The sequence below is a fragment of the Papio anubis genome, chromosome 15 (assembly GCF_008728515.1).
Source record: "Papio anubis isolate 15944 chromosome 15, Panubis1.0, whole genome shotgun sequence".
NCBI classification, from domain to species: domain Eukaryota; kingdom Metazoa; phylum Chordata; class Mammalia; order Primates; family Cercopithecidae; genus Papio; species Papio anubis.
Genome location: NC_044990.1, coordinates 77,196,014 through 77,640,913, shown reverse-complemented (window position 1 = coordinate 77,640,913; position 444,900 = coordinate 77,196,014). Strand labels below are relative to the sequence as shown.

At 43.2% G+C, this 444,900-nt stretch overlaps 1 protein-coding gene, 1 long non-coding RNA gene, 1 other non-coding gene and 1 pseudogene across 42 annotated transcripts; 2 read left to right on the top strand and 2 right to left on the bottom strand.

The window, feature by feature from the left end:
- Positions 1-81,279: 81,279 nt before the first annotated feature.
- On the bottom strand, positions 81,280-96,060 carry LOC116270506. The gene is made up of 3 exons (XR_004178548.1): positions 95,622-96,060; positions 94,703-94,853; positions 81,280-81,485 (listed from the first exon to the last, which is right to left on the bottom strand). It is a non-coding gene; the product is annotated as an uncharacterized LOC116270506 (long non-coding RNA).
- A 25-nt stretch (positions 96,061-96,085) lies between these two features.
- On the top strand, positions 96,086-395,981 carry DOCK9 (dedicator of cytokinesis 9). 40 transcript variants are annotated; one of them, XM_031655621.1, is made up of 58 exons: positions 97,747-97,919; positions 231,381-231,497; positions 255,052-255,141; positions 259,358-259,440; positions 261,899-261,968; positions 263,636-263,731; positions 264,685-264,819; positions 270,620-270,794; positions 271,727-271,794; positions 281,304-281,378; positions 282,885-283,025; positions 283,511-283,714; positions 284,099-284,221; positions 287,724-287,806; positions 288,375-288,497; positions 297,852-297,931; positions 298,016-298,203; positions 298,345-298,410; positions 299,645-299,737; positions 300,438-300,561; positions 300,848-300,940; positions 301,192-301,313; positions 302,385-302,471; positions 303,169-303,258; positions 304,283-304,398; positions 304,665-304,734; positions 305,620-305,745; positions 306,284-306,355; positions 317,734-317,880; positions 318,099-318,182; positions 318,589-318,700; positions 322,539-322,717; positions 322,952-323,065; positions 325,537-325,654; positions 330,158-330,291; positions 332,664-332,778; positions 336,328-336,394; positions 337,807-337,854; positions 340,390-340,526; positions 348,841-348,956; positions 354,580-354,717; positions 354,833-355,015; positions 356,715-356,828; positions 356,949-357,164; positions 359,546-359,603; positions 360,486-360,554; positions 361,912-362,018; positions 376,737-376,859; positions 377,568-377,681; positions 377,886-377,891; positions 378,344-378,379; positions 379,229-379,375; positions 384,050-384,260; positions 388,730-388,920; positions 392,014-392,114; positions 392,250-392,388; positions 393,313-393,320; positions 394,727-395,981. In XM_031655621.1, coding segments are annotated over exons 1-58 (6,405 nt in total). In that variant the 5' UTR covers positions 97,747-97,757; the 3' UTR covers positions 394,728-395,981. The 40 variants fall into 40 exon arrangements, with proteins under 40 accessions (XP_009190388.3, XP_003914075.3, XP_003914073.3 ...); XM_009192124.4 differs by lacking the exons at positions 97,747-97,919; positions 393,313-393,320 and adding an exon at positions 96,086-96,299 and having other exon boundaries at positions 394,727-394,954; XM_003914026.5 differs by lacking the exon at positions 300,848-300,940 and having other exon boundaries at positions 97,658-97,919; positions 340,459-340,526.
- LOC116270655 lies at positions 160,091-160,194 on the bottom strand. Its single transcript, XR_004178803.1, has one exon. It is a non-coding gene; the product is annotated as a U6 spliceosomal RNA (small nuclear RNA).
- LOC108582957 lies at positions 237,097-238,353 on the top strand (annotated as a pseudogene).
- Positions 395,982-444,900: the final 48,919 nt, after the last annotated feature.

The window sequence follows — 444,900 nt, the reverse complement described above, 5'->3', positions numbered from 1 at the left end:
GAGACTGGGTAATTTATAAAGACCAGAAATGCATTTCTCATTGTTGTGGAGGCTGGGAGGCCCAGGACAGAGGCACTGGCATCTGGTGAGGACTTTCTTGCTGTGTCCTCACTTGGCAGAAGAGCAGGAGAGAGTGAACCCCTTCCCACAAGCCCTTTTCATAAAGGCATCAGTCCATTCATGACGGGGGAGCCCCCGTGACCTAAACACTTCCCAAAAGGCACCACCTCCCAACACTGTTGCATTGGGGATTAAGTTTCCAGCCCATGAATATGGGGGTACACATTCAGACCATAGCAGGATTACATCAGTTAGGGTTCCATCAGGGGACCAGCAGAAACACCAAGAATATGAAAAGAGAGAACTAAATACAAAGACTTGTTAACTACATATGACGTTAACCAGGTAACTGAAGGTGTAAGGAATAACTCCGAGATATCACAGAGGAAGCAACTACCACCTCTTGGGCTGGGCAAACGGAGGGAAGCAGGTCCAATGATTAAAACCTTGAAACCTGGCCAAGTGTGGTGGCTCATGCCTGTAATTCCAGCACTTTGGGAGGCCGAGGTGGGGGGTGGTGGATCACTTGAGGTCAGGAGTTCGAGACCAGCCTGGCCAACATGGTGATACCTAGTCTCTACTAAAAATACAAAAATTAGCAGGGTGTGGTGGTGCATGCCTCTAATCCCAGCTACTTGGGAGGCTGAGGCAGGAGAATCCCTTGAATCTGGGAGGTAGAGGTTGCAGTGAGCCAAGATCGCACCACTGCACTCCAGCATGGGCAAAAAGAGTGAGACATTGTCTCAAACAAAAACAAAAACAAAACCTTGAAACTTAGAGGAGTGGTCCCAGGGGACTAGGACCAGACCTCTGAGAAGGATGCACTGGCCAGCTGGTGGTGTGCTGGGAGTGGTGAAACTAGCTCTGCTAGTGTTGCAAGCACTGGCACCTGGATTCAGCTGCTGCTGCTGCAGAAAGCAGCTGCATCTGCTGGGTGGAGTGTCGCTGGGGTATTGCTCAAAGGGGCCCCAAGCAGCAAGGAGGTCACAAGCCCCTCCTTCTTCCTCAGCTTCCTGTAGCACCCCAAAATGGTAGAACCCAACTTGTGGTTTGCAGAGTCTCAGCCCAGCATCACAAAGCCAAGCAGAGAAGCCCGGGTTTGGAGTGACAGGCAATAACTTGGTAACTGTCATGGGGAATGCACAAAGCCATCCCTCATTGTGTGAGTGACATTTAGGGACTGCGTAGGCACATGAGTCTGTACATTGGCTGAATTTCTTTCCTTTGCCTTCTGCAAATCATTTCTTATTCTCCTAGGCCCTTGCCATATTGGAGAAATATCAGAAAGTCCTTAATGGTTCTCCTGGTTCAAAAGGAACTGAATAATGATTACAAGTGTCTATCAACAGATGAATAAATAAGCAAAACGCAGCAGAAACATACAATGGAATATTGGCCTTGAAAAGGATGGAAAACCTGACTTCTGCTATAACATGGAAGAACCTGCAAGACCATCTGCTAAGAGAAATAAGCCAGTCACAAAAGGACAAATAGTGAGTGGTTCCACTTATATGAGGTGCCCAGAATAGGCAGATGCCTGGAGAGGGAAAGGAGAGTGGTGGTTGCCAGGCCTGAAGGAGGAGGGAATGGGCAGTTGTTCAGTGGGTCTAGAGCTTCAGTTCTGCAGGATGGAACTTGTTCCGCGGATGGTGGTGGTGGCGGCTGCACAACAGTGTGAATGCATTGAATGCGTGTGACTGCACACTGAGAAATGGCTAAGGCAGGACGTTTTCCCTGATGTGGATTTGCCCACAGTCACATGTTTTTGGAAGGGTACTAGGCTGGCTGCAGTGGCTCATGCCTGTAATCCCAGAACTTTGGGAGGCCGAGGTGGGTGGATCACTTGAGGTCAGGAGTTCGAGACCAGCCTGGCCAACATGGTGAAACCCTATCTGTACTAAAAATACAAAAATTAGTTGGGTATGGTGGTGCGTGCCTGTAGTCCCAGCTACTTGGGAGGCTGAGGCAGGAGAATTGCTTGAATCTGGGAGGCGGATGTTGTAGTGACCTGAGATTGTGCCACTGCACTCCAGCCTGGGCAACAGAGGGAGACTCTCTGAAAAAAAGAAAAGAAAAGAAAAGAAAAGAAAAGAAAAGAAAAGAAAAGAAAAGAAAAGAGGACATGACGAGACAAGACAAGAAACTAGACAGAGGTTAGAGCTGGAGGACATAGGTGGGCGCCCTGAGCCTGATTTGTCGCATGCCTTCGTCCTCCCACCTTGGGTGAGCGGCATCTTCCTGGCTTTGCTTAATGAGTTCTGACATGCAACGGTCTTCGTCGGCCCTGCTGCACACCCACCCCAGGTGTATATGAACAGGGGCAGTCTGCCCCTCTGGTAGTCCAGGGAATCATGAATTGATTCCAGCAGATGATAATATTGTAACAGCTAACAGTGTGATCCGCAGTACACCCATGTTGTAGAGCCTGTTATCACCTCCATTTTACGATGAGAAACCTAAAGCTCAGAGGGGTTTTGTCTGGGCTCCTGTCACCCACCTGCTAAGTGCAGAAGCCGAGATAGAAACGGGCTCTCCGTCCGGGACCCCGTGCCCTTCACCGCGGGACTCTACCGCCCCCTAGTGGACCATCTAGCCTTGCATGGTCTCACCTCCAGTTTCTACCCAGGTGGGATGCGCAGCTTGTCTCCACTCCTTGAGAGGTAACTTCGCAGTTGCTGTTTGCTGTTACACAAGCACGTCCCCTTCTCTTGCCCTAGAGCCACGTTGGCTGTGTTCCAACAAGTGGCAGCAGTGCTGAGTTCTGCTGCACACCCAGTGAGGCACCCCAGACTCTCACCTGCCGGGAGCATTCCTGGGGGCTTCAGAGGCTTGTGGCAGGATTACCAGGTGTTCCTTATCATGGTCCGTCAATTTCTGCAGGAGCAACCCTGGTAGGTTTAAGAATCTTAAGCTTCTGTGGCTGTGGAGATCCTTGGAATGGTAAAGGGACTTCTGGATTTCTTTCTATAGCCCAGCTACATAAAGTACTTTTTTGAGTCAACCATTCTCCAGGTTTCTCCCTTGATCGGAGCGGTCTGCGTGGGATTCTGAATGGGGGAGGCATCCATTGAGAAGAGCCTTTTCCACACCATACAGGCACCGTGGATGCCTCTGGGATTCTGGCAGGTGAATCTGGGTATCCTGGGTGATACTAATGGCTTTTGTTGTTTGATGCAGGATCCATATGAGGTACACATACTGCGTTTGATTGTTACGTTTCCTTTTAAAATTTAACTCTTTTTTCTTTTTTCTTTTTCTTTTTTTTTTTTTTTTTTTTTGAGACGGAGTTTCACTCTTGTCGCCCAGGCTGAAGTGCAATGGCGCAATCTCGGCTCACGGCAACCTCTGCCTCCCGGATTCAAGCGATGCTCCTGCCTCAGCCTCCTGAGTAGCTGGGACTACAGGCACCCACAACCACGCCCGGCTAGTTTTTGTATTATTGGTAGAGATGGGGTTTCACCATGTTGGCCAGGCTAGTCTTGAACTCCTGACCTCAGATGATCCACCAGTCTCTCAGGGGTACATGTGTAGGTTTATTTTTTAAGTTTCAATTTTTTTTTTTTTTTTTTGAGAAAGGGTCTGGCTCTGTCGCCCAGGCTGCAGTGCAGTGGTGCGATCTCGGCTCACTGCAACCTCCACCTCCCAGGTTCAAGTGATTCTCCTGCCTCAGCCTCCGGAGTAGCTGGGACTACAGGCATGTGCCACCACACCCAGCTAATTTTTCGGGGTTTTATTTTTTATTTTTATTTTTTGGCGGAGTCTTGCTCTGTCTCCCAGGCTGGAGTGCAGTGGCGCAATCTCGGCTCTCTGCAAGCTCCGCCCCCAGGGTTCACGCCATTCCCCTGCCTCAGCATCCCGAGTAGCTGGGACTACAGGCGCCTGCCACTATGCCCGCCTGATTTTTTGTATTTTTAGTAGAGACGGGGTTTCACCGTGTTAGCCAGGATGGTCTTGATCTCCTGACCTCCTGATGGGCCTGCCTTGGCCTCCCAAAGTGCTGGGATTACAGGCGTGAGCCACCACGCGCAGCCTGTAGGTTTATTATATAGGTAAACTTGTGTCATGGGATTTCGTTGTATGGATTATTTTGTCACCCAGGTATTAAGCCCCGTACCCATTAATTATTTTTCTTTAGCCTCTTTTAATCTAGAACAGTAACCCCTGACCACCACCTTCTTGGATTTTTCTGGTTACATGGAACTTTTGGGGTTCAGGTCAGTTTACTAGATTGTCCCCCACTCCATGCTGAATTTCTATAATAGTTTCTTCATGTTTGGATTCAGATCAAATATACTTTCTAGGTGATGGTTTGTACTTCTCACTGCCTCATATCAGGAGAAACATAAAACCTGACCTGGGAATCACACAGTCAACAAATGCATCTTAGCAGTATATTACATTGTGTGGTGCGCTGAGTCCTCTGCTATACAATAAACACACAATGGGAGCCATTGATATGATTGGGACATGCAGAGATAATGAAAACCAAAGGGCAGGCTTGTGGGTTGGGAATAGGTACACTTAACAGAAAATTCAACTCACGATAGTCCATCCAAATACAAGTCAGGAGGCAGGCAGCCCAGAGCTGATGCGGCAGCTCCACCTAATTCAGGGTCTTGCTCTCTTACACTCTGCCACACTGGGGTGTGGCCTTGGGTCTCATGAATCCAAGATGGCCTCTGCTCCCCCAGATGTTGGGACCCCTTCCAGATAGGGAGGAGGAAAGGGGCACGCCAACTGCCCTGATCCCCTTTTAAAAAGCTTTCCCAGGGTGGCACCCAATGATTCCACTCACACCGCATTGGTTGGGACTGAGTCGCATGCTGAACCCAACATGCACGACTGGGAAATGCAGTTGTGAGGAGCATCGCCACCCTGAGAAAAACATGGCTCTTCTAGAAAGGAAGAAAGAGAGAATGGATATTAGGTAGGCAACTGGCAGTCTTTGCCCTGAAGAATAAGGCAGATTGGGGTTTGTTTTGTTTCTTGATGTGTGATCTTATTGTTTGTTATTCTTAGAAGAATCTTTTTTTGTTTGTTTGTTTTGACAAGACTTAAACTTGGAGGTAGAATTTCTCAGAGAGGACAGCTCTGTGTCTTGGCTATCTGTTCTTGGCATTTTTTTTTTACCTCCTGCATTCTCTTGACCAAAAGTTCAGCATGTTCTGCTCTGCAACCTCTTGTTTTCCTAAATATGCTGTTTCTTCAGAGCAATAGGCCTACATTTGTGTTGCTGGGCACATGGAATAACAAGACTGAATCTTGGGTGCTTTACTCCCAGGTCTCTTACTTTCTTTGTTTAGGGGCTTTCTCACAAAACACTGGTGTTCATGATCTTCTTTGGAAAGATGGAAATGTTTGTGGATTCTGCTATCTGTTCTGAGCCCCAGGACAGAGGCCCAGTAGCATCCGTCAGTCCAGGAATATCCTCCTCTCCTTTTTAGCCAATAGTTAAGTTGAAAACACTCAGATTGGCATCCATCGTGCAATCCAGAACAGACTTGAATTTTCTTTAAAATTTTTTTAAGATACAAAGTCTCACTCTGTCACCCAGGACCAAGTGCAGTAGTGTGATCACAGCTCATTGCAGCCTTGAACGCCTGGGTTCAAGCAATCCTCTTACCTCAGTTTCCCCAGTAGCTGGGACCACAGATGAGAGCCACCACACCCAGTAGACTTGTGCCTCTTTTCTCCAGTTCTCCTTGGTCTCTAACAAGAATGCCCCTTATGCAATGGCACATGGGCATGGCCATGGTCAGGACATCCTGCTTCTTGGGGGAGACTTGTTTGTTGTTCCCATCACTGTCTTGGACCACATAACCCTTCTGTTCTTTTCACCCAGAGCATCAGAATACGCTTGTCATAATAGGTCCAAAGTTCGTGCTCATCATCCACTTCAATGAGCTCCTGGCAGCCGGTAGCTGGGAAGATCAGCTTCATTTTGAAGCAGCTGATCACCTCCAAGTCCCCACGAAAAAGAAAAGGTAGATTTTTGATGGCTAGCGGGACAGCTACACAGATTATATCAGAGTTTAAAAGTTCCCACAAGCCATTAAAAAATTGATTATTCGCCGGGCGCAGTGGCTCAAGCCTGTAATCCCAGCACTTTGGGAGGCCGAGACGGGCGGATCACGAGGTCAGGAGATCGAGACCATCCTGGCTAAAACGGTGAAACCCCATCTCTACTAAAAAATACAAAAAAAAAAAAAAAAAACTAGCCGGGCGCAGTGGCAGGCGCCTGTAGTCCCAGCTACTCGGGAGGCTGAGGCAGGAGAATGGCGTAAACCCGGGAGGCGGAGCTTGCAGTGAGCTGAGGTCCGGCCACTGCACTCCAGCCTGGGCGACAGAGCGAGACTCCCTCTCAAAAAAAAAAAAAAAAAAAATTGATTATTCCTGAGATCTGTTCCAAGATGGCTGAATATGAACAGCTCCGGTCTGTAGCTCCCAGCATGACTGACGCAGAAGACGGGTGATTTCTGCATTTCCAACTGAGGTACCTGGTTCATCTCATTGGGACTGGTTGGACAGTGGGTGCAGCCCACAGAGGGTGAGCTGAAGCAGGGCGGGGCATCACCATACCTGGGAAGCACAAGAGGTCAGGGGATTTCCCTTTCCTAACCAAGCAAAGCCGTGACAGACTACCTGGAATAATGGGACACTCCTGCCCAAATACTGAGCTTTTCCCAAGGTCTTAGCAACCAGCAGACAAGGAGATTCTGTCCCGTGCCTGGCTCAGTGGGTCCCATGCCCACGGAGCCTTGCTCACTGCTAGCACAGCAGTCTGAGATTGAACTGCGAGGCAGCAGCCTGGCTGGGGGAGAGGCGTCCGCCACTGCTGAGGCTTGAGTAGGTAGACAAAGCAGCTGGGAAGCTCAAACTGGGTGCAGCACAACACAACTCAGCAAGGCCTACTGCCTCTAGACTCCACCTCTGTGGGCAGGGCTTAGCTGAACAAAAGGCAGCAGACAACTTCTGCAGACTTAAACATCCCTGTCTGACAGCTCTGAAGAGAGCAGTGGTTCTCCCAACACAGTGTTTGAGCTCTGAGAACAGACAGACTGCCTCCCCAAGTGGGTCCCTGACCCCAGTGTAGCCTAACTGGGCCGACAGACACTTCCTATAGGTGGGTGCCCCTCTGGGATGAAGCTTCCAGAGGAAGGATCAGGCGGCAATATTTACGGTTCTGCAATATTTGCTGTTCTGCAGCCTCCGCTGGTGATACCCAGGCAAACAGTGTCTGGAGTGGACCTCCGGCAAACTCCTACAGACCTGCAGCTGAGGGACCTGACTGTTAGAAGGAAAACTAACAAACAGAAAGCAATAGCATCAACATCAACGAAAAGGACAACTACATCAAAACCCTATCTGTAGTTCACCAACACTGAAGACCAAAGGTAGATAAAACCACAAAGATGGGGAGAAACCAGAGCAGAAAAGCTGAAAATTCTAAAAATCAGAGCACCTCTTCTCTTCCAAAGGATCGCAGCTCCTCGCTAGCAATGGAACAAAGCTGGACAGAGAATGACTTTGACGAGTTGACAGAGGTAGGCTTCAGAAGGTTGGTAATAACAAACTTCTCCGAGCTAAAGGAGCATGTTCAAACCCATTGCAAGGAAGCTAAAAACTTTGAAAAAAGATTAGATGAATGGCTAACTAGAATAAACAGTGTAGAGAAGACCTTAAATGACCTGATGGAGCTGAAAACCATGGCATGGGAACTTTGTGACACACAGCTTCAATAGCTGATTTGATCAAATGGAAGAAAGGATATCAGTGATTGAAGATCAAATTAATGAAATAAAGCAAGAAGACAAGGTCAGAGAAAAAACAGTAAAAAGAAATGAACAAAGCTTCCAAGAAATATGGGACTATGTGAAAAGACCAAATCTACGTTTGATTGGTGTACCTAAAAGTGACAGGGAAAATGGAACCAAGTTGGAAAACACTCTGCAGGATATTATCCAGGAGAACTTCCCCAACCTAGCAAGGCAGGCCAACATTCAAATTCAGGAAATACAAAGAACACCACAAAAATACTCCTCGAGAAGAGCAACCCCAAGACACATAATTGTCAGATTCACCAAGGTTGAAATGAAGGAAAAAATGTTAAGGGCAGCTAGAGAGAAAGGTCGGGTTACCCACAAAGAGAAGCCCATCAGACTAACAGTGGATCTCTTGGCAGAAACCCCACAAGCCAGAAAAGAGTGGGAGCCAATATTCAACATTCTTAAAGAAAAGAATTTTCAACCCATAATTTCATATCCAGCCAAACTAAGATTCATAAATAAAGGAGAAATAAAATCCTTTACAGACAAGCGAATGCTGAGAGATTTTGTCATCACCAGGCCTCCCTTACAAGAGCTCCTGAAGGAAGCATTAAAGATGGAAAGAAATAACTGGTACCAGTCACTGCAAAAACATGCCAAATTGTAAAGACCATCAATGCTATGAAGAAATTGCATCAATTAACAGACAAAATAACCAGCTAACATCATAATGACAGAATCAAATTCACACATAACAATATTAACCTTAAATGTAAATGGGACAAATGCCCCAATTAAAAGACACAGACTGGCAAGTCGGATAAAGAGTCAAGACCATCAGCATGCTGTGTTCAGGAGACCCATCTCACGTGCAAAGACGCACATAGGCTCAAAATAAAGGGATGGAGTAAGATCTACCAAGCAAATGGAAAGCAAAAAAAAGCAGGGTTTGCGATCCTAGTCTCTGATAAAACAGACTTTAAACCAACAAAGATCAAAAGAGACAAGGTCATTACGAAATGGTAAATGGATCAATTCAACAAGAAGAGCTAACTATCCTAAATATATATGCACCCAATACAGGAGCACCCAGATTCATAAAGCAAGTCCCTAGAGATCTACAAACAGACTTAGACTCCCACACAATAATAATGGGAGACTTTAACACCCCACTGTCAATATTAGATCAACAAGACAAAAGGTTAACAAGGATATCCAGGACTTGAACTCAGCTCTGCACCAAGAAGACCTAATAGACATCTACAGAACTCTCCACTCCAAATCAACAGAATATACATTTTTCTCAGCACCACATCGCACTTATTTTAAAATTGACCACATAATTGAAAGTAAAGCACTCCTCAGCAAATGTAAAAGAACAGAAATCACAACAAACTGCCTTTTAGACCACAGTGCAATGAAATTAGAACTCAGGATTAAGAAACTCACTCAAAACCACACAACTACATGGAAACTGAACAACTTACTCCTGAATGACTACTGGGTAAATAACAAAATGAAGGCAGAAATAAAGGTGTTCTTTGAAACCAATGAGAACAAAGACACAACGTACCAGAATCTCTGGGACACATTTAAAGCAGTATGTAGAGGTAAATTTATAGCACTAAATGCCCACAAGAGAAAGCAGGAAAGATCTAAAATCAATACCCTAACATCACAACTAAAAGAACTAGAGAAGCAAGAGCAAACAAATTCAAAAGCTAGCAGAAGGCAAGAAATAACTAAGATCAGAGGAGAACTGAAAGAGATAGAGACATGAAAAACCCTTCAAAAAAATCAATGAATCCAGGAGCTGGTTTTTTGAAAAGATCAACAAAATTGATAGACCGCTAGCAAGACTAATAAAGAAGAAAAGAGACAAGAATCAAATGGACACAATAAAAAATGATAAACGGAATATCACCACTGACCCCACAGAAATAAAAACTACCATCAGAGAATACTATAAATACCTCTACACAAATAAACTAGAAAATCTAGAAGAAATGAATAATTTCCTGGACACATACACCCTCCCAACACTAAATCAGGAAGAAGTTGAACCTCTGAATAGACCAATAACAGGCTCTGAAATTGAGGCAATAATTAATAGCCTACCAATCAAAAAAAGTACAGGACCAGAGAGATTCACAGTCGAATTCTACCAGAGGTATAAAGAGGAGCTGATACCATTCCTTCTGAAACTATTCCAATCAATAGAAAAAGAGGGAATCCTCCTAACTCATTTTATGAGGCCGATATCATCCTGATACCAAAGCCTGGCAGAAACACAACAAAAAAAGAGAATTTTAGACCAACATCCCTGATGAACAACGATCCAAAAATCCTCAATAAAATACTGGCAAACCAAATCCAGCAGCACATCAAAAAGCTTATCCACCATGATCAGGTCGGCTTCATCCCTGGGAAGCAAGGCTGGTTCAACATACACAAATCAATAAACGTAATCCATCACATAAACAGAACCAATGACAAAAACCACATTATTATCTGAATAGATGCAGGAAAGGTCTTTGACAAAATTCAACAGCCTTCATGCTAAAAACTCTCAATAAACCAGGTATTGATGGAATGTATCTCAAAATAACAAGAGCTATTTATGACAAACCCACAGCCAATATCATACTGAATGGGCAAAAACTGGAAGCATTCCCTTTGAAAACTGGCACAAGACAGGGATGCCCTCTCTCACCACTCCTATTCAACATAGTGTTGGAAGTTCTGGTCAGAGCAATCAGGCAAGAGAAAGAAATAAAGGGTATTCAGTTAGGAAAAGAGGAAGTCAAATTGTACCTGTTTGCAGATGACATGATTGTATATTTAGAAAACCCCATCGTCTCAGTCCAAAATCTCCTTAAGCTGATAAGCAACTTCAGCAAAGTCTCAGGATACAAAATCAATGTGCAAAAATCACAAGCATTCCTATATACCAATAACAGACAGAGAGCCAAATCATGAGTGAACTCCCATTCACAATTGCTGCAAAGAGAATAAAATACCTAGGAATCCAACTTACAAGGGATGTGAAGGACCTCTTCGAGGATAACTACAAACCACTGCTTGACGAAATAAAAGAGGACACAAACAAATGGAAGAACATTCCACGCTCATGGATAGAAAGAATCAATATCGTGAAAATGGCCATACTGCCCAAGGTAATTTGTAGATTCAATGCCATTCCCATCAAGCTACCAACGACTTTCTTCACAGAATTGAAAAAAACTACTTTAAAGTTCATATGGAATTAAAAAAGAGCCCGCATTGCCAAGACAATCCTAAGCAAAAAGAACAAAGCTGGAGGCATCACACTACCTGATTTAAAATTATACTACAAGGCTGCAGTAACCAAAACAGCATGGTAGTGGTACCAAAACAGAGAGATAGACCAATGGAACAGAGCAGAGGCCACAGAAATAACACCACACATCTACAACCATCTGTTCTTTGACAAACCTGACAAAAACAAGAAATGGGGAAAGGATTCCCTATTTAATAAATGGTGCTGGGAAAACTGGCTAGCCATATGTAGAAAGCTGAAACTGGATCCCTTCCTTACACTTATACAAAAATTAATTCAAGCTGGATTAAAGACTTAAATGTTAAACCTGAAACCATAAAAACCCTAGAAGAAAACCCAGGCAATACCATTTAGAACACAGGCATGGGCAAGGACTTCATGACTAAAACACCAAAAGCAATGGCAACAAAAGCCAAAATAGACAAATGGGATCTAATTAAACTAAAGAACTTCTGCACAGCAAAAGAAACTACCATCAGAGTGAACAGGCAACCTACAGAATGGGAGAAAATTTTTGCAATCTACCCATCTTTCTGACAAAGGGCTAATATCCAGAATCTACAAAGAACTCAAACAAATTTACAAGAAAAACACAAACAACCCCATCGAAAAGTGGGCAAAGAATATCAACAGACACCTTTCAAAAGAAGACATCTATGCAGCCAATGGACACATGAAAAAATGCTCATCATCACTGGCCATCAGATAAATGCAAATCAAAACCACAATGAGATACCATCTCACACCAGTTAGAATGGCAATAATTAAAAAATCAGGAAACAACACATGCTTGCTGGAGAGGATGTGGAGAAATAGGAACACTTTTACACTGTTGGTGGGAGTGTAAATTAGTTCAACCATTGTGGAAGACAGTGTGGCAAATCATCAAGGATCTAGGACTAAAAATACCATTTGACCCAGCAATCCCATTACTGGGTATATACCCAAAGGATTATAAATCATGCTGCTATAAAGACGCATGTACACATATATTTATTGTGGCACTATTCACAGTAGCAAAGACTTGGAACCAACCCAAATGTCCATCAATGATAGACTGGATTAAGAAAATGTTGGCCGGGCGCGGTGGCTCATGCCTGTAATCCTAGCACTTTGGGAGGCCCAGGTGGGCAGATCACGAGGTCAGAAGATTGAGACCATCCTGGCTAACACTGTGAAACCCCCTCTCTACTAAAAATACAAACAAAAAAATTAGCCAGGTGCAGTGGCAGGCACCTGTAGTCCCAGCTACTCAGGAGGCTGAGGCAGGAGAATGGCGTGAACCTAGGAGGCGGAGTTTGCAGTGAGCCAAGATCGCGCCACTGCACTCCAGTCTGGGCGACAGAGTGAGACTCTGTCTCGAGAAAAAGAAAAGAAAGAAAGGGGGCGGGGGTGCGGAGAGAGAGAGAGAGAGAGAAAGAGAGAGAAAGAGAAAGAAAGAAAATGTGGCACATATATACCATGGAATACTATGCAGCCATAAAAAAGGATGAGTTCATGTCCTTTGCAGGGACATGGATGAAGCTGGAAACCATCACTCTCAGCAAACTATCACAAGGACAGAAAACCAAACACTGCATGTTCTCACTCATAGGTGGGAATTGAGCAATGAGATCACTTGGACACAGGGCGGGGAACATCACACACCAGGGCCTGTTGGAGAATGGGGGGCAAGGGGAGGGATAGCATTAGGAGAAATACCTAATGTAAATGACGAGTTGATGGGTGCAGCAAACCAACATGGCACATGTATATCTATGTATCGAACCTGCACGTTGTGCATGTGTACCCTAGAACTTAAAGTATTAATTTTAAAAATGGATTATTCCCTAGCCGTGTTAACAAGCGGTCACCAGAACCAGTTTCCCACCCGTTCAATCCATAGGTGAGGACTTAGTGACCTTCCACAAGCTAACCAATCATCTTCTGAAGGTCAGCCAATCAGCGACTGGCTCACTTAAACGCATCCGTGGGAGCCAATCAACAATAGCTCGGGCAGCAACCACACTTCCAGGGAGGCTGCCACCCAACTCGTGCCTCTGGAAGGCCTCCAACCCCTGAGCTCCACACCCTCCAAAACCCTATATAAGTTAATACTCTGCTCAGAGAGATGGAGTGTAACCAGCATAGCTCTCCTTTCCTATGAGAAACAATACATTCGGCTTGGTTTCCTTATTTCAGGTATTAAGTGGTTTTTCTGTTGCAATCAAACCAAAATCATATTCTTTAACCTGTTTGTATCTTCCTTGAATAAGTCATTCCCCCAGCAAAGCCTTCAGCCATCTCCATGCATAGCCTCCATGGATTAGGCCCCAGTGCATACAGAGACCTCACCCTTGCAAGCGGATGGGGAAAGAGACAAAACGGGCCCAGAAGGCCTGGTGTTGGGCAACCCCCCAGGTGCAGGGTTATCCCCAGAAGTGAACAACCAAGAAGGTCTGGAGAAGCTGAGAAATTCAGGCTTGATTTAATACCCAAAGCATGCAAGCTAGAAGCGGCAAAGTGAGAGGCCCTTCCAGATGGTAGTTACAGTGGCTACAACACTCGATGACGGCGCTGCAGTTACATGTGTTCTGTTTTGAGGAAGCTCTCTCGCTCTTTGCTAAGGGAAAATTAAGTCCCTATTTACGGCAGGGGGTGACAAACTGAAGTTCATAGGCCAATGTCATTCAGGCTGGAGTGCAGTGGCGTGATCTCAGCTCACTGCAACCTCTGCCTCCTGGGTTCAAGCGATTCTGCTGCCTCAGCCTCCCGAGTAGCTGGGACTCTAAGTACATGCCACCACACCTGGCTGATGTTTGTATTTTCAGTAGAGATGAGGTTTCACCATGATGGCCAGGCTGGTCTTGCACATCTAACCCTAAGTGATCTGCCCGCCTTGGCCTCCCATGGTTACATTTTTTAATGGATACATTCTTCCAAATATCATTTTTTTATTGTGGTAAACTATACATAACAAAATTTACCATTTTGACCATTTCAAAGTATACAGTTTAGTGGCATTAAGTACATTCATAATGTTGTGCAGCCATCATCACTATTTCCAGAACTTTTTCATCATCCCAAACTGAGGCTCTGTGTCCATTAAACAATCAATCCTTCCCTACCTGGCCCTTGCTGACCACTATTCTTCCTGTCTCTACAATTTGCCTATTCTAGGAACCTCATATAAGTGGAATTACCCAGTATTTGTTCTTTTGTATCTGGCTTTTTTCACTTTACTTAGTCAAACATTTTGCTTAATGTTTTCAAGGTACATCCATGTGGTGGCCTGTGCTAGAATTTCCTTACTTTTTTTTTTTTTTTTTGAGACGGAGTCTCGCTCTGTCGCCCAGGCTGGAGTGCAGTGGCGGGATCTCGGCTCACTGCAAGCTCCGCCTCCCGGGTTCACGCCATTCTCCTGCCTCAGCCTCCCGAGTAGCTGGGACTACAGGCGCCCGCCACCTTGCCCGGCTAGTTTTTTTTTGTATTTTTTAGTAGAGACAGGGTTTCACCGTGTTAGCCAGGATGGTCTCGATCTCCTGACCTCATGATTCACCCGTCTCGGCCTCCCAAAGTGCTGGGATTACAGGCTTGAGCCACCGCACCTGGCCTAGAATTTCCTTACTTTTTTTTGAGACAGGGTCTCGCTCTCACTCTCGCTCTGTCACCCAGGCTGGAGTGTGGTGGTGCAATGTGGGCTCACTACAAACTCTGCCTCCCAGGTTCAAATGACTCTCCCACCTCTGCTTCCTGAGTAGCTGGGATTACAGGTGTGCACCACCACAACCCAGCTAATTTTTGTATTTTTAGTAGAGACGGGGTTTCACTCTATTGGTCAGGCTGGTCTCGAACTCCCAACATCAGGTGATCCGTCCACCTCAGCTTCCCAAAATGCTGGGATTACAGGTGTGAGCCACTGTGCCTGGCAGAATTTCCTTCCTTTTTAAGGCTGAATACTATTCCATAGTATGCCTCTAGCACTTTTTGCTCTTCTCATCCATCTGTTGATGGACACTTAAGAGTGTTTGCACCTCTGGCTATTGTAGATAGTGCTGTAATGAACATGGGAGCACAAGAATACGCAGGTAACCTTTCTCAATGCTCACAGAAATGCTGACAGAACATTCTTCTCTTGCCTCTTGGCATTCAGAGTCTAAAATATTTACTGTCTACAGAAAACGTTTATTCGCTGTTCATTAAGGGATGGGTTCAGGACAGCTCCAAACAGAAGCCCATTCATGGGCTGGTGAATGGAGAGGATAGAGGAGAAGTTGTTACTTGGTGGGACCAAATGTTTGGGACCTATATTGGTTTGTTAGGGCTGCCATAACAAAGGACCACAGACTGACTGGTTTCAACAACAGAAATTTGTTTCCTCACAGTTCTGGAGGCCAAAGTCAGAGATCAGGTACCGGCAGGGCTGGTTTTCTTCTGAGGCCTTTCTCCTTGCCTGACCAAGGCTGTCTTCTCCCTGTGTCTTCACAAGCTTTGTCTGTGTGTGTGTGTCTGTGTCAAAATCTTTTCTTATTAGGACACCAGTCAGATTGGATCATAGCCCACCCCAATGTCCTCATTTAACCTTAATTACCTCTTTAATGACCCTGTCTCCAAAAACAGTCACATTCTGAAGTACTGAGAGTTAGAGCATCAACATATGATTTTTTTGTTGTTGTTTTTTTGAGACAGGGTCTCACTGTGTCACCCAGGCTGGAGTGCAATGGCATGATCTTGGCTCACTGCAGCCTCCAACTTCTGGAGTCAAGCAATCCTCCCACCTCGGCCTCCCACGTAGCTGGGACCACAGACATATGCCACCATGCCTGGCTAATTTACAAAGCTTTTTTTGTAGAGATGGGGTCATGCTGCCCCGGCTATTCTCTCACTCCTGAGCTCAAGTGATCCTCCCGCCTCGGCCTCCCAAAGTGTTGGGATTACAGGCATGAGCCACCGTGCCTGACAACATATGAATTTTGAGGGGATACGATTCAGCCATAATAAGGTCTGTACTCCACATAGGAGATGCCGGGCCTTTAATGGCCCTTTTTTTTTTTTAATTAAAAAATGTTTTTGAGATGGGGTCTCACTCTGTCACCCGGGCTGGAGTGTAGTGGTGCAATCATAGTTCACTGCAGCCTCAAACTCCTCCCACCTCAGCCTCCCAAAGTAGCCACAACACCTGGCTCATTTTTAAATTTTTTTGTAGATACAGGGTCTTGCTATGTTGCCCAGGCTGGTCTTGAACTCTTGGCCTCAAGTGATCCTCTCACCTCAGCCTCATAAGCTGCTGGGATTATAGGTGTGAGCCACCATGTCCGGCCTCACAACAAGTTTTTGCCTGAACTTGTAGTGATGGTGTGGGAAGTGAGGAAAGATACACAGATGCACTCATGCCTTCATAAACATCAGCTCCAAAATGGGGCAGGCCTGAGTCTGCAAGGCAAGAGAATTCACTTTCACAGTGCTGGCTTAGGACAAAAGTTAAAGCCTTCCTAATTGTATTTCTTCCACTGAGCAGTTAATTACAGAATTTCCTAGATTTTTTTCTTATGACTAATAAAGAGTGAAAAAAAAATGCAGTATAATTTTAGCAGCAATTAACCTGAATTCACACAGAAGGGCCTTGGCCCTGCCGGGTGCAGGCTGCAGCGCGGGTGGCCAGTCCGGGTTTTCTGCCTGGAATTCTGCTCCCCCCTCCCTCCGCTCTGCTGCCGAACATCATCACCACCCTCACACCTGTCCATGGTTATCTCTTCTCTATTTCAAAGCAGAGGACACTTTGAAGGACTATGACCAGATACACTTTGGGGTCAGGAAACGGCCCTGTCCATCACTGGAGGCAGTTGGCACCAAACTCATGTTACATTTTTCTTTCTTCTTGCTGGCTCAGAGGCAGAAAAATGCTAGAGTTTCTGACCTATGACATAAAAACAAGATCGGAAAAAAAACCCACCAGGTCACAGATTCCCACATTTGCAACTCCCCCTCCCCCAATAGAACAAGAGTAGAAAGTGTTAGAACAAAACCTTTACGTGGACTGACCTTGTTTTACTTTAGGACACTGAAATACATTCTAGTCAGATGAAATTGGAAGCAACACAGATAAAAGAGCAAAGTATGGGAAAGATAATAAGAAAATCCTTTTGAAATACCATAGAACCAGCAAAATATTTCTAGTGCCTCAAAACTGATTTAGAGAATGCAGAATGATTTGTATAAAGTAGAGGCTCTTGATGTAAAAGAAGAAGCTTCTTACTTCCAAACTAGATTTAAGGACAGCGGATTAGACTTTAAAAACGAAAGAATCAGGCTACCAATATTTAATTTCAAACCCTTAATGCTGTTAGGAGGATGTTTTTTCTATACAGGTATGTATAATGCACTCCTCTCTTTAATATCCTGTCTCTATTGTTTCCTATACCTGTTGTTTTTAGTAGCACTTCTCATTGTTTGTCTTTGAGTATATTTTCTTTTCTTCTTTTTTTTTTTTTTTTTTTTGAGACAGAGCTTCACTTGCAGCTTACTGCAGCCTCAACCTCCCAGGCGCAATTGATCCTCCCACCTCAGCCTCCTGAGTAGCCAGGACTGCAGGCGTGTGCCACCATGCTTGGCTAATTTAAAAAAAATTTATTTTTGTAGAGACAGGGTCTCACTATGTTGCCCAGGCTGGAGTGCAGTGGCTATTCACAGGTGTGATTCCACTACTAACTAGAATGGGAGTTTTGACCTTCTCTGGTTCTAACCTGAGCCAATTCACCCCTTGACATAGTTTGGCTGCACCCCATCCAAATCTCATTTTGAATTGTAGCTCTCATGATTCCCACGTGTTGTGGGAGGGACCCAGTGGGAGGTAATTGAATCATGGGGATGGGTTTTTCCCATGCTGTTCTCATGATAGTGAGTAAATCTCACCAGATCTGATGGTTTTATAAAGCGCAGTTCTCCTGCACAAGCTGTGTCGCCTGCCGCCATGTAAAACATGATTTTACACCACATTCACCTGCCATCATGACTGTGAGGCCTCCCCAGCCATGTGGAACTAACTGTGAGTCCATTAAACCTCTCTCCTTTGTAAATTACCCAGTCTCAGGTGTCTTTATTAGCAGTGTGAGAACAGACTAATACACCCCTCCTTCGGCAACCTGGTAGCCCCCTGCTCCTGAAAAGTCACCATATTAATGCTGAACATGGTGTGCACACTCGATCAGCATAGCACACTACAGCTCAGAACTCCTGGGACCAAGTAATCTTGCCCCCCCAACCTCCCGAATAGGCACACACCACCACACATGGGTCATGGTGTTTCTGGATGTGTCAAATTTTAAAATGTATTACGTTTCCCCTTTTGTGGCATGAGCTATTTATGTTTTTTTAAAGACATGCTTTCATTCGTTGAGGTCACAAAAATATCTGCCTCTATATCTCCTTCAAAAAGTTGTTTTTTGTTTTGCCCTTTACAGTTAGGTTTTTCATCCAAGGGGGGCCTGTTTTGTGTGTCAGGGAAGGTGAGGATCTAATGGTAACGTTTGTTGCTATATGGACAAGCACTTGCTCGTCTCCTTCTGAGGCAGCTTCTTCACTTGACTTCAGGAACGTCTCCCATCTGACTCCAGGTTTTGCTCCCCTCGACTTGTTGCTACTTCTTCACTTCCATTGATGGCTCTTCCCCTCTTTGTACTGTCTGAGTGATGGAGTGCCCTGGGAGTGCCCTTCCTCTCTTATCTGTCCAGATCCTCTCAATCTTCTCTCTCTGGGTACCCTCGTCCCAGCCCATGGCTGGAAGCCACAGCTGTATGCTGAGCGTATCATGTTCATGTCTTTCCCCTTCTTTCCCCTCTCCCTTTGGGTCTCCTCATGGCTCACTGCTTCCCACCACTCAAGCCTCCACTCTGGTGTTGCCTTCTTGGCGAGGCCTTCCCTGACCATACCATGTAAAATAGCAGCACCTGTCCCTGTCTACACACTGACTTGCTTTGTTCTATAGCAAAGTATCGTCAGTTACCTCCTGATCTTATATTAGAAATCAGTTCTAAATTATGTGTCCTGAACTAGAGCTCATGCTTCACAGACTTTGAATTGATTGCCGATGAATCTAAATGGCTAAGAACAGAGCCTGGCATATTACGGATGCTCAGTAAATGTTTATAATAAAAGAGGCAATGATAACCTTCATTTAATAGAGTACTTTATAGCATATGGAGTTCTTTTACATGTAATCATATTCCTTCTAGCATCAGTTTACTCCTCAGAGGCCTGAATTTGCCTACATTTGTGAATGTCAGAGCAATGACATCTCCTTCTTTGGAAGCTTCTTGAAATTTCTGCCTCAGAACCTTTGATTTTCTTCCCAGTTCGGTGCATTATTAGATCTGTGACGGTCACTTGAGGAGGTTGAACTATAATGTCTCTGTGATGACTTTGAGCCATCTGTCACTTGGATGTTTCACATAAAAGGAATGTAGTTCTGATAATGTGACAAGCAATTCAGATTAATACAAAGGACAAAGGTGTTTGCGTGCTAAGCCTGAAGATATCCAGGGCTCTTTAGATCAGAGATTCTCAATTGTTTCTTTTCAGCAAAAATACATGCCCATGGGCCCAGGCTGATTTTCATAACACCATAAATGTATTTTTTTTCCAGAAGCAAAATACTACAAAACATTTTCACTCATCAGCACTGTCAGCGCTAACTCCTCGAATCACAGCCCACATCTACACATGGGGTCATCTAGCATCAAGGCACCTCCAGGAGACAGACAACAGTATCCAGACCTCTTTCCACCTTGTATTGCTGAGTCAGTAAAATCTGTGAAGCCAAGACGATTGAAACACACGTTTGGCAAGTATGAGAAGCCAGAGAAATCCATTCATTTACTAAATCTACTGAGGGCTTCTGAGCTTAATACATGAAAATGTGGTCAGTTGTGTTCAAATGATTGGTTTATACTCTGACTCATTCTACAGCAAAAAAATGGAATGAATCTGTGTATCTCTCTCTCTCTGGGAACACAAAAGACAACTTGAGGGGAATATGAAAATCAATTTCTACTTCTCTGGGAACCCAGTGGGCCGGTCATGTCATTGAAAGCTTCCGCACTGTGGGTCAGGCTCTGTTGTGTAGAGACAGCTCCTAATCTCAAAGTACACATTCAAGAAAATGTGGGAGAGATTCTGGGCACTTTCCAGGGGGCAGTGAAGCTCAAAGGCCTGTTAACAGAGTTGTAGGAGGCAGAGGTGACGCATCAGTAAAGCAGGGAGCGCTGGACGTCAGAGCCTCTTCTGAGAGACAGGGCTAACTGCCCTCAGGGAAATGGCCTGTTAAGGCAGCTTGGCTGATGGACGCTGATGAACAGTGAAATAACAAGGGCATCTGGAGGGGCTCGCCTGGGGCCCAAAGGAGCATAGCACAGACCATACCCAAAATCAACCCCAACTGGACTAAAGACAAACCAGAGACCTGAAACTGCAAAACTGCTAGAAAAAAACAGGGGAAAGGCTATGTGATACTGGTCTGGGCATTTCTTTGGATATGACTCCAAGGGCACGGGCAACAAAAGCAAAAATAGACAAATGGGATTAGATCAAACTAAAAAGCTTCTGCACAGCAGAGGGCACAATCAATAGACTGAGACAGCCTGCAGCACGGGAGAAAGTGTTTGCAAATCATAGATCTGATAAGAATAATATATCTAAAATATATAAGGAATTAAACAACTCAATAGAAAGAAAACAGACCAGGCATAGTGGCTCACGCCTGTAATCCCAGCACTTTGGCAGGCCAAGGCAGGTGGATCACTTGAAGTCTGGAGTTCAAGACCAGCCTGGTCAACATGGTGAAAACCTGTCTCTACTGAAAATACAAAAATAGCCAGTCATGTTGATGGGCGCCTGTAATCCCAGTTACTTGGGAAGTGGAGGCAGGAGAATCGCTTGAACCCAAGAGGCGGAGGTTGCAGTGAGCCAAGACTGCACCACTGCACTCTAGCCTGGGCAATAGAGTGAGACTTCGTCTCAAAAAGAAAAAAAAAAATAGAAAGAAGACAAATCACCCAATTTAAAAGTAGGCAAAGGACCTAAATAGATACTTCTGAAAATAAGACATATAAATATCCAAATGGTATATGAGAAAATGCTCAGTATCACTAATCATCAGGGAAATGAAAATTAAAACCACAACAGGGTATCACCTCAAACCTGTTAGGATGGTTATTATAAAAAAGATAAAAGATAACAAGTGTGGGTGAGAATGTGGAGAAAAGGGAATCCTTGTTCGTGGGAATGTAAGTTAGTACAACCATTATGGAAAACAGTATGGCGGTCCCCTTAAGAAAATAAACATAGATTCAGCAACCCCACTTCCAGGTATATCTGCGGGACATGAAATCAGTATGTCAAAGAGATATTTGCATTCCCATCTTTACTGCATCACTATTCTCAGTAGTTGGGATATGGAATCAAACTAAGTATCCATCAACAGATAAATGAGACTTAGAGCAGTGGCTCACACCCGCAATCCCAGCACTTGGGAAGCTGAGGCAGGAGGATGGCTTGAGCCCAGAAGATTGAGGCCAGCCTGGGCAATGTAGTGAGACCCCATCTCTACAGAAAAATTCAAAACTTAGCCAGGTGTGGTGGTGCACATTTGTAGTCCCAGCCACTTTGGAGGCTGAAGTGGGAGGATCCTCCTAAGCCCAGGAGGTTGAGGCTGCAATGAGTTGTAATAGTGCCACTGCATTCCAGCCTGGGCAACAGAGTGAGACCCTCTCTCTCAAACAAACAAACAAACAAAACCAACAACAACAAAAACACACACACACACACACAACAAAGATAACTGATAAAATGTGGTATATATACACAAGGGAATACTATTCAGCCTTTAAAAAGAAGGAAATTCTGTCATTTATGACAACATGGATGAACCTGGAGGACATTGTGTTAAGTCAGATCCCTAATTCCTGAGCTAAGAATCAGTAGTGATCTGTGACCTGTTAGGAATTGGGCCACACAGCAGGAGGTGAGCAGTGGGCAAGTGAGTGAAGCTTCATCTGTATTTACAGCTGCTCCCCATCACTCTCATTACTGGCCGAGCTCCGCCTCCTGTCAGATCAGCGGCAGCATTAGATTCTCATAGGAACACAAACCCTATTGGGAACTGCGCACACAAGGGATCTAAGTTGTGCACTCTTTATGAGAATCCAGTGCCTGATCATCTCTCACTGTATTCCAGCACCCCCAGATGGGACTATCTAATTGCACGAAAACAAGCTCAGGTCTCCCACTGATTCTACATTATGGTGAGTTGTATAATTATTTCATTATATATGATGATATAGTAATAATAGAAATAAAGTGCACAATAAAAGTCAAGTGCTTGAATCATTCCCAAACCACCCCGCCTGGCCCATCCGTGGAAAAATTGTCTTCCACAAAACAGATCCCTGGTGCCAAAAAGATTGGGGACTGCTGTATTCAGTGAAATAAGCCAGGCACAGAAAAACACATGCCATATAATCTCACTTACATGGAATCTAAAGAAGTTGCAACTTATAGAAACAAAATAAAATGGTGATTACAAGAGGCTGGGGTTAGGGATATTGGGGAAATGTTGACCAAAGGACACGTACTATCAGCTAGACAGGAGGAATAAGTTCAATACATCTCTTTTTTATTTTTCAGAGACAGGGTCTTGCTCTGTCATCCAGACTGGAGTGCAGTGGCAAACTTGTCTCACTGCAGACTTGAACTCCTGGGTTCAAGCAATCTTCTTGCCTCAGCTAGGACTACAGGCATGTGCCACTATGCCTGACTAATTATTATTATTATTATTTGTAGAGACAACTTCTGGCTATATTGCCCTGACTGGTCTTGAATTCCTGGCCTCAAGCAATCCTCCCGCCTAGGCCTCCCAAAGTGCAAGGATTACAGGCATGAGCCATCATGCCTGGCCTTGAGATCTATTGTACATTGTGATGACCACAGTTTAGAATAATATATTGTTTACCAAACTGGCTAAGAGAGTGGATTTGAAATGTTCTCATTACAAAAAAAATAAGTGTATGAAGTAATGCATATTTTAAATAGCTTGATTTAGCCATTCCACAATATATACATATGTCAGAACCCATGTTATACATCATAAATATATACGATTTTTTACTTGCTGATTTTTAAAAAAGAGTGGCTCCAGTGTTAGATATCCAAGAGCAGCAGTTGTGTCCTGTGCTCTGCAGACCCAGGGTTCAGACACAGGATAGGTGTCACTTATGAAGTCACTGGCAATTTCATCAGAATCTAAGAGGTGTGGTGTGTATCAGTCAGGAGAGGCTTGCTACTGTAATGTAAAACACCCAACTCTCACTGGCTTGTCCAAAACAGCCACAGTCCAATATGGACTTTGGGTGGGTGGGGACTGAGGACTCTGCTCCTCAGAAGCACTGGATGCCCAGCTGTGGTGGGGCATGGTGAGCAGGCAGCCCCCACCCAGCAGCTCTGTTAGGGTCTGTCTCAAACACAGGGGGTCACCCCACCTGGGGTCATGCCCTTCCTGGGGCAACTCACATCTGGTGAGTAAGTTGTGGGTATAAAGATCCAGTCATTGCAGGCCAAGGCAATACATCTCCAACGGGCAATATTTACTCCAAAGCTCCTCACTGGGTTGGCCAAGACTTTGTTAGGTCTGCATTGCATTTCGACGTCTTCACCATTCTTTTTTTTTTTTTTTTTCCTGAGACAAAGTCTCGCTTTGTCACCCAGGCTGGAGTGCAGTGGTGTGAGCTCAGCTCACTGCAACCTCTGCCTCCTGGGTTCAAGCAATTCTCCTGCCTCAGCCTCCTGAGTAGCTGGGACTGCAGGCGCCCGCCACCACGCCCGGCTAATTTTTTGTATTTTTAGTAGGGACGGGGTTTCACCATGTTAGCCGGGATGGTCTCGATCTCCTGACCTCGTGATCCGCCCACCTCAGCCTCCCAAAGTGCTGGGATTACAGGTGTGAGCCACCGTGCCTGGCCTCTACATATTCTTAATTTCTCCCACTGTCCTTTATTATTTTTTAGAAGCAGTCTCACTCCGTAACCTAGCTGGAATGCAGTGGTGCAATCATAACTCACTGCAACCTCAAACTCCTGGGTTCAAGCAATGCTTTCGCCTCAGCCTCTTGAATAGCTAAGACTATGGGTTTGTTTGTTGTTGTTTCTTTTTTGTAGAGAAAGAGTCTCGCACTGTTGCCCAGGCTGGTCACAAACTCCCGGGCTCAAGTGATTTTCCTGCTTTGGCCTCTCAAAGTGCTAGGAACCACTTTTCTTTAAGGATGTTGATCTGATTTCTCTTCTCTTCTTTTCTTTTCTTTTCTTTTCTTTTTTTTTTTTTTGAGACCGGGTCTTACTCTGTCGCCCAGGCTGGAGTGCAGTGGTGTGATCTCAGCTCACTGCAACCTCCGCCCCCAGAGTTCAAGCAATTCTCGTGCCTCACCCACCACAGTAGCTGGGACTACACGAGTGCGCCACCACACCGAGCTAATTTTTGTATTTTTAGTAAAGCCTGCTGGCCAGGCTGGTCTTGAACTCCTGACCTCAAGTGATCTGCCCACCCTCAGCCTCCCGAATTGCTAGTATTACAGGTGTGACCCACCACTCCTGGCCCCTGATAAGTATGTCACACCCCAAATTCCATCTCAGCGTCTGCTTTCAGAGCACCTACCCTATGACGGCGTTGCAAAACCCTAAGCCTGGAGTACTTGGCTAAAGACGATGTGGCCCCTTCCTGAAACTGGCTTCACGAGTAACTGAGATATCTGCAATGGCCCTGTCCTTACCCTCTGGTATCAGTGGCCTCAGCTTCAATTAGATTCCTTTTGGCATTTTGTTATTGTTGTTGTTTCTGTCGTGTTTTGTTTTTGTTTTGTTTTGTTTTTGAGACCGTCTCACTCTATCACCCAGGCTGGAGTGCAGTGGCGTGATCTCAGCTCACTGCAACCTCTGCCTCCTGGGTTCAAGTGATTCTTGTGCCTCAGCCTCCTGAGTACCTGGGACTACAGGCATGTGCGACCACACCCTGCTACTTTTTGTATTTTTAGTAGAGACAGGGTTACACTATGTTGGCCAGGCTGGTCTCGAACTCCCGACCTCAGGTGATCCACTTGCCTTGGCCTCCCAAAGTGCTGGGATTACAGGCATGAGCCACCACACCCAGCCCAATCAGATTACTCTTGACCCCACATTTCTCCTTTGTTGGGATGAAACCGCTCATGATTGCAGCTGTCCTCTTTAATGCTGAGAATTTTGAGCGGGTCCCTCTTTGCATGGCCCCCCTTTTTCCTGCTATTCAGTGTGGAGTTGCTTTTGAGGAAACTGGATTTTATAAAAAAAGAAGTGATGGGTTTAAATGATTATATTCTTCCTACAAAGTTATTTTGAAGCTCATTTTTTGGAGACCTTCTCCTCCATGGCCTTACCCTCACTTAAGCACGGACAGCCTTCAATCTAAAACTCTTGCCCTAACCTTTCTCGTGAAAAGCAGCTTTCCTTGTTATTCAGGATCCATCCAACTTTATCATCCACTACATGAGTTTGCAAATTCTGTGTTCCAGCCAAGTCCATCTCTTTGATCTTTCAATTTAGGCCCATTTCTAAAACCACGCTTGAACCCATGCCTCATGCTTCCTCTCTGCCTGAGTCTACTCCCCTATCTTTTCATTCTCATTTCAAATCTCTCCTCTCCATAGAGACTTTCCAGACTTCACGGATCTTTTTGTCCCCTGCACACCTGTATTTAGGAGTCGTGTGCTACCTTGAACCTTCTGTCACTCTCTTATACAAACGTCCTTTCTCCCCATCTCAGCTATATACATATTCTTTGTATCTTCCAGAGTCTTATGTTCAACATATGTTTATTGATTTTATTTTTCCTGACCCTGATTTCACCCAGAATGGCAGGCAGTTCCGTCATCTCTTCCTACATACCAAGCCACCCACAGTCCTGTGGGTTGGCTGAGCTCAGTTGGGAAGTTCTCCTTTGGGGTCTGTCATGCAGTTGCAATGAAATGTCAACTGGGCCTTCAGTCCTCTGAAGACTCGGCTGGGCTGAACATCCATGGGAGCCCACTCTCATGATGTGCATTGAAGCTGGCTACTGGCTGGAAGTTCAGCTGGGTCTGTCCCTCACAGCACTCCCACTCAACCTCACCATGTAGCTTTCACAGCATGATATCTGGGCTTGCAGAGGGAGCATTCCAAGGGCAAGAGATCCAAGATTCCTAAGCAGAAGCTGCAAGGCATATTGTGACCTGTCCTCAGAAGTCCCAGAGTGTCACTTCCACCACATTCTCTTCGACAAAGCAAGTCAAGTGTTTCACTTGAAATTTTACAAAATTTAGGAAGCAGGTAAGAAAGCATGCAAAGTCACTTGGAATAATTTTCATAGAGCTGTTCAGTTCAGATTGGTGTGCATTGTTCTGTGAATATATCTTACCTCTAAAAGTAAAAAAAAATTTAAAAGAGTGTTATTTTTTTCTTGCAGATGACTTTTTTCCTGATTTTTTTAAATTTTAAAAAATTAGACAAAAAATTGTTTGCAGAATATGTCATTTTGTTTCTTTTCATCTTCTCAGGAGCTATCACTGTGCCTGGGCCGGGTCTTGTGGAAGATTTGGGATAGGGGAACTGATGTCAAGCAGCCCCTGGCATCCCTGCCTCTTTATGGAGCCTGACTCCCTTCCCTGTAGCCAGTTCACTTATTCCTTCATCAACACAGGCTTCAAGAATGGCCACTGGTGTGTTCCACATATGGCTTTAACTGGCAAGGGTATCTGGATGGACAAAGCAGCCATGGGCCCTCTCCTTGGGGCCCTTGAGTCTGGCAGAGGCCCTGTGCACTTCCCACTTTGCTGGCTAGAAATCCCCACCTGGGGCCGGGCGCGGTGGCTCCAGCCTGTAATCCCAGCACTTTGGGAGGCCAAGGCAGGCGGATCACGAGGCCAGGAGATCGAGACCATCCTGGCTAAGACGGTGAAACCCCGTCTCTACTAAAAATACAAGAAAATTAGCTGGGCGTGGTGGCGGGCGCCTGTAGTCCCAGCTACTGCGGAGGCTGAGGCAGGAGAATGGCGTGAACCCGGGAGGCGGAGCTTGCAGTGAGCAGAGATCGCGCCACTGCACTCCAGCCTGGGGCACAGAGCAAGACTCCGTCTCAAAAAAAAAAAAAAAAAGAAAGAAAGAAATCCCCACGTGGAACTGGCAGTTAGTGGTTCTGTATGTCTCCTGGGCCCCTTTAGAGTCCTATACACCTGTTTGGTAAGGTGAGTCAATTCCAGCTAATCCATTTACGTGGATATTGTGACTTAACAGGTCTTTTTAACTTCCAGGTTAAAAGAAAGCATTTGAACAGTAGCCATCAAGATATAACACTGTCATGCCAGAGAATAATTCCAGTGATGTGACCATTCAGCCCAGGGAAAGAAAGTCTTAGAAGCCATCAAGACAATGCTGCACCTGCAGGGGACCACTTGCTCTGTCTACCTTGGGTAGGTCTTGCTGCTCTGGTCTCTTCACTCCGCTGAGTCACATGGCTACTCCCATACTTAATCTCACTGCAAATATGGCCATGTGTCAAGAATCAAATAGACATGGCCCGGTGTGGTGGCTCATGCCTGTAACCCCAGAACTTCCAGAGGCTGAGGTGGGAGGATTGCTTGAGCCCAGGAGTTTGAGACCAGCTTGGGCAAAATGGTGAGACTCCAGCTCTACAGAAACAAGCAAATAGATCGATACGATACAATACGATACGATACGATACAATATGATATGATACGATGCAATACAATACAATACAATACAATACGATGCAATACAATACAATACAATACGATACAACACAATACAATACACATGAGCACAACCAGGTTCCAGGCAATACAATATAGCACAAGGAATTGATAATTGGCCTCAGCAGTTGAGCCAAATGAATAGTTAGCAGCTGATTTTAGACATGTCCCATAGTGCTATGCACTTCACTTACTGTCAAAGGGACACATGAATAAGATAGGAATTAAAATAGACTTTCAAATATTTCCTTGTAATTGGCTTTAGTTCCCAGAGGAGATTATTCTGTAACATTGTTTTCTTCTCTTTCAACAAGAATTTCTTCACATTGGTTGCCAACACCCATTATGCTGCATAGAAATATTAGTCATCCATGTGGAATTTTATATTTTCAAAGCCTCTTAAAAAAGTCAACCCTCTCCTCTGCCTTCGCCCACGGTGCTCACAGACCATGGCCCTGAGGGCAGGCACAGACGAGTCTGTTTTTGTTTGCTCCTGGCTTGCCAGGCCAAGTTGCTAAATGGACTTGATTCATCAAATACTTGTGAACTCAGGGAAATCTAATCAAATTTATTTAACTCAGGCCCTGACACAGAGGTGGGTCAGTGTGTCCCCATTTATTGCATGGTGTGCTGAAGTCCCCAGAAGAGATCAAAAGCAGACCCAGGGTGAGGCCACAACATGGCAGGCATTGTGTCAGCGCTCTTCGTCTCTAAGTCATTACTTAGGAATATATGCAACATAGTAATGACGGTTTCAGACACTCTCAATGCATATCTGACTCAACATCTCACTTTGATGGAAAGAACCTCAGTCGACCATGAGTGAACAAGACCCGAACGTGTATGGTGTCGTGAAACCAGGCATGTGGAAGCAGGTTTCCAAAACAGGTTGGAGACTGGCTCTTCCTAAAGTCTTGCCCATCTGTCAGTTACATCATTGTCCACATGGTTACTTAGCCCTGAAGCCTCAGAGTCAACCTCTCTTTCTCCCACCTCATCCGCCCCACCTCTCCCTACCGCCATGTTTAATAAATCAGCCAAGCTTGTTGGTTCCAGAAACACAATATCTACATCCTCAAACCTACCATTTCTCTCCGCACCCACCAGCCTCACTCCACCCCAAGCCAACTCACCCTCCCACGTGGAGAACTGCAGTGATCTCCTGGCTTACTAATACATGTAACCAAAGAAGAAAAAAAGAATTAAAAATGTCTACCAGGTAGCGGAGCAAGATGGCCGAATAGGAACAGCTCCAGTCTCCAACTCCCAGCGCCAGCGACACAGAAGACCGGTGATTTCTGCATTTTCAACTGAGGTACTGGGTTCATCTCACTGGGGAGTGCCGGACGATCGGTGCTGGTCAGCTGCTGCAGCCCGACCAGCTAGAGCTGAAGCAGGGCGAGGCATCGCCTCACCTGGGAAGCGCAAGGGGGAAGGGAATCCCCTTTCCTAGCCAGGGGAACTGAGACACACAACACCTGGAAAATCGGGTAACTCCCACCCCAATATTGCGCTTTAAGCAAACAGGCACACCAGGAGATCATATCCCACACCTGGCCGGGAGGGTCCCACGCCCACGGAGCCTCCCTCATTGCTAGCACAGCAGTCTGTGATCTACCGGCAAGGCAGCAGCGAGGCTGGGGGAGGGGCGCCCGCCATTGCTGAGGCTTAAGTAGGTAAACAAAGCTGCTGGGAAGCTCCAACTGGGTGGAGCTCACAGCAGCTCAAGGAAACCTGCCTGTCTCTGTAGACTCCACCTCTGGGGACAGGGCACAGCTACACAACAACAACAACAACAACAACAAAGCAGCAGAAACCTCTGCAGACGCAAACGACTCTGTCTGACAGCTTTGAAGAGAGCAGTGGATCTCCCAACACGGAGGTTGAGATCTGAGAAGGGACAGACTGCCTGCTCAAGTGGGTCCCTGACCCCTGAGTAGCCTAACTGGGAGACATCCCCCACTAGGGGCAGTCTGACACCCCACACCTCACAGGGTGGAGTATACCCCTGAGAGGAAGCTTCCAAAGCAAGAATCAGACAGGTACACTCGCTGTTCAGAAATATTCTATCTTCTGCAGCCTCTGCTGCTGATACCCAGGCAAACAGGGTCTGGAGTGGACCTCAAGCAATCTCCAACAGACCTACAGCTGAGGGTCCTGACTGTTAGAAGGAAAACTATCAAACAGGAAGGACACCTACACCAAAACCCCATCAGTACGTCACCATCATCAAAGACCAGAGGCAGATAAAACCACAAAGATGGGGAAAAAGCAGGGCAGAAAAGCTGGAAATTCAAAAAATAAGAGCACATCTCCCCCGGCAAAGGAGCGCAGCTCATCGCCAGCAACGGATCAAAGCTGGACGGAAAATGACTTTGACGAGATGAGAGAAGAAGGCTTCAGTCCATCAAATTTCTTAGAGCTAAAGGAGGAATTACGTACCCAGCGCAAAGAAACTAAAAATCTTGAAAAAAAAGTGGAAGAATTGACGGCTAGACTAATTAATGCAGAGAAGGTCATAAACGAAATGAAAGAGATGAAAACCATGACACGAGAAATACGTGACAAATGCACAAGCTTCAGTAACCGACTCGATCAACTGGAAGAAAGAGTATCAGCGATTGAGGATCAAATGAATGAAATGAAGCGAGAAGAGAAACCAAAAGAAAAAAGAAGAAAAAGAAATGAACAAAGCCTGCAAGAAGTATGGGATTATGTAAAAAGACCAAATCTCCGTCTGATTGGGGTGCCTGAAAGTGAGGGGGAAAATGGAACCAAGTTGGAAAACACTCTTCAGGATATCATCCAGGAGAACTTCCCCAACCTAGTAGGGCAGGCCAACATTCAAATCCAGGAAATACAGAGAACGCCACAAAGATACTCCTCGAGAAGAGCAACTCCAAGACACATAATTGCCAGATTCACCAAAGTTGAAATGAAGGAAAAAATCTTAAGGGCAGCCAGAGAGAAAGGTCGGGTTACCCACAAAGGGAAGCCCATCAGACTCACAGCAGATCTCTCGGCAGAAACTCTCCAAGCCAGAAGAGAGTGGGGGCCAATATTCAACATTCTTAAAGAAAAGAATTTTCAACCCAGAATTTCATATCCAGCCAAATTAAGTTTCATAAGTGAAGGAGAAATAAAATCCTTTACAGATAAGCAAATGCTTAGAGATTTTGTCACCACTAGGCCTGCCTTACAAGAGACCCTGAAGGAAGCACTCAACATGGAAAGGAACAACCGGTACCAGCCATTGCAAAAACATGCCAAAATGTAAAGACCATCGAGGCTAGGAAGAAACTGCATCAACTAACGAGCAAAATAACCAGTTAATATCATAATGGCAGGATCAAGTTCACACATAACAATCTTAACCTTAAATGTAAATGGACTAAATGCTCCAATGAAAAGACACAGACTGGCAAACTGGATAAAGAGTCAAGACCCATCAGTCTGCTGTATTCAGGAGACCCATCTCACACGCAGAGACATACATAGGCTCAAAATAAAGGGATGGAGGAAGATTTACCAAGCAAATGGAGAACAAAAAAAAGCAGGGGTTGCAATACTAGTCTCTGATAAAACAGACTTTAAACCATCAAAGATCAAAAGAGACAAAGAAGGCCATTACATAATGGTCAAGGGATCAATTCAACAGGAAGAGCTAACTATCCTAAATATATATGCACCCAATACAGGAGCACCCAGATTCATAAAGCAAGTCCTTAGAGGCTTACAAAGAGACTTAGACTCCCATACAATAATAATGGGAGACTTCAACACTCCACTGTCAACATTAGACAGATCAACGAGACAGAAAGTTAACAAGGATGTCCAGGAATTGAACTCATCTCTGCAGCAAGCAGACCTAATAGACATCTATAGAACTCTCCACCCCAAATCAACAGAATATACATTCTTCTCAGCACCACATCGTACTTACTCCAAAATTGACCATATAATTGGAAGTAAAGCACTCCTCAGCAAATGTACAAGAACAGAAATTATAACAAACTGTCTCTCAGACCACAGTGCAATCAAACTAGAACTCAGGACTAAGAAACTCAATCAAAACCACTCAACTACATGGAAACTGAACAACCTGCTCCTGAATGACTACTGGGTACATAACGAAATGAAGGCAGAAATAAAGATGTTCTTTGAAACCAATGAGAACAAAGATACAACATACCAGAATCTCTGGGACACATTTAAAGCAGTGTGCAGAGGGAAATTTATAGCACTAAATGCCCACAAGAGAAAGCAGGAAAGATCAAAAATTGACACTCTAACATCGCAATTAAAAGAACTAGAGAAGCAAGAGCAAACACATTCCAAAGCTAGCAGAAGGCAAGAAATAACTAAGATCAGAGCAGAACTGAAGGAGATAGAGACACAAAAAACCCTCCAAAAAATCAATGAATCCAGGAGTTGGTTTTTTGAAAAGATCAACAAAATTGACAGACCACTAGCAAGACTAATAAAGAAGAAAAGAGAGAAGAATCAAATCGGCGCAATTAAAAATGATAAAGGGGATATCACCACCGACCCCACAGAAATACAAACTACCATCAGAGAATACTATAAACACCTCTACGCAAATAAACTGGAAAATCTAGAAGAAATGGATAATTTCCTGGACACTTACACTCTTCCAAGACTAAACCAGGAAGAAGTTGAATCCCTGAATAGACCAATAGTAGGCTCTGAAATTGAGGCAATAATTAATAGCCTACCAACCAAAAAAAGTCCAGGACCAGATGGATTCACAGCTGAATTCTACCAGAGGTATAAGGAGGAGTTGGTACCATTCCTTCTGAAACTATTCCAATCAATAGAAAAAGAGGGAATCCTCCCTAACTCATTTTATGAGGCCAACATCATCCTGATACCAAAGCCTGGCAGAGACACAACAAAAAAAGAGAATTTTAGACCAATATCCCTGATGAACATCGATGCAAAAATCCTCAATAAAATACTGGCAAACCGGATTCAACAACACATCAAAAAGCTTATCCACCATGATCAAGTGGGCTTCATCCCTGGGATGCAAGGCTGGTTCAACATTCGCAAATCAATAAACATAATCCAGCATATAAACAGAACCAAAGACAAGAACCACATGATTATCTCAATAGATGCAGAAAAGGCTTTTGACAAAATTCAACAGCCCTTCATGCTAAAAACGCTCAATAAATTCGGTATTGATGGAATGTACCTCAAAATAATAAGAGCTATTTATGACAAACCCACAGCCAATATCATACTGAATGGGCAAAAACTGGAAAAATTCCCTTTGAAAACTGGCACAAGACAGGGATGCCCTCTCTCACCACTCCTATTCAACATAGTGTTGGAAGTTCTGGCTAGGGCAATTAGGCAAGAGAAAGAAATCAGGGGTATTCAGTTAGGAAAAGAAGAAGTCAAATTGTCCCTGTTTGCAGATGACATGATTGTATATTTAGAAAACCCCATTGTCTCAGCCCAAAATCTCCTTAAGCTGATAAGCAACTTCAGCAAAGTCTCAGGATACAAAATTAATGTGCAAAAATCACAAGCATTCTTATACACCAATAACAGACAAACACAGAGCCAAATCATGAATGAACTTCCATTCACAATTGCTTCAAAGAGAATAAAATACCTAGGAATCCAACTTACAAGGGATGTAAAGGACCTCTTCAAGGAGAACTACAAACCACTGCTCAGTGAAATAAAAGAGGACACAAACAAATGGAAGAACATACCATGCTCATGGATAGGAAGAATCAATATCGTGAAAATGGCCATACTGCCCAAGGTAATTTATAGATTCAATGCCATCCCCATCAAGCTACCAATGAGTTTCTTCACAGAATTGGAAAAAACTGCTTTAAAGTTCATATGGAACCAAAAAAGAGCCCGCATCTCCAAGACAATCCTAAGTCAAAAGAACAAAGCTGGAGGCATCACGCTACCTGACTTCAAACTATACTACAAGGCTACAGTAACCAAAACAGCATGGTACTGGTACCAAAACAGAGATATAGACCAATGGAACAGAACAGAGTCCTCAGAAATAATACCACACATCTACAGCCATCTGATCTTTGACAAACCTGAGAAAAACAAGAAATGGGGAAAGGATTCCCTATTTAATAAATGGTGTTGGGAAAATTGGCTAGCCATCAGTAGAAAGCTGAAACTGGATCCTTTCCTTACTCCTTATACGAAAATTAATTCAAGATGGATTAGAGACTTAAATGTTAGACCTAATACCATAAAAATCCTAGAGGAAAACCTAGGTAGTACCATTCAGGACATAGGCATGGGCAAAGACTTCATGTCTAAAACACCAAAAGCAACGGCAGCAAAAGCTAAAATTGACAAATGGGATCTAATTAAACTAAAGAGCTTCTGCACAGCAAAAGAAACTACCATCAGAGTGAACAGGCAACCTACAGAATGGGAGAAAATTTTTGCAATCTACTCATCTGATAAAGGGCTAATATCCAGAACCTACAAAGAACTCCAACAAATTTACAAGAAAAAAACAAACAACCCCATCAAAAAGTGGGCAAAGGATATGAACAGACATTTCTCAAAAGAGGACATTCATACAGCCAACAGACATATGAAAAAATGCTCATCATCACTGGCCATCAGAGAAATGCAAATCAAAACCACAATGAGATACCATCTCACACCAGTTAGAATGGCGATCATTAAAAAGTCAGGAAACAACAGGTGCTGGAGAGGATGTGGAGAAATAGGAACACTTTTACACTGTTGGTGGGATTGTAAACTAGTTCAACCATTATGGAAAACAGTATGGCGATTCCTCAAGGATCTAGAACTAGATGTACCATATGACCCAGCCATCCCATTACTGGGGATATACCCAAAGGATTATAAATTATGCTGCTATAAAGACACATGCACACGTATGTTTATTGCAGCACTATTCACAATAGCAAAGACTTGGAATCAACCCAAATGTCCATCAGTGACAGATTGGATTAAGAAAATGTGGCACATATACACCATGGAATACTATGCAGCCATAAAAAAGGATGAGTTTGCGTCCTTTGTAGGGACATGGATGCAGCTGGAAACCATCATTCTTAGCAAACTATCACAAGAACAGAAAACCAAACACCGCATGTTCTCACTCATAGGTGGGAACTGAACAACGAGATCACTTGGACTCAGGAAGGGGAACATCACACACCGGGGCCTATCATGGGGAGGGGGGAGGGGGGAGGGATTGCATTGGGAGTTATACCTGATGTAAATGACGAGTTGATGGGTGCAGCAGACTAACATGGCACAAGTATACATATGTAACAAACCTGCATGTTATGCACATGTACCCTACAACTTAAAGTATAATAATAATAAATAAATTAAAAAAAAAAAAAAAAAAAAAAAAAAATGTCTACCAGACAAAAAAGACAGTAACAAAATCAACAATGAATTATTAAACAGGAAAAATATCACAACAGACCTGCTCAAGGTTAGACTCATTAATATAAAAAGGGCTAATACAGATTATTAGAAAAAATAATATTCAAAGAGGAAATGGGCCAATTTTGAATAGTCCATAATAAAGTATAAAGCATTTCATTGTTTTTTGTTTGTTTATTTGTTTTTTTTTTTGAGACTGAATCTCACTCTGTCACCCAGGCTGGAGTGTAGTGGTGCGATCTCGGCTCACCACCTCCCGGGTTCAAGCAATTCTCCTGCCTCAGCCTCCCGAGTAGCTGGGATTACAGGCTCCTGCCACCACATCCGGCTAATTTTTGTGTTTTTAGTAGAGACAGGGTTTTACCATGTTGGTCAGGCTGGTCTCGATCTCCTGACCTCAAGTGATCCACCTGCCTGGGCCTCTCAAAGTGCTGAGATTATAGGCGTGAGCCACCGTGCCCAGCCAAGTCTTTCTAAACAAATGAAAAGATGCTCAGTCTCACTCTAATAAGAAAAACACAAATTCAAAGTTGAATGAGATGCAGTTGACACTTAGAAAATTGGAAAAATTCAAAAAGTGTAAAAATGCCTGCATGGTGATGAGGGGGCCTGGTACCATTGGTTCATCCTCTTTAGAGGGCAATTTAAAAAGCACCAACCAAATTTTAACAGGCATATGCTCATTGATTTGGCAGTTCTACATCTAGGAATGTATCTTACAGATATATTTGCACATGAACATGAAGATGCAAATGCACATTGCAGCAACAAAAGAAAGCAGCCAAATGCCCATTGGTAGGGGCTGGGTAAGTAAATTCTGGTATGTCCATAGAGTAGACAATGCAGCAGTGAAAAGAATGAAACGATATTACTTGGTATGGATAAGATGAATTTTCTAGATGTATCATTAATTATAAAAAGCAACATGCAGCAGATACAAGATGCTATCATATACAAATGTGGGTAGGGACTTACGCACATACATTAGAGCTATTGCTTGCATATGCAGAAATTGTTTCTCGGAAGATATGTAAGTGGTTGTCTCAGGAAAGGGGATGTGAGAATTTGGAATAAAGGAGAAGAAATTTACTGTTTCCAGTATTTCCTTTTATGATGCTTTAATTTGTACCATATTTAAGAATGACCTATTTTTACCAAACTGTTAAGACAAAGAGAAAAGAGCTGGTTGGCCAGGCGCAGTGGCTCACACCTGTAATCCCAACACCATGGGAGGCTGAGGTGGGTGGATCACTTGAGGTCAGGAGTTCAAGACCAGCCTGGCCAACATGGTGAAATCCCATCTCTACTAAAAGTACAAAAATTAGCCAGGCGTAGCGGGGTACACCTGTAATCCCAGCTATTCAGGAGGCTGAGGCAGGAGAATCCCTTGAACCCAGGAGGCAGAGGTTGCAGTGAGCCAAGATCATACCACTGCATTCTAGCCTGGGTGAAAGAGTGAGACTCCATCTCAAAAAAAAAAAAAAGAAAGAAAGAAAAGAACTGATTATATGAGGTCATTTTAAAGGAAAATATTAGTAATACTTTTCTAGAAAATGTAAGGTTTTACTTAGAGAGATTGTAAAAATTCCACATCTATTACATCTTTTCCTTTTCAGAATTATTGTGTATAAACTAATAGTTCAAGCCCAGCCAACATGGAGAAACTCTGTCTCTACTAAAAATACAAAAATTAGCCAGGCATGGTGTTGGGCACCTGTAGTCCCAGCTACTCGGGAGGCTGAAGCGGGAGAATGGTGTGAACCCCGAAGGTGGAGGTTGCAGTGAGCCAAGATTGCGCCACTGCACTCCAGCCTGGGCGACAGAGTGAGACTCCGTCTCTTACTAAACAAACACATACATACCAATACTGCAGGCAAAATAATAGCTAATATTTGGTGGGTGTTTATTCTGAGCAAACACTGTGCAAAGTGCTTCAAAATAACAGTACTAGCCCAGGCACATTGGCTTATGCCTGTAATTTCAGCAACTTGGGAGGCTGAGGCAGGAGGATCACTTGAGGCCAAGAGTTTGAAGCCAACCTGGGTAACATAGTGAGACCTTTTCTCTTAAAAAAAAAAAAGGTAAAACTTAGCCAGGCATGGTGGTGCATGTCTACAGTCTTAGCTACTCAGGAGGCTGAAGCAGCAGGTTGCTTCAGCTCGGGAATTCAGGTTGCAGTGAGTTATTACAGGGCTATTGCACTCCAGCTTGAGCAACAGAGTGAGAGAGACCTTGTTTCTAAATACTAATAATAGTAACAACAACAGTACTGCCCTCATCTCTTCATTAAAGATGAAGAAATGAAAGTCAGAGTTTAATGGGCTTACCTTAAGGTCACACAGCTAGTAAGTTACAGAGCCAGGATGCAAATCTAAGCACTCTGATGTCAGAGCTCACATGATTGCCCACTGTATGGGTTACTTATGGTGTTATTAGTGAGTCATTTGTTTCTTGCAAAACAATACTTAAGGGCATATGATTTCCAATTCAAAACAGGTACTTAGCAGAAATAGAATCTAAACTTAACTATAGAAAATAAAAGCACAAATGTTGTAAAATCCATAAGTCCCATAAATAAAGCTGTACTAACATTTCTGATTTTATGGCCAATGATTCAGAGAAATTTTTAAAAAATTATTTTGAGATACATAGGCCAAGCATGGTGGCTCACGTCTGTAATTCCAGCACTTTGGGAGGCCGAGGTAGACAGACACCTGAGGTCAGGAGTTTGAGACCAGCCTGGCCAACATGGTGAAACCCCGTCTCTACTCAAAATACAAAAATTAGCTGGGTATGGTAGCATATGCCTTTAGTCCCAGCTACTTGGAAGGCTGAGTCAGGAGAATCACTTGAACCCAGGAGGCAGAGATTGCAGTGGGCCAAGATCATGTCACCACACTCCAGCCTAGGTGACGGAATGAGACTCTATCTCAAAAAAAACAAAAATTATTTTAAGATATTTGAATAACAATTGGCAACTATGACTACTGTGTTCTGTATAGTGCATGCTGTTTTTTGTGTTTATATTCTTGATCTTCATGAAATATTAATACATAAAATGGCTTAGGTTGCTGTTATGGGTTAAATTGTGCCCCCCCATTCATATGTTGAACCCCCAATACCTCAGAATGTCACCTTATTTGTAAATACTCTTTACAGAGGCAATCAAATTAGAGCGAGATCATTAGAGTGGGCCTTAATCCACGATGACTGGTGTCCTTAGAAAAAGGGAACATTTGGACACAGAGACAGACATGCACAGAGGGAAGACGATGTGAAGAGACATAGAGAGAAGATGGCCAAGGGGAGAGGGACCTGGAACAGATTTTCCCCTCCCAGCCCTAGCCAATACCTGCCCCTGCACCTGTGACTGTGGCCTTATTTGGAAACAGGGCCTTTGCAGATGTCATCAAGCAAAGACGAGGTCATACTCATTAGAGTTAGGCCATGAATCCAATATGGCAGGTGTCCTTATAAAAACAGGGATCAGGACACAGGAAGGATACCATGGGAAGACAGAGGCAGAGGCGGGAGGGACGCTTCTAGAAGCCAAGGAAAGCCAAAGACTGACAGCAACACCAGAAACAAGAGAAAGGCCTGGAACGGCTTCTCCCCTAGAGCCTTCAGAGGGAGGCTGGCCTGCCGGACAACTTCCTGCGGGACTCCAAGCCTGCAGAACTGGGAGAGAATATATTTCTGCAGTTTGAAGCCACCCAGCCTGTGCAGGGGATTCCCTAGAATTTGATTGGCATGGGAGTGACTTCCTAAGGGGGTGCCCACCGTTGGAGCCACCAAGGGACTAGGGAGATGGACAGAGAAGCAGAGGAAGCCTCGGAAGGGGCCAGCTAGGCCAAGTCCCACAGCCAGTAACATAGAGTGGGCACCCCAGGTGAGGGCGCTGGGCTTCCTGCCCCAGCACCCCATTGGTCAAGTCACAGGTTTTAGACTACCCCCCAGTACTAGATGGTGGTTCTCCACAGAAGAGCAGCACATGTCACTTTTGAAAATCAAAGGAATCTCAAAGGGATTCTACAAAAACAGTAGAAAGGGACCCGAGGGAACAGAGGCAGAGCCATAATATCACCCAATACATCCGATTGTCCGGTCAGTGAAATTTGGAGCCAAGAACGCTGGCTGCTGGTTCCCTGTCCTGCGGTTAACTTGTTGGGGTAATTCTGAGAGCATAAGGTTGTATCTCGGACCTCAGTGAACTCTTCTGGTAAAACGGGATAATAATAACAGTTTTGTAGTTTTTTTTTTTTTTGAGACGGAGTGTCTCACTCTGTCGCTCAGGCTGGAGTGCAGTGACTCGATCTTGGCTCACTGCAACCTCTGCCTCTGAGGCTGACTGCCTATTTTCTGTAACAGGATCTGTGGCATGTTAGTTTCAGCAAAAAGAGACTTTTTTCAGAGGAAAAAATCAATGAACCAATGTGAAGACACTCAGGATACTCTTAGGTGTGTTCCAAGCCACATTGGTGGAAAAAGGGAAGAGACTTTGGTGCGAGACTGGCATTCTTCCCTGAGGAAGGCTTTGAAAAGTCAATTCAGTTCCTGTTTGGGGTTAGAGCCTGACCACAGACAGAACAATGACATTTTAATGAAACCACACTGATTGACCATCTGGGTTGCAGTTGGTCCAAACTGCTTACTTCAGTTTCAATTTTCTGAGATACAAGATATGACCCAAATCTATCCAAGATGATTGCCTAATTGATGGTGTTCTCAAAACATACTGAGATCCATGGATGACAATTGCCGCTACAGAATAATTAACTAGAGCCTAAGACTCAATTAAGGATAATAAATAATAGTTATTGGGAAAGAGATTCATATTTTTCTTTTCCTGATTTTTTTTCTTTCTTTCTTTTTTTGTTTTTGTAAGACATGGTCTCACACCCAGGCTGAGTGCAGTGGAGTGATCATGGCTCACTGCCACCTTGACCTCCTGGGCTCAAGCAATTCTCCCACCTCAACCTTCTCATTAGTTGGGATTACAAGTGTGTGCCACCACACCCAGCTAATTGTTTAGTCGTTTTGTAGAGACAGGGGTCTTACTATGTTGCCCAAGCTAGTCTTGAACTCCTGGCCTCAAGTGGTTCTCCAGCCTCAGTCTCCCAAAGTATTGGGATTATAGGCATGAGCCACAGTGCCTGACCTCTTCCTGGCATTTTAAATGGACTTTTGAATTGTTTTATGTACAAAAGATTTGTTTTCACCTATATTTAATTATGAGTTATCCAATGAGTAGCAATATAAGTGCTTGAAATACAGTAGCTCATTTTTTTTCTACGGGAACTGTAGAGTTTACAACTCTTTGACATTGCTCTCATGGGGAGGTGGGGTCTAGAGCCTCTCTCCTTATATCTCAGTGGGATGTGTATTCATTTCCTGGGCCTACCTCAACAAGCAAGCACAAACTAGTGGTGGCTTTACACAATGAAAACACATCTTCTCATGGTTCTGGACGTCCAGAGTCAGGTTAAGAGTAGGATTGGTTCCTTCTGGAGGCTTTGGAGGAAATCTCATGCCCCACCCCTTGGCTTATAGATGCCTCACACTAATCTCTGCCTCTGATCTCTGTCTCTGATCTCTGATCTTCACATGGCGTTCTCCCTGTGTCTTTGTCTCTGTGTCCAAATTTCCTTCTCTTACAAGGACATCAGTCATCCTGGGTTAGGGGGTGGATTCATCTGAGTGCATTCATCTTCACTTGATTGCACCTGCACAGGCTATTTCCAAAGAAATCACATTCACAGGGACCCGGGGTTAGAACTTCAACATGTCTTTATAGGGGACATAATTCATCCCTTTACAAGCTGAGATTGCTTCAACCCATAAAATGAGCAAAAGTGGCACTGGGGGACTCCCAAGGGCAGGTCAAAAAGGTGATGCCTCTTTGTCCTTGCTCACTGCCACCTTCTCACTTAGAAACTCGAGCGGCCACACATGGAGTTCAGCCAGTGAGAGAGGTCACCTGGCTGCCTGGGGTCAGCAGCTCAGGCCCTCGAGTCCTGCCAGGCCTGGGTGACACATGTGTGTGAAGAAGCCTTCAGGTGATTCCAGCCCTGCCTTCAGGTCACTCCGCATTTGAGTCTTCCCAGTCAAGGTTCCAGATGTTGTGGAGCAGAGACAAGTTACTCCCACTGTCTGACTTCCTGGCCCCCAGTATCTGAGCATAAATAAAATAGTGTTGTTTTAAGCCACAAATTCTGGGGTAATTTGTTACACAGCAATTGTAACAGAAAGAATAGGACTAGAGACTCCAAAGAAATCATCTTCAACAGTGTTCAAATAATTTTTCTTATCTATTCCCTAAAATAATTTAGGACAACTATGAACCTCTTCACTTATTTTTATGTTGACATCTAATTTTTTTCATCCTACGTTGGCCATTTCTGGAATATTATAAATATTGATGGTTTGATGCTTAAACTGTTTATGTAAGTTTTGCTCTTGTTCCCCAGGCTGGAGCACAGTGGCATGATCTCAGCTCACTACAACCTCCACTTCCCATGTTCAAGCGATTCTCCTGCCTCAGCCTCCAGAGTAGCTGGGATTACAGGCACCTGCCACCACTCCTGGCTAATTTTTTTGTATTTTTAGTAGAAATGGGGTTTCACCATGTTGCCCAGGCTGGTCTCAAACTCCTGACTTCAGGTGATCCACCTGCCTCAACCTCCCAAAGTGCTGGGATTACAGGCATGAGCCACCACACCCAGCCAATAAATGACAATTTTTTTTTTTTTTTTTTTTTTTTTTTTTGAGACCGAGTCTGGCTCTGTCCCCCAGGCTGGAGTGCGGTGGCCGGATCTCAGCTCACTGCAAGCTCCGCCTCCCGGGTTCACGCCATTCTCCTGCCTCAGCCTCCCGAGTAGCTGGGACCACAGGCACCCGCCACTTCGCCCGGCTAGTTTTTTGTATTTTTTAGTAGAGACGGGGTTTCACCTTGTTAGCCAGGATGGTCTCGATCTCCTGACCTCGTGATCCGCCCGTCTCGGCCTCCCAAAGTGCTGGGATTACAGGCTTGAGCCACCGCGCCCGGCCTAATGACAATTTTTAAAAGCATAATTTGATTGAAAATGTAGCCCCAAACCGAAACAGCCTAGGTGTCCATCAGTAGGAGAATGGATAAAAGGACCGTGGTATATTCATACAGAATTCTACTCAGTGATAGAAAGGAACAAATTACTTATACATGAAATAACACAGATAAATCTTGGCAACATTCTGATCAAAAGCATCCAGACACAAGAGAGTACATATGGTACAATTCCACATATATGAAGTTCAAAAACAGGCGAACTAATCTAAGGGGTAAGAATACCAGATAGTGGTTGCCTCTGGGGAGGAGTAGGAGCGAGGAGTAACTCAAAAATGGCATCAGAGGCCTGGTGCTGAGGCTCCCACCTGTAATCCCAGCACTTTGGGAGCCTGAAGCAGGTGGATCACTTGAAGTCAGCAGTTCGAGACCAGCCTGGCCAAGATGGTGAAACTCCATCTCTATTAAAAATACAAAAATTAGCCAGGTTGTCAGGGGAACCAGCCCCCAATATTTCATGTAGGTTCTTTCTATTTTCCCTAAGTGTCAGCCAGTCTGAGAAATAAAGAGAAATAGTACAAAGACAGAAATTTTACAGCTGGGCCTCCAGGGGTATCATCACATATTGGTAGGACTGTGATGGCGACCTCAAGTTGCAAAACCAGCAAGTTTTTATTAGGGATTTTAAAAGGGGAGGGGCGTACGAACAGGGAGTAAGTCACAAGGATCACATGCTTCAAACGGCCATAATGATCACAAGGCGAAGGCAAAATTAGAATTACTGATGAGGGTCTGTGTCCCGCTGTGCACGCACTGTCTTGATAAACATCTTAACAGAAAACAGGGTTCAAGAGCAGACAACTGGTCTGACTAGAATTCACCAGGCTGGAATTTCCCAATCCTAGTAAGCCTGTGGGCACTGCAGGAGACCAGGGCAGTTATCAATCCTTATGTCAACCACATAAGACACACACTCCCAGAGAGGCCTACCCCCAGGAATGCATTCCTTCCCCAGGGTCTCAATTATTAATATTCCTTCCTGGGAAAAGAATTCAGTGATATCTCTCCTACTTGCACACCCGTCTATAGACTTTCTGCAAGAAGAAAAATATGGCTCCATTCTGCCTGACCCTGCAGGCAGTCAGACCTTATGGTTATCTTCCCTTGTTCCCTGAAAATCGCTGTTATTCTGTTCTTTTTCAGGGTGCACTGATTTCATATTGTTCAAACGCACATTTCACAAACAATTTGTACAGTTAACGCAATCATCACAGGGTCCTGAGATGACACACTTCCTCAGCTTACGAAGATGATGGGATTAAGAGATTAAACTAAGACAGGTGTAAGAAATTATAAAAGTATTCATTTTGGGGACTAATAAACGTCCATGAAATCTTCACAATTTATGTTCAGAGATTGCAGTAAAGACAGGCGTAAGAAATTATAAAAGTATTAATTTTGGGAACTAATAAATATCCATGAAATCTTCACAATTTATGTTCTTCTGCCTCAGCTTCAGCTGGTCCCTCTGTTTGGGGTCCATGACTTCCTGCAACACAGGTGTGGTGGCAACTGCCTGTAATCCCAGCTACTTGGGAGGCTGAGGCAGGAGAATCTCTTGAACCTGGGGGACAGAGGTTGCAGTGAGCTGAGATCATGCCATTACACTCCAGCCTAGGCAACAATAGTGAAACTCTGTCTCAAAAAAAAAAAAAAAAAAAAAGGCATCAGGGAACTTTTTGGGTGATGGTAATGTGCTGTGTATCACCTCTGCACCCAGAATTTGGGTTACACAGGTGACTGAAGTTGTCTAAATGGCCCACTTAAGATGTGAACATTTCACCATTTATATAAAACCTTTAAATAAATTTCAGATATTTTCCCACTGAATATGACTTACTCAGGCCATAGTAAATGTTGGTCTTCCTATAATTTTTCTTTAGTAGAAAAGGAGGGCTGAAAAGACAGAAATTGTTTCAAAGGAAAACTATAACACCTATTACGAGATTCCAGCCCTGGGTTTTGTTTTTGAGTACAGATTGAATCATGAATTATTTCTGGCTACAAGAATCCAGGTTATAATTTTCTTCATGTTTGTAGTTGGCACCCTAATGGAATAGATTCCTTTTTCTGTTCTGACACACACATTCTCTTTTAATTGTCAAATTATTAACATTACTTATCTCTCATAGTTTTACTTCATGCAAGAAAACCAGAATCATGATCTTCTGAAGACTAGGGATGATTTGACAAAGCCTGTGAGTCTCCTTTACTTGGAATTCCACTTGGCCTGATCTGTTTTTCACTGCAAATGCCCAGCTGATAAAACTATACAGGCACCCTCCCTCTGGGCCCAGGGACTATCATGGAAGAGGTGGGTACATGAGATTGTAAGGGCTGGTTTTGAGGGACAGAATTTGTTCAGACCCTCCACATCAAGGATGGGTACACAGATGTCTAAGTAAGACTTTGCCTCCTGAATTTTTACATGTGTGGCACCTTTTCACCCATCCCAACCATGAAGAATTTTCTGCTTCACATAGAATTAAAACAAAATTATTACTGAAAGGATATAAGGATACCTCATGACAAAACCTCCTGCAAATAATACTCCTACTTACGAGATTTATGAAGATAGATACGCATTTAAAAATTTTTTTTTCATCCGGGCACAGTGGCTCACACCTGTAATCCCAGCACTTTGGGAGGCCGAGGTGGGTGGATCACCTGAGGTCAGGGACCAGCCTGACCAATATGGTGAAACCCCATCTCTACTAAAATTACAAAAATTAGCTGGGCCTGGTGGCATGCGCCTGTAGTCCCAGCTACTCGGGAGGCTGAGAATCACTTGAACCCGGGAGGTGGAGGTTGTAGGGAGCCGAGACTGCACCACTGCACTCCAGCCTGGGGGACAGAGCAAGACTCCATCTAAAAAAAAAAAGTTTTTTTCAGCCACCTTAGGACAAATTATTAAAAGACCCCAAAAAGCATTGTGATGCAACAAAAATCTCTAAATTCCTTAGCCTAAATGGTTCTAACAGTGCTTATGTGTTGAATAGCTAATTGCTATGAGTCTGTAACAAAAACCATGATTACAGTAGCTCAACATATAGAATTTAAAGATAGATAAAGTCAATTTTGTAAACTCACTTTTGGTTTTATGTTTTTTGGCTTTTATATTACTTTAAAATTGTTAAGAGGTAATGAATGCCTGTCCATGTCCTTTCCTATCTGGCCTAGAACGTATAATTGGCTATTCTGGCTCTAAATCCATTGGCCATGGACAAGGGCATCACACAGAAGAAAGGGATGGACTTGGGGCAGGCAGCCATGCCACCCCAGCAACGCTACAGGACAAAATAAAACCTTGGTGACCATTAATGTTGCCTCTGGCAAATCTTGGCCAGAAGGGGGAGAATGTAAACCAAAAATAAAACTCTTTAAGCCCGCACCCATCTGAATGGACACCTTGTCTCAGCAAAGATATTCCAAAGTTAACCTGAAAAACAAGGTCAGGCCATGATGGGAAGAGTTAACCGGGCATGTCTCATTATTCCCTCCTCCCTTTTGGAATTACTGACACAACAGACTCTTTAAGTCTGATAAGAAATATTTATAATCTATTGTCTCTGAAGCCTGCTACCTGGAGGCTTCACCTGCATGTTAAAACTTTGGTCTCCAGGCCGGGCGCGGTGTCTCATGCCTGTAATCTCAGCACTTTGGGAGGCTGAGGCGGGCAGATCACGAGGTCAGGAGATCGAGACCATCCTAGCTAACCCAGTGAAACCCTGTCTCTATTAAAAATACAAAAAGAAAATTAGTCGGGCGTGGTGGCGGGCGCCTGTAGTACCAGCTACTCAGGAGGCTGAGGCAGGAGAATGATGTGAACCCAGGAGGTGGAGTTTGCAGTGAGCCGAGATCATGCCACTGCACTTCAGCCTGGGTGACAGAGCAAGACTCTGTCTCAAAAAAACAAAACAAAACAAAATAAAACAAACAAACAAACAAATTTTGGTCTCCACAACCCCTTATCTTAACCCAGACATTTCTTTCTATTGATTCTCAGTCTTTAGACAATAACTTAACTCTCAATCAGTTGCCAATCAGAAAATCCTTGAATGTACTTATGACCTGGAAGCCTCTGCTTCCAGTTGTCCTGCCTTTCTGGACTAAACCAATGTACATCTTACATGTATCAATTGAAGCTTCGTGTCTCCCCAAAATGTATAAAACCAATCTGTGGCCCGACCACCTTGGGTACATTGTCTCAGGATCTTCTGAGGGCTGTGTCACATGGCTCAGAATACATCTTTTCAAATATTTTACAGGGTTTGACTCTCTTTTCATCAACAGTTTGAAATTTTTCATAATAAGAAATTAGAAAAACTTTTATTGAAAATGCATCTCTTACTGAGATGAGTGGGAATTTCTCAACCAGTTCATGTATCCAGAGAATATTAATTCTTGGTAGACTTAACACTAGGTTTAGCACCAATTACATGCCAATTATTTTTTAAATGTAAGCACTGAGAAAACATATAGACATTAATTAAGTAGATGGGAAAGGAAGCGTTTTGCCATAGCCTTGGCCTTCAATTCATTGAACCCCTTCTGAGTTATGTCCCCCACCATACCAATATTTATCATCTAAAATAATTTTTAATGATTTATCAGCTGAAAATTTGATTTGATCTTCCTTTAATTTGGTTGTATGCAAAGAAAAAGAAACTACCTGACATAATGATTTTTTTCAACCACATCAATAGAATCATTCCTCTTTTAATACCAATTAGCATTTCAAAAATCCCTTTATTTAATGCCCCAGAAGTTATTTCACCCCTGGCAAGGCACCATAGGAAGGTTCAGGATGGTGAGATGCTCCCATTCTTCAGTAAGTGGAGAAGGGACTGACAGAGAAGAGCTGAGAAAGGAGATCCTGACCTCAGAAAGGAAGCAGAGACCCTGGGAAGTGATTCCCTTACACTTAGCCCATGTGTTTGAGCCACAGCTTACCCATGTGTCCCTCAAAGACAGATAACCCAGTTTGAAGAATGCTGCTTTCAAGGGTCCTTTCTGGCTAGGTGTGGTGGCTCTTACCTGTAATCCCAGCACTTTGGGAGGTTGAGGTGGGAGGATTACTTGAGCCCACAGGAGTTCAAGACCAGCCTGGGCAACGTAGAGTGACCCTGCCAGGCCTCCCTTCCCAGCACAGAGCCCATTCCTGGCAACATAATGTGCAATGTGGCCCATGGAGATGGGAAACCTTTGCACTGGTTCCCAAGCCTCTGGACAATTGTTCGTTCTCAGGTGCTAACCTCTGCTTATCCTGCAACTTCTGGAACATAGCACTGACCCCAGGCCACTTTCATTCATCCATAAATTTTTTCCACTTAATACAAATTTAGGGGCTGAGGTCTGACAGATACTGAGCCATGTGTGAATTTTGCGTTGCTGTGTGGCTGCACAAACGGAACTGCTCGAAACAACACAGAAATACTTTCTCACGGCCTGTGCGGGTCTGAAGTCTGGGAACAGCATATGTGAATTCTTGCTTAAGATCTCACCAGGCTGCAATCCAGGTGTTGGCCAGGACTACAGGCCCTCAGAGGCGTGACTGGGGGAAGATTTTCTTCCAAGCTCCCTCGGGTTGTTGGAAGATTTCATCCTCCCGAGGAGTCCTACTCCACAGGAAGGAGGTTTCCTTGCTGGCTGTTGGTCGGGTGCTGCTCTCGGCTCCTGCAGCCCTCTGGCAGCCCCGTGCCACTGGCCCCCTCCGTGTGCCCCTCACAGCATGGCAGCTGCTGCTTTTTCTTTTATTTATTTTTTATGCTTAGAGGCAGGATCTCACTCTGTTGCCCATGCTGGAGTACAGTGGCACAGTCATAATTCTCTGTAGCCTCAAATCCCTGGGCTCAAGCAATCCTTCTGCTGCCGCCTCCCAAGTAGCTGAGAGTACAGGCACACGCCACCATGCCAGGCTACTTTGCTTCTTTTTTTTTTTTTTTTTTTTTTTTGAGACAGTCTTACTCTATTGCCCAGGTTGGAGTGCAGTGGCACGATCTCGGCTCACTGCAACCTCCGCCTCCTGGGTTCAAGCAATTCTCATGCCTCAGCCTCCCGAGTAGGTGGGATCACAGGTGCCCACCACCATGCCTGACTAATTTTTGCATTTTTAGTAGAGACAGGGTTTTACCATGTTGGCCAGGCTGGCCTCACACTCCGGACCTCAGGTGATCCTCCCGCCTCAGCCTCCCAAAGTGCTGGGATTATGGGCGTGAGCCACCATGTGTGGCCTACTTTGCTTCTTCTAAACCAGCAGTGGAAAGAGCATCTAGCATGTGCTAGCAAGTCAAAAACATTATATATTTATTTGAAGATGCACACACACACACTGTACATATAAACTCACAGGAATGACATCCCTTCACCTTTGCCATACTCTATCAGGAGGAAGTCTCAAGTCCCACTCATGCCCATGTGGAGAGGACTATACGGGGCACAAACATGAAGGCCACCCAAGGGTCTGTTGGCCACAAAGTCTAAGTGCAGAAAGTCTTGAACACCCAAATAAAGAGTTTGGATGTTTTACTATAGTCAGTGAAGATACTTTTGAGCAATGGAGGACCAAAATGGAGGATGGACTAGCATCAGTGTATAGGAAAGATGGGTATTGGGAGAGGAAGGCACCCGGGTGAAAGAGGAAGAGGATCTGGCCAGTACTGGTGGTGTGGGAAAGAGGCATAGATCTGGAGACACCACAGAAGTAGAATCAAATGCACTCATTGCAGAGAGAATGATTCAGACTTGAGGACCAAGTGCCTGTTTCAGGAAGAAGACAAAGACCCTACTCCCATCAACAAAGACAGGGAGCACATTCTGGAGCAGGAAGGCAAGTCCTTTCTGAACATTCCTTTCATTCTGAGTTTTCCAGCACTACCTGTCTTCAGAGCGGGCTTTAGAGGAAGGGGGTGGCCGCAGGCCAATGTGTCACCTGTCACAGTCCAAGCATCGTCTGGCTTGAGAGCCAGAGTGAGGGAAATCAACACAGAATTGCTGAGCAAGAATTCGGAAGTGTGAGTGTGAAATTCGGAGGCAGGTTCAGGGACAAAGAAGTCGATTTGCAGGCTAGATGTAGAGCTTATTTCATGGCACCAGTGCCCCAGCCAATGCCTGCGCTCTTCTAGGAGCCAGTTCTTTTGAATACCACCTTGGGAGCTAGGTACCTGGGGAGTTAGGTACTTTGAGGGAGCTGTCATGAGATCAGATTAAATGATCCAAAAAAAAAAAAAAAATGGAGAGGTGCTAGGACTCTACCTGCCTGGAGGTGACTGAGAAAGAGTAGGCAGTGAAGAGGGAGGAGTCAAGGGACACATTATGCAATGCAGGGGACAGCACCTCCCACAACAAAGAATTGTCCGGCTCCAAATGTCACCAGTGCTAAGGCTGAAAAACCCTGCTGATACAGCAACCATAGGTCCTGGATTTTCTGGAAAGAACACATTTCCAAGCATTCTTATCAGAGTATATGTCTCGCATTGGAGCTTAGCTAATGTGCCCTCAGCGTTGCAGTACCCTGAGGGGCATTGTCCCCTGTGTCTCAGCCAGAGGGGTGGAATCTGCTTTCTCCCTCATTTTGGAGCCTGTTTTCCATTGGCTGGCCTCTTCTCCAGTCTCATTTTTTAAAATCTTAGACCGATGCCCATGAAGGATTTTTATACTTTGGTGACCTCCAACTAGCCATGGCCAAGCCTGCTTTCTACATTCACACGAAAACCTTCACACATCTACACACACACACACACATGCCCTTTTGTACACACATTATCCTCTGTAACACATCAGCTTACTTGCTTGGCTCTGGTTGAAATGGCCCAGTCCTCAGCTGGATCTCATTGTTGCCTCTTCCCTGCCCCTTGCCTAAGCCCAGGGAGCTCATCACAGCTCCTCCAGCTCCGTGCTCAGGAGTCCTTCGTGCCTGGCCAGCTCTAAGGCTTGAAAATTGTGTGTTGGCCCTGACCCCATGATAAGAATTAGAGCTGACAGTTTTCTGGAAAACAAACAAAATCTGGTACTTTCCCCCTGTTCTGTTATATCTTCTCCCCATAGAATCCTCCCAGTGAATTTCTAAGTTGGTTAAAACCCACCCAATTGAATTCCATATTCTTCACAGCACTGACATGTCTCCTTCCTTACTCAGACTTCCACCTCACTGCTTTGGTGATAAGGCCAAAAGGACAAGCAGCAATGAAAAAAATCCAGTAAACTTAAAAAAATGAGTAAACACAGTTCACAGCTCTTCCTTCTTATGAAACAACATAGCACCCTTCATTTCTCTTCGCCCCAATCACCCTTTTAATTGAGCCAGAAGTGCTCCTCTGCCTTTTGGCTGGGAAAATTTTACTTCTTCTGGCGCTCTTTTCATTCTGCTTTCTGAGTTTTCCAGCACTGTCTTCTGAGAGGGCATTATAGGAAGTAGGGGTGGCAGCAGGTCAGTGTGTCACACGTCACACTCCAAGCCTCCTCTGGCTTGAGAGCCAGGAGACCTACAGTTATTATTGAACTTCATATGATCAAACTGAGCAAACTGGCAAAAAGTATGTGCAGTTTCTTGTGGGATATTTTAGATGTTATGGCTTAGCCAAACTTGTTCCATCTTCTCTGGAAAGTGTTATAGAAGATAGAACAACAGCAAAAATAGATTTTTCCAAGCTATTATTTGTTATATCAGTCTGCGACTTTTAGGCTACCTTCCTAGCCCTCTTGTTAATATTTTAATGAATTGTGTTAATCAACTCAGTAAAGATTTGGTTTTTAATGATGGATATGTATCACCTACCTCCTAGGGACCAGCTTTAATTTTCAGTCTAATATTTATTTATTTAGGCACTGGCTGTTTGGAGCATTTGTGTATTTTGTCTGTGGCTCATTTCTCTAAGGCTAGATTCTTTTAAAACACTGAAGTACAAATAAGGACAGTTACATAATCAAACGATGGTTTGATAACAGGCACAATGGGCATCAGCCACGAAATGTGCATTTGAAGATCAGACAGCAAGACAGAGAGAAAATAGACTGGAACAAAAAAAGGAACAGAGCCTCAGGGACCAGCGGGGCTGTAACAAATGTAACAGTGACATCCATGTCACTGGCGTCCCTGACCTTTGACCAGTGGAAGCTGGAGAGCACATACTACTCCTTCCGAAGGACTTTCTGAGATCCAGTGGTCTACACCACCTGTCTGAACACATCCCAGGAGACCAAGCATTCAGCTGTGCCTCTTAGGAAGCTACAGCCAGCTGGCTGGGCCTCTGTGCCTGCTCTCCCTCCTCCTTGCTTCAGACCCCCTCCCTTCAAACTGCTTCCTGGAGACCACACTCCCCATTGATCTGTTAGTGCATCAGATTTGATTCTATTTTCTAGCAAACCCATCTCTTTTTATGCTTCTGGATCCTGTTATTTATCCTCATTATGTCTTTCTCATTTTTCCCCTCATGATTGGCATTTCTTTGTATATTTTCTGTCTTTTAAGACTTTTTTCTATTTGTCTTCTATACCATCATTTTGTCTTTTAATCTTTTAGTTAAACCTTTTTTAGCTCCAGAAAGTGTGTGTGTGTGTGTGTGTGTGTGTGTGTGTCATAGTCAAATTCTGTTATGAGCTCTTATATTTTAATTGAAGTTTTTATCTTCTCCAACAATTTTATTTCCCTAAAACCTAACTATCATGGGTATTCTTTTTTGTTGTTTTTTGAGATGGAGTCTCCCTCTGTCACCCAGACTGCAGTGCAGTGACAGTGGTACCATCTTGGCTCATTGTAGCCTCCACCTCCTGGGTTCCAGTGATTCTCCTGCCTCAGCCTCCCCAGTACCTGGAATTATAGGCATGCACCACCACGTCTAGCTAATTTTTGTATTTTTAGTAGCAACGAGCTTTCACCATGTTGGCCAGGCTGGTCTTGAACTCCTGACCTCAGGTGATCTGCAAACCTTGGCCTCCCAAAGTGCTGGGATTACAGGCGTGAGCCACCATGCCCAGCCTATTATGGGTATTCTGATTATGTTTTCTCTGTTGCTACTGTGTCCCCTTAAGTTATTTGTATTCATTTCCTATGGCTGCTGTAAAATATTACAACTTTGTGACTTCAAATGACACAAATTTATTGTCTCATGATTCTGGAGATCAGAAGTCCTAAAATCAAGATGTCAGCAGAATTGTATTCCTCCTGGAGACTCTAGGGGAGAATCCATTTCCATGCTGTCTTCAGCTTCTAGAGGCTACCTGCCTTCCTCAGCATGCAGTCCCTTCCTCCACCTTCAAAGCACTCACCCCAACCTCTGCTTCTGTTGTCTCATTTCCGTGTTTGACTCTGACCTTCCTAGTCCTCTCTTATAAGGACCCTGTGATTACACTTAGGGCCTACCTGGATTATTTAGAACAATCTCCTATCTCAAGATTTAAAGTTATATCTGCAAAGTGCCTTTTGTCATAGAAGGTAATACATTCATGGGTTCCAGAGATTAGGATGTGGACATTGTTGGGGTGGTATTATCAGTCTATCCCAGTACTTAAATGGAGGCCATCCTGTGAATGATGAAAGCAAGAGTGTCTGCCCTGTTGACCTATAATGTGACAGGTGACATAAAATCAGTTCTCTATTGCGATGCTGTGGGGAAGACTCCCTAACCCCTCATTTTCTGAGCTATGTGGGCTCATGTCCTCAGCCTCATCAGGAAAGCGGCAACAATCTCCTTCCTTCCCTTCTTCTCCGGCTTATTGGAATGCATGGAGACCAGCAGGCTCTCCCCAAGATGCCTGTAAGGGACCAGAATTATTCTTCTTCTTGTGGGGGTCTGTGATGGTTAATTTTATGTCAACTTGACTTGGCCATGGTACCCAAATACTTGGTTAAATGCCAGTCTAGATGTGATACGCATGTATTTTTTAGATGACATTAGCATTTAAATCAGTAGACTCTAAGTAAAGCAGGTTACCCACCATAATCTGGGTGGGCTTCATCTAATCAGTGAAAGGCCTTAAGAAAAACATTGAGGGGGCCAGACGCCGTGGCTCATGCCTGTAATCCCAGCACTTTGGGAGGCCGAGGTGGGCAGATCATGAGGTCAGGAAATCGAGACCATCGTGGCTAATACGGTGAAACCCCGTCTATACTAAAAAATACAAAAAATTAGCCGGGCGTGGTGGTGGGCGCCTGTAGTCCCAGCTACTTGGGAGGCTGAGGCAGGAGAATGGCGTGAACCCGGGAGGTGGAGCTTGCAGTGAGCCAAGATCGCACCACTGAGCTCCAGCCTGGGTGGCAGAGGGAGACTCTGTCCCAAAAAAAAGAAAATAAAAAGGAAAAACATTGAGGGAATTCTGTCTCCAGGCTGTCTTCAGACCAGAGCAGCAACACCGGGTCTTCCCTGGGTCTTCAGCCTGCCCTGCACCTTCCAGACTTGCCAGCCCCCCACAATTGCATGAGCCAATTCCTTGGTGAACCATTGGTTCTGTTTCTCTGGAGAACGCTGACTAATATGGGGTTCATGGATCTTACAGACCAAACTCTCTCCAAGAAGGCTTCTCTGATCTTACCCCAGCGCTTTGCTGCTGGTCAGCAGCACCCCTCCGATCCAGCAGGGGGAAGGTCCAGGCCGACTCTAACAGAATGGTGGCAGAGCTCAAGGCCCCCTTCTGTCCTCCAGGTTCTTCTGGAGTTGACAGGAGTTCAAAAGAAGCAGAACATCGGGATATTGAAGACACCTTTTCTCCAAAGTTTCTCTTAAGATTCTTCTTATTTTGAATTGACTTTATTTTTTAGAGCAGTTTTAGGTTTACTTGAGACAAAGACACAGAGATTTCCCATATGCCCCCTGCCCCCTACACATGCATAGCCCTCCCCGTTTTTAACATTCCCCTACCAGAGTGGTATATTTGCTACAACTGATGAGCCTACATTGACACATCATCATCGCCCAAAGCCCATAGTTGACATCAGGATTCACTCTTGGTGCTGTGCATTCTATGGGTGTGGAAAAATGTACAATGGCATGCCTCCACCATTATTGTGTCACACAGAGTAGTTTCACTGCCTCAAAAATCCTCTGTGCTCCCCTTCCTCTCTCAAACCTCTGGAAACTAGAATAGATTCTTGAACAACATGGGTTTGAACAGCATGGGCCCAATTATATGCATTTTTTTTTTCAATAAAATTTGCACTAAGTATGCCTGCCTTCCCTTCCACCTCCTCTACCTTGCCACCTCTGCTACTCCTGAGACAGCAAGACAAGTCCTCCCCTTCCTCCTCCTCCTCAGCCCACTCAGTGTGAAGACGTCAAAGATGAAGTCCCTTATGACGTCCCACTTTCATTTAATGAATACTAAGTATATTTTCTCTTCCTTATGATTACCTTAGTAACATTTTCTTTTCTCTAGCTTTCTTTATTGTAATGCAGTATATAACACACAAAATATGTGTTAATTGACTATGTTATCAGTACGTCTTCTGGCCAACAGTAAGCTATCCACAGTTAAGTTTGGGGGAGTCAAAAGTTATACGCGGATTTTCTACTGCATGGAAGGTTGGCATCCCTAACCTCGTTGTTGTTCGAGGATCAACTGTATTGATCTTTTTTTGTATCCATTGTTTGTCATTTCCAAAATTTCATGTAGTTGGAATCAGACAGTGTATAATCTTTTCAGATTTGTTTCTTTGACTTAGTAATATGCATTTATGTTTCCTCCATGTCTTTTCATGGTTTGATAGCTCATTTCTTTTCAGCATTTAATAATATGCCATTGCCTGGATGTACCACAGTTTGCTTATCCATTTACTTACTAAAGTACAGCTTGTTTGCTTGCACATTTTGTCATTATAAATAAAACTGCTATAAATATCCTTGTGCAGGTGTTTGTGTGAACGTAAGTTTCAACTCCTCTCAGTAAATATCAAATAGTGCAATTGCTGGATTGTATGGTACAGATTATGTTTCGTTTTTTAAGAAACTGCCAAACTGCCTTCCAAAGTAGGTGTACCATTTTGCATTCCCACCAGCAATGCCGTAGTGCCTGAGAGATCCTGTTGCTCCACATCTTTGCTAGTATTTGGTGTTGTCAGTGTTCTGGATTAAGGCTAACCTAATAGGTGTGCGGTGGTATCTCAGTGTTCTTTCAATTTGCTTTTCCCTGATGAAATATGTTGTGGAACAGCCTTTTTTTTTTTTTTTGAGATGGAGTCTCGCTCTGTCGCCAGGCTGGAGTGTAATGGCACGATCTCGGCTCACTGCAACCTCTACCTCCCAGGTTCAAGTGATTCTTGTGTCTCAGCCTCCCAAGTAGCTGGGACTGCAGAGATGTGCCACCAAGCCCAGCTAATTTTTTTTTCTTTTTGGTATTTTTAGTAGAGATGGGGTTTCGCCACGTTGACCAGGTTGGTCTTGAACTCATGACCTCAGGTGATCCACCTGCCTCAACCTCCCAAGTGCTGAGATTACAGGTGTGAGCCACCACAGCTGGTGGGAACATCTTGACATATGCTTCTTTACCATTTGTATATGTTCTGTGGTGAGATGTGTGTTAAGGTCTTTGGTCCATTGTTTATTCATGTTGTTTTCTTACAGTTGAATTTTAAGAGTTCTTTGTATATTTTTGATCACAGTCCTTTATCAGAGATGTCTTTTGCAAACATTTTCTCCCAGTCTCTGGCTTATCTTTTCATTCTCTTGACAATGTTTCACACACAGCAGAAATTTTTAATTTTAGTAAAGTCCAGCTTATCAATTCTTTCTTTCATGAATTGTGTCTTTAGTGTTGTATCTAAAAAGCCATCACAAACATCACAAACCCAAGGTCACCTAGGTTTTCTCCTATGTTACATTCTAAGTTTTATATATTCTAGGATTTTGCTTTACATTAAGGTCTGTGGTCCATTTTGAGTTCATTTTGTGAAAGGTCTAAGGTCTGTGTCTAGATTCCTTTTTCAGCATGTGGATGTCCAGTCATTCCAGCACCCATTGTTAAAAAAGACTCTTCCCTCCATTGTATTGCCTTTGATTCTTTTTCAAAGATCAGTTGACTAATTTTATGTGGGTCTATTTCTGGGCTCTCTATTCTGTCCCAGGAATTTATTTGTCTATTATTTTGTCAATACCACGCTGTCTTGGTTACGGGAGCTTTATGGTAAATCTTGTCAGGTAGTGTCAGTGCTCCAACTTTGTTCCTCTCCTTCAATATTTTGTTGGCTATTCTGGGTCTTTTGCCTCTCCAAATAAACTTTAGAACCAATTTATTGATAGCCATAAGAGAATTTGCTGGGATTTTGAAACTATCGCATTGAATCTATAGATCAAATTGGGAAGGACTGACATCTTGACAATATTGAGTCTTCCTATCCATGAGACTGGAATATCTCTCTACTTCTTTAAATCTTCTTTGATTTATTTCATCAGTTTTGTAGTTTTCTTCATATAGATCTTGTACTTTTATTTATTTATTTATTTTTTAAGATGGAGTTTTGCTCTTGTCGCCCAGGCTAGAGTGCAGTGGCACGATCTTGGCTCACTGCAACCTCTGCCGCCTGGGTTCAAGTGATTCTTCCCCCTCAGCCTCCAGAGTAGCTGGGATTACAGGTGTCCGCCACCATGCCTGGCTATTTTTTGTTTTTGTTTGTTTTTTGTTTTTTGAGACGGAGTCTCGCTCTGTCACCCAGGCTGGAGTGCAGTGGCGCGATCTCGGCTCACTCCAACCTCTGCCTCCTGGGTTCAAGCGATTTTCCTGCCTCAGTTTCCTGAGTAGCTGGGATTACAGGCAACGCGCCACCATGCCCAGCTAATTTTTGTATTTTTAGTAAAGACGGGGTTTCACCGTGTTGGTCAGGCTGGTCTTGAACTCCTGACCTCGTGATCCACCCACCGTGGCCTCCCAAAGTTCTGGGATTACAGGCATAAGCCACCACGCCTGGCCCATATTTTTGTATTTTTAGTAAAGATGGGGTTTCACCATATTGACAAGACTGGTCTCAAACTCCTGACCTCAGGTGATCCACCTGCCTAGGCCTCCCAAAGTGCTGGGATTACAGGCATGAGCCACCACGCCTGGCCCATATTTTGTTATATTTATACTTGAGTATTTAATTTATTGGTGCTAATATAAATGGTATTATGTTTTTAAGTTTCTCAGGATTCTTTTTGAGTTCAGTTTTATAATCCAGAGTTTTGCTCTCTTTACAGAATTTTATCATGCTCTCCTTTGATAACTTTGCATCTTATATCTTCACCCAATGAAATGACAAAAACGTAAAATAAGTATGAACCATGGATACATCCCAGAAACTATTTCTTTAGTTTAGGATACAACGAATTTTCTATCTTAGTCTCTCATTTTTCTAAGATCCTATTTTTAAAAATAGGAAATTAAATTTACTTTTGTTCCAGTTTTACTTTAGGAAACTTGGTGTCCCTTTCGTCATAGGTCTCAGTTTTAAACAGAGGGGTCCCTCCCTCCCTTTACTTCTTAGAAATGGATGCTCTTCTTCAGGGTTACTCATAGTGTGACCTGCCAGATCTCCTGCCCCTGGACCTGCCCAGCCACCTCCTAATGGACTAATATGCACCCCACTACCAGCTCAGCAATTTAAACTTCCTATGCTTAGCTTTCGGGCCAGTCTGGCTTTAGCTGCAGGGACATTTAAAAGCTTAGTTCAGTAGATGAAGTGAGTCCTCACCAAATCTGTTGTGTTGCTGTTTTTTCTTGAACCACGGTTCTAGTTCTAGTTCTAGTGACTGAGTTCCTCACTGCCACTAAGTATACAGTTCCAAAGTCTTCCAGACTTACTTTTGGAGCCTGACAAGTAACTGTTCCTTTAGCCAGTACTGGGGCTTCCAGACATCACTGCTTCTGTTTTTTGTTTGCTTGTTTCAGTTTTTTAAAAATTTCAATGGCTTTGGGGGTACAGGTGGCTTTTGGTTACATGGATGAGTTCTTTAGTGGTGAATTCTGAGATTTTAATGTACCATCACCTGAGCAGTCTTTTATCTCTCACCTTGCTGCCAACTTCTTTCCTTGCATCCCCGAAGTCCATTGCATCACTCTATACGTTTTTGCATCCTCATAGCTTAGCCCCCTCTTTTGAGTGAGAACATACAATATTTGGTTTTCCATTCCTGAGTCACTTCACTTAGAATAATGGCCTCCAACACCATCCAGGTTGCTGCATAAGACATTTCATTCCTTTTCACGACTGAGTAGTATTCCATGGTGTATATATATATACCACATGTTCTTTTTCTTACTTGTTGGTGGGCACTTAGGTTGGTTCTATATCTTTGCAATTGGAAATCGTGCGGCTATGAACACATGTGTGCATGTGTCTTTTTCATACAATGACTTATTTCCCTTTGGGTAGATTCCTGGTAGTGGGATTGCTGGATCAAATGGTAGTTCTACTTTTAGTTCTTTAATGGTAGATCTACTTTTAGTTTTTCTTTTTTTTTTTTTTTTGTTTTTTGTTTTGAGACAGAGTCTCACTCTGTCACCAGGCTGGAGTGCGGTGGTGCAATCTCGGCTCACTGCAAGTTCCACCTCTCAGGTTCAAGCGATTCTCCTGCCTCAACCTCCCAAGTACCTGGGACTACAGGTGTGCGCCACCACGCCCAGCTAATTTTTGTATTTTTAGTAGAGACAGGGTTTCACCATGTTGGCCAGGATGGTCTCAATTTCTTGACCTTGTGATCTGCCTGCCTTGGCCTCCCAAAGTGCTGAGATTACAGGTGTGAGCCACTGCACCCGGCCAACTTTTAGTTTTTAGTGCTTGTCTGTTTGGATCATCACGTGTTACTTGCTCCCTGCTGCCAGGCCTCAGTCTGCACTACGCCCATATACTGCTTATTTTCTAGACTTCCAAAGTGCTGGGCACAACTCAGTCCTCTGCCAGGCATGGTCCTTTCTGCAGGTGATCCGCTGCCTGTGTGGGGGTCTCTTCCCTCCAAGCAACCGTTTTCACCCACAAGCATGTCTAGACTCCAGGTGCAGACCCCTCCCTGACTGTCCTGTTCCATCAACTCCGGTTCTGCTAAAAAGGATGTGAACTTTACAGACTTCCCAGCAAGGCAGCTCCTTGGAGGCGGAGACCTCATTGGGCACGTGCTCAACTATATTAAAATCTGATTTTGCTCAACCATATTAAACACTCAGTTGTTAGGACAAAAAAAAAAAAAAACCCTGCTTTTCACATTCTCATTTTACCTCTACAACGTATAATTTCATCAAACTCCCCTTCACAAATGGACTTTACATAGCTCATTAACTACAGTGTTTTATTCTCTTATGAAAATATGTCAGAAAGATTTGAGAGTCTGGGACTGTGATTAAGCCCCCATCAGCCCGAGCATATGAGGAGGGGGGGCCAGGAACGTTTTCTTCCAGCTCTCTTCAGACAGCAGCCAGTTTTCAGCGCTTGTTTTTTTTTTAGTTTTGGTGACTCGTTTCCTCACTTGAGACACAGAAATATAAATGCAGTGTCAACCAACCATAAAGGTTATGAGAGTTCTGGTCACGGAGTAATCATAATTGTATTTGGTATATGATTTGACCATATTGATTTGTAATATAGTACTCTAGGGTTTGAATATCTTATTTTTGGCTCTGCTGTGAACTATATAGAACGTGATGGAAAATCACTCCCTGCACAGCACCCTGGGCTGCGGTATCCATAAAAGGCGATATGCTGGCTCAAGAAATTGAAATTGAATGATTTCATAACCAACCTGTCAGCCTCACTTCCTCCTTCACATCTGAAAGCACATTGGCACAGAGGGGAGAAAATTTTTTTTTTCGTATGTTTCCACCTCGCAGCTCCTTTTCTAGGTCTCCTAGGAAAGACATTGAGTTTATGTGGGAAGGTTGTTGCACCTGAAAGAATCCTTCATGGTCATATAGTGTCGCCTCTCTCCCAAGGCGGAAATCCCATCTGCAATATTGATCAATGACCTGCCAAGGATGAATTAATTGAGTGCCTACTATGTGATAGCTAGGCATTGTGCTGAGCCTCAAACAATGGCAGACCCAGAGATAAGAATTCAAGTGCCAGGAATTTGAGAGAAGGTCCCGGAAAACATTGGAAATAGTGGACACGAGTCACAGAAGACAAGAAAGCCAATAAAGGATGCACATTATCAAGCAAATTACCACCATGGGCAGATAGAGCTCGATCACACTAGAGAATTCTGAAAACTACGGCTCAGAATTCACCTAAGCAGGGGGCTAGGGATCCGGGGTGTTAATCCACCAATTCTCCATCTGTCATGCATTCAGGCTGCTTTCAGGGGAATGAACTTTCCAGCATGACTGGCTTCTCCATGCATGGGCACAGTGTGTTTTCAAGGTCAGAAAAAAAAGCCTTCGAGTGGAGATTTTCAGGGGTCAGCTATAAGTAGAAGTGAATGCCAGTGGGCTGGGGGGCCACTGATAGCATCTGCTATGCTCAGGAAGACAGAGAATTAAGCTCTCCTCCCTACTTTGCTCCTTGAATCTAGTGGAATCCAGCTGAGGAGGGTACAGGGGAAAGGGGAAAGCCTGGAGCAACAGAGGCAATGAGTTTGAACAAACATGTGCAAAACCTGGGTTAACTCAGTGTGCAGATGAGCAGGGAGAAGAACAACTCTAGATGACATCAGGCCATGATTAGTCATCAGTTGCCACATGAGGTTTCAGGAATGACATGGAAATACCAGCCTTCCACAGTTGTCTGGCTCTCCCCAGGGAAATGGGAAACCTTGGGCCAATGGTTGGAAGAAAGCAGGTGATCTGGGCAGAGCTGCCAGTTTCTCCTCCTTCCCTGGGGAGAACTAGTTGACATGAGTATAGGGAGCCTGGCAGGAGGGCCAGCAAGGCAGGCTAACCGCAGAGGTGTGGAAGTGCAAAGGCTTCACAGCCATGCTTTCAGCAGACCTGGCACTGTTCAGTGCCTGTCACCCAGGCCAGCCTAAGGCCACTTGCTTGTGGGGAGGGGGAGCTCATGCCCCACTGGCTGTAGGTTGTTTGGGTTATGAAACTAGGCAGGGCTAAGCCTAGAAAAAGTCAGAAATCATTAGTGGGGTCTGTGGCGTGCTAGGGCAGGTGGAAGGGACTTTCCACAGTAAGGCAGTTTGGAGCCAGTGCTCCAATTGGTTGGGATGTTCTTCTTTGGGTGGACTGAAGTCTACCTCCCTTGAACTTTCCCTTGGTTCTACTGCTGCCCTTTGGAATGCCCTGATGAGTCCCAGGAAAGTTTTGACAATACTAGCACCTGGCCCACGCTGCTGATAAAGATTCCCTTTTGAACAGGTGTTTGTGGTTTGTGATGATGTAATTAACGTTTTTGTTTCCCTGGTTTCAAGCTAGACTTCTAGTCCATATATTTCCAGGAAAACAACTCTGCCGTGGATACACGTAGGGTGTGTAGTGTGTTCCTGCCGAGCTCCTCATCCTTGCCCTTTGACTTCCCATCTCAGGTTCACAACGCCAGACACTGGTTCCAGCAGAAATGCCTTTCTGCTTTTCCTCGGCTCTGCCGTTCCATACCCACCACCAGGCTTTCCCCGTGTTGTGGTGTCCACCCTTCTTAAAGGATTTTAAATGGACTCAACATTTATTTGGGTTCTCTCTCATTGAAAAACCCATATTTTACCACACTGTGAACCTGTCATATTGACAAAGAAGAGCTTTCAGCTTGTCATGGTGACTCACCCCTATAATCTCAGAACTTTGGGAGGCGGAGGCAGGAGGATAGCTTGAGGCAGGAGTTCGAGACCAGCCTGGGAAACATGGCAAAACCCTAGCTCTACAAAATTAAAATAAAAATAGCATGTGCTTGTAGTTCTAGCTACTTGGGAGGCTGAGGCAGGAGGATCGCTTGAGTACAGAAGGTAGAGGCTACAGTGGGCTATGATCACACCACTGCACTCCAGCCCGGGTAAGAGGGCCAGACCCTGTTGAAGAAGAAGAAGAGGAGGAGGACTTTCATTCATTTCATGTTAACTGAAACTTAAAGCATAGGAAATGTTTAGACTGAAATGCTCTGCATTTTAGGCGACAAAGCACAATAACAAAACTCAAAGCTGGCATTCTACCTAAAATCAAAAGGAAAACAACCTTTTGTTTGTTTAGCCAAAACAGCATCTCTAAGAATGAATAACATGATACTCACATATTGGCAAGTCTGCCCCCTTGTAGTTTGGCGAATTTGTATAGCTGATATTCTTACATTCCAATCAGGATTTGGAACATTGCTTTTTCTCAGATGGAAACAAGCCTTTTATTGTTCACTCTGCTCTGAAGCACCACCCCAATGTTAAAGCACAACCACCGAGTGGAGATAATTAGATAAACCTAGAAGTTCCAGCAGGGAATTGAAAAGTTTGACTGAAAGACCTTGTGCCTTGGAAGTGAAGCATTTTCTATCTCATTTTAGTTTCATGTATATGAGGTCCTGAGAAATTAAAAATCATGTGTTCTTGTTATAGCTGGCACCCACACCAAAGGGAAGGAAACAGCAAGCCACATCCAAAAGAAAAGAACAAGAATGAGAATTCCACAAAAAAGAAACTCAAAGAGAAGAATAAGATTATTTTTCTTGCCTATAATAAAGAGTTAGAATGGGGCTTTCCCAGCATGGGGGATAATAGCCCTTTCTTTTTTACATGTGGTTGTCCCCAGCTCTCATTCATTTCACTAGTGTTCTAATAACGTAAGATTTTTCAGGAATGAATTTTTAATCATAACTTTCATTAATATAGTTTTAAAACTTACATCTGGATAATTTACACACATTCTCCAAGATAAATAGATATAGATATCTGTTTCAATAAAACACTTATTTTCCTTAGTATTGTGGCCCCTGAATCTGATATGTGTATTTAATGTGAATATATTTCTTTTCTAAATGATTAGTCGTCTTTTCCCATTTTCATCGGGAACTCTGTTGCATTAATTTCTATCCTACTAAAAAGGAAACCACTTTTAAAGTTAGGTGAAGGGTATTTTTTCCCATTCTTTTAATACTTCTTACTAACTGACATAAAAGTAGGTTATGTCCTACTTCTACAAGAGGGCCCGTGCAAGACGAGGACGATATGAAAGGGAGTTTTCATTAAAAAAAAAAAAAAAAAATTATTTTCTGAAGTCCTCTATATACACGATTTTGTTTCCTTTAGAGTAGAGAAATGTGAATTTATGATGAAACCTAAAGCCTAGAGGAAAGGTAATGACAAATTAAAAGGAAAAACAAGCCATTTTAAAAAATAAACAGAGCAAATGATGGTAGATTTAGAAGTGAGGTCGAAAGAGGAGAATATGAAACATCTCTTGATAACAGTTTTTTAATTTCCAAATTAAGGTCTACATTTTTCAAACGTGCTTTCTGAATTTTCATAGGTTGAAAGGAAAAGGACCAGAAAAATCAGCAAATCATTCTTATGTCATAATTTTTCTCTTTTTAAGGCAAGATTTTTCTTCCACCTTCACAACACTGCCAAATACATCTTATTTAGATTTTCTAAAGCAGGAGTGTAGACTGATGTTTGCGTGACTGAAGCCTGGCATGGAATCACCATAGAGGTTACAAGAATGTTAATTGCATCTATTAACCCTAACTTCCTCTCAGGCATTACTTTCTTCTTCTTCTTTTTTTTTTTTTTATTATACCTTATGTTCTAGGGGTTTTTTGTTTTTGTTTTTGTTTGTTTGTTTTTGAGTCTCTGTTGCCCAAGCTGGAGTGCAGTGCGCCATCTCGGCTCACTGCAAACCCCTTCTCCCGGGTTCAAGTGATTCTCCTGTCTCAGCCTCCTGAGTAGCTGGAATTAGAGGCACCCACCACCACGCCCAGCTAATTTTTGCATTTTTAGTAGAGACAGGGGTTTCACTATGTTGGCCAGGCTGGTCTTAAACTCCTGACCTCAGGTGATCTGCCTGCCTTGGCCTCCCAAAGTGCTGGGATTACAGGCGTGAGCCACCATGCCCGGCTACTTTTTTAATTCTTTCAAAAAATTCTATAAGGCACGTACTTTACAAATAAGAATGGTGAGCCTTAAACAATGCTAAAAGTAGAACTAGAGTTGGAAGCGGAGGTCTGCCTATCTCTAAAGCTAAAGTACCAAATAACTCCTATGTTGAAGTCAACAAGCTGATAGAGATAGAAGGATGGAGAAAAGGAAGAAATATGGTTTAAAATAAGGCTCTTTCTCCGAGGTGTGAGTGAATGGGCTTCGGAGTTAAAATTGGAAGTAGTTGTTAGGGTGGGAATCAAAGTAAAACTTGGGTTTGGATTTAACTAAAGGCTGGCGTTAGAATTAGGATTTTATTGAAGGTTTGGGGTACGGATTGCTTCTATATTTGCAATTAAAATAGAGGTTCACTTGGAGTGGAGTTTGTATTAAGTACTGGGGAGGGGTTGGAGCAAGGCAGTTGTATTAGTCCATTCTGATAAGGATATACCTTATCAGGTAATTTATAAAGAAAGAGAGGTTTGGCCGGGCGCGGTGGCTCACGCCTGTAATCCCAGCACTTTGGGAGGCCGAGGCGGGCAGATCACGAGGTCAGGAGATCGAGACCACCCTGGCTAACACGGTGAAATCCCATCTCTACTAAAAATACAAAAAATTAGCCGGACGCGGTGGCGGGCGCCTGTAGTCCCACCTACTTGGGAGGCTGAGGCAGGAGAATGGCGTGAACCCAGGAGGCTGAGCTTGCAGTGAGCCAAGATAGCGCCACTGCACTCCAGCCTGCGGGGACAGAGTCAGTCTCAGAAAAGAAAAAAAGAAGAGAGAGGTTTAATGGACTCACAGTTTCACGTGGCTTGGGAGGCCTCACAATCATGATGGCAGGCAGAAGGCAATAGAGAAGATGAGAACCAAGAGAAAGGGGTTTCCCCTTATAAAACCATCAGATCTCTTAAGACTTACTCACTATCATGAGAACAGTATGGGGGAACCGCCCCCATGATTCAATTACCTCTCATCGGGTCCCTCCCACAACACATGGGAATTACGGGAGAGAGTTGGGTAAGGACACAGCCAAACCGTATCAGCAGGGTTAACTAAACTTCCCTGATGATAAGAATCACCTGGGCAACTACTAAAACAACAAATACTTGGTCCTTCTCAGACCTGTTGAATCCCTGTCTTCAGGGAAAAAAAACGCCATTCACAGTTGTGCTAAGTTGAGTCTTATCATCAGGAAAGCAGGGGCCTGCTGTGCTTTGTTCAAAACCTTGTCTTATGAGAATCATCTGAAGAGCATAAATACTGATGATTGAGCCCACCCCTCAGTTAAATCAGAATCTGATGAGGGCCATTATTATGTTTAAAACACTCCCCAGGTGATTCCAATGGGATGCAAGAGTTGAAATCCCAGAGAGATGGTTAGACATGAAAAGAGATATTTCTTTCTTCTGGGTTCATACAGCTCTTCAACTCTTTCTCATGGCAACTTTTGCATATGGCTTGATTTACAAATATTGGTATACCTGTTTTTACAATAGCATTGTAGCCTTCAAGGGCAGGGACAAGAATAACTGTATTACTCATAATGCTTAGCACTGCGATACTGAATAAATATCTACTTGCTCTGTGCATATAGGCATTCAGGGGAAATCCCTGGCAGCTCTGCTCAAGGTCAAGAGATATACCAAGGACACTGCATGCAAATTCACCCAACTAAAGGGACTTTTCTCCATTTGTTTTATGAATTATCAAGAATCACCCAGTGCAAAGCATTTTGTTCATTAATTGGAGTCTGGGGATCCTTGGCCCTCCAGATCATTGTCCTATCCACAAGCCATTCCTGGTATCAGCCCTTTCTGAGCAGCTACTGTCCTTAACCTCCCCTAATTCTAGAATGTTCCTTAGTGACTTGTTTGATCAAGAGAATGTGGTTTTGAGACCCCGAATGCCAGGTTGTAAGAATTCCTGCAGCTGCCATTTGGAGTTCTGGGAACACTCCTGGCCTTGAGCTGCCAGGTGGAAGTCCAACTACCCTGAGGTCACCCTGCCCGAGAGAACACATGAGGAGTCCCTGAAATTGCATGAAGAATGAGATGCCTGGCCACCTCCCAGAGCACCTCCTAGAAGGCTGAGTGTCAAAAGATCTAAAGCCATCTTTAATCTGCTAAAACACATCATTTCAAAAATATCAAGATGATCCCTGATGTATAACACAAAGGAAAATAAAAGTTAAGTAATTTATAATAATATATATTTCAATATTTTGACGCCTCAGGCAAAACAAAGTATTAGTCATAAAGAATTCTGGCTGGGCGTGGTGGCTCATGCCTGTAATCCTAGCTCTTTGGGAGGCCGAGGTGGGCAGGCACCTCAGGTCAGGTATTTGAGACCAGCCTGGCCAAAGTGGTGAAACCCTGTCTCTACTAAAAATACAAAAATTAGCAGGGCGTGGTAGTACATGCCTGTGATCCCAGCTACTGGGGGGGCTGAGGCAGGAGAATCACTTTAATCTAGGAGGCAGAGGTTGCAGTAAGCTGAGATGGCAGCACTGCACTCCAGCCTGGGCAAAAGAGTGAGACTCCTTTTCAAAAAAAAAAAAAAAAAAAAAAAGGCTTGGGAGGCTGAGGCGGGTGGATCACTTAAGGTCAGGAATTCGAGACCAGCCTGGCCAACATGTTGAAATGTCATCTCTACTAAAAATTCAAAAATTGGCCAGGCGCGGTGGCTCACGCCTGTAATCCTAGCACTTTGGGAGGCTGAGGTGGGCAGATCACGAGGTCAGGAGATGGAGACCAACTTGGCTAACACAGTGAAACTCTGTCTCTACTAAAAATACAAAAAATTAGCCGGGCATGGTGGCGGGTGCCTGTAGTCCCAGCTACTTGGGAAGCTGAGGCAGGAGAATCGCTTGAACCCAGGAGGTGGAGCTTGCAGTGAGCTGAGATCGCGCCACTGCACTCCAGCCTTGGCGACACAGTGAGACTCCATCTCAAAAAAAAAAAAAAAAGAGTGTATATTTACAATTTCTAGAAAATAGAAACTACAAATGCACGTTCAAATGGGTGTGTTTTGCTAGCAACCCAAATGCCATGGATGATACTGCCTTTGGTGACTTTAGAAGATGAAGACCACAGTTTTGCATGGTTCAAAACAAAATAAAATAGAATATCTCCTGATTGTACATGTTAGGTACATTTCTGAAAATTTTAGTCTATATTAAATCAGTGTAAACAAATGCCCTGTGTTTAGGAGTTCCGGACCTGGGTAAGGTGGAGAAAGCATGTCCTATCCTGACTTACTCACTGAAGGCATTTATAAAATCTGCATGGAATAGCTGTTTAAGGACTCTTAAAAGTAAATAGTAGCAGATAGATTGATTTAAAAGGCCAGAATTTAGGAATCCCCCTTTCAGTTGCTATAGCCAGAACTAGAGAGCTTTTCTTGGAGCTCAAACTAGAGGAGAGTTTCCTGGTTTTGCTCTTTCCAGTACTGCCCTTTCCAGCATTCCCCAGACCTGGCCCCACGGCAGTACTAAACCCAGAAGTGGGTCCCACTCATGGACAGAAAGAGCTCCAGGGAAAGCGCTGTAGTTCTGGCTATAACAACTGAGAAGGGGATTCCTAACAGTCACAGAGTTTAGGGTAAAATATGATTTTTCTTTTCTATTCTATAACTTGCTTTGTTTTTCATGGGCAAAAGATCTTCAATAACATACAATAAATACTTTTGGTACATTTGCTACAAATATTTCCCCAGTGTATCACTGCCCATCTGACATAGTTTGACATTGTTGAGTAGGCAAATGTTCCACTATAATTTCCTCCACGGATAAGATAGCTTGCTTTGCCCTTTCAGAGTTTGTTTGATTTTTAAAAAATATTCTTGTATTTTAATAGCTTTGGGGGTATAAGTGGTTTTTGGTTACATGGATAAATTGTATAGTGATGAAGTTTGAGATTTTAGTGCAGCATCACCCAAGGAGTATACATTTGTACCCAATAGGTAGTTTTTTATCCCCCCTCTTCCCCCCAGTCTCCATGGTTCCTTATATCACTACGTTTTTGCCATTGCAGATCCATAGCTTAGCTCCCAATTATGAGTGAGAATATAGGGTATTTGGTTTTCCATTCCTGAGTTACTTCACTTAGAATAATGGCCTCCAACTCCATCCAAAAAAGGAGAATTGTTAACAGAGAGTTTGGAGTAAATTACCATTTCTCTTCCCCCCCCCCCCCCCCCCCCCCGTCTTCTTTTCTTTATTCTCTGGATCCCAAGCCTTCAGGCAATTATGGTCATTTGATTTTCAACAAAGATGCACAGCCAAGTCAATGGAGAAAGATAGTTTTAGTAATTGGTGTTGGGACCATTGGTCATCCACAGGCAAAAAAAAAAAAAAAAGAAAAAGAAAAGAAAACTTTATGATTTATACCAAAATTAACTCAAAATAAATTATAGATCTAAATGTAAAACACAAAATGGTGAAAATCTTAGATGTGTTACGCAGAGACTTATTTTACCTGACATCAGAAACACAAAGTAATTTTTTTTCTTCGAGATGGAGTCTTGCTCTGTTGCCCAGGCTGGAGTACAATGACATGATCTCGGCTCACTGCAATCTCCATCTTCCTGGTTGAAGCAATTGTCCTGCCTTAGCCTCTCTAGTAGCTGGGATTACAGGTGTGCACCACCATGCCTGGCTACTTTTTGTACTTTTTAGTAGAGATGGGTTTCACTCTGTTGGCCAGGCCTGTCTCGAACTCCTGACTCAGGTGATCCACCCACCTCGGCCTCCCAAGGTGCTGGAATTACAGGGGTGAGCCACCATGCCCAGCCGGAAAAAATAAATTAGACTTGATCAAAATTTAAAATTTTTGCTCTGCAAAAGGCACCATTTCTTTCTTCTTCTTTCTTTTTGTTTGAGACAGGGTCTCTGTCGCCCAGACTGGAGTACAGTGGCATCAAAATTAAAAATTTTGCTCTACAAAAGGTACCATTTCTTTTTTCTTTTTGTTTGAGACAGGGTCTCTTTCACCCAGGCTGGAGTGCAGTGGTGTGACATTGGCTCACTGCAGCCTCAACCTCCTGGGCTCAAGTTATTCTCCCACCTCAGCCACTGAAGTAGCTGGGACTACAGGCATATGCCACCACACCTGGTTAATTTGTGTATTTTTTGTAAAGGCGAGGTCTCACTTTGTTGCCCAGGCTGGTCTCTAACTCCTGGGCTCAGGCGATCCTCCCACCGTGGCCTCCCAAAGTGCTGGGATTATAGGTATGAGCCACATGCCCAGCAAGTCACTATTAAGAGAATGAAAAGAGGCTAAAGACTTAGAGCAAGTCATTTTCAAATTGCATATCCAACAAAGGACTTATATTCAGAATATTAAAAAAAAACTCTTCCAGCAAGGCACAGTGACTCACACCTGTAATCCCAGCACTTTGGGAGGCTGAGGCGGGCGGATCACGAGGTCAGTAGATCGAGACCATCCTGGCTAACATGGTGAAACCCCATCTCTACTAAAAATACAAAAATTTAGCTAGGTGCAGTGGCTCGTGCCTGTAGTCCCAGCTACTCGGGAGGGTGAAACAGGAGAATCGCTTGAACCCGGGAGGCAGAGGTTGCAGTGAGCCGAGATCGCACCACTGCACTCCAGCTTGGGCGACAGAGCGAGACTCGGTCTCAAAAAACCAACAAACAGACAAACAAAAACCTCTTCCAAACTCAACAGTAAGAAAACAAATAACCCAATTTGAAAATGCATAAAAAGACTTAACACTCCGCTAGAGAGGATGTGCAGATGGCAAATAAGCAAGTGAAAAGATGTTCAACAGCATTAGCCATTAAGGAAATCAAGGGAAAGGCACAATGAGATACCGATGCACCCCTGCTGGGATGGCTAAATTTAAAAACACTGTCAGTCCTGAGTACTGGCAAATATGTGGATCAATTAGAACCCTCGTATGTTGCTGGTGGGAATGCAAAATGGTATAGTCACTCTAGAAAATAGTCTAGCAGATTTTTATGAAATTAAACATACAATTACCGTCTGACCCAGCAGTCCCACTCCCAGGCAGTTACTCTAGAAAAGCAAAAATTTTGGCTCATAACACCGATATATGAACATTTCACTGTAGCTGTATTCATAACTGGCAAAACCTGGAAATAATCCAAATACCCTTCAAGGGATGAATGGATAAAGAAACTGTGATTCGTCCATACAACGAACTGTAACTCAAAAATAATAGAAATGGGCTCAAACCTGTAATCCCAGCACTTTGGGAGGCCGAGACGGGCAGATCACGAGGTCAGGAGATCGAGACCATCCTGGCTAACACGGTGAAACTCCATCTCTACTAAAAAATACAAAACACTAGCCGGGAGAGGTGGCGGGCGCCTGTAGTCTCAGCTACTCGGGAGGCTGAGGCAGGAGAATGGTGTAAACCTGGGAGGCGGAGCTTGCAGTGAGCCGAGATCGTGCCACTGCAGTCCAGCCCGGGCAACAGAGTGAGACTCAAAAAAAAAAAAAAAAAAAAGAAAGAAATAATAGAAATGAAGCATTCATTCTTGCAATAACTTGTGTGAATTTCAGAGGCATTATGCTGAGTAAAAGAAGCTACTTTGAAAAGGCTACATTCTGTATGATTTCAATATATATAGTATTCTCAAAAAGACAAGACCATGGTAAGGGAGAGCAGATCAGTCATTGCCAGGTTTGGGATTTGGGGTCACGGGAGGATGACTGCAGATAGATAAGCAGAGGGGGCGTTTAGTGGTAAGGTAACTGTCCTGTAGCCTGGCTGTGGAAGTAATTACACATACAAACATCTATATATGTGTGAAAACTGCACCCAAAAATGTCATTCTATTGTTAATTTAAAAAACAAGATAGAAAGATACCTTTTGTTTATATGTAAAACAGGGTTAGAGTCTAGGCTTAGGTAATTTTATTTTATTTACTTATATTTTTAGATAATTTTTAAACTTTTTTAAATTTTTTATTTTGTTTACCTACAGGAATGACCAGTGAGAAATTTAAAAGTTGGATGGAATTAAGGGATCGTTGTGCTTTCCTGTCTCATCGCAGCATGTGTAGCCAGGGCTGCAGGTAGCACAAGTGGGCAGCTGTATATGAATTGTAAAAGTGCACCTTCTCAGAGCGACAAATCAAAAAAAGGCGTCCCCTTTGGATGGAAGATTTTCAACATGGAGCCCTTCACCAAAATGGATGCAGCTTTCTTCTTGGCAAGTGGAACAAGGGCTGACTTTCAGCCCCGCTCACTCCCTTGCTGAGTGCTTTTGTGGGTACAAAAATTAACAACTACGTGGGGGGAGCCCTAAATCTAGCATCCCTGGCTCCTGACTTCAAAATGCCAGCAGCAGCCCCAATCCTTATGTCAAAACAAACAAACAAATTTGATGCTCCACGATTTCCCCATATGTCCTTCAGATCTCCCCTTGAGGCTGGCTGCGGTGGCTCTCGCCTGTAATCCCAGCACTTTGGGAGGCCAAGGCCAGGAGTTGGAGACCAGCCTGGCCAACATGGTGAAAACCCATTTCTACAAAAAATACGAAAATTAGCTGGGCATGGTGGCGGGCACCTGTAATCCCAGCTACTCGGGAGGCTGAGGCAGGAGAATTGCTTGAACCCGGGAGGCGAAGGTTGCAGTGAGCTGAGATTACGCCATTGCACTCCAACCTGGACGACAAGAGCGAAACTCCATCTTAAACACAAAAACAAAAAGCAAAAAAGATCTCCCCCTGAGAACAGCTATCTTGGTCCAGAGGGTTTTGTACAGAACTAGTTAAGTTAGAAAGCTGTTCCTTGAATTAACTCATTTTAAGCGTTTTTTGTAGATAACGTGTGCTTTATGTGTAAAACACCAAGCCCAGAGCTTGGCATGTAGCGTGCTTTTGATAAATGGAATTTGTAAAAGCTATAGCAGGAGCAAGCTGAGATTTCCTATAGGCAAATGCCATCACCTTAATGAATAAACAGAGTTTTAGGCCAATAGAAGATATTGTTTTGAGTAGGAAAGGAGGAGTAGGGAAGGAACCATTGCACTCTCCCACAAACCACATTCCTCACCTCCAGTAGTGGTGGTCCTACCACCTTGGGAAATCTTTTTCTCCTCTCTTCCAGAAGCTGCTATTGTATATCATCTTCAAAGGTCAACTTATCTTTGATAATTGCAGATAACTAAGTGTGGGATGTATTAGGTCCAATGGTTGATTATTCGTTATTAATGCTGAGAAATGAAAGTATTTCTCTATTTAATAAGTTCACTACTATAGCAACCCCAACAAAGTAATCACAACCTTGTAAATCAATAATAATAAAGTGTATGTAAAATACACATTTATACATATTTGTTCCATATAATTATTTATAATTATAACTTAGATTTAAGTATTCCTTTTATGTGATAATCTGTGTTTTATGGAAAACTACATACTTTATTCATCAGATAGGAACCCTCCCTGGATGGCTGAATGGGAGTGAGAGGAAATATTCTACTTAGGATCTCCTAAAGTGCCTTCAAATGCATTTTATAGCATTCATCATGCTTTAAAAAAGGTTCACTAGACCCAAATAGCAATAGAAACTGTGGTGCACATATCCCTCCCACATTTTTACACCACAGAAATGTGGATCTGTCTTAAAATTGATAGCATTATAATCATTATTGACAGAGTGACCATGATAATGGTCATTGCCTGTGAACATATGACCTTGGTTGTTATTCATAGCTGAATAACTGGACAACCGAAATCCCTGGTATTTAATCAATAAACCATTTAAGATCCATATGTGGGAAGAATATGAGTCCTGGTGCTGTCAGAAAACATTCCATTGATACCTTCTGATAATATCAGGAAAGTGTCAGCAATGGATGAGGGAAACCCAATTTATTACATTTTCCTTTTATGGATCATGCTCTTGATGAAGATTCCAAGAACTCTGCCTAGTCCTAGGCCCCAAGGATTTTTCCTTTTCTCTGCTTTCTTTTTCCCTTCTTTTAAGAGAAGGATTGTTGCCCAGGCTGGAATATAGTGGCACAATCATAGCTCACTGTAACCTCCAACTCTTGGGCTCAAATGATCCACCTATTTCAGCTTCCTGAGTAGCTCAGACTACAGGTGCACATCACTACACCCAACTATTTTTTTTTTTTTTTTTGGAAACAGGGTCTTGCTATATTACCCAGTCTGGTCTCAAACACCTGGCCTCAAGCAATCCTCCCACCTTGGCCTCCCAAAGTGCTGGGATTACAAGCATGAGCCTGTAATCATCAAATAGTTTCAGTAAAGATAAAATAAGAATACTGCCTTCATTTAAAAACCCGGGAATTGTTCCTACCTCTTTTATTCTTCTGAAGAGAGTGTATAGAATTAGTGTTAATTCTTCTTCAAACATTAGTAGAATTGTCCAGGAAAACCATTAGGGCCTGCAGATTTCCCTTTTGGAAATTTTAGAATTGTAAATTAAGCTTCCTTTATGCATAGGACCATTCAAATGATGTTTTTCATATTGGATGAACTGTAGTCCTTTTTGTTTTTTCAGAAATTGGTCAATGTCTTTTAATTTGTCAAATGTATGTAGGTAGCATTATTAATAGTGTTTCCTCGTTATCTTTTTATGTCTGCAGAGTCTGTAATGATGTCTTTTCTTTCATTCCTGATATTGATAATTTATGTCTTATCTCTTTTTTCCTAAGTCTTGCTAAAGGTTTGTCAATTTTATTGATCTTTTCAAAGAACCACTTTTTTGTTTCATTAATTTTTCTCTATTGTTTTTCTATTTTCAGTGTTGCTGATTTCTGCTCTTATTTTAATTTCTTTCCTTCTACTTGCTTTGAGTTTATTTTGCTCTTTAAAACAAGTTTTTTTTTTTTTTTTTTAAGACAGGATCTGTCTTTGTCACTCAGGCTGGAGTGCAGAGGCATGATCTTGGCTCATCACAACCTTGACTGCCTGGGCTCAAGTGGTGCCCCCACCTCAGCCTCCTAAGTAGCTGGGACCACAGGTGTGTGCCACCATGCCTGGCTAATTTTTGTATTTTTTGTAGAGACAGGTTTTGTCTTGTTACTCAGCTGGTCTTGAACTCCTGAGCTCAAGCGACCTATGGCTTCTCAAAGTGCTCAGATTATAGGTGTGTGGTGCCCAGCCTATATTTTGCTCTTTATTTCTAGCTCTTAAGGTGGAATGTTGAATTACTGATTTTAGGGGTTTTTGTCTATAAAAATATATGCACTTGGTACAGTACTTACATATTTCCCTCTTAGAATTGCTTTGTCCTATACGTTTTGATACGTTATATTTTCATTTTCATTCAATTTAATGTAATTTTTTTTCAATTTCCCTTGAGACCTCATCTCTGGCCCCTGAACTATTTAGAACGGTGTTGTTTAATTTCTGAGTGACTAATTTCTGGTTTGATTCCACTGTAATCAGAGAACACACTACGTATGATTTTAATCTTTTCTTTCTTTCTTTCTTTCTCTTTCTTTCCCTCCCTCCCTCTCTCTTTCTCGGTCTTTCTTTCTTTCTTCCTTCCTTTTTTTCTTCTTTCTTTCTTTCTTTCTTTCTTTCTTTCTTTCTTTCTTTCTCTTTCTTGCCCTCCCTCCCTCCCTCTCTCTCTTTCTCGGTCCTTCCTTCCTTCCTTCCTTCCTTCCTTCCTTCCTTCCTTCCTTCCTTCCTTCCTTCCTTCCTTTCTTTCTTTCTCTTTCTTGCCCTCCCTCCCTCCCTCTCTCTCTTTCTCGGTCTTTCTTTCTTTCTTTCTTTCTTTCTTTCCTTCTTTCTTTCTTTCTTTCTTTCTTTCTTTCTTTCTTTCTTTCTTTCCTTCCTTCCTTCCTTCCTTCCTTCCTTCCTTCCTTCTCCCTTCCCTCCCCTTCCCTTCCCTTTCTTCCCTCCCTTTCCTTCCCCTTCCTCCCTTCCTTCCTCCCTCCCTCCCTCCCTTCCTTCTTCCTTCCTTCTTCCTTCCTTTCTCCCTTCCCTTCTCCTTTCTTTCTCCCTTCTCCCTTTCTTTCTCCCTTCCTCCCCTCCTTCTTTCCTTCCTTCCTCCCTCCCTCCCTCCTTCAGACTCTCACTCTGTTGCCCAGGCTGGAGTGCAACAGTGTAATCACTGCCCACAGTAGCCTCCACCTCCTGGGCTCGATTCTCCCACCTCATCTCCCTGAGTAGCTGGGACTACAGACATGCGCCACCACACTTGGCTACTTTTTGTACTTTTTGTAGAGATAGGGTCTCCCTACGTTGCCCAAGCTGGTCTCGCACTCCTAGGCTCAAGCGATGCATCTGTCTTGACCTCCCAAAGTGCTAGGATTACAGGCATGAGCCACCATGCCCGGGCTTAATTCTTTCATCTTTGGTTTGTTTTGGATAATCTTCTTTTTCCAGTATCTTAACATGGAAGATTACATTGCTAATTTGAGATCTTTTTCTTTTTTAAAAAAATTCAATGGCTTTTATTCAAAATTCAATTTGCACATCTGTCATCATGATCAATTTTAGAGCCATTTTCATTACCCTAAAAAGACACCTTGCACCTCTTATTTGTCGCCCTCAGTCTTTCCACCCTACTCACTGTCCTAGGCAATTGCTGATCTACTTCCTGTCTCTATCTCCTTGCCTACTGTGGACATTTCATATAAATGGAATTATATGATATGTGGTCTTTTGTGACCGGCTACTTTCACTTAGCATAAGTTTTCAAGGCTCATACATGTTGTAGCAGGTTTTTTTTTTTTTTTTTTTTTTTTTTGAGACGGAGTCTCGCTCTGTCACCCAGGCTGGAGTGCAGTGGCCGGATCTCAGCTCACTGCAAGCTCCGCCTCCCGGGTTCACGCCATTCTCCTGCCTCAGCCTCCCGAGTAGCTGGGACTACAGGCGCCTGCCACCTCGCCCGGCTAAGTTTTTGTATTTTTAGTAGAGACGGGGTTTCACTGTGTTAGCCAGGATGGTCTCGATCTCCTGACCTCGTGATCCGCCCGTCTCGGCCTCCCAAAGTGCTGGGATTACAGGCTTGAGCCACCGCGCCCGGCCTGTAGCAGGTTTTAATACTTCATTCCTTTTTATGGCTGAATAGCATTCAATTGTATGGTTAAAATACATTTTATTTGTCTGTTCACCAGTTGATGGACATTTGGGTTGCTTCCATTTTTTGATATTATGACTAATGTCGCTATAAACATGTGTATACAAGCTTGTGTGTGGATATATGGTTTCAGCTTTCTTGGATATATAATTAGGAGAGGATGTGCTTGGTCATATGGCAACTCTATGTTCAATCATTTGAGGAGTTGCCAAACTGTTTTCCAAGGCAGGTGCACCATTTTATATACCCATCAGCAGTGTGTGTGGGGTTTAATTTCTCCACATCCTCACCAATACTTATTATCTCTCTTTTAAATTATGGCTATACTAATGAGTATGAATGGTTTTACTTTTTTTTTTTTTTTTTTGAGACAGGGTCTTGCTCCATCATCCAGGTTGGAGTGCAGTGGCATGATCACAGCTTATTGCAGCCTCAACCTTCTGGACTCAAGTCATCCTCCTGCCTCAGCCCAGAACCACAGGCATACACCACCGTACTCGGCTAATTAATTTTTTTTTTCTTTTTTTTTGGTAGAAACTGGCATCTTGCTATGTTGCCTGGGCTGGTCGTGAACTCCTAGCATCAAGTGATCCTTCTGCCTTGACCTCCCAAAGTGCTGGGATTACAAGCATGCCACTGTGCCTAGCTATGAATAGTTTTTCATGTCTTTCATTTGTATTTTCCTAATGGCTAATAATGTTGAGCATGTGCTTATTGGCTATTTATATATCTTCTTTGAGGATGTCTAATTAGGTTCTTTGTCCACTTTTAATTGGGTCATTTATCTTTTAATTGAATTATAGGTGTTCTTTATGTGTCTTAAATACAAGTCTCATCAGTTATATGATTTGTAAAAATTTTATCCTATTTGATGAGATATCTTTTCGTGTTATTAATAGTGTCCTTTGAAACACGAATGTTTTTCATTTTGAGGAAATCCAATTTATATAATTTTTCTTTGGTTGCTTGAGCTTTGGGTGTTGTGTCTGAGAAACCACTGTCTAACCCAAGGTTGTGAAGATTTATGCCTATATTTTCGTGTAAGAATTTTATAGTTTTAGCTGTTATATTTAGGTTTTTGATCTATTTTAAGTTAATTTTTACATATGGTTTAAGGTAAGGTTCCAATATTATTCTTTTGCATGAGGATATCAAGGTGTCCCAGGACAATTTGTTGAAAGAACTATTTTTTCCCATTAATTTTATCTGCACTTTTGTCAAAAATCAATTAACCATAAATTCATGGGCTTATTTCCAGATTTTAAATTATACTCCACTGATTTATATGTCTATCCTTATGCCAGTACCACAGTCTTGATTACTGAAACTTTATAGTTATTTTTGAAATCAGGAAATGTGAATTGCCAGCTTTGCTGTTTTCAAGGTTAGTTTGGCTATTCTGGGGACCGTGGATTTCCATATGAATTTTAGGGTCAGTTTGTCAATTTCCACAAAGAAGGTAGTTGAAATTTTGATAGGCATTTTGTTGAATCTCTACTGCTACCTGTTTTTGCATTGGTCATAAACTCAAAACGGTTTACGTTTTGAAATTGTTGAAAAAAATGTCCAAAGAAGAATAATATTTCATGTCAAGTGAAAATTATACAAAGTTCAAATTTCCATGCGTATAGAATTTCATTGGAACACAGCCATGCTTGTCATTTTTTGTATCACCTATGGCTGCTTTAGCACCACAGCAGCAGAGTGGAGCAGTTGCAATAGAGATGTTTTGCCCTGCAAAGCCTACAGTATTTACTAACTGGTCCTTTCCAGAAAGTTTGCTGACCCTTGCTCTAGACAATGGCAAAGGCTGAATAATTATCTCCTGAAAGTCCAATCAAAATCAAACCCTAGAACTATAATCTAGGGCTGGAATTTTTCCTCCTATTCAAGGGGTTCTTGTGCTATGTTTAGACCTGATGGAACGTGGTTTTTAAATTTTTTTCTAGTGTGGTATGTAAATGTAGAAAGAGAGTGGCTGGAAATGCATGTGGCAAGAAGAAGGAAGATGAAGAGGGAAAAGATGAACTCTGTGGGCATTAATAAAACAGTTTAGAGTTCAAATATTAGAGGTGGAGGGAGCTTAACAATCCTTTCATTTTTACAGGTGAGGAAAGTGTGATTCAGGAAGTCTTCTCAGAAATTACATAGCATCTGACTCTCATCTTGCAGTCTTTTGACAACCTTCCTATCGTTAGACAGTTATATAAGATATACACTCATACTCCAATAGATAATGAAGCAGGAGAATCGGGTCTTGAAGCAGGGAACCTAAGGCTGATTCAGGCTGACATCCTAGAACTAAATCGAAAGAAAAAAACCCAAAAGTTCCGAAACTAAGTAACAAAAGGACCTGAGGCTACCCCCTTTGCAAAATTCCCCTCTCTTTTTTTCTGCGTGGTAGATGGAAAATTGAACATAGCTCTAGTTGCAAACCAACGTTTGCATAGAAGTGTAACTTTTTTTTTTTTTTTTTTTTTTTTTTTTTTGAGATGGAGTCTTGCTCTGTCGCCCAGGCTGGAGTACAGTGGTGCAATCTCGGCTCACTGCAAGCTCTGCCTCCCGGGTTCACGCCATTCTCCTGCCTCAGCCTCCCAAGTAGCTGAGACTACAGGCACCCGCCACCATGCCCAGCTAATTTTTTGTATTTTTTAGTAGAGACGGGTTTCACCGTGTTAGCCAGGATGGTCTCGATCTCCTGACCTCGTGATCCGCCCGCCTCGGCCTCCGAAAGTGCTGGGATTGCAGGCGTGAGCCACCGCGCCCGGCCAGAAGTGTAACTTTGTAACTTCACTTCAGCCTCTGATTGGTTGCTTTCCACAACCAATCAGACTGATGATGGGCTGCTAGTACATAGGTGTACACCAAATAACCAATGGGAAACCTCTAGAGGGTATTTAAATCCCAGAAGATTCTGTAAAGGGGCTCTTGAGAACCTATGCTCAGGCAGCTCCCACCCTGTGGAGCGTACTTTTGTTTTCACTAAATCTCTGCTTTTGTTGCTTCATTCTTTCCTTGCTTTGTTTGTGCATTTTGTCCATTCTTTGTTCAAAACGTCAAGAACCTGGACACCCTCCACCGGTAACAGTTAATTTTGTTTGTTTGTTTGTTTGTTTGTTTTTAAGACGGAGTCTCGCTCTGTCGCCCAGGCTGGAGTACAGTGGTGCACCCTCGCTCACTGCAAGCTCTGCCTCCTCGGGTTCACGCCATTCTCCTGCCTCAGCCTCCCTCGAAAGAAGGCTGGTGACTACAGGCACCCGGGCCACCATGCCCAGCTTTAATTTTTGTATTTTAGTAGAGACGGGTTTCACTGCAGTTAGCCAGGATGGTCTCTGACCTCCTGACTCCGCGGATCCTCACCACTTCTCGCCTCCAAAGTGCTGGGATTGCAGGCGTGAGCCACCGCTACCTCGCCAGAAGTGTAATCCTTGTAACTTCACTTCAGCCTCTGATTATTGCTTCCACAACCAATCAGACTGATGATGGGCTGCTAGTACATAGGTGTACACCAAATAACCAATGGGAAACCTCTAGAGGGTATTTAAATCCCAGAAGATTCTGTAAAGGGGCTCTTGAGAACCTATGCTCAGGCAGCTCCCACCTGTGGAGGTAATTTCATTTCAATAAATCTCTTGCTTTTGTTGCTTCATTCTTTCTTCTTGCTTTGTTTGTGCATTTTGGTCCATTCTTCTGCTCAAACGTCAAGAACCTGGACACCCTCCACCGGTAACAGATAATTTTGTTTGTTTGTTTGTTTGTTTGTTTTTAAGACGGAGTCTCGCTCTGTCGCCCAGGCTGGAGTGCAGTGGCGCGATCTCGGCTCACTGCAAGCTCTGCCTCCCGGGTTCATGCCATTCCCCTGCCTCAGCCTCCGCAGTAGCTGGGACTACACGCGCCCGCCACCACGCCCAGCTAATTTTTTTGTATTTTTAGTAGAGATGTGGTTTCACCATGGTCTCGATCTCTTGACCTCGTGATCTGCCTGTCTCGGCCTCCCAAAGTGCTGGGATTACAGGCGTGAGCCACCGTGCCCGGCCCAATATTTTATTATTTTCTAGAGTGAGTTCCCGATAGGAGTTTGTCAACTCTGTTCAGAGAATGTTCCCCCATGCCCTTCAGGACTCTCAAGTTGAAGCCTATCAAGAAAATCAGAGCTTTGCTAAGAGCAGACTGTCTACAGAAACCATTACTTTGTGGCATTGAGAGTAGAATTCTCTTTTGCATGTGCTAAAAACTGTGATTATGCGGTGTTGATAATGCACCTGACAGTTGGATATCACCTTATTTTAAAGCCTGCAGGCCCCTGAATCTTCAGTTCACTCATGTACTGTCAAAGACATGTGAAACGGCAAAGAGTGATCAAAGGACAGAGATCAAAGTTGGGGCTTTAAAAGTTATATTATTATTTTCATCGGTTAAACTCTATTCCTTCTTCGTATGAATGAAAGGGAGATCTGTGATTGGATTTCCACTGACTGCCACCCACTAATCCGTGTCACACGGACAACTTCAGCTGTAGCAGCTCAGGGTTGTCGGTGTAGATCTAAGCTGAGACTCAGCACGCTGAGAGGATGGGAGAAATTCAGCAGCTGCCAAAGGAGGGGCTGAGAAGGAGAAACGTTTCCATCAGGCTAATGAAACCTGTCAGCAACAGCAGGGGATCCAGAGCCTGTCCTCCCAGAATGCAAGAGGAGCGGAAAAGCGGCCAAGAAGAAAGAAGGGAGGAGGGGAGGAGGAAGAAACAAAGAATTCATAATTATACCAATTATAGCAGGAGTAGGAGGAGTTTGGCAGGAGGGGTGGTCATGAAACAAAAGAAAACAGTTAAAGTATGGTTCAACAATTGGCAAACTGCTGACTTTGTTCCCGGAACATTTCTCCCTGGGAGCAGCTTCTGCTGGGGCTGTGGTAGACGTCAATGTGCCTTAGGGTCCCTCTTCACCCTGGGAGGGGCGCTGGCAATGGGTTCAGATGGTCTGAAGTTTTTACAAAATCTGTGGAAGGAAAATATCGTAACTGCCGTCAGTTAAGCCTACTGTGTCTTTCCACCTCGGCTTCCCTCACGGAGAGTTTTGGGGTTAGTTAAGGGGAAGTTGAGTTAGGAAGGCACCATATTAACTGCACTTTACAAAGATGTTTTGGGACATTTCAATAAAAGCACATGAGAAACCATAAAGTCCTATTTTTTTTCTTTTGATACAGAATCTGGCTCTGTTGCCCAGGCTGGAGTGCAGTGGCACAATCTCGGCTCACTGCAACCTCTGCCTCCCGGGTTCAAGCGATCCTCCTGCTTCAGCCTCCCAAGTAGCTGGGATTACAGGTGCCCGTCACCAGGCCCAGCTAATTTATTGTATTTTTAGTAGAGACAGGGTTTCACCATGTTGGTCAGGCTGTCTCAAACTCCTGTCCTCAGGTGATCCACCCGCCTCGGCCTCCAAAAGTGCTGGGATTACAGGCATGAGCCAGGGCACCCAGACAATAGAGTCCTATTTAGACATACACAAATATAGCTTATTTTACAATCCTTATATTTATTTATTAAAGAAGGGAGAGAAAAATTAGGTAAAAAATAGTAGGATATGGAACAAAACAGTTAAGATGAGTGATTAAGTCAGGAGTTATTCTGACACTGAGAAGGAAAGTATAACACAAAACTTTCAGATCATACCAAAACCAATCCTTCATTACGAAGAAGGGAGATTCTGTTAGGAGAAATGAATGGTGAGATTATTTGAAATCTGAGTAATAAAGCGTTGTGAATTATATGAACTCACACAGAATTAAGCCTGGCATTGTGGCTCATGCCTGTAATCCCAGCACTTCAGGAGGCCAAGGTGGGAGGATTGCTTGATCTTAGGAGTTTGAGATCAGCCTGGGCAACACAGCAAGACCCTGTTTCTATGAAAAATAAAAAAATTAGTCGTGTGTGGTGTCATGTGCCTGTAGTCCCAGCTACCCAGGAGGCTGAGGTGGGAGGATTACTTGAGTACAGGAGGCCAAGGCTGCAGTGAGCCATGATCACGCTACTGCACTGCAGCCTGGGCAACAGCACGAGGCTCTGTCTTAAGAAAAAAAGATAAAGAAAACTAATTTAAAATATATGTGGGTTAAACATGAAATATTGACATTGGTAAGGAGAACATAAAACTCTAAAAATATTTTTTTTAATTGAGACACAGGGTCTTGCTTGGTTGCTGATATGGTTTGGCTGTGTCCCTATCCAAATCTCATCTTGAATTGTAGTTCGCATAATCCCCACATGTTGTGAGAGGGACCTGGTGGGAGGTAATTGACTCATGGGGGTGGTTTCCCTCATGCTGTTCTCGTGATAGTGAGTTCTCATGAGATCTGATGGTTATATAAGGGGCTTCCTCCTTCGCTCAGCTCTCATTTCTTCTTCTTGCTGCGGCCATGTGAAGAAGGATGTGTTTGCCTTTCCTTCTGCGATGACTGTAAATTTCCTGAGGCCTCCCCAGCCATGCTGAACTATGAGTCAATTAAACCTCTTTCCTTTATAAATTACCCAGTCTTGGATATGTCTTTGTTAGCAGCGTGAGAGTGGACTAACACAGTTGCCCAGGCTGGAGAGCAGTGTCCGGATCATTGCTCACCACAGTCTTGAACTCCTGGGCTCAGAGTATCTTCACGCCTCACCCTCCAAAGTAACTGGAACCACTGGCATGCACCACCATGCCTCGCTAATTTTTTGTTGCTCAGACTGGTCTCAAACTCCTGAACTCTAGCAATCCTTCTGCCTTGGCTTCCCAAAGTGCTGGGATTACAGGTGTGAGCCATTATGCCTGGCCTCCATAAAACTCTTAATATTCCAATACAATGAGGACGACAGACTAGGTAATGAATATTGACAATTTGAGGACACAGACACAGAAAAACTGAAAGTATCCTAAAATATTACAGCTCATACATAAAATAAATTTGTTAGTGCTTTCCTCAAATTTGACAAAATCTAAGAAAGTTACAAGACGTTACCAACAACTAGTTACTTTGATAGAAGTAGAAAGAAGCATTTCTAAACTATCAGTCATTTTAAAATGTCAACTACCAACACGTAAGTAAAGATAATTTTCTTTCTATTCTTTCCAAACAAAATATTACAAAACCATTGTCTTTTGAAGAGGCTATCAGAATGTCTGCAGGCAAAAATTATAAGGAAAAAAGCATTTTAGAGATGATTGAGAAAATTAGTTTATAAAAATACTATTTTTAAGGATTATGTGATGTTTGTGGTATTAAGTAGCTTAAAAATTATAATTTACGGTCAGGCACGGTGGCTCACCCCTGTAATCCCAGCACTTTGGGAGGCCAAGGCAGGCGGATCATGAGGTCAGGAGATTGAGACCATGCTGGCTAACATGGTGAAACTCGGCCTCTACTAAAAATACAAAAAATTAGCTAGGTGTGGTGGCGGGCGCCTGTAGTCCCAGCTACTTGGGAGGCTGAGGCAGGTGAATGGTGTGAACCCGGGAGGTGGAGCTTGCAGTGAGCCAAGATCGCACCACTGAGCTCCAGCCTGGGCAACAAAGCAAGACTCCGTCTCAAAAAAAAAAAAAAAAAAATTGTAATTTACATGATTTTTCTTATACTAAATATCTACTTTTGTACTCTAGTTGATATTTAAAACTTTGTGTTTTTTCAGGAGGACCCCAAGAAATTGCATATGATTCAGGCCACTTGACACAGGATTTGCCCATTCTCATAAATTTCTAGGTGTCCTGCCTTAAGAACAGCCCCTCTTCACACTCAGTGACTTTCATGCTCTCAACTTTTCTGCTATTCCCTTCTTGGAGATGTGTATATATGCATATATATAGTTTTATAATTTTTAATTGTGGTCAATACGCATACAATTTGCAACCTTAACTATTTTTTTTTTTTTAATGTATAGTTAGTGGCATTAAATACATTCACACTATTTTGGAACCGTCACCAGCATCCATCCACACAACTATTTTCATCTTGCAAAACTGAAGCTCTGTACCCATTAAACAACAGCTCTCAATTCTCCTCTCCCTCCAGCCTCTGGAAACCACCATGCTACTTTCTGTCTCTCTGAATTTGACTATTCTAGGTATCCCATAAAGTGGAATTATATACTATTTGTCTTTTTATGACTGTTCAATTTTTTTCTGATTCTCATTTCTTGTGTTGTTGAAGATGGCCCCCATCTATTTAAACTTTATATTTTTATTTTTACTACTGTGTTTTCTAGAAAAAAATTGTGTGAGTTTTGTTAAATAAATGTTTTCTAAAGGAAACGGGCTTTGAGTCCTGTTTCACCCAGTCAACTTAGGAAGACATTTATTTTTAAATCATGTGTAATTTTTGCCCAATTTCTGCTCTATTGGTTCATTGGAAAGATGTATCTACAGTGGAAATAATTAAGAAGAAAGCTTTAGTTACTTCCTCAGACATAGACTTCTTATCTGTGATGGGTTTTTTTTGTTTTTGTTTTTTTTTGAGACAGAGTCTTGCTCTGTTGCTCAGGCTGGAGTACAGTGGTGAGATTTTGGCTCACTGCGACCTCTGCCTCCGGGGTTCAAGTGATTCTCGTGCCTCAGTCTCCCAAGTAGCTGGGACCACAGGTGCCTGCCATCATGCCCAGCTAATTTTTGTATTTTTAGTAGAGACATGGTTTTGCCATGTTGGCTAGGCTGGTCTCGAAATCCTGACCTCAGGTTATCTGCCCACTTTGGCATCTCAAAGTGCTGGGATTATAAGAGCGAGCTACCGTGCCAGGCCCTGTGATGGTTAATTTTATGCGTCGACATGACTGGGCCACAGGATGCCAGGAAGCTAGTTAAACATGATTTCTGGGTATGGTTGTGAGGGTCTTTCTGGAAGAGAGGAGTATGTGAATGGGTGAACTGAGGAGAGCAGGTAGCCCAGTGTAGGTCAGTCTCTCGGCCTGACTGTCTGAGCGGGAACATTTGTCTTCCACCCTCAGTGCTACTGGTTCTCAGACCTTCAGACTTGGATTCAAATCTATACCATTGGCTTTCCTACTTGCAGGCCTTTGAACTACCTCATCAGCTTTTCTGGGTCTCTGGCACACAGATGGCAGATTATGGGACTGCCTAATAAATTCCATTCTCTCTATATATATAGATATTTATGTATATTTCTGTTTCTCTGTAGAACTGTCCGGAGCTGCGCGCCCCGGCCATAGCAAATAATAATTAATGATTAAAATGCCTGAGCTCTATTCCTTTCCACCTTCTACCTCCTCCCTAGATTTGTTGTTTCTCTTTTGTATCAACACCTCATAAAAGATGGCGCTCTTCCTTTTTTTTTTTTCCCTTCCCCCCCCCCCCCCCCCCGCGCCTGCCAAAGTTGTTACTTTGTAGCGCAGGCACCATCCCGCGCCCAGGAAAATTACCAACTGACAGCGCAGGCACAACATGACGGCCGACCAGAGAAACCAATACCTACTTGGTCACGCACTCTGCGTTGAGATCATCTCCGCCTCTGGCCCAACCCCTTCCCCTCCAAGTGTATATAAGGCACTGCATTACCGCCATTAAACGAGACTTGATCAGAGCACTGTCTTGTCTCCATTTCTCGTGTCTCTTGTCCCCCAAATTCCCACTCCCTCCTCCAGGGCCTGCTTCGACGATCCCGCGGGCCGGGATATAGAACCTTGACTAATACAACACCCAAGTCCCATTTTAGCCGTTTCCAAGAGATTTCAAGTTACTTAGGGACAAATTTCGATTGGTGTTTGTACACTTCATTTTTTTTTTTTTTTTTGGAGACGGAGTCTTAGTCTGTGGCCCAGGCTGGAGTACAGTGGTGCAATCTTGGCTCACTGTAAGCTCCGCCTCCCAGGTTCACGCCATTCTCCTGCCTCAGCCTCCTGAGTAACTGGGACTACAGGCACCCGCCATCACGCCCGACTAATTTTTTGTATTTTTAGTAGAGACGGGGTTTCACCATGTTAGCCAGGATGGTCTTGATCTCCTGACCTCGTGATCCACCCGCCTCAGCCTCCCAAAGTGCTGGGATTACAGGCGTGAGCCACCGTGCCCGGCCAACTTATCTTACAAGAATATATATATATATATTTTTGAGACGGAGTCTGGCTCTGTCGCCCAGGCTGGAGTGCAGTGGCCGGATCTCAGCTCACTGCAAGCTCCGCCTCCCGGGTTTACGCCATTCTCCTGCCTCAGCCTGCCGAGTAGCTGGGACTACAGGCGCCCGTCACCTTGCCCGGCTAGTTTTTTTGTATTTTTTAGTAGAGACGGGGTTTCACCATGTTAGCCAGGATGGTCTCGATCTCCTCACCTCGTGATCCGCCCGTCTCGGCCTCCCAAAGTGCTGGGATTACAGGCTTGAGCCACCGCACCCGGCAAGAATATTGTGGGAACTCATTTCATAAGGTAAAAATCATTTACATAACAGCACTTTAAGCTATTATTTTTGTGATTTTGCATTCACTGTTATTATGTCTGATCATTAGGTGATTGTATGTACTACAGAGATAAGAAGAGATTGTTGATATTTAATGGTGTTAAAGATAATTTTCACTCAACATCACTAACCAAATCTTTTATGAAATGATGACATGGCCGGGCGCCGTGGCTCATGCCTGTAATTCTAGCATTTTGAGAGGCTGAGGTGGGCGGTTCACTTGAGGTCAGGAGTTCAAGACCAGCCTGGCCACCACAGTGAAACCCAGTCTCTACTAAAAATACAAAAATTAGCTGAGTGTGGTGGTGGTCGCCTGTAATCCCAGCTACTCAGAAGGCTGAGGCAGGAGAATCACTTGAACCCTGAAGGCAGAGGCTGCAGTGAGCCAAGACTGTGCCACTGCACTCCAGCCTGGGTGACAGAGTGAGACTCTGTCTCAAAATAAATAAATAAATACATACATACACAAATGCATAAAAGCAAAATAAAAAAGAAATGATGAAATGGCAGGCTTAGGGTTTGCAGTATAAATTGTTACTGTGAGTATGAATGGTGTTCTGGATTATACAATATAGATAGATAAATGCAACAAGCCACACTGTTCACTCTTTTGCTGTCGTTTTCCTCACCCCAGTAAGAAACCCCGTGCCTATTAGCAGATATTTCCTACGTTTCCCTCCCTCCAGCCTCTGACACTACAAACCTACTTTCTGTCTTTATGGATTTGTTTATTCTGGGCTTTTACGTAAATACAGACGTACAATAAGTGGCCTTTTGTGTTTGGCTGCTTTCATTTAATGTTTTTAAAGTTCATACATGTTATGGCATAAATCAATACACACCCCTTTTTATCCCCTTTTTATACCTGAATAATATTCCATTGTATGAGTCCACCACTTTTTTTTTTTTTTTTTTTTGAGATGGAGTCTCGCTCTGTTGCCCAGGTTGGAGTGTGGTGGCGTGATGTTGGTTCACTGCAACCTCTGCCTCCTGGGTTCAAGCAATTCTCCTGCCTCAGCCTCCTGAGTAGCTGGGATTACAGGCATGCATCACCATGCCCAGCTAAATTTTTATATTTTTAGTAGACGGGGTTTCCCCATGTTGCCCAGGGTGGCCTCGAACTCCTGAGCTCAGATAATCTGCCTGCCTTCGCCTCACAAAGTGCTAGGATTACAGGCGTGAGACACTGCACCCGGCTGAGTCTACCACATTTTGTTTAACCATTTATCAATGGGCATATGGGTTATCTCCACATTTTGGCTGTTATGAATAACGCTGCTATAAACATGTAAACAAAACTTATGTACAAGTTTTTGTGTGAACATGTGTGTTTCAGTTCTCTTGGGTATGCACCTAGGAGTAGAATTATTGAGTCATATGATAACTCTATGTTTAATTTTTGGAGGAATTATTAAACTGTTTCCAAAGTGGCTGCTGCATTTTACAATGCAACCTCCAATGTACATAAGTTCTAATTTCTGCATATCCTCACCCATGTTTGTTTTTGTTTGTCTTTTTTTGAGACAGAGTTTCGCTCTTGTTGCCCAGGTTGGAGTGCAATAGCGTAATCTTGGCTCACTGCAACCTCCGCCTCCTGAGTTCAAGCGATTCTCCTGCCTCAGCCCCCTGAGTAGCTGGGATTACAGGCATGCACCACCATGCCTGGCTATTTTTTCTTTATTTGTAGTAGAGACGGGGGTTTCACCATGTTGGCCAGGCTGGTCTCGAACTCCTGACCTTGTGATCCATCTGTCTCCGCCTCCCAAAGTGCTGGGATTCAGGTATGAGCCACCACACCCAGCCTGTTTGTCTTTCATTATGGCCATCCTAGAGCATGTGAAGTGGTATCTCATGGTTTTAATCTGCATTTTTCAATCACTAATGATATTGAGCATCTTTTCATGTGTTTATTGGCCATTTGTGTATCTTTGGAGAAATGTCTGCTCAGATGACTTATCCATCTTAAAATTTGGTTATTTTACTTTTTATTATTGAAGTGCAAGAGGTTTTTATATATTCTGGATATTAGACCCTTATCAGATACATGATTAGCAAATATTTTTCTCCTATTCTGTGGGTTTTCTCACTTTCTTTCTTTTTTTTTTAGACAGAGTTTCCCTCTTGTTGCCCACGCTGGAGTGCAATGACCCAATTTTGGCTCACTGCAACCTCCACCTCCCAGGTTCAAGCGATTCTCCTGCCTCAGCCTCCCAAGTAGCTAGGATTATAGTCGCGCGCCACCACGCCTGGCTAATTTTTTGTATTTTTAGTAGAAACAGGGTTTCACCATGTTAGCCAGGCTGGTCTCAAACTCCTGACCTCAGGTGATCTGCCTGCCTCAGCCTCCCAAAATGCTGGGATTACAGGCATGAACCACACTGCGCCTGGCCTATTCCGTTGTTTTCTAGCTTTCACTGATGTTGAGCTGTCTGTCATTCATCTTTGTGAGCAGTCTGTGTTTACATTCATGATCTTCTCTTTGGTTCTGCAGATTCATTATGATGCATCTAGGTATGGATTTCCTCTTATTTCTCTCTCTTACTATTTCATGTTAGATTTTTTTCACTTTTCCTCCATTTCTTTCCACTCTTTCCTCATATCTTCCATCTGATTCTCTGTCCTGCATTCTGGATTGTTGCAGACTGGGTACTCCATAAACAGATGCTGAGATGAAGTTTGGGGTGATGTTTATTAGGAATCAACACCTGTGAAGGGAAAGAGGAGGATCCAGGTGTGTGCAGAGAGAGAAGTTGAACAGTGATGCAGGCTTGACCAAGCACTTGCCCACCCACCAGAGAGCTTTGGAATCAAATCGTCTATCAGAGTTTTCCCACATCAGCCTGAAACCGCCGCAACTTTCAGCTCCTACTTTATTCCTTCACGCAGTGAGTTTCCCTGGCAAGTATGTGATTACTGGTGAGGTGCTTTCTGCAGCAGAAGCAGACGCAGACCCTGATGGAGTTGGCAGTCGAGGTTGTCCTTTTTACTTCCTGGGCAACAAGCTTTTCCTTGCAGGGGGACCTAGGTGGTGAACCTCTGCATCTACCCATGCATTATTCCTTCTGATCTTTTATTTTTACTAGTTCTTTCTTTAGCTGCCCCACTCTGATTTTAACCTGTTTGTTGAATTTTCTCAATGAAAGATTTTCTTTTGTCAAGAACTATTTACATATAAATGTATCTTAATAGTGATTATTCTAAAGATGGAGTAGGGAGCACGCACTGAGCTGTGTCGGGCAATACTGGCACTCTTAGATGGAGGGTCCTAGGAGCAAACAAGCTAAACAGAGTCTCTGGGTCACGATGGGCTTCAGCTTCACTGAGAGCGTACAAGAGCCCTCTGGGGAGTCACGGGGCAGGGCCATGCATTCTGGGAAGCACCAGACTTAGCACAGTCTGGACACCTGCCCAGGCTGTGTCCTAGCATGTTTGGCTAAGATGTTGCAGGATTGTCTTGAACTTTCTGAAATCAACTCTTTGTTTGGGAAGCCTTGGCTCCTTTTACTGAAGACTGCTACTTGGAAAGCAAGTTCTAGGTGCTAGATGTGCTCATTACTATGAAAGTGACTGCTTGTAGGACACTTTAGTGGATGGAACTAGAAATTACATGTATGTACACACACACACACACACACACACAGAGTAGTGTGCTGATGAATGTTCAACAGTTGGCTCTCTGGGGAAAAATAAATCCCTGATTTGTAGCATTTACCAATTTCCTTGGTGATAATACTCCCATCTTTGTCAATCTAAAAGTCAGTTTAATATCAGCCTGCTGCAAAATACTTGAAAATTGAGCTGGTGTAGGCCAGTGGCATACCACTGATGTGATATGTATGGACCTATCTCTCTTTCTCTCTGTCATCTATCTATTAAAACTCATGAGTTTATACTGATATCCGCAAAGCCAATCCAACACCACAGGGTTTATTCTTTCCTTCTTCCTTCCATATTTTTAAATCCTTTCTCTGACAGTGAGAAACCCACTTCCCATTATCAAGAATATATTACTTATTTTCTCAGTCTTGAAATATACAGAAATTCATTTCAGAATGTCTAGTTCATACATCTGCAAATTAAACAAACAAAAACAGCCAGCTTACCAGAGTTCAATACTCTTTTGAGTTCTTTAGGTTAAAGATCTAATGGCATATAGTTCATACGCTTTGTTCAAACTTACTGGGGTTTGTTCTTTAAAAAATGTTTTGACATTAGTGTGGTTACATTATTCATTATATAGGTCTATGTGTTCGTTTGTATTCCATTTTAGAGTTTTCTTTTTTTTTTTTTTTTCCTTGAGATGGAGTCTTGCTCTGTCGCCAGGCTGGAGCGCAATGGCCCGTTCTCGGCTCACTGCAACCTCCGCCTTCCAGGTTCAAGCGATTCTCCTGCCTCAGCCTCTCAAGAAGCTGGGATTACAGGTGTGTGCCACCACGTCCACCTAATTTTTGTATTTTTAGTAGAGACGGGGTTTCACCATGTTGGTCGGGATGGTCTTGATCTCTTGACCTTGAGATCTGCCCGCCTCCACCTCCCAAAATATTGGGATTACAGGCATGAGCCACCGCGCCTGGCTGAGTTTTCTTCATTGTTAATTTTATGTTCTGCCTTATTTTTTTGAATATGTAAAACATTAATATCAAAAAGTTAGAATTGTACAGAAAAGTGTATTCAGAGAAGTATTACTCACCCTTTGTTCCCCATTCCTCCTTTTCTTTCTGCTTTGTTCCCACCTAACGTTTGAAGGTGACAAATTTAGTGATCTCTAGCTATCCTTCCTGTGTGGGTTGGGGGATTTTGGTAGAAATAAGCAGATACTAGCATACTTTCCCCTATATTTTACCCAAAGACAGCATAGTTCAATTGCTTTTTTTTCCTTTTTAAAACAACATATCCTGAAAATCATTTCACATATATTAATACACATCTTTCTCATTCATTTTCTCAGTTGAATAATATCTCTTTATGTGTATGCACCACTTTTGCTCTATTTCCAATATTTGGGTATTTAGATATTTTCCAATATTTTGCCATTATAAATAATGCTTCAATGAATAACCCGGTGCATAATATTTTCTTTTTGTTTAAGGTGTATTTTCACAGAAAACTCCCAGTAGTGGGATTGCTGGCACAAATGGCAAATGCATACATTGTGTTATCAGATATTGCCATATGCCACTGCATAGCAGTTGTGTCGCCTTCCATCTCTACCAGTGATGTGTGACAGTGCCTGTTTCCCAAAAGCCTTTCCACATGAAGTGTGATACCTTACAATTTTTCCAATTTGGTGAGAAATTGTATACCAGTGTAGTTTTCATTTGCATTTCTTACATCATAAATGAGGTCAAACACCTTTTCATATGTTTACCAGCCATTTTATATCTTTTCTGTGAATTGTTTGGTAATGAGTTTTGCCCATTTTCCTATTGAGTGTTTGGCCACCTTCCTGCTTAAATTTTGAAAGTCAGCAGGAGAATCTTCAAGAGCCTACAGTGAAGTCAAAGTGTCTGCTACTCCAGGTGTGGTCTGTGGGTGAGCAGCATCTGATTTAGGAGCTTGACATCACCTGGAATTTGTTAGCCCTGTCGGATCTTGGGCACCACACCTGACCGTCTCAATTAGAACCTGCATTTTAACAAGATCCACAGGTGACTTACACACATAATAAAGTGTGACATGCCCTGGTCTCAGCTAGATCTCAAAGACCTCATATTCCATTTCCTCTAGGAATGTCTCCTGAGTCAAACAGAAGTGAAAGAGGGGATTACATTTCTCCAGTAACATGAACCCTAAGTGGTATCTGGAAACGTATGTGTTAGATTAATTGTAATACCTTTCCCAGATGCTCTGCCTTGAAAGGTTGTGTTTTCTGCTTATCTAGTGGAATAAACAAATTTGTTTAAAAAAAAAAAAAAAAAAAAGTTTTTAGGTTGGTGCAAAAGTAATTGCAGTTTTTGCCACTAAAATAAAAGACGCAATTACTTTTGCATCAACCTAATAAATGACGTATAAAGGCAGTGAATGTTCATTACAAAATTCAGTCAGGCCGGGCACAGTGGCTCCCACCTATAATCCCAGAACTTTGGGAGGTCAAGGTAGGAGGACTACTTGAGCTCAGAAGTTTGAGACCAGCCTGGGCAACATAGTGAGAACCTGTCTCGACAAATGGTAAAAAAAATTAGGTGGGCATGGCGGCATGCACCTGTCCTCTGAGCTACTTGGGAGGGTGAGCTGGGAGGATTGCTTGAGCCCAGGAGTTCCAGGCTGCAGTGAGCTGTGATGGCACCACTGCTCTCCTTCCTGGGCAACAGCAAGAATCTGTCTCAAAAGAAAAAAAAAAAAAAATTAAAATTCAATCAATGCAAGGATAAAATAAAGAGCGAAAGTCCCCTTTCACACTTCCCTGTATGTGACAGTGCACAGGAGTGCCTCCTTTTTATGGGTCACTTGTTATTTTTGCTAAAAACAGACATGCTCTTTCAAGATATAACCGGAAGAGATTTTAAACTAATTATATGTTATTAAGACACATACAAATCCTAAAGCAAACTTAACAAGGAAATGATGTAGTAAGAGGTTATCATTAAGCATGGGTAACACTTGAATTATAAATTTGCGTGTAGTACAGTCATTTATATGCAAATTTCAGAACTGGCTGCAATTATATTTCATCTCCACTACCTACTAGTTTCATTTTCAACAGAAAGAAAAGCTTTCTTCCTATAGTTTGGAAAAACAAAGATGAGGTTACTCCATCAAGCTAATGTAGGTGGGTGTATCTTCTACCATATCTGAGACATCATCCACCCAGCCCAGCCAGAGGTCAGCCTCATCCCAGGTAGACAGGTAGCACCCTCTTTTGGGCTGATGCTCTGTCCCTCTGTAGGTATGACTTCTCTCTGAGAAACAGTGATGCCAAAAGAACTCACACAATTCCAGGCCCACTCTGGTGGAAATTTTAAAAATAGCCTTTGGCCAGCATGTTGGTTTCCCAGGACTGCTGTAACAAAGCTCCACAAACTGGGTGACTTAGAACAACAGAATTGCTTCGATCACCGTTCTAGAGGCTAGAAGTCTGAAATCAAGGTGTCAGCAGGCCATGCTCCCTCTGACAACTTTAGCGAAGGATCATTCCTTGCCTCTTCCAGCTTCTGGTGGTTCCCAGTGATCCTTGCTGTTCTGTGGCTTGCAGGTGTGCAGTATTCTCCTTCCTACCTTTGTTGTCACATAGTATTTTTCCTTTGTGTATGTATTTGTGTCTCTTCTTATAAAGACACCATTCAGGCCGGGCGTGGTGGCTCACGCCTGTAATCCCACTACTTTGGGAGGCTGAGGTGGGCGGATCACCTGAGGTCAGGAGTTTGAGACCAGCCTGGCCAACATGGTGAAACCCCCGTTTCTACTAAAAATACAAAAAATTAGCCAGGCGTGGTGACAGGTGCCTGTAATCCCAACCTCCTGGGAGGCAGAGGCTGCAGTGAGTCGGGACTGCACCATGGCACTCCAGCCTGGGCAACAGAGGCTCCATCAAAACAAACACACACACACACACACACACACCATTCGTATGGAATTAGGGCCCACTTATTCCAGTAGGACCTCAACTTAAGTTGGTTACATCTGCAAAGACGTATTTCCCAATAAGGCCACATTCACAGGTACTGGGTTTGGAACTTCAATATATCTTTTGGGGGAGTACAATTCAACCCAGAACAGTAGGGACCAAGTTTCTGCTGAAACTTTAACACTAGAAATGTCCCATTTGTTATCAATAACACTTTACCAGGAAGAAGAAGCTCCACTCTGGGTTGCTGGGTGAATCCATCTTCCTGGGTTTAGTTCGCGTTTCCATGCCTCCTTGTCTGTCAGAACCTGTGCTTGGTTAGACATCACCAATGACTACTGTTGGCACATTGTGTGTTGTTCTCTGCTTCCTAAATGAAAATATGCCAATTCTAGAATATACTGAATCAGCAAGCAAGTACAGAATTTAGGAGTGGTAGAGATATGGATAAAATTGGTAGGTTTGGGGAACTCCTCACTTTCCAGATATACATATATTTAAATAAAATTTATGGTAGGCCATTGTTTTGGACTGAGCTCCTGAACTAGGCCCCAACAGACCAAACTAAAATGAAGCCACAGTATTAAGTGCAACATAACTAAACAGAGACTTTAAAAAACAGGAAAATCCCCAAAAGGGCCAGTTTTCTAAAAACCAGGAGATTCATAGCAACCAGTGAAACGGGGCCCAGTCAGCCTGAGCCAGCTAAGGCAGCCCCCTCTGCTTTAACCCATAAAGGAGAGTAACCTGATGTTACCTAATGTGCTTTCTGCACTATACTTTTCCCTTGTTCCTGCTTAAGTTACCTTAATAAAACCCAGCTGTTCTTCCATTCTCACAGAGCTCCTGTCTATTTTGTAGTCAGAATGCTGCCTGGCTCATGAATTGCTACTAGAAGCCAATCAGATCTTCAAAACCATTTGTTGAAATTTTGTTCTTTAGACTACACACACACACTCTCATCATATAGCTCTTTAAAAAAGAAAAGAAGAAAAGAAAAAAGAATATAAAACCCTACAACCTTAGGTGCTTTTGTTGTTTTTAATTTAAAAAGACAAAATTGTTCGACTTGTATAGAAGTAGATACAGCTTAGAGAGCCAAGGTAACAAAAGGGGAAAAGTTTGTGTTGTCTGGTACCTTTGAGGGAGTCAGAAGCCTAAAGGGAGGCTCTGATGTATGATTCTCAGAAGACAACTGTTGTCAACAGTTCAGATGAGAACTGAGCGGCCACACTCCTGCAGCTGAAAGGCGTCAATGCGAGCTGAGTTGCTCTTGAACAGTGCGTTCGCCGGGGAGGCAGGGAAAGGCTGGCTTGCACCTGCTCTGTCACCCAGCTCCACTCTTAGGACAGAAGAGGTCTGGAAAACGTCTAGGCCATTCCTCATTTCACAGAGGAGGAAATGGGTTAGTGTGTAATTGTTTTTATTATCACACTTGTTTTATCTTCCCATCTGTCAGGCTCACTCAATGCTACATCCTGCAGTCCCCACCAGTCCCCACCCACTGGGGAAACAATCCGATCCTGCAAGCAATTATTGAGTGCTGACGGCATGCCTCACCTCCAGACCTGCCCATTAAACCAAGAAGGGAGGTGTTTTGCTTTCCGCGCTAGATCGGTATTTTCCCCTACCACTTTAAGATTACGCTTCAGGCCAGTGTTAGGCTTTCTGGTGGGGTGGGAAGCGACAGGCGGCCTCCTCCACCGCAGTGATGGCGGCTATGAAACCTCTGGGTACTGGGGCCGGAGACGCGGCAGGGATTCTCCCAAAACTGGGTTTTCAAGGCTACCGCGCTCTACGGAGGCCGACCCCGCAGGTAAGGAACTGTCCACCGGGAAGCAACGGGCGTGGCGTGAGCAGCCCGACCAATCAGCAGAGCCGCCCTTCAGTCAGGCTCCCCGCCCGGGGTGCCCGCCCAGTCCCCAACCACTGAGCATGCGCCGCGGGCCTGGCGCAAATCCTCGCCTGGCGCGCCCTCTCCGCGGCCCCGGGAGGGTTAGGCTGCGCCGGGCTTCCTCAGAGAGACAGAGAGGGAGCCGGGGCGGCAGGGGACCCTTAGGGACGGGAAAGCGGTTAGGGTGTTGGGGGGAAAGTCCCTCACAGGGTGGCTGTCGCTAGCGGCCGCCAGCTCTGCGTCACGGTGGGCTCGCAAGCCGGCGCATCCCGGTTTCCTTGGGACCCCGCCTGGCGGTCCGGCGCGGAGGGGCGGCAGACCGGTTAAATCGGCCCCTGTGAGGGCTGCCGTGTCACCTGAGCCCCTTCCAGGCCGTTGTCCTCAGGTTACAGGCGACATAATCGAGGCTCCGAAGTTTTGCCCACGTCCAAGGTGAAGCAGCTGGCCGTCCCGGCAGGTCGGAGTCTGGGAGTCTCCCACGCCTGGCCCGGCCCAGCCGTCATTCTCCCGCCGGGAGCTCCGTGCCTCCCGGGACCGAACGGTGGGGAGGCCGAGGCGCCATCACGAGCGCGCGGCGCTCCGCGCCAGGTCCCGAGCAGGGACGCTCCGTCCAGGTCCGCCCGGCCGGCTGGGGGTGTCGATCGGTGCCGCGTAAAGGCTACTTTCCTGAGACCTCCGTCCCCGCAGAGGCCCCGGGAGCAGAGCGGGGCGTGGTGCACCGAGCCCAGACCCTCCCGGTGACATCGGGGTCCCCTCGAGCGCAGCCGGGCTCCCTGGGCAGGAAACCCGGCTCTGAGACCGCGCATCGTCCAGCCTCGGCTGTGCGCCCTCTTGGTGGCGTGCGCAGTCCCCTCCTCGGGTCTTAGGACGTGCGACCCGAAGCGGAGGCAACCCCGACCCCCCCCACCTTCCCCGCTGAGGGTCTCGCGCGAAACGCCACCCCTGCCAGTCTGGCAGCCTAGCTCCAGCGCCGGGCCGCGCCGACCTGCCTGGCCCGCCGTCCCGCCGTCCCGCCGCGCCGGCCCCTCCTCCGCCCTCTGGGCGCCCCGCCCCGCCCGCGCCGCGCCGGACACCCCGCCCCGAGGAGGCGGCCCGGCGAGCGGTCGCCGAGGGAGGCTGGTGGCATGGGGGAGCCGCCGCCGCCACACGCACGGTCACCCGGGCGGGCCGGGCGCTGTTTGCGGTAATCACTTGGGGGCCGCGGACGTCCCGGAACGCTAGGGCAATGGCTTCGCGCAGAGCACCAGCTGAACGACAGCCAGCTGAAACAGACAGAGAGCAGGCAACAGCAGCATAAGGAGCAGCAGGCAGGAGCAGACCGGAGCGCCGAGAGCACCTAGCTGCTGCCGCAACCAGGCCGGAGCCGCGAGGAACAGGCATATGAAACGGAAAGGAAAGTGGAAGTGGCAGGAGCCACGGAAGGATCGCAGCCATAACGCCTCGGCGGAGACTCGGAAGTTCACCCGGGCGCTGAGTAAGCCGGGCACGGCGGCCGAGCTGCGGCAGAGCGTGTCTGAGGTGGTGCGCGGCTCCGTGCTCCTGGTGAGTGCGGGACGACCGCGGGCCGGGGGAGGGAGGAGGGGGCGCAGGCAGCTGCGGGCCCGGGCCGGGCGCCTCTTAGTCGGCAGGGCTGAGGCGGAGCGGCAGACCGTGCTGGGTCCGCGGAATCAAGAGGTGGGGCGGGCGGGAGGGGGCTGGACAGGGAAGAAGAGAAGGTCCTGGAGGGGCTGCAACTCCCAGACCCCTCTAGGCCACCCAAGATTCTGTCCCCATAGCTGCCCCCTTCCTCCTGGGAAATTTCCGCGGAGTGACGTCGCCCTCTCACTCTTTTCACCCCGCTTTCTCCCAATTTACCTGCTTTCTGTCAACTGGGAAATTACACTCTCCCCCCTCCCCCGCATCCCTCCCCCAGCCTCCTTCTCCTCCAGTGTTTTGGAGGGGCGCAGGGGAATTGAGATGGGGCTTCCTCATCCAGTCTGCGCTCAGGGTGGGAGATGCCCCTGCGAACGCTTTGAGTGGGCTGAACTCCAGGAGGGAAGGGCTTCGGCATTCTCTCCTGCGCCCCGTCCCCCCTCCCCAAGCCGGTATCCTGAAGTTTGGCTGCCTTTTAGGGAAGCTTGGGGGGCATGATGGGAACCCTCGCTAATTTAGCATTGGTGCAAATTCCTGTGACCTTTGGGGGTTCGAAGCAAGCAAAGCAAGCAACCCAAAATGAATCTGCACGTGGCAGAACGTCTTTAGAGAATAGGCCTCTGGGTGTGAGGAAGATGAAGTTTTCTATTAAGTTTTTCACAGCCAGTGCTGGTTCTGCTGTATTTGGAAACGCACTGCAATAATTTAGAATAGTCAGGTTCACCTGCATGGTGCGGGAGTGGAGCGACGTTTGAGCAGGAGCGAGCTCTGCCGGGCAGCTGGAAACTTTTAGCAGCCCCTTGCGTTGCCGCCGGCATTTGTTTTCTTGAAACGGGCTTGTTTGTGGGTGGGTGTGACTTGTGGTGTTTGTTGGAACAGTGCAAGAAGATGGGCCTTGGAAGTGGTTGTCTGGGCTTTGTGGCGCGGTGTGTTGGGGAGTGTCGGGGCAGAGTGCCGGGCCCCTTAACACAGGGGCGGATGCATCATTTTGGTGGCAGATCGATGCCCTTCATGGGCAGACACAAAATTGCGTGAATGACGTTTGTGGAGATTGGAGATGAAACTTCGCTGATTTCTGTGTCCAGTTTGCTCAGTTTGAATTTTCTCTCGATTGCTAGCTCTGCCAACTCACTCCAGATTTCTCAAACTCCAGTTTGATCCGTAGTAAACAGGGATTTAATTTTTCTATTTTAGGGAAGTCGATTAGGTAAGGAGTAGAGCAGGAATTGGGAATAGACCAGAACCTGGTCATCTCTTCCATGACCAGCTAACTTCTGTATGGCTTCCTGCATCTTCCTGACTTTTGCCAGTGCATGTTAAGGATAAAGCCTGCAACTTCTTTGTCATCTTTTCTGTTCTCACACAAAACTCGGTTCCTTTATCTGGGGTCTGCCGTGGTCATCAGGGATTTGAGGCAGAACAACAGTAAATAAAGTGTGCTAGTGTGCCATGATTTCCAAGGTGCTGCAGGTACTGGTTTAATAAGTCGTGCTGGTGGAGCCCAGGAGTGCCGGTGCAGACACAACACTGCTGATATACAGTGGTCCCCGAATATCCCCTTCCTGTCGGAGAATGGCCTACTAATGGTGACCTAGGAGTGTCCATTCCCACATGTGACGGCCTGCCAACTGTGTTATGTCATGATACTTTAGTAGTACATCCGTTTTCCCTGGACACCCTTATGCATGAAGAGCCAGATGGCCTGGCTGTTGTCTTAACTGTTAGTCTTGTCTGTCTGTGGTCACTTGTCTGACAAAAGCTGTGATGGAACAGATACAAAATGCAGGGAAGCGGGTGGGCTTGCTCTGGCATGTGAGGGCGCCTGACTGAATGGGAAATAGGAAATGCATTGTGATGGTTCTGAATTGCAGAAGGAAGAATCTGGGAGGGCCTACAGATACTAAAAATTACCCACACACCTCATCCCCCCACCTCCTGCCTGGTACTCTGCCACTGCCTACTTCCTCTCATGGCTCCAGTGTCAGGGAGCCACAGCAGGTGCACCTGCCGCATAAGTTCTGGCCCGGCTTCGTTGTATGAAGGTCTGAGAGGTGAGGTAAGGTAACCCTGGACTTCTCAGGAGGCAGAGCAGCAACCCGTGGTCTGTGAATCTGTCCTTAGATGGAAGTAATTACTCTGCTCTCTGTCTAATAACTTGAGTCAGCACTAATACAATGCTCACAACATAAATGCTCAATAAATATTCTTAACTAGCTGACTAATAAAGCAGTTCTGCAGATGGATTTAAAAAAATTAAACTACGTATGCGTTCAATAGCTCTTCCCACGCTTCAAGTATTGATGAGTGGATGGTCATAAGATCAGAAACAATGAAATTAAATAGTTCCGCGGATGATAAAGGCTGCCATTAAAAACAAGCTTTAAAATGTAAACATAACGTGGGCTTACCCATTTTTCATTGTTCAATAGCTTCATTTTTCATGGGTTCAGGTTCGTGGACCTTTATGAATGATTTTCTATTAATTTGTTTGAAAAGCTTGAAAATAAACATACAAAAAGTAGAGAGAATAGTATAATGAACCTTCATATTTCATCATTCAGATTGAATAATTATCAAGATTTTGCCAAACTTGCTTCATATGTCTCTTCTTCCTATTCTTTTTCATGTGTGATTGTGAGTCCCAGGCCTTATATCATTTCACCTCTATATAACTAGTATACATTACTTAAAAATAGGGTCCATTCTTACATAACTATAATGTCATTATGATAAATTAACAACTTGTTAGTATGCTCTTCACATTTCCCAGATTATTTAAAAAAATCTTTGATTGTTAGTTTGTTCTAATCAGGGCCTAAAAAAGCTTTGCAGGCCTTGTCAGACATGGTTAGCTCTTTCATGAGCTTTAGAATTCTTTTTTTTTTTTTTTTTTCCTGAGATGGAGTCTCGCCTTGTTGCCAGGCTGGAGTGCAGTGGCGCGATCTTGGCTTACTGCAATCTCTGCCTCCCAGATTTGAGTGATTCTTCTGCCTCAGCCTCCCGAGTAGCTGGGATTACAGGTGTGTTCTACCATGCCCGGATAATTTTTGTATTTTTGGTAGAGACAGGGTTTCATCATGTTGGCTAGGCTGGTCTCAAACTCCTGACCTCAGGTGATCCGCCCGCCTCGGCCTTCCAAAGTGCAGGGATTACAGGAGTAAGCCACCCACTGAGCCCAGCCAGAATTCTTTATAATGGAGAGAACCTTCCATGGGGTCAGGATTTCTGGGTTTTAATCTTAGAGGTTTAGTAGTTCAGAGCATGGGTTGTAAACCTGGTTCCATGCCTCACCAGCTGTACCGTCTTAGGTATATAACTTAACCTTGTTGGGGCTCAGTTTCCTCATCTGTAGATTGGAGATAATAATCATACTTTCCTTGTATTGTAGTTGCAAGGATTAATTGAGCTATGTGGGTGAAGCTCTTAGCCAGTGGCTGGCGTATATTCTACCAGCTACTTAAGTCTCTGAACTTCAGGGTTCCTGCTCTGTTAAATAAGAGACATACTTGTTTTTTTCTAGAGTCCCTTATTCCACCAATGGGCTTCTATTTGAAGCTGTTTTTATTTATTATTTATTCTTTTTTTTTTTTCTTTTTTTGAGACGGGGTCTTGCTCTTGTCACCCAGGCTGGAGTGCAGTGGCATGATCTTGGCTTACTGCAGCCTCCACCGCCCAGGTTCAAGTGGTTCTCCTGCATAGCTGGGATTACAGGTGCCTGCCACTATGCCCGGCTAATTTTTTGTATTTTTAGTAGAGATGGGGTTTCGCCAGTTTGGCCAGGCTAGTTTCGAACTCCTTACCTCAGGTGATCCACCCACCTTGGCCTCCCAAAGTGTTGGGATTACAGGGGTGAGCCACTGCGCCTGGCCTTGTTTATTATTGTTTTAGAGACAGTTTTTATCTGTCACCCAGGCTGGAGTATAGTGGCACAATCATGGCTTGCTGCAGCCTTTGAACTCCTGGGTACATGCAATCCTCTCACCTCCGCCTCCAGAGTAACTGGGACTGCAGGCATGCACCACCATGCCTGCCTGATTTTTGTATTTTTTGTAGAGATGGGGTTTTGCCCTGTTGTCTAGGCTGGTCTCGAGCTGGGCGTAAGCAATTCCAAACTCCTGGGATTGCAGGTGCGAGTCAGCATACCCAGCCCTATGCTGCTTTTATAAAAGTAGTGGAGGTACTACTAGGAACGTGTTTAACTGTAGGAAAAGTAATTTATGATTTTTGGTAATGAAGGAAGAATCCTCACAATTTCAGAATTAGCTTTCCATAATTTAGAATAGTCAGGAAGGTGGCATGTTCAGAACGTATGCAAGCTCACAAGAAACGCCAGAAAGAATTCCCTGAGCAGGATTGAGTTATGATTACTTTTGGAGCTCCGGAAAGGATTTTACCTCAGGTCTTTCAGATGTATTAAAGATGGCATCATAATGGCCTAGATCTAAGAGGATGTATTAATACCACTTAAGGCCTACAAGTGTCTTTTCTCTGAAAGATTTTTGTGACTATCAGGTCACATCCCTTTGCATGGGTGTGCTGACTGTCCTGCACTTGGGTATTAATACACAAGTCTTCGGGCTGCCCGGCTTCCGTACTGATCTTATCTCATTATGTTCAGCTTCAGACTCTTCTTCGATGTCAAGCCCTTGCCAGCGATGCCACTCCACACCCCTTTGAGTTCCAACAATACAAATGAAACCAAGTCAGGTCGTTGCTAAATTTCGCTTGGCTGTTACTGGAGGAGGGCAGACAGGAAGTATGGGGTAGTAATGTCCCTGAGTCTGCCTGAGGCTTCCCGCACTGCCCCGTTTATTCAGCTCAAGATTCCAGTGCTATCAGAGGTAACGTGCGACCCCGGTAATGTTGTTCTTTGAAATTCTCAAGAAAGGTAAAATCTCGTTTTTGGCTATAATTTAAAATCAGATGTCAGTAAACTGGTAACTGGCCAGAGCTTCTCTGCACTGTTTTTCTCCACCCCTCAGTGGAGAAAACAGAAATGTCCCAAAATACAGGAAGCAGGGTGGAGGCGCATATCGGATTAGATAATCAACAGAAGGTTCCACTCCTTTGCCTTCTAGTCCATTTGACTATTAGTAGTCAGGTGCCTTGAGTTTGAACAGGGAGGGAAGGAACTGTGAAATCACTGCCCACATTTACTGAGGGCCGACTCTGGGGCAGGGCTCTCTGCTGGGTGCTAAGAACATGATACCACATCAGAGTAGGCCCTTGCCCATGAAGGGTTTATGATCTAAACAGGTGGGTGGGTCAGTCACCTCCACTAAGGTGACTAACAGTACTAAGGCACACTATGGAAAGAGTCAAACGTGTGGTTCAGAGACCACAGGAAGATGAAAGCACAGAACCAGTGTATTTGGGAAAGAATTTATTAAGAGTTAAACTGGACCGGCCGGGCACGGTGGCTCACGCCTGTAATCCCAGCACTTTGGGAAGCTGAGGGGGGTGGATCACGAGGTCGGGAGATCGAGGCCATTCCGGCTAACACAGTGAAAACCCGTCTCTACTAAAAATACAAAAGATTAGCCGGGCAAGGTGGTGGGTGTCTGTAGTCCCAGCTACTCAGGAGGCTGAGGCAGGAGAATGGCGTGAACCCAGGAGGCAGAGCTTGCAGTGAGCCGAGGTGGCGCCACTGCACTCCAGCCTGGGCGATAGCGTGAGACTCCGTCTCAAAAAAAAAAAAAAAAAAAAAAGAATTCACCTGGACCTGGAAGATGCAGAGATAAGGAAGACTTTTATTCTTTTTTTTCTAAGAAAGAATAAGAAATCGAGGCCGGGCGCGGTGGCTCAAGCCTGTAATCCCAGCACTTTGGCAGGCCGAGGCAGGCAGATCATGAGGTCAGGAAATCAAGACCATCCTGGCGAACACGGTGAAACCCCGTCTCTACTAAAAATGCAAAAAAATGAGCCGGGTGTGGTGGCAGGCGCATGTAGTCCCAGCTTCTAGGGAGGCTGAGGCAGGAGAATGGCTTGAACCCGGGAGGCGGCGGAACTTGCAGTGAGCCAAGGTCGCGCCACTGCACTCCAGCCTGGGCGACAGAGCAAGACTCCGTCTCAAAAAAAAAAAAAAAAGAAATCGAGCAAATGCTTAGTATGCTCAGGTAGGACCAAGAAGGAGCAGAGCAGCTTGGGCAAAGAAGAGCAAGTTTTTTGGAGGAAGGGAGAGAAGTTTTGATAAATACAGTTGCCAACTTTGGGAACAATTTCATTGATTGGCTGAGAACACATCCTGAAATAGATTTTTTCATTTGTCTTTTTGAAACCTATTTCAGGAAAGAAGTTCAAACCAGCCATGAACATATGCTTCCTAGAGACACCTGCCCTAAGTGTAAGCCTGAGAGTAAATAATGTGACTGTTTTCTGTCAGGCAGGCCCAAGACTGGGATGGGAGGTGTGACATGGCAGGGAAAATCCAGTAGCAGGCCTGTGTGTGTAGGCACTTAGGTATCATGAGAGTAGTAGTCGGATATGGTGAGTTACCATTCAGTAAATGGTATTACAAATAATAATGTTGGAGCCGTACCTTATAGCACATACTGAAATCAATAATAGTGAAATACAAGAGTTATTTGTAAAATAAAAGAAACCACATAAAACATGGACGCATAATCATGTAAGAGTGGAGAGGGATATTTATGTATTTATTTATTTATTTGAGATGGAGTCTCACTCTGTCACCCAGGCTGGAGTGCAGTGGTGCGATCTTGGCTCACTGCAACCTCTGCCACCCGGGCTCAAGTGATTCTCCTGCCTCGACCTCCCAGGTAGTTGGAATTACAGGCATGTGCCACCACACCCGGCTTATGTTTGTATTTTTAGTAGAGACGGGGTTTCACCATGTTGGCCAGGCTGGTCTTGAACTCCTGACCTCAAGTGATTCACCCACTTCAGCCTCCCAGAGTGCTGGGATTACAGGCATGAGCCACCATGCCCGGCCTGGAGAGGGATTTTTAAAGTATGAAAGTTCAGGAAGAAACCAGCTGGACCTGGGCTTTGGAGATGAGCCTTGGCTTTGCCACTGATTGGCTGAGGGCTTCGAGCAACGTACATTGCCCGAGCCTTAGTTTGCTCATCTGAGAATTGGGATTGGTAGGTATTATTATCTTAGAGAGTTTTTTAAAAGTAAAGATTAAGTAAGAAAATGCATGTAAAGTAGTTAATAGTGAGTGCTTAGCAAATGCAAGCTCTTATTATGTTACTAAAGGAAAAGATTGATTATCTTGACTGAATATTTCTGGAGCCAGCATTTATTGACCCATCTATGATGCCCTAGAATGCATCCGAGGACTTCACACACAGGTTAAGTCCCCTAAAGGTCACAGGTGTAGGTACGGGGGCTGGGTCTTGAAGCTGAGCACTGTAACTTCACACCCTGAACTCCTAGCCACTCTGCCTGTTGCCTCCCCATGTTAACACTAAACGTCTGTCTCTGTAAGTACCATACCGGTAAAAGTCAAACAGTAAGCTTAGAAACAATATTTGCCCTGTAGCTATTTGTCTTTAGAGATCTCTCGGTCACAGTCTTAAGTTAAACCTTTTGCTTGGAGGGCTACCCCATTCTGTAACTCCAGGGCCACATTCACATGGGCATAAGCTGTACTGTACAGTATGGAATGTAGGTTTGATAAGCATGAGGTTTTAAAAGTATACCTGTCATAAAATTGTTTTTCTTTAGCATAAATCTCTCATGTACATTCGTTGACTGGCTATCGGCCTGACCTATCTGTGTTTAGTCTTTAACATGAACCAGAATGCAGAATGTTAACAGTGGTTATCTCTGGATGTGGGATGATGGGAAGTTCACTTTTTTTCTTCCAATTTTCTGTCCTCCCCGGATTTCTACAGTTGACATGTATTGCTTTTATTACTTTGGTCAATATTGACAGGAGAAATGATTTTGAGAATGTGCTGTGATAATTGGAGCCCTCAGGGCAAGGCCACTTAATTCTAAGAGATAGTTCTTTTTCTTCCTGTCATGTATTTGAGCTTCTGCAATTTTAAAAAGTTGCTCAGAATTTAGCAAGTGGTGGAGAGAGGGAGGGCTGGGAGTTTCTGAGATGCCGGAGGCTATTTGTCACGGACTCTTCCCTTGGCTGTTCCCTGGCCTGGGGCTTCTTGGCTCTACTGACCCAGCTCTTGTCTTTACTTCTACACTGGCTGTTTGGTCTGCCTCTGCTTCCTCACCGTCCGCAGCTCCCTATCGCCGTGACCTGCTCGTGTCCTTAGTGTGGGGCGGCCTCTCAGTGCTCACCCCATACCACTCAGCACCCTCTTCCCTTCCGTGGAACAGGATTCTCCTGCGTCTCCCCCTTCCTCTCTGATGTCTGTTCCTGTGTCTTCTTCACTCTTTTTCCTGCAGTCACCACACAGGGACATTTCTAAAGGGTCTCTTCTCCACCACTGGTTTATAGAATTTAATTTTTTCCCTTTATTCCGAAGGGGGGCACCATCTCATTGCAATTTCCACAGTTTTATCTCCAGTTCTGATTCTCCCCCTTCTACCACGGGCTTTGCCCCACCCTGCCCCACCCTAGACCTGCTTTTCTGTTTTCCTGCCTGACTCTTCTTGGCTGTCCTACCAGCTCCTTAAGTTCCGCATCTATGAAACATAAATTGCCACTTTACATCCCAAGTTAGGTTGTCCTTTTTACATTCTTGTTTTAGTGGGGAGTGTCTGTGTTCATCACCAGCTTTGAAACCTGTAACTCCTCCTGTGTCTCTTCTGTTTATCTCCTTTGCCTTCCTCATTCAAGAACCACTACATTCATTACGTTCTGTCATGAATCAGTCGTTATGGGCCAAGGACTCCCAGATCTCAGTGGCTTAGAACAGAAAGGTTTATGTCTTCTGCACGCTACCTCTCCATTGAGTGTGGGCTGGGAGCCTAGTTCCATATTGTCCTGGGACCTCAGTTGATGGGACAGCCCCCATCTTGAATGTGGCAGGTCTGTGTGTCAAAAGCAAATCACATGGCAACACTGAACTCCAGGGGCAGGGAAGTACAATCCTTTCTGTGTATCTGCAAGGAGAACTCACATCTTTGGTGAGCAGCACTGATGCCTGCTGCAACCTGGCATCCCCTTTCCTGTCTCCTTTCTTTCCTGGTTTGTGCAGTAGTAGGGTGTATTAGTCCATTTTTGCACTGCGATAAAGACATACCTGAGATTGGGTAATTTATAAAGAAAAGAGGTTTAATTGGCTTATGGTTCTGCAGGCTGTACAGGCTTCTGCTTCTGGAGAGGCCTCAGGAAACTTACAATCATGGCAGAAGGCGAAGGGGAAACAGGCACATCTACACATGGCTGGTAAGAAAGAGGGAGAGCAAAGGGAGAGGTGCTACACACTTTTAAACAACCAGATCTCATGAGAACTCTATCACGAGAACAGCAAGGGGGAAGTCTGCCCCTCCTCCAACACTGGGGATTTGGGTGGGGACACAGAGCCAAACCATATCATAGGGGATAGGATCCTTCTTACCTGGTTTCTTTGCTACCATAATTACTCCATCCTTATAGGTTCAGTTCTGAATCCTGAAGACGTTAGTATTTGCCATTGCCCTTGGGATACAAACTCTTTCCCTTGGACCATAAGGCTCTCTCCTTACCAGACACCACCCTCCCATTACTCACTGGCTGGGCTTTTAGATCCTCATGTATTCCAGCCTCTCTCATGCTTCAGGAGGTAAGAAGCTCTCACTTCTGCCTGGGATAATAATGACCCTTGGCCACCCTTCTCAGTTGCCAGGCCACTCTCTCTGGCCTTTGAAACTGTACTCATATGTCCTGGCCTATCCACCCAAACTAAAACATGCACTGCCTGTTCCTTTCTTTTGACCACTTATCACTATTTATTTATTTATTTTTGTACACTTGCTTAATGTCTTTTTCCCTCCCTGTACTGTTGGTTCACCATGGTTTTCCCAGGGCCTGATACATAGCAGGGGCTCAGTCATATTTTTTGGATGAATGAACAAACCCTGAAAACGCTACATCTGACTGTGTATCTTAATTTTATCCTTTTCTTATTTCCTATTACCTCTACTTTCTCTTCCCTGCACCTATTTCTGTTTATTTCATCCCAGTTTTCCTCCTGCTGCCAGATTAATTTTCCTAATGCACAGGCTCTATCATATCATTAGTTTCTCATTGCTGCATATGACAAATTTGCTGATATTCTTGCACATCAGAATGTGTATCACTTTGAGGCTGGTTCTGTGTTTGTTTTCGTTTAGGAAAAGCTGTTCAGATTGTCAGTAAATCCGTATGATCTTTGCATAGGATTTTAAAGCAGCCACACATCTTGGTACAAAATGTTTGAGATTAATTTCCTTTGTTAGGACCATTTGTTTTCACCAATTCCATAGAGCTCCAGTGTGTAAAAGAAGACACTGATCTAACTCTTGTGTTAAATATTTAGTAACTCATTTGTCTGAAAGAAAGCAAAACAAAACAAAAATACAAGGAATAAAAATCACTGGGAGTGCTGTTCATTCACTGAATAATGAGTTTTGCAAGGAGCACGTGGGTGGTGACATTATATTGTTTACACCTTTATTTTCTGTTGCTTTTTTGACTCCTAATCAGTGAATTTATCTTATTTTATACTTTTACTTTCTATTTCTTTCTTGACTCTTTATTGGTGAACTGGTAGCAACGAGATGTACTATCTGATCAGAACTTTGAATCTTCCTGCCTCTCTTTCTTCGAGGTTGACAGGGATAAATACAGTTAAGATAGTGCTTGGGTGTGGTGACATTGGAAGACAGGCTGGGCTAGGGCCTGTGGTAGAGACTTCCCCACTCTATTGAATGTTAATCTGAAAGTGAATCTGAAAGCAGATGGTCATGAACTACCCAGGGTCTCTATTAAGCCCATGAAGTTTATTTTAAAACTCTTAAAATAGATTGAGATTCAAATTGAGATTCATGTAGTCTATTTTTTAAACATTTTGTCTTAACAAAGTAGATGTTCAGTCATACAGATAGGCAAATATTCTAAGGAAAGATGTTTACTATGCTAAGTTAAAAAAATAAAGTTATAAATAGTGCCGTTGGCCAGGTGCAGTGGCTAACACCTGTAATCCCAGCGCTTTGGGAGGCTGAAGTGGGGCAACACTTGAGCCCAGGAGTTTGAGACCAGCCTGGGCAACAAAGTGAGAACCCATACCTAAAAAAAAAAAAAAAAAAAGAAGAAGAAAAGAAAAAATAGCTGGGTGTGGTGGCACACGCCTGTAGTCCCTAGCTACTCAGGAGGCTGAGATGAGAGGATCGCTTAAGCCCAGGAAGTCGTGACTGCGGTGAGCTGTGATTGAGTCACTGCACTCTAGCCTGGGTGAAAGCGAGACTATCTCAAAAAAAAAAAAAAAAAAAAGAATACTACAGCTGACCTTTGAACAACGTGGGTTTGAACTGCACAGGTCCACTTATACGCCGATTAAAAAAATAAGTGTATAGTAAACATTTTTGGAGATGTGCACCAATTTGAAAAAACTCGCAGATGAACTGCATAGCCGTTGAAGAAATTAAGGAAAAGGTATGTCATTAATACATAAAATAATGTGTAGATACTAGTCTATTTTATCATTTACTACTGTAAATGATACACAAATCTATTATAAAAAGTTAAAAGTTGTCAAAACTTATGCACACAAACACAGACCATACATGGTGCCATTTACAGTCCAGAGAAATGAATATAAAGATGCAACATTAAATCATAACTACATAAAATTAACTACAGTACATATTGTACTACTGTAATGATTTCATAGCCACCTCCTGTAGCTATTGTGGTGAGTGTTGTGTTGTGAATATGCACTTAAAACACCGTGTGACACCAATCATCTCCATGTGAGCAGTTCCTCTTTCCATAAAAGGCAACCCAAAAAGAAGAAGAGGCGGCAAAATTTAACGTAAGTGGAGAGTTTATTTGGGCCAAGTTTGCTGCAACTCAGGAGCAAAGGTTCAAATTGCCCTGAATATACACTCTGATTAACAGTAGTTACAAGGGATTTTTAAAGGAAAAGAAGAGGCAGTTTCTGAGTTGTTTACCAAGAATTCACATGAAAACAACATGAGCTATTGATTGGCTATCTTCTGTTCTTTGTATTACACATTCTGGGAACATGAAGATAATGGAGGAGGCAGCTAGTCAGGAACCAAATGACTTTAAACAGTTGCCCTTGGGCACAGAGTGGGGTGACCTGAAGTCCCATACTCATGTCTCTTCTCTGGGCCTGCATAGTTCACATAGCTCAGACTGCTCCGAGCTATTTTTCTTTTCTCTCTAGTAAATTGCTTATTGCAGTAAAAAGTGATCTCTTGCCTTCTTGTATATCATGTTTAGTGCAATACCATAGACATTGAACAACATCATTGGACCCTTACAAAGTGCCAGCCCTTACAAAGATCCTGGAAGTGCTCCTAGGAAACAGAAAGAAGTCATGACATTACAAGAAATAGTTGAATTACTTGATATATTTTGTAGACTGTGGTCTGCAGCTGCAGTTACCTGCCATTTTAAGATAAATTAATCCAGTTTAAGGACCATTGTGAAAAAATAAAAGGAAATTTGTGAGCTGTTTCTGTAGCTGCATCAGCAGGCATAAAAACCTTGTATTTCTTGCAAAATACCTTTTTATCTTGTAGTGAAAATGCAGCTTTTATGTGGGCACAGGATTGCTCTAGAAAGGAATACCTATAGACTAATGACTTGAGAAAAAGTGAAGTCGTTATATGACAACTTAAAGCAGAAGGAATGTGAAAGAGCTGAAGCTGGAGAATCTAATGCCAGCAAAGGATGGTTTGATAATTCTAGAAAGAGTTTTGGCATTAAAAATATCAAGATAACAGGAGAAGCAGTTCTGCCAACCAAGAGGCAGCGTACAAACTCCCAGATGCCGTTAAGAAAATAATTCAGGAGAAAGGATATCTGCCTGAACAGGGTTTTTTTTTTTTTTTTTTTTGAGACAGAGTCTCGCTTAGTTGCCCAGGCTGGAGTGCAGTGGCGCGATCTCGGCTCACTGCAAGCTCCGCCTCCCGGGTTCACGCCATTCTCCTGCCTCAGCCTCCCGAATAGCTGGGACTACAGGCGCCCGCCGCCTCGCCCGGCTAAGTTTTTGCATTTTTAGTAGAGACGGGGTTTCACCGTGTTAGCCAGGATGGTCTCGATCTCCTGACCTCGTGATCCGCCTGCCTCGGCCTCCCAAAGTGCTGGGATTACAGGCGTGAGCCACCGCGCCCGGCCTTGAACAGGGTTTTAATACAGATTAAAGTGCCCTATTCTGGAAAAAATGCCACAAAGGACATTTTTTAGTAAGGAAGAAAAGTGAGCACCAGGATTGAAGGCAGGAAGGCTTAGGCCAACTTTACTGTTTTGTACAAATGCAATCAGGTTTATGATCAGGACTGCCCTTTTCTATAAAGCTGCCAACCCCCAAGCCTTGAAGGGAAAAGATCAATACTAGCTGCCAGTCTTTTCATTGTATAAGAAGACCTGGGCAAGGAGACCCCTTTTTCTGGATTGGTTTTGTTACCAGCCATGGGTTCTTGGGCCCTCAATGCAACAGAAATTGACATGAGGCCTAAAGAAAAGCCTTCATTGGAGCTTATGCCTGAGCATAAGGGAGGCAAAACAAGAGAGAGAGAGAGAATTCCTTGGCCAACTCTCTGAGCCTGTAGGGACTTTTTATTAGGCAAAGTGTGGGAATTGACATCGGGTTAGGATATGCAGGGTGGGCTGGGCAAAGCACGTGGTAGGGTATGCGGGTCAGAATATCTGGTTGCGATGGTTATCTTGAGTGATGGGCCACCTGGTGGTCTGGCCGGTGGCAACAAGGCTTTAAATCAGTTGGTCAGCATTCCTTCCTGAGGTCAGACACTCTGCAACCTTGGTTCCATATTTTGGACCTCTTATGGCCAATTCCTGGAATTCTTTTCTTTTTTTGAGACAGGGTCTGTTACCCAGGCTGGAGTGCAGTGGTGTGATTTTGGCTCACTGAAGCCTTGACCTCCCGGGCTCAAGCAATCAATCCTCCCATCTCAGCCTTGCAAGTAGCTGGGATTATAAGTGTGTGCCATGATGCCTAGCTCAATTTTGTGTTTTTTGTAGAGATGGGGTTTTGCCATGTTGCCCAGGCTAGTCTCAAACTCGAGTTCAAGTGATCTTCCTACCTTGGCGTCCCAAGTGCTGGGATTACCTGTGTGGGCCACCATGCCTGGCCCCTGGAATTCTTTAAGTAAAAGGCATGGTTAAACATTCTGAGAGCACAGAAGAACAATTTAGAATGGCTGTTTTCTTTGTATGACTAAAGCCTCAGGCTTAGTGGGTAGAGATAGCATCAGCGAGGTAGTGGTATGGGTTTTGTGATCACTGGGGATGCATGAAAGAATGCTCTTGTGGGGGTGAGCTGATGCCAAACCCCATCTTTAGTTTCCCTCAGTTTCATCAGTGCTTTGTCCCTGAAGTCAGGAAGGACCTTGGTAGCAAGAGAATGCCTTTTAAAGTTCTTTTGGTATTATACAATGCCCCTGGCCACCCAGAACACATGAGTTCAACACCAAAGACATTGAAGTGGTCTACTTGTTCCCAAACACAGTGTCCTACTTCACCCTCTAAATCAGGGACCATAAGGACCTTTAAGGCTCAGTGGACACTGTACTTTATGGAGAGGATCGTAGCGCTTTGGAAGACAACCCAAATAGAACACCATGAAAGTCTGGAAGGAGTGTATCATTGAAGGATACCGTCATTGTTATACAAAAAGCAGTGAAAGCCATCAAGTCTGAAACACATTTCTGCTGGAGAAAACTGTGTCCAGATGTTGTGCATGACTTCACAGGATTTATGACAGAGCCAATCAGGGAAATCATGAAAGAGATTGTGGATATAGCAAAAAAGGTGGGGCTGGGGTGAAGGGTTTCAAGATAAAGATCTTGGAGAAATTCAAGCGCTAATAATCACCACACCAGAGCAACTAACAAAAGAGTGGTGGAGACTGGTGCTTCAGAACTACTGCCCCACGATGAGGAAGAAGACGTAGAAGAAGAGGCACTGCCAGAAAAGAAGTTGATGTCAGACAGTCTGGCAGAAGCATTCTAATTATTCAAGAGTGCTTTTGACTTCTTTTATGGCATGAATCCCTTTAAGATACTGGCACTGAAACTAAAGCAAATGGTGGAAGGATTGGTACTATATAGAAACATATTTAGAGAAATTAAAAAACTAAAAAGCGAGACAGAAATTATGTATTTCTGTACAGTTACACCTAGTGTGCCTGCCTCTCTTGCCTCCTGTTCCACCTCCTCCACCTCTTCTGCCTGTGCCACCCCTGAGACAGCAAGACCAGTCCCTCCTCATCCTCTTCCTTACTCGACTCAGTATGAAGACGATGAAATCCTTTATGATGATCCACTTCCATTTAACAAATAGTAAATATATTTTCTCTTCTTTATGATTAATAATGTTTTCTTTTCTCTAGCATACTTGATTATAAGAATAGAGTATAATAGCAGGGCACAGTGACACCTGCAATTGCAGCACTTTGGAAGGCCAAGGTGGATGGATAGCTTGAATCCAGAAGTTCAAGGCCAGCCTGGGCAACATGGCATGGTGGCATGCACATGTAGTTCCAGCTACTCGGGAGGCTGAAGTGGGAGGATGGCTTGAGCCTGGGAGGTTGAGGCTGCAGTGAGCTGTGTTCACACCACTGCACTCCAGCCTGGGCGACAGAGCGAGACTCCGTCTCAAAAAAAAAAAAAAAAAAAACCCACAAAAAAACCAGTATAATATATATCACACACAAAATATGTGTTAATTGTTTATTTTATCACTAAGGCTTCTAGTCAATTGTAGGCTATTAGCCAGGTTTTTGGGGAGTCAAAAGTTGTAGGTAGATTTTTGACTGTGCAGGGTGTTGGTATCTCTAACTCCTGCATTGTTCAAGAGTTAACTGTAATATACAGAACTATTTACTTTTTTGTGAAAGAAAAAGCAATATTTTGTTCATGGAAAAAAGTTTTATGATCTTACAGATTCTAAAGTAAGCCATTCTCTTTTGTTTCAAGAATAAGTTAAATATCAAATGTTTATTCCCTCAGTTATAAACATAGAAATGCAGTTGTATAACCAAGTTTCTGTTACTAGGGGGATAGTTCTTGCCATGGATGGCAGTAGGATATGGTGCATGAGAACTTGGGTTCAGGAGGCTTCAGCCCCAGCTCTTCCATCTACTAGTTCTGCCTTCTCAGTTTCTTCACCCAGAGAGTGGACATTTTAATAGCACTTACCCCACAGATCTTTGTACTTAAGCGAGCAATTGCATATAAAGCACTTAGAATAGGGCCTGGCACACAGTAAATACTAAGTGCAAGCTGTGGTTATTTATGGGGGCAAGCTAAAGAAATACCGTATAACCCTTTAAAGTGCTGCTTGAGGAGAATTTGTAACACAGGAAAATTATATTGTTGAGCAAAAAAAAAAAACAAAAACAAAAAACAAGCAGAAGTGTGTGTGGTCACAATTGTGTGAAAACTTTATGTATAAGAAAAATGTTGGAAGGAAACACATGAAAAGATAGGAATATGATTTGTTCTTTATATATTCTAGGATTTCCCACCTGTTTTACTTTCTTAAGTGAATAGATGATAATCTATTAAGAAAAAGCAAATACATTGAATATTGGAAGGAAAGTTTGTACTACATGTAAGATATTCAAATTGGTATGCTTGAAAATTACACTTGCATATCTTAGTGCTTGTACACATGGGCATTGTGATGTAAAATATGTTCCCAAGTGAGGGCACACACATGCATGTTGGAAGCAAAAATATTGTGAACAGTTAAGAGCCTTGCATTTAATGCTCATAGAGGCGGGATGCCCCTGTGAAACAATGAAACTTTGCATTTGACTGTTTTATAAAGTTCTTTTTTTAAAAAAAAAAAAGTCTCATCTTTGGCCTCTGGAAAATCTGGTCAGATAGACAGGGATAGTTTTATTATTTCCGTTTCTTGATGAGGAATTAAAGACCAGAGAAATCAAGTGACTTGCTTAATTAAGGTCACCTAGCTATCCTTAACCCTTTTCCTGGCAAGATGGCAGAGATTGTCTAAAAGTGTCAAAACATTTTAAGATATAATTTTGAAGTTGGAGTTTCTTGAAAACTTTCAAGTGATTAACTTGAATCATTAAACATATTTTTTGGAAAGTACCACTAATTCTCTGAGTTTATAGAAATGCGTGACATGAAAGTGAAATAATATTCTTTTGGAGATGAAAGTTATCTTTGGAGGTCGTCTGGTCCAAGTTCCTAATTTTGCAGATGAGGAAGATGAGGTCAGCCATGGATAAGCCTTTGTGATCATACAGCTAGTTATAGAGACAAGAATCGAGTTTGCCGACTCCTGGTCCAGTGAATTTTCCGGTGACTATAGAAAATAATCACATTACTTTGTTTACACTTGTGTGTTGTCAAGTGTTTTTGGTAATCAGATAATAGGAGACTATGAAACATCTATTTGCACCATGGATCTCCTCCCTGCTTGTATATTTCATTAGTCCAAGCTAGTTTGTTGGTGAAATCGACACTCATGTTTCCGCAAGCCAAGAAAGGAGTTCTGCATTTCTGTTTAAGGGGTATTAGGATGAAAGGGAGAAAGAAATAAAAAGCAAAAATTACAAAATTAATCTAAAAAAGGTCTCAGTAGTAACTTATTCATGAAGGAAGAACTAATTTAGTAGTCAATGTTATTGAAGGGACAGAATATCACAGTTTTACATGTACTTTGGTTAAAATTATGATGTGGCTTGAGAAAAAACCTTCCTGGGCCCATTAACCTAAAATTTGTTAGTGTAGAATAAGCTCTGTTAATCTAGGTCATTTTACATTTCAGGCTGCATTGCGTTGGCTAAAATAAATATTCAGCTGTAAGTGACAATTTTGTTCAAACTGTATTGTTATAGAAAGAGTTGCATTTCTAAGATTGTTTAGAGGACTTATTTAATCTGTCATTCTAACATATTGTTGTTTTATTAAGTAGAAAGCAGAGTTCCTATGGTGATAGCAGAGGTGCCATAATATTTATAGTTGGTTCATCTGTAAACTATTATACTAGCTAGAATTGACAGGATATTTAATCTCTTAGGTTAACTTTTTCCTTCCCAGGCTTTTACTGTGTTCATTTTGCCATTTTTGTTTTCCTTCACTGTTCTTTTAAGAATCTTCTATGTTATTTTTTTCCTAAAAGAGTGAAAGTAACTGCTGTTAAATTTTTTTTTTTTTTTAAACTGAAGGATGTACATGCTTAACTAATTTCTGTGGAGTTTGTGAAAAACTGAGGTATTAGGGTTTTTTTTGGTTTGTTTGTTTTGTTTTTTTTGAGATGGAGTCTCCCTCTGTCGCCCAGGCTGGAGTGCAGTGGCGCGATCTCGGCTCACTGCAACCTCCGCCTCCTGGGTTCAAGTGATTCTGCTTCAGCCTCCCCAGTACCTGGGATTACAGGCGCCCACCACTGTGCCTGGCTAATTTTTGTAATTTTAGTAGAGACGAGGTTTCTCCATGTTGGCCAGGCTGGTTTCGAACTTCTGACCTCAGGTGATCTGCCCGCCTGGGCCTCCCAAAGTGCTGGGATTGCAGGTTAAGCCACCACGCCCGGCCAGGGTATTACGTTTTTAAAGGGACTTTATTAGTTCTTCACTGAAAACTCAGAGGGGCAGAGATTCCTGACAGTGTTGGTTTCTCCTGGAAGTTACTAAACACATTGGTGTTAAGATTTCCGCCATGTGTAAGAGGTGGCATGAGAGAAAAAGGATCACCAATAGCAGATGAGGGTTTCTTGAATTGAGGATAGTCATAGTTGGTGATTCCATATCCTGGTCTAGAGTGTCAGTGCTGGGGTGGGAGGTGGGGAGTTGAGGATTATGGGCTGTGGAGAACCACATGTGGGGTATTGGGGGTGGGTTCTTTCTGTAGGCTTAGGGAACTCCATTTGAGGGGGGAGAGTTTCAGAATAGCTCCCAGAATTTGAGAGAACTACGGATGTGTTTTTCATGGCTTCAGTTGTTAGACATTGAGGAAAAAAAAAAAAAATCTTCTGTCCTCACAGTGTGGAGTCTTGGCATCTTGGATATCCTCCACCCTGGGCAATGGGCCCCAAAGCAGCCCTACCTCACAATCTCCTGGCAACTTATTGGGAGAATCCGCATATTCCAGTGACACTGCAGTTCAGGTCAGGAAAACGGGATTTTGCCCGTACTACTTACTCCTTTATGGTCTTGGCCTGGTGCCTATGGGTGGCACCTGCACAATGGAGAAGTCACTGGCAAGCCTGGAGTTGATTTAAGCTGCAGAGCTGATTCCTTTCTGACCAAATCATTTGGTTTTGAGTCTGGCCTGGTGCAGACTTGGAGCTCACTTCCATCTTCTGTGACCTTTGGGAGAGGAGGGGGCAGAGGCCAGGATGGAATCCAGTCTTCTCTGCTGCAGGCTTCCCTTGTCATCTTTTTCCACATTCTCAGGCCAGGGCATCTTTCCCTGGAATTTGGAGAGGATTCAATGTCCTCTTTTAGTTGAGGATCTTAGCAGATCTTGAGTCATTTTTGAGTTCTTAATGATGATGATAGCAGAGAAAAATGCAGTGCTGTTTGAAGTTTTTAAAGCTGTCATACCTTAGTGTTGAGTAGGTCTCAGGTTGTCACTGATAATTCATTGACTCAACAAACACTAAAGAAAGGTAAACATTTGGTGAAGACACTATCCTTGTCCTCAAGGAGCATGGAATCTGGAGTGGATAAAGGAACACAGATGGGACCCAGGGAGCTTTGGTGTTGAGGTCCTCTTTGAGGGTCCTCTGCCTCTTGGCTATTTTGCTCCTGGAAGGAACAAGGAAGGTTGTGGGCAGTGCAGATGGAGTTTGTAGGAAGGTGTCAAGACTGAAGTCAGCCTTCTGGGTAGTAGAAACATACTGGGACCTACTTATCTATTACACTCCTTTCGCATGTCAGAAAGGACATTTAATATGGCTGTTACTTGTGGGAGTAATGATAGGATATTTCTCTTGTAAATATTCTGGGTAGTGGCAGAAGAGGTGACCATGAATGAGATGCAGTGAGAATTGTGGGCCAGGACTCCAAGGAATAGGCTAGAGAGATGGGATGGGAGGTCTTTTATTTTTATGGTAATGTAGCTATTAACATCCTAAGGACTCCTAAAATTAGTATTTTGTAGCTGTATGCAGGTAATTTCCTTTTAAGCTAACTGGGAAAACAGGGCGTTTAAGAGATTTATTTCTCTTGGCATTTAGAATACGCTCTGTAGGTGCATAGATCCCCAAAATATGCAAGGATTTGGATCTTGATGATGTCGTTAATTAACCCCAGAAGCCATGTTAAGCTTGTTGAATAATATAGTATATAAACATATTAAATTTATGTTAAGTAACATAGTATATTATTATAGTTCTTTGTCTATCATAGTTGATACAGAATTGTAAATGAAACCAGTTTTCATTAGAATTGAAAATGAAATCAGTTTTTGTGGAGTTCTAGGTTAAAAATAATCTGAAATGATTGTGTGTACTGGGCATGAAAAGAAAATTCAATCTTGTTTAAAGCTCCATAGAACACAAATTTGCATGGCACCATTCCTTGGGGTTTTAGTGATTGTAAAAGATGCTGAATACTTAGCTTGGGGGCTTTTGGAAACAAGGTGACATTCTACTGATTTGCAGTGGGGCTAATGGTCATTGTTTCTAGAAAAACACCACTTTTTGAGTGCTAAGAAACATGCTAAAGTACTAAAGTTGGTTCTTAGGTAAAGATGCGTACACTTGTGTTAGCCTTGATCTTTGTTTAGTTTTATCTTTTTTACTTTTACCATTCAGGACATGTGTGGGTCATGTTAATCTCCTGGGTAAATAAATGAGCAAGTATTTATTTGACTGGCAAATAAATAAGCATGCACATGTATTTTATAGATGCTTGAAAACTGTTTCCCACATATATCTGAACTGATAAATTTTAAATTTCACACATGCATCAATTAAGGGAACACATTTGTTGAGTCTGAACTATGTGCCAAGCACTGTGCTAGGTGCTTTGAGGAATCAGGATGAGCGAGACAGATCCTGTCCCATCTTGCCGACTGACTAATAGGAGAGAGAAGATTGCAAAATTAGCTTCATGTATACCTAATAGAAGATTGTATCATTGGAGTTATAAGTAAAGCGTTAAAGAGGCCTCAGGAGAGAGATTACCTCCAGTGGAGGGAATCAGAAAAAGGGTAAAGAAAGAAATGTGAGAGATACAAATTATTCTAGATGGAGGGACCCATAGGAGTGCCGGCCTCGAGAAAGGAAATCTTGGGGTGTACTTGGGAAACAGTGAGTAGCTGAGTCTGATGACATGTAAGGAGGGTTAGAGGTACACAGATTCTGGTCACCCAGGGAGTGAGGAGGGTGGACAAGGCCAGGCTGTGGAGTGTTGACTTGATTCTTTGTTGTGGGTTTTTCAGCGGGAAGGCCCCAAGATTAGAACTTTGCCGTGGGAATACAGTGACTGTGTTGTCAGAGCTTAGTTGCTGGGGAATGGGCGGGGTTAGAAAGCTGGGGGTTGAGGTGTTACTCAGGAGACTTCTGCCATAATTTAGGCAGGAGGTAATGAGGGCATGAAGTAATGTGTAAGTTATGTGTAAGAAGTATTTTGGGATTAAGCTGATGTGTATTTGAACCTGATTAGATTAGGACATATATTTATTCAATGCATTTTGATTAATAATCCTCCTTCCTCCCACCACACAGTGAGCTTGGAGCTCCCTGGCCAGGTGAGGTCAAGAAGCAAGAGGCATTAACTGTAGCCTTAGGTTTCAGCCATGCCTGACTGTGGCTGGGAGTGTGGTGATGCAGAAACCTGAGGACACCCAGCCCGTTACACAGGCCTTGAGGAGAGTGTAGAATTTATCTGGTCCTTCGCTTTCAGATAATTTCAGATAAACCATTGCAGACAGATGAAAATCTCATCTCCCTTTATAAACCACGAGGAGAGAAACGGATTAGCAGTGAGCTATTAGGGGGCCTTCATTTTTTAGCGAGTGTTTAGGGTAGAACATACAGCTTTTAAAACCATTTATCTTGTCCTCTTTAAAATACTCAGTCATAATCAGTGTGCTTAATCATGAGGCCCCCGACCAGCTGTCTTCTCCATCACTGTGTCTTCAAAGCTGACATTTTGACTTCATACCAGTTTTCAGGAATGTCCTTTCCACATTCCCTGTTGATGGGAAAAATGAAGCCTTTAAAAATGGTAAGCTCATAAATAGTTATTTAGAGAGAGGATATAAAGTTAGGTAATTTATTTTGTTACGCTTTTTTGAACGTTTTTGTAGTTTACTTTTTCCAGGTGAGAGAAAATAAATGTGCAACGGGGGCCCTGGTTCATTTTTAGATGTGAACTTCTTTCACATTTCCAAATAAAAGCTCAGTCACTGCATGGATTGATAAATTATAGATGGAAAACTGCTCTCAGTTTTCCTCCTCTTAGATTTCTTTGCTTCATGTGACCATAGATCTTTCTTCTCTTTGAAACTCCACCTTCCTTTGATATCCAAATACTGTCACTGCCACCTGTTATTTATCAATATAGTTACGGCAGTTATAATGATAAGGCTTTCTTTGCATCCTTCTCTCTGTTTCATTATTTTCCCTTTCAGCTTCCTATTGTGGCCATCCCCTAGAAAATGGGGACCTGCTGTTCTCCTTTCACTTTCAACACAGTTGAGCTACTGCCTGTGTTCCAGTGACTCATTCCTAAGTCTTGATTTACATCTTTGACCAAGACATCTGTAAGGGTCAGGAGAAAGCTAGCTGGTGAAGAGAGAAGATGAGAGAAAAAGGTGGAGGATAAAGGAGAATTTACTTCAAATGGAAGAAGATCTACAGGTCTTAGTAGAAGGCTTCAGAATAGAGAAGCATAGTAGGAGGTGAGGCCGTGAAGGTGTTGAGCCTCCGTTTCACGTTGGAAGGGAGTGCTCCTCAGTGTGAAACCTGCGGACGGGTCGGTCTGTGAACTGTTTATAACTGACCTGTGACAAGATGAGTTGTGCTTGAAGATGAGTGGAAAAAAAAAAATAGTTGAGAATTTGTGTTTAGAAACTTTTAACAAATCGACAGGGTATCTTTAAATCTGTTGAATCTAGCAAAAATTTGGGGCTTCTATTTTGTATGTCTTTGTTTTTTATTTCATTTATTAGTAATTGTCATGATTATTTGTATTTTATAAAAGTATTGGTCCCCAGTGGCTTGGAGGAGAAAGAGGACCCTCACCACACATGGTTTGAGAGGCCCTGTTGTAGGCAAGTGAAGATGGTAGTTGGAGGATGTTTCCATTGAAGTGGTTGGTTTGGGCCCCAGAAACCAAGGGGTGTCAGGTTGGGAGGCATATGGATGCTCACCTGAGGCAAAGGGAGCCCTGATGACATGGTGTCTGGTGACTTGTGGGAGTTGCAGGGTGGAGGAAGGTGTTTGGCCCCCTGGGTACCCACACCCAGGTGAGGCCTAGCCCCAGCATTTGGTAGGAATGTGTGTATTCTCTGCTGGGTGAGGCCTTCTAGGCTGGGAAGGGTTCCCCACAGTCTGAGTAGGGCTATAGGGCTGTCACCAGCAGTGTCGTTTTGGCTCACTGGCCATGAATAGAGTGTGACATCTTTCAGTATGCCCTAGGCTTGCTTTTCATCGTTCGTTTGTCCCTGTTCTTTCCTATCTTACCTCTGTCTAGACTTACTGCACAAGCCTTCCTGTTGGTTCTTTTCCTTTGTTTCTTAAATCCTTCTCTAATATTCTGACACAGAGAGTGATTCCTTCTGTTGCTGGCTTTCCTGGACCTCTTGTATTCTGAGTCTTGCACCTTCACATGGATCTTTTCCTAATTCTGTCCCTTATCGGACAGTGGCTGGTTTATCTTTTTGCGAAAGATGGTGTCACGATGGATGCCCAGCAAATGGTAACACCCGCAGAGTAGATTTGGGGACCCTGGGCCGGCAGCTCCATAATTCTCTCTCCCTTTTCTGCCAAAGAGACAGGATATTAAACCACTGAGCTGGCGCGGTCCCGGGCAGCCTGCCAATGGAATATTTGGGGAGAGAATGGTGCAGCTTTTGTTTCTCTTGCCTTCTGTGGAGCCCTGGGGTGGATTCTGAAGGGATGTTTTCCCTTGCAGGAGTAACCCATTTGGTATTGAGAAAGCAGGAAAGCGAGTTTTCCTGTTACGAGCAGTGAACAAAAAGCAGAAAAGCAGGCAGCGGATGGTGATATCCTGTTGTAGAAGGCTTGCGGGAGCGAATGCAGACAAGTGCCCCTCATTCTTTCCGTGTCTTTAAGGAAAGCCAGAAGATGGGAGGGAAATCGGTTACTTTGCAGGCCACATCCAAATGGTTTTCCTTTTATTTATGGTGCTTAATAAGGAGGTCATAAGTGGATGCTTTGTGATTTAAAAACTTGTCAGACCAGAGATCTGTAACACATGACAAACAAGAAAAATGAAATAGATTGGTGGGGTTTGTTTTTCTTGTTTGTTTCCCATGAGGTCATTCGAAGTTTGCTTGGGAGGGGGCAGTGAACTGTAAAAGTAAATGTAAACTTTATACAAGTTTTATTTATTTTTAAGTTTAAAATCACTTAAAGATGGTAAAATTCCTACTGAGTTAGATCTCTAAGAAGTTGGCTTGTCAGATGCTCTTAGGGGACCATTCTTTGGTACATTTTAAAATGAATTAGGGACAGCCATGGTGGCTCATGCCTGCAATTCCAGCACTTTCAGAGACCAAGGTGGGAGGATCACTTGGGCCCGGGAGTTTGAGACCAGCCTCAGCAACATAGCGAGAGCCCGTCTCTACAAAACATAAAAAAATTAGCCAGGCATAGTGGCATGGCGACTGTGATTCCAGCTAATTTGGAGGCTGAGGTGAGAGGATCACTTGAGCTTAGGAGTTAGAGGCTGCAGTAAGCTATTAAAAAAAAAAGCTTTTTCCTCTATTATAACGTGAGCAATACATGTTTATTATAGGAAAATTAGAAAACATTTACAGGCAACCAGACAGTACCGGAATTGGATAGAAAGGCATGGAGGTGGAAAATGAGAGTGGTGTGGTGAGAGGGAAAAGGAAGGTCGCCTGGGAGCAGTGGGGGTGGGGAGAGGGCCCGGGCAACCTCACTGGGATACTCAGGGCCCCAGTGAGCTCCCCTTCCTGGGAAGCTGCCTCGCTTTGATACTACACCTTCTGTTGTGACTTTGTACCCTTTGACGCTGGCTTCCCCAGTCTGCCATGGGTCTGGACTGATCGTTCCAGATTTGCTTGGCACTAGAAAACTAATGGCAAGTTGCAAGACTAGTTAATTCGGTGCATCTCACATCTTGTTAATCACAGGGAGGGAGTGCTAGGCAAGGAGGGTCTCTAAGACAGGCAGATTTCTAGCAGTGAGGGAGTGCTGTGTGTGTGACTCTCTGAGAATGCTGGCTGTAAGGGAGATAGATAATATTTTTTAAAAGATGCAGAAAAGTAAAATAAAATGTCTTTTTAGGGGAGGAGAAAGTGTATAGCAGCCCTTGCCACCCTTCATTGTCTTTTTGACCCTCATGTTCCCTCAGTGTCTTGCCATATTGACAAATGCTTAGGTGTTCTGTGGAATGAAGAAGCTTGGGCTCACTGTTTTATCTCAGTAAACATTTATAGAGCAGCTGTCAGTAGAGTATACTTTCAGTCAGCTTTAGCTTATAAAGATAGAGAGATCCTTAAAAGGCAAGGGATTAAACTGCCTTGAGCTTTTTTGTATCTGTGAAAACATATTTACTCTCAAATCCACTAGTTATTTTATTATAGGTAATGTAGGATTAACATGTAAAGGGAAAGTGAAGGCTCAGGCTGGATAATCTGTTGATTTTGGTAACTTTTTATTTAACATGTATTCACTGAATAACCACTCTGCCAGACCCTGAGGATAGAGCTGTAAATGGGACAGACTCAGGCCCTGACCTTGCAGAGCTTACAGTCTGGTCGGGACCTAAGTAGCTGATCAGACAGTTCCAATGTAGTGGGATCAGGGATCCAACGATACCCCAGACAGGATACTGCCGATGTGTGGGGTGCCCTGTGATGATATGAGAGAGGTACCTGCTCTGGACCCGAGGAATGACATCTTATAAAGACAGATATTATAAGATACCATGTCTGTTACTGTCATGTTGGTAAGGACGTGGAGATATTTGAACCCTCATACATTGCTGGTGTTAAATGGTGCAGGCACTTTGGAAAACAGTTTGGCACTTCTTCAAAAAGTTAAATATAGAGTTATTTGACCTAGTTCTATGACCCAGCAGTTCCACTCCTAGTTATATTTCCAAAATAATCGAAAATATGTTCACATAAAAACATGTACTTGCATGTTCTTAGTAGTATTATGGATAATAGCCAAAAAGTAGAAACAATCGAACCAGGCACAGTGGCTCACGCCTATAATCCCAGCACTTTGGGGGGCCGAGGCAGGTGGATCATGAGGTCAGGAGATCGAGACCATCCTGGCTAACATGGTGAAACCCCGTCTCTACTAAAAAAAAAAAACAAAAAAAATTAGCCGGGCGGCATGGTGGGGGACGCCTGTAGTCCCAGCTACTCGGGAGGCTGAGGCAGGAGAATGGCGTGAACCCCGGAGGCAGAGCTTGCAGTGAGCTGAGATCACGCCACTGCACTCCAGCCTGGGAGACAGAGTGAGACTCTGACTCAAAACAACAACAACAACAAAAAACCAGTCAAATGTCTATAACTGAGGTATAGTACATCCATCCAATAGAATATTATTCAGCCATTCAAAGGAGTGGAGAACTGACACATGCTACAACATGGATGAATCTTGATAACATTATGTGAAGTGAAAGAAGCCAGACATAAAAGGCCACATATTGTTGGATTCCATTTATACGCAATGTCCAGAATAGCATAGCGACAGAAAGTAGATGAGTGGTTGCCAGGGACTGGAGGGAGGGGCATGGAGAGTGACTGCTGATGGTGTGAGCTTTCTTTTGGAGTGGTGAAAATTAGATTGTTACGATGATTCCATGATTGTGGATATATACTAAAATCACTGAATTGTATACTTTGAATGAATTTTGTGGTGTGTGAATTATATCACAAAACAAGTTTGAATTTTGTCCTGAGGTTGGTTGAGAGCCTCTGAAGGATTTTAAACAGGACAGTGACATGGTTGCGTTTGTATGTTAGGAAGCTCATTCTGGCTGCAGTGAAGAGTTGGCTTGGAACGGGCTGTTAGAGTAATACAGATGAGGAATATTGGGAAATAGCTGTGGAAATGACAGGAAGTAGACAGGTTCAAAATCTAAAACTCAGTGGGGTTGTGTAATTGATTAGATGTAGGAGGGAGGGGAGAGGAATCAGGAATGATGCCTGTATGCCCAGCTGAATCCATGTGTGGAGGAACAAGCAGGTGAGGGAAGAAAGGTGACCTCGGCATGCCACAGCTGGACCCATGGAGTGTCCCTGGACCAGGCCCACTGAGATGTTGAGTAGGCAGCTGATACGGAGGTCAGGAACCCAGCATCTCAGGGGCTTGCTAAAAATGCAAATTCTTGGACTCCACTGCAGACATTTGAGCCAGGATCTCTGGTCTTGGTGTATTTACCATGGCCTGCCTTGAAGCCACAGTGGTGTGTGTGATTTCCAGTGGAGAGTGTGTAGAGGAGATGAGGAGTGGGTCCCTCACCATTTATAGGATGGGTAGTGGAGAGAGAACCTCACAGGAGACTGGTCCAAGGCCAGAGAGATAAGAAGCCTCCAGGAGGTCAGGTGTCAGGGAAGCCAAGGGAAGAGTGTTTCCAAAGCCAGGAGGCATCCTGGGGTGCCACAATCTTCTGAGAGGTGAGGTGGGTTATACATGCAGAGTTTGCACTGGATTCACCAGGGAAGTGATGGCTTTGGTAAGGTCCGTGGATGCTGCAGAGATGTCCCTAAAGCAGGGCTCGTGTGTGGTTGCTACATGTGCCCTGTGAGTCCTCTAGGGGGCAGAGTCCTTATAGTGCTTGAAGGGCAGCACAAGTGGCTCTGTTACCACATTGTAGTGGCCTCATTTGAGCATACTAGGTACTTCCAGGCCTCCACTGGGTGAGGGTGGATGGGGGGGAACCCTTGGTGAATGGCCCCGGCTCTATGGGGCACATAGAGCAGGATGAGGGAAGAGGTGCAGCATTAGGGCAGGGGGTCGTGGGACCTGCTGACACAAGCAGATGTCCCATCTGGTTCTTCACTGGGCTCTGTGGCCCCTGGCACTGTTTGTATCAAGATATCAAGTACTATTGGCCAGGTACGGTGGCTCATGCCCATAATCCCAGCACTTTGGGAGGCCGAGGCGGGTGGATCCCTTGAGGTCAGGAGTTCAAGAACAGCCTGGCCAACATGGTGAAACACCTCTATTAAAAATACAAAAATTGACTGGGCATAGGGGCGTATGCCTGTAATCCTAGCTACTCAGGAGGCTGAGGCAGGAGAATCGCTTGAACCTGGGTGACAGAGGTTGCAGTGAGCCGAGATGGTGCTACTGCACTCCAGCCTGGGTGACAGAGCGAGACTCCATCTCAAAAAAAAAAAAAAGGAAAAAAAAAAAGATATCAAGTACTGTTAGTACACTGTGGGTCAGAATCACCCCACCCAGGCCTGGATTTTTTGAAGTTGGGGCATTTCATATTTTTCTCGGTTTATTGGTCGTGTACAGTTTGAGAGAGAGATTGTATAAATACCCTTCCCCCTCTGTTTTGGCAGTCTTTTGCCTTGAAATACTGTCTAATAAAAGTTATGTAATTATTCTAGGATTGTAAATCTAGGTCTCAATCAGTATACAATCAGTTTTCAACATAACAGAATTACAGTGTATTATTACAGTGTATTATCAGTAGAAGAAAAATAAATGGGAACGACAGTATATTCAAACTCAGTTAAATGTGTGTCAGTTAGTTCACTGTCCAAGGCGAGTGCCTGCTGATGTCTGTGTTGTAAGCTGGTGTGGCACTCCCAGACTGCTTATCTATGTTTTTGAAATTGCTTTTCTTTAAGGAGGGGATTGTTATTGTTTCAAAGAGCTTTGAAGCTGTTCCACTTATAAATTTATAATTTGTATTTTTGATTTTTACAAGTTGCATTTGCTTTTCTCTCTTTTAAGGCAACAAATCAGTGTTATGGAAACCTTTAGGTGTTAAAATAAATATTATTCTTTTATTTGGGGAATATTGCACAACAGCAAGATGTGGAAATCCCCCAAATGCAAGGTTGTCCCTGAGTCAGTGGCTTAGTAAAGAAATCAGAGGTGCAATGAAGATCTAGTTCTCAGCTCACCCAGGACCTACCCTGCCTTAGTGGCAGGGTAATTGTCTCAAAATTAAGATTTAAGAATACCATTTTGCCCCTATTCAGGGGTTATCTGTTTTGTGCTGTAAGATTTCAGGCCTAATATGTCAACTTGTAACATTTTGACACTACTACTTATTTTTTCTTGTGTGTGTGCTAGGAAATTACCTGTGTTAATTTGGACTCTTGGTTGCAAGTGACAGAAACTCATTCCAAGTAATTAAAGGAAAAAAGGGATATATGTTGTAAGGACACAGTGTGTCTCTAAGAACTAAAGGATGGGGGTCCAGCTGAGTGTACTGAGGGGTCCCAGCCTTCAGGATACTCTCTCATCTCGGCTGCTCTCTAGAGTTTTTCGGTCTTCTGCCTAGAGATTGACTTTCTTTCCTTCCAGTCTACATGGTGGGAATTTGCTCTCTGAGAGACCAGCTACTTGGCAAGAAACTGGTCCTTCTCTCAGGCCTCACTCTAATCCCCACGTTGGGTCCAATACCAAGCCATGGAGTCATCTGTAGGAATGTGGCTTCTCAGAGCCCCGCTGATGTACTCATGGCTCTTCAGGGCCACTGTCTTTCCTCAGGGTGAGGAGCTGCTCCTTGGCCTCTAGGGAAGGCCTGTCCTGGGGGCCTTGCAGCAGTCCTGGCATGAATGACCCTGACTGCCACTGGGGAAAGGGAAAGAGGACATCTCAGAAAAACAACACGTTACAGGGAAAGGGAGGTGCCGGGCAGCCTCCTCAGCAGATGTACTCTCCATTCAATTTATTTTAGCTGAGAAAATAGAATTGGTGGGGGAGGAGTTTGTTGCCCCCAAACATAAATCCATCCAGAAATGACTTTTGGGTTGCTCATTTCTTTGCTCTGGGTGACTGGGAGCTGGTTTTATAGCAAAGTCTGGGCCACACCTAGTTGAATCATTACAGACAATATCTTTTTCCCCCTTAGTTAATGTATAAAATAATATTACTTTTATAAAGATATTAATGTATCTTTATAGTACGTTTGCATATTTAATATGTAACTCTTACTTTGATAATGTTTTCCAGTAAGATTTGTTGTTTTAAAAGACAAACTCTCAAACAACTTTATCAGCACCATTTAATGTGCCCAAACAATGTCAAACAAGCAGTGATTGGATATCCAGGGAAGCTGAATTGCCTGTTATTAGTTTGTATGGCAGAACATCTCACAATTGCACTTGCAGAAGTATTTTTTACACATATATTGTAAAAATGATCAAAATATTTGGCACTCCCTTTACAGGGAAAAAAAAAAAATTTCCAGGGAAACTCTCTATGTTCGCTAAACTGGAAGACCTTGTGGAATTTAAATTTGTCATCTTCAAAGCCTTTGATATGGAATACAGTAACCAGACCAGGTTCTGTTTCATTCAGCTACAAAGGCACTTTTGTTGTTACCATTCTACGTCCCTGTGATGCTTAGTGCAGCTGATATTTGGTTCTGACAGTGCTTTTGGAAAGCTTGGCTGATTTCCGGAGAAAAGCCCAGGTTTTTTTGCCTAGGAATTTATCATGGGCCTCAGATCCTGGGTCTAGTCACCGCAGACTGCTAGTATATGTTAAAAGCTGTCTTAGCCTGTATCTAGTGTCTGTCTTCTTTTGAGGTTGGAGAAAGGCTGTACAGGCTTATTAGGCACAGCTGTTAGGAACCTAGAGAACAGTTAACAACTGTGTGCAATATTATGGTAATAGTGTTAACTTAGTAATATCGATGTAGTTAATATTATCAATGTAATTGATTCATGCAGCTTAGGCCACAAAGAACTGCATATAGTTTTCCATTAAAATCCCATTCCACATTCCACATGCCTCTCTTCCTGTTCTGCCCTGCGCAACTGACCCTGTGCGCCTGGCTTCTCCTCTCTTCTAATTTCTCCCATTGCCGTCCCCTCCACAGTTAAGCACCGGCTCGCTTTCTATTAGGTGCGATGATCCCTTCACCGCACTGGAGCCTGCCCAGCCAACGCAGACGTTCCCACCTCCTGGTCACACAGAATGGCCTCTTCCTTTTTCATTTCTCACAGGGAGTCCCCTTTTCCTACTACTGCATGGGGACACAGATTCTGTTTTTGAAAGTTTGTAGAAAGTTCCTTTAGTGCTGATCTCCAATGGAACCCTACCCTACACAGAGGGCAGGTTATTTTCTTCCCATTGTGTTTTTTTTGGAACTTTTTCAGACTTATATAAAAAGTCAAGAATAGTATAAGGAAGTCCAGGTGTACCCTTTAACTAGATACCCCAGTTGTTTCAAATTATTTTTTACTAATCAATAATAGTAGAGTAATGGGCCATTCATTCATATGTTCATTCAAGAAAATTTCATAGCAGAACCTTTGTGCAGAAAAGTGCATGAGACAATTCTTTTCCTGCTTCATTTCTACTATTAGCAATTCATGACTGATTTAGCTCCTTGGTTTGTGAAATAGATGGCTGAAAACCTCTCCTAAGTTAGGAAAGTAAGTGAAGAAGACACTTTAAAACTGAGGTACCATCTTTTTTGTCTTCTCTGTGGGATATTCATCTTAAATTTTTCTCATAGTAAAGGCAAGCACACATGGAAGGTGGTATAAGGTTCAGCCTCATCCCTGAACTTCAGCCTGATGTTACTTGTGATAGTGCTTGATTTGCTGGTGATACTGGTGTAGTTAAGAATCTCCTAGTTTAGGAGAGAGAACTTAACATGGCAAAGGTAAAAATAGAGGAGCAGTTTTCATCAAACTACTGTGCTTTATGCCTGGGGCAGGGCAGTAGCAATGGAAGAACTTAGATGTGATTCTGGGCTTATGCCTTCCCTCTTACTTGCCCTCAAACCCCGTCCAATCAACCAACAACTAACCGCAAACCAAGTTTTTAGATTCATCACAGTTAGGGACTTAACTGCTTTATGTGGACTTGTGTGGCTTTCCCAGCTATTCTGTAAAACCTGCTTTATTACCATTGCTGTTATTTCTGCCATTGTGAGCTCAGCAACTGTGTCTGGTTGTTAGGATGTATGAAGATTCTGGCTATGTTGGTCTGGAGCTCTAGGTTACAGTGGGCCATGGAAGCCCACCTTTCAAATTTTTGGCAAGGCCACACATTACCCCATTAAGGGGCTCAGAGCATGGAGAGTAACGTTTTTATGTTTTAATTACTCTAGACTGAGGCTGGCTTTTTTCTAAGTGAGAGCACTAATATTTGTAATTTTGCAGCCATTGGGTTTATAAATATGCCTGAGTAATCCCCATGAACTAGATTTTAGAGTGAGCCACCAGAAGAGATGTGGCAAAGCATTGCAGTGTGTTACAGTGGTAAAGGAAGAGAATGAAAAATGATCTATGCAGAAATTCGCCTCTGGTTTTGGCTTTTGACTTCTGCATGACTCTCCTTTCTTGCTTACCATGTTAGGCAGATAATCTTTGAGATGTGGTAGTCAGACTAACTCAGCCCCATCTGCTTTGTGTGGTTTTTTTTTTCAATGCAAAATTAACCCTGCTTCCAAAACGTCCTGGTATTTTCTTGGGAGCAGGAGGGTGAGTGAGGGGAGGTGGAAGGTGTGGGGTGCTTCATTCCTCTTGTAATCACCCTCGAGTGTGTGCTATCTGATGGGCTCAGGCCACATGTTGTACTATCACTGGGGACCAGGTAACAGTCTGAGGTTTCTTGGTTACAGTAACTGATCCTCACTCCAGGCCATGGCAGGAAGGAGAACCCTCCTGCAGTTACTGAAACCTGGTTCCCTGTTTTAATTTCTTTAATTCTTTTTCACAAGAGTCTGAGTTACAGAGGTTTCTCCTTGTCTCAGAAAGTTCTTGCCATTGGCTTTAAATAAAACCAGGTGGCTTTCTTGGTTCAAGGGGCTTACGGAAAGAGTATCTTAGAAAGTAATTTAATTCAATTACATTTAATTAAATTATGTTGAATTTGAATAATTAAATTTATATTCTAAGTTTTTTTCTTAGAAGCATAATGAGATATTTTAAAAACATGTATTAAGGTTGCTGGTTTTTTCCTCCTGCCACAAAACGTGATTTGCGTGGGAAATCATTTATAGTAGCTTGTTGGAATTCTGAACAAGAGTGACAAAATTTATCTTCTTTGCTCTCCTTCTGCAAATTTGTATAGGCTTAGGAAATTTCATCATTTAACAAAGCTCTTGAAATCTCTGTGGCTTAAGTTATTGTGGACATAATTCTTATCCGATTTCAATAGAAAAGGACAGTAGGGATGTGAACACTGTGGCAGATGGGAGAGGGCGTAGGAGTGATGTTAGTGGTAATCTGTTTTATTTTCAGGTGTGTTTAGGAATTGGGCTCCTGGAGACAACCAAGAAATAGGGAACTGGAAGTGGTTTGACCAAAGGAGTAATGGGAAAGACTTCATCCCAACGGAGAATCCCTACTGAGGCCTGAAAAACCTACCATTAGAAATTCATTAGCGTCGATAGAGTAGAGAGATAGCCAATGGAATGGGAAGATATATTTGCAAATCGTACATCTGATAAGGGATTAATATCCAAAACATATAAAGAACTCAACTCAAAGTGAGAAAACAAATAACTCAGTTAAAAAAAATGGGCAAAGAGCCTGGGCAACATAGTGAGACCGTGTCTTTAAAAAAAAAAAAAAGCCTGGCATGGTGGCATGTGCCTATAGTCCCAGTTACTTAGGAATCTGAGGTGGGAGTACCACTTGAGCCCAGGAGTTTGAAGCTGCAGTGAACCATGATTGCACCACTGCATTGTACTCCAGCCTAGGTGACAGAGTGAGACCCTGTCTCCCCCGCCGCCATAAAAAAAAAAAAAGGGCAATAGCCATTTTTCAAAAGAAGACATACAAGTGGCCAACAGGTATATGGAAAAATGCTCAACATCAGTAATCATCAGGGAAATGCAAATTAAAACCACAATGAGATACCACCTCATACCATGGAACCCTTGAATACGGAGCATGGACTGTACTTTGAAATTATTTAGGATAGCAGAATATTTTGTGGAATCTAGGGAGATGGGGAACTGAAGTCAGGGAGAAGTAAGCTGTGTGCTGGCATTTGTTTACCAGGAGATCCTTCCATCCTACTCCATGGCCAGGCAGCGAGTAGTGGGCCAGGAGTGGAGGTCCCTGTGGAAGCACAGGATGCTGACAGGGCACACTCCTACCTTTGCTGCATATCCACTGCCTCCTGCAGGGCCTTCATGTTTCCCTAGGGGCTGTGGAGCTGTGCCCATCATCCCCACTAGAAGCCCCAGCTCTGATAGTCAAGCATTTCCATGGGGAAAATTGGTCATGCTGAGAGCTAATGACTTATGGTTATTAAGGATGTTTTGAATCTTTAAACAGGAATGGTACTTGGCTGAATATCAGTTTGGCTTCTGTTGCTCATTGCATGTCTTCTTTATTTTCAAGAAGCCATCTGATTTCTCTTTCGTATGTGGTGTTTCCTGTGGTTCTGGTGTTTTTGTGAACAAATTTATTATGAGGAAATTCAGCAGATTGTGAGTTCTGATTTTTTTTTTTTTTTTAAGTCACTAGTGGAACAAGTTCTTTATCTCCAAATGTAGTTTTTATTGGTTGAATTTTGATAGGGTGTACGTGCTTTGTGGATCATCCTGAGCAACTGGGACCATTTTGTCTGGGGTTTGAAGTAACTGCAGGTGAAAAGGATCAGTGTAGTGGTGGTGAGGTCTAATTTCCACAGCTGAGTCAAGTCCGCTGCAGGTCGTGTTCATCATTCATATTCCTGCTTTGCTTGGTTTGCTTGTATCACTATCAGTGAATGACCTGTAGAGCATTCGGATAGCCTTAAATTCTGGGTATTGAAAAGATGTATTTTTCTTTCCTGTTTGGGTGAAATTTTCGTTGGTATAAAAGCTGCAGACCTCATGTTTCCATTGCGGGATTCAAGAGAGAAGGGAGAGGAATGAATGAAAAGTCCTTGCTTGGGACTCGGCCCCAAGCCCTGGGTGAAGAAGTTGTGCCTCCTCAGGCTCTGTCTACTTTAGGGACTTTCAGGAAGTTGCAGGTGTGCTGTGCCTGCATTGTGGGCTCATGCGGAAATCAGTGAAGCAAAGAGCAAGAACTGAGCTTTGGACGTGGGGAGTTGGCGGGAAACAGGGAGCCTGAAGAGCTCACAGTGTCAAAGGAAGCACTGAGCTGCCTCCTAGGCAAAGAACACACCAGAGGCTTCCCTTTAGCCTTTCAAGGCCACTATTACCTCCTCTTCCCTCCCGCATTGCTTCAGGTGACAGTGGCGGAACTGGAAGTTGCACAGAACACAGTGGCTCACACAGCCCTTTATTGCTGGATGGAGAGGGGAGGGGTCCTCGCAGAGATGGGCTGGGAAGCTGGGTGGGCAGGTGATGGAGAGGAAGTCTCCCACTGAGTTCTTCATCCTTCTTACGTCCACCTCTGCAGGAAGAGCTGATTGTGCTTGGCCTTATGTCCTGGCAGCTGTCTCTGAAAAGTTTTGATTTTTGATTTTGAGAGTCAGACATCTTTAGATCCAAGGGTTACCAACACTTGGGGAGGCCATGTATATGAAGTAGAGGCTGGTTTAGAGCAACGACACCTTAAAGTGGGCTGGGCTACAGCTGCTCTAGGGGCTAGATGGAGAGTTTGTGGGACTTGTCGTTAGTGTCTGCAACATGGTGGGTGCTTATGATATGTTTATTTTTTATTTATTTACTTAGAGACAGAGTCTCGCACTGTTGCCTGAGCTGGAGTGCAGTGGTACAACAGCTCACTGCAACCTCTGCCTCCCACGTTCAAGCGATTCTCCTGCCTCAGCCTCCTAAGTAGCTAGGATTACAGGCGCCTGCCGCCAGGTCCAGCTAATTTTTTGTATTTTTAGTAGAGACGGGGTTTCACTGTGTTGGCCAGGCTGGTCTCGAACTCCTGACCTCATGATCCGCCCACCTTGGCCTCCCAAAGTGATGGGATTACAGGTGTGAGCCGCCACGCCAGGCCATGACATGTTGATTGAATGGGAGAATAAGTTAGTCATGCAGGGTCACACTGTTTGTAGCTGATTCAGGTTTCGCTGTGTCAGATATTTCCATGCGTGTATCACTGCAAGGGGAAGTGGTTTTGCTTATTTTTCTCCTACAGGCCTGAAATATGGAATGAACTCTAGGTACTTGATTTTAATTAAAGCATTACCGAAGTGTTATTTTTGCTCTGTTACGTGGTAAACTACACATGCTATGTGTCTTTCCATTTTTGACTTGTTTTTACTTGCTGTCCATGGCTTGAAATTTTAGACAGGATCCAACATGCAAGCAGGTGTCATCTTACATGTTGAAACCTAAATATCCTCCATAAACTTTGACAACTCCATAGGTTATTTTCAATATTTTTGCATATCTTATTACAGTTTTTTAAATCTATAGGATAATTGCTTCTTGTATTTTTAGAAGTGATGAAGATATTGGCCAGGAAAGAACCTGAGGCATTGATGATCTGGAAAGATCAATCATTTCCTAATGAAATCCAGTTTTGTGTGTTAGGGATCATTATCTGATAATACAGCATGTGTCCTGCTTTCAAAAATTTAGCTGTTGGCTGGGTGTGGCAGCTCATTCCTGTAATCCTAACACTTTAGGAGACTGAGGTGGGAGTATCTCTGGAGTCCAGGCATTCAAGACTAGCCTGGGCAACATGGTGAAACCCTGTCTCTACAAAAAATTGTAAAAAATTAGCTGAATGCAATGGTGCACACCTGTGGTCCCAGCTACTTGGGAGGCTGAGGTAGGAGAATTACTTGAGCCTAGAGGTTGAGGCTGCAGCAAGCCATGATCGCGCTTTTGCACTCCAACCTGGGTAACAGAGCAAGACCCTGTTTAAAAAAAAAAAAAAAAAATTTAGCTGTTATATCAGTAGCCTTTAACACACTCCCTCAGTCCAGATTTGTCTTTTTCTTTTCTTTCCTTTTTTTCTTTTTTGTAGCTGGAACTACAGGTGTTTGCCACTGTGCCTAGCTAGAGTTGTCTTTTTCTAAGATGTCCTTACTCCATGGCCACACCATGCCTCCCGACAACAAGGCTGACCACATTGCCCCTGTCCAAGGAGCAGCCTGCAGCATTGCCTGCTACCTCCTTTTAGCCAGATATTCTGAGGTTGGAAGGTGAGGGCTGGTAAGGTATGTGGATTCAGAAGTACTGTAAACATACTCAGATGAACTCAGTATTACCATTTAAGAATTTTCGTTTCATAGTTGGGTTTCATCTCCAAACTTCTTGAGTAATGAAAGAATTGAGTAAGGGTAGTCATTGATGATTCTGTTGGGTCCAGAAAACAGTGATTGATTGAAATCTGTACAATGCCAAATCATATTTTTAACTATTCATTTTCTTTCCATTCTCAGCCTTACAGAAAATAACCAAACAAACAATTAAACACAAACACAGTCAGACTTATTCAGCTGTTTATTATTATTATATTCATTGTTTGTATTATTTAGCTATGATTATTCAGCTTATTAAGCTTTACTGTTTATTAAGCTCTGCTGTAGCAGAGCTTAATGTCAGGGATTTGAATTTCACTTTTTGGTGCTGATGTCTTTACCTTACAAAATGGGAAGTCCTGGCCGGGCACAGTGGCTCACGCCTGTAATCCCAGCACTTTGGGAGGCCGAGGCGGGCGGATCACGAGGTCAGGAAATTGAGACTATCCTGGCTAACACCGTGAAACCCCCTCTCTACTAAAAAAATAAAAAAATTAGCCAGATGTAGTGGCGGGCACCTGTAGTCCCAGCTACTCGGGAGGCTGAGGCAGGAGAATGGCATGAACCCGGGAGGCGGAGCTTGCAGTGAGCTGAGATCGTGCCACTGCACTCCAGCCTGGGCGACAGAGAGACTCCGTCTCAAGACAAACAAACAAACAAAACAAACAAAAAAACAAAGTAGGAAGTCCTGAGCAGTGAGTGGTCAGTGATGGAATAATAAAGATACAAGTATATTAGTGCTTACAGTTACAAAGAGAACTGCAGAGAATGAAAAATAGTGGCACTGTGAGGATGGGAGTGTTGCATGTGAGCTGTCCCCATGTGTCATAGTAGAAAGTCAGTTGAAGATATCTCAAAGGATACAATTGAGAAATCTGTACGTTAGCGTTATGGGGGCAGCAGGAGGGGAGTGAACACTGTCGAAGAAACACCAAAATATGGAAGGGAATTGCCTCCGAGGAGCAGGGCTGGGAGTAGAGTGTGTGAGCCAGGCCACCCTTGCTTTCCATGATAAGCCCTATTATTGTATTTTTAGTTATGTGCTTGTTACGTTGATGAACACTGATGAACACAGAGCATGCATTATTCAAAATTCCTTCTTATTTTCTTTTCTAGAGTAGGGACAAATAAGAGTGGTGAGAAGCTGAGCAGTAGCAGAGCGGAATGGGAACTGCGGCAGCTCCGCAGCTGGGGTGCACGCAGGCTGTCTCCAGGTTGGCTGTCTTCAGGCGTGCTTCTTACTCCAAAACTGGGAACTTGGTGAAAATCCTGCTGTTGGCTTTGAGCCGGCAGAAACAAAACAAAACAAATAGATAAAACCATAAACCAAGAAATAGCACATGAACACTTTTAAACACCATATGAAGATTTTCCAGAACCTCGAAATACAATGGAATATGTTCTCAGTGAGAACTGTCATCGGACATCAGTATTTGATTCATGATTTTGCTGCCATTGCGGTCCCTGGTGCTGCCCCCAAACTGGAGGCCTGCCCAGGGTGCAACTTTGTGTCAGAGCCCATGATCTGACTCCTAGGAGCTCTGCTGTGAGTATTATACAGGAGGGCAGGAACTGAGTTGAGTTGTAAAAGGTGAGTGAAAGGGAGGGAGAACAGTACTTTGAGTTTGTATCCAGGGGCCCTTTTCTGGAAAGGTGGTTCCTTGAGGCTGGTGCTTCAAGATTAGGGCCAGGCGCAGTGGCTCCTGCCTGTAATCCCAGCACTTTGGGAGGCCGAGGTGGGTGGATCGCCTGAAGTCAGGAGTTCAAGACTGGCCTGGCCAACATGGTGAAACCCTGTCTGTACTAAAAATTCAAAACAATTAGCCGCGTGTGGTGGTGTGCACCTGTAGTCCCAGTACTCAGAAGGCTGAGGCAGGAGAATGGCTTGATCGTGGGAGGCAGAGGTTGCAGTGAGCCAGGATTGCACCACTGCGCTCCAGCCTGGGCGATTGGGCGAGACTCTGTCTCAAAAAAAAAAAAAAAAAAAAAAAAAGATTAGAACCACTGATTCTCAGAAAAAGTTTGACTTGACTTTGATAATTTTCAGACAACACCTAAGGAGTGAAAATAAATGAGACCGAGAAGATGTTCTTAGGCCCCAAAGGTTTAAAAGTAGAAAGACAATTTCCTTATGCTAACCTGGGGACCCTGACGGTAACAGACGTGCTGTGTGCTGCAATGGCAGCTCATACTTCTCCACCTGTGGTTCTCTGCCCCATCCAGAGAGAGCCTGAACCTGTACACAGAAAAGGCTGTGTTTCTGAGGAAATAAAAAAGAAGTACTTTTTAAATTTTGTAAGTAGGCCCTACTTCTAGGATTAGCTGGCATGTATTTCAATTAGCACATCATCTTGGGAAACTTTACCATGAGGAGAAGTTTACTCATAGGCTTGGCCATTTTTATTTATTTGACCCCCATGGATATGTCCAATATAGCCACCGAAAATTGCACAGATGTCAGTGGCTGTTTGGCAGTGTTTTAAATAAATATTTTGTCTTTTAATCATTAGAGAGAGGAGATTAAACTTGGACTCACCCAACTTTGGCTCTCTTCACGCTCATTCTTACGGGAGAGGAAATATCAGGATGGGCTTTCCTTTGGAGCATAACCTGAACAGGAACCTTTTAAAAACCTACCCAAAGCTACACTTTGTACCTTAAACGCAGGCATGAAGTATGAGACATTTCTGGTGATGTCTTCAGGAGAGTTAAGAGGTCAGGAGTTAGATGTAAGAATGAAAATAAAGTAAGTGATATAGATCTAGGCAGAGAAAGATGTTGGTATCTGAGCTTATAGTCTGAATAAAATAGGTTTTCGGGCTGTTGTGTGTTTATTTTACACACATGCACGTACACACAGTATGTGATAACTCAGCAGTGATTCACAGTGGCTCTTCAAGGCCCCCCATCTGTGAGTCCTGGACTTTCCTGTCAGGTGTGCCCCCTCATAACCAGGCATGTTCTATGAGGTGTTTACTGTCAAGACAAGACCCACAGGTTGGGCAACCCTTTAAGTGCTGTTTTCCGGAGCGCAGCTAAGGAGGTTAGCATACTGGGTGCAAAATCCTTCCTCCTTTTGGAAACCTCAAAACCAACAAACTACTTCCTCTGTTAATCTCTGATGGATGAGTGGCAAGGCCCAGGCCAAGCCCTTGGTTGTGCAATGTGTTATGGCCCTGGAGTTAAGGATCCTCCTACTCAAAGCAGAAGGGCATCATTCCAGCAAAACCTGTTGGTGTGCGTCCCACCTTCCAGGTGAAGATATGCCAGATGGGAGGTCACTCGGCTTGTTCTGCCCTGTGCTGAGCCTGGGCTCAGTGTTGGGGCATACATTTCTGCCTTTTCCGCCTTTGCTTAAGATATTTCCTGGTTGTCTTGTGAATTTCAGAGACAGTGATGCTTTTTTTTTTTTTTTTTTTAGACAGAGTCTCGCTCAGTCGCCCAGGCTGGAGTGCAGTGGCAGAATCTCAGGTCACTGTAAGCTCTGCCTCCAGGATTCACCCCATTCTCCTGCCTCAGCCTCCCAAGTAGCTGGGATTACAGGCGCCCGCCACCACGCCTGACTAATTTTTTTAAAAAATATTTTTAATAGAGACAGGGTTTCACCATGTTAGCCAGGATGGTCTTGATCTCCTGACCTCGTGATCTGCCCTGCTCGGTCTCCCAAAATGCTGGGATTACAGATGTGAGCCACCACACCAGCTGCTGTGTGTGTGTGTGTGTGTGTGTGTGTTTTTTTTTTTTTTTTTAAGATGATTAAGCTAGTGAGGCATCTCTTTTTATATATACATTTTTTTGATTGACAAAAATTTCATATATTTAGGGTATACAACATGATGTTTTAAAATTGGAATGGTTCAATCAAGCTAAGTAACATATGCAGTACTTCACATAACATTTTCTGCAGTGAGAACTCAAATCTCTCAGCTATTTATTTACTGTAGTCACCATGTTTATACTGTATTCCCCCTAGCTAACTGAAATTTTGTATCTTTTGACCAACATCTCTCCAAACGCCACCCCCAATCCCTGGTAACCATCTATTCTACTCTCTGCTTCTGTAAGTTTGACTTTTTTAGAGTCTACATCTAAGTGAGGTCATGTGGTATTAGCCTTTCTTTGCCTGGCTTGCTTCATTTAACATGATGTCCTCTATGTTCATGTTGCAGATGACAGGATTTCTTTCTTTTTTGCACCTGAATAATACTCCATTGTGTATATACACCATATTTTCCTTCTCCATTTATCCACTGATGGCCACTTAGGTTGATTCTACATCTTAGCTCTTGGGAATAGTGCTGCCGTGAACATGGGAGTGCAGCTGTTGCTTTGACACTCCGATTTCATTTTCTTTGGGCAAGTACCCAGTAGTAGGATTGCTGGATCATATGCTAGTCCTATTTTTAATCTTTTAAGGAACCTCCACACTGTTTTCCATAGTGACTTCACTAATTTACAGTCCCACAAACAGCATGCAGGGATTCCCTTTCCGCCACATCCTCTTAGTGAGACATCTCTTGGAGAAGGTCTGTCAACTTGGATACTACTGAATGGTTTGTGGGTGAATATGTCTGTGGGCTGGAATTGTGGCAGGAGTTCCCCTTTGTTCTCAGTATGGTAAACTCCTGTCCTGCTCCTGAGAAACACGGGTAGGAAGGAATGGAGGAGCTTGTGCATGTGATGGAAAAACCTGGCTGTACAGTCAGGTGACAGTCCTTTTGGTTTTTCTTTTACTTACGGCTTTAAGCACTGTATTGTAGTTTGGGGAGAATGATTGCTCTTGTCTTCAACACATTGTTAATAAGGGAGCCCAAAGTATGTGTCTTTTAAGTTAGCTCAGTAGCTTTTTGTTCTAAACTTTTGTATTTCCAAATTCATTTGTTTTTGGTGGCAAAATTTGCACATTTATAAAGTGTTAGTGAGTAGTCTGTATCACTTCAAAATAAGAGCTAGGAAACAGTCCTGGTGTTCATACATAATAATCTGGTGTTCCTTTCTAGTTGCCACCGTGTAGCGGTCCTTATTGGTGTGGGTCTGGTTGGGTTGCTCAGGTGGCAGACATCTGTGGTCTCTAGAGGCTGAAAAATACTTCAGCTATAGGAAGCATCTGCTGCTTCAAGAACTTCACAATGAGCATTTGTTGATGCCCTACTGTATACCAGGCATCCTACTGGTTGCTGAGGGAACAAACATGAATAAGACCCACTGCCTGCAGTGTTCTTGATTCGGTGATTCCACCAGAATCAATTACAGGAGGCTGGCTGGTGGCTTCACTCAATGTCTGTGTTTAAGATTAATTTGCTTAATAAAACTCAGGGCAGTGAATACACAGGGTTGGCCCAGGCTTTCCTGTTATGAACATTCAACAATGTCGCATGAGCAGTTGAACTTGCCTTGTAAGCTGCAAACCATGGCTGAGCCTCCCTGAGCTATTGTTAGCAGATAACTTTAGGGCAGAGCTAATCTGCCATATAAATAAGAATCACAATTGGGTTACATGGTGATTAAATACAAATGGTAAATGAGTGACTCACATTCATTCATTCATTCAGCAAACTTTTATTAGAGGCCTCTGGCGCCAGGCAGTGTATGAGGTGCTCTTCTGAGGCTGGTGTGGAGGGATGGTCACACCAGTATTGTCCTGCCTACAGTAGTGGCATATATAGGGCAGTGGGCAGGGACAAGCAAACACTGAAGCTGGCCATCCCATCATGGAGGGCCTCAACGAGGGGGTGGGCTGCTGTGGAAAGGATGTGGGTGAGATGAGGCAGGGTAAAGGAGTAAGTTATCCTTCATTATTAGCAATTACTTTAGACCCCATGTTCCTTCTGGGATGTCCTCGGTCCCTTCCCTTCCCCTGGTGGACAGGAAAATAGATGGCCTTGGCAGCTGCACTTCGATGCATCTCATCTTGTTCTTGGGTCCTGTTTGTGGACCTGTCTGGCAGCCTCCCTGTCTACCCGACGTACCTGCAAGTGTCTGAGTCCTCTGCTCCTGGGTTCTGCATGGCAATGGATGGAAAGCGAGAGGGGCTGACTTCCCAGGACACGAGACTGTAGAGAAGCAGATGGGCTGCCCCTTCTCTAGGCAGGGAGAAAACAGCCTGCCTGGGATTTCTGGGCTGGGGCAGGGGTGCTCTGGGATGGGTGGATTCCCCACAGACGCCCAGGCTTCAGGCAGCCTACAGCTGTTCACTGAGGGTGGGCTCTCTTCAGGGCCAGCTGGAAGAGACGTTTGATTTCTGAGGCAAGGAACAGACTGATGATATCTTCCCCAGTTTCTTCCTTTTGCCTAAAAGTCCTACTGAGGTCACTGTAGGGGCTTCCAGGGATTTGGAGCTGACCAGGGAAGAAGATGTGACCCTGAGAGGCAGTGGCCCATGAGCTTTATTGGATGGCGGTGGGACAGGGTTGCTTGAGAGGGGATGTCCCTCACGGGCTGAGGCCATCTGGGGCCACCACTCATAAGGGGCTGTGTCTAGGTGGTGCCATGTGCCTAGATGATGTCACTCAGCAGTGCTGTGGGAGTCTCTGCGTCAGAGAGCTCAGAAGGGCCATAGCTGCCCGAGGCCTCTTGTCAGTGGGTGACAGTTGTCAGGCAAGATTTCAATGGGTATGTGAAGCAGGATACATGGCAAAAGATCTGCCTGTTGTGGGCTATTTTTAAAATAATTGGATGTATAAAAATTTGAGTTTGACGCTAGAGGGCTTTTGTGCTAACTGGTCTCCACCTGCAGTGAAGAAATAAACTACCTAGGGGCACTCTTTGGCCCATTTATATAACTGTGACAAATCTTACTGTTCCACAGTTGAAAGTAAAATGTCTAAAAATGTAAACGCCTGGGGAATAGTAACTCATTGGTGTTAACATATTTCAATCAAAGTTTAAAAATATTTTCACGTTCTTTCGTCTCTTGACGGGAGATTGCTGGCCCCTACACCAGATGTCCCTTAGGCACCTCTAATCCATGTCCTAAACTAAAGTCAGTCATTGCCCCTAAACCTGCTCTGTCTGGGATGCTAGCAATACCATCTTCCCTGACATCCCAACAGACACTGGGACTCATGTCCCCCATTTAGAAATCTGGGAAGCATCCCCATTCAGCAGGACTGACGGGAGGCAGCTGGTGTGCAGGAAGAGGAGGCTGGACAGTGTACTTGCGCTGGACGTGTTTTGGACAGAAGGCATGGAAGGGAATGAAAAAGACCAGATTCACAGGAATCTCACAACATGCTACCCTGCCACATCTTGCTGCCTTATCTCAAGGCAGTTAACTTTTGGTGCATCAGTGACTATTTGTAGCAAAGAGGTAATACTTGTTAGAATTGTTAGAATTATTGTCTGTAACAGAATTTGTAAAGGGACTTGACTTATCGCAGGCTGCCAGTTAAAGGCCACCAGAAAATTCTTCCAACCACAAAGTTTCCCGTATTAACCATATTGGTCCCATGGTAATCATATTGGTCTCAGTAGTTGCTTCCTAGGGTTGCCGTAACAAATTATCACGAACCTGGTGGCTGAAAACAGCAGAAATTTATTCTCTCACACTTCTAAGAGACCAGAAGTCTGAAGCTTGGCAGGGCTGTTCTCTTCCTGGGGACTTAAGGAGAGAATTCTTCTTTGCCTCCTCCAGATTCTGGAGGTGGGTTTTGGCTGGTGGCCATGTCACCCCAATCTCTGCCTCTGTCTTCACGTGGCCTTCTGTGCATCTCTGTCATAAATTATTAGCATACGTGTCATTGGAGTTAGGGTTCACCTGGGTAATTCAGGATGATATTATTTCAAGATCCTTCATTGTATCTGCAAAGATTCTTTTTTCAAATAAGGTCACATTCACAAATTCTGGTGGTTAGGATGTGGACATAACCTTTTTGGGGAACACCATCTAACCTACTGCAGTCTCCATCTGTATCCTAATGGTAAGAAGTGTACTTCAGGCACCCTGTGGCCTGCGCTAGCTGTCTATCTCTAGGGAGTGATGGTTTTAGACAGTGTACTTCATTTTTAGCTTGTGGTAAAACTTTTTCTTTTCTTTTTTTTTGAGACAGTCTTACTCTGTTGCCCAGGCTGGAATGTCATAGCCTGATCATAGCTCACTGCAGCCTCGACCTCCAGGGCTCAAGCGATTCTCTGCCTCAACTTCCTAAGTAGCTGGGACCACAGGGACATGACATCACATCTGGCTAATTTTTCTATTTTTTGTAGAGAAAGGGTTTCACCATGTTGCCTAGGCTGGTCTTGAACACCTGGGCTCAAGCCATCCACCTGTTTGGCCTCCCAAAGTACTGGGACTACAGGTGTGAGCCACTGTGCTTGGCCAGTAGAACATTTTAGAAGTACAGGAGAGTGTAAAGAAATGAGGGGGAAAAATGCATCTGCTTGCCATTTCATGTTCTCTTTGGCAGAGTAGGAGGAGAAAGCGTCTTATTTCTACCCACTGTCCTGCTTGAACTTCTTCATGCCCCCAGTATTCCTTTCATAGGTGCTCTGACCACACATGTCCAGTGGCCCTATACACAGTAGCTCCACACTGTTGACTGATGACTCTTAGACACCTCTGGATAAAAGGTTCTGCAGGGCCCACTTTGGGTATTAGTAGAATGACTAGGAACCAGAAAACCAACTCTTCAAACTTGTATGTGGGCTGCCAAACCAGTTTTCATTTTGTTTGCTTTTAGTGGAATAAAGCCATCTTTTGTTACGTTGCTGACTTAGGGAATAGTCTCATTAACCATGCTCTGGGGGGTCCTGGGTGGAGCAGGAGTCAGGAATGGGTTGGTCAAATACATCCTATTATGGTTTGTGTCCTCCTTCCCTCCTAATTTTTCCACCCTCTGTTGTCATGGCCTCCTGTAGGATGGGACAACTCTTGTCTCTGTGTATCCTCTCCCTTGTCTGGCGCACAGTGGAAGTGCTCCATAGATGTCTGGTGAATGACATTTTGAATTCTGGGGATCCATGAATGATTTATGCTGTCACTAAATCTGGTATAATATTTGGATTGAGTTTTAAAGTAGAATGCTTTATTTTTATAATCACCATGTACAACCATGTACAAATTTTTTAAAAATTTACATATTTCTGACTGATATTATTGGTTTCTCAGAAAGTGAGCATGAGGTTTTTTTGTTTTGTTTTGTTTTGTTTTTTTCAGTTTCCATTTGGGTCTTAGCAGTACTGATAGATTATTGCTCCTGTTGACTGTGTTATAAAAAGGACTTGCCTTAGTTTGGCCTGCTGTAACAAAATGCCATATGCTGGATGGTTTAAACACAAACTTTGTTTCTCACAGTTCTGGTGGCTGGAAGTTTAAAATCAAGGTACCTGCAGATCTGGTGCCTGGTGAGGGCTTTCTTGCTGGTTTGAAGATGGTGACTTCTCATTGTATCCGTACATGGGGTAGGGGTGGGGGAGAGATGAAGCAAACACTCTCTTGCCTCTTCTTGTAAGGGCACTATTCCCAGGGCTTAGTCACCTCCCAAAGGCCCTGTCTCCAAATATTACATTGGGGATTAGATTTCAACATATGAGTTTTGGGGAAACACAGCATTCACTTCATAGGGGAACTGTATGGCAATAGCTCACATTAGTTAATATGCTAGAGGTAGGTACTGTTACTGTCCTCATTTGACAGATGAGAAAACTGAGTCTTAGAGGAGTTAAGTAACTTGTTCAGGATTACATGCCAGTAAGAAGTGGAGCTGTAACTCCTCAAATCAGGGCTGTCCACCCTCAGTGCTATCAGAAATTTTTAACTCCATAGGACAGTCCAGATAGGATTTTGTGTTCAAGGTATAATGGTACTCAGCCCTTAATGGTGTTACTGCATTGATGGTTGAGCAAAGGGAAGCACTCAATCCGTTCCCAAGAATGGGCTCCTCTTCACCTCTTATAGAAAACTTCTCTACTAGACAGAGATCCTTATGGGAATGAATTCACTGTATTTATACCACCTAGCACAGTGCTTGTTGAGAGAATGGTAACCCGATGGCATCATTTTGCAGAGAATAGCCACGATTTTTTTTATTATTATTGATATTAAAATATTACACACATGACTTTCTAACACATTTTCTTCTCTGTAACATTTTCCCACAGTTTCATATAAGAGCAGGATTTTCTTTTAGTACTAAAAAATAAAGTAACTTTCAAGTATTAAGAAAGGAAAGAATGGTTTTCTTCCCATGAGTCATGGTTGGCAATAGTGTACTTAAAAGTTAGATTGTAGAGCCATTTTCACACCCATCAATTATAGGTTTTATTTTGTGAGCTGGAGTGCCATGACTTTTAAGACTCCTGCCTTATGTATTGTAGTTTGTGAACATAATTATTTTGTATACAAAACCATAAATTTTCTAACTTCAAAAAGTATTTTATTTACTGGACCTATTACCCAAACAGATGTTGTTTTTAGAATAGTGCCTTAAAAAATTAATCCATAAAAGATGTTTTCTGACAGCTTTTGTACTCTGTGCCGGATATAGTAAATGCAATAGCACAGAGTTTTGTTTAGAAATTCCCTAGGAAAGTAGGCGGATATAAATCAAGTGGATTAAATAGTTAAGTTATTTAATGTTTTACACTCAGAAGATGATGTGGAATAATGAATGTCATGCAGCAAACATGCATAGCTTCCAAGACATCCGTTAGATCTTGTATTTGTGAGTTTTTCATTGCACTTTAAGGAATTCTTATAGTGGAATTAGGAGGACTTTGGCTTATCCCCAAATGCTCAATAACTTCTAGGTACTACTTATCCTTCCCTTTCGTAATCCCTCTTCAAAGAATACACATGTGCACAGGCTGAGTGTAAATGTGCTTTCCCAAGACAGACGCCACAAATGGCACATGGGAAAACTGAAATCCTTTTGTTTTTTCAAGGGACAGAGTGTGAAATACGAGTTCTTCTTCCCTTTTATCAGAAGCTAGTTTTGAGTTGAAAGTGGCATAAGCCGGGCGTAGTGGCTCATGCCTATAATCCAAGCACTTTGGGAGGCTGAGGTGGGTGGATCACCTGACGTCAGGAGTTAGAGACCAGCCTGGCCAACGTGATGAAACTCCATCTCTACTAAAAATCCAGAAAATTAGCCGGGTGTGGTGGTGGATGCCTGTAATCCCAGTTACTCGGGAGGCTGAGGCAGGAGAATCCCTTGAATCTGGGAGGCAGAGGTTGCAGTGAGCCGAGGTCATGCCGTTGCACTGCAGCCTGGGCAACAGGAGTGAGACTCTTATCTAAAAAAATAAATTAAATAAAATAAAATAACAGGTGGTATAAAGCCAGTTTTTCAGCTTAATATTATTTCCAGTTAATTATAAAGACTAGGATATTTTGAGAACTTTAGAGTCTGAATAGATTCAAGCTAAAACAAGTAAGCGTAAATCTGAGAAGCTGTTGTGTGAAAATATTACCTTAAAGACAGTTTTCCCCTCAAATCACTTTATTGATGATAATTGATGTACATTAAACTGCACATATTTACAATATACAATTTGATAAGTTTTAACTATATACACATCTGTAAAAACATTACCACATTCAGGATGATGTACATATTCATCACCCCCAGAAGTCTCCTTGTGCCTTTTATGATCTGTCCTTCCTGTTCTTTCCTCATCCTTAGGTAAGCTAATACTGATCTGCTTTCTGTTACTTTTTTTTTTTTTTGAGACGGAGTCTCGCGCTGTGTCACCCAGGCTGGAGTGCAGTGGCGCGATCTCGGCTCACTGCAAGCTCCGCCTCCCAGGTTCACGCCATTCTCCTGCCTCAGCCTCCGAGTAGCTGGGACTACAGTCGCCCGCCACCACGCCCGGCTAGTTTTTTGTATTTTTAGTAGAGACGGGGTTTCACCATGTTAGCCAGGATGGTCTCGATCTCCTGACCTCGTGATCCACCCGCCTCGGCCTCCCAAAGTGCTGGGATTACAGGCTTGAGCCACCGCGCCCGGCCTGCTTTCTGTTACTTTGAATTAGTTTTTATAAAAATGGAATCAGAGTATGAACTCTACTTTTTTGTCTTCTTCACATAATTTGAGATGCATCCATGTTGTTGTATGTATCAGTAGCTCATTTCTTTATATTGATGAATTCATTTGATTATGTGGCTGTATACCATAATTTATCAGTCAGTTTGTTGATGGAAATTTGGGTTTATTCCAGATTTTGATTATTACCAATAAACTTGCCATGAATATTTGTGTACAAATTTTTGTATAAATATGTGCTTTAATTTCTCTTGGGTAAATATAATAGCAGTGGAATGTTTGGGTTGTATAGCTGGTAAATGTATTCTTTTTACAAAACTGCAAGATTGTTTTCCAAGGTAGTTATACCATTTTATATTTCCACCAGCAGAGTATGAGAGTTCATTTGCTCCACATCCTTGCCAACACTTTGTATGGCCAGTCTTTAATTGTAGTCGTTTAATAAGTAGGTAGGAGGAGTATGTCATTCAGTTTTAAATTTAATATCTCTGATTAGTAATAATTCTGAGCATCTTTTATGTATTGCTTTCTGTGTATTTTTTTTGGCAAAGTGTTCCAATCTTTTTTGTATTTTTTATTGGTTTTCTTATTGAGATTTGAAAGTTCTTTATATATCTGGATACAAATCTTTAATCAGGTATGTGATTTGAAAACCTTAAATCACTGAATTAAATTTTGTTTCTTTTGAATAATTTTCTTCTGCTTTTGCAATTTTTTCTTGTAACGAAATATCCATAATAAAATTTACTATTTTAACCACTTTTAAGTGTAGAGATCAATAGCATTAAGTACATTCATGTTGTTGTCTTTTAAAAAAATACTGTAGTCTGAAGTCATAAAAAGTCCATCAGAGTCTGAGCTCTGTAAGGGCAGAAACTATATCTTATTCTCCATTATATTTGCAGAGCCTATACTATGCTTGGCACATATTAGGTCCAAATATTTGTTGAATAGACAAAATGTTTGTTTTCAGATTTCTTAGTTGTTTCAGTGTTAGTATCTTAGCTCCAGCTGCTATAAAAAAGTACCACTGGCCGGGTGCAGTGGCTCATGCCTGTAATCCCAGCACTTTGGGAGGCCGAGGTGGGCAGATCACGAGGTCAGGAGATCAAGACTATCCTGGCCAACATGATGAAATCCCGTCTCTACTAAAAATACAAAAAGTAGCCGGCTGTGGTGGCAGGCGCCTGTAATCCCAGTTACTCGGGAGGCTGAGGCAGGAGAATCACTTGAATCAGGGAGCTGGAGGTTGTAGTGAGCCGAGATCGCGCCACTGCACTCCTGCCTGGTGATAGAGCCAGACTCTGTCTCAAAAACAAAACAAAACAAAAAACCAGAAACCAGGTGGCTTACTAACTACAATGATTTATTTCTCACAGTTCTGGAGGCTGGAAGTTCAAGATCATGGTGCCAGTATGGCTGGGTTCTGATGAGGACCCTCTTCCATGTTGCAGATGGATGACTTCTATTGTATTCTCACATAGCAGAAAGAGAGCTAGCAAGCTCTCAGGCCTTTTCTTTATAAGGGCACTAAACCTACCCATTCATGAGGGCTTCACTTTCATGACCTAATTACCTCCCAAAGTTCCCACCTTCAAATACCATCAGGTTGGGATTAGCATTTCAACGTAAGAATTTGGTGGGGTAGGGAGCACAAATATTTAGTTTGTAACGGTGTAATAGGGTTCTCTAGTGAAACAGAATCAATAAGATGTGTATGTGTGTATATATTATATATCCATGTATCCATATGTTTCTTTCTGTCTTTCTATTTTAAGGAATTGGCTTAAACAATCATGGAGGCTTAAAAGTCCAAAATTGCTAGGCTAGGCTAGGCAGGCAGGCAGGCAGGCAGGCTGGAAGGCTGACAGGCTGGAGACCCAGAGAAGAGCTGATGTTGCAACTGGAGTTCAAAGTGACTCTGTTGTCTGAATTTCTTCCTCCACAGGAGAGGTCAGTCCTTTTCTTAAGGTCTTTCACTGCTTGGATTAGGCCCTTCCAGATTATGGAGGGCAATCTGTTTTACTCAGTCTCTTGATTTAATGTTAATCTCATCTAAAAATTACCTTCACAGAAGTATCCACATGTGTTTGACCAAATATCTGGGTACTGTGACCTAGCCAAGTTGACACATAAAAGAAACAGTTAGGATATACTTTAACAAAGATCAAAAAACAATGCCTTATAAAGGATGGAAGTTAGGTTTCCTCTTAGTCCAAGTATAAACAGTTCAGGGTTGATTGATGACTCTACTATTTTGGGGCCCCATGCTCCTTCTATCTTGTTGCTCTGCCCTTTTCCACATAGTACTTCCTTGTAGCAGAAAAGGGAGATGGTAAGGGAATGGTGTACTTCCCATTTAAGTGCATGACTTTAAAATTGCACACATCACTTAATGCGTACATCCCATTAGCTGGAACCCAGTCCGGTAGACACACTTCAGTGCAAGAGAGGCTGAGAAATGTAGTCTTTGGCTGGGTAGCCAGAAGCCCACCAACACTGCTATTACTGTATCAAAAGGGAAAAATAGATGTTGGGGTGAGGGAGGTATTCATCAGTCTCTGATACTGTTCATTCATGTTTTGTGTTGCATTACGTTTGATTGGAGTTCAAGATGTTTGCTAATATTAAATCTGCTCATTCAAATTTGAGAGATTGAGAGTGTGACACAACTTGAGTTTCATAATTGATGTTATTGAATTTGACCTTTCTTCTGCACTTAAAGCACGTGTCTTGAGCAAACCTGCACATGAAAGTTGACATACCAAATGGGAAGCTGAGGCAGAAGACAGGAACACAGATTCAGAAACCCACCTCGTTAAGACTGTTCCACTTCATTCTTGAGTAAGTAGGTGACAGTGAAAGTTTTGGAGCAGTGTTAGAATATGACAGATTGGGGTAATGGGAGGATAATCTGGTGGTTCCACATTGGTTGCTGGATGACATCCAAATGCATCCATATGGCTTACAAGGAACTGCCTGTCTGCTTCACCTCAACTCCTGGCATCCACCTTTACTGCCTGTGTTCTGGCCACACCGATAATGATTCCTTTGCTGTTCCTTATTATTACGCATCTCTATGTCTTCTAGCAACTCTGCTCACCATTTTTGTTACCTTTTTAAAGTAGAAATTTGAAGATTAAGGAAAGGAGATAAAGGGCCCTTAAATTGGAGCCTACTCAGGTCCACCTATCTGTCTCTGCTGTTCTTTGAGTGCTGCGGTGTTTCAGGAAGTGTGCTAGGTGTGTTCTTTTTGTCACCTCTCCATCTTCATGGCACCCCTGAGGGATATGCCATTATCCATGTTTTGCAGATGAGTTGCTGAGGCAGAAGTTTAATGACTGACTCAAGGTTACAACAGTCAGAAACTGACAGAACCAGGAATTTTGACTGACTTCTGAGCCTGGATTTTTCCCACCACATATTGTTCTCTTTGGAAAGAAGGTCTTAGGCTTAACATGATTAGTAACCACAGTATATCAAGGGGTTGTGGAATCTCTGGGAGCTTCAGCATCAGGTTGGAGTTACACCTCCTGGGTGTGCTACTGGAGAGCTTTTACCTCAATTACTTGTGATGTGACCTGCCTTGCTGACTCTGTACTTACTGGGGGAAACTGGGGAAATGAGGGAGGAAGCAAATTTGGAATATAGTTTTAACCAGTTGGAATGAATTCATCCTTGACTCCTGAAAGCTTGTAATCTTCATAATCTCTTTTCTAGTGTTGCTATTTTGGATATGAGTATGGGATAGCAAATGAATGCTTTAGGGTTGTGTGAGCTGAACAGTGTTAAAAATGTGCTTTTCTCTCATCCTGAGGATCTTCCATTAATCCACTAGATGGAGCAGCTGGTTTGAATATATTTCATGATTAGAAGTTGGAAGAAAAGACATGGTCTTCCTATCAGAGCCATGTCACAGACCCCTTGGAGTTGGCCAGGCATTTTGATCTCTATTTTTTCCTCTCTAAATATAAAACTTTTATTTACTCAGCACATTTATGTGTAGGGAGCATTTGAGGTTCTTCTGGGACCTGACAGAAAACCATCGTGGTAGAGTGGAAATAATTCGAATCTGAAGTCTGGGGATGTGAGAGTAGAAGTCCTATTTCAGACACTCAGTTCTCTGTGACTTTGGTCTTTAACCAACTTGTGTCACTGCTGCAATAGGTGAGATGTGAGATGTACCCTCTACAGGTTAGGTATATTGGGCCTCTGTGCCATCCCTTCAGACCACCTGCACAGAGATACGCAAGCTTCCATTTTGCCTGGCTGAAACTGCACTCACTGCCAGTATCTACAATGTGGAAAATCCATCCCACTGAAGACTGGAGGGATTGTTGATGGCATTAGTTCATTTGCCTTTGTGATACTTCCGTCATCCACGGGCATTCCCACTCATGTGTGAACACCTCCTTGGGGCAGTAGTTTCATTCCCTCACAAATGGTTTATCCTATTTTAGGGTAACACTGGTTATTAGAGTTTTTATTTATTGGTCCTGGTTGACCCTTCCAGAGCAGTCCGAATCTTGTAATCTTATCCGTCTTTCATATTCAGATGTTCTGTTTTAGAACTAAGGTGAAATATTTGTTTTTTTGCCTTCTGTACTACTGGTTCTGGCCGAATGAAATGACATATAAGAAATTTTGATAACATTATCAAAATGCTTTTTAGTTTTTAGTTCTCACCTGATGGATAGCAAGGTGGCTATGTATATTTAAATCTGTTATCTGTATTCAGATGTCTTAAAACATCATATGTCCTAGAATTTTAAGGTTTCGTAACAAGGAACTCTTCTTTAACAGTTGTTGACACATTTGTTCCTACAAGCCAGTGGTGTCTTACTTAGACTACTGGAATCTGCTCCTAAGTGTTTAATGAAGTGAAATTAAAACTTTCATTTTTAGGTAGCTTTGAACTATGGCAATGTGTAACCTCACTACTCCTGATTTCTGTTAATTTTTAATTAAATAAACATCTGCTAAATTAAAGACTTTCACATAGGTTGACATTCTTGCTGTTTGCCAAATACAAGAGTTTGTGATATTTGGAAGCAGACTCTTCAAGAATTCCTTTTAAACTGTACAGATTTGGTATTTCCAGTGGAAATCTACAAAACACCAACTCTGTTTTAATTTATGTCATATAAATTAATAAATTTATAGTACTTTCCCTTTCAGTTGAGGAAAAGGACCTAGCCTTAGCCTTATCTTTTCCAAAGAGGGGCTTTAGGGGTGCGTATATTTGAATTTTGGAATCAGTTTTTTTTTTTCAGATGGAGTCTCGCTCTGTTGCCCAGGCTGGAGTGTGGAGTGCAGTGGCAAAATCTCTACTCACTGCAACCTCTGCCTCCTGGGTTCAAGCAAGTCTCCTCCCTCAGCCTCCCAAGTTGCTGGGACTACAGGCGCACACCGCCATTTCCGGCTAACTTTTTTTGTATTTTTAGTAGAGATGGGGTTTCACCATGTTGCCCAGGCTGGTTTCGAACTCCTGAGCTCAGACAATCGGCCCGCCTCAGCCTCCCAAAGTGCTAGGATTACAGGCGTGAGCCACCGCACCCAGCTTGGAATCAGTTTTAACAGTGTATAATCTCATTGGCACTTCTTGGACTGAAGCCAATTAGCATTAGCATGAAATAAGATATTATAAAGTCTATGTTGTTAATTTTTTTTGAGGTAATTTACATGGGTTTTTGGAGAAAAATCTTCTTAAAATATGGATGCATTGAACTTTGGGCTAAAGATTAGTTCTTTTCCTGTACCTTGATCTCCTGGTGACCTCCAGTGACCCACATTGGTGACTCTGATGGGTTATCATTAGTTCTCCCCAGGAAATTTGAATTATCAGGATGTTTCTTTGGTTACATAATAGATTTAACCCAGGTACTGGCTATTATGAAATCAAGAAGCATATCTTCCCAGAAGTGTCCTTGTGTGTATTCATTTGTGGAAGCTGGAGGAATCAGATCTCTCCCTCTCTTCAGAGGTGTGTTTTGGAACGCCCTAAGCAGGCTGCTGTGACATCAGCCCTTGAATTTACTCTGGTTCTCATCAGGAACAGTAGGAATAATTCCTCAACTTCCATGGAAGAAAGTGGAATGAAGCAAGCCTGAAAACAAAAGCTTTACATTGCTATGCATGAACCACCTTTGCTGTTTTAGAAGTTTTGCTAGGAGACCTGGGATAGTAATAGTGACACCTGGCCCCTGATTGAACATTTTCATCGGTGCTCTTTGTCTCTGTGGTTTTATACTGCCCCTTTCCCATGATGATAAAAGACCTAGCTTAGCTTTAGGTTTCTCAAATAGAGGACCACATCTATATTAAGGAACCAGTGTAACTACGTAAAGAACTGTAAGTTCATATTCTTCAGAATCTTATGTGTATAAATACTGTATGATTTTTAATTCTTCCTTATATTATCCTCATTATTGTTAACAGGATTTAATGTGGCATGCTGGAAGGAGCAAGGACGTTGGAGCCAGAGAGCCCTGGCTCATATTTCAGATACCAGCTGGGTGACTTTGATCAAGTTAGCTTATTTCTCTGAGACTTCATCTGTAATGGAAGAGTGTTCAGGTGACCCACGTCTCATGGGATAACATTTGAAGTGATCTCTGTTAAATTCATAGACATTTCCATGGCAGTGTTACAAATTGGGATTCTATTGCAGAAAATAATTTTATGCTATAAAAGCACCAGAAATTAATTTTTAAAAGTGATAAGGATACTTATTTTTTTGAAAACATCAATTACGGAAAATAAGATACTTATTATAAAGTCTACGTTGTTAATTTTTTCTGAGGTAATTTACATGGGATTTTGGAGAAAAATCTTCTTAAAATATGAATGCATTGAACTTTGGGCTAAAGATTAGTTCTTTTCCTGTTGAACTCTGTAGCAAGCATGAACGTTTATCATAATCCAGCAATCAAATTAATTCAAAATCGGAGTCAGTCATTAAAAAAAAAAGAATTTGCATGTTTTTGAATGGTAAAGTAAGTGTGGGGAGTGGTTCCATCTTCAGAGTTCCCTTACTTGTACATTGTGATGATACCTGAGTTCAAAGTCACATTTGTTTTCAAAGTCAAGCACAATTTCAGTGATGTACTTGATGTCTTTGGTTGCATTTGATGCCAATGGTCAGTTAGGCTTTGTGGTTTTATAATGAGGCATCATTAGTCTGTCTTCCTTGGCAGTGTCACTATTAAGAGGCATTCCTAAAGAAAAAAATGAAAAGCCTGTTTCTTCGCAAGAGAGAATTTTCTCAACTTAAAAATGTTATCTTTATCTTTAATGATGTTAGCTAGATCTGAATGCTGGTACTATCCCATCTGTTCTGTTTTGAAGCAGTGAAACCATCTTTCCCCTAAGCTGGACATTTCTTTAATGTCTCTTACCAAACCTATCTTTAAGCATTTGAAACCTGTTCTTTCATCATTTGCTAACATGGTTTGTTCTTAGGCTTGCTGTATTTATTACATGCAATTATATATATGTACAGACACAAATGTTCCATTTTTGCATGTCAGTACATTGTGGTTTCTTATGATTTATTTCATATGCCTATGACATTAGATATTCTTGAAATATTTTTCCTAGTCTTTTATTTTACAGCACTCTGAATTTTAAATGTAAAATTCAATGAGTTTTAGTAAATTTGTACGTTTTTGCAATCATCACCATGATCTAGTTTCAGAACATTTCAATTACTCTTGAAAGAAGTCTCATGCCCATTAGCAGTTTCTCTGTACCCCCAAATCCAGGCAACCACTCATCTGTCTCTATAGATTTGCCTTTTCTGAACATTTTATATAAATGGAATCACTCAATATGTAGCTTTTGCATCTGGTCCCTTTTGAGATTTATCTATGCTTGCAGCATGTGTCAGTACTTCATTCCTGTTTATTGCCAAATAGTGTATTCCATTCTGTTGTCCGGATAAACCACATTTTGTTTATCCATTTACCAGTTGATAGACATTTGGTTTGTTTTCAGTTTTTGGCTGTCATGAATAATGCTGCTGTGAACATTTGTATACAAGTCTTTGTGTGGACATGTGTTTTCATTTTTCTTGGGTGGATACCTAGGAGTGGAATTGCTAGGTCAGGTGGTAGCTGTTTCCCAAAGTGGCTTTGTCAGCAATGTATGAGGGTTTCACCTACTCTGCATCCTTGCCAACACTCACTATGTCAGTCTTTTTAAATTTTAGCCATCCTAATAGATATGTAGTAGGATGTCATTGTAGTTTTAATTCACATTTTCCTAAAGACTAATGATATTGAACATCTTTTTATGTGTTCATGGCCATTTTAGTATCTTCTTTGATGATTCTAGTTTTTAAAAATTGTTTATAACCTAATGTCATACAAAGTCAGTGTCCAGCGTGGAAACAAAAGTTATTCCACTTATTTTAACAGAGATAATTAAATATAAAGAATTGTTGTTAGGTATAAAGTTGTTAATAAGTAGGTAACTGAAAAGATAAAAAGCAAATGCTAGGATATCATAGAGGTAGTGGCTGTAGGAAGCAGCCATCAACTGTAGAGCTGGGCTGGGGGCAAATAGGGTGAAATCTTTATTAAATCTTTAGAAGCTTAGAGGAGAGGCCCCACAGAGCTGAAACCCAGACCTCTGAGGTGTGGGTGATGGTGCACCTGTTTCTGAGGGGAGTGTAACAAGGCTGGTTCTGTAAGTGCTGAAAAACTGCAGGCCAGATTCAGCTGCTGCCCTAGGAGGAACTGCTGCTGCCCTGGTGAAGAAGTGTTGCTGGGGTGACACTGGGAGCTAAAGCCAGCGGGAAGCAGAGGGGAAGGAGCTAGTCTTCCTCTAGTGTCCCCTAGTGGCAGACCCTAACAGGGAGCCAACTGGTAAAACAGAAATGGTTTCAGAGTTACAAAGCTGAGTTTGGAAGAGTATGGATGGAGCTGGGAGAGAATACCTGTATAATTGGCCAGCCCACCCCTTTGAATATTCAGTATCTAGACCTATCCTCCTAAACATATTTTAACTTCCATACAACAAAAACTACTTTCTTTTCGTCTAACAGAATATAAACATTCTCACACAAATGAAGATGTTCTCACCAGCTCCCTAAAATGCGGTGTCACAAAGTCTCATTAGTGTATCCATCTCTGGGAGGTAGTCACATTACCTATTGCTGAGCTTTGTGAATTCCTCCTTAAATTTAGTTAAAGTTCTGCTTGAATGTTGTGTTATCCAGAGTTAAATTGTAGAGGTAAGTTTCAACAATGTTTGTATAAAATAATGCAAGAAGAAGGAGAAGAAATTGGTTCTAGTTCTCTCTCTCTCTCCCCTCTCTCTCTCTCTCTCTCCTCTCTCTCTCTCTCTCTCTGTGTGTGTGTGTGTGTGTGTGTGTCTCTCTCTCTCTGTCTCTCTCCGAAAGCAAGAAGGAAATATGCTTATCTGCCACTTGGCAATAGTTGAGATTTGTATCTTTCTTCTCCTGTTACCTGTTCCGTGTTTCCTTTGCGCTCAGCCAGGACTTCAACTGATTAGGTTTCTGTACCTGAAGGTCTGAATTCTCAGTGGTCCTGCCTTTTTTTGGATTGCTGTGGTTTTCCATTAACTTTTACTGTTGGAGATAGAAGTACTAAGAGCTGCCCTGATTAAGGAAGCCATGATCCTTCCTGACTCTTTGGGAGGCAGCAACCCAGGGTCCTCTCACCCCCACTGGTAGTGTATCCTCCCCATTGGCCTCTTGGCTAAGTGGCTTGAGGAGCCCAGAATGACTCAGTGGCAGTCTGTCCTGCCGGTTCACTGGAAACATTGCTGCCTCCCTTTAATAGCTCCCTTAAAATCAGGACCTCTGTATTAGCAGGGATGAAAGCCAAAAATTTTTAGAGTGGGGTATTAGGGTAATAGTGAGAGGGGCCACTCCTACTCCTGGACCAATGTCTTCTTACTTTGGTAAGACAGGTGAGTCAAAGCATGTACTGTGTTGTGTGAGACAGAACTCCATCTTTCAGAATGTTGCCTTACAACTGTTGTCTTCAGTAGGCTGTGCCATTCTTCCGCTGGGTCACCTGCTTATAGATGATGGGATATGTAGTGAGACTGGTGAATTACAAGTGCTGAGAGATGTTCAGAACTGGCACATTCAGTAGTTTTTCACATTGCAGGCCATGAGCCACGAGTGGTCCTGAAAACAGTTCCGTGAGCTATACCACTTTCCTCCCTCCCTCTCTTCAGAGAGGCTGGAATAGCAAATAATATTGTATGACACAGGTTGTAATTGCAGTTGTATTTTTGGAAATATTTTTTATACACATTTACTGTATCATGACTTACAATGAATTTCTCAATATGATTCATGGTGACAGTACTTTGAAAGCTAGAGGTCTAAAGAGACATTTGACCTTGCAGTTCCCTTATCCCCAGCCTCTGGTGGTTTAATGCGTTGGTTTCTTAATAGCACTCCAGGTGGTATTCACATTGGCTGCAGCCCTTCAGTGGGCCTGAGCATGAGGATGGGCTTCTGTTGAAATCTTGTTTCCTTGAAACAAGGTCCAAAGATGGACATTATGAGTGCGAACACATTTAAAACTCAACTTTTAGGGTTGTTTAAAAGATTAAATGAGGCCGGGTGTGGTGGCTCATGCCTGTAATCCCAACACTTTGGGAGGCCAAGGTGGGTAGATCACGAAGTTAGGAGTTCGACACCAGCCTGGACAATATGGTGAAATCCTGTCTCTACTAAAAAATACAAAAACTAGCTGGACGTGGTGGCAGGCACCTGTGGTCCCAGCTACTCAGGAGGCTGAGGCAGGAGAATCACTTGAACCCGGGAGGCAGAGCTTGCAGTGAGCCGAGATTGCGCCACGGCACTCCAGCCTTGGCGACAGAGTGAGACTCCATCTCGACAATGACAACAACAACAACAGCAACAACAACAAGATTAAATGAGACCATGTGACTCAGTTGTGTGCTTAGTATTTGGAATATAGCAGGAATTCATTCCTGTGTAACACACTGTTAAACCCAGAGGTACTCTGCCCTGTGCTCTTTCTGTAATGTTTATCTAGGTTTTACATTTAAAATTTAAATCTCCTATATTGTTGAGATGACTACACTGGCCTAAATAGAGCTGATTTTTAAATATGAATAACACTTCATATCCCCTGTTAACCTTTTTCCATCCCTCCTCCGATTTTTTTCTCCAATTGGTATTTTTTTCTTGGATCTTGAGAACTTTGTGGTTAAAACAGAGACGAAAATTTTGTGGGAAAACATCTGCAAAATAAATTTCTTTGAATGAATTGGGATAGATGGCTTGGCCCTTGGGTCCAGACCTTGCCTAACATAATGAATGAACCAAAGTTATTGACCAGATAAAAGGTTTCCCTTAAGTGCTCTTTAATTTTAAAGCAGAATAGCTTTAACTGGCCCTTGATGAAGAAATCATCTTACCATTCTTAGCTGTCCTCTCTTCTGCATATGCAGTGCTGGGTGTGCTTTTGGGCATTTGCTATGTTAGGGGTAGTGATATGTTTTGGAAAGATAACTGTATTGAAATTAGGGTACTTTCAAGAGAAATTCAACTTTGGATTGATGTACCTTCTGATATGTGCTGTCTTGTTTTTAAAGACGCACCTTTATCAAGCTATGATTCATACATCATATTCATCCATTTAAAATGTTCAGTGGTGTTCAGTATATTCAGAGTTGTGCATCCATCACCATAGTCAATTTTAGAACATCTTTATTATTTCCCCAAAGAACACTGGATCCCTTAGCCATCACCCCGGAACTCTGCCCCATCCAACCCCCTAGCCCTAGGGAACTGTTAGTCTGCTTTCTGTCTCTAGAGATTTGCCTTTTCTGAACATTTCACAGCAGTGGATTCATGCTCTATGTGATCCTCATGCCTGGCTTCTTTCATTTAGCATGTTTTTAAGAGTCACCCATGCTGTGGCATGGATCGTACTTCATTTTTAAAAAATTGGTATGTAGTATTTCTTTGTATTCTACAGTTGTTTATCCATTTATCAGTTGATGGACATTTGTATTGTTTCCAATTTTTGTTTATTGTGAACAGTGCTGCTAAGAGCATTCATGTATAAGTTTTTGTGGGAACATATATTTTCAACCTTGGGCATCTAGGAGTGGAATTGCTAGATCATACGGTAACCTGGGTTTAACCATTTGAGGAACAGCCGGACTATTTTCCATAGCAGCTGCCCTGTTTTGCATTCCCACTAGCAGTGTGCCAGGGTTCTAGTTTCAACACATCCTCACCGATACCTGTTATTTTGATTAGCAAAACCAGTCGAATTGGTATACCAATCCAATTGCTACACCAGTACTTGTCTTTTTGATTTTAGCCATCTAGTGAGTGTGAAGTGAAAGCTCATTGTAGTTTTGATTTGCATTTCCCCAGTAATTCTTCACTTGCTTATTGGCCATCTTTTTTTTTTTTGTCCTATCTGTTTTGTTTTGTTTTTGTTTTTGCTTTCTTTTTAATATGGAATGCTTCATGAATTTGTGTGTCATCCTTGTGCAGGGACCATGCCAGTCTTCTCTGTATCATTCCAATTTTATAATAGTATGTGTGATGCCGAAGCAAGCACCTATTTGTTTTTAATTGACAAGGAAGGATAGTGATAACTGTAATCTGTCCAGTTCTTATGTGGGGGATAGTTTCTCCTAAATTTCCCCACTTCTTTGACCTAAATTTACATAAAGATCAGGGAATATTGGATTGAAGTAATACTCTTTTAAAACATAGTTACAGTTAAGTCATAACCCAACTGGCTGTATATAAAAGAGAGTCTTGAGAAGGTTCAGAATTTTGTGTCTTTGTGAAAAGAAATTAAAACCTTGTAAGGAGTCAGCTAAAGAATGTAAAGTTTTATGAGCTTCTATAAACAGGGAAATATGGAATGTCTAGTTCCATTTAACCTGACTATAAGCCAGGTTAAATGGAACTTTTTAATTTTATTTTGTGTCTTTTTATACTGCTTTTAAAAAAATAGGACTATTTTGAAAAATTGTACTTTCCCTCCTATATTTTAGAGGTAACCCCATTAGTATCATTATTACTTTTGATTAATTGAAAATCTCACCAAAATGCAATAGTTTTTAAAAAGTCAAATTCAAATCTTACATATGTTTTATGTTTTCCTCTTTTCCCTCAAGGAATATTTCTTCATGTTGAGACAGCATTTCTATACTGCCACAATGACAGAAAAGACTTAAAACAGTCGGCTGCTAAAATGTAAGATACAAGTGATTGGTGTATGTAGAATCTGAATTTTAGTCTCTTCACGTGTCGGAACAACTTTTCAACAGCTGTAACTCCATACATGAAGAGCATGAACAGTTTCAAGGGTGCATTTGTATACGAGTTATACTTTATATTTCTTTTACTGTTTAAAGTTAGTATACCCTGCCGTTAAGTGATCTTTTCAGGTGTCTGTGTAAAATAGAATTTCCTTGGGAATGGCTGGTGAAGGCCAAGAAGAGGTCCCCGAGTTCTGACTTCATTATGCCATTGAGTTTGTCCTGCTTCCTTGTTCTTCATCCAGTGCCTAATTTACGGTGGGGCTGTGAGTGCTTCCTGCGCTATATGATCCTTGGTGCCCTTGCAGATACTCAACGACTTTACCAAAAGGCATGCTCTTTGGCAGCTTTTTATATTTAATATAGCATCAGCATTTATGGATTTATTGGTTTTTCTTTAAAGAACTGAGCTCCCTCAGAAACCATGGTTTTGCTCCATGACCTCCTGTAACAGTAATTTAAGTTGCCACTTCTGGCAGTTTCCTGAGCTGAAGAGTCAGTTGGACCTGTGTACATTGTATTTGTTCATTCATTTCATGGCTCTCAGTGAAAGTAGTGGAAGTTGTCTACGAATCAGAAATTTAAATCTCAGCCATCTTTTTTCTATGATGCTCTACAGTTAGAAGGGTTTTTCTAGGAAGTGCAATGCAGTCATTCATTGCTTAACAACAGGGATAGGTCCTGTAGCTTATCTTCCCTTTGTGAGGGGCTGGCAGGCCAAGGGAGAGAGACGGAGAAAAGACCAGTCACCCTCCTCGTTTTTCTGGTCTTACACCTCACCTGTTTCTAGAAGTGATAGGGAAACAATGCCCAGCAAGTTGGTTTTCTATTTTTAAAAAGTATGGTAAGATATCTGTAACATAAAATGTATCATCTTAACTATTTTTAAGTGTACACATCAGTAATACTTGGTACATTCACATTGCTGTGCAGCCATCATCACCATTCATTTCAGAACTTTTTCATCTTCCCAAACTGTAACTCTGACCCCATTAAGCACTAACCCCTCATTTCCCTTCTCCCAGCCCCTGGCATCTACCATGCTACTTTCTGTTTCTATGAATTTGTCTATTCTAAATACCTCAAGTGGAATTGTGCAATATTTGTCCTTTTGTATAGAGTCCACAGGTTTCATCCATGCTGTATGTAAAATTTCTTGCATTTTAAGGCTGAATAATATTCCATTGTGTGTGTAGAAACCACATTTTGCTTATCTATTCATCCACTGATGGACACTTCAGTTGCTTTCGCCCCTTGGCTGTTGTGGATAATGCTGCTCTGAACGTGGGTGTGCACATCTGTCTTCAAGTCTTGCTTTCATTTCTTTTGTGTCTATTCCCAAAGGTGAAATTGTTGGATCATATAGTAATTATGTTTTATTTTTTGAGGAATTGCCGTACTGCTTTCCATAGCAGCTGCACTATTTTACATTCCTACCAGCAAATAAGCTGTTTTTCTTAAAAGTTTCTTCCCTTTGAAGACCTGATTGATGGATTGATTTTTAGATACAGGGTCTCTCTCTATCTCTCAGGCTGGAGTGCGGTGCCACAGTCATAGCTCAATGCGGCCTTCAATTCCTGGGCTCAAGTGACTTTTCTCGCCTCAACCTCCTAAGTAGCCAGGCCTACAGGCTTGTGACATCACATCCAGCTAATTTTTTAATTTTTTTGTATAGACTGGGGGTCTTGCTATGTTGTTCAGGCTGGTCGTGAACTCCTGGGCTCAAGCGATCCTCCTGCCTCAGACTCCAAAAGTGCTGGAATTATAGGTGCCAGCATTTCTGGCTGACCTGTGTTGTTTTGAAAGCTATTTAACTTGGTCTCCTACCAGAAAAAGGAAGATTCTCTCATTTCTTTTGAGTGACTGTGGTCTCTGAAAGACCCCTCCGGTCACCCCCCGGACCCTTGCTCCCTGGAGCTAGCCCTGGTCATTTCCACTTCCTTTCACTTGGCCACTCATCGAGCTTGCCATTTGTTCGGAGCTGCCCACAGGGACTGTTTGCCACCCTGACATTCCAGCACCAACATGGAGAAACCTGTGTTATTTTGCATTCTCTACTTTTGAGAACATTTAAATAACACTATTAGCAACAGACCTGACTCCAATGTTTTATGTGATCGTAACTTTAGGGATATATTTTTAGCAAAAATAATGTACTTCACAGTGGTCCAGGCAGAAGGAGTACAGCCCTGAACTCTCACAGGGGTCCAACAACTGTCCACACTGTGCCCTCTGGCCCTGCCCGTCACCTTTGTTCACTTCAAGGTAACTGGTATTAGACATCTCAAAGTGTTCTAACTCTCCTGTGTATTGAGATGGGCGTAATAGATGATGGATAAATGTAAATATGCAGTAAGTCTAAATTTTGAGGATTATGTTCCTGAAATGCACAATGGTAAGAGTTCACACTTTTATTTAAAAGGTCCTTATTTAATAATACTTTCTTAATTTTCATTATTTAAAGTCTTTTTTTTTTTTTTAATTTTAAGTTCTGGGATACATGTGCAGAATGTGCAGGTTTGTTACAGAGGTATACGTGTGCCATGGTGGTTTGCTGCACCTGTCAACCTGTCATCTAGATTTTAAGCCCCACATGCATTAGGTGTTTGTCCTAATGCTCTCCCTCCCCTTTCCCGCCACCCCTCGACAGGCCCCGGTGTTCAACTCCTACTTATGTATGAGAACATGCGGTGTTTGGAGAAAAACCTTTCTCTGATGGTCATTGCTGAAAGCTCCACTCCTTATCTCAACTCTTTTTTCATGTTTCAACATCCCCATTTCCCTCCTTTTTTTTTTTTTTTTTTTTAAGACGGAGTCTCGCTCTGTCACCCAGGAGTACAGTGGCATGATCTCGGCTCGCTGCAAGCTGTGCCTTCCAGGTTCACGCCATTCTTCTGTCTCAGCCTCCCGAGTAGCGGGGACTACAGGTGCCCGCCACCACGCCCGGCTAATTTTTTGTATTTTTAGTACAGAGAGGGTTTCACTGTGTTAGCCAGGATGGTCTCGATCTCCTGACCTCGTGATCCACCCACCTTGGCCTCCCAAAGTGCTGAGACTACAGGTGTGAGCCACCGTGCCCAGCCTTCCCTCTTTAAATCATTTTTTCAACAAAAATAAAATTTGTTGTTTGAATTTGCTAGATCTGAAATTCTCACATATTTGAATTTTGTATGAGATGCTTGTATTTTTAGAAGAATTACCCTACTTTTAGTCTCATTATCAGGGAAGAAAACCATTTAATTTGGGACAAAAAAAGAAGAGAGACCAGCATTTATTGAGCATGTGGTATATACTAGGCTCTGTGCCAGATACTCTAATTACATTTGATTATATTGATTGGTTATAAAAGGAATGAGGCATTGAGAGACCAACTCACATAAGGTTTCTTTGCTTAGCAGAATTCACTGCCTTGATGTATGAAATATGGACTGTCAGATATGGAAATAAACTTTTCAAATGGACTGGCTTTCATAATGGCATTTAAGTAGAATGAATGATGTGTTAGACTGAATTCTATCCGTCCTCCCTTTACTTAGGTTTGGTGAAGTGTGCTGGATCATGTATGAGGTATTATCATTATGTGAGATCTTCCTTTCAGCCACTGCAGAATGGAGAGAATTCGTCTCCCTTCCTGGCCTCCTAAGATAGACCTGAGGTCTGATATATAAGTAGAAGACTTATATCTGTTTGAAATACAATATTAATTCCAGTTTATAGTTCTGGATTTTTAAGGTGTCACTCTAGATTCCTCTTTATTAATGTTTCTAGGAGCGTAGTAAATACATCTACCAATCAAACTAATTTGTCTGTTAGAATACATTTAAAACGGAAAGTCGGCAAAGAGAGAGCCATAGGTGGGAACAGCAGCTCCAGATGCTTAAGCTTTGCAGGACCTGTTTGCTATGGTCTCTGGCTGCATGACTGAGGTTTGCTGTGACCACCAAGTGGGCTGGCAGGCCTTAACCTGAACTTATTTTCTGCGCAGGCTTTCTGGGGGGTTGTATAGCCTGGAGCCCCTTTCCCAGGTCTAAAATGCACACCCTAAGAGTAGCCCCAGCCACCTCCCATGTTAATGGGGTTAGTATATTCCTGAGAAGTGGGACCAAAACAACGTTCAGAAATTGTTGAATTTATCAAGCAAGGTGCTGTTTTAGGATACACAGTAACCTAATAGGTACTTACATATTTCTAGCAATTTCTTGGTTGAGTTCACTCCTGTTACCTTATTTGAATTTGACAACCTATAGGATGGGCAGAGTAGCTGCCATTCTCCCCACCCCCATTCTTTTTATTTTTTTTTGAGACAGAGTCTCCCTGTGTTGCCCAGGCTGGAGTGCAGTGGCATGATCTCGGCTCACTGGAAGCTCCGCCTCCCGTGTTCAAGTGATTCTCCTGCCTCAGCCTCCCGAGTAGCTGGGACTACAGGCGCCCACCCCCACGCATAGCTAATTTTTTCGTATTTTTAGTAGAGATGCGGTTTCACCGTGTTAGCCAGGATGGTCTTGATCTCCTGACCTCGTGATCTGCCCGCCTCAGCCTCCCAAAGTGCTGGGATTACAGGAATGAGCCACCGCACCCGGCCCCACCCCCATTCTTAATTTTTTTTTATTTTTTGAGACTGAGTCTCACTCTGTCACCCAGGCTGAAGTGCAGTGGCGCCCTCTCAGCTCACTGCAACCTCCATCTCCCAGGTTCAAGCGATTCTCCTGCCTCAGCCTCCCCAGTAGCTGGGTCTACAGGTGCACACCACATTGCCTGGCCAGTTTTTTTGTATTTAATAGGGTTGGAGTTTCATCATGTTGCTCAGGCTGGTCTCGAACTCCTGACCTCAGGTGATCCGCCTGCCTCGGCCTCCCAAAGTGCTGGGATTACAGGTGTGAGCCACTGCGCCTGGCCTCCCCACCCACATTCTTAATAGCAGCTTTGAGATAGAATTCACTGTTGGGGCCACTCCACAGAAACGGGATGGATCTCCTCCACTTGGCCACAGTTGCTTTAGATATTGAGTCAGCTGACATCACACCCACCCCCAGAGGGTGTGAAAAGGTTTATTACTCATATAATGAGGCTTTCTGGGGAGAACAGGACAGCTCCCAAGAGGTCCTAAAATGGCTTGAGAGAGCAGGGAAAGGAGACTGGCTTGGCATTTTTTTTGTGATGGTTATGGGGGATGGTGTGGAGTGAGGGTTCCCATTGAAGGGTTTGAATTTACTGCTGCTGTCATAAGAGGGAGCCACTTGGACTTTCCTCTCTTGCCTGCCCAGATGTGGACAGAGAGGGATGAAGGAGGAATGAGGCTTCAAAGTATCACAAGTGTAGTCACTTTTTAAAAATTACATTCACATGCCATAAATGTGTTCAATTCAGTAGTCACAGACTATATGTGTGTATAGATTATATATACATTTGAGAATACATATTGGAAACACTGTCTAATTTCTGAACATTTTCATTACCCTAAAAAGAAACCTCATACTCACTAGCAATGACCCCATATTTCCTGGTCTGCCTAGCCCTCCATAATCACTAATCTGCTTTCTATCTCTCTGGATTTGTCTGCTCTGGACATTTCATTTCAGTAATACAATATGGGGTCTTTGGTGCCTGGCTTCTTTCACTTCACATAATGGTGTTCAGGCCGTTTGTGTAGTGGCATGCATCAGGACTTTGTTCCTGCCTGTGACTGAATGATACTCCATTGTGTGGATGTGCCATACGAGTTTGTCATATTAAAGGATGATTCATTTGGAACATCTGAGGGTGAGATGGTAGGAAAGTCAGGTGTCAGTATTAGCAGGAAAGGAAGACATGGGCCTGCGTCTCAAAAGGGATTCAAAGGCAGACATTTAGTCTTAGGAGCTGTATAAATTAGAAGTGACATTTAAAGATGGGAGAGTAAATGTGATCTCCAAATTGAAATATATACTCTTTTAGGTGGCCGCACTGGTTGCCAATAGATACCATCCATCTATTCATGTCCTCTGATGAAATTCATGGTAATTTTCAATTTAGAACAACTCAAGTTCATTCTGATACAGAAAAGTCAGTGAAACCAAACATACCTTTTGAATTACTCATTTTGTCTTGCTTCTATTATCATGAGACCTGTTTTTGAATACTTCACTCTAAATATTTTCTGTTGCTTTTCAAGAGCCCAGTAATTTTGTTGGTTGGAAAGTGATTAATACTTAAAATTTGGCACAAGTTGCTTCAATGTGTATATGTCTTAGTCCATTTTCTGCTGCTATAACAGAATACCACAAACAGGGTAATTTATAATGAGCAGAAATTTATTCGTGCCACTGTTCTAGAGTCTGGAAGATGTAAGAGCATGGCGGCTGCAGCTGGTTAGAGTCTTCATACCACATCATCCTATGGTGGAAGGTGAAAGGTGGAAGGAAAAGAGAACATGAAAGAGTGAGAGAGAGAAAGGGGGCTGGTGTCATTCTTTTATCAGAAACCCACTCTTGAGAACACCATTAATCAGTGAGGTTCTGCCCTAATCACTCCTGGAAGGTCCCGCTTCCTGGCACTGTCCATTGGGCATTAAGTTTCTAACTCATGAACTTTGTGGGACACATTCAAACGGCAACATTTTATTAGTTTATTGCCAGAAAACATTGCTTTTTCTTTTGAATGAGTTAGGGAATTGTTTCATTCTCTCTTATTGTTTTTTTAAAATTTAGCTTTTACTTTTGTTTATCTTTTTTAGTTTTATTGAGGTATGATTGGCAAAATTGTGTAAATTTAAGGTATACAATATGATGATTTGATATACATTGTGAAATGATTACCGCAATTGAGTTAGCTTAGTTAGCTAACACGCCTATCACCTCACTTAGTTACCTTTTTTCTATATTTTTTTGTGGTGAGACCATTTAAACCAAGCTTGTCCTACCTACAGCCCTCAGGCCGCATGTGGCCCAGGGTGGCTGGGAATATGATCCAACACAAATTCATAAACTTTCTTAAAACATTATGAGATTTTTTGTGATTTTTTTTTTTAAGCTCATTAGCTATCATTAGTGTTAGTATATTTTATGTGTGGCCCAAGACAATTCTTCCTCTTCCAGTGTGGTCCAGGGAAGCCAAAAGATTGGACACCCCTAATTTAGACTCTTGTTTTAAACACGAACTGAGGGTTCTAAAAGTAAATCAAACAGCATATACCAGCAGCTTCCAATTTGCTTGGTTATCATTTATAATTCTTGGTAAAGTTCAAACATAATCTTTTATATCTCAAATAATATTCCCTGGCTTCTGCAGGCAGGATGTCTAAAATTTGTAATAACAATAACAAATTAATTTTAAATTTCAAGGTACTCTCTTTATTTCTATTGAATGAACTATTGCTTTTAAAGATATTTCTCTTGCTGTTTAGGAGTCAGGTTAATTGTAGATTTGCTGAATTCTCAAAACTGACATTTAAATTATGCGTTTAGTGTTTTATAGTCTCCAATATTCAGATTCTGGGTAGGTGAGTTTCCAGTTGTTTACCTGTCAGCATTGTGATTTCGCATGAAGACTCTCCTAATGTCACAACTTGGATGTAATCTTGAACCCTATAGCTCTGTTTTAACAGAATCACACTTTGGAAGTGGAATGCTCTAGACCCCACAGGTCATCCTGTTTTTTGCATGTGACCAACATCTCCCCGTCTTTGATCTTGTACAGCTATTCGACACACTTTGCATAAAAATACAGGAGAGAGAATAAACCTAGATTTTTGCTTTTCTGTGGGGCCCAATGACTAAACTACTTATAGAAAACAGACATTGTGGGATCATGTGCCTGGATGGTATTCCCTACAAGTGTGATTTTACTACATGCACGGGTTTACACAGCCCCCAGGTACTCAGTCAGCATAATTCACTCTAACTTTCAAATATATATAGAGAAAATGAAACTATCTGTAGCCTTGTGAAATAAGAATATCAGAGCAGATTTTAGAAGACTGATAACTTTTTTCCTAGTTACATATTGTGGCTGGGAAAGGTTTTCCTGTGTGTGCAGCATGGTCTTTTTTATATAGTTAGCCTTTCCTTGTTGAGGAAGGAAAATGGCAAGAGTCAACTTGGTATCATATCACCGACAAGCTTCCCTGTTTGCCATTCCCAAAGATTCACTTGAGGTAGTGTAGTGTCACTGAGTTCAGTCTACAGTAGAAGGAGTTGGATTACTTACACACCAAACATAATCATGGTGGCTGTGAGACCTCAGCATGTATTTCCCATTGTATACTGAAGTGCTGCTTCAGAAGGCATGCATCTAGCCAGACTGGGTAGCCCTTTATTCATGTTCTCATTTGCATCTTTGGGTACCAGGGATGGGAGAATCCTTTTAAGCAGTGCAATCTTGCTAGCCCTCTCTAGCAAAGAGTAGAGGTGGGCTGAAGTCAAGATCGACACTGCAATGTTGTGTTCCCTTGTGGTTTGCTGTCAGCAAGCTGTTACCCATACGTGCAAAAGGTTGTTTGAAGTGGGCTTGCACGTGTTTCCATAGCAGCAGTCATCTTAGCGATTTCACTCGTTTTTTGGACTTTTTTTTCCTTTGCTTCTCTGTTTCCCGCTGATGCAGGATTAAATAAATAGCATATTTAGGTCAAGGAAAGAGATGTTTGCTAATATAGATGCTAGGCTAAGCATTCTGGGAGACGGATTTCTTGCAGCAGATGAACATTCTTTGTGCCTCCCAGCAGCATCTGCAGCAGTGTGGCTGTCTGGCACTGTCTTTTTCATTTTGGGCAGGTTCTGAGATTCAGAACAATCCCAAGCAAATCACAGGAGCCGGCAGTTTTCCAGCAGCCACATGTAAATCTCCTGCTTATTTGTCCTTTGGTATTAAGAGTGAAGCAATCAGCTAGAAAAACAATACTTTAAAGGTTTTGGTGCATCCGAGGTGTGTCCTCTTATGTTTGCACCACCCCTCCTGTTTTACACTCGAGCCTGGATTTTTTGTCAGGCTGTTGAGCAGGAGCGGATTCTAGTACGGCAGCTCAGAGCTTCCCTTCTGTTCCGGTACCGGTGACTGCTTGTCATGAAGATGGTACAGTGGGAGCCTGTTTCGGAAGAGCCAAGGAAGAGGATGTGGAAATGGAGTAGAGATTGCTAAAAAACTGAACATCCACACCTTGGGGATGGGTTGCACTACTAGTGTGATTCTGTTTAAAGGCATCCGCACCGTTTTTGAAAGAAACTGTGCTTATATGTGCAAACAGCAAGGAGAGAATAATGCCCTTGAATATACAGCATACAATTGGACAAAAGAAGATTCAGAACTATTGATCTCCTCCTGGCTGGTAAATACTATCTTGCTTAATTAACAAGTAGTTTAATGGTGTTAGAATAAACTAGTCTTTACTTCTAAAGCAAATATATTTATTTCAGTGTACTTGTATGTATGTAGTCCATGTGTATAAATGGGTAATTAGTGGCCTTAAGTTTAAATTATGAAGTGAGTGTGTGAGAATGCCATGTATTCATCAAAGCTAAATACGTACAGAGAAGTAAGATATTTTATTAAAGAATAGTTTTCTAATGTAGCGTTATCAGCTTATACATTCTTAGTATAGTCCTAGAAATAATATGTGGTAAAGTGTATATTTAGGGTATTATATATGTGAACCCTCTCCCAGTGATAATGAATTATGTAGCCCCTTTACATCCCAGTCTTCTAGATGGCCAGGTTTTTCTTACTAATGGCTTATGGTCAGTCTTTGATGCGGGGGGAGAAATTTAAAGGGAGCATGAAAGAAAACTATGATGAGTATGAGACAAATATTTATAGTTTTATTTTTTTAAAAAATCCAGCTACTTAACATGTTTTGGGGCGAAGGGTCTTGAGAGTGAGAGGAAGTGCAGTTTGACATGACACTTCTGTGTTCTGTCCCTTTATCAGGCATGAAGAGGTGTCAAGTCACAGATGGGTGTGCCTCTGTGGCCTTCCCACCAGCACCAGGCTTGTGAGGAGCCGCATATGGGTCTCCTCCTCCCTCAGGATGCCTTGCCATTTTTCCTTCTGTTCTTATCACAGCTTTTGTCAAAATGAGTGGGGACAAATATATCTCAGAGTTTCTGTGTGTGTCTTGCCAGCAGTTGCTTGGTACAGCGAAGCATGCAGAAATGCTGAGACCTTCCCGGCTGGTGAGGCTACCATCTGAGACTGAGAAGGGGGTATTGGCATGCCGTATGCCCTTGTGATCAGATCGGGTGGTCCCAACCTGTGGGAACCCAGAGAGAGGATGCATTTTATGGAGGGTCTTATGTTAGCACTTGCAATATGTGGGAGGAAGAAAGGAGAGCATCACTCAAGGCATCAGATGCATTTTGCAAGTCAGTGTTATGTATAGCTGGAATTTAAGTGGTGCTGTATTAACTGTTAAATATTTTAAGCTCTGAGGTATTTTGGAATATGCTTTTGTGAATAACTGGTATCGGAGATTAGAAGGACTAGCTCCTTCTAGCGCTCTCTTCCATTAGTGTATCCATAACCCGACAGCCCGGGACCTGCCTGGGCCAGTAATGGCAATGCCCCTCCCATGCGGCAAGCTTCTGTCCCTCAGGCCAGACTGACTTGTCTTTGGTTAACCTGACTTTAAGAGATTCTGCTTGTTTTTCTTTTCTCTTTTATTGCCTGCGGGGAGAGTAACCTGCCAGGGGCTCTGTCAGAGCTCTGGGTCTGGGATTCTAGAACGCTGCTGTCATGCATCACGTCCGCTGCTTTCTGCCCACCACCCTTGCCTGCACCAGCAGGCCGTCTGTGCATGTGGCAGAGGTGCTGCGAGATGGAAAGATGCGCTCTCTCACTCCACACTTGTCTCTCCGTTGGTGTCCTTGCCCTCTGCGGCCTCTTCTGCATGCAGCAGAGTGGCCCTCTGAAAAGGAGTCAGGCCATGTCACTCCTCTGCTCTGGACCTTATGCAGCTCAGGGTCAAATGAAGAATCCTTACAGCGGCCTCCAGCCTCATCTCCAGCACTGCCTAGCACTTCCTCCTTCTGTTCACCTGTGTGCCTCTTTCCTGCTCGTTCCTCACCTCGCTCTGGGCACCCAGGCTGCCTTGCTGTTTCCACTTCCCAGGATATCTCCACCAGGGATTGCACCATTCATTGCTTGACCTTTGCTCAGACCCCCTTCTCAGGGAGTCTCCTAGGACCCTCTGCTTAATCCTAAAATGCCCCAGCACACCTTTCCCCAGACCCTGTATAGTTTCTTCTTTACCTGATGTCCTCTTTGTCCAGAACAACAGCATAAGTGTAGTAATAGTAATTAGTAGTAAGTGTTACTTAAGAGTACACTTACAGTACAACAAGAACAAGATGCATGGCCAGGTGTGTGGTGGCTCATGCCTGTAATCCCAGTGCTTTGGGAGGCCAAGGCAGGAGGATTGCTTAAGGCCATGAGTTCAAGACCAGCCTGGACAACATAGCAAGATCTCATTTCTACCAACAATAACAAAAATATTAGCCAGACGTATGTTGACATATGTCGTCCCAGCTACTCAGGAGGCTGAAGTGGAGGATCACTTGAGCCTAGAAGTTCAAGTTTACAGTGAGCTGTGAGTGCACCACTGCACCCCAACCTGGGAAACAAAGCAAGGTCCTATTGCTTTAAAAAAAAAAAAATCAGATCCATGATGGGTGGGATTTTTGTGTGCTTTATTCAGTGCTCTGCTCCCAACAGCTAGAACAGTGCCTGGCTCTATAGTAAATGCTCAGTCAGTGAGGGAATACTGATGAAATGGTTTTACGGTCCTGAACTTGAACTTGGAGAAACTACTGAGAAGATTAGTTAAAATCACTTATTCTAAAGCCAAAATGTATGTTTTTTTTAAATTTTTAGTTTCCCCCAAACAGTAACTGGCTCTCTGTTAATGATCTCTCCGAGCCTGTTGACCATTTCAGTCCCTAGATGTGTGCTTCTAACCCTTCTGTCATGGCACCACACCAAGAAGTTGTGTGGTTCATGACTGAATGTTCCCTGGGCTTGCAGTGGTAATGACTGACAATTGGATATTGTCCAGACTACCTCTATTGATGACCCATTTCTTAAGGGAGCCCTGCCCATTGGTACTTCCCTGGGTCACCCCCATGCAAAGGTAGGCTGACTTTATCTTCATATATGGGTTTGCGTCAGGGTTCTCAGCTTGCATAGGATGTCTGTCCTACCTCCAGCTCAGGTGGTGACTCCAGCCTGTGATTCTGCCTTAACTGTCATTAGGTTAGAGCTGTATTTCACCTGCCCTCAGAAAGCATAACCCCCACTTCAGCTACTCAGTGTGCACCAAGCCTTTGTGGAGGGAACGTAACGTTCATGAAGGATGGCCTAAAGGGCTCGAGGCCACGCATTCTTCTGAAGACCCTGAATGTCCCAAATATCTATCCATCTGTTAGAGAACCACTTGCCTGGTCTGCCTCATTTGTTTTCAGTGGAGTTTCTGTTCCTGATCTAAGCTTTGTGTTTTTTTCTTGGCCTATACTGAAACACATGATAAGAAACATACTTAAGAAAGTGGAATCAACTATAAGGATGTTATTGAAGGCATTGCTTACTTGCTATTGGAATGGCAAGAGGCTCTGTAGTATGGTGGCTAAGAGTACTGACTCTGGACTAGGTGCTGTGGCTCACACCTGTAGTCCCAGCACTTCAGGAGGCTAAGGTGGGTGGATAGCCTGGGCCCGGGAGTTGGAGATCAGCCTGAGCAACATGGTGAAACCCCGTCTCTACAAAAAATACAAAGATTAGCTGGGCGTGTTGGTGCATGCCTGTAGCCCCAGCTACTTGGGATGCTGAGGCTGGAGGATCACTTGAGTCCTGGTGGTTGAGGCTACAGTGAGCTGTGATTACACCACTGCACTCAAGCCCTGTTGACAGAAGGAGACCCTGTCTCAAACAAACAAACAAACAAAAACAGAATGCTGATACTGGAGCCAGCCTTTGGGGTTTGAATCCTCTTAAATTCACAATTTAATAGTTGTATGACTTTGGGCAATTTACTTAACCACTCTGTTCCTCAGTTTCCTTATCTGCTGTTTGTAGATAATAATGGTACTTGCCTCACAGGGCTATTAAATGAGTGAGTATGTCTAAAGTTCCTAGGTCAGTGTCTTGTACATAAGTGCTAATTGTTAGCTATTATAATCATTGTCCTTTCTGTTTTTTGGTGTTCCTTTTATGAGGAGCCCTGGAATAAATTTCTTCCCTTCATAATATGAATGGTTTGTGCTTTTCATGAGGAACTGCTTTGTTTTCATTTTATATACGGTATGGTTCATGTAACTGATCCCAGCCAAGTCATCAGTTAACTGTTAAAGCCTATTTCCAAACATATGACCAAATTCTAGCAGGTTCTAGGCTTTTTCAAAATGACTTTTATATTGGCCTTCAATTTTGCTTATTTTTTGTATTACCTGCCATTTTATCAGCCTTTTTCTCATCTGCTTATTAAAATACTTTAAAATTTTATTACATATATATGTAAATAACTTTAAATCCTTTTGGAATAAGTTACAATATAAATTAAAAGGTAAGGCCAGGCGCAGTGGCACACGCCTGTAGTCCCAGCACTTTGGGAGGCCGAAGTGGGTGGATCACTTGAGGTCAGGAGTTAAAGACCAGCCTGGCCAACATGGTGAAACCTTGTCTCTACTGAAAATACAAAAATTAGCCGGGCGTGGTAGCACGTGCCTGCAATCCCATCTACTCAGGAGGTGAGGCAGGAGTGTGGCTTGAACCTGGGAGGTGGAGGTTGCAATGAGCTGAGATTGTGCCATTGTACTCCAGCCTGGGCGACTGAGTGAGACCCTGACTCAATAAAGGTAAAAAGGGTAAGAGAGAAGCATATAGTGAAGAAAAAGCCTTTTTACCATCACTAAGGACGGCTCTGAAGTAACAAACAGATGTCTTGCGTGCAGGATTTAGCTTTGTAAGGCTGGGGCTGTTCAGGCTCCTACTGGAATTTATATTTAAACAGTGAATCAGCCGCATGGTGGGTGCTACATTAGGAGATGTCCTTATCTGGCAGTTGTGGACAGGCTGAATTTCAAGTATAGACACCTACGTTTTGACTAGTAATTCTACCACAGTTGAGGGACAAGACTGATTTGGGAAGATTTTATTCCTGAGAATAGATTTTTCCTAAAGCATTTCCCCTTTTCTGATTAATTGACTGTGTTCAACTCATTTAGGAAACAGTCTCGATTGCTTATTTGTACTGAGTGTACAAAAAATGATGGGGACGCTGACACGTGGGACATGCAGGTACTGTTTGAGGACAGGAAGGGATGGCTCAGCCTAGAATCTCCAGTGGAGGTTGGGAAGGAAGCTTGAGCTGAAACAAAACACATTGTTAATTCCATTTTTCCTTGTCTGGGCAAGTTTGTGATAGGCCTAGCCTTATTGGCTAGGATTGACCTATTTTACTCATAGCTACTAATATCATATTCCACGTCAAGTAGCTGTGGAAGAATTGAAGAGCTTTTGGATTATTCTCAACATGTTCTGTTTTTGCCAATTATAACTGAAGCGAAAGAACTTGCTCGGCTAGAACTTTAGCAGCAGCTAGGACCCTGTCAGCCGCTTAATAAAGAGCAGTAATACAGGCAAAGCGCTTGTCACAAGAGGAGAAAACGAACCTGTCTTCAGTTTCTTTTGTGACATGTTGGGATAATGCAGCTGTAATTTTTCCCATTGCTAATTAATATTTCTCTCTCTTTTTTTTTTTTTTTGCCTTATGGCTTTAAAACCTTGAAGTTTTTCATGTCTCTACCATTACAAGATTTCCTAAATGTCTTCAACATGTCTTCAGTCTTTAGTACTGTATAAACTTTTATCAGACCACTTTAATTTCCCCAAACAGTCCCGAAGGACTAAACAGTCTTTTCTAATGAGAAAAACCTACCGGCTATGAAACAAATCCTTTAATTGATCGTGTACTTATTTAACAGTCATTTGTTGAATGTGTGCACTGTGCAGACAGCAGAGTTGAAGATGATATGGCCTCTGGCTCCTGAGAGGCCCCATCCTGCTTGTCTGTGTGTTTGGGGGTGGGGACAGGTGGGATCTCAGGGGCTGGCTGAGAGGTGAGTGAATAATCAGGGACAAGGTATGTGAAAATGGAATAATAATACGTGTCAGCTGGAGGCAGGTGGGGAAAGTAGAGGCCAGATCTTGATTATCTTAGGTGTTCTCATGGCTTTTTCTTGTACATTTATATCGGTTTTATCTGCCTCGAGGTGTCATGAAGGCCCGGAGCCTGCTTGGCAGCCTTCTGGTGCCGGAGTACTCCTTGGCTCCAAGTCTGGTCACAGCACCATGGTTTGGGTAGGCTGTGTTTTCCATTTTATTTCTAATATTTTTCCTAATGATGCCCGGTGGATTTTGTTGTCTGTTTTGATCACAACAGTAAACTGGGCTGATGTTTTCAAGGAACAGTCTGCTCTGATTCCTCGATCCATTTCCTGTGTCGTAACTAAGATTGCCCTGCTCTATTGTGGCTGCTTTTTGTGAGTGCAGCCAATGTGTGCTAGCGCGAGAGAGGACCAGACCTTTCCCCAGCGCTTTGTTAAAATATACTGTCTTATTTATCAGTGGGGTTCCTTTGCTTTAATATTTATTAAACTATAAACCAGTAATACACACTTATTGTAGAAACTAAGCATGCCAGTGTCCAGGAACACAGAGACAGCTGCTGTTTTAAACATTTTGAGACACAACCTTTCCAGATTTCATTCACGTATACCACTATTCTTAAAAAAAAATGTAACAAGTTGCAATAGACTGAATTGTGTCCCCTACCTCCCTAATTCATATGTTGAAGCTCTAACTCCTAATGGGACTATGCTTGGCAATAGGGTCTTTAGGATGTAATTAAGGTTACGTGAAGTCATAAAGGTGGGGCCCTAATCTTTTAGTACTGTGACCTTAAAGAGGAAGTGATCCTCCTGGCACCCCCCCCAACTCAAGTGAGGACACTGGAAGAAGCCAAGATAGCCTTCACCAGGCCCCTGACCATACTGGCATCCTGATCTCAGACTTCCAGTCTTAGAATGGTGAGAAAATACATTTCTGATTGCTTAGCCACCCAGTCTATAGTATTTTGTTATAGCAGCTTTAGATGACTTAGATACAAGTAGAGTATAAGAAGAATATTGTTATGTTGTATAGTCTTTCTTGTATCTTGCTTTAACAACACTCCACATGGGCCGGGCGCAGTGGCTCACGCCTATAATCCCAGCACTGTGGGAAGCCAAGGCGAGCGGATCACCTGAGGTCAGGAGATTGAGACCAGCCTGGCCAACATGGTGAAACCCTGTCTCTACTAAAAATACAAAAATTAGCTGGGTGTGGTAGCAGGTGCCTGTAATCCCAGCTACTCAGGAGGCTGAGGCAGGAGAATTGCTTGAACCCCAGGAGGTGGAGGTTGCAGTGAGTCGAGATCACGCCATTGCACTCCAGCCTGGGGGACAAGAACGAGACTTCGTCTAAAAAAAAATATATATATAGACATATATATATAGACATATATATATAGACATATATATATAGACATATATATATATAGACATATATATAGACATATATATATAGACATATATATATAGACATATATATATAGACTGCACAATATATCATAAACATCTGTTCATGTCAATGAACGGATATTTATGTCTCATTCTTAATGGTGTCATTTCATTTTATGGATGTAACATATTTTATTTAACCTATACCCTCTGTTCCATTTTCCTTTCCAATTATAAATGTGATAAATATCTATGCATATGTACTTTAAACATTTGTCCAGTTGTTTTCGTAGCAGATTTCCAGATCTGGAGTAGCTAGGTCAAAATATATTTACTTGTTAAAGGATTTTGGTATGTGTAGCCAGACTGCCCTCCAGAAAGATTATTTTGAGATTTTTAAAAATTCAAGATAAGAAAGTTTATGTTCACCTCTTCTGACTTCAAGCAGTTTGTTTTCATCATTGCTATTTATGAAGCTGATGATGGGGCTACCTGTTGAACAGAATACAGTGTCTTAGATTACTGTACACTTAGGCAAGTAACACAGTCATATCAGGGTTCAAATTAGCACTAATTTTGCCTCTACTTCTGGAAGCATGATCATGAGCATTCTTAAACATCCCAGGAGAGTTCTGAAATGTTCCATTGTGGGGGCTGGAATGTGTTTGTTCTCAGAGGTCTTCACCCTTTGAGTTGATATAGCTGTTTCATGGATATTCAGTAGTAGAGAGCAGCAGAAATACTGAGTAGAAACAGATGAATAAAGCTGCTACTGCTTTGCTCAAGTCGATTTCTATTTCTCCCGTGGCCTTAGCGAGAAGCGATGACCTTTTCACTTTTTATTTTTTAATTTTTAAATTTTATTTTATTTTATTTTATTTTATTTATTTTTTATTTTTGAGACGGAGTCTCCTTTCTGTCACCAGGCTTGAGTACAGTGGTGCGATCTCAGCTCACTGCAACCTCCCCCTCCTGGGTTCGAGCAGTTCTTGTGCCTCAGCCTTCCGAGTAGCTGGGATTACAGGCACGTGCCACCACAGCCAGCTAATTTTTGTATTTTTAGTAGAGACAGGGTTTCACCATGTTGGCCAGGATGGTCTCGATCTCCTGACCTCGTGATCTACCTGCCTCTGCTTCTCAAAGTGCTGGGATTACAGGTATGAGCCACTGTGCCCAGCCTAAATTTTATTTTTTTGAAACAGGGTCTGGCTCTGTCACCCAGGTTGGAGTACAGTGGTACAATCTCGGCTCCCTAAAGCCTTCGCCTCCTGGGCTTAAACGTCCTGCCACCTAAGCCTCCTGAGTAATTGGGACTACAGGCAAGCACCACCACGCCTAGCTAACTTTGTATTTCTTGTAGAGATGGGGTTTCACCTTGTTGTCAGGCTGGTCTCGAACTCCTGAACTCAAGTGATTCGCCCACCTTGGCCTCCTAAAGTGCTGGGATTACAGGTGTGAGCCACCACACCCCACCATGCTTTTTGCTTTTTAAAAGTAACATTTGTTGTCTTTCATATTTAGAATCCATAAGTACGGTAGAAAATTTAGAGCCTACAAAGAAGAATAAGAGGAAAACAAAAATCACCCATAACTCACAGCCCAGAAACTAAAGCTGCTTGATTTGTGGTATATGTTTTCTGATTTTTTCTTTGCTTATGCAAATATTAAAAATGGGATAGTTGTCCATAAACGTTTCTGATGCATTTTTAACTTACCATATTTTATTATGAGCGTTTTCTTATGCCCATAAAGTTCTGCTAAAACATGATTTAACATATGTGTAGTATTCCATTGTAATATATGTACTGGAATTTATTTAAATGCTTCTCTGTTGTTCAGTATTTAGGTTGCTATAAATTGAGATTACAGAAGACATCTTTACCCAAAAATCTGTGTGGCTCTATAATTATTTTTGTAGGCTAGATTTATAAAAGTGAACTTGCGAAGGCAAGAATGAATTTTTTAAAGGCCTATTAAGGCATATTGTTTTATTGTGTGATGATTGATCCAAGCGACACTCCTAGCAGCAGTGACTATTAGTGCTTTTTAAATATATGATCATGGCTAGCATCATTTTTTGCCAGTTTGAGAAACAAAAGATACACCTTTCAAACTCGGTAAGTCCTTTGTTATATTCATCAGGTGTTTCTCTGTTTTGTCATTTGCCTTTTAATTTTGTTTAATTTCTTTATGGTACTTATTTTTCTAACTGAAGTTTGAACGTAAATGGTATACATAACCATCTTTTCCTCTGTGGTTTCTTCCATTACTTTTATGCTTAGAAATTCTTGCCTATCTGAGATCAGATATTCACCAGTATTTTCTTTTGAAATTTGTTTGTTTGTTTATTTACCGTTTGTCTTTTCCCCTCAGGGTTAGCAGACTAAGTCTATGGGCAAATCTGGCCTGCCATCTGTTTTTGTAAATGAAGTTTTATTGCCACATAGCCACACTTGTTTTTTTTATTTTGTCCACATCTGCTTTAATGGTGCCAGACTTGAGTCATTAGGACAGAGACTTATTTAAGTCAGCTGATAAAGTCACCTGATAAATATTATCAGCTGACCTGAAATATTTACTAGCTGGCCCTTTGCAAAAAGTTTGCTGTGCCCTGTTTTAGTGGATTTAGAATTTATTTGGATATATAGTTTAGTTGAGATCCTAATTTGATTTCCTCTTCAACCTCAATACCCATTTTTCCCAGTCCCATGTTGAATAATCCATTCCTTACTCAGTGGTTTGTGATACTGCTTTTATTATATTTTACATTCTTTTTTTTTTTTTTTTTTTGAGATGGAGTCTCACTCTGTCACCCAGGCTGGATGTACTAAGTTGTGCAACAATTGGAAGAAAACTCTAAAGACTTTTCCTTTTCCTCCTACTCCCCATTTTTTCTTTAGTATTCTCTGTGCACTACAGAAGCAAGGTTCTTATCCAGCTGTCAGTTTAATTGCAATTCAGGAAAAATGAAAACAAGAAATTTGGGGAGAGACATAAATTCTATAATTTAAAGATAGAATAAACAGACCATACTGCATAAGTTCCTGAATTAAGTAGTCTTATGAAACATATTGGTTAAGATTCAGGAGCTAAGGGTTAAGATTTAAGTGTACAGTTAATTATATTTGTAGGTTTGTTTCCTTAGTAAATAGCCTGTTCATAAAATAGATCAAGCTTGTCTTTATATGGACTCTCTGGGGGTATTTTGATGAAAGAAAAATTCCAGTGTGGCAGCTGCATCCTCAAGTAACCTTGATTTGAATCTACTTTTTTTTTTTTTTTGTATATCCGGGCTTTGCTAACAAAAGGAGTCCCAGCAAAATATAAGCAAAGGTGCTAGCAGAGTTTCCAAACAAAGTCTATTCATGTCTGCAGGAAATATATCTGTATGTTTATAGATGAAGAGTACATTCTGGTTTTCCTTTTATACATTATACAAATTCTAAGGATAATTAGTTTCCCTCCTTAACTAGATTTTATAGTGTATATGAAGGTTTGGATATGAATATGTGTGTGTGAAGTACATGTGACTGTGTGTGTGTGACTGTGTGTGTGTGTGTGTATAGTTTTCAATTCAGTACTAGAATATTGGATAAAGGTGTATTTTACTATTTTTCAAATGTCAATGAACAATGAATGACCTCATCCTAGGATACGTTTCAATCAGCATTTGTTTCTCTGCCAAGGAAAAACACATATCCTAGGAGACTCAAAGTAGAAATGGCTTGTGAACTGAAGCAGAGGGACCACTTGGAGCCAGTTGCCGATGATAGGTGTTTTCTCTGCTTCTTGAGTAGGTTCTGCCTTTGCAGAGTCTCCAGTGAGAGTGTTTATGGGATTCTCGGATGCAGTCTTATATGCTAAATAGTTTTATGGATGTTTCGTATTCCCTGTATGTTTTCTAGGCTTATGAAACAGGTAACAACATTATCAAAGACTCAGTCTTGTAACTTATTATTTCCCTGTGCTTTCTTTATTGTTGAAGAACAACTGGAAGAGAATCCTGAGGTCTTTTCCTTGTTCTCCCCCAACCTCCCATATTTTCTTCAGTTCTCAAACATCCATTGGTTGCTTGCCAATTACAGGGTGGTATGATATGAAAGAACCATAATCTCTGCTCTCAGAGGGCCTGTAGGGCTCCCAAATGGGATATGGGGCCATGATGGTGGTAAGCACAGGTACCACAAGCACCTACGAGGAGCTCCTTGTAGAAGGATTTAACCAGGTGAAGGAGAAGGAGAGGGACATTTCTGCAGAGGGAGCAAAGTCCCAAGGAGGGAGAGCTGAGGGCTCCTTGGAGCTGCTAGTAATTCCACAGTGCTGGAGGGGGCTTGTCAGGCTGGAGGACAATGGTGGGAGTACGGGGGTGACCAGTGAGGCTGGAGAGGTAAGCAGGGGCCATATCGTGGTGGGTCTTGTTGGAACTTTATTCCTTATTAGAGGGAAGCCATTTAGTGAAGGTTTTAAAGAAACATGTTCTTGTTTTTAATGAATCTCATACTGTCCTTATCCTGCAGGGTGGATAACGGCTTAGAGAAAGGAGAGGTCTCAAGATAGGAATACCAGTGAGGAAGTCATTGGAGGGTCACAGGTGATGGTGGCCTGAAGCAGGTGGTGGAGGAGATAGAAGATTTAAGAGAGTGTTAAATGAGAGATTTGGCAGTTAAATAAGAGAAGAAAGAGTCAAGAGTGTTCATATTTGTGCCCTGGGCACCTCCAGGGAGCCACCTGCTGAGCTGCGAGCACTGAAGGAATGGATCAGGAAGAATTGGGAAAGGAGGATTTCAGTTCCAGACATCTTGAGTTTGAAGTTTAGTATATCACAACGTGTAAACCAGTGGGATGCGACTAGTAGGACCATAGCTAGAGTGTGGATCCCAGCATGGACAGATGTCTGGTAATGAAGGATGGATGGGGCCGAGGTCTCCTGGTGAGCATGTTCAGAAGGTAAAAGTTATCACGCAGTGTTCCAAGGGCCCTGGAAGGGACAGGAGAAGGAGCTAGGAAAGGACCTGGAGCTGAATGCTCAGGGAAAGGAGAGCCTGCTGTGCATCTGGAAACAGAATCTTAGCTAAAGAAATAAATGCAGGCCGGGCGCGGTGGCTCAAGCCTGTAATCCCAGCACTTTGGGAGGCCGAGGCGGGCGGATCACGAGGTCAGGAGATCGAGACCATCCTGGCTAACATGGTGAAACCCCGTCTCTACTAAAAATACAAAAAACTAGCCGGGCGTGGTGGCGGGCGCCTGTAGTCCCAGCTACTCGGAGGCTGAGGCAGGAGAATGGCCTGAACCTGGGAGGCGGAGCTTGCAGTGAGCCGAGATCGCGCCACTGCACTCCAGCCTGGGTGACACAGCGCGAGACTCCGTCTCAAAAAAAAAAAAAAAGAAATAAATGCCTACAGCTTGAAGACCTCTGTCTGAGCGTGTTTGTTTAAGCCTCTTGCCTCTAGTTCATCAAGACCGTCGTCTTTACTATCCACAGGAACATTTAACAAAATATGTTATGTGCACACCATCCTTTTAGGCACAACAGAATTTCAAGGTATCCCCTCAGCCTCGAAGGGGCTTATGTAGTAGATTGGGGAAAGAATTGATCATTGAATAAAGCCATTTTCTTCTTCTTCCCCCTCCCCTCCCTCCATCAGAAAAGCAGACTTTTATTGTTAATTAGTTATGCAGTGTTCCAGCTCTTTCTGTCTATTTACTCGTTCCATCCTTATGACAACCCCCCTGATGTAGAAACTGTGGTCACCTTTATTTTATAGATGTGGAAGCCAAGGAACAAAGAAAAGGGTAAATGCTGTTTGAAGTCACACAGCAAGTGAGTAGGATGGGCCAGGGTTCAAACCTGTCACTTAGTTCCAGAGCCCTGTGTGCTGTTTCTCTCCATACCACAGAGTCCTGCGTGTCAGCTGAGCTTAGCAGACAGGTGAAGTCAGGACAGGGCGTGGAAAAGTTCTCAGAAATGAGCGAACCCCACGACAGTGGGAGAGTGAGAAAAGGATGAGACAAAGTTGAATGGGGAGCCTGGACTAGCTTGGAAGCAAAGGTAACATTAATAGAAAAAACTTGCTGAATTCCATGAGCAACCAAAGGCTGTGTGAACCCACTGACCAGGGACCGTGGAGAAGGATAGAAGAGAAGGTGACACCTGAGCTGGGTTTGAAGGACGAACACAGATGCCTAGGAGGTTAGCGTGTGGATGTGGGTGGGGAGGACGTTGCCCCAAAAGGAGTAGTGTGTTCTGTGATGCTCCAGGACGCCTGAGAAGCTCAGCCTTTGGAATGCTCTGGCCAATTTGTGCAGAGCTGCACACATGGGTGAGAAATTTGTGTTCAAGCCTGGAGGCCTGCAGGCCCCTGAGGGGTGGTATTAGATCCTCCTCTCTCATCAGAGTGGGATCAGAATCAGAAAGGGAAAGACGGGGAGCAGGAGTGAAAGCTCTGAGCCCCCACACAAACCCTGCGACCAAGGGGATGAAGGAAAAGGGTCAGACTGGAAGAATTTTCATGGATTTACTTTTTACTAGAATTTACTTAACTGATGCACACTGGAAGTGAATGAGGGAGCAGGGGTAACAGCGCTCCATCTTCTGACTCCCAGGTAGTGGTGCCCTTGAGCAGATGCAAGTGCAGAGGAAGGACGGATGTAAGCGTAGGTGGGGAATGGAGCGGAGAGGTCAGGAGCTCACTCTTGGTCTCGCTAAGTTCGAGTGCTTGAGGAACTTTCAGGTCAAGGACAGATCCAGCTTTTGTAGAGCCCCAACGTTCTTGCCAGTTGGAAGTTCCTCTTTAAGAAAACGAACAGAAAATTGCAAATACCAAGTGAAGTATGGGACCATAGAGGGGAGCCCCTGCAAGGGAGCTTGCGGACGCTTGAGCTTCGATAACTTCCCAACCTGCTCCTGCCTCATGGCAGATATCTCAGGCTGTCCTGTCCTCTCTCATATCTCCATGCTGTGTTTTCCTTGGTGTCAGAAAGGCCCCAAGTCCTCCTCTCTCAGCCATAGGCTGGTCATCATCTTGTTTTGACTGTGAGAGCTAATTAAGTTAATCCAAGGGTTACCTTAGTGTGATGTCTGGAAAGACCCATACACTTACAGCGTGCCTTCTGATTTTCCCACAGAAAAAGTTACCCCGCTACCTCTTCTAACACACAAGAGAAACTGAAAGAAAAAGCCACAAAGGGCTTGTGTGGGATGAGGGCTCCAGTCTGTGAGCACTACCCATGGCAGAAAGAGGGTGAAAAGATACTCTCTCCATTTAGATTGTCAACAGGACTTGGTGGCTGTGTATATAACAGGCATAGCACTTCCAGCTTTTCCTGTTATGAAGGAGTTCTGGGGAACTAGTTTACCTAAAGTCCCTCACTGAGAACAACAATTTTAAACCAAATTTAAGTGGTTTCTGAATAGAGATTACAAGTGGTTTCATACCAGCAAGTAAACGTGAGGCAGTATGTTTAAATAATTATCCCACTACTACTTACGAAGTGAGTTCTGTAGATAGGAGTGGAGAAGGGAACCTTAGAATCATTGTTTAGTCTGCATCTTTCACAGCTCAGGCTGAAGGCCTGTCCTTGCTGAGAGGTAAGTGCCGATGCCACCAGGCGTAAGGGTATATTTGGGGAAATGCACAGAAGCCCCTTCTTGTCCTTTCTTGTTCTCTTTTCTCCTGTTGCACCTTGGCCTCTGGAACCCTCCACTGCAGAGCCTCACCCTCCCACCCTAGGTGCTCCTGAGCTCCACCCCCACTCGTCTTTTTTCACTGTCAGAACTTAACAGTTTCTGCGTGTGAATGACCTCAGCTAGATGTTAGGTTCCTATCTGATTTTAAAAAATCACACTATGGTATAAATAGCTAATAGACTTATATCTGCTAAAGGGTATTTGCATTTTGGAGGGGAGTTTGTTAACTGAGGGTGGCACTGGAGGTGAATATGGAAGGTTTCGGGGCATTTTGTCATTCATTTCCAAGTTGCAGAACAAATGGAGTCTGTATGCCAGCCCATCTCTGTGCGTGAGTTTCAGTTTTTATTGCGAGTGAGGAGGAGAATGCTTTTACCTCATTTTTCTTCTTTCTTTTTTCAAGTATGTGACAGTTTTCTGGAGCAAATTTCAAATGTTTAAGTGCGGAGGGCATGGGATTTTTAATGGTGGCCTACCCTGCTGTATCTTGCCACCTGCAAGCCACCTTCTACTAAGCTGCTCTGCCAAGCCCTCAGGAGGAGAAGTTTGGGAATCTAGCGTCTTGCTTTGAAAGGAGCTGAACACATCAGCAGATTGCACCGCTGGTCCTAACATCCTGGGGCCTTGTAAGGAGAGGACAGGAAGATACTGCTTTCTCAGTCAGATGCATGACCTGCTGGGGTTCTGGATTCTGTCCAGAACTGAGTGCTGCATCTTCAGAAGGACACATCAGGGCAGGAGAAGACTCAGAGAAGGGCTGTGAAAAGGATGGTGGCATATTTATAGTAAGGGTTGGTGGTAGGAGCGCCTTCTGCGTGTATTTTCTCACAGATCCCAGAGTCAGATCAGGTCATCTTGCTTTTACCAAGCTGATTTAGGAGGTCAGGTAGGTTGGGTAGTAAGGCAGGCAGAGCCCTAAACATTTTAGCTACTCCCCAGAAGTGTACATCATTGTCTTATTGTTGCTTTTTTTTTTTTTGTAACCAGTTCTTTGCCACATAACAAGCCAGGGAGTGGTCATGGTGCCTGGGAACTTTGGTGCAAGAGATTTGATACTGAATTTCCGTTTTCACTTTTCACCCTTAGCATTCAGCCACCTTTTGGACTGGACTGTTGTGTTACAGAAGGATACAGGCTTCTGTCCAAATCATACTCTTTGTGACCAGTTTTGTAAAACAAGTGGAAACTCTGATAGTTTGTGCAGATGCATGTTTATCTGAAAAACGCTGGACACCATCCAAAGGCAAAGTCTGCAGGAATGGTCTTAATTTTGAAAACAACCTCTCTTTGCATCAGGAATGTAAACCCTTTTTCATTTGTATAATTTCGAATCACCCTCTCTCTGTTAGAAAAGAAACATTAAAAGAAAGAAACATTGAGGATAAGTTTTAGTAATGTTTATGTTGTCTGTCCTGCAACCCCAGACACGTAGGACTTGGCTCAAATCAGGCAATCAGAGAATTCAGGAGAAGGCCAGATGATCTGGAAACAAGCAAGGGAAATCATCGTTCAAGAATTCCTTCTATTAGGAAATGAAATTTTAAAAGCCAATTTAAAACTATTTTTGGTTTTCTTGTTTAAAAAGGTTGTTTTGGTATCCTCACATTAGTCGCCTTCCAGAGTGTGGGGGGGGTGTGTGTGTGTGTGCACGCATGTGTGCACGTGTGCACATCTGTTCGTAAGTTGCTCCTATGACCTGTGTTCCAGGTCACACACTCACCCTCTGAACATGTGAACAAGAAGATTAATTATTTGGAAAGACTATTCAGGGAACTCAGGGAATCGCCCCACCGGGCTTTTATTCCCCACATCTGCAGTGTCTTAGCCTCCATTGCCAGTGACTCTCTGAAGTTAGGGTTAGGTCTTTTTATCACAGGAGTTAAAGGGGGAGTTGATATGAATAATTGACTTCCTGTCACCCTGTCATCTGTGGTTAGGTGATTCACGAAGCAAAAGTGTGAGCGAAGCTTACTTCCCTTTCTCCAACCCCAAGGACACTATGGTTGGCTTCCTCTGCCACCCACTTACTGTGAGTTTGGGATTGCAAACTAATTGTGACAGTAGCCCAAAGTGAAACACTGTTAGGAAGATGAGCCTGGTTGCTCAGACCCACAGGGAAATCTGGAAGGTCTTGGATTGTCTGTGCCTTCACCTCTCTCCATGACTGTTTGATAATCATTGGAGGGTGAGCTGAGGGGTCCCAACGAGTCTGTGCCTACTTTAGCAGTTGGACGATTAGGGGCCGTGCGGCCTAATCTCAGCCCCATTTGAGAGTGTTGCTCCTCTGTGCCTGGGTGGGTGATGGATTGGAAGAGGCCATGTGGGTAGGGTAGGGGGCTGACCTGGACCATGCTTCCTGTACCACAAGGCTTCCTCATTCATGGATTTCACCAAGTCTCTTGGTTCAGAAATTCTTAAAAGAGTTTTGGCAGCTTGGTATGGGACTCTGCCTGGATGATTCAGATGGAAACCAAGGCCGGGAGTGCCATAAGTGCACCCGAGGTTAAAAAGGATTGTCGAGTGCTCCACACATAATTCGTGCCAGGTGTTTCCCATTTGTCTCTATGCCTAAATCTTAGTGGCTATCCAGAGGGTGAGAATAGTTTGCATCTTGAGGGGAGGGTGGGTCCTACCTTCAGGGGCTTCCACTTCATTTAGTGAATTGAGACATGTGCACTGTCGGTGTTGGGTGTCTGGGTGCCCGGAGCTTGCTGCCCCCTGTCTGGCTTCTCTGATGATGCATGCCTGCCAGCTGCCATCACCCTTGCCCCAAGGCTCCACTGTCTATCCTGGCCCCACCTCAGCTGTTCTCATCCGTGACTCATTCACAGAGGTCCACCAAGTACAGAGAAAAAGCTGAGGAGAATGGTAGGTGTCACATGCGTGACACCCTCACCATCACCCTGGAGATGTTTCTGTGGTTTGCAGCAAATCTTGGAAGAGCAGAATGGCCTCAGCCCTAGTCTGAGAAAATCCTCAGGGCTTTTACAGGGATGGTCCTGGGGACTTAGCAGAATTTGCTGTGTTGGTCAAGAGTGGGGCTGGGCCAGTGCCACACTTTGGCAGAACAGACCCCTCCTTAGCTACGGGGCTGGAAAGCAGCATGCTTCTCAGTTATTCTCCCATAATCCCCACATGGAAGTGTTCTCTATTGTATAACAAAGACACACAAAGTCAGGGGGCGGCTGGAGTATTCCTGACCAGCCAGGGCTGCAATTGCAAGCCAGCAATGCACAGAGACAGGAAAACAATTCCCACGAAGAACAATGAAGGCTGCCCATGGCAATCCCTGGAAATAGTCTGATGTGGATGGAGTGAGGGAGGGAAGTGTTGAGAGACCAGTGAAGGATGTCAACACAGTGGGTGTTTTGAAGACAAACCTCGTTTCACATCGCTGCTGGTCTGCTCTTCTTTCACACGTGGCAAATAGGAATCTAGTGGTCAGCCAGGAGACTTGCTGTCATGCCCTTGACAGAGGTCTTCTTTACAGATGTTTAGGCAAAGCAACTCTGAGGTGCGGGGCTCAGCAGGACTGAGCTGGTCAAATAAAAGGCTTTAGTTAGAACTTTGAGCTGAATTGGTAAGTTCTTTTTTACTCTAAGTTTTCGTGTTGTTTGCGTCTGGGCGTGGGGTGGGCGAACCCTGCCTGAGTAACCAGAGGAAAGTGAGGTGATCCACAGAGGGCCGCAGCTCGGCGATTTTCCAGTGTTCACTTCAGTTCCTGAGCGGTGTGGGTCTGCAGGCAGCAGGAGCAGGTGCCCTGTGAAGCAGCGTATTCTAGGGTAGGTGCCCTGTGAGCGTCTGCTGCACACATTGACCACACATTTGAGAAGCCCTCTTTTCCTTCTTTTCCACTGTTCTCTTGTAGAAACCCTGGATAGTCAGCACATCTCCCAATACTCCTTTCCCATTCAGGTTGTGGGAGGGGAGCATGTGTCTTTTCTTGTCTTCTTTCTGTTACACCAGCTGAGGAATGGGAACCGATTGGCGTTTCTTTGGATTTCAGAAGACCCGCATTTTTGGGGTAAAACTATGCTTTTTGCTTTACCATTGGCAGAGCAACTTAATTCCAAGCTATTATAATAAAAAATATAAACAATAAAACCAAGGAAGGGAAAGGATTAGATCAGGGGTGTCTAATCTTTGGCTTCCCTGGGCCACACTGGAAGAAGAAGAACTGTCTTGGGCCACACATAAAACACACTAACACTAATGATAGCTGATGAGCTTTTAAAAAATTGCAAAACTTGTAATGTTTTAAGAAAGTGAAAGTTTACAAATTTGTTGGGCTGCATTCAAAGCCATCCTGGGCCACATATGGCCCCGGGCCGTGGGTTGGACAAGCTTGGATTAGATTATCCCCTCCAGGTCAGAAATTCTTTGATTTTGAAATCGATTATTAGAATATATGGGTAATTGTAAGGCCTTGTAAGGCACAGTCCAGTTGGAATGTGAAATATGTATTTGTGAAGAGTTAAATAGTTATGTAATACTAGTATTGATCTTAGCTCTAGATGGCTTACAAGGTATAACATAAGTCAGCTAGTGATTAATTGCTGTTAGTACTACTTGGGGTCTGGAAAAAGATGTGTGACCGCTGTCTTAGTTGTGTTCTGCTTTGTGCCGTGGACACAGTGTGAGTGAGAAGGATGGGTTGTGGTAATTACCAGCAGCACTTGTATTACTGAGGGCTCCGTCGTTGGCCAGCATACTCTTTTTAGGTGATGTCGTTTGCTTTCATTGTTTTAGCCACCACCTGCCTGTATGTGGTCATCTCTGCTTGCATCTGAAGGCCTATACCTCATCCCAGTGTGTATATGTCCATATGCCTTCTGCTATTTAAAGCCCTTTGGTGGCTTTCCATTTAGCTCAGGTTGAAATACACAATCCTCAATACGCCTATCACGACCAACAAGGCCCAGTATGATCTGCACTGTCCTTACCCCACCAGGCTCATCGTGTGCTGTTCTCCCCTGGACCACTGCACTGAAACCTCATGGGCCACTGTTCAGCTCCTCAAAGAGGGCAAACTATTCTGCACTTCAGGGCCTTTGCACATGCTATTTCCCCACCCCTCAATTTGCACTAACTCAGCCACTGTTCAGAATTCCCTCCTCCTCCTAGCCATGTTTAAAAGTATCTTCCTCAAAGGAGGCTTATTTAACCTGAGACTAGGTAAACATCTTCTACTTTTCTTTCCTTGCACTTAACACAATTGTAAATAAACTAGTAATTGTGTTGCTAGTTGTTTACTGGTTGATTTCATTGTGGTCTCTGGGTATGTTTGTAGAAAGCCTGGTCAGCACATCTCCCAATACGCTTTCCCTCCAGCCTGTTTGCTGGTGTATGTGATGACCCACTGTAATGTTATTACTTCACACAGCACCCCAGCATTAGCTTTTCTTGAGTGAAATAAATTAATAGCAACAATCTGCAAACAAAGTTCCTCGGGAACAGTGTTTTGTTTGTCATGGTGTGACTTGGAGTCCGTAGTGACTGATGGACCTACACATGTGTCTATCTAGCAGATACACGTCTAACAGCACAATTCACATCCTAGTGATTTTTTTCCCATGTGTACATTTCTTTAGAGCACCTGAGTTGTTTATGCAATTTCCTGTTTGTCAGAGGGTAATAACCATACCTCACTAACTTAGAATTTTTCACTTGTTTACAATTTAAAGTGAACAGAAAAGTAAAACTTAAGTGTTTAATATTTTTGAGCTTCTAGAATATTTTAATATGTAATAATTATATATTTGACACAGAGAATTGGTTACCATATGTGTGTTTCTAATTTTTTTGTAGAAGTCATACAAAAGAATGTATGGAAAGAAAGGGGAAGAGGAACTACCACTTGATATACAGACAAAAACATTTTACTAGGAGCACAGTTAAGAGGAAGGAACAATGAATTAATTGATCTTGATCAGGGATATAATTATATATTAGATATATAATTACATAATATATACACTCATATATCTCATTATGTATGAGTAACACAATTATATGTGAATATAGGATGAATACACTGAACTCTCTGGACACTCATTCCTTTGTCACAGAAGAAAATTCACATTTGAAAAGTAATTTTCCTGGTAGGATTGGCGCTGCATTTCTCAGCCTTAGCACTGTTGACATTTCGGGCTGGATAATTCTTTGTTGAGGGGGCTGGTTTCTGTATTATACCATGTTTGGCAGCATCCTTGGCCCTACCCAGTATATGGCAGTACAACCCCCCTTTTGCAAGTCATGACACCCAAAAATGCTTCCAGATAGTGCCAAATTCCCTGCAGGAGGGTAAAATCACCCTCAGTGGGGAACCACTAGATTAGAATACTTGATGCTTCAGGTTACAAAGGAGAAGTCCTCAAAACAAGCCCAAGTGGGCAGAACAGCTTCCATCCTAGGAGATGGTGGGCACCCCAGCTTCTGTTGAGACTCACGCCAACAGCCCTTCACCTGTAGTAGACTTTTCTAAAGTGGATAAAGTGTAGTCCATTGATTACTTTTTTTATTTTAAAGCATTTTTATTTTAATGTATTTCTTGTTCTTTAAGGATCATCCCAAACCCAGCTTTGCAAGGAGCTCTTCCTTCAATCACCCATTTACTCCTGTGGATTGCTCACAATCTCACATTGCAACTTGATGATATTAAGGTATATTGTTGAAAGTAATGGCATAATATTTTTTTGTCTTTGAAGTACAACTTGTTTACTTCCTTGAATTTTCAACATAAGCAAATTTCACGTATTAGACAGATAATTCTAACTACAGTGAGAGAAAATATTTAATAAACTTTAAAAAACCAAACTATTTATTTATTTATTTATTTATTTATTTATGACAGAGTCTCACTCTGTTGCCCGTCCTGGAGTGCAGTGGCACAATCTCAGCTCACTGCAAGCTCTGCCTCCTGGGTTCACGCCATTCTCCTGCCTCAGTCTCCCAAGTACCAGGGACGACAGGTACCCGCCACCATGCCCAGCTAATTTTTTGCGTTTTCAGTAGAGACGGGGTTTCTCCAAGTTAGGATGGTCTCCATCTCCTGACCTCATGATCCGCCTGCCTCGGCCTCCCAAAGTGCTGGGATTACAGGAGTGAGCCACTGTGCCTGGCCAAAACAAACTTTTAATTATTTTTTTCCCTCTAAATGATCAAAAGGGACTATTAGATTTCTATATGGAGTGAATAATACACTTAGCTCAAAGAAAACTTTTCCTCTTAGCATTTTTAGAGACAAAAACACTTCCTAAAATCTTTCCCCAGCATTCACTTGGACTCAGCACTAACAGCTTGTGTCAGTATCTTGCACTTAGCCGTCCCTTCCAGCCATTTGGTTGTTATGTTGCCTGTCTGTTCACACACTTGTGGTGGACATGGAAATCTGGTGTAGTCATAAACTAGGCTGTGGCTTGTAGAATGTTGTTTGCGGTGATCTTAGAGATTATCTAGCCCACTGCCGTATTTCACAGATACTCAGGGAATACTAACATCTGACTTTTAATCCTTTTGGTGAGTTGGGAAATGCTTTTTTTTGTTTTTGGTCTGTCCTGAATAGCGGGAATTGAACTACTGGAAAGTACTCCTAGTGAAGACATGTTGTTTTCCATAGTTACTGGCTTCCTTCACTGATCACAAGCCCATCAGTCTGCCTTCCTTTATCGTGGGTTGTTATTTCTGATTGCTTCTCTCCAAGACAGTCACCTAAAATAATAGACACTCTCAGTAAATTATACAGCTCTTTCTAGGAACAATTTTAAAAATTTCCTGCCTCTCAAAGGCTGCTGTGAAGTAGGTTTGAAGGCGAATGTTACTCTGCTTAAACTGTTCCTCATGTCACATAATGAGATAACAATATATGGGTAGAGAATCTGAGAATTAGGAATTTGGAGTCTCATACGGGGTCCGTAATGATCAAGTTACCATATTATGCCCCTGTCATTTACCCAGGAATTGTGCTGATAATTGAAGTATTAACTACCAGATACCCATATTTACTTTAGAGTAATTATTTCTATTACTGCGTATGCTGTGGAAAAGAGGCTGTGTTTTACACTTCTCATTGAGGAGGCAGAGTCCAAACTCCTGACTAGAGATTGCAGCTGTCTTCATTCTGATTCCACCTACCTTTCTGGCTTTTTCTCCTGCTTTCCCACGCTGGGGGTGCTGCTTCACCTGAAGTCTTGCTGTTTGTCCCAAACACACCATGCTCTTTCAGACTCCCACACCTTTCTGGATATGTACTTCCTTTTTGCTTGAACACCTTTTACTCTCTTCACTGCTTCAGAACGTCTTGCTTATCCTTTAAGACTTTGCTTTTTCAAGTTTGCTCCCTGGGCCAGCAGCATCAGGAGAGCTGTGGCTTCTTGGTTGCTGTATTAAAGACATGCTGCTAATAAAGACATACCTGAGACTATACTTTATCAAGGAAAGAGGTTTAATGGACTCATGGTTCCACATGGCTGGGGAAGCCTCACGATCATGGTGGAAGGCGAAGGAAGAGCAAAGGCACGTCTTATGTGGCGGCAGGTAAGAGGGGTATGCTGGGAAACTCCCCTTTATTAAACCATCAGATCTCATGAGACTAATTCATGAGAACAGCAGGGGAAAAACCTGGCCCCTTGATTCTCTTACCTCCCACCGGATCTCTCCCATGACACGTGAGGATTATTACAATTCAAGGTGAGATTTGGGTTCGGACGCAGAGCCAAACCGTATCAGCTGCATTCTAGACCTACTGAGTAGACCTACCCAACTGAAGGGAAGCTGGAAGGGGAGGCTCATGGTAGCTCCGAGGAGGGGCTGGGGGAGATCGGAGTGCCCTTAAGGAGCTGACACTCCCACATAGACCGCCTGAGCTGGATCTTCTGCGAGGATCAGAAGAGGGCCCAGTAGGCTGTTTTAGCAAGCTCTCTAAATGATCCTGACATGATCGAATTTGGGAACCACCACCTTTTAGACACCGTTCAAGTAGCACTTCATCTCCTGAAGCTTATCCTGATAACTCCTCGACAGGTAGTCAGCCATCCTTTTTTTACATTCCTTTTGGTATTTGAAAATGGTATTTGAAAATCTGGTCACTTGTACCTTTGAAAATGAGTGTTGATTTTGTCTCTCTGGTCAAGGAATGTAAAAAGCCATACATCTTTTTTTTCCACTGTATTAGTTAGGCAGGGTAGGCTAACTGCCGTAGCCTCGCACTGTACGGGTTTATTTCTCGTGTGTGACATGATCCCACTGGGTTTACATGCCGTGGTCTTCCATGCGATGATTAAGCAGCCTGGCTTCTTCTATCTGTGGCTCCTGTGTAGCCAGGGCCTCAGGCTCCTCCCGATTCCCTGCCTCCAGTGGCCCCACAGGTGGAGAGAAAGCAAGGATGATCAAGCAGCATGTTTCGTGACTGTGCCTGGACTCTGCGACCTTATTATTATTATTTTTTACTTTTTTTCTTGGGCCAGAACCTAGTGACATAGTTTCAGCCTAACTGCCAAGGAGATTGGAAAGTCGACTGCCTAGGAAGAAGAGACAGGATTGGGGATTGTCTAGTCCAACACTCTTCACTAAAAATATAATATTTTAATATATGTATATATGTAATTTATATTTTTATATATAATTTTACATTTTCTGCTAGCTATATTAAAAACCGCAAAAGAAACAGATAAAATCAATCTTACTAACATATTTTAACCCAGTATATTCAAATATTGTTCAATAAGTAATAAATAAAAAAACTCTTAAGATATTTTACATTCTTTTTGTCACACAGTCTTTGAAACCCAGTGTGTATAGCACATCCAGGTTCAACTAGGTAAATGTCAAGTAGCCCCGTGTAGCTAGTGGCTGCCATATTGACCAGCACAGGTCTAGCTACTCCTGTCACACTTGTTATTGAAACTACTTGTTTGCATCCCTTTTTGTCCACTTTCAGACATCGTACTCCTGGACTAGATTGTGTGTTCCTTATTTCCCATCTTTGTGCAGCGCTCTATGGTTAAGAAATGCTTGCTGAGTGATTAAGCAGGGAAGGAATTTAATGCATGAATCCATCCATTAATGAATGGATTAATGAGTAAATATGGGAGAGCATTCCTTTTGGTTCATTTGACTACTTTCGTGAGAGTCCTAAGGTGTCCTCTTTTGTGATAAGTGCTGAGTCGCACAGAATGTGACAAAATTAGTATCATAGTAGAAGGATAAAGTGAGCCCATTAACTGTGGTGCTCATATGTATGACTGAATTGCAGAGAGTTTGAGCTGAAAAGAACTTGGCCATGGGATTGTCTGTCCTCATTTTTGTGGATGTGTGTCCCTGAGATAAGTGGAAACATGGAGGTGGCACACCAGCCTTGGGGAGCAAATCCAGTGGTCTCCTTAACTCTCCTGCAATTAATCTAGAAGTCTCATGTTTTTCCCCAAATTAATGAATCGCTATAAGCTATAGTCATATATGCTGCAGTTATTTCAAAATGAGTTGTTGGGGAATGTGTTATTTAACGTAGTCTCGATTTTAAAATGCTGCCAAACAAAACTTGCTTAAATTTTTTATTTTACTGTCTTTTCTTCAAGTCTTATACCAGGGATAAGCTCATGAAAGTTATATCAATACAGTGTCTGAGTAACAGATTCTGTTTAAAAGGAAACTAATAGTACATGAAGCCTGAACACTGGATGGGGCATTATTTTCATTGCAGTGAATTGTGAAGAATGCATACGGAAGACGTGACTTCTGCATTTTTTTTCTCTTATGGTGGAGACAAAGGAAAGCCTAGAAATGCCTTTACTCTTCTCTAAACAGATTGGTTCATTGCTTTTAGTTACCATCCTATGATGGTCACACATTTGAACTTGAGTCAGAGCTTGTAACTGAGCCTGTGAGCAAGTAAGGCGTTTGTGACTGAATTGTAGGCAGCAAAACACTAGGGTTGGTTTTGTTCTGGGAAAGTATACTGCTAAGCAAGTTTTTCGATATGTGATCACACAATTACAAATATTTGAAAGATGTGTGAATATTGTACTGCTCTGTAGGCCCTTTTTTATTGGTTTGAAATGGAAAGGCATTTTACTTGAGGGTAGAAGGCGGAGGAGGGGAAGAGGGGGAGTGGTGATTCTAAGACTTTGTATAGCGTGAACCCTATACAAAGTTTTCTTTTTTCTAAAAAAGTCAGTTAAATAGAAAATGATCAGTCATTAATGAGTGTTCCAAATACCATGGCATTTGGAATAAGGCTAAGGTGTGTGTTCTGTCCTGCGGAGGATGGTAAACTTTTGACTTCAATCTCTACCCCACTCCACCTCACACTTTCAGCCAAATACCCTCATATGTGTCATATCTGTGCAGAGATATTTCTGGGAACCCATTCGTGTTTCCTTGTCTTGGATCTGTGTTTAAACATTGTGGGTGTTCCTCCTGTACCTTAAGTTGTATTAAGACCAGTGATTCCGAAACATGGGTGGGTAATAGCCTGTAGCATAGGTCTCATCTGGGGAGTGTGCAAAATTCAGATCCTTGAGCCTCAGCTCAGGATTCTGATTCAGAAATTGTGGGTGAGGTCCTGGAATCTGTGTTATTATTATTATCATCATCATTATTTTCAAGCTCCCAAAATGACTTGAGGCAGAACTAGGTTTGGTAACCCTTACAAGACAGGGGTCTTGGCTTCACCTTACTTTTGCTGGAGTACCAAGGAGGAAAATATTCTTTGGGATGGAATATTCTGTAGGGCCTCATGAAAGAGGACGACCTTCCAAGGTGAATAGGCATTTGACAGGTTAAAATCAGGAAGAGGTGGGCGAACATTGCAGATTGGCAGCATTTCTGGAGACATGAGGTGAGGCTTCAGGAGGCAACACAGTGTTCTTACTGCAAAGGTTTGAGCAGGGAGTGGTGAGGAAGGGCCAGGGTGTGTCAGCCCTGAAGACACTGGCTGAAGGGTGGCCCCGGGCCAGTGGTTGCCGTTCAGCACATGGGATGCTGTCCTACCCCGGAGCGAGATCTCCAGATTCCTTCCCCACTTCTTTCCATGGGGGAATTAATGTGGGAGGAGGAATCCCTGCTCTTTCTTCTGCATTTCCTCTTTTCCTCCCTCGGTTCAATACTTTGCAACCATGAGGAACTTCATTTATGTGTGCACAAAAACATAAAATAGAAAAGGTTTCAATACAGTAGGGTTTGGGTCCTTTGCCTAGATTGCCCTGTATTACTATCGTCTAAAGAAGAAGAACATTGAGCTTGAGTTTTAAGTCTTTACAGTTACAGTGGATGGTATTTGAAAATCTGGTCACTTGTACCTTTGAAAATGAGTGTTGATTTTGTCTCTTTGGTCAAGGAATGTAAAAATTACCTCTAAAGAATCTGTTTAAAATAGTTTTGCCACGTACAGCTCTGGCCTTGAACAGGTTCTTTAACTTCTGTGTCTCGCTCTCCTCCTTTGTAAAATAAGAGACCTGTCTCGGGGTGGACAGAGGACCAGATATAGTGCTTATCCCAGTACCACTGGAACTTGAGGCAAAAGAGAATAACCTGGAATACTGTTCCTATTTTTATTTCAAATTTTGACTGTTTATCATGGCTTTTGGAAGGTATTATTTTTAAATTTACGTATTTCATTAAAATAGTATCTTAATTACTGAGTTTTTAATGCTCTTATAAATTTTGTTCCCGAAATGAATACCTCGCTTGCATACCTCTGGTCCCAGCTCGGAAGAAAGCACCCTGTAAGCATTAGCTACTTTCCTGGACATTATTTTAAAATATTTCCCAAGTGGTAATAGATAGCTTTAAAATTTTTTTAAGTGCCTAAAGTAATTCATACTTTTAAAGGAAAATTTTAAAAATGCAGATAAGTAGAAAGAAGGGAAAATAAAAGCCATTTGTTCCACATTTCAGACACACTACTGTTAACATTAAATTTGTTTAATGTTTTTATTTTTTAAATTAAAAAAAATTTTTTTTATATGCTGTTATCGTCTAATAGTTTCAGGCCTTAGACAACTCTCCAATATTTTTTGTGGCTCCCCCAAAGGAGATACATTCTCAAAAAGGAGACAAAATTGTGTTTGAAATAAAACTTAAAAATATCCGGATCTATTATTTACCAGTTATGCTAATTTTGGAACATAACTCCAAAGCATAGTAACTATGTGAACTTTTGATAAGCTATTTAATTCATAAGAGCATGGGCCGGGCGCGGTGGCTCAAGCCTGTAATCCCAGCACTTTGGGAGGCCGAGACGGGCGGGTCACGAGGTCAGGAGATCGAGACCATCCTGGCTAACACGGTGAAACCCCGTCTCTACTAAAAAATACAAAAAAAACTAGCCGGGCGAGGTGGTGGGCACCTGTAGTCTCAGCTACTCGAGTGGCTGAGGCAGGAGAATGGCGTAAACCCGGGAGTCAGAGCTGCAATGAGCTGAGATCCGGCCACTGCACTCCAGCCTGGGGGACAGAGCAAGACTCTGTCTCAAAAAAAAAAAAAAAAGAAAAAAAAATTCATAAGAGCATCAAGGGTTAAATTGAACTCAGTTGAATAAGGATGTATGTCAAGTATGTGTGCAAGGGGGCGGGGTTCCTTAAATGTTTTTCTTGCTCACCTGTGGCACAGTTATAATAAAAAAGTATTGACTTCTAGCTTTAGGTCTTGGCAAAGCATAAATGGAAGAGTGTGTCTGGAGAGTTCTTAAATGCTTATATAACATTGTAAACCTCACTTGTTTTGTCTTTAACCTCCTGTTTTTGAAACAACAGAAAGGCTTAAGACCTGGCTCTTCTTTGTAGATGGGCCAGTGGAATGTTCATATCCATCGATGTTCCAGTTTTCAGAGTTTGATTAAACATCTCCCTGTCTTTCTTAACCACACTTTTCTTGGAAGAGTTTTTTTCTTTGTTTGAGAGGGGAAAGATGAAACCCATTGTGTTGCGTGTATAATTATTTTTACAATTTTATGTTAATTGACAAATAATTGTATATATTTATGGGGTACAAAGTGATGTTTTGATACATGTTTACATTGTGGAATGATGATATCAAGCTAATATTTATCGCCTGACACTTTAATCAATTTTTTTGTGATGAGAACATTTAAAATCAAACCTTTAAGCAATTTGGAAATGTAACAGAAACCCATTGATGCTGGTGGTGCTGGTGGTGGTGCTGGTGGTGCTGGTGGTGGTGCTGGTGGTGGTGCTGGTGGTGCTGGTGGTGCTGGTGGCGGTGGTGCTGGTGGTGCTGGTGGTGGTGCTGGTGGTGGTGGTGGTGCTGGTGGTGCTGGTGGTGCTGGTGGTGCTGGTGGTGGTGAAGGTTGTGAAGATGGTGATGGTGCTGCAGCAACCTTTGGTCTTTTAAGAAAGCCGCTGAACAGTCTAAGATTACTTCTAAGTTATGTGATGTGTGCTTTGATTTGGCAGCAGAGAGAAGGGAGGCTTTGATAGCCTTCCTCAGCATTCACCCTCCTCACCTGCCAGGTTTCTATCTCCAACTGGAGACACCTTTATTTGTAGCATATCTACCTGTGAATAAATTTAATTTAGTTTAGTTTACTTACATATTTTACAAGCACTCAGGGGGAAAAGTTTGATTTCTTAGGACGTGTGGCCCAGGAATAACAACGTGTGAGCCCCTAAAACTGTCTGGCAGTGTTTTCTGTTTCTTGGCGGTCTCTTAAGTTCACATAGGAAATCAGTTACAATGAGCTTGGAGGAAATAGAAGGCCCTCCCCTACGCAGCAGGATGAGAAAGGGATACATCGTCTTTGCTGCTGATGATATTATTTTATGGAAGTGATATAACCTACTGCTTTTTAAAAGAGGGGACTTCCAGATGATTGTTGGGGAGCTGTTATTACTATATGTGGTCATTGTCTTCTAAATTCATGCTAAATTCAGCCAGAAGTCCTTGGGGAAACGCTACAATTCGCTTTGTAAAGTTTCCACATGGTGGACTTTCCCCTTGTAACCTGAGAGTGTGTTCGTTTTTGCAGAAGTAGGAGTCTAGAGTTGGCCTGGCGGCCTGTCCCCTCTACCCCCCATGCTAGATAGCTGATTGCTGTGAACTGTGACTCTGTGACTCCTGCCAGCTTGGTCCATCTCCATCATCTATAAATTGAGATGGTCTACCAGCTTTGCACCTTCTAAGCACTGAAGGAACTTGCTTTAAGTAAGTTTAATGTACAAATATAAGGTCTACAAAACCAATGAACTTGAAGGGTGGCAATTTGTGTTTTCCACTAGGGTGCTTTGGGAGCTGTACAGGGGAGAAGTGAACAAAAGAACATTTGTCTTTTAGTTATACATGAATGATGCATTTTATTTATAAAGGAAAACTTGAGTGCTTTTAAAAATGTTTTGATCATGTTTTTCACAAAGAATACATTCTCTGGCCCTTAACCTCAGCATTTGTGATGTAGTGAGGAAAGTGAGAAAATTCTAGCTTGTGAACTCCTGTGATAAATCATACCAAAGTGAGGCAGCTTCATCACTTACTCTAGAAGCAAACATTTATGGATTGCCTACTGTGTATACAATACTGCGCTGGGGTGGGGTAGGGGGTTAGCCCCCTGCCCTCTTCACCCAGTGTTCAAAGCTGAGGAAGGGAGATAAAACAGTCACAGATCACGTGAAACAAGGTTGAGGCCAGGTTTTGGTAACCCATACCAGGAGTTTAGTTTCCTGAGAAAAATCCCAGGCCCATTGTTTCTCTTGCCTTTGTAAGTTTCCATCTCTAAAATAAATTATTGACATTAGCTAATTGAATTATTGTTATCTTGATCAAAATAAATTGATAGTTTACAGAAAAACCGTTGGTGTCCAGAGCTTAATAGCTCCATTTCCAAACTGAGAGGATCCTGACCCTTCAGTAAATTCATTCAATGTGTATTTTCTCAGCACCTGTAGTGTTTTAGGACCTGGGGACACAGCAATGAACAAAACAGGCAAAATTGCTGCCCTCATGGAGCTTTCTACCTGGGGGTAGGGAAGGTTAGACACACATTAAATAAGAAAAGTGGAATAGGATGCCAGATGGCACAGAGCCTATGGAAAAATGAAGGCGGGGAAATGGGGGAGGATGTTACAGGTGGGGGTGGGGCTTTCTTTACTGAGAAGCTTCTTAAACCTTCCATGGCTGCAGGCAGAGTCTTCTCTAAACAGTGGGGTGTGTCCTTCGTCAGCCTGACTCTCCCATCTTAGCTTCCTCATCTGGAAACAGAGGTTTCTTTAGGGACTGCCCCCTGCTGTGCCAGTACTGTGGGTTTTCCCAAAGCTGGGAGTGCAGGGCCCCCACAACCTGCCCTCCCCGCCACCCCATAGTCTTCTTCACTGATAGCACGTTATAGTTCTGTTACAGTTCTTGTTGTCTGCTGGCTCCTTGGCTCAGCCCCTGCTCTGTTGGAAATGAGAATCTGACATGTTTAGAAAGACACCCACTTTTTTGTCTTTGTGTTTTTCTTGTGTATATAGTAGGTCAATGCATTCCAGTGAGTGGTTGTTTTTCCCCAGATATCATCAATAAGGAAAGTTCTCATACTTAATATTACAGATATATAGATAGAGCTGGAAAGATTTTTTGGTGCCAGTCCTTCATTTTACAGGTAAAGCTCGTGGGACCCGGAGAGGTGAAGTGACTTTTTCTAATGTCACACAGCTGTTGTGGGGCATAGTGAGGGGCTAGAACCCCAGCGTGAGCTTCCTCTATACCATTATCTCATAATCCAGCTCACTGATTTCTGACTAAAGAACTGATGAAAGTTTTTTTAAAGAAAACTTGCAGAATATAGAAGACTTTAGAGAGAAAAAGAATCACTAGTAGTACCATATACCAGAGGTAATCAGTTGTTACATTTTGTTGTAATTTTTAAAATCTTGTGTGTGTGTGTGATAGTGTGAGCGTTTTCTCAATGTCCTTAGTTCTTAGAAAACAGTTCTTAGAAAACAGTTTTTATTGGTTATGTTATTTGCTCTGTTTTGGAGATACAACTATTGACTTCGAGTTGTCCAACAGGCATCAGGCTTCAAATGATCCATTTACTGACTTGCATCAACAAATGAGTAGACTGTGCACATGTTGACACTGCTGATTGGCATCCACTGGTTGTTTGTTTACCTCATGCCTGATGTTTAAATGCCTGTTGTTACCCCTCCTTAAATAGAATGTGAACCTGCCTATGGGAAGAGGTTTGCACCACAGGAGTTTGGTTGGCTCTCTAGCTCCTCACTCCAGGCCTCCGTCTCCTTGTTCTGTGAGTGAAGGACCTTCCACTGGTCCCTTTTCTGAGAACTAGGTGAACTCCCTTGGCCTCTCTTTAGGAAACTCACAGACACACAATTTCATATGTAATTTTAGAGGGTTTGTGGACTACCTTCCCTAACATTCAGCCTTGGATTCTGGGCTAAGAAACACTAGACTAGGTGATAATGTGGATTACATTTCTGTGACTGATGAAATCTGTAATGATAAAAAATAATTGAGGAAGCCGGGCGCGGTGGCTCACGCCTGTAATCCCAGCACTTTGGGAGGCCGAGGCGGGTGGATCACCTGAGGTCAGGAGTTCGAGACCAGCCTGGCAAACATGGTGAAACTCTGTCTCTACTGAAAATACAAAAATTACCCAGGCGTGGTGGTGGGCACCTATAATCCCAGCTACTTGGGAGGTTGAGGATGGAGAATCACTTGAACCTAGGAGGCAGAGGTTGCAGTGAGCCGAGGTCATGCCACTGCACTCCAACCTGGGTGACACAGTGAGACTCCGCCTCAAAATATATATATATATAATAATAATAATTGAGGAGGGCATGAGACTTTATATCAGAAGTATCTTTTACTATATTAACTCTTCTAAGAGGCCCTGAGGGTTGTGGTGGAGAAACTCTTTCTCCCCCTCCCACCACTGGCTGCCGCGGCATCTTCTCTTGCTGTTGCCTTCTCTCCTCCCTCGCTGGCTCTTTCCTGCCTCACTCCCTGAATCAGTTGCCTGCAGTGCTGTTCTCTTCTCTGTTTTGCTGCCTCTCTTGCCATCTACCATGCTTTTTTTGTCTTTCTCAGAAGGGCAGATCATTTTCATGCCACCTTTTCTTTTCTTTGGCCAGCAAGCTGACCAGCAACAGTATACTGTGGAAAATCTTTAGTCACTTGTTTTCTTTCACATTTTTTCTTAATTTCTACTTATTGTTTCTGTTTCCCCAGAACAAGAGAAAAGGAATGATAACTTTGGAGTATACACAAGTACATGTATATAAGTAATATAGGTATACGTTTGTATATGTATACTTATATTTCTTTTGCCTTTATTGTTATATTTTAAGTATCCTTCTGATATGCCAAGAACCTCTAATAAAGAGAGTAAATAACTTTACTGTTAGGTTGAGATAATTGATTTATTCCTTGTTATTTCTTATATGGTTATTAGCTATGTTTAGCTACAGCATCTACAGTTTCAAAATTTATATAGATTTATTGCTAAAAACACGTTTATTTGTACATTTTAAAACTTTAGTTTTACTGTTTTCAAATACACTTGGTCTCAAAAAATGTCTAGCAAATTTTACAGAATAAAATTTTCTTACCTGGAAGAAAGGAACGTTTTTATTTTTAGTAAGTTGTAGCGAAAATTGTTGGGTTTTGATTTATGAATAAACTATTGTTGGGTTTTTATTTTTGAGCAATCGAAAGCTTCTGCCTTAATTTGAGCCCTTAACAAATGAACATGTTTGCATATTTTTACAAATATACCATTTCACTTTAGGGCCAAAGATGAGAAACTGCTATCAGCATTCAGTTCAGCAAATACATTGCGAGTGCTTTTCCCCCCTAAGGCCACTCAGAGCTGGTTAAGATATAGTTTTGCCCCTAAGGCCACTCAGAGCTGGTTAAGATACAGTTTCGCCCCTAAGGCCACTCAGAGGTGGTTAAGACGCAGTCCCTGCCCCCAGTGAATTAGCAGTCTCACTGAAGGGGCAAACTTAATAAAAGGTAAACTCTGAAAAGCTTCATAATAGAGGTAAAAGTAGTGCTCAGAGGGTTAAATTAGAAGGAGCTGATTCAGTCTGGCTGGAGGGGTTCATGGGGAAGGTGGTATTTAAACTGGGTCTCGGGCATGGGTAGCAGTTCCCTCTACAGAGACAAGCACTCCGTCCACTAATCGGAGTGTGATGGAAGTCCATCTTATGGGTGGAAGAGGAAGATGAAGTTTGGAATTTGAAGTTAGCTTTCCTTTGAGTCACAAATTGCCCTTGGAGCATTTGTTAAATTTCCTGTGAGGTGTTCATGGTTTTGAGTACCCAAGCTGTATAATAAATTTGTGTACGTAACTAAACTTTGAGACCTGAACCCCATTACAGAAGCATTCATTCCATCCTGCTTCTGAAGCCTTCCTCTTCCCCATAGGGTTTACAACATTCTCTTTTAACAGTGAAACGCTGTGCCTTTCATCCGTGTTCATAGATGTGTTTGTTGTGGGTTAAACAAGCTGGCATGTGAAGGAACTCAAGGTTATTAGATGGTAGGAGCTCAGTGCAGGTTTGCGGAAGTTGAATCGGGGGTCAGACACACACCTTGTTGTTTCAAATGTTGTAAAGAAAAGTGTGGCCACCTACTTCCTGTCCTGGTAAAATGGTGTTTCCTCTAGTGGCCGCATCAACCGGATGTCATCCTCATGTCCTCACACATCAATCTCATGAGCCCTTTGGAGAAACCACATCCCATTTGGAGGCTTGGGATCTGAGGTTAAACCCTGTGCCGTGTGATTCTCCTTGACAGTCAGATTCCAAAAGTGTTGGTCTGTCCTAAGCGAGCAGGGGAGAGCGCCAGCACCGCTTGAGAAATGTGATGGGAAAGCTGACCGCAGTTTCTTCGCCAGGGTTTGCTTCTTTCATAAGATGGGCCAACTGGAAGGTGGTGGACCCAGATGACCGCCTTGCTCTCAGAATTGCTGTTCTCAATCTGGGATTTCAGTATATTGCTCTGAGATGGGAGTAGGAAAAAGCTATCTGAATTTTGTTGCTGCATTTCCTATAAACACATTGCCAACCTTGTACGTTGTACATTGATGGTCCCCCTTTACATAAATCTCTGTGTGAGGCATTTAAAAAACTGTTTACTTGCTTGGGCCAGGCATGGTAGCTCACATCTATAATCCCCACACTTTGGGAGGCCGACCTGGGAGGATCACTTGAGCCCAGGAGTTTGAGACCAGCTTGGGCAACATGGTGAAAACCAGTCTCTACAGAAAATACAAAAATTAGCAGGGTGTGGTGGCATGCGTCTGTGTCCCAGCTACTCGGGAGGCTGAGATCGGAGGATTGCTTGAGCCTGGGCGGTGGAGGTTGCAGTGAGCTGAGATTGCACGACTGCACTCCAGCCTAGGCAACAGAGCCAAACCCTGCCTTGAAAAACAAAGAAAAAAAGCAAACAAATAACTTGCTTTACAACTTGGTATATTTTCTCCTTTTGATGATATAAATTATGGAACTGATCATGTTTTCCCTTTTGTCCTGGCTACTTGGAAGCTCAGAGCCAATTAAAAGTATTTTCCTTGATTATAAAACAAAAATAAAGTCATTGCTAAACATTTTGAAAAATATACAAAAGCCTCAAGAAGAAGACCTGGCTCATGACGTGAACATGTGGGGTTCAAGATGAGTGTTTGAAGGCAGCTGTCATAATCAAGCCACAGAGAGGGAAGAATGGTTGATATTAAGTTGCTGAAGTGCTTTGTAATGTGTTACAGCAACACGGTTGGTGGAATTGTCGTTTTAGATCACGCAGCGAAAGCCCTGAGTTTAAGACTAAAATTAATTTCTTCAGGTTGGAATGAGAACAATAACAGTACAGTAGTTACCGTTATATGAATACCTGCTTTGTACAAGGCACTTAAAGACCATCTAAAGACCTTTTTACCTCTTCACTCTCATGGTAGGGTTAAAGCCAGATGCTGCTGTCTTTCATTGCTGACTGGTGATTGGTATTGTGCCGTTTAGCAGTTGAGCATAGTATCATGGTTAAGCGTGTGTACGCTGGATCCATACTGCCACTGCTCTCTGTATAATGTTCTGCAAGTATTTAACCTCTCTGGGCATCAGTTTCCTCATCCGTCAAAGGGGGATAACAGTATTACATAGTGTTGTTATGAAGATTAAATAAACAATCTTTGCAGGGCTTGGACAGGTCATGGGTCACAGACAGCACTTACAGTGTTTGCCAAATAACTATCTTAAAGTTCATTTCTCATTCCTTACAGAATACCAGAGTATTTTGACCCAACAAATAGGGTAGGCTGAACACAGTGACTCACACCTCTGGTTCCTGCTACTTGAGGAGTTTAGGCAGGAAGATATCCTTGACTCTAGGAGGTCAAGACTTCTGTGAGCCACGATCGTGCCACTGCACTCAGCCGGGACTGCAGAGCAAGACCCTGTCTCAACAACAACAATAACAAATAAAATCATGTTTCTCTTATTAATGCCCAGAAATTCTGATGGCTTAATGGCAATGGGGATTTGAGGAAGAACTGGACTATTTAGAGCTTCTTGAACCATTTCAAAAAGGTTTTTGAGTTGTTGGTTGGGCTGTCCTTTAGTAAGGCTCAGTTAGTCTGTTTTGTGCTTGTGGCTTCATCCTTTCTTCTCTGATTTGTAGGACATTGCTAAGTTTTTACTTTACTGTAATTTCAACTCTAGACGTAACTGAGACTCTGGGATTTTCCTGTTGTAACTTTACAAAGCAAGATTTTTAAAATTTATAGATAATATTATTTTGGAACACAGATTTGGTTAGGAGGACTTATATTAACCCTGAAAGACTATCCAAGGTTGAGGGATTGGGTAGTTTAAAAAAAATTATAGAAGCTATTAATTTATTTGATGGACTCATTGATCCCTTGAGATCATTACATAATTGATATTCACACTCAGAAGGGTTCCTGGTGTTCAAGTGGCAGACTCAGTTTCAGCTTCACTCTTGAAGTACAGCAGCTGCAGCAAGTGCTGGGAGAAGGAGGCGGCCATGCGGGGACTGAGTGGCGTCTCAGTTCTCCCCACTGCCTCCTTTGAGCTGTTCTGGCTGCGTTCCTTTGTCTGGAAAGTGGGAGATTTGTACCTGTGACTTGTATAATAGTTTGTGTTATTTCCCTGGGTAGAGTATCTCTGGCACCTATTGTTGCTATGTGATAACTACTCTTGTTGTTGACTGACTGAATACCACTACTGCTACTGCTACTACTATTACTGCTACTGCTACTACTATTACTGCTACTGCTACTGCTGCTGCTGCTGCGTGTTGTCTACTGTTAATAAATCTTCCCTGATGTCAGGGAAATACTCAGAGTAACTAGGAGAAGCTCTGTGGTATCCATGAAGTACAGAGTAATATTTGATCCCCTCTTTAATGTTCATTTCTACATAACTTTTAGATAAATCCCTTAATATGTCTGTTTTAATTTTTCCCAAGAGATAAAAAAAAATGACTCCACTGTTAAATGTCAGGAAATAATAAAAAAACAAGACTTTTAGGAACACCTATTTTGGGTGCTACTAAACCACCATTGAACCCTAGGTTGGTGATTCAGCTATTTTCTCGTGCTTTTGTGTATCTCTCTCTGAATTTTATTAATTTGTCATTTATGATGTCTGTTCATCTTGCCTTCCCAGCTAGATGTGAAGTTCCTTGAAGGCAGAGATACTCTACCTTATACTTTCACTATGATCCTCTCAGTACCTAGTACTGGGGGTACTTTCTGGTGCCCACACCTGGACTTAAAGTAATATTCTATTTAATAAATGCATTTACTATGATATGTGGTATCTCATGAAACTGTTTTGATGACCTCATCTTTCTGGCATCAAATAGTAGATAAATTAAGTGTTTCATGCTGCGGTCTGTCATGCGGGTTGAAACTCATTTCCTCCACCTGTACCCACGAGGTGCAGGCTATGGGAACATGCTTGCTGGTAGCTCTTCCCTGCTTTAATCATCAGCCAGGCATTTGGTGTTTAGCCATAACACAAATGAAAGCATTCCAAAGCTGGAAGAATTTTAGAACAACTAGACAACCTTGCTGTCTCTTAAGCTCCATGAAATTTAAGGTAGTTATGAAGGAGTCTAACTGTGACTGGTTTTCTTTTCAACACCGCACTATTTTGATTCCGATTGATTTGGCCTACGCTGTGTGGAACAGACACAATAAAGCCGGTCTTTATCAGAGAGGCAGTACACTGTGTATTGTTCAACTTGGAGTTTGTTTTCCTTTGGCCAGCAAGTGGGAGCCTCCCCTTTTGCGTGGAGTAGTAACACCCCTGGAGGCTGGCCTTCGCTATCATGCCTTCCCACCCCACACGCTCTGCAGACCCAGCCAGAGGGGCTGACCACTTGTGCCTGGGAAGCCAGTTTCCTTTCCTTCCTTGGACCACTGGCATGCCTGTGCCTTGCACGGCCGGGGACTCGCAGCTGTTCCAGTTGCAGACTTTCTGACTTGCGTTTTCAGCCGAGAATGCAGGCTGATAAATGCAGGACAAGTAGTAGAAGTGTCAAAAAGGAGCTGGTGATTGAGTCCCCCCTGCAATACAAGGATGCAGCTCAGGGTGAAGTGGAAGCAGAGAGCCCGGGCCCTGTGCCGGTAAGAGGGTCTCGTACAGTGTTGCTGTATCTACCCCATGCTGGGGTCTTATTGTGCGTGTGGACGGGGTTGACGCCTGTTGCCTGTCTTTGATTTCAAAACTTGCTCTGCTTGTTCCTTGTGAACTCCTCTCTTTCCCTGTAATATGACTTTGATTCCCCTTTGATTCTTCTTTGTGAAGAAAGAAATGTTGACATTTTGTGGGTGAATGTGGTTTCTAGGAGGTTTCTTTGTATGGAACAATTATGTATTGTTCACAATTATATCCCACCTAGCTGCAGTGTTTGCAAATGTAAACCCAGGGAAGCATATTTTAATAGCAACTATAGGGTTGAAAAAAGATATGCTTTGCAAAATTAAAACCTTTTCTACGTTATTTATGCTATTGAAAATGAGGCAGGTCCCATGGGGGGGTTTTAAGGAACATAACTGTTGGAAATATGACATAGTTTAGAAAGGATAAAATTACATATGTTCTTCTCACGCATTTTACCAGGAGGTTTGCCTTGAATAAAGTAGGGGAGAACCTAAACTGTGAACCAGCTGATAGAAACGTCTCTGTTCTTAACATCAGCTAAACTCTCAGCATTTGGGTAGAGCCAAGTGCTTTGGTGGACTTTGTAGGGGAGGAATGTGAAAAATGGTTGTGTTGTTATCATCAGTGAGTAGGTTGTGCTTCTCTCTCGGAATTTCTTCAGTACAATAAAGGCACATAATTTTTTAAGCAAGCTGCACAAAACCACTAACATGCCCTGCAGAGGGGGGACAATTGAGCCTTTCAAATTATCTGCTAAAGAGATTGTTAAACTAATATGTAGTGATTTTATTTAGTGATTTTTTTTTCTTTAATATGGAGGTTCAGTTGATGTTACCGTGAGGTGTCTGCTTACTAATTTACTTAATTTTCAATTAATGTCTAAGAATCTGAACTTAAACTTTCCTATAACAGATTTGATTTGAACTGAGTTTCTTTCTTTGTGATTCGTGAGACTGCCGTATATTGTATTGCCTTGAAAACTATATTACTAACCCTGAACTGAAAAAGTTAGTAAAATATCATGGTCTTTTTCACTGCAGATTTTCATCTTAGAGATTTAGGTTTCTTCTCTTCACCCTCTGCTACGTTGTTTAGAAATGTAATTCATTGTTCTGGATTCCTCGCTGCCAGTGTAATATCTGGCTTATCTGTTAGGTTGCTCGCAGGCTGAATGGGTTTCACTGCTTAAAGCAGCTGATGTAACTTATGATTTCTTGGAGGAAGTTGTGTGGTTTAGGTTCCCTTGTGAATATTCTTAAAAATCTTCTGTCAGTGATTCTCCAGCTGTGTTGAAATATTTGTCTACAGGACTGAATACACTGTAGAAAGATGCTGTGCATTTTTTTTTTTTTTAAGCACACAAATGACTTTTTAAACTTACTTCTCTTTCTAGTGCTCAAGAAATTTGCCATGTATGTCCCAGCTATTTGTTTAGGTAAATCTCACTCCAGGCAGTTCCACTGGGGTCCTTTTCCACTGCAGTGGATAAGGCTGTGCTGCCTACAGCTGCAGTTGGTGGGAACACTTGTCACGGCCCAGCAGCTTCTGGCAGCGTGGAGACCTCAGCTCTGCGCACCTGCAGAGAGGCGTGAGGGAGGGAGGAAGCCAATAGTGACACCAGGAGTTTTTTCTTATCGGGCAGTGTTTCTCTTCTTCCAGCAGGTGAAACAAGATAAAAAGAGCTGATGTCAGATCAGAGAAGCAAGGATATTTCAGCAGGGCCTCTGCCTAGGGGCAGATCTCTTACCTGTGGCTGTTGCTGCCCACCGGCAAACAGGAGTTCAACAGACTGCTGGGAAGACAATTTCTTTCTCAAAATGATTTTTCAGAAGGAGGCAGACACCATGTGCAACCTGTTTGTGGCAGTACTATTCATTGTTACAATGTCAGGGGCCCACGGGCTTGGTGAGAATCCCCAAGACTGTCTATCATTTGAATGAATTCTACCTAGAGACGTTTAAATGTAGGTAACATGCTTTATTCAGGAGGTAGCATTTTGAAATAAAGTTTTGCTGTTTTGAGTTATGTACAGAAACAGTCCTTGGGGAAAAATATTACCTAAGTTGAAAAGGATAAAATTAATTAATGCATGTAGTATAGAAGTAGGAAAAACAAGAAATGCAAATAGTGTAGTAGTAGGAAAAACAGTGTCCTTGTTTTGAGTCTCCAGTGGTGACCACTATTAATAATTCAGTGCATATACTGCCAGACTTTCTCCTGTGCCTAGAACAGTATAACTCGTGTGTGTGTTTAGAGGATGTACTATTATAGTAGATTTCGGGGTTAATTTTCTCCCAGAACATGTCAGTAACATCTTTTGTCACCATATGTGGATTTATGCCTTTTTTTTTTTTTTTTTTTTTGAGACAGTGTTACTCTGTCACCCAGGTTGCAGTGCAGTGGTACGATCTCGGCCCACTGCAGCCTCTGTCTCCTGGGTTCAAGTGATTCTTCTGCCTCAGCCTCCCAAGTAGCTAGGATTATAGGTGCCCACCACCATGCCCAGCTAATTTTTGTATTTTTAGTAGGGACAGGGTTTCATCATGTTGGTCCGGCCAGTCTCGAACCCCTGACCTCAGGTGATCCGCCTGCCTCAGCCTCCCAAAGTGCTGCGATTACAGGCGTGAGCCACCGCACCTGGCCTATGCCATTATTTTAAGGGCTGCATATTATCTCATTTTAGGTCTATACTATCACTGGATGGTTTTTCAATTTGTCTCTAATTGTTTGCATTAGTAACGAGGCTACCATAAAGGTACCCTTAAGTAGATCTTAAAGCATGTAGGCAAGCCAGTATTTGTTCTAGAAACTTTCTATCAGAAGTTCCCTCCTGCCCTTATGATTGGTGGTAATGTTTTTTCTCCTCTGCTGGGGCCACCTTGAAGGTTTCCCTTAGCAGTGGTTGCTTGTTTAGTGTTACGGAAAGTTAGTGTTTCTTTTTCTTTCTCTTTTTTTTTTTGGAGATGGAGTTCTTTTTTTTTTTTTTTTTTTTGAGATGGAGTTTCTCTTGTTCCCCAGGCTGGAGTGCAGTGGCTCAATATTGGCTCACTGCAACCTACGCCTCCCTAGTTCAAGCGATTCTCCTGTTTCAGCCTCCTGAGTAGCTGGGATTACAGGCATGCACCACCACGCCCAACTAATTTTTGTAATTTTAGTAGAGACATGGTTTCATCATATTGGTCAGGCTGGTCTCGAACTCCTGACCCCAGGTGATCCACCCGCCTTGGCCTCCCAAAGTGCTGGGATTATAGGCGTGAGCCCCTGCGACCGGCTAAAAGTTAGTGTTTCTAAGAGAATATGTGTTTGGACATTATAAAGTTTCAGAGGCTGCAAGGTTCAACTTTACAGGTACCTACATGGGTGGGTCTTGTCCCCTGCATTGTGACAGTAAGTGAGGGAGGAAGCACATGGTGAAACTTCCCCATTTCTATCCAGGCTTACTGCCAAACCCACTGAGAAATGGCTTTGGGGGCTAGAAATCACTACCAGGGGAACAGGCAGGATATTCTTGATGTCTGCATGTTAGTTTCCCTGCTCACATTTGAATACCTATTTTTACCCCCTACCCCCCCAGCTCTAAGATAGTTCCTGGAAACAATTTATTCTAATTGTTACTGCTCAACAGTTTAGAGGAAAAAGGTGTGGCTTCAAAGTGCTGAAAAAGGCTGGGTTCTATGTCATTTACGCAGCCCTTTCATTGGGTTACTTTTGTGAGGATGGTAGGGACTGCAGCACAGGTCTTATTCTGGGAATTTTTAAGGTCGAAGGATGTGAAGATTGAGAATAGCTGAATTGTCCTGTTAGGTGTACTCATTAGGTACTTTTTGAAAAGGATCAGCGGGCACTGTGACTCAAGCCTATAGTCCCAGCAGTTTAGGAGGCCAAGGTGGGCATTGCTTGATCTCGGGTGTTCAAGACCAGTTTGGGCAACATGGTGAAACTCTGTCTCTACAAAAAATACAAAAATTAGCCAGACGAGGTGGCATGCACTTGTAGTCCCAGCTTCTCAAGAGGCTGAGGTGGGAGGATTGTTTGGGTCTGGGGGAGTTGAGGCTACAGTGAGCAGAGATCACACCACTGGACTCCAGGCTGGGCGACAGAGTAAGACCCTGTCTCAAAGAAAACAAAAGTTTCTTTTCAGAGACACCTTTTGGGTGGCTCATATTTTCCTGGGATCCTCAAGTGTTAAAAGCAGAATTTTAGTTCTTATTTTAATGTTTGAATGACCTCATGATTACTTTAGCTAAATAACTCTGTGAGAAGGCAGCACAAGTACTACAAGTAGTAGAAGGACTTGGCTTCTGGTTGGACACACCAGTACATTACCTGGGAACTCTTCTGTCCCCCAGACAGAGGAGGAATGAGACGAGAAAATCTTTCCTATCCCTGAAGTTCTGTTTGCTCTAGAAATAGCACACTAAGTGAAGTATAAGCTTATGGGCAATGATCAGGTTGTTAATTTTCAATTAGACTTTAGGTGACTGTGATTGAATTAATTAAATTGTACTTAGACAATAAGCCTTTCTGCCCTATAGGTTTTCCTGCATCTTTAGAGACAACTTTAGAAAAAAATAATTAATGGTATTACATCAATAATATTTAATAAGTAGTTTCCTTGTTTTTAAAATATTGGATGGTGAAAGAAAGATGTTCCCAAAAGATTTATATAGTGACCTATTCCTAGTGACAAGAACAGGAAATTTTACTTATTCAAAGCCATACACGTTCACTACAATGCTCTTTGTGTTTCATTTGTTTATTCATTAATTCATTCAACCCACATTTACAAGAATGGAGACTTGCCAGTCTTATTGGACAGTGCATGGAGATGAATGAGATCAAAACCCTTCCTCTCCCCAGGCAGCAAGGCATGAGGAAGGAAGGGGTTCATTCCTCTGGAATGCTTTCATGTGATCTTTATCAGGCACAGTGAGTGTTAACGCCACCCTGTCCTTTCCAGACACTTAAGCAGACAACACTTAAACCATCAGCAGCTCCAGGAAGGACGTGCTTCAGATTTTTTAGCAGCTAACATAGGCAAAGCCCGGCTTTGCAGAAGGCGCAGGCCGAACCCCTGTCTGTTCACGTAAACAGTGTTACATGAGGGTCCTGCTGCTGCACACCTATTTTGTGGAGCGGTCGGTGGAAGGAATCTTTGGGGAGTGCATGCTTAGAAAGGGTCCGAGTGAATCTAATTCACATGCCAGGCCTGGGAAATGATCTCAGACGTGGGGCTTCCAAAGCTTGTTCCCTACCTCATTGCCATGCCAAGTCACAGCTACCTGCTGGGTAGCAGTGTATAGAAAACTAAAATCACTTGTATAGAAAACTAAAAACTAAAATCCACCCAGCTCCGGCGTTTCTTTTCTCATGACCTGTCATCAGCATGGAGGGAGAATGGCTGGTGACTGTTTTTTTATAGCAAGGTAATGCCAATAGTCATGTAATAATAAAAATAGCCACTACTTATATGGTGCCCTGCTCTGTGCCAGGAACTGTTTTACGCCTGCGAAATGTTATTCAATTAATCCTCACAACTCTAGAATGCAGGCTCTATTCTTTTTCAGAAGAGGAAACTGAGCACAGAGAAGTTAGGCAACTTGCTCAAAGTTACACATTCAATAAATGGCGGAGCCAAGATTGTAGACTTTGGGTCAGGTTTTCTAAAATCCATACCTGGACACATATGCATGATTCATGAACAAAAAAGAACATATTCACTTGAGCTTAGCATTGAGACTGTAACGATGAACAAGAAAGGAAAAACACACTGCCCTTAAAAACTTAACAATTGTTAGAGAAAGGCCAGTTTGTAAGTGACAACCAACAGTGGTTGGTTGAATAGCATGAAGACAATGGTGGTCATGTGAAGAACTCAGAAATATGAATGAAGTAGAGCTGCCCTCAGGAGTCCCTCTTATCTTGGGTGTTGCATTTTATTATCTTCCCAGAAAGTTACATAGGAGCATAGACTGGTGAGGGTCTAAGAGTCTGGAGGCATCCTGTTTTCCTCCCTATTTTCCTTTTTAAAAAATGTATAGCATGACCCAGGTTAATCCTGAAATGTTTACTCCCTAATTAGTAAAATGGGCACTGTGGTCCCCATAGTGTTTGCAGAGGCTGCCATTTGTGCAGGTGTGCTCTACTCTTGGAAAGGTAGTGGCTAAACACGAGGCTGCGGAACAATGTCCATCTGGCTGGTGGCACGGGTGGGCCAAGAGACCAGAGACCTAATTTTGATCCTGCATCTGCCTCTCAATCTCTGCAGATCGCCACCCTCCTGGGCTTCAGTTTTCTTGTCTGTAAAATGAGGAGCCTGTCATACATAATCTCTAAGGTCTGGGACTCAGGTTCCAGTGTTAGCATCTTTGATCTCACAATAACCTGGGAGGGAGTCAGGTTTAGGACTGTGGAGTTTTAGTTTCAGGTTTTAAGCTTTGTTTATTCAAAATTGTTTGGCTTTTGAGTTGTTGGAGCTACAAAATGGGATCTTGGAATTCCACCTAGTGTAAGAAGTAAGACCAAAGGAATGGGTTGGCCACCTGGAAATGAATCAAAAATTTGGAGTTAGCAGGGCACTCTAGGCAGGAGATAACAAGACAACCCGGCTCCAGCCTACAGATAGCATATGACTGTGAGGATACTTTTAGAACCAAGAAGGATTGGAAATTATAGTTTTCCCCCAACTTTCCAGAAGTTTGAAATACCCTGTAATGTGATATACTAGTGCTAAGTCTCTTTTAGAATGACATTTTGAGGCTTTGGAAATTTTCAGCGCTCCCTTTCCTGACAAGTGTAAGTGCCACTTACCAGTGGGTCTCAAGGGCTCTGCCAGGTTCCTGGGGAGGAGCCAGTCTCGTATTCTGCTTTGGGATCTCCTTAATATGGAGAGTTGTCACTGCCAAGGGAAAGGCAGCAGCAAGTGGTGCAGAGAACCAGCACTCACTCACAGGAGGCTCACTTGGCATTTCTAAGCCAGGACTGCATTGCATATCAGACAGAGGTTGTAGCAGCGGCTGCCCTCCAGATCCCCCATCTCTGAAGGTTCTCTGGACTGCCTGTTCCACTACCACGTTCTGTCTTTTCTTACACTGAGCCATGCTGCATCGTGCTATCAGACCACTCTTTCTAAAACGCAGAGACAGGTGGGGCGTGGTAGCTCACACCTGTCATCCCAGTACTTTGCGAGGCTGAGGTGAGAGAATTGCTCGAGGCATGGAGTTTGAGACCAGCCTGGGCAACATAGCAAGACACTGTCTTTACACAAATAAAAAATAAAAAAAAATTAACCCGGCTTAGTGGGGCAGACCTGTAGGCCTAGCTATTTGGGAAGATGAGGTGGGAAGATTGCTTGAACCTAGGAGTTCAAGGTTACAGTGAGCTATGGTGGAGCTACTGCACTCCAGCCTGGGCATCAGAGCGAAACTGTCTCAAAAACAAAATACAAAACAACACAGCCCACAGAGATAGTTGTTAATTATCTGCTTAAAAGCCTTCTCTGACTCTTCCTTTACAGAGAAAGCAAAGCATGGCTTCCTTGATTCACAGAGGCTGACCCTGAATTTGCCTGCTAACCTTATCTCCTGCAGCCTCCGAAATGTGCCCTCACCCCGGCTTTCCAGCCTTCCTTCCACCTGGGGTGCTTTCACACCTGGGCACAGCTCTGCCTTTGCCTGGCATGCACTGCACTGGATAAAAGGATAAAAATCCTCATTTATGCTTCAAGCCCCAGCTCACATGCCAGCTTCTTTGGGAAATCTTTACAAACCCTCTCCACACATTTCCCAGAAGAGTGTGTGCTCCTGTAGCCCATCGTGGCATCGTCGTTCCAGCCTGCTGTCAGGCATCTCTGCTTTGTTATGGTGAAGGTTTGTACTCCACTCTCCCTCACTAACAAGGCTTCTGCCTAACAGGAACCACCCGAGTGGTTTTGTTTTCTTTGTATTCGATCTCTGATATAATGTGAAAGGTTTTGTTGTCGTTGTTGTTTTTTCCTCCTGCTTCTCAGCATGGTCCTGGTGACTCTTTGGGGAATGTGTAGGCAAAAAAAGGTTGCAGAAAGGGCCTACAGGAAAGACTAGATCTGAAAATCATTCACATTTTCATTCGCTTCTCTCCCACCTGCAAAGGTTTAGCCACCAATAACCAAATGTCTTGAATTGCCAAAAACTAGAAAGGGATGCAAGTAGAGGAACTTGCTTGACTTACATGTGATGTGGGTATCGTGCCCCTTTACTCTCCTGTGCATCTGTGATTTTGATCTCTATTAAAAAGTTGGTGAACATTTTATCAGAGTACTTTTGTGTACAGAAGTGCAAACATAGGTTCCCAGAGTCAAACTCCTTCTTGTTCCTCTCTTAGCCAGCACCCCTTTCTGTTATCAGTACCTCTTCTTCCTGGCAGCCATACCTGAAACCCTAACATCATCTTTGATGGTCATAGTACACTTGGAAAAATCACCGTGTGACATTATCACAACAGCTTCTCAGTAAATTGATTATATCTGGAAAAGGTGGAGATCCACAAGATACAGGCAAAGAAGATGGCTCTTCCAGAGAGAAAGAGTTCAGAAAGGTGGGGCCTATTGAAGTCACAGGAGAATGTGGTCCACTGCTTTATAGAACCAAGACTAGACCTAACTTTTATCTCTCATGTGGTATTTTTTCCTAACTCTTGTCTGCCCAAGTGAAAATTTCAGGAAGCGGACTGTCCTTTGTTTTGCCATGAAGTTTAAAAAATTACCTGTATATTAAAATTTCTTACAGTCTATAGTAGTGCTGTCTAGTAGAAATATAACATGAACAATATCTATAAGTTCTTCTCTGTTAGTTTTTGAGACAGAGTCTCGCTCTGTCACCCAGGCTGCAGTGCAGTGGAGTGATCTCAGCTCACTGCAACCCAGGCCTCCCGGGTTCAAGCAATTCTCATGCCTCAGCCTCCTGAGTAGCTGAGATTACAGGTGTGTGCCACCACACCTGGCTGGTTTTTGTATTTTTGGTAGAGACGGGGTGAACCATGTTGGCCAGGCTGGTCTTGAACTCCTGGCCTCAAGTGATCCCCCCCACCCCGCCTCAACCTCCCAAAGTGCTGGGATTATATGCAGCCACCACACCCGACCAAATTTAAAAGTTTCTAGTAGCCAAGTTAAAGTGAAAAGAAACAGGTGTAACTAATTTTAGTAATATAATTTTAACCCAATATTTCCAAAATATTACTATTTCAGTTTTGAATTTTTATGAAAAAAATCAAAGTATTTTATATTTCATTTATCGGATGTCATTGACATTTGGTGTCTGTTTTATGCCTGTAGCACATCTGAATTTGCAATCGTCACTTTTTTTTTTTTTTTTTTTGAGACGGAGTCTCGCTGTGTCCCCCAGGCTGGAGTGCAGTGGCACGATCTCGGCTCACTGCAAGCTTCGCTTCCTGGGTTCACACCATTCTCCTGCCTCAGCCTCCTGAGTAGCTGGGACTACAGGCGCCCACTACCGCGCCCGGCTAATTTTTTGTATTTTTAGTAGAGACAGGGTTTCACCGTGGTCTCGATCTCCTGACCTTGTGATCCGCCTGCCTCGGCCTCCCAAAGTGCTGGGATTACAGGCGTGAGCCACTGCGCCCAGCCAGAATCGTCACATTTTAAGTGCTTAGTAGTCACCTGTGGCTAGTAGCTACCACATTGATCAGTGCAGGTTTATACTTACACATTCTTTAGCTTAAAAACCTCAAACCAAAAAGCTGTCATTTTGTGGGGGAGTCACTGGATAAGGAAAAATATTTGTGATTTTTTTTTTCTGTAGGAAAAAAATTACATGATTTAAATGTGAGTTTTCCTTACAAAGGTCATGCCTTGAAATATTTGATGGTAATATATATTACATACTACTTAATGGCATTAATATATGTCAAGGCATTTAAACCCGGTTCTTTGGAAAGATTTAGTATTTTAGAGTATGATTTTTTATATTTTTGAAGTGGAAAATGACTTTTTCCTGGAAGGGACTCTGCGTTTTATCTCTGCTGTAGTGAGATTGTAAAGCCTGGGTAGTTCAGTGCCTGGCAGATCTCAGAGTAGGGAGAATTTCCCTCCTCCCTGGTGACGTGGCGCCTGAAGCAGCCCCGTGTGGAACCATGTTCAGCATTTCTCATATAAAGAGGAACAGAAGCACTGGAGAGGCACTTCTGGTTCTAGAAATCTGAAATTCCATCATGCTTACTGTTCATGTGTGATGGGGAAGGTCCTGGTCTTGGGGCCAGGAGACCCAAGGATCACCATCTGTGTGACCTTCAGTAAACCATCTAATTCCTCTAAGCGTCAGTTTCCTCATCAGTGAAATGGCGTTGATGCAACCATACAGTGGTGGGAAGGTTTAATGAGACAGTATGCGAGTAATTCAGCAAAAGTATGTATATTATAGGGGCTAAAATTCTATTGAATGTGAACTACACATAACTGTGTATGGTCCTCACCACCACCATTTGGTGAGTTCGTGCTCTGTCCAGACACTACATATTGAACCCTGTCAATAACCTGGTGATAATGATAACAGAAATGATTACTTTTCCCATCTTTAGATGCCAGTATGGAGATTAAAAGGTTAAATAAGCAAGTTGTCCAAAGGCCACATAGCCAATAGGCAGTGAAGCCAGGATTTTTTTGAGAATACGTTTTAATATGAAATTCTCAAACATACACAAAAGTAGATGGACTAGTGGTGGTTCTCAAACATGAATGGGCACCAGAATCATCTGAAGGGCTGGTTAACACAGACTGAGGCCCCAACCCCAGAGCTTCTGACTCCTTGGGCCTGGGGTGAATGTGTGTTTCTCTTTTTTTTTTTTTTTTTTTTTTTGAGACAGAGTCTCTCTCTGTCGCCCAGGCTGGAGTGCAGTGGCCGGATCTCAGCTCACTGCAAGCTCCGCCTCCCGGGTTTACGCCGTTCTCCTGCCTCAGCCTCCGGAGTAGCTGGGACCACAGGCGCCCACCACCTCGCCCGGCTAGTTTTTTGTATTTTTTAGTAGAGACGGGGTTTCACCGTGTTAGCCAGGATGGTCTCGATCTCCTGACCTTGTGATCCGCCCGTCTCAGCCTCCCAAAGTGCTGGGATTACAGGCTTGAGCCACCGCGCCCGGCTCAGAATGTGTGTTTCTAACATGTTCCAGGTGATGCTGATGCTGGCCCAGGACCAAACTTAGAGAACCATTGTACTGATGTAATGAACCCCTGTATACCTGTCACCACCTCTGGCGGTAATTCACATTTTTGGGACTAGGATTGAAACTCTAACTCCCAACACCTGCCCTTTACTGGTGTCTGTACTGCCTGCCTGGCAGTGGAGTTTGCAGAAACTGTTTTGTGAACTATTTGTTATGAATATTCCGTTCCCTATCCCCAATATCATAAAATAAGTAGCTTAAAGTAAGTTGTTTTAAAATCTGACTAAATCTGGCTTTTAGAGCCTTTTAGCTTAATTACTGGCCCTCTTCATTTCAGAATTCCAAAAATAGTTTTTATTGATCTAGGAAGAATTAACAATTTTAGGTCATAATGCTAAAAAAGGAAGAAAAATGCCTGGAAGAGTCTACAGTCTAGATTTGAGATAGAATTATTTATACAACTATGATAGCACATCTTTTTCTTTTTTGATTTTATTTCTTTTCACATGTGAAAAAAATAGGCAGAATTAGAAGCCAAGACTACTATATGTGTGTGAGAGACACATGCTGGACCCACCGCAGGCGCTCTACCTGTTCCCTTTTCACCCTTCCAGGCCTGGAGTTGGCCCATGCCGGTATCAGGGTAGGGAGAAGACATGTGAAACACTGCACTTGCAAGGGAGCTGCTCCCGTCCCACCTAGCTCTCTCCTCATGTGACTCCCTGGGCACAGGACATGGAGAAGTCTCCTAAATTCCTGTCTTGTCTTCCTCTCCTCATTGACATTCTCGGCAGCATCCCCAGCGAGCACAGCTGATGGCAGGCTGTTGAGGAGTTGTGTAGGTTTTCCTTAATTGGTATTATTATTCCTGTCTTTCTTATTATTTCCTTTTCTATTATCATGTGTCTCTTACCCATTTCAGGTGCTATTGATTTGACAAAATCAGATTTTGTCAGATTTGTCAAATCTGTATAACTGCTGTTTAACAACATTGTGTTAGTGTTTATAATATAAAAAACTGAATTCACAAATGTCTAATTGTTGGTATTAGTCTGTTCTTAGGATAACACCACATTGGAGCATGAAAAATATATTTAGATGTCTGGGAGTTTGGTGTTTCTTATGCATTCTTCCAAATATTCTCCAAAGCATTAACTGCTTTTGAGCTTATTTATAAATCTAAGTTTAGATAAGGTTTCCTTTTTCCTCCAGTATTTAGATTACATGTGTATGCACATTGTTAATGAAAGTGCAAAATTAAAATGTAGGCATTGTTTTAGTAGGAGCTGAGACAAGATCCTGGGCCAGGGCTCAGGAGGTTCCTCCTGGGACGCCAGGACAGTCCCTAAACTCCCAGGCTCTTGGGTTTCCCAATGTGTAAAATGAGAAGACTGGACTGGATAATCTCAAGTTCTGATGTTTGCGCAAGCTTGTAGTGCTAGATAAAAGCTTTTAAGCTGTATCACTGAACCTGTAGTACCTTTTAAAAAGCATGCTTTCAAACAGCTTCTAGATCATTGTTCCTACAGACACTCCTGAGCGTCTGGAGAAGAACATATACTACTGAATGAGAGTGGGATTCTATCTTGATTATCACCATCTCCTAGTTGTAATATCCTGAGTCAGGGACAGAAGAGCATGTCTGTGACAAGCTAATGGAGGGCATCTTCCTTCCACTGCAGGAGGACATGGGACCTACCTCTGTGTCTCTCAGCTCCTCCTCCTGTTTGCTGGCTTCCTGAGGGCCCTTCCTACTGTGGCTCTACCTGCCACTCTGGCCTCGTCTCTCCCTGCAGGCTTTCGCACATGTAGGTGCCCCACGTGAGCTAATCATTGATTAGCTCAAATGAACACTATTCCAATATTTGCTTACTTTAGAGGAGAGACTGAGGGCTGTATGGGCGAAGGTGGAGCAGGGGTCCTTGTGAGGAGTGTTGCTCCAGTGTTATCCACCCTTGCAGAGGAAGCAGAGTGGAAGGGCGCTGGCCCATCCGGTGCTCCTTGAGCACGTCCATCTGGGAGGCCCGCTGCTCACCTCAGGTAGCGGCTGTGTGGAGTCTCTTTTCAGAAGGGCTTTCTTGTAAGTATATTTCCAGTGGTGCTAGAGCACCTGTGGAACTGGGACCCCAAGCCCCCTTTATGCACCCTTATCCAGCTATTCCAAACTCCTCGCTACTTCCAGAGCTCACCATGCTCAGGGAGAATTTAGCATGAAGTGCATGAAGCTTAAGTTTCAGGATCCCTTTCAAGGCACTGGAAGAGATTCCAGCAATTTTATATCTATTAGTTTGTATTTTTTTTTTTTTAACCTCACTGTAATTGTATATGTTTCAGGCCCTACAGAGTCTACTTCCATCCAGACACATGCTCCCTGGTGTCTCAATTTTCTCTGCAGGGAATCCTCAATCTGCCCTGAATCCTGGCTGGCTTGTTAATCTCATTGATCAGCTCCAGGAACCTCCTTTAAGAAGCACACCACATCATTGGGGTCATCCAACACACAGTTATTGAATGCTTCTGCTATGCTGGGTGCTGTTCTAGGTGCTGGAGACAGCAGTGAATACATAGGGCTGTCTTGCCCTCATGGAGCTTATAATCTAGCTGAGCAGAGGTTGGGTTCCTTCTAGTGGGCCAGATGCCAGTCCTGGTCCCTGCTGCTGTCATTCATTTTGCTGATTGTTCACACATGTGCCTTCCCTCTGACTGTCAGCTCCCTGGGGTGGGGCTGTGTTCTTTTTATCTGGATGTCTCTGGCACAGTGCATGTGAACCAGCTCAGTGAATACCTGTGGAGAGAGGGAACTCATACTGCTCATCCCATGTGTACACAAGGAAGGGAGGCGGCTGTTATTTTCCTGTGCCCACTCTACTTATAGGAAAATGAGGATCCTTCCTGCAAATTTGACAACTTCAAGAAGTTCCTGGTGGGGTTAAGTAGTGAGAGTCGTGTGCATGATGGGAGTGCAGGAAAGCTTGTATGGCCCACACCTGTGAGCATGTGGCTTCAGAATCCCCTTTCTGTTGCAAGCTGCCATCTCCCCATTCCCATCCCCAGCAACAGTACTGGTGTCCTGGTAGCAACGTTGAGAAGCGCTTTGAAAATGGACCAACTTTATCTCAGCCTATCAAGTAGCTTTTATAGCCATGCAGATAAATCAAGGAAGTCCTAAATTCTTTATAAGCAGAAATGACAAATTTCTCATTTCTTAAAATAGCTCCAAGAGTTGCCATTTAGTTTGCTATTTCAAGAAGTGGCATTTGGGATTTCAGCTCTTGTTAACATTTAATCACCAGAGACTCAAGGACAAGAAATGACTGGAAAGTTCATTTGAAGCTATCACGTCTGAGGCAAGAGCAGTGAAATTGCTTTGCTCTTTGGAGCTTAGCTCTTCCCATGGTTTTTGAGGTTTTGTACATGTTTGGCCAGAACTGAACTCAGTTTGTGGGCTCACATTGTGCAGGTCTGCTGGATCCAGAGGAATCTCATTTTCCTGGCGCTGAGAACATTTCCTGCTTCTGATTGCCTTTTGATCTGGAATTTCAATTTGCATGATGTTGGGCTGCCAGACCCTAAGCAGCAAATGCTGTGGGAGGGAGGGAGTTCCGAGAGATTGAAGGGTGGGGGGGTCATGGTGGGGCCTTGTGGAGTCCTGCTTTCTGGCCCCCATGGGTGGTGTAGGGAAGTGTGATTGCTAGAGGTGCGCCATGCTGCCCGCTGCCATGGGGACTGGCAGGGCCTTGGTATCAGTGGCTCACCTGTGTCCATGTTGTCCCTTGAGATGAGGAGCTCTTTCTCCCCAACCACTCTGATGATGCCACATAACTCTCTGTGAGCAGTGTCCCATGGGGTGTCCTGCCTGCCTGCTCTCTTCCTCACAATCCAATATCCTGCTGCTGTCATGGAGCTGTGCTAATGGGAGGGGGTCAGGAGTGCTTTCCTCTGTCGCCCACCCGCAGCTGTGGTTCTTCTCCGCTGGCACACACCGCAGCAATACTCAGTCCCGTCTACAGTATAAGCAGCTGTCTGTTTCCTTTGGGCTCAGCCCCTGAATTTCAGTGTCTGCGATGCAGTTTTCTCTATGTTGGGTCATTATTTGTCTTCCTTTGTGCATGTCCCTACCATTATTGCCTATTTTATTTTGTATGTTTCTGGAGGTCGAGGAAAGTTTTTTTTTTTTTCTTTAAAAAACCTGTCATGCGCTGGGCGTGGTAGCTCACGCCTGTAATCCCAGCACTTTGGGAGGCCGAGGTGGGCAGATCACGAGGTCAGGAGATCGAGACCATCCTGGCTAACACTGTGAAACCCCATCTCTACTAAAATAAAAAAAAAATTAGCCGGGCGAGGTGGCAGGCCCCTGTAGTCCCGCTACTTGGGAGGCTGAGGCAGGAGAATGGCGTGAACCCAGGAGGCGGAGCTTGCAGTGAGCCGAGATTGTGCCACTGCACCCCAGCTTGGGCAACAGAGCGAGACTCCGTCTGAAAAAAATAAAAAATAAAAAAAAATTAAACAAAAAACAACCTGTCATGCAGCAACATATTTAATAATATGAATAACTCAATTTATTATAATACGTGTTTACAGTTTGCAAGGTTCTGCCTTTTCCATGCATTGACCTAGTTGAGTCCAGCCACAGCCCCAGGTGACTGCACAGCTCGGCTTTCCTTACCATGCTACCATCCTCTTCAGCATTCATGTGGACACATGACCCTATCAGGGCAGAGTAAGGTTTTGTGAGGGACCTTTCAACATTTGAGGGACCAAATGTTGAAAAGTAATTCAACATTTGAAAACAAAATAAGGCATGGAGGTGAACATTTATTTAGAATTTAAAAAGAAATAAATTTTAAAAAGCTAACCCAAGCCATAAACACCAGAAATCCAGGGAAACAACACATTTTTATCAATGAACCTCTTAATACACCTCCATACTTCTTCCCTACAGTTTTGGGGCTTCATATTCTTTTATTGCCTCTTCAAATGATCATGATTTTGTATCATCATTCTTCATCGCAAGAACAGATCAGTGTCTCCCTTGGCGTGATTAGTCCAAATTTATATTTTATTATTGAGAGTTTAGAAAAGTTTCTTCTAGTTCCACAACATCTGGGAATGTCACAGGAATTTTTAGGATTGGAAAAGCTTCTGTTAGGTTTCTTTTGTATGTAAGCAATGCAGTTTGGGGGCATTCTTAGTTTGTGCAATGGCTAATCTTACATACCGCCAAGTAGTCCTGGGGCCACATACCTTAGAACAAGGTGACATGGCCTCCCATTCTCTCTGTCATGACATTGGGTGGACACAGCAGGCACGTTCCTGGAAATCTTCTAAGCCAAGGTGCCCAGCAACAATGGAACTGTACAAGAACCACTGGCAAGCTCTGTTAGCCCCACAGGACGTGTCCCTGGGGCCTGAGTGGGATGCTGAGGGTGGCAAAGATAACAAGACTCAGCCCTGCCCCAAGGCACTGATAGTGGAGCTGAGTGTTCGCAGATCACAGCAAGCCAAGGACTGTCATGAGAGGCATCCCAGGACTGATGCTAAGTAAGGATGTGGCAGCAAGGCGCCAAAGGCCACCTTTGTGGGGAGGAGGGAGGTAGTGCCCCAGTTCTGTGTGAAGTGCTATATGCCTGCCTGGGGCTAGAGCAGCTCTGCTTTAACTTTTTTGCCAGGTTGCCACATTTGCTTTCTTCGTAGACCGTCGGCCAAGGGGCTGTAGGACTGCGACAGGTGTAGAGGTGGGAGGGGCACATTATGCCTGTAGAGGGAGTGACTGGAGCTGGCTCATGGCAGAAACAGTGGATGCAGCATTGCCTCTTTGCTGGGCCCCCAGCTTACCATGAGACCGGAAACCTTGCATCTGCCTAGCTAAGGCGGGGCTCTGTTCTCAGGGTAGGCTTTTGTCCACCTGAAGAATTCTCATTCTTCTTCGCTCTCTCCAAGCATTCCTTCCTTAGTAAAGCGAAGAAACTTCACAGTCCATGGAGGGCAGTGGGCTTGGCCTTAGCTCTGCATTTAACTTCTCCCAGTACCTCTCTTTACGTTGAGCTAAATATTTACAGGCCTGGCTCTTCCACTAGCCCAGGGCTTCTTCGATTCAGTTCCACATGACCACTTTCCAGGGAATTACAGCCCTCCCCTCAAAGCTGTGTATACAATCATAGAAAGCAAAGAATGTATACAGTTTTCATGGGGAGAGGATCCAGGCTCTCAAAGGGGTCTGTAACCTTGAGGAGGCTCGGGACCGGCCTTGTTTCTTCTTCCTCCCTGAAACTGAAAATTCTAATGTAGTTCCTGGGGCATCATGATTGATCAGGGATTTTCCAGAATCCCCTGTTCAAGCATAGGTAACTGGTCCCTGCTCCTGGAGCTCCTGACTTGGCTCTGGGCTGGGGCCTCAGAATTTGCGTTTGTAACCAGTTCCCAGGCGATGCTGAATCACAGTTCCTGGGAGCCCACTTTCAGAACCACTGTTGTGGACTATTTGTGGACTGAAAGTACTACCGCCCTCTCCCTTTCTGATTTCACAGGAAGCCTGAGGAATGAATGTTCATAGATAAGGACTTGCGCCTCCACATGACGCGGAAAGCTGAAGGACTTGTGTATAGACCGAGTTAGAATTTTATACACTATAAAAGCAGCAGTCACCAGTGTGTATGCTCTGAATGTCGTGGGCTTGGGAGTCAGCCAGGCCCCACCATGCTTAGGGAGAAACAGCATCCTGAAATATTCACAGTTCAAACTGATGACTTCTCAGGGTTTCAAAACACGATGGTGCTGGTGGCTCCAGAGCAGCTCCACCAACAACCATGGTCAATTTGGGTAATTCTGGTTTTCTTTTGAAGATAGAAAATTAAGAACTTCTCCCTTGGAAGTCTGTCACCAGGGGAAGAATTGAACTTGAGCATGTTGTGATAGCTTTAAAACCAAGGCTGTGTGCCAGATCTGTGCCAAGCCTCGTTCTTACAAATAATAGCAGGAACCGGCAGTCTGGTAATTAGCCTACATCATTTTGCCGTTAGTGTGACGTTCTTGTCACTAATCATGTCGCAGGCCAATCAGTTCCTTACGCTTGTGGGCTGTCCCCGCCTCCATGCCCCACCAGCACCTGGAAAAGCTTAGCAGGGCTGAAGAACAGTGAACAGCTGCCACCAGTGAATCATAGTTTAAAAAGAGTTGAAAATAGGCGATTATCCTCTTAACCCACAATTTAGTGGATGCAGTGGTGTGACTTCCCACAGATCCACCTCCAAGTCTCCTAAGTCCCTTTCTTCTGCCATTTCTGTCTTTGGTTTCCTCCCCAGGGTGCCTCCATCCCTGCCTCTCTTTTCCTTTTCCTCCCCTGCATCTCCTTCTGTTCCCTTTGCCTCTCTCCCTCACCAGTTTCCATTCTCCAGCCTTTCTCCTCTGATGGTTTCTTTCTTTTCCCCATCAGAGGATACCTGTAGAAGGGAGGCATTGTGCCTGGTCTTTTTGCCTTGTTCTTAACTCAGGCAGCATGTGACCACTCCCATGCTAGGGAGTGAGTCATGTGTCCCGGAAGTGCTTCCAGCAGCTGCTAAAGACCTCTGCCCTATGAGGTCACTAGGAGTTCTTTCATTAAGTGACCTGAGTTAGGGTTTGTACAAGTTGAAAATTTTCGCAGTCCCTGATACATGTTAATCCTTCATGAGATTTCTCTTATTGTTCAGTCAGTACCATGAGTTTTCCTGGTCATGGTACTGCATGACCAGTCTTTAACAGAAATGTTGGCTTATAAACTCCCCTTCACACATTTACTATGGTTGAGTATTGCTAAGCACACATTGTTCAAAGGGTAGCCTAGTATAGGAGAAGAAAGAATTCTGTTTAACAGAAGACTGCGTCCTGTCCCAGTCCAGTTCTGCTGGGTACTTGGTGGGACACTTGTAGCAATTAGCTCAACTTGGGATCCTCAGTTTCCAGTCTCAGTTGTTGAGTGGTAATTGTGATCAGTGAAAACACCTTGAAAGTTACACTTTGTCACACAAAAGCAAGATAGTAGCCACAACGTTGCATCCTTTCATTAGATACCCCCAAGATACACCTTGGGGGGATACAGAAATTCATCTAATTAAAGTATTATTTGGTGCCCTAAATACATGAAACTGACCCATGAATATTTTTATTATCAAACATTTTAAGCAACCCAAGTTTATTCAGATAGGTGCGAAAAAATCATTAAATACGTTAAGAGTTGTAAACATGTATGTATCTTATATGTCCAGAGACAGGAAACACATCAGTAATTGAACATGGAAAATTAATATAAAGAATTACTAAATTGGTGAAAGGGGATTAACTCTGTTGGGGGTAAAGTTAACTCTAAATCAGGCTGTGCCCTTGGGCAAAATCTGGCTGCTGCCTGTTTTTATAAATAAAGTTTTATTGTAATACTGCCATGCCCATGTGTGTACTTATTGTCTGTGGCTGCTTTTGTGCTGCAATGGCAGAGTTTACCAGTTGTGACAGAAACTGTAAGGCTGGCAAAGTCCTTTACACAAAGAGTTTCGACTCCTGCTGTAAGGATACAAGAAGAGTAAATGCAGGAACAGAGATCCCCAAGGAAGGAACAGACTGGGAAGAGCCTGTCATCCTTACCCAAGGCAGAGATTCAGGCCTCGCTGGAGAGTGTGGTTGTGGCCCAGGGATGGTGGCTGGTGGCTAAGGTTGCTGAGGTGCTGTGGGCTGGAGCTGGTGGGCTGGGAGCCACCCACTGGGGGGAAGCTGCTGAAGCGGTGGCAGCAGGGCTCTTTAGATGGCTGCCCACATGGATGCCAGTCCAGCTTCTTGGAGGGCATGCCCTTTGTAGAAAGCCACCTGACTGCCCTGCTGTAGGAACAAAGTCAAACAAAACCCCAAACCTAACAGCATTGGCACCTGGGAACAGCCCATTCTCAGCAGTGTCCCTCCACGCCCCTCCCTGTCCAGGACTCACAATGCACCTCTGCCTTCCAACAGTCTGAAGAATCATGGGCCTTACCTGGGGGGAGTGGAGCCAAGGGCCCTGTGCAAAGGGGGCTGTACCCAGCTGAGGATTCAGCCCTGCCCAGCCTGTGCCTGTGCCTGTGCCTGTGCCTGGGCAGGCAGCTGGGGCTGTCACGAAAGAGTCCCCCTGGCCCGTGGTTATGGGGTAGCCACCATGTAAGCCAGGGATAACATGGTGTCTACCCAGTCTGCAGTGTTGGTCCATCTGACCTCTTTGTAATGGAATTTTAGAAAGTTATGTGCATATTTGGGTTTTATTAGGAATATGGTTACGGTTCCTAGGGAAAATGTTATTAATCACGACATCCATTCATTTTGCCAACAAGCATTTATTGACTGGTTACTCTGTGCAGTGTGACAAAAGAGTGAATCTTTTTTTTTTAATTAAAATAGTTTGAAAAATATTTTCTGGGCAATTCTTATTTAAAAATAATTTGTATAAAGTTTTTTTTGTCTTTTTTGAATGTAAAAACAGTTTACCATTACCAGCATTTTACTATATAGCTTTAATTTTTTGGGCTTTGCATAGTTTTAGTCTCTGTCCACATAACACGTATTTTACTTAATTATAATAATTGCAGACTCGTTTGGGCATTGCTTTTTTTCTTAGCATGTCAAAACATCTTTGTAGAGTCTCGTTAAATCAAGTAATTGGAGTTAAGTATGAGCATGTATCTGTATAACAGGCAAAGCAAGTTGACTGCTACTTCAGACAACTCCAGAATCTCAGCAGCTGAACACAGTAGGTGTTTCAGTTCTTGCTCCTGGGGCATTTCAGTGCCTGTTTGAGCAGGCGGTCTTCTGTAAGGGGATTCAGGACCCAGACTCTTTCCATCTTAGGCTCCATCCTTTCCTCAGGCCACCCAGTTCAGTGTTGGATCCTGTGTGCGTGGCTGCAGAGGGAAGGGGGAGGGGCCACATGGAAGCCTTTTGTGGGCCCAGATGAGGCAGTGGCCACATCTTTTCTACTCGAATACAATTGGTTAGAAGACAGTCACGTGGGCACACCAAACCATGAGGAGGCTGGGAAATGTGGTTCACCTGTATTGGAAAGGAGACAGGTTTTGGAAACAAATAGCAAGCCTCAGTCACAATTGCCAATTTAGATGCCACATACCAAATATCTTTAATATACTTCTTCTATACAAATTGTCGTTTTTAATACATGAAGCATTTATTGAGATTGTGTATATCAGGTGATTATAGTTTCAAAAATAATCTTCTAGTAACTGTTGATATAATGGACTTAGTTACTTTTTTTTTTTTGAGATGGAGTCTTACTCTGTCACCCAGGCTGGAGTGCAGTGGCGTGATCTCAGCTCACAGCAACCTCCGCCTCCCCAGTTCAAGCAATTCTTGTGCCTTGGCCTCCCTAGTAGCTGGAATTACAAGCATGTGCCACCACGCATGGCTAATTTTTATACTTTTTGTAGTGAAAGGGTTTCACCATGTTGGCCAGGCTGGTCTCTAACTCCTAACCTCAGGTGATCCACCCATCTCGGCCTCTCAAAGTGTTGGGATTACAGGCGTGAGACACTGCGCTTGCCCTGGACTTAGTTACTTCTGATAACATCTTCTATATGCCTATTTTAGCATTTGGCATACTATAATATAGTTAGTTGAATATGTATCTTTATCCCTGACCTAGCCCAGTCAATGCCTCATATGTGGAAAGTGAGCCATAAACAAGGTGGCAGTGACTGCGATAGATAAAGGGATTTTAACCAAGAGATCTAACTTTGGAAATAGCTAGGAAAGCCATATTCTCTTCTTCCCTACTTACTCGTTACTTCTTTCTCATGCTCAGTGCATGCTAGGGATGGACGTCCCCATCCCCTAGGATTCGCCCATAAGCCCCGGTTTAAGTAGTACCTGCCCCCCTGGCTCTGACCCAGCTGCTTGCCTGGTTTGGGCTCAGCTCATTATCTTTCTACCTTTGGGTATTACATATTAAGTATAGGTATCTGGGGATAGGGAGGGATATTTTGAGACTCAGAGAAGGGTGTCTTGGAGCCTTGTCTGAAATAATGAGTCCTGTGCATACGTTTAGGCCCTGGGCCAAGAAGGGATGGTATTGTGGCTGGAGCCATTCTGGGCATCTGACCTTGACTGCCAGGCCGTGGCTGGACACCTAATCAGGGCAGCTCTGGCAGACTCTAAGGCTTGGAAGGGGACATACCTAGTCAGGGATGACCTAAGAAATGATTGGAACCTCCACCAGAATGCAGAGCTTCCTTTGTGTTTAAATAACTGAACAAGCATCACTCTGTGTAGCAGGACACCATCCAGCATTTTTTTGTCCCTTTGGAAACAACTCTTATTTCTGTTTCTTTCTGATAGCAAAACTAGCATACTCTAATTGTAGAAAATACAAAACATAGAGTAGAGCATATTAAGTTCTTTATCTTAAGAAATGGCATTTGTTTATGAGAATGTCTTGCTTATCTTTTCACCTTCCAGGCAAAGCCAAAGCTAATTGAGCCACTCGACTATGAAAATGTCATCGTCCAGAAGAAGACTCAGATCCTGAACGACTGTTTACGGGAGATGCTGCTCTTCCCTTACGATGACTTTCAGGTAAGTAACGTTATGTTTCTATCCATAGAACCATGTGTTTGATGTTAACAAACAGTATTTTTCTATGTATTGATTTATTATTTGGTTAGTTAATGATGATTTTTTTTTTTTTAAGACACAGTCTTGCTCTGTCACCCAGGCTTGAGTGCAGTGGTGCCATCTCGGCTCACTGCAACCTCCGCCTCCTGAGTTCAAGCAATTCTCCTGCCTCAGCCTCTCAAGTAACTGGGATTACAGGCATGTGCCACCATGCCTGGCTAATTTTTGTATTTTTAGTAGAGACAGGGTTTTGCCATGGTGGCCAGGCTCGTCCCGAACTCCTGGCCTTAAGTCATCTATCTGCCTTGGCCTCTCAAAGTGCTGGGATTACAGGCACGAGCCACCGTGCCCGGCCTAACTATGATTTTTAAAAGATGAAAATAAGATGTTATTTAAGAAAGAAAAGTTATTGCCGGGCGCGGTGGCTCAAGCCTGTAATCCCAGCACTTTGGGAGGCCGAGACGGGCGGATCACGAGGTCAGGAGATCGAGACCATCCTGGCTAACACGGTGAAACCCCGTCTCTACTAAAAAATACAAAAAAAAAACTAGCCGGGCGAGGTGGTGGGCGCCTGTAGTCCCGGCTACTCGGGAGGCTGAGGCAGGAGAATGGCGGGAACCCGGGAGGCGGAGCTTGCAGTGAGCTGAGATCGGGCCACAGCACTCCAGCCTGGGTGACAGAGCGAGACTCCGTCTCAAAAAAAATAAATAAATAAAAAAAAAATAAAAAGAAAGAAAAGTTATTTTATATTCTTCCAAGCATCCTTCATGAGTTGATAATTTTTAATGGTATTAGTTTTGCATATTAATTATAAGTATGCAAAAATGTGTGTGTGTGTGTGTCTTGAATAAAAGTGCTATACTCTGTCCGGGCTGATTTAGTGGGCACAAGTGCCTTTGTGTCTTTTGAGACTTGTTTTGATTTAGATTTTTTGGCCAAGTACCTTAGAATCTTAATGATGGGCTTTGCTGGGGAGCAGTGGGAGATTTTGTCATGCATTTTTTTAGGATGGCACTTTGGGAGCCTGCCTTCAGAGGCCCTGCACTGTGTGTGGACTCCCAGCAAAGGGTTCAAGGTTAGCAAGGAATGTCCTGAAGTTTACCTCTCTAGTGTAATGTGGGTGCTATTCCTTGGAAGAAATGTGGAGGACTCAGCACAGCTCCTGCTGTGTGCTGCTCTTTCGGGCTATGGCCTGTGGTTGAGAGACTAACAAGAAGCTGCGAGGCTGCTGAGGAGTGAGAAGGACATTCTTCCTTCAGGAAGCCCAGTGGTGTTAAATGCCTTGCAGCGAGTCACCTTGGTCCATTTGGAGGTTCTGGTTACTTTCCTTACTCTCCCGGGACCTAATCCTGGCACTTCTTTCTTCTCTCCTTTGATGCTCTTAGTTGGATGCTTCTCTACCTGATGCTGTTACCATTTAAGCCCTGTCTGTTGTGAATCGAGCTGCCTTATATTGTTTTAAGCTTCACTGATTCTTTGTTGTTTGATTCCAAAAGTGTTATATCCATGTACAAAAAGATAAATGAGAGGGAAAATTGAAATAATTGACATGAAAAGCCTCCCCACACCTTCTTTCTAATCCCACCCCACAGAACATAACTTACTGTATACAGCTCTGTGCATACTTCATTGTCTTTAGAAACTTCCTTGTTAATAGCAATTGTTAAATTATGATCCTTGAAGTTTTTTTCCCCCACCAAATTTAAGAGACTCCAGCTTACAACAGAGGTGAGAATTTTCACAAATGTTCACTCTTTCTAACTTGTTAGGGATACATGGGCCCCAAAATGATTATTGTTTAGCTCTGTCCTGCAGAAAAGGAATGCCCATGGGAATGAAATTGACCATTCATGTGGTGTTGCTGCCAAAGTAACTGGTAAATGGGTTGAGGTCATGCCAAAAAATATCATGCTTTGCATACTTCATTACATGACTAAACTGCACAGGAACGGACAAATAAATGGGAATCTCTGAATGATGGCTTTTGCCTGTGATTTGGCAACAAATGAAAAGCAAAATCAAATGATTATAAATTATACTCCATGTTGACAAGATTTTCCTGTAGTGTTGTCTGAGGAAGCTAAAGGTTATCTCAAATTTCTCCGAACACGAAGTATGTGTTCTTCTTGGTATTAATTACAGTAACAACTTTTTTGAGTTTGCAACCTAGAATGAAAAATTCTCTGTATGACTGAGATAAAATTGCTTAAGAAACAAACCAAAGAAACAAGATACAGTTAGTTGAGTATCATCTTATCCCAAGGGAACAGGATACTTGAATGTTTAAGGAATTGCAGAATCAGACAGTTTAAACTTTTTTTTTTTTTTTTTTTTTTTTTGAGACGGAGTCTCGCTCTGCCGCCCAGGCTGGAGTGCAGTGGCCCGATCTCAGCTCACTGCAAGCTCCGCCTCCCGGGTTCACGCCATTCTCCTGCCTCAGCCTCCCGAGTAGTTGGGACTACAGGCGCCCGCCACCGCGCCCGGCTATTTTTTTGTATTTTTTTAGTAGAGACGGGGTTTCACCGTGTTAGCCAGGATGGTCTCGATCTCCTGACCTCGTGATCCACCCGTCTCGGCCTCCCAAAGTGCTGGGATTACAGGCTTGAGCCACCGCGCCCGGCGACAGTTTAAACTTTGAGAAAACTACTGTGTCCCCTTTGCTTTTAACTACTCTGGTGATACCAGATGCAAATACTCTAGGAAAGGCAAAGAACTCACTAGCATTTTGTGGGCTAAGGAGATGAGCAAATATTATTTTCTGTTTGGGGGGAAGTTTTCCTAGAGATTTAGGAGCTTAAATTTGAGCTTTGATTCTCATCACAGGAATTGTGATGGGCCCCAGTGAAGTTTGGGTACAATTATTTGTTTTCTTATAGACTCCCGCTTTCTCATCAGGTAAGGCCGTGTACTCTGTACTTTCTAGTTAAATTGTCTCAGTGGTGTTATTAACTGTCTAATTAGCTGGATGAGTGAAAGGTCTTCGCAGTGTCACAGATTCCTTCTCTCTCTGTTTTCTTAGGCAGAATAAGAGCAGAATTATTGTATTATTAGAGGCAGAGGGAACAAATTAGATCGGGAAAAGTGTTTTATTTCATATGGAAAAGTAATACCAAGTTGGTTAGGAAATGGCAGCAGCAAAACGCATGCAGAGGGGTGATTTACTGCACTTAAATAATTAAGCAATATAAGTTAACTATTAAAATAATAGAACTTGGTGTACATTTCTGCCAAATATATTTGAAATGACAATTTACTAAAATATAAGCATGGATAGTGGTGATGCTCGTGTACATTTTTCAAGTAGGCACATGTTGATCTTGAGCCTTTACTGGTCCGATTCTAAAGGCATCTACATATTCTGGGAAAATAAGTTGTGTCAAGAAAAGATTTGCAGGTTGCATGTAGTTGCCTGAGGATGACCGAAGAGCATTTGCTACAACAGCAGCAAAGAAGAGAGACATGAAGTAAACGTGAATTTTTAAAAATCAAAAGAATAGGCCAGGCGCAGTGGCTCACGCCTGTAATCCCAGCGCTTTGGGAGGCTGAGGCGGGCAGATCACGAGGTCAGGAGTTCGAGACCAGCCTGGCCAATATGGTGAAACCCCGTCTCTACTAAAAAATACAAAAATTAGCCGGGCATGGTGATGCATGCCTGTAATCCCAGCTGCTCAGGAGGCTGAGGCAGAAGAATCGCTTGAAACCGGGAGGCGGAGGTTGCAGTGAGCCAAGATCGCGTCACTGCACTCCAGCCTGGGTGACAAAGCGAGACTCCATCTCAAAACAAACAAACTAATGAAAAAAATCAAAATAATAGTTCCCAGCCATCAGGATATTGATGAAGTAGGCCAGGCACGGTGGCTCATGCCTGTAATCCCAGCACGTTGGGAGTCCGAGGCGGGTGGATCACCTGAGGTCAGGTGTTGGAGACCAGCCTGGCCAACATGGCAAAACCCTATCTCTACTAAAAATACAAAAATTAGCCAGGTGTGGTGGCGGGCGCCTATAATTCCAGCTACTTGGGAGGCTGAGGCAAGATAATCGCTTGAACCTGGGAGGTGGAGGTTGCAGTGAGCAAAGATCATGCCATTGCACTCCAGCCTGGGCGACAAGAGGAAAACTCCATCTCAAAAAAAAAAAAAAAAGAAAGGGAATATTAATGAAGTAAGGTATATGTGATCGCCATGGCCAGGGACAGGAACACCAAGGGGCCTGCAGCCGTCGCTAGCTGATGGCCCTTCTTTTTGCAGAATCAGATCCTGTTGCTTGGGGGATCTCTGCCATCTTTGCTTTGGCTTCATGGTTCTCCTTGCCAGCAGGATCTTCTCTTCTAGATCTTTCCTACACTTTAGAGACCACTTGAAATCCCATATTGTCTGAAGCTATTTAAGTCCACAGAAACTTTTTACCCTACTCTCTCAGTTCCTTTCCTACTGCCTGTCTGCACTGTGCACATAAACACTTGAGTATGTGGTCTTGGCCCTTCACAGCCTGCTTCTTAGGCTTCTTGCGTGCTGCAGGTGTCCCCCCCACCCCGTGCTGTGGTCCTGAGAAGGTCTGGCTTTGAGCCTCTGTCCTCCCACCCACCTGCCCACCTCCACATGCACAAAATGCCTTCCTTGCTAGGTGCTAGGGTTGAATACCCATTGCTTACCTTACTAATTAGTAAAATTTTTACAAGAATTAGGTTATTTTTCTTTGATTCATCAAGTAAATATTAATACTGTTTGGAACATGTGGCAGTCCCAGTGACTAGATTTGTAAAAGTGTTTGCAGGATCAATGATTCGGTTTGGCAGAAGTAGGTAATTTCTAAAATTAAAAAGTGCAGGTAAAACAGGGACTGGAGAGTATTTTTTTTCCAGTGATTAATAAACCTTTATTTTTCTTATTGTTTTGTCATCTTACCCAGTTTATTTGGCGTAAATCTGAGAACTTACTTTTTCCATGAGCAAAGTTAGAGGTAAACTTTAACAAGCAGTTAGACAGAGGTAATGGTTTTTAGATTGAAAGGCTTTAGGTCAAGCTGTATAAGTTGACTTGTCGCTTAAGACATGATGAGCCTCTGTTTAACTGTTTAAGTCAAGCCCAGGACGCCTGCCTTTTCCATCAAAGACATGGGATTTGGGTGGCAGCTGACTATTGATTTCCAGTGACGATTCTCCTTCAAGTGGAAGTTTTTTTACCTGATGGTCCTGTTGGTGGGGACATTGTTAACCCTGCGATTAACCCACTGAATCTTCATCTGACTTTTAAGCTCCTCGTATCCTGACTTGTTACACAGCTTACTAATGCTTATGCAACTATGTAAAGTGATAGAATATGAGAAAAGTAGTGATTAGTAAGAATGTTGGAAGAAATTTATGCTACCATTCATATTTCATAAAAATTAGACTTTGGTGTTTAGTGGATAGAGCTTGTATGGAAGGATAAAAAGAGCATGTTGGGCTGGGTTCGTTGGCTGTAACGTGCCTGTAACCGCAGCACTTTGGGTGACCAAGGTGGGAGGATTGCTTGAGCCTAGGAGTTCAAGACCACCCTGGACAGCACAGCAAGACCTCGTCTCTACGAAAAATAAATTAAAAAAATATTAGATACTGGAAAGATGGCAGAGCAAGAGCAAAGAAAAATCCCTTTGGTTCCAGAAAATCTGAAAAAGAGGAAGGCTTATCAAGCCCTGAAAACCACTCAGGTAAAGCAGGCACTTTTAGCAAAGAAGGAGCAGAAGAAAGGAAAAGGTTCATGTTTAAGTGACTGGAATCATTCCTACATGATTCCCAGCGGCAGAAATGCAACAAGGTGCATCTCGGACAACTAGAAGTGAAACCTCATGCCTTGGAATTGCCAGATAAACATTCCTTGGCCTTTGTCTTATGCATCTAAAGAATTCATGGTGTGACTTTACTGGTGCAGAGAACCATGACAAGACTTTGCCTGAAGAAAATTTTCAGTGGTATCTTTGTAAAAGTCATCCCCCCAGAGCCTAAAAATGCTGCTTATAGTAGAACCTTATGTGACCTGGGGATTTCCAATCTGAAGTCTGTCCAAGAACTCATTTTGAAACATGGACAAGCCAAGGTCGAGAATGAGACCATCCCTCTGACAGACAACACAGTGATTGAGGAGCACCTGGGGGAGTTCGGTGTCATTTGCCTGGGAGACCTCACTCATGAAATTGCCTTCCCAGGGAAGTGTTTCCAGGAGATCTCATGGGTCTTGTGCCCTTCCCACTTCTCGGTGGCCCATCATGCTACCAAGAATAGAGTGGGCTTCCTCAAGGAGATGGGCTCACCTCGTTATTGGGGTGAACACATCAATCAGCTCATCCGCCAGCTGAACCCGATCCAGAATATCTGAAAGCACAGTGTAGTGGAAGCACGTGTTTTGGGTTTTTTTGGAATTATTACCAAGTATCTTCAGAAAAGATTATTTCCTGCTTAATCTTCAAAAACCGGAAAGGAAGGGTCAAAGAAAAGACAGTCGCTTATGTTCGTGGCAGGCACCTCTCATCACAGTCCAGTTCCAAGGAAAAATTCCAGCGTTTCTGACATTGGCTGCTGCCTCATCTGAAATCAGCATTTGCCATGGAGGAATAGAGGAGGGAGTTCTGCTTAGTTGTATCTTCTGTCTTGGGGTTTAATATTGTGAATGAGTAACTCAAGCTTATGTACAAGGCTCCCTAAGACTCCTGTAACAGTGGACCAAGCCCAGGGGCATAATTGAGTCTGGAGGTTCCTGGAGCCTTGTTTTGAAGACTTCAAATACATAGGAAGGAAGGCACAAAAATAAATACTGAGTTGTCTGTGGAAAAAAAAAAAAAATAGCTGGGCATGGTGACGCACACCTGTGGTCCCAGCTACTCGGGAGGCTGAGGTGGGAGGATCACTTGAGCCTAACAGTTGAGGCTGCAGTGAGCCATGATTGTGCTTCTGTGGTCTGGCCTGGGTGACAGAGTGAGACCCTGTCTCAAAAGCACGTTGTATCCCACTTCTGGATATATGCCCCGAAGACTTGGAAGCAGGGACTCAAAGAGAGATTTGTTCACCCCTATTGAGATCAGCATTATTTACAGTAGCCGAGAGGGGGAAGCAACCCAAGTGTCCGTCAAGGGATAAATGGAGAAACAAAATGTGGGATTTACATCCAATGGAATATTATTCAGCCTGAAAAGGGAAGCAACTCCTGTCCCATGTTACAATATGGATGGACCCTGAGGGTGTTATGCTCAGTGGATAAGCCAGTCACAGAAGGACAAATACTGTTCAATTCCACATACGTAAGGTCCCTAAAGAATCAGATTCATCAGAGGCAGAAAGTAGAATGGTGGTTACTAGGGACGGAGGTGGGGAGCAATGGGGAGTTATTGTTCAATGAGAACAGAGACACAGTTGGAAACATGAAAAGAATTTTGGAGATGGATGGTGGTGATGGTTGAAAAATGAGAATGCACTTAATGCCACTGAACTGTACACTTAAAAATGGTTAAGATGGTATATTTTATGTTTTATGTATTTAAAAATAACGATTTTTTTAAAAGCATAGGATTTCATTATAGGATTTCTGTGCTATATTTATGGGTGGGAAACTGTTGTCATCCTTAGAACTGTTTGCAAAATCAGGTCAAGGAGTGAGTCCTTAGGTGCTTTTCCCACTGATACTCATGGTGTATAAATGTCTTAGCAAGAGAACTGAAAAGAAGGATAGGAGTGCAGACCAAAGATTATTCATAATTGACAATCCTAGAAATTTTACTTTTTGGAAATGTTTGAATACAGGAGAATCCTAGAATGTTCTCAGCATTGTATAGAAAAATGTGCTTGCTCCATTTCCCTTTCAATAACATCCTGAGTTTTATTTTTCCTCTGGTTCTTTTCCTCTTCTACTTACATGAGACTGATAATGATCTACAAATCACTGAAATGGAGAGGAAGCCGTGCCTGCTGCTTACAAAGGCCTGGAAGTCCCTGATCTCATTTCCCATCTGTCCTTTTGAAAAGAAAAAAACTTATTTTCACGATGTTTTGTCCTCACTTTTTTATTATATACAGCCAAAAGAAAAAAAAAAAACCTCAATACTTTGTTTTTGGCTTTTTATTGAAAAGTGTTCTTTCATAAATTCCTTGAAATTTTTATCAGTTTGAATTCAGTGGCCAATAGTGTAACTTTCTGTGAGCATTGTGGTTTCTGGGATATTAGTTCATGTCTAGGCTTAGACCTAACTGAAAAATCTGGATAAATTATGTTTCTGGGCCAGGCGCGGTGGCTCACGCCTGTAATCCCAGCACTTTGGGAGGCTGAGGCAGGCAGATTACCTGAGGTCAGGAGTTCGAGACCAGCCTGGCCAAGATGGTGAAACCCCATCTCTACCAAAAATACAAAAATTAGCCGGGCATGATGGCGGGTGCCGGTAATGCCAGCTACTCGGGAGGCTGAGGCAGGAGAATCGCTTGAACTCAGGAGGCGGAGGTTACAGTGAGCCAAGATTGCGCCACTGCACTCCAGCCTAGGCAATGAGAGCGAAAGTCCGTCTCAAAAAAAAAAAAAATTCTGAATAGACACTTCTAAACCTTCAGGAGATGAGAATTTTAATTCTAGTTCAAGTAATGCCTTTTACAGGAAATAGTGATCGCTGTTTTTTTGTTGTTGTTGTTGTTTTGTGTTTTTTTTTTGTTTTTTTAAATTATCATCACATAGTCCTTAAAAAGAAAAGCTTACTTTTCAGGTAGCACTGGTCAGCTGAGCTTAAGGGTATATTTATTTAACTTATGTTTATTCTTAAACAACTTGTGAAAGGACTCAGCTTTGTGAGGTACTTGGAACCATGAAGATAAGCTAGGATCCTTGCTTTTAAAATGCTCATAACTTAGGAGAGGAGATAAAGGTGTGTCTTAATATTAATAAGCAAGGGACTAGGACCCGTGTCATGACATAAATCTAGTCCCATGGGAATCTATTGTGGAAGTATTGTTTGAGAGCTTAGTGGAACACCCAGGTGCTAGGAGCTCTTGAAGTGGCTGGAAACGTGGAAGTCCAGTGCTGAGAGAAGTTGTGTTTAAAAAGGAAGATCTGCATTCATCCACAGAAAAGTGAGACAGGCAAGAAAGGGGCTGAGAGCATGACGGACTGAAGCCTGGGCTAGTGCCTTCATTTAGGAAAAAGCAGGGGAAGCAGAGACAGAAGTTAGGATAAGAACCAGGAAATGGAGGAGAAGAGTTGGAAGAAGGCAGGCAGAGTGGGCAGACAGTCTCTCCACGGCTAGGGAGGTCCCGAGAAAGGGCGGTGGAGTTGGTGACCGGGCAGGGGTAAAGAAGTGAGTGGGGAGACACAGGTTAGAGTAAGCTGGAAACAGAAAAAGGAATCAGAGTGACTCAGAGCAGTGACAAGGTCTGCAGGAGGTTTTACCAGGATTGGGAAAGCAAGAGTCAGCTGAGAAGGGTGAAAGCTAGGCATGGAGAAGAGATGGAAGATACAGGATAATGTGGTCTGAGTTTTGAAGCAGGGCTCTTCATGGGGTCTCAGGGGAGGGAATTAAGGGTTTTTTAGGGGAAGAGTTGAGGAAGGAGAGATACTGCCAGCTCCAAATAGAAGGAGAGGATTGTGTATTGAAAAGTGTAGTGGCAGATGGTGCTGAGGGAGCTAATGTCAAGCTGGCCTGGGGCAGGGGGAGCTTGGGCGAGTAAGGGTTTGGAAAGCAGACCATGAGGAGTGGCAGGGGGAGCAGCAAGTGTCATCAGCTTGTTCTCCCCCTGCTGGAACCATCACCACAGCCTTTGTCTGTCCCTCTTAGCTGGATTAATGCGAGAGACTTCTCTCAAGTCTTCTGGGTTCTCTCCTTGCCCTCTTCCAGTGGGTCCTAACAGTGTAGCTAGAGAGGTTGTTTAAAAAGTGAGTCAGAGGATATCATTCCTGTGTTCAGAATCCCCCAGCAAAGGCCTTACAGTGGCCCAAGGGTCCCTGTGACCTTGTTTCCCATTTACTCCCAGGCCTTCTCCCAGCTCGCCTCTCCCACCACCCACTGTCTGTCTGCAGCCACACTGGCCTCCTTGGGCTCCTGTCTCCCTCCCGAGGCAGGCTTCTGGCTTGGGACCTATCCTCTCCCTGCAAATTCTTTACCTGGCTATCTCTTGCCCCCTGCAAACCTTTTTCCAAATCTAACCTTTGCAGTGAGGCTATTGCTGACTGCTACACCTCCACCCTGCTTTGGCCTTGCTGGTCCTCTCTACCTTGCTCTGATTTCTTTTTTCTCTCCCTGTCTCTTATGAACTTCTCACACTGGTATATGTTCTTGTTTCTTACGTAGACTTCAGGAGGCAGGGATCTTAGTTTTTAAGCATGTGGAACAAGTGGTAGATATTCAATAAATATTTGTAGAATTAAACAAATGAATTATCAACCAAGAGGGGGGTCTTTCCACTGAAGATTTCAATGAAAACCATTAGCCTTGTTGGAAACATCAGACACCTGGGAATAGAGAAGAGAAAGGATGGATGGCCGTGATGGTGGCAGGATGTGGGTGACAGTGAGTGACCCAAGGTCCTAAAATGACCTCCCAGGGAGTCGACGCTGGAGAGTCTTTGGAGGTGGACCCTGGACTGGGAAAAGAAGATACCAGAGGGCCCAGAGGATGAAGGAGCAAAAATACTTAGTGTGGGGTAGTTGGAGGGGTACCAGGGCACACTCAGGGAAGGGACGTGTCAGTGTCTGAGAGCTCATGAGAGGAGGGTGTGGTGATAACATGGACCATGGCTGAGACTTTAGACAGCTCTTGAGTGAGGAGAATCACTATGTAACAAAGCATTAAATCATTTGGAAGAAATCCAGAAAATCATAGATGTGCATTCAGCCCAACTACACATCAATTCAGGCCTACTAAACATCAATCAGATGTAAAATCTAATTGAAGTAAGAAGTTAAGGGTAGAGCTCTTCAAGTGGCTATTTTGAGCATTTAAGCTTGAGCTGGATTCCCAGGTCCCTGGAAGATGTATGTTACAAGCTTTCTCATTAGAAATATTGCAGGAAAAGGAAGTGATTTACGAACATTTAGAATCATTGTTTCCTTGACTGATTCATTTGTTCTTTAATTTGTTTAAAACCATCTTGCTTAGCTCACCAAACTTCAAGAATATCAGCATTCGACTGTGCAAATTCAGTGTTATTTTCCTAAACTGAAGGAAGTGTTAAGGATGAAAATTGCTTCTGAAAAACAGCTTCTATGCTAGAGTCCGTATCAGCAACCACAGAAGCATATTGGGGAAGCACAATTAACTTTGTATTTGTACCAGCCTTTCTAAATGAAGGTGGAGGTCTGATAGGGTAGGAGGATGATCTGGCCATGACCCCGCCATCCTTGAGTGAGGTTCAGCTGATTGGCACCTCACAGGGTTCTCCCGTCTTCCTCACCACTCCAAGGGTATCCCTCTGCAGCCCCATGCGCTGTTACAGGCAGGGGAGGGTGTGTGGGCGGCTGTGTCCCCATGTGCCCTGGCATAGGACCGTAGGGGACGTGATTGAACATGTTACGCAGGAGCAGGGCACGCACACGGAACACAGTGTAGCGGTGCCCTCAGGAGCCAGAGAACTCAGCGGAACCGTGATGCCTCCTGCTGAAACAATTAGGGTACAAGATCAGTGTGTTGATTTTTATGTTTACAAAGTATTTTATCATTTTCTTTATTTTTTTTCCTCAGCCTGCTGAGGGTAGTAGCTTTTTTTTTTTTTTTCCTCCATATAGTGGACACTGTGACATGATTTTTGTTCCATGTTGTGGTCAGGAAAACCTAGGATCAAGTAAGGAGTTGACATTAACTACATATGTAACTACATGAAAGCACACACGTATGAAATACCACCGGTATACATCAAGTGAATGTAAGATGTTATTCTCTTATCCTGAATGAAGGATATTGATGAACCCATTAGTCCATCATTGTATGTTTGTGTTCCTCATGAGAGGTCACATTCTTCTTTTCTTTTTAAAATGACATTTAGCTGACATTTTAAATATGTCAGAGAGAATGGTGAAATTCTACAATTGGTGGAACTGGATAAATGCAGACCATATTTGTAAACCAATGAGGGATAGAAGGACAATTTTATCCATGTGATTAGTGTATATGTCTTAGGATATTAAAGAAGATCAACAGGCATGGATAGAGGAAGATTTGAACTAAGGATGATATCTTCCATCGGGGTAGCCTAATCAGATGGAAATGTATGAAGTATACACTGTGTCTCCAGCATTCATTGCTATCCCTCTTTATTATGATTATTTGTAACTATGAAACTGCTTATTTTTCCCCTAAATAGAAAATAAAGCCTCCATGAGAATAGAAAGCCATAATTTTTTTTAAAATTGTAAACCATAGTTTTTTGAAAATTCATGTTTACATTAGCCAACATTCCTACAACAGTATTTTATCCATAGTAGGCACTTAAGGGGTATTACACAAATGGATGGATATGAGAACTTGGCACCAGTGGCCTTTGAGGTCATTAGAGCGTATCTCAAGGTGGCAAATCATGGGAGCAGAAGAAAAGGAGCCACAGTATGTTTGCATGCAAAAACACACACACACAAACCAAGAGTCTTTAAAGGAAATGGAAATCCAGGTTTTGGCCTCAGAATTCCTAGATGTCATTTAACACATTACCAGGCACAAAATTCTCTATGGCTTCTAAAACAAAAACAAGTCCTGCTATGTCTGTATCTCTGCCTTTTTCTACCAGGGTTGCCTGGAAGAACCTAGATAATATTGAGTGTGTCCCACATGGGTTTGAGCAACACTCTCGAGTGTGTGCACGAGATCCAAAGAGGACAGATTCAGTGAGTTCATCGAAGTCCCCTGATGTCAGAAGTCCTAGAGTCAGAGTGCCTTCCCCATCTGCTTAGCATTATATCTACAAAGCTGACTCTGCGCTGTGTTTGAAGTAAGACTCTGGATGACAGTCCAGGAGCTGAAATGCTGCTCTGATAGGAGCAGCGTAGCGCTGGTCAACTCAGAGGGATTTGAGTGAAATTATACTCCATGCATAAGTGAAACCTTACATAGAGATGATGGGTGGCACATTAGGGAGTATGTCTTCCTAAGACAAGTCCTGAAGGAAAGTTCATTGGTGTGTCAAGATGTGTAAATACAGTCATGCACTGCATAATGACCTTTCAGTCAACAATGGTGGTCCCATCAAATTATAATGCTGTATTTTACCATACCTTTTCTGTGTTTAGATATGTTTAGGTACACACATACTTCCATTGTGTTACGTCTCCCTGCAGTAGTCAGCACAGTCCTATGCTGTACAGGTTTGTGGCCTAGGAGTAATAGGCTACACCCTGTAGCCTACGTGCGTGGTAGGCTATACCATCTAGGTTTGTGAGTACACTTTATCACGTCTGCACAAGGAGAAAGTCACCTAATGATGCATTTCTCAGAATGTATCTCCAGAGTTATGCAACACATAACTGTGATGGACATGTTTTAACTTGAAGCTTATCCACCGTGCTAGATGTCCACACAAAATTATGGTCCTTTTAGCAACTAAAATAGAATTCTAAAGAAAGACAACCGGCCGGGCGCGGTGGCTCACGCCTATAATCCCAGCACTTTGGGAGGCCGAGGCAGGTGGATCATGAGGTCAGGAGATCAAGACCATACTGGCTAACATGATGAAACCCCGTCTCTACTAAAAATACAAAAAGTTAGCTGGGCGTGGTGGCGGGCACCTACCCGAGTAGCAGCTACTCGGGAGGCTGAGGCAGGAGAATGGCGTGAGCCTGGTAGGCGGAGCTTGCAGTGAGCTGAGATCACGCCACTGCACTCCAGCCTGGGTGACAGAGCGAGACTGTCTCAAAAAAAAAAAAAAAAAAAAAAAAAAGACAACCAGAGACACATGCAGACAACTGGAAAACAAAAGAAAGTACACTTACTTACACCTACCTCAAGGTTGAGTGGAATGCGTATGAAAGAGTTGGTAGGTGCTCTAGACGCTAGAGGTAGTGACGGGACCCAAGATGTAGTCATATGTCCACAGGGGTTTTCACTCAGGTCTGTCTCTTATTACTCTGATCCTTTCATAAGTTATAAACCTTCCTAAAACTCAGTTTTCTTAATCTGTAATTCAGTGATGACATTTCCCCTAAAATTTGGTCCTCACAGATGTTTGAGAATCCAAAGAGATACCACCATCCAGGAGACCTCTGCATGCCCTTGCTGCTGCCCTTCCATTGGTGGGGAGACGCTGGGTTACCAGGGAGCTTATTACAACCTCTATTCTCTCCTCTAGGGAATGTCATTTTATTTTTGAGGGTGGCTGTTTTTAGTTGCCACCCTCAACTTTAGTTGTTCAGCAGGCTGAATCCCTTACTAAACGGGAAGCCAGACATGCCACTTGGGCCCCGAATGACCACAAGGCTACTCCTGGTTTTCTGGGTAACTCTCCTGTCCTCAGCTGTGCAGTAGTACTTAGGAAGTGATTTTAAAATTGCTTCTTTGTAAGACCAAAAAAAATATGATTCTTTACAAAAATGCACTCAATTGATAACTAGTTATTAAGGCTCCTGAGCATTTATGTTACTTAGTTTACTGCATTTTAATAAACAATCGTGTGTGCACTTCCATTTGAGGGATTTGAGAAGGTAGCAGAATGAAATTCATATGACCCTCAAAGGTCTACTGAAATCTGACTTTTTAGGAAGCAGTACATTATTTGGTGAAAGGAACTATCTGAAGTCTCGCATGTTGTTGAGACGCTGTTTCATTTGGAACCTCATGTGATCTCACAACTAAATTGTGCAGTCCCTCTTTTGAAGTCCCAACTTCACATTTACTCAGCAACATTCATCTTGTGTCAGGTGTTCTGCTGGGTATTGGAGAATTAAAGATGAATAACATGGTCAGATTCTCAAGTCTGGCAGGAGACACAGAAGTATCTTTGAGTAATCTCAGCAGAATGGTATGTGTGCCTGAGACCAGTCTGAGCAACTTGGTGCCAGTCAGAGGGGCCTGGTGCATTAGGGAATCAGAAGTAGTCCATGTTGCTGGATGGTTGGAGAAGGGCAGAAGAATCCAGCAAAATTAGTACGGTTGGTCACAAAAGGTCTTAGGTCATGCTGAGGAGTTTGGATTTTATTCTGGTAGCAATGAGGCGTCATTGAAAGAATTTCAGCGGCGGCATGATGCTGTCAGATGAGAGATTTAGAAAGACAAATGGCAGCTGTGCAGAGAATAGATAAGAGAGGTGATAGAGGGAAGATGGGCCTACTGGTTAGGGTGCTGCACTGTGGTTTGTGCATTTTTGTACTTTGTACTCTGTACTTTGACATCAGGCAGAGTGAAGGGTGGCTCTGTTGAAGGACCAGAGAAAGAAATGGGGGACCATGCAGGTGCCCGTGAAGAGGAGCAGTTAGAGAGGCAGAGAAGGCCCCCCACCTCGAGACCACCAAAAAGATGGATTATAGAATCTGTGTTAGGACAGCTTAGGCTCAAATAGTCCTTGAGAAATGTATAATTCTCTGCTTGTATCAAGACTCAGCCCAGCCTCTGCGGTGAGTCACGCCTGTAATCTTAGCACTTTAGGGGGCCAAGGTGGGACAACTGCTTGAGCCTAGGAGGTCAAGGCTGCAGTGAGCCATGATCAGACCACTGCACTCCAGCCTGGGCAACAGAGCGAGACCCTACGTCTCAAAAAGCAACAAAAAAACCCTCAGCCCTTGTAATGTTTTAAATGTGTTCCTTGGGAATTGGCTTTCATTAAATCCCTTCCAGAAACCTAAATGGAATTCCTTCTTCAGCCTCTCTGTCCTATGCTTTGCTCATTTTCTTAATTATTAGCAAATTAAACATGGAGGGTCTTTAGGCAATGGTTCCCTGAAAATGGAATTTGTGTGACGTTATCTATTAACATCGTGGGTTAACTGCCAAGACATGAACCGTGAGGTAAAATGTGGGAACGCCCTGTGTAAATTTTAATTTCCAGTCTAGCTTGGTACTGAATCCTCTCAAAAAGCAAGTCATATGCTCTGAAACAAATGCATCTGCCAGATACTTGGAAAGGTTTCATCACCTCTGCGCTCAGCAAGTTTCAGCGATGTTCGCAGAGTTGTTGAATAGTAATGTTTGATACTGCACTCGATACAGAATATTTAATGTACAGATCAGTGCAACCATGTGGGGTTTCCAGCAGATCCCAAAGGGACATAATTCTGCAGAGACGTGAGGCACCATGCAGTTTGGCTGAGGCCTAGAGACAAAAGGAAGGAGCTCTTGTGAGCCATCTAAGAGGGAGTAGCTTGCAGAGATAACTTTAGAACATGGATGTGGATGCTATCCATTTGGCCCAGCTGAGAACAATAAAAATTGAACCCAGGGTTAACTCAGTGAGGGAGATAGGCCAGGCCCAGGGAATGCTCCTGAAGAGCTCAGTCTTGGCTTGGACCTCCTGGGCTTTGCTTTTTGGCTGCATCCAGGTCCCCCCATCTCCTGAGCCCTGCCCCCGCCCCAGGCCCACCCTAAGAGCTGCCCTTCCTTCAACAGATTCAAGTACTGTTTCTCTGACAAATGCATGAAGTCCTCAGGTGTTTGAAGGGATAGTTCTAAGTAAATGAAAACAAGCACCAAAATAAGCACGAGCACGGATGCTTTACATGAGATTACAAAGAGGAGAGAGGATTGATGGCTCCACAGTTAAGCCTAAGGGTAGACTGGAATTGATGAGATCCGAGGCCTGCTGAGCTTCTGTAACAGGTGGTCACTGTGGACCCCGGGCTTCCTTCTCTAGGATTTTAGGTCATCCTCGGTCCTCAGAGAATAGACCGTCTTAGAGGCAGGACCCCAGGTACCCTGAAATGCCCCTCCAGCTCCCTAGGTTTGCAGTCCTGCTCTCACTGACAGTTCACTCCTAAAGAGAAGCATCTTCCCCTCTCCTGACTCAGTGTCTCAGTTGGAGTGCGGTGGTCTCCCCTTTCTTCAGGTTGGTTCTCGAGAACTACCTGGGAGGCTGCTGGGTACTCCCCATCTCTTCCTGCCTCAGAGCTTGTGCTCTCCTTTTGGACTGTCCCTGATGTTTGTTTCTCTGTTGAGGGAGGAAACTCCCAGCTCTCTGCTCCTTTGAACAGCAGAGATGTGGAGACACTCTGTCACCGGTTCCAGCAGCTGGCTCAGGTTACAGCCCACCCGCCTCTCTGGGAGATTGTCTTTAGCTCATTGTATGGTCCCAGGGCAAGGGTGGGCCTATTGTTGGTCTTTTAATTAAAATTTTATAAAATATGATGTTTTAAATATCCCATGGATTTTGTATACTTCCCACCAGGAATTAAGAGGGCTATTTTGTTATAGTTTAAGCCCATTGTAAAGTAATTAATAAAAAATCCAGTGCCATGAGTTGAGAAGGTTAGAAAAATAAGATAAATCTTTGTTAATACTCACTCTTATATTTATTTAAATCTACGTAGTGAATCTTCCCTCCTTTTTACCCAACAATTCTTTCCATAAAGAAAAATAATTAAGGTAATGCAACTGTGATTCAAAGCAAATATGGTATTCATCTTTTTTCTTTTTTCTGGATGCCTTTTATGTTTTAGTTTCTTACAAAGCAATTTCCAGCACTCAGATAAACCATTTGAGAGGAACAGACTTAGAATTCCATACTCATAGAACTGTGGGATTTTTAAACCACAAAGGAAACCTAGAGATCCTAGAAGAGTGTTCTGTTGATGTGGAAAGTTCAAATATCCCCCAAGACTGCACAGCTAATTAGAGGCAGAGCTGGGGTAAGGACTCAGGTTTCCTGGCTCTCAACTCAAATCTCTTTCCAATATCATTTCTCAAATTCTAACATCGGAAGTTGACTGAAACGATTCACTTCACATTTCTTGTGGTTTGAAACATGAGCTTCTCAGAATCTCCAGCTTCAGTGGGGCCAGGGTAACGTGTTGGCTGCCACCGATGGAGGCCAGACAGAGCCCCAGCCTGGTTGGGGTCAGGAACGTAGTTAGGAGAGAGAGATTCCACATTTAAGCTGCAGAGACAGCAGTGAGTGATGATAGAAGCAAGAAACGCCAGAGGCCCCAGGGGTCGGCCCAGGTGAGGAAACAGGTACCTCCACTCGCTCCCTTTAGGTGGGCCTGCCCTGCTGCCCAGGGCTAAGTGGCTTCCCACAGTGGCTCAGAAACATCACAGTAACCCCAGTGTTTGGAGGGGATCATTTCAACTAAGAGGAAAAAACTTTTTTTTTTTTTTTGAGACGCTCTGTCGCCCAGGGTGGAGTGCAGTGACCGGATCTCCGCTCACTGCAAGCTCCGCCTCCCGGGTTCACGCCATTTTCCTGCCTCAGCCTCCCGAGTAGCTGGGACTACAGGTGCCCGTCACCTCGCCCGGCTGGTTTTTTTGTGTTTTTTAGTAGAGACGGGGTTTCACCGTGTTAGCCAGGATGGTCTCGATCTCCTGACCTCGTAATCCGCCCGTCTCGGCCTCCCAAAGTGCTGGGATTACAGGCTTGAGCTACCGCGCCTGGCCTTTTTTTTTTTTTTTTTTTTAAGTAAAAAGGATCTATTTGAAATTTGTCATTCCAAACTAGACTTGGAGAAAGTTGTAAATTTCACTCTTTTTATTCTGGGAGCAACTCTGTGCTTTTCTAGCTCATTCTGTTAAAAAAAAGAAAAAGAAAAAGAAAAACAAACTGTCCCATAAATATTGAGACTGGGGCTCTTAGGTGTCTCTGCATCCTCATATAAGCACTTTGGGGAAGGATGTCACCCCTTTTTCTTCCTTTTTAATTATGCCTGTGATTTTGTGGAACTTCCTGTAAGACTCCTGTCCATATTTGCTGAAGGTAACTAAGAATTTCTTAGTGTCAAAGGCCACATGTTTAACCTAAGTAATGATACTGACTGAAAATAATTTGCCTTCTATTATAATAGCTAGGAAAGGGCTTTTATCTATCTATCTTTCTATCTGTTGATCATCTATCTATCTATCTGCCTTTCTTTTTTTCTTTTTTCTTTTTCCTTTTCTTTCTTGCAGGTGCATACCTTGGTAAAGGGCTTTTATTTTGAAATTATGTTTATGCTGTGAGATTTCTATCCCAATAGTTATCTGAGATGCTAGCAATGTTTAGGTTTAATTTTCAGACACATATTACACTAATTATGGTGTGAAATGTTTTTTTCCCCCCTTCCCTTTTCAAATGTACAGATTTCTTAGCAGAATGGAAATGGGTTGTTTCCAGACATAGAAATAGGACTGGTATGCTTTGAATACCCACCTTGATGTTGATTTATATAAAGTGGATATAAAGGATATAAACCCATCTTTTAGCAGAAATATGGTTTTAACTGATAGAAAAGTAGAAAATAATACCACAGCTATGAAAAAGAAAACTTGGCTTATTATTGAGAAGCACTTTAGTGCTTTTGGAGTGTAAATCTCTTAGTATTGACTTGGACTTGTCTATAAGCCAAATAAATAAAACTATAGAAATTTAATGTGAATCAGTTTGGCATAAAGTAGATGATTATCTGAATATGACTTTTAATACATAAAATCTGTGGAGAAATTAAAACAGAGCATTCACTCATGCTATAGTCTTCCCTTGTCAGTTTCTATAACGGACCAGATAACTTTTTGTAATAATAGGGGAAAAAAACTTATATGCAAGTAATGGTGGTTATTGGTAGATTCCTAGTTCTGTCTCCACTGACTGTTTTATTCATTTTTTTTTTCTTTCTTTCTTTCTTTCTTTCTTTTTTTTTTTTTGGTTGAGACAGGGTCTCGCTCCATCACCCAGGCTGTAATGCAGTGGCCTGGTCACAGCTCACTGCAGCCTCGAACTTTTGGTCTCAAGAGATCCTCCCATTGCAGCCTCCTGTGTAGCTGGGACTCCAGGCACATGACACCATGCCTGGGTAATTTTTTTATTTTTAGTAGAGACGGGGTCTCGTTATGTTGCCCAGGTTGGTCTCGAACTCCTGGTTTCAAGTGATCCTCCCACCTTGGCCTCCCAAAGTGTATTTGCTCATTCTTGAAACATTTATTGAGTATTTAGCACATAGCTAGAAACAGGAAGACGTATCTCCTGTTCTCAAAGGAATTTGCAATCTGATGGGGTAAAGAAGGGCATGTGGGTACAGGAGAGTTTTAGATAATGGAGTTAGGGTTGACTAACTGTTCAGACAGGTCTTGGAGTGGTTTATAAGGTCACCATGGTACAGGATCAGACCTCAGGTTTGCAAGTCCAGAGATGGAATTTGGTCACCCAGAGTGTTTCAGGCTCAGGGGAACTGACTTGTTGCAGGCAACCCCACAAGAGCACAAACCAGAATGTCATTTTATTTTATTAATATGCATTGAGAACTAGAATTCACAAGCAGATCAGAATATTGTATTGGCTGTGTATTTTCTCCCAGTAGGAAAGTCTAAATGGGAAGCATATTATAAATAAGTGGCTTGGTGAGACTATACTCAGAGCAAGGGCAGTGAATTAGAAGACCTTAGCAGCTGATGGTATCAAACATTGACGGCCCCATTGGTGCCAAGCCTAGTAGTCCTCCCCTCCCCCGTGGGTCCAGCCTAATAGGTTCCAACCTTTCTTTTATTATTTATTTATTTATTTTTTGAGACAGGCTCTCATTCCGTCACCCAGTCTGGAGTGCAGTGGCATGGTCTTGGCTCACTGTGACCTCCACCTCCTGAGTTCAAGCGATTGTCGTGCCTCAGCCTCTGAAGTAGCTGAGACTGCAGGCGTGCGCCATCACGCTGCCTGATTTTTTGGTAGAGATAGGGTTTCACCATGTTGGCTAGGCTGGTCTCGAACTCCTGATCTCAAGTGATCTGCCTGCCTTGGCCCCCACAAAGTGCTGGGATTACAGGTGTGAGCCACCGCGCCCAGCTCCAACCTTTCTCTTAAACAGTGATAGAGACACTGACAGAATTCCTCCAGCCATGGAAGCCTGGTTCTTTCTGTTGGCCTATTCTTATCCCAGATGTGGAATTTTAGTGCTGTTTAGTTCAAGGTCAGTGAGAATTCTAGGCAGTTTTTCCTTTGACTTAAGTTTTTAGTTCTAGGATTTAATAGATTTATTTATTTATTTATTTATTTATTGGCAAAGAGTTAATCTCATTCATTATATCTCAACTTTGTGCTTTGAACTTCCCAAGGGTAAGTTTATCTCCATATTTCTCTTAGTTTTGTACTGAATATAACTTGTGCTCATCCTTTACAATTTAGCTTAAGCTAATTTTAGCTTTCCCTCAGTGTACCTTTTCTTGATGTCCTCTTCTCTACCTTATTGAATTTAGACTTCCCTATTTTTTCTCTCACATCCTGTGCTTCTGTGCTCTTTTCTCTATACTCTTCTGTACTTACTATACTCTAATAATTGTTTCCTCATCATTCTCTTTCATCAGACTGTAAGTTTTAAAAGAATAGCAACTATATTTTATTAAAGTTTGTGTCTGCAGCTGCTAGCTCAGTGTCTGGAAGAAGGTGGGGACCCAGTAAGGTGTGAATAGATGGATGGATGGATGGATGGATGGATAAAGTAATATTTATGCTGAGTCCTTAAATGATCAGTAGAATATTTTTCATAAGACACTACTAACTACTCTCAAGATCCAACAGGCATTTACTGCATCTTACTTGACCTCTTTCGTGGCATTGAGTAGAAGGGAGACTGTGGAAATGAGATTGCAGCATAGTGTATCTCCTCAGTGCTTCTGTCTTAACTCTGTAGTGTAGCTAGTATTTGAAATCCATTTTCATGAAAATGGCAGTATTCTTCGGTACTGTAACTTGGAGGTATTCCTAGTGTCTTACAATCTTGTTTTGGTTTTCTGTTGTTTAGTAACAAACCACCCCAAAGCCTAGTAACTTAAGACAATAATTTATTATTTTTTGCAATTCTAAAATCTGGTCAAGGCTCAGCTGGGTGGTTCTTCTGTTTTACACTGTAGGAACTGGAATGTCCAAGATATTTCCTTGCTCACGTTGTGGTATCTCGCCTGGGGTGGCTGAGACCAGCTGGGGGATGGTGGGGCATCTTGTATATATCCTCTCTTTATAGGTAGCTTGTACTTCCTGTTACCATGGTGGTCTCAAGATGATAGAACTTCTTATATGGTGACTGGCTTCCAAGAAGGAGGTAGTGGAAGCTCCCAGTTTTTCTGAAGGCTAGGTTTGGACCCGGTGCGGTGGCTCATGCCTATTATCCCAGCACTTTGGGAGGCCAAGGTGGGAGGATTGCTTGAACCCAGGAGTTCAAGACCAGTCTGGACAAAATGGTGAGACCCCCATCTCTACAAAAAATATAAAAATTAGCCAGGCATGGTGGTTCATGCCTGTGGTCCCAGCTACTTGGGAGACTGAGGTGGGAGGATCACTTGAGCTCAGGAGGGTGAGGTTGCACTGAGCTGTGATTGCCCCACTGCACTCCATCCTGGGTGACTGAGTGAGATATTGTCTCAAAAAACACCACCAACAACAAAGGCTAGGCTTAGAACTGATGATCATTCCTTCTATCTCATTTTGTTGGTGAAAGCCAGCCCAGATTTAGGGAGAGGGGAGACAGACTGTGCCTCCTGGCTAACAAGGGGAAACCCTGTCTCTACTAAAAATACAAAAAATTAGCCAGGTGTGGTGGCAGGTGCCTGTAGTCCTAGCTAATTGGGAGGCAGAGGCAGAAGAATGGCGTGAACCCAGGAGGCAGGGCTTGCAGTGAGCCGAGAATGCGCCACTGCACTCCAGCCTGGGCGACAGAGTGAGACTCTGTCTCAAAAAATAAATAAATAAATAAATAAATAAATTAATTAATTAATTAAAAAGAAAAAGAAAATGAAACCTTAAGCTCAGTTATTGAGGTAGACAGGATGCTACCCCTGCCTTGTCATTTTATTTAAAAGAAGCATTTAAGCCTAATGAACAAGAACAGTTCTAATGTCCCTTGGAGGGGAGGTTTCCCAGTTCATAGATTCGTTTAGCAATTACTGATTGAGGATCTTCTGTGTGTCTAGTTATCTATGCTCTTAGGCACTGGGGATGTGGCAGTGAACAAGAACAGATGTAAATGACAAGAGATGGGTGGTGGTGATGGTTGCACAATTGCATGAATATACTTAATGCCACTGTACACTTCAAAATGTTTAAAATGGTAAATTTATGTATATTTTACCACAATAAAAGCAGTTAAGGCAAGTAAGACGCTATGTCATGGGACTAGATCAAGCAATTGGGGGTGGGATGTTAGGGACTTTGAAAGGGGCCTCTACCCTGCAGGAAGGGCTGGCTGGAGGGATCTGTGGGCGCCTGATCCGGAAAGAAGCAGGAGCTGTGACCCAGCCTGGCTTTGGAACTTGAGGTTGCCAAATGGAATCTGTTGTGTGTGACCGAAGGAGGCAGCTGCACTGGATGGGGGAAATTGGAGGGACTCTGTGGGTGCCAGGCCCAGCTGCAGGGCACACAGCTGCACTCTGAGGCTGGCACCTGCCTCCTTCACTTACCCAAGGCTTTTCCTCCTGTTTTTGTTTCCAGACGGCCATCCTGAGACGACAGGGTCGATACATATGCTCAACGGTGCCTGCGAAGGCGGAAGAGGAAGCACAGAGCTTGTTTGTTACAGAGGTAAGGCTCTTTCCTGTATTAATTTACATTTTAAAGTCATTTCCCCCAACTGCCTCTTTTTCTTTAAATTTCAAAATTGTCAAGAAAGTGTCAAAGGGTAATTATATTTCTATGATGGATGTTTGAATACGAGAATAATGTGAAGTTTTCAGACTCTGAAACTTGGACAGAAATGTCCACATGGGCTATTTCTTTTTTACATTTTTATTATTTTTAAAATTTTACTTATTTGGAGGGGACTATATCTGACCACAAAAGTGAATTCCACAGAATTTATCTCATGGGCTTAAAATAAGCAGTAACTTATAAATGAATTCACTGGAAATCTGTGGGAGGCCTTGTTATTGATACTGTTTTTAAGGGTGACACACACACTTATGTATCATTTATTTCATTTATACAAAATATTTGCAAGTTATTTTCGACTAGTTTAGTATTCATGAAGTACTAGCTAATAATAAGCGGGGTCTATTGCTAGTCAATATATATTATTATATATATTGATTATATATTCCTGATCAAGATACATTGATTAATATTACTTTTGTTTGAAAATACAAATAAAATTATGGAGGAAAGATAAATTATTTACTTTTTTATTTTTATTTTTTGAGACAGAGTCTTGCTCTGTTGTCTAGGCTAGAGTGCTGTGGAGCAATCTCGGCTCACTGCAACCTCTGCCTCAAGTGGTTCTCCTGCCTCAGCCTCCCGAGTAGCTGGGATTACAGGTGTACACTACTACGCCTGGCTAACCTTTGTATTTTTAGTACGGACAGGGTTTCACCCTGTTGGCCAGGCTGGTCTCAGACTCCTGACCTTAAGTGATCTGCCCACGTTGGCCTCCCAAAATGCTGGGATTACTGGCATGAGCCACTGTGCCTAGCCAGAAAGAGAAATTATTATAATTTAGGTTGTTTGCTTCAGTTTTCCCCCTTGGAGTGTTTCTTTTTTCCTCCAGGTAATTTTTGGTAGGAAGGATTAATTAGGTGTTTTAGTTTTGTTTCTTTAAGTTTCTTTAAAAATAATGATTTTTTAAATCCTGGTTTTTCTAGTTGATATTTAGATCATAAATATGCCCATCAATGAAACTGCTTTTTATATAGCTTATATAAGGAAGCTATATATACTCTTATAAATAAAGACCAATTAAATAACAATATTTAATTTCCATTGAGATTTTTAAAAAATTAAATATAAAATTAAAAAAATTTTAAGTGTGTTCTCTCATCTTTCTGAGAAAGTAACTTCCTTTCTTACCTCCTTTGCCACTATATTAGTAAACTTAATTCCAGACAAATACAGCCAGATGTGTTTGTGAATGTAGTTATAAATGTCTTTTTAAGGCAGGTAGTGGCAAACTATTACCTACAAGCAAAATCTAGCCTGTAGCCTATTTTTGTAAATAAAGTTTTATTGTAAAGCAGCCAAGCACATTTGTTTACATATTGCCTATGGCTACTGTCACCGTGCAACTCAAAGTTAAGTTGTTGTAACAGAGATCATATGACCCTCAAAGCTGAAAATATTTATGATCTTGCCTTTTGCACATAAAGTTTGTTGACCCATGTTTTAAAGCATGTGGCAAAATTATTAATTGCTAACTCAGTTCTCCCAGTTGATTTTAAAAATATGGTTTTTTGAGGGAGAATTCTCCATTAAGTTATTTAACCACTGCAGGTTGAGCAATAGCTGCTTCATCCTGTGCTGCTGGAGCCAACATAACTAAACACTTTTGGGACCCTTCCACTTGGGTGGAGTGAACATCACTTCCTCTTCATCCTCTGATCCAGTGAATGACCTAATGGCTTAAAACAAAGCAAAACAAAGCAAAAAAAAACAAAAAAAAAAAACTTCAAAAACTTTTCAGTGTAACTTCAAAATATTATTGAATTTCACAGGTTTGAAATGTTAATCATGTAATCAGTCAGTCACATTCCTGTCTTTTTGGAGGTACAGTTCTCCAGATCTGGATTTCTGATGGGACTCCTTATCTCCTAGACTTTCTACATCCCCGGAGGAGTGGGGGTTGCTTGCCTCATTCTGTGCTTCTGCTTTGGAATTTAGCCAATGCCTGCTATGTAGATAGTCAACACTGGCTTGTTAAATCAATGGATCTCTAAATACTTAGCCAGATTCACTGTGGAGTTTTTTTTTTTTTTTTTTTTAATGTGCAATTCCTTATAATTATAAATATTTGAACATAATAAAGTGTAATTATTTTCCCCATTTTGCCTAAGGTATTAAAATCTTGGCCAGGCGCGGTGGCTCACGCCTGTAATCCCAGCACTTTGGGAGGCTGAGGCGGGTGGATCACGAGGTCAGGAGTTTGAGACCAACCTGACCAACATGGTGAAACCCCATACATACTATAAATACAAAAAGTAGCTGGGCATGGTGGTGTGCGCCTGTAATCCCAGCTACTCAGGAGGCTGAGGTAGGAGAATCGCTTGAACCCGGGAGGCAGAGGTTGCAGTGAGCCGAGATTGTGCCACTGCACTCCAGCCTGGGTGACAGAGCAAGATTCCATCTCAAAAAAAAAAAAAAAATCTGGGCTCTATTCATAAATGCATTTCATGCTGGTTTATTTAGTTTTTAATTGGGCAGGTACATTTTATACTTCAGAATAGTTTTAATGTCCTGCAGGAGACTTGGTGGTACAACTTTAGTTCCAGTGCTTGTTGAAAAACCGCTGTGGCTCTTTGAATAGAATAGGATTACGCCTACAAGACCGTGTCATACGTAGTCAGGCCTGACTACTTAACTGTGCCAGTGGACCTAGGGGCAGTAGTGGGAAAATCCAAAACTATGGATTATTATGAAATCTAATTGGTTTTGGAATGCAATTTTGAGTGTATAATACTCTAAATGTGAAAATGCTTTGAGAAATCTAAAAACAATCATTTTCAAGGATAAAGTAGCATTTTAAAATATTCGTGTCTACAGAGTAAAAAAATGGAAGAGTTGGCCAGCTCCAAAATGTGACTCTGCGCTTAGCCCTTCTCTGCTATTTGTTCCACCTCTCAGAATGATTTTAAAAACTTACATTACCTTCACATCACACCCTTGCCAGTAGAGTGCTTATTGTAGAGCCTGGCACAAAATAAGCATTTGCTGCTGTTGCAATTTTTATTTTCATGATTTTGAGGTAGAGGGATTTGCTTCAGAAAGCCTTCAGGCATGGCCTATGACACAGATGGAAAGGTTGACAGTAGAAACGATGAAGTGAAAGAAGCAGAATAGAGATGTTGTTCATGTTAGTTACAGCCGGAGTCAAATAAACTAGATAAGGCATAAATACATTTATCTACCTATATTTTCATGGATTCACTCCTGCTTTCTTTCCCCCCACGCTGAAGTCTGCACATATATAGTCAAGTACTGACTGTACAGAAGATCATTTGAACTAAGCTGATTTTAACTAAAATTCTATAGTTTTTGATTTTGACTCATTCATATTTGAAGATCTGGTGGATGTGGCATTAAAATCTTAGGCTTTATGCACTACTGGAGGATCTTCATGGGTAGATGAACGACAGACACCAGGCTGGCCCATTGAATCTGTCATGTGGCGAGGTAGTTTGAATGAGGTCTGTGTAGGTTAGGTCACTAATAGAATCCTTGGCAGTGGAGGACTACATTAAACATTCTGTACACACACAGAGATGAAAATGTCATCATGTTAACATTAATTGGAATCTAAACCTTTCTTCCTAATTATTTCACTCTTTTCCTTATGAATGGAAAGAAAAACTGAGGGCAAATTTACATGATAATATTAACTAACAGAGCTAACTAGTTCTAGTATTAGTAAATACCATTAATGCGTCTTTAAGTTCACGCATTCTGTTCACTTTCATGTCATAGTAGAGGCCACATGGCTTTTTAAGCACCAGGTGCTTAGTCTGAAATAGTCCATTGTTAGGTAAATGTCATAAGGTTAGGTGAAGTTGTCTCCTTGTAAAACCTGCTCTCAGATCATTAATGATGATAACTTAAAGTGATACTGCCCCCAAGGGTAATGTTTCAATGGTTCAAAGTCTCAAGCTTCACAGGAATCTCTGGTGGTGGAATTTCAGGCATTAGCTGGTTGATGGGAAAGATTTTTTTTTTGATGTTTGTATGGGTATGCCTTCACAATCTTTCCCAAGTGTTTTCCAAAAGTCATCACATACCTCTCTGTTTTTTACTTTCTATTTTTCAAATCCCCCTTCAATAGTGCATCAAAACCTATAACTCTGACTGGCATCTTGTGAACTATAAATATGAAGATTACTCAGGAGAGTTTCGACAGCTTCCGAAGTGAGTAAACTATATTATACGCATAGGGAAAAGTGTACTTGAAATGCTTGCGGGGAGGTATGTAACTTCATATGCAATCAGAGTAATTGGGGAAAACATTTCTGGATGGTTTATGTGTATGTGGTGTAACTATTATTTACAGGGCCTTTGATTGTAAGACTCAAACATGCTGCTTTGGTATTACTAGGTAGTAATAAACATGTGGGTGGTTTAATTATGTCCAGTGGTTCTTTTCAGGGTGCCACTGATAAATAAATAGGTGAAATTTTTTCACTACGAAATATAAAACAAAGAAAATGTAAGTGTACTGAAATATGCTGCAGTGTATTTTTTCCTTGAAAAGAATATTTTGAAGAAGATAATTATAAAGAGCATTTTACATTGAATAAATTTTATGTTTTAAAAAAAAGTAAATCAAGAAACAAGCATTTTCCCAGTTAAAATTTTTTATTTTTTACCTCCTTTAAAGTATTAACTTGTTCTAGACTATACCAAAAGCAAGTGTATTTAGATTGAATAGTGGTGGCTAAAGTGAATCAGGGGTAGCTAGGTATTGCCTTGACAGACTGTTATAAAAGGGTCCATTTTGTGTTGCTTTAAAGAAATACCTGAGGCTGGGTAGTTTATGAAGAAGAGAGATTTATTTATTTGTTTGTTTGTTTGTTTGTTTATTTTTGAGGCAGATTCTCACTCTGTCGCCCAGGCTGAAATGCAATGGCACGATCTTGGGTCACTGCAACCTCCACCTCCCAAGTTCTCCCACCTCAGCCTCCGGAGTAGCTGGGATTACAGCCATGTGCCACCACGCCCGGCTAATTTTGTGTTTTTAGTAGAGACAGGGTTTCACCATGTTGGCCAGGCTGGTCTCGAACTCCTGACCTCAGGTGATCCAGCTGCCTCTGCCTCCCAAACTGCTGGGATTACAAGTGTTAGCCACCTTTGTTGGCCAAGAAAAGAGATTTATTTCACTCATAGTTCTGCAGGTTGTACAAGAAGCATAGCACTGGCTTCTGCTCAGCTTCTGTTGAAGACTTTTGTGCTGCTTCAAAACATGATGGAAAAGGTCAAAGGGGAAAGTTGGCACTTGTGAAAAGAGACCAAAGAGGAGGAGGAACCTCACTTTATAACAACCCATTCTCTTGGGTACTAATCCATTTCAGCAACAATCAATCCCATCTTGCCAGGAACAAGAATTCACTCATTACTGTGAGAATAACACCAAGCCTCTCATGATGGATCTGCCCCATGACCCGCTAGGCCCAATAATACAACACTGGGGACCAAATTTCAATCTGAGTTTTGGTGGGAATAAAAACCATATCCAAACCATAGCAGTTCGCAAATTGAAGTGTACTTGATTTTGAGAAAATTGAAAGCAAATCGTGATGGATTATGTTTTAAAACTAACCATCACCAATGAAAATATTACTTGAGACCTGATTAATGTATTTTTCTTTGTGTTTGTTACATCTTTGAGCTGGAACCTTTTATGCTGTTCTTAGTGGACCTAGCTGTTTGTTTTTCCTCCGTGTGTGGCTTTGCCACTCCTTAAGTGTGTTCGGCCAGTTCCCTGATTGCCTCTTTTTAAACCTCAGCCAGGAACACTCCCTCCTAGCATTATCTTCTCCAGATGGGTGTGCTCTTTAGTTCTGTATTTACCCAATCCTCCCTTAGGGATTTTTTAATTCTTCCCATTGGATTGGCTTAGCCCATCTTTGTTGATCCTGTTGTTCATAGTCTAAGGGTTGAAATATATCAGACTATGTGATGTCGTGTACTTACTATCTATTAGACTGCTGGTACATTTTCCCTATTGGCATTAATGAGCATTTCCAAATGTACAACGAGAAAGAGAGGGAGAATTATAAAGTGATGAAGAACACAGATTCTGTGTTCTGCCTTGGACAACTCTGCCCTCTGTAAGCCTGATTTACCTCATCTGTTAAATGGCCTTAACAGCAGTCGCCATCATTAAAGGATTAAAGGAGAGGGCACATGAGAAGTGCACAGGACCTGGCACCTCATACCCATTGAGTAAATGCAAGCTGCTATTGATATTGATGTCTTGTTTTTGTTGTGGTTAATACCATCATTGTTAATCAGTTTCAATGCAACAACTCAATCTTCCTGTTTTTCCTCATAAACTTTGTATTAAAAGTTATTCTACCAAGTCTTTGTTTATTAAAAACTAATTACTTTCTTACTTTTAATATGCCTGCTGACTCCCCAGAAGCTATGCTGTCTTTTCCACATAGCTTTTTGGAGCTTTGTTACTCCAGTCTCTTGGCTTACCCACCTTGAGAAGCACGGGCATAGATGGTTTTATTCTTTGTCTGAATAAAGAAGCTGGGCCATCTTTGGATTTAGTAAAGGCTGGGCCCTCTGATGGAAGAGGAAATGCAAAGCCTCTTCTTTGACTAGGCATTTCTAAAACAAATTGTCTTTGTTGTTTTTATAGCAAAGTGGTCAAGTTGGATAAACTTCCAGTTCATGTCTACGAAGTTGACGAGGAGGTCGACAAAGATGAGGTGGGATACCTGCTTGCTGTTGCTTCTCTTTTCACTCTAGATTTCAACATGAATTTTACAGACTTACAAGATTAGTTAGAAAATTACCGACATTTAGCCAAAATAGGCATTGGAGTGTTACATGAAACGGAATAATTTTTTAAAAATGTTATTGATTGATTGGAATAAGGTCTCTGTTTCAACTTTACTGCTTAGCATTTCATGTTCTCTTGGTTGTGTTTATTTGTTCTGAGATTATTTTCAAAGACTTGGATCAGATCTGGCTACATTGTTAAAAGATACCAAGATGACTTAGACCTTGAATTTAGGTTGTTTTTCAACAGATCTCAAAACAGCTGCCAGCCAGTAGATTTAAATGGCTATTTCTTCAATGATTGCTTTTAGTGAGAGAAGTCTGATTTTATCAAGCCCACTCCCCCTATTCCTAGAGAAAACTCATGGCTAAAGAAGTGTGTAAAGGGAGTGGGGCATTGAGGTGAGTCTGCCCACCGAGTGAGGGAAACCTCACAAGAAGACAGTGCCCATCTCTGCATTTCTTATCCTCCCCATTGGTTGTTAAGTGTCCCATTGTGAGTTCAGGTTTTTCGTTTTTAAAAAATGTGTCAGCTGAGCTATAACATTAGCCACTCATTAAGCAATGTGCATGCAGCAGATTGTTTTAGAAACTACTTTTAAAACAGTTCTAAGAAAAATGACTGCTCATTCAAAATGAACAATATATTGGGAACTTGGAGCTGATTAGCATGAATAGTGACAGGAGGACCAATGAAAATACAGCATGTAAGGGCATGCACTAAACTGTAAAATCCTAGATGGTAAGTTATTTCTATTATGCTGTTAATAGAAATATTAAAACCGCCAATATTAATGTTGAGATGGTCCAAGACAAAGCATATGATGCGTCTTTCTGCAATTGCCTGTGTGATTACGAAAGCTTTGCCAGATTGTGTGTGTGTGTGTGTGTATTTTTCGTCTGTCTATTCTACATACAAATGTGTGCTTAACATATTTGTAGCAGCAACTGGCAGCTCCATGCTCTTCTCCTTAAACCCAAGTCTTGCAGCATGGGGTCTGTGCTAAAAATGCAGGTCTCTTCACTTCTCTTAGCTCTTTCATTTCGCTTCTCTGACTCCCCCTTTCTTCCTTTCTATCCCTGCTTGCATTCTTGCCTGTCTCTCCTTCTTTTTTCCCTCCATCACTTTTATCTCTCCTTTCTGTATTGCCTCACGTTTCCTCTCTTTCTTTATTCACCTTTCCCTGAACTAAGCCTCTGGGAAGGTTTCCAGGAATGTGCTTTTGTCCTCTGACTATAGGGGAGTGTAATTTGAAAACATTTTTTCGTGAAATCAGGCAAGACCTTCCAACTTGAGTGGTCAGTTGAAGTATGTCCTTTCTGTGGCTCATTAAATACTGACAAATAAAAATTTGGACAGGAGCTAGCTTTGCCTTTAATGGAATAAAGTTTTCAGAAATGTAGGCAGGTCTCTCTCTTTTACCACTAGGTGGACTTTCATGTGACTTGTAGGCATTGGTGTCAATGGGTACTTCAGTACAGGGGCAGTGGACAACTTGGCACAAAGGGAATGACCTTCCCATTGACCAAACTCACAGCAAGTAACCCAGGTAATAACGGGAGGTTGACTGGTGGTGTTTTCCTTCTCTCCTAGGATGCTGCCTCCCTCGGTTCCCAGAAGGGTGGGATCACCAAGCATGGCTGGCTGTACAAAGGCAACATGAACAGTGCCATCAGCGTGACCATGAGGGTGAGGACGCGCATCACTTTGCCCTCCCCTCTCACAGCCCTTTCTTCCATAGAGCTCTAGAACAATGCTCAAGATGAATGCGCATGCTGTTCTTCCCCACAAAAGGGACATTGTCTGGTTCCTAGGATGTTCCCCTGGTGATAGCACCCCAATTGGAACAGTCTCATCCACCCACTTTCCCTCGCTGTCTTCTCACCACCAGCATAAGGAGACCATCCCTCGGCTGGTGTGAAGGTGCAGTCACTGACAATAGGCTTTCTTCTCTATACTAACTGAAAAGTGTTCCTTAGTACCTCACAGAATGTCACCAAGGGACATATCTGTCATGCCAATCCTGAGCACTTCTGTGGAGGTGTACTGCAACAAGTAAAGCAAAAATTGAGGACGAAAAAAGAAAATAGTTGCATAGAGGAGAAGGTTGCAGAGAGAGAAGTCACACCAATAGAAGAAGCTATTCAGGAGCTGGGACCAGAGAAACATCAGGATTAATAACAAAGGGAATAGAAACAAGCGAGTCAGGGAGATAAAAATTAAGGAGGAAATGTGACTGTCATTACCCTGAGGCTGGAAAATCATTCAGCGTCTTGAGGCAAAAAATAGTTCCCATTCTCTGAGCAAGAAACCCTGGGGATTTTAGAGAAAGTTTCTGTCCTTCTGTGCTGCATCCCAAATTGGAAGTCCCTGCACTGCTTTTGGGTAGCTATGTAAAATCTCCAATTCCGTGGGTGAGAAAAATGACCCATGGATATTAGGGGAACCACCTCCTCAGAGCTGAGATGCACTGAGCTTCTTAGATGGGATGGGGAGTCTTAACCCCGCAGTAACCTGGAGCGTCAGCTAGAGTGAGAACGGAAACAGGTGTTATGTATGTGTGTAGTCATAAGTGGGTTATTGATAGAGATTGTGACCCTCTTCATTTTGAAAGAATCGCTGTGTGTGTATTTTTCTCTCAGTCATTTAAGAGACGATTTTTCCACCTGATTCAACTTGGCGATGGATCCTATAATTTGAATTTTTATAAAGATGAAAAGATCTCCAAAGAACCAAAAGGATCAATATTTCTGGATTCCTGTATGGGTGTGGTTCAGGTAAATATGAAAAGAGTTTTGCCATTACGTTTTCTTATCTGCAGTAGTGCTTATGTGTAAATAAAAAATAGCAGATTTAAGCAAACACTTCTAAAAATGGCAATACGCATGGTAGAAATATAACATCTGACTTTAAATGAGGAAAGTCTTGTTTTTCATCATTATAGAAGACGAAAGTGATAATGTAGAGGCAGGATTATGCTGTGGCAGGCAGGAGCACGCTGGCTCGGCCACTTTATAGCTGCGTGACCTTTAACAGGCTGCTTAATTCAGATAATGAGAATGTTTCTTTAATATGGTAAATGAGCACATTGGATGAATCAGTGCAGGAAAATATTTAAAACACTTCATAGTATCTCAGTGGTGATTTTTGTCGCTAGCATTATAGTACCCACTGGCCATGTAGATCAGTAAAGAGATTAGATTTCAGTGCAGATTGAGTTCAAATCCCTGCTCCTCCACTTACCAGTGCTGTAACCATGCACACAGTTTAATGCATGCCCTCAGTTTCTTCATTTGTTAAATAAGGATAATGGCAGTACCAAATATGGTTACTGAGAGGGTTAATTCATTACACATGTAAAGAGCTTAGAACAGTGGCAACAAATGGTAAGCATTTGGTCAATATTAGATAGTTTTGTAATCATAGGGCTGTTGTACTTTTATATCATAGGGCTTATGTACTTATCCTTTAAAATTATTGTTAATTATACATAATACATGAATATATTTTTATTGTGAAAAATCAGATAATACACATAAAGTGAAAGTCCTTCTGGACGCCTTCTCCCCTCGTTAGTCTCTCTTCTCTGAGGGGAGCTACTACCAGTTTTGCGTGCATCCTTCTGTAGCTTTTTAGCATTGTCTTTGGAAGAGAGTTTTCAGTTTCCCTGTCCATCATCTGTCCATCTGTCCATCCATCCATCTGTCCACCCCTCCATTCATCCAGCTTTGCCACTTTCAAGGAAGATTTAAGGCAGCAGCTTACAAGCATACACAGGACATGGGATAGCATAAACTTAAAGTGGGGGTGAAAGCAGAAAGATGAACAGGGGGTTGGGATAAGGGTGAGAGAAAATAGAGTTAAGGAGAAAGCATATGTTTTGAAGATCTAACACCTGCTACGGGTGGGCCACCACCTGGGCTCTGTGCCTTCTCACTTGGAGACCTGTTCAGTCGCACAATTCACAGTGCACATAAGATACAGACAATTCAATTAGTCAGAAGCTGCCCCAGTAGTCTCCGAATGAAGATCATTCAGGCGTTTTTCTCAGGGTCCCTCTCAGACAGAAGGCTCTGTGATTGATGAACAATCTTCCTAACAACCCCTCACAAAAGATTCAGTCACCATTATCAAAGAATTCTCTCTTCAAATGACTCCATGGTGGCTGATCACATCGGCCTGTAGCTCGATTCTGTAAGGAGATTGTTTGGTGGGGCCAGTGTTACACAGCTATCTGGTTTGACCAAAGGTATACTTGTTATGTATTTGCGTGTTTACCCAAAATTTAAGTGCATTTTCTTCCAAGGAATACATTTGTCCGATTGAAACAGCCTAGCCGGGCACAGTGGCTCATGCCTGTAATTTCAACGCTTTGGGAGGCAGAGGTGGGTGGATTACCTGAGATCAGGAGTTCAAGACCAGCCTGACCAACATGGTGAAATCCCATCTCTACTAAAAATACAAAAAATAGCCAGGCGTGGTGGCGGGTGCCTGTAATGCCAGCTACTCGGGAAGCTGAGGCAGGAGAATCGCTTGAACCTGGGAGGCGGATGTTGTAGTGAGCTGAGATTGCGCCATTGCACTCCAACCTGGGCGACAGAGCAAGACTCTGTCTCAAAAAAAAAAAAAAAAAAAGCCCAGCAGTGCTGAAGGGCAATGCTTCACCTCTGCATCACCCTCACCCACTCACATTCTATTCCCTTGAAATAGTAGTGGTGCTAGATCACAAGTGTTCACTGCTGTTTCTTCATTCATCGGTTTTGGACGTCATTGCATGACTTCTGTGCTGGTAGATAGGATTTTAGCTCCTGGCACCCTCCTTTGGCCTCTAATCTGGATGAATTGCTTTCCCTGCCCCGCATACCTGCCATCTAGACATTCGGCCTGTCTTCCTCCCTGTGTTGGGCTTCCTGTTTCTAGAACCTTATGCCTTCCTCTTTCTTGTTCTACTTTCTTATTTTGGAGAAGCACATCTTCTGCAGCTTTCTAAGGAATTGTGTGTGAGATGTTAATTTTTTGAGAATTAGGGTGTCTGTTCATATCTTTATTTTTGCATTCACGCTTGACTCATAGTTTGGCTAGTTATAAAGTTCAAAGTGAAATCATTTTACCTTGGAATTTCAAGGGTATCCCATTGCCTTCTAGTTTCCACTGTTGTTTGGAGGATTCTGATGTTATTCTGAATCCCTGTTCTTTGTGGTCTTCTCTTCAGTGTTCTAAAATTTTGGTGGTTGTGTCTTGATTTTTATTTTATGTTTTGGTAAGCTTTTTTGTTAAGGTATAACATATAAAGAGAAAATAAGGTATAACATATAAATAGAAAATAAGGTATAACATATAGAAAACATATACCTAATGCATGTGTGACTCGGTGGATCTTTCTGGAGCTCTGTTCTCTCTTACCTTTGTGCTATTTTATTTCCTGTCATTTTGGAGACTCTGCCCTGCATATTCTGGCCACCTTGGTCTTCCCCAGGTCTGGTCAGTGTCTTCTCCTCAGCAAGATGGCGGGGCTCTGTTTGGATTCCCCTTCCTGTGCTGCAATTCAGATACTGCCTCCAGGCAGAAAGCTGAGGCGATGTGGGGCTCACCTCATGTCTTTCCCTTCTACAAAGGAAGGGCTGCACTGCCTTTTGCCCCCTACCTAAAAACTGTTATTTTATGTATTTTGTCCTCTTTTCTACCAATGATGGTGGGAGAGTAAGTCCAGATCCTGTTTCTTCCTCACAGTCAGCTGTGGAAGGGAGGGGTCAGAATCAGATGTCTGCAGGGACCAAGGAGGTAAATTAAGTGACAGAGAGGCCTGGTTGCAAATCAACAGGGAATGCTGGGGTGACCTGGAGCCCAGTGCTCCATTTAAAGGGGGCATCTGCTGCCCATCTGCAGCTGGTACTGCCAGGTGGAACCCCCAGCTCAAAGGTGCCAGATCATCTGGTTTCTCAAAAAGCGAGAAATACAGAATTTGAATTAAACTTTGGTAACTTCAATTATTGGTAACTAATTTTAAAAACCACTTTGAAAAATAAACGAAAAACACCAAAAGGTAATTTGAGAGGATTACAAAAAAGCAAACAAACAAAACACTGCTGTGTAGTATCCCCACCCCACCGAAAAAAAGAAAAAAAGGAAAAAAAAAAAGGTAAAATACATGAAAGTGTATTTGGGCCCAAGATCAAGACTGTAGCACCGCTTGATGCTCACTGAAAATTATTTTCAGTCAACAGCGAATGTGGATGTCTCTCAGCTGGCAATTCAGCCTCCACTGAAAGCCACCACTATGAACAACCTCATTATATCAGAGGATGTTTATTGACAGTGTTTATGAAGTAAGGAGTGCCAGAGTGATGTTTCAATGACAGTAAATTAACTTCTTGGGTGGGATTCCCAGGTAGGAGTTTTATTTGTATTCTTTAGTCAAAAGACCGTTAAGTTACTTTTTAGCTGAATTTTCTGGCACTGACTTTAAAAAGAAGGTTAAAGCAAACCTAAATATATTTGGTAACCTCATTTTTTAAAGTAAGAAGTAATTGTTTTTGTTTTATAAGAGAGTTTTGTTGCATGTTTTTGGCCCAGGGGACAGCTGTCTATAAGTACAACAGCCCTGAGCTATCCATTAGTCTCTGGGGTGCATTTCAAAATCTAAGATTCTGATTTCAATGGAAGTCTCTTCCTTCAAAATGTCTTTGCAGATGCAGCTGATGGTGTTTTTCATTTAATAAAGTGTATCCAAGCCTTCAAAAGAGTAAAATAATTTGTTTTTATCTATGTCTGTTTGTAAACTAAGAGTCAAAAGTTGTGATTTAAGTGTTTTTAAAAATTATTACTTATGGATGTTATTTAAAAAATTAGTTGACTGGTGCTGTGAATTAAAAAAAAATGCCTAAACTAAAAATTTTTGAGTATTTTAGAACCCTTGAAATGTATTATATTTATTTTGCAGATGAGGAAACTGAGACTCAGAAACAGAAATTATTTAGAATTGAGTCCTAATGGTATTTTCCCCCCCACTTTTAACTTTCTCTTTTCACGATTGTGAGTATACAGGGAAAGGAGGAGAGAAAACTCATTTTGTTTCTAGCCTTTGACTCTTCTTCCCTGGTTCTTGCCTTGAAGTTTAAGTGAAATCCAAGGTGGCAATTACTGAGCCCACAGCAGACAGTCTGTGCACAAGAGTGTGTGACTTTGCCAGGGGGAGCATTTGACTTTGCATTTCTAAGAACAGTGCTGCAAAATCACAGAGACTTTTGGGAGGGTTGCCCTGTCCCTGAGACCTCCACCAAGGAACTCTTAGAGTGACTGTGGATAACCCATTAGGATTTTAGTGGCTATACGGGAGGCTGTCTTGCTGGCCCAGGTTAGTGGAAGTGTTCGATTTCATATCACTTCGCCTGTCCTTACAGGGGATCTTGTGCCGTGTTCCTCTGAGCTGAACCTCTGTCTAGCGCAGCCAACCTGGGGAGATTTTGCTCCCTGGAGGACATCTTGCAATGTCTGAAGACTGTCATCTGTTGGCTTAAGACCATAAATTTTACTAATCATTGTACAATGCACGGGCCAACCCCTCACAACAAAGAATTGGCTGCCCAAGTGTCGGTAATACTGAGGCTGAGAAGTCCTGGCCTAGTGCATGTTCATCTTCTGTCTGCTACTGCACGTGGACTACTCTTATTCTTTGAGCCAGTCACCCTCCTGCAGGCGTGAAAACCGGAGGCAGGAGGCAAGGCCACGGACAGGGAGTCCAAATACTTTTTGGGATTCATAAAGGATGGGAAAGTTCCAGATAAGTAAGCCAAACATAATAGATAATGGTTGGCTTTTAAAAATATAATACCATATACTACTTCATTAAAAAAAAATAGGAGCTGGGCCGGCGCGGTGGCTCATGCCTGTAATCCCAGCACTTTGGGAGGCCGAGGCAGGCGGATCACGAGGTCAGGAGGTCAAGACCATCCTGGCGAACACGGTGAAACCCCGTCTGTACTAAAAATACAAAAAAATTAGTCGGGCGTGGTGGCGGGCGCCTGTAGTCCCAGCTTCTAGGGAGGCTGAGGCAGGAGAATGGCATGAACCCAGGCGGCGGAGCTTGCAGTGAGCCGAGATCGCGCCACTGCACTCCAGCCTGGGCGACAGAGCAAGACTCCGTCTCAAAAAAAAAAAAAAAAAAAAAAAAAAAGGAGCTGAAGAAATATGAAAATTTTACATGAAATTTCCTTTATTCAACAAATATTTTTCAAGCACCCACTATGTGCAAGTCACTGTAGAGTCCATAGAGACTAAGGATGTGTAGCACTGAACAAAATGGGGGCTTTGAGGAGCTTTCATTCCACTGCAGGGGCACACAATGAATCAAATGAGTATGTACAGCAGGTAATGAGTCAGATGGAAAAATAAAGCTTGCAGGAAGTGAAACAGGGAAGGTGGGCACTGATGGGATTTCATGAGGAGGGGGCTTGCAGTTTAAAATAGCTTGGTTCTCAATGCCAATGAGATAACACTCACCAACAAATAAGAGAGAGAAATTATTTTAAAGCAGTTCTAATTCTTAAAGTATGTCTCTTTATCCTTTTTTCATTTCAGAACAACAAAGTCAGGCGTTTTGCTTTTGAGCTCAAAATGCAGGACAAAAGTAGTTATCTCTTGGCAGCAGACAGCGAAGTAGAAATGGAAGAATGGATCACAATTCTAAATAAGATCCTCCAGCTCAACTTTGAAGCCGCGATGCAAGAAAAGCGAAATGGTGACTCTCATGAAGGTAGGCAGGCTTGGCTTCACCTGGGCACATACACACTCTGTGGGTGTCTTTATTTTTGCCAGGTGGGTATAGGAAGGAGACTTGTGTTGCACAAGTACATGAGAAGTGGGACAGATAGGAGCTCTTTACAAATAGCCTGTCCGCAAAGGTTTTGCCACATTATAACCTACTTCCCTGACATTTTGTATGTGGAAATCATGTAATGGGAAGAACCAAAGCTTTGGAGGCAGAAAGGAAGACCTGGGTTTGAGTCCCATAAATACTGTATTTCAGCTGTGTAGCCTTGGGTAAGCAACTTATGTTTTCTGAGCCTCAGTTGACTCACCTGTAAAATGGGAATAAACATGAAAATTGCTGGGAAGATGGGAGAGTAAATAAGAAAATGAATCTCAAGTATCTGGCATATAATTTTTACTGTATTATAAAATATTAGTAATAATTAGAATGCATGGGGGCCTCAGATTAAATTGGTGAGAAAAAACTGGCTATGTTCTTGACAGTTCATGTTTTACTTCAACCCTTATGTGGTTCCCAACCCTGGCTTCCCCTTAGAAGTACCTGGGAGCTTTTTAAAAATACCATTTACCTGATCCCACAAGAGATTCTGATTTAGTTGGCCTGGGGTGGAGCCTGGGCAGGTCTGACTTTTAGGGGGTCTCATGGATGTGTCCATGTGGGCTGTTGTTCATAGCTAGTGTCAGGTCTAATTGGACAGTGTCCATGCTTTACCAGCTACTCAATGTTTTGACTCTCACCACTGGACCTGTGCATCAGTATTTTTTCAAAGCACCCCAAGTGTTTCCTGGGAGCATCCAGAGTGGGGAACCACTGTGTTCATTTGAAGGCACCTAAGAGAAATGGCCTTCCTCCTCCTGTTTCGAATGAAATGCTATGAATACAAGTAACTCCAATAATCTGTTTTGCCATTTTAGATGATGAACAAAGCAAATTGGAAGGTTCTGGTTCCAGTTTAGATAGCTACCTGCCGGAACTTGCCAAGGTAACATCATCTTACATCTTCTGCTCTTCATTGAATGCTATTGAAGTATTTCTCATTTCACTGGTTTGTCCAGAATGGAACCTGTTGAAATCATAACAATTACATTGCGATTACCTCTCTGTTTTTCTGACCTGATTACAAGGTGACATGTACTCATGCAGTATGATTTCAGATCTGTCTTCCAAAAAGTACCCTGCAAAGTATTCTTTTATTATTATTTTAAGTGTTTTTTTTCCCCTGATAATGCTTAACACTGCATCACAGGTACTGAAGAAATAACCGAAATATGCAGGCAGGTGTTCTCATAATAGCATCGTACTTTCTATGTTGATACATGTGCTCTCCCTTACTCAGGTTAATAGACACAGTTCTAAAGAGGAAGGACCTGGTAATCTTGCCGCAAAACCCAGGGGTTGCCTGAGTTACGGAAATTGTTTCTCGGTCACTCTCAATGGGAAAAAAATAAGCTATTCCTGTATCCTACAATTTTGAGAAATTTAAGAGTTACTGAAAAGCACAAAGAAAAGCAAACCAACCATACTGCTACTTCCCAGATTAAGTATCTATGATGATGTTGCCTTTTTAGCTTCCACATTCTTAAAAGATATAAAACATCAGTTATAGTTGAAGTTCTTTTTAAACACTGTCCTTATTCCCATTCTCTTCTTTTCCCACAACCCCAATCAGAAACAAGCACTATTAAAAGTTTTACTTTCATTTTTATATCTTTACAAATAAATCTATCATAATGATATATACTGTGTTATATCATTATGATAGATACTGATATAATGTTATAATTTAAACATATCATTATATCATTTTATATCTTTACAAATAAATCTATCATAATGATATATACTGTGTTATATCATGATAGATACTGATATAATGTTATAATTTAAACATATCAGTATGTTTAAAAATGTTTTATAAATGCTAACATACTATATTGTTCTGCACTTTAAAAAATTTTTAAATTTACCCCTTTTATTTGTACTATATAACTTTTAATTTTAGCGGTTCTATTATTTTCATTTTTTCTATTATAAACAAAGCTACAATGACTGTCCTTGTACTTGTGTCCTTGTGTGTATCTGAATGATTCTTTCTTAAATGAGAGAAATATCTTTGTCTTCTCTAGCCCTTTGCACTCTTACTCTGTTACTGCCCTTCTGTTCTTTTTTTTTTTTGATACTAGAGTGAAATGGTGACCCTCCACACCCACATCTTAAACACTATAATAGAAACATGGTTTATCTATATAGGATTATAAATAGACTGGCATTCAGCATTGACCTTTATTTTAAGACAACATGGCTGTTCTCAAGTGTAAAATCTCCCTCCCTGGCTAGGACTTTAGAACATTGTTTTTTTTAAGGACTTGACTGTTACCACAGTATCTTTTTAGCACCTGCCTATTAAAGCTAATTTTAGTGCCACCATTGTAACCACCTCCTAGTCCGGGAAGAGTTTTGGCTTGTGTGTTTGTGTTTTTGTGTTATGAATGTCTGCGTATCATATTTTGCATTGAGATTTGCTTTTTTGTTTCTGGATGTTTGGGAGTTCATAATTTCTCAAAACAAAATATTTGTGCCCATTTGGGTTTTAGTTTGTTGCAGCAGGTAATATATGTGATGCCATCTAGAATTCAGAAAGTAACCTTCTGCACTTATTGGGTGAACAGAATGGATACCTAGGAGAAGATTCATGTTATTTGAGCTTAATGTTGATTAATAAAAAATCTATACTTTTTCCAATGAGGATATACAGGAACTGTCCCCTCCTTCTCTTACTACCCAGCCAATATAATTCAGTATTGTTTGATCCCAAGACCTAGGGAGATTTTTTAATATATGCATATATTTAATATAAATGTGTACATATATGTACATATACTTATATTTTTATAAGTATAATTATATATATTTTTTCATTTAAAATATTTGGAACTGTTTTTAAACCATGGGTTACAAGTTAGCTTAAGCCATTTTAGCTGGCGAAATCAGTTTGATTTCAACCCCTGCTTCTTTTTGTTTCTGTCTAGTTTTTATTCTTTTTATTGAGGTGTAATTTATAATAGCAGAATGCTCAAGCATGAATTGTAGAGCTCACTGGAGTTCACATTTGTACACTCATGTAAGCAGCCCTCAGGCTAGCTTGGACCTGAGACCCTCATTATTTTGACCTCCATCACTGTAGATTAGTGTTGACTTTTCTAGACCTTTCTGTGAATGGACTCATACATGTACGCTTTGTGTCAGGCTTCTTTAGCTAAACATTATGTGACTCACTTTAAAAAGTTTTTTTAGGTCGGGCGTAGTGGCTCATGCCTGTAATCCCAGCATTTTGGGAGGCTGAGGTGAGTGGATCATTTGAGGTTAGGAGTTCAAGACCAGCCTGGCCAACATGGGGAAACCCTGTCTCTACTAAAAATACAAAAATTAGCCAGGCGCGGTGCCTGTAATACCAGCTACTTGGGAGGCTGAGGTAGGAGAGTCACTTGAACGCGAGAGGCAGGGGTTGCAGTGAGCTGAGATCATGCCACTGCACTCTAGTCTGGGTGACAGAGCAAGACTGTGTCTCCAAAAAAACAAAAAAAAAAGTTGTTTTTTTTTTTAATGTGATAGAATTTAGAATTGAATGGAGAATATGAAAGTATACTGCCCTTAATAATAACATTATTTTTTATATAAAATAATATCTGCCCTTAATAATAACATTTTTTATATAAAATAGTATCATATTAAAGGCTGTGTACTATTTATATATATATTGTGTGTGTGTCTTGCATAGTGATATAAAAGGTATTTGTTTTTCTTAGTGTGCTATTATGTATATTTATTTCCTTTCATTGGTATATAACGTACCTATTTTGGGGGTTCGTGTGATATTTTGATATCTGTATACAATGTGTGATGGTCAAACCAGGATAATCGGGATAGCCATCACCTCAAACATTTATCTTTGTGTTGGGGATTTAAAACATTTCTCACTAGGAATCATGGTCAAAACCTTAAAAAATGCATCCTTGTTTGGGACTTTACTGTTTTTTTCTTTCCCCCTCGCTTTGAGGTGTTTTAAAAATAATTTTATATAGGAAGGCAGAAAAAGGTAGAAAAGGTGGAAAGTAATTTTTTGAAGAGGAAAAGAATGAAGAAAATGGAGATGAGTTATTCACTCAGCACGTGGATATCTGTGGACTTTGCCTTTTAAAACCCAGCTCAGTGGTGTCAGTGTGAGCAGCCCAGGCACTAAGGGGAGACCTGTGTTTCCTGTCCCCAGCCCTGAGCAAGAATGCAGTTTTGGCTGTTTATCATCCCCCTTCAGGGTGTCTGGATTATTTGCACTGGTTGAGAAGGCAAAGAAGTTGATCTGGTAACTGTTGGTCATCCCATTTTTAGGAGGAATGGATTCCATGGTTACAGAATCAGAGGCTGAAGTGTACAGGGGGAGGGGTGGAGAGAGCAAGAACTGTGTAAGGTGTTTACTCAGGGGATGAAGAGGTAAAGAGGTCAGTATCAGGGAAGGAAGGTGCAAGAAAGGGTCAGGCTGGGAGGCTGGGCCACAATTCAGTCAGATTGCAGAGAAAGGCCTAGAACAATGGGGGTAGGCAGAAGGTGGCTGAAGGTGTAATTTAATGGCAGGTTCCTTGTCTAATCAGCTCCTCTAACCTCCTTCATCCTGTTGCCCCGGCTTTTGTTTTCCACTGTGACTAAGACATAGCCAAACAGGATATGACCGACAGGAAGTTGTTTCAGTGCAAAAATAACTGTTGTCTCATTCTGGAATATTATGGAAGGGCTCATTACTTACAGTATGAGTGATGTAAACCTAGGTTTTCAGAATATTTTGTATAATCTTGGAACTTATGTTTGTACATTTAGTACTGAACATCTTTATTGTTTTCTTATTAGAGAACACACTGTATTTACCCTAAAACTGGTTCTTTTCCTCCTATTGTCTACTATGGAGCCAAACAGTTTTTTATTATAAATATAACAGTGTATAGTCTCAGTCTTCTAAATATTTTAGTTAGATACACAAACCATAATTCAAGTTAGTTAATTGATTTCTTCCCTAGAAAGTCAAGGAGTAACATAATCAGGTTATAAACTTCGTTACTAGTTATTTAATAATTTATTTCTTGGGTTACATTTATATCTTAGGTGACATCAGAACATACATGTCACCTCCTTAAGATAGTGTGAAGAAAACCCACCTTATGTTTTCTTCCACAGCTTTTCTGTTTGTGAGCTTTTATTTTTGTACTCAAAGAATAGCATCCAACTTTTACTTTGGTTTCCCCATTTGTTTCTGAAAGAGAAGTAGAATTTCATCTGAATCCAGAATTACTCACACCCTTTTACCTTTCAACTTTGTTTTAAGCAAATGAACTTATTGTTCCAGGTAAATCTTCCACAGTTGCGTGCAGGGGAAAGTATGATGTCTCAGACTTTCTAGTCTCATAGAGATGGAGTGAGGATCAAGGGCCATGCTCAGCAGAACTTGTCAGAACCCAGCGCTTTCACAGACACTTTTTCTGAATTTTTAAACCAAGTCTGTAATAAGTGCTTTCTTCCCTAGATTCCAATCCAGAAAACAATATCATTGCACTATGATACAAACTAGCTGGCTAGGCTTGTGTCTGTGGGGTCAGCTGGCTTTGCATTTCTAGGCCTCCTTTGTGAAGAGGATGAGCTGATGGTCCTGAGAAGTTAGGTGTCTTGGAAGTAGTGGAAATAGATCATGATAACTCTTTAAATTAAAGAGTATGTATTTTGGCCTCAAAAAGTTTTGCAAAGTCCTCCTGTTCCAACCCATTCTGCTTAAATGACCCAACAGTCAATACAATGTTTCTGGTAATTCATCCTCAGAATAAGATGCTGTTGACTGTAGTCTTTGTCTCTAAATTGTTTTATCTACTCGCAAATAAATTTAAGACACACAATATGCCTAAGCCTACAGCAGACTTTCTGGAAACTCTTGAATGTTTGGTCCATAACTACTTCTTAAGACAAAGAAGAAAACCTTGTCAGGGTGTGTCATTAGTGCTTGAATGTAGGGTTTACAGGATGGGGTGGGGTGGGGGTATCGCCCTTGGTTTAGATGAATCATTCTCTTCCTTATCTTCTCAGCAGACACCAGTTTCTACAGAGAACAGCTCTGCCATTGTGCTTTCTCTGTTTCCATTTTCCTCTCATTCTCTTCTCCATGAAACCCAGAGTAGTCAGTGGGCTTTGGGCAGGAAAGTGGCAACAGGGTGTCTGGGGAAAAGCCAGTTGGCTCTTCCTACCATCACAATATAGACTGACCATAGTTTATTTTAAAAGCAGAGCTCGTTTCCATCATTCTGAGAAGTGCTCAACTGCAGTCTTTGGGATGATATTTGTTATAGCTGTATTTTGTCCACTCTTAGATTGTGAGAGTACATATTACAAGTATTTATTTTATTATCTTTACTAAAATTTTAATTAAAAATAAGTATGCTTGTCACAGTAAGTAAAAATACCCAAAGTTGTTTAAAGAAAAGTTCACCTTTTCCCTTCATCCTCCATTCCCACATTCCTGAGAACACTGACGTTAATAACCAGTTGCAATTCCCCTTTCACCAAACTGATTGCTCATAGAAATATAGAGAAACATATGTAAGGTTTTTAAGTTTTTTTATAAAAATATGTTCACAATATATACATTATTCTGAAATTTACTGAATCACTTAAAAATATTTCATAGATGTCCCTCTGGACCAGTAGAAGATCTGGTTCCCTCTTACATGCATATCAGCAAGCTGCATGATATTTCCACTGTTGCTACTGTATACTTCATTCAGCCATCTCCCTATTAATGAACGTTTAGGGTTTTTTCAGTTTAAGTCAAAGTTTATTGTGTTTTTAATGCTTTAAACATTGCCAAGTTACTGTCCCAAAAAGCTGTAACAATTCACATTTCTGTTTCTCTGCATCTTCACCAGATGAGTATAAAATGGTATTTTACTGTGCTTTCATTTACATTTTGCTGGTTATTAGTGATATTTTTCATATTTTCATACATTTATTTGCCACTTGTGTTTTTTCTTCCTGACTCGCCTGTTCACATTCTTTACCTTTTTTTCTTCTTTCTTGTGTAGTGTAATAGACTCTGAAGCCAGGCAAACTGAGTTAGAAGCCAGGCCTCTATTTCATGATGTAGGTCTTTGGGCGAAGTACCTAACACTCATGCCTTAGTGTCTTCTCTTTTAATGAGCAGGGGTAATAATAGTACCTGCCTCCTAAGGTTGTATAAAATTAAAATGGGCACTTAGGGTATATCTGGCAGGTAGTTATTGGCTGTTATCAGTAGTAGCTCTTATCATTACTATTCTTCCAGATACTGTTTCCTGACTCTGGGGCAAAGTCCTGCTCTCCCTGAACCACATTTTTCTACCTCTTAGATTGTATTTGGTAATTCCTTCAGCCACTGTTGGGCATCCTTCCTGTTTAGTGCATCGTCCTAGACCTTAGGAGGGATAGGAAGAACTTTAAGAAGCCAAATTTGCTTTTTATGTATCTCATAGCAGAGCAATTGATATATATTAAGTAGATTACAAACCTTTAAGTTATTTTTACATCTAAAGCTGTCCCTTCTTTTCCAATAAATGATATCTGTGGTAACGAATATATCTGTTGGGTGTTAGTGACAAAATCAGAATGCTTTGTGTCTATTTTGGCTAGTAGTTAATTGTTTTTCTTTTATTATGTCTGCATTCTTATTTGTTCTTTAATTATATGGAGCTCATTAGCAGTTTTTCTTGCTTTATTCATTTCTTATCTTCTAGCACAGTCAACTCGAGACAACAAGCATCTTTCAGAAAGGCATCAGGAATTGCATCTACATTAAGAACCCACTCCTCTGCTCTCGCGTCTGAGAACATAACACAGTATTTGCCTTTGTTGAAGGGCTCAAGCGGACGATTCAGAAGTAGAATAGATAACTGTTGGTGGTGGCTTGCAGCACCTAGTACTGACGGTTTTGTTAGGAAACACCACAGGCAGTATACAATGTAAAGCAAATTCTTTGGGTTCAGTTAAGGAGATTCCACTTGCACATGTTCTTGCTCTTTTGGTGTAAAAAATTAGGAAAGGTGACAGGCAGGATAGACTAAAATGAAGTGGTCCCATCTCCCATATGGAGAGCACCTGCCTCCACCACAGGCAAGTGTTTTGCCCTGGAAGCATAAACAGAAGATTGCAGTAATGCCCCTTCACCTCCATAGCCTTCAGGCTCCCACTGATAGCATCAAGATAAACTTGGTGTGGCAAGAGACTTGAGCCATCATCTTGTTTAACATGTTTACACAGAAATTAAAATGGAACCCAGAGAGGCTGCGTAGCTTGCACAGCTGCTTAACTGAACTAGAACCAGAACCCAGTTTCCTAGTATTCTGGTGCCCATTTTATTTAAACATAGACAGCTGATCATGATAGTTTGGATCATTACTAAAGACCTTTGTATACAACAATCGCATGGCTAAGAAGATTCAGATGCTTGTTTTCTCATTATCCATGATTGGAAATGTAATAATAGACTTTGCTCTGCCACCAACAGAAGAGACAAGACACCTTTTCTGCTGTGGCTGTGAGTGCCCCACGGAGTGCTGAGATGTGACACATGTCTCTGGGGAAAGTAGCAGATGAGAGAGTGCGTTCTATTCCGACTCCACAGACTTAGCTGTGGAGACTGAGAGTCATGGAGAGCTCTGACTGACAAGAAGAACAGAATATAGACTTAGAAGCACCAGGCATGAAAAATCATAAAGATGGAGATGACTTCTATCTCGTGAATGTCTGAAAAGCCTCTCTCTTTCTCTTCCCAAATCCCACATCTCCAGCCCCCATCTCTGCCACCATCTATCTGTCTTCTTCTGTGGCTTCTCTTCTGTCCACCTCTTCAATGTTGGGCCCCCAGGATTTTGTCTTCAGACCCACTTCCACCCTCTTCCTCAGGACATCTTGTCCACTCCCAAGTCTGGAACTCCAGCCTTCCTCTCGGCCTTGTGCTCAAGTTTCATCCCTCTAGCTGTCTATTGGATGTTTCCAGTTGGAAATTCCACAGGCATCTCTACCCAGGCATCTCTACACAAAGATGATAAGGATATTACCATCTTTTTGGCAGATTTGTTTTTCCTGAGTTTTCTGTCTTGTTTATGGATTCACCATTCATCAGGCTGCCCAAGCTAGAAATGTGGGATTTGTTAATCGGCCCTGCTGTGAGATGGGGAGACTGGTGTGATAACCCAAGAAAGACATTGTGGGCCTCTGGGTCTTACCCTTTTTAACCCGTTGCCTCAGCTCTACCGAATTGATGCTTCTGAAATGTGGAGCTCGTTTTATTCTCCTACCTAAAATGTTGCGGGATATTTTAGATTCTGAATGAAATCCCCAGTCTTTTTTTTTTTTAAGTGAAAGCAAGTTTATTAAGAAAGTAAAGGAATAAAGAATGGCTATGCCATTGGCAAAGCAGCCCTGAGGGCTGCTGGTTGCCCATTTTTATGGTTATTTCTTGATGATATGCTAAACAAGGGGGAAGTCCCCAATCCTTAGCAGGCAAATCCCAGACTCATTTCTGTTAACTTTTTTTTTTTTTTTAAATCATGCCCTGCCTTTTGGTTATGATGAGTGACTTGGTGATTGCTCAGGTGTGACTTGTCCCTTTGCACCTGCTGTGCCTTCTTCTAGAATGTGCTTTTCTCCTTTCCTGGCCAAGTGTTCTTGTCCCTCCAGATGGGCCTTCCCTTGGGAGGTGGTTTCTGACTACCACCCCCCAGTCCAAGTTGATTTCCACTGTTACCTTAAACTTTCTTGTGTCCTCTTATTACCTGTTGATATGCTGTCTCCCCACCTGGTGTTCCTTGGGGCTAGGGACTTCCTTCATTCACATTTCACATGTCTCTAGGGCCTGGCTCATAAGAGGTGCTTAATGAATATTTATTGAATTAATCAGCATCTTGTCCTGCAAGATCAGCCATCATTTTCTCTATCTCATCATTCAAAATATTTTCCTTCCTCTTCCCCTTCTTGCACCCAGTCATAGACTGGACTCTGTTAAATCCTTCCTAGCATCTGGGCTCATTTCCATCTTCAGTGTCTGTGCATCCTTTTCATTCAGCCAGGAATGTTCAGCTCGATTCCGCCCCTTCATTCCAAGTCTATCCCATATTCCATTACTTTATGAAGACTTTCCTGACACACAGATGCTTAATTATTCTCTTTTGCTTTCTTTGTGTTGACTTTGGCTCTACCACTGATTGTGAGCTTCAGAAGGGCAGGAATCTCATCGTCACTTCTTTTTCCTCCTGGTGCTTACTTTGTGTGTTGCACACTCCCTGGCACACACAGCGGCTTCTCCAGCGCGAGGCAGAGCTTCCCAGCAGCCTCAGCCTTCAGGACTAGGCAGCTTTTAACTGTATTTGGGCACCTTTGCAAGGAAAGGATTTTGTTAAATGTAATTTTTATTTATCTTGTTATCAGAGTGCCAGAGAAGCAGAAATCAAACTGAAAAGTGAAAGCAGAGTCAAACTTTTTTATCTGGACCCAGATGCCCAGGTAAGGACTATCTAAATGTTTAATATTTAAAACCAAGTGTGGGAGAGAAGATCATCGATGGGCTTATTTGTTTATTTGTTTGCTTTGTTTATTTTGGAACAGCAAGCAAAATAACTATAGAAAATTTGGGGAAAAGAGGAAAAATAAAAATGTATAATCTCATCACCATAGCATTACTATTGTGAATATTTGATATTTAATAGATGTTTGAAAATTGGGAGAGATTTATTGAAAGACATTCTCAAGTTCACAAAGAACATCTAATTTACCTGTTAAAATAGCCATCAGAAAATAACAGGTATCACTGCAGGTGCCTGGGAGTCAATAATAATTCCCGAGTAGCCCAGGCTCAGGCTCAAATACAAACCTTTTCCATTTAACTTCAATGATAAGTACTTCTCTGTTTCCTCACAGACCTCATAATCATATGTATGTGTGTTTATATGTCTATAATTTTTATCTGCTTTTAAGAAGTTTTTGTTTATCATGGTAAAAATATACATAATATAAAATTTACCATTTTAACCATTTTTAAGTGTACAGTTCAGTGGCATTAAATACATTCTCATTATTGTACAACCATTAACACCATCCTTTTCCAGAACTTCTTCATTTTCCCGCACAGAAACTTTGTACCAAATAATAACCTTCCTTTCCTTCTTCCCCCATCCCCTGGTAACCTCTGTTCTACTCTGTGAACTTGCCTATTTTAGGAACCTCATAAATACGGAATCATATAGTATTTGTCCTTTGTTTCTGGCTTCTTAAACTTAATGTTTTCAAGGTCAATCCATGTTGCAGCATGTGTCAGAATTTCCTTCCTTTCTGTGGCAAATATTCCATTGTATGTATATACTACATTTTATGTATCCTTATACATCTGTTGATGGACACACTTGGTTGGATACTGGATGGACATTGGTTATGTTGTTCATAATCATAATTTTCAAGCTCTGTATTTTTTCAGTTCACCCATTGAGTAGGCATACCATCATGTCTTTTTTTTTTTTTTTTTTTTTTTTTTGAGACGGAGTCTTGCTCTGTCACCCCGGCTGGAGTGCAGTGGCTCAATCTTGGCTCACTGCAAGCTCCGCCTCCCAGGTTCACGCCATTCTCCTGCCTCGGCCTCCCAAGTAGCTGGGACCACAGGTGCCCGCTACCACACCTGGCTAATTTTTTTATATTTTTAGTAGAGACGGGGTCTCACTGTGTTAAGACAGGATGGTCTTGATCTCCTGACCTTGTGATCCACCAGCCTCGGCCTCCCAAAATGCTGGGATTACAGGCGTGAGCCACAATACCCCGTCCATGTCTTTGACCATTATTATCAACTATGTGTGTAACTACTCTAAACCATAGAAACTGATTATATAATAGCAATACTATTGTGAGTAAATAAGTGTATATAGCTTTTCCATATTTTATTCTGTTTTCTTTGGATGCATTTATGATGATTTTTAAAAATAAGAGCATAACTTATTTATATGTTTACATTTTCTTTTAAAGAAGCTTGATTTCTCATCAGCTGAGCCAGAAGTTAAGCCATTTGAAGAGAAGTTTGGAAAAAGGATCCTTGTCAAGTGCAATGATTTATCTTTCAATTTGCAATGCTGCGTTGCCGAAAATGAAGAAGGACCCACTACAAATGTAATTTTTCTTTTTAAAAATAAAGATAAAAAAATAGAGGCAGAAGTTTCAAATGTGCCTTTACAGTGCAGCTTGGATAAGAAATCCTAGTCCCTGGTATCAGAGAGGTGCAGTGTTTGGATCAGGATATGGAGGTTGTTTAACCTGCAAGGACAGGATGTTCGTGTTGAAAGATGAGGGTGGTAGGTGTGTGCTCAGCTTTCTAGGAGACAGAGTTCATCTTAGATGCTTCGGGGAATGCAACTGTGTTTTCTATGGAGCGGACATTATGTAGCAAAACACATAAAGCTAAAATAATTGTTTTGTTTGTTTCCTAAAATGTTTTATAACCTAATTATCTGTATTCTAAAGGATGAGACTGTTTATCTTTAGTAGTAATTTATGGCAACAGTCCTAAATAGGTCTTGTCATTTCTCTTTTGATAGCAACATTCTTTTGTCCCTGTTTGAGTCATAGTGATCATTGGATTGTTTTGTTTTGTTCAGGTTGAACCTTTCTTTGTTACTCTATCCCTGTTTGACATAAAATACAACCGAAAGATTTCTGCCGATTTCCACGTAGACCTGAACCATTTCTCAGTGAGGCAAATGCTGGCCACCACGTCCCCGGCGCTGATGAATGGCAGCGGGCAGAGCCCATCTGTCCTCAAGGGCATCCTTCATGAAGCTGCCATGCAGTATCCGAAGCAGGTGGGGAATATGAGCCCAGCATTCCTACTACTCAGACTCACCTTGCATGCTATGTAAATGCACCAAAAATGCTCAAATTAGACCTTGTAACGCAGAAGTGGGGTCATTAGACTCTTAATTAATAGTATTTATTATTAGACAGTAAAAACAAGCTGAGAAATAAGTGGCTTTTAATTTCATTTTTTCTTTCTAAACGTTCTAGTTACCTCCCTCACCAAATAGACTTTTTGAGCAGATGATGAACTGTTTGTCAGCTAACTAGTTTGGCACTGGGTGCTTTTTACTAGTTGTCCTGTTTCACTGTTCTTTGCTGTTTAATGTTCATGGGATTTGTTTAACGCAGCTGTGAATTCTGCTGACTGAAGAAAATTCTTTGTCTCCTAGGGAATATTTTCAGTCACTTGTCCTCATCCAGATATATTTCTTGTGGCCAGAATTGAAAAAGTCCTTCAGGGGAGCATCACACATTGCGCTGAGCCATATATGAAAAGTTCAGACTCTTCTAAGGTATGAATGGCTTTTAAACTTTGTGGTAGTAAAAAGCAATCTGAACAGAGGCACTTATGTGAAACTATAAATGCTTAATGAAATACAACATAAGCCATATTTACACTCTAAAAGACGTAGAATATGCTACATGTATTTACTCTGAACTTTATGTCGTTATTGTGAAAGAAATGTAGTCCTATGTGTAAATAAAGTGCTCCACTTGACTAGACAATTCTGACCTCCTAAAATAATTTGCAAAGGAATTACCAGCTTAATAGTAAACTTTCTCTGTTAGAAAATACATGTATGACATTCAAATAAAGTTCCTTATATTTGTTAATGTGCCTGTTGGGTCCTGAAATTATATTTTGGTCCACTTACACTTATATATGAGGCTGGAGACCAGGAGATGCCCTTGGCTCAGATGGCCTGGCCAGTAGTGTCAGTGATTCAGGTCCACTTGGTTTTCGCTAGAGGGGGCAGAGTTTTAGGTGGAAGATGGAAAGAAAACATACGTGATGTATGTTTGGTTTTTTCCAAAGCGGTGTTCATTACTTGGGAAGTGCCTAGGCATGGACATACCATAGCATTATTAAATATTAGAGATCATCTAGTAAAAGATGTGCTTTCATATTTCAGGACACTGAGGCTCACCAAGGCTTAGTGACCTGCTCAGTGTCTCACAGCTGGAGCTGCCAGAGGGCACTTGACTGCCACTTCGTAGCACCTTGTGCTACCTGGTTAGTGTAATCTGTTGAGTGCTATTATCCTTGCCAGTTTTACGTATTTTTAGTTCTTTTTTTTTTTTTTAAATTTATGTGGTCATCTGAGAGGCCTGAATTCACTGACAAGGACTGGTCCGCATACTCCAGAGGCTGTGAGTGAAGTTTACTAAGTTGCATTCAGAGTTTCCTTTCATCACCTCTGTGGGCGCTCATGCATCATAGCTGTGTCCACAGGATGCAGGATGGCCATTGAGAAATGGGTTTCGGAGTCAGAAACCTGGGTGCTGTATGCCTAACTCACCTGGGTCCTTTGGACAAATCACATCACCTCTCTGGCCTCCAGATGTTCCTTCTGTGCATGAAGGATGATGTTACTTCCTGCCTCTGCCTTCCTCGTAGGGACAGTGTTAGGATCAAACAGATCATGTATGAGTCAGTGCTGTGGGCACCATAAATCACAGAAAGCCCAGAAGACGTCGTCATTTATTACAGCCGCAGTCAAGTAAAAGCCCATTTACCCAGGCACATTGTTTCCAACAGTAAGCGTTTTTGGCTGATGAAAGCTGTGTAAAGTTTGGTCTCTGGAGAGAAGCTGTTTTATTTTTTTAAATCAAGTCTGTAAAACCTTGGACAAGAAGCTCTTTTAGCTCTTTTATGTTTTGATTAATAATCAATGAAGGCCCGAGATAAGATCTCCTCCCCCGACTGTGTATGCAACACATTTCCAAGGCCCATCCACACCAACTTTGTTACTTCTGCCTGCTGCATGCATGGTTTGAAATTTGGCAGCTCATGTTAGTGTAAAAATCACATATCACTGTAGGCTAAACTTACCTCTGCACACTCCTCCATGTCCACTGAGCATCTGCTGAAGTCTGCTTTTTCTTCATTATTTATGGAATGTAAAGCTCATCCATGTGTACATTATTCATGCATTTACTTTCCTGCCACCTCCAAAACATTCAATTAAAGCAGGAATTAAGGCTCAACCATCTTACTTTAGCACAGTTTTGGCAGAAATGTTACAGTGAGATGATTTTTTTCAGTCTGTCAAAGTTGTTTCTTCATGTTTTCCAAGATGGTCTAGAACATCATTTAGAGTAAACTTTCATTTTGGAGGAAATTTTTATGAAAAGTCTCTGTAGGTATCTCCTGTGAATAGATGTTTTAAAAATAAAGAGAAGGGGAAAAAGGCCCAAAGGGCAAAAATAGGTTTCTTACTCTGACTTTCACACATACTGTGTTCTATTTGCACCCTTCATATATCTGAGAGCTAAGTCCTCATTCATTGCAGAAAAGGCTTATTGATGTCTTATGTTTTAGCCTTAAATTTTATGAAATTACTGCATTTTACTCCACAACATATTCATCGTTGTTAGAACCAAAAAATCTTGAACCTGAGAATGTTTGAGTAAATTGACCCTGCAGCTAGGCAGATCATTGTACCCTAAGACTCATACACCTAAGACCCCACTAAGTCGCCCCATCCAAGGAGGCAAGAACATACCTCACTGGAGAATGGGGGAGGTCCCAGATGAATCCCTGACGTCTCTTCCAATTAGGATGTATTTTCCAGTTTACTCATGAAGGCAGCAGTTCCTACAGCATGATCATGGTAGGATTATAAAGTTTCGCAACTGGCAGGGGTCATGAAAAGTATAGCCCCCATTTTCAGGTGTGGATAGTGGAGCCCAGAGAGATTTGATAGCCTACAGAGTCAGACAGCTGGATTCAGTGTGACTTAGAGACAGACAGCTTTGTCGTCTAGATCCTTCTGGATCCTTCTAGATCCTTCCTGTGGCTGATGGTGCACACAGATCACCAGAGGTCTTGTCAGAATGCACGTTCTTATCCAGGAGGGTTGGGGCAAGGCCTGAGACTCTGCATTTCTACAGTGATGCTGATGCTGTAGCATACTTTGGCTTTGGAGCACATTTCCCAAAATCGGTTGACTTTGATATACTTATGTAAAAGACCCTTCAGTAAAAAAAATAAAATAAAAAATTAAGTAATGTAAAAGACCCTTCACTGTGACTCTGAGACAATCAAACTTTACACTGATGACAAAGCACTATCATAGTACAGACTAATTTGGAAAAATTAAGCATTATCGTTTTTAGCAATAGGGGTATAGATGATTAATAATAGGCCTGCCTTAGGCTAAAAGCAAATAAGCTTTATTGTACACTCTGAATTAATCAGTCGATCTACAACAAACCAAAATTAATCATTAGGAAGTAGAAATAGCAGTAATTCATATTTAGAAAGCAAGCATATAGCATTGAGAGCCCCGGCCTAACTGAAGTCAGTATCTTAATATCTTACCCCTTATATTGTGGAAATCAGCATAAGCTAGTGCACATTAGGAGCTGTGAAAGCTTAGTATTTTAATTAATGTTCTCATTTAAATCCTAATAATGTGATATATTTTGGTATGGATACCAAATAGTAATTATTAATAACTCAGTAGACTTATAATAAGTAGTATTTAGTCATAAAGATGTATGAAAACCTCTGAAACAGTGTGTTTGTTGCCTGTAAAGACCAAAGAAGAGACATGGATTTTGGAAAGTCTTCATTCTGTATTCTTTGAGAATCACTGCTAGAGAATGGCTTAAATAAACTACTCTGCACAGAGTGCGAGTGCAGCCATATTCATTACTGTATGATTTGCTTTTCTGTGCATCTGATGCTATGGTAAGGACTTATTTAGTGAGTGTGTAAGGATGGCTATTTAGGTCACAGTTCTTTCAGTGAGATACAGTATCTCATAGCTTTATTCTCATGTCTTCAAGGTGGCTCAGAAGGTGCTGAAGAATGCCAAGCAGGCATGCCAAAGACTAGGACAGTATAGAATGCCATTTGCTTGGGCAGCAAGGTAAGGAACACCTTGTATACCTTTTAAATGGATATAGATAGATGCATGGATGGGTCAATAGGCCTATTCTGTTTGTTGTTCAGAGACAAAGAGGATTTGAATGTGTAAAATTGAGAAATACGTAAGCCCAAATTTTGAAAAAATCATTTAGTAGAGTCACAGAGAGGAAAGACACTGTCTGGAGAGGTGCTACCTGGAGGTGGCAGGGTGCATGGGAGTGGTAGCTGCAGAGCTGGGATTCTAGGACCCAACCATGTGCCTCCAGCTGGAAGTCAGGGCAGTCCAGTGTGGCCTGGGGTGATCTTTATCTCTTGACTGTACTTGTTAAGCATTTGACTTGCGTATGTTGTTTCCTAAGCACAAGCCATTGACTGGAACTGTTTTCTATGTAAATTGATTTAGTTGTCCTCATCCCCGTAAATGTTTTCTATGTTTTTAGATAATGAGATTTCTGTTGGCTATAGCCAATGGAATAGTAATTAGACTTCTCATAGAAACCAGATTTAAATAATGAATTGATTTTGGTGTTTTGGAAACCCAGTTTAGAAATGTTGCTTTGCCATTTCAGGACATTGTTTAAGGATGCATCTGGAAATCTTGACAAAAATGCCAGATTTTCTGCCATCTACAGGCAAGACAGCAATAAGCTCTCCAATGATGACATGCTCAAGTTACTTGCAGACTTTCGGAAGTGAGTTTCAAGGTCTTATTTCCACACCTGAAAGATAGAAGCTGTGTAGTGAGGAGGGAGGAACAGGGGAGCAGTCATTTACGTTGCTGGATTTAGACATCAGACGGATGGCAAATGAGCGTGGAGCATTTCGTCCAACCCTTAAGAAGAAAGATGGAATGAAAATCAGAAGAATAACTGGTTAATTTGAATTCTGTAGAGGATGTTTTGGGCGGTGCTGTGAAGGGTGGGTTGGGTAGGGTTGAGCCTAGGGGGTAAGGAAACAGTTGAGGAACCTTGTCAAGAGGTGAGAAAGGACTCAGCAAAGCCACTGCAAGTGCAAACAGGAAGAAGGGGACAAATTCAAATCGTGTCAAAGAGATACGATGATTGGGTCTTGGCTTCCTGGTTGGGTGTTGGGGTGGTAATAGTCTAAGATAAATAACTTGCAAGGTATCTAACTTGAAAGTTTCTCGCACCAGTTGTTGCTTAGCTTATGGCGGCATTGCTCCACTCTGCCTGTGGCCTCACATGGTCCTCTTCCTGTGTGTCTCTGTCCAAATTCCCGTCTTAGAACACTAGTGATAAAGGATCAGGGCCAAGCCTAGTGACCTCATCTTAACTGATTGCGTCGGCAGAGACCCTGTTTCCAAATAGGTACCGTTTATAGGTACAAAGAGTTAGAACTTCACCATGCTTTTGGAGGACACGATTCAACCCATAAGAGAGAGCAAGGAATGTGTGCAGCATCACGGGGCTGGCAGCTTCCCCAAGTCAGTCTTGCCCGAGGGTCTGTGCCCTTAACCTCTGTGCTGTTTTGCTGCTACATCCTAAAGAGTTCACTTCTGAGCCTTTGAAGCTGATTTTCTTTGCTAGGGAGATGGGTCTTAGAACTTTTCTGGGGAAATTCTGGGAATGTGAAAGAGCTGAGGGCACTAGAAGATGTGAAATGAAAAGAATAGCTGAGAGCCAAATGCTAACTATTCTATGCCAAAGATATCCTTGTTTTGTTTGTTTTATGTGCATATCAAAATAACAATCTTATCAGTTTGTCTAGAATTCAAGAATGGTGGTTTAGCTTTCTTTAACCTCATTTTACCATTTTCTTATCTCTCTTCAGTAGTAGGAATAGAAAAGATATGAGTCATAGAAACAGGCTCAGTAAGTTCTAAAAACATAGCGATGTATTCCTAATCAGAATCCAATCACATCCACGTCAGCAGGTGACTTGAGCCTTCACAGCGATGTGAAATCCCTTGTCAAGAGGCTCAAAAAGGTAGAAAGGATTCTCAAGGTCTCTTTCAGTTATGTGATGATACAGTTTTTGACAGTCTTGATGTTTCCCCTTTTTGGAGCTTTAATAAGAAGTGTAACCTCAGTTTTGCTAGCATCAAGCTAATCTTACCTGGACAGATGTTAGCCTGTTCAGCAAAGCAGAGTGCATACCCACTGGGCTGATTTGGAATGAACCTTTCCCAGTTCATGTAGGGAATTGGAGAACGGGGAGAGGAGGATGCTGGTGAAGGATGAAGCCTACTGGGTTAGCCTTCTAGGGTTCCTGAACTGTACAGGTGCCCCAAATTCCCAGTCACTATGTGACAGTTTTATGACCTGGTAAGGACACAGGTCTTGGCCAGGGAGTGCCCTCCGGATCCCTATGAATCTGTTATTCATGAAAGACTAAATGAAAGAATAGTACCTTATTTTTACTTTTAAATCATAGAGGGTCTTTAATTTACAAACATAATACATGTTCATTTTAGAAATTTTGAGAAAACAGAATAAAAGGATGAAAAAAGGTTTACTACTAGTTTTACCCTTCATGATGAACTTTTGGGGAACATTTTTTTTTTGTTTTTTTTTTTTTTTTTTTTTTGAGATGGAGTCTCGTTCTGTCCCTCAGGCTGGAGTGCAGTAGCGCGATTTTGGCTCACTCCTGCCTCAGCCTCCCGAGTAGCTGGGACTGCAGACGCCCACCACCACGCCTGGCTAATTTTTGTATTTTTAGTAGTGACGGGGTTTCACCATATTGGCCAGGCTGGTCTCGAACTGCTGACCTTGTGATCTGCCCACCTCGGCCTCCCAAAGTGCTGGGATTACAAGCGTGAACCACTGCCCCCAGCCTAGGGGGGAACAGTTTTTTTGTTTTTTTGTTTTTTTTTTTTTTTTTTTTGGAGACAGAGTTTCACTCTTGTTGCCCAGGCTGGAGTGCAATGGCCTGATCTCGGCTCACCGCAACCTCCGCCTCCCAGGTTCAAGCAATTCTCCTGCTTCCCTGGTAGCTGGGATTATAGGTATGTGCCACCACACCCAGCTAATTTTGTATTTTTAGTAGAGATGGGGTTTCTCCATGTTGGTCAGGCTGGTTTTGAACTCCCAACCTCAGGTGATCCACCCACCTGGGCCTCCCAAAGTGCTGAGATTACAGGCATGAGCCACCGCGCCCGGTTGGGAATATTTTTTTTACATTTTATTTATTTACATTTTATTTTAGTTTATCTTATGTAGCTATGATCATACCAAATATGTGATATTTCCCTGCATAACTCAAGTATTTTCTGAAAGTGTGATATACACATTTTTATAGACATCATTTTTAATGCATAAGTATTATAATAGTCCATTGAGATAGATCATAGATTGTTTAACTCTTCCCCCATTTTTTAACTTTTTTTTTTTTTCCGAGATGGAGTCTTGCTCTGTCGCCAGGCTGGATGGCAATGGCACCATCTTGGCTCACTGCAACCTCTGCCTCCCGGGTTCAAGCAATTCTCCTGCCTCAGCCTCCTGAGTAGCTGGGACTACAAGCACCCCCCACTACACCCGGCTAATTTTTTTTTTTTTGTATTTTAGTAGAGATGGGGTTTCACCATGTTGCCCAGGCTGGTCTCAAACTCCTGACTTCAGGCAATCCGCCTGCCTCAGCCTCCCAAAGTGCTAGGATTACAGGTGTGAGCCACCATGCCTGGCCATTTTTTGACTTTTAATGTGTTTCTGATGTTTCAGAATTATGGCTATAAACCACAGTTAGAATCTTTAAAAAATCTTCTCTATTGGTAGTGGGTAATAGATTATCATACATACTATATTATCATATAGTAATTATTGTCATTTTTTGAGTTTCAAGAAAATTTCATTCTTACTAATGTTTTCAAAACCCAGTCACCTTTAGGTGGATAGATTTCAATATTTTCTTTTACTCAACTACCATACAACTCTGAATAACAAATAGGTAGGTCTGTGTGGTCTTAGGAAAGTGAATACACTACATTATTAAGGAAGAAAAATGTATCTGTATGACTACATTTTTTGAAAGAAAATATCACATATTTCTTTTGTATGTAAATGAAAGAAGTAGATAAGCAAGTAGTTGTCTAGATGGAACGATAGGCATAAAAATAGCTATTTAGGATATATGCCAAATAATCATGGTTATCTCTGAGGGATGGGTTGACGGGTGATATTTCACCTTCCGCTTTATAGCATTCTGTCATTTTTATATGAACTTTTTTAAAAAAAACACTAACACTTTTATATTCAGACAAAACAAAGAATGAAGTTTTTTATATTGATGGAGGTTGCAACCCTGTCTCAGAAGTCACTTCCTAGGCTGGTTAGCCTGACACTTCCCCTCCTCAGGGGCAGCCCGTGCTCATGGTCCTGTCTTCGGTGGAGGCTGGGGAGTGGGGCTTCACATGGCCACTAATCTGAAAGTGATCGGAGCAAAAAGCCCATGGCCAGGCAGCAAAGAACACAGGGAAAATCAATGTGGCTTCTCTTCTGCACACCATTTCTGCTCAGCGGGAGGGCGTTGGTGTGAGGAGTGTGCTCCAGGTGGCCAGTTAGAGACCCAGAAACCTGAAAACGGAGATCCAATTCTGACAGCAGAGAAGACGCAGCGGGGTAAGTGAGGCCACTCTCCTCAATAAGTATCCAAAGAAACGTTGGTGCCCACTCCCCGCATTCTTCACAGCAGAGTTAGGGGAAGTGGAGGATTCCTTTTTCATTTTTAAAAAAACTTTGTAGTGCTATTTTTCTTTCCTCTTTATTTTTTACAGGAAATAATCTCATGTCAGTGGCCTGGGCACCAGCTTGGATCCAAAGCTATTGTTTCTACCCCCATGATCATCTCAAAATGTTATTTAATAATGCATGAGAAAAATTTCTTCACACTCTCTCAGTCTTTACAAAACAGCTGCCAAAGCTCATAAGCCACTTTTCTTTTTCCCTTGCAATAATTACCCAGGGATATGTTCCAAGATTTAGTAAGAAAGCGATTCTGTCAGATAGATGATATTGCTGACATTTTATAAGAAGAGAGACTTAGTATTTTCTATTTGATTTGTTTATGGTGGTATCTCCTGGATAAGATGGTATCTTATCTTTTTTAACTTCTGCAGGAAATGTGAAGGCATGAAGGCAAAGTATAAAAATAGAATGTTTTCTTTAAAATGTAGACCTTTTCAATGGTACTACGTTGGATAGTTTAGGTAATAATACTCCTAAGGTTTTGCATACGCAACTTAATGTATCTCTGTTTATTTGTACACTCATTTTCTTTGCATCCAAGTGTTACAGCTTTACCCCTATTTTGCTCTGGTTACACTGCACTCAAGCCAGTTAGGGCTGCTTGGCTTTCTCTAAACTCACTGTGGACTTCCCCCTGCCATGCTTTTCTCTCTGTCCAAATTGTGTCCCCTTCTTGCCTCCTCAAGCAGCACATAAATCACACACACAGCATACACACCTCCCCTTTTCCTTTGTCTCTCTGAGGGAACTCTACTCATCTTTCAAAGCCCAGTCTGTAGCTCACTTCCATGCTGGGAGACCTGGAGGTGGTTACTTGGCTTCTCTGCCTGAGCCTCCTCCTCTTTCTAAGGGTGGATAATAATGGCCCCTGCCCCCTAAAACTATGGTGGGGAATAAATGCAAAAGGCATTAAGGTGATTTCTCCCACCGTGAATACTGATATCATCCCTTATTCCCTCTCGTTAGATCTAGATACTCTGCCTTCTGGTAGTGGTTCGTACATACTCTGTGAAAGTAATTGCCCTCATATGCCGTAAGTAGCTTACAGTATCGACTGGACTTTTGGCTTCTTGAGGAGAGAAATCATATCTTGTTTGCATTCCTCCATGGTCCTGAGTACATACATTGCAGTATATCCTAACCACTTGATAAATGCTTATTGAATTTTCTTCATAGACATAAATTCAGTGATTTTTATTTAAACAAAAATATCTCAAATTTCTTTCAATCATATATAGTTGTTTTTTTTTTTCTAAGTGACACCAAAGCTTTTAGGGAATATTTCCTTCCACAAAACACAGTTAGAAGATTAAAGTCACCACCAACAGCAGTCCAAACACACCTGTATTGCCAGCTAATCATTTTAATGAGCCAATACAGGAAGTCAGGAAGGGAGGACCAGGCTGCAGAAACACTGAGATAAGGACCCTAAGTCTGCAGGCATGGGAGGACTGCTGGTTGGTGACACCATTCTCCTTTCCTCTGTGGGAATTGTTGAGTCAGCAGGAATGGATGGGCAGTGGGAAGGGAAAATTTTCCTCAGAGACAGTTTGAGCCTCACTTCTATGTTCACACACAGACAGGAGCAGTTCCCAGAGGCCAGGCATCCTGCAAGTGTCTGTATTGCATGCTTATTTAATTCGTGTAATGTTAAGATGAGTTTTCATGTTGAAGTATTATTTTATAAATTTCGCAAAGAATATAGGTACTCTCTAGCAAAACAAAGCAAAAAGACCAAAAACTATTCTCAGTCATGAAATAATTCACTTTGTGTAACATGCACACACCACCACTTTGGAAATGCATAAAAAGGCAGTAAAATCTTTACTGCCTGTCAGTGTTTAATGTCTAATAAACCAGATTCAACAAAAACCGTAAACTTTTGAAATGGGTTTAAGATTGGGTTTTTGAAAACTTAAAGCTGGAAAAAAAAAAAAAACTTTTAAAAGTACATGTGCTACATAATATGGAACTAAACTCAGAAATGTGCTTGGAAACACATGGAAAGAATGCCTTTACAGAAGCAGCAACTAGAAGTAAAATCTCTCAGCAGAGGGAGGAAATAGAATAAGAAATAACTATAGTTAGGCACAGAAGTATACATTATAGGAAGATTTTCAGTGAAGATCATTCAATTAAAATATGTTGCTTAGAAACATATTTTAATTGTATTCCATCTCTCTCAAAAATTTATGTGGAGGATGTTGGAGTGATCTTAAAAATGGTGATGGGCCGGGCACGGTGGCTCAAGCCTGTAATCCCAGCACTCTGGGAGGCCGAGACGGGCGGATCATGTGGTCAGGAGATCGAGACCATCCTGGCTAACATGGTGAAACCCCGTCTCTACTAAAAAAATACAAAAAAACTAGCCGGGCGAGGTGGCGGGCGCCTGTAGTCCCAGCTACTCGGGAGGCTGAGGCAGGAGAATGGCGTAAACCCGGGAGGCGGAGCTTGCAGTAAGCTGAGATCCGGCCACTGCACTCCAGCCTGGGTGACAGAGCCAGATTCCGTCTCAAAAAAAAAAAAAAAAAAAAAATTGGTGATGAAGATGCCTGTTCATTTATAGGTGGAAATAATTAGGAGGGGTGAAATCCGTTACTCTTGCATACTTACTTACGTTTAAAATATAATTTGTAATAAACAGAATATTTCTAACTCGAAGCAGATACCACTTCATAGGTGTCTCTAAAATTTGGGGAATGCAGGGTCTTGTGATGTGTTGTAGTGTTGAATTGCTCCAATGAAGAGGTGAGCAAGGCACCGTATGTCAAGAAAATCAATACCTTCATAAAACCACTGGTCTGAAGGTTGACGCCCCTGAAGAGCTCTGTGTGAAGCTCAGAGAGGCTCCCACAAGATATCATCATAGGAGAGTGCCCAGAGCTTGGGAGACAGTCAGTGGAAAGCTCTCAGGAAATGACTGACCCTTGAGGGAGGGCTGCTGCCCCTCCTCCCACCAGGAGAAAAGGATCTTGTGTGTATGAAGCAGCTCACACCGCAGGCACAGGGGAAAACTGCAGGGGAGTGCTCGGCTGTGCCCGGAGAGCTCTTGGCCAGAAATCTTTTCAACAGAAGGCAGATCGTGTGAAAAATCATTGACTTACCTTCCTGACCATTACCTCTTTCAGGAACTGTTCATTTAAACTCAGGTGTAAACAGAAGACAAGTGGAAATGAGAAGGAGGGACCCTGGGAGAAAGAGATTTAACAACTTAGAGCTGGTGATGGGCCACGATGGATCTTCTCAACATCGTGTCTAGTCTTAAGGATGCAGGAATTTAGAAATTTTAGGGAAGTCCTAATTCAGGTGAAAAATATTCCAAGTTGTACTGAGGAGTGACGCGTGAGGCTGCTTGATAGACAACAGTCATGTCCAAGGAATTTGCAAAATAGGAGGTAGGAACTTGTCAAAAATGGAAACAAAACCAAATGCTGAATCTGCCAGTCCCTGTGCTTTGGTGAACCTTGGCAATGTTCTAAAGGAAATCTGAAACAGGTGGCTTAGGAAGGACGGTGAGGCGGCATTCTGTTTCCTAGGACTAAGTCACGTTGTGTTGAACTAGTCATCCTAACCGCATTTCTTCTCTTTGTAACTGCGCTGCTAAGCTGGTGTAGTAGAGGAGTGCAAAGCCTTCAGCAGCAGAATGTTTTTACCACGTGTGGGTGCCATAGTAGCCTGTGAACGAGTGAGAGAAGCACTGCACACGTGAGTGGGCAGTTGTTCAACTGCTGGAAAAACCAGATGCTAGGGAGGGTGATTAATGAGCTAGTGTCAGTCTGGAAATGGGCCTCCAGAGACTTGGGAAGGAGCCTGTTCTTGGCAATATTCTGTGCAATATCTTTATCAATGACTTTTATGAGACTATAAAATGCTGATTAAATATTTTTGGGGCATAAAGCTATTAGGAATATCTAATGCAGTAGATGTTAGAATCTGGATCTAGGAGGACTTCGATAAACTAGAAACAACTCAAACATAATATGATGAAATTTCGGCAAGACAAAAATTAAATTCTCTTCTGAGGTCCAAAAATATACTTATATAAATAAAAGACAAAGAAATTAGCATGTGAAAAAAGATGTAGGGATTTTAGGTGACTAAATTTCCTGTGAGTCACTAGAATGGTATGGCTACCTAAAAGTAATAGCTTTGGGGCTGTGTTAGTAGACAGGTGTATTGTAGAAAACCAGACAGGGGCTGTGCACCCAGCTGTGCACCCACACTGGCCAGATGTATGCGGTTCCAGGCACCATAATATAAATGGCAGATTCTTCTGGGAGAGAATGACATTGGGGCAAGGTACATAAGTGTGAGAATAGAGGGCTTCAGAATGTGCGGTATAGGTGACTGAAAGACAGAGGAGCATCACTAGACCCCTTGGTGAGTAGAAGTTTCAGGGAGGTGAATTTCACCATGCTATGAGGAAGAGCAGACTAGTGTCAAAACCGCTGGGTCAGAAGTCTCATTGTCACTAGGAAGGGTGAGGCAGTAGCAGCACTTGTCAGGAGTGTCACAGGGGATTCCTATATTGGATTGAGTCCGAACAAATGTTAATACAACAATTTCAGTGAGCTTTGACTCTGTACCCAGCATTTTGCTGGACGCTGGAGCCTAAGATGATTTCTAGTTCCTAATGGTGGTGATTGTATTTTTTATTTTATTTTTTATTTCAATAGGTTTTTGGAGAACAAGTGATGTTTCCTTACATGAATAAGTTGTTTAGTGGTGATTTCTGTGATTTTGGTGCACCTATCACTTCAGCAGTGTACACTGTACCCAATTGTAGTCTTTTATCCCTCACCCCACTCCCACCCTTTTCCCCAAGTCGCCACAGTTCATTGTATCATTCTGATGCCTTTGCATCCTCATAGCTTAGCTCCCCCAAATGGTGATGATTCTAAATGAGCCAAATATTTATGGTGAGGCTGGAGTGGTTCAGGAACACTTGAGCTATAACTGTTTTGCGATATTCTTTATCTAGACCTGTACTGTGCAGTGCGCAGCCACTAGCCATGTGTGGCTGTCCTGTGAAATACAGGATGTCTGAATTGAGATGTGCTTTAAGTATAAAACCAGTAATACACATCTGGTTTTAAAGACTTAGAGTGTACATTTTTTATACTGATTAAATACGGAAATGGTAATATTTTGGACCTATTTGGTTGAATAAAGTATATTATTAAAATTAATGTTATTAGTTCCTGTTTGCCGTTTTGCGTGAGGCTACTAGAATGTTTAAAATTGTCTTTATGGGTTGGTTTATGTTTCTCTTGGAAGTGCTGCTCTAGAGTGTTGCTTTTAGAGTTAACTTACAAATGTTTGATTTTTCTCTTCTTTTGTTTGCAGACCTGAGAAGATGGCTAAGCTCCCAGTGATTTTAGGCAATCTAGACATTACAATTGATAACGTTTCCTCAGACTTCCCTAGTAAGTGTCAGTTCTACATAATAGACAGAATTTTTGTTAGTTTAGTTTTTACTTCAGTTTGAATTATTTTGAATATCTTTACAGATTATGTTAATTCATCATACATTCCCACAAAACAATTTGAAACCTGCAGTAAAACTCCCATCACGTTTGAAGTGGAGGAATTTGTGCCCTGCATACCAAAACACACTCAGCCTTACACTATCTACACCAATCACCTTTACGTTTATCCTAAGTACTTGAAATACGACAGTCAGAAGTCTTTTGCCAAGGTGAGTGTGAACGTGGGGGTTTCATTCTTGATGTCAAACCCTCCCTTTAGATTCAGCTTCCCATGTTCTTTTATAAATATTTACATAGTCTGACTTTCTGAGTTTTTTTTCTTATTCTGTTTTGTTTAACTATTGCTGCAGGCTAGAAATATTGCGATTTGCATTGAATTCAAAGATTCAGATGAGGAAGACTCTCAGCCCCTTAAGGTTTGTTTTTTGTTTTTTTTTTTTAAATGTATGTTCACCTACCTATTCTGATTTTTCCATTTTCAAAATGCACTTTCGTGATACCATACAACCAAAACAATTTAGCACATTTTAATTGACACAAATAAAAAATAGATAATGTTACGATGTATAAACATATATGCTGAATCTTAACGAATATGGAATATTTAGGTTCTTGCTCCTAATTGACTGTTTTTTTATTCTCTTTAAGGATGAAAGTTCCTTATACATACTCAATTCAGCAAACACTTACTGTCCACCTACTATGAGCCAAGTGCTCATACTGTCAGTGCTATGAATTATGATATGAATAATGTTGATAATAGAAATAGTAATAACTGATCAACAATCAATGATCTTTATTAAATGTTTACTACAGTATAGTAACAATCACAGCAATAGATTATAGGTAACGTTTATTGAAAGCTGTTTGTACTTCAGGTACTGCTCTAGTGTGTGTTTAACTATTTTGGTTCTCATAACAGTCTTTTGATGAATTAAGTATTATTATTATCCATATTTTTCAGGTGAGGGGAGTAGTGCAGAATTTATTGCCTCAGGTAAAACATTAGTGGAACCAAGATTCAAACCCAGGCAATCTGCCTCTGTAACCCAAATTGTTTTACTGTGACTATGTGAAAGTGACTTCTTAAGAGAAGAAGGAGACAAAGATGCAAAAAAAAAAATATATATATATATATATATATAAAAAATATATAGTTTCTGTCCTCAAGAAATTCAGTCTAGTGGGAAAAACAGCCATGGAGAAAAAGATCTTGGTGCACAGATGGTAGGAACTGGAGTTTTGGACAAAACTGAAAATTAATACAGAAAAATGCTGAGGGGACACATGGAAGGAGTTGACAATTTCTTGAAGAATGCTTGAGTGTTTTCTTGATGCACAGAGAAGCAAAGGTTATTTGGACGGAAGAATTGCATAAGAAAAGGCATGGAAATGTGAAAGGGAACAGTGAGCAAGGCGTCATCCAGGGCTGTGACCTGAAAGGGCAGAACGGGGAGCAGGCAGGTGGGCTTTGAAGCAAGCTGGAAGGTGGGCAGGACCCAGCAGTCTGGGGTTCACAGGCCTGGGGTCTGTCAGAAGTGGCGATGTTAAGTCTATGCCGTAGGAATGCCTCCTTCTTTACAATATATCCGAGTTTAATTTCTTACTCAATCGAACCCTGATGTTTCTCTTTGGTAACTCTTATTTTAGTGCATTTATGGCAGACCTGGCGGGCCAGTGTTCACAAGAAGCGCCTTTGCTGCAGTTTTACACCATCACCAAAACCCAGAATTTTATGATGAGGTAAGTGATGTATTCAAGGGAAAACTTGACCAGTTTTTAAGGGAAACTTTAATGTATTTGCCTGGTAAAGCAAAATTCAAGAGAAGCTGCATATTACCCTGAAATTACAGAGATAGAACTGCATGTTGAAGTATTTCTTTTATATGTTTTTTTCTGATTGTAAAAGTAACATTTTCATTATTAAAAAAATAGAAACTTGGAAAATGCAGATAATACAGAAAAGAAAAAGTCATAATCCCGCTATCACTACCACAATTAATATTCTGGTTTATTTCCTTTCAAATTCATACTTTAGTTACATTTGTTGGACCTGAGAATCTTTCTTTCTTATCATTGGATTTGTTTACATAATATTGTAATGTAGTTCATTGAAACCGTTGTATGCATGCTACTTTAGAATGTTCTATCCTGGTTCTTCATAATGCCTTGGCTGTGGTAACTTAGCGTAGTAGTTACTATCATGTGTTTTCCAGTTCTTTCTAGAAATACCATCAACTCTCTTCCTGTTTCTGAGTGGTGAATTCAGGATTCATTTCTTACTTGGCATAATTTATAGTCTCAGTATCTTTGAGTGCAAATGTTAATATCCGCTCGGAGAACAAGTGCACGTTTGTGCATTGGGTAACACATAGTGTCTCTGCTTTCACTGAGAATTTCTGTGTTTTTAGAATATTCGGTTGTTATTTTGTCTTCCTTGCAGATTAAAATAGAGTTGCCCACTCAGCTGCATGAAAAGCACCACCTGTTGCTCACATTCTTCCATGTCAGCTGTGACAACTCAAGTAAAGGAAGCACGAAGAAGAGGGATGTCGTTGAAACCCAAGGTTGCAGGGGGTTCACCATTCCTTTGATTTTAAATAATTGAAACATTAGGTTCTTAAATTGTATTAGGATTCTGAATTTCCATGTGTTTGCAAAGGGATCTTTAGATGAATTTTGTAGGTAACGGATATGTAGCATGTCTGGGTTGCATATGTAATTTTTTTTTTTTTTTTTTTTTTTTTTTTTTAATTTTTGAGCTCAAGCTGTCCTCCCACCTCAGCCTCCCGAATAGCTGGGACTATAGGCATGCACCACCGCCCCCTGGCTAATTTTTGTATTTTTTTGTAGAGACGGGATTTCGCCATGTTGCCCAGGCTGGTCTCGAACTCGTGAGCTCAAGCAATCTGCCCACCTCTGCCTCCCAAAGTGCTGGGATTACAGGTGTGAGCCACCATGCCCAGCCTGCATATGTATATTTTTATAAAAGAAGATTGTAGAGTTCTAACCCCAAAGAGGCCTAAGTACATTGTAGACAATGTTCTACAGAGATTACATTTAGGGCCTTTTAAATTTCTTACTCTAATTGATATGAAAAGTTCTTAAAAATCAGAGAGTTTTACATTGGCTTTCTTTCATAAGTTTTCATACACTCACAGTATTTTGTTGTTGTCATTGTTCTTTATTTTCAACAGTTGGCTACTCCTGGCTTCCCCTCCTGAAAGACGGAAGGGTGGTGACGAGCGAGCAGCACATCCCGGTCTCGGCGAACCTTCCTTCAGGCTACCTTGGCTACCAGGAGCTTGGAATGGGCAGGGTATGTCACATTTTAGGATCGGTTCATCCCAGTTTCTTCAGAAAACATTAAAGAACAACTACAACAACAACACACAAAAAGCACACAGTATTTTTGCTCTTCCACCATTTTGATTTTAGTTATTCATTTTCAAGTGAACTTTGGCCAATTGAAGGCAGTGCTGTTAGCAGCTACCGCAATGTCAGAATTACAGTTTGGGCATTTTGTAAGCCCTGATCAGACTAGTGGTGTCTCAGCAGAGAAATAGAGACTTGGAGATTTGGGATAAGGTCTGTCTCTGCCAACTGGCCATGCTCAAATAAAGATGAGTTCTTAAGGTCATGCAAACTATTAGGAATTTTCCTCTAGCTTAAAGTAAGTCAAGTTCGCCAAATCTCTCACCCACGTGGTTGCACATTCTGAAACCTTTCTGATTCATGAAAGCCTAATTTTCCCCAGATTTCTTCAATTGCTTTGTTGGCTTTGCATCCTTTTTAGCCATCTTAAATTTTATAGACTGCAGCTTTATAACATGCTTAAATAAAGCCTGTTCTTTTTATGTTTGTCTGCATTTAAATAATGCCAAATTTGAGTTCATATTATAGACAAATAGTTAAATTTTCCCAAAGAAGAATAACTTGTATAATTGAGCGTGACAGAAAAACTGAGGTTTCAAAAGTTGAAGTTAGTGTGAGCAGACGATTGACCCTTTGCCCATGCCAGGCCTGCATATTGTGCTGTTTGCTTTATCTGGCACCTTTTACTGTCTCCTTCAGAATCCTGAGCTCAAGTTGGGTTCAGATACTGGTATAGTAGGATTCTTTTCCTCTCAAATGAACAATAACCACACAGCTGCAAGAAACAGAAACGATAACTTAGAAAATCCAGTAATAAAAGCATTGTACTTTGGGGGAAGAAAGGGGGCAGAAACGTGTATCATCTGCGTTCCTGCTGTGAGCCTGGCACAGTTGTGAAGTCACTAAAGTTCTCTGGGCCCTCTTTTCAGTCCCTCGTCATTACCCTCATTGATAATCATGTTAGAGCCAAAATAACTAATATGTAGAGATATTGTTCCCTCCATATTTTTTTTAGCATTATGGTCCGGAAATTAAATGGGTAGATGGAGGCAAGCCACTGCTGAAAATTTCCACTCATCTGGTTTCTACAGTGTATACTCAGGTACGTGCTCCTTCAACAAAATTAGCAGTGGCTGCTCTGTGACTAAGTTTGCACCATTTTGCAAGAAGAAAAAAATCCTAATGTGTTATATTACTATTTTTTTACTCTATAGGTCTTTTTCTAAAGAAAGTACAACTGAGGTGCTCATATGTATTCATATAAATGACTAGAACAAGCATCATTTTCCAACAGATTTCTTCTTTTGTGGGAGGATCTTCTTGATGTTATTATTTGTACATGATCAATTTTTAGTCTTAATAAGATGAAGCTGGGCACAGTGGCTCACACCTGTAATCCTTGCATTTTGGGGGGCCAAGGTGGGCAGATCACTTGAGCCCAGGGGTTTGAGAACAGCCTGGCCAGCATGGCAAAACCTTGTCTCTACAAAAATACAAAAATTAGCTAGGCATGGTGATGTGTGCCTGTAGTCCCAGCTACCTAGGAGGCTAAGGTGGGGGGGGGATTGCAGGAGGCTGGGAGGTCAAGGCTGCAATAAGCCATGGTCGTGCCACTGCACCCCAGCCAGGGCGACAGAGCAAGACTCTGTCTCTAAAAAACAGCAACAACAACAACAACAACAACAACAACAACAACAACAAAAACAGCAAAAAAGCATGCTGCAAGAAATAAATGCTTTTATTTCCACAGAGTGTATACTAATAGACTTTCTTCTTCTTTTCCTTTTTCCCCACCGCAGGATCAGCATTTACATAATTTCTTCCAGTACTGTCAGAAAACCGAATCTGGAGCCCAAGCCTTAGGAAACGAACTTGTAAAGTACCTTAAGGTATCAGATGGCTTTCTTAATATCCCCTTTTGAATGAGTTTGGTGTGGGCTGGGTTTTCTCTTTGGTGATGGTGTTGTTCTCACCCCTTGGAAGCTTTTACCTGGATGTCTCACATCGGTAGCTTCTATGAGGTTTAGATAGTGGCAAGGAGTGGACCTAGGAACGGCACTACTCCTGCCTGTGTCCTAGGCCCATGTATCCTTTGCTCAAGGCAGGGTCTCTAAAACATACTGTTTCTCATGCATGGAAAACCCCTCACTTGAGATGGACCTCCCTGGGTACCAAGCACAATGATGGGCACAGAAGCAGCGACTTCAGTCCTCACCCTTAGGGAACTTCTAGTTCATTGTAGGAGATACTATAAACTTGGACTGCATGCTAGGCAGACAACTCAAAGAAATAATACACAGAACCAGTCCCAGCTTTGTGCAAGGGGTTCCTGGAGTGTCTAAGCAGCAAGAGCCAGGCAGGGTTTGTCTAGGGGAGCTTCATCCAGAACGTGGTTGTGGGGAGCATTTTGGAAAGGGGAAATAGCTAAAAGGGCATGGGGACAAAACAAGAAATATGAGAAATGGGATAGAAATTTGTTTGGTTTAAGAAGGAAAATGGAATACATATCCACATAAACAGTGAAGTTTTTATATGTGATTGCTTGTGGCCCCTCCCTCCATCTCAAAGACAGCTGCACAGCGTTTCTCTGACCCTGCTTCCTCCATCCCAGCTGCCTCTGACTCCTATCCCCTTCTGCCTCCCTCATCCAGCTTATGGCCCTTTGCAATTCCATGGGCCCACCTGGATAATCCCTATCATGAGGCCTGACTAGCAGCCTTACCTCCTCTGGGCCATGTGACGTCTTCACAGGTGGACTGAGACACAGACGCCTCTGGGGACATTCTGCCCACCACAGCCTTCCCTTTGTTTTAGAGGGAGTTCTTCTATCCTTATTTGGAACAGAGTGGAAAGGACTTTGGGCTGGTTTACTTTTAGAGGGATAACATGAACTGTGCCATTCCGTGTCCATAGAGTCTGCACGCGATGGAAGGCCACGTGATGATCGCCTTCTTGCCCACTATCCTAAACCAGCTGTTCCGCGTCCTCACCAGAGCCACGCAGGAAGAAGTCGCGGTTAACGTGACTCGGTAAGGGAGGTGGACGGATGGATGCTTTTCTTCACTTCCAGTCTGTCCACATCTGGAGCAGTCATGCTTAGCTGGGGTGCTACTATGTGCTGAACATTATATTTAAGAAATGTCTTTGATCTCGTACGTAAGGACCCCATCTAATTCCTTGTCTCCTTGTTTCCTAAGTGCCAATAGCATCATCATTGTTCTACTACTGCTGTGATAATAATGAAATGTTTCCATTTTTACATATTCATTGCTTTATTCACTCCTGTGGTGTGTAGGGTCATTATTCATGTGGTTGCCCAGTGCCATGAGGAAGGATTGGAGAGCCACTTGAGGTCATATGTTAAGGTATGTAAAACACACTGTTCTGATCACTTACATCTGTGGCTCTCCAATTTTCCTTCTAAGGACTTATTTTTTCACAAGCCTGGTTATTTGGGGAGGTACTTATAACTTATGTTTTCTCTTCTATTCCTCATAGCCAACGCTTGTACCTGAATAGGGGAGGTACAAAGAGGGGCAGCCATTCATTAATTTACTTAATTCCATTCCTTCAATTACATTTCTTTTAATGGGTTTTCCAAATAATATGACTCAATGCAGGAGTTTAAAGAAGAATTTTAAGTTGTTCTTACCTAGGCCTCTGGTAAAGTTAGTTGTCTTCATGGTTTTTTTTTTTTCCACCTAAAATTTCCAGCAAAACTGCTTCTCCCAGACAGGAAGGTTAGCTCTGGCTACAGTCAAATCAGATGACTCTGTGGGACAGCAAGAGATGTTGTTAGGATAAACATCAACAAGTTATTTATTTATATATGACATCCAGTAAGTAGAGTGGCAGTTACTATTCTAAACAGTTGCACATATTCTGTTTAGTATTAAATACCTTCGTAAATTACAACTATGCGATAATTTTAAAAGTAAAGTTCTGGTCCTTGAGGATATCAGTCATCTGTTGCTGTGCCACACATTCCTTGAAGCCCCTGGCACAGGTGGAGTGATGGGCTGGCTGGTCACTGATATGACTGGGTCGGATGACTCACATAGTTTCTTGAAGACATCCTGGACTCCTTTTTATCACATGACACTCAACCTTCCCATCTTTGTATCCACACCTTCCTCTCCCACAAATGAGATTGTCCCTCAGTCCCTGATTTCCATTCTTGGGAGTCACTCAAGCTTTCAGCCCACCGTGGAGAGCCAGTGCATTAAAGTCTCTTTCCCTTTTCTTCAAAGTATGCGTATAAGGCTGAACCATACGTTGCCTCCGAATACAAGACAGTGCATGAAGAACTGACCAAATCCATGACCACGATTCTCAAGCCTTCCGCTGATTTCCTCACCAGCAACAAACTACTGAAGGTATGTCAGGAGAGTCAGTGTGACTCCGATTGAAACTGATTAACAGGAATTCACCCCACAGCCTGATCAATACAGCCTTTCTGAGTGCTCTTAGAGACAATCACCACCCCCTAAAAAGGGGTAGCAGAGTTTGTTCTCTGATACCAACTTTTCTGATTGTGTCTTGAGAGAAGAGCTGCAAAGCATCACTGTGTTCAGAGTTTCATTGGCTCTTGAGGATTAATAGTCATTATGTTCAAGTCAATGATGAAGGTCACTGACTTAGAGATACTAACGACAGGTGTCACCAAGCAGAGGTCAGTAAAGGGGAAAGACGACGCCCGTAACTCCGCAGAGCCTCTTGCTGGTTGTGCCACGCTGAGCACAGGCGTCCAGTTTCCGCCGTTCTCTTCTTGGCTCTGATCATAATGTCCCAAGAGGTGCAGCTGTGTTTTAGGGTCACACCTGCTTTGTGTCAGTAACATTGTCAGCCTGAGAGAGTTCACATCTCACCTACTAATTTGTTGTTCTTACTGGGTCCTGTTCTTTTTTCTTTTAGTATTCATGGTTTTTCTTTGATGTACTGATCAAATCCATGGCTCAGCATTTGATAGAGAACTCCAAAGTTAAGGTATGTTACTTCAAGTGAAGCTTATGTTCTTAGGGGAAAAAAAAAATCTCTTTTGTTGGTTTGTAGCTAACGTTTCTTCATGCTTTCTCTGTGCCAGTTACAGGACTGTTCTAAGTGCTTTACAAGTAATAAATCATTTTAGCTTCATAACAGCCCTGTGAGGGAAGTACTGTTCTTACCTATTTTATAGATGGGTAAACTGAGGCCAGCATGCTTGAGTTACTTGCTCAAGGTCATGCTACCAGTGAGTGGAGCAGCCAGGTTTTGAGTCCAGTCTGGCCCCAAAGGCTGTATTCCTGAAATCACTTAGTTATTAACCCAAAGAAAAATATGTCTTTTCCTTTGACTAGCTTAGAAATCTTCACGTTTGTTGAAATGTAAATTGTGGTTTCAGCATAAATTTAAAGTGTCAATACCCAGCATTTATTAAGTGTCTGGACCATCGTAGACATTTATCAGGGTCTTAGATGGGAGTATCTCACCAATCTAATGTTCTCCAAAACCAATCAATCAATAGACTCTGAGATCATCCATCTCATTGGGGCAAATGCGCAGCCTCAAATTTCTTCCCTGCCCCAACGTCCCCTTGTGGTGAAGCCTGGACGTGTGTTCCTTTCTGACCATGGGTCCCCCCTGCTTTGCCTGGTTCCCACTGGGCTCAGCCCTGAGATGACTGGTCTTGTGTTGGGACTGGTGCCCGCTGAGGTGTGGTTGGCCACCTCAGGCTCTCTGAGGCTCAAGGTAGGTAAGTTTCTATAAAGTTCCAATGCAGTAAACAGAAGTGGCAATGTCACTTTCTCATTTTGAAGTTTCCAGGGCTCCTCTGAGACATGCAGAGTCCTGGAGTTGTTCTTGTGACATTGAAGTAGTGTCGCTGTTTGGAGGCAGGGTCCGGTTGAAGTATTACAGAAGGAGCTTGTGCAGGGAGCGGGTGGTGCTGGGCACTGTCTCACAATGAACAGTTGTGCTACAATCCTCGTAGGCAGGAGAGGGGATAGGGAGGGGGAGAGAGGGGCAGAATCTAGGCCTCCTGCACAAGGGATCTGGGCTCTCCGAGGAAGCCTTGGAAAGCATGCTAGATTTTGCTGGCAGAAGGTTGATGGTTCAGACCTAAAGCCCTCCTTTTCCTTCCATAAAGCAGACACTGGGCCTGGCCAGGTGGTTTCTCCTCTTCTTTTCTCTCTCTCTCTCTTTTGAATCCAGTTTAAAGCTTCTGATTTTAGTGCATAGGGAGATGCCAGATGGATGTGGGCCCTGCCTTCTGTGGAGAAATGCTCCATCTAAATCATGCCAGAGCAGCCTGCCAAGGAAGAATCTAGCAGATTGTCTGCTTGGCAGCACGCAGCTAAGTGTGTGTGCACATGCACACAGACACACACATCATGTAGATATATTACTTTTCTGTTAAAAAATGTTGTCTCACTGATATGTGGAAGCTAAAAAAGTGGATTGGATGAAGATAGATTGGTGGTTACCAGAGACTGGGAAAGAAAGCGAGGAGGTGATGGAGGAGAAAAAGATTATGAATGTGTTTATTATCACTGAACTGTACACTTAAAACTAGTAATAATGGTAAATTATATATTTTTTTTTATGTTATATACAGAATACGATTATAGCCTGTGTTCGTTTGCTAGGGTTGCCATAATAAAGTACCGCAGACTGAGTGGCTTAAACAATAGAAATTTATTTTATAACAATTGAGATGCTGAAAGTCCTGGGTCAAGCTGTCCATGTGGCTGGTTTCTTCTGAGGCCTCTCTCCTTGGCTTGTAGATGCCGCCTTCTGTGCGTGTCTGTGTCCTAATCTCTTCTTATGCGGACACCAGTCTTACTGGATTAAGAACCACCCTAATGACATCACATTACCTTCATCACCTCTTTTAAAACCTCGGCCCAAAGTGCAGTCGTATTTGGAAGCATTAGGGGTTAGGACTTCAACACATGAATTTGAGGGGGGCACAGTTCAGCCTATAACAAGGTGCCAGTGGATTTTTTTATTATTTTTGGCTCTAAATAAATGTCATCCCTTCAAAGCAGTGGTAACTTGATTATATTCAAACTATAACCAATTCATTCTGCAACTACTCATTGAGCCCCTACTATGTTTGAGGCGCCAAGGATTACAAAGTTCAATGCATCATCATTTGTGCTCTTAAGGAGTTCAGGTGGGAAAGTGTACATTTCGTTCAGCGGCTGCCCTACCTCATGACGAGTGCTCTGAAGAGATAGGCACAACGTGTTCAGGAGTGTGGGGAATCTGGGAAGACCACCTGGAAGAGGCGTCCGTTGCAGTGGGTTCTGATAAGTAAACAGGAGTTGGCTAGGTGAAGAAGAAGAATGAGGACTAGGTGGAGAGAGTTGTGTTGGCAAAAGCTTGAGACCCAGCACCACAGTTCAGGGAACTATATGAACATAAGGCTTTTCTGCCTTATGACTGCAAGGAAGACCACGTGAGAGATGGTCAAGGAGGTCACGAACACTTCCAGGAATACTCACAAGAAGGATATTCAAAATCAAGAGCCAATGACACCTTTCTGAGGATTGCATTAGAAAATAAGTAAAGGAATTTACTTGCATATGTTTGTTCTCAAGATGTCAAATTAAACCACAGCTCTTTAAGGGTGGTCATGACCTGAAACGTGTCTTCTGTTCCAGCTCCTCCCCTGCCTCACAGAGGTAGAGACAGAAGTGTAGACTGTGAAGTGACCTGCCCAGGGTCACACAACGGAACAGAGCCAAGAACTTGTGGCAGAGTCCCAATGGGCCTTTCCTAGGGGTGCTGCCATTTCCGGCCTTTTAACATGATTTGTCAACACCTCTGCTCTGGGAAATGGTTTGTTTTTGGAACTTAACACAAACCACCCAAATGCTACCATGTACAACCTTTTCTCTAAGTTAATTACATCTTGGCCCTAAAACAATATTCAGAGAGTTTTTTTTAAAAGTGCTTAAGAGGAAACACTGGTATCCCAAAGGAGAAAGCTTAACCGTAACATAATTTACTATAAAAAGAGATTCACAAACACCTGCTTACCACCTTGGAGGGTTCAACATTTTCGCTTTGAGAGCCCTGCCCTCTGGCCTCTGCTTCCCTGGCCCTGCAGACATCCTGCTGTTCTTTCCCTTCATCACACATTGTTGAGCTGAGAACTCCTCTGACATTTTCCTAAAGCCTTCATTCAGTGTGTCTCATAAGAGTAATGAGTTTTGTGTTTGAATTAGTTGTTTTTGTGTTTGTCTTATTTACATCTGAAGAATTTTATGTCCTAATTCCTTGTTTTAGTCTTCTGAATTTATGAATATTCGCCATTCCTATACCATTTGTGATTTCCAAAACTTTGGTCTCATCCCCTTAGGGTTTTTGGTATTTTTAGGCCAAAATTATTAATTTATTCTGACCTTAATATTTTTTGCTCTTGTTGCCCAGGCTGGCGTGCTGTGGCGCAATCTGGGCTCACTGCAACCTCCACCTCCTGGGTTCAAGCGTTTCTCCTGCCTTAGCCTCCCAAGTAGCTGAGATTATAGGCATGTGTCACCACGCCCAGCTAATTTTATATTTTTAATAGAGACAGGGTTTCACCATGTTGGTCAGGCTGGTCTCAAACTCCTGACTTCAGGTGATCCACCCACCTTGGCCTCCTAAAGTGCTGGGATTACAAGTGTGAGCCACCGCGCTCAGCCAGGGGAGTCTTTCTTAAAGTGCCATGACGAGGCACACACCAGTGTTGTAGGAGCACCTGGGCCCTGGATTCATAAGAGCCAGATAATGCTTTCAGTGCCGATTAAAATGTTCTACCCAAGGATATCTACACGTGCATATTGTGTATTAAGCTGATGCTTTCAGTGTATAATTTGTGTCCTTCTTGGTGGTTATCGAGTGAGTCCATTCAATGGATATTTACATGGAGGGACATGGCACAGCGTATGCTTACTTCCAGTGCTGCACTCCTGCTGAAGGTGGAAGTGGCCACCTTCTTGTCCCCAGCCAATCAAACTCTACATTGTTACATTACTGAGGAAGGGTGTGAATCAGAGCCCCTTGGAACTAGCATCTAAAATAAGTAATTTTCTTACTACAGCAGATGGACCTGCAGAGTATGGATGCGTTGTGTATGACTGTGCCAGACTCTAGTTTCATAGGTGACATGTGCTTGGAAGTTACAGGTGACATTTGAGAAAAATGTAAAGCAGACATCATCAAGGTCTGTGGAAGAGTCCTCTCCCCACTCTCTGCCCCTATGGTCAACAGTTTGTCGATGTTTCTTTTCCACCATGTATATTTAGCAGCTGTAATTTCAGCAGACTCCTTTTGCATTTCCTTTCCACCCACACGGAGTGAAGCACGTTGCTGGCATTCCACAGGTATACTGGAAGAAAGGAGATTGGAAAACCTAGCATAGGGTAGGGTGAGTATATGCCCTTAAGTATTGCTTGTTTAACCTCCGACCATTTTCTAGCTTAATTGAACAAGAAAAGAATAAAGTGAAAGAAGGAGGGTATGGCTCATATTCTAAATGGACTGTTTGGACTTCCCCTTAACCAAATTGTAAACACTATACGAATGTGTTAGGTAGAATGTTAATATGCATATGTCACCCTCGAGTGTTTTGAACAGTTGTTTGTAATGTCCAAAGCATTGAGGAAAAATGTAAATGGATTTGAGAGTGAACCCTTAACCTTGAAGCTGACCTAGTCATTGGAGAAAGAAGACATTCAGCTTGGAACATTTAGAGCAGAGTGCAGGAAGGTGTATATGTGAGCTTCAAGAATCATAGATTTATGTGGGGATACAGGTGGAACTTTACCTGGGCCTTGCAGGATACCATAATCTAGGGATAGGAGAATGAGTACCAGGCAGAGAAACTAGCTCAGGCCCAGGTAAGACCTCTGGGGCAGAGTTCAGGCTGGATAGATTGAGATTAGAGGGGAAAGATTAAAAAACAAGATTAGCTCAGAAACAAAGATAAGATTATGGGGAGCTGTGCAGCCAAGCAGCAGACGAATTGGTAGAGACCTAGAGCGGCAGAGTAGGTTCTTTAGTAGGAGTGGCAAGATGACAGAGAGTATAAAGATTAGCAGAGTGGCTAGGAAACTTTTATATCAATAAGTCTGCTTATCCCCTGAAGTATAAATAGCATATGGAACAGATTCACCAGACATTTTAAATTTTGACTTATTTATTTTTTTTTAGCTCTCTAACTGCAATAATATGAAATGGCATTTTATGGTGATGCTGATGAAGATCTGGCATTGGGGGGATCAGGTGGGATTGGGGATGAGGATGGAGAGCATTATGAATGAGTAAGGGAGATTGTTCAGACAGAACCATTCATTCAGCCCTGCAGTGCCACCTCTAAATATCTGCTGAAGAGAAATGAAAGACGTATCCATGTAAAGACCTAAATGCAAATGTCCACAGTAGCTTTATTCATAATAATCAAAAACTAGAAACAACCCAAATGTCCATCAGCTGGTAAATGTATAGACAAATTGTGGTAACTCCGCACAATAGAACGCTACTTAGCAATAAAACGGCACAAAGTAGTGAGTCATGCAATAGCATGGTTGGATCTCAAAAGCATTCTGTGAACTGAAAGAAGTTAGACCCAAAAGACTACATACCATTTGGGTCCATATCCTGTATATGACGTTATGGAAAAAGAAAACCTACAGAGCACAGAGCAGCCCAGTGGTTGCCCAGGACTGGAGGTGGGGATGGGGACAACAGATGTACTTTCTCTTCTTGACTGTGGTGATAGTTACAGTCGTATTCACTTGTCATGACTCATCAAACTGTAGACTTTCCAAGTTGGAATTTTATGGTATGTAAATTATACCTCAGTAAACCTAACTGAAACAAAACAGAGCACAGTAAGGTCAGATTTGAGTGGGGGAAGAAAGGCCACCTAGATATTCAGCATGAGATCATAGAAGAAGGAGCTTTTGACAGAGGCAGTAGAGTAGAGGACTTGGTTTACCAGGGAAGATGCAAGGTTATGAGTTCGGCTTGGGATGTCATATGCTTAGGGCTTTGGGTTCAGTGGCTATGACAGAGACCTGAAGTAACAGGGAATTAAACAGGAAAGTAAAAGTTTATTTCTCTTTACTTGAGAAACCCAAGCTCATAAGAGGCTTCTGTTCCACAGTTATGAGAGGCCTCCATCTTGTTTGCCCCCTGGAGTGCTGCTCCTCCTTTTGATCTAACTGGGTTCACCACCACATCCATGCTGGAGCCAGTAGGGAGGGGAAGATGCACCTTTCCCTTTAAGGATATGACCCAGAATTTGCACTGCCACATCACTGCCACTGCTATCGTATTGGCTAGAGTTAGCCATGACTGTACCTAGCTGCAAGGGATGCTGGTAAATGTAGTCTTTACTTTGGGTATCCATGAACCTAGTTAAAAGTTGAGGTTCTATTACCATGAGAGGGAAGAGAGAACAGATACTGGGAAGTCACCAGCCATTGTTCCACAAGGGGCCGAGGCACAGCCAAACACATTTCCAGTTGGCAGGTGAAGGCTCAGGACAGGGAAGAGAACAGACAGAACTAAAGAAATAGATTTGTGAGTACCAATCTGCTGAAACCATAAGCCTAAGCTTTTCTCTGGGGAAAAGTGTGTGTGTGACCTAATGTTGAGAAGAGAGAGAAGGAAGGAAGCATCTTGGTCCACAGTGGAACTCTAAGTAAGAGAGGTGAGCAAGGCACTGGAGAGGCCTCAAGCCTCCTCCTCAATCATTATGGAGTCCCACATCCCCCAGCAACAAGCCTGCTGCAGCTTCCTTGCCACCCTTCGTCATTGGCAGGGAGCAGCTATGTGAGGCATGGAGGCACGGGTGGCCTTGTTACAAATGCAGCTGTAGATTCCACAGCATAGTGGTGGGGCCAGGAGTTAATTATGTTACCTGCAACTGAAGATGTGAGGTGCCATTCTCATTGTGCCAGCAGGGCAGAGAGTGAAGTAAACATGGTGATCTTTGGGAATGAAAATGATGAGGAGGTAGGAAGAATGGAGTTTGTGGACTGGGTGCAATGGCTCACATCTGTAATCCCAGCACTTGGGAGGCCCAGCTCGGAGAATCGCTTGAGCCCAGGAGTTCAAGACCAGCCTGAGCAACATAGTGAGACCTCACACCTCTGCAAAAGGTGAACAAAATTATCTGGGGATGGTGACACATGCCTGTTACCCAGCTACTCAGGAGACTGAGGTGAGAGGATCGCTTGAGCCCAGGAGGATGAGGCTACAGTGAGCTGTGATTGTGCCACTACACTCCAGCCTGGGTGACAGACTGAGACCTTGTCTCAAAAACAAAACAGGACAAAAAAGCACAAAAAAACAAAACAGAACAAAAAACAAATTGTAGAAGAAAATGAGAGAAAGAGGAAATAACATAGGGATCTTGATAAAGGGGAGTAACCAGAATGCAGGGAAATGTCATTGGTAAATTTCTTCTCAGCCCTATTACTTTTGTTGTTTGCTAAGCCCCAAAGAGGAAGTTTCTTAATTAAAAGTCTTATTTACCTCGGAAAGCAGTAAAATAGCCCATAGAGAAGAGGCCTCTGAACGACACCAGAGAGTGGAAGAACACGGAGCAGAACAAAGAAGTGAACATTTGAAGACCATTCTGAAGTCCTCACCCATGAAGCAATGATTGGGCAGCACGGCTGTGGGAGCACAGATGACCTGTAGGGCAGGGAGTAGCCCATCCTGGGTCTCTGTGAAGGTCTGGCTGTTAACCGCAGCGTCCACGGGGGCCTCCACAGCCAGGCTGGGTGTGGGTCTTCAGGGAGATCCCGTTCAGTCAAGGAGCCAGTTGGTAGGCGCTGAGCAGCCAGTGGGCAGCACAGAAGTGTGGCTCGCAGAGGATGGGGGCACGGCACCCAGCATGTGGCTGGAGAGGCTGATCTTGTGAGGACATGTGCTGGGCAGGCTCACCCCACACAGGCAGCACCTGTCAGGTGGTGCCAGGGCGGAAAGACACGCTGTGGTGCAGCGCAGCGCACAGCAAGAGATCCTCCAGCAGGACGTGGCAGGGAGTTGGGGATGGTTTGGCTGAGAAGTCCCTTAGTGTCTTGGCATCCTCTTCTCTAAGCCCCTATCAGGTACTCACTACCTGAGCATCATCTTAGATTTTCCTCTTCTATTTCAGTTTGCAGTAATCTCCATAAAAACATTCTATTGCTTAGGTCTTTATTACCTTGAAATGTGTATCACACCTCGTAAAAAGGCTTTAGTTTGTTTTATTGCCAATTAGGACTCTTCACAACAGCTATTTGCCTCTGCAGGGAGAACTTCATTTCAGCCTTCAAAGGCGTGAGTTGTCATTGCCTAGTCACTGAACAACACTAATGATGGGTTGGTATGTAGATTATCCATCATTCTTCTCCATGTATTCTTTCTTTTTAATACAAACATTTTACTATGTTTTCTAATAAGTGCAGAAGTAGAGGGATTGGCCTCCCCACTTGCCAGTGTTCTACTGCCCTTGCTTGATACATACCCACCCTCACATTTTTACCTTACAGTGTTTTTAAAGCCGTTCCCAGATATTTTCTCACTCCATCTTAGACACTTTAGCATGTTATCTGTAACAGGTAAGCCTTTAAAAAAGATATAACCACCAACATTATCACACCACACAAAATTAGCAAAACTTCTTTATTATCATCTAACACCCAGTCTATATTCAGTTTGCCCCAGGTGTCTCGAAAATGTCATTCTATAGTTGGGTTTGTCTGCTTCTGGATCTAAACAAAGTTCACACATTGCATTTAGTTGCTGTGTTTCTGAAGTTTCTTTGATTCTTAAACTGGTCTCCTTTCATCTGTTTGGACTTTTTCTTTTTTTTTGGCAACATATTTGTTGAAGAAGTGTGGGTCATGTGTCCAGCAGAATGTCCCACAGTTTAGATTTGGCTGATGGTAGCCACCGTGTTACATACATGGTTCTCTGTCCCCCGTGTTCCCTGTGAACTTGTGGTTGGATCCAGAGACTTAATTTGATTCAGGTTTGATTTTTTTTTTCTGGCAAATAATACCTCATAGCTGTTACTATTACATCACATCAGGAGGCATATATGCCCAGCTGTTCTACTTTTAGTTATAATAATGTTGATTAATAGGTTTACATGGTGCCCACTCAACCTGTCCATGATAGAGTTCTCCACCTACTTTTCCTGGTTTTAGCAGCCATTGACTCAGCCCCATCATGAAGGCCTCAAGCTTTTCTTGGGATACCTCTTTTTCAGGAGCAGCCAGCTTGGGTAGCTAGCAGTCATGCCTGGGGTTAGAGTTGGCCTTGCCTGCAGTCTTGGAAATTGGTCATCTATTGATACTGTCATCTCGGGATATAGAGTTTTGGTCGCACATATGCAACAAAATCCCTTTGGAATTTCACATTTTGCCATTCTGTTTTTGAAAGTTGGTGAACTTCACATTTTTATTACTGATCCTTTCTTTCCTCACTGGATTCTTGACGCTATGTAAGTTTATAAACATTTCCTCGTTATTGGTTTGAGAATTGAAATTGTTATAAAGCTGGTATTTCAAATATTCCTAATAGGTTCTGGCATTTAATGCATAAGATAATGCCTGCTGTCGTGCCAGAAATGTCTAGGTTCCAGTTCCCAGTTTTAGAAAATACTGTTTGTTTGATATTGGGACATTGGTTTGGTGCTCTAAAACAGGCCATAATAATAGTGGTTTAAATTTGACAGAAGGTTCATTTCTCTCTTGGACAATCATGAGCTGGTAGGCAGTTTGGAGAGCAGGGCAGTTAGTTCCCCAAGGTCGTTCAGTGACTCAAGCTCCTCCGATCCAGTTACCCAGCCTGCGATGTTAACCTCATCCACATGGCTGAGAAGCTGGCTCACCGCCACAGCGCAGTCCAGGCAGTAGCACAGGAAGGAACAAGGGAGGCCAGCGGCTCCTTTTAGGAGCATGGCCTGAACAAGGCACGCACCCCTTCCATAATTTGGTCATGTGGCTCATACCTAGTGGTAAGTTAGACTGGAAAATGTAGTCTGGCTGGGCAGCCGTGTGCCCCTGTAAAACCGTTACTGTTCTGTTACTAAAAGGGGGAAGACAAGAACAGTTTTATTAAAGATCAATTAGTACTTTTTAGTGAGCTCTCTAAGCCTCAGTTTTCCGGTCTGTAGAATGGGGATGAAAATACCCCCTCTTGCGGCTGTTATAATTAAACGCATGAATGGATCAATGTAATGGAGCATCCTTCCTACTTCAGGCTGTCAGTAAATTATTCTATTTATAGACACAGGGGGAGTGCGGCTTCATGTAACAGAAAGTGCCCAAGTTTTGGATTCCGTGGTAGACCTGGGCCTGAATCGTTGTTGTTAGTTGTGTGACTAAGGACACATGTACCTAACCTCTCTGACCCCTTTAACAAACGAGAATTAAACTTATAGGAATATTACAAGAATTGAATGAAAAATTTCATACAAATATGTAGTACAGTGTCTGACATGTAGAAGATATATGTAAGTGTTAGCTAATTGCTAAGTAATCTGAGTAATTTTGTAGGTTCCTGTTGGGGAAAGATTGCTATGTAAAGTTGATTGTAAGAAGACTGGTGCCAAGCAGTTTAAACTAATCATGCACAGTCATCAAAATGTGTATTCTCAGTTTGAATATTTGGAGCTTAAATGTAAGCCAGTGCTTTCTAAAGAGATCTGTGAGAAGTACAGGCACCAGAATCATCAAAGATGCTCAGTAAAAATGCAGGTTCTTGCTCTTCTCCCTGCACCCCCTGCCAGGCTCCTGACTCAGAATCTTTGGGAATGGATGCAGAATCTCTACCTTTTTACAAACATTTTTTAGGTGATCTTTATTACACTGAAGTTTGAGGTTCCAGTTTTAATCCACAGCACTTATTTGAAGTATTTGAACACTTGTACGGTACTTTGAAAGAAGGAGGGTTAATTCATTTTTTCTAATTTCAGATAAACAAGACTAGAACTCTGAGGTTTTATGAGGTTTTTTGAGACTGGGCCTTGCTTTGTCACCCTGGCTGGAGTGCAGTGGCTGATGCTGGTTCACTGCAGCCTCAGACTGCTGGGCTCCAGCAATCCTACCACCTCAGCCTCCTGAGTAACTGGGACTACAGTTGCACACCACCACACCCACCTAATTTTTGTACAGATGGAGTCTTGCTATGTTGCCTGGGCTGGTCTCAAATCCCTGGGCTCAAGTGATCCTCCCATCTTGGCCTCCCAAAGTGCTGGGGTTACAAGTGTGAGCCACCACACCCAGCAAGGAACTCTGGGTGTTTTAAGATGGACTCAGGGATGAGATGGTTTTTTTCCTTCCAAGTGATCGCAACTTATTAAATAATAAATGTTTGCTCTGAATTCTTTTTAGTTGCTGCGAAACCAGAGATTTCCTGCATCCTATCATCATGCAGTGGAAACCGTTGTAAATATGCTGATGCCACACATCACTCAGAAGTTTCGAGATAATCCAGAGGCATCTAAGAATGCAAATCATAGCCTTGCTGTCTTCATCAAGGTGGGGACATGCAGGGAAGAGGATGTCAGTTATGGGACAAAGATGTGCTTTTTACGAGCTGTCTAACAGAGTGACTAGAATAGAGTAGGTGCTCTGGCAGTGTTGATGGCATGTTTTTTATGTCAGTGGAAAAACTTATTAGCAATAAATGCTGCTTTGAATCCAAATTTCTGAAATGTTTGGACCTGAAACACCTTTTTGCTTGTTTTCCTCAACAGAGATGTTTCACCTTCATGGACAGGGGCTTTGTCTTCAAGCAGATCAACAACTACATTAGCTGCTTTGCTCCTGGAGACCCAAAGGTAATGCGGGGATTGTTACTGGTAACAGAAGTCACCCTGTAGCTTTCTCTGGTAGAATTACCTTTTTCCTTTATTTTTTTTAAAAGCTCTGCCTTACTAATTTTTTTATTGTATTGAGCCTGTGTCTGTAATTATAAGCTACCTGAAATCCTTCATTGAAGTAGGAGGAAGGTAAACAATAAATGCCCTAAAAACCAGTTGAAGACATTGTTTAATGAAACGTGTCCTTAGTTTTCAAATCAATCCCTGCAGCCATCCTGAAATCTGTACAATGCAATAGAATATGCAGTTCTAAGAAGGTCAAGAAGCTAATGACTATTTCTAACATACTATTGGTAATAGGTTTTTTAGAATCCTGTATGAAATATCCAGCTGGGTATTTATAACTAAACACTTCTTCCTGCAGACCCTGTTTGAATACAAGTTTGAATTTCTCCGTGTAGTGTGCAACCATGAACATTATATTCCATTGAACTTACCAATGCCGTTTGGAAAAGGCAGGATTCAAAGATACCAAGGTAATCCATCTTTATATCCATTAACCTTTTCACAAAGAGAGACATTTATTTTCAATAAGAAAAGATAATTGATTCAAACATGATATTTGAATTTTCTGATTTTTTATTGATTAATTTTTTTCTTATGAAATTTCTGTTTCAAAAAATATTGATAAAATATGGGAACTTTTCAGCAAACTTATCAGACTACAGATCATGCCAGTATGGCTATTTCATTGAAAAATCCCTTTGCTTAAAGAAAAGAAATCTATTTCAGTTGCTATAGCTTATTTTTATTTGTTTCACTTTTCCTTTTTTCTTATGAATTAGCTTTTCTTTCACCAACTGTGGAGTCAAATGACACTCCTGTAGGTAGGTGTGGGGTGTGACGCGTGCTTTCTTGCATTTTCCTCCTCTAAAAAATAAAGAATGCAAGTGATGGCTGAACTGCTTCCATATGCTGTTCTGTTAAGCATTTCCTATATAATTTGATCAATTTTTTAAGCTGACCATAAATTAGTGATTTTTTCACTGGAGCTAAGACATTGCTGTAACATCCCAGGGAGGCATCTGGTTTTTTGCTCCTGAAGTCACTGGGTACTCTAGGATGTTTCTTTAAGAAGTAAAACAAACATCCCTGCTTCACCCCCAAAATTCATTATTCTATTTTCATAGCCCTTGTCCATAGTGGTGGCAGTAATCAAAATCACAAGCAATGTGGCTTTTTTACATGCTTTTCATGTTTGTATGTTGAGTCTTCATTAATGTCCTGTATTATCTTTAAGTTTGAAGAGAGTTGAGCTCATAGAAATGTCTTTGTCTTCACTGAGTAAATCAAATTGAACAAATCAGTCTGTCAGGTCTGTCAAGCAATATTTATTGAGCTTAGTTCCTTGTATGTGCTCAGGTATTTTGTGCTAAAGGAAAGAAAAAGTGGAAGGATGCCACCAAACTGCTAGTGGCACCTGAATTAACTGCTTCTGAATTCCGAGAGAAACACACTAAGGCATTCGTTCAGAGACAAACAACTTTCCCCCAAACAGACTGGTACTGCCTTTTAAGGATCAGGCGGGGGGACTGTGGTCCTGGAGCTGGCATTCATGCGTTCAACAAATATTTACCCCGCACCAACTGTGTTGAGCTTCAGAATAAGTTATGTACAACCTGGATGATAATCCCCGGCTATTCTACATACACAAAATACATAGAATGTCAGACACTGATGCATCCTAAGGAGAACAAACAAAGCAAGGAAAGGAGATACGAAAAGGGGTGACATTTGAGACAGAGTGGCCAGATAACAGTTGGAAGAAGGTGAGGGGTGAGCCAAGCACCCACATATCTGGGGGAGAGTTTTTCTGGGCTGAGAGAACAGGTAGGTATTCAGTGTCCCCTGATCTAACCCTGGCCTCCCACCTCTGTGGTCTCACACCCCCTTATTCTACACATTCTAGGCATCCCTGCCGACTCCCAGCTCCTCAGACACATCATGCCACCCCTCCACCTCAAATAGCTCCCGCCTGTGGAATCCTCATTTTCCTCCCCAAGCCAGCCACTGCATACCTCCTGCATGGGGCCTCCCGGGGTCTCCTCACCCTCTTCCAGTTCCCCAACTGGAATTAACCACTCTCTCCTGCCCTGCGCCTCCAACCTCACCACAGCCTCAGCCAGTCTCCTGTACCTGGGGACTCTCCTTCCCTCCACCTGGTACAGAGCCCAGGGAGCTCTTTTTGCCCAGTGGCTGTGCAGTGAATGTATGCTGATGCCCGTCTCACTATGACCCGGCAGGGCAGCACAAGCTCTTATAGACTTCTAGGGTATTTGGTAGCAAGACGGGCTTCGCTCAGTTGTGGGGGAACATGTGTGGGTAATTTGCCTTACTACACTGATAGGAATAAATGTTTTTTAGAATTTTCATTTTCTTTCTCCTTACTTACCTCCCACCCCCACCTTCACCTCCTTTCTTGTGTTAGTCCATTCGTGTTGCTCTAAAGGAATACCTGAGACTGGGTAATTTATAAAGAAAAGAGGGCCAGTGCAGTGGCTCGCACTTATAATCCCAGCACTTTGGGAGGCTGAGCTGGGAGCATCACTTGGCCTAGGAGTTCAAGATCATCCTGGGAAACATAATGAAACCCTGTCTCTACCAAAAAAAAAAAAAAAAAGAAAACAAAAATTAGCCTGGCATGTTGGCACACACCTGTAGTCTCAGCTACGTGGGAGGCTGAGGTGGGAGGATGACTTAAGCCCAGGAGGCAGAGATTGCAGTGAAATCTGCAATCTAGGAAGATTATGCCATGGCACTCCAGCCTGCACAACAGAGCAAGACCCTCTCTCAAAAAAAATAAGAAAAGAGGTTTATTTTGGCTCACAGTTTTGCAGTCTGTACGAGAAGCATGATGCCAACATTGGCTTCTGGTGAGACCTCAGGAAGTTTCCAATCATGGTGGAGGGCGAGCGGGGAGCCAGCAGGTCACATGGTGAGAGAGGGAGCAAGAGAGATGGGGAGTGAGGTGCCACACTCTTGTAAACAACCAGATCTCGCGTGAACTCAGAGCGAGAACTCCCTCATTATGGCAAGGAGGGCACCAAGCCATTCATGAGGGGTTCGCCCCCATGACCCGAACACCTCCCACCAGGCCCCACCTCCAACAATGGGTATCAAATTTCAACATGAGATTCAAAGGGGACACACATCCAGACCGTGTAATTTCTCATGCACATTCATACACACAAGCACAGATGTGTGAGCACACACACAGTTAAACCATAAGTAGTTTGTTCTAAGAGATTTATGTGAACTCAAGCTATAACTTATAGTTTAGATAAACTAGGTGAAATAATCATAAACAATGAACATAATTAATCTAGAAAATGACTACTCTCCCCCTTCTACTAAAGGGTTTCGTAGAACTTGTGTCCGTATTTTGGGTAGATTTAGTTAGTAGCTATCTGATACGGGACGAAAGGCAAAGGGAGAGATCTATAGACTTTCCTTTAATAATGGAGTCAGTCTGACAATTCACAACGTAGCTTCAGCTTCCTGAAATGTGTATTTCATCTTCAGAGTGATGTTCAGCTGTTTTTGTGTACCCTTCCAGAGTAGAGTTCGTGTTTACTCCTATCTGTTTTCCAGAAGAGCTCTCAATTTTGTCATTTAGCTTGCTGGTGATTTACCAGTTTGGTTTGATGCTTTCTCCATTTTAATTTTAGCTTATATTAAATTTGTATTTGTTTTCAGAGATGGAGAAATATTAAGAGACTATCTTAGGAAATACTGCGTTAAATAAGTTCTTCATTCAGAGATAGCAGAATAAGTAGGTTATGTATTAATTTGTTTATTTTAAATTCATTGGGTTTTAATGGAATATATAGGCATTAATGACCAGGAAAGGAGTATATGAACTCATATAGTAAATAACATTTTAATAAGCCATGTATGTTTATTGTTTAATTACATGTTTGTTATGCACAAACTGCTCTTATACAATTCTGTTAGCTAGTGTAACGTTTTTAACTTTGTCGCTAACAAAGTTATATTTTTAATGTAACATATGCTGTGCTCTAGTCTAAAAATTGGTACTTAAACTGTTCACTAATTTAATTATGTAGGATGCAATATGTTCCAAAATCCAGTGCACTTAATTGTATTTAAATTTAGTTTTCATTTAAGATTCTCATGTGCTAAGAAGTAGAGCAGACTTGTACCTTTCTCATTTGAAGCCAAGTCTAATCATCTCTTGACACCCAGGGTGGGCTGAATGCAGAGGATGGGTCTTAGTTTTTTTTTTTTTTTTTTTTTTTTATTCAAAGAGCATTGCATCTTTCCTACCTCAAGTAGTTTCTATCCTCATTTCAGACCTCCAGCTTGACTACTCATTAACAGATGAGTTCTGCAGAAACCACTTCTTGGTGGGACTGCTACTGAGGGAGGTGGGGACAGCCCTCCAGGAGTTCCGGGAGGTCCGTCTGATCGCCATCAGTGTGCTCAAGAACCTGCTGATAAAGCATTCTTTTGATGACAGATATGCTTCAAGGGTGAGTGGTCCCCAATGGAAGGAATGTGTATTGATAATGTCCTTTATTTTAAGTGGTGTAAAGAAAGTAATCAATTAGAAAATTCATGGTAACAGCACTAAGACTTTGCTCTGTTTTGGGACTAAAATCAAATATCTGTCTTTATAGGAAAGATCCAAATAAAGGAGATGGTCAGTGACAACTTAGTTCAGTTCTCAGAATCCTGGGTCATACTTACCATGTGTGTCTTTTCAGAGTCATCAGGCAAGGATAGCCACCCTCTACCTGCCTCTGTTTGGTCTGCTGATTGAAAACGTCCAGCGGATCAATGTGAGGGATGTATCACCCTTCCCCGTGAATGCCGGCATGGTACGTACATGTGGTCACGTCAACTCAGCCTGTACTGCGTCCCAGGACAAAGCGCCATAAGCTGGGTGGCCTAGAGCAGCAGCAGTTTATCCTCTCCCATTCAGGAGGCCAGAAGTCCAAAATCAAGGTGTCAGTGGGGTCAGTTCCTACTGGAGGCTCCTGGGGAGGAGTCTGGGCCGTGCTCCTCTCACAGCTGCTGATGCTGCAGGCAACCCTGGGTGCTCTCTGGCTTGTGGTGGCATCACACCAGTCTCTGCCTCTACCCTCACTTGGTGTCCCTTCTCCATGGTGTTTATCTGTGCCTCTGTGTCCCTCTCCTCTTCTTTCTTTTCCAAGATAGTCTTGCTCTGTTGCCCAGACTGGAGTGCTGTGGCACAATCTCGGCTCACTGCAACCTCCACCTCCTGAGTTTAAGCAATTCTCCTGCCTGAGTTTCCCAAGTAGCTGGGACTACAGGCACCTACCACCACATCCAGCTAATTTTTTTGTATTTTTAGTAGAGACAGGGTTTCACCATGTTGGCCAGACTGGTCTTGAACTCCTGACCTCTCAATCTGCCCGCCTTGGCCTCCCAAAGTGCCGAGATTACAGGCGTGAGCCACCACATCTGGCACCGTCTCCTCTTCTTATAAGGACACTAGTGATTGGGTTTAGGATCCACCCAGTATGACCTCATCTTAACTTACATCTTAGATATATAATGGAAAGATCCTATTTCCAAATAAGGGTACATTCTGAAGTCCAGGTAGACATGAATTTGTTGGGGGACACTACTCAACCCAGTACACACCCCCCTTTATTTTGCCAGTGCGACTCTTGCATTTCTGGCTAACATGGGGTCAATCACTAAACCTTCAATTCTTGTTAAAAAATAAGTATAAAAACCATGTTCTCCTGATGAAATTGAGTCAACAGAGATATGACCCCAGAAATTATCTCAAAAGTTTTTGATTACAGATGATTTTACTTTTTTTTTTTTTTTTTTTTTTTTGAGACGGAGTCTCGCGCTGTGTCACCCAGGCTGGAGTGCAGTGGCGATCTCGGCTCACTGCAAGCTCCGCCTCCCAGGTTCACGCCATTCTCCTGCCTCAGCCTCCGAGTAGCTGGGACTACAGGCGCCCGCCACCTCGCCCGGCTAGTTTTTTGTATTTTTAGTAGAGACGGGGTTTCACCATGTTAGCCAGGATGGTCTCGATCTCCTGACCTCGTGATCCACCCGCCTCGGCCTCCCAAAGTGCTGGGATTACAGGCTTGAGCCACCGCGCCCGGTGATTTTACTTTTTTTTACTCAGTCTTTGGTACCTTTGATATGATTGTTTTTCAAAAAGGATTCTTGGACTCATCTTGCAATTCAGCTTTTTCAAAGCATTATCACTATCAAATTTCTTGTCACATTTCAGTTGCAAAAGACTTTTTAAATGTTAACCTATAATAATTTTTAATTAATAAAGTTTATAAGAGTTTTACAATGTAAAACCGGCACTCCTTCTCTTTCTAATTCTGTCTTGGCCTCAGAGGGCTTATCTGCTATGAATTTCAGCACATGTTATTTTAGCATTTCCCCTTTCCCTGGTACTCTGGTCTCATGAACTGGCTTGGTGGTTCATCTTCCCACCTTGTCATTATGGGTGTACACTTGCAGAGTCTCATATATGTTTCTGTCCCTCCCTCCCACCCCAACAGTGATGCAGTGTCCCATTTTTACACTACCTCTTCACCTCCAATTACGTTCCTAAATAACATTACACTGAGATGAACCATATGTATAGGTTTTGTGCGTGTGTGGCTGCTCTAAAGGACATAAACTCTCTCTATCCTAAGCGCACCTCGCTTATCTCACCCTGTACAACATTGCATTTCACACATGTGTTCTCTAACCCTGTCTGTTTTTCAAACCAGAGTAATTCAGAGTATAATGTGACCTCTCTGAACTGTTTCAGTCCTAACAAAAATGAACACTTTCACCAAAGTAAAATCCCGTTTTTTGACCTAACTTCAAAATTAGTATGATTTCTCCACTGAAGTTCACATGATCCTATGAACATCTAGAGACTGTCATTGCTGCTGTCGTAATTCCCCGCATTACAGATAAGAACCAGCATTCCCGTTAGAAAGAGCAGGGGAGGTTTTCTCTGAAGGAAAAAAAAAAAAAGAATAAGGAAATGTTGGGCATCAGAGCTCTGGAAAGGGAAAGGTGTTAGAAATGCTGGGGAGAGAGAAACAAGACTTTATGGAACGTGATTTCTCTCCCCCACCCCGACCCAGCATCCGTATCCCACGCCCCCTGCTCCCACTCTGACCCATCCCACCCTCCTCCCTCGCCCACACCGCAAGGCTGCTTCTCCCATGCAGGCAGGCACGTTGAATGCATCAGGCTGTCTTGGTCCTGCACTTGCCCTGGCACTTCCAAGAACAGGGGAGGAATCCTCTCCAGACATCTTTGATTGTTTCTGCTTTCCTCCCCTTGACAGACTGTGAAGGACGAATCCCTGGCTCTGCCAGCTGTGAATCCGCTGGTGACACCACAGAAGGGAAGCACCCTGGACAACAGCCTGCACAAGGACCTGCTGGGCGCCATCTCCGGCATTGGTAATGCTCCCTGCTCCTGTGGGCTTCTCTCCGCCATCTCTCTGAAAGTGTCTCGGAGCCGATGGTTGGTGAACGTGTCACACTTGTGTGGTAGGACCTTGAAGTCTGAGTTTCTGCCCTGAGTATTCTTTCCCTGTTTGTGATAGTCAACAACTGAAACCCTTCAGCCATGCCCTGAAATAAAGGTCCCGGATGCCTGTGACTCCTCAGGATCATACAGTTAATCACAGGCTTGCACTGTTTGCTTTTTGTTCAACATTTGTTGAGTTTTCATTTTAAATCTTAGTTGGATTGTGTATACTGTTAAGGAATATTTTTGCAGGTGGTGGGGGGAGGGGAACACTGATTTGTAGTGTTAGTGATTTTGATGAAATATGACATAGTAATTCCTAAAGAACATAGCAGTTTATGGCTAGAATTCAATCCTAAAATCAGTTTTCAAAAATCTGTCCCACAAGACTTTTTCTGTGTGAAATAACAGAAGAGCAGTCCCCTCTGAGAGAAAAACACATGACACAAATCAAAATTCTCGTAGTTTCTCCATAAGAAAATACCGGACATAATGTACTTATTAATATTCTGACTAATTGAACTTCTGTGCTAGCTTTTTCTCAGAGATAGCAGTTTACATATATATATATACATATCTTCCAAGAATTGTCACAGGTGCTCACAGACTTCTTCAGTCTTTATTTTTCCCTCTCTCTATCACATTGTGAATAAAGAAAGCAGCCTACTATGGCTAGTGGCTAGACTACCCAATAATGGGACTAATTCATGGGATAAAATAAATGGCAGCCTTCATCCGATTAACTCACAGGACTTGCCCACTCTGAGATTATGTCTTTACCTTTGCCGGTGGTGGTGGTGTTAATATGCTATTTCAGGCAGGGGATGAAACTGAGTAGGATTTAACATGAGAAAACCCACACCAATGCCCAAAGTTATCCTACAATAATAATACCAGTCCTTAATCTGGTTGATACTTATGTGTCTTTTTCACAGTTATGCTCTCCTTAGTTGACACTGTAAAGATTAAAAGAGTTAATTCATGCAAAATGCTTGGAGCAGAGCCTGGCACACGGTAAACGCTCAGCAAATGTCGGCTGCTGTCACGAGTTTCCCTTTGCCTTTCTTCTGGGCCTTCGCTCTGTCTCTGCCCTGCTCTGCCCCATTCCCAGCCGCTGCTCCAGAAGCAGGAGGGGACCTTCCTCAGAGGGTGTGATCTGCAGTGGTTCACAGCACTAGCTTTAAAGCCAGACAGATGCAGCCTTGGATCTGGAATCGACCATTTACTCGTTGCCATGGCAGGATGTTGTCTATCTTTTTTGACCTCCGTACACCGTCTTCAAAACGGTCGTTAGAGGGATTAAGAGCTAGTATGATGCGTATGGTGCTTGACAGAGAGGAACCAGATGAGTGGAAACATCACTTGACTGTAACCTTGATCATTTCCACAAAGTTTGAATGCTTCTGTTTGACTTTTTTGACTCTTCTCCAATTCAGAATTCACCTTGTTAGGATTGGGGACTTCTTTAGAACTTGGAAATAGGCCACTGGGGATCTTTAGCATCATGGCCTCCAATTGCTCCAGGTTGATGGTGCAGCTATGGAAAGCACTTGAGACTGACTTCATCCTTTTTCACTCTTAAATTTTAAAATCCAAATCCACGTTTCATAGGAATTCACCACGACAGGCTTATTATCCTCAGGCTATCTGTATTGCCTCCTTTCTTGAAGACTTAAATCCCTGTTCTCTTTTAGGAATACCTTCCAGGGAAGCCTCATCTTTGAACTGGGTTTACTAGTTTTTTTCTGGCAGCTTTAGCAACTCTGTTCATCAGGGAGTTTCTAGCTAATTTTAGTCCTGGTGCTTCTCCTTCAAGAGCAAACTCTCCTTACATCTCTGTTAGAAGAATCCTGTTTCTACACATACTGAGAATGTGCCATCACAGTTTTTTTAATGTCTTTGGAGCATGGTGCCTGAGAGTTTTAAAAGTGATTCACTGCCTGGATAAAAACTACTCTGAGATTACATTCATTTTAAAAGGCAAGCGTTCTGAGGCTCAGGGTTTCTTTTTCCACCTACTCGGTGGTACCACGGGAGGAGGGATGAATTTATCTTCTTTTCATTTTACTCAAGTGTCATTTAAGGACTTTAAAAGCTATGCTCTGGGCCAGGGTATTAAATACAAACACATACACAAAGACATATAAAATAGGAACAAACTAAGCATATTGATTTTGATATATTGCATTTCCATCTGTTTGCCTTAAATTAGGACTCTAGTTCTGGAACCAAGCTGGAAACTCTGAGAACTTAGGATCTAATTTTACTTTACTGAGGACCTTTATCTTGAGTTCTGTGTTCTTCAAATGCTGTTCTACATTAAATATGAAATATGATTATATGAGAAAAATTATAATTTGGTGATAGCATGCGTTTCTTATCTGAGTACAGAAAAAGGCCATAGGTTTTTCACAGGGTTTTTACCTGTCCCTTGCGACGATCATTCACATGGTTTCTCTCCTGGGGAGATGCAGCCACTGGCTGACAATAAGGCTTAATGTTCTACATGTTCAAGCCTCCGCTTCTATTTTCAAATTCCCCTGGTTCTTCTTTTCTTGGTATTTAACACTGAATCAGTTTCAGGAATAGCAATGAATAAATCTGAGTGTTCAACAGAGGGAAGGATTTATGACCTTGATGTCACAGGTATTCCTTCTAAGTTTAAAGAGTTAAAGATCAGCCGGGAGTGGTGGCTCACACCTGTAATTGCAGCACTTTTGGAGGCTGAGGCGAGCAGATCACCTGAGGTCAGGAGTTCGACACCAGCCTGACCAACATGGTGAAACCTCGTCTCTACTAGAAATATGAAAAAATTAGCCAGGCTTGGTGGTGGTCGCCTGTAATCCCAGCTACTTGGGAGGCTGAAGCAGGAAAATTGCTTAAATCTGGGAGGCTGAGGTTGCAGTGAGCCAGGATCGTACCATTGCACTCTAGCCTGGCCAAAAGAGTGAGACTCTGTCTCAAAAAAACAAACAAACAAACAAACAAACAAAAGAGTTAAAGACCATCTTGACATTGCCTGAGAGATGATGAATTTATGCCATTAGCCATCACATTTAGAAGGGCAACAACCGAGTCACTTTCAAACATACTTTTGGTGTAACCTAGGGGCTGACTATATTTATTTTGTTGTTAATTTATTTTTTGACTTAGAAATATCCCAGTCCATGGCAGCTCACTTGCCTCCTGAGGTCTGAAAACGACGAGCCTGTTGTGAAGTGCCAAGTAACGGCATCTTCAGCTTGGGTCTGGGAGAATGTGTGCTCACAGCTGCCAGACACAGAGTCCAAATCTCCTGATGCCATCTGCCGAACCAGCCAGGCCTTTCCGCTGCAGGCACGCCTTTTGGTTCAGCACGGAATGTACCAGACCAAAGAGTCATTTTAAATTGTGTGATTTATTTAATAAATCTTATCTAAGCAGGAAGTCAATCTATTACCTTAACAATTCCATAGTACCAAGATGGGGAGTGATTTCTGCCTTCAAATGCTGTTTTTTTCATGGACATCACAAATTTTATTTCTACATTAGATTTCCTTTCTGTTCAGAGTTGTTTATAGCAGATTCCCAAATATTCCCCATTCACAGCACCCTTAGTGTCACTTTTCTTCATGGCATCCCTAGGCCAAAAGACACACCCAACAGTTCTGTTTATTAGGTACGTAGAACCAAATAACTTAATAAGTACTTACATTTTAACAATTTAGTAGGCACTTAAAAGAAATAATTTGCATACATTTAAAGAAAAAAGTTTAATTTTATTTTTAATAATCACAACTAACTACAAATGGGTGGTGTGTGCCTGTTGGACACTGACAGCTTCTCAACCTTTGGGTCATATTAGCCAGCACCATTCACATTTCCTGTCCCTCACTGATTACTTGCCTTTTATTTGTGAAGCCCTCCAAATACCCAGCTTCACAAATATGTCTTCAAAAGGAGCATAGCACAACCTGCTGCTGAAACGGCAGCTTCTGACCAAGGTCACGGATCACTGTGTTCTTGAAAATTTAAAACACCCCATGACACCCCTCAGAGTTTGGTAGGCTCCTCAGCGTTTATTATCAGTTTGAATGCTATGAGTTTGTTGTATGGTTTAATTTCGTGACTTGATAGTTGTAGGTGGATTTACCTTTTAATTTTTTAAAGTCTTCATTCGATCCCATTCTGAAACAGGTGTGCACTGTTAGTGATCATAGGTGGTTTCTAATAAGTGAATTGATGTTTACATCTGAATGTTTCAGACTAGTTTCTTTTTATCTCATTGTATATGATCTGGTTCTTTAAAGGTGAAGTAATGGAATGCAACTCGTGAGCCAACTTCCTAACAGAAAATATAAGTGCAATAAAAGCAATATCCCTTAAAGTTCAGTACTCATCTTTCTTTTGTTCTGTCTTAATAAAACTTTATTCTTGGCTTGATTTCCATTTAGCTTCTCCATATACGACGTCAACTCCAAACATCAACAGTGTGAGAAATGCTGATTCGAGAGGATCTCTCATAAGCACAGATTCGGGTAACAGCCTTCCAGAAAGGAATAGTGAGAAGAGCAATTCCCTGGATAAGGTAATTGCTTTTCACCCAACACAAGGGTTCTTGTAATCAATGGATTTAGCCCAAAGTAAACGTACTTCATGTTCTAGTGCCTTTTAAGTGTGACCTTTTGTTTTATCCTAAACCACCAGCTGACCTGGAGTAGGTGATGAGAGCTTTAAGGTCGGGTCCCATTCCTTGAAATGCTCTGATTCCTGTTTCCACAACCTCAGATCCTGGGCAGGGTTTGCAGTGGAGCATCTTGAGTGAATGGCTCTGGTGGGTTGGACATGGAGGGACTCAAAATGCTGCCCAGCTCAATTCCCTGTAGTCTTTTTTTTTTTTTTTGAGACGAGTCTCGCTCTGTCGCCCTGGCTGGAGTACAGTGGCACGATCTCAACTCACCGCAACCTCTGCCTCCTGGGTTCAGGCGACTCCTCTGCCTCAGCCTCCCCAGCAGCTGGGACCACAGGCGCACGCCACCACACCTGGCTAATTTTTGTATTTTTAGTAGAGATGGGGTTTCACCATATTGGCCAGGCTGGTCTCAAACTCCTGACCTCGTGATCCGCCCTCCTCGGCCTCCCAAAGTGCTGGGATTACAGGTGTGAGCCACTGCACCCCACCAATTCCCTGTAGTCTTTATAACGGAGACACTGTCACCAACACAGCTCTCCACCCACAAGGGTGTTAGGTCTGAAGCCAGCTCCAGAGAATAATTGATCATATAGGTAATTCAGGGATAAGAAATCACTTTATTCACACAGCACCCACCCACAACACAGCACTTCCTCCTCATACTTAGCCTTTTTTCTTCAAACTACTAAATGCTCAGACCATTTGGAACTTTGTAGGAAAGGATAAAAGTGTGGGTTTAAACCTGGAGCCATGGTAAGATTGGTATCACTTTGGGCACAGATTTTCTAAGTTACTTCAAGTTACAGACAAGCACCCATCCCAGTAAACAGCTGAGCCATTTAGGGATTTATCCCTAGTTCTCCAAAAACACCCAGAAACATCCTTCCTCAGCATCAGGTTTATAATCTTGTCACGCATCCCATGGCCGGCATTGACATGATTATTGTTAAATGCAGCTCTATTGAAGTGCGAGCAGCTCAGTTTGGGTGTGTCATGACATATTGAACTTTTCCCTTGACCCCAACATGCCTTCGTGTGTAGAAGGAGAAGCTGCTCCGAAGGCACTCTGCTTGTGTCATACGCAGTGCTGGAGAGGAGGAGGAGAGCTGCCAGTCAGCCAGGAAAAACCGGGTCACTGTGGATTTTTCCCTTCTAACGATTCCACCTTTGCCAGAGGAGACAATGCACGCAACACCCTCTCTCCCACCGCCGGAAGTACTGAGTTCTCCAGTGACTCTGATCAAGGGGGCAGGCCAGAGGGTACATCCATACCAGTTTTGCCACTAATTGCCCCTGTATTTTTCTGTAAATAAAAATATTCACATATTTTATTAATTAAGCCTATTTAATATATGTGTGTGTGTGTATATATATATTCACACACATAATTTTATTTTCAGTTGGCCACCAGCACCTTGAATAAAACATCTTTTTTTCCACTATTGTTTTTGCTTTGATATTTGGCAAAAAAAATTTTTTAAATTTCAATTGGAAATTCAACTGGGAGAGTTTTTAAATCTCCTGTGTTTGCAATCACATGGTGAGATTCTTATGCTGCTTTTTTTCCGTGAGAACCTGCTGCCTAGTGGCAAAATTGCCCTCTCGTTTCCCCCAAGGTTTCTGACGTTTGCAGTGTTGAGCTAAGCTGATGATGGAGTGACCTCATCAGTTTAGGACCTTTGGTGATGCTGTGCTGACATGTCGCTGTTTGTCCCAGGCAGGCACCTGCCTATTGTGTTCCCTGAGCAGTGCCCACAGCACGCCCCATGATGCACCCTGGATGATGGCGCCCGGGCTGCAAGCTTTGGGGTGCTTTGCTCACAGCAGCACCACAGGCACTTGCTGTTTCAGCCACTGCCGTTGTCGTCAGGAGGTGGTTGGTTGTGCAGTGTCTTCCAAGTCGTAATTTCTGTTCTTGATCCTAGCACACATACTTTCTTGCATGAGGTTTCAATATACTTGGCATCTCAGAAGGTTGTACTCGGCATAGCTAAAGCTGTGTTTATCCAGTGTGAAAGGTCTGTGCCTTCTGCTTGTCCCTTAGGAGGGCGTGCTGAGGAGACAAGCTAGGGCTTCCGTGGGCAGCATCTGAGTGTGTTATATTTGGGTGAAAGGGTGCCTGTGGTTTAATTGTCAGCAAGTTACTTGCACCTTCCAATGTATATGATCTGACTTGATTCTAAGAATCTTTCTCTTCCACAGGAGAAAAGGGAAACACATTTTCCTCCCGTAATTAAATAGAAAAATCACCTGTATTTTCTTTTTAGCACCAACAAGGTGGCACATTGGGAAATTCGGTGGTTCGCTGTGATAAACTTGACCAGTCTGAGATTAAGAGCCTGCTGATGTGTTTCCTCTACATCTTAAAGAGCATGTCTGATGGTAGGTTAAAAAATGGAGATTTCTGTTTTGCCTGTTTCAGTACTTGGTTTGTTTGTTTTTAACTTGTAATAAGTTGAAAGGATACAAAGATTTCAAAGGATTTTCTTCCTTGTTAAAAATGCATATTCATTGACTAAATGTAATAGAAATAAGAACCTTATTGTGGGAAAATCATTTCCTTAATAATTTTATTCTAGAAAATGAGTTCTAAAATGTGAATGGGCCTATTTCTTAGATGTATATTAAACTGGGACCTACCATGTTGACTGAAGGAGATAAAAGCACATACATAAAATAGCTTCTGACTTTAAAAAAAAATTTTATTCGTCCAAAGAAACTTACTGTCAGCTTGAATAACTGTGTTAGTCTCTGGAATTAGAATATATGTTGTGGGCGGACCTAAGCATTCCTTCCATTCAGAGTGTGTATATTCCTGGCTGAAAGTGGGAGAGACGTTAGTTTAGTTTTCTAATGGAAATGGTGGTATCATTGTAGATTATGTTTCTGTTTGAGGTTGGACAACTACATTTTAAACTAAGAATGAGCAGAACTCTGAATGCTCTATCTGGACCACATAAGGCTCGCGAATGTGTATGACAGGACAGTTTCAACTCTGTTAGCTCGTCTGTGTATCTGGCTGTGTAATAAAAACAATCCCGGTAAACAATGTCACAGTTCTCATCCTGGGCAAAAATCTTATTTTTCCTACAACGAATTAAAAGGTGTGCTGTGAACTTCATTAAGGTGATTGAATTCGGATGAACTCTCCTGAAAACAAAGTGCCATTTTTTGAGAACCTGAAGGCTTCTTGTGCTGCTTTTATCTGGGGGCAGGAGGTGTGTACTAACTAGCCAGTGGAAGGAATCTCTGCTTGAAAATAGTATTTCTTTTATATGAAGCTTCCATTTCAGCAGCATTAACAGCCTGACTTTTTTTTTCCCCAATCCCAGCCAAGGTACAATCTGACTTTTTAGCTCAGATGGTAGGAAAAACCTGCTTGTCCTTAAAAGAAAGACTGGGTAATTCGTTCTTCTCTTGATTCATTACTTTAAAATGCTATTTTTTAAAAAAAGAACAGATGAGCGAGACTTTCCCTGAACGATGACCAAATACGCTAGCACAGGGCACTTAGTCTGATATTTGGGTTTACAAAGTTGAAAGTCTTCCCATTTAAGTCAAAAGTTCTAAACTTTGCTTCATGGTAATAATGAGGTTTAGCAAGCATTATAATTCTGTTTTTCCTTTGTTTAAAGTTTTCTTTAAATTATTTTAACTTTCAAATATTGAATATGACCTGTAATAGGAACATAATTGCTTTTTAAAGACAAATATACAAGAACATTTGAATTCAAGTAAAAGTTATTCTTTTTTTTTTTTTGAGACGGAGTCTCGAGTCTCGCTCTGTCGCCCAGGCTGGAGTGCAGTGGCGGGATCACAGCTCACTGCAAGCTCCGCCTCCCGGGTTTACGCCATTCTCCTGCCTCAGCCTCCTGAGTAGCTGGGACTACCAGCGCCCGCCACCTCGCCTGGCTAGTTTTTTGTATTTTTTAGTAGAGACGGGGTTTCACCATGTTAGCCAGGATGGTCTCGATCTCCTGACCTCGTGATCCGCCCATCTCGGCCTCCCAAAGTGCTGGGATTACAGGCTTGAGCCACCGCGCCTGGCCGTAAAAGTTATTCTTTAACCTCATACACATATTTTAAAAATGCAACCACCTCTTCAGAGTATATTTTTCTCTCAATTTTCTTCAAGTTATCGATTGTTTTCCCTTTATAATTAGAATTTGTGTGTGTGTGCATCCCATTTAAGACATCTTCTCTGACCTCCAGGGTCATGAAGGTATTCTGATATTTTCTTTGAAAGCAGTGTTATTTAAATTTTCACAATGAACTCTAAAAATCTACCTACAATTGGCTTTTGTGTATCATATGAGTTAGGGGGAGAAATTGCCTCCAGAGATAGTTAACACACCGACAATCAAAATCAGTTGTGTAACTGTGTAGCTACTCTCTCATTTATTCCACATTTAATGAGCACCTTTTACATGCTGGGCCCTTCCTCACTGTCCTTCTTGTACCATTTTCCTCTTCACAGAGCTTATCTCTGTCTTCCCACTCTCCCCAACCATACCTGGAGCCCAGAGCAAGGAATGGCAGCGTCATTGCCCATGCTGCTGGCCACTTTGTCTGGTGTGTGCTGAGGGTGGCCGCAGGGGTCTGCAGGGTGATCCCACCAGGCTCTCCAGCATGCACTGAGCTCCCTGGGGGCTCACCCTACCCTGATAGCCAGCCTCAAGTAGCCAGAGTCTGTTCCTCTGGAATCTCAACTCAAAACCCCTAAAGATGGACGGCCATGACCCACTCTTATTACTGGTCTAATAGGCCAAGCGACCTTTAGAATCAGATGCACACGATTTAAATTCCCACTCAGCCATGATTCTTCAGACTGGTAAATGGGAGAATTACTTTACTTCTCTGAGCCTCTGTTAGCTCATCTAAATGAGAACTTTCTTCTGCCCCAGATTATGGTGAGGATTAGATGGCACAATCTATGTGAAATTGTGAGAGAACCCAGTACAGTGTCTGGCACACAACAGATTCTCAGTCTATATCCCATGTCATTCCTGCCTATCATTGTTCTTGACAAGTGTGGAGTGAAAGCCTGTGGCCACGCATCTTCATGAGCCATCAGCATCCCCACAGCCACCCTCTCTGCTCATCTCAGGCCACAAAGACTCTGGCTTTTTCCCTAAGAGAAAATTCTTTACCTATTTCTCAACCTCAGTGTGAAATATAAGAATGCAAAAAAGGTTAGCTATTAGATGATAGAACTCAAACAACAGTAATACTAAACTGTTAAGGGTTCACACAGAGGTTTAAATGCACATGCCACTCGGTACAGCTATTTTTCTTCAGAGAACTTATCCTGTAGGTATAGTTAGACATGCATGCAAAGACCCACATAAAAGGATATTTGTTGAACCATAATTGTAATAGCAAAAAGTTAGGGGGCAGAAACAGTAACTGTCTATCAGTAGGAGACTAGTTAAGTCAATTATGGTCTATCCACATAGAGGAATATTATGCAACTTAGAAAAACTTAAGATAGATCCAAGCTATATTGTTCAGTTAAAACTCAAAGAGCAAACTTATGTGTGTAATATGCAAAGATTTTCAACAAATTCCCTGTTGAGGAGAGATCCTCTAGTAGGAGACAAGAGAGCCCAGCTTTAGGTTGATGTACACTTGTATTCTTAGAATTTTCTAGTCTATTTAAGAGCATGTTACATATAAGTTAAGTGAGCATTATGCTAGAATGTAGCACGAGATGACATGATGGAATTACAGTTCAAATGTTCAAATACAGCATGTTGAAGGTGAATAGGCCTCAGGTGTGTGATATCCAGTGTAGAGTGGTCAGCTATAAAAGAGGGCAGGGAAAGGGTTTAGAGGCCTACACTCCAAGGTTCCTTCCCATTTTCATGACAGGTGATTCTCCATAATGTATATGATATATATTGTGATTCTAAGTAAATGTTTATTTTCTAGATGCTTTGTTTACATATTGGAATAAGGCTTCAACATCTGAACTTATGGATTTTTTTACAATATCTGAGTAAGTAGCTTTCTCTTTGATCATTGCCTCTTGATTTTTTCCTGGATCATTAAGAGGCTTGACGAATACTATGTGGTTGAACCAGGGGAGTCGTGTATGTCACATCCTCACTTACTTCTTAAGCCCTTTCTCATGGACTTGGCCCTAAAACATATTTTCAGGGCTTGTGACCCAGTGATCAGTGGTCACCCTTAACGTGTTACAGATATGTGCTTGTTTTACATGAGAGGTAACTGCTTATGTGTATAAGTCATCTTAATAAAATAACACGAAATTTATTAGCTGAATTGGGTAGATACTGCTTTTCTAAGTTGAGCCTAACTTAAGCTGATGCGGAAACTGAGTCAGAAAAGTTGCTATAATTTTAAAATATAAGAAGTAAAAGTGAAATATTATGTAGCATCTTTATCTCATTTTGGCTCATCAATATAAGATTCTGATTTCCTTTAAGCTCTTCACTTTTAGCAACGTGAATCTACAATCCCTTGTCCAAAACTGCTGGGGCCAGATAAATTTCCAAATTCAGAACTTTTTGGGTTTCTGAAAAATTCACATATAGACTACATCCCATAACATCTCAACAGCATCTCTGCATAGTAAAAATAAAAAATTTCTGCAGTACTATTATTGTTCATAATAATTGGATAAATCATAACTATAAGTAGCTTTATGTCTATTATTTTGGGTCACATTTTGGTGCCAAATGTATTTGCACGAACTCAGGAGGAAAGTGGTTTTCAGAGTTTCATGCATTTTGGAACTACAGATGAGAGACTGTGGGCCTGGCCCTCAGTGGACACTTGGCTCATCGTCTCCTGACCTCTGCTGAGTAAAAGGCAGGAGTTATGTGGTGAAATGAGGTTCAACACCAGAGGAGCTCACTGGACATTGTTTTAACTACCTCATTAAATACATGATTTAAAAAAACATAACAAAACAATGTTGTTAGATATATATTTTTAAAAACTACACACTTGGTGTATATAATCCATATATTCGAGCCAAAGAGAGAGCTGCTTATATAGATGTAAATGAGGATGAATAAGTAACTTGGAACAGGGTGCGTGGTCTTCAACGTGATTTCCCAGGCACGCTGCTGTGGAGTGAATTATCACCCCTGAGTCGATGGATGATCCTGTCGGTCCTGGGCTTCTGCACTGTGTTGCTTTAGCCAGCCACCACGGCACTGATAGCTACACAAGATGGGGCCTCCCTCACAGGTTAATACATTTCTCTGGGCTTGAAGGGACTTTCCAGAGGACTCCCAAAAACTATTCTGAATGAATGAGGATGTGATATATGCTGGTGCTAGACATAATGCTTATTGAATTTGTTATTGTTAATGGATAAATAACGTCCTGAAAATAATTTTATCTTCACGTTTCCCTAATAATTTTTCATCTTGCCTGCAGAGTCTGCCTGCACCAGTTCCAGTACATGGGGAAGCGATACATAGCCAGGTACTGTGGGGCGTTTTCATCCGAAACGTGTTGTTTTCTGTGTTGCCTGGCTCTGATTGTGTGGAAATGGTCATCAGTGGCGGCTGGCAGTTGGGATTCATGGAAGCGGCCATGGGGACCGATGGCAGGCCCTTGGATTGCCACTGCAGAGCCCAGCAGTGTCTTTCGTCTGCATTCTTACAGGCGAAGTCTCATTTCATCTTACGTGTTACCTCTTGGAAAGTGTTCCTTTAGCGGGCTGTGGCGACCCTTCCATCCTGTCGTCCAAACTCCCCTTCCTTCTCTGTTCTGTCTCCTTCCCCTCCTCTTCTCCCCAGTTCTTCTTCCTGTGTTCCTTCCTCAGTGATTTCTTTTCCTCTGTTTGACTTTCCAAGGTCATTTTGACTGTTCCTGCTCCCAGCTACAAAGATACTAAAATCTCACTAACCACTCTTCTTCTTTCTTAATGAAAGAATGTTTTCAGTCCATCTCAAATTTGTGTGGACTTCCACAAACCTCTAAAATGGAGCCTTTTGTCTTCCTACTCTTGACTAGTTGATAAGCGCTCCATGTTCTTGGCCAGAACTCCCTGGTGAGTCGCGTCACTCCCACTTTCCTGTCCAGAACCAGCCTCGTAGAAACTCCTTGCAGCTGTGTGGCTGGACACGCCTTCTTTGGGGGCGTTTCTTCACAGCACCTCTTGTCCTTACCAAGTTCTTCCTCCTGCCCCATTGCCATTAGGAATGTCTGTGTGTGTTTGTTTTCTGTGTTGTGAGCCATTCTGTTAGTATATTAGTGGGGTCTTGGTCTAAGTATTATATTTTTTTTTACTGTTGTTTTTAACAGCTTTATTATAAGTAAATATGTTTTAAGAAAAACTTAAAAATGTAGTTGTCATTGAGGTTTGGTTCTCTATATATCGACAATTTTGTCTTACAGCGATGAAATAGGCCAGAGATTTTTAATAGACTTGCTCTCTGTGAAGATTTTCTTTTTCTGTTAACATTGTTCTTTTCTGGGGATATTTGAGAAATTTTCAGAATTACATTTTATGTTAAGAAGTAAACATGTATGTTTTCTTTTTAAAAGAAGCAAATTTAGAATTTTTGCATTTTCCTCCTGTTAATATTTTCTGTTTTTCATTGAAATGTGGTAGGACTTAAAGTTCTCTAATCTTAACTGCATTATTTTTTATCACAACAGTAATTTTATATTTGAGTTTTGGAGCACTAAATGCAAGTATATACAAGGTGTCCTTATACCAGCAACATCTTCTACCTTGACTTGGATTCTCCCTGACTTTGTCCCATGAAGATGGGCAAACAACAAATTCTGTCACAGAAAGGCACTGTGCTGGGCTAGCTTCAGTTTTTGCAGTGACACCTACATCGCAAGATGGCATTTGGAGAATATTGTGCCAAGTAGAATAAAATGCCTCACAGCTTAAAACGGTGAATGTGAGAAGCTGCAGATTTCTGTCCCAACAAAATGTTTTAGAATCGGGTTTTGTGAAATGGTTAACTTAGTTTTTTTCAGTGGATATAAATTTAACTTCTTTAAAGAAAATCTTCCTACTTCATAAGCACCCTGTATATATTTGCATATAAAAGTGTGGACTGCCTTAAAAATAGATGGGCCGAGGAAAACGGGAGTGGAGATGGTGTGACTTTGCTCCATGCACTGTGGAAAGATATGCTCTGCTCTATACGAAAATTGCCATGGGTCTCTGCTGCATGTGAAACAGATCCTGAACTAGACTGTGAACCTTGTACATGTTTGCCATCCACGGTGGTCCAGTTTGATGAACACTGTGCCTCCTTATTGTCCCTTTGAAGTCACCCAGCAGCATGCAGTCAATGATAGTCCATGCATGTCCCTGTTCTCCTACACACAATAACACAGTGAGGGGGACGGTTGGCTCTGGGACAGGGGACAGGTGTCATTGCAGCCCTGGTCTCATTTTCATCTGCTCTGGTGATGGTACACAGCAGGAAGTTAGCTGTTTGATTGCTAACCCAAATCACTCTTCTGTTTTCTCTACTTGACTGCTGACAAGTTTAACAAAGTGTGTGGCTCTTCTCCTTCCTGCTTGGGTAAGAATAAAGGTGTTAAAACTCATATAATCCCTTCCATTGCATGTTTGTTCTCTGTGTCTTCCAATGCATTTTTTAATTAAAAAAAATATATACATGTCTTTTGCTCTTTCAGAACATACATAATCCAAAAAGATGAGTGACATTTTGACAGTTGTCAGAACACTAACCATTAGTACTGCATTGGAGTGATGCTTACTTTTTTCAGAGTAGCATCTCTAAAGTACTTTCTAAAAATAAGAAGGTCCCTGCTTTGGCCTGATTTTTGCTCCTGGGTCATCAGGTGCTTTGCCGTGAAGTGTGTGGGAGCTGCCGCCTGCCTGTGTCTCTGGCTGCTCCACCGCGCTTGGTCAGTGCATGGCCATCTCCCTCGTGCCATGCCCTGGCTTCACTAACGCTCCCCGTCTCGCTGCGGTGTAACACGTCTAACTTTTGCTTCTATCCCATTTCACTCATGTTGCAGGAACCAGGAGGGGTTGGGACCCATAGTTCATGATCGAAAGTCTCAGACATTGCCTGTTTCCCGTAACAGAACAGGAATGATGCATGCCAGATTGCAGCAGCTGGGCAGCCTGGATAACTCTCTCACTTTTAACCACAGTAAGTCCCATGACATGCCATCGTAACAGCCAGCCATCTCATGTGCCATCTCAGAGGGGAGAGCCCCAGGCCACACCTATCACATCACCAACTCGATTTTTCTTCCAGCTCAAAGCAAGTAGGATGAAGAGCTCATGGCACAGTTCCCTTCCTTGGAGGAGCGTCCTCAGCATTTGGGAGTGACACAATGTGGAACATGCTCAACTACAGCACGAAACCTAAAAGTGCCTGACCCTTTCCCCATCCCCAAAACAAAACTTAGCTGGGTCCATAGCCAGCCGTTCTCCAGTATTCTAAACATAAAGTTTGGATTCATCACCTGGAGCCAACTTAACGTTGGCTTTCCCCTGCGACTCTGAGAACATTCGGGATGGATTTCTTTCACCCCTCCTGATCCCGTGCATGTAATTGATCAAGCGTCCACATTCTGACATTCCAGCTCTGAATGGATGTTAATCCTTGCACTGCTGTGAAAACATAAAGCCCTTGAATCAATTTGTGAGGGTGTGGAAAAGCGTCCAATAACAAAGTGACTTTTTCTGTGTTTTCAGTGTGAGAAAGATATCAAGTGTGCTTGGAATTTCTGTAGACAATGGTAAGATTTAATCAGGTTGAAGTCTGCTTACGAGGCCGCTTCACTTGCAAGCCGAGACCTTTTTGTTCATCTTGCCTTCCTAACTTTGGGGCTTTCTAACTTCACAGTAGAGATTCTGCCAAAACAGGGGAGCATATTTTTAATTTACTTTTATCAATCAGCAGAGGGGACAAGGCATCGTGTGCTGTTTCTAGTAATTTAAGTGTTTTATCTTCTTAAGGGTTTCTCAGAGCGGAACACCTGAAAGATATCAACCATACAGCACTTGAAAAACTAATGAGATCATTTATAATAAATCTCATTTCTGCTAGCATTGTGTTCTCTAAATTGTTCCATCTCTTCTCCAAGCATGACACAGCTAGTTATTGTTTTATCTCAACAATTATTTGTTATTCCAAGTGCTGTCTTTAATACATGGTTATTAATATCCTTCCATCATGTCTAATAATAAATTCCATTCACTGTGATTTTTCACACCTTTTTTTAAAATACAGGCCAAGAGTAAAGGCAGTGTTCCCAATGCATTGTATTAATAATAGTTCAAAGTAAGACACCTGAGGAAACAAAACAAAGCAGCTTCCCACACCTCTGCCCCAGCAATGTAGGCATTATAAAGATTGTCCAGGTGCGGTTAAGTGTTAGGAAGATTGGCCGGGCGTGGTGGCTCACGCCTGTAATCCCAACACTGGGAGGCCAAGGCGGGTGGATCACTTGAGACCAGGAGTTCAAGACCAGCCTGGCCAACATGGTGAAACCCCATCTCTACTAAAAATACAAAAACTAGTCAGGCTTATTGACACACACATGTAATCCCAGCTACTGGGGAGGCTGAGACATGAGAATGGCTTGAACCTGGGGGGCTGAGGTTGTAGTGAGCCAAGACTGTGCCACTACACTGCAGCCTGGGTGACAGAACAAGACCCTATCTTGAAAAAAAAAAAAAAAAATCAAAAATGTTATGAAGATAGTCTCTATTGATAAAATCCCAGGCTTAATTTAGATAATGTCAGTCTGCCACACGCTGAGTTGGTAGCCATAAAATGCTAGTTCTGAGTTCTACAGTTAGTTGTAGAATGCACATTGAGTGACACCTGTAAGGCTACAGTACTTGATTTTTTAACATCTTTTCTGTTGGGGCTTTGACTAGCTCTGCAGAAAAGGAGTTGAAACAAAACCAAGAGTGTTGTTATTTTTAGTTTTTCTTTGCCATTTAGTAGCAGAAATTCAATCCCCACTGATAAACAGGATCTGCTGGACCTCCTTTGCTCAGATAATTTCTATAACACAGAGGCTAACTCACTATTGGTTGAAATAAATGCTTAAACTTTGAAGCACTTTTAAAAAAATCATAAGTACACCAGTGCTCCACCTCCAAAGATAGTCATTTAGGAAACACAGGAAACAAAAATTAAATGAATCGTCCACATGTGAATAAATAACCTTAATCCATGCGAATATGTAGCAGCTCTTCCCACTGCAAATGGGTTTTGTGGTGGTAACTTGAATTGGAGGAGAGAGACAGCTGGCCTGGTGCTGCTGCTGCTGCCAAAAGCCATCTTGTTAACATGGTTTATTTCCATTCTGTCTTCCTGCTACCCACAGAGCCCTGTCCTCCTGTCTCCCTCCTCTTTCATCAGTTTTCAGGGGCACACTGTCCTCAGTCACATTTCTCCTGCTTTGCCAGTAAATAACGTGTAGCTGATTCTTCTAGTCCTTGCCTGTGTTCCTACAATTCCTGTTCATCCGGAATTCGTTATCTCCTAAGTTGTTGCATCTCCTAGAACTCAGCCTTCTTTTATATCTCCAGTTCTCATTAAGTGTTTGAATTGCTTCAGCTTTTCCCTCCACTAGCTCTTTGAGCTCCAAATAGTCAATTCAGACAAAAAAACACAGAGAAGGGAGTGCATACTGTATGTACATGAACATGTATGTGTGTGTGTGTTATATATATGTACATGTTTGTTTACATCTCTACCTGGGTATTTTTTGGGAAATTTATGACCATATATGTCTTTTAAAAAAAAATTCCATTTAACAACAAATACAATACCTTCTGTTGGGCCAACCAATATGACATAGATCCAATATGTGAGAAAGTTGCCAGGGATCCCCAGGAATCCAAAATGAATTTATTTCGGAAGAGAATAAAAATAGGAAGAGTCCCTGTACATCTGCATTATTCATTTCCTCTCTTTCTGTAGAGTAGGAAAGGCTGTGTCAGAACTCAGCTTGACCAGCAGGGAGCAGCAGAGGCCCATGGGAAATGGAATCCTTTGTAGGTCTGTCCCCATCACCACTGGTAACAGGCCATGGAAGAAGGCACCACAGGCACTTCACATGGAACTCCAGCAAGAACCTGTCTTTACTCTTTAATTTTGATAGGAAATAGGATAGCAAATCCCCATGCCCAAATCCCATGATGGCCAAGTAGTCTTAGCTATTTGAAAAACACCCTTAAAAGACAGGTTTGTTGTTTGGACCATCACTCAGGTGTATGGAAAATAAACTTTAGAACACTTAGGCATTGACAAATTTAGTGTAATTTGTGCTCATTGTGTATCAGTGGAAGAGATTTGTGTCAAATGAAAAATTGAGAGTGATAGCACAAAACCACAAAGAGAAGGGAGGGTATACTGTAGGTACATGAACATGTATATGTGTATATATGTGCATGTCTATAAACCACATTATAAGGTGAAAACTTAGTGAAATGTGTTTGCAAATAAGTGGTACATTTGCAATATATATATAAAATAACACTATGTTTACTTTGATGTCACGTGTTCTAAGAATACATCAAGTTCATTTGCATAATTCACATTTCCCACTGGTGTAATGCAGGGAACACCAGCCAAGAGGTAGCAGCATGTAAAGAAAATCTGGATTTCTTATAATTTGATCTAAAAGGCAATTAAAGATTACTGGGTCAGGTTGCAGATAATATTTCAGATCAGAATCAGAAAGTATTTTCTAACTGAACTGGCCTTGAGTGGCATGTGCTGAGCTGCCTGTGAAGTTCATGTGGACACCTGCAGCTGGAGGTGTGCAAACAGACTGGAGGAGGCCCAGCTGGGGTATTGTCCAGGTCACTTAAGCATGCCATGAGGACTTGGATGGCGTGGCTTGTCGGGCCCCATTTAACTCTGAAATGTCTTTTTTGTCTATGAAGCACAAGCAAGAAAATGAATGTAGGCGATCATTAAATTCCTTTACTGTACATCATATTGAATTAATATGAAAAATACAGAGAATGTAGACATCTCTGAGTTAAAATATTTTCCAAAAGTTTTAAAGCATGGATAATATATCTTTAAAATTGGGTAAAATGTGCTTAGATGCTTTAAAAATATACTCAAAATAGTAATTAAATGTTTGTGGCCCGGCACAGTGGCTCATGCCTGTAATCTCAGCACTTTGGGAGGCCGAGACAGGCAGATCACTTGAAGTCAGAAGTTTGAAACCAGCCTGGACAACATGGTGAAATCTCGTCTGTACTAAAATAATAATAATAACAATAATAATAATACAAAAACATCTGGGTGTGGTGGTGGTACACGCCTGTAATCCCAGCTACTCAGGAGGCTGAGGCAGGAGAATCGCCTGAACCCAGGAAGTGGAGGTTGCAGTGAGCCAAGATCACACCACTGCACTCCAGCCTAGGTGACAAAGCGAGACTTCATCTCAAAAAAAAAAAAAAAAAAAAATTGTTTTAAACAAAACACTTATTTCCTTGATTCTGAGATATGTTTCCTTGATTCTGAGGCACATTTTTGCACATATTCTAGTATTTCTGAAGTTGGGTAGATCTTACACATTGCATTGGATATGGTAGTCTGTCATTGATTGGTGTTTCTTGCAGTTGATGGAGTCTCAGAGTTGAGCAGGTCTGATACAGTGTACGTTTAAAGTCAGTCATTTGTAATATCCTTACAGAGGACTTTAGGATGTGTGGTGTGTTTAAACCAAGTATTTTCACTTGGGGCCTTTACTTCCTATGAGGTCCCATTTTCGGATGCAACTCAACATTAGGTTTAAGAAAGCCACAGGGAAGAGAAGGCTGAGGGTATGACACCCACCTCCTGAAGTATAAACTCTTAGATTAGAGCTTGTGTCTCCACAAGGCATTCTGAGCTTATTTGTTTTCTTTGTGGATCAAAGGGCAGATATCAAATGATATAAATTTTGCCTTGGAGTATTACTATTTATTCTCTACTCTTTGCCAGTCTGTGAGGAAAACCTTTTTAGCAATAAAAATTGGATGGAAATGAATAATAGATTGTGCAGATGTTGACCAGTTTGATATTTTGCAAAAATGTTTGAACTCAATAAAACCATACACCATAAGTTAATATATATCTGGGAGACTAGGTCTTCTACATTTGAGAGTTCTTTCAGCAAGAAAATTCCTTGTTATTTGGTATTTATATTTTCGCATAAAACTTACTATGTTTCTGGATTCACGTTATAGGCTAGAGGGGGAAAAAGTCAAAATACAAACAAGAATTTTGGTTGCATAAAGAGTGAAGGCGGCTATCAAATGGAAGCGCTCCCTGTAGGAATGTCTCTGACCTGCTCTTCTATCCCAAACGTCCTCTGGTATTCAGGAAAGGCGTGTGGCCTCATGCTTCTGTCCTGCCCACCACATTACCTCTGATGTCATGGTGGTGGGGAGGGAGGGAGTTCACCAATGTGTCAGCATTCTTCATTTGAACCATGCAGGTAATGTGAGTTTGTAAAACAGGGTTAGGTTAATTCAGTGTAGACACATTTCATCCACGGTCCCTGAGTATTTGAAAGATTTGGGGACTTTAGAATAAGTCTCGTCAGAATGACAATAGAATGAAAATTGTATAAATTTGAGCAGCGAATCTGAAGGACTGTAAAGCAGCCGGGGCATGTGTGTCAGAGATAGCACGTCCATGGTCCATGCAGAAATCCCGCAGCTCTGTCCCTGAAGAGCCAGGCCCGAGGGAATCAGCGCAGTGCCCCAGGCACCACGGCCTCCTAGTGGAAATCAGTGTGCTTCACACCGTACTCCTTACTTGCCCGGGTCAAAAGCTGCTTAATCAGCTTTCAAAACGTTGCCAACCCTTAGTTTAAGAAATTTCTCTGCCCCTTCTTGGATTTACTAGCTCAGCTTCATTTTTCTGTGTTGGTCTATACCACGGTGATTGTTGATTCAAGGCTTCCTCCTGCGCAGCTCTGTTCCAGGCCTTGAGACAGTCTCAGTCTCTGTGACCGCTTCAGCCTCTCTATGCTGCCAATTATTTTTAGGGATTTAAAAAAATAGCACTAGCTCAGGAATCCTGCTGATTTCTTAGATGAAACAGTTGAAGGAAAAGCAAAGCATAACAAAATGTGGCTAAAAGGGCCATTTCTTTTAGATTCCTGTGTGACTCAGGCAAGCATACCAATTTCTGCATGAATCTGACTCTAAAGGAGAGTAGACGGTGTAATAACACTTCCCAGTACCATGTTTCCGTATGTGTATACATAATTATATAATAACTTAATTAGCATAGTCTATTGATGATATGTTTTAAAACAGCACATGGCCAAATTTTAATTTTTAATTGTTTCAGGCTTTCAGCCAGGAGTAGTTAAATTCTATGGGAGTTATTCAGGCTATCTCATTGGTAATGATCACCTAGATGCATTTCACCTGTTGGTGATCTAGACCGAGAAAAGGACAGTTCTTTGCAGAGAAAGAAATTAAAATAAAGCCAGTTCCTTGTTAAAATTGAACCCAGATGAAAACTCATTCAGGGCAAATGGTAGCCCTCAGGAAAGGATCCCTTGGACCTGTGTGATCATTTTGGTTGGTCTGATAACAGGTGCTGTATTTTTTGTGTGTGCTCTCTTACCACAGTATGTGATCACTTTAACAGTCATCATCGACCTGTTTTCCTCTTTCATTGTCTCTGTATCTTACCAAACAAACCTCGCTGAATAAAGTCATGCCTTGGCTTACCATCATGGCAGTTCAAGTGATATTAGTACCCCAACATACCCACCTTTCTTTTCTCTGGGAGATTTCGTACCCCAAAAGCAAAACATGAAATAGAACTAGCACGGTGCCAGATGTATGACAGATCCTCACTGAATCTGGAGAGGCGCTGGCCGTGCTGCAGAGTGGAAGTGATGCGATCCGCAAACAGGATCTCAGCACCACCTTGGTCAAAGCAAAGCAGCATTGGATCAAAGCACACAACAGTGTTTCTATCATATTTTAAAAAGCACTTCTGTAGCTTTTAAAGCTCTTCTGTAGCCTTTTAAAAACCCCTCTATAATTCTGACATTTAAGTCAGAATGATGTCATGCTAGTTAGTTACTTGATTTTCTCCCAATAATATGTACTATGATACAGTGACCTGGATGAGGAATTTGGAGTGTAGATTCTGGGTTGTTTTTTTTTTCCCCCCCATTACTGGTCTCAAGAACATTCCCTAGGTTTTCTGTTCTTCATTTTCTTGATCTGTGTACAAAATGTCCTCCTCTCTGGAGTATTAGGAAAATTACTTAAGTAATAAGCGTTGCTTTATTTTTGCTCCTTGGAGAAAGACATTACATGGTGTTTTATTATATTGCCATCTTTCTTTGTAATCTAGATCAATACTGTAACATCTTTGCATCCCTGTATGTATTTCTGCTAATGCATACCATTTCATAATTTAATATCTCTACTTGTATGTCAAGTTGCATTTATATCAGTACTAAATTGGTTTTCCCACGTATAGAAGATTTCTGTTTGTATTTAAATTATGTGTGACTAAGCTAAATTTAAATGACAGATTCTTCAAGTCCTTTTCTTTTTCTAAGCATTTCTTTCAGACATGTTGGCTTTTATGCTTTTTCTTAAAGCGAGTAGAATACTATGCACAGCACAGTCAACTCTTGATTATCATTCACGAGCCTTGCTGATAACGGATCCTGATGTTATTGACTTAACACCTCCGTAGCACTCACTGTGTGCCAGGCACTGTTCCAAGAACTTCACAAATATTAGCAAATTTAATCCTCACCACAACCCTTTGAGGTAGATACTGTATTATCCCCATTCTACAGATGCGGCAACTGAGGTTATAAAGAGGCCAAATAACTTGCCAAGGCCACACAGCTGGTGAGTGGCAGAGTGGGACTCAGTGAGCAGCAGACTGATCTCAGGCTCATTTTCTTAACCTGTGTTGTGCTGCTACCTCCGTCTACATGGGAAACTTTGGAAATCTTAGCCTCCGCCAGCACTCCTGCTGGATAGCAGAATCGATCGACCCCTGTCTTGGTCCAAGTCCTGTCTCCACTGTTTACTGCCTGTATGACTTTAGACAAGTTTAGCCTTTCTATGCCTTTATTTCCTTATCTCTACCAAGGGTTCAACAATGTTCATACTTCATAGGGCTGTTGAGGGATTAAATGAGAGAATATGTGTAAAGTTCATAGAATCGTGGCTGGTACACAGCAAGTGCATAATAAATGTTTGCTGCAGTTATTGCCCTTTCAGAGTGGGAAAAAAGTTATAATTGAATTGAAACCTTATTACTACTTTCTCCCTTCCTTCCTTCTCCCCACGGCCCCCCCCCCCCAAAAAAAAAGGCAAACACGGAGACAAGCTTCCAAAGTGGGCCTTCTGGTAAATAATCAAAAGTTGACTGTGCCTACCCCATCCTGCCAGCCTTGCCTTCTGAACCACTGGGCAGTAATCTTGTGTTGTAATTCATGCAGGCTACGGCCACTCGGACGCAGATGTTCTGCACCAGTCATTACTTGAAGCCAACATTGCTACTGAGGTTTGCCTGACAGCTCTGGACACGCTCTCTCTATTTACATTGGCGTTTAAGGTTTGTATCAATCAGCTGTTCGTGGTCGAGTTTTACCTTCCACATTCATTCTGCTTGGTAAGCTCAACCAGCGTAAACTGACTATGTTGCATTTGTACTTCCGCAATTGTTTTTGTCCCTGTAAGGAAACCATTAATCTTTAAATTCCTGTAATGAAATCATTTTACAGTGAATGGCTTGAATGCCCTGAAATAAAATTTAACTGGTCAGTGTGTGCTGCGTGCTTGGGCATGATGGAAACATGATCTCTGGAGGCAGTTAACTTTTGGCTGGAACTTTGAGGATTATGAATATAGGCACCTAATCAGGCATTTCTGCCTTGAATATCTTTAAATATATCCAAATGTTATAGCATTTAAATTAGATTTTTATGTAGAAAGGAGCAATAAATACAAACACATTCATTTTTCAGTTTTTTATCAGTTACTACATTAAACGATAAAAACATTTCGGAGATGGAAAATGAAACTTTTTTTTTTTTATTGTTTTTAAGTTTTAGCAAGTAATATTCAAGTAGGTGGAGATGGACTCTTCAGCCACTCCTGTTTTTAGGAACCGAATACTTCTCATTCTTGCTAAACGATTACTTCCATTTCTAGCATAGAAAGGAGAAATTGAATGAGTGTTTAATATGCCATAAATATTGGAACAGTTTGCTTATCTGCAAGGGTATTTGGGAAATAGAACCAAAGTCATTCTCTGCTTTACTTGTCTCCACTACTCCTAAAGCACATTCCTTTATTAGGAAGAATAATGATAGTTTTCCTGACATTGTGTCACTTTATTATTATATACCTTTACTCTCTTCAGACGCCATCCCACTCTTGTCCCCATGAAGCTCATTCCTAGGAGCCCAGTTGAGAGATGGGGAAATGAGCTTGAATGAAGTGAGCTCAGGGGTAGGAGTGCCTCATTACCTGGTGCCTCTACTACGGGGGCTCTCAGACTGTGGTGTCCAGGCCAGCGTGTCAGAAATGGAAATCCTTGGGCCACTACCCAGACCCACTGAATCAGAAACTCTGGGCATGAGACCTGAACATCACAGTGGCTCTGCTAGAAACATGAAAGAGGCTTTGGAACCTCTCTTTTCTTGTGGGTATTTTTAGTTAAAAATTCTTAGTAAATAGGCAAGGAAGGTTTTAAAAGTAAATGTCTGGCCATGCGTACCTGTATCAGTCTCAAACATGAATCATTAAGTTCAGAACAGCAGTGGCAACACCTTCTTCCCCTCTCTGCCTGTGCCCCACCAGGTAAATAAGCAGGAAATTCTGGAGCTGCAGAGCAGCATGGGGTGAGCTCCAGGCACACGGGGCACAAGCGCAGTCTGAGTGCACCTATGAGAACAATGACGGTTTCCTTACCCAGCAGCCTGCAGTTCTAATTCAGCCCCCTTCAAGTTTCTCACTTAATAGTAAAGAAGAGAGGCCCGGCGAAGTGGCTCACGCCTGTAATCCTAGCACTTTGGGAAGCCAAGGTGGGCTGATCACGAGGTCAGGAGATCGAGACCATTCTGGCCAACATGGTGAAACCCCGTCTCTACTAAAATGCAAAAAACGTAGCCAGGCGTGGTGGTGTGTGCCTGTAGTCTCAGCTACGGGAGGCTAAGTCAGGGGAATCACTTGAACCCAGGAGGCAGAGGTGGCAGTGGGCCAAGATCACGCCGCTGCACTCCAGCCTTGCGACAGAGCAAGACTCCGTCTCAAAAAAAAAAAAAACCAGAGTGGTAAAGAAGAGTATTTGTCACTATTCCTGGATCTCTAAATATCTGGCCTCCAGTCTGGGAATGGGAGGGTAGTAGGGGCTCAGATGTGAACTCCAGGTTAACAGTAAGCACTTTTACCTGTGTTTGCTCCTCACTGGTCCTGTGGCAAAGAGCCTGATCCCTGAGACACCCAAGGAAAATTGAGCTTCTAGAGCTAAGGTGATCTCTGACCAGGTTTATATGCCTGCATGCAAAAAATGTTTCCAGTTTAAAGCTCAGCACCCCCACTAGAAGGTAGGCGAATGGATGGTGCGCTCTGTGGCATTACTGGATGTTGGGCCGTGTGGTAAGACAGTCTTCCCTGGCTTAGACTCACAGATACGAGAGGCTCATTAGCACCGCAGCCACTGGGATCTTTCTTTGCAAATATTTACTCAGTTGAGGTATCAGTTGGACCATATCAGAAGAGAGAGAACAGTGAGTGAGCTGGCATAATTCAAGAAAGTCATCTTTAACAGGTATAGCTCTGTGGTTACTGACTCTCTTAATTGGCTACATCTAATAGATTGCCAAAGACAATCCAGAACTCAATTTCCTAGTAAGATAAAATGTTTGAAAGATTTAAACCCAGAATTCTGGTTATTATTATTACATTAGCTTCCTGCTATGTACTGAGTGCCTTCTGTGCCTCAGGCATTAATCTTCATAACAGCTCTGCCTGATAGATCGAATTATCCCACATTTTATGGATGACGAAATTGTGGCTGGGAGAAATTAGGAAATTTGCCCAAGATCTCTACACAACTGGTCTGTCCAAAGGTCTTGTTCTCCACTAAGTCAGATGTGTGTGAGTGTGCTTGTGTGTGAGAGAAAGATGGAGTTGAGTAAAGATCAAGGTATTTGAATGATCTCTTATGCAGACAGAAGAAAAACATTACCAAACACTTAGCAGATATCAGATATATACAAATCTGGACACATTCACACATGTTATCTCACTTAGTACATAAAAGGGTTTGTTTTGTAAACAGATTGTCACATGCAGAAAAATATGGTTTTTCTAATGTCTGTTATTAACACAATCCCAAACCAATGCTGGCCTTCAAGTAGTTTATGATATTTTTAATGTGTTCACAGATTTAATCTGTAAATGTGTTTTTAGCAGTTCCATTTAGTACCTCTTCTTGATCTGAACTGAGCAGTGAGAACTAACACATAATCAGGAGCAATAGGAACCAAGACAGGGAGGAGCACATGGGCAGCCGGAGGCTTGCAAGGCAGCTTGTGATCTGCTTTGCTCAACCATGAGCCTGGTCTGCAGACACATGGGGCTTAGGTCATCTTAGTGATTGGCAAGCATCTGTAACAGAAATGGCTCTTCTCCAAACTGATTTTTTAATGTTATTTTACAATAATTGTGAACATAATGATAAATGCTGTCTGACTGGGAAGAGTTTGCTGTCTTAAATTAACTTTGTTCCAGTTACCTGATTTGGACACCCAAGGTTTGTTTTCCTCTGTGTTCCTGGATCTTTTAGAAGTTACTGATGCTGAGCATTCATTTGCTGAAAGGCCCGTCTCCTGGATTAAGCTCCATAAGAGACCATGTTACAATGGTCAAACCTGAATCCAAGACAGAGAATTCCTGGAGAAGCAGGCTCCACTTTATTGCTAGAAATAAGCCATGCCTTTATATTATTCTAATGTGTCATTTAATTTCCTAAGTGAAAATTTCCCATCTTCAGCAAGAGTCTCTAGGGATAAAAAGATAGAAATAAGATACCCTGCCTTGTTATCTGTGGATATTTCTGAGTGGAACAGTTAAGGGTGATTTTTGTTTTGCTCTTTTTGCCCCCTGTGGGCCTTTCTGAATGTTCAAAGATGTGTTTGTATTTAGTGTATGTTACCTTCTATTTGATGAGAAAGCAGCAGGGAGACACAGAAAAAGAGGGAAGAAAAGTGACTGGAAAATAAAGGCAAGTAGCTAGGAAACTGTCCCTTTTGTCTGGGACAAAAGGTCCTTTATTCATTTAAATGGAGGTTATTTAAGTCTTTTTTAAAATAAATTTTATTGTATGTATTTGAGGTTTACAACAGGTTATGGGATACATAATGTAAATGAGCTTTAACTCCATTCTTGCAAACAAGTTTTGAGATGAGAGCTAAAGAGGACTAAATCCTGAAAATGAGAAGTAAAGGCCATGACCATAGAGAGGAAAAGGAGGAGAAATTGAACTCAAGTAGAGAAACATGGGAAAAATAGAGAAACATTAGAAAAATGGGCCAGTTCAGATAGCAGAAGTGGGAAGCTTGGGAATTTTTGTAGAAACCATATCTCCTGGATAGCAAAGAGTGCCAAGAAAATGAAAGGTCACCTCCAGATTCACCCAAAACTTAATCCAGTCATAATTAGGAATGTAAATACATTGGAGAAAAGCAAGGCTTTCAAACTACAGCTCCTGAGAAAATGGCGTTCATAGATAAAACTTGTAAGCAGTTCCTCAGACACTGGAAATCACTTTTTTTTGTGTGTGTGAACAGCTGCTCATAGTTGAGAATTAGATCATATTCATTTAAATAGTTCTACTTTCTGCTCATTAAATTGCTCCCCTTTCACATGATGGAGTTCAATATGGTACCGTAGTATTTCATGATAGAAAGATCACTGTGAATTCCAGGTGTTCTGTCAGCTGTGATATATCCACAATTCACTGGACCTAAAAAAACCAAAAACTTACTCCTTGAGGAAAAATTTCCCTCCAACAAGGCAAGGTAGATGTTGCTCTGAAACTATGACTGCAAGCATAATTTCCTATGTAGCAAAATCATATGGACGTAAGTTACCCCTGTTCATTTGGCCGAATTGTAAGATTGGTTTGAGATACTGGCCTCTTGACATTTTCTTTTCTTTATAAATATCAAATCTGCCTACTTATGCAGAATGCACACACATATCGTTCCCCTGCAGAGCTTTGTTCAGACAGCTTGTCCATGTTGGAAAGCGGTGCTCTTCAGTGTCGTGCACATTTAGACACGAAGCTCATCCTGGCTGCTTGCTGGGCCACACCTCTAGCTGCTGTGTATATTCTGCAGTTGATGGGAGTTGTAGCCAACCAGGCTTCCAAAGTGTTTAATTTGTGTGAATTTTCTACTGACACAAGGAAATCTTGAGTGACTAGAAGCAGATTATAGTCTTCTTTTCTTTGATAAGTAAAATCCACAAATGTTAAAACCATGCTAGATATCACCTACTGAGCTAGACCACAGTACGCATCAGATGGTTTCTCCACTTGATCTCACGTCTTCACAGTCACTGTTCAAGGTCAGTTTTAGGGTCATCGTTTTACAGATGAGGATGCTGAGACTCAGTTTACCTGGCAAATTCACACCCATAATAAGTGGTACCTGACCAAAGCCTGTACATTTTCCACCTTCCCAAACTCTCTGATTATTCATAACTTAGCAGAGTGCCTTAGAGGCCCGGGAAGATCACCTTTCCCTTTTCGAAGCCCTGGTTCATATACCTTACTTGAGTATTTTTTCCCATCTATAATTAACGCATACCTGTGATGGCACTTCCCTGTTGGAATTAAGATGTCACAAATGACACCTCTGTATCAGCTGCTAGTAGACAGTAAAAATGAGTACATATTAATAAGTAGAAGCCCAGTCAGTACTAAGCAAGTGTTCCTTTCAACTGTATTATAGTTTGCTGGGAGGCTTAGCCTCAAAACATAAATGTATTGATAGTTCGTTCTACAAAAGAATTCTGTACTTTCCTAGAGGATTCAAGGCAGAGTTTGTTTAAAGAAGTGTAAGTTGTCTTAATACTTAGAAAATGTACTTCTTGAGCCTGAAATTGCGTGAAACCTACTAGAGGTGACTGGTATGTCTAACAAAGCCGTCGATGTCTGTTTTCAGAACCAGCTCCTGGCTGACCATGGACATAATCCTCTCATGAAAAAAGTTTTTGATGTCTACCTGTGTTTTCTTCAAAAACATCAGTCTGAAACGGCTTTAAAAAATGTCTTCACTGCCTTAAGGTCCTTAATTTATAAGGTAAGTTGCTTCATGGGTGATGGTTAGAAGTTTTCCTCCTTCCCCCGGAATTGAAGGGTACATTACCAAGCACTGACCTGTCTGTGGTTTATCTGCTTCCTCTCATCCTGTCTAGTTTCCCTCAACATTCTATGAAGGCAGAGCCGACATGTGTGCGGCTCTATGTTACGAGATTCTCAAGTGCTGCAACTCCAAGCTGAGCTCCATCAGGACTGAGGCCTCCCAGCTGCTCTACTTCCTGATGAGGAACAACTTCGATTACACTGGAAAGAAGTCCTTTGTCCGGACACATTTGCAAGTGCGTGTGGTTTAGCTTTCCAATACGGATTTACTCTGTGCAATCCTGCTGTATCAGGAAAACTTTGAGTATCACATTGACCAATTTCCCTTGTCATAAAGATACTGCAAGATCTGGAAAACTGGGAAGCCACATCTGCTGGCTTGGTTTACTTCACGCTCCATTACTATAAGATCTGGGCCCGAGATGCGTTTCTGTTGGTGAATTGACATTTAAATATTGAATCAATATGGGACTGATTAAAATTCCGTTGCATTTTCCTTTGAAGCTGTATGAAATATGCAATGGGTAGACTGTCCTTTGCAATACTTTATCAGAACATGGATATATTAACTATGCCACGGGAGGGCTCTGTCTTATCTAATACTCACATAGGTATTAGAACCTATGTGAGGATGCTTAATAGTAAACATTTTAGGTAAGAAACAAAAAGCCCAACTGAAGTGGTTCTTTTCTGTCCTCTATCTACTGACACATCTGCTCTCTCTCCAGAGTTAAAGCATCCTAAATTCTCTGCTCTGAGAGCCAGCCAAGATAATGACCAAACTTCCGTATTGTTGTAAACTCTCTTTTTCTACAAACACATGGTAGAGATCCCTCTTCCATCTCTGCATTTTACCCTTTTTTTTTTTTGGAAACAATATTTGTGGTCCACGTAGCATTCATGGATACAACCATGAACAAAACCACCCTCTCCCAGCCCTCATGGAGTGTAGTCTAATGGAGGTCACAGACAAGCTCTGGAACTCTTAGAGCACAAGTGTGACCACTGCTGTTGTAGAGGAACTTGAGTGGATCAGGAGGGGCACCCGGAGGATGTGAAGGATGCATAGGGCTCATGGTTGAAGAGTGGTGAGCGTGTTCCAGGCCACAGTAAACCACGGGGAAGCACTCGTCTGGGCAACTAGACACGTTCCTTACTGCAGAGTTTAGAATATGGGTGAGAAGGAGTTGAGGAGGACCCATGGTTGCATATCCAAATCGTGGCGTATTTGGACAGATCTTCTGGACTCCAGTGTTGGTGATGGGTCAAGGCTAGTCTAGACCTCAGCTAGGGAGACCATTGTCAAAGCTAGGTCAGAGAGGATGCTCTCCTAGACCAGGGATGGTGAGGTCAGAAGGAAGAGGAGATTGAGTTGACAACATTTGGTGACCAATTGTACCTGGGTGTGGTGAAGGAAAAGGATAAATAAAGATGGCCTCCATGCTTTAGCTCAAGCAATTGGGTAAAGGCAGTGCTATTCATAGAGCCAAAAAAAGACAGCACCCCTCCATGGCATAGTTAATATATCCATGTTCTGATAAAGTATTGCAAAGGACAGTCTACCCATTGCATATTTAATACATGTAAGTTCAAACTGAAAACTGAGAAAGAAATCATGTCTTCCTCTTGGTTGGAGAAGGTAATAGGTAAGTGGATGGGCTTATCTCATTCTCCTCCTCCCTTTGCTCTCCTGATCGGCATTTTGCTTTGCAAACAATGTTTTTTAAGGCTAGCAGAATCACTTTCTGGAATTACTCTTAAAGGGGAAGAAAGTACCTCAGACATTGTTTCCCACACTGGAGTGACCCCTGCTCGAAGCACCCCCCCAGCCCCCACTGTCCCCTGTCCTCAGGCACATCCTGACTGAACACAGAAGCCCAGCCTGGGCAGTCATTTGAAGGCAAATTGATTTGCTCATGTTTGTGTGTCCCTAAGGTCATCATATCCGTCAGCCAGCTGATAGCAGACGTTGTTGGCATTGGGGGAACCAGATTCCAGCAGTCCCTGTCCATCATCAACAACTGTGCCAACAGTGACCGGCTCATCAAGGTGGGTAGCTTGGCCCATGTTAGTTTCACCCCAAGACTCTGCCTCAGCACCTGAGGTGCATATGGACAGGCAGAAAACAGAGGACGCCACGTGTCCTTTCTTCTTCCACCCTTGTTTTAGCACACCAGCTTCTCCTCCGATGTGAAGGACTTGACCAAAAGGATACGCACGGTGCTAATGGCCACCGCCCAGATGAAGGAACACGAGAATGACCCGGAGATGCTGGTGGACCTCCAGTACAGCCTGGCCAAATCCTATGCCAGCACGCCTGAGCTCAGGAAGACATGGCTCGACAGCATGGCCAGGATCCACGTCAAAAACGGCGATCTCTCGGAGGTAGCCCTGCCAGCCGCTTGATCGGGTTTTTGATAAACAAAACAAAACAACAAACAAAAAAACAGTGAGGCCCCATTCACTAAAATAAGCCAGTTTTGAGAAAAATTATCCCATGAATCAAAAACCAACTAAAAATGTACAAAACTTTAAATAGTATGAGACTCAGGGTGACTTCATAGTTAGTTGAGCATTTTAATAATTTAAAACAAATTGTAAGAGGTTATTTTTGCCACTGAAGAGCAATTGTTTAAACTCTTAAACCTATTCATACAGTTTCCTGCTAATTAAAATACACATCAAAACTCCTCTGTAGTTCTAAAATTCGGCTATTTTATGATAAAATGAATTCCTCCTGTTATTCAAGGTCATGGCAGGTGTTGCTTTCTCCTGCGTGAGGTAGTCCATTTCCTTTTGTGGATGCAGTAGGTATTCCAGCACTCCCTTGTCTGCAGAGCTGATGTGTTTCCATATGTAGACTGCATGGCCGGGAGTTGGGTGTGTGGGCTCCAGTACAAGTAATATTGGACTTTGAATCCAAGATCCAATATTAACTAACTCTGTGACATTGAGCCAGTTTTTTAACCCTTCTGTTGCTCAATGACATCATCTGTAAAATGGGGAATTGGAGAAAACAGTTGGCTGTAAGGCAGTCTGTGCTCCCAGGAGAACTTATTCAGTGTCTGTGCCTGAGATGTTTAGGTATGATGGACGGTATTACTATAGCAAGCAAGTTTTGACTTTTAAACTTTTATAACCGTTTGAATTAATAAACATACTCTGAGTCTGAAAATTTTAACTATATTTACATATTTATTTTTCAAGGAGTTCAATATGCTAAAAAGTACACATTAACATGACAGTTTTGTTTAACTATAAATTTAATGTAAACCACACATTGGCCATAATAAAAAGGAATAACTAAGAGAAGTAATTTTTCTATGGTTCTAAGAATTTAAGATTCTTTAATGACCTATGTGGCCTAGGTCTCAAGAAAAAAAAAAAAAAAGAAAGGAAGAACTCATTGAGCTTCAGCTGTTCCTCTGTGAATTAGTTTTACATGGCTGCCGTAACAAAGTACCCAGACTGAGTGGCTTCACACAGAAATGTATCCTCTCACAGTTCTGGAGGCAGAAGTCCAAGATTGCAGTGGCAGCAGGGTCGCATCTCCGAATGTCCTCAGGGAGAACCTGTTCCATGCCTGTCCCTGAGCTCTTTGTGTGGCCAGCAGTCTTGATGTTCCTCGGCTTGTAGCCACATCCCTCCAGTCGCTGCCTCCGTGGTCTCGTGGCATCCTCCCCCATGTGTCTGGGTCCCTGTGTCTCCTCTCCTCTTCTGTGACACCAGTAATGTTGAATTTAGGGCCCACTACACACCAGTATGACCTCATCTTAACTAATTACACCCACACAGAGTCTGTTTCCAAATAATATCACATTGTGAGGTCTCAGGGAGGCCATAAATTTTGGGGGGACACCACCCAACCCAGTATACCCAGTGAATAGGGGACAAAAGCAGCTAATTTATAAGATTTCTTACTGCCCTTGCCGTGTCTGGTTTTGTGTATGTGCTGAGAAACCCGTCATGTACTTTCCTGCCTGTTCAGTGCATGTGACCCTGCTGTGCACTGCAAGAGGGACACACGTGGGAGGCATGGACTCTGCCTCTGAGGACTGGACAGTGCATAACTCCACTCTCCAACAGACTTCTCTCTGCACACATCAGAGTACATGCCACACTGCTGACATTCGTTGACACATGTGCACGTGGAGCAGCCTCTGCCGGTGTCTGTTGGCTAGCTAGGGGTGAGGGTCTAGATGAGGGCACCACGCGGTGGCACTCACCCCGCTGACAGGCACAGAACCGCACGCATTAGAACCTTGCAGCGGGTTCACTTCCAACAGCTGTCTTTGATCTTTATAACACCATGGCAATTTGGTGAAAATAATTTCTTTTTTCTTTCAATTTAAGATATGTATAATGTTACCGATTTAAGGTTAAAGTATGATTTTTATTTAGAATTTTATGTTTGGAAACAATTATAACTTGCTGTTAATTTTTAAGTCAAGCAAAAAATATATTAGCACCTGAAATTTGGAAAAGGCTGCTTTTATCTTCTACTTTACAAATGTAATAATTCTATATAGAAACAAGTTTTAGCAAATTTATTGCCATTTATCTCAACTCCCAATTAATTTCAAATTTTCAGCTTTTGTGAGTGGCTCCACTCCTTTCAAAAGGGAAGATGTCAGCTATTAGAAACACTAGCTGGTGCATTGAGATCTAATATATACGTTCATACATTGATTAGGTTTCTGTTTGTGTGGGACATTATGACATGCTGTTATGAATGATGATTCTGAGGCGTGTGTCTTCTATTACAGGCAGCAATGTGCTATGTCCATGTAACAGCCCTGGTGGCAGAATATCTCACCCGGAAAGGTAAGGAATTATTCCCATGTTTCGTGACATTAATTAGTATAAAACCATACAAAGCAGCAGACAAGTGAGAGCCATTCAGGAAGATTGGAAGGTGGGAATTTGTGTGTTTGTGAAGTGGATTCATTGTTTTATCCCCTGGCGTGATGTTTGCTTGAATTGGTGGGCACAGCAGAAATTCCAGGACCAGACAGAAAAGTAGATGACATGTTGTCATGTAACCTCCTCTGACAGCTTCACTCTGCAAAAACTAGTTAATGAGTTTTGCATCTGGCCAAATCTAGAGCTAAGAAGATACTTTTCCCTTAAGATAGTTCCCACTGGAGCGATTAGGCAATCAAGAAGTTGTAACGGGAGATGATCAGACAGCATTTCTGCAACGCAGCCCAGCTGGCTTGATTGTCTGAGAGGGCAGCCTTTCTGGTGGAAACCTTGTCTCCCAGAGGACGGAGAGGGGGCAAGGCATGATGCTGCATTTGTGCACTCTGCGTTTGTTCCCAGATGAGCAGGCCGTGAAGCCTTTCACAGGTTCCCTGTGGTTAAACAGCAGGTGCACATTTCCACTCCACAATCAGCACAGCCCCAAATGGTGACATTTATTTTTGGAATACTGAGGTTCTTAGAAAAGCTGGTAGTCTGCATGAGTTACATGGGAGAAACAGCAGCACCAGATCTGGGCTAACGAGGAATAGACGTACGAAGTGAGAAATAGTGTGAAACCAAAGATGCCGAGGCCACAAACTATATTTCTGGTGCAGCTGGCTATTCGGAATGAAACAGCAGAGCCCCAAAGAGAAAAATTTGGAAAGGGCTCCATGTTCATTTAATACCAGTACTATTTCCTGTCGAGACCTTTTATCAGGTGATGCATTTCCTCATGTTTAGAAGCAGTCCAGTGGGAGCCGCCCCTTCTCCCCCACAGCCATAGCGCCTGCCTGAGGAGGAGCCGGGGAGGTGAGCCTGAGGATCAGCCCAGCCCCCGGGGACCCCCTGCCTGGTCACCTGCCCTCCCGTGGTGGGGGATTTGCCCTTTCAACTTTGCATGGACAGACTTCACTCTCCTTCCCTCCGACTCTGTGGCTCTCTGGTTGGCTGGTGGTCTATTCCCGTGGGCACAAGAGGAAAGCACCTTGGCCACCACTTTGGTCACTCCACTGGCGCCGAGTTAGTGGTGAAATGTACTCCGTAGCCTAAAGCAGGGTGGTTGGTTTTTAATTTTCTAGTTTGTATGTTAATGTATCCTCAAGCCCCCAGATTAATGCTTTTCATGGGGGACTCTTGTTTCCGTATAACAAATAAAAACTAAACGGGGATAGTGGCAGATGCTAGGTAATCCATGAATAGTGTGGAAACCTGGGATCATGTGCAGCAGAAAAATCTCTGACTTTAGGATCTACGTTTTCAAGGCTTGATTTCAAAATGCCCTGTGTTCCTCTTTCTCCCTAAATGCAGAAGTCTCAATTCAAGTTTTTACTTCCGTTTTATTTTACTGTGAACAGTTATCTCAAAATAGAGTAGTGGAACATCTCATGCCCTTCTTCACTTGATCATTTTGCATAGCTGACATGGTCCAACTGACGTAAAGCTGTTTTCCCATGACTGTGAGATGAGGAAAGGTCCTGAATGGGCGGTCATTGCTTCAGAAACATCCTTATCCCAGACATTGATCCTGCCTCTAAGCTGACACCCTTTCCCGTTGGAGAATCAGAGTGCCCAGGCATCCATGCGCTCTGTTGATGCAGCCAGCCACCTACCCCAGGGCTGTTGGGGTGGGAACCAGCTAAGGCAGCCTGTCTGCTCACCATTATGGCCACGGAGCTACACCTGGGTTGTGTGGGGAAGCTCTCATCTGAGACATGTGTTCTTCCCCGGCCAGAGTGGGTGAGGTGGCAGCTTGAAGGAAACAGGTCTTTTTGAATCATACATCTCTCTTGTATTGGCTTTGCCTTCATTTTTCTTATCTCAGCACAAGTCGTCCTACCAAGTCAAATTTTCACATATTGTTATTTTACTATTAATTTAATACCTATTCCTCAGTTTATTTACAGTTTAATATTTAGAGATTGCATACATTTTAATCCAGGTAGATAAAAAATTAAAAAGGGATAAGGAGAAGAAAGTGAAAGAGGTGAGGGTTCACTATAGGGACGAAAAGCACACAGGTACCCCCGTGAATGCTGGCATGGTGCCTAAGAAATTTCAAAATCCGTTATTTCATTCAACACAGAAACACACAGGGTGGGAAAAACCCTCAAGGTTCACCCATGTTCAGGTTCCTAACTCTGACTCTCCCTCCTCCCTCTCTTCCTAGGCATGTTTAGACAAGGATGCACCGCCTTCAGGGTCATTACCCCAAACATCGACGAGGAGGCCTCCATGATGGAAGACGTGGGGATGCAGGATGTCCATTTCAACGAGGTGCGTGCTTGGACTCACGTGGGCTTTCAGGCACTGGGGTATCTGGGAGCCTGCTGTTTGCATTGCTAGTGCATCAGACCAGGGCTTTTTCCTCCCTGTAGCTGCTGCTTATACACGTAGTTCTAACTGAGATGATTCACCAGAAAACTGATGCAGAGCAGCAAAAGCTTCTGCCGTTCTCCTCTTCTAGGAGTGCCTCCTTTTCTTTGGAAAGAGGTTGTGAGGGGTTAGATTGTAGTGAAGTGAGGCTCAGCACTTGAATGCATTCAGTAAAAGTTCTAATATACTGGTCATAAAGTTTCTCATTCTTTATAGCAGTTAATTTCTCTGGCTCATGAGTTTTCTTGGTTTTAATCTGACTTTTAAATTAATGTCTCCAGCACCAGTCGTCTCCCCAGGGCCAAACTCAAAGGCATGAGAGGCCAGACTTGGGTTCTGGTCATAGCAAACCCTGTCTAGGGCCTTGGTCCCTGCCTTACTTGTGTGCTGTGGCCCAGGTCCTATGGGCCCTTAGGAGACAGGACCACCCTGTCCCACCCCCTACAGAGAACAGCAAGTTTGACATTAGATCACCATAGCAATTTCTGCAAATTCTAGTTTCTTGCTAAAACAGATTAGCCTTGCAGCCACTTATCTGTAACTGGAGAGTTTTGAAATAAAACTAGATATTTGAATAAATGCCAGTTTTCTGCTGGCATTCACTCTTGTTTCCTTTTCCATGCCTATCTGCCTGAAGGGTTCTTTGTGTGCACCTGCCCCCCTTCAGCCCAGGGCAGAATGAAACAGCTGAGGGAAAGCTTTTTAATCCTGCCCATGTTTTAAGGAAAATGAAGTTGTCTAGTTTCTCCCATGGAGTGGAGGAGCAAGCCAAGAAAGGAGTCAGTCTCTTCTGCCTCTGCTACACCTGCTTCATCCTGATTTCCAGGGCCACAGTGATGTGGCATAGGGTTGATACTGGGGCTTTTAACCATTCTCATGCCAGGGAGGCGGGCCCTTGAACGCACATCCTCATGACATGAGCTAGGCCATAATTCAGTGGTTCTCTAAGCGTGGTCCTGGAACCTTTCAGGGAGTCTTTGAGGCCGGTACGCTTGCTACTGAAGGTCTCTGAGGCTGGGTTTCCTTTGTATGCAATGACCCAAACGACCTATCAAAGAGGCTGGCTGCAGAATGGTTGCACATTCAGGCTTATCCTACAAAATCAAACAGTAAAGAGAGTTGTAAAAATGGAAAATAGTACTACTCGTCACTCTTTTTTTTGGGGAAAAAAATCCTTTTTTATTTAAAAATGCTATTTTTAAAACATGGAATAGGTTTATTGTTTTCATTAAATTAATAAGTAAATCTTAATTTTGTTTCGGTTTTCATATCTAGTATTGTAAATATTGAGGGAGACCATTCACATAAACTTTGGGGTCCTCCATAAATCTTAAAATCTACGAAGGGGTCTTGAGCTCAAAAAGTTTAAGAACCACTGTTGTAAATTGTCTAGTCTCAAATGGCCCTCAAAATTAAAAACTAAGCATGAATTAAAAGGATAACATATTGAGTATACTTCGTGTTTAAATATTAAGATAATTTAAACCCCAATAAAGTTTTCTAGGTATCCTACAAAAAAAGAAAGAGATTGGTTATTACATGGTGTTAACAGTTCTGCTGTTTCTCCACCTTGAAAGGCCTGGGTGGATGGTCTTTTTTGTTTGTTTTACTTTTGACTCTCAAATATGGAACCTGCCACCGAAGGATCAAGGCCCACATACTCCTGGCTTTGAACTCCTCACTTCAGGCGAATTTCGACTGAGTTTTTCTCTGAGAAGAGGCGTGACTGCCTTGTCTCCTTGCGGAAACACCCTGGCGCCTCTGCCAAGGCAGACCTCTGGAGTGCGCCATTTTGTTCAGAATTCAATAAGGAAAGCAACGATGCCAGGAACAATTAAAGATTGGAAAGTAGACCATTTTTAGTGACCTATCCTGCAGAGCTGATAAAAGGAAGCTTGCATTTGTTCATCTGATTGAGTAATAGGCTGAGATAGTTATTACGTTAGCGCCTAATGAATTAGCCTGTGATATCAAGTGCAGACAGCCTTGGGGAAATAGTGAATGGCGCCCCCTCTAAGTAATAACTAAGCCTGTGACAAGGACCCCTTTATCAGCTATTTTCAGAAGATGGATTCGTCACCTTGTCCTTGAAGCATAAACTTAGTAAATCTTTAACAAGGTCCATAGTACATGACAATCTGTGGTGATTAGGATGTGACACAGCAGGGTTATAAAGTCCTGAGCGAGCCTTGCACATCCAGATTGAAACTAACGGGGAGCGGAAAGACTAACGTGTTCTAAAAGGCAAGACATCTGAAATTACCAGGCACGTTTTCGCATTGGCTGCCAGGATGTTGCAAGAAAAAGAGAGATGAAAATCTCTGCCAGAGAGGAAGGACTTTGGGGAAAATCTGATGGGAAATAAGTGTATAACAGTTTAATAAAAAGCACTGCCCTTTTAATCTACATTATTAGATATAATTAAATGCCTGAGATGTTCTCCTAAAGTGATTTTTAAAGGGACACTACCTAAAAATACTCAATTCTTTTAGCAGCAGGCCTCAAATGAGTTTTTACTGGCACCAATTCCACCTTCCTTGACTCTGATCCAAAGAGCAGACTCGTTTCCAGCTGCTTTTCATTAATAAAGAGAAACCTCCAATTCCTATTTACAATTTTGTTTCGCAAGACTGAGCCTGTGTAGATTGAAGAATTCAGAGTTTCCTGTGGTGTCAGAATTCCCCGTGGCCCATGTAGTTTTGAGATCCCTCCCTTGTTAACGAATGCAGTACCGAGGTCCTGGAAGGATGCAGGTAGCATAGTTGGGAGATTGAAGAAAGTCTAAGAAAGGGACTGTTTTTAAAAGTTCAGAGAGGGTTTAGGGAAGCCAACAAGGAATGTTACAGTGCCCCGAGGTTAGCAGCAGCTGGGTGTCGCCCCTTAACCTTAGGAATAACGGGGGAGAAAGGGAAAAATTACATAGAAGGACCACCTAGCAGGACCTGTGAGCTTTTTAGTAAAGGACTCCTCAGGGCACCCACACAGGGAGGGAAGGAGTAACTGCCCACCTCGCTCTCCTCCTGCCCCCCCAGCATCCTGCTGGGGCCTGCCGTTGGCCAAACTCAACAGCAACCGGACAGGAAGTCACCATGCAGAAGTCCTGCTGTGTCTGCTTCCCAGAGCAGAGCCCGGGAGAACAGGGCCCAGAGGAGCTCCAGAGGGAAAAGTAGGAGGTCCAGATAGGTGGATCCTCATTATCCACCTATCTGCTGAAATTTCTATGTAGCCCCCAGATCAATACTCCATGGTACTTTTGTGGTCGTTCAGGGATATGTACAGAACATCGAAAGATTTTACCACTCCACTGTGTTTCTAGCTGAGGCCGAACCAGCAATGCTCTGCTTCTTGTCACAGCTCTCATCCCATGGTCAGAGGTGTTCAAATCAGACTGACGCCATCTTGAGTGAGGGCTGGGAAAATGAGACTGAGACTTGCTGGGCTGCTTTCCCAGAAAGTCAGGCATTCTGAGCCTCTAGATGTTTACGGTTAAGGGGTCAAATTAATAATGTTTACTAGACAGACCCAGACTGGGGAGTGTCCAGATATCCCAATATCTGGAGAAGAAAGGCATTCCTGATTTTTCTTTAAAGATAATATTGATTTTTGCAAAACACATTAATTAAGAAAATTATTCCTTTATCACAAATCCTCATAGCAGAGCACATCTCCCCATGTATACGAGTAATGTACCTAGGGTGGATGTGCTCCTCCTCTGACTTTCAGGAACACCCTACTCTGTCTATGGAGTAGCTGCACTTTCACCACTTTACTTCCTTAATAAACTTGCTTTTACTTTGCACTGTGGACTTGCCCTGAATTCTTTCTTACACGAGATCCAAGAACCCTCTCTTGGGACCTGGATCAGGACCACTTTCCTATAACACCACGAACAAGCCTCCTTTGGTGGTCTACTTAGTGCCATGTTTTTCACATTTGTGTGGATTTTGTTGGTGGTTCGCTGTTTAAAATGGCCCCAGGGAAGCGCTTAAGTGCTGTCTGGAGTTCCTAAGTGCAAGAACACTGCCAAGTGTGAGTTACATAAGCTTTGTTCAGGTGTGAGTTCTAGTGCTGTTGGCTATATATTTAATGTTAATGAATCAACAATATGTATGTAGTTAGGTGTCTTTAAACAAAACACATAAAACAAGTGTAGGTATTGATTGGTTAATGAAAATATTGTAACCAGAGGCTCCCAGGAACTGAACCTTGCATTTTCTTTGGGAAGCAGGCAAGTATTTGCTAATTCACAGTGATGTTACAGAACATAACTACCTCGGATGATGAGAACTGACTCTACCTAGCACACAAAACTGTTGTTTTACAGAACTACAGGTCTCGCCATTGCAGAATTGCTGCTGAATGTAACAAACGTTATGTGAACTTCACTAGGCCAGTCTCTGGCTTCTGTTAGTCAAAATTGTTTCTATTCAGGAATAGTTGCCAGTAAGAAACATAGTGTTTACATCCTTAGACTATCCTAGGAGATAGAGACATCAACAGAACACATTCAGGGATTCCTGTTTACATCTCATCCAAGCGTGGCGGTAAAACCTTTAGAGCCAGCTCATCTCCACTTTACCCTTGACTGACAGTGCTCCTGGAGCCATGAAAGTCACATGGCACGTCCTCACTGTTAAAACGATTCTCCACAACAGTAGTAGCAGTGAGTAGGGAACTTGGCCAGTGGAGCTTGGGTAGCTGTTCTGCCTTTGCTGGATGCCAGCACATCACACTGCCCTGCTTCATTTTGCAAATGTGGACTGGGCTTCCTTGGCACTGAGCTGGGGGCCGGAGGTCTGAGAGTGAGCAAGCTGTGGTCCCTGCCATAGCACCCTACACTCCTGCTGCAGCTTCCCGCCCTCTGAGGAGAAACACCTCAACCACAGTCCCTTCAGTCTGAACTGGAAGTTGTCTGAGTTCTTAATGACTTGAAAATTTCTAGATTGACACATGTTGATGAATTCCATAGACTGGCCGTGTGCCATGTGCTAGCTCAGGGATGTGTAAGTGAAAGTCCCTGCCTCAAAGAGTTTCACCCAGTGCAAGAATCCTCAAGCTTTCGGGTGCTTAGGAATTACTTGGATTCCTACTACAAATACAGATTCCCATTCTTATCCCCCAAACCCAGATTTAGTTGGGTGGGTGTGGGGCCCAGGAATCTGTGTTTTAATAAGCATCCAAGGTGATTATTCTGATGTAAGTGGTCCTCAACTGTACCTTGAGAGATGATGATATAGTAGAAATGCGCATTATGCTGTGATAGCACACCATTGCCTAAGCCAGGTCACACATTTGCAGTTATTCCCAAATGGTAGGTAATACTGATGGCATCTAGCTTCATAGGTAAGATTAGTTAAATTCATCCTAAAATAGAGCAAATGGTATCTCAGTGAAAAAATGTTTAAACCCTGCACAGACATAGGCTCATGCAGGCATTTTCATGCACATGTGCGTGTACACACACACACACACACACACACACACAGTGTTAATGTGCTGTTTCCAGAGACAGATGCTCAGTGCCTTCAATTGCATCACTGTGGCACACTAAAATGGGCCTGGCTAATTACATTTTTAAAAGTGTCCTTGATGGCTTATGAACTTGTTGTGCTGAGTTCCTTTTATTATAACATGTTTTATAATATTAAAAATATAAATATATTATAAAATATTTCCCCAACCAATTATTACTGAACAGTTCTTTGCGTATGTCAACAATATGGGAAAAAAATATCTTGGAATTTAAATTGTAAGCAAAGTGGTAAAACCATCAGGCACTCCATATGACTGCCCTGTAAGGTTACCACTATCTGACCATTGTCTGGGTTTGTTCTGGTTTTCAGGTGCAATGATTGCTGAGAATTTAAAGTACATTAATAACTGGAATTTCTGCTGATAATGTTATTCATATATATTCCAATGTTTCGTTATTGTGTCTTGGTCTTTGTGACTGTATAATTTTGTATTGATGTATGGTCTCTCAAACTTAACTGCCGGTGATTACCAGTTATTTCTATTCAAAGAATTGTTACTTGATGCAGAAGCTGTAAAGGATTAGGTATAGAGTTGACATTAACTAGAATAATTTAGCTTACTAAATTAGGATTTAATGTTCAGTAATCCACACTCTACTTTTATGAGAGATTGACTTATTTTTTTAATATAAAAGCTATTTTTAGTTTGTTATTGGGTAAAATCTGTGCTAACTCTGCTTTTTATAATATATAATACCATTTATTTACAATAATAAGTGATATTTGGACCGATCAACTATAGAATTTGAACTGCCTCTAAGTCAGAAAAGAAGACAAAATAGTGTTCAGTAGAGTATAAAACTTAATTATTTGTTATTTCCTAATTCTTGATAACCATCAAATTGTGAGACTTATTTCATAATGACTTACTAAGCTGTATTCACTTTATCAAACTTTCCTATTTCCCAGCCATTCTGGGGACTCTCCCTTGTTGAAGCCCATCTTTTTTTTTTTTTACCGAATATAACAGGTTCTCCCATAATGAACTCAATTATCTGTATCATATGGTACATACATATATATCAATACTTATATGCCACTTAAATTCAGGTTTCATCGTTATTAAACTATTCACTTGTTTACAACTTGACTACACAAGAGTAAAAATAGCATGTATTTAAATCATAGTTTAGGCTAGATGTGGTGGCTCACACCTGTTATCCCGGCAGTTTGGAAAGCCGAAGCTGGAGGATCATGTGAACCCAGGAGTTCAAGACCAGGCTGGGAAACATAGTGAGACCCTATCCCTACCAAAAAAATAATATTAGCTGAGTGTATTAGTCTGTTCTCACACTGCTATAAAGAACTACCTGAGGCCGGGCGCGGTGGCTCAAGCCTGTAATCCTAGCACTTTGGGAGGCCGAGTTGGGCGAATCACAAGGTCAGGAGATCAAGACCATCCTGGCTAACACGGTGAAACCCCGTCTCTACTAAAAAATACAAAAAACTAGCCGGGCGTGGTAGTGGGCGCCTGTAGTCCCAGCTACTCGGGAGGCTGAGGCGGAAGAATGGCGTGAACCCAGGAGGCGGAGCTTGCAGTGAGCTGAGATCTGGCCACTGCACTCCAGCCTGGGCGACAGAGCAAGACTCCGTCTCAAAAAGAAAAAAAAAAAAAGAACTACCTGAGAATGGGTAAGGAAAAGAGGTTTAATTGACTCACAGTTCTGCAGGCTTAACAGGAAGCATGGCTAGGAGGCCTCAGGAAACTTACAATCATGGCAGAAGGTGAAGGGTCTTACATGTAAGACCTGTCTCAAAAAAAAAATAAAACAGAAAAAACCCAAATCTTAGTCTATCAGTTAAAAACATTTGACTCAGGAGACCACCTATAAATTGTTTGACATATATTTAATAACTGACTAAATCTAGGGCTACTTAAAATATACCTGAAAGGCTGCTGTATACAGATATCTTGCTTGGATACACAGACCATCATTTTAAAACCAAATAATAAGATCTTCCTTATATAATACCTTATTGTCTGTTATGATAGTTGATGTATGTCTACATATGTTTTTATGTCTCATAAAATTATCTACATTTGATTGTTTATGTTTGACTGAGAAAGCTCCGAGTGTGCCAGTTCAGTGAACATACCCCTTCCCACCTCCACAGCCTCATTTCTTACCACTCTGAGATTTTAGATTCCAGGCCCTCAAACTTCATGTAAATCCTCCTGTGCTGTGCTGCCTTCACCCTCTTGCCTTTGCTTGGGCTGTTTTCCTGCAACCTGGGCTGTCGCCTCTCTTTTCCTTCTTATTCCCAGTCCTGCCTTTCACTTTCACCTGACTATCCCGATGCTCTTTACAGACCCAGCCGGTCATCACTCTCCTCAGCTTTCCATGCCTCGCCTTCCCTCCCCTGTCCCAGCTGGACAGATGCTGCTCCTTCCTGCCTCCCTGCACATTTCATTATCAGTACACTCACCGCCATCTTTTACCATCTCTTCCTGGACCTAGCTCCCACATGAGACTCTGGGGTCTAAGAGACAGGGAGTGTTTCTTCAAGTGACTGATCTTTCTTCACCTGACCTCCTCACTACCACCCAGGGACTCACTGACTACTCATTAAATGAATCAGTACCCACTGCTCTCAAGTCAGAGTGCCTGCCCCTGCAACTTGCAGTTTGGGCATGTATTTGAATTCATTGGGTTTTCCTCTGTCCTCCGTGTCTTGCCATGTATATCATGTCTCTTCTGGTTGATGGTCTTGAGCCTCTAGTGTGTCAGTTCTGGCTGCTCTGAGGATGACCATGTGTGTCTTTCAGGAAGCAAATTTCATTCATGACACATAGCCTAACAGACCATCCAAAACCTGCCCTTCATATTTGGAAAAAAATCTGTTGAGTAATTTTTATAAATTATAGAAACTTAATCATATTTATATAGATGTGTGTTACAACCCCAGTGTCAAGCAGTGTGCCTTGCATGTAGTAGATGCTTGGTAAAATATTTGAAAAAATGATACACTAGATGGATGACTCAATGATGTGGTGGTAAGGATGCATAGTCATAACTTTGGTAACTCTTTGAGAATACGTTTTCATTTTTAATGAGATTGCATTAAAATTGATTCAGATTCTTATTATGCTATAACTGGTATGGCGAGGAGTTAAGACTCTTTACATCTCCGATCTGATTCACAATGGACAGGGTGTCATTGTAGATTTACATCTAGTGTGAGGACCATGGCTTACTAGTTATAGTAACTAGTAAGTTACATGGTTATAGTTTTCCACAAAAACTTTACATTTCTTGGCTGGCTTACGCCTGTAATCCCAGCACTTTGGGAGTTAAAGGCAGGCGGATCACGAGGTCAGGAGATCAAGACCATCCTGGCTAACATGGTGAAACCTCGTCTCTACTAAAAATACAAAAAAAATTAGCCAGGCATGGTGGCGGGCATCTGTAGTCCCAGCTACTCAGGAGGCTGAGACAGGAGAATGGCGTGAACCCAGGAGGCGGAGCTTGCAGTGAGCTGAGATCGTGCCACTGCACTCCAGCCTGGGCAACAGAGTGAGACTCCATCTCAAAAACCAAAAAACAAAAACAAACAAACAAAATAACTTTACATTTCTCTTTGAAAAGGCCCAATGATGAGAACCAAAGGGGCCAAATGATTAGTCTGTAAGTAAACCTAAGGATAGTTTTAAAATGGGAAAAGTTCCATGCCCTTGATGGTTTCGTTATCAGAAGGATGCCTTGTTATACAATATGTCTTCCCCATGGGAAATTAGGTCCTCTTAGAATTCTTCCATCTCTACTGCAGTCCCACAACACCACTGAGAGTAAAGATAATAAATACACACTGGCAGTGTCTTTGACCTAAGATATGCCAGAAATGCAAGGCTTTGGTAAAGGAAATCTTAGCATATTTCCTTACAGACAAGGATAGCTATTATTATCTAGTAAATATCATTAATATTACTAAGAAAAGTACACATTGACTCACTCATCCAATGGATACTGACTACCCGATGTGTATGAGACACTGTGGGATTACATAGATTATATAGCCTAGTAAAAATTAAAGTTATTTTATTTTATTTTATTTTATTTTGAGACAGGATCTGACTGTCACCCAGGCTGGACTGCAGTGGTGCGATCTCGGTTCACTGCAACCTCCTCCTCCCGGGCTGAAGTGATTCTCCCACCTCAGCCTCCCAAGTACCTGGGACTACAGGCATGCACTACCACACCCAGCTAATTTTTTTTGTATTTTTTATAGAGATGGGGTTTCATTATGTTGCTGAGGCTTGTCTTGAACTCCTGAGCTCAAGCAATCCACCCACCTTGGCTTCCCAAAGTGCTGGGATTATAGGCATGAGCCACTGTGCCTGGCCTAAGGTTTTTTTAAAAAATTAATACAAAGTAGAAAGTGATGATAGTGGCCGGGCACAGTGGCTCACACCTGTACTCCCAACACTTTGGGAGGCAGAGACTGGAGGATTGCTTGAGCCCAGGAGTTTGAAACCAGCCTGGGAAACATAGGGAGACCCTATCTCTACAAAAAAAAAGTTTAAAACAAACTTAGCTGGGCATGGTGGCATGCACCTGTAGTCCCAGCTACCCAGGAGGCTGAGGCCGGAGGATCACTTGAGCCTGGGAGGTCAAGGCTGCAGTGAACCATGATCATCGTGCCACTGGACTCCAGCCTGGGCAATAGAGCAAGACCTTCTCAAAAAAGAAAAGAAAGAAAGTGATGATTGTAATAGAACAGGCTTATTAGCCTGTGAATTAACATGCAGAATTTGCAGTTTTCAGACCATTTTGATTGGTAAAGTTTTATGTGATCTTCACAAACACCAATTTAGGTTAGACCTGTAATACATTCCCTGGTTTTACAAATATGAAGAAATACATATATTGATAATGTTTATTGATAATTTTTATGCTTTTATCTAGCTTTTTATAATCAGAGAAGCATGAAAAGAATCATAAAAATTTGTTATGGTTAGTATGGATAGATTTTCCATTGGAAAAGATTTGAGACAAAACTAAGAATGGCATACATCTGACCAGGCATAGTGGCTCACGCCTGTAGTCCCAACATTTTGGGAGGCCAAGGTGGGTGGATCACTTGAGGTTAGCAGTTCGAGACCAGCCTGGCCAACATGATGAAACCTCGTCTGTACTAAAAATACAAAAATTAGCTGGATGTGGTGGCACACGCCTGTAATCCCAGCTACTTGGGAGGCTGAGGCAGGAGAATCACTTGAATCCGGGAGGCGGAGGTTGCAGTGAGCCAAGATTACACCACCGCACTCCAGTCTGGGCAACAGAATGAGACTTTTGTCTCAAAAAAAAAAAACGTACATCTTTATAATACAGCTACAAAGGAAAAGAGTTGGTGTGAAAACCGTTTCTGATTTATTCGTGTCTTTTGCTGCTATGGTGGTTACTACACGTATCTGGATTTATGAGACCTGCAATAAAAGCAGGAGAAAACTGATGGACCTTTTAATAAGCACCGGTACAGAGTTTGGTCACACAAATGACACTTTTATGACTCCTGTGCTATAAATATGACATGGGAGGTAAATGGTCTTGCTTAGATAGCGTTTTCTGGTAAATTGATTCACAACTGCTTTAAAAATGTGTATTTACCTTGAATCTGTAAACTTTGTAGGCATCAGTCCTGTAGTGAAACATTAGGGCTGGTAATGAAAAACACAGGCCTCACCCTTCATTTACAATATTGTGAAGGATATACATATTTTCAAAAGCAACCATAAGACCCTTAGTAAAATATTAGTAAATTGAAGGCTGGGCGTGGTGGCTCACGCCTGTAATCTCAGCACTTTGGGAAGCTGAGGTGGGTGGATCACCTGAGGTCAGGAATTCAAGACCAGCCTGACCAACATGGAGAAACGCTATCTCTACTAAAAATACAAAAAAGTAGCCAGGCATGGTGGTGCATGCCTGTAATCCCAGCTACTTGGGAGGCTGAGGCAGGAGAATCGCTTGAACCGGGGAGGCAGAGGTTGCAGTGAGCCGAGATTGCACCGTTGCACTCCATCTTAGGCAACAAGAGTGGAACTCTGTCTCAAAAAAAATATATATATATATATATATATATGTAAATTGAATCTAGCAATACATAAATGCATCATGACCACGTAGGGTTTATTCTGGGAGTGCATAGTTGGCTCTGCATTGAAAAGCCAATCAAATTAATTCATCATATCAACAGAATAAATAGGAAAAACCATATGATTTTGTCAGTAGATGCATAAAGAGTATTTGACAACCTTCAACATCTATTCATAATTTAAAAAAGATAACTAGGAATAGAAGGAACTTCCTTAGCCTGAAAACAAAGACTGTCTACAAAAAACCTGTAGCTAGCATCATATTTAATTGTGAAAGACTGACTGCTTTGCCCTAAAATTGGGAACAAGACCATAATACCTGCTTTACTGACTATTCAATATCATGCTGGAGGTTCTAGCCAGTGTAGTAAGGCAAGAAAAAGAAAGAAATCTTTTCATATTCACATAAGACATAGTTATAAGGAGAAGATCCCAAAGAACTTGGAAAATAAGCTACTAAAACTGTTAAGTCAATTTAGCAAGATCACAGGATAGAAGATTCATACACAAAAATTAATCTTCTTCGTTCTTATACTATGGTTTTACTATATAGTTCATGATTATTTAATATAATTTTGAGAAACAAATAAGCTGGATGATATTTAATCTTATTCCAAAAAGCACTTTCCTTTAAAATGATCAAGAAAATTTTAAAACAGTGCTATTTACAGTAGCATAAAAAATATCCTGTGGTTTGGCACAAGGATGGAGACATATATCAATAGAACAAAACAGTCCAGAAATGGATCCACACACTTGTTATCAGTTGATTTTTGACAGAGGTTCAAAGGCAATCCAAGAGAAAGCATAGTGTCTCATCAGATGGTATTGAAACAATTGGATATACATATGCACAAAAGAACCTTGACACTTCATTAGAAAATAATCCCAAATGGATCGTAGTCTAAAATGTAAAATGTAAAACTATAAGACTTCTGGAAGAAAACATAAAAGAAAATCTTTGTGAACCTGGGTTAGATAAATATTTAACTATAACATATAAAGCACAATCCAGAAAGTAAAAACTCGATACATCAAACTTTGTAAAATTAAAAACCTTGGCTCTTCAACGGACACTGTTAAGAAGACCTAGACATAGGCTGGGCACTATGGCACACGCCTGTAATCCCAGCACTTTGGGAGGCCGAGGCTAATCACATGAGGGCAGGAGTTCAAGAACAGCCTTGCCAGCATGGCAAAACCCCATCTCTACTGAAAAATACAAAAAATTAGTTGGGCGTGGTGGTGCACACCTGTAATCTCAGCTACTGGGGAGGCAGAGGTTACAGTGAGCCAAGATCATGCTGCTGTACCCCAGCCTAGGCAACAGAGCAAGACCCAGTCTCAAAAAAAGCTAAAATAAATTTTAAATTAAAAAAAAAAAAACCTAGAGACAAACCACAGATTGGGAGAAATAGTTACAAATCACATATCTGGTAAAGGACTTTTATCCACAGTATATAAAGGACTCTCAAAATTCAATAATAAAATAAGCAATCCAGTAGAAAAATGAGCAAAAGATTTGAATAGACACTTTACCAAAGCTATATATAACAAATCAACAAATTCAAATTAATTCAGCATCATTAATGAAACCCCTCTAAAATGGGCTTAAACATTAGAGGTCAAGTATTGGATCCCACTAGGAAATGCCACGGAGAGATTAACATCAATCAGTCCAGACCTTTAACAGAGTTATTCATGACACGATCACTTTGCTGGGCAGCAGAAGGGAGGCCCTTCACTCTGCTACTAAGGCAGACAGGCCCCCTTCCATGGCCATGAGAGGAATGCCAGCTTAGCCAAGCTATAGTCTGGTGGGAGCATTTCTTCAAATTCCAAGCTGGGGTCCTAAAATTCACCCTGATTGGCCTGCTTAGGTCACATGTCCACCCATGATGAAGCAATGCCTGTGGCCAGGAAATAGATTTGTGCTGATTAGTGTAAGTCCAGGCTACAATTCTTTTTTTTTATTATTATTATGCTTTAAGTTCTAGGGTACATGTGCACAACATGCAGGTTTGTTACATATGTATACACGTGCCATGTTGGTGTGCTGCACCCATCAACTTGTCAGCACCCATCAACTTGTCATTTACATCAGGTATAACTCCCAATGCCATCCCTCCCCCCTCCCCTATCCCCACAATAGGCCCCGGTGTGTGATGTTCCCCTTCCCATGTCCAAGTGATCTCGTTGTTCAATTCCCACCTATGAGTGAGAACATGCAGTATTTGGTTTTCTGTTCTTGTGATAGTTTGCTGAGAATGATGGTTTCCAGCTGCATCCGTGTCCCTACAAAGGACACGAACTCATCCCTTTTTATGGCTGCATAGTATTCCATGGTGTATATGTGCCACATTTTCTTAATCCAGTCTGTCACTGATGGACATTTGGGTTGATTCCAAGTCTTTGCTATTGCAAATAGTGCTGCAATAAACATATGTGTGCACCAGGCCACAGTTCTTGAGCCATGGATAGTGTTAACTTCCTCCAAAGTTCAAGTGCTTTAGTGGAAGCAGAGTAACTACCCAGACTTCAATTGGTAGAAATTTCCAAGGTGAAGCAGGCACGGTGCCCACCACACTCCATCACTAAATCACTCTAATTTGTGTTAAAGTCATGCTTAGTAACGCTCCATGTCTTAGCATTGTCATTGTTCCTCAGAAAAGAAAAATTGCTAGATGGTATTTATTAAGATGACTAGGAACAAAAATCGAGAGCCCCTGTGATGGTGTCAGTGTCAGTTTCTCCATGTATTACGCAGCTGTGCAGGGTGATCCTTTTTCGTTTTTGCTTGTGACCATGATTGAAAAAATGCCTCCCTAAAAAAAACTGCGGTGATGAAGAAATGGCTCCCTAAAAAAGAACGTTATAAGTGTCTGTCGTGAAAAGTTCCTCCTGGCAGTCTTAGCATTTAGCATTCTGCAAGGGGTGCCATGTCGCATTCCCCCTAACGCTCTTCTCTTGCTGCTGGCCCTCCTCTTTGATCAGGACGTGCTGATGGAGCTCCTTGAGCAGTGCGCAGATGGACTCTGGAAAGCCGAGCGCTATGAGCTCATCGCCGACATCTACAAACTCATCATCCCCATTTATGAGAAGCGGAGGGATTTTGAGGTATGGGAGTGCCTTTTTGTTTTTTTCCTATTTGAGAGCATGACGCTGTGACATATAGCCAGACCTGCGTATATGCAAGAGAGGAAGCAGGTCACAGGCCGGTGATGTGCGGGGGAGTCTCTGACCCTCCATGTGACGCTGAAGGTGGTGGCCAGTCATCATCGCCAAATAGTCATCGGGTATCACCCAGACCTGGGCCCCGCCTCTGTGGAGACCCCCACATCTCAAAGTACAGGGTAACCACCTGGCACTCCACTTTTGAAAGGCTGCCATGAACAGAGTTTTGTGATCACCAGGTGTCCCCTTTCTCAGAACTCTTCCTTACTCCACCTGCGTGGAAAGATGGTGTCCCTTCCGCCCATCCTGGCCTTGGGAGTTCATCCAGTTTCTCTAGGCATATCAAATGGAGCAGGAAAAGCAAAGGCCAAGAATCACGTTGGGGAACCATCTCTGACATCGCACCTTAACTTGAAAACAGGGTTTGCTTACTATAATGTGGAAATGTGATGGGTCCTCACATGTGGGCTGGCCTTTGGGTAGGAAGCGTTACCATTCGTTAATGATCACTACAAGCAGCGCAGCCAGAATGTGCGTGAGTGTATTTTCATTCAAGTTCGAGGACTTTCACCTCCATTATCACATTTGTTATTTTAAAATCGATTCTCCTGTTTGCACATGGGAAGAAATGGGCTTTGTTCTGCTTTCCAGAGGCTGGCGCATCTGTATGACACGCTGCACCGGGCCTACAGCAAAGTGACCGAGGTCATGCACTCAGGCCGCAGGCTGCTGGGGACCTACTTCCGGGTAGCCTTCTTCGGGCAGGTGAGCCTCCTGTCCGTTCTGCAGTGTCCTAAGTCCTTTAAGAAAAAAAAAAAACTATAATAAAGTTATATCTTATAAATTCTCTGTTTTCTGCAAATGCTAATTTGATGAATTTGTCATATTTAGTATGATTCTTACCTTCCTCAGTAGTAAACTTTCTGCTTTTTTTCTTTCTTCCTGTCTTTTCTTTATTACTTTCTTAAGGCAGCGGTAAGTTCTTCCTCCATAAGACATTCTTAGCAACATCTTTGGTACTTCAATGTGGTTTGCAAGTTTCCTTTCCAAGTCTGTATGTGTATCTGTCTAGTCATTACAAACTCCAAAAAAATTAACATTTTATTCCATTTACAGAAATAAATCACCTGTTTTCTTATACATCTATATTGCATGTTGTAAACCAAAATTAAGACTTTCTGGTGTCCTTTGTGCCTGTGCATCTTTATCTTTTGTAATATCGTATCTCCACAAGTATATTTACAATTACAGTATTTCAGAAACCCTATAGAAAAGGATTTATCTAAATTTAACTTAAATCTTAACCTTCAAGTCTCTAACATTATTAAATGGTATAAATTATAATACATGTATTTAGGGCGTGTGGTTTTCTATGAGCATTATATAACCTTCAATTTATTCTGTTATTGTCTTTTATAACTTTATAGCAATACCAGTTTACAGACAGTGAAACAGATGTGGAGGTAATTACAGTAAATGCCTAAAAAGCAAGTAATATAGTGAAATTACTGCATCTAAACTCCTAGTTTGATGTGGATGTTTTTTGTTTCATGCTAGCCTGCATTTTTTTTTTTTTTTTTTTTTTTTTACTGTTTTGTGCACCATTTTCTCTCTCTTAATTTAGATGAGAAACTTTTAAAAATTTTCTTTTAAACATTAACCCCAGTTGGACTTTTTAATTTTCAACCTTTTTCACTTCCCATGCAATTCTAAGCCTTGTAGTCAAACATGATTGGTGCTAAAACAGATGATGACTGGTGAGATGAAAATATTTTCTGATATTGAGCTACAGGTCTTTAATATTTTTTTCTCATTGGTAAAGCAAAATACAATTTATACAAGCTTTACATAACTTTTACTAAACCTACTCCAGACCCCGAAACGCTTCAGTTCATGCCATAAAATCCTGTGTGCATGGGAGCCGTCAGGAGAAGGGAGGCATGTCCACTTCCGAGCCTGCCTGTCACGGGCTGCTTATCATTTTCTAGTGAGTTCTGCTTCTTGGGAAAGTGAAACAGGCTTGACACCCATTAGACTTCCCTGGGACAGCACAGTCTTGTATCCAAAATCTCTCATTTCACTCAACACTTAATGACTGCATTCTTGAATAAGTTTGCAACTTTGTGTTTTTTCTTTATCTTTGCACCTAGACTTCATGTTATTACCATTTCCTTTCTCACTCAGAAAACCCGTTTAAGTAGGATCTTTAGACTCATTCCTTTTTTTTCCCCCTTGTAACAAAAGAACCCTTCCTAGGTGGTAAACCTTGGGCTTACATTCAGGGATAGCTCTAATTGTGCTTTATGTCACAGGGATTCTTTGAAGATGAAGATGGAAAGGAGTATATTTACAAGGAACCCAAACTCACACCGCTGTCGGAAATTTCTCAGAGACTCCTTAAACTGTACTCGGATAAATTTGGTTCTGAAAATGTCAAAATGATACAGGATTCTGGCAAGGTACGACCATGTTTGGATAAGTTTCATAGCAATGTAATGCTGTGATTGATTACATATTATATATATTTAAATGTATACAGAAAAAAACTCAAGAAAATTATTAAGGATGGTTGCCGTGAGTGGCAGGTGTACTTTCTTCCTAATACCTTTAGTGCTTTCCATTACATGCTTGACATTAAAAAAATCTTTATCGCCTAATTTTTTTTTTTTTTTTTTTTTTTTTTTTTTTTTTTTTTTTTTTTTTTGAGACGGAGTCTCGCTGTGTCGCCCAGGCTGGAGTGCAGTGGCTGGATCTCAGCTCATTGCAAGCTCCGCCTCCCGGGTTTTTACGCCATTCTCCTGCCTCAGCCTCCCGAGTAGCTGGGACTACAGGCGCCCACCACCTCGCCCGGCTAGTTTTTTGTATTTTTTAGTAGAGACAGGGTTTCACCGTGTTAGCCAGGATGGTCTCGAACTCCTGACCTCGTGATCCGCCCGTCTCGGCCTCCCAAAGTGCTGGGATTACAGGCTTGAGCCACCGCGCCCGGCCTTCGCCTAATTTTTAAAACATCTAATTTTACAAAATAATTAACATCTGATGGGATATGCCATTTTTAGTCCAGCTATTTAGAAACTCTGACAGAATGAGGCTCACGGCTCTGTTACTCACTGCGCCTCTCCCTGCACATAGCACATGACTTGCCACTCTGTCACTGATGGCTGGATGTAAGAACAGGTGAACAGATGGGTGGATGGGCAAATGGATACATGGACAGGCCAAGGAATGAACTCACCAGCAGCATGACTGTGGGAACAGCAATCACTTTCTGCTTAGAGAGGCTGTCCTGTGGCATTCTGTTCTCACAAGACCCTTTTGGAACCTGCACCTTTGTCCTGTACCTTTGTGTGTTCCACCCTCCTCAGGACATCTCCAGGAGGTCGGGTCTCCCTCTGCTTCCTGAAACTCAGGCAAAGATAGTGCCCCCGTTCTTTGTGTTAGAAATGCACCTCCTCCTCTGCTCTCACCAGTGATGAGCCCTGCCTCTTCCAAAGACACCATTTTAGAGAGATCCTTAGTTCCTTTAGTTACAGGGTGAACTCCAAAATTGGGGTTCAGCCTGGAAGGCCCTGTGGGTTCTTGGCTTTGCACAGAAGGAATTCAAGAGCAAGCTGACAGAGTAAAGTAAAAGCAAGTTTATTAAGAAAGTAAAGGAATAAAAGAATGACAACTCCACAGGCAGAGGAGTGGCATGGGCTGCTTGACCAAGTAAACTTACGATTATTTCTTGATTAGATGCTAAACATGGGGTGGATTATTCATGAGTTTTCTAGGAGAAAGGCAGGGAATTCCCAGAACTGAGGGTTCTCCCCCTTTCAGAGCATACAGAGGAACTTCCAGGTGTTGGCTTGGTGTTTGTAAACTGTCATGGCGCCGGTGGGAGTGTCTTGTAGTATGGTAATGCATTATAATTAGTGTATAATGAGCAGTGGGGACAACCAGAGGTCGCTTTCATTGCCATCTTGATTTTGATGGGTTTTGGCCGGCTTCTTTACCACATCTCATTTTATCAGTGGGGTCTTTGTGACCTGTACCTTGCAAAACCAGTCCTACCGGTTCTTTCCTGAGCCCTCTTTTGGAGTCCTCAGTACTGGAATCTGTTTCTTTGGGACCCATCATTTTCTCCTGAGAAGAATCCTCAGTTCTCCTGCCCAGCTGGGTAGGGATCTGGGGAGGGGACCGCCAGGGGAGGAGTACACATCTGACTGCTGGATTCCAGATGCAGAAGTACCCGCCCTTGCCCACTCGGTACCTTGCCTACATTGCACTGAGCCTAGTGGACCCACTCAGTGTTTGTCCAGCCCAGTTTTTTCAGAGAACGACCTCTGCTCTCTTGTGCGGTGGAGCTAGGGAAGGGAACTTGGAATTCCGACTCCAGATGGAGACTTCGGGCCACTGTCCCCATTTTGTGCCCTCCATCTCACTCAGTCTCTCGAATTGCTTCAAGGGTAAGCCTCCGCTGGCTTCTGGGGGCTGCACTGACTCACTTCTGTTACCCACCTCATTGGAACATGGATTAGGTTTCTCTGCTTCGCTGAGTTGGGTAGAACGCCTCAATGTGCCTGTCCTCCAAAAATTCATTGACACGTCTCCTCCGCTGCTGTCTTCTGTCCCCGTCCCTGGATCCATGGAGGTTAATTCCTAACTGTCCTTTTAAAGAGTTGCACAAAGGAAAAAGGATGAACACATATGGGTCAATTTTTAACCAGAAACCCTAACTCAACCTTATTATGACCCCCTTGCTTCATAGATTTGCCTCTTTCTCTGAAACTGAAAGTTTGTCTGGATCAAGTGGTTGCTTTAACGGGACAGCCTTTTCTCCAGGTTCTCAGTCATTCTCCTTCCCCTTTAAATATGAGGCAGCAGCTGAGTTACTGGATCATCTCCTCCACCAAGCACCAGTCCTCCCTTCCTGTCCTGATACACATGTCCAGCCCAGAAAGCGAAATGTAGGGAAACACCACTGAAACATGGGCAAGACAGCTTCACTCCCACTGCCTTTAAATTCTTTCTGTTTTAAATTATTTCTGCTAAAGAAAGTTAAGTTTTGGGCTGGGCATGGTGGCTCACGCCTGTAATTCCAGCACTTTGGGAGGCCGAGGCGGGTGGATCACGAGATCAGGAGATCGAGACCATCCTGGCTAACACGGTGAAACCCTGCCTCTACTAAAAATACAAAAAAATTAGCCGGGCATGGTGGCGGGCACCTGTAGTCCCAGCTACTCGGGAGGCTGAGGCAGGAGATGGCGTGAACCTGGGAGGTGGAGCTTGCAGTGAGCTGAGATCATGCCACTGCACTCCAGCCTGGGCAAAAGTGCGAGACTCCGTCTCAAAACAAAAAAAGAAAGTTAAGTTTTAATAGGTTTGGATACAATTAGAATGAATGGCCAAATGGCTTTTTCTAAAATACAAATAATAACTTTTTTAAATTTTTTTTTTTTGAGATGGAGTCTCACTCTGTCACCCAGGCTGGAGGGCAGTGGCGCGATCTTGGCTCACTGCAATCTCTGCCTCCCAGGTTCGAGAGATTCTCGTGCCTCAGCCTCCCGAGTAGCTGGGGTTACAGGAGTGCGCCACCACACCTGGCTAATTTTTTTATTTTTGGAGAGACAGGGTTTCACCATGTTGGCCAGGCTGTTCTCCAACTCCTGACCTCAAGTGACCTGCCTGCATCAGCCTCCCAAAGTGCTAGGATTACAGGCATGAGCCACCAAGTCTGGCCCAAATAATAACTTTCTATGACTTTATGTATTTTCTTCTAAAGTTTCAGGCACTTTTCCATCTGTTTTTCATTCTTCTTCACAGTCATCTCTGTTTTGAGAACAGCTCTCTTTTGTTTGCCTGCTTACACCAGTATGGCTCCATGTTCTCTACAGTCATTTCTTTTGTGTCCCTTTTTATTGCTCTAGAAGGTTAAACACATTAAAATGCGCAAAATTCATTTGTCTTCCTAGTGAATTAGCTTTTGTTTCTGCATAGGAAATGCCTATGTTTAATTCTCTGTCATGTCACAGAAATGAGAGTACCACCAATTCTAGCAATGTGGTTTTAAAAGCATTTATGTGTTGAACAGAAACTAAATTTATCATTAGAATAGTCTAGATTAATCAGTACCTGTATTAAATTAATTAATATGTAGCTATTTGCATCTAATCTCAGCTGTCTATAGAGTAATGATAATTTGGAGGCCTAGCTTCCAAACATTATTCCTAAAATAAACATTTGTCTCTCTAAGCCAAATATACTAAAAATGCAGTTTAAGAAACAATCAGGGAAATCCAGACTGAAGGTCATTCAATAAGAAAACCAGCAGTTTGGGAGGCCAAGGCGGGCGGATCACCTGAGGTCGGGAGTTCGAGACCAGCCTGACCAACATGGAGAAACCCTGTCTCTACTAAAAATACAAAATTAGCCGGGCGTGGTGGCACACACCTGTAGTCCCACCTACTCAGGAGGCTGAAGCAGGAGAATCACTTGAACACAGGAGGCAGAAGTTGCAGTGAGCTGAGATCATGCCATTGCACTCCAGCCTGGGCAACAAGAGCGAAACTCTGTCTCAAAAAAAAAAAAAAAAAATTAATTAATTAATTCAATGTTATGGGAAAAATGAATGATAGGGAATTCTTCTAAATTAAACATGACTAGGGACATAACAACTAAATGTAAAGTGTGATTGTTGATTAGATTCTGATCCAAACACAGATATCTATAACTAACATTCTGGAGACATTTGAGAAAATGGTACTGTAGACTGGGTATTGGATGCTATTAGGGAATCAGTGTTAATTTGGGTAGGCACGATAACGTATTGTGGTTATAGAAGCGAACGTCCTCAGTTTTAGGAGAAGCTGACTATAGTATCCTGATGTATTCTGCTTGCTTTGAAATGGTTCCACTGGAAAGAAAAGTCTGTATGTGTGTGTGTGTGCGCGTACATAGGTGTATGTGTATGTATATTTGAGACAAATAGAGCAAACTGCTAGCAGTTGTTGATCCAAGTGGTGGATATGTGGATGTTTGTTGTACTCTTTTCTCCGTTATATTTACTAATAAAACGTTGGAAAATGCCACGTAGGTAAGGACTGAGCAGTTCCTTCACGGAGTACCAATCTTCCATTGTGCTGTTTCAATTAAAGGTCAACCCTAAGGATCTGGATTCCAAGTATGCCTACATCCAGGTGACTCACGTCATCCCCTTCTTTGATGAAAAAGAGTTGCAAGAAAGGAAAACAGAGTTTGAGAGATCCCACAACATCCGCCGCTTCATGTTTGAGATGCCGTTTACGCAGACCGGGAAGAGGCAGGGCGGGGTGGAAGAGCAGTGCAAACGGCGCACCATCCTGACAGGTATGGGCCCCAGAAGCCTCATGGACACCAGCCTGGACGCCTCGCTGAAGAGCTGTCCAGAGGGATTCAGAAGCTTCAGGACTGGAAGGGCCTTTCGAGCTCATTTAGCCACCACCACACCCATTTCAGTTTCCCATTTATCTAGTGCTTCCTTTTGAATACTTGCGATGTTTTTCTGTTGACACTTCCTTCTTCCACAAGACCAGAAGTTCATATCCAATTGAAGGTCACTTACTCTTCTGAGAGTCTGATGAAAATGGCAGGCCTTATGTGCCCAGATGCTTTTGCACACAGTCTAAGGTGGCTTATGGACTCCAGGTTCAGCAGCCACACCCAGTCCTGGAGGGACCCATCTCACACACCTGTCTCAGGTTCTAGCATGGACCTGCTCAGCAGTCTCAGGCTGTGAGTAAACCAGATGTGAGCTCGGATCGCCCCACATCATTGCCCCTGGGGGCTGGCCAGCTGCCACTTGAATGCCTCCTCCGCCAGGAAGCTCACTGCATTCAGTGGCTGTCCACAATTTCAGCTTAGGCAGTTCTCACTGATCCCTTTGGCACTGTTGAGCCAGTGACAACCCACTCTGGGAAATGTGTTTTGCATCATTTCCCAGCCCCTGGCAAGTGTCCAGTCATCCTCGGGTGATTTTTACCTTCTGGGGGAGAGCTTGACCCATCCATGCCTCGTTAGGGTCAGCGACATCAGTGGGGTAACCTAACATAAAATGCTTCCTTGACCAAGAAATATCAGTGGGAGGGTCGTTCAGAATGCCAGGTGTGCCAGTTTTCACCACACGTCTTCCAAAGAGTGGCCCTAGTTAAGTCAGACCAGGAAAGGGCCTGCTTCCCGGAAGTTGGGGTTGTTGAGTTTCCGTCTGGGCAATAATATGCACTATCATGATGAGCGGAAGGAGCTGTGGAGATGCCGCGCCCAGGGGCTTATCAGCTCTCACCCGCAAAGTGTATGCTTTAAAAAGACAGATTGGATGGCGTGGGGTTTATATCTCAGTAAAGCTGTTATCAAAAAAAAAATACAGGTTTTTACGAATTAGCCCAGGACAACGTATTGCAGGGAGCTTTTCACACTCCCTATGAGGGAAATGAGATAAAAGTTAAAACAAAACAAACAAAACTGTGTTCTTAAAGTGTCCCTACTCCTGCTTTTAAGAAGATAGCATATGTAAAGCACAAATGATATTATCCTCACAAACATCACCCCACCCCAAATAATAATTTTTTTAATGCACACATTAGTAGCAAATTCTCATTAAGCAAGATAACTGCTCTTCGAGACGGAATCACTTTATGGGAATCACCAGCTTACAGTGTTTATGGCTCAGCTGTGATGACTTCCCTTCTGACCCGCTAAGTCAGTGGTTACCAAAGGTTGGTCCAGGACCAGCAGCATCAGCACCCCCAGGGAACTTGTTAGAGATGGAAGTTCCAGGTCCCCACCTCCGAAACTGCTGGATCAGAAACTCTGGGGGCAGGGCCAGCTCTTTGTGTTCAGCAAGCCCTCCCGGTGATCCTGGTGCACGCTCAGATTAGAGAACTGCTGCCTGTAATAAACCTAGTTCACTGCTGAGTCAGGGTCAGGAGTTTTGGGTTGGTTATTGTTAAGGCAGTGTACTGATTCATAAACGTTCATGACGATAGGCTGTTTTCCCAGGGCACATTTCTCCATCGTTTTGTTAGGGACTACTTTAGATTAGATAAAGCACATGAGCAACGCTCTGTATCTGCAGGAACAAGGGGACAGAGAGTGCGCTGCAGAGAGAGGCGGGGCAGACACCTGTGTTGTTGGCTTAGGGATTGCCGTCCACAGCTGTGGGTTGAGACAGCCTACACAGCGGCGACGCTGTCCTGGGGGTCCTGTAGGCCTGGGTCACAGCCTCACTGTGTGACCTTGGGCAGGTCACGCTTCCTCTCTGTGCCTTAGTTTCCTCATCTGCAAAATGCGAGTTAGAACACTCATTATATTGTCATAACTTTGTAAACAGTAAGCAGCAGAGGAAAGAAAGTTCTTCATTTTTTGCTAGATTTCATCTGCTGTTGAGCTAGATACACACACCAGGGCATTCTGAAGGCTGGACCTGAGGGTTTTCCCTCAAGTTATCAACCCCTCAGGTTCCTCTTCCATTGCATTGCTTTGTACCTAACCTTTGGCCTTCCAAAGGTCAAAGGGAGCCCAGGCCTTCCCTGCCCTCTGCACCAGGAAAAGGCTCACCTTCCTGGGTAGTTCGCAGTCAGCTGACTGTAACTGTGCAATCATTTGAAAAACCTCATGGTCACCCTCCAGCCTCCTTCAGTGGAAATTTCCGAGCCTGTCCCAAAGAAGGAGGGTGGGGAGATGCCTCCCTGCCTTCTTTCATGGAACTTCTGCCAAGGAGTTTCTTCCCAGTCACTATTCCAGAGTCTTCCAAACCTGGGTTAGCCTCCGGCCCTCCACCTTCTATTCAAGACACACAAACCAGCAGTCACCATACTCATCACTGGGCCGCCCTGTCCTCCTTTCTAAAGGGCTGGCTCAGTCGATCACCTAATTGTCCACCTTCCAGAGCCAGGTTGGACTCTCATGCAGTCATTTGGGCAGTAAGGCATTCATTCATTCAACAAAATGTATTGCACACTGACACTGTGCCCATTGGCACGCTAATGAAACACATCTGTGGGCCTGTGCAGCTGGCATTCTAGCCAGAGGAGACAGACGATAAACAGTACCCAGATGAGTAAATATACCTCTGGTGGAACGTGATCTGTATTCCAGAGAAAGCAAAAGGAGACTGGGAACCTAGAGTTGACCTCCTTCCTCAGAAACAGGAAGGCAGCCCCACTCCTCCCCTGAAGCACAGCCCTCTGTCCAAATACAAGCAGGCCTCTGCCAGCGCTCCCTCCCTGGCTAGGGACAGCGAGGCTGAGTCCTCGCCATCCTACCAGGGAGCTTTATGGATCCCCAGCGCTACCACTTAAAATCTGTGAAACCAAGTCAGGAATCCTTCACCTTTCACTGATAAAACATTGTGAAAAGGCAGCAGGCCTGTAAGTATGTGACAAATGAGGCTGCCTCAGGGCGGACATGTTTTGCACCTTTGTCTGGATGTTGGACGGCCCATCGGAGCCCTGTGTTTCCCAGGGGCTGGCCCTGTTTCCCGTCCTGTGATGAGTCCTTCCCAATTAAACTCTTCCCTAGCCACTTGCTAACTAGAGACCAGGACCACTCCCATCTGACATTTGCTTGTTCAAAAAGAAAATAAGCTTTTAAGTACATATCTACTATCTATTAGTAAATATATGTCAAGTGAGAATATTATAGATATTTCTATATTATACAGAGCAGTAAGAAATGTGAAACAGCAAATCAGAACCTGCTGCTTTTCTGTTCATTTTTAAATTAACTCCTTTGTGTTCATGTTTAGGTATCTCATTATGATAAAGGAAAACAATGTTAATCAGTTATTTTGGTTTAAAAATATATAAGAAAAAGTAAATACTTTTATTTTTATTTCTTATTCATTGCTGTAAGTTTCAAAATACCTTTATTCTCACGACAGCTCCAAAAGTTTGTGAATTTCTGGTTCATGAAATCCTTTGCTTAGGAGTCTATTCTTTGTGTTTTTTTGGTTTGGGTTTTGGGGGATGGTTTTTGTTTTCTTTTTTGAGAGAGGGTCTCACTCTGTAGCCCAGGCTGGAGTACAGTGGCACAATCACAGCTCACTGCAGCCTTGACCTCGCGGGCTCAAGCCAGCCACGTCAGTTTCCCCAGTAGCTGGGACTACAGGCATACACCACCATACCCAGCGAATTTTTGTAATTTTGTAAAAATTTTTTTGCCATGTTGCCCAGGCTGGTCTCGAACTCCTGGGCTCATGTGATCTACCAGCCTCGGCCTCCCAAAGTGCTAGGATTACAGGAGTGAGCACCGTGCCCACCCTAGGAATATATTATTGTTTCTTATATTCTACTCATTTCTCAGATTTGTGCAAATTTAGCATGTGATTCAAAGTTATTCTATGGACAAAAATGAATTTTCTCAAGGATATTTTTATGGAACTATTTCCTGGACTTAATCTGTTATGTAGTATCTCAAAATTGTTTAGTCTTTTTTATGTTGTGAAAGTCGTCGTATATCCACTAACTCATTCAGACCTCAGAGCTTCCAAGGAAGGTAGGGCATTTGGAGTGAGAAAATTGAGTGGAGAATGATAACCTGATTTATTTAAAGACACGCTTGTCACATTAAAAGGATAACAAGGGCCCAACTCTCTTGACTTTATGAGATACATGATTGTAAAGGAAGACAATATTCTAGCTCTACCAATTACTAGTATGTGTCTTTGGCAAGCTTTGAGTTTCTTGTTTTAAAATGTGAGGAATAATGACATCTGTAATAATCATTTCTGATAATAATCACCTCAGTAACACTAAAGCTCATGCAAGCCGTGGAGTAATTCTGGGGTTCACCCTCTGCAGCCATACACTGCTTTCCTTATGTGAAGAAGCGCATCCCTGTCATGTACCAGCACCACACTGACCTGAACCCCATCGAGGTGGCCATTGACGAGATGAGTAAGAAGGTGGCAGAGCTCCGGCAGCTGTGCTCCTCAGCCGAGGTGGACATGATCAAACTGCAGCTCAAGCTCCAGGGCAGCGTGAGTGTTCAGGTGAGCCAGGCACAGCAGGCCGGCGGGCGGCAGGGGAAGCCCTTGCCCATGGGTGACTTGCGAGTCATTTCCACCAACAAGGTCTACTTGAGAGCCTCAGTTTACCAAGTGATCCCTGCTCCCTTCCCCCAACGTCTGTGACATTTCTCCTGATATCAGAAGGGGAGGAAACCTCATGATCCCCACCCCCCGCCCCATGAGGACTGACTGACTGTGGGGACAAGCGCCAGATCTCCATACACTACCCTGATTTGTCAGTATTTGGGGAATTCTGGGTGCCTGATTAGAAGCATCAAGACTCTTCCAAATACAAAGAAGTGTGGAGAGCAGTAGGTTTTCCTATAAAACTGTTGTTTTCTGTTTTCTGTGAAAATTGTATCCAAAAAAGTACCTTAAGTTTTACTCTCTTAATGGTATCTTTTGATTAATGAATTCACTATTTTAATATAGCCCAGTCAATTTTTTCTTTATTGGTAGCATTTTTACGTTCTCTTTAAGAAATCTGTGTCTACTCCAAGATTTCACAGATATTCTCCTCGGTTTTCCTCCTTTGCTCAGCATCCGCATTAGGTCTGCAGTCCATCCGGAACTGATTTTTGTATATGTTATAGTGTGAGGGTCAGGATATATCTTTTCCATATGACCTTCCAAGTGATGTACACAATTTATTGAAAAGATCATCTTCGATCTAGATACTAACATATATGTTCAGTTTGTGAAAATTCATCAAGCTATATACTTGTGATATATGCACTTTTCCGTTCGTATATTATACTTTAATAAGAGGTTTTTAAAAAGTTATCTTTCTTACATGGTTTCCTAGTTAATTGGTAAATGTTAAATCACTTCCCTCCAGTAACAAGTATGACTCTTTACTTTCTTGGTATTTTTAAGTGTATATAGTTGAAGCACATGTTTGTTCATATGTATATATGTGTGTGTGTGTGTATATATTTATTTGTATATCCTATTATTTTATCTTTCAAGAAGGGTATGTTTATGAAAGTTACATGTAGATTATAATACATAGGTTTTGGGTTTTTTGGTTCATTTTCTGAAATTGTATTTTGTCAACTTCCCATCAGAGCCACACTAAAGAACCAAGAGTTGTTGCCTATACAATTCAATAGACATTTTTGTGTCATTCACCACAAAAGCATTTACAGATGTTTTTAATCCCTTTCCTGATACTCTCAAAGACATATGCGCCAAATAAGTTAGCAAGTGAACATAAGTATTCCAGCAATGTGAGTGATTACGTAACAGGTCCAGAGGCCACAATTTTCTGTCGCTAAAAACAAAACCACTCAATCGACATGATCTGGGAACATCCAGTCCCTATGGAAAGGCCACCAGACGGCTGTGGCACCAGTCCAGGGTAGGGCTGGACCATTGAGCTTTCTAAAAGGCAAAATATGCCCTGCTAATTTGATGGTAACCTAAGCGTTTTAAATTCCCAATCATCTTAAAAAGCAAGAAATTCCGTGTTGAAATGAGAAGATTAAGTTTATACTCATACCTACCAAAGTAACAACAAAGTTGCAGCCAGAGGAAATTAACTTTATCGTTTTATTTGCGTATCTCTGTAATTGTTTCATCAAGCAGCTCACTGGCGCTGCAGCTTTACTGGGCAGAGCCGTCTGTGGAGCTTCTTGGTATTTCACTCCAAGATCTTGTTATCAGACCTTATGGAGTCTCATCAGCCTTCCTCTTTCTATCTTCTTCAAATATGGACCGTCTTGTATCATTTTAGATGATCAGTCATTTGGGTCATCTTCAGGTGATTAATACGGTTCCCCCCACACACCAGCCTGGTGCTGAGTTCCACCCTCACGCATCTTGGGCTGTTCACCCATTGCTCCTGGCTCTGAGGCCCCCCTCTGACCACTGTGGCTGGAACCCTCCTGTCTCCCCACGTCTGGTGTGAGTTCCTGTGGCTCAGTTTTCCTGCCATTGCTAGACAAGTCCTGCCTACCATGGGTCAGAACCACACACTGACAGCTCCCCTAATTCCTTGCTAAGCTCACCAGACCTTCCGGGAAATATCATGCAGTGACCACATAGTCACGTTCTTTCCCAGGCTGTCTCAGATGCCTGGAACATTCTTCTTCCCATCTCAGTGTGTCCAGCCTTCCTTCTCACCACATTCTTACCTTTCCTTACTTATCCAAAATCCGCAGACTCTTCTTTTTTTTTTTTTTTTTTTTGAGGCGGAGTCTCGCTCTGTCGCCCAGGCTGGAGTGCAGTGGCGCGATCTCGGCTCACTGCAAGCTCCGCCTCCCGGGTTCCCGCCATTCTCCTGCCTCAGCCTCCCGAGTAGCTGGGACTACAGGCGCCCGCCACCACGCCCGGCAAATTTTTTGTATTTTTAGTAGAGACGGGGTTTCACTGTGTTAGCCAGGATGGTCTCGATCTCCTGACCTCGTGATCCGCCCGTCTCGGCCTCCCAAAGTGCTGGGATTGTAGGCTTGAGCCACCACGCCCGGCCCCGCAGACTCTTCTTAGCTGCTTGGAAGGATGATGCAGGGTTCTGCTTCACTCACGCCTGCTGTCTGCTCCTAACATCTGGCTCTCCAGCACACCGCAAATGCTCACTTCATCCAAGGATAGCACATCAGTTTGCCCGTGGCTGTCTATACAATCCAATGAAATGAACAGTTACTGTATTTTTCAGTTTTTCACTGAATTCACCAGATTGGCCTGTTCAGTGTAGTGCGGCACAAATCCCCGTGACTAAACACCTTGGAAGTAAGAATCCTTGACCTGGATTTGGAAGACCTGGGCTGTGATCTCTGATGTTTTGCTTATTGGCTGTTCAAACTTGAACAGGCCCCTAAGTTTTCCAAGCATTGGTTTCTTCTTACATAAAATAAACCATCACCACAAGTGCCCCAAAGATGGCTGAGATCATGGAATCAAGCGGTGTGCAACAGAGTGAGCTTCATGGTTTCTTTTTGGGCTTAAGTTCCTGGAAGGCAGGGATTGTGAGTAGCTCACGCCGACAGGCTTTTTAGTGCCTGCACACTGAAACTGAGCAGATTATCGTGGTAATCTTCCTCCTAATGCAACTGAAAACCTTTGCTCTTTGTCTAGGTCAATGCTGGCCCCCTGGCCTATGCGCGAGCTTTCTTAGATGACACAAACACAAAGCGATATCCCGACAATAAAGTGAAGCTGCTTAAGGAAGTTTTCAGGTAAAGCACACTGAAAGCATCTTTTTCTCTTCGAGTATTGAGCATTTCTGCGCTCCTTCGGGAGAGAGATGCTGCTGGTCGGACTCATGCCTTATCCTCTGCGTGCCTTTGTTTCTCCCGCCTGTACCATTCCAGGCAATTTGTGGAAGCTTGCGGGCAAGCCTTAGCGGTAAACGAACGTCTGATTAAAGAAGACCAGCTCGAGTATCAGGAAGAAATGAAAGCCAACTACAGGGAAATGGCGAAGGAGCTTTCTGAAATCATGCACGAGCAGGTAAGGGCCGTGCTGGCTCCAACAACTTGGAGTTCTTGGTTAGGGGTGTGAGGTACACCCTATCGTGACCTAGGCCACCTGATATCCTTCCAGAACCGTGGCATCTGAAGGAGAATGTGGCATACCACACTCCTGCCATGCTCTAGCACCAGGTCATTTGGGAACAGCGAACAGATTGCCCATACGCTGTTATCCATGGCAAGCAGGGGAGAGCAGGCCCGCCTCCTCGTGGCTCTAAGAGGTGGCCGTGTTTCCTAAGCTTTCTCTCTCCCCACCCCATCTAGCCAAAAAGAAAAGGAAAAACTCACACGAAAATATCCATACTCTTCTGACAACTGTATTCCTTTAATCCCTTGAAAAAAGCAGGACTTGCCAACCTGGTTTAAGGAATTATCTGTTGCATTCAATGTTTTTGCCATTTAAAAATACAGACCGATTCCATTTTTGATGATGTACAGCGGGCCTTAGCATTGTGAATTCTTCCTTTAAGTTCCTTGTCACTACGGGCATCTTCCTTGATTATTTTGCTGTTATCTCCTTCCTGTGGGTTTCTTCAGTAGGATTCTGTGTGTGGGCTCAGCTGTCACAGAGGAGATGGTGACCCGTACCCAGGGAATGCCTAGAGCAGCATCCACATTGTTTTTTTGTTTGTTTGTTTTCTTTTTTTTTTTTTTTTTTGTGAGGGGTCTGTCTCAGTCACTGTCCTTTATCTATAATTGACGTTAGCACCTTGATAACACAGAACTGCTCTGTCTGGCCCCTCCATTACCGTCCTTCAGTCTGGCACAGTGGAAGCCAGGGCCATTTGTGGAGTTATCCTATCCCCTGACAGTTTAGTTAGGACATTTTCATTGCAGGAAACGAACGTCAGTGTGTGAGCTTTAACTCACTTGCTTTTTTTCTCCTCCATGCTAACATGTTCAGCTGGGATGGTAATGTCATTTTAAAATTTTATTTTTCTGATAATCTGACTCAGAAAAAGCTGTTACTTTTTTTTGAGTTTGAGCAGCTGCAGACATTGGCATAATGACAGTACATGGGCAGAGGAAAGCACCCTCTTCTGGACATGTTAAAAAGTAGAGGCCGGACGTGGTGGCTCACTCCTGTAATCCCAGCACTTTGGGAGGCCAAGGCAGGTGGATCATCTGAGGTCAGGAGTTCGAGACCAGCCTGGCCAACATGGTGAAACACCATCTTTACTAAAAAATATAAAAATTAGCTGGGCGTAGTGGTGCACACCCTAGTCTCAGCTACTCGGGAGGCTGAGGCAGGAGAATTGCTGGAACCCAGGAGGTGGAGGCTGCAGTGTGCCAAGATTATGCTGCTGCCCTCCAGCCTGGGCAACAGAACGAGACTCTATCTCAAAAAAAAAAAAAAAAGAAAGAAAGAAAAAGAAAAAATGGAAACAATTAGAGGAAGGAATGTCTGAATAATTAAGCAGAACAGGAGGGACTCATGGGAACCAATTTTTGGAGAAAACTTGAGATCTTTTCTGTGGAGCCTCCAGATTCCTATAGAATGGAGAGTTTGGTCAGTGGGTGCTGACATTGGGGATATTTAATGCACTTGCTGTCAACTGCACCTTGAACTTTCCATTATGCCAACAGCTGTGAAGACTGAGCCCCTTTGAACCCCTTGAAGGGCTGTGGTGGGGGTAGACCTGCTTTGGTGTTTCCAGGGGAGCCTCTGCTGGAGGTCAAGACCTACACTCAGATCCTTCCAGGCACCACTGGGCATGGAAAAATACTTGTTCAGGGTCAGAGGAGTAGCCACCCTCTCCCAAGACAAAATCTGTAAGACCCTGAGAAAAGGAGGCAGGAGAGAAACACAAATGCTCCAGATTTATTTTTAAAGGCTTTTTCAAGGTCAAGGCTAGGTTGTGTCCCAGTCAAGCACATGTAGGTAGACCTCACGTTGCCTTATGATCTGGTGAGCCTAGAAGGCTCTCCATTCGCTAGCTTTGTAAAGGAAACATAATGTGCTGTTCTCGACTTTCTTCTAATAATCCTCACCCGAGAACAGGCATTCACTAGATAAGCTGCAAGTCTCCCTCTGTAAACCACCAGCCAGGCTTTTTGGGCACTCATCACTCACGTGATGGAGTGAGTGTAGACTTGTGTGTGTGATGTGGGGTGCAACACTTTGAGAAATATCTGCTGCATCCTTACACTCAGTAACATTGTGTTGCACATGGCAACATTGCCTTAAACTCTGTAACATTGTGTTATACTTGGTAACATTGTGTCACACATGGCAACATTGCATTGCATATGGTAACACTGTGTCACACATGGCAACATTGTGTTGCACTCAGTAACATTGTGTTTCTGTCCTGGAGATCTGCCCCCTGGAGGAGAAGACGAGTGTCTTACCGAATTCCCTTCACATCTTCAATGCCATCAGTGGGACGCCAACAAGCACAATGGTTCATGGGATGACCAGCTCGTCTTCGGTCGTGTGATTACACCTCATGGCCCGATTGTGGGGACTTGCTTTGTCATTTGCAAACTCAGGATGCTTTCCAAAGCCAATCACTGGGGAGACCGAGCACAGGGAGAACCAAGGGGAAGGGGAGAGAAAGGAAATAAAGAACTATGTTATTTCTTAACAGATTTTCTATAGGAGTTGTAAGAAGGTGCACATATTTTTTTAAATCTCACTGGCAATATTCAAAGTTTTCATTGTGTCTTAACAAAGGTGTGGTAGACACTCCTGAGCTGGACTTAGATTTTATTCTTCCTTGCAGAATAGTGTTAGAATAAATGGCCTACAGAAAAAAAGGTTCTGGGATCTACATGGCAGGGAGGGCCGCACTGACATTGATGCCTGGGGGACCTTTTGCCTCGAGGCTAAGCTGGAAAATCTTGAAAATATTTTTTTTTTTCCTGTGGCACATTCAGGTTGAATACAAGAACTATTTTTGTGACTAGTTTTTGATGACCTAAGGGAACTGACCATTGTAATTTTTTATCAGTGAACCAGGAGATTTAGTGCTTTTATACTCATTTCCTTGCATTTAAAAAAATATGAAAGCTTAAGGAATTATGTGAGCTTAAAACTAGTCAAGCAGTTTAGAACCAAAGGCCTATATTAATAAACACAACTATGCTGAAAAGTACAAAGTAGTACAGTATATTGTTATGTACATATCATTGTTAATACAGTCCTGCCACTCTGTACATATATGTATTACATTTCTACATTTTTAATACATGAGCTTCTGCATTAAGTTTAATTGTGATAAATCTGTGCTGTTCCAGTATATGCAATACACTTTAATGTTTTATTCTTGTACATAAAAATGTGCAATATGGAGATGTATACAGTCTTTACTATATTAGGTTTATAAACGGTTTTAAGAATTTCATCCTTTTGCCAAAACGGTGGAGTATGTAATTGGTAAATCATAAATCCTGTGGTGAATGGTGGTGTAATTTAAAGCTGTCACCATGTTATATTTTCTGTTAAGACATTAATTTAGTAATTTTATATTTGGGAAAATAAAGGTTTTTAATTTTATTTAACTGGAATCACTGCCCTGCTGTAATTAAACATTCTGTACCACATCTGTATTAAAAAGACATTGCTGACTATTTGGGAGTGGCTGCTGGGTGTTTATTGTTCAGCAGTCCTAAGGGAACAGGATACCAAAATCCTCGAGGGTGAAATCACACGGGGTCTGAAATTGTCTTTAATATACTTGAGCGGGGAAAAAAAGAGTGAGTAGAGACCACAGGACTGACAGAATGCTAGTCATTGTGGAGGCTGAAGTTGGGTGCCTGGGGAAGCATGATACCCGCTTCTCTGCTTTTGTGGAAGTTTCCATGATACGGATTTCCCAAGCAGGGGTCACGTCTTCAGAGGACCTGGCTGAATGCTTTGTTGGACCGTGGTCAGGATCTAAATCATACCAGTTACTCCCAAGTTCACGTGGATACCTTGCTACCTCTTCCTTTTTCCCCTTCGGCTGTAGCAAGATGTCCATCTTTATCCCCTCCCTTACTGGCTTCCGAGATGAGAACACTGGGATAATGCATAGGCAGCCAGGCGCACCCTCTGTGCCCCACATGGTCAAGATCCCTGAACCGGGTCACATGATGGCTCCAGTTGCAGGTGCTGTTCCTGTTTCTGGTGTGCCTGGTGGCCCCAGCAGGTAGGTCAGCCCCTTGTCACTCAGCCCCATATGGTTCCATTGATGGAACTACATAAAATACTGAACAAAATAAAATAGCTGGGGTTTTGCCTTGAAGGGCTGTAAAGGCTGTCTTTTTATGTGACCAGTTAAGGAAAGAAAACGTGGGGTGCTGTGCACCCCTTGAGCACCCAGAAGCCAAGGGTCTTGTGACATCTGAAACATTTGCTACCTACCAATGGTAAGGCAAGAGGTCTTGGGAAGAGATGAAGAGGGGGCGAAGGGTCGCCATGACCCACCCGAATCGACAGCCCACTTATGCACTCATGACGCCACTGGGACTCACCCAGCATATGTTTGTTCCATGTTGCTGACATCCCAGCCCAGGCTAATAAACGTGAAGGCAAACATCAGCAGGTATGGGAGAAGAGCCTGGTGCTGAGCTGGACTGTCTAGTCATAAACGCCTCATCTAGAAACCATAAAACTCAAGTCACCATGTAGTAAGATAAATAGAAGTCTAGAAAGAGCCCATATCAGATAAAGGTAAGTCTGGAAGGCAGCCAGCCCTTGCTGATGACAGGAGTGGAGAGGGGAGCCATCTCTAAGTTGGGAACATCCTGCGGGGAAACATTCATATCAATTAAATCTTCCCTTCGTTATGTACAAACCCTGGCGGAGCATTTTCTTGGGAATTTGTATTGCTAGTCTTCGGTAAATGGGGGTGGTTTTCCCATAGGTCCTACTTATTCTTTCTTTTAATTGAGGTAAAATATACATAAAATGTATCAGTTTAACCATTTTTAAGTGTAAGGTTCATTGGCATCAAGTAGATTCTCATTGTTGTGCAACCATCGCCACCCTCCGTCTCCAGATATTCGTCTTCCCAAACTCACACTCATTAAACAGGAACTTCCTTTTCCCCTCCTCACAACACTGCTTTTGAGGCAACACTGGAATTAAAACTCTAGTTAGTACCTTATCTGAGATATTAGCCAGGTGGCAACAAATAGAGCCAGCCCCTAGCACAGAAGACAGCTGCTGAGAGCAGACTGCAAGATGGCAAGGTAACCTGAGAGATGAGAAGCAGCCATCCGGAACGGTTTAATCATATAACTCAAAGTAGTGACTCCATTCCAAGAAAATGTGATCTCCATCCATGGGGGATCGTTTGTATAAACCATGGTACATCCAGATAGTGGAATACTGTGCAGCTGTAAGAATCTGCTCATTTAATGTATATAATTTGGCTGGGTGCAGTGGCTCACACCTGTAATCCCAGCACTTTGGGAGGCCGAGGTGGGCAGATCACTTGAGGTCAGAAGTTCGAGACCAGCATGGCCAACATGGTGAAACTCTGTCTTTACTAAAAATTCAAAAATTAGCCACTCATGGTAGCAGGTGCCTGTAATCCAGCTACTTGGAAGACTGAGGAACTAGAATCACTTGAACCCGGGAAGCAGAGTTTGCAGTGAGCCGAAATCACACCAGTGCACTCCAGCCTAGGTGATGAGTGAGACTGTGTCTCAAAAAATAATAATAATGTATACAATTTGATGAGAGCAGACACGCATACACCTGTGATACCATCACCACAATTGAGGTAAAAAAGCATAATAAATATATCCATCACTTCAAGAAGTTTCCTCGTGCTCCCCCCTTATTTTGTGGTAAGGACACTTAACACGAGATTAACCCTCTTAACAAATTTGTCAGTGCACAATAACAGTAATGTATATAGGCAAATAACATGTTTTACAGTTGTTACCTACAGCAAGGGAGAAGGAATGATGTACAGGGGACAGGGCTAAGAGATACACTTGTCTAATATAATTTGCTCTATAGATTTGGCTTTAGAACCATGAAAATATTTACATAATTATCAAAAGAATTTTTAAATTTCTAGAAAATTGAAGGCAAAATGTGATAAATGAACCTAGCCATACAATACAATGTTGGTAACATACAGAAAGGAATTATTTCAAACAACTGTAAAGTACAGCAATTTTACTGTGCTTTCTTAGTGTGATATGCCCTCAGGTCAAGAAGAGTGGCAATCAATAAATAAATGGTTGATTGATAAACAAAAACTAGTTTCAGTAATCAAAAAGTGTTGCATTGGTTTTTATTCTGAGACTGTTTTATGTTTATTGCCAGAGAGAGTAAATGAGTATTTATGCTGGTATCATTGGGAACCAGGTTTTTACATGGGAAAAGAAAAGATGTGTCTATAAGACCAGCAGGGTTAAATTAAAACACTTTAGTCTGAACTTGATCTGGAAATAACAACTGGGACTCATGATGTATTTTGTCTTAAACACACACTTATTTCCTAACTTGGTTCACTGGAAAAGACCTAAAAACAATGACCAACCCAGCAGCTACCGAGCACCACTAGTGCCCAAATTGTGAACCAGGCTCCCTGGAGAAGGTCTGATTCTGGATTTAGGAAAATGTCCAGGGCAAGTTGAACTTTTTTTTTTTTTTTTTTTTTTAGACAGGGTCTCGCTCTGTCGCCCAGGCTGGAGTGCAGTAGCATGATCTTGGCTCACTACAACCTCTGCCTCCCAGGTTCAGGCGGTTCTCCTGCCTCAGACTCCCGAGTAGCTGGGATTATAGGTGTGTACCACCATGCCCAGCTTATTTTTATATTTTTAGTAGAGACAGGTTTCACTGGGTTGGCCAGGCTGGTCTGGAACTCCTGACCTCTAGTGATCCACCCACCTCGACCTCCCAAAGTGCTGGGATTACAGGTGTGAGCCACCACACCTGGCCAACATCTTTTCATACTGCATATCAAGGGTGCCAGCAAGGATACTTGGGGTCATGTGAGAAGGATTTTAAAGAAGCTCCCACTAGCAAGGTGCGTAATGGGCATCAGTAAGAATAACTGCAATGCAGTGAGAGTAATCGTGCCGTGCATTCCAGCCTAAGTGACAGAGCCAGACCCCATCTCAAAATAATAATCATAATCATAACAACTGCAACGGACTGAAAGTATGTAATTAAGTCTATGAGTTCATAGTGGTGCCAGAAGAAATGAAAGAAAAACTGCTTGGTAACCATTGAAGGAACTGACATTACCAAGAAAGAAGAAGCGTTCTCGTGTCTCCTGGTAGAAGTACACACCACCACCTATGAAGCAGTCTTGCCAAAAACTTGGATCTGACTCAGATCAAGCCTCTGACTCTACCTACCAATTCCCCATGACACACAGGGCACAGAGGAACACCTTAAGTGACACTGCGGGAAATGCAATCTGCAAAGTCCATCCCGTGGAAAGCTCTGTAGGATAAACACGCTGGTTTCTTCAGTAAACAAATTTCAAGAAAAAAGAGATGGAGAGGGAACCCATGCATTAAAAAAGACTTTGGGGCTCCCCATCTAGGAATAGGAAGTAGACACACTTTTCCCTATGTCTCCACTAAGTACAGCTAAAATCCCTGCACACTAGGCATCAACAGAAGACCCTGGAAGGTGGAGTGAAGAAGGCAGACCCACTAGAGGCCTTGGGCCCAGAGAGTGATGAGTTGTGAATCCTCTGGTTTTCTTTTTGCTTCATACATGCTTATACTTGGAGCCAAAGAAACTAACCACATGGAAATGCTAATGGTCAAAGACAAAAAAAGGTCAACACCCCTTCACACCTATTATGATGGCTATTATTTTAAAAACAAAGCAAAATGCACGGATGAGAAGGTAGAGAAACTGGAACCCTATGCACTGCTGATAGGAATGGAAAATAGTGCTACCGCTATGAAGAATGCCATGGAGGTTCCTCAAAACATTCAACAATTGCCCTATGGTTCAGCAATTCCACTTCTGGGTATAAATACCAAATAATTGAAAGCAGAGACTTGAACAGAGACAGGATGTTCATAGCATTATTCACAGTAGTCAAAAGGTAGAAGCCACCCAAGCGTCCATCAATGGATGAATGGGTTTAAAAAAAGGAGTCTCAATACAATGGAATTATTATATGATTCCGCTTTTTAAAAGGAAAACAATTCCGACACATTCTACAACGTGGGTGAACTTTGAAGATATTATGCAAAGTGAAATAAGCCAGACACCAAGGAATAGATACTATGTGATTCCACTTATATGGATACCTAGAGCAGGCAAATTCACAGAGACAAAGTAGAATGGGGGCTGCTGGTGTCACCGGTGGAGGGTGTCCAGGTTCTTGGTGTCTTGAACAAAGAACTGGATAAAACACACAAACAGAGCAAGGAAAGAATGAAGCAACAACAGCAGAGATTTATTGAAAGTACACTCCACAGGGTGGGAGCAGGCCTGAGCATAGGGTAGGGGCTCAAGAGCCCAGTTACAGAATTCGTGGGTGTTTAAATACCCTCTAGGGGTTTCCACTGGCTACTTGGCATACGCCCTATGTAAATGAAGAGGATGAAGTACAGTTATAAATTCACTGACTCGGCGTGCACCCTATGGAGAGGATATTTCCTGTCATAGCTGAAGTGTGAATCGGCCAGCCTTATGTTCCCTGCCTCCAGACCCTATTTTCCTTCCTCACTGGGGAGGGGGAATGGGGAGTGTGTATTAAACGGGTGCAGAGCTTCAGTTGGTTAGATGAAAATGTCCTGAAGTGGGTGGTGGTGATGGTTGTGCAACAATGAAGTGCATGTACTTAACGCCTCAGAACTGTACACTTGTAAATAAACTTTGTCATGTATGTTTGATCCTCTAGGGATTTCCATTGGCCAGTCTGCGGGGGGTTCAGGGAGGCCTCTGATCAGGGACACTGGAGAGGGACATGACTGAGAGCCAAGCCCCTTGGGGGATCTGAGGGGAAAGGCGTTTCAGCAGAGTGAACAGAGGTGGGTGCTGGCTGTTCACAGAGCTGCCAGGGGAGGGGAGGCATGGGGGCAGAGGGAACAGGAGGTGCCCCCCAGAGGGTCCTGGTGGCCTGGGCAGGACTCTGCATTTTATGTGAAAATGGAAAGCAATTGGAAGGTTTTGAACACAGAATTGACATGACCAGACTTCGGGTTTTTCAAAGATCAGTTGGCTTCTCTGGAGAAGAGGTTGCTGGGAGCAAGGGGTGAAGCAGGGGCCGTGGCCCGGGGGTGGGGGCTGAGATTGGGTGCAAGTGTGCAGGAGCTGAAGAAGGACTAGATTCTGAAGATGCACAGAAGGGAGTGCTGCCAGGATATGCTGGAGACTGGATTAGGGGAGAGGAACAGGCGAGGGACGGGAGTCGGGGATGCAAAATTTTGGATCAACCACTGGAAGAATGGAGAAGGTGAAAAGGAGGACTGGGAGGGTGCAGTGATGTGAGCAGGCCCCCTTTTGGGGGCATGTTAAGGTTGAGAGGGCTCTGAGAGTGGCGTCGTCAGGAAAGCGGGGGATTTAGAAGTTGAAGTCAGGGGAGCGTCTGGGCTGGAGGAGACGCCACTATGTAGATGATAGTAAAGCCATGAGGACCAGCTGGGGCCCTGGTGAGTGCGGACAGAGAGGTCCATGGTGGAGCCTGGGGGTTCTGCAGTGTTGAGAGGCCACAGAGAGGAGGAGGAACCAACACCGCAGACCATGAGAGAGAAGCAGAGATCTGCAAGGGCCAAAAGAGAGGCGTTCAAAAGCCAAGTGAACAAAGTATTTCAAAAAGGCAGTGACCCAATAAATCTAATGAGAATAAAATGAGGCCCAAGAATCTGCCGCTGGATTTGGCAAAGTGGAGGTGTGTTAGTCCATTCTCACACTGCTACAAAGAACCACCTGAGACTGGGTAATTTATGAGGAAAGAAGTTTAACTGACAGTTCTGCAGGCTGCACAGGGAGCGTGGCTGAGGAGGCCTCAGGAAACTTACAAGCATGGCGGAAGGTAAAGGGGAAGCAACGACCTTCTTCACATAGCGGCAGAAGAGAGAGCAAAGGGGGATGTGCCACACACTTTCAAACCACCAGATCTCGTGAGAACTCACTCGCTATCACGAGAACAGCGAGGGGGAAATCTGCCCCCATGATCCAATTGCCTCCCACCAGACCCCTCCCTGACACGCAGGGATTACAATTCGAAAAAAGATGTGGGTCAGGACACAAAGCCAAACCATATCAGGAGGTGACTGGAGGGAGCCCTTGACAGAGTGGTATGGACCAAAGGCTGATGGGAGTGGGTTCCAGGAAGGATGGGAACGCTGAGTGTGAGCACGAGCACTTTGTGTTTTGCTTTATAAAGAGGAGTGGAGACTTTAACAGTATTGAGGGAAGTTTTAGGTCAGGTAAAGAGAGGACTCAGGTTTTTTCAATGGCAGAATGACAGCAGGTGTACAGAGGGATGAAAATAGCCTGGTAGAAAGGGAGAAAACTGACCATACAAAAAAGAGTGATGTCTTCTAGCAGGCAGGAGGGAGGAGATTGGGCACCAGAGGGGCCAGAGCTGGGTCTGGAGACGCAGAAAGGAAGGAGGCTCTGCTGGACACAGGCTGAGGAGTATGCGGTTCTCTGCTGGTTGCTTCTGTTTTCTTTGGGAAATGAAAAGCAGGGTCATCCACTAAAAGAAAGGAGAGAGAGGGACAAGGTGTAGAGAGAAAAGACATGCACGACTTACATTTTCACCTTTGCACATGTGTCTCTTTATCTCCAAAGGGTACATTCTTAGCAACGGAATTGCTGGGTCAAAGGGAAGGCACATTTTAAACTTGACCAGCATCACCAAACTCTCCACAAAATAACAAGTGAACCGGCAAAGCTCATTGTTTCATCTCCTTTAATCCTTGGCATCTGTACTGGGTTCGTGGCGGTCTTTGAAGGTGTTCTGACGAATGTTCTGGTTACCGTGCACTTTGCACTCACAGCCTGTGGAATCTGCCTGGTACAGCTTGACAATATTATTTAGACTTGAGCAAACAGAAAAAGACAATGAAATTAAGCCACCAAGGGTGAGTTGTGTCTTCATGCCACGCTTACTGCTTGTTTCACCTTGGGCAAGTTATTCGACTTTCCTTTGCCTCAGTCCTCTCATCTATAAAATGAGATGGTAATAGTCTGCAGCACCTGGAGCAGTCCTGAGGAGGAAATGGGCTAAACGCTGCTGACTGGCTCATGGTAAGTCCTGAGCAAATGTTATTATTATTATTATATTTTTAACCAGAACTCAGCACAAATAAGAGGAGAGAATTCAGCGTTAATTCTTGCTCAATACTCTCTTTGACCCATGGTTTCCCCCAGGCGTTCTAGGGAACATTACCAGTTCCAAGGACGTGGGATGTTAATAGGGACACTGAGGGACAAAAAACTAAGAGGAGGTTAGGTTTCCTTGTTGTAGTAAGTTAGATTAAGCAGCTTCTCCTTTAGTATCCCTCAAAGCCTCTTGGATGAACTTTGCTTCCAAGACAGGTTCCTGCTGACGACTATTTCCCCAAATCCACTGACAGGCACACCTGCTCCTCTAGAGCCTGGCCCGGGGCCAGGGTCCCACAAATGCTCCCTGAGAAATACTCCAGAGACCACACAGACTGGGCCTCTGTCCTGCCTCCTTGGCTGCGGTTCCTCCCTGGTGGCAGACGGTGGCTCCCAAGGGTGCTCGGTTAGCGACTCCAGCCAGGAGCAGGGGTGCAGCCATCACCTGCCCCGCCTGGGAGGCTCCTTGCCAGCTTAGCCAGATGCGGTGATTGAAGGGGCGCAGGTTGCCCACCCCAGTGGGCTGAGCCTGCACCCTTGATGTACGAGGTTGCCTGGCACAGGTTGGCTTGATGACTGGTGACAGTCCGGGCTTGTCATGCTACGCATACATTGGATGAGGATGCAGCACAGGAGTCTGGAGTTTGCACCTTCTTGTCCACATGTGATTTGGGCAGATTCATTTTCACTCTGATATCTCCCCCTGCAAGTCAGGAGAAAGCCCAGGCATCCCCTGCCTCAAGGTGGGGAATGAAATGCATGCTAGAGGGGACCCCAATAATATGCTCTTCATTTGGAAGAAGCAGGAACAATGGCTACAGTCATTTCTTGAAGTCTGTGTCAGTTGGAATTTGCCTGGAATATGGTGGCACTGGCTGAGAGGGGGTGGTGGCTCCTACTCGCATGCTGGCGGGAGTCACCTGGAACTGACCCTAGAGCTTTCTGAGCCTTGCAAAAGAGCCACAGGTAAAGACACGAGGCTGAATTGCGAGGCCCTAGAAATGGGCAGGACTGCCGCTGAGGTTAGAGCCAGATCCAGATCCCAGAGTTGCTGAGAAGCCAAAGGTGTCAGTGTCTCCAGACAAGACACTGAGCTGAGCTCCAGAAGGTGCTCCATAGACGCTGGTGTGAGGCTCAGGGAGGAGGAACCCACACAGCCCCGGGCAGACCTTTGTCCTGGTGTGACTGACCCACCAGCTCAGGAGGAGAGCAGGCAGGGCCTCCTCCTCACAAAGGCTGATCCCTCTGTGTCAGGGACACTCACCACACCTTCCTGCACTCCTGTCCGGTGCCGGCACTTTCCAGCATGGCCCTTAATCCTCAGAACAATGCTGCCAGGTGGGCAGCGGCTTCCTGTGAAGAAACCACGGGCAGAGAGCTGGGGGAAGTTGGCGTAGTCACATGGTACATGAGGAGATTCGTCTGACCTGGGGCCTGGTCGGCCGAGGCGCTCAGCACCTCCAGGCCATGCCGGCCTCTGCGGAGATGGGGGCAAGCCCTGCAGGCTCCACTGTGCCCCCACTAAATTCCTGTGTTGAAGTCCTAACCCCTGGCGCCTCAGAAAGTGACTGGATTTGGAGTAGGGTCTTTAGAGAGGTGATTGAGTCAACATGAGGTCAATTGAGTGGAACCCAATCCAACAGGACTGGTATCCTTGTGAGAAGAGGAGGTGGAACACAGACTCACACAGAGGGAAGGTGAGTGAAGACGCGGGGAAGATGGCCATCCACAGGACAAGGAGAGAGGCCTGGAACAGATCCCTTCCTCACGGCCCTCAGAAGAAGCTGCCCCTGCTGACGCCTTAATCTTGGACTTTGGCTTCCAGAACTGCGAGGCAGTGATGTCTGCTGCTTAAACCGCAGCCTGTGGAGCTGTGTCATGGCAGCCGAGTGGACTAACACGGCCAGACCGCACACCGCGCAGGGCGATGGCGCCAGGACATGTCGGGAGACTCGGGCCCTCAGAGACAGATGTTTGAACAGAAACATCACCAAACCAGGACAGGATGAGGACAGCAAGTTTCTGGAGGAACTAACCTTGCTCTGAAACCAAGATTGGGAAACATTGTCACCGTTGGCTGTGGCAGCCCTGTCCAGCTGGTTCTGAGCAGGTGCTTCCAGGAGTGGGGAAACAGCAGGGCCCACACTTCCTGGTAAATTATGTCCCACCTTTCCAGGTGGGCATGACCAGAAGTGAGTGGGAGGTAATATGGCCCCTCTGTCACCATCCATGATAAGCTGTCACAGACAGCCACCCAATGTCCTCTGCTTAGCTTGGCAGCGTGAAAGGAGCACTGGATGAGGAGTCTGAGAGGCTAGATTCTAGCTCAGTGGCCCAAGTGTGGAGTCCAGCACCATCTGAGCTCCAGCTTTGACACCCGTGACTGAGGAAAATCCCTGTTCCTCTTGACTTCACAGTTTCTCTGTCAAATAATATCATTTACTATTACTATACCTCCAACCAAAAGGATTATAGGGGCTTGTAATAAAGACATAATAAAATCATTCAAGAAAGCATAAAATAATGGACATTAAAGAAAGAAGGGAAGAGATGGTTGTTATCCTTAACAACACAGACTAAGCCCCAAATTTAGCTCTGAGCATCCTGGCAGTCAAGTGAAAAAGGGAAACACTTTCAAAAGTAGGTAAAAAAAAAGTTTGAAGTTTAGAAGATACAATCTTCTTTTAAAGTAAAACATTGTACAGAATTTAAAATGATAATTTTCTTTCAACGTGTACGTTCCAAACATGAAGAACAGAATCCACGGCCAGGCTCTACACTCAGATTTCCTACATTTCTAGATGCTGTAGACTTCCCAGATTTGTATAGCTTAAAATAGAGGAATTTATCACTGTTGTCTCTATCCAGTCACAATCTCATGTTCTAGGCAAATCCAGTAAACTTTCCCCTTCCTCTCTTTATGAAAATAGCCTCTGTACTTTTTTCTAATTATAAAAGCAGTACTTGCTCCTAGTAGAATGTGCATAAAATACCGAAAAATAGAAATGAGAATTTAAATATCCACAGTCCTCCAGCCCTCATCCCTTCCAGATAACTGCCATCGATGCTTCTTCACTAGGCTCCATTCCCACGTTTTCTCTGTCTTCTGAGTTTCCTGTTGTTTCTTGACCCACATAGTTGAGGTTGCCTCAACTCTAGAAGTTTTGGTTCCTGGTAAATACTGTGTAGGAGCACCTAGAATTACCAGATCTTCAACTGACTCAGAGCTCATTTTCCTTAAGATAAAAATTGAGCAACAGGTTTCTGCCGTCTTGGCTTTGTCCACCCACATGAGCCTTGGGTCCACAGCTGTCTCTGCAACAGGAGCGCTGCACAGCTGGTCCAGAGTATCACTCCAATTCCCACCCCCACATATGGGCTCTACTTTGCAGATTGTAAGAGCCCCTGGTGGAGTGAGAACTGTAGTTTTGATCCACTGTAACTTCCTTCACCCATTATTCCTACTGTCTCAGTGAGTGTTTACCTGGAGACAGGGTGAGCTTTGAGAAAGATGTCTCATCACCATGCCAAAAAAGCCTCCTGCACCTCTCAGAATTTCCTTGTCCTTTTCTATTTCACCCCGTGAAATTCCACCAAAGGAGGTTCACACACATTAACGCGTGTCATTGAGAAATTCCATCCTAAGAGAAATCTGCTGCGTGAATCTTGTGTGGATTGTGTCATCACACATATTAGCTGCACCATGGGAGGGGTCGCCATACTTAAGGGAGCAAGGGACATCGTTTTAGAACTGAGTAGAGGGAAGAAATCCTCTGTGTGGCTCTGCAAGGGAAGTTCGCATAGCCCCCTCGGGTTGCTGGGTCCCCGGGACACAATGATGAGGTGGGAGGTGCCTGAGGCTCTGCCTGCTTCACTGGTGCCAGTGTAGACCCCCTCCCTGTGGAGTCCAGGTTCTCAACCCCCTTCCCCGCCAACCTCCATCACTTGAGCAGGTCACCTTCCTTGAGTGTATGGGGGACATAAGGAACTTGCTCTCCATTCCTCCTGAGTTGTCCACATGGCAGTTGCTCGCTCTTCCTGGGCCACCACACACTTCCCTGGGGCCAGCGCTTGGGACTCCTGGAGTCAGAGGAAGCGTCTACCTCAGTGTGGCAGGTGGTGGGTGACAAGGTGCAGGTCGTGGGTCCCTTCGTTCCCCCACAGCCCCCACAGCAGCCTGTGCCTGTGCCTCCCGTGTACCTCTAGGGAGGGGCAGTGGCCATGATTGGTGGGAGGTCCTCAATCCCAACAAGGCACCCAGAAGGCTAGCCTATCTGATCCTGGGGGCCTGCTCTGAGATATCCCAGTTCTGACCATGCTGCTGTGACCTCAGCTCTACTGTCCTCTGACAGAAAGTGAGTCCTTTGCAAAACGCCATGTCCCTAACCATCACAATGTCCTGCCAGGTCAGAGCTGTCACGGCCATGCATGGAGCACGGATTCCCCCGTCAACCCATGATGCTCTTGCCAAGTTTTCCAGGGCCTGGTCCTCAGAGCTTGCCTTACCTGGCCAGCAGCAGTATAGGAGCCAAAGCTTGCTCCGCCCTGTGTACCATCCTCACTTGGCTGCACACCCCTCCTTCCTCCCTCACACCACAGCTGTTCCTCCTGTGCTGCTGTCCAGCATCTTATTTCCCGGGTCCCCTGGGGTCAATACTCACTTCTTGTGGCTTGCCTGATCTCATTCATATGCTGACCATATGACGATGTCCTTCATCTGTGTGATGACTATAATGACACCCATCATCTATGTGATGACGTCCATTGTCTATGTGTGGACTACATGATGATGATCATCACCAATGTGATCACAGTGATGAAATCCTGAGCGACAGAGTGATGTCCATCATCTGTGTGATGACGGTGACAACATCCATCATCTGTATGCCGACTATATGACTACATTCACCATCTCTGTGATGACCCCCCTCCATGTCTATGCTAACTGTATGTTGACATCCATCATCTAGGTGATGAATTTGAAATGCACATCTCTGGCACAGACCTCTTGAAACTCCGAACTGTTACGTCTTCCTGTCTACTTAATCACTGCACTTGGAAATGGACTCAGATCTGAAATTCCACATGCACCAAAGCAAAGCACTCAACAAATGAAGCCTTTCTTGGCCCAGCTGATGTCACCATCATACAAGGATGACGTATGTGGGAAAAAATTGGCTATACAATTGTATACAGTGGGACCAAGGTCACACAGCTAGGAGGTGGGGTTTGAAACTATGAGCTTGGCTTCAGAGTCTGCATGTGTATCCATCGCATGATTCTTCCAAATTCAAGCCATCCTAAATACTCCTTGCTGCTTCTGTTCCTGGTTATAAATCACGGAACTGGTACATACTGAGCGAGCCAGAAAGGAAATTCAAACAAAGGCCAAGACACCACTTCTTCTGGAGCTTAAGATTCTTATATGTGCTTGACTCTGATCTATGTGTTTCCTCTATTTTTTTTTTTTTTTTAATTTGAGACGGAGTCTCGCTCTGTCACCCAGGCTGGAGTGCAGTGGCCGGATCTCAGCTCACTGCAAGCTCCGCCTCCCGGGTTTACGCCATTCTCCTGCCTCAGCCTCCTGAGTAGCTGGGACTACAGGCGCCTGCCACCTCGCCCGGCTAGTTTTTTGTATTTTTTAGTAGAGATGGGGTTTCACCATGTTAGCCAGGATGGTCTCGATCTCCTGACCTCTTGATCCGCCTGTTTCAGCCTCCCAAAGTGCTGGGATTACAGGCTTGAGCCACCACGCCCGGCCTCCTCTATTTTTTTATTATACAGAACTTCAAACATATGGAAAAAGAAAGGCTGGGCCTGGCACTTATGCTTATAATCCCAGCACTTTGGGATGCTGAGGCAGGCAGATCACTCGAGGTCAGGAGTTCAAGGTCAGCCTGCACAACATAGCAAAACCTCATCTCTAAAAATACAAAAATTAGCCAGGTGTGGTGGTATGCACCTGTAATCCCAACTACTCAGGAGACTGAGGCAGGAGAATCACTTGAACCCAGGAGGCAGAGGTTGTGGTGAGCCAAGATCACACCACTGCACTCTAGCCTGGGCAACAGAGCGAGACTCCATCTCAAAATATATATATATGTGTGTGTGTGTGTGTGTGTGTGTGTGTGTGTGTGTATATATGTGTATCTGTATTATATACATATATATACACATAAATATAGTGAAATAAAAAAGAGACAAAACTGTCCAATGCCTCCCCATGAACCATCCAGCTTCAGCCACACTCAGTGCTTAGCTAGGTCCCCTGCTGTGTGACTTGAAGCCTACCCCAGACATCACCTCATTCCATCCCCTCATATTTCAAGGCATATCTCTAAGAGATCAGGATACTCACTAGACTTTAAAACTTCACAATTATCCCCTGATGTCATCAAATCTCCAGTCAGTGTTCTCTCCAATTGTCTTTTGATGCATACTAATTTTTTCAGTTTTCTCATCAGTGCTCTTATTTTGAGTGGGTATTTCTTTTAAGCCTTTTCTAACCTACAAATTTCCCTTCCACCTTCGAGTTCCCTGAAATGTATTTGTTGAAGAAAATGGGGCATTTGTCCTACAGGGTTTCCTGCTGGGTTTCTCACATGGCATCTCTAGAGTGTGTGTGTCTCTCTCTCTCTTTTTCTCTTTGTAGACAGTCTCGCACTGTCCCCAGGCTGGAGTGCAGTGGTGTGATCTCAGCTCACTCTGAGAAACCTCTGCCTCCCGGGTTAAAGCAATTCTCCTCCCTCAGCCTCCCAAGTACCTGGGATTACAGGCGTACACCACAACACCTGGCTAATTTTTTGTAGTTTTAGTAGAGATGAGTTTTCGCCATGTTCCCCAGGCTGGTCTTGAACTCCTGACCTGAAGTGATCCACCCACCTCAGCCTCCCAAACTACTGGGATTACAGATGTGAGCCACCACGCCTGGCCAGAGTCTGTCTCTTAACACTTTCCTCTCTCCTTTATATTTCCTATAAATGGATCATTGGATCTAGAGGCTTCACCAAATTTAGATTTGGATTTTTTTGGCAAGATTACTGATAATATTGGTAGATGGTGCTGTAGTCTTCATCCAAAGGCAGATAATGTCCTGTGGGGCTGCTATGATGTTTGATTCCATAATTACAGGCTGCAAAATAGTGATGTCTGCCTCTACCTAGTAACTGGAATACTCCTGGTGAGGAGAAGTTCCCCTTATCTATACCATTTGGTCAGCCACCAGTACAGCCACCACAGGATGAATCATAAGTGTTTTCCTTTAATTTCCAGTTCGGAAAACAATGAGTCAGTTCCCTGCATCTCCTGCAGCGACCAGTTTGTTTTTCCCTTTTGTGCCAGAATGAACTTAATGGATTTAAATGTATCCGATGTGTTGCACTGCGTTATTTTTGTTGGTGTTTAAATGGTCTCGTCTTGGCCAGTGGGTGCTTCTGCAGGTTGCTCCTGGGCCCTGTTGTCTTGACCCTCACGGTCTTTGAGAACATCTTTGCTATTGCATATGATATTGCAGCTCATCTTATACATTTCCTGGCCCAAACATGGACTCAGCTCATTCTCCAAGGATTCCAGAGTTTTTTTTTAAGTTAGAAATTTGCAAGGCACCCTCTGGACATGGCTGAGGGTTGGTCATGGATTTTAAGCTTTTATAGTGGAAGAGCTAGGAAATACAGATCTGTAAAGTACTTCTGGCCGGGCGCAGTGGCTCATGCCTGTAATGCCAGCACTTTGGGAGGCTGAGGTGGGCGGATCACCTGAGGTCAGGAGTTCAAGACTAACCTGGCCAACATGGTGAAACCCCATCTCTACTAAAAATACAAAAATTAGCTGGGCATGGTGGCAGGCACCTGTAATCTCAGTTACATGGGAGGCTGAGGCAAGAGAATCGCTTGAACCTGGGAGGTGGAGATTGCAGTGAGCCAAGATCGCGCCATTGCACTCCAGCCTGGGCAACAAAGAGCAAAACTCCTTCTCAAAAACCAAAAACAAATTCGATTAATTTTTTTTATAAATTCATGACCCCAAAACCAATTATGCAAGAAAACAGATGTTAAAAAGTCTAGGCTGGGTGTGGTGGCTCACGACTGTAATCTCAGCATTTTTGGAGGCTCAGGCAGGAGGATTGCTTGAGCCCAGGAGTTGGAGACCAGCCTGGGCAACATGGCAAAACCCCATCTCCCCCAAAAATACAAAAATTAGCCAAGTGAGGTGTTGTGTGCCTGTAGTCCCAGCTGCTCAGGAGGCTGAGGTGGGAGGATCAATTGAGCCTGGGAGGTGGAGGCTGCAGTGAGCTGTAATTGTGACACTGCACTCCAGCCTGGGCTAAGGAGCAAGAGCCTAACTCAAAAAAGAAAAAGAAAAAAAAAAAAGTCTAATTTTTGTGCTTGTTTTCATTATTCTTCTCTACTCCTTATATAAAACAAATTTGAAAGGTTGTGAATTCTCCTTCCATTTGTTTTCCACATCATGCACACATTCATCTCCTCCATTCTTGGCTCAGTGGTGGCACACTGTCCCCACTTAGCACTCCACCTGATGGACGTCTCTCCACAGTAGCTGCACATGTCACTTTGCATCTGAAAACCTGTCTTTGTTACTGGAAGCACAGTAATATACCCAACTGTTGAAACAGTTGAAACATTGCTTCTTTCAGAGCAAAGAAAACTAATGTCACATTTTCAAGGAAGCATGCACCAGTGTATGCAGTGGCCTTGTGCAAATTGACCCCTGTGGGTGCTCTCTGCGGCGTACCATCTCCCAGGCAACTCTCCTTCCCAGGCGGGGCCCACGTGCCTATCTCTGGAATCAGTGTTCGGCCGTCCTGTCTGACTCTGATGTGCACTGAGTCATCGTGAAAAACCTCCACACACTTCCCGGGTCTGTCAGATCATGGAGCAAAGTCCCCTTGTGAAGGAAGGGACGATTCTGCTGAGGCACAAGATGAATTGCCCTCTTGCCTTTCAAGGAAGGCTATGGTGCTGAGTTGGGTGGAGGATACTTGTTCTATCTGGTGGGCTCCCCAACACGAAACACCTGAGCCAGAGACCCGGCACCCCCTCCCCATCCACTCTCTCAGTCAGGCTGCACTCCCGGGTCCCTTAGGGGATGCAAATGCCACTGTGCCCAGCCTTTGTGGAGGGGCTGCTACATGTGGCCGTTGTGAAGACAGGTTGAACTGGGATTTTATGGTTTTTTGTTTGTTTGTTTGTTTGTTTTTTTGAGACGGAGTCTTGCTCTGTCACCCAGGCTGGAGTGCAGTGGCCGGATCTCAGCTCACTGCAAGCTCCTCCTCTCGGGTTCACGCCATTCTCCTGCCTCAGCCTCCCGAGTAGCTGGGACTACAGGCACCCGCCACTTCGCCCGGCTAGTTTTTTTTTGAATTTTTTAGTAGAGATGGGGTTTCACCGTGTTAGCCAGGACGGTCTCGATCTCCTGACCTCGTGATCCACCCGTCTCGGCCTCCCAAAGTGCTGGGATTACAGGCTTGAGCCACCGCGCCCGGCCGATTTTATGTTTTTAAGAGGACATTGAGAGTTCAGCTGTGGAGTTATCTGTTTCAGCCTTAGAGTGATGCGTGCTTTCCAACTAAGAGGATTTGATATGGACTTTTGATCATAAAAAAACTGGATGTGGGAGGGTCTTTGAAAGTCTCCTAATTGGGGGTTCTCAACACCCCGCCCCCATGCCCCAGCCCCCCGGGGGTACAAACAGAAACATCTGTGGACATTTTTGGTTGTCCTGATTGAGGGTGGGGGTGCTACTGTAATCCTGTGGGTGGAGGGCTGGGACGCTGCTGAACATGTCACAGTGCACGGGACAGCACCCACAACAGACAGTGATCCGTCCAGGACGGCAGTACAGCCACGGCGGAGAAGCCTCCATCTAAGCACTTGTTGGTCAAGGGGTGACCTGCAGCCCAGCAGCCACGAACAGACAAGCACTTAGGAGCTTGCGGGCAGAGGGTCCTCGTCCACACCCAGAGCGTGACGTCTACATTCCGACAAGCGCCAGGCGATTCCTCTGCACATTAGGGTGTGAGAATCACTGCTCCCTTTGACCCCGTTGCCAAGAGGGGCCTGACAGCAAAAGTCAAGTGTCCCACCCAAACACAAGGCTCCAGAGAAGCTCTAACTAGCCAGCTCATTGAGCACCTTCAAGATTGCAAAGAATGATCTGCCCTGATGAAGACACAGAGGCGCTAGAGAAAGTGTAGAGACAGAGGCCAGCAGCATTTTCATTTTTAATCTCAAGAAGATTCCACAAACCTTTCAGTAGCAGGTGCCAGCGTTTTGAAGCCCCCTTACGGCTCTTGGTGGCAACATTGCTGGCCAGTTACAGAGGGCATGACTTTGATGCCCTCCACCCACTGCCCTCTGTGGTGTCCTGGTACCTGACTAACCTGCTCAGGAACAGAGCTTCACCAGGACAGAGAAGAGGTCTCGTCCTCACTCCAGTTCTCCTGGGGCCCAGCCCTGTGCCTGACAACCGGTCAAAGCTTGGCATCCATTGGACAGATGGACGTAGGAGAAGCAGGGAAAGAGGGGGTCCTGGTCTCCGACCCCAGATGCCCTGAATGAGGAGGGAGATGTTCTCCTTGACATGGGAAAATGGCCACCTAGCTCCCAAGCCGGCTGTGTGGGGGGGCAGGCACGTCTGAAGGGGTCTGGTCTCTGTGTGGTCCTTTCCCACCTGCAGAAAACCAAGTCTGAATGCTTTGGCTTCTCCATCATTTTATTTTTATTTATTTATTTATTTCTTGAGATGGAGTTTTGCTCTTGTCGCCCAGGCTGGAGTGCCGTGGTGCAATCTTGGCTCATTGCAACCTCCGCCTCCTGGGCTCAAGTGATTCTCTTGCCTCAGCCTCCCGAGTAGCTGGGATTACAGACGTACGCCACCACACCCAGCTCATTTTGTATTTTTAGCAGAGACGGGGTTTCACCATGTTGGCCAGGATGGTCTTCAACTCCTGACCTCAAATGATCTGCCCACCTCAGCCTCCCAAAGTGCTGGCATTACAGGCATGAGCCACGGGGCCCAGCCCTCCATCCATTTTTTCAATATTGGACGCACACACACACTCAAGGCAGCCCAGCCCCTCCATGAGACTCTCAGGCCGCAGAATCTGGAGTCCAGGAGGATGAAGCCCCCTAAAGTGCGACCCCACGTTTGTTGCTCCCACACCCAGCGGGTAGCTGGTCCCCATAGGCTGCCCTTGGGCCTCAGAGTTGCTTGGAAATTTTTTGTCTGAAAGTCACTAGCTGGGGCCTGGACATCCCCCTGCACCCACAGTGGCACACCCCTCCCGGGACAGCGAGCTCCAGGACTGGCCAGCACAAGCGTGGACCTGACCCTGATCGCCTACCTGCCCTGCTCTCCTTCCTGGAGACTCCTTGGCAGAAGCCCAGGGCTGGCAGCCACTTCCCCTGGGAGCTGCAGGGCAGCTCAGTGCTGGCTCCCATGCTGACCACCCACCCCACCTGCAGCCTGTTCCTCCTCAGCCCTTCTCAGCCTGGGCAGCCCTTGCCTGTCATCTGGTTCTTCCTCAGCCCCTCTCATCACCTTCATGGGAGGAGCAGGCTCAAGGGGTGAGGTCCTGGCAGAGTCAGGGCACTCTCAGTCCTCCAGGCCAGTGCTCCCTGGTTCAGGACCAACAGCAGAAGCCCCATGGGATGTGAAAGAAATGACAAAGAAAGAAAGGAGAGACCTTTCCTAATGAACATGAGGCCTCCCATTTTTAAACTCATTGGTTTTTTAACTCATTTCACATTGCTCCATTAATAATTCCAGGCCAACTCTTAGGTGGAAAGTGGATGGAGGGAGGAAAAAAAAACCATCCAGGAACAGAAATCAGAGACAAGAGCGGGGCTAAGCCAGAGACTCCTGTGATTCCAGACCTAGACGTCTGTTGCAGGAAAGGGACGCGGTGGGCTTTCAGTTGCCAGTGGAAAAAGAAATGCAGTTTTCAATCAATGAGGAAAACCTAAGTGGCCCTGAAACTAGGACAGGACATGAGTGTCTCCTTCGGGTCCTGAGAGAATGGTGACCTCAACAGGCTTCCAGTAGACGTTATGGTCAAAGACAGCCAAGGGGTGGCACCTCCAAGGGCAATTCCATCAAATGAGTGCACGAGGGGCCCTGCACCACCGCCCGGCACCCACCTCTACAGGTCTGGTTCCTTCCAGGATAGACCCCAGTCACCAGCCAAAGGGCCCAGCAGAACATGCCTGTCACCTGCCTGCTCTCCAGCCTGGGGTCCCAGGCTCTGAACCTCTCAACTAAGAAGAACAGCTGCTCCTTAAACTCCACATCTTCCCAAGCGTTGAGACAGCCCTGCTTTGCCTCATCCCCGTCAGACACAAAAGTATGGGCAAAACATCCCTGAGCAGCTGGGCAGCCAGGGGGACACACACAGCCTCCGCAGCCGAGGGGCTGGCCTGGAGTTCTGGCTCTGCATGTGTGGAGTATAATGCCTTGGAGCCGTGAGCTTATCTCCCCCTAGGAAATGGAGGTAGAAAGAGCACCTACTTATGAGTTTACTTTCCTGTGAAGAGAGAGATGATTTAGCCATTCAACAAGTATTTCCTAAGCTCCTGTGAAGAGCCCAGGAGCTCAAGCCTGCAGTGAGCCGTGATCGTGCCACTGCACTACAGTCTGGGTGACAGAGCAAGACCCTGAGAGGTGAAGATGACCATGTGGTCTCTTGATTATTTTGAAAAAAGCAGATTCCGTATTAACAACCTTAAACAATGTGCAACAATGTCAGCTACGCTCTTAGCTTCCTCACCTCTTCATGCCCATCCCTGATGGCCCCGGCCTCCACCCCAACCTCTTCCCTGCAGCTCTAGGGTGACTTGGACAGCTCTGGGGCCCTGTGCTCCCCATCCCTGCTGGGTTCTTACCCACCTGACCTTTCTGCTTGGAGGCCTCCTTCCCCGCTGGAAGCCCTACACCTGGCTGCTTGACATCTGGGACTCTGTTGAACGGTTATTCCTCTAGGCAGAGCCTCCTGGCATTTGGGCTACACCATCCCAGCATGTGGTCCTGCGTACAACTTTCTGTTTACTTGGTCTTGAATAAACAACCGACAACCCAGTAAAAACTCTGGCAAGAGTCTGGGTCTTCATAAACAATGAATTTGTGACTTTGAAAGTTACCTCATTTCACATTAAATCATTCTGTTTGAGTGGCACACGATTGCCCAGGCAGCTGTGAAACATGCCGTCTTGTTAATGAGCAGGAGCTGACCGTGTTTTCAGTAACTGTTTTTATTATTATCAGTCGTTTGGAAAAGTCTAATGTTATGCTCAAGGCCAGAGCCAACACTCCTACATCCAATTCATTCCACCTGGCAGTCCTCCCTTCCCACTGCCCTCTCTCAAAGCAAACGAGGAAACCAGGAGAAGGAAACGGCCTGGGTCATAGTGAAATGGAACCACCCACACTAGCACGGCCACATGTTGACCACACAATTGCCTCGGGGATCACCCCAAGTCCTCCTGTCTCTTATGGTCACATATGCTGGCCACCCACTATGGGCCATGTCCTGTCCTGCACTGTGGGGACCCCTGATGACAATACTATGTACGGAACAATGTACACCACACCAGGAAGTCAGGCCAACTTAACAAAGACAGACACTTCAAAATAGGGGAGGGTGTTTCTGGCAGACGTTGCAGCCTGTGCATAGTTCTGAGATATTAAAAACCTGGTTATTTGGAGGGAGCATCATGCTCAGAGTCTGAAGTGACAAGAATGGGTGCTGAAAACCAAGCTGGCACTGCCGTGTGAAGTGTGTTATGTGCAACCTTCAGAGTTTGAGATTTACACCTGTGGCCAGGGAGAATCCCCTGAAGGTTTTGTCATGGCAGTGGGATGGGAAGAGAGGGAGACATGATCACCTCTGAGTTCTGCAGAATAACTGGAGTAGCCCAGCAGAGGTGGGGCTGTGAAGAGGCCGAGGGCTAGACCCACCATGTATGTAAGTCAGTTCAGCTGCATCATTTCAACAAGTTTTTTAGCTGTAATCAACAGCCCAAAAGACATTATGGCCAGTCAACAAGTGAAACTCCTGTTCTAGGGGCTGTGTTATTTTCAGATGAACTGATCCTTCTGTGTGCCCTTTAGGGTTCTAGAGATTTCTCATTATGCAAAGTGAATGTCAGGTGAAGAAATAGTTCTGCATTGTGTTGAAATTGAAACCTGAGGCCTAAGTTTTCCACTTAAAATATTTTAAATTTCTCAAATAGGTCACCAAAAGGTCTTGGATCAGGCTACCAAAATGCTACAGCACGAGAAATGTAGCAAATCCATAAGTATTGGAACAGAAGTCTTCAATGATGGGCAAAATGGAATTGGAGGCTGTGGAATGCAGGGGATTCACTGGGTTCCTGAACCACATGATTCTGTAAATGCAAGAGGGTCCTAGTTCAATTATCATAATAAACAGTGCCTACATTTGGAGATGTCTGATGGCCTCAAGAAAACTTCACATTTCCGGTATTTCCTTTGGAGTCCCAACTATCCCAAGGTCAGCTACTTATTCAAGATGCAACTGCCAATGTCCTCTCTGCCTAGAAATGGCTGAAATCGATGTTTAGTAGTGCACATGGTTTTAGGTTATCCTGAAGGCCTAGGCCCAAATTCCCTAAAACTCATCATACTATATATGAATAATGGATGAATTCTGTTGTGTGTAGATTTCCCCTTAATAGAGCTGGAAGTGTGTGTTTGAGTGTCTTCATTTGAGGAATCTCAACGGGTTGTCCTAATCGTTGTCTTCTGTCCCCTCACCTATAGGATGGAGATGAGAACTCCTGCCCCAGGCAGATTGTGTGACAGTGGCCATGAAACCACTTGTCATGGCACCTGGCACAGGTGGACTCTCAACCAACCATGACCCAATGTTGGTGCAGAGACATTAGAAGACATCTTTTTCAGCTTTGCATGGGGCTAGGGGAGAAACAAAGGAAGAAAGGGAAGAAGGACATGTCCTTCCCAGGAAATTTTCAAAAGACAGGATCAGAGCACATTGATAAAGGTTGCTCCTCTGACTGTGAATCTGGCCTACTGTTTTCTCCCTGAGTTTGGTGGGACATTTTATGCCTGTTCTCCATCTTATAGCCTGAGAAACATGGGACATGTGAGATCGGTAGATATCAGTGCACGGATGCTTGTTTAATCTCTGCCAGCTCCACTGTCCAGTGCTTGCCACTGGAGCCGCGGATGCAGACATCATCTGACTACCTCCTGGATCATGCAGAGTTCCTACCACGGGACCGAAACCAAAACAAGAGCTCCCAAGACACCTGGGGACTAACTGAACACAGCAAGAGTATTCCACAGAAGATGAATTCTATCTGGCGACACAGTTAATGCAAGAAAATTTCATGGCAGGAGAAGCAGCTGGAAGTCTGCCTTCACAATGAGGCCATACATTGCAGAGGTCGCAAGGATGCAGGTGTGGGTCACATGGCCCATGCAGGTGGCACTCTGTGTCTGCTGTGGTTTGGCTGTGCGTCCCCACCCGAATCTCATCTCGAACTGTAATCCCCACATCTCGAGGGAGGGACCTGGTGGGAGGCGATTGGATCGTGGAGATGGTTTCTCCCATGCTGTTCTTGTGATATGAGTTCTCACAAGATCTGATGGTTTTATAAGTGGCAGTTTCCCCTGCTCTGTCTCTCTCTTGCCGCCCTGTGAAGAAAGTACTTGCTTTCCCTTCACCTTCAGCCATGATTGTAAGTTTCCTGATACCTCCCCAGTCATGTGGAACTGTAAGTCAATTGAACCTCTTTCCTTTATAAATTGGCCAGTCTTGGGTATTTCTTTATAGCAGTGTTGCAAACGGACTACTACACCGTCTCCATTTCTCCGGGAGATTGTGTCTTCTGTCTTGCTTCATTTATTTTCATTTATAAAATGTATGGCCACCGTCCTGCCTTTCTTGACATATTGAGGACCACATATTTTTATACTTTTACTTTAAAGCATTCCCCTGGAACTCTGATATTTTGCAGTTGGGAGTATAAACTGGTATAGACACTTAGGAAAGGTATTTGGCATTGTACACTAAACCTTATTGTCCACATATCTTACAACCCAGCAATCTGCAGAATACATGCAAGAGGAATATTGTACATACATATATCAAAAGACATGCACAAAAATGTTCGCAACACTAATAGCCAAAAGCTAGAAACAAACCAAAAAGTCCATTTGCAGTAGAATAAGCAAGTAAAGCGTGGCATGGAACAGAGGAACTCAAAATGGAATTCTGTCCCACAATGGGAGGGACATGCTCTATGCACACACAACCGTGTGCACAAATCTCATAGCACCATGTTGGATAAAAGAAGCCAGGCGTAAAGAGAGTATATTCCATGTGATTTCACGAAGTTCAGAAACCACCCAAACTCATCTTTTGTTACCCTTTGGGTGACAGTAGTGACTGAGTGACTGGGAGGGGGCTCCAGGGGTGCCTCTGGGGCTCTGGGAATGTTCTAGTTTTTATTGAGGTGATGGTTATGTGATGTGCTCCCTTGGGTGAAAATCCCTTATGCTATCTGCTTAGGATTTGCTGAGAACTTCCAGTGCAACCTTTCTAAATCATTTTAGAAAGATTTTATATGAAAAAGTTGAATTTTATATGAAAAAGTTGAAAATTCAACTTTTATAGTACACAATTCAGTCATTTTTAGTATAGCCGCAAAGTTGCGCAATTCTCACCACTACCTAATCAAAATATTTTCAGCTCTCGAAAGACAACTGTACTTCATAAGAGTCGTTCCCCCTTCCCCGTCCTGTAGCCCCTGACAGTCACTAATCTCCTTTCTGTCTCTATGTTCCCCCTTCCCCATCGTGGACATTTACATAAACAGACCCATACAATGTGTCTGGCTTCATACACTCAGCAGAATGTTTTGAGGTTCATCCGTGTTGTAGTATGTATCAGTGTTTTTATTCCTTTTATGCTAAATCATATTCCATTTTATGAATATACCACATTTTCTTTATCCAACTCTCAGTTGATAGACATTTGGGGTGTTCATTGTTTGGCTATAATACGTAATCCTGCAATGAACATTCGTGTACCGTTTTTGTGTTTTCATCCTCATACATAAGGCTGGCCATCCTCTGGGTCACAGACTGAATAGGTGGTCTGATTGTAAGTACAAGTTCCTAGGTGGGTTCCAGTACACTCATAATAGGTCTGGTACAATAGAGTTCTAGTGGCACTGTTCCTTGACCGTGTAGTATGTGTACAGTGGGGATACCCTTCTATGGGTGCTTCTTTTAGCATGGTTAAAGGGGGTAACAACAGCAAAACAATGTACAGCTATCCATATCTGGCAAGGACAGAAGAGGTCCTTACCCGGGGGAGGAGGTTGAGCACAGCAAAAAACAATAGAAAAAGAGTATTACAAGGAAAACTGCTAGTCTTAAGATTTCTAACCACATTTACTTGCTTAAGGAGTCCTCAAGCTTCGGCCGTGCGTAGACTAGTCAGTTTCTGCTGTGGGACTAGAGCAGGGCTTGTCTTCTCAAGCTGCAGCCATGCATAGACTGGTCAGCTTCCAGAGTGACCAGAGCAGGGCTGTTGTCCTCAGCAGCAGCTCCGTCTCATCTCAGGATCAGCCGGGTTGGATGATCTGGGTCCTGCTGGCTGATCTACTTGTCCTGAGCTGCCAGTTTCAGCTGACTGTGGTGGATCCAAGGCACAACACCTGCGACTTTGACAGCAGTGGGAGTGGACAAGATTACAGCATAGGGCCCATCCAATATGGGTCCTAGAGAAGTTGGATTCCACTTCTTAACCCAGACAAAGTCTCCCGGTTTAAAGGGGTGTACTGGGTCTGTCAGACTTGCAGGCATTCTTTCATGTACCCAACTATGGACACTTTGCATGGCTATTCCTAAAGCCTGCATTCGCTTTCTTAAAGTTAATTCCTCTAGTGATTAAAAGTGATCGCTTTTAATTTGACTTATGATTGGGGGTGGCCGACCGAACAAAATCTCATAGGGTAGATACCTAGTTTGTCTGGTGGGGGTGCACCTGACATGGAGGAGGACCATAGGCAGACCTGATCCCACCTCAGATGAGTTTCCTGGCAACACTTCTTCAGTAGCTTCTTGAGTGTCCGGTCCATGCATTCCACCTTTCCTGAACTTTGCTGCCGATAGGCTGTGTGTAACTTCCATTTTATTTTTAACAGGCTTGTTAAATCTTGCACTATTTGAGTTACAAATGCCGGCCCATTGTTGGATCCTAAAGTCAAAAGCAGTCCAAACCTGGGGATAATGTCTCTTAACAGTACTTTAGTCACTTCTCGTGCTTTTTCTGTCCTGGGGGGGAAGCCTCAAACCGTCCTGAAAAGGTGCAGATAAGCACTAGCCGATAGCGATAGCCCCCCGCGTGGGGCAGTTTGGTAGTCTATAAGCAAGTTTTCACAAGGCATGACTCCTACTTCCTGAATTCTTGGGGGCAGAGTAGGCTCCTGTCACAGGTTGCTCTGAGCACAGGTTAAGCATTGTTCACAAACGGGTCAGGTGATGGCAGAGAGCCACGGCACATAGAAATGGCATTTTCGTAGCATTTCTAGTGCCATTTTTCCTATATGAGTTCCTTGATGAATTTGCTTCACAAACTTAGGAGCTAACATCTCCAGAATAGCTAATCTCTTATCAAAGAATTTCTACCGCCTTCCTTTAATATATTTTCCAGCTTCCTGGGCAAACCAGGCTCTTTCATTTGGAATATAACTTGAGTCCTCTTGGAGAGGAGGTTCCAGGAGGAGAGGCATAGCTAAGGTTTCCTCTGCTTTCTCTAAAATGCAGCGTAATTATTGCTGCCCATTTTGCCTCTCTGTCTGCCTTTCTGTTGCCTTTGGCTTCTGGCATTCTTGCCATTTGGTGGCTTCTGCAGTGCATTACAGCTACTTTTTCTGGAGCCTATACAGCCTCTAAGAGCTGTAGAATTTCTTCTTTGTACTTTATTTCTTTGCCTCCAGCTGTTAAAAGTCCTCTCTCTTTATATATAGCTCCACACAATGTAGTAAAAGCATACTTAGAATCAGTGTAAATATTAACCTTCTTGTCTTTTGCTAGTAACAGTGCTCTTGTCAGGGCTATTAATTCTGCCCTTTGAGCTGGTGTTCTGTTAGGCAGAGGCTGAGCCTCTACTACTGAGTCTAATGTTACTACTGCATACCTGGCACATGCGAACCTCTTCTAGCACAAAACTACTTCCGTCTGTGAAGTACTCGACCTCTGGGTCTTTGAGGGGTCAGTCTGTAAGATCTTTCCGACTGGAGAATACCTCATCTACTGTTTCGACACAGTCATGGAGGGGAACTCCCAGTTCGACAGGGAGCAGAGTAGCCGGGTTGAAGGTGTTCACTGTTTCTAAGATAATGTACGTGTTTTCACATAGAAGCCCTTGGTACTGAGTCATTTTGGGGTTTGACAACGAATGATGCCCTCTTTGATCTATCAAAGTTATAACTGAGTGTGGCTCCCAGACAGTTAACTACTGTCCCAGAGTTAATTTGCTAGCTTCTTGTGTTAACAAGATGGTAGCGGCTAATGCCTTAAGGCAAAGAGGCCATCCTAGCGCCACGGAGTCCAGTTGTTTAGATAAATATGCCACTGGGCAATGCCAAAATCTTGTAACTTGAGTCAGAACCTCTATAGCCATTCTTTTTCATTCATGAACTTACAGAAATAAAGGCTTAGTTATATCTAAGGCTGGGGCCTGAGTTAAAGCTTCCTTGATCTGTTTGAATGCTATTTCCTGATTAGTTTCCCAAAGGAGGGGCTCTTTTTCTCCTCTTGTGGTTTCATATAATAGCTTAGGCATCAGTGAAAAATTTGGAATCCCTATGTGGCAGAATCCTGCTGCCCCTAAGAATTCTCTTATTTGCTGTCGGGTGGTCGGGGTTGGGAGTACGCAAATGGCTTGCTTTCACTCATCGCCAAGCTGGCATTCCTTGTGGCTCACTATGAAACCTAGACATGTAAAGTCTTCATGGCAAATTTGGGCTTTCTTTTTAGATACTTTGTAACCTGCTTTCCATAGGAGATGGAGGAGGTCTCGGGTTCCTTGATAACAGTCCTCTCAGGTTGGGGCCACCAAAAGAAAGTCACCCACATGCCACAATAAGGTGCAGTTAGTTATCATTTGGCGGGGTATAGGCCTTGAGGTCTGAGGCCAATGCTTCCTTAAAGATCGTGGGAGAGTTTTTAAACCTTCCTGGTACCCTAGTCCAGGTGAGCTGTGTTAGCTTCTTTGTCCTACTGAAATGCAAAGATAGGCTGACTAACTGGTGCCAAGCAGATACAAAAGAAAGTGTCCTTTAACTCTAAGACTGTAAACCAGGTAGCACTTGCTGGAATGGGTCCTATTAAAGTAAATGGGTTGGGTACCACGGGATGGATGGTTACCATGGCCCTGTTCATGGCACGCAAGTCCTGCACTGGTCTATACTCATCAGGCCCTGGTCCTGGCAGTGGCTTTTGTACTGGTAAAAGTGGAGTATTCCAGGATGACTGGCATTGGACTAAAATCCTATGTTTATACAGTCACTCTAAGTGTTTACAGATGCCTCATACAGCCTTTTAGGGAACTGGGTACTGATGAGCCTGAACAGGAGTTGCTCCTGGTTTTCATTCTGCTACTACTGGTGCATGATTGACAGCGAACCCAGGTGGATTGTCTTCAACCCATGCGCTAGGAATTTCTCTGACTAACTGAAATAATAATTTCTCTTCATCCTGCATACGAGGCTACACTGGTGCCTGTAGTTTCTTTCTATAAAGTCTGCACTCCTCAGCCTGTGGGATGGTAAGGGTTAACACCATGGCCTTCAGGTGAGTTAGATTTAAAGTCCTGTCTCCCTGCAGGCCAAAAGTCATCTGTGCTTGCAGTTTTTGAAGCAGGTCTCTCTCTAACAAGGGAATTGGACAATTTGGGAGGTATAGGAATTCAGGCTGAACTTTTCATCCTCCTATAACACACCTCCTTGACTGGAAGAATGGCCTCTTCTCTGAGACTCCAGTAGTCCCTACAATAGTTGTACAGTTCTTGGATAGAGGCCCTATGGGTCAAGTTACTAGTGAGCATTCAGCCCCAGTATCTACCATAAAGTCCATCAATTGGCCTCCAACTTCTTTTTTTTTTTTTTTTTTTTTTTTTTTTTTTGAGACGGAGTCTCGCTCTGTCACCCAGGCTGGAGTGCAGTGGCCGGATCTCAGCTCACTGCAAGCTCCGCCTCCCGGGTTTACGCCATTCTCCTGCCTCAGCCTCCCGAGTAGCTGGGACTACAGGCGCCCGCCACCTCGCCCGGCTAAGTTTTTGTATTTTTAGTAGAGACAGGGTTTCACTGTGTTAGCCAGGATGGTCTCGATCTCCTGACCTCGTGATCCGCCCGTCTCGGCCTCCCAAAGTGCTGGGATTACAGGCTTGAGCCACCGCGCCCGGCCTGGCCTCCAACTTCTAAAGGAAAGCCTGTGTGACCACAGGCTCCTGGAGGCCCAGTGAGAAGGAGCCCAGTCTGTCCTCATCTTCATGTCCTTCAGCCCTTGCCAGCCTGATTAGATCAGTATCTGGTTCTCCTAGGGTACAGCAGCCCCTGGTCAGTGACCTCTTTGTTTTGTGGCGTTGGCCATTTCCTTCATTGCCTTCTGGACATTCATCTTTCCAGTGTCTCTTCTTTTTACATCGTGCACATTGATCCTTCTCTAGTCTTGGTCAGCTCTCGAATCCCTGTCTAACCTGACCTCTTCCATGTCCACGTCTATGTCCTCTCACATTGCTAGTTTCTCTTCCTATGAGGGCTACCGCTAACAGATCTGCCTTCTTTTTAAGCCTCCATTCTGCTTCCTTCTTTGCCTCCTAGTCACCGTTAACATACACCTTGGTGGCTACTTCTATAAGCTGAGTGGCGTTCATGCCTGCGAAACCTTCAAGTTTCTGAAGCTTTCGCTTAATATCACCCTAGGCCTGTCCTACAAATGTTGTATTTATCGTACACTGATTTTCAGCAGCCTTAGGGTCAAATGGGTGAAAAGCTGGTATGCCTCACAGAGTCTTTCATAAAACTGGCTAGGGCTCTCATCACTTCCCTGAAGCCCCTCTGAGATCTTTCTTATATTGATTGCCTTTTTTCTACCATCCCTTAGCCCTTGCAGAAGTGCCTCTTGGTGCGTCTGCAAACGCTGAAGCTGGGTAGCATATTCTGGGTCCTAGTTGGGATCTTGGTCTGGGAACTGGCCCTGAGCTTATGCCTGAGCATTCACTGTGTCTGCTGGTGCATGGGCTTCTAGCCAGTGGAGAGCGGCCTGTGTTACTCTCTGATGCTCCTCAGTGTTAAACAGTGTGAGAAGAATCTGCCTGCAGTCTGGCCAGGTTGGATTGTGTGTCACAAAGATGAACTGCATCAGATCTATAAGAGCCTGGGGCTTCTCCACATAGGAGGGAGTATGGTGTTTCCAGTTTAAGAGATCGGTGGTTGTAAAGGGCTGATAGATGAAAGTCCATTGCCTGCCCTGGACTTGGCCTTGGTCATCATAATAAATGAGTCCTTGCATCTCCCGGAGAGACATTTGCATAGCTCAAGCACAGCCAGATCTGAGATGGCCTGCTTGACCATCTTAACTTCCTTCCCTGGCCTCTTGAGGCTCCGATCCTTCCCTTCAGGGTGAGACTTGGGGCATGCTAGCCCCTGAATGTGGTTCCTGGAGGCTGTTGGCATCGGTAAAGGGGGGTAAGCTGGGACATATGGAGGAGGAATCTCTGCTCCCTCTGGTGGCTCCTGTAAGACTGGCCTCTCTTGCTCCCTCTGGGACTTTCCCTTTAACTCTGTGTCTGCCGGAGAAGCTGCTCTTACTTTTATTTTTGGCTCAGCTTGGGCCACAAGTGTTTTTGCAATAAGCTGATTAAACAGGGCTGGATCCATGCCAGTCTTGTCCGTGCTATGTTTAACCAAGAGTCAATAGAAGGAAATTGATCTGGATGCCCAGGCTGTCCTCCGACCCCTGTCACCACCTTAAATACACGGTCAATTATTTCCCTGTCTATAATTCCTTCGGTTGGCCATCCAACACCAAAGAAGCCCATTCTAATTCACAGAGAGTTCGCAACCTCTGGCTGGTTAGCTTAAATCTATAATCCCCTGCATAACCTTTCTTAAAGTTTGATAACGTGCACTCTAACAGAGTAGGTTTTGGTGGCTTTCCTCCTGTTTTCCTCCTTTTATGGTGCAGTGCACTCACTCTTCCTTTTGTTTCGGACTGACCAGACCATCTCCTATTATGGGAGTTTTCAGACGCTGCTTGGCTTTGGAGAAGTCTTTATTCCTACCGTAGTTCTGAGCTGTGCGGCAGCTCCTATTAGCTGTATGCGGTTTGCCACTAGTCCGGGTCGGCCCCACACTTCACTCAGATCACACAGTCCATGCTAAGAGATCTGTGACTCCCCACATCACTCCCCGCATTGGTTCCTCCTGGAACTGTCTCTTTCACATACCTCCCCACTCCCAGTTCCTGTGTCCCTAATTGGGGTGGCAAGCCACTCTTGCCACCTCCAGTTTTCTTTTCCTAACTGACTTAGCAGCCTCTCTTGCATCCTTTGTTGGTTGGGGTATGAGTTTCATCCAAACTGGTGAGCCACTCTTGCCGCCCCCAAACTCTCTGGGTCAGACTACTAGTTACACCATGGGAGGTGATGAGGCTCCCCTTCCATCCTTATGGGATGGGTCCTGCCTTGGGCCCCAAAACCTCACCATGGTCCAGTAGTGTGCTGTTCCTGGTAATCCTCCTGTAGCCCCTCTCAGGTTCCACTGCGCTGCTGGGTAGGGGCACCTGGTCACAGGAGAGCTGATTTCCCCTTCAGGCTGAAGTTCTCCTGGCGGCACCTGGGGTCACAGGTTTCCCTTGACCCGGGGCTTCAGCCCCACTGGCAAAGGAGACAGTAAACCTGCCATCTCCACTCCTAGCTGGTTCACCAAAATGTTGTGGTAAACTGAGGACCAGAGAGACCCATATGGGAAAACAGGAGGATGTTTATTTTAAGGTACTCACTGACCCAGTGGATTCACATCTAAAAAGCTGAGCATTGAACAGAGTTTAGTTTGTATAGGCTAGCATACAAGAGCAAAACAAAGACAGTAAATTTTACAATGACAAGTCACATCATCTATAGCATAACTGCTAACTTGGCATAACTTATGGCCTTGCATAGCTAGTGGCCTTGCAGCTGCGAAACAAACAAACAAACAAAAAACAGGAACTTTGCAAATCTTACTAAATGTAAGCATTGGCAAACATAGTCATAACTAACAGTTCAGTACAGGAGAGACAGTAAAGGAATTTGTTGTTCTTGTGTTAACCTTGTTCGGGGGTGTGTGGCGCTCATTTCTGCAGGCCAGGTCACCATGACCTGTCTATAGCCTTGCCTGCAGTAGAGGAAAACTTGTGGTTTTCGCTTAACCCTTACTTTCCTTGGAGTGAATAAATGCAGTATTTATTTTTCTTTAAATTTCTGCCTCAATGAGAGGGAGGTAGGAAAATCAGGATTAGAGAAGAAGATGTGATGGTGAAAGCAGCAGAGAGCAAGGAAGATGTTGGAAAATGCTATGCTGCTGGCTTTGAAGATGGAGGAGAAGGCTACACGATCCAGCATGCAGGTGGCCTCTAGAAGCTGGAAAAGCCTAGGCAATGGTTCTACCCCAGGGCCTCCAGAAAGGACGCAGATTGCCAACACCTTGAGGTTAGCCCCATAAGACCCTTTCTGGACTTCTGCCCTCCAGAACTGTCAGCACGTTGTGTTGTCTTAGCCACTAAGTTTGTGATAATTTATTCCAGTACCAGTAGAAAATGAACAACTTTCCTCAAAAAAAAAAAACAAACAAACAAACAATAAAAAAACCCTCATGATTTTTGCCAGTTATTTAATACAGATATGAGTGGTAGAACATTTGAAAGATGGCCAGGTCTAGTGGCTCATGCCTGTAATTGCAGCACTTTGGGAGGCCGAGCTGGGCAGATCGCCTAAGGTCAGGAGTTTGAGACCAGCCTGGTCAACAAGGTGAAACCCCATCTCTACTAAAAATGCACAAATTAGCCAGGTGTGGTGGTGCCATCTGTAATCCTAGGTACTTGGGAGGCTAAGGCTGGAGAATCACTTGAACCAGGAAGGCGGAGGTTGCAGTGAGCTGAGATGTTGCAGTGAGCTGAGATAGTACCACTGCACTCCAGCTTGGGCAATAGAGCGAGACTCCATTACAAAAAAAAAGAAGAAAATTTGAAAGACAAATTAAGCAGTGTGTTACAGAAATACCTAAATTTTCTAAAATCTTTGTCAGCTGTGGCATTTGGAGAGCTCGTGTCTTTTGTAATTCTAGATAATAAACATAGAGTGATTGTGCATGAGTAATAAGGTGTGAAGATGTATATTTATTCACAATAACTCCCAATTCCATCACCTATAGTATTTTAAATGTATAGAACTTGACTAAAGCAGGTTGTCAGATATGTTCTGGTATTGTATAATTAAACCCGAAGTGAATAAACAGGACATTTGTGTCTGTATTTCTTTCTGTATTTTTTCTTTTAGAGACGAGGTCTTGCTCTGTCACCTAGGCTGGAGTGCAATGGCACAATCACGGCTCAGTGAAGCCTTGACCTCCACCATACCCAGGTAACTTTTTGTGTGCACTTTATGTAAAGACAAGGTCTCCTAAGTTGCCTAGCTGGTCTCAAACTTGTGGGCTCAAGTGATCCTCCTTCCTTGGCTTCCCAATGCTAAGATTACAGGCATGAGCCATCATGCCCAGCCTATATTTCTTTCTTTCTTTTTTTTTCTTTTTTGAGACAGAATCTTGCTCTTTCGCCCAGGCTGGAGTGCAGTGGCACCATCTCAGTCACTGCAACCTTCCCCTCTGGGGTTCAAGCAATTATCCTGCCTCAGCCTCCCGAGTAGCTGGGACTACAGGCACCCACCATCATGCCTGGCTGATGTTTGCATTTTTAGTAGACATGGAGTTTCACCATGTTGCCCAGGATAGTCTCGAACTCCTGACCTCAGGTGACCCACATGCCTTGGCCTTCCAAAGTGCTGGGATTATAGGCATGAGCCACCACGCCCAGCCATATTCTCTTCTTTCTTTTCATGTATGTTTGAAACTTTTCATAATAAAAAATAAAAAGAAAAAAATGCTCCCTGATAATAATACCCATAGCATTATAGTGGGGAAGGAATTCAATGAGATTGATCACAGGATCGACATACACCAAGTGTGTAATCAATATTGATCATTACTGCTAACACTAGAGACAATCAAGATTGAGAACTAGATTTACAAGCAAAATCTGCCAAATAAGTTTTAATTTAGATTAGTTTGGTGCTCATGGTAATGTACTTATTTACTATGGATCACCTTGTCATCTAGATGCTATAAATAGGACATCATGGCTTGGAAGCCCCCCCATCCCATGTTCCTGGGGCTAGACCCTTAATATTCTGAGGCCTTGGGGTTCACATGCCAAGACCGGTGAATTTTGTCCACCAGCTCTTGGTTCCCAAGCGCCTTTGAATGAGTTTGAGTTGCTTACTGGTCTTCCTCCTTCTCCACTGGTCTTCCTCCTTCTCCTACTTTCCAGGTAACCTTCACATCTTTATTCCCCTCCTACCTCCTCCCCCACCATCTCATTACATTTCCCAGATTCTCTCTCTTCTCAAATAATGGCTATGGGATTCACTCTTACTGTTTATTCCTCAAGTCCCTTCCTTAACCATCAGCATCTCCATGGCAACTCTAAGTGCTGTACATTTGACATCTACTCAATTTCTCTCTGAGATGGAATGAAAAGGTCTTTACAGCCAAGCAATCTGAAGAACAGAACTGGAGGAAATGACACTCTGTTACTCCAAAAAGTTTGCAAGCCACCTTTTCAAGGTCACGTTCTTCCTGGAACAGACTACTAGGATACCTTGGTATTGTTTAAGTGCGTCAGTAAGAAAACAAGGACAGGCCTAGTTTTGAACAACCCTGACTGCTACCGCTGAGTGCTGATCTCATTATCAGAATATTTGCCTAAGGACAATTCTCTGAAGCCAAGCAACACCTCTGTGTCTCCAGGACCAGCCGGCCAGTTCTGTACACTCCAGTTCTAGACTTGGGCCCCTCTGGGGAGTATAGGAGGCTCATGGTGCCCGCCTGGAACCTGGGCCCGTTTGGAAAAAGGGTCTTTTCATATGGAAGCAAGTTAAGGATATGGAGATGAGCTCGTCCTGGACGAGGGTGGGGCCCAGCTCCAATGACAAGTTCCCTTATAAGGGAGGAAAAGGAGACAGGACACAGGGCAGAAGCCATGTGGAGACAGAGGCTGAGATGGGAGTGATGCTGCCACAAGCCCCGGGTCACCTGGAGCCACCAGAAGCTGAAGAGACAAGGGGTCCCCCCAGAGCCTTTGGAGGGAGCATGCTGCTGACACCTTGATTTTGGATTTCTGATGTCCAGAACTGTGAGAGAACACACTCGTGTTTTCATAAGCCTCCAAGTCTGTGGCAGTTTGTTACGGCAGCCGCAGGAAATGAATATAATACATAGACTCTGTTGCCCAGATGGAGGGTGTAAAAACTGAATCTACTGCTGACGAAAACAGTCAAACTCCGTAAAATATTTGAAGAGATTTATTATGAGCCACATGTGAGTGACCAAGGCCCCTGACACAGCCCTCAGGAGATCCTGGGAACAGGTCAGGTAGTTTGGGCATAGCTTGGTGTTACACATTTTAGAGAGACATGAGACATCAATCAAATACATTTAAGAGGTACATTGATTCAGTCCAGAAAGGCAGGACAAACTTGAAGCACTCGCGGGGGGAGAGGGGTGCTTTCGGATTATAGGTAGATTTAAAATTTTCTGGTTGACAATTGGCTGAATTTATCTAAAGAGCTGAGATCAATGGAAAGAAAATGTATGGGCTGCAATAAGAGGTGGTGGAGACCAAAGTTTTATCATGCAGGTGAAGCCTCCAGGTAGCAGGCTTCAGAGAGAATAGATTGTAAATTTTTTTTTTTTTTTTTTTTTTTTTTGAGACAGTCTTGCTCTGTTGCCCAGGCTGGAGTGCAGTGGTGCGATCTCGGCTTACTGCAAGCTCTGCCTCCCGGGTTCACGCCATTCTCCTGCCTCAGCCTCCTGAGTAGCTGGGACTACAGGCGCCCGCCACCACGCCCGGCTAATTTTTTGTATTTTTAGTAGAGACGGGGTTTCACTGCATTAGCCACGATGGTCTCGATCTCCTGACCTCGTGATCCACCTGCCTCGGACTCCCAAAGTGCTGGGATTACAGGCGTGAGCCACTGCGCCCGGCCTGTAAATGTTTTTTATTAGACTTAAGGTCTGCATTGATGTTAGTGCCATGCCCAAGAGGTACAAGGAGGCACATCCAATCCCCACTTCCCATCATGACCTGGAGCAGTCTCTCAGGTTAAATTTTAAGAGTGCCCTGGCAGAGGAGGAAGTCCATTCAGATGATGGGTGGGTGGGGGCGGGTCTTAGAAATTTACTTTGGTTTACACTATCATCCGCTACACAGCCTGCCAGGGAGCAGCCCTGCGAGACACAGGTCTTCAGGGACTGGCTGATCTATTCAGGATCTGCAGAGCCTGTCTCTTTGACCCCCTTCGTTTCTGTTCTTCATTTAGGCTTCTCCATCTTGAGTCCCTTGCCTCTTTTGGCCATGCTTTAACGGATAAGAATGTGAGCTCTGTGGGCACGGGCCTGTCTCTGCCTAATGCCATCACTAGCATGGTAGTTGGCACTGGGAGGTGATAAATAAATAATGCCTGCATGAAGGATTAAATAAGCATGTGGAAGAAACAGCATTTGTCTCAAAACTACTGAGAAGTTGCTGCACCCACTGCAGAAGTTCTGATTCAGTAGATCTGGGGCGGGGCTGAGAATTTGCATTTTTCTCAAGTTCCCAGGTGATGCTGATGCTGCTGGTCCAGGGATCACAGTTTAAGAACCGCTGGCCTAGACCAAGAGTGTGTTTACAGGAGTGCGGGATTCCAGAGTTCATGAGCTCAGCCACAGAAATACCACCCTGCAGAGAAAACTTTGACCTAAACAAGCCATCGCAAGCCCCACCTTTCTACTCTAGGCATATCTCGCAGGGTAGCAACTGCGAGTGTACTTCCAAACCTTTCAGAGAAACTTTTCCTTTCCTTCAGCCGAGGCTGCATTTTTCTACCCCATGAGGTCCTGTGACTTGCAGCCCCCATTTCTGGAGATAACATTGACCGCTCCCTTGTGTGTATCAATGCCGCAACTATTGGAAGAGTTTCTTACTCTTCAGCTGCAGTGAAGAAAGCCTGGGAAGGGCAGGCTCAGTCACCTCTGTGGAATAGCAGTCTCTGTTTCTCCCTAGGCACCACAATCTTCCAGAAAGACTGGCTGGGGGAATGCTGAGACTCAAGAGATAATAGAGTCAGGTGAGCAGATAAACCAAGTGTGTTGTAGACACACGACAGAATATTCCTCAACTTCAGAAGGAAGGAACGCTGAGGCACTCATACCATGGATGAGCCTGGAGGGCATTACCCAAAGTGAAAGAAGTCAGACACAAAAGGACAAACACTGGAGATTTCTTCCCTAGACACCAGAGTTGTCAGATTCATGGAGACAGAAAGGAGAATGGTGGGTGTCAGGGCCTGGGGGTAAGGGTGGATGCGGAGTATTGCTTATTGGGTCCAGGGTTTCCATTTGGGAAGATGAAGAAGTTCTGGAGCTGGTGTGGGGATGGTGGGACAAAAATGAGAATGTACTTCATGCCACTGAACTGTGCACTTCAAATAGTTTTACGTTGCAAGTATTTCAGCATGATTAAAACAAAAAGGCTGTGGAAACTCACCTTCATTCCGCCTTTTAATGTTCCTCTCTGTTTGCAGAACATCCTGAGATCAGGCAAGAAAACAGAACAATAACCTGGAGACAACCACTGAGTTATTATTTTTGTTTTGTGATTTTTTTTTTTAATTATGCTTTAAGTTCTAGGGTACATGTGCAGAATGTGCAGGTTTGCTACATAGGTATACATCTGCCGTGTTGGCCTGCTGCACTCATCAACTCATCATTTACATTAGGTATTTCTCCCAATGCTATCCCTCCCCCAGCCCCCACCCCCCGACAGGCCCTGGTGTGTGATGTTCCCCGCCCTGTGTCCATGTGTTCTCGTTGTTCAGCTCCCACCCATGAGTGAGAACATGCAGTATTTGGTTTTCGGTCCCTGTGATAGTTTGCTGAGAATGATGGTTTCCAGCTTCATCTGTGTCCCTGCAAAGCACATGAATTCATCCTTTTTTATGGCTTCATAGTATTCCATGGTGTGTATGTGCCACAATTTCTTAACCCAGTCTATCACTGATGGACATTTGAGCTGGTTTCCAAGACTTTGCTATTGTGAATAGTGCCCCAATAAACATACGTGTGCACGCGTCTTTATAGTAGAATGATTTATAATCCTTTGGGTATATACCCAGTAATGGGATCACTGGGTCAAATGGTATTTCTAGTTCTAGATCCTTGAGGAATCACCACACAGTCTTCCACAATGGTTGAACTAATTTACACTCCCACCAACAGTGTAAAAGTGTTCCTATTTCTCCACATCCTCTCTAGCATTTGTTGTTTCTTGACTTTTTAATAATTGCCATTCTAACTGGCATGAGACAGTATCTCACTGTGGTTTTGATTTGCATTTCTCTGATGACCAGTGATGATGAGCATTTTTTCATGTGTTGGCTGCATAAATGTCTTGAGAAGTGTCTGTTCATATCCTTTGCCTACTTTTTGATGGGGTTGTTTTTTTCTTGTAAATTTGTTTGAGTTCTTCGTATATTGTGGATATTAGCCCTTTGCCAGATGGGTAGATTGCAAAAATGTTCTCTCATTCTGTAGGTTGCCTGTTCACTCTGATGATAGTTTCTTTTGCTGTGCAGAAGCTTTTTAGTTTAATTAGATCCCATTTGTCTAGTTTGGCTTTTGCTGCCATTGCTTTTGGTATTTTAGTCATGAAGTCTTTGTCCATGCCTATGTCCTGAATGGTATTGTCTAGGTTTTCTTCTAAGGTTTTTATGGTTTTAGGTCTAATATTTAAGTCTTTAATCCATCTTGAATTAATTTTTGTATAAGGTGTAAGGAAGGGATCCAGTTTCAGCTTTCTACATATGGCTAGCCAGTTTTCCCAGCATCATTTATTAAAGAGGGAATCCATTCCCCATGGCTTTTGTCAGGTTTGTCAAAGATCAGATAGTTGTAGATGTGTGGTGTTATTTCTGAGGGCTCTGTTCTGTTTCATTGGTCTATATCTCTGTTTTCGTACCAGTACCATGCTGTTTTGGTTACTGTAGCCTTCTAATATAGTTTGAAGTCAGGTAGCATGATGCCTCCAGCTTTGTTCTTTTTGCTTAGGATTGTCTTGGCTATGCAGGCTCTTTTTCTGTTCCGTATGAACTTTAAAGTAGTTTTTTCCAGTTCTGTGAAGAAAGTCAGTGGTAGCCTGATTGGGATAGCATTGAATCTATAAATTACCTTGGGCAGTATGACCATTTTCATGATATTGATTCTTCCTATCCATAAGCATAGAATGTTCTTCCATTTGTTTGTGTCCTCTTAAAGAAAGGATGATTCTTAAAGAAAGGACATGTAGAATCCCCCAGAAATGCTTTCAAAGATTGAATCTCAAAATAAAGCCACGCACACACTCTCTCACACACACACACTCTCACACACAATCACACACACATTCTCACACACAAACTATATACACACATTCTCACATGCCCTCACACTCAGTCCTCATTCACACACATGCTCACACACACACACAATCCTCACACCCACACACAATCCTCACACACACGTGCGTGCGCGTGCACACACACACAGCTGACCACTGTCCCACTGTGTTTTGCCTCCCCACCCAGAAGCCTGCGTTCCTCCCACAGTGGTTTCCAAAGTGTGATCCTGGGTCCAGCAGCAACAACCTCCCCTTAGACTTCTTAGAAATGCACATTCTGGGGCCCCAGCCCCGACCTCCTGAGTCAGCTGGCCTGGGGATGGGGCCTGGGAATCTGCGTTTAGACTGGCTCTCCCCGGGCCTGCCACGCGCTTCCGTCGGAGAATTCCCGCCCGCACCTGGGCCAGGGCCGGTGTCCACGCGCGACGGCTCGGGAGCACGGACCTCTGCTCCCCGCAGCACCGCCCCCCGGGTGGAGCCGGTGGCCCCGCCTCACAGAGCTGGGGCTGCACCTGGGACGACGGGGCCGGACCTGGACGCCAGGTCTGAGGAGCCGCACCTGCCAGGAGCACGTCCCGCCAGCTGGTCGCAGGAGCCCTGGGAGCCGCCGCCATGGGTACGCTCGGCGGGCGGGGAACCGGCCCGGCTAAGGACTCGGAGGGACGCGGGGACGCGGCCGGCAATGAGGGCTGGGACGCGCGAAGGGGACGCGGCGGTGGGAAGCGGGGCGACCCGGAGGCCCACGGGGTCCGGGAGGTTGCGGGGCGCCCGAGGTCCCCTCCCGGGTGGTCACTGCGCGGCCGGGGCGCGGAAGCCGGAGGTGCCCAGAGGCGCCGACTCCGCCGAGGTTGCGATCCTGATTCTCCCGCCCGTGGGGCACGGTGGTCCTCGTGTTCCCACCCTGCGGGCCGGGAATACGCTTGGAGCGGGACGGGACCCAGCGGGTGACGGCAGGGACGGCAGAAACACCGTCTACCTGGCGGGCGCCTTGTGGCTGCCTGTGCACTTGTCTTGCCTCTGGGTGGCGAGGTGACCCTGGAGTTCCGCAGGGAGCCCTGGCTCAAGAGGAGTTGGGGCCCTCTGTTTGTGGCCCCCTCTTAACCCTCTGCACTGTCCCCTGGTTTAGTTGAAGGCACCTTCTGTGCCTTACAGAATGGCAAGGAGCTGGCTCTTGATGGGGCTGGAGCATCAACAAAACAGCTAGGAGGCAACTTAACTCCTGCCCCGTTTCCGAATTAACCACCCGGGAACTAAGGCAGACCCAGAGAGAATGAATGGATGCAGAGCCAGAGCCGCAGGAGAGCAGCCCAGCCCGCTGCTTTATTAAAGACGAGGACGCCCACTCAGTTCCCCAAAGTTGTGTCATGGATGCCCCCGGCCGGCACTTTGCAGAAGATGTGGCCACGTGGTTGAGAGGGCTCTGAGCCTGTAGACAGGAATGTCGGTCAGTGGCTGCCTCAGTGGTCCTGGTGGGGCGATGTGTGTCGGTGGCCAGCCCCGGGGCGCAGCCGTCCTCTGGCTCTCAGAACGCCTGCCGGACACACCGTATGGTGGTTCCTAAGGAGAAGCAGTGAGTGGTTCACACTTTGGACTTCTAATTGTGGCCAATTGTGCCTGTTCTAGAAAGATCTGCAACTTCCCTCTCTGGTGGAGACTGGGGCAGAGCTCAGCTCTGCAGGCAGATTCCCGGGCTGCCGCTCTGGGTCCCGCCCTTAAACAAGTCCCACCTGTCACTCTGTGTAACTTTGCTGGGAGGTGCTCTGAAGTATTTCTGTTGATCATCAAATACCAAATACCTGAGTAGCATCCTTGTTGAGTTGGAATTGATGACCCGTGTTGAGCAATTCCAGCATATCCAATCCCGAGACTTGTTAAAGGCAGCTGCCTGGTTGTTGGTGAAGGAATACAGAGTTAGCTTTTGAAGCCTCCTTCCAAATGAATTGAGGCGTTCTAGTCCACAACCTGTCCTTTCTGTTTGCAACTGAGATTGACATAGCATGTGAATAGCAACAAAAAGTTTACATGCAAACACTGGTTTGATTTTTACTGAAGTCCTAACTTTTCAATATCAAGGGTTAGTAAATGGAAAAAAAAAATAGTTTAATGGTTAAGGGGGAAAAAAGTAGTAGTAACTTCTCTTAAGAGCAGATCTTGGCCAGGTGCGGTGGCTCACACTTGTAATCCCAGCACTTTGGGAGGCTGAGGTGGGTGGATCACCTGAGGTCAGGAGTTCGAGACCAGCCTGGCCAACATGATGAAACCCCATCTCTACTAAAAATACATAAAAACTAGCTGGGCATGGTAGCAGGTGCCTGTAATCCCAGCTACTCGGGAGGCTGAGGCAGGAGAATTGCTTGAACCCGGGAGACGGAAGTTGCAGTGAGCCAACACGGTGCCACTGCAGTCTAGCCTCAGTGACAGAGTGACTCCGTCACAAAAAAAAAAAAAAAAAAATTCTTTGGTGCTTAAGTCATGCCAGAATTGCTTCAGATCCCTCAGTGACTGAGGGGACAATTGAAGCAGTTGGTGAACGGGGCAGGAGACAAAAAGGACGTGGTCCTTAGAGAAGCCTGTGCCTCCTGCCTCTGACTTTGTCCCACTGTAATTGGAACAAATTTTCACAGTAGGTGCTTTTTCATTCCTTGAGAATCCAGGAGCAGAAGTTCTGAATGAATAGGAAAGTGAGGGATTGGATGAGACTCAGAATTGTACCATTAAGGCATTTATTAGACTTAGTAACAGAAGCAAGGAGAGTCCACAACAGTTAACAGGATAAATAAAAGTTGCTTTGGGGCTGGGCACGGTGGCTCCCACCTGTAATCCCAGAACTTTGGGAGGCCGAGGCGGGTGGATCACGAGGTCAAGAGATCAAGGCCATCCTGGCCAACATGGTGAAACCCCGTCCCTACTAAAAATACAAAAATTAGTTGGGTGTGGTGGCGGGCACCTGTAGTCCCAGCTACTAGGGAGGCTGAGGCAGGAAAATCACTTGAACCCAAGAGGCAGAGGTTGCAGTGAGCCGAGATCATGCCATTGCACTCCAGCCTGGGCAACAAGAGTGAAACTCTGTCTCAAAAAAAAAAAAAAAAAAAAAAAAAGTTGCTTTTGGTGTGGCAATGCACAGCCAAACCTGGCTGAGTTTCTTGTTGGGCTCATGAACGGCACCTCCTTGTTTTAAAGCAGTGGTCGACAGTCTCTTCTGGAAAGCCTCAGGTAGGAAATGCTTTGGGTTCTGGGGGCCAACTGGTCTCTGTGGCAACTTCTCAACGCTGCAGTTCTAGAGCAGCCGTAGACAATAAACAAATGGCAGAGCGGTTTCAATAAAACTTCATTTATGTACTCAGACATTTGAATTTTATGTAATTTTCATGTGCCACAAAATCTTAAACTTTACAGTCACTTAAAAATGTAAGAACCATTCTTAGCTTGTGAGCCACACAGAAACAGGCAGTGGCCCAGAGTTAGCCCATGAGCCATAGTTTGGGGACCCTAGCAAAGGTATCTGTGTGGTTCTCAGAGCCTGGGGTGGGGAGACGTTCTTTTCCCAAGGGCTGTCAGGTCGAATTCTGTCTCTGAATAGCAAAAAACTTCTTATATGCTGGGAAGAAGCTTCAGTAAGAAAAAGCAGCCTCCGAAGCCTTCGTAGGGTCACGGGGCTGGGGATACTTTTGCTGGAGATTTAGACTATTTGATCTCTTTCCTCCCACCCCACCTCACTCCCTTATCCGAAGCTTACCCGGACTATGCTAAATGGACTCTGAAAATTAGGTACAAGGCTTCAGGTTCTATGCAGCAAGCACCTGCCTCCATCTGCCAAGACCTCCAGGTTGACTGGAGATTCTCACTCACTCAATGAAGGATGCTTTATTCTCTTCCTGCCCCACCAGGTCTCAGCCTCCTGGCTGGCCTTGTTTGTGATTCTGATGGGTTTTTCCAAGTCAGCTGCCTGAGCTTAAAACGAGGGATGGGCTGTGAAGGTCCCTCACACCTGGCACGTCCCTCCACGTTCTCTCTTCCTGTCAGCTCTTGAGTCAACCGAAGAACAATGTTGAAGTACCAGGGCAGCTGGTGTCCCTGCTGCAAGCTATAGGGGTGGTTTCACACTGAAGGAGGCCTTTGGCATATGACCTTCGGGGGAACCCGCCTCCTCCTAGTCAGCAGCAAGAAGAGAGAACTTCTAACACTGGGTTCTTTCGGGCTAATATTGCTCTAAGTCAGCGGTTTCTAAACTTGAACATGCATCAGGCTTATCTGAGTGAGGGCTTGTTCCAGCAGTGGGGCTTGCTGGGCCCCTCGCCTAGAGTCTCAGGTGCAGGGTAGAGCTCATGCACTGACATTGGGCCACGTTCCCACGTGGTGTGATGCTGCTGGTCCCAGGCCCACGCTTTGAGAGCCACGGCTCTAAAGAACCCCTGGGTTCTTTTGTTTTTGACCCCTGCCCATGTGCAAATGTTGCTACTGTGTCCTAAAAATTAGGCTGTGGGAAGGTCCAGTACAGTCTGGCCCCTGGCTTGTCTGTGTGGGTACATGTCCATGACAATGAAGCATTGGGTAAATTAGCAGGTAGAACTTGAGAATTAGTCTGCCGGTGCTGTCCTAACATAGGGAGGGCTGGGCACTGTGGCTCACGCCTGTAATCTCAGCGTTTGCAGAAGCTGAGACAGGCAGATCATTTTAGCTCAGGAGTTTGAAATCAGTCTGGGCAAGCTGGCAAAACCCTGTCTCTACCAAAAAAAAAAAAAAAACAGCTGGGCGTGGTGATGTGCACCTCTAGTCCCAGCTACTCAGGATGCTGAGGCCAGAGGATCACTTGAGCCCAGGAGGTAGAGGTTGCAGTGAGCTAAGATTGCTCCACTGTGCTCCAGCCCGGGCAGCAGAGAAACTGTGTCTGAAACAACAACAAAACAAAAACAAAGAAGTAAAGAGAATAGAAATGAATGGGAGTGATAAATGAATGCGGTTCAGCTGGGCTGGTCAGGATGCACCTGAATCGCTTATCTATTTACTTACCGTGAGAGGATAAAATAATCCTGCCTTGAAGAAATTTATATCCTCAGGGGGCAGGAACATAAGCCCATAAACAGCACTCTTCCACTCTCAGTTAGAGTTGAGGAAAATGAGGTACTATGAGATCAGTGAAAGCAGCAACTAGGAGTGTTTGTCTAAGCAGGAGGGTTTGCCTACTTTCGGTTTGCCCAGTTTGGATGGAATGCTAAATGTTTGCATAGTCCTTCACATCCCTTACAAAATGTCCTGAGTAAGATTATTCCATTTTTGGTTCACCTGGGTTTTTTTGTTTGTTTGTTTGTTTTTTGAGACCGAGTCTTGCTCTGTCACCCAGGCTGGAGTGCAGTGGCACGGCAACCTCTGCCTCCTGAGTTCAAGCAATTCTCCTGTCTCAGCCTTCAGAGTAGCTGGGATTACAGGTGCGTGCTACTATACCTGGCTAATTTTTGTATTTTCAGTAGAGACGGGGTTTTGCCACATTGGCCAGGATGGTCTCAACCTCCTGACCTCAGGTGATCCACCTGCCTTGGCCTCCCCAAGTGCTGGGATTACAGGCATGAGTCACTGTGCCAGGCCAGGATATTTTGCTTAATAATTTTTTTTCTACTGCCCTTTGAGTTACTGAACCATTCCATGAAGAACAAACAGGACTTACTCAATGGGCTAGTTGAGCTACCAGGAATCCTCCCTAGAAAATGGGACTGCCACTCTATTCCCCATGGTGGAGCTGCTGATGACTGGGGGCCTAGTGTGGAATCTTGGAGCTGAGACTGCCCAGCCAGCTGTGTTCCCATGGCAGGGACAGAAGCTCTCAGACACAAATGCATCTTGATTCTATGCCTTACAGGAGAGAAAGTGGGTAGGTGTCCCAGGTGAGCCGATAAGGAAATAAAAACAAGGGTCAGGCCTGAGGAACTTTTCCACATTCTTCCTTGAGGACAGTGAGAGAAAGAGGAGTATTCTCTGCTGAGTGAGCACGGTTGACTCATCATCCCAGGGTTGCAACACAAAGAACCAAGGAGTCACTCTTTTGTACCTTTGTCCCTTGGTTTCAGAAGCTGGAACTGTATTGCAGAGGACACTGGACCCTGGGGTCACCTCACAGATGTGATAGAAAGGAGGCTGTGTCAGCCAGGGCGGGCCACACCTCTGCTCTCGGCCCCTCTGGTTTTTGGGGTGTAGGATGAGGGCAGCTATGAGAACACAGTTAAAGCACAGGCTCAGCCGCTGGGAAGTGCCACAGCTCGGGGCAGGGGGACAGGGTCTTCCACAGAGGCTTAAGGAGGAAGGTCTAGTTCCTCTCCCAGTTCCTAGACTGGAGACTTCTCAAAGCCCCTCACTGGGCTACAGAAAGGGGCCTCTCATTGCAGAGAGGGTTTAGGGTCCTCCAGGTATGATGTGGGGATATGGAACAACAGGTTCCATATTTTGGTTCAGAGATCAGATTGACAACTAGAAAAGTCACAAAATATACTTACATAAGAAGGCTCGTTAAAAGTTCTCAAACTAGGCATTTAGAACTTCTACAATCTGCCCCTAGTGACAAGATTTTATTATAAGCTCTATTAGGGCATGGCAGACATTTATACATTTGAGATATTCTTGGGGAAATAAACTTTTTCCTTTTTTTTTCAATTAAATCAAAACACCTTGCAGAGAAAAGGGAATGCTTATACACTGCTGGTGGGAGTGTAAATTAGTCCAGCTATTGTGGAAAGCATTTTGGCGACTCCTCCAAGAACTACCATTTGACCCAGCAGTCCCATTACTGAGTATATACCCAAAAGAATATAAATCATTCTACCATAAAGACACATGCACACATATGTTCACTGTAACACTATTCACAATAGCAAAGACATAGAATCAACCTAGATGCCTGTCAATGATAGACTAAAGAAAACGTGGTACATATACACCATGGAATACTACGCAGCAATAAAAAAGAACAAGATCATGGATAGGGCTGGAGGCCATTATCCTCAGCAAACTAACAGGAACAGAAAACCAAACACGGCATGTTCTCACTTACAAGCAGCAGCTAAATAATGAGAAGACAAAGACACAGAGGGGAACAACACGGAGTGGGGCCTACTCGAGGGTAGAGGGGTAGGAGGAGAGAGAGGTTTGGAAAAAAAACAACTATTAGGCACTAGGCTTAGTACCTAAGTGGAAAAATAATCTGTGCACAAAACCCTGAGTCACGAGTTACCTATATAACAAACCTGCACATGTACCCCTAAAACCAAAGTTAAAATAATACATAAATATTACAAGTTTAAAAAAAAATAAATCAAGACACCTAAACTCACATGATGTACTTGTTTCCTGTGGTGGCCGTAACAAAAGCACCACAAACTGGGGAATTTGAAACAACAGAAAAGTCTTCTCTCACAGTCCTGGAGACTGGGAGCCCAGAGTCAAGGGGTCAGCAGGCCACACTCGCTCCGAAGGCTCTAGGGGAGAAGCCGTTCCAGGCCTTTCTCTTGCTTCTGGTGTGACTGGTGGTCTTTGGCATTCCTTGGCTTGTGGACATGCCCCTGCCATCTCTGCCAGCCCGTCTGTCTCTGTGTCACTTTTCCTCTTCTTAGAAGCACTCTACTCGCATTAGATGAGGGACCACGCTGTCCCAGTATGAGCTGGTCTTCACTAATTACGTCTGCAATGATCTTATTTCCAAATAAGGTCGTGTTCTGAGATTGAGAAGAATGTGAATTTGTGGGGGGATGGGCAGGACGCTATTCGACACCCCGACATGATAACAAAGTATTCTCTCTGAAATACGTCCATGGCTTATAGATGACTTTAGATAGAAAACATTTGTAGTGTAAAGATAACTCCATCACGGTCCTCAGCTCAGACGCTATGTTTGGTGACCAGTGTCTTCCTCCAGCAAGAGAGATGGGTTTTCTGGTCATAGTTTCTGGTCAACTGTAAACGGTCCACTTAGTAGGAGAGTTGGTATGTAGAAAACAGGCGCCAGAGTGATCTAGGAGACACGGACAATTTACCTCCAGTTCTAAACACGCCGTTCCCGTTCTGTTGATGCGGTACTGTGGACCTACAGATAAAGTTTCCAGGCAGTCTTCGTGCACAGTGTTTCACTTTTCTTGTTTTTGAAAAATATAGCTGCATGCTAATTCTAAAATTAGAAGACTGAAAAAAATAAGTCACCTGACATTTTTATGGAGAGTTGTTAGATAATATCCAGTGAAATTTAAAATACACATTTTATATATATATATATTTTTTTTTTCGAGACAGGGCCTTGCTCTGTCGCCCAGGCTGGAGTGCAGTGGCGCGACCTCAGCTCACTGCAAGCTCTGCCTCCCAGGTTCACGCCATTCTCCTGCCTCAGCCTCCCAAGTAGCTGGGACTACAGGCGCCCACCACTGTGCCTGGCCAATTTTTTGTATTTTTAGTAGAGACGGGGTTTCACCATGGTCTTGATCTCCTGACCTCATGATCCGCCTGCCTTGGCCTCCCAAATACACATCATGTTTTAACAGCATTCTACTTCTAGAACTTTCTTACAGATATTCTCATGATAGGAAAGAGCCATGTGCAACCCAAATATTAGGTTGGTGCAAAAGTAATTGCGGTTTTTGCCATTACTTTTTTGTTTTTGAGACGGAGTCTTGCTCTGTCGCCCAGGCTGGAGTGCAGTGGTGCGATCTCGGCTCGCTGCAACCTCTGCCTTCTGGGTTCAAATGAATCTCCTGCCTCAGCCTCCCGAGTAGCTGGGATTATAGGCACATGCCACCATGCCCTGCTAATTTTTGTATCTTGAGTAGAGATGGGGTTTCACTATCTTGGCCAGGTTGGTCTTGATCTCCTGACATCATGATCCACCAGCCTCGACCTCCCAAAGTACTAGGATTACAGGCGTGAGCCACAGCCCCCGGCCTTGCCATTACTTTTAATCCATCGTGTGGCCAGAAAACTTGCATTCTATTTTATAACCTAACTTCATACTTAACCATGATTGTAAAGTATTTTTTTCTAGTCATGATTTACCACTTAAAAAAAAAAAAAGTCTTTGTGTATATAAGTTAGGGTCTTCAACCTCATTGCCTTGAAAAACAACCCTCCAAAAGACCAGGAGATTGGTTCTTTTTTTTTTTTCGAGACAGAGTCTCGCTCTGTCACCTAGGCTGGAGTGCAGTGGCACTATCAGAGCTCACTGCAACCTTGACCTCCCTGGCTTAAGTAATCCTCCTGCCTGAGCCTCCCAAGTAGCTGGGACTACAGGCACGTGCCACTATGCCTGGCTAATTTTTGTATTTTTTGTAGAGGTGGGGTCTTGCCACATTGCCCAGGCTTGTTTCCTTTTAATTTAGTGACACTTATGTATCTTTAGCATCATTTTCTCCTATGACAACATACAATATAATCAGGGCCACCGTTTCTGTTGCCTGTTGGGTGAGTGGAACT

What these genes read in the sequence shown, in the direction of transcription:
- DOCK9 (XM_009192121.4), top strand. Translation starts at nt 97,758, where the DNA reads ATGAAACGGAAAGGAAAGTGGAAGTGGCAGGAGCCACGGAAGGATCGC. An exon ending in CCAAAGTGCTGGGATTACAG is followed by an intron (nt 300,941 to 301,191) that starts GTGTGAGCCACC and finishes TATTTTCAACAG; the next exon opens with TTGGCTACTCCTGGCTTCCC. An exon ending in AAAACGGCGATCTCTCGGAG is followed by an intron (nt 357,165 to 359,545) that starts GTAGCCCTGCCA and finishes CTTCTATTACAG; the next exon opens with GCAGCAATGTGCTATGTCCA.